Genomic DNA, 560,516 nt, shown 5'->3' with positions numbered 1-560,516 from the left:
ATGCTGACCAGCGAGGAAGAGTTTTAGTTTTGGGAAGAGATAGAAGTCAGAGGGAGCCAAATCTGGGGAATAGAGTGGATGTTCCAACAATTTATAGTGCAGATCCCTTAATTTTCCCATTGCCAAAACACCTTTGTGGGCAGGTGCATTGTCCTGATGAAATATGATTTTTTCTTCTGAAAACTGGGTCTTTTCTCACGAATTTTTTCGTCTAGTCTGGTTAAAAGATTGGAATAATATTCTCTGGTTATTGTTTTACCCTTTTCAAGATAATTAATAGACAAAATATCTTTAGCATCCCAAAACACTGATGCCATGACCTTTCCTACTGATGGAACCAACTTTGTCTTCTTTGGCACTGAACAACTGGCTTCTGTCCACTGTTTTGACTGCTGTTTGGATTCTGGTGTGTGTAATGGTGAATCTAAGTCTCATCCATAGTAATAAATCGACACACAAAATCAGTTTTATTCTTGTTAAAACACTCCAAGCACTGTTGAGATTTTCATGCGAGTGCGTTTTTGACTGTGTAAGCGTGTCACCCATTTTGCACAAAGCTCTTTCATTTGCAATTCTTCATGCAAAATATATCCTACACGTTCTTTTGAAATGCCTATAGTCTCAGCAATTTCACTCACTTTGACTCACCGGTCATCCAATACCATATCGTGCACTTGATCAACGATTTTTGGTTGTTGCAACTTTTTGAACGTCCTTCACGTGGATCATCTTCAAGGCTGGTATGGCCACGTTTAAACTCGGCAGTCCATTTCTTAGTTGTCGAAAATTAAGGAGAAGAGTGCCCATAAACTTTTATGAACTTCAATAAAACAAACTACTTGATAGAATGGCTTGCAATTTCATATGGATTCTTATTACATAAACTTTTATGAACTTTGAATGAATTTTTTTTGGCATTAAAACTTCTTTTACAAAGAATTTTATAACCGCACAATACTCAATTTTATCCATTTCAAGGGATACAGACAACACTTTTGCTTCAGACAGCTCTATAAAACAAACTACTTGATAGAATGACTTGCAATTTCACATGAATGCTTATGACAGACGTACCAACATAGAAAAAATAATTGTGCCGATAGTGTTGCCATCTATGGTTGAGGCCGAGAACTTTTCAAACCCCCCTCGTATGTAGTTCAGTGTGTCTGCAAGAGTATCTGAAACTGCCCATAGTTATGTAAAATACATTTAATAGAAGGAATAATACTCCCTGAAGAAGTGTTAGGGACAGAACAGAGTTAAGGGAGAGCAATGGCGATAATGAATTTATTTCTAAATGTTAGTAACAAATTTATGGGTAATGAGCTTAAATATTTGAACAGTTCTGTTTAAGATATATTGAGATATCAATTTGAAATAATAGACAAAGTTCTGTTACAGAGTGCCTTAGGTGTCGGCAGTTTTTCATAGGTGGTCGACATAATTGGGAAAAAGGAAAAGGGGTGAGAAATGTATACTAAGGGTGAGTATGAAGTGTACCAGAAGTCACTTATACACTAACTTCAAGGGTTGGTTAATTCATTTGAAAGTCAGACAATTGAGAGATCATTGTATAATGAGTATTTTATGGGGAGTTAAGGAGAGCTTTTGGATAGTTTCTTTTTCAAGTTCTAATGTAAATTTGAATGCAAGGTTTGTAAGAAAATGACAGGAGGTCATATTTTCAAATAATAAAAATATCATCAACATATCTCCACCAAACTGGTTTTAGGCTCATTTCCACTAGGAAAGTCTTCTCAAATTCCCCATAAAAAGGTCAGCTGAAGGGAGAGAGGTCCAAGTTAACATTTGTCATGCCATTTTCTGAGAAGTGCTGGAAATTATAACGGAGCATGCAGCATTTCAGTGGAATATTCAAGATGTTAGGCTAGGCAGGTTAATTATTTTTTAGAGTTTATGTAGCTTACAGTTATGTGATGCTAGTTGCTTTAATGTAGTATGTATGTAGCTGTATGTATGTAGATTTGTAGCTTTAAGATCATATTCCTGACTGAAGATGATCTTAAAGTGCCTCCGTAGTGCAATTGGAAGATCCATGGTATGTTGCATCTTTCGATTAGAAAAGGCCTAAGTTTGATTCTCGTCATGACGGGAGGAATCTTTATATGAACTTTTTCAATTGAAGGTGAGTTAGTTGATCTCATATGGAGGTAGCAGAGTTTTTTCTCCTGGAAACTCGGGTTTTTCATCCCGCATACAGACAAATTGGCCCTTCAGAACACATGCAATTTACAGACAGAAAATACCAGCTATGGTGGTTGATGGCGTATGTGGGCAGTAGATGGCATTGATGTAAGTGATTGGTAGTAGAGGTTCTGTGTAGTAGTGGAGACGGAGAGTTGTACAGTAGGTGTCCTCCCGCGATGATCTTCGGACTTCTTGGAGGTGTCACAAATAATAATAATAATAATAATAATAATATGAAGATTGAAATGCAATAAATCTTCTTCCTCTTGTGCCTTATCCCATCTATTTGAGATTGGCCTTTTTACATGATGCGACCTTACACGCATGATTCCAACTGTTGCGGAACCTGATGTTGGGTACATACTGGTGGTCATGTTTAAGTCAAAGAGTTTTTGTTTGTAGAAGTGTGTGCACTGGGGCCAGTTTGCCTGTTCTGAGGGATGAAAAACCCGAGTTTCCAGGAGGGAAAAACTCTCCACCTCTATATGAGACTGGCTAACTGACCTTTAGTCAAAAGAGACCAGATAAAGGTTCCTTATGTCATGGATGGGAATCAAACCCAGGTCTTTCCGACCAAAGGGCTTCATTTATACCAATTGAACTATGGAGGTTCTTTGGGTGACATAATAAATGTAGTATAATAATCAGTCCAAGAAGGGATCTCATTTTATCTAGTGATTTATTAGTAAACAGAACATGAGTTCATCCTTTTTTCTGAGAAAGGCAAACTGTGTTTTGTTAGCAATGAAGATTATCCTTGCTCCATTGTAGAATGGTATGGATACCAGTGGTCAAGACCTGGAAAGCCTTGGATATTTGCAGCATGGTTTGTTGAAAGAGTAGGAGGAATGGAACATACTATTATCAGTCAAGTCATAGATTAATATATTAATCTATGATTAGATATATTAATAGTCAAGTCAACTAGTCAGTGAGTGGTCATTTATGACCACTTTGTTCTAGCTGGCTACCCAGTTAGAGTGGAAGGTACAACTCAACCACTGTGCATACCTTGATACTAGACATGATCAAATGTTGAGAGCAACAACACGTTTCTCCAGACCTTTCCTTGGCATGTGTGATGTAGAGTAAGAGATCTGCTGTGGATATAGAAGGGAATCCATACTGGTGGTCATTGATTAATTAGTGGGCTTGTAGGTAGTGAAAAAGTTGACCTTCTGTATTATTTTAGCAAGGGCTGAAGTAGGGGCATTCAGTTGGTTGTTTGTCAGTAGACTTAGTTTCCTTTTGTTTAGAATAAGTTGGATATATGGTTGTTTTCGTGTATTGGATTAAGTGCCAACTGAGTATAAAAGTCTGTACAGATGATATGTAAGACAGGCATTAGCTCTAGAGTACAGGTTTTGAATACAACTGGGGCGATATCATCAGGACCATTACTTTTGTATCTAGATTATTTAAGACTCTTCTAATATCTTTTTCACTGAAAGACCACAGGAAGCATATAGTGTGGTGATTTTCATTAGTCATTTATGCAGAATTTGAACTGCTTTATCTTTGAGTGCTGTAACAAGGGTATCATATGGATAAGAGAGGAGGGAAGGACAGGTGAGCAGAAGTTGTATTTCATAGCTTTCACAGCGGTTCACAAGGGAAAGCAGAACTGTTATTTTGGACAGGATAGTTTTCTGATTTAGTTCATTCAAAGTCAGATTTAGTGGGATAATAGTTTTGATGTGTTTCAGCATAAGCTGTAATTGGAATGCTTGTTGCAAAACATCTCCAGTCAGCTTTTCTTTTTCCTCTTTAACTATATGGTAATCAAATTAAAGCATTCCTGTTTAAGACTTTATGGAGCATCACCCTGTGATCCAAATGCTGCAAAACTTTGCAGGAATACATTGTGCATCATGTGGAAGTGTTATCTGAGGAAACAAAAGTAGTCCACAAATCACCACCAGGGCACTGTACCATGTAGTAATTTTTAGTAGTAATTTTTCTGTATGTGTAATAAGGAGAAAAGTGACAAGCATAAATAACACAGTTTTATTCACTTCCATTGTGCATTCATGGACTGTACCGTTCAATGTGCTTCCCTTCCCAGTATGCCACAAACTGTATCCTTTGCACAGTGTGTTCAAGCTTGGAGTTATCTTCCAAGATGACCTTAATGTTCATGACTTCACTATTTAGACACTTGGATTATAGAAAGTCAAGCTTTAGGGATAAGCAGTTTGAAGAGGTCAAATTGGTTTTCAGAATTTGGAGAACAATAAATGTAATCTTGTTGAATGTCATCTTTATCCAGATTTGCTATTATGGATTTCTACCTAAGATCCATGTGTAGTGGAAAGATAAGATGATGAGGCTCTGATCTCTTCCATCTTGCAGTTAATATTATTCTATGTCAGTAGATATGCATTTGTGGAGCTAGTTTGCCTGTTTTGAGTGACTGAAAACCTGAGTTTCTAGGAGGGAAAATCCTCCACCTCTGTATGAGACTGGCTAATTTGTTACTCAAAAGTTAGCAGTCACGTATACCTTTTGACTGAAAAGTCTTGGTAGAGTTCATTATGTCATAGACAGGATTTGAACCACAAGTCTTTCCAGTCAAAGTAAATACAGTAGGTGAAATTTACTGTATGACACAAGGAAACCTTAAGTCAGAAGAAGAGGAAGTCTAAAGTAGAGGATACTAAATTTGAAACTGTGACCACTTTGAGGATAAGGTAGTTAGCCCTATGCCTCTTGTGTGTCCTATGTTTGTAGATGTGTGTGTTTACGGGGTTGGTTTGCCTGTTCTGGGGAAGGGGGGGAACAAAAAACCTGAGTTTCTGGCTTAAAAAACCCTTACCTCTGTATGAGATTGCTATTAATGTACTTTTAAATTTAGCATAATCTATCGCATCTCGCAAGATAGGTGAAGTGTTTAAGAATGTCTTAGCCATACCCACTAATTTATTTCTAAGAATTATCAGTAATTGAAAATCAGACCTATCTCTAAGTTTTTTTTTTTGCAAACTTAAAATAAGATTCTATATTTTTGCGATCTTCTCCTGAAAACGTTGGAATTACAAGATTAGGGTTTACAGTTTTAAAGCACTCCCTGTCTTCCATTATATTAGCATCTACCAAGGTATCACAATTGCCTTCTATATCCAATATCTTATTTCCCATGCTCTATAGTCTAACAAATTTATTTGTTTAACAACTGTGCCAGTTAGACTATATATTGTGTGAGATTGTAAGATCTTAAACCAAAGACAAAGCAGATATCATTTATATTCCCCACTTATACATATATATCCTTACTTTAAACTAGTCGTGGGATAACTATAAATCCCATAAACTCCTATCTTATGCAGGTTCGAAATTTTTAGGATAGTGCATTGACAGAATCAGTCCAATATGTTGTTCACAAACCATTTAATTAAGTCAAAGGGAGTTATAGAATGATTCACATATATACACAGTATCATTATAATACTCTAGCTAGTCTCAATTTCTTCTAATCTAACCTTAGTTCTAAGCTAATTCACAATCCAGCACAACATTAACTGAATATAAGGCATACCCTGTTTAAGCCTAATTTAACATTAATATATGAGAGACGTCCAGAAAGTAAGTTCCATTTTTAAATATTTTGACTGCAGCGCTGCAATCTCAATGGGGCACATGCGTGCTGAGTTTATTGACTCCTTAGCAAGGTGTTTGTGGCATTTTCAGACATTCTCGCAGTGCGTACGCTTCTTGTTGTGTGTTTATAATGTCTAAGAAAATCGACCGTGTGGAAAGGCTTATGTGTTTGAATACCATTAAAATCCAATCAACAACTAAGAAAATCGAATTGCCTGCTGCATGTGAAATTAGGTCAGTTATCCGTTTCTTGAATGCAAGGAATGTTAAAGCAACTGAAATCCATTGGCAAATTATTGAGGTTTATGGAGAATATGCAATAAGTGATTCAATGGTACAAAGATGGGTGAGACTTTTTAACAAAGGAAGGAGAGGTGTGCACAATAATGAACGGAGTGGGCAACCATCTTTAGTGACTGACGATTTGGTGCGTTCAGTTGTGAAGATTCTACAGAATAGGGGGATTCACTAAGACTTCACTCTCACTGCAATTTCCAGGAGTTACACATTCATGTCTTCATGAAATTGTGTCAGAGAAACTGAATTATCAGAAATTGTGTTCACACTGGGTGCAGAAGTTGCTTACAGAACAACACAAAGTGAATCGGCTAGGCAGTTCATTGGAATTCTTGACACGCTACCATGAGGATGGCGATGCTTTTCTGTGCAGACTTAATTTATCACTGGGGATGAGATTTGGGTGTTGCATGCAACCCCTGAATCCAAACAACAACAGTCCATGAAGTGGAGTCACACCTCATCACCAGTCGAGACAAAATCGAAGACAACGGTTTCCACTCGGAAAATCATGTGCACTGTGTTTTTTTGGGACAGACAAGAAATTTTAGGCTCCACAATCAATGCGAGTATGTACTGCCAAACCCTTAAGAAACTGTGTCATGCGATCCAGAGTAAACGACGTAACATGCTTACCAGGGGTGTTGTTTTGATTCATGATAATGTTTGCCTATACAGCCGGTGTAACACAACAACTTCTCGCCACCTTCGGCTGGGAACAATTCCATCATCCCCATATAGTCCTGACCTCACGCCAAGCGACTTTCACCTTTTCAAACATCTGAAATCTTTCCTTGGTGGCCGGTGGTTTCAAGATGACGACGAGGTCAAAGAAGCAGTCAATACTTGGTTTGCGTGACAGGCGGCAACACCTACGATGAAGGTATATAACTCTTGGTACCCCTTTATGATATGCCTGAACAATGGCAGAAATTATGTAGAAAAGTAGTGAAAGATGTCTACTTTAATTTCCAATAAAGTTTTTTTTTTGTAAGTATATTTTTGTTTCTCTGACTGCCCATCAGAAATTACTTTCTGGACCCTTGTACATTATCTCATAAACATAGACACTTGACATGCATAGTTCTTGTTCAGTATTATAATTACTTACAAATCTTGTTTAGCACAATGTCTTTCACATTAACCTTTTGTTCATACGCAGGTCTTCCTCTTGTCTTTCTTTTCGCTTGCTGACTCGTTCCTGTTTTCCCACTAAATTTCTTCCTTGTCAGAGTTGTTGACTGTGCCTTGCCCTATAGGACCGTTAATATGGCAGCAATGTACAGCTCCTTCCTTTTAAGATGATCAACATAATAATTCTCACATGGCAGTGAATCCAGGTAGAAGATTTCAGACCCTACGTCGCTTCTCTTTCAATTCCCAACAACAACCTAGCATGATGATGGACTCGGTTAAGAGAAGGCTTAGAAAATCCTAAGACAAAATTCCTTCCCATGAGTTGCCTTCTATAGGCCCAGACCTCTGATGTGCTCATGTGCGCGTCTCTCAAAAATGATAATATATTGACCTTCGGGCATGCTGACATCGTTCTTCGTGCATGGAATTCTCTATCCATGGCAATTATTATGTATTGACATAATATTGGACATAATATTTTTTATATGTATTGACATATTATTTGGACATAATATTGGCCTTTGAAAATTTCCATCTGTGATAATTCTCAGAATTCTTCACTAATCTTAGCATTAGACTTACTGATTTAACATTACTTAGTAGCCTTACATGATGACATCATGTGCTATATTATGTTAACAAAGGTTCAATACAGTATTATTACAGAAAGGATTATTTCAGTCAAAAAATTAACATTACTCTAAGTACATTCTCCTAAAGGGAGTATGTATTCACTGTACTTTCCTAAAGGGAGTATGTATAAATTTTCCAAACGAACATGATAAGTTACGAAGTTGCATATCATGAGAGATTTTACACATCTTTGAACCCTTTGAACAGATGTATATGATCACTCCCAAGATGGTGCAGCAGGTGAAATTCTTAGCGTTCTAGTGGTTTTGAACTGCCCAGAAGGTAGGGGCGAGTGTTGAGATAATAGCACTAGAAATCAATAGTGGCTGCGATTGGTTATTGTATAATCCAGTCCAATTGAACGTTGTCATTTGTAATGTGTTGCTGTTTTTGTTTTCTGAGTTTCATCTGTTTTGCGTGCATGGAGTGTGAACTGACGTGTGGTAAGCAAGTTTTTAATATATAATTTTCTATAAATTTATTAACATTTTTGGGAAACAGTGTTGACGATCTAATGAATGTCCTGCTTTCTGCCAGAACTTTTGCAAATCTATTTCACGATACAATACAGTAGAATGATTAACTGAATGTTGAAGTGCAGTCAACTTTTTTTTGTTGGCCTTGTTTATTGTTCTCTAGAGAGAAAGGCATTTGGAATGAGCATTTTGAATATTCTGCCCTTAATCATTTAACAAGTAGCAGTGCAGAAATGTGAGCACTCCCAATCACACGTTCAGTCATTTTTAAATCTTAAGATGTTTGGAAAACAAAAAATTGATACTCTCATTGACAAATGTAGAAAAATCGAAGTTATCATCATAAGGAACAGGTAAAGAAAAATAGACACATTTTAAAAAGATTAATTGATGCTGTATGCTATTTGGCTAAGCAAGAGGTTTGAGAGGTCACAATTGGGTCTGAAGATTCAGATACTTGAGGAAATTATATAGAATTTTTAAATGTGCTCTGTAAGTATGATCCTCTTTTTACGCAGTCATTTAAAGGATTCGACTATATTTTGGAACAATCAGTGTAATTAGAGAAAACTCGAACAATGCACTTATGGAAAAACACTGTTCCCACAGACTATGCTGCACGCATGCAAACAGAACAAATTTATTGTAAACATGCAGTTTTATTGTAAACAGTAAACATGCAGCTAACTAAACACATTTGTCCCAACATCAATTTCAAATTTTTAGTTCCAGAAAATATGTGTAACTGTTGTTTATACTAGTCATTAGATGCAGAAAGCACTCCTTTATGAAAAACAAAATGGATGTGTGTGTATGTATAAAACTTAAAATCAGTTTGCATTGCATTTCAGTTATTTGATATCATCCTGACACTTAACAAATGCTAATTTTAGAAATAAAGTTCTACCAAAAGAGGTGCAACTAACATGCCATTTAACATCTTTAACCACATCAGATATAGCACTAATGATATTTCGTACTGTGGAAGAAGTTTCTTGAAATACAGTCAAATCCTTTAAATGACTATCTAATAGATAGTCATTTATTTAGTGATCAACAAAGCTATTTGTTTTTCTTTAATGATATTTAGTGATTAACAAAGCTGCTTGCTTTTCTTGCTTGGCAGTATTTTTATTTTATTAATTTTTTAGCAGTGACACTGTCATTGTTTATACTTTTATGGTTTGTTTTTTGGAAATAGTTGAAAAAAGAGGTAGAAATATGCAATGAGAGTAGAAAGGCTCATTGACATATCACCCATATAGAGAATGAATTTTTAGAGAATGACCTTCTCCTCTCCCAGCATGATCTGTCAGAATGTGGTAGCTGATCAGGAAGCCAACTCACTTTGCTACCGTCAGGTTCGAGCCTGTGTTCATGGCTACAAAACTGTTTCCAAAATACTCACGAAAAGGAAGTTTTTGGATTTAATTATTTTTGGAGAGGTATTTCAGCTCCCTTCCCTTTTCCACATCCTGCATGGAAAAGGGGAAGGAAAGAGTGCTAAAATCCATGTTTGAGACTAAGCATTTCACAAGTCACTTCAAACCTATAATAAGCAGGGTGGTGTTTCATCAGACGATAGTCATCTACCATATATTATAATGGAACAAGTAAGCTTTAATGGGCATAGTCAAGTTGAGCCCCTCTCTTTTTGATTAGATAGCTGATTGCACCACCTCATTTCAAATCATGCAGAAAATATCATGAACATTCCTAGTCTGCAGTAGCCTCTCAGACTTAGATTGTGGATGAGATTAGTCCTCTTTTAATTTGCTGTGCCTCATGGTCATTAAAAATAGCATGCTTTTCAAGTCTCAAATTTTCATGTTGTAGGAATTTAATATAAGAAAAAAATGGAAGTTTGGCTTGCTGTTGTTTGCTATGTATGTTAATAAGTTGAGAGAGATATTCAGTTATTTGATGATGATACTGTTAAAGTGAGGAGAGTAGCAGTAAATAAAGACAATGTAGATCCTGCTGAATGATTTATATAAGCTGGTACTGTGGGCAAAGAATTACAGATGTGAAATCAGTGTTAAGGCTATGAGACCACTGCAAGGAAACTGATGAGGCTAGGAATTTGGGGATGATGGCAGACAAAGTTTGAAGTTCAGGGAATATATTGTGAAGGTGGAAAAACAACACAAAAAAACCATTTGTTGAACACTAACAAGTAGGAATAAGAAAGTTCTCTCTCTCTGTATTTATGTATAAAGTTTTGATATGATCATGTATGTAAATTAGTTGTAAATTTAATTTACAGATGTGTGAGTCTTATATAACTCCTGTTATATAAATATGACTACTGTGCTTGAAAAAAGATAAGATTATCTTTTGTACTTCCATATGTTAACTTGCTAAGGAGGAATAAGATAGATGCAGAAGAAATTTTTAGTACATGACAAGATGGGATAGAGAGTGGTGAATGAGTAGAATGGGTTGTCAGTCAGTTGTGAGCATTTTGAGTTCAAAGAGAGATGTGGTAGATATTGTGTGGATAGTTTGGATCCACCATAATGAATGTTTGGATTTCATGGATATGTTCATGCTATAATAATAGAACAACGGTGTGAGAATTAAATATTGGAGAGTAGTTAATGAGTGGAATTGGGATGCTTGAGGTGGTTATGAGTGCATTTTTGGTTTGAGAGGTATAATAAGCATTGCATGGATAATGGTTAATGTGACCCCATCACCTCCTGCATTGAGTTTTAGGACTCAGTGGAAATGCTTAGATAATATATTATTATCTAAGTTGTTCTACCAGTTTGTTCATAGCATAGCATGTTGAAACCAAATTTTACTCACCTGTTTGTATGTTGCTTTAGTGTTTTCTCCATTATGCAGCATACAGCACTAATGTATATTTAATTTTTGTATGCCCTTAGGATATTAACAAAGTTGATGCAATTAATTAGTTTAATAAATATTAACTTTTTACATATTCTTCAAGTATAATGTCTGATGCTCAAGATGCATGTCTAAACCAATAGATTAAATGAAATAAATTTCTTTCATGTTGTAAAAGTACATGACTTCCAGTATTTCATACACTACAAAATGTTTGTTGCTTTCCCCTTTCCTGCCCAGTAGGTTACACAGTACCTCACACAAAGATTAAATTACATGTTAACAAGTTATTTCTTCTGGCCTTTTAGTTCACCTCTAGTAAGTACTGGTAGCATCCCTATCACTGTGCTATGGTAGGCTATCCTATGTTTTATAACTAACTATAACATAGTAGGGAAAGGCATTAATGTTATTAATATAATTATGAGGGGTACCCAAAAATAATTGGAATTATTTAAAAAAAAATTCATTAACGTTTATAATACCATATTCTAGTCTCCTTTAAAGTATTCTCCACGTGAATCAATGCCCTTGTCCCAACATTTTTTCCGCTGCTGGAAACGGTTTTGGAACTGTTCAACTGGAATACTGTTTATGGCCTTCAGCGACTTTTCTTTCACTTCATCCACATCGACAAATTATTGTCCTTTCATGGTTTTTGTTATCCATGGGAATAAAATTTGTTCCTTCTGGACAAACAGTGAGCCAACATTTTTATCTCAATGTTTTGAGAAGACTGCATGATAGTGTGCAATGAAAATACCCAGAAACGTGGTTCAGCAACCAATCTCCATCTTCACATTTCTAGCTATTTTCATTGTACACTATCATGCAATCTTCTCAAAATGTTGAGTTAAAAATGTTGACTCACTGTCTGTTTAGGAGAAACAAATTCTTTGTGTACAATTCCATTCACATTAAAAAAATAAATAAACGTCTCGATGTGCCTTCTTGGGTCTCATTGAATTTGCATATTTCCATTGGCTTGATGCTTGTTTTGTTTCTGGATCATAACCATAGCAGCAAGACTCATCCCGTGGTCACAAATTTAGCAGACACACATTTCATTTGCAAATCTTCTGTTAAAATTCACTGGCATGAACTCCATGACAAATTCATCTCTTCAGGAACTTGCTCAATGGTCTTTCGATGATCTTCATTGATTGCCTGGCAACCTTTTCGATGTTTTCATAATTTCTGCTTGTTGAAGGTCGGCCAGACGGAGAGGTCTTCAACTGACATCTCCCCATTTTTGAAATGGGAAAACCACTCATAGACCTGTTTTACCTAAAGCATCATCTTTAAAGGCTTGCCAAAGCATAACAATAGTTTCAGCTGCAGTTTTACCAAAAAGAAAACAAAATTTCATGGACACTCTGTTCCTTGTGGTCAGCCATCACAAAATCACCACACTTGCTTGTAAGCAGTAACAAAAAAGTAAAAGAAAGCAGCCAAAACAATGAACCAGTTTACACAGAAAGATGCCACTTGCCAAACTGGTGTGGGAATTGCACACTCATTTTGCCTAGTGGCATCATCTGCTACTAGAAAATACACATGTGCCAAGTTCAGATTCTGGTTATTTTTGGATGCCTGCTTTTATACATGAGAGGTTGTAAAATGCCAATATTTTATCACCTCTCATGAGAGGTTTGGACAGAACTAACTCAAGAGCCATAAGTGGACTAAAGTCATCCCTGATGGCACTAAAGGTTAAGAAGAGTAAACTTTCACATGTTAAATTAAAACCCATCTGCAGTGCAAGAAAAATGCACCTTTCTGTGCAGAGACAAAAGATATGAAAGCATTTGTCATACCCCCCCCCTTGTGTAATGCTCACAAATCTATAAATTAAATGAACCACATTGAATTTTTTCTGCTCTCTTATGTATTCTCAAGATCTTACATGTGGTTCTTATTAGCAAAACTTTTCAGGATACTCTTCAAAAGCAATTTTAAATCAAGAAAAAGATAATTTAAAATATTGGTAAAGATCATCCCTTCTTGCCTTCCCTTTAACTCGTTGGTCTCTGCTATTAGCCAAATAACTGTCTTCGTATAAACCTAATTGTCATGATAGGATTTTTAATTCTATCTAGCACTCTGCCAAATATCTCAAATCATGTATTATCCAGGCTAGTTTGTTTGTTTTCAGGATGAAGAACTCTGCTACCTGAACTCTGACACTGGTTAATTCACCTTCAGTTATGAAGCTTTATAAAGTTCCTTACCTCCTAGATGAGATTTAAACCCTGGTCTTTCCTCAAAAGCATATCAATGCTGACTGAGCAGTGATTTAAATTATAAATTTAAATGTGCTTTTGCTAACTGCAGTTACTTTTTTTTAACATAAAATCTATCTAAAGGAGTGTGTTTTGTGATATTTTTCAGAAACGAAGTGTGGAGGTATACTTCAACTGGAACTAAATTTTCTCGTGCAAAGTTGTTTTATTTTCGAGGCTTCAAATATGGATTTGCTGCTTTTGTTGCAACAGTTCTTGGAGAAAATCTTTACACACGTTATTTTAAGAAGGAAAGTAATGAACATCATTGAAAAGCACCTTTAGATTACCAGAAAAGCATTTATAGAATATGAAAATGTATATTTTACCTCCAAGAAATATACTATAAAGCTGTAGTGTACGTAATGTGATGCTAGAGTGTAATAAATGTATAAATAAAGAATTTACTATCTTTGTCTTTTTTTCTTTTAAATATATTTTCCTCCACCTAAAGATGTATTAAAGAAGTAAAAGTTTAAAATATCAATCAGTCTGAAATCTGTAGATATATATTTGAAGTTTGATGCAAAAATAATCAATGACTTTTTAAAAAACTAGATTGCCTAGCTATAACATATGCATGACATGTACATATAGCTAGACAGGACTGCTAAATATCATCTTTCTATTGCTTGTGTAGACAAGCTCATATTGTTTTGTTTGAGAGTAAATAACATGTTTATTAATTTTTGAATAAAAGTCGATATAAGAACAACTGAAATGTACTGAAATGAGATGTGATAAGCTGTATAAGAGTTGAAGCAGCTCTGTCATCTTAAAAATGGACAAATATTTGCTGAAATTGATAATGCCTGTATCACAGTTATCAGCTGCTAGAATTAGGGTTCCATTAGGAACCCTAATTCTAGCTAATATAGCTGTACATTAGGGTTCCATAATGTGCATTTTGTTTTCTTTCACAACTAGTGTTAATAGAGCCTGTGTAGCTAGAGGTGGCGTTTGCATTGACCGCACGAAGAAAGACTTTGGTTTGAATTTAGTCGCTGGCTAAAGGAACTTCTAAGTTTTTTTTTTTTTGTTTCGACCAGTTCACGAGTTAGTCGATCTGGTACGGGCAAGCAGGTTTTTTTCGCTTCATAAACTCAAGAAAATTGGCTGATGAACCCACAATGCCATGAAATGGCGGCACTTGTTAACTGCCTTCTTCACTGCATGCTAATTAATTAGTGATAGCCTTGAGTCAGCAATCTCTGATTGGCTACCAGTGGAGATTGAACTGCCCACTCAGTTTCCAAAAGGGTAGCTAGGGCTAAAATGGCCTTCCTAAACGGGAACAAAAAGGTGTTAGCTGATTTTTTTTTTTTTTTTTTTTTTTTTTGCTAGTGTTAATGTTTTTAGGTTGTTTTTAGGCTAGCTATAACACTTGATTTCGTTTTCACAAGCTGAGAAAAGATATATGGAATTATGGAGATATATGGAGTTTTGCATTAGACAAACCCGTAAGCACAGTTCAAAGTTGTAAGGCAAATTCTGCTCTGCTGTCCTTAAAAGATTTCCCATGTTCAGCAATTACTTAATCTTCACCAGAGTGCACGAGAAACATTTGCCCTGCAGTGTCTTGCTTGGACTGAACCGGAAAACGATTGGCCATGGAACATTTTATGGACTGACGAAGCTCATTTCCATCTGAATAGTGCTGTAAATACACACATACAACTGCAGAATTTGGGTAACCTCAAACACACATGTCATGCGACAGATTTCACCTCATTCTCCGAAGGTCTCCGTTTGGTGTGGTTTTACAGCGAAATTCATTATCGGACCTTTCTTTTTCGAGAAGCTCGGACCTGCAGGTCTCGTTACCTTCAATGTTAATGGCTGGCAGTATGCATCTCTCTTAGCCAATCAGGTGATTCTAACATTTCAACATCTTCAGTGCCTGTATTCAACAGTTCTATGCAAGATAGTGCTTCTCCTCACATTGCCACTCCTGTCAAGCAGTTGCTTCAGACACATTTTACTAAACAAAATCATCATTCACCATTTTCCTAAAATGTGACCAGCAAACTTGTCGGACCTGAACCCCTGCGACTTTTGGCTGTGGGGACATCTCAGAGACGTTGTGAATCATGGACACATAGTCAGCTTAGTGGACCTCAAAACCAACATTACGTCCCAAATCTGCAACATTTCAAGTGCAACTCTACGTTCTGTGGTTGAGCATGCGATTTTGTGATTTCAGCTCATTGCTGACAACGGAGGGCAGCATATCAAACATGTTGTGTAACAACACAAGGCGCCGTGTGTGCTGTGGTAATGCAGTGCCATGAATGGCCCTAGTGGCAACCATTTGAGCAAAATAAAATTCCATTGCCGCATACATCACCATGTTAAATATAAAATCGTTCTGCTGAGAAGTTACCCAGTTCCAGTCTTTCGAAATGTGAACCTTTAATTAAAATCACCCTGGAAATAAAAGCTGATTAATAATTTTAAATATCTTAAAATATAGATTTTTAAAATAGCCTAAGAGGAGCTTTATATATTTTATATTTATATTATTTTTGTTCCATATTCAATTATATTCTTATCCGGTCTCATATTTTTAGTTCTTCACTATCTGTGTTGTATCTCATTTTTATTCTGATTTTTGCCTTAATTATGAATTCAGAATACCGAAATAATCCTTCTATTAAATTAAATTGGATAGTTCAGGTATGCCTCCACAGTGATATATTATTCAAAAATAAACTTTAAATTTCAGTAGATTTATCAGCCTTGAGGGTTGGTAATAGGGATAGTTTCATGTTCTATTAAGCATTACTAATTAAATTTAGTATTTTAAAAAAAGGAGCTAATTTATCAATAAAAATTGAAATAAAATAAGCGATAATGATTATAAATTATATGCGAGGGATCTATAAATTTTTGTGAGATTTATAGTATAGTCTTCTTCTTCTTCTTCTTCTTCCTATCATGGAATATAGGCCATGTGGCCTGTTCTGGTCTCATGCCATCTCTTTCTTGGTCTTCCGATTCTTCTTTTTCCACTTATTTTGTATCTGTATAATATTTTTGGTAGTCTGCTGTTGTCCATTCGATTTAAATGTTCTAGCCATTTTTGTTTATACTGTCTTATGTAGTAATTAATTGGTTTGATTTTTAGGGATTGTAAGATTTCTTCATTTGTTTTGTGGTCCCACTTGGTATATCCAGCTGTTTTTCTGAGGAACTTCATTTCTGCTGTTTGAATTCGTTTTTCATCTTTCCTTTTCATGGTCCATGTTTCGCTTCCGTATAGTAGAGTTGGTTTTGACAAGACATTACAGGGTGTTCGGGATAAATTTGACATATTTATAATTAATTATATTTTTCCGTAAGTTACATGTATTAACACACACTTCTCTTCATTTAAAAGTTTGGACCCTTCTTCATTCATATACAAGATGTCAGAAAGGATGGATAGCTGGAACCCACCTGAATCATGGAAGAGAATAACTTGTATCATGATGATTCGTGCCCGCCATCAAAATAAGGATATTACGACTGCTGCCCAATGCTCCCTGAATACAGTAAAAACAATCAGGCATGAACTAGAGACTTGCAATGGTGACTACGAGGATGTAGCAAGAAGAAAGATCCCTAGCAGACGATCTGATTGCGTTCGTACAGCAGAATTCCTCGCAAATCTGCAGGAACAGGTGTTGAAGAACCCTGGCATTGGAATTCGGGCTTTGTTCGTGGAGTTGCTAACTGTAGTCAAGCCCTGGATAACAAGGGTAGCCAATGGTAGGCCGTATGTATGGCAGCAGGATTCGGCCCCTTGCCACACCTCTGGGAAAAGTCAAAAATAGTTGTCTGAAAATTTCTACGACTTCACCAGTCCAAATGTTTGGCCTCCAAACTCCCCAGACCTTAACCCCATGGATTATTTTGTATGGGGCGCAGTTGAAAAAGACACCAATCGCACTTCCAGTAATACAAAAGCCCAGTTAATGGATAAAATTAAAACAGTTTTTGCGGCCCTTCCCAGGGAGACTGTAGCATCAGCTTGTTCGAGGTTCTGAAGCAGAATTGAAGCTGTGATCGATGCTAATGGTGGTTATGTTGAGTAAATCTTGTTGATAGTATTGTAATTAACTCTGCCTGTAATGTTTTTTTGTTAATTCATTAAATTTAATAGATACAAAGAAGATTTTCTTTTTCCTTACGAAACTGTCAAATTTATCCCGAACACCCTGTATATAGTCTGATTCTAGTGTGTTTTTGTACCAGGGATGGCTTAAATATACTATTTATTATGCCATTTACTTTGACAAAGTTTGATATTTTAGTGTCTATGTCTTTTTCTTCTTCGTATGATAGATCACATCCCAAGTATCTGAAAGTGTTTACTTGTTCTAGTATTGTATTATCTATCACTATTTTACTTCTTATTGGGTTTTCTCCTTTGAATGCCATTATTTTTGTTTTTTCTTTGGATATTGTCATATTATATTGCTTTGAGATATCATTTAATGATTTTAATGATCTTTGTAAGTCATCTTCTGATGTAGCTAATACTATTTGATCATCTGCAAATAGTAGTGTATCTATCTTCATTTGCGGGATCATTTGTATACCAAATGGGTTATGCTATTTCCAGATTGTTAATATTTCATTTATATGTATATTGAAAAGCAGAGGTGAGAGGGTACATCCTTGTCGTACTCCTCTTGATATATCTTTCCATTCTGAGGTGTGTTCTAATTTAAATGCTATTTTATTTCCTGTATATATTTCTTGAATAGATTGTAAAAGTTGGTTTGGTATGTTTAAATTGGTTAATATTTCAAACAATTTTTGTCGACTAATTTTGTCAAATGCTTTTTCATAATCAATAAACGCCACATGTGTTTCTTTTTGAAATTCTCTTCTCTTTTCTATTAATAATTTTAAAGTAAAAATTGGATCTATGCAGGATCAGCCTTTTCGGAAGCCATTTTGTTCTTCTAGTAATTTGTTTTCTACAATGCTGCTTAGTTTCTCTTTTAATATTCCTGCATATATTTTATATCCTGTATTCAGCAGGCTAATTCCCCTATAATTATTGCAATTGTCTTTATTTCCTTTTTTATAGATTGGGATGACCAGTGCTTTTTTCCAAGAGTTAGGGGTTTTTCCGGACATCCAAACCATATTAAAAAATTTCAAAAGTCTTTCATTAAATTTTTCACCTGCATTTTTGTATAGTTCTATATTTATATTGTCTTCTCCTGGCATTTTCCTATTTTTCATCTTCTTTATTATATTTTTCAGTTCTAACGTGATATTTTCTATTAGGTCATTCTTTGTCTTATAAAATTTTAATTCATTGTTCTCATCTGTCCAGAGATTTTGGAAATAGGTCACCCATTTTTCTAAACCTATTGTTTATATTTTTATCTTTTCTTTTATTTCTTTATTCATGTATTTTATTACTTTATAGGTTTTGGGTTGTGGCTTAAATAAATCCTTTTCTAGTTCTGTTACGAAATTGTTCCATCTTTCTCTATGTTTTTTCCTTACTTCTCGTTTTGCAATTGCACTATTTCTTTTATACTCTATTTCTGCTTCTATTGTTTTGGAAGTTAGCCATTTCTGGTAACTGTCCTTTTTGGTTTTTATTATATTTTCTATTTCTTTGTTCCAGTCTCGTAGTCCTCTTTTTCTAATCCATTTGTGCTTTATTCCTAAGGTTTCTGTTGCTGCTTTTGTGAGAATTTGTTTCAAATTTTCCCATTCATCTTCTGTGTCACTTGATTCATGTGTGGTTTCTGTTTTTAAGTTTGTGCATTTTTGATATTGTAGTCTAACTTGAGGATCCTGTAATGAAGAAATTTTGTAGCTCGGCTGGTAAGAATTTTCAATTCTATGTGTTTTTAGTCACTTTGGTTTAAAACGAATTTTTGCTGATACCATATAATGATCAGAGTTTAATTCAAAGCCTCGATATGCTCTTACGTCTAAAATTAACTCCACTAATTTAAAATTTGTGATAACGTAGTCAATTACTGATTTGTATCCTCTGGCTGACCAAGTATATTTATGTATTTCCTTGTGTTTAAACATTGAATTCATTATTCTCATATTATTATAAATGACAAAATCGCGCAATTTGCGACCATTTTGATCACATGTATCTTCGCCAAATTTACCTATGTTTGTTTTGTATTTTTTGTTTCCTATTCTGCCATTTAAATCTTCTGCTAGCAGTAAATAGTCAGTTTTGTTTGTTTTATCTATGGCATTCTGTAATTCTTTATAAAATATATTACTGTCTTCTTCTTTTCCCTCTTCTGGTGCATATGCACCAGTTATTGTTATGTGGCCTCTTAATGTCTTGAGTCTAATTTCTATTAGTCTTTCATTCAAATAGTTGTAATATACAATATTGTTCTTTAGGGATTTATGTACCATAATCATTATACCTGCTTTTGCTCCTTTTTTTACCCCACTGTAGATTTGTATATAGTTGTTTGTTTCTTTTGTACCTTTTTGTTTTTTCTTTGTTTCTGTTACTATACATATCTTTATGTTAGCTTGGTTTAGTTGTTTATCAAGTTCTTCTTCTTTGTGTGCAATGCTTCTCACATTCCATGTTGCAATCTTCGTTATGTGTTCCTTTTTCCAATTTCGTTTACCGTTTCCTGGGTTGTGGTCTTTTCCCTGACAGTCCGTCCGGCTTTTCTTTGCATGAAACTTGAAAGTATTTTGAATTTCCCCAGGGCAGGTTACTAACCTGTCGCTGGGTAAGTCCAGTGGTAGGGCTGCTACCTAACGCCTCTGGACAGGCAGATCTAACAGCATTTACTCTGTTAGGGTGTTAAGGTTATACCGCCCATACTCGGTCGCCAGTGCCTCATTTGTACTTTTAGAACAGGATGGACCACGGGAAGGTGAGATTGACATTTGAGTGGGAGAGGCTTATGTATTGCGCTTCACCACCCCTTTATAGTATTAGTAACAAGCAATATAAATTAAGAAATTATTTTAAGAAAATGAAACACAAGACCTATAATGAAAATTGTTATGATTATTATTATTAGTAGTAGTAGTAGTAGTATTTATTTACTTTTATTGATTTTTTTTTTTTATATTTTAATTTGCAAGACAAGTGCTATGTCATGCTGAACAGACACTCTCTAGCCAAATCTAATTTATAGTACAGTATTAAGAAAATATTGTTTCTTCCTTATATAAATGGTTTGATTTCCCCTTCCCCATTTGAGCTTATTATATTTGGAATTATGTGTGGTAAAATCTTAAAGGTTTAGAACTAATTCATTGACCTCGAGTCTTGAACTATCGAGGGATTTTCTTCAATAAAGAAAAGGAAAAAATACCTTTTTATGAATTGCTACTGTTTTTAAAAATTATTTTTATATTCTTTACTACCATTAAGCTTTTAAATTTTTTCCAAGTACTTAACATAAGCTAGTTACTTGGTTTCCATCAGGTGACTGAAGTTCATCTAGAGCAACATTTCTCAACTGTTGGGTCGCAGCCTGGTTCCGAGCCCTGGCATCAATTATACTGGGCCACCAGAAGTTCTGGAATTTGTCATTTTAATTTTCTAAGCATTTTTCATGAATAAATATTTTATAGTGGAAATATTCTGAGGAGAATAATATTCGTGAATGTTAAGTTAAAGGGGAGATGGTAAATCCTGTTTTATTTTATAGCCGGGTACAAAACTCAGATCGAAATCCATCGAATCCATAGAGTTTCATGCCGAAAAAACTATCGGCGAGCCCAAGTGTAAGTGATCACTTGGGTAGTACAACACCAGGGCGACTCCAAGCAAAGGTGGAGCAAGCTCCGTCACTAACCTTAATATTCTCTCATAATGTAAAACACGGTTCCTAAGAGATGTATATATACTGTTTTACATTATGAGAAGAGGTCACTACCCAGACTGGTTTCAACCTTTTTTGAGGTCTCATCAGTGAGTAGGTAGACCTGGAATATCGAGGTTTTAAGTGACCCGAACTTACCTATACCTCTACTATAGAATTGCTTAACTGGTGTACTCCTATATTATTAATATTACTATAATAAGCCAAACTTTTTGCTTATTATTTGTGAATATGTCGAAAAGCTCAGATCCAGAATGCCTAAATAACATTGTGTAGCAAATGTCACTGACCAAGCCACGTATTTTTAAACATGGAAGTATTCATGAATGAGTGGGAATTTTCAGACATCAAAATCTTTCAACATTCAGGAAATGGAATACTGCTGTTTATGACCGGTTATAAAAATTGCCTGCATGCTGATTACAACGATGGGCAGTGTATTCTCTGTTCTCAAAACTGAACGAAATAACCTCTGGGTTGCAAATGGCAATGACAATCAGCAAGGAAGTATAAAGAAAAATTTTCCACTGAAATGGAAGATCAAGGCAGTCTGTATCCGGTTTTCAAATCTAGTAATAATGCTGAATAATGTTTCTTCACAAGTTCACATTGCAGTGTGCAAGGCTTGTTTTGAAACCTGAGTACCACGATATTTTAAAAGTAACAGGTCTGCAGATTTAAATTTTAATATGAATAAGAAACAAGGGACTTTGTTTAATTTTGGTGTTAAGAAATCTTATTGATGGTGTTTGTGATGCAACAAATAGTGATTCATCCACCTCAAGCCTACGAAGCGATTTTCAGGATGTACGAAAGAGAGGAAAACTACCAGCACACAGAAGAAAAAGTCTGCATTCACTCGTAAGTACATGGACAGCTATTTAAAATTTGGTTTCATACATTACCCTCATAGTGACCAATTACTACAACCTCAATTTGTCATTTGCGCTATGGTTCTGGGAAATAACGCTATGAAGTATTGCGACTTACCCGACATCTCAACACAAAACATTCTGATCTAGTCAACAAACCCATTGAATTCTTTATATGTAAAAGAGATGCACTTAAAATAGAAAAGAAAATTATTTCCAAGCTTCAACCACTGACACTTCACTTCTGATGGCATCATATTTAATATCATTACAGATAGCTAAATGTAAAAAGCCATATTCCATTAGTGAATAACTCATTAAGCCTTCTTTGATTGCTGCTTGTAATGAAGTATTAGGCCAGTCTGTGGCAAGTAAAATGAAAGATATCCCATTGTCGAATGATACAGTTGAAAGGCGAATATCTGATATGGCAGAATATGCAGAAATGCAACTCATTGAAAAAATTGAAAAAAATTGAAATTGTTTGCATTACAATTGGATGAATCTACAGATATTCAGAATAACAGCATTTTATTTACGTATGTATGATATATTGACAATGATGAAAGCGACATGTAGGAAGACATCTTAAGTGTTTCTGAACTATGCACACTACCAGCATTGAAAATTTCAAAGTTTTAAATGGTTTCATTGAAGAGAGAGGTCTCAAATGGAAAAATTGCGTTGGAGTTTGTACTGACAGTGCTGCTTGTCTTACAGGTAGCAATTCAGGTTTACTCACTAAAATTAGGATATGGCAGGCAATAACTTATTGTCGACACATTGCTACATTCATAGGCAAAACCTGGCCTCTAAAAAATGGTACCTGAGCTTAATAACATCCTGTCTTAATCTGTTAAAATTATAAATTTTATAAAAAACAGTACTTTAAATACAAGACTGTAAAAGCATTGTGCAATGAAATGGGCTGTGATCATCAAAATCTTCTTTTCCATTTCTGTGTGGAAGTTCGTTGGCTGTCATGCAGTAAAGTTCTCAAGAGGTTGTATGAACTCCAAAAGGAAATTGAGCTGTTTCTAATTCATAAGAAAAGTGACCTTTCCCATTATTTCCAGGATAAGAAGTGGGTAGCCAGACTGGCATATCTCAGCGACATATTTTCTTACATAAACGAGTTGAATATAAAACTTCAAGATACAACATTTAATGCTTGGAACAAGATGGAATCATTCAAAAAGAAACTCAAACTCTGGCTTAATATGATTGCAGAAAGAAATAATGAAATATTTCAGTCGTACTCAGATTATATTATGAAAGCAGATGATTTCTGTTCATAGAATTCAGTTTCAAATATCATTGCAGTCCACTTGAAGATGTCATCGTCGTTTGAAAAATATCATCCCAAACTTGAGGATCCTCGGAGGCAAAACGTGGATCGTGAACCCTTTTGTTGAACACGAAGAGACAGCACTTCCCCATGCAGAAACCCTTCAATTTATTGAATTAACGGACAAGGAACTGGAAAATACTTTTAATTCTATGAGTAATTCGAAATTCTGTATAAGAACAAAAAATGAATATCCAAATTTACATGAAATAGCAATGAGATTTCTTCTTTGTTTTTCCACCACATATCTTTGTGAAACTATTTTCCGCCATGACTGCTTATAATGAAACAGAGAAACCGCCTGCAACTTTCTGACAGTCTCTGTTTGGCTATCACTTCAATTTATCCCAGGATTAATAAGTTAAGTGACAGAAAACAGCAACAGAAGTCTCACCAGCCCAACTAAAACCTTCAAAAACTCAGTTGTAATAAAAGAAACAGTTTAACTTTTTCGATAACTTATAATTGCTGTGTTAAAGGGCTGCGTTTTTAAATTCAAAATATTAATTGGTGTTGGAACTAGTGTTTAGAATTGAGAGATTCATACATTTTTATTTATTAAATTACATACTTTGCATATATAAATATTGGCATGTGTATGTGACGATAAGTGTTTTTCCGACAAGTCGACGCTGCTTCCTCTGCTCAGCTGACTTCTATGGTGAGTTACAATGCATAAATATTTTCCTCACTACTGTTTTTTTTTTTTTTTTTAAACCAACATCATTAAAATCAGTTTAATGATACAATAATCAATTAAAATTTAAATCTGTAAGTCTATTACTTTTAAAAAATCACTGCACTCCGGTTTCGAAGAAAGTATTCGGTATTACTAGATTTGAGAACTGGATACAGACTACCTTGATCTTCGATTTCAGTGGAAAAATTTTCTTTATACTTACTTGCTGATTGGTTACTGACATTTGTAACCCAGATGTTATTTCGTTCAGTTTTGAGAACAGAAGATACGCTGCCCATTGTTGTAATCGGCTTGCAGTCAATTTTTATGACCCGTCATAAACAGCGGTATTCCCTTTCCCGAATTACTTCCATGTTTAAAAATACATTGCTTGGTCACTAACATCACGGAACACTTATTCACTTTCTGCAGAACAGAATTTGGGAAATCCTGATCTACACCATCTGCCGCTCATCACCACACTGGTATTTTCACAGACAATCACAATTATCGAGGTGAAAAAGTAAAAGGGGTGTTCATCATTGGCCTAGAGTAGTATGTATAGGAATGCAATAGAGCCTGATAGTATTAGGAGAAAGAAAAGATAGACAGATAAAGAAAAAGGCCTCAGCTCTTTTATATCATCATATAGCCAAAGGCTACCAGTTTTCCTTTTACACCAGTCTCATGCAGATGAACAACCATAATTGAAACTAAAGCGCAATGAGTTTGCCTGGGATTGCTCTCCATTTATCATCCCTGCAATTTACCATAAGGCCACATTGAACTAAGAGGATGGAACCAGTTAAAAAACCTTGCATAGTAAAATTAGACAGAATTTGTTTGTCTCCCTCTAGTGAATATTGCATAATGTGGATGGTTTACACCACCTAGCCAAAAATTTGATATTTCCTAGAATGCCTTGTTCTAAATACAAAAATTGCCTGACTGAACAATAAAATTTCCACAATACAATATTATAAAGCATTTGTATGTCATATTGCTGGTTTTCAAATCCATGTTTCTTCCTATCCTTCCAGAAATGGTATTTTAATTCCGTAATTATAAAAATCAAAATTCTCTTCCCGTTGCTGACAGGTGGGTACTGCAAAAAATAAGCTGTTCTGTTGTAAGTAATGAAATGCCCAATACATTACATCTGTTCCAAATACAAAGGGCAAGAGGGCAGCTGTAGAATGCATGTTCTACTGTTTCCAATCGGTAACAGGTGTCACAGATTGGATTTCCAATGTTAAATCGCCTCCGTTTTGATGGTATTGATTGGAAGGTGACCATATGCAATTCTCCAAGCAAGATCCCTCCTGCTAGGGAATCCTTGGGACCTCAGTAAGTTATGAAACAAAATGTTGTTGTGAGTATCCAGCTATGGAAGGTCATGGCGAAAGAGGTTACAGATTTCTTTATACTGAATTTTACTTTTTTTAATGGAAAGAATGTCAGTGCCAGAATGTTGTCACAATCTTATCTGCAGAGTTGAAGGTACTAGAGAGGTTGATGAGAAGTAGGATAGAGAAATGGGTTGATAACAGCAGTATTTTCTGTAGTTATTAGCATGGGTTTGTTAAATGTTTGTTAAATCATGTTTTACTAACTTATGTGCTATCACAAGGTGACAAATACCTTGGACAGGAGAGAGATGCATATACAGTAGTGCACTTGGATTTTGCAAAAGCTTTTGATAGACTGCCACATAACAAGCTGTTAAATAAATTGAAACAGACTGGATTGGATAACAGACTTCTGAGTTAGATCAGTGACTGGCTGGCAGATAGGTATCAGAAAGCTGTATATGGGAGGTGAAGTATCCCAAAAGAGGAAGGTCCAGTTTTGGGAACATTGTTGTTCAATTTGTATATTAATGATATTGGGATGGGTTTAACTAATGATCTGCAGCTGTTTGCAGATGATGCAAAATTGGGGAGAGCAATTCAGATGTTATGGCCTTATAGGACTTGAATAGATTGTATAGGACAGGTAAGTGGAATTGTCAGTTCAATGTTGCAAAGTGTAAGGTTTGAGATTTGGTAATCAATGATGGGAAGCAAAGTATACGCTAGGCGGGAGAAACTTTAAAGGAAGTAGAGATGAGCGATCTGGGAGTGGTGGACAAGGACCTAAAATTCAAAGGCCACATTGCACAAGGTGTGAAAATGTTACATTGAATGATGCAAAGGACAGATGCAGAAATAGAGAGGTTATGTTGCCATTGTATAAGGTCTTGATGAGGCCTCATGTGGGTTATTGCACACATATTTGATTAATGGGTTTTCATGGTGATGAGGATATGTTGAAAAGGGTCCAGGGAAGATTCACAAAGGTGGTCAGTGGTTTTTGGAATGTGGGTATGAGGACAGATTGCAAGAATGTAAATTGCAAAGCCTCGTGAATAGGAGGAGGGGGGGGTATGGTTGAGACATAAGCTAGTTGGGGGTTGTTATCAGGTTGATGGAAGAGATTTTTCATAGAATGGTAGAGGGGATAGAACAAGAAGCCATCACTGGAAACTATAAGGAGGATGTGAGCAGAAGGTTCCTTGTATGGAGTGGTTGATGAGTGCAATGCATTACCAGAATGCATTGTGAATATTGACACATTGAATCAGTTTAAGGCACAGTTGGATGAGCATTGTGTGCAATAGTGTGTATCTCCCATGATGAGTCTGACTTCATGGAGATCAGATGTTAATAATAATCTTAGTGTCAAGCACAGAAGGTTGTGGTATTCAGGAACAATCTCAGCTTTTGGACTTTTAAAATCATTTAAAATCATTTTATTAGGCAGTACCAGAGAGGATCTGCACACTTTGAGGTGCTGTTTAAGTAAAGACCTCTCTAAAAATTAGGCGGTCCCCTAGACCACTCCCTACGAGTGACCGTCCAATTCAGTGACAGGCTCACCCTGTCACTGAATTGGAAGAAGAACTCACTGTTGGCTCTACCCAGTGGCAGGCTCATCCCACCACCACCAGACAGAGCCTCTCGTACCTCAAGGAAATTGACCACTTCTGCACAATGCATAAGTAAAGCGGTCTCTAAAAATTAGGTGATCTCCCAGATTGCTCCCTACAAGTGACTGAGAGATTGTCCAACTCAGCGTTGGCTTCACTCTGTGACAGGCTCACCCTACCACTGAGCAGAACCGCTCACATTTCAGGAAAAGCATCCACCAACAAGACACCTCATGGGCCACGCTGGAAAACACCTTTCCCAGATACTCAAAATGCTCTCTCTCTCTGGGCACCCCCCCCCCTCTCGAAATCTAAGCTCCCCTCACCAGGAACTGGATTCAGAAGAAACCTGAGAGAGCAAAGCTCATATCCCTCCCAGGGAAAGCAACCACTTCTGCTCAAAAGCATATCAATGGGAGACAGACCCAGAAGAGGTACAGAGATTGACAATTGACATTTATGTCTTTAGGGGGTGAAGCAAGATGCTTTTCGTATTCCCCGCTATCTGTTGTGGTTACAGTGAAGGTAAAATTTATGAGCAGATTGCTCGCCCTGAATGGGCATGGAGATTATGCATCACTAAAGGAGGCTAATATAGCTTTTGGTCTTCTATATTTGAATATGTCTGTTGGATCGTATGCTGCAGCTTGCTGAACCAAATCATTGGGATGTGTGGACGTCTTTAGGAGGTACAGAGATTTAAATAATGCAGAAGTAATATATTTGTCATATACAAGTATTCAAATGGTGTCCAAACTTATTACTAAAATACTCTGGAGTAGAACTGGTTGTTGAAAGTTTTTTCACATGGTTGTACTATAACTTAAAGATGCCAAGAAATTATATTCTTGGTTTCATCCTTTATCGAAGTGTAACAAGACAAAGTTTGCATGCTTAGTAATTTCTTGACTAGGCTACTTGTATATAGCGGCTAATGATTTCATGTGCAAACAAGATCACTCGGAGTTTCTGGAGAGGTATCCCTACACTTAAACATACCTCAATAAAGGTCAAAACTGGTCTGGGTTGTGGCCCTTCCCATAATGCATTAATACATGTCTGTAATGATATGTGCCTTGCATTATGGGATACTAAGGCAACTGGTGTGAAGTCATTAGCTTCTACATACAAGCCCAGTTGTGCAAACTTCGTTTGCTTACACTTGGATAAAGGATTTAATCAAGAATATCTTTAACTTATTATATATATAACCAAGTGAAAATTCTTTCAGTGATGTGTATCATTTCACAGTAATTTATGGAATGGATTTAAGTTAGTGGAAATTTGCATGGAAATTTGTTTGAATGTGTGATACATGAGTTTTTCAAGATATGTATGAATTGCAATTAAATTTTATTAAATAATACATTTACAATTGCATATCTTGGGAACAATTTATTTGTTTCTTTAAACTTTTTTAATAAGAAAATACTATATACGTTCCAAATGGAAAACAAAAATATACAAAGAAATGCATTTGAGGTTCAGCTGTTGCCTTGAATAAATACATAAAATCTAAATTTCATTTTGATTTTAAAAAACAAAGATTAATCTTTGTTGCCATGAATTAAAATACACATACTTATCAATAAAGCCAGATCACACTGTAGATCATAAAAGCCTTTTGGTTTAAGAATATATAATTAATTTTTATTCATAACATGTTACACAGAAGAAATAAAGTTTGTTCATTTTGTAGATTAAGTTAGTCTCATCCAGTATAGAAAAACTGTAAGAAGTCATCTTGAAAACCAGCTATCAAGTAATTGTGATGCATATCATAATGACTTTAGATTCTGCAGAATAAGCGAACTGAACAGCACCACCAAAATGCATAATAGGATAAATATATATATATATATATATATATATATATATATATATATATACACACACACACATACATATTTTAATATGTAAGCTTATTTGCCCATTTTCATATATTATCAAAATTATTGGGACAGCACATATCCAAGATCATCTGATATGAAATTATCTACAATTTCACATCAGAAGCAGCAAAAGTGCTGTGAATATTAAAAAAAAAAAAAAAAAAAAAACTCGCCAAAAACATAATTTCTGCACTTGAAAGAATTAAAAGTTGGCATGAAAGACAAGTTTTTTTCAAATCATCAGATTAAGCAATATGCCCTCCTCCTCCCTTCCAAAAAACTGGCACCTGAATACCAAATTTATAATGAAGGAAAATATCATAATGAAGTGCAGGAAACTACAAAGAAGAAATTGAATGTTAATTTATGGAAAATTTATATGCTCGTTGTTTGACTTAACATTGGCCACTGGAGAATGGTGTGTGTAGTGCTTGTAGAGAGAGCTCCTGAAAAGATAAGTATTATTTTAAGTAATAATTGGTAAATTTGCTTGAATCTTGCGTAGTATTGTTTGCTTTTCGTGTCTGTGTGATTTTTGTGTGTTTATTGAGTTATTTCAATTAGTAATTTGATAGATATGATTAATAGCATGCACATGGCACCAATAAGAAGGAATACAATGGCATCTAGATCGCCATTTTTGTTCAAAAATTTTAATATAAAGGAGTTTATTCGGTGTACCGTTTGTGAGATGTATGCTTTGAGGAGATTGGTTGGAGTCTGGTTAGACAATGATAGTGGAGTGAATGTGTGCAGAAAGTGTAAGGAATGTGAGGATTTAAAGTGTGTTTCAGGTCATGAGAGTGATATCGTTGAAAGTCAGAATGTAGAAAATAGTGATATGAGAGGTATGAATAGTGATATTTGCGAGGCAGTACCAGATAGCTGTGAGAGCGGTGTTGAAAGTGAGAATGAAGGAAAAAATACAGAACAAATGAATGGATTAACAGATACAAATGATGAGACAGATGCAATGAGTGAGATTGCATGGAGCGATACATAGGGCAAATCGACAGCTGGAGTGTACCAACTAATAAACGGCAAAAGTATGATAAGAAAAATAAGAGTATGATCGTGAGTGTAAACAAAATGAAAGAGCGAGTGTTGTACAGAGATTCTTTAGTAAGAGGTGTGATAGATGAGAGTTTGACAGAATCATACCAACCTGGTGCGAACATTAAGGATGTAAGCGAGTCTATTAGAGCGCAAACGCAGAGGGTGAAAGAATTGATAGTAGTAGCAGGAACGAATAATTTGAAAGGAGACAAAATTGCTATGAGAGAGGATTTGAAGCAATTACTTGAGGTAGCAAAAGAGAAGAGTGAGAGAGAGTTAGGATGGTGAGTTTGTTGCTGTGGTATGACAGTGAAGAGTATAGAAGGAGGACCAAAATTGCTAATGACTATGTACGGATTATGCAGGAGGAGTCTATGTAAAGACCTGCGGAATTTCTGGACGTGTGGAGCGAGTTTGATGGGCGAAAGGATTTATATAAAATGGATGGTTTGCATTTGAATGGATTTGTTGTATGGAGACTTGAAAAGGTGTTGTTGAATGAAGTGGAAGTGGATGTGCAGAATCAGAGAAACTAGAGTTATTAAGGGGGGGGGAAAGGAGATATGCAGACTTTAGGGAGACAGTTGAGTGTATGAATGTGTGTAATATGCCCGAGCGAGTACGAAGGACAACAAATCAGAATGGGATAGTTAGTATAAGGTATCAAAATAGGGATGGGTTAAATGGCTTCTGCAATTCATGTATACTAATGCCAGAAGTATTAGGAACAAGAAGGAAAAATTTTTGGCCTTGGTTGGCACTTCCAGGCCACAGGTTATTGGCATTAGTGAAACATGGCTGACAGAAGATGATATAGCTAGTGGGATTGAATGTGAGGGGTATAGTGTGTTCAGGAATGACAGGGAGAATAAAATGGGGGGAAGAGTGTTATTGATGATAGCTGATGAGCTGCAGCCAAAGAGAATAGAAGTTGAACTGCAGGATAGAGAAAAGAGCACATTTGAGGCTATTTGGTGTGAGATTGAGACTGGCAGAACAAAATATATAGTTGGGTGCTGCTATAGACCAGGTGATGGAATATATGATGGAGATAGTATGCATAAGCAAATAGAAGAAATGAGTAGAAGGAGGGTAATTATTATGGGAGATTTCAACTATGGTAACATTGATTGGAAGGAGGAGAGGAAGGAATTGGATTTTATGTGGTTATTAAGGGATAACTATCTGCAACAGCATGTAACAGAAAATACTAGGGGTCACAGAGTGCTTGACCTAGTAATTGCATCTGAGAATTTGGCTGTAACGAATATGAGGCTATTTGGTGCCACCAATTGGTGAGAGTGATCATAGGGTCTTGACTTGGGAGGTGGCTAAAGGTGTGGAATTTACAATTAAGACGGTACATGTGGAATTATCGGGATGGTAAGTATGACAAGCTTAAGAGTTTGATTGGTTCAGTGCCATGGCATGTAAAACTGCAAGGGTGGGATGTTGATAGTGCATGGGAAGCAGTTAAGAAGTGTTTGCAGGAGGCAATGGCTGACTGTATACCTAGAGTCCGAATAATAAATCAAGTATGGGTTAAATGGATGAATAACACCATTAAGCTTGAGCTGCAAAAAAGAAACAACTGTGGAGGGAATTTAAGGAGAAAGATGACCGGCAGGCACATGAACGGTATAAAGCGCAGGCCAGAAGGGTAACGAGTGGGGGTAAGAAAAGCAAAAGCAGATTATGAAAGAACACTGGCCATGCAGGCTAAAGAGAATCCCAAATAGTTTTTTCGATATGTTGCAAATAAAAGAAAAAATGTATACGGCAGAATGATTTTAAAGAATGCCAAAGGTAGGAAGGTAACCAAATCAGTTGATGTAGTGGAATTACTGAGCAAGCACTTTGCAAGAGTATATCATCCAGGTGGTGACATTGCAGGAACAAATGAACCAATAGCTTTTACGAGAATTGGTGAATGAAGTGGAGGTGAATAGTCTATTACAAAACCTTAATGTCTGTGGGATTGTATGGTATACCAGTTCGTGTCGTACGTGAAGCAGCTAAACAATTGTCAGTGCCCTTGACCATTTTGTTTAATTTGAGTCTCAGATCTGCGTTAGTCCTGAGGGGGTGGAAAGAGGGGAAAATAGTTCCACTGCATAAAGGAGGTTCCAAGCCTGCTGTTGTAAATTACCAACCGATCAGCATGTGAGGAATCGTTTTCAAGGTCTTGGAGAAAATAGTCAAGAGGAAAATACAGGATTCGATAGATGAAAATGGGATACTGTATGGGGGACAGCATGATTTTGTGAAGGGCAGATCATGCCTCAGTTACTTGCTCACATTTTATAACACAGTGACGGCTGAACTGGATAAGGGTAATGGGTTTATGTGATTCTACTTGACCTTGCTAAGACCTTTGACAGGATACCAGATGGAATTCTAATCAGTAAACTGCAGCATATGGGGATGGATATAGGGTGGTTGATGGAGAGTGGTTTATTCAGGAGTAGACTCCAAAAGATGGCCTGTGACTAGTGGTGTGCCGCAGGATTCTGTTCTTGGACCACTGTTATTTAATTTGTTCATTAACGATAGATAGGCAAGGATCTGACAGGAATTGTTCATTTGTTTGCTGATGATGCAAAGTTGGGTAGAGCAATAGTGAGTGCACAGGATGTCAAAATTTTGCAGGATGATTTGGATAGTTTGGAGGACTGGGCTAAGGAGAATGGATGTCAATTTAATGTGACAAAATGTGAGGTTATTCATTTTGGAGTGAAAAGATTAGCAGCAGTATATCACATTGGCGGAACTGTACTCGAGATTGACAAGGCCAGGGATTTGGGAGTGTTGGTGGATAGGGAGTTGAAGTTTAGGGGGCATATTGTAAAAGTGGCTAAATCAGCTCATCAAATCACTTGGTTGCTGAAAAATACTTTAACAAGCAGAGGCAATCAGGTTATTGTTCCTCTGTATCGAGCCTTGATAAGACCCCATCTAGACTACTGTGCGCAGATATGGGCGCCAGGGTTTCTTCTTGATGGGTAGGAGGTGGAGAGGATCCAGAGATGAGTGACCAAGATGATAGCAGGTCTATGGAATGAACCGTATGAGAACAGGTTGAAGATCTGTGTGTTGCAGAAATTGGTTGATAGGTGGTAAAGGGGTGATATGATTGAGACATTCAAATTACTGAAGGGTTTCTATAAGATTAATTCAGAAGATATTTCTGGTGGTGGGAGTACTAGGGTCCATACTTGGAAGCTGGGCAAGAGTGTTAGAGTTAGGTTTTTTACTTGGAGAGTGGTGAATGGGTGGAATAAGCTGCATGAGTCTGTTGTGGGTGCCATGACTGTAAATGACTTCAAGGCGAGGTATGATAGATACTGTGTGAATGTTGAATAGTTGTTCTTGACATGATGTTAGGGCCTCCCTCGATGAGCCTATGGACTCCTTGGAGTTGCCCGTAATGATGAAAATAACATTAAATATAAGTTTTACTTGGTACTTATACAGGGTGTCCCAAAATTCACGCAAGAATTAAATTTAGTGCCATTTGTGCGAGTGTTGCCAACGAGAAAAAAAGACAGCTGACAGTTCAAGGTTATTAAAAATGGAGTGCTACACGAAAGATCAACGCGTTTTCATTGTTGAGCAATATTTTAAAAATAATGAAGGTTTGGCAACTACAGTTCACAATTTTCATACAAAATATGGTCGGAATAGCGATTTAACTTCAACTGTGAAAAGACTAATTAAAAAATTCAAGGAAACTGGATCAATTAGTGATCTTATACACTCTGGCTGTCGTTCAACAGAAAACATCGAAGCAGTTCGTTAGGGTGTTGCTGAAAGTCCAGGAACATCAATTTGGCACCGTGGTCTTGAATTGGGCATTTCGAGAAGCTCTCTCTACAGCGTATTCTCACGAAAGATTTGCATCTTTATGCTTACAAAGTTCAATCGACTCAAGAATTGAAGCCTACTGACCACACACAGCGAAGAGAGTTCGTTGAATGGACTATGGAACAACAACAAGTGGATGCTTATTTTTTGAACAAAATCATCTTCAGCAATGAGGCTCATTTTCATCTTGATGGCTTCGTTAATCGACAAAATTGTCGCATTTGGGGTTCAGAAAATCCACGAGTGATTGTTGAGAAACAAATGCATCCACAACGTGTCACTGTTTGGTGCGGATTTTGGGCTGGAGGCATCATCGGTCCATTCTTCTTCGAAAATGCACTTGGTAAGGCAATAACAGTTGATGGTGCTCGGTATCGCGACATGATAATCCAGTTTTTTGTACCTAAATTGCAAGATATGGATGTGGACGACATGTGGTTTCAACAAGATGGTGCCACATGCCATACAGCCCGAGAAACAATTCAATTACTGCATGAGTCATTTCCTGGTCATGTAATTTCCTGTTTTGGTGATCAGAATTGGCCGCCCAGATCATGAGATTTAACGCCGTTGGACTTTTTTCTTTTGGGTTTTTTGAAGTCTAAGGTTTATGCCAACAAGCCCTTGACCACCTGTGCATTGAAGGAGGAAATTGAGTGCTGTATCAACGAAATTCAGCCACATGTGCATTGAAGGAGGAAATTGAGTGCTGTATCAACGAAATTCAGCCACATTTATGCAAAACGGTCATGGAAAATTTCGACAAAAGAGTGCATATGTGCCAGCAAAGCCGTGGAGGCCATTTACCCGATATGCTATTCCATGCATAATCCTATACTGTATACTTTATGAATCAATAAGAAATTACAATTTTTAATTGAAAACCTGTGTTTTCTATCAAAATTACTTCTTGCATGAATTTTGGGACACCCTGTATTTAGGGCTATATTGAGACTGAAAAATTATTCTGCAAAACATTTTGGCAGATGATATTATTACGGGAAACTCCAAGGAGTCCTTACACTCATCGATGTAAGCCCTAAACATCATGTCAAGAACTATTCCACTCATTCACCACTTTGCAAGTAAAAAACTTAGTTCTAACACCCTTGCTAACTACACTTTTGGATGGCCCCCTAGTTCCCCCACTACCAGACCTGTTCTGAAAAATTTCCTTTGAATTAATCTTGTAGAAACTCCTCAGTAATTTGAATGTCTCAATTATATCATCCCTTGATCACCTATCGACCAATTTCTTTAACTCACAAATCTTCAACATGTTCTCGTAAGGTTCATTCCATAGTCCAGCTACCATCTTGGCCAGTCGCCTGTGGATCCTCTCAACCTCCTCCATATCACCATGAAAGTTTGGCACCTAGATCTGCACACAGTAGTCAAGATGGGGGTTTTTTCAAGGCTGAATAAATGGGAACAATAACCTGCTTGTCAAAGTATTCTTTAGTAACCAAGTGAGCTGATTTAGTCACTTTTGCAATGTGCCCCTAAACTTCAACTCCCTATCCACCAACACTCCCAAGTCTCTGGCTTTGTCAATTTCCTGGAGTATGGTTCCACCAATGTAGTACACAGCTGCTAATCTCTTCATCCCACAATGCATAACCTTACACTTTGCTGCATTAAACTGACATCCATTCTCCCTAGCTCAGTCTGCCAATCTATTGAAATCATCCTGCAAAATTTTGACATCATCTGTATTAACTATTGCTCTACCCAACTTTGCATCATCAGCAAATAACTGTACAGTTCCTATCAGTTCCTATATCATTAATGAACAAATTAAACAGTAGTGGTCCAAGACTGCCACACATATTAGTTACTAAATTGGAACAGATGGGATTAGATACTAGATTATTGAGTTGGATAGGTGACTGCCTGTCAGACAGGTATCAGCAAGTTGTGTATGGGGACATGGTATCTCAAAAGAAAAAAAAAGTCACTAGTTGTGTGCCACAGAAGTCTCTTTTGGAGCCGTTGTTATTTAACTTGTATATTAATGACACTGGATGGGGTTTAACTAGAGATATGTAGCGTGTAGATAATGCAAAACTGGGGAGATCAACAAGGAGTTAAGCAGATCTGGCAGCCTTACAGAAGGATTTGAATAGATTCTGCAAGTGATTGGAATTATCTGTTTAACCATGCTACCAGCCAAGATGTATATATACGTCCACATTTCCATGGATGCGAAGTGCATTTTAAAATTGTAATACCATTGATATTACATTGAAATTTATGATGGATATGAAGCTTTTGAGGATGCGTGTTTGATCTTTAATGGCCGGTAAGGTGGTTAACACTGCAAAGTGCAATGAAGAATTAAAGTATAGGGATTGCATTGCACAAGTTGTGAAGTCATCACATTCAATTATGGCAATGATGAAAAGGATCTTGATGTGCAGAAATAGAGGTTATGATTCCACTGTATGAAGCCACAATCAGTCCTCATATGGACTGTGCAGATTTAGTCACCTGGTTTTCACAAGGATGAGGATATATATCAGAAAAGGTCCAGAGAAGATTGACTATAGCATGTAGACTAAGAGAATGCAATTTGTAGAGCCTTGTGAATATGAGGAGTGGAGATATAACTGAGACATCCAAGTTGGTAAGGGATTGTCACCAAGTTAATGTGGAAGAAAAATTTTCAGAGAATGGGAGGGGGCAACCCTTGAAACTAAAAGGAGAGTGTGAGCAAAGGTGTGAGGAGAAGGTTCTTTGCATGGAGAGTGGCTGGCAAGTGGAATGCATTGCCTAAGAGTGTGATAAATGCAGACATGTTGAATGAGTTTTAAAGCATGACTTGATTAACTTTGTATGTGACAGTGGATCCCCTCCATGATAAGTTTTTTGATTCCATGGAGGTCTGGTGTTAATAGTAAAATTTATTGGCTTCAGTCTCTCCATAGCGCAACTGGAAGAATGACAGAACGTTGCATCCTTTCTTTCATGCTTACACAGTGATCAGAATACATTACGAAAATTATGGGGATACAACTACTGTGTTAGAGTAAAACTTTAGTTTAATATAAACCAAAATATACACTCGACATTTAGACCTTCACATTAAGGTCATCTTCTGGAGTATATACATTTATATACAAAGAAACAAGCTGCACCACGATCTACATGGCATGCTAAAGTTACTGATCAACCATTCAAACTATTTGCCTGACCTCTGGTGCTAAAAAAAAAAACCTCACTACATCAAAGCTAGAGTCTTGTTATTATTATTATGGAACTGATAGTGCCTTTAACCTGGCTTTTCAATGAAAGTCTGGCTTTGGCAAAGGTACCCAGGGAATGGAAGGAAGGTAAGATTATGCCATTGCATAAGGGTGGTAACAGACTGGAAGTGTCTAATTATAGGCCAGTCTGTGTGTCATCAGTAGTTAAGATCTTGGAGAAAGTAGTGAGGGACCGTATACAGCATTGGGCAGATGAGGGTAATGTTATCTGTGAGAGTCAACATGGATTTGTGAAAGGGCGCTCTTGTTTTAGCAATATGCTAGCCTTTTATAATAAAGTTACAAGAACATTAGATGAGGGAAAGGCATATACTGCAATTTTCTTAGACTTAGCGAAGGCATTTGACAGGGTGCCACATGATAAGCTGATATTTAAGTTAAAGCACACGGGTCTGGATGTCAGATTGGTCAACTGGATTCAGGATTGGCTGTCTGATAGGTATCAGAGAGTTGTGTATGGTGGAGCAGTTTCAAGGAGGCAGAGGGTTACAAGTGGGGTCCCACAGGGCTCAGTACTAGGACCTGTATTGTTTAACCTTTATATCAATGACATTGCCAGTGGATTGCAAGGGGATATTCAGTTGTTTGCGGATGATGCGAAGCTGGGAAGGATTATTAGTAATAGTGCAGATGTGGTAGCCCTGCAAGAGGATTTAAATAAGCTAGATAGATGGGCAAACGAATGGGAGTATCAGTTTAATGCAGCAAAATGTAAGGTCTTGAGGTTTGGGAAACATCGATGGGATGCTGCATACTCTATGGGAGGAGTTATACTGGAGGAAGTAGGGGAGACAAGAGATCTGGGGTTGATGATTGATAGAAACCTGAAGTTTAGGGGACATATTGCAAAGGTGGTAAAGGTAACACAGAGGATTGCTGCACTTATGAGAAGGACACTGACCTGCAGAGATAAGAGGGTTATCATTCCGTTGTATAAGTCTGATCAGACCACACTTGGACTGATCAGACTTATACAATAGAATGATAATCCTCTTATCTCTGCAGGTCACACTTGGACCCCAGGATTTGAAGGGGATAAATTAACTGTGGAAAGGATACAAAGATGGATGACAAAGATGGTTTCAGGACTGTACAAGGATAATTATGAGGATCTGCTGAGGGAATGTGGACTGCAGAGTTTGGTGGATAGAAGAAGGAGAGGTGATATGATTGAGACTTTTAAACTGTTGAGAGGTGGTTACAGGGTTGACACTGGGAAGTTCTTTTGCTTGGTTGAACAGCGGGAAGGAGTGATGACATGAGGCCATCCCTGGAAGTTACAAAAGGAAACTATGAGCAAGAGGGTAAGGAGTAGTTTCTTTGCATGGTGGGTGGTTGACCCGTGGAATGCATTGCCTGATGGAGTGGTGGGAGCGAGAACGGTCAATGAGTTTAAAGAGTGGTATGATAGACTTTGTGTTTCTTAGGGGGGACCTCCCCTCGATGAGTCTTGACAGAGTTTATGTTCTTAGGAAGGACCTCCCACGATGAGTCTTTTGACTCCATGGAAGGCTGAATAATAATAATAATAATTATTATCTAACTTATATAAGTATACATATAAATTGCAACTGGTATGCATAATGGCCAATAAAAAATGAAAATTGCTTACAGTCCTAAAGTCAGGGTTTACTGGAAACTAAGTGGGCTGAATGTGTGCCATCCAAATGCTTGGGATTTTTAAGTCCCCATTATTATTAAGATTAGGGTGGTTAATCAAAATTTCACAGGCAGGCTTCTTTAAATTTCCGTTCATACGTTTAGTTATCTAATACAGAGGTAGCAGGCTTTTTTCTCCTGGAAAGTTGGGTTTTTCATCCCATGTACAGACAAATTGCCCCTGAGAACACATACAATTTACATGCAAAAAATACTGTTATTGGTGATGGGTGGTAGATGGCATTGATGGTAGTAATGTCCTTTTGTGTAGTTGGAGAATTAAGTAGTAGGAGAGATGGTGAGATGTAACAGAGTGCCCTCACACAATAAGTCCTTAGAGATGTCACGTAAAATAATAACACACACATATATATATAATAAAAAATTCTTCTTCAGCTTATCCCACTTAAGTAGGGTCGCTGTTTTTAATGAGTCTTCTCCACATCCTCCTGTCTTGGGCTAGTTTATTTTTTATTAAATATATAAACAAAAAATCAGCTAATGCCTTTTATTCCTGTACAGGGAGTAGATGAGGCCATTTTAGCTGTATCTGACTTTCTGGAGACTGAGTGAGCAGTTCAATCTCCACTGGTAGCCAATCAGAGATAGCTGGCCCAAGGCTATCACTAATTAAATGATAAGTGAAGAAACAGCTAACAAGTGCCACCATCTTGTGGTACCTAAACCTAACACAAGATTTTAATGTCTGAAAATAGTGTGTGTGTTCTATGGTCGATTTTCTTGAGTTTACAGGACAAAAAACCCAAGTTTCCAGGAGTAAAAACCCACTTGTCCATGCCAGAGATCAGCTAACTCTGGAACCGGTCGATAAGAAGGCTTAGAAAAAGTTCCTGCAGTCAGCACCTAGAATAGATGCCCTTTCTTCGGGCAGTTTGGCACCAAGGAATGTAAACACCACTTCCACTAAGCCACACAGAAAAAAATAAACTAGTTAATATAATTATCTTTTAATCCACCAATAATACAATCAGTTACCCATTATTGGCCCTCTCCTTTCAAGAAGAAGTGAATCATTTAGCTTTCTAAATAATTTGTGTAACTATCTGATAACAGGTAGCATGTACGTTTTTGGAAGCCAGCAATTGTAGTGTAATTAATGATTATTAGTTAATTTCACATTACCACTGAATGGCTAAGATTACTTACACATTCATTAAAGTGAGTGGCATCTGGATGGTATAAAAAGAATTCAGAGGTGGACCAAGATTTGGATGAACTGATATAAAAAAATTACGATGGATCATCATAAAATCCTTCGAGGCACATATCAGAAAATTATGTTGATGAAATATGTTAAAGAGTGCAAAAAATGTTTTCAGATGGGTACCATAATGTTTGTTTCCTAAGCATAGATAATATTTTGTGATAATAATATAATATATCAATCTTATTTATTAAAGATTCAAATCCCTATATATATGTAGAAAGTATTTTACCCTGGGTATAATAAATGTTAAAGATACCAAGCTATTTTAAACCTGGTTTTACTCCATTTCCGAAGTAAGCAAACAGACAAACAAGTCAAGTTTGCGCCTGCAAATGTTGCAAGTCTAGCTGACCCTGCACATAGTGCAAGACCATATATATATATATATATATATATATATACACATACACACACACACAGTGATACCTCGACCTATGAACTTAATTCGTTCCTGACCACAGTTCGTATCTCGAAACCCAATTTTCCATTATATCTTATGAGAAATCAATTAATCCGTTCCCAGATTCAAAAAATAAAAAAAACTATTCTCAATTAAATGAAGAAAATGCAAAGAAATGGAGGAGTGAGGAGGAGATTTTTACACTATAAATATGCATTTTGTATACCATTACATATTAATTTTTATTTATGAAATCTTTGGTTTTACATTAGTATGAAAATCATCTTCCATTAAGTAAAAAAAAATAATTTTTTTTTGTGGTTCAGGAGTTTTCGATTTGTTGTCATCAGGTGCTTCTTTTTCTCTTAGGTGAGGGAGGTTTAAAAAACCTATCCAGCGTTGATTGAATATGTCATTTCTTTAACACCCTTCTAAAGTCATTAATGACATTGTCATTGAAGATATTGGTGGCTCTAGAAACAACACCTTGATTTGGATGCCACTTGTTAACCAATTCTTGCAATTCGCCCCAGTGCTGGAAGATTTTTTTTTATGTCAATTGTTGGAATTGCTCCCTTTTTGTTGCTGTCTTCTTTATCCTCTGAAGACATTTGCTTTTCCTCCTCATCCCTTTCTTTTTCCTGCTCTTAACTCCTGTAGCTCTTCAGTGGTCAGCTCAACATTGTGCTCCTTTACGCCTGCTTCATCAACTTCCAAATGTCTTGCCCAGGGATCTACAATACAATACAGATTCCTGATCTTGCCCAGGGAACTATCTACAATGTCAATTTTGCTTTTGGGTCCTTCCAATGCAGTTCCTTGGACACAGTCAGGCCATAACTTTTCCAGGCTGATTATTATTATTATTTGACAACCCCAGGGAGTCCATAGACTCATCACGGGAGGGAGGGGCTCTACAACTCTGTCTCCACCAACTGACCGCAACTACACCAACACTATCTACTGCCGATCACCACCACTATATTTCCACAGACAATCACAAACATCTATGCCCACGAAGGAATTTGAACCCGCAGCCTTTTGGCAGGAGAGGGGATAACGTAATCACTCGGCCAGCCAGGCCGAGTGATTACGTTATCCCCCGTTACGTTATCCCCCAGTGGTTATCTCTTCCAGTAGTCTTCCAGTAGTAATCAGATTATAACCACTGGGGGATATCTTACGTTATCCCCCAGTGGTTATAGTGATTTTAGAGTTCTCACAGAAACATCTTCCCATGCCTGACTAATAAGACGCAAAAAATGAAGAATACTGAAGTGATTCTTCCAGAATTCCCTGAGGGTTAATTCTGTGTCGGTGATAACTTCAAAATGCCTTTGGAAAAGAGCTTTGATATAAAGTTTTTTGAAGTTGGAAATAGCATATTGATCCATTGGTTGTAGGAGTGGTGTGGTATTAGGAGGCAAGAACTTAATTTTGATGAAATTAAACTCTTCATTCAAATCTTCTTCCAACTGTGGTGGATGTGCTGAAGCATTGTCCATTATAAGAAGAACTTCCTCAGGCAGACCCTTTTCTTGTAGATACCGTTTCACTGTGTGAGCAAAGACCTCTGTCATCCACTCACAGAAGAATTGCCTGGTTACCCAGGCTCTGCTGGTACCTCTCCACATAATGCTGAGTTTGTGGAGAAAAGGACATGAAAAAAAAATTAAAGAGGAAAACATAACAAGCTGGGTTGAATTTACACATAAGTTGGAAGAAAGACATTAATGGTAACAAAAATGTTATATTGGCTAATAAGAATAGAAGAAGCATAAGATTTCTATCTCCTTTTATTTAAAAATCAGGGTTTTTAAATAAATGGGGATGGAAATCTGATGACTACTGGAAGAGAGATCAAGTTGATATGAGATCTCACTATTTTAGAGATCTGTTAAATAAAGATGAAAGTCATAATGAAATAAACTGGAGTGAATGATGAGAGATAATAAATAAATAAGTCTGGCAGAGAATGGGGAAGCATTGAGAAAGATTTCAAATATCTGGGAGATATACTTTCTGGTGAAGGTTGGAATAGGAGATAATGAGAAGGATTTCACTGGGCCAAACTTTTTTTTAAACAGTGTAAGTAGCCTACTTTGGGAGAGTGAGGTCCCACTGAAATGTAAGCTTTTTAATAGAGGTTACTTTTTTTTTTATCCATCTTGACTTTTGCAGCAGAGATTAACAAAAAGAGATTAGCAGAACACAATCAAGCGAAATGAATGTTTCAAGAACGATGTAGGCAAAAAAACAAGGAAAGATAATATAGAAAGTGTTGAAAAAATGAAATCTTGAGAATTCTTGCTTTAAGTGGTTTGGACATATAATAACGAATTTAGAAAGAATACATAAGGTGAGTGTGAAATGGATGAAGAGGTTACCTTCCAAGTGTGTGCAACTTGGAAGGTAACTTGGTAAGGATAGCAAAATTACAGTATGAGGAGAAATTAGCTGAGGCAAAAAAAAAAAAAATCGATATGTAGCCATAGAATGCTCATGGAAAAATGACGATGGACGAAAATGGTAGAATAACAACAACTCCACAAGGTTGTGGAAGATAGCTGATATATTAATTCATAAAAAGTATCTCATCCTCATAAGGGTGGCATTATGCAGAGCTTGATTGCAGTAGAAAGGAGGGATAGGAACTGATGGTGAGTGAGTACGAGATATATTGGCCGAGCGGTTAGCGTATCCATTCTTCAGCCAAAAGACTGTGGGTTCGAATCCTGCTGTGGGCATGGATGTTTGTGATTGTTTGTGGAAATACTAGTGGTGGTGGTGGAGACAGAGAGATGTAGAGTAGATGTTCTCCCTCTATGAGTCTTTGGGCTCCCTGGAGGTGTCACGTAATAATAATAATATTGGCAACTGAGCAAACTTGAAGTTAATGAAGTGATTGGACTTGATATATCACTGTGTATTTTAAGGGAACAGTGTAGCAAGATATGAACAGTCCCCATAGTGTTAGGTAGATTGAGGAAATGCAATCTGCAGTCTAATAGATAGGAGGGGGAGGGGAGATGATTGAGGCCTATAAGTTGGTAAGGAGTTTTTACTAGATCAATGTGGAAAAGGTTTTTCATAGAATTTTGAGATATGGGAAGGAAAAGAGGCCATCCTGAATACTGTATAAGGTGTGATTAGAAGAGGAATAGGTTTCTTTTGTGGAGTGATGCAAAACAATGATGAATGAATTCATTGTCTTAGAGTGGGTTAGTGCTAACATAATATGAATAAGTTTTAGGCATAGTTCGATGAGCATAGTGTGTGTGTATGACAGTTGGATCTCCTTGCAGCCCATCTTTTGACTCCATGGAGGTCTGACAGTAATGGAATGAACTCAACACCATCAGAGCAACCTAAGATTTATTAAGCTGCATATATTCTGTTGGATTTCAAACCAGCATCTTTGAAGCAGAAAAAAAAACTTGTCACAGTACATCACTCTGTCATTCAAGTGGCTTGGATGTTAGCTTTTGTCCATTAAAGTTCTGAAGTTTCTATAGTTAGTTAAATTGATTTATGTGAATTCTACACACCAAAGGTTATCAGCTTCTACACTGAGTTAACTTTGCATCAGGACTCCTCCCACCCCCCCTTTCCACGATTTAAATATTTGGCATGATAACGAAGTGCCACATATCAATGTATCAAGTATCAGCATCACATGCAATAAATTAAAGATACCAAGAAATTACACACTTGGTTTAATCCTTTATCCAAGTGTAAGCAAACAAAGTTTGCGCTTGAATTATTTTCAGGACTGGGGAAACTTGTGGTAAATGTGGTATAACTTCACATCACCTGCCTTAGTATTCCATAATGCAAAGCACATCTCCTTGCAGACATGTATAATGCTATGCATTATGGGAAGGGTCACTACCCAGACCAGTTTCAACCTTTATTTAGGTCTCATCAGTGGGAGCCAGACCCAGAGGTGATACCAAGGTTGAAGTAATGCAGAAGTCATATTGGTCTGGCTCCCACTGATGCAACCTCAATAAAGGTCAAAACTAGTCTGGGTAGTGACCCTTCCCATAATACATAGCATTATACATGTCTGCAAGGAGATGTGCTTTGCATTATGGGATACTAATGTAAGTGATGCGAAGTTATACCACCTTTACCACGAGTTGCCCCAGTCTGGAAAATACTTCAGGTGCAAACTCTGTTTGCTTACATTTGGATAAAGGATTAAACCAAGTATATAATTTCTTGGTATCTTTAATTTATAGTATAACCAAGTGGAAAAACTTTCAACAACTAACATCACATGTAACTTCTATAAATGGGCACATCTGTCCTCTGTACATAAATCAGTAATGGGGAAATATGGCACATATGCCAATTTGACTGTGGGCAGATAGTTGGGACCTGAAGGGCAGGTGCCAGTATTCTGGAAAACATCACACTTGTCAGTTGCTCCTATACTACTGTATTAAGGGTGTATCAGGACTGGATTAACCATGAGCAGACATCCAACAGAAGGGCTTACATTGGTTAGCCACATGTGATTGATCCTAGAGGTGAGCATCGGGTGTCATGACTGGTATCTCAGCAACAATGCATAACAGTCACACAGCTCACCCACCATTACAACAGTGAAGCAGTTTGACCCATTTCCACATGCACAATACCTTGCTTCACCTGGGGGTTCTACAGCCAAAGACCAAGAAGGGTACCTATGATGACAGCCAGGCATCGCAAACAATGCCTTGCATGGGCCAAGGAATGTTGGCAATGAAACCCTTGACAGATGGATGAAGGTTGTCTGGAGTGATGAGTCCCATTTCCTGCTGCACCATGCTAATAGCCAGGTTTGCATTTGACATAATCAGCATGAAGCCCTAGTCCTTGGTTGCACAGTTGAGGTTCAACAGGCCAGTGGAGGTGGTGTTATGATCTGAGGGAACTTTTTCCTGGCACATTCTAGATCTGTTGGTTATCATCCCACAAACACTGAATGGTAAATGCAGGATCTGTTAGCCGACCATCTCCATCCATATCTGCAGGATGTTATTGGGCTTGTACAACTACTGAGTGGTTGGAGGAACAGGACAATGAATTTGCCACATTGCTTTGGTCCACAAGCTCCCCTGACTGTAACCCAGTTGAACATGTGTGACTAGAACTGCTGATCCTCCTTTATGAACTGATGGAGTTGCTGCAACAAACATGAGTCAAGTTAAATATGGAAGATGTTTGTCACCTTATGGAATCTGTTCCTAGGCATATGCAACCTATGTTCGCACAGAGAGGTGGACCAACATGTTATTAGGTGGGTGTTCCTAATGCAAAGCTAATTCAGTGTAGTACATTATTATTAGTACCATGGATGAACTGAGGGTTAGATGATCCAAAAATCCTGCTCTAAAGACAAAACAAGAAACTTTATAAACCCACTTCAAGGGTCCCTGAAGTTTGATGTCTTGACTGCACACCCACTGGGTCTGAGACACCTGACAAGTGCAGAAGTAGGCATCTCCTAGTGAGGGACCTGGGTACCTTCAGGTGAGTACCTTGCCTACTACACTATTTTCTCCCTTCTGGAGACTAGCAGCCCTAGTAGGGTTTTTCCATTGCTATGAGTTTAACAAAACAGAATGAGAATCCTCTCTCGCTTAGGGAGGGACCATGAAACTCCACTCCTGTGATTGATCTGCTTGAATATGACTTTTTGCAACTATCAGCGCAGAGACAGTATATTTGTCCCACTTGCAATAAGGCCTTTCCCAAGCCTGCTGGAGTAGTAAAAGCCTTATTACGAGCAAAACCTTCCACCATACCTGTGAACACTTCTACAACTTTAAATCTTCCTATCACGTCCACCAATCAGAATATCTTGGTTCAACCAGGACCATCATCTCAGAAACACTTTGTCTGTTCAGATTGTCGGAGCCTTTACCACTGCTATAGGTCTTGGTGTTCACCACTATGCAGAACATCACCAATGCTGTTAATGCTGAAGTTTATACTGAGCAAGAAAAAAAAAAGCACAATGGACTACCAAAGAGGAACATTCTGTAACTTCCAGTATTCTTACAACATTATCTATTAAAATATTTTGGTCCAACCAGGAACATCATCTCAAAGACATTTTGTTTGCCCAGAATATCAGTGAGACTTTACCATCTCTATCGGTCTCGTTGTTCACCACCATGCAAAACATCCCAAAGAGAACTCTAGTGATGCGACTGCAGACATCTATGTTAGATCCCACAAGAGCAGGAAATACCCCCACATCTGCTGCTCCATTGCTATAATCACTGAGAAACTAGAAGTGAACTATATGACAGAAGTCTAAATTAACTATATTCTTATTTAATCCTTTATCCAAGTGTAATCAAAGTTTGTGCATGAAGTGTCTTCACTAATTATGGGTCAACTGAAGAGAGTATTGGTGATGACTAAGCTGAGGCTTCACTTCTATGGTATTCAATATTTTGAATGTGTTCATCATCTCAAGAGAGGAGTAGGACCAGTACAATTCCTTCTGTTTAAATATGACTTACAAAATTTTGGGATCAGCCTCCTCTCCCTCATTATAGTCACAAAGTTTTAAAGAATATTTTTAGACTGTCACTCACTAAAGTTGAATTATTATTCAGAGGCAGAATTTTCCAGGCAACATTCTCCTTCCCAGTTAGTTGAGAATCATCCTGCATTATCTGTTCAATCCAAGTGGAAAGAGAGAAAGCATCTTTATGCCCAAATGCAAGCATTACATAAGAAGAACAAAAGCATTTGTGCTAGAACAATACTGGATGGAGCACTGCCTCCATTCCCAAATGAGATGCACAAGGGGTTTGTCTGCTTCTGTCTTCTCCACTCTGCCACCATTCCTACCTGATTTAGGTCTTCGTTCTATTTCAAGGCTCATTCAAGAAGCAGAACTTTTCCATTCATCTTCCTCTGAGGCACTAAGGCAATAAGACCACGTGGCCTTATTGCTTTGAAGGGTTCCTCTGTTCACCATGTCCACCTAAGCAAATGTCTACCATCGTATCTTCACCAGTCAAGAACAGTATTCATTCCAAAAAAGGAGGATACAGCTATATCCTCTGACTATCATCCAATTACAGTTGTTCCTGTTCCCTTATGTCTCTTTCATAAACTGTTAGCTAAACATCTGCAGTCATGATTTTAGGCAGAGAGCCTTCATCCAGAAAATTCTCTGCACTGAGAATATCTTCATTCTTTTCTCTCTTCTGAATCCCAATGCCAACTTCAGCCTCTCTTTATATTGATGAGTTTCTGTGCTCCTTTTCAAGCCATATTGGCTTCTCTCTTCACATAACTACTGTTAATGCTATGACCTTTGCTGATAACCTTATACTCACAGTCTCTTCTAGAGAAGACTTGCAGGACCTCCTCAGTCAAGAAGTCGACTTCTTAAAAGTTTGTGGCTTAAATCAATGTGACAAAGTGGGTATGTGTTCTCTTGTCCCCTCAGGTAGAGACAAGAAAAGGTTGGGAACTTTGAGTTTTCCGTGTATGGCATGTCCTTGCATTCTATCTCTGTTCTGGAGGAGTGGAAATACCTTGGTGTTCCTTTTTCCTAGACTTTATCATAGGTTAGTCCTAAGTAAAATCTCTCTCTCAGTACTATCCAGGATAGTACTGAGAGAGTAGCAGTTCATTCAGCAGCTTGTTCATGGTTATGGCTTCCTCATGATGCACCATTAGCATTTTCCATGCCACTGTAAACCATGGAGGGCTTGATATTTCCTTGTAGGGATGGTCAGTGCCTAGATTACATTTGTACAGATTACAGAACTTTTCTATCTCCTCTTCAGAAGCATATCTTGCCTTGCTGCCTCTAGGACTTTATGTATTAAGGATGATTACAGATGTAGCTTTGGATGGATGGATGCTTGATGGAAGGACATCATTTATGACTGCCTTGGCTGAAGAAAGGCAATGGGCTTTAATGTTGCACCATTCAGAGATGCATTACAAGAATCTAAACATGTTCCCTCTCAGCATCAATGAATCAAGGATAGAACTCTCTTCCTGCTTAGCTTTGAATATATAATTAATTAGGATGAGAATCAACACACTGTTAACTTGGAGATGAAGTAATGCAAGAATTGCAGAGAGGGAAAACAGAGTGCAGAAACTTGTTCTCATGTTGCTGAATGTAATTATTGCACACATGGAGTGCAGGTCAGAAGGCAATATAGTAGCAAGGGTTATAGAGAATAGGGTGAAGAACAAATGTTGGATAATAGCAGCAGAACCCCCCACTATAGGACTAACATTGGATTGAGAAAGCCTGACCTTGTACAAGTTGTAGGTGACCACTACTACCCTCCATCATGAGAAAGCTGCCTACTATGCTGAAAAACTAAGACTGTACAGCTACTTCAGGAAGAACACCACATCATACCAAAATTTACCTTTGCAACTGTATCTTTTAAAGGTTTATGGTGTCAGTAGAGTTATATGAACTTACTAAGCTTTGGACTCTCTCTCAAGCTGACTTCAAGATACTCTCTTTGTGTGCCTTGCAGGGCATACTGGTGGCATGGCAGACTTACCAAATAATTACTTCTTGAATTCCCAGGTCTGGAGTTGGATAGCACAGGATACTGTTGGGGCCTAGGCCTCTTCTAGTCATACAGCATAGTATGCACATACTGGTAGCATGGAGGACTTACCAGAGAAGGATTTCTTGAATTCCCAGATCTGGATAGCCTTGGACTCTTCTGGTCCTAACTGTGGGGCCATAGTATGTAGCACTGTTTTAGTGCAAAGTTAGAAAATAAAATTTCCAATAAACAGTGTGGTAGTCTTGTACCAGGCAATGAAATTTGAGATCTGAACTGGGCTTAAAAAGTTCCTTGTTTGGTCTCAGGAGCAGGATTTTTGGATTATCTAGCCCTGCAACAGCAAGCTGTGGTTTTATATCCCAGCACAAGCATGAATATCTTTAAGGGGGTATATGAACCCACAGCTTGCTGTTGGAGAGCATATATATATATATATATATATATATATATCAACCTCAGCAAACCAGGGTTACTAGTGCCTTGTTTGCTGTGATAAATGCATTTTTGTTCTCCAAACAAAAAAACAGCGAAATATCAGCAGTTTAATAAATATGCTAATTTATTTTTTTCTTATGGGGTTGTTTTTGTTAATTAAGCTGAGTAATGAATATGGTGTATCATACAGTATTCACCTGCTCATTATTTGTCCATCCATTTTCATTAAAAACATAGAATGGTTTGTGAAGCAATTAACTGTTCAGCAGAACTAATCCACACCAAAAGCACATTAACTGATAAACTAGTCAGAATCCATAAAGAATGTGTTGTTTTTTATATTTTTTTCAGATAGAGCAAAGGATAGTGCATTCTTAAAATTTTTCTTTATATTTTTTATATATGCATACATTTATTATTATTATTACCCCAAGACCTCATGGAATCAAAGACTCATCTGGAAGGTCCTTTTATCACACACATCTCATCATACCATCTTAAACACACTCAAACTCCTTGCAGACACCACACTCTCAGGCAAAGCATTCCAATCATTCACAACTCTGCACGAAAAAAACCTGCCTCTCACTCCCCTACTCACACCCTCTTTATACAGTTTCAAGGGATGACTTCTGGTTCTCCCCTGATCTCCTACTATTCTCTGTAGAACTTCTCCACCATTGATCCTATAACAACCCCTTACCAACTTGTAGGTCTCTATCATATCTCCCCTCTTCCTCCTGTCCACCAGACTCTGCAAATTACATCTTCTCAATCTTTCCTCATACTCGACATTACAGAGGTCAGAAACTACCTTAGTCAGTCGCCTTTGGACCCTTTCGAACATCTCTTCATCCTTCTGAAAACCCAGTGACCAAATCTGGGCACAATAGTCCATGTGTGGCCTAATCAAGGTCTTATACAACGGAACAAGAATCTCCATACTTCTACATGTCGGTGTCCTCTGCATCATTCCCAGAAGCCTTTGTGTTGTCTTCACAATTTTGGCGATGTGTCCCCTAAATTTTAGATTTTTATTCACTATCACCCCCAGATCTCTTATTCCTCTACCTCCAACAATATATTCTCACCAAGCATAAATTCTGAATCCCATCTTTGTTTTCCAAATTTTAAAACCTTACATTTTGCAACATTGAACTCACATCCCCATTTCTGTGCCCAATCACTCAATTTATTCAAGTTTTCTTGTAAGGCCACAACATCTTCACTACTCTTTATGGTTCATCCCAACTTTGCATCATCTGCAAACAACTGAATATCTCCATCCAAATCTTTGCCAATATCATTAATATACAAGTTAAACAGTAATGGCGCTAAAACAGATTCCCGAGGCACTCCACTAGTGACTTTCCTTTTCCTGGATATTAGTGGAGTGCCTCGGGGATCTGTTTTAGCTCATCAGAGGATGTAATTATAAATGAGGTGTCAAATCATCCACTAATTGGTGAGAGTCTTAAAAAAATGTGTCAAGGCAGGGGTCAACTCCCTGGCACATTCCTTCAGAATACGCGGTGATATATTATCAATTCCCACAGCCTTATTTACATCTAGTTTACTCAACTCCCCAAACACCTCTTGCTCACTTACAGTCAGTCTCTCCTCCCCATCATCAACTGCTCTCAGTCTCTCCATGAAGTCACATTCACAAGATTGAAAGATCTTTATGAAATGCTCATTAGGTATCTCCACTACACATTCTGCAACAGCTGTCTTTATACCTTTTTCTCCAATCAGTGTCATCCTTCCATAATCATTCTTTCTTCTGCTGGCTACATATCGAAAGAACTCCCTAGTATTCATTTTGGCTTCATTAGCTGCTTTTCGTATCTCTCTTTCGCTACTCTCTCACCAACCAAGTCGCCCTCCTTGCCTGGTCTTTGTAGACCTCATGAAATTGGTTATTTCCACTTCTCTTATGCTGCCTCCACAATGTCCTTTTTCTCTATATCACATGCTTAATCTCTTTATTCATCCATCTCACACCTACCTTATTTAACCTTCTCACCGTTGGAATACATTTAGACATTGCATCTACTAGATAGTTTTTGAAAATCCCCCAAGCTGCATTCATCTCTTTTCCACTAACTCCTCATTTCACGCTACACCTGCAAGCTGTCTCCTGAGCTCTTCATAATCACTCCCCCCTTGTAGTTCCACATATACCCTTTTCTCACAGGGGTCCTCGCACTGCTGGCAACCACCCAGGTAATCACCTCATGGTCACTCTCACCAATTGGTGGATGATTTGACACCTCATTTATAATTACATCCTCTGATGAGATGACCAAATCCAAGACCCTTAATCCTCGTGTGCCCTCTGTTACATACTGTCTGAGACAGTTATCCCTCAAAAACTCATCATTCAGTCTATATTGCTATAATTAAAATCACCCATTATGACCACCCTTTTCTTATTTGCTTGGCTAATTTGACTATACATTTCACTATCACCACCATCCACATTACCTGGTCTATAACAACATCCAACCAAGTATTTGATTCCATTCACCTCTATCTCACACCATACTGCCTCAAAACCACTGGCACTATTTCTCTCTTGCATCTCTACTTTGTATGCACATAACTCTTTCTCTATCATCAATAGCACTCCCCCTCCCTTTTTTACCCCTTCTATCCTCATGAAACACATCATACCCTTCCATCTCTATTCCTGTCAGGATGTCATCCTCTTCCAACCATGTCTCACTTATTCTGACAATCTTTGGGTGAACAGATGCAATTAGTGCAACCATTTCATCTGTCTTGTTTCTTATACTTCTAGCATTTGTATACAAACACAACAACTCATTTCTGGATCTATAGCTAGTTCCACTGATATCACTCACTCGATGTGATCTCTCCATGCTCGACTGGGGGGCATTTCCCTTTCTGCTTCTTCATTTTAGAACCCTTTTCAATTCCAACTGTTTCCTCTTGATCCCTGGTCATCCCATTCCTTTCCTGCCTGCACATGCTCTCACCTCCTCTTGGAGCATCCACCTTTCTCACGCTGTGTACCCCTGTCCACCCTGAGCCTCCTGTTCCTCTTGCACACCCATCTCTCATTTTCTATACTCATACCACTCACTTCCCCATTCATATCCACCTCTTCAATCTCTCCTGCTCTTCCACATCACTCCCCTCTTGCTCTGATTCATTCTCTCTATTCACTTCTCTACTTTCCAGCAGCAGTCTCTCCAAGCGACCCACACCATAACCACTCAAATGCAATCTATCACTCCCATACAGCTCACTTCGACCCTCAAACCCATTCTACACATTAACAAACTGTACTCCCATCTCCTCACACATTTCAGCCAGCATATCATTCATAATCCTTGCTTTCTGCCTCATTTCACCACAGTCATACCTAGGCAACACACTGACTACTCTTCCTGTCACACTATTCTCTTATCCTTCCAAGCAGCCTCCTGATATCCATTCTGACATGCTCTTTGTCCTCTCTCAAATCATTTGTACCAATTAACACTATTAACTCTTTTGCTTGCTTGCTCCCGCCTCATATCCAATGCCTCAATCACTCTACTCATTTTACCACTTGGAAAACATACCTTGTGCATTCTATCCTCTAGCACACCTTTAATAATGGAGTCGCCATACAATGCCACTCGCTCATCTTTCGTTAACTCTTTCATGCCATCATGATTTATTTTAATAGTTTTGATCTGAATTCTCTTAATTCATTCTGCATCCATTTCATTTCTTGCCTCATCCAATCCAATTCAACTTCTGAATCTCACGACACGTTCTCTCTATCATTCAATCTTTCTAACTCTCAACCCCCCTTCTCACTTTCACTCTCATTCATCCTTCTTTGTTTTCGTACTTTCGGTCCAACATACATCCAACTTTCACTATCATTCTTCTCATTTTCACTCTCATTTATCTTTCTCTGTTTCCGTACTTTCGGTTTAACATGCGTCCAACTTTCGCTATCATTCTTCTCATTTTCACTCTCATTCATCTTTCTTTGTTTCTGTACTTTCAGTCCAACATGCGTCCAGCTTTCACCATCATTCATTCTTTTTTCGCTATCATTCATTCTTTCAATTTTTTTCACTTTAGATTTCTGCGTCACGCCATTTCTAGTTTCATTCGTTCTCTCAATTTCGTTTCCTTCCACCACTCTCACCTCCCTTTGACCCTTTTAACATCCATTATGGTTTTCAAATCGCTCTTTTTCACTGATTTTTTTCACATTTTTTTTGCCTCTCTTTTTCACCATCCTTTTTCAAACGTGCACTCATTTTCCCAACGACATTCTCGCTACTAACACTTTCTGTCATCAATATTTGCATCCTCGTTTCATATTTGCATCATCAGTTCCTTGTTCAGGTCACACTTCGCACACACCCTTTTTCCATCCGCTCTAAACATCCACAAATCATTTATGTAATCGAAAGAATACATATAACAGACCTCGCACTTAACGAAACGACTGAAATCTATGACAATGCTGCCGCCATTTTTTTTTTCTTCTCCTTAGTGTTCAGAGAGTAGAAAAAAATTCTTTAGCAAATTGTTCCATGGCCACTGCTATAATTCTCTCTCTTTACACACACACACACTAGCACATACTGCATGCCTGTTAGTTTTCTGAGATAGCAACTTCTTAACTAAGTTTCCAGAAGCTTCCATAATTATTTGATTAGTAGTGTGTCATGTACTGTGATTCTGATTTGAAATCCAGCAGATATCACCAGTAAGTAATCTTATTTATTTTATTCTTATGGTGTTCAGTTAATTTTTAAATATTAAAAATGAATGAATGCCAAGTCTTTCTATGTGTCTATTTCATTGCTGACTTGTTTATATTAGCACTTCCAGTATCTATATTGGAAGCACTTACATAAACTAATGATAAGCAAAACTACATAGTATACCACAACTATGTAAACTTAAGAAGAAAGAAGTAAACTGCTGTTCTGTAATTCATAGCAGGTATCATCACCATTGGCAGAGAGAAACAATGACCTATGCTAAAATTCCAACCAAATAATAATAATTATTATTATTGTTGTTGTTCCGGGAAACTCCAAGGAGTCGACAGACTCATCGAGGGAGCCCTAACATCATGTCAAGAACAACTATTCAACATTCACACAGTATCTATCATACCTTGCCTTGAACTCATTCACGGTTGTAGCACCCACAACAGACTCTGGAAGCTTATTCCACTCATTCACCACTCTCCAAGTAAAAAACCTAGCTCTAACACCCTTGTCAACCACGCTCTTGCCCAGCTTCCATGCATGGCCATCATTCATTATTTACAACTGCTATACACTATACTTTCAGATGCTAAAGATTTCACAGTTATTTTATGCTTTTCTCATTTCTGGCTGCAGCAATATGCAGGTCTATATAAGATATGACTCATCATAGGAGGCACTGTGATCTTTCACAGTAAAACCACCAGCAACAGAAAGAGTTCAATCTTTTATCCAAATTTTGATGTGCTTAGTGGTTCATATTTAGTGCTTTTTTTCCTGTGAACATAACACTGGAATTCAATGTTTATCAAACTTAAAAATTTTGTTGGTTGGCATTCCGCCAGAATGCCTCAATGTAGTGCGTAGTAATGACACTCTTTGGATGGAAAGACTGATGTCTGAATTCTGTGACAGGATATAAGGAATGTTTATCAATACTTTTTCCAATGTATGCAATTTTACCAGTATAGGTAGCTGTGCTTTTCCTTCTAATCAGGTTTCTCTCCATGCAAAATAAACAAACTGAAAACTCAGCTTGTCTATTTTGTTGCAGATAGCAGACTATGGAAAAAATTAGTGCCTTGGTATTATCAAAATTATTTTTCTAAACAATTACAAGAACTATATCAACTATATAAGATTTGGCTAACATCATATTTAAAACTAATTATTTCTTACATATGTTTTGTAATCTTTTATTGGTTGATAGCATCTTCAGGAAGACTTACGAAGTTCATACAAAATATCTAAAATGCTTCAAACAGCTGTTATTTTACAAACTGAAGGGTAATAAATAATCAGTATTATTAAGCACATCATGAGCAGTCTGTATACTGTTGTGCAAAACTTGCAGGTGAGTGTTGGCCTCATGACGATGAATTTTTGACTCTATGGAGGTCAGATGTTAATAATAACAGAGGTCTTGAATGTTATATGCATGAATTAAGGACTACCAGTCGTGAAGTATAATTCCTTGGTTTCTGTTTAATGTGACACATGAGCGAGTCCTTCAACATTCTATTTAAAACATTTTCCTTCAAGTAAGGTATAGAGGCAGATGGCCAATCTACAGTGTGATGATGTTCTGTGAGCATGTGTGCAACTGGACCACTCTTATTTTCCCTCTTGTTTTCAACATTGCTTACTTTTTTTTTTTTTAAAAGTATTTCAAACTTTCTCCCAATCTGATCTACATACACCTTTTTGCAGGAACATGGGATCTTGTATACACCAGATAGCTTAATTATTAAGATCTGTCAACATCAGAAGAGCCTTTGGGCCAATTAATACCTTGCAAAACCTTTCTACATTCTGCTAAAAGACAAGATCTCATTTTATAAACACTCTGGATATACTAGATCCCTTCTTCCTGTGGAAAGGATTATGTAGATTAGACTGAGAAAAGTGTTGAAATCTGTGGAAAAAGACCACATTAGGAATGTTGAAAACAAGAGGGAAGATAAGAGTGGTCAAGTTGCTCACATTCTTGCAGAACGAAGCACTGCAGACTGACCATTTGTTTCCACACCTTACTTAGAGAAAAATGCTTTCACCAGAACATTCAACGAGTCATCAATTTCCTGATAGGTAAGGGGGTGTTTAGACTACTAACGGTACTACATGATTAAATTTACATTATTATTAATCTCCTATCCACAATTTATTTCCAAATTAGTCCATTACTTGTTAGCACTCCAATATTGTCATATCTAACATTTCGTGTTTCTAACACTTCTGATTGAATCAATTCATCTAGACCTTGGTCTTCCTCTTGCCACCTTGGCATCAAACACCTGTTTTGTAACCTTTCCTCTCCCATTTTGTTTAAATGACTATATCACCTTAGATTAGCTCTGCTTACAAATTCTTAAATGCTAACAATGTCAAGTTCCTTTCTAATATCTTCATTTTTAATATGATTCTGCCATTGATCCTATCTGTTTAATTCCCTAATTTTTTCAGAATCCTCATATCTGTGATCTCTAGAATTTGATCAAGTGCTTTATTTCTAACCCAACTGTCAGATCCATAACTTAAAACTGGTTTGAACACTTCCTTGTATACTGCTAGTTTGGGAATTTGGCTAATTTCTCTCTTATTCCATATAAATTTATTCAGCTGACTATCCACCATACCAGCTTTGCTTATTCTGTTGTCTATTTCCAGATTTAACTCACCATCTTCAATAAAAACTATGCCTAAATAGCTGAAATGTTTTACTTACATACATGTTCTATAGGTTCCCCATTTAGAATGCAGATGATGTGTTCAATGTTTCTGCCTAATTTCACAAGTTTGGCTTTTTTTTATTGCTAAAAAGTTCTTTTTCTTAGGTAACATTCAAAGAGAGGTAATTCACTTGAACAGCACATTAAACAGAAACCAAGAAATTATACTTTATGACACTTGGAAGTCATTAATCTGTGTATGCGACATTCAAGACCTCTGTTATGCCAGCAATCACAAGTTTTAAACAATAATACACAAAATGCACATAATGTGCCTAATGATATGCATGACTGACTATTTACAATCTTTCAGTTAGTAAAATAATGGATGTTTGAAGTGTTTTTACATCTTTTTTGTATTGTTGTAAATCTTCCTGAAGATGCCTATAATTATAATTATTGTTATAATTATTTATATTTTGATCTCTCAATTATTTAATATTCAAGTGAACAAAACTTCAGTTAACTGATTCTTCAATGAGTTAGTGTATCAACTAACTTCTGGTACAACACCATGTAATTGCATCTTTAATAAATTATCCAATTATAATAATTTAATACAATTATCCAATCAGTAAATTGCTCTCCTGCTCTGGTTGGATAATTTGAGTGAATTTGGTATATAAAAGATGTAATACCATTCATGATTCATTTTTTTTTTCTTACAAAGAATTAGAAAACAAGGTAGAAAATTCAAATGAAGAAATATACATGTTCTGAGCAGAGGTCACATAATTAATCTAAGTGGTTAATCACTCACTGGCCATAATGATATGTGAATTTATGGCAAGTGAAGCATTAAATGGAAACACTGTTGAAATAATGGATATGAATCATAAAATAGTTGATATACTCCATAGCACAACTGGAAGAATGATGGTACATTGCACTCTTTTATTGGAAAAGGCCTAAGTTCAATTCTTGTCATGACAAGAGGATTCTTTATATGGTTTTTTTTTTTCGAAGGTGAGTTAGCCAATCTCATAGGGAGGTGGTATGTTTTTTCCCTCCCGGAAACTCAGGTTTTTCATCACACATACAGACAAATCGGCCATGTGGACAAACATAATTTACAGACAAAAAATACTAGTGGCGATGGTGGGAAGGAGATCGTGTTAATGATAGTAGTGTTATAATTGGAGAATTAAGTACTTAGTAGGAGACATGGTAAGATGTAGGTAACAGAGTACAGCAGAATGCCCTCCTGTAATGTCCTTGGAGGTGGCACATAATAATAATAATATTTTATTCACCATAGTCCATTGGTAACTTATTGTATCTGAATAAACATTTATCTAAATAGAAATAAATTACATTAATATAAGCAAACTGCTCTGCCCAATTAGTCTTAAAACAGTAGGAATTTGTAAAATTATAATAATTTCAATCAACCAATAACCCAAGAACATATTTATAATGTTAAAAGATATATATCACAGGAAAAATACAATTAAATACCCATTCTGGATTATAAAAAATACTTGCAAAAAAATTTGTAGAGTTTTTGTAATCAGAAAAATTGTTAAGAATGCATCTAGGAACTGAATGGAAAAGAAACCATTACACTTTAAGTTAACTTAGCTATCTCACAAACATCAGAATGTACCTGAGGAATGAAGTAGTATAACTACTTCCTTCTGCCATTATCAGCTGAACCATTCACCAGACACATAAACGTCTGGCAAATGGTTCAAAAGAAGTGCAAGAAAATAGAAATGGAGAAGACAGGATACTGCATGTAATTCTAATCAGTAAATTGCAGCACATTGTGATGGATATGCCAGCCTGGTTGGCCGAGTGGTTAGCGTAGCTGCTCTCCAGCCAAAAAGCTGCGGGTTCGAATCCTGCCGTGGGCATGGATGTTATGATTGTCTGTGAAAGTACTAGTGGTGGTAGTCAGCAGTAGATGGCATTGGTGTTAGATAATTGGCAGAGTAGTGAGACGAAAAGTTGTAGAATAGATGCCCTCCCTCGATGAGTCTTTGGACTCCCTGGAGGTGTGATGTAATAATAATAATAATATAAAGTTGAAGTGGATAAGATGGTGGTTGATGAAGAGATATCAGAGAGTAGTTTATCCAGGAAGGCCATGTCACTAGTGGTGTGCCACAGGGCTATGTTCTTGGGCCCCTACTATGTAATTTGTTCATTAATGATACAGGAAAGGATTTGAGAGGAACTATTCAGTTATTTGCTGATGGGAAGAGCAATAGTTAATAAAGATGATGTTAAAATTTTACAGGATGATTTGGATAGGTGGGCAGTCTGAGCAAAGGAGAATGGATGACAGTTTAATGTGGCAAAGTGTAGGGTTATGTATTCTGGGGTGAAAAGATTACCAGCTGTGTACTACATTGATGCAACTGTACTCCAGAAAATTGATGAAGCCTGGAATTTGGGGGTGTTAGTAGATAGGAGTTAAATTTAAGGGCATATTGCAAATGTGGCTAAAGCAGCTCACCAGATTACTTGGTTACTGAAGAATACCTTGATGACCAGAGAGAAGCAAGTACAGGGTGTTCGGGATAAATTTGACATATTTATAATTAATTATATTTTTCCGTAAGTTACATGTATTAACACACACTTCTCTTCATTTAAAAGTTTGGACCCTTCTTCATTCATATACAAGATGTCAGAAAGGATGGATAGCTGGAACCCACCTGAATCATGGAAGAGAATAACTTGTATCATGATGATTCGTGCCCGCCATCAAAATAAGGATATTACGACTGCTGCCCAATGCTCCCTGAATACAGTAAAAACAATCAGGTATGAACTAGAGACTTGCAATGGTGACTACGAGGATGTAGCAAGAAGAAGGATCCCTAGCAGACGATCTGATTGCGTTCGTACAGCAGAATTCCTCGCAAATCTGCAGGAACAGGTGTTGAAGAACCCTGGCATTGGAATTCGGGCTTTGTTCGTGGAGTTGCTAACTGTAGTCAAGCCCTGGATAACAAGGGTAGCCAATGGTAGGCCGTATGTATGGCAGCAGGATTCGGCCCCTTGCCACACCTCTGGGAAAAGTCAAAAATGGTTGTCTGAAAATTTCTACGACTTCACCAGTCCAAATGTTTGGCCTCCAAACTCCCCAGACCTTAACCCCATGGATTATTTTGTATGGGGCGCAGTTGAAAAAGACACCAATCGCACTTCCAGTAATACAAAAGCCCAGTTAATGGATAAAATTAAAACAGTTTTTGCGGCCCTTCCCAGGGAGACTGTAGCATCAGCTTGTTCGAGGTTCCGAAGCAGAATTGAAGCTGTGATCGATGCTAATGGTGGTTATTTTGAGTAAATCTTGTTGATAGTATTGTAATTAACTCTGCCTGTAATGTTTTTTTGTCAATTCATTAAATTTAATAGATACAAAGAAGATTTTCTTTTTCCTTACGAAACTGTCAAATTTATCCCGAACACCCTGTATATACCTATTTAGAGAATCTTGCCCCATCTTGACTACTGTGCAGACATCTGGTCACCTGGGTTTCTTGGGGATAAGGAGGTGGGGAGGATCCAAAGGCAAGTAACCAAGATGTTAGAAGGTCTATGAAATGAATCTTATGAGGACAAGTTGAAGATTTGTGGCTTACGGAAATTGGTTGGCAGATGGAAAAGAGGTGATATGATTGAGACATACAAACTACTGAAAGGTTTTTATAATAATTCAGAGGAAATTTTTCAGAACAGGTCTGGTGGTGGGAGAACTAGAGGCCATCCTTGGAAATTGAGCAAAAGTGTAGTAGCAGAGGTGTCAGGACTAGATTTTTTACTTGGAGTGGAATAGGTTGCCAGAGTCTGTTGTGGGTGCTATGACTGTGAATGAGGTCAAAGAAAAGTATGATAGATACTGCACAAATATTGGGTAGCACTTGGCACGAGTTTAGGGTTTCTCTTGATGAGTCTAAGGACTCCATGGAGTAGCCTATAATAATAAAATTCCATTGTATAAAGCCCTGATTAGACACATCTGGATTATTGTGTTCAAAATCTGTCACCTGGATTTGAAAGGGATGAAGTAACACCCTGGAAAGGATACAAGAGGTAGATAACACAAATTATATCAGGGCTGTACAATGTTGGTTATGAGGAGAGACAGATGAAAGCTGCAGAGTTTGGTGGATAGAAGATGAAGGGGTGACATGATTCAGATATTTAAACTGGTATTTACAGAGTTGATATTAATGAGATTTTTTCATCTAGTAGAACAAATTGAAGGAAATAGGACAAGGGGATCATCCCAGGAAGTTGCATCGAAAGTGGCTGGATCATGAAATTCATTGCCTGATAGGGTGGTGAATGTACAGACAGTGAAGAGGTTTTGAGTGGTATAATGGACTTGTGTTGTCTAAGATGGACCTCCTGCAATAAGTCTTGTGACTCCATGGAGGTCCTGAATAATGAGATATAAATACTCTCCTGCAAAGCAGAGAATTTTTCTAGCATGACTGTTGATAAAAGTAATAAACGTCATAATGCAAGTTGGGTGTGTGTGTGTGTGTGTGTGTGTGTGTGTGTGTGTGTGGGGGGGGGATTATCTGTAAACCAAGAATAAGCCACCCCAATAAACTAATAAGGTAAGCCATTCGCAATACTGTCTGGCAATATACATAAAAATATGTACAAAATGATGCCAATTTCATTTAAATATCAAATGCACATAAGGAGGAATGTTCATTGCTTGAAATGGTAATCTACGTTTTAAAATAAATTTTATATACAAAAATGCATAAAAAAAAGGTCAAACAATTCAATCTTTCAAACTTGACCTATTTAAAGTTTATTTTTCACTTGGTTAAACTATAATAAATTTAGTTTAATCCTTTATCTAAGTGTGAGCAAACAAAGTTTGCACCTGAAAATATCTTCAGGACTGAATATGGTGTTGTACTACCTTACTGGGGTAAGGTAGTGCAACTTGTAGCAAAGGTGGACCAAGCTAACAATACTCCTATCCCAGTATCTCCCATAATGCAAAACACATCTCCTAGCAGATATGTATAATGTTATGCATTAAGGGATTGGCCACTACCCAGACCAATTTTGACCTTTATTGAGGTCTCTTCAGTGGGAGCCAGGCCAGAGGTGGAGATACCAGGCAGAAGCAATAGCGAAGTCATCTTTACCTATGGGAGATACGAGTTGCCCGGTGTTGTACTACCTTACCCCAGTAAGGTAGTACAACACCATATTGTTGTACTACCCGGTGTTGTATTACCTTACTCCAGTAAGGTAGTACAACACCATATTCAGTCCTGAAGATATTTTCAGGAGCAAACTTTGTTTGCTCACACTTCTGGCTCTCACTGAAGAGACCTCAATAAAGGTCAAAACTAGTCTGGGTAGTGGCCAATCCCTTAATGCATAACATTACACATATCTGCTAGGAGATGTGTTTTGCATTATGGGAGATACTGGGATAGGAGCGTTTTTAGCTTGGTCCACCTTTGCTACGAGTTGCACTACCTTACCCCAGTAAGGTAGTACAACACCATATTCATTCCTGAAGATATTTTCAGGCACAAACTTTGTTTGCTCACACTTGGATAAAGGATTAAACTAAATTTATTATAGTCTAACCAAGTGAAAAATAAACTTTCAACATCTTTCTCTAAATCCAGAGTTAATTTAAAAAAAAAGGTGGCACACCTTTTGGCAACTCCTATAGGTAAATATGACTTTGCTATTGCTTCTGCCTGGTATCTCCACCTCTGGGCCTGGCTCCCACTTAAGAGACCTCAATAAAGGTCAAAACTAGTCTGGGTAGTGGCCAATCCCTTAATGCATAACATTATACATATCCGCTAGGAGATGTGTTTTGCATTATGGGAGATACGGGGATAGGAGTGTTGTTAGCTTGGTCCACCTATGCTACGAGTTGCCCATTGTTGTACTACCTTACCCTAGTAAGGTAGTACAATACCTACGTTACCCCAGTAAGGTAGTACAACACCATATCAGTCCAGAAGATATTTTCAGGCACAACCTTTGTTTGCTCATACTTGGATAAAGGATTAAACTAAATTTATTATTGACCTATTTAAATTTTTAAATTACAAACAAAGAACTAATTTTCATATCTGAGAACAATGAATATAGCTTTGAATAAGTATTAAATGTACAATGCTCACAGGTCATATACAACTACATGTTGGTTTGATGTACCTTACATTTATGGCATAGGGAATAAGCGATATAGCAATATTTGTATTTGTTTCTTAAAAAAATTTTTTTTTCTTAAATAAAGTTATCCTGTTATCAGCAACATTTCTGTCCCATTATTTGTCCCGTTGCAATAACTGATCAGTGTTCAGAAGATGAGAATAAAATAAATCATTAAAAAACAAATAAGCATTTTTAATAACTCAAATTCTCAAAACTAATGATTCTTTTTTATAATCACTTGAAACTGAAATATTGATTATTTCACTAATTAAATAAAATAACTTTGATCTGCAGATGTTCAAAACATGAGCAAATTGCTAACTTGTAATGTTCTGTGATGAAAATTTTGCGTGTCTGTACAAAAATGCATCACGTTCACACACAAAAAATATTTTACATGCATTTTACTCAATAAAACACAACATCTCAAAAAAGTTTGTGGTATTTAGAAACCTTTGTAAATGTGCTTATTATAATAATAAAAAAAAAAAAAACATGAGCAAAGATTTGGACAATAACAAAATTTTTACATACCAAAATGCAAACTGGAAAAGTAAAGTTATTTAATTTGTTTAAACTGTATATCAGTTAACAAGATGTCAGAGTCATATGCCTTCATCAAAATATCTAGGCAAAAATAGTGAAAATACCCAATGATCTCTGTAAAATTCAATTGTTATTTAACCATTTATATTATTGATCTATGAATAATTACCATAATATAAATAATGTTCATATATATACAAATTTCTAGCAGAAATCCAGTAAGAAAATGAACATAACTTGGAGCTGTAAATTTTTAGAACTATTTAATAATTCCAAAAATAAACTTTATATTGTTTCTGAACTTATTGTTCATGCTGCTCCTTTTGTAATCTTTGATATAAAAAGATAGGCAAAGCTTAGCACTATACAGGGTGATTCAAAAAGATGGACTCAATTTCGTACGGCTATATTTCCTGAACTATACATCGTATGTGCATGATCTACATAACATTTGAAAGAAGAGGTCCTAAAGTCTGAAATACTACTGCTAGGGTGCTTGCCTAGTGCACAGCTGTGCAGCAGTATCAGTTGTAAGCAAAATGGCTACTATGTAGCACAAAATTTTTTGCATTTGTGAGCTCATTAAAACCAAGTTGGTGACTGCAGTGCAGCATACGTTTTGTCATTGTTTCAACATTAAACCTCCAACAAGGAAGAGAATTTGTCGTTGGAATTATCAATTTGAGCAAACAGGTTATATGTGTAAGAGAAAAAGCTCAGGCAGACTGGATGTATCAGAGGAGGACATGAGATGAATTCAACAGACTTTTGGATGTAGTCCAAGCAAGTCAAACCTGTAGAGCAAGCAGAGAACTTGCAATACCGCAACCAACTGTCTGTTGTGTTGAAACACCATTTACTGTTCAAACCATACTGCCTACAGTTGGTTCATGCTCTTCATGCAAATGACAAGGTAAAGCATGTCGAATTTTGTGATCGTATGCTTCAAAACATGGAAGATGACACTTTTATGCAGCGTTTAATTTTCAGTGATGAGGCGACTTTCCACCTAAGCAGGAAAGTAAACAGACACAATGTTCACATATATGGGGACTACAAAATCCCCGTGAGACATTGCAACATGAGATGAACTTCCCGAAAGTTAATGTGTTTTGCACCTTATCGAGAAGAAAGGTTTATGGACCTTTCTTTTTTATTGAAGAGGCAGTTACTGGGGTAACGTATCTGGACATGCTTGAAAACTTGCTTCTTCCTCAAATGAATGAAGATTCAGAAGACTTCATTTTCCAACAGGCTGGAGCTCCATCCCATTGACACCAGGATGTTCGAGATTTCTCAATGAATCTCTACCTCAACGATGGATAGGTTGCATCGGAAATGAAGACCTGGCACTTCATTTCTGGCCCTACTTTTTTCTTATGGGGGAGTTCGTAAAAGAAGCAGTTTATGTACCTCTACCAACAACTTTGGTTGATCTAAAAAACTGTATCACAACTGCAGTGAACTCAGTGATGCAAGGCATCCTCCTTCGGGTATGGGATGAATTCAGCTATTGTCTCGATGTTATCATGCGGCCAGAGGGGAATCGCATTGAACAACTATAAACTTTATTGAGTATCATCAAATATACTTTACATCATATTTGTCACTAGTTCTATGTTTCTATATAGACTTACAAAATTGAGTCCATCTTTTTGAATCACCCTGTAGATCAGAATCTTTTGACTGCAACTCTATTTTTTAATTAAAAATTAAAATTTAATGAAGTGATCATACACACACACACACACACACACACACACACACACACACACACACACACACACACACACACACACACACATATATATATATATTGCCTACCTTTGTTGTACTTTTGGCAATAATGATCTTTGAAATTTGAAGTAGAGATTGTAGATGGTGATGAACAAGTATTATATTAGTAATAGGTAATAAGATGTCAGCTCCATTGGATTTTAAAAGCGTAAAAATACTAGGATAATATTAAAAGATGAGAATAAATCTAGTAGTGAATGATGTGATAGTATTAGTAAATACACTATAAAATTTGTAAAATTTAAAAATTAAAAATGAGAACCTGAAAACTGTAAAAGATAAGAAACCAATGTAAAGGCCTTGAAAGTAAAACTTAAAAATAAATGATGAAAGATGAAATCGATTTATTCATGATTAAAAAAAGAAATGATTTTTTTTCTTGATGACAGCTTTGTTTCATTCTGTAAATTTTAATTTTTCATTTTTAAATTTTGCAAGTTTTATAGTATATTCACTAATACTATCACATCATTTATTACCGAATTTATTCTCATCCTTTAATAGTATCCTAGTATTTTTATGCTTTTAACTCCTTTATTTATATCTGTTTTAAATTTTAAAATCCAATGGCGCTTTCATCCTATTATTTTACCTATCACTAATATCATACTCGTTCATCACCATCTGCAATCTCCACTTCAAATTTCAAAGACTGTTATTGCCAAAAGTACAACAAAGGTAGGCAATATATATGATCATTTGATTAAATTGTAATTTTCATTTTAATTAAAAAATAGACTTGCAGTCAAAAGACATTCTGACCTAGGGTGCTCCATAACATAAAGCTTTGCTGATCCCTTTATATCAAAATATAAATATATTTTGTTGATGGAATTGTTTCTATTATATAAGAAATTTTTATAATCAGATCTTTTAAATGCAAACACATTGGTTAATTTTTACCTTCTATATAACTGCACAATAATGAAAGGATAATACATGCATATATATATATATATATATATATATACATACATACACACACACACACACACACACAATAATCTACCGTTTATCCGATCCTTCAATTATCTGACGAACAAGTTTGGATAACTGAAAGGTATAATTAAATTACTATAACATGGTGCTCTACAGACAAGTTGGTTGACATGTAAGGGTTGGTTAATTGAAGGTCATTGTTTTGAGGGGTGGATAAATGGTAGATTACTGTGTGTGTGTGTGTATGGTATCAGTTCCATCTAAACTTAATTTGATAGTAAACATTGTGTTACATTAAAAAAAATCTAAGATTTAGCTAAACAGATGATCAGTATAACTTGTTTACGGATATATGTTGGCCTCTCTTTTTTCGATAAAAAGATTTGTTTACGAGATCTATTCATTTCAAGTTTTAACAGTTAATCAAATCAAGCAAGACATCTTTATACAATATATTCCATTTTAAGATAATAATGAATGCTTCTAAATCATGCTGAAATTTTATATACATCACTTGTCAAATACAACAGCTCTGCAATTTCATCCACTGAATTACACTTATTACACTCCACTGATCAGAGCACACTATGTATTTCACCTTCTACATGAGACAGGACACCAGCTTCAGGTTACAGTTCATAAACCAACATATAAATCACACCATTATTTCCTACATATACAAGCTTACATATTACAAAGAGGCATGACACCTCTGAGCAATAAACCATTTCTTTGTTAATATTGGTATTATTATTATCCACTCAAATCATGAACTTTAATTATACATTTCAAAAAAAAAAAAAGAAAAAAGAAGAAGAAAAAACCCAAAGTTTAATGACTTCCATGCTGTTCTACAAGTCAACTGTGACTAGAATTAACATAAGTTAACATCTCTCACACAATCAAGCCATAATTGTGGAAGATCCCACATTTGAGCATTTGCTGTGCTATAAATTACTACCATAATATTGTGGATTTCTAATTTCCACAAATGAAAAAATAAAAACTATTTTTTATAAATGATTACAGAATATGCATTTTTTTTTTTTTTTTTTTTTGCTAATGGAGTTTCACATAACCAAGTTTTAGAGCTTTGCCATTATTGAGCATATAGTAATTTGAGTTAAAAATCATTAACTTCTAAGCTATTTCAAAATGAAGTTAATAGCAGAGTGTTATAACATAATACTTTTCATGTATGGAAACAATCTTATAATTTCATTTTTAGAGGAGGACACTGTTTATCCACTACATTGCAAAGTTAAGTTATGGCTTTTGAATCAGGGAAATATGAGGAGTGGGGAGGAAACCAAGATAAGTATTGTTTTTATTAACAAGATTTATTAAAATACACTGACTTAATACAAAGAGTTAATCACAATTTAAACAGCTGGATACTAAGTGTTTTTTTTTATAATAGATACTTTTTAAAATTATTTATATATTTTTTTAAAATTGGCATGTAGGATGAATCATCAATTTAAAATCTCTTCCAAAAAATGTTTGTGTAAAAGGAATTCTCCAGTCCTTCCTTGTACAAGAAAAATCTTTTTTGTTTGCTTAATAAAGTCAAGATACTTCATAATGTTTGAATAACAATCATAATATTCATAATTCTCCTGAACCTTCTATTTGAAATGGCATGTTGTAACTACCTGAATTATTAACATTTCAAATAGTACAGAAAAATAACTATTATAATGTAGCAGTTTTACAGCATTCAGTGTTATCATTGAATTAGGTACTCAAAGAATAAAATTTTATTGTTTAGCTAATAACCGAATTGCTTTAAAAAAAGTACTATATACATATATACAAAACGTATTCTAAATTATTTAACAATTATACTTTTTAAACTGCATGAGAGGAATCCTAAAACCTTTTCTTCTCAGAAAACCAAAGATGAAATAAAATTTCAGATAGCCATTTTCTTGGAGAAATTTTGTCTAAGTATTCAGTTAGCTATTTTAACAGCTGTTAGTCTTAATTACCTTTCTTTGTTATATTACTTTGACAATTAAAAATTTCAGAAACAGTAATTTTGAGTACATTTCTAGATGTTTTCTAGAATTATCAATATATAAAATCCTTTCAGTTGATCATGTGACATTAATATTTGTCATATACATTAAAAATGCTTGTTCTAGATTAGGGATGGACAAGCCAAACTTGACAAAAAAACATATCCTAAAGCACCACATTCAAAAGTCACTAAACTGCAAACTACCCGGACTGTATGCATGTGCACAAACTTGATTAGTTACCAGTATTGCCACAGACACTTTTCATATTGCTAAGGACAGAAACTTGAATCTGATTTCCAGCAAACAGTCACCTGAACTTCAGTGTTTAACTGAATATCATTTACAAATTTTAAACATGCAAGTGCCTGAGATATTAAAAATAAATTTACATTATTGAAACTGCACCAAATTCAAAGCACCATATTACATTACATTAAAAAAAAAAGATTAAATGTCATAGGTTGCTTCTCGTAGACAGGCTTATACATTGGTTATGCATTTCTAAATCACTTAGGGAATTGAACAACGTAGATCCGAATATGAATTAAATTATACTTTGTTGCCTACCCTTATTCTAGACACTGAAATGTATGCATAAACTTACAAACTTGTGTGTCCACAGTTAAAAGGTATATAACATAACAGGATTTTACTTGGCTGTTATTTGTTATTCTTTTAAACATCTCAGATAATATCCTGAATGGCAATTCAAGCCATGTATTATCTATTTGTTTTAGAAGCACGAATGCCTGCCTAATACCAAGTTCCACAGCAACATTTTTTTTTTTTTTGCAGTAAAAAATCTTTAAAAACTAGTTTTCAAAAATGCAACAATTTGATATATTTTAACATCTGTGGAATCCCTTTTCTCATTTCTCTCGCACGTAAATAAAAATTTTGCATTTACAATTTCAGTATCATTAAGAAATATGCTATCTGCCAAGAAATTTTTATATGTAGTTGGCATTTATTAAAAAAAAATAACAAAAAATATTTCTGTTTCAATACTATGAGTTAATTTCTAAATCTTTATGAATTACACTGTTTTTTTAATTATCTAGCTGCAATGTTATTACCAACTTGTTGGTTGAGGACTTGGTTATTTGAGGGGACAGATAATTGATAGATCACCATATTATTTAATGTGATTATTAATATTCTGAAATCTTATATAACATAAGAGGTACTAAATAAACTGTAAAGAGAGGTACTAAATACTAAATAATGACGTAAGAGGTACTAAAAAAGTTTACTCCAAAATTGCTTGGATAACATAATGACTACTTTTTTTTTGTTTATGGCACTGTTTGACAGCTCTCATCGTAAAGATTACAGAATTAATTATTGTTACTTAATGCTAAAAGACAATGAGTTTCCAACTTTAATCAATTGCAGGCCAAGTTTCTTGTCTTGCAGATGTTTGCAAGTTACAAACCAGAATATTTCATGAAAAAGTTTTCACAAAATATATTGTTGATGCAAAATAATGGTATTTAATAAAGTGAAATGGATGGCAAGACACACAAAGTAATGCATGCAGTCTGTTATTAGTTTGAGACTCCCATTTAAGCTGTTAACTTGTTCGCAATATGCATAGAATTTTAAATATCCTGTGTAGATTCAATAACCATATCTACTGTTAACAGCATTTTTAATGCTGTTAACACAATTGTGTCAATTCTTGTTTTTAGAGACTTGTGCCATAGTTCTATACAATATATACATGAAAACACAAGATAAAAGTATTATTTATTAAATATACTGCCATATATTTCAGTCTGAAATTAACAGATCATTTTCAGTGGCTTAAAAAACAGTTGTTACAAGGTAGAATGCAAACAATTGATTTATTCGAAATAGAATGAGGCGCATGGTGTTAAATTGCCAATGCTTTACCTGAAGAAAGGGTTAATCATAACTATAAAATAAATTGCGCACACACACACATATACATATATATATATATACATACATATCTTATAACTTATATCATACTCAACAGATCATCAGATAGATGTAGTATCTAGTTGGTTTCTTAAGACCTTATGTATATTTTTCATGAAAAAAATCTGATAAATCATCTGAATTAGCTCAACACAGAATAGAGACAGACCACTCTGAAACACGTTTTCTATGTAGATGTACAAATTTGAATGCTTATTTATGGAGAGTGCTGAAGCCATGCTTCACTGCCCTAACTTGAATATTGGAATGACTGCCTAGCCTTATCAAAAACATGGGAAAGTTTTATTAGAATAACACATCATTAAAGTTTGTTTTTTCAATTACTATTGAACCGAAAATGCCATTTTATAAAGACAATGTCTTCAGAAACCAACTAGATACCACATCTATCTGATGATCTGTTGAGTATGATATAAGTTATAAGATATATATATATATGCAATTTATTTTACACTGTTATGATTAACCTTGTCTTCAGTTAAAAGAAACCAAGGAAACAATAAATAGTTCAATTTATTATAACTATTGGCGATTTAACATCGCACGGCTCATTCTATTTTGAATGAATAGTTTTGCATTCTACCTTGTAACAACTGTTTTTAAACCACTGACGATGGTCTGTTAATTTCAGACTGAAATATATGGCAGTATATTTAATAAATAATACTTTTATCTTGTGTTTTTTTGTATGTGTGTATATATATATATATATATATATATATATATAGTATAGAATTGTGCCAATTGAATGCCTAGAATTGCTTTTTATATCTCTTTGTGAGGATAATTTGAAATTTGAAAATAATATTTTCAAATTTATATTTACAGAAATAACATGGGCGTTAGCTGATTTTTTTTTTTTTTTAATTTTTATTTTATATTATTTTAAAATTTATTATAACAGTAGCAAAAATTTATTTCTAATTGCTTTTTGTACTTTGTGGCTCTTTGTACTTGGCTTGTATTCCAAGACTGTTGAGCAAAACTGCTCTACCATGTTTCAGTCTCTCTCTCTCTTTCTTTCTCCTAAAGATAAAGTTGACCTCTTTGCATCAGTCTTTTCCTTCACTATGAGCTGCTCACTACATGCCTCCTCTGATTGTTCACCAGAAAGACAAAGGAAAAATCCTCATTAACCCTGATATTAATAAGGTTCCTGTTTCTGATAGTATTCCCCAGTTGTGCACAAAACTCATACTTCAGAATTAACATCAGTCTTGTATTATAAACTGTCATACTCATCTGGCAATCCAATAGCATGGAAGCCTTTATCCAGCCTGTCCTTAAAAAAGGAGATAAAAGTAAATAAACTACAACTGATGAAGATATTACAAATGTCTTCATCTCAACAGTTTCAAAAATGAAGGTTGACACTTTATTCATGTTCTACAGCAGATCTCATTAATTTTATCCACCTCCGTACACAAACCATGGAAAAACTTATGTGGTTGCTCTTACTATTTCAAGCCATTTGATTGTGTTTGACATCAAGGTTTTCTTACCCAGCTATTGTCTTATGTCTCCTTCTTGTCCTGTGCAATTGGGCTACTAGCTTTCTCTTTAGTCATTTTATGTCTTAATTCTGAATGATCTTACAAAATTGTTCTTCCATTTGGAATAGTCCACCAAAGACCTTCCTAAGAGGTCTTGAATGTACATAGAACAGGCCAATTTGTCTAATAGATGAGTGTCCTCTCAGAAATTTTTCCAGTCACTTTTCACAGGTGCTGTTACTGCATTATGCATTTTTATAGGTACTTTATGGATGTTGCTGCACCAACCTGGCCATCATTACTTCTCTTTTTCTTTTAATCATGTAAGAATTGAAACATCCACTGGTCAACCTCCATAACAGTTCAACTATAAACTTATCAAACCAAATCCTGATCTTCTTCCTTCATTTTCCATCTACCTTTGTTCTTTGGAACAGTCTTTCCTATACTTTCCTATACTGTTTTTCCCAATGAATACACCTTTTCAAGAAACATACTTCGTTAACCAGTATGTACAATGTTGTGTTATGGATTTGGTGACCTCTCACGTGTGAGGTTAACACATATAAAAAAAGTTCAATCTCTACTATAATTTTTGCCTGTATTTATTTTACCAGTAAAATGGACCATTTCAGCAGTTAAACAGAGGTGGGTGGCTGGCTTAGATGTAAGAAATATACCCAGGCAAATAATTCCAAAAGCTGTCATTTATCAGACATTAATGATGCTATTAGTAAAACAATTTCTTTTCCTCCCTCCCATTTCATTTCAAAAGTTATTATTATTTATTTTATTTATTTATTTTTCTGCATCAATACTTGAAAGAATGCCCATGATAACAAATTTTTTCTTAATATGGCATTTCACATATTCATAATATACACAGCAAATAAACATATCAAAGCTGCATTATGAACAAATTGTTATACTTTTTATAATGTTTATATCTGCTTTATATTCTTAATTATCAAAGTGGATTAATTTACATGTGTACGGCATATGAACTCTCTTTAAAGCAAGGAAAAAAAAAACCATTTACAAAAGGCTGGCAATGAATAAAGTGAAACTATTTAATTTTTTTTTTTTCTGCACTCTTCTTGAAGTGATCATTTTCATCTCCATAGATATAAACTGTTTTCAGTTCAGATATACATTTTTCCCTCCATTTTTTTTTTTTTTTTACACTTTTTATATGATAGCTTAGTAATCAACTAAAGGTATATGACAATTTTTAGTTTCTAAACACACATGCACACACAGCAAATGCATAATCAGATCACCAGCCTGGTTGGCCAAATGGTTAGTGTACCTGCTCTCCAACCAACACATTATGGATTTGAATCCTGCTGTGGGGCATGAATGTTTGTGATTGTCTTTAGGTGGTAGATGAATTTCATTAGCAGCGTGAGACCACCATGCCATTTACTGGAGGCCTGAACTGGTTTGAAAAAGTTCCATAAATGGTCTATAGAGTACGATTTCTGGACTATGTAAAAATAAATAAATATAAAATTGATAAAAATAGCAAGAAAAAAAATCTTTAGTCTGCTCACAGTACATAATGTACTATAGGTTTATAATAACCTTTCATGGGTAGGAACCACACATACACACAGACATGTATATATATATAAAATATTGCAATAGATAAGCTATGTATGTCCTCAGTCTGCTGTTGCCAACTTTGTTAAATCCATTAATTCTAAGATAACATTAAATTTATGAAACAGCATTCAGAAAATTAAAGTTCTCAATAGCAGTTAAGAATATGATTTTTCATTTCTTCTATGCAAATTTTTTTTTCAGCCTCTAATTTACTGTGACCACATCCTTCATACTTCCTATATGGGTAAATGATCTGCTAGTTTCCTTTAGTAGTGTAAATATAGCAATCCATAAATGTAGAAAATATCCTGCTTTTCCAATATATATTTACATATCCACAATTAGCCTGAAATGTTTCAAAAACATTTGTCCCTTGTTATATCACTCTTCACTTCATGAACTGCATGGTATACAGCCAAGTACCTCATACCAAATGTTAAGTCATCTTAGCACATACTATAATAACAATGTTGGTACAATGTGGGAGAATAATATATAACAGAAAGGATTAATCTATTAAAGGCAAAAGCAGAATAATTTGAAAATGCTACTAAAAAATGACCGACTTTTTTTTTTTTTATGAAAAAAAAAAGATGGTAGCACTTATAGCAAATGAAAGCATATATTGGCAGGGATTAAGGAATCTTTTGATGTTTGAATATCTGAAGGTTATATTTGGGGACATACTTCATGAGGAAGGTTGTTCCAGAGAACAAGGATAGATGGAATGAATCAAGGAATAGGAGTAGCAGGTTCAGTTTGCAGATAAACTGTAAATGAATGCTGGAAAGCTGCTGCTCATGTTATTGAAGGTTTAGTAGAAATGGAGGAAATGATGGATGCTGGTTCTGCTGAACTCTGTAGAAAAGACACAGTGAAGAAACCAAACTATGAGACAATGGCTAGAGAGGAGAGAGAGAGAGAGAGAGAGAGAGAGAGAGAGATGCAGTCCTTTCCACTGAACTCAACTATTTTCACCATATTTTCTGGGCTACAGTTCCTACAAAATACTTCTCTCTCTTCCCTGATACATGCAAGAGCATAACACCACTGAAGTTTCATATGTACCCTGGATACATACCACATGTCAAATTAGCAACTTTGTTCTGCTTCCCTAAGGACAAACTCCATCCTTTAGCACATCCTGAAGTGCCCTGTGACTTGGCCTACTGTGGACAGATAGGAAGATAAGTTAGCATCTGCCTCTAAGAACATAAGAAATACACTGGCTACCATTATTATGGCAAATTGGGACTGACAGACCATGCTTTGTATACCCCTTTACACAGGATTAGATGGAGGAAAACCAATATGCTATACAGAAGTCATTATAGGTCAGAGAGACGATTTTTAGAGTCAGCAATGCTATGAAGCATTCTCCTGATTTTAATAAGTATGACTGCATTAATCTGCCAAAAAATTTGGGAGACAGTCATTATTATTATTATGATGATTCAGGCCTCTATGGAGCCAAAAGACTCATCATAAGAGGTCCATCCTAGAAAGCAGAGTCTATCATACCACTCCTTGAACTCACTGACCATTCATGCTCTCTATCAGGCAATGCATTGCATGGTTCAACACCCTCCATGCAAAGAAACCACTCCTCATCCTCTTGCTCACAACTTCCAGGGATGGCCTCTTGTCCTTGCTCCTTCCCTCTGTTCCACCAAGTGAAAGAACTCCCCAGTGTCAATCCTGTAACCACTTCTCAACAGTTTAAAGTCTCAATCATTCACCTCTCCTTCTATCTATTAAACTCTGCAGTCTATATTTCCTCAGCCTATCTTCATAACTAACAATGTACAGTGCTAATATCATCTTTGTTATCCACCTCTGCACTCTTTCCACAGTTAATTTATCCCCTTTAAATCCCAGGACATATTTCGGCATAGTAGTCCAAGTGTGGTCTAACAGCGCTTTATACAATGGACTGATAACTTTTTTTTTTTTTTTTAATTTCTGCAGGTTGGTATCCTTCTCAGTATTGCAGCAATACTCTGGGTTACCTTCATCTTTGCAATGTGTTCCTTGAATTTCAGGTTTATATCGATCATCATTTCCAGATCACTTGCCTTTCCCCACTTCCTCCAACAGAGTATGCAGCCTCCCATCAATTTTATCAGGTATTTCAAACTTCAAGACAACATTTTGCTGCATTAAACTGACACCCCATTTGTTTGCCAATCTGTCCAGTTTATTCAAATCCTCTTGTAGGGCTACCACATCTGCACTATTACTAATAACCCCTCTCAGCTCCACATCATCTGCAAACAATTGAATATCCAGCTGCAATCCACTGACAATGTCATTGATATAAAGCATATTTCCCAATGTTTTTTTGGATGATGCCCAACCTCAATGCCTCAAAGATTTTGATGTCCCCCCCCACCAACAATGGTGAGTGTTTTGAGTATATCAGTGATGAGGTGACGAATGCAACATCATTTTCTAATTGCCTCCCTGTGGGGAGTATGCCCCATATTGAGAAACACTGATATAAAGGTTAAACAATACAGGTCCCAGTACTGAGTCCTGTGGGACCCAACTTGTAACTTTCTGCCTCCTTGATACTGCTCCCCCATACATAACTCTCTGATACCTATCATAGTCAATCCCAAATCCAGTTCACTAACTTGACACTAAACCCACGTGATGAAACTCAAATGTTAGCTTATCATGTGGTACCCTGTCATATGCCTTTGTAAAATCTAAAATAATGGCAGAATATGCCTTTCCCTCATCAACTGCTCTTGTCACTTTATTATAAAAGGCAATCATATGCTGATGAATGCCAAGTCGGGAAAATTATAAGTAGCACTGCTGATGTTAATTCCCTTCAGGAAGATTTGAATAGACTTTTTACTTAAACAAAAGATGGGGTTGTAGTTTTAATATCAATAAGTACAAGGTGTTACATTTTGGAGTGTAGAAATATAAGTCTGTGTACTATATCAATGGTGCTGTACTGCAGGAAGTGGATGAGATTAGAGATTTGGGAGTGATGGTTACTAGTATACTGAAGTTCAGAGGGCATATTGCTAGTGTTTGCAAAGGCTTTTGTCATCGTAGTGCTGCTATGATAAGAAGTACTCTAACAAGTAGGGATAAGGAACTGGTTGTGCCACTGTATAAGGCACTGGTCAGGCCACACTTGGACTATTGTGCTCAGATCTGGTCGCCTAGTTTTCATTGTGATGTGGAGACATTGGAGAGGGTCCAGAGGCGAGTGACTTAAGACAACATCAGGACTTTGGAATGCTGGCTATCGAGACAGAGGTTGAAGAAATGTGAATTGCAGAGTTTGGTGGATAGGAGGAAGAGAGGTGATATGATAGAGACATTTAAGTTAGTGAGAGGATTTTATCAGATTAATTCAGAGGGGGATTATAAAAAGAATAGAAGGTGAGAGGGGAAGAACCAGAGGTCATTCCTGGAAGTTATGTAAAAGTGTGGTGAAGAGGGGTGTGAAGAGTAGAATTTTTACATAGAGAAATGTCAGTGAATGGAACACATTACCAGAATGTGTTGTTAATGTGCAAGGAGTGTTAAGGATTTTAAGATTCTATATGATAAATATGTTGTCAGTTGAATGAACCTTCCATGATGAGTCTGCCAACTCCATGAAAGGTGTAATAATATTAATAATTTATATTACTAAAGCAAGCGCGTCCCTTAACAAATCCATATTGACTTTCACAGATAACATTACCTTCATCTGCCCAAAGCTGTATATTGTCTTCCACTAATTTCTCCAAGATCTTATCTTAAAAACTTCTATACAACTATTAATAACTTATTTTATACAATGTTAGAGGGTGCCAAATTATGACTTTAGATTTTTAGTCTATTACAATTTGAATGTTTCACTTACTGTTGTGTGTAAATTGTAAAATGTTGTGCTCTGAGGATGCTGGTTTGAGATTAAGCAAACTATAAAGCCAGTTAATGAATAAATATCCTTTTATAATTTAGTATTTTGTTTTGATGTTGTAATGCTTTGAACTGAGCATTAAAAGTATGTAAGAAGAGACAAAATCCATGGTATTTTTTGAAAGAAAAATGACAAAATCGTGTTTGGAAGCAACGAAGATGATCCATACCCGCCAATTGGAGGGTATGGAGATTAGTATTTAGAGCAATTGTGGCAGATCTTGAAGCCTGGTATGCAAGGTCTGTTGTATGAGTTAGAGCAGCAGTATTCAAACTGTATTTTCCAGAATCCCAGGGTTCCGTGAGAATCATCCAGGGTTTTTTGTTGAATTACCTTGTCACAGACCTCTCTTTTAAACTAAACAAAGGAATTCTTCATTCATATTATTTATCAAATGGAATAAATTTTGTGATTGATGATAATTAAAAAATAATTAAAGACTTTTAATTAATAGATTTATCCTGGACAAAACTTAAACAGAAAGCTGAACAAACAGAGAAAAAAATGAACATATGCAACTGATTTGCAATCTACTTCCGGAACCTCAACATACCAAACAGCTATTTCAGAAATGCCTTAAAGGCCTATTAAAACACAGAAATTAGATCAAGGTGGATCTAAAAAAAAGGAAATATGATGAAAGCTACTTAAGTTTTGGATTTACTTGGGCTGGAGTGAAACAGAGTATAAGTTCAATGTGAAAAATTTGTAAGTAATAGTAGTCTAAATCCTGCAAAATTAAGAGGACATATGGAGAGTAACCACCCACCTTTGAAAGGCAAAAGCATTGATATAAATATTTTAAGCATAAATATGAAGAGTTCAAAAGCAAGAAAAAAATATTTTTCAAATTTATGTTAAACGCTAATAAAAAATCACTTGAGGCTTTCTACCTTATTAGTTATCGTATTGCTAAAGAAGGGGAGGCATATACAATTGGAGAAAAATGAATAAAACCTTTTGCTAAAGATCTAATTACCAGTAAGATTGGTGAGAAACATGCTAAAGAAATTGATAATGTACCTCACTTTGATACCAGTTGCTAGACACATTAGAGATGTGGCACTTTATTGTGCAGATGAAGTAATATCTCATTTAAAATCTTCTTCCCATGGTTTCACAATTCAATTAGATGAATCTTCGGATGTAGCTGCCGTGACTATTTTCTATTATTCTGGCATGTTATATTTTAAATTTAGCTGTCCAAGAGGATATTCTTATATGCAAACTTCTTAAAGAGAGAGCTACTACCAAAAATATTTTTGATGATATTCATATATTATTATTATTACGGGCAACTCCAAGGAGTCGATAGACTCATCGAGGGAGGCCCTAACATCATGTCAAGAACAACTATTCAACATTCACACAGTATCTGTCGTACCTCGCCTTGAACTCATTCACAGTCATGGCACCCACAACAGACTCTAGCAGCTTATTCCACTCATTCACCACTCTCCAAGTAAAAAACCTAGCTCTAACACCCTTGCTAACCACACTCTTGCCCAGCTTCCATGTATGGCCCCTAGTCCTCCCACCACCAGTCCTATTCTCAAAAATATCTTCTGAATTAATCTTACAGAAATCCTTCATTAATTTGAATGTCTCAATTATATCACCCCTTTTCCACCTATCAACCAATTTCTGCAACCCACAAATCTTCAACCTGTTCTCATAATGTTCATTCCATAGACCTGCTATCATCTTGGTCACTCGTCTCTGGATCCTCTCCACCTCCTCCCCATCAAGAAGAAACCCTGACTCCGATATCTGGGCACAGTAGTCTAGATGGGATCTTATCAAGGCTCGATACAGAGGAACAATAACCTGTTTGTCTCTGCTTGTTCAAGTATTTTTCAGCAACCAAGTGATTTGATGAGACGATTTAGCCACTTTTGCGATGTGCCCCCTAAACTTCAACTCCCTATCCACCAACACTCCCAAATCCCTGTCCTCATCAATCTCCTGAAGTACGGTTCTACCAATACGATATACTGCTGCTAATCTTTTCACTCCAAAATGCATAATCTTACACTTTGCCACAATAAATTGACATCCATTCTCCTTAGCCCAGTCTTCCAAACTATCCAAATCATCCTGCAAAATTTTGACGTTCTATCTGACATCCATATATATATATATATATGGAGAAACATGGCTTATCTTGGAAATTATGTTTTCACATTTGTTGTGATGAAGCCAAATCTTTATTGGGTGCAAAAATTTTAATCAAGGATAAAAACAGTAGCCTAAACAAACAAACAATAAAAACAACATATTTAACATTCTCATTGCTGTCTGCATTGTCATGCTGTCAAAGTGAAATGAATTCTAGAGAAAATGAAAGATATTTTATATGATGTTGTGAAAATCATGAAGTTTATCAAATCTAGGAAGTTAAACTCAAGCTTATTCTCAATACTTTGTGAGGAGCTTTCTGGTTCTCACAAAACATTGTTCCTACACACAGAGGTATGCTGGCTATCCAGAGGAAATATTTTGAATAAGTTTTATGAGCTGAAAGAAGAGATAATATTTTTTTTAAATTTAAACTCAAATGAAACATGATTATTGCTCAAAATTAGGTGAAAACCTATGAATTCAGGTTATGGCATACTTTGCAGATATATTTTAAATGTTAAATGAAGATATTTACTTCATTTAATATTTAATCCCTCCAAGGAACTAAAACTCATATATTTAAAGTAAATAATAAAATAAATGCACTGATTCTGAAATTCGATTTATGGATTTCATACACACAAAAAAATTACGTAACTATTTTTTGGAAAACTAAGTAACTTCTTGATACAAAATGATCTGAATCTTCATAAAATTGTTCATAGAGCATTTGTTGAATCTGTAAAAGACTATTAGATAATATTTTCCACTGCAAACAGAATCATACCACAGGATTAAAAATCCAATCATTAAAATCATTCATTTTAATCCAATCATTGTGAAAGTAAAAATTTATCACTGAAAGAGAGGGAACAATTGAATCTTAAAAGTTAAGTACCAAAAGGAAGAACTTCTTGATTTTTGGTTATAAATTTACAGTGATTTTCCTGAAGTGATCATGAAATAAAGAGAAAGTGGTGTTTACACTCCTCAGCACTAAACGGCGTGAAGAAAGAGCATCACAAGTTCGATTCTAGTCGCCAACTAGAGGAACTTTTTCTAAGCCTTTTTTCGACTGGTTCTTGAGTTAGTCGATCTCTGGCACAGGCAAGCAGGTTTTTTCTCCCAGAATCTCAGGTTTTCATCCCATAAACTCAAGAAAATCGACCGTAGAACATTATCTTCAGTCATTAAAAATACTGTTAGGGTTATGTACCATAAGATGGTACATAGGGTTATGTACCATAAGATGGTACATAACCCTAATCTTGTGGTTATGTACCACAAGATCACTAATTAAGCGGCACTGTGTGCAGCTTAATTAGTGATAGTCTTGGGCCAGCTATCTCTGATTAGTACCAGTGGAGATTGAACTGTCCACTCAGTCTCCAAAAGTTAGATAGGGCTAAAATGGCCTTGCCTACTCCCTATACGGGAATAAAAGGTGTTAGCTGATTTGATTTTGATTTGAAATGGATACAGAACCAAAAATGTGCAAGACTTTTGTGGCAAAAAACAAGACCATCTAAGTCATTACACTGAAATATAATTTTTCGTATAATTTGTTAATCATGTTATAATAAAATTTATTTATATGTACTGTATTCAGTAAATTTATTATTGTTTAGTTACTAAATAATAAATAGGTTCATTAATGCATTTATAAATAGTTTCTGTTTACATTGTATTAAATGTATTATTGCAACATTAATTGTAACATTTTGTTCAAATAAAATGTATTACATGAAACATATTTATTAATGGGTTCCGCACTGATTTTCACACTGAAAAAGAGTTCCTCGGATGTCTCAAGTTTGAAGACAGCTGAGTTAGAGGAATGGAAAGTACTATCATGCAACACTATGGGTATAATTTGAGGTCCACGAGAAGTCATTCATGTACATAATGAACCCTGAAGAATACCTGCATTGGTATAGAACAAAGTGAGAACACTATCTATCATTACTTCCAGCAAATGGCTGAGAGAAAAACTGGCTGTCCAATTACAAAGGGTTGAAGACAGACCACAAGATGACAATTTGTTGAGACGTCCTCTATGCTAGACTCTATAAAATGCGTTGGAAATGTCAAGTGCAACATCATTCTTTTTTTTTCTTTTTTGGTAATGAGCTAAATATGGGACTGTTTCACTGCTGTTGGGTAGATGCTCTCCTCTGATGAGTATAATAGGAGGTAGAGATGATAAAAGGACAGGCTAGTTTAGGAACACCTCTTAAATATAATTTGGGAGCCTGGGATTGTGAGACAGCATCAGGCTAAGAAGCCATTTTTTTGGGTATCTAAGTTGTTGAAGATTCCTCTAATGTCTTTCTGGCAGACATGTGGTGCACTGTTCCTGGTAATTGGAGGTGATTTGCCTTGGCCATCTATGCAGGAGTTGAAAGAATGATGCCAGGAGGTCAACTTTGTCATTAGGAGTAATTGCAGGAAAGACCTTTTGAAAGACCTACTGACAATTTGTTATGGGAAGGGATAAAATAAACTTTATATCACTGTGCAGGAGAACAGTAATTACAGCCTTGCCATAAATTATTATAATTTCCACACACACACATCCCCTGTGCTGTCCACAGAACTGTGCGAGCCCAATTTTGTTAGGGGCACCGTGAGTAGCCAATTCGCATTTGTTTATCAGTAGAAAGAGGGTTGTCTGGCACATAATGAGTTAATGTGTAGTGGGAGATTATGAGAACTGTATACCTGTAATAGCACTTCACAATGTTGGAAAGCAGCTGCTTGTTATTTTCAACATGCTAAAACACTTGGGATGTTAATTGTCCGATACACAAACATCAGTAGGATGTTTGTGTATCGGACAATTAACTGTTATAATGATACAGATGATATATCTGACTGCCAAAGAACAGGTCAACCATGCTGTGTTAGGAAGCACCTTGTAATGACTATGAAGACATGCTGTAATCCTGTGAGAATGCAGAAAGTGGTGTTGCGAGAGATGGACATTTCACAGAGAATGATGCCATGTGTACTAACTGTTGACCTGGGAGTGAGAACCTATTGTTGTTCTACAGCACTTCCTAACACCATAACTTATGCAGCAGAGGGTGATAAAATCAAAATCATTTCTCTGGTGGTACTTGAACAACAGACTCAGAGAATCCTCTTCATAGATGAGAAAATTTTCACCATTGAAGAGCTGTTTAACTGCCAAAATGATTGGGTATATGCCACAGATGGTGGCACAGCACATGCCATAGCACCCAAGATTCAGAGGTGATCACCTAGCATCAGTGATGATTTGGGTGTGTGTGTGTGGGGGGGGGGGTGACGTATCAGGGGACATCCAAGTTGCATTTCTGTGAGAAAGGGAGTCAAACCTTTGTCAAAGAAATGCAACTTGGATGTCCCCCTTGGTGTTATTCAGTTCCTGAATAATACCTTATTTCATGGTAGGCAGTGAACCCTCCAATGGGATTCAATCCCTGCACACAAGGCAAGGACCATACAACAGTGGTCAGAGGCAAATGTATTCAACTACATATCACCATCTCATTGGCTGTCTGGAAGTCTTAATCTGAATCTGCTGGACTCCAAATTGTGGTCAGAGCTTTAGAGAGAGAGAGAGAGAGAGAGAAAAAGAGAGAGAGAGTAACCTGCAAGAAATAACACCCCCAGCACTGCCAGCCTGAAGGTGGATTTGGAGTGAGGAGTGGCAGCGTTTCCATTGGATGTTGTGCATGCTGCCATTGATATGTAGCCTTGAAGACTTGGGCTGTGCATGAAGGCAAAAAAGGGGGATGTGCACATTACATATGTGGTTTGTATGTTCTGAAAGCTTTAAATGATTTACTGATAGATTAAAGGTTTATGCACTGTTCAAGTTGTAACAGTATTTATGGCTAAACTAAGTAGAGTCAAACTTTCACTACAGTGAATTGGGACCAAAGGAATAATTTGTAATAATGGCATATTTGCTATACTAAGAGTTAATTGTATATACTTTAAAGTTAAGCTGGAAATCTACATTTAAGAACAAGAATTCAAAAAAAGGTGTAAAATTTGGAAAGCATAACTATATATGCAATTCTGAATGAAATCTTCCTTCAGATAACTAGACATAAGCATTTACTAAATTGAATAAAGTAGCTAAACATTAAAGAAAAGTTTATTATTACTGATATACAGTATATAAACTACAAACATGCTGGAAAGAAAAAAAAAAGTGCAAACCAACACTTTTAAAATTTTACATTAGTTTGAGGTACTATAAACCAAATATATAAACAATTATAAAATCACTAAGAAGAATGGCACAAAGTATCTCTAGATCTGTAAAAGACTATCAATGAGAAATGAATGTGAAATTATAAACTAACAAAAGAGGCATAAAAAAGGGGAAAGATCACAATGCTTAAATTTATTTATGCATAAATAAATTTAAGCATTACAATATTTGTAATTTCATACAGTGATTATATTTAGAATCCCTGAATTTGATAACACACACCACCAATTTTCCATCACCTTTAGTTCCAGAGCCATGCCAGGTTAGCTGTTTTGCCAGACCAATGGAGGTCACGTAATAATAATTTATCAGTACAATTCTCACTCACTAATTATATCCATATCAAATCATGACTATAAAGCACCATGGATGACTAGAAACTTGATATTAAATGTAAATTAAGTGATTAAACGCATTGTATAAATGATACAGTGCAAGTGGATATGAACTAATGCTTGACATCATCACTATTGCGAATTGGCTCATGCTTAAAAACCCTAACTAGGATTAAATGTAAGCAAAATAAGCCAAGAATCACTCAAAATCAAGAGATCATCATCAAGAGTATATGTAAATAATATGAGCCTACACATGCAACACCATCTGTGGTGGCCCAGTTAACTAGCTGGGAGGTTATGGAAATTTCAGATGCTGTCTTGTAATTTTGTTTGGACTAAAGGAGGTACCAGACCATCCATTTTCTTCTGTATCTTTCATTTTCTGAATGACCATCCATTAAGAAGAATATATAAGTGTTTGGAAAAGCAAGAGAAAATCTTTATAATCTTCTTATATAAAATAAAAATAAATAAACTGCATTTACTTTTTTTGATTTACCCTCATAGTATCAATTGTAGTAAATTAGTAAGTCAAAGAAGTGTTTGCATCAGCTTCAAAGAAGCCTGATAACTGATGCAACACACCCTGGACTACAACAGGAATTGAACCTAGGTCTTTTTAACTAAAAGGATTATTATTGGTATTGAATAAACTGCAGAAGTGCTTCCATTTAAAGTACTGGTAGGAATTACAACCAGAGCAGTTAAAGCCATAAAGATAGTAAATTATGTCTGTTAACTGCCGGTGTTAATCTGGCTAGTTTGTTTTACAGGAGAGTTTTGTCAATAGCCTACAGTATACATTAGTACCATGGAGTATTAGAATTGAAGTATTTCTAATCTAAGAACACATGTTGTATCATCCTAATGTAACCAAACTGATGTGGTTGTCAAATCTCGAGCTTTTCTTTTGTGGAGATCAAGATAATTATAAAGATGAAAAATAATTATTTTTCATCTGATAATTATAAAGATTTCCTCATAATCAAATATGATTCCATCTTTAGACCAACAGAATTAATTACTGAAACATGCAAACTAAATGATGAAATCGAGAATCTGGGAAGAAACAAAATGATAAACAATTTTTTTTTTTTCCTTTTAAGGTTACACAGTGATCAGCATTCATATTTATGAATTTAGGGACACAAAACACATGTGTTGAAAAGATTATTTTACTGATTATTAATAAAATAATAACTTGGAGTTTCGAACCCTGTATTGAGGTCATCATCAGAAGGATACATGTGTATAGGAGCTGTTGCTCTATAAAGGTAAATTAAATCTATGTTGTTAACTAATCTTTTTCTTAGCCAGACCTCTAGTGATAAAAAAACTACACCGCACCAAAACCTGGTTCGAGCAGAAATTCAAAGAAGCATGTGAAATGCTCAAACATGATCTGAATCTGAATAAAAATAATGGTCTAACCATTCCAAGAATGTGGAGGACCCATCTGCAACCTTCATAGCAACCACAAAGAAAAATCTCAATACAAGAAGACTTGGTGAAGTTATTTCCCCCCCCCCCCCTGAACATTCAATAGCAACCTGTACTGTACAAATCCAGAAGGTAATTGTAATATAACAATATGAACTGTACAATTCCAGAAGAATCTTAGTATGTGAGCACTTTAGCAGAGTTTATTGTAGTTTTTATTTATAATTTTCTTTTTTTCTTTTATTTTTTATCACTAGAAGTTAGGCTAAAAAAAAGTTAGCCTAACTTAGTTAACAACATAGATTTAATTTACCTTTATAGAGTGCAACAGCATGTAGCTTGGTTCCTACACACATGTATCCTTCTGATGATGACCTCAATACAGAGGTCGAAACGTCAATTTATTATTTTATTAATAATCAGTAAAATAATCTTTTCAACAAGTGTGTTTTGTGTTCCTAAATTGATGAATATGGAAGTTTTTTTTTTTTTTTTTAGGTAAAAATAAATAAATAAATTTATTTATTTATTGTACAGATTTATTAAAGCCTTAAAACAAAAGTGAATTTGACCGATTTGAAAATGTTTCTTCTTCTTCCTGAAATTTCCATAAATATTAAAATGTGGTACTTGAGGTACTCATCTTTTTCCTTTCTAAAGGCATGAAACAATCAGAGAACACCAATTGGTTAGTAGGACAATCAAACATCCATGCCCTTGGTGGAGGCTGCAGGTTCAAATCCCACCAAGAGCATGGATGTTTGTGATTATTTTACAAACAAATTAACATATGTACTGCTGTGACCTGGAACAGTATGACCTTTGATGTCTTTGTGCCATAAAATCAAATGACCCACCTGATAATTGGCCAATGGAAGAAATTGTTGGAAGGTTCAAAATCTTTTGAATATTTTGAAAAACAATTCAAGAAAATATTTTCTTCAGTATATTATGTGCAGGATTGGAAAGGAAAGACACAGCCTCTTGTCTATAAAGCAAATGATTACATCTTCAAGAGCTCATTGGGAAAAGTCACCTACTGTACTCCACCATCCATCTTCACTATCCATCTATCAACCACTACATATTAGTTTCATCTGTGATTGGCTTATTTTGTGGGATGAAAATCCTGACACAAAACATTTTTTTTTATAATACTGTAACAATACTATTAATAACAATATTACCATTACTAAATGAGCAATTTCTATATGTAAAACTGTAATAAACAACATATTTCTTTAAACTTGGAAAATCCTACTGATCCCCTCCCCCAAATAAAATTCTCATATAGGTGTCCTTAATTTAACTAGTCTTTCAAAATGGATTTACTGATTTAATGTGTCTTGGGCGATTACAAGTTAAACTGCTACATTTATTAAGTAGTGCAGCAGACAAAATATAGCACTGTAGCATCACTCCAAATATAATTTAATCAGAATATAAAAATCAGTTTTCACATGAAACCAAAGAAACTGTGCATAGATAGCTGTGAGAACAAAATGAAAATGTTCATACAGCACTTTAGAATCTCTTCTCTTGAAATGTAGAATTCAGTCAGAACCTAATGCTATACTATTTTCTTTCTGGATACAAAAAGAAGTGCATCATCTTTTAATTTTCTTTAAACTATGCTCTCTCAAATTGGACTTGAGATAGTTATGAAAATATTTTTCTTACTTGGTTGAATAATAGAGTATATACTTAAGTAACCACATTCTCTTTTTACAATTAGATTCAAATGAAGGTTAAAACACCAACCATTTAGGTCTTACTTTTACTATATCTCAAAGGCATTAATATTTCTTTTCAAAGGTTTTTTTTTTTGGGGGGGGGGGATGATATGTATACTGTGCCAAAATAAGAAATACTGAGCTCATTTCTTCCTTTATGAAGATAATGCTTGTCTTTTAACTAAATCTGTTACACATCTTCAGAGCTCTTCAACTTATTGGGTGTTGAAAATTATCAATAAAACCGATATAAGGCCTATAAGCATGTTTTACTTCCACAAGGACAATTTTTTTGTGAAAATGGAAAAATTAAATATAAAAATATTTGAACAGAATAAGCATGTAGAAAGTTTTTCCATTTGGTTCAAAGTAAATTATAACAGATAAGAAATAATATTCTTGTTTTAATCCTTTACTCAAGTGTAATAAGCAAACAAAGTTTGTGCACAAAGTATCTTCACTGGATGCATGCACACACACATGTGAAGTATTATCTTCACTACTTGCATACAAAGGCTGATAATAGACTAAGCATGGCTAGTATGGTGAGATGCCAAATGAATAAATTTGAAATAAGAGAACCAAATTAGTATTCAAGACAATGTTCAAACCAATTTTAACTCGAAGTCCAGAGATCTGGGTTAAAACTAAAACAGTTTCTTAAACATCGAGGACCACATTAAAAATGATGTTAAAAAGGAAATTTATGTTATTGATATTCAAGACTGTAAGCACAGGCAATATGGTATGGTCACTTGAATGGAATGGGAGAAAGATTAGTAAAAACATGTTTGAAGCAAAAATGATAATGACTCCAAGAGAGAACAGGATATAGGTAAATTGATGCAAATGTCTTAGAAGACAAGACAAGAAAAGAAAAGCAAAAAATTAATCAAATTATGGATCTATCAAATAGCAGCCCAATCAGGAAGAAAACTGGTGGTGATATCCTAATAGAACTTTAATGATACTTTATATACAAACATCACAAATTGAGGATATTAACTGGTCTTCAAATCTTATTAACCAGTTCTCTGCTGGAATGCCCTATTTCATTTCTGAATTATTATATAATAAAGCTATGATACAGTATCCTATTATGATGATTTGTATCAACACAAATCCATCATTTATAAAAATGACTTTACAATATCTACATGGTAAAAACTATTTATGAAAAGCTTTTCTTGTGTAATCTGAAAAATAAAAACAACAATCTTATCAAGATCTATTTCAGATTTTCACTTGTTACTCTGCATTATTAATTTTCATATATTGTCCAATGAGAAATGTTTTTATTCTTTTTTTAATTGTTCAAGTTTAGAGGAAAAAAAATTAAAAATTAAATACTGATAAATAGCAGTAAAAGTGAAATAAAAAGCATAACCTAAAATAAAACCTTGAAAAAAATGCAAAAATTAAACAATTTAGCAGTATGAGAAATATTTTATGGGAAAAAAAAAAGTCTGGACTGTTTCATGTATTTAATGTCACATCAATGTCATGGAACTGTATGAAAGTAACAATTCTAATTTCACATAAATTCATATTCTAAAATTGCAACCTCTGTTTGGCAAAAAAATATCAATGTATCATAAATTAAAACTTTACTGAATCACATAATATTATTTCAGTATTCCATTTCAAATCACTTGGATTATAGAGAATAGCAATCACCATTTATACTTAGTAAATGTTAATGCTAAAGCAGGACTAGAAATATAATGACACTAGATGTTTAGCATTTATTTTTATCTCTCAGACTCCTGACTGAACTATGTAAAAAAATAAAATAAAAAAAATAAAATAAATTCTAGTTTACATACTAATTATGAAATGAAAATAGACTCTTTGGTAAAGAAGAAACAAATGTGGAAGATTTTAAAAAAATCACACACACACACACACACACACACACACACACACACACACACACACACACACACACACACACACACACACACACACACACACACACACACACACACACAAGAGCTTATCTAAATATGTAGACTATCTTAAAGTGATAGCATTATCAATTTTTAATGACTCAAAAAAGATTACTAATATTCATTTGTATTCAAACTGATGCTTTCATCAAGAGCTGATGCATTTTTAAACTTTTTGTATGCTAATAACATCTAGATATGAAAATAACAAAGCAAACAGCTGATTAAAGTAAACTTGCAACGTCTACATTAAAAATTGCTATAAAATTATAAAAACCTACAATCCTCATGTATATTACAATTTATTAAAAATATTCAGTCAATATGAAACTAAATTTTTTTGTTTGAAAGCAGCAATGACAGCAGTACCCCCAAAGAGATATCATAGAAACAAGTAACACTGTTCTCAAATAGAAAACTATTTACAGTTTTTATAATTAAAACACAGTACAGCTTTTCTACAAAACACCAGCCATCAAAAATCACAGAGCCACAGTTCAAACACTTCTTCCATCAAATTTCATGACTGCAAAATAACAAATATACACACTGCTCTAACAATTTTCTCTATGTTCCTTAATTTCACCTGGCTGGCCACTTTCAACTGGACCTTCGGAAACTTTGTTTCTTGGTATTTGGACATCTGTAAATAATTCTTTTTCAGTTTTATTGGAAATATCTGGTAGAGAATTCATATTCCTATAGTTGAGATCTTCATCACTGGAGTTCTTTAAAAAGAAGGCAATTGCAGCCCTAGCAGCAGGGCTGTTTTGAGCCAAACCATTCAAATGCTTACAAATTGGTCTTTTTAACTGTGTTTCATCCAGGATTTCACCACCACCTTCTGCAAGAACATTAAGAGTACTACTTGTGATTGTTTCACTTGTTCCAGGCTCTAATGTTAAAAGACTTGTTTCTACTATTGACTGCTGAAAAGCAAGCTCCAGTTCTGCATTTCCTGAAAAATAAATGCAATAAAAAGGTACTTAAAATAAAATATATAAAGACAAATATTATATTAGAGTAATCAATGATGACATCTGCCTCTGATAAATTCTCAAACAATTCATGTGGTTCTAATATTTTGAAAAAATATTCCTTTCATTAAATTAAAGATACCAAGAAATTATATTCTTGGTTTAATCCTTTATCCAAGTATAACCAAACAAGTTTGCACCTGAACTATTTTCAGGACTGGGGCAACTCGTATAAAGAAGCTAATGACTTCACATCATTTGCCTTAGTATCCCATAATGCAAAGCACATCTCCTGATTGAGATGTATAATTATTATTATTACCACCTCAAGACCTCATGGAATCAAAGACTCATTTGGGAGGTCCTTTTATCACACACACAGCATCATACTGTATTTTAAACACATTCAAACTCTTTGCAGACACCACATTCTCAGGCAAGGCATTCCAATCATTCACAACTCTGCACGAAAAAAACCTCCTCTCACTCCCCTACTCACACCCTCTTTATACAGTTAATGCTATAATGCTATAACCCTTCCCATAATGCTATGCATTATGGGAAGGGTCACTATCCAGACTGGTTTCAACCTTTATTGAGGTCTCATCAGTGGGGGCCAGACCCAGAGGTGAAACTAAGGTTGAAGTAATGCAGAAGTCATATTTTTGTATATGAGTTGTGCAAAGGTATCACACCTTATTATTAAAATACTCTGGATTAGAGATAGTTGTAAGTTTTTCCACTTGGTTATACTATAAATTAAAGATACCAAGAAATTATATTCTTGGTTTAATCCTTTATCCAAGCATAAGCAAACAGGTTTGCACCTGAACTATTTTCAGGACTGACGAAACTCGTATAAAGAAGCTAATGACTTCACATCACTTTCCTCAGTATCCCATCATGAAAAGCATATCTTATGGACATGTATAATGCTATGCATTATGGGAAGTGTCACTACCCAGACTGGTTTCGACCTTTATTGAGGTCTTGTCAGTGGGAGTGGTAAAATTTACAACTATCTCTAATCCAGAGTATTTTAATAATAAGGTGTGACACCTTTTGGCTACTGGTATATGAAAATATGACTTCTGCATTACTTCAACCTTACTTTCACCTCTGGGTCTGACTGCCACTGATGAGACCTCAATAAAGGTCGAAACCAGTCTGGATAGTGACTCTTCCCATAATGCATAGCATTATACATGTCTGTAAGGAGATGTGCTTTGCATTATGGGATACCAAGGTAAGTGATATGAAGTCATTAACTTCTTTATACAAGTTGCCCTAGTCCTGTAAATAGTTCAGGTGCAAACCTATTTGCTTATACTTGGATAAAGGATTCAATTTATAGTATAAATTTAATTTAATTTATAGTATAACCAAGTGGAAAAACTTACAATTTCTTTCATTGTTACACAGGTGATCAGTATTCATTATGTAGAAATTACAGACTTATGACAATTATATGAATTCAAAAACATATGATTTATAGAGACATATTTAAATTAAATATGTCTCTATAAATCAAACAGGGAGCTGAAGTTTAGGAACATATTACAAAAAGTGGACAAAATAGCACATAAAATCACTGGAATATAAGGGGAGATTAGTTGGTTGGTTTACAGTTTACTGGTACAAGAACAGCAAAGGTTACAGCAATACATAAATAAAAAGATAAATTAGTAAATAATATGTATGTACAAAAATTAAGTTAAGCAATGGAGTATCTGCATATAAATAAAATTACAGCAGTACATAAATAGTCAAAAACAAACTACTAAACAATGTGCATGTATAAAAACCAAATCAAGCAATGCAGTATCTATATATAAATAAAAATATAGCAGTACACAAGATCAACTAAAAGGGGAGACAGTAACTACTATGACTAATAGCCATTTTAATACCTTGAGACAATCATCTGTATTTAGTCAATCTTACTTTTTTAGAATACCAATGCATCTATTTTTTCAATATATGAGGATGGTCTGAAAAGTTCTCGGCCTAACAATGAAAAAATGAATTTATAATTTCAAAATTATTTTATTTTTCAACATAATCTCCCTTAAGACTAATACATTTATTCCAGTGATGCTCCAGCACCATTATCCCATCACTGTAGTAGTTCTCAGTAAGATCTGCAAAATACCCCTCAACAGCTGCAATCACTTCTTGATTCAAAGAAAAATGCTGACCAGCGAAGAAGAGTTTTAGTTTTTGGAAAGAGATAGAAGTCAGAGGGAGCCAAATCTGGGGAATAGGGTGGATGTTCCAACAATTCATAGTGCAGATCCCTTAATTTTCCCATTGTCAAATGCACCTGCTCACACCTCTGTGGGCAGGTGCATTGTCCTGATGAAAGATGATTTTTTTCTTCTTCAAACTGGGTCTTTTCTCACGAATTTTTTCGTGTAGTCTGATTAAAAGATCGGAATAATATTCCCCGGTTATTGTTTTATCCTTTTCAAGATAATTAATAACCAAAATGCTTTTAGCATCCCAAAACACCGTTGCCATGATCTTTTCTGCTGATGGAACCGACTTTGTCTTCTTTGGCACTGAACAACCGGCTTCTGTCTACAGTTTTGACTGCTGTTTGGATTCTCTGGTGTATAATGGTGAATCCAAGTCTCATCCATAGTAATAAATCGATGCACAAAATTAATTTTATTCTTGTTAAAATGCTCCAAGCACTGTTCAGAGATTTTCATGTGAGTACGTTTTTGATCTGTTGTGAGCAAGCATCTTGCACAAAGCTTTTTCATATGCAATTCTTCATGCAAAATATATCCTACACGTTCTTTTGAAATGTCTATAGTCTCAGCAATTTCATGCACTTTGACTCACCGGTCATCCAATAGCATATCGTGCACTCAATCAATGCTTTCTGGTGTTGTTATACTTTTTGGACATCCTTCACGTGGATCATCTTCAAGGCTGGTACGGCCACGTTTAAACTTAGCAGTCCATTTCTTAATTGTCAAAAACAAAGAAGAGTGCCCATAAACTTTTTTGAACTTCGAATGAATTTCTTTTAGTGTTAAAACTTCTTTTACAAAGAATTTTATAACCGCATGATACTCAATGTTATCCATTTCAAGAGATACAGACAACACTTTTGCTTCAGACAGCTGTATAAAACAAACTACTTGATAGAATGACTTGCAATTTTACATGGATGCTTATGACAGATGTACCAACTTAGGGGGAAAAAAAAATCTTGCTGATATTGTTGCTATCTATTGTTGAGGCCAAGAACTTTTCAGACCACCCTCATATGGCAGGAGAGGAGAGAACAAGGGATTGTTCTCTCCTCTCCTGATGAAAGATGAATGAACAGAATAGGTTGATGGAGGAGGAGGAGCAGGGAAGAGAGATTTCAGTCTACTGTCAGTAAATGGGTTTAAGAAAAGTATGAGAGATAAATGTGTAGGTGTAGTGAAGGTCTCCAACTATAATGCCTAACACTCTATAAAGATGCTGAAATAATAATAATAGCATCTGCTTGGCTGAAGTACTCATGGAAGTACCAAGAGAAAAAGCATAAGGCAAAATAGGAGTCAATGTGATAGTGATTAGAACGAGCAAGAAATGAGGGAGGGAAAGGAGGGCTATCAATTAGCTGAATTGTTCTGTTCTAGATGGTATGAAAAATTTTTGATGAGTTTCTTTGGTAAACAACTCAAAATGTGAGAACATTCATTAATTCTATGGATTTATGATTTTTACTAAATTAAAAGCTGAACTGAGAGGAAGTAACATCTAAAGCAAAACAAAATTTTCTGAAGGTCAATAAAGCCATAGATGCAATATATTATTTACATGCCATAAAATTTCATTTTGTCTAAAGATTGGTAATATCAACTATAAGGAAAAGTGAAATGAGGGTCTTCTTTTGCAAAAAAAGATGACTATTTTGACTGTACAAGACTGCTCATGCCACCGAAGAATGGCAGAGTGATTAATATTTCAGACACTGATTATAGGTGATCTTTATAGCTTCGAATATTTGAGTGCCTGAAAGGTTTGTTAAATGATAAGAAATTCAGCATGCTGGTATCAATAAACTATAAGTAGGGTCTAAGGTCAGCAGGAAGCTCTAGGGACCAAACATGGTTGGTCTATTTTCAAGCTTTGCTACTCCAATAAGCAGGATGATGGTCTCCACCAGACAATGAGCATTATCTATCACCTGAAGACATTTAGACATATCCATGCATAGCAGGAAATTAATCAGGAAATGAAACTTGCCCAACCAGGTTGGTGACAAGGTTGTTGATATAAGGAAGTTTGATGAAAAAAAAAAGATAACCACAATAACATGCAGTCAGCTAGAAAAAGAAACTAACCACCTAATTATAAAGGATGGACAAAAGATCATATCATGGTACCCTGCTCCAAAAGTCTATATGCCAGCTTTTGGAAATAGTGGAAAGTGCACTGTTTCAATGTCCCCTGATACTTTCTTGGGACACTGAAACAGTTAAATCAGCTATCTATGAATATGAAATACTTTCATATTCATAGATAGCTGATTTAAGCAAGCAGATCACCAGTGCAGTGAGAGCAATGGAATTCATACTGGCAGTCATTAACTGAATTAACTATTATTCTTCAGGAAGTTATAAAGTATAATGAATATTAATTATAATAGCTTTAATTAATACTTCCAATATTTCAACAATGCTACATTGGCATCAACAGGGATCACAGAACAGTGATATGTGCATGCAGGCACTAATACTGGGTAAATGAGGTTGAAGCAAGACAAACCAATCAGGCCTAGAGTCCTAAATGGCACCTCCTACTGGGATAAATTGGGTGGTCTGGGTAGTCCATATATCTGGGACACATTAAAAAATTAACCAAAATCCTAAAGAAATTACAAACCACATAAAAAATTAGCATCTGTTTTCTGCTCCACCAAAGACCAGCCACACTCCCCAGACCTACCAGGCATCTTTCAGGTCCCTTACAGTTGCAAACTGTCCTACAATGGTCAAACAGGCAGGACAGCCAATATCAGAATTTCTGAAGATATGGACTAACATCTGGTTTCATCATTACAGCAACTCTGGACTTGCTATGCTTTGGACACCCACCACAGGATATGCTGGAAGAAGGCAATTCTATTGCACTGCAGCAAATACAAATATGAGAGGCTATTACTGGAATTAAATTGGGTGCATGAAACTGCCCCAAATTTGGGAAGCACTCATCCTCAGATCTTCAGCCCAATGGCCAAGACCACCCAATTCAGCTCACCAGGAGCACCATTTAGGACTGATTAGGCCTGACTATGGCTGTCTTTCTTCAGCCTCATTTACCTAGTGTTAGTGTCTGTGTGCATATTGTTCTGTGATCCTAGATGATGGCGATGTAATGTTGCTGAAATATCAGAAGTATTAATTAAAGCTATTATAATTAATATTCAGTTTATGTTGTAATTTCCTGAAAAATAAAAGTTAATAGTAATTCTAATAGTAATAGAATGGTCATTAGTAGACCTTTTCTTTCTTTTTTAGGAATAAAGACAACTAGATATTTTCTTTCTTTCTTTCTTTTATGTGAATCCTACCTATGAAGGGTTGTCAACCCATTAAAGTGGGCTAAGGGAAAGAGTGACATAATTTTTCAAAACCATCTCCTGCTTATTATTATTATTGTAATAAGAGTCTAATACTGCTTAAATAAAGACTTTCAGAAACACCAATGCTGGGGTAATCATTCATGTTGTAACTTAATGAAAGAGTCAATTTTTTGTCCTTGGTTATGATGACGCATATACATACTGAAAGGAAAGCAAACAACAGATTAAGTATCCTATAGTCATATTGGCATCCATGTTAGAGGCTTAAGTGCTGTGAGGACATCATGTGGAGGCTTAATCGATTGTATACAGCACTCAGAAAGGATTAAAACAGAATTTAATATACTTCCTATATTTCATCTCAGTCACTGAGAAATCTTCAGGGATTACAAAAAAACTAATGTAACATATACACAAATACCACACAATACTAAGCCCAACCACGTGGGTGACTCTAAAGTCCTATCTAGGTGGAGCACCCTCTAAAGGCGGTTGTAGGTGGACTGGAATGTAAGGTGGGATCTCTGATGATAAGTGTTTCCCAAATCTTAGGAAGCTTAATGCAACCATATTTATTAAGATTTGATTGATTTCTGAGAGCTGCTGCTGCTGATTCTAAAAATAGCCTCTCTTTTTTGAATTTGCTGTGGTGGAGCATGGTGGTTTTTTTCCCCCCATGAGATTCTGTGGGTTGTATCCAAGACATGGTCAGCCAGGCCTGACTGACCATAGTCGTGGTTGTAGATGTATGACTTGTGTTCCTTCAGGTGGATGGTTGCTGATCTGTCTGTCTGTCCAAAGTATGCCAACTTGCAGGAACAGGGTACTTTATCAACTCCAGGCACTGAGAGAGGAGGGAGCTGATCTTTTGTAGAATGGATAAGGGTAGCAAGTTAAGTTTGCGGTGAGGTTTAAATGCTGTGTGTAGGTTGTACTTTTTTAAAATCTTGGCTATTTTTTCCGATGTGCCACGGATGTAGGGAATGGTGATGGCATTTCTAAACTTTTTCTGAAGAGAAAACCGGGGAATGGGGGGAGGGAGGGGAGGGGGAGGACTGATTTTTTTTTTATATACTGCGATCGCTGTAGCCATTGGAGAGGAAAGTGTTGTGTATGTGGTCAAGCTCAGTTGTAAGGGCAGTTCCACTGGAATAAAGATCGTGGGCTCTCTTGGTTAGAGTTTTAATAATGCCATATTGTTGAGCAGGGTGGTGGTGGGAGAGTTTGTGAATGTATCTGCCTATGTGCATGGGTTTTCTAGGAAGGGTAAACAATTGGCACTCTCTTGATCATTGTAAGATGAACTTGAAAATTTGGCTGACAATCTCATTCATAATAAGTTTCTTAGATTTTTGGTGGCTTGATTGGTTGGTTGGTTTGTCAGGGGGGAGGGGTGAATTAAGGGCAGAAAACTTGCCTGTTCTTCAAACTGCAGTCAAGCATTCTGATCCCTAATCAAGGCCAGTGAGCATAATTTCTACTCTTCGATAATTCTTTTACTTCTTTTACTACACCAAGAACAGCTCAATGCATTCCTTCAATGACTTTTGCCAAAAGATGACAGTGAACTGTCTAAGTCTTTTGACATTTATTCACTGTGACTAAAATACATCAGTGAAATGTCAAATACTCACTGTGTGCATCACTATCAGCAATTGTTAATGACAAACAACAAATTTCTGCTTTCAAACTCAATGTATAGTCAATCCACAGATCATGTGTACTACTGGTTTTTTACCTTTTGTGGTACTATTAAAAATAAAAAAAGTTGGCAATAAAAATGAAATGCAGCTCCTTTATTAAAATAATTCTTCAGCAACAGTGAAGGATTTATTCTTTTGAAGAAAAAGTTCAAATCTTCAACATTTATGGCCAAATTTAGTCTCACATAAACAACTAAATAATGTGCAGCATAATGCTACACAGTGAAACAAGATAGCAATAATCAATTAGATTACTTAAAATCATTCATAAATTAGAGATGACTATCTTGGAACGAACTATTACATATTACTGATTCAAATATTTCAGGCATGTCTATAAATTTTTCATGCATGAAATATTCATGAGATTATTTCTAAGCACAAAATGATATAACTAAGTTAACAAACAATTGAAAATAATAGGTATTATTTCTGGGAAAGGCATTACCTGACAAATTTTTAATTTCCTGTTTATCAGTAGCAAGAACAGCACTACTTGAGGAGCTGTCTTGATCATCACTTGGAGTGGATGCTCCTAGCAAACTTTCTTGTCTCTCGCTCATTCTAAAAATAAGAACAAAAATCTATACTCAGGGAAATTAACTAGTACTGCAATTATTAAATGTACATATATGGCACTATATATAACAAACTCATAAAAACTGGAAGAGAATACTACTGATGAGTTTTTTCAGAATTAGTATTTCTCTCTCTCTCTCTCTCTCTCTCTCACACACACACAAAATACAGAGAGATACAATCATTAGTATATTATAAATTAGTAGATCATTAGAATATAAAAAACACTATAAACCCAAAAATTAACTTAATTTTCTTGGAGCAAGTTTATGAAATATACAATGTTGACAGTAGGAGATTCAGCTTTTCATATCTCTAATTTACTGTTATTAGTAAATTACCCCCATTTCAAAAAAATTTGGTTAACAGACAACTCTAAAGAACATTTCAAGGAGAGAGTAAATTTCATTAGATTTTTAGTGAAACAAATGGATTATGAGGAGAGGCATAAATTAACATATTAGTGGAATACAAGGACACAAGAAAAGTAATAGAAAATAGTTATATTTCTGTTCTGTAATCTATCAAGTGCTAACTTAAATTCAATTTCCATTAAGCATTAAGAATTAAGTGTTTTTCTTTGTTTTTTTAACAACTGTAAGAACAGTAATGAGTCATAAGTTGGGCCGGTAACCCATCTAAGTGTTTGATAAATCATCGCTAAATGTAATAATTTTAATCTTAGTATGTAATGTAATAGATTTATGCATCTTTATCTTTTCACTGGAAGGAACAGAACCACTACTTTGAATTTTATTTGTCATTATTAACAACAATAAAATAAAATAAAATAAAATAAAATAAAATAATAGTTATAAACAGTTACAGCAAAGCACAAAACACAATGATGTTGTAAATAAACAGAGTTCATGAATACTGTGCACAAGTTGATTCATAGCAGCCTCATGTTGCTAAAACCATCATACGAGCAAATGTAGTGTCATATAAATGGGCAATGCTGATTATTAAAAAGTCACACGATCGGAAGCAGGGTATTACTGTACTCTTCTTTGTCATTTTAATTTCTGTTAGCTAGTTATTTCAGAGTTGTAGTTGAATTTGATTCCATTATACCTAATCTTTTATTATTGAATGTAAAACAGTTGCTTTTACATTCATTTAAATTACATTCTCTTTTTCATTTAAATGAAAGAGAGAACACTGCAAAAATAACAGCACTCAGTTTCTCATTTACTCTTTTAATTAAGAAATCAAATCATAAACCAACTAATATGTTTATGGTTTGATCATTACCTTCCTTATCTGGAACTGTCACTGTTCTTGACTAGAATCCTAATTAAATAAATTTCAATATCATTTACTAATAAATAATGGAAACAATTACTTAAATATAAAGAGCCAACAGGCTTCATTTTGGCGATATAAACATTAATTAAATTAAGGGGATATTAGATCCCACATTGTTTTAAAACCGAATAAGAAACTCAAAGATTGGAATCAGAGAGTTTCATGCCGAATATAGTATAAAAAACTATAAAAGTATCAGTGAATACTAGCGTGAGCTGAATGCAAGTAGCCCTAGGACATAGTACAAACAGGAAACTCGTTGCAAAGGTTGCCTGTGTTTGTACTACGTTCTAGGACTACTTGCATTCAGCTCATGCTAGTATTCGCCGATACTTTTATAGTTTTTTATACTATATTCGGCATGAAACTCTCTGATTCCAATCTTTGAGTTTCTTATTCGGTTTTAAAACAATGTGGGATCTAATATCCCCTTAATTTAATTAATGTTTATATCGCCGAAATGAAGCTTGTTGGCTCTTTATATTTAAGTAACTTAAATGGGTGCACCTTTTTGGACAACTCATACAGCAGAGTATATAAGTTTTTTTCGCTATACCCTTTGGTATTAATAATTTGGTCTAGCTACTCACTGATGAAGCCTCAATAAAGGCTGAAACCGGTCTGGGAAGTGACCTCCCTACCATAATGTAATTACAGCACACATTTCCTAGGAAATGTGTTTTTACATTATGGTAAATACCAAAGAATAGTGATCAGAACTTTCCCCACCTTTGCAACGAGTTGCCCATATTTGTACTACGTTCCAGGACTACTTGCATTCAGCTCACGCTAGTATTCGCCGATACTTTTACAGTTTTTTTATACTATATTTGGCATGAAACTCTCTGATTCCAATCTTTGAGTTTCTTATTCGGTTTTAAAACCATGTGGGATCTAATATCCCCTTAATTTAATTAATGGAAACAATGACTTGTACTTGATTCTCTACAAGCTCCAAATATTCAAATTTGTACAGTACAAAAAGAATATTATATACAAACTCTTTTTCACATGGTTATTCTCATTTAATTATATTTTTATTAAAATTTCTCAATCTTACCCTTGCTCAAATACAGTGTCTTGATTTTCTTGCCGTTTTTTGTCCTCTATCATTTGTAATCTAGACATTTCAAGAGCTATTAGAAGATCCATAGAGTAATCTACTTCGTACATCGGTGGTGAAGAATCTGTTGAATCATAAAAATTTAATTCTGAAACTCCACTAAAATAATAAATAAGTGAGGCAATCATTTATACAAATCACAAATACTAGTTATGCATGAAAGCATTTCACAACCAGTAGAGTTATATATATTTATATATTTTCTAACAAATTGAAGCATAATAAAAAAAAAGTCAATTATGTCCATGAAAGGTTGCAAAAACCCATAACACATTTAGAAATGTAGGTTGAACAAGGTTTTTTTTAGATTATCTGGTTAACCAATCCAGAAACCCTATTCTAGAGACCAAATATTACTTTTTTATGCCATTTCAGGTCTCCAATAAAAAGGGTAATTATCTAATACCGGGCAATGAAAATCATCTACCATGTGAATTCAAGCATAACCAGAACTAGTCTTTTTTATTATTATTATTATTATTAAATCTATTTATGTCTCATTTAATGATTATCTGATTATTATTGTTTTTCTTTTATCCTGTCATTAAAATCCATAAGCAACACATCTTTTTTTCAAAATGCACACTCAGTGACAGTCATATATTCAATTGTTATGATCATATCAAACTCTTTTGATAATTAATTCAAAAAGTATGACCTCCCTATCTCGGAATTCTCCAAAATTTCTATAATACAAAAGTTGTTAAAGCACATGGGCATATGGAAATGGATATGAAGTTGGTAGCATGGGTGGGGAGAATACTGAGACAGATAGCAGAGAGTAGTATATGGTGAAGTGATATCTAGAAGAATGAGGGTGACTAGTAGAGTGCCTCAATGCTCTGTACTGGGGACACTACTATTCAGTTTGTGTATTGATGATATAGGGAATGATTTAAAGGGAGGGGGTTATTCAGTTGCTTGTGATGCAAAACTGGAGAGGCTAATAGTTGGTAATGGCCAACTATTACCCTCTCAAATTTCTTGATGTCATTGGTAATGGCATCAAGCAGGATGATTTAATAAACTGGCAGTGTGGAATAATGGTTGCCAATTTAATGTTGCAAAATATAAGGTTATGCATTTTGGGATGAAAGAATTACATACAGTGGGTTACATTGATAATATTGGATTGCAGGAAATTGACAAGGGAGATCTTGGAGTGATGGTGGACAGAGAGTCAAGGCTCAGAGAGCATATTGCAAAAGAAGTTGGTAAAATAACTCAAAGGATTACTTGGATGTTGAAGAATACACTGACAAGTAGTGACAGGAAGGTATTATCCTCTTTATTTAAAAAACAAAAAAAAAACATAGGTTTTCTGGGGAGGGGATGAGGAAGTAGTGGAGAGAATCCAGTGGATCGACCAAGCTGGTGACAGGTCTGTGGAATGCTCCTTATAAGGATAGACTGAAGGTGTGAGATGCATAGTCTAAGTAACTAAAAGAGTTCTATAAGACTGACATAAAAGAAAATTTTAAATACATGACGAATAGAGAGAGAGAGAGAACTAGGGGTCACCCCTGGAAGCTATGTAAGAGTGGTAAGGGTATGTGAATTATATTTTTTGCTTCTGACTCAATGGAGATACCCGAATAATAATAATAGATATCTGTTGAAATGCGAGGAGGGTCTGAAGAGTTCTGATAAACACTTAGAACAAAAATGATATTAACCTCACTACTGGCTGAGGTGGATGAAATAGTAAGACCAAATTGCACTTCTTATCCACGTTATTCAATAGGTGTTACAGAATCATATCCAGATTTAGCTGGACATCTATAGACGTCATGGTCGGTTGGGGGATTAAAGCAACTGATATAATGACGAGAAAGAACACACTAGCAGCAGTGTCATAACTGACAGTAACTTATGTTCTTTCTTAGAGTTATATCAGTTGCTTTCATATCATTTTTGTTCTAGGTGTTTATCAGAACTTTCCAGACCTCCCTCGTATTTCATCTTTATTAGCTGGATGCTATATCTTATTTCAATTATAATTGCAAAGAACGATAATTTGAGCTACTAGTGTGAAGAGTACAAGAAATAAGGAGTTACTCCATCAGAAAATGAAAACCACAAATTTATGATTCAGATGACTATCATAAATGCACACATCATGCTCTGGTACTTTAAAAAAACAGTAAGAGAAAAAGTTTATAAACATGTTTATTCTTAGGTGCTGGTTTACATTCATAATTATATTTAATAGAATAAATATAGCACAGAGAATAATTAAACAGCAAGTTTAATCATTCAGATATTTCATATCTGTCACAGAGGCATCTTCAGGAATACAATATTAAAATTGTAATAACACATACAAAAAACACAAACAACCATAAGTGAAGAAATTAGACTATTTTAAGCCTAAGGTCCTATGAGGGGGTGTCCTCTATGGGTGTTGTTGGCCAGTCTTAGCTGTTAGGTGGAGAGCCTAAGAATTAAAGTTTCCAACTTTTTTTTCCAACTCTATGTAAATTCTTCATAGACAACAACATAATCATTACTAAAGCTGACAAGTGTAATGCTACTGTTGTCCTCAATACTAGTGATTACAATTGCAAAATGAATTTGCTGCTCAGAGATCGCCCTACTTATAAACCACTAGATTATGATCCCACCAATTCTCAGAAAAAAAATATTAAAAAAGCTTCTAAAAAAGCATCAAATCTTGGCCTCCTGAGGATATTAAACTCTAAACTTTTAGCCCCCCCCCCCCAACTCAATATACAGATTGCCTAAAATTCATAAATCTAATTATCCTCTCTGTCACCAAGTAGATACTACTCACTCCCTCTCTTTTAAATTAGCTAAACAGTTGGCTAAATCATTAATTCTATTTACTGGCTACACCACATTCTAATTCTACATTACTCATTTTAAATCTTTAGTCCTTTCAAATTTAGTTTTAAACAATAATGATATCATGGAAAGCTTCATATTACCTCATTATTTATAAATATCCTCCCTTTTTGACACTTTAAATTTACTGAAAAATGTCTCACCCTACATTGTTGATCTTTTTAATTTTGCTATCCATACTGGATACTTCTCTTGGAAGGACACCTTATATAAATAGACAGAAGAAGGAGGAAATTCTCAAACTTTCTATTTGGCCACATGGCTCGGACACATCAGACTCCTCATCCACCCCAACAGCCAGTAATCCAGAATCCAGTTCACTTTAGAAAAAGAAAATAGCAACAGCCAGTCTTTTCTAGATATTCTAATCACACACACATCTGTCTAATGGCACCCTTTCTTTCTTTCTCAGTTTACAGAAAGTCTGCCTAAAAAGGTAGATGCATACACAAACTTTCCCACTATCTCCCCCTCTCTCAACAATATGGTGTCATCAACTCTTTTTACCAGAGCTTAATATTTAGACTTACGTTACAGTTGAACTCTCTCTTTATTCACCAGACCTTCCTGTCCACTAGTTACAATGCGAAAGAGATCAACAAATTTGCTCATCTCCTCACATCCCTCTCAACATACAGACTACAGTGATGCTATTACTATTCTGTATATCTGGAGCACCTTAAAAGAATAGCCAGAGTATTCGAGAAACATAATCACCAAAGCTTCATTTGAAGTAGGCATTCCTTTTCTGCTGTCCTAAGGATTCACTTTTTCCCCCCTCTCTGTTCCAGGTGTTTAAAGGATTTCATTTTCTCACAACTTATAATATTATGCCACACTGGGATATCTGCCAACATCTGCCTTTGTGAACACAAGAAATGCATCTACTGCAACAACCATGTCAATCTGGTCTAGATGAGTATGCCTCAGATACCTTACACAAGATTAGATGGAAAAACAACTACTATTTTCATATTGTAATCCTGAAGATGTTTCTGTGACAAAGAAAGAATATCGGAATGATTAAACTTGCTGTTTAATTATTTCTCTGTGCTGTATTTATTCCATTCAATTTAATTGTTGATGTTTGGAGTGTGTTTGAAGGAAAAAGGCAGTTGTATGCTAGAGATGGACTGCATCTTAACATGGAAGGACATAAGAGATTGAAGAAGTTATTGTTTTCTGAACAGGTTGAAGTTATTGGGCAGGGAAACTAATATTGAAAAGGTTGAGTGTAAGAGAGAGAAACTTTAGCACTGATTGTGTATTTATTGATCCTTATAGGCAGAATAAATTCCAGAAGAGAGGGGAAAAAATCAGCATAGGACTACGGTAGTTAGTGACTTATATATCAGTTCTAAAGCCGGTACAAGATCTAGAGGGAATCTGCAATTTTTGTATACCAATGCTAGAAGCATTAGAAATAAGAGAGAAGAATTTTTGGCATTAGTCAATGAAATCTCACCAAAAGTTGTAGGCATTAGTGAAACTTGGCTGTCAGCAGAAGATGTGGTCACTGGAATTGAATGTGATGGGTACAGTATTTTCAGGGAGGATAGAGAAGATAGAACAGGAGGAGGAGGAGTACTGTTGATGATAGCTGATGTGTTGCAGCCAAAGAAAGTAGTATATCATGATGATAGACATGTGAATGAGAGTTCATTTGAGGCAGTCTGGTGCGAAATAGTGACCAACGCAACCAAATATACAGTTGGATGCTGCTATAGGCCAGGGAGTACAGGGGGAGATATTGAATTCATGCATCAGCAACTTAGTGCAATGAGTGAAGGCGTAGTGATTATTATGGGGGATTTTAATTATGGTGATATCAATTGGAAGGAGGAAATATCACGTAGCAAAAAGGAAATGGAGTTCATACATCTGCTACGAGATAATTACTTGAAACAGCACGTAACTGAAGGGACACGTGGTGTGAGAGTGTTGGACCTGGTTATTGGTTCAGAGGTTATATGCATAAGTAAGGTGACCTCGTTACCTCCAGTTGGTGAAAGCGATCATGTGGTATTGACTTGGGAGGTTGCAAAATCTGTGGATTTTTCTATTAAGAAGGGGTATGTACGAAACTACAGGTTAGGCAATTATAACAAGCTTCGGAGTGAGCTTGCAGCCATCCCATGGCAGAACATATTGCAAGGGAAAGATGTTAGCAGTGCTTGGGATAAAATCAGTGGGTATCTGAGGAAAGCAATATCAGATTGTGTCCCCATGGTCAGGAGGTCAAACAAGGCAGGCATTAGATGGATGAGCAGTAGTATCAAGCTTGAACTACAAAAAAAGAAAATGTTATGGAGAATTTACAAGGAGAAGGGCGATCAGGACACCCATGAGCAGTACAAGGCTCAAGCTAGGAAGGTTACCAGCATAGTAAGAAAAGCTAAATCAGATTATGAGAAGACCTTAGCCAAAGAGATCAAGGGTAATCCCAAAGAGTTCTTCCGCTATGTGGCAAGTAAGAGGAAGAATGACTTCGGAAGGATAACCTTAGTGGGTGCTGATGGTATTGAGGTGACAAAATCAGATGTAATAGTCAAGTTCCTGAGTGATCACTTCTCAAAAGTCTATCACCCAAGTGAGGATATCTCTATACCTATAGCAATACCTAATGTGAGAATTGAAGCTAAAGAATCAGAGGTATTAAATATATTGCGAAACTTAAATGCAAACACTGCGGTAGGCTTAGATGGAATATCAGCTCGGGTGTTGCGTGAATGTGCAAATGAATTGTCAACCCCTCTTACCTGGATATTTAATTTAAGTTTGAACTCTGGTATGGTCCCTAGGGAGTGGAAGTTAGGCAAAGTGGTTCCTTTGCATAAGGGTGGCTCTAAAACTGCAGTATTGAATTACAGACCAATCACCATCTCAGGAGTAGTGGTAAAAGTATTGGAAAAGTTGGTTAAAGACAAAATTCAAGAATGGGTGGATCAGGATATGATACTCTATAGAGGCCAACATGGTTTTGTTAAAGGTAGATCCTGCCTTAGCAATCTATTAACTATCCATAATAGAATAACATCAGAGTTGGACAAAGGAACTGGCTACAAAGTGGTACTTCTGGATTTTGCTAAGGCTTTTGACAGGATACCCCATAGAACACTGTTACGCAAATTGGAGCAGATGGGAATGGATATTAAATTGGTGATATGGATAGGAGAATGGCTCAGGGAGAGATACCATAAGGTGGTGTATGGAGGAGCCGAGTCCAGAATGAGGCAGGTGACCAGTGGTGTGCCTCAGGGCTCTGTGCTTGGGCCAATGTTGTTTAATTTGTATATAAATGATATAGGAAACGGCTTAAAGGGAGATATTCAGTTGTTTGCTGATGATGCAAAGTTGTGTAGTGCAATAAAAAATCAAGCTGATGTTGAAAGTTTGCAGGAGGATTTAAATAAGCTGGTAAAATGGGCAAAAGAAAATGGATGTCAGTTCAATGTGGAAAAGTGTAAAGTCTTGCATTTTGGGATTAAAAGATTACCAGCTGTGTACTACATAGATGGAAAGGTACTCCAAGAGATTGATGAGGCTAGGGACTTAGGGGTATTGGTAGATAAGGAGATGAAGTTCAGAGGACACATTGCTAAGGTGTCCAAGATTGCACATAGGATTACTTGGTTGTTGAGGAACACACTGACATCCAGAGATAAAGAGGTTATTATTCCCCTTTATAAAGCATTGATACTTCCACATTTGGATTACTGTGCTCAGGTCTGGTCACCTGGATTCCTTGGAGATGAGGAGGCTGTGGAGAGGGTTCAGAGAAGAGTGACCAAGTTGGTGAGTGATATAAAAAATGCTCCCTACATTGATAGATTGAGAGCTTGTGGATTGCAGAGATTGGCTGATAGGCGAAGAAGAGGGGATATGATAGAAACATTCAAATTACTAAAAGGTTTTTATAGGATTGATGCAGGGGAAATGTTTCAGCTGTGTGATAGTGATGGAAGAACAAGAGGTCATCTCTGGAAATTAAAGAAGAGTGTGGTTAATGAGTGGAATTCATTGCCTGACTTTGTTGTGAGCTCTTCATCTGTAAATGAATTCAAGAAGAGATATGACAGATATTGTTTTGCTAGTTTGGGTCTCCCGCGATGAGTCTACTGACTCCATGGAGATACCCGTAATAATAATAATAATAATTATGAAGAAAAAGTTGATGTATAAATATTATTATTAAAACATAAAATTCTTAATGCCATAATCCAGCTATTTTAATATTGTCATTATCAGACCTCCATGGAGTCAAGAGACTCTATGCAGGGGGGGGGGAGCATGCACGTGCACACAGTGACTTAAAAGAATTCACTGTCTCTGCATTCTACCACACTTTTGGGCAATGCCATGCAAAAATTCCTCCCCCTTGCTTACACACTTTTCTTATATAGCTTCCAGGGATGGCTTCCTGTTCTCCCCACTCTAGCCATTCTATGAAAAATCTCATCCACATTAATCTGGTAATTACTCCCTTACCAACTTACTAATCTATGTCTTGATTATGTCCTCTCCTCCTCCTCCTACCCACTATGTATGCAATTTGCATTCCCTCAATCTGTATTCATATTCAACTTCTAGAGGCCTGAAAGTACTAGTCAATTGTCTCTAAGCCCTCTACAACACCTCTTCATCCTTTTGAAAAGCAGGTGACCAAATCTGTGCACAGTAATCCATGTGGTCTGATCAAAGCCGTATACAATGGAATCATAACATCCTTATTCCTAAATGTCAGTGTTCACTGCATTGTTCACATAATGCGCAGTGCTGTCCTCACAATTTTAGCAAAATGTCACCAAAATTTCAGATTCCTATTCACCATCACCCCCAGATCTTTCATCTCTTCTACCTGCTCTAAGATATCCACACCAATCAAAGATTGATACAAGGGAAATGTTTCAGAACTTGGCTAAAGGATGCAGAACAAGAGGTCATCCCTGGAAGTTGATAAATGCATGGTTAGTAGAGGTGTGAGGACTGCATTTTTTGCTTGGAGAGTGGTTATAATGAATGGAATGGGTTGCCAGAGTCAGTATTGAGCACTTGTCTGTTAATGGGTTCAAGGAGAGGCATGATGGACTGTGTAGATAGTTTGGATCTCCTGCAACAATAATAATAATAAAACCCATGTTATCCTTGAAAGATAATTCTGCTGCTGTAAACTCAGTTCAAAATCCTGGTCCTCAGTAGCTCTCTAACACCTTGACCACAACTCAAGACAAGCAGACTGGTCTATAGTTTGAAGCCTCAGCCTTATTACTCTTTTTATAAAGCAGAACAATTTTGCCCTTTTTCACTCCACTGGAACTTGGACCAGTCTAAGACTCATGTTAAAGAGTTAGGTTAAAGCTGTTGTTAACTACAGCCTTATTGACATTAAGTTTACTCAATTGCTCATACTACCTGCTTACTCACCATCAGCAGCTCTCTACCCCCCCCCCTCCTCATCAGAGGATGTTATTCTAATAACATCCTCTGATGAGGAGGGGGGGGGGGGTAATCAAATCCAAGACCCTTGCTCCTCATGTATCCTTTGTTACATGCTGCCTAAGATCGTTGTCCCTCAAAAACTCGAGAAATCCATTCTCTTTGCCTCCAGATTCTGTCGCTTCATTCCAATCTATATTACCATAATTGAAATCACCCATAATGATCACCTTTTCTTATTGGCCAAACCAATTTACCAATACATTTCCTTTGCCATGCTGCTTTTTTTTTTTGCAACATATCAAAAGACATGTACCATTATCGCGTATAATGCAATCCACGTATAATGCGAACTAGAAATTTTGTTTGAAAACTAGCCCTAAAATGCCATGTCCACGTATAATGCAATCTGTTAATCTTGTTCCATGACATTATAAATAATACAATACAAATTAACGAAAGAAATATTTATTTTAAAACAAAATGTCAAAATCCTTTAAATTCTTCATCTTTTGAGTCGTCAAACATTTCATTTATAAATTCATCTGTAGGGATTGCGTCATCAGTGTAGCAGTTGTCGTCATCGTCTTCATGCTCTCCAATTTGTTGTGCGTCATCCTCGCTTTCGTATATGACGTGATCTTTTTTGATCCATCCATTGAATTACTTATTCCACATTTAAGAAATGAGCGTTGTACATGGGCATCTCATCCATATTGCCAATTTGGGAAAGTTCATATTCGTGACACTTCCGTAATTTTATGATAAATTTATGGAAGGACTGCACTTTTTCTTCAAGCTGCTGCTTTGGTAACTTCTGCGCAATTTTTGTTCGGTGTCATAATGTTAATGCTTTGCATTCCATAAATCTGTTGCACAACCCAGGCGAAGCAAGAAAAGATGAAATACCTGGTGTGTCCTTGAATTTACCATTCTTGAGTTGTAGAGCTCGAAAAAGAATTGCATTTCTTGTTACTATGATGCCATCTTGTCGTTGTGTCAAAATCCATTCATTTAGCTCTTCTTCGAGTTCTGGAAAGGATGCTACATCTCCACGATGGGCATGTTTCATTTTGGGGATTTTTTCAAGACTGTCTTTTTGCTTACACCAAAGTCTAATATTACTCTCTGCTACACCAAATTCTCTCATAGCAACACTGTTACTATGTTCTTCTGCAAATTGCACAACACGCAATTTAAATCCTGCTTCAAAAGATGAACGTTTACGTTTCTGTTGGCTAGGTTTGTTTAATGAATAATATTTAAAATGAACTGTGGTTAAACCGATATACCTAACTGTGCTCTATCTATCTCACTGTGCTCTACCATTCGGCGACGGAGAGTGCATGCGCAGATACGTTGTGCACTCGGTCGCTGAATGTGAGTGGGTCAAGTAGATTTGGTTGCATAGGCATGAGGTAGTATATATTGTGTGTGCAAGTCTAATAAGATGTTATATTTTTTTAGGATCCGCATATAATGCGAACCTCTAACTTTCAGTAGTAGTTTTTACCATAAATTTTTCGCATTATATGCGATAATATACGGTAATATAAGAGATAAGGGAACTGTATATGCAAATACAACAAACACATCGTCAAAACCAATCAAGAATATAACAAGCACTGCTACTGTTGTAGTTATTTATGATTACAGTCAAAGCAACTAAGACATGACTTTATTGTATATCATCGTAGTTTTATTGTGCATGTTCTCCTGGCCAATTTGCCTGTTTTGGAAGGTTAAAAAAAAAAAAACTTAGTTTCTGGGAGGAACAAGCACTGCAAATAGTTTGGGTAAGTAATGGCAAGAGTGATTGACTACTTCTATTACAATTATCATTCAAGACCAAAGTTTGACACCTACTGAACTCCAGTTTCTAAAATAATATTATTGATTTACCACTTTTATTTGACAGTGGTAATCACCAGGATCACCCTGTCAAATTTGAAGCATTAAATTAAATTAATAATAATAAAGCTTTGCAAATACTAAAAAGTTCCTTTAAAAGCATCCTCCCTTCTGCATCTTCTATAGGTTGTGTCATGCAATCAGTTTTGAGCATTCTGAAATACAATTGTCTCTGGAACTGCTGATAATTCCTGAGAAAGTTGTTCTAATTGGGATTGGGGAGGGAGAATCCTTGGCAGATACCTGCCTCTAAAGGTCATACTGTTTAACTGATCATATAACTGTTTCTTACTTTGCTAAAGGTCTTCTGAAAAATTCAGCCTAATCAGACTAAAATTATGGGAAGGATTGTGGGAAATACCTATTTCTAGGTTGAATTCCTTGGTTATTTTCAACAATTTGGAATATATTTGTTTCTAACATTGCTTATGATCACTTGAAAAATTCAACCCAATCACATTAAAATGAAGATAGTTGTGGAGGGAAGGGATATCTTACCTCTCAGACACATATTCAACCATGTGATAAAATTTAAAATACAATTATTTCTTATGCTGTTCAAGGAATCCTGACAATTTCTGTGGAAATGGATCAAAACTGACAGCAATTGTAAAGAAGGGATAAGGAAAAAAAACACTACACTTCACTATAAATTATATCATTCAATCTATTCTGATGAATTATTTCTTGATGGTTTTATCTACATCTAAAAAATATGCAACTTCTTGGCTGACAATGTTTTTCCCTTCAACTAGAAAACCTGAGTTCAATTCTCATATGATGAGAGGAAACTTTATATGGGCATTTTCAATTGAAGGTCAGTTAGTCAATCTCATACAGAGACAGCAAGTTTTTTTCTGAATGTGAGATGAAAAACCCAGAAACTTGGGTTTTTTATCCCATATACAGGCAAACTAACCAAGAGAATACATGCAATTTATTCTCTGGGAGGCATTAGATGAAGTGTCGTTGAGTGAAGTTAGTGGATTAAGAAGTGAAGACAGTGTGTGTTGTGGAATAGAGTGCCCTCCCGCAATAGTCCTCATACTCCTTGGAGGTATCACATAATAATAATTATTGAGAAAGTAAATGCTTACCATGAATCATCAGAAATAATGCTGGTAAGGTAGTCACTATTAAATTATAGCTAATCTCCTGTTTCCTTATTACTTAGCTCATTTTTTACAAGTGAGATTTTTTTTAATGATATATACAAAGGAAGATTATGAAAAGAGTGTAGTCCAAGATTCCAAGATGACAGAAAAATGAGTCATTACTGGAAACTGTCATGAACAGTGGAATGACTTGGTGGAGCATCAGATTTGATACAATAAATTGTTAGTGATGACATCCTCTGATGGGACTGTTGATCCCATGGATGTTTGTTACTAATAACAATAATTATACTACTACTACTTCTTTCAATGGCTCTACAGTTCATATCAAGTCTTGGCCTCCTGAATTTGTTACCTCCAACCCTGTCTGTCTAGAATCTTACTTCTCCAGTTGGACATTACAATATGATGTTGCTATCTTGACTAATGGTATCTATCTATCTTGTTCTTCATTTTCGTCTTTCCTCAAGAGACCACTATCATTCACTAGACCAAACATTTTTCTAAGGATTTTCCTTTCAAATGCTGAAATCAAATTCTCTACCCTTGCTGTAAATATCCATAAGTAACAAAAAATTATTGATTTATAATATTTATTTATATTTATACTTAGAGCCTGCGTAGTTAAGTGGAAGTGGTATTTTCATCAACATCGCTAAGTCACCCCAAAAAGATCTAAGTTCAACTCTAGTTGCCGACTACAGGAACTTTTCCTGAGCCTTTCTTCAACAAGTTCTCAAGTTAGTCACTCTCTCGCACAGGCAAGAAATTTTTTCCTCCTGGCAACTAGGATTTTTTGTCCCATAAACCCAACAAAATAGACTGCAGAACCCACATTATTTCAGACAATAACATATTTTCAGGGATCATGAGATGGCAGGACTTGTCTGCCATCTCTTCACTGTATACTACCTAAAATTAGTGACAGTCGTGAGCCAGCTATCTCTGATTGGCTACTGGTGGAGATTGAACTATCCACTCTATCTCCAAAAGTTACGTAGAGCTACGGCCTCGCCTACTCCCTATAAGAAAATAAAAGGCATTAGTGGATATTTGTGCTGTACTTCGACTGGTTATCTTTTGATCTGAATATTATTATTATTATTATTCAGGCCTTCAAGGAGTTAAAAGACTCATCGAGGGAGGTCCTTCCTAAGACATAAAGTCTGTCAAGACTCATCGAGGGGAGGTCCCCCCCCCTGAGAAACACAAAGTTTATCATACCACTCTTTAAACTCACTGACCGTTCTCGCTCCCACCACTCCATCAGGCAATGCATTCCACGGCTCAACCACCCTCCACACAAAGAAACCACTCCTTACCCTCTTGCTCACAGTTTCCTTTCGTAACTTCCAGGGATGGCCTCTTGTCATCACTCCTTCCCACTGATCAACCAAGCGAAAGAACTCCCCAGTGTCAACCCTGTAACCACCTCTCAACAGTTTAAAAGTCTCAATCATATCACCTCTCCTTCTTCTATCCACCAAACTCTGCAGTCCACATTCTCTCAGCCGATCCTCATAACTATCCTTGTACAGTCCTGAAACCATCTTTGTCATCCGTCTTTGTATCCTTTCCACAGTTAATTTATCCCCTTCAAATCCTGGGGACCAATTCTGAGAACAATAGTCCAAGTGTGGTCTGATCAGAGACTTATACAACGGAATGATAACCCTCTTATCTCTGCAGGTCAGTGTCCTTCTCATAAGTGCAGCAATCCTCTGTGTTACCTTTACCACCTTTGCAATATGTCCCCTAAACTTCAGGTTTCTATCAATCATCAACCCCAGATCTCTTGTCTCCCCTACTTCCTCCAGTATAACTCCTCCCATAGAGTATGCAGCATCCCATCGATGTTTCCCAAACCTCAAGACCTTACATTTTGCTGCATTAAACTGATACTCCCATTCGTTTGCCCATCTATCTAGCTTATTTAAATCCTCTTGCAGGGCTACCACATCTGCACTATTACTAATAATCCTTCCCAGCTTCGCATCATCCGCAAACAACTGAATATCCCCTTGCAATCCACTGGCAATGTCATTGATATAAAGGTTAAACAATACAGGTCCTAGTACTGAGCCCTGTGGGACCCCACTTGTAACCCTCTGCCTCCTTGAAACTGCTCCACCATACACAACTCTCTGATACCTATCAGACAGCCAATCCTGAATCCAGTTGACCAATCTGACATCCAGACCCGTGTGCTTTAACTTAAATATCAGCTTATCATGTGGCACCCTGTCAAATGCCTTCGCTAAGTCTAAGAAAATTGCAGTATATGCCTTTCCCTCATCTAATGTTCTTGTAACTTTATTATAAAAGGCTAGCATATTGCTAAAACAAGAGCGTCCTTTCACAAATCCATGTTGATTCTCACAGATAACATTACCCTCATCTGCCCAATGCTGTACACGGTCCCTCACTACTTTCTCCAAGATCTTAACAACTACTGATGACACACAGACTGGCCTATAATTAGACACTTCTAGTCTGTTACCACCCTTATGCAATGGCACTATCTTACCTTCCTTCCATTCCCTGGGCACCTTTGCCAAAGCCAGACTTTCATTGAAAAGCCACGTTAAAGGTACTGTCAATTCCCTAGCACATTCTCTCAAAACTCGTGGCGAAATACTATCCAGTCCCACAGCTTTACTGACATCTAGAGTACTCAGTATCTGAAACACACTCTCCTCCTGTACCTCCAGACCTCGTACCAGTCCTATCCCTCTAGCATTAAAACTGACTCCTCTAGGATGAAATACTCCAATAAAGTGTTCATTGAACAATTCCACTATGTCCTCTGCATCAGTCACTCTATTCCCATTTTTATCCCACAATATCATTCTTCCACAGTCATTTCTCCTCCTACTGGCCACATAGCTAAAAAATTCCCTAGGATTTTCTTTGGATCTTAGGGCCAATCTCCTCTCATATTCTAATTTCGCTTTCCTTACTACACTAGTCACTTTTCTGGCCTGTGTCTTATATTCCTCATGCATCTCTTCATCTGTCTCCTTATATCTCTTCCATAGCCTCTTTTTCGCATGCAATTCCTGTTTAATATTGTTTGTCATCCACTTCACTCCAAATTGCGTCCTCTTCTTCACTCGTGGTATACAACTTACCATTGCTGATAACAAATATTCTTTCACAATTTCCCACGCACTGATGATATCCCGGCCTTCCAATTCCTCCCTCCATGAAAGTTGACGTCTAAGACTATTATAATCACCTGCCTTATAATTCCACATAAGTTCCCGTCTCTTTGATACTCCTGCATGTCTATTCATTTTCCAAGTCAACACCATATGGTCACTCTCTCCAACTGGTGGGAGAGACGTCAACTCAGTTATTATCAGCTCTTCTGATGCTATAACCAAATCCAAAATTTTTGAACCTCTTGTTCCCTCTGTTACATGTTGCCTAAGACATTTGTCCCTCAAGAATTCTAGAAATTCCATTCCCCTATTGTTACATGCATCTTCCTCTCTCCAATTTATACTACTGAAGTTAAAATCTCCCATAACAATCATTCTTCTTGCACTTGCCAAACTTAGCTGTCTAAACATCTCCTGGTCCCCATCCTCTGTGTTCCTGGGTCTGTAGCAACACCCTACTAAATATCCTGTCTTGCCTACCTCTACCTCACACCATACGCTCTCAAAATCATTTGTCTCACTTCCTTCCAAATTCTCCACTCTTAGAGGACAGAGGTCATCACTTATCATAAGCAGCACCCCACCACCATGTTTTCCCCTCCTATCCTGACGAAAAATGCTATACCCAGCGACTTCTATTCCTGTTTTTATATCCCCTTCTGTCAACCACGTCTCAGTGATCGCAATAATTTTTGGCCAGGCTGATGCTATCTGCGCCACCAATTCCTCTCCCTTATTCCGGATACTCCTGGCATTAGTATACAGCATATAAATGCCATTGTTTCTATACCCAGCATTATCCCTTCTAGACTCCACTGGGCTCAGTGTTGCCTGACATTGTCTCCCTTCTCCCAAGTATCCATTCCCACAAGAGGCCACCCATGCTATCATCCTCCCTGGGACACACTGACTTGTTCAGAACAGCAATCTCTCCAGATGCCTACGTCCTTCCTCATTCAAATGTAAACGGTCTCTCACATACAACTCCTCTCTTTCCTCAAACGCACTCCAAGCATCCACATATACCAGTCCTCTCTTGTCACACATTCTCGCTATTATGCCATTCAACATCACCGCTCTTCTGCTCAGCTCATCATTATCATACCTAGGCAACACGCACACTATTTTTCCTCTCTCTGTCTTCTTCCGTACAGTCTCAAGCAAAAATCTCATATCTCTCGCTGCCCGACTTACATTACCACTCAAGTCATTCGTTCCTACCATCACAATCATCTCATCCACCCATTCACCTCTCTTAATTGCCATAGCCACCCTTTCTATTGTTCCTCCTGGCAAACACTCCTCACGCATCCTATCTTGAACACCACGGATCATTGAGTCGCCATACATTATACCTCTTACCATTCCCTCGCTCCTATTGTTTCCATTCTCTCCTCTTCTTTCATTCCCATACCTCTCTCTTCTTTCATTCCCATACCTCTCTCTTCTTTCATTCCCATACCTCTCTCTTCTACTGTTTCCATTCTCTCCTCTTCTGGCACTCCCATACATCTCTCTCATTCCCTCTCTCCTACTGTTTCCATTTTCTCCACTTCTAGCACTTCCATATCCCTCTCTCATTCTGTCTCTCCTACTACTGTTTCCATCCGCTCGTCTTCTAGCATTCCCATACCTCTCTCTCATTCCATCTCTCCTACCGTTTCCATTCTCTCCTCTTCTAGCACTTCCATATCTCTCTCTCATTCCGTCTCTCCTACTGTTTCCATCCTCTCGTCTGCTAGCATTCCCATACCTCTCTCTCATTCCCTCTCTTCTACTGTTTCCATTCTCTCCTCTTCTAGCACCCCCATACCTCTCACTCATACTCCCTAAATTCTCTCTCTCTCTCCTACTCTGATTCGCCTTGCATTTATCTCTTCCATTCTCCTAATCTTATCTTTCATACTTCTGCTCTCATTCACTAGACATTCCACCTCCTCTTTCAACTCATCTATCTCCCTCTGCAGGTCAGTCACTCTTAATCTAAATTCACTCTCCCAAACAAAACCATCTCCTAAACTTCTACAGTCACTCACACCTTCCACACTATCAACTATTATTTTCTCATTCTCTCCTATCATACTACTTGTCTTCCTACATTCATTCCCCGTTCCTGGAGCAACAAAGTCGGATATCAATATATCTAATGTACTTATTTCCTCCAACTGCCTGCATTTTGCGCACATACGCTCTCCACTCTCTTTAACAAGCCACATATGTAATTCCCGAGACGCATACATGCCGCAAGTACTGCATGCCACAAAGTCCCTTATGATATTGCTAATAATTGAGTTCTTAAATGGCGGAGGACTTGGTGTTACGCCACTTGCGACTGCTGCTGAATCCACCATCATTCCTTACTGCCGAGTAGCGTAATCTTTAATAATTATTCAATTAATAAATAAGAGGGAAAAAAAGTACAAACATCAGAACATTTAAGTACTAAATATAATTAAATAAAATGAAATATAACTAAATACAGTAACTTAGCTTCGTTTTGTCTTCCACCGTTACGCGTTCGATTCCGACGGTACCAAAAAAAGAGAATAAAAAGCCTGATTACCCCCTCTTTATTCAATTTTGCACTTATACCATCTCATTTGTTTGGTTTGTGATCATTACTCCTAAATATTTCAACTGCTCCACTTTTTCTATTCCTAGGTTAACAAATTTCACCCTTGTATCAGTTAACTTTATCCCTATCTCATACGCAAATTTTTCTAATTCCAAATACGGTTTTTCTGTTTTCTGTTAGGTTCTTGATGTGGCACTGTCACCTACATATGCCACGTATGCATTCATTTCTTTATTAGAGTGTGCCTTTAGTATATACTGGCAATGATTGGATAATGCATTCTAGACCTAATTTAAAAAGTATTCCAGTTATCTTGTTTTAATCCTAATGGTCATGAAAAGGGGCCTGTTAAGTCATCTAGTATTTTAACCCATGCTTCAGAGTTTTCCATTGTTAAGTCTTACTAGCTTATCTGGTATTCCAAAGTGTATCATAACCTCATACAATTTTTCTTTATTAATGCTGTCAATCAACAAAAATCTGATGAATATTTACAACAAATTCCCAAAATTTCTCTAATAATTTTTTTAACTATATGTATCTGATCAACTGTAAATTTGCCTTTCCTGAAACATGCTTGGTAGACACCAATTATCTTCATAAGTGGGTTTAATCTGTTCTTCAAAATAGAAGTAAATACTTTGTAAATTGTACATAACAGAGAAATACCTCTGCAATTTCCACAAACTGTTTTGTCATTCTTTTCATATATATTGGGCAGATCAGATTCTTTCTCCATTCTTTTCACATTTGCTCTTTGTTTCATGTGGTTAAAATAAATTATTATTATTATTACGGGTATCTCCATGGAGTCAGTAGACTCATCGCGGGAGACCCAAACTAGCAAAACAATATCTGTCATATCTCTTCTTGAATTCATTTACAGACGAAGAGCTCACAACTAAGTCAGGCAATGAATTCCACTCATTCACCACCCTCCAGGCAAAAAACCTTGTTCTGACACCTTTGTTAACCACACTCTTCTTTAATTTCCAGAGATGACCTCTTGTTCTTCCATCACTATCACACAGCTGAAACATTTCCCCTGCATCAATCCTATAAAAACCTTTTAGTAATTTGAATGTTTCTATCATATCCCCTCTTCTTCGCCTATCAGCCAATCTCTGCAATCCACAAGCTCTCAATCTATCAATGTAGGGAGTATTTTTTATATCACTCACCAACTTGGTCACTCTTCTCTGAACCCTCTCCACAGCCTCCTGATCTCCAAGGAATCCAGGTGACCAGACCTGAGCACAGTAATCCAAATGTGGAAGTATCAATGCTTTATAAAGGGGAATAATAACCTCTTTATCTCTAGATGTCAGTGTGTTCCTCAACAACCAAGTAATCCTATGTGCAATCTTGGACACCTTAGCAATGTGTCCTCTGAACTTCATCTCTCTATCTACCAATACCCCTAAGTCCCTAGCCTCATCAATCTCTTGGAGTACCTTTCCATCAATGTAGTACACAGCTGGTAATCTTTTAATCCCAAAATGCATGACTTTACACTTTTCCACATTGAACTGACATCCATTTTCTTTTGCCCATTTTACCAGCTTATTTAAATCCTCCTGCAAACTTTCAACATCAGCTTGATTTTTTATTGCACTACACAACTTTGCATCATCAGCAAACAACTGAATATCTCCCTTTAAGCCGTTTCCTATATCATTTATATACAAATTAAACAACATTGGCCCAAGCACAGAGCCCTGAGGTACACCACTGGTCACCTGCCTCATTCTGGACTTGGCTCCTCCATACACCACCTTATGGTATCTCTCCCTGAGCCATTCTCCTATCCATATCACCAATTTAATATCCATTCCCATCTGCTCCAATTTGCGTAACAGTGTTCTATGGGGTATCCTGTCAAAAGCCTTAGCAAAATCCAGAAGTACCACTGTGTAGCCAGTTCCTTTGTCCAACTCGGATGTTATTCTATTATCAATAGTTAATAGATTGCTAAGGCAGGATCTACCTTTAACAAAACCATGTTGGCCTCTATAGAGTATCATATCCTGATCCACCCATTCTTGAATTTTGTCTTTAACCAATTTTTCCAATACTTTTACCACTACTCCTGAGATGGTGATTGGTCTGTAATTCAATACCGCAGTTTTAGAGCCACCCTTATGCAAAGGAACCACTTTGCCTAACTTCCACTCCCTAGGGACCATACCAGAGTTCAAACTTAAATTAAATATTCAGGTAAGAGGGGTTGACAATTCATTTGCACATTCACGCAACACCCGAGCTGATATTCCATCTAAGCCTACCGCAGTGTTTGCATTTAAGTTTTGCAATATATTTAATACCTCTGATTCTTTAGCTTCAATTCTCACATTAGGTATTGCTATAGGTATAGAGATATCCTCACTTGGGTGATAGACTTTTGAGAAGTGATCACACAGTAACTCAACTATTACATCTGATTTTGTCACCTCAATACCATCAGCACCCACTAAGGTTATCCTTCCGAAGTCATTCTTCCTCTTACTTGCCACATAGCGGAAGAACTCTTTGGGATTACCCTTGATCTCTTTGGCTAAGGTCTTCTCATAATCTGATTTAGCTTTTCTTACTATGCTGGTAACCTTCCTAGCTTGAGCCTTGTACTGCTCATGGGTGTCCTGATCGCCCTTCTCCTTGTAAATTCTCCATAACATTTTCTTTTTTTGCAGTTCAAGCTTGATACTACTGCTCATCCATCTAATGCCTGCCTTGTTTGACCTCCTGACCATAGGGACACAATCTGATATTGCTTTCCTCAGATACCCGCTGATTTTATCCCAAGCACTGCTAACATCTTTCCCTTGCAATATGTTTTGCCATGGGATGGCTGCAAGCTCACTCCGAAGCTTGTTATAATTGCCTAACCTGTAGTTCCGTACATACCCCTTCTTAATAGAAAAATCCACAGATTTTGCAACCTCCCAAGTCAATACCACATGATTGCTTTCACCAACTGGAGGTAACGAGGACACCTTACTTATGCATATAACCTCTGAACCAATAACCAGGTCCAACACTCTCACACCACGTGTCCCTTCAGTTACGTGCTGTTTCAAGTAATTATCTCGTAGAAGATGTATGAACTCCATTTCCTTTTTGCTATGTGATATTTCCTCCTTCCAATTGATATCACCATAATTAAAATCCCCCATAATAATCACTAAGCCTTCACTCATTGCACTAAGTTGCTGATGCATGAATTCAATATCTTCCCCCGTACTCCCTGGCCTATAGCAGCATCCAACTGTATATTTGGTTGCGTTGGTCACTATTTCGCACCAGACTGCCTCAAATGAACTCTCATTCACATGTCTATCATCATGATATACTACTTTCTTTGGCTGCAACACATCAGCTATCATCAACAGTACTCCTCCTCCTGTTCTATCTTCTCTATCCTCCCTGAAAATACTGTACCCTTCACATTCAATTCCAGTGACATCTTCTGCTGACAGCCAAGTTTCACTAATGCCTACAACTTTTGGTGAGATTTCACTGACTAATGCCAAAAATTCTTCTCTCTTATTTCGAATGCTTCTAGCATTGGTATACAAAAATTGCAGATTCCCTCTAGATCTTGTACCGGCTTTAGAACTGATATATAAGTCACTAACTACCGTAGTCCTATGCCGATTTTTATCCCCTCTCTTCTGCAATTTATTCTGCCTATAAGGATCAATAAATACACAATCAGTGCTAAAGTTTCTCTCTCTTACACTCAACCTTTACAATATTAGTTTCCCTGCCCAATAACTTCAACCTGTTCAGAAAACAATAACTCCTTCAATCGCTTATGTCCTTCCATGTTAAATTAGTATATTTTGTCTTCTGGTTTCTTTCCTCTTGTGTTCAGCAACTCTGCAGAAATTGTTTATCTGTTCCTGGGAATCTAGTGTTCCTCAATGAATGTACTATATCACTAAGTTTTTGCACTGATGGTAGCTCTACAGATTCATCTTCAATTATATTAGCTGGCGTATAATTCTGAGTTTGCAGAAATAATGTTCCTATTCAGCAATTTGCAGAAGTATTTTCTCCATCTTGAAAAGAATTATAAAACTGGAAAAATTCATGTTAATAACTTTATTAGCATAAAATTTTCATTTAATTTTCAATGTATTAGATCATGATACTTGGTGAAAATTCTATGTAATAAAGTTATTTATATGAGTTTTATTCTGGTTTTATAATTCTTTTCAATATGCTAACTCATGGTATTCACTACTGAAACAAATATTCACTCCATCTGTTTTTTTATTTTATTAACATGTTTCCTTGTCCATTTCTGCATATATATCGGGCTTATATCCTCCTTTAATTTGCTTAATTATACAACACAGTGTGTGTGTGTGTGTGTGTGTGTGTGTGTGTGTGTGTGTGTGTGTGTGTGTGTGTGTGTGTGTGTGTGAAGTATTTTCTCCATCTTGAAAAGAATTATAAAACTGGAGGAAAATTCATGTTGATAACTTTATTAGCATATATATCAGGCTTATATCCTCCTTTAATTTGCTTAATTATATGCCTATCTAAGATCACTCTTATAATTATACTACTACCATTTATTAAGCTTTATTATACAACACAGCGTGTGTGTGTGTGTGTGTGTGTTATTACACACACACACTATGTTAACAAAAGTATTTGGACACCTTATGTGTCATGCAAATTGCAGATCTGCCACATGCAAATATTCAGGGAGTATCTGCATAAGTCAGATAATAAAAGGTGTGATGTGCTGCATGTTTTGCACTGCACTTGATATCAAAATGCCACATTCAACTGTACTGGCAGACTTCCAACATGGGATGGGATGGTAGTTAGGTGTCACATAAGTGGTCTTTCTGTCCGTGACATTGTTACCCGTTTCAGTATACCAAAATCCACCATTGCTTATGCCACCATAGATGGATAGCTGATGGTGCTACCAAAGTAGAAAAATAACCTGGGAGGCCACTGACACTCACTTACTGAAATTGATGAGCTCTGTCTTGGAATGTTTGAGCATCCTATATGTCATCAATGGTGGACCTCATAGTCAACCTGGAAAATGCTGCAGGGATATCTGTCAGCAATAGAACTGTCTGCAGAGAGTTCTAGTGCTGATAGAGTGTGCCTGAGGTTACCATGGCAGAGCTGTGGTGAACAAGCCACACCTCACTCCCTTGGATTCGTGTCATTCACACCATCTGACCCATAGATGATTGGAAAAGGGGTCTCTGGAGTGATGAAGCATGCTTCCAAATGTTTCACTCTGATGGCATTTTTTGGATATGGAGATTACCTGGGGAACAATTCTGGCAGGACTGCATCACAACTATCAAGTTTGCTGGAGGCTCAATAATGGTATGAGGTGTTTCAGTTGGAGGTGCCCAAAACCATGATACCTGATGGCTACCTGGACAACTTCAACTTCCAACTGTGGAAGTACTTTGGTAGTTACTCTTGCATATTTCAGCACGACAATGCTCTATGCCGTATTGCACTGCAATGTGGCTGACTGGTTTCCACAAAACAATGCTGAAATGTTGGACTGGCTGGCTCAGAGTCCAGACCTCAACCTTATCAAACATATTTGGGATGAATTAGAAAGGCTGAATTCACTCAATGCAGCCACTGTCAGCAATGTAGTGGCTTTGTGCAAGGAATCGAAGAATATTCCTGTTGCACTGTATCAGAAATTGGTCAAAAGCATGCCCCAAAGGGTAGTTGCTGTCATTCAGGCCAAAAGTGGTCCCACTCGGTAACAGAAATGTAATTAAAACACATTTTTTGACTATATGACTATAACTAGGTGTCCAAATGTTTTTGTCAACATAGTGTATACACACACACACACATATATGTATGTGTTGCATATGACAGTCCACAAAAGGCTGTAAATTTACAGTTAGTATTGTAACATCCATGATACTATGCAATATGAATACATAGATTGTTGGTTAGTGAATTAGTATACTATCCACCAAACTATATGTACACCACACACACACACAACTCTTAAGTCAAAAAATTTTATATTCAATAATCTATTCATTTTATATATAATGACACTATGCAAATTAACTATGGAGAGAGAGAGAGAGTGTTTAAGCCTTTAATTAATAGAGATAATTTCAAAATTTAAGAAAGCTATAATCAAGATAAAATTATCAAGGTAAATTAATTCCTAAATTAATAATTCAGGAATTAACTTAAAGAGAGTATCAATATATGCATTTGATCACTGCAGAGGTCCACCTTCATTGCAATAACTGGATAAGAAATTACTTCCTATAGTGCATGCATTACTATTTTAATTAGGCACACAGGAAAATTTGAAATATTAATACTGTAACAAACAAGAGGATAAAATATTTATGAAACAAAAGAAAAAGTCTGAAAATGAATTTAAAGTTAGTCAAAGTTCATTCGCTCACTATTAATTATCTTTTGTTGTCGAGTCCATACAGAATCATCATAACCAGTGTTAGTTAAATGCCTGATCTCTTTTGAATGGAAAATATTATAGATAATGGCTTTGTACATAAAATGCACATATTACCTTAAAATATATAAAATGGGCATTATTAAAGAAAGAACCATATGGCTTCATTTTGGTGATGTAAATTATATAGAAATAGGGGATATTAAAGATCTAACCTTATTTCAAAGCTAAATATATGTAGAAACTTTGAAAGTTTTGGTATTTTGACCAGAGCTTATGAGAATACAATCCTTGACATCAGAGTTACCTTAGCTTGCACTGCTTAAAAGATATGATCGCTGCTCAGGTATCCACATATTCACCTTTTAATTAGAACATCTGATAAATGTTTTACTGTCTTGACAGCTGTTTTGAACTGGTTAGTTCTCTTCAGAGACCACGCCTTCAATACCAAAGCAATCCTAGGTCAGAGAGTTGCATTTTTCATAAGTGAACTCTCAGTCAGTACATAATAGTAATTATCAAAGAAAGACTATGTGGTTCCTTTCGGTGACATACATTATATAGAAGTAAGGAATATTAAAGATGTAACCTCATTTCAAAGCTGAATATATGTAGAAACTTCAAAGTTTTAAAATTTTGACCAGAGAGCTAATGAGAATATGATCCTTGCATCGGAGTTGCCATAGCTTGTACTATTTAAAAGACATGAACACTGTTCAGGCATTTGTATATTCATCTTTTATTAGTGTATTTGAAAATAGTTTCACTGGCCTAACAGCTATTTTGAAATGGTTGGTTCTCTTTGAAATAAGATTAAATCTTTAATATCTCCTATTTCTATGTAATTTACATTACTGAAATAAAGCTGTATGACTCTTTCTTTGATAATTATCGTTATGCACTGATCAAGAATTCACTCATGAAAAATATAACTCTCTGACATAGGATTGCTTTGGTATTAAATTAGAGTTGTTGTTGCAAGTTTCTGCCTGGTCTCCAAAGAGAACTAACCATTCAAAACAGCTGTCAGGCCAGTGAAACAGTCATTAAATTAACTAATAAAAGGGCAAATATATGGAGGCCTCGGCAGCACTCATGTCTTTTAAGTAATGCAAGCTAAGGAAACGCCAATGCTGGAGATTGCTGAGAGGGCGCACGTGTGTAACAAGAGTTCCAGATTGAGATAAGTATTCTTGGAATAATTAAGTATATATGAGTGTTTGTTTGAGTAAGAGCTGCTGTAAAAGTTGTTAGCTACCATTATTATTAGTGTGGGGGATTTTGTTTTGCTTAAACTTAATTACGAATTCGTTGTTATTATTAGACTTTAGAGTGTTAACTGGCAGATTAAACATGGCAGTGACTTTATCATTCCATGACTTTAACTTAGATTTCAGTCGTTTTGTTAAGTGTGAGGTGTGTTATATGTATTCTTTCAATTACATATTACATAGATTTGGAAGTTAAATTGGATTGGATGAGGAAAGAGATGAAATGGATGCGGAATGAAATTAAGAAAATTCGGGTAAAAACTATTAAAACTAATCATGATGGCATGAAAGAGTTAACAAAAGATGAGCAAGTGACGTTATATAGCGTTATATGGCATTATTAAAGGTGTGCTGGATGATAGGATGCACAAGGTATGTTTTCTAGGTGGTAAAATGAGTAGAGTGATTGAGGCATTGGATATGAGGAGGGAGCGAGCAAAGGAGTTGATGGTTTTAATCGGCACGATTAAAACCATCAACTCCTTTGCTCGCTCCCTCCTTAATGTGTGGAATGAGTTTGAAGGAAGAAGTGAACTGTATGAGAGCGATGAAATGCATTTGAGTGGTTATGATGTAAGTCGCTTGGAGAGACTGCTGTTGGAAGGTAGAGAAGTGAGTAGAGTGAAAGAGAATGAATCAGATTAAGCAGGAAGTGATGTGGAAGAGGAGGAGAGTAAGACAGGAGAGATTGAAGAAGTGGTTATGAATGAGGAAGTGAGTATAGAAAAATGAGAGAATGGGTGTGCAAGAGCAGGGAAACGGGGAGGCTCAGGGTGGACAGGGGTACACAGCGTGAGAAAGGTGAATGCTCCGGGATCAAGAGGAAACAATTGGAATTGAAAAGGATTTTAAAATGAATAAGCAGAAAGGGAAATTACCCCAGTCGAACATGGAGAAATAACATCGAGTGAGCGGTATCAGTGGAACTAGCTGTAGATCCAGAAATGAGCTGTTGTGTTTGTATACAAATGCTAGAAGTATAAGAAACAAGGCAGATGAAATGGTTGCATTAATTGTGTCAGTTCACCCAAAGATTGTCAGAATAAGTGAGACATGGTTGGAAGAGGATGACATCCTGAGAGGAATAGAGATGGAAGGGTATGATGTGTTTCGTGAGGATATAAGGGATAAAAAGGGAGGGGGAGTGCTGTTGATGATAGAGAAAGAGCTATGTCCATACAAAGTAGAGATGCCAAGAGGGAAATAGTGCCAGTGGTTTTGAGGCAGTATGGTGTGAGATAGAGGTGAATGGAATCAAATACTTGGTTGGATGTTGTTATAGACCAGGTAATGTGGATGGTGGCGATAATGAACTGTATAATCAAATTAGTCAAGCAAATAAGAAAAGGGTGATCATAATGGGCGATTTTAATTATAGCAATATAGACTGAATGATGAGATAGCAACTGGAAGTAAAGAAAATGAGTTTTTGAGGGATAACTAACTCAGACAGTATGTAACACAGGGCATGCAAGGATTGAGGGTCTTGGATTTGGTCATCTCATCAGAGGATGTAATTATAAATGGTGTCAAATCATTCACCAATTGGTGAGAGTGACCATGAGATGATTACCTGGGTGATTGCCAGCAGTGTGAGGACCTCTGTGAGAAAAGGGTATATGTGGAACTACAAGGGGGGGGGGGTGATTATGAAGAGCTCAGGAGACAGCTTGTGGGTGTAGCATGGAATGAGGAGTTAGCTGGAAAAGAGATCAATGCATCTTGGGGGATTTTCAAAAACTACCTATAAATGCAATGTCTAAGTGTATTTCAAGGGTGATAAGGTTAAATAAGGTAGGTGTGAGATGGATGAATAAAGAGATTAAGCATGCGATACAGAGAAAAAGGGCATTGTGGAGGCAGCATAAGAGAAGTGGAAATATCCTATTCCATGAGGTCTATAAAGACCAGGCAAGGAGGGTGACTTGGTTGGTGAGGGTAGCTAAAGAGAGGTATGAACAGCAGTTAGCTAATGAAGCCAAAAATAATCCTAAGGAGTTCTTTCGATATGTAGCCAGCAAAAGAAAGAATGATTATGGAAGGATGACATTGATAGGAGAAAATGGTATAAAGACAGCTGTTGCAGAATGTGTGGTGGAGATACTTAATGAGCAATTCATAAAGGTGTTTCAATCTTGTGAATGTGAATTCATGGAGAGATTGAGAGTAGTAGATGATGGGGAGGAGAGACTGACTGTAAGTGAGCAAGAGGTATTTGGGGAGTTGAGTAAACTAGATGTTAATAAGGCTGTGGGACTTGATAATATATCACCACATATTCTGAAGGAATGTGTCAGGAAGTTGACACCTGTCTTGACATATTTTTTTAATATGAGTCTTGCACTCGGTCAAGTCCCTAATGTGTGGAAGGAGTGGAAGGAGGACAAGATTGTGCCACTTCATAAAGGAGGTGAGCGAACTCAAGCATCAAACTATAGGCCTATCTGTGTGTCAGGTGTTTTGGTTAAGTTGTTGGAGAAGTTTGTGAGAACTAGGATCCAGAGTTGGGTTGACAACAATGGTATTATCTTTGATGGCCAGCATGGCTTACTAAAACATGTTTTAGTAAGCAGTAGCTTACTAAAACATGTCCTCCCTTTAGGGAGGTCATGTTTTAGTAAGCTACTTACTTATTACAATAAAGTGACTGCTTCCTTGGATGGAGGAGAAGGATACACAGTAGTATACTTGGATTTTGCAAAGGCTGTTGATAGAGTACCTCATGATAAACTGATGATCAAACTAGAGCAGATGGGATTGGATATTAGATTAGTGCATTGAATTAGAGACTGGCTATCTGATAGGTATCAACAAGTTGTGTATGGGGGAGCGATATCCAGGAAAAGGAAAGTCACTAGTGGAGTGCCTCAAGGGTTTGTTTGGGGCCATTACTGTTTAACTTGTATATTAACGATATAGGTGAAGTTCTGGATGGAGATATTCAGTTGTTTTTCAGATGATGCAAAGTTGGGACAAACCATGACGAGTAGTGAAGATGTTGTGGCCTTACAAGAAGACTTGAATAAATTGAGTGATTGGGCATGGAAATGTGAGTTCAATGTTGCAAAATGTAAGGTTTTAAAATTTGGAAAACAAAGATGGGATGCAGAATTTATGCTTGGTGAGAATATATTGTTGGAGGTAGAGAAATAAGAGATCTGGGGGTGATAGTGAATAAAAATCTAAAATTTAGGAGACACATTGCCAAAATTGTGAAGACAACACAAAGGCTTCTGGGAATGATGCAGAGAACACTGATGTGTAGAAGTAAGGATATTCTTGTTCCGTTGCATAAGACTTTGATTAGGCCACACATGGACTATTGTGCCCAGATTTGGTCACCGGGTTTTCAAAAGGATGAAGAGATGTTGGAAAGGATCCAAAGGCGACTGACTAAGGTAGTTTCTGACCTCTGTAATGTCGAGTATAAGGAAAGATTGAGAAGATGCAACTTGCAGAGTCTGGTGGACAGGAGGAAGAGGGGGAGATATGATAGAGACCTACCAGTTATTAGGGGTTGTTATAGGATCAATGCTGAGAGGTTCTACAGAAAATAGTGGGAGATCGGGGGAGAACCAGAGGTCATCCCTGGAAACTGTATAAAGAGGATGTGAGTAGGGGAGTGAGAGGCAGGTTTTTTTCGTGCAGAGTTGTGAATGATTGGAATGCCTTGCCTGAGAGTGTGGTGTCTGCAAGAAGTTTGAATGTGTTCGAGGCATGGTATGATGAGCTGTGTGTGTGATAAAAGGATCTCCCAGATGAGTCTTTGACTCCATGAGTTCTTGGGGTAATAATAATAATAATAAATTGTATTTTCGTAAGCTCTTTAGTCAAAATTCTGAAACCATCAAAGTTCCTATGTATAATTGGTTTCAAAATAAGGTTAGATCTTTAATATCCCATATTTCTATAAAAAAAATGGTCATCAAGAAAGCATTATTTGAGACAAGGTTTTTTAAGTAATGGCAGAAATAATGTTAATGGTACAGATTAAATTAAATGTCTGACCTTTTTTTGAATGGAAAATATTTTAGATAGTGGTTTTGTACTACATAAAATGCATAAATTACACTCAAATATGTAAAATGGTCATTAAGAGAGCATTATTTATGACAAGGTTTTATAAATAATGGCAGAATGTGAAAATTTGCAAGTCTGATTTGCAAACGAAGAAAATATTATGCTCATTATGCTCATATTTAAAAATTTCACCGTTTTCTTAAACTTTTCACTTTCTTCGTTTCTTACTTAATAAAAAAGTGGTCAAAATATTAATTTTGATTTTAATTCAAATCTAGTTCATTTTTTGGTATTATTTTATCTGACTGTTTTTTTAATATGTAGAAATACATTCTGTTTCGTGATACAGCTTTTGCTTTCTTACACAATCCTTAAATGCCATAAAGAAAAATTTTAGACATATATTATATTCGAAGATTAAGTTACAAAATATAAAGGGATTAAAATGTAAATATGTGATATGTCCTATGTTATCAGAATAACAAGAACAAAGTAAGAAATACATTTCGCAAGAAATAAGCGGGTTGAATTTTATGAATATCTGTAGAAATATCATAGAAATATAAAGACAAGACATTGTGGTAAACTGTACTAGACTGTTGGTTCAAAATTATAGTTATAATCAATAACAATAACATAACAATTTAGTGCCAATATTTACCATGACTAACGAACCAGATATGCCTGACTTAGTTGTGGTTTAATTTATTCTTATATCCAATTCCTTTCTTTAATCACATCGAAATCAATATGGATGAAATATATCACTCTTCATGAGCTTTGTAACCCTGATATTTCAATGTAATATCAATGATATTATAATTTTCATATGTACATCGCATCCATGGCATGTGGATACATAAAGACTGACCAGGTGATTAATATATTTTGTCATTATTATTATCTATTTATGCAATTCACTTCTTCACAGAGCAGGGCCTAAACATTGTATGTAACTATATTTTTAAAATGGTTTGTGATAAAAGGAAACTGGATTTGTGGAAAGCATGGAAAACTGGAGTTCTAGTTAAAAATTCATATTTTCAGAAGAAGACCACCTAATTTGATAATAAATAACAAATGACAGACAAGACTAAAACAGATGTGGAATTCAAACATAATTGAAACATTTCAAAGATCATTTACTGCCTAAAGTTAAGATATACTGTACTTGATAATTGATCAACACCGCTTTAAATATTAACACAGAATAAAAATGGAGAGTAGATTTTTTTTTATCACGTGCTGTCTTAGTTTTTAATAGGTGTAGTATTTTATTAAATTGATTTCAAATAAAACAGCACTTGTTTCATATGTCACCATAATTTAAATGACCAACCTGTTAAAACTGTATACATTCATTATTATATATGCAACAAGCAAATGATTCACTCTTTCATTATGGATTTATTCTGCACTTTTTCAAATAAAGCAGAAAATCTCAACATTTTTTTCAACCAAAATGAATCCTTAGCCATCAACGAAACTTTTCCAACCATTCAAATGGCAGAAAAATTCAAAATTAATGCTGGAATGTGATCCCAAAGGGAAAAAAACATACCTGGCTCTCCTAGCCTGTCCACATGAAAACAGCGTAAAGAACAGTATTCATGAATGCTCCCTGTGCGAGGATTACAAGCCCGTGGTTTTGAGCAGCCATTTCTAGAGCACACACCTATAGAAGGCACATACTTTATGTGCACATATTTTTTGTCAGTAAATAAAAAATCAGTCATTATAATTTTATAACAATTTAATAGAAATTTTATAATTTTGATTATGTATAATGATAACAGTACGAAAATGCTATCCAAACAATCAGATAATTCTTTCTAGAAGTCTCTAAAAATGAATTTGTTCTAAATGAAATAATTTATTTATGCTTATTTCAAAACTCATATTTTGTCATTTGCTTTTCCATAAGAAATATTGTTTATATAATTTCAACAGATTTATCATATTTATGATATATAAGGAAATAAAATATGCTTAAAAAGTTTTAGTTTTATCTTTAATATATGATATCTCACAGTAATTTGCTATTATTTCACACACACACACACACACACACACACACACACACACACACACACACACACACACACACACACACACACACACACAGAGTTAACCATCTATGAATCAAATTTCTGAGGAAAAAAATGATCCAGATTCAAAATTAATGACTTTACAGTTTACACTCATTTAAATCTAATTTTAAAAAAAAAGAGAGAAAGAGAATGTAATAATTTCTATCCATTCTACTCACCGAATGGGTAGAAAAAATTAAATTAACAGAGAAAATATTGTTTCAGTAGTGGAAACAATTCTTTTACAATAATTTTTTACAATAGTACTATTAGGGAAGTACTAATTACCAATAGATGTGTTTGGATTTAGGGTACAGGTTCTATTGGGAAGAGAATGTACAGACTGTCACTGTAGATTTGATAATCAAGCAATATATACATGTGCAAACAGCTAAATCATATTTTTACAACTAAAATGATTATTATTTTTTTTTATGTGGCTCTCACCCACGAAAGGCTTTTGTAAACCTACAGTACATCCGTACCATGTGCTAATGATTTTTTCTTAAATATTAATTAATGTATTGCTGAGTACGTCAATTTTTTCGACCAAAAAGCTAATGTAATATAAAATAATAAACATTGGGTTTATAGGTCATAATAATCATTTAATCCTACTAGTTTCACCACTTAAGCTAATGGCTTTATCTGGGTTAGGATGAACACACAAATATACAACAAGCATTAAATATGAATCATTACATAACTAAAAACACAGAATATGTAGGAACCATTATGCAAAAATACAAGTAAAACAATTAATTATTTAATATTATTTAACACGTTCACTGCCAACTACAAGTTTATTCGTATTTGGTATATGAGCCGCACAAGCCAGCTACAAGTATATTTGTATGACGCTTATCACTGGCAACGAGATTACCCGTACTGACCTTGAAGAAGTGAAATTGCTTGGTGTACAGGAACAAACTATGATGAAGTAGCATGGCAGTGAACGTGTTAATTTAATATTAAAAAAAGGGCAATCTCTATTAAAAGAGATGAAGCAACACTAATAGAAGAATTACATTCTATTCGCCAACTATTGATCAGCAATAGATATTCTAAAAAATGGCAGTATTCTCTAATACCTCTCCACAACAGATCCATGACATTCATTACAGAGCCTTTATTTCTATCCCTTTTATTGGCAAACTTTTGATAAAAATCGCAAATATCCTGAAATCTCATGATATTAGAGTGGCCTACAAACCCGTTATGACGGGACAAAATCTGTCACACGTGCCCAAGAACCACAACCCTTTCAACAAACATCCTGGAGTTTACAATATTCCATGCTTTTGTGGCCTTAATTACATAGGGCAAACATTGAGAAGTTTAGAAATAAGACAAAAGGAGCATATTGGAGATGTCAATAACAACAGAGAAGACAGCTCAGGTCTGGCATTCTATTTCTCCCACACTCACCACAACATTGAATGAGACAAGAGCTCCATGCATACAAAGAAGACAACTTCAGCATCCACAACATCAAAGAGGCTATGGTGGTAATCCACTCACAAGGCACTCTCAACAGAAACTAAGGAATGATTTTGTGTGACATTTGGAAGTCACTTATCAGATCTTTAAATGCATCAGACTTTATAATTTTTCTGCAAATTATTGGGCATACTTGAGGAACAATGACTACCGATGTGCTAGTTGCCACTCTCCATATGTTTCTGTTTTACTTGTATTTTTGTGTAATGGTTCTTACACATTTGGTGTTTTTAGTTATGTAATGATTCATTTAAAGTTTGTTGTATATTTGTGTGTTCATCCTAACCCAGATGAAGCTACTAGCTTAAGTGGCAAAACTAGTAGGCTTTATTAAATAATTATGACTTATAAACTCAGTGTTAGTTATTTTTTATTTATTAATTTCTTTCTTTTTTTTTTTTTTTTTTTTGCATTTTTATTTATTTTCTGCACATTCCAGAAATTCTTCTCTAGAGACCAAATGGAATTTTTTCAAGCTACTTCAGGTCTCCAATAAGCAAGTTAGTGGTTTCACATGCTAGGCAATGATATTCATCTGCCACCTAAAATTTACCAGGATTAATTTTTGAACTTTGGTGAAACACTCATCTCCCCAAGCATGGTGTATGGTGTAATGAGGATTTTGGTAAAAACATGAACATCTGTATTAGTACACTGTTGCTTGCAAAACAAAATAACTTTTAGAACCAATTAATCCATTCACCAAACAGCCATTTATGTGCCAAAATTAAATTTTTTCCCCCAGTATATATATATATATATATATATATATAAACTGATAGAAAAGCTTAATTTAAATTAAGCTGTCAATTCCACTTGCCATATAACTTTGTAACAACTTTATAATTGCATGCAATTGTCCTGCTTGTTCAAACATAAAAAAATGTTTTGTTTTGTTAGGTGAACATATTATTTGACTATTAAACAAAAATTCAAACACAGAAAAAAAAATCAAATATATTGCCACATTGTAGTTGATATGGTATCAAAAACCTTTAATGAAGAGTGAAGTAAAATTTAGAATCTTAAATGAATTTTTTCAATTTTATCTATTTCATTTTTATTAAAATAATGTTAAAATTCAGATATCCAACATATATCAATAAATTTTAGAAGTAAATGTACATGAAAATAAAGTATCAAACTAGGATTAATTATTGTATCGCCGAACATTATTGTACTTCTCCATTTGTTTACTATAAGTTAGCTTTAAGGTATTTTTTTCTTATGATGCATCTTTTTCTTATAGTTAATTATACATTTTCTTACCTAGAAGGCTAGCAGTCAAGGCACTGTTAGTATTGGCTTCTTCATCACTATCATACTCTGGCCAATCATATATGGCAGTCAGATTAGTATGTCTGCCAGAAGCATCTTTAACCCAAGGATTGTTAGGATCAAGTTCCTGAAGAGAAGCTATAATTGCTTGGGTTAATTGTTCCTGCAGAAACCAAAGAAATTTTTAGTAAACACTTTCTCTTCGATACAGATATAAATAGTAGAAAGAAACAAAAATACACAGTCAACTCAGGGAGATTTCAGAGATTCCAGGGAGATCTGACAATGATAAAACAAACAAAATACAAAGAAATAAAAGCAGAACAAAAATCAACATCCATTATACATATACACCCTCTGTCCAAAAAGAAACCAAACTTTTCGAAAATAGAAGACACTAATGGCACCACCTGTTGTATCTTTTTTGTTGTTGAAAGCAGCAACCTTCATTAGTGTTGTGTCAACTGCTTATGACATTTGTTTCATTAGAAGCTGAGTTATAGTGCCAAGAGTAACAGCATGTTTTGACGAATGGTCGGAAAATGAGTTTCAAACAGAGAGATGAGATTGACTTTTTGTGTTAAACTTGGTAAAGGTTTTACCGAAATGCATCAAATGTTTTAAAAAGCATACGGTGATGAATGCTTATCCTGTACTCAGGTTTACGAGTGGTTTAAATGATTTTGAAGTGGTCGTGAGACGCTTGACAATGACGAAAAGCCAGGCCGTTCAAAAACTGGACTGAGTGAAGTTAACATCCAAAAAGTACATGATTTCAACAAAGAAAACCTGAAATCGTTCGTGAGATTGATTGAAGATAAATTGGGGATTCCAAAATCAACTGTGCACAACATTTTGACCGAGAGTTTGGGCCTTCATAAATTGAATTTGCGATTTGCTCCACACAAGTTGACCGACCACCAAAAAAGTATCAAATTGAATACTTCAAGGACCTCATTAAAACACCTCGTAAGGACTCAAACTTCCTTGAAACGATCATTACTGGTGACAAAACGTGGTGTTTTGAGTATGAGCCCAAAACACAGCACCAGAGTGCTGAGTGGAGACCACCAGAAGAGGGGCATTCAAAAGAAAGTTGCTTGGAGAAGTCAAAAGTCAAGACAATGCTGATTTGTTTCTACAATTCCAAGGGCATTATCCATAAAGAATTTTTTCCACCTGGCCAAACAGTCAATGGTGAGTTTTATCTCAAAGTTTCGAAGCAATTGATAGCGAGAATTCATCAAGTACGACATGAATATCGTGATGCAGGCAGTTGGTCACTTTTGCATGATAATGCACCATCTCATCGTTCGAACATTGTGAGACAGTTTTTGAGCAAAAACCAAGTTTGTGTGTTGGATCACTTGCTGTATTCACCTGGACTTCTTTCTCTTCCCCTGACTTCATTTGCCAATGAAAGGAAAGTGATACGACACCATTGAAAACGTTCAAGCGGCAGTAACCACGACCCTTAACAGTATCCCAAAAAATGATATAAAAAACTCATTTAACGAATTAATTGACTATGCCAAATGCTGTATCGAAGCTGAGGGAGAGTATACTGATTGAAATAAATGATTTGCATAATTATAATTGGCCTGTGTTTTATGTTCTATCAAAAGTTTGGTTTCTTTTTGGACAGAGGATGTATGTATTGGATGTATTTTGAGTGGGAATTATGCTTTTATGTAATTCATGCTAAAAATCAGATGCTGTTATTAACTTAAAAAAAGGAATAGTAAATAACTGTTTACCTAAAATCAGTATCACAAAATAATTCAATCACTTTTAGAAAATCATTAATGAGAAATGTATATAATAAGGAAGCAAGTGATTAGGCTCTTAATATTTCTCAATACAGTCAACTCTCACTATATAAATCTTCAAGGAACCCAAATCAGAATCTGCAATAGCAGGTAATAATACTTTGTTAATATTATTAGTACTGCTATCTTTAGAATATGTTATAGAACTAGGTGTCTCTGTGGTGTTCACAAAAGATGCTTGAAGTGTATACTATATTCCTGACTACAAGCATTCACTTGTGAACCACAGAAACAAGTAATTGACAGTTCTTTGATTTAGAAAACCTGCCTGTGACCAGGTTTATTAAGTGTCAGCTTTGGAAAGGGAGTGGAAAGAGAAAAGAATAGTTCCAATACAAAAATGAGGCTCTAACGACAGAGGCAGCAAATTATAGACTAATTAGTAGTTCAGGAGTGATGGTTAAGGCACTGGAGAAATTGTTCAAAGGTAGAATTTAAGAATGGCTAGATGGTGATATGATATTCTATGGAGAGGAGGAAACAATCTTATGAAGTCTTGCCTTAGTAATATAATCAAGTAATTTTTTTTTATAAGGAAAAAGGCAGCATGATAATACTGCTAGACTATGCAGAGGATATGACAAGATACTGCAAGAACTCCATGCGGTACACTGCAATTACTTATGTAATTGCAGTGTACCGCATGGAGTTCTTGCAGTATCTTGTCTCTTGTCAGTAAGGGTAAGGTGGTGCAACACCAGGGTGACTCCTTGCAAAGGTGGAGCAAGCTACCAACACTCCTATCTCAGTATCTCCCATAATGCAAAACACATCTCCTTGTGGATATGTCTAAAGTTATGCATTAAGGGAAGGGCCACTAACCTGACTAGTTTTGACTTTTATTGAGGTCTCTTCAGTGGGAGCCAGGCCCAAGTGGAGATACCAGCCAGAAGCATTAGCAAGGTCATCTCTAACTATAAGAGTTGCCAAATGGTGTGCCACCTTTTTAATAAATTACTCTGGATTTAGAGAAAGATGTTGAAAGTTTATTTTTCACTTGGTTAGAATATAATAAATTTAGTTTAATCCTTTATCCAAGTGTGAGCAAACAAAGTTTGCACCTGAAAGTATCTTCAGGACTGGGGTAAGGTGGTGCAACACCAGGGTGACTCCTTGCAAAGGTGGAGCAAGCTACCAACACTACTACCTCAGTATCTCCCATAATGCAAAACACATCTCCTTGTGGATATGTCTAATGTTATGCATTAAGGGAAGGGCCACTTGGATAAAGGATTAAACTAAATTTATTATATTCTAACCAAGTGAAAAATAAACTTTCAATAGTTCAGGGTAAATATCTGTACTCCAAATTATGCAAAACTAGGTAGAGCAATAGTTTAATAAAGGTGATGTTGAAATCCTGCAGGATAATTTAAGAGTCCTGTTATTATGTCTGTTAAATGCATGTATTCTACTGACCAGTTTGTTTTGTGAGAAAACAACACATTTCCAAGGGGAGAGAATACCTTACCACCTGTCTGTTAAATGCATGTATTCTACTGACCAGTTTGTTTTGTGAGAAAACAACACATTTCCATGGGGAGAGAATACCCTACCACCTCCATATGAGACTGGCTGACTCACCTTTGACTGAAAATATCTTATAAAGGTTCTTTGCAAAGTTCAGAGGAAATACTGCAAATATCACCTGATTACATAAGCAAACAGAGATAAAGAGGTTATTATCTCTCTTTTTATATAAGGCTTTGATATGTTGTCTAGACTACTGTGCATTACCAAGAGGATCCAGAAGTGAGGAACCAAGATGGTGACAGGTCTGTGTAAAGTTCCTTATGAGGATAAATTAAATGTTTCTGGGTTATAAAACTAGTTCTTCTTCCTCTTTATAGTGCTTTTATTCTGCTTGGTGCAGGGTCTGCTATGATTAGGCAACTGTGGGAAACCTCAACCAGCTTGTCACGGAGTCTGGCATTGGGGGTCAATTTTTATGACCGCTGGTTTTTGGGGTACAAAAAACCTGAGTTTCCAGGTGGGAAAAAACCCTACCTCTGTATGAGACTGGCTAACTCACCTTTAGTCAAAGAGACCAGATAAAGGTTCCTCGCATCTTGGAAGGGAATTGAAACCAGGTCTTTCCAACCAAAGGGCTTTATCTATATTGACTGAGCTATGGAAGCTCTGGTTACAAAAACTGGTTGACAGGCTGAAAACAAGGGATATGAGAGAGGCATATACTTTACAAGAGTTTTTATAGGACTGATGTAGAAGAAATATTTCAATACACAACAAGAAGGTGAAGAACAAGGGGGTCATATCTGAAAATTGTGTACGAGGGTGACTAGCAAGGGCATGAGAACAACTAGATTTTTGCTTTGAAAGTGGTGAATGAGCAAAATGTATTGCCAGAGTTGGTCATGAGTGCTTATCACTGAAGAAGTATGATGGGTATCATTTGAATAACAGTTAGTGTGAGGCTCCCACAATGAGTCTTGGAATTCATGGAGAAGGCACAGGTGATGCAGTTGGTGAGGTAAAAGAGACTAATGTGAGAATTGAGGTAGACAAACTGGAGTTGATCAGCATAATGAGAAATATCAATATCAGTACAGCTGGATAGCATGTAAACTGATGTGTTATGAGAATATGCAAGAGAGCAGTGCCTATGACCAAACTGTTTAAGTCTCAGCCTCTGGCAAGGTTCCAAAGGAATGAGAAAGGGGACAAGATAGTTCCATTCCTCTCAATGATGTCTAACAAAGTGAAATAAAACTGCATTTAAATGTCTCGATAATGTTCTGTTGTGCAAACGTGTACAACAACTGAGCATTATCGATTGCATTTTAAAATGAACTCTCTGTACAATATTTATGCCAACAATAGTTAACACTTGAAATGACTTTTCAATGTTTTTGAATATGCTGAAAACAGCTGACTTCACTAAATTGCCTAAAGCAGATACAATACTCTATTTATTCTACTTTTGAGGAAAAAAATAGGATTTTTTTGAGGAAAATAATAGGAAAAACAAGAAATCTAAATCTTTATTTTTAAAATTTTTGGTTTGTCATTACAACTGAAAATTTTTTTTCCCTGCATGAGGTATACCTTTAATATTTAATTTATTCTAGAAAACAAAGCAAAAAAAATTTCTATTATAACTGATATTTTTGAGCAATGTTTAAATTATAATACTTGGAATATAAATGTATAATGCTGAAGAAGAAACTTTCCCATTAAAAAAAAAAAAAATAGGGCTATCAAAATAGTAGGATGCTGTTCAAATTGCATAGTTTAATATTCACAGGTAATTTAATGGTGAAAATATTTATGCAAAAATTATGAGACTTATTTCATATCTATGTTGCATAGAAGAAGGTTCTACTAAGGAAGAAATGCAGAAATTTGTTTCAGTCAATATTAGAGAAGGCAGAAAAAAAAGAAAGGAAACAGATGGTCCTTGTGGGTGAACTAACAGCTGAGAAAGAAACAAATACCAGACATACAGAAATACTTTGGAAAAATTTTGAGAATATATTAAAGCTAATAATAATGGGAGAAGAGAGTGGCTGATGGACAGACATCAGAGGTATATGTTGGAGTAAAATCCAACAGAAGGCAAGTGACTAGCAGTGTGGCACAGGCATTTGTACTTGGGCACTTCTTAATCTAACAATAACACTAACGATATAGTTTAGAGTAAATATCCAGTTCTCCCCAAAATGGGTAGTGGGCTACTGTACACGTGTTGCTCAGATAAATCATTATTTTTTAGTAGATATTGGCAAGATTGGTTCAGAGTAATAATGTGGATGATGAAATTCCAGCAAGGAAAGAAACTGCATGCTTACACGAACTCCTTCACAGAACAAAATGTGAGCTCGAGCGACTGGAGAAATGATTGGCATGTGGTACAGAAGGAATGGAGAATGAAAGGGAAAAGCATAAAAGTGCAAGAAACTAAGGGGAAAAGAGATAGTATTATAGGGGATTTTGATGATAAGCGGTATACTTAATGAGAAAGTGAGGAAAACATGTTTTCCAGGTGAAAAGATAAATGATGTCAGTGAAGCTTTAAATCGGTAGAAGAAGCAAACGAGTTAATTGCTTTGACAAGCATAAATGATTTGAAAGGTGAGAAATATGTAATGGGAGATGATATGAAAGAATTGTTAGAAGAAGCAAAAATGAAGAGTAAAAAAGTAGTAAAGATTGTTAGTCTGCTGCCTTGGTATGATAGGACAGAATTGAGAAGGGCCATGATTGATAATGAAATTTTGTGTGTGTGTGGGGGGGGGGGGATGATGTGTAGTTTATAGATGTGTGGAGTGAATTTGATGGATGTAAGACCCTGTACATGCCTGATGGACTGCAATTAAATGGTTTTGGAGTTAGGTGGAGAAAATGTTGTTCCGTGAGAGTTTGGAAGTGCAAAACCAGGGAAACTAGAGATATTAGAAGGGGGGGGGGGAAGGAGGAAGCAATCAAGCATGCGACTTAAGACAAATGACTGAGAGTGCAGAAATGACTGCGTGGAATAGCCATCCCTGGGATAGATAAATATGAGTGCAGAATGATTCTGAAGAGCTGGGTGAAGTTTCCTAGGTTTTGAATCTGAATAGGCAGATAACAGCATTATGTAAGGATAACTGTGGGCTCAAGGGGATGTTGAAAATGTACATGAATGCCCAAAGTATCAGAAATAAAAGAAAAGAGTTTATGGCAATGGACAACTCAACTTAGCCAAAAATAACTGGCATCAGAAAGACCTAGTTGTAAGAGAATGATGTAGTTATAGGGATGGAATGCACTGGATACTGTATTTTTCGGAGGAGATAGAGGGAAAAGGGCAGAAGGAGAGTATTATTAATGATAGCTGAAGAACTTCAACCAACAAAAATAGAAGTTCAGGAAGATCGTAAATCTGATGGAAATAGTTCAAAGGAAGCAGTTGTGTGAGATAGAGGTCAAGAGGACAAAATATATTGTTGGTTGATGCTATAGATCTGAGAGTCCAGAAGAAGATATGAAAAACTTGCATCACCAAATTAGCACAATGACTGCAAGCCGAGTAATTCTCATGGGAGACTTCAACTATGGTGATATAGATTGAAAGGAAGAAAGAAGAAAAGGCAAAATGGAATGTAGCAAAGGTGGACCAAGCTAACATCACTCCTATGGTCCACCTTTGCTACGAGTTGTCCGGTGTTGTACTACCTTATCCCAGTCCTAAAGATATTTTCAGGCGCAAACTTTGTTTGCTCACACTTGGATAAAGGATTAAACTAAATTTATTATAGTCTAACCAAGTGAAAAATAAACTTTCAACGTCTTTCTCTAAATCCAGAGTAATTTAATAAAAAAGTGGCATACCTTTTGGCAACTCCTATAGGTAAAGATGACCTCACCATTGCTTCTGCCTGGTATCTCCACTTCTGGGCCTGGCTCCCACTGAAGAGACCTCAATAAAGGTCGAGACTAGTCTGGGTAGTAGACCTTCCCTTAATGCATAACATTATACATATCTGCAAGGAGATGTGTTTTGCATTATGGGAGATACTGAGATAGGAGTGATGTTAGCTTGGTCCACCTTTGCCACGAGTTTCCCGGTGTTGTACTACCTTACCCCAGTCCTGAAGATATTTTCAGGCGCAAACCTTGTTTGCTCACACTTAGATAAAGGATTAAACTAAATTTATTATAGTCTAACCAAGTGAAAAATAAACTTTCAATATGGTACGGAAGACTAATTCAGAATACAAGAGAAAATTAGCTAAGCAGGCCAAAGTAAATCCAAAACAGCTCTTTTTTTGCTATGCAGCAAGTAAGAGAAAGAATGATTATGGAAAGTAACTTTACCCAGTGCTGATGGCAGGAGAGAGACAGAAGCAGAAGAAATACTTCAGTTACTAAGTGATCACTTTGCAAGGGTATATCATCCTGGTGGTGACATTGCGGTTACTGCGGTGACAGAGAGTGGCGTGAGCATTGAGGTCGATGAACAGGAGGTACTCAGTATATTGAAAAATATCAATGTGAATACAGTAATAGGCATGGAAGGTATGTCAGCTGGCATGCTACGAGAATGTGCAGGTGAACTGGCAGTGACTCTGACGAAGTTGTTTATTCTAAGTCTCAGCTCTGGCAAGGGTCCAAAGGAATGAAAAGAGAGTAAGATAGTTGCATTACCCAAAAGTGGCTCTAAGACAGAAGTAACAAATTATATACCAATTAGTATCTCTATAGTAGTGGTTCAAGTATTGGAAAAGTTGGTTAAAAGTAAAATTCAGGAATGGGTAGATAGAAATATGATACTTTATAGGGGGCAGTAAAGCTTTGTAAAAGGTAGGTCCTACCAGATTAATTTATTCACATTTTATAATAAGGTTAGCCTAGTGGATTTGCGCTTCGCAACCATATGCCTGGAGAAGGAGTGTCCTAGGTTCGATTCCTGTCCACGACGTGAGGAGCTTAAGGATCTTCCTCAGCCACAGCCAAGTTAGCTGGTCTTGGGCGTGGGCAGCAGGGTTTTTTCCGCCAGTTTATCTGGGGTTTTTCATCCCGCAAGCAGGCAAACCGGCCCCGTGAACACACAAGTTACAGTCATAAATACTTACGGCAAGGAAGGCAATGGGAAACCACCTTGCTCATAATCATCTCTCCCTAGAATGGTAGCAGATAGCTACCCTCCCGCGGCCGTATGGCAGATGGGAACCAGAAGATAATAAGGTGTCAGCAGAATTAGATAAAGAAAACGGCTCCACCATGATACTGTTGGATACATATGATTACTTGCATTTGATAGAATACTATGGAAAACTATTACATAAGTTGGAGCAAATGGAAATGGGAAATGGCTGATGGCATGGATGGGGATGGCTGATAGACAGACATAAGTGAGTGGTGTATGGTGGAGAGAAGTCAAGGTGAATGAGGATGACTAGTGGAGTGCCTAAGGACCCTGTACCAGGACCACGACTCTTTAATTTGTACCTTAATGATATAGCAGAAGATTTGAAGTGGGGAGATATTCAGTTGTTTTCCAATCATGCAAAACTAGAAATGGCATTAGTTGATCAAGGTGTGTAGATATCTCACAGGATGGTTTAAATAAATTGGTGGTGTGGGCAAAGGACAATGTTTGTTAATTCAATGTTGTAAAATGTAAGGTAATAATGCACTTCAGCATTACCGAAGTTACTAGTACATTCAGTACTAGTTTACAGGAAACTGATGAGCCTAGAGAGATTTGAAATTCAGAGGACATTGCAAGAAGTTAGCCAAATAGTTCAGAGGATTACCTGGATACTGAAGAACATACTGACAAGTAAAGATAGAGAGGTTATTATCTGTCTTTATTAGGTTATCATTCAGCCACGTGGAATACTGTGCACAAATTTGGTCACCTGTGTTTCTTTATGATTGGGAAGTGGTGGAGAGGATTAAGAGATGAGTGACCAAGCTGGTGACAGGTCTGAGGAATGTTCCCTATACGGATAGACTGAAGATGTGTGGGTTGCAGAGTTTAGCTAACAGGTGGAGGAAAGGGGAAACTTATAAGTTCAACATCAACAACATCAATTTTCCTGATATGTATCCCCAAGGGGTGTTCAGGTTACTATGACAGCACTACATGATTAATTTTACATTATTATTAACCTCCTATCAACAATTTTCCTCCAAATCAATCATCACTTATGAGCACTCCAATATCTCATATCTAACATTTCATACTTCTAAGGCACTTCTGACCAAATCAATCCACCTAAACCTTGGTCTTCCTCTGAGTTTCTCTTCTGCCATCTTGGCACCTGTTCTGCTAACCTTTTCTCACCCATTCTATTTAAGTGGCCATATCGCCTTAGATTAGTTCTGCTGACACATTCTTGAATGCTAATAATGTCACGTTCCTTTCTAATATCTTCATTTTTATTATGATTCTACCATTAATGCTATCAGTTCAATCTCCTAATTCTTCTCAGAACCCTAATATCTGTGGTCTCTAGTCTTTGATCAAGTGATTTATTTCTAATCCAACTCTCAGACCATAACTTAAAACTAGTTTAAACACTGTTTTGTATACTGCTAGCATGGTGTTTTGACTAATTTCCCTCTAACACATATAAATTTATTCAGCTGGCTACTTACCATTTCCAGATTAAACCTGACATCTTCACTAAAAACTGTGCCTAAATAGCTGCAATATTTTACTTGTTCTATAGGATCTCCATTCAGAATGCAGCTGAAGTTTTCTATGCCACTATCTATTTTCATAGTTTTGGTCTTTTTATTGCTGATTTTTACACAAAATTTGTCACAGCTGTTATTCAATTTAGTGAATCCTGGAGACTTGCACTACATGTGTTTAGGAATACAACATCATCTGCATGAAGCAAAGAGCTAATCTTGACATCCACAATTCTAATATCAGGCTTGATGCCACACTCTTTCATAATGTGATCCATATAGATGATGAATAAGAGTGGAGATAATGTGCATCCTTGTCTTACCTCTGATTTTACATCAAGCCATCTTCTTTTATTTCCTTCAATTCTAATTATTGACTGACAACTTAAATAAATATAGACTATGTATTGCTCTGTATAATGTTCTATTCACCCTATATAACTGTATTGTTTTGAAAAGCTTTTCTCTGGGCACCTTGTCATAGGCCTTTTCTGGATCTACTAAACTTAAGTACAAATCAAATGAGAAAAGACCCAGTTTGAAGAAGAAAAAAAAACATCTTTCATCAGGACAATGCACCTGCCCACAAAGGTGTTTTGGCAATGGGAAAATTAAGGGATCTGCACTATGAATTGTTGGAACATCCATTCTATTCCCCAGATTTGGCTCCCTCTGACTTCTATCTCTTCCCAAAACTAAAAGTCTTCCTTGCTGGTCAGCGTTTTCGAATCAAGAGGTGATTGCAGCTGTATATATTAAGGATTAATGTGATGTAACTTTTCATGTGTGAGCGATACATTAAATAAATAAATAATTGCAGATCTTACAAAACCACTACAGGGACAGGATAATGGCACTGGAGCATTGCTGGAATAAATGTATTATTATGTTGAAAAATAAAAATAATTTTGAAATTATAAACTCTTTTTCATTGTTATGCCGAGAACTTTTCAGACCACCCTCTTATTTACTAGGAAATTTTGGTATGCTTTCTTCTTTTCCCTGGACTGCTTCTTTAACTTCTTGTGTCTACCATGGTGTTCTTATTTTTCTATCCTTGCAGACAACATCAACACATACCTTCCTAGCTGAATCAATCAATGTCTTCTTCAGAATTTGTCACTGAGACTCCAAGGTTTGGTTCTTGTTTTCAATTTGTTTCATTTTTTCTTCAATAATGTTTGTATAGTCAAGTCTACAATTTCCTTGTAAAAGTTGCTCAACTTTAATTCTTTTTAAAACTTTCTTACAAACTGTTCTTTTTAATGTTTTATCCATTTTTACTAAGTAATGGTCACTTCCAATTTCAAATCCTCTGTACACTCTTTATCCTGAACGAGCTTGAAAATATCACTATCGACAATGATGTAGTCAATAAGACTTTTCTTATTTCTTGTGTCTTCTCTCCATGCACATCTTCTCTCTTGAGCACATCTTTATGTTGAAACATGATGTTAGTAATGACTAGTCCTTGTCCTAAGCAGAAGTCCAGTAAATACTTATAAATACAATGAATACTCAACTTATAAGGTAATAAAGGGATTCCATAAGATTGATACAGAAGAAATTGTTTCAGTACATGGGGAGTCACACTTGGGTCAACAAAGATCACATTTGGGAGTTGTCTAAGGGTGTGTATACTAAGGGTATGCATACCAGGTTCTTTTTACTTGGAGAGTGTAAATAAGTGGAATGAATTGTCAGAGGCAGTTGTGAGCATCCCAGCAGTGAACAGGTTTAAGGAGATGTGACAGGTATTGTGTTACTGCAGTTTTTCCAAACCTGTGGTCTGTGACGATGGGACAGGTGGTTTTGCAGGCAGACTTAAATTAATTAAATAAATATATATATTTTAATTATCCAAACAAAAAAAAATTAAAATTGAATAAGTAAAAATTATTGAAATCAAATGGAGACTTAAAAAAAAAATAGTATCAGAATGTTCAAAGGCAGAAGCAATAAAACTATATTGTTGTTCACTTCATCTCTCTTTTATTATTCGTCATTCTGCCGCTACTCTGCTGCTACAAATTTAGCAGCAGAATGAAGAATAATAAAAGAGGGGTGAAGTGAACAACAACATAATTTTATGCTTCCGTCTCTCTTGCTGTTTTGTCAGATTTAAAGTGAACATGTGTTATCCACATTTCAATGAATTGCGTGTTGTTTATTGATTTTTATTATTGAAAGTTTCCCTCCTTCAACCAAGGCTCAGTATATCTTGAGAAGTGCTAAGTGATTCTTGGACAAAGTGTGTCCTGAGTTAACCTCAGTATTATATATTTATATATTTTTGGAAACGTTTTTTAATAATGGAAAAGTGGACTACAACTAGGACTGAAAAGAAGGGCAAATGAAACAGGTGATGCTAACCCTAACTGTAATACAAGTGTTGTTAACAGCGAGTAAATCTGGTACTATTAAAGAAGAAGAAACAAGCAGTTCAAAGAAAAAATACAGTAGGAAATATAACAGTTCATATTTGGAATTTGGGTTTACTTGGTATGGAGATGAAAGCGAACAGAAATCTCAATGTGTTTTGTGTTATGAAGTGTTGTCGAACGAGTGCATGAAATCTGCGAAACTCCAACGACATTTAGAAACTAAACATTGTGATGTGAAAATAAGCTAATTGAATTTTTTCAGCAACACTTAGTGACATTAAATCATGGGAAAGATATAGTTTCGCCCATGGGTTCCATTAATAGCAAGGCACTGGAAGCATCCTATCTCTTAAGTTGGCGCATAGCGAAAACAGGGAAACCTCATTCTATCGGGGAAAATTTGCTACTTTCAACTATAAAAGATGTGGTAAAAATGATGTTTGGCAACAAGTTACTAAAAGATGTTGATTTGATTCCTCTTTCAAATGACACTGTCGGTCACAGAATTAATGATATGGCAGATGACATAGAATCTCAGTTAATCAAAAGAGTTAAGAAGAGTCCTTATTATGCGTTACAAATAGACGAGACTACTGATGTCACAAGTGATGCACAGCTAATATGCTATGAAAGATATGTGGATGATAACAACATTCATGATGATATTCTGTTCTGTAGAACTTTGCCATCCCGAACAACTGGAGAAGAAATATTTCACACTCTCAATAATTACATAATACACAGAGGGATCCAGTGGGGAAAATATACTTTTGTTCGGATGGAACTCGCATCTTTACAGGCAGGCATAGTGGGATTGTTTCTATGGTCAAGGAAGCAGCTCCGGATATGAATTGGGTACATTTTAGAATGTTGGAATTAAAGTTTTACTTCAAAAATAAACATGTTTTTAATTTATTTCGCTATATGTCATTTTGACTTTTCGTAATTTTTTAAAAACTTAAGTGGGAATTACCAACATTTCGTAAAAATTAATAAGGGAAGCGTTAGCCTCCAAAGGAATGCCACCAGAATTTAAAACTGTGCTATATAATGCTGTAAAGCTAGTTAATTTTATTAAAGCTCGACCGTTAAATAACAGGTTATTTTCAGTACTCTGAGATGAAATGGGCAGTGAATATATATACAACTTTTGCTTCATTCTGAAATTCGCTGGCTTTCCAGGGACAAAATACTAACAAGGTTATTTCAATTAAGGCACGAAGTTTTATTATTTGTAAATGAATGTAATTCTGATTTTGCATCACTCCTTGTTGACGAGGCATGGTTATCAACACTATCCTATCTTTCAGACATTTTTTCGAAATTAAACGAACTAAATCTCTCCCTTCAGCGAAATTTTTTAACTGTTCTTGATGCCTAAGACAAAATAAAGGCATTTGAGAAAAAACTGATTTTATGGATTAATTATGTAAAAGACAAGACAATTTGCACCTTTTCCAACATTGGAATCCTTTTTAGTAGAAAATGATATTTTTGTTGATTCTGAGTTTCTGGAAAGGGTTTGTGACCACCTCAAAAATCTGAAATGGAATTTTGAAACATTTTCCGAATAGCTTTTATCAGAAATTTTGAGAACGACCTTTGGTTATCGAAAAAAGAACAGTTAATTGAGCTTTCAAGTGACAGTTGACTTAAAATGCAATTCCTTGATCTTGGTTTGGCTCGATTTTGGATCTTGCCTTCAGCGAGAAGTGAATTTCCTGAATTATCTGAAGAAGCATTGAAAATCGTCATGTAGTTCTCTACAACCTATCTTTGTGAGAAAGGATTTTCATCGCTCCTTCAAATAAAAACAAAATACAGAAACCGTCTTCGTGTGTGTGCTGATCTTCGACTGAATTTGACTAATATGGAGCCATATATCCAGCAACTCTGCAATGGCTGAGAAGCTCAACCATCTCATTAAAAGTAAGTAGTAACATAATTAGATCTGCCTCAAGGGCTCACTTTAGTGAGTACGGGCATGGCAAACCCGAGGTACCAGATGCTGGACCATGCCTTACTTCATTAATATACATCTGTTATAGTATTCTGTAGACTGGTCCCTCCCCTTCTCTCTTTGCTTCTTTCTCCTCTCCTTGCTCCTTCCCCCTGATGCTATTAGAGTATTCGAGGGCCAGGGGTGAAGCTTTCCTATCTTGCTAAGTCATTTCGTCTTATGCAGCCACCGAAGGAGGCAAGCTAGTCTCAATAGGTGCCAGTCCCAAGCACGAATAAATGGCGAGGGTTGATGTCAGGAAGGGCATCTGATCGTAAAACTTCACTGCCAGCTCTAGCTATGATATGAGCCAAAGAGAAAATGATATAAGGGCTAGGGCATACCCCTTAAGCGATGCACAGCCACATCGCCCTATAGCTGCGAGAAGTGGACGAGGGCTAGCGCATCAAGGGTGAGTTCGGTTAAAGAAGCGAGTCCAGCAGGTGGAGAGGATGTTGTGAGTGGGAACACTGAATATTGGAAGTATGACTGGAAGGGGAAGAGAGGTGGCAGACATGATGAGGAAGAGGAAGTTGGACATTTTATGTGTGCAGGAGAGAAGGTGGAAGGGGGGAAAGGCAAAGGAACTGGGAGATGGATATAAATTGTTCTACTCTGGAGCGAATAACGAGGGAAGAAATGGTGTAGAAATTGTGGTGTGTGGCAAATTAAGGGCGAAGTACTGAAAGTGGGTAGAAGGAACGACAGGATGATGCGCATGAAATTGGGTCTTGGAGAAGAGCGGGTGGTCATATTATGTGTATATGCCCTGCAAGTTGGCTGTACAGCAGAGGAGAAAGATAAGTTCTGGAACGTGTTAGATGAAGAAATGAGGGAACTGGAAGAAAACAAGATGGTGATTGTTGGAGGAGACTTGAACGGACACATAGGAAGACAGAATAGACTCTGTGAAAGGGTGCATGGTGGCCACGGAGTGGGAATGATGAACCAGGAAGGAGAGAGGGTTATGGACTTTGCAGTAGCGTTTGATCTGGCGAATTTTGTGAACTCGTTTTTCTACAAGAGGGAAGAACATTTGATAACATTTAGGAGTGGTAACAACAGTTCACAAATTGACTACATTTTGACCAGAAGAAAACATCTTAAGGTTGTGACAAATTGTAAAGTAATTCCAACAGATCAAGTGGCACAGCAACACTGACCTGACTGCTGTTGTGCAGACTTTAAAATAAGATCGAAGATAAGAACCTCTGGAAGCCATGGGATGAAAACAATTTAAGTGGTTTCGCTTAAAAGAAGAGAGTGTGGGTAATCGTTTTAGGGAGAGGATGTTAGAGAGGATTTCGGATGGACTGGAAAATGTACAAGATTGGTGGAAACATAATTCAAAAGTAATCCTGAGCTGTGCAATCAAGGTGCTTGGTGAAACATCTGGAAAGATTAGACAGCAGAAGGAGGATTGGTGGAAGAATAATAATGTACAAGTGACAGTGACAGCTAAGAGGAAGGAAAAGCAGAAGTGGGATGAGTCAAGAGTGGAAGAGGACAGAGAGGTGTGCAGAGAGAGAGAAAGCAAGAAGCCAAGAGAGTTGTGGCATAGGCGAGGCGAAGGCCATGGCATATCAAGATCTGTATGATCAATTAGAAACAAAGGAAGGACAGAGAAAAATTTACCAACTAGTGAAATGTAGAAATAAAGCAGCAAAGGACATCTTACATGTGAGGCAGATCAAAGATGCTGAAGGAAGAGTATTATGGAGGGATGTGGACATAAGAAACAGATGGAGAATATACTTTGAGGGACTTTTGAATGAGGAAAATGCAAGGACTCACAGAGAAGATGGGCAGCCTTCTGAGGAAGGCTGCCCATCTAGAGTGGAAGTGACGAAGGCCATGAAGAGGATGAGGAATGGAAAATCAGTGGGCCCTGACAGCGTTCCAGTGGAGGCATGGAAGGCACTGGGGGGGGGGGGGGAATTGACCTGCTGTGGGACCTGTTCATGAAAGTTTGCCAACAGGAAAATATACCCGAGGAATGGAGGGAGAGTACTCTTGTTCCTATCTGCAAGGGTAAAGGGGATGCACAAGACTGTAAAAATTACAGAGGAATAAAGTTTATGTCCCACACAATGAAAATCCTAGAAAGGGTTCTTGATGGAAGATTGAGGAAGGAGGTGGAGATTGCAAAGGAACAATTTGGCTTCATGCCTGGTAGATCAACAACAGATGCATCTTTGGGTTACGGCAGATGATGGAAAAGAGGAATAAAGTTGATATCCCACACAATGAAAATCCTAGAAAGGGTTCTTGATGGAAGATTGAGGAAGGAGGTGGAGATTGCAAAGGAACAATTTGGCTTCATGCCTGGTAGATCAACAACAGATGCTATCTTTGGGTTACGGCAGATGATGGAAAAGTTTCGAGAGAAACACTGGCAGCTACATCTGGCATTTATTGATCTGGAGAAAGCATACGATAGAGTGCCAAGGCAAGAAGTCTGGAGGTGTCTGAGGGAGAAGAAGAAGGTTCCAGAGAAATGTCAGGTTGGTGCAGATGTACAGAAATGTGAAGACAAGTGTTTGCACCTGTCTTCACACAACTGTTACTTGAAAACAGATTTCAAGTAACAGTTGGCTTGCATCAAGGGTCCATTTCTACTTAACATTGTGATGGAGGATGATGTTTAAGATTGTGGTGACGGAGGAGGTGAGAGAAGATGCACCTTGGACAATGTTGTATGCAGATGACATCTTGCTGTGTGCAGATTCAAGAGAAGAAGCGGGAACTAAACTGGAAAGATGGAGAAAAGTACTGGAAGAGAGAGGTATGAGACTGAGCAGAAGTAAGACAGAGTATATGTGTTGCACAGTGGGCGGCGGCTAGGAGACAGACCTGGAGCTGGAAGGAAATGTCATCAGGAAGGTGAGGGACTTTAGATACTTAGGTTCAACAGTGGAAGAAGATGGAGGAACTGAGAAGGAAGTGGGATGCAGGATACAAGCGGGTTGGAGGAACTGGAGGGAGATGGCTGGAGTGTTATGCAATAAGAGGGTGCCGATCAATCTGAAAAGCAAAATCTATAGGACAGTAGTGAGGCCAGCTATGACATATGTATAGAAACTGCGGCCCTGAGGAAAAATAACATCAGCAGGATGGAAGTAGCAGAGATGAGAATGCTTAGGTGGATGTGCGGTGTGACCAGAAAGGATTGTCTGAGAAATGACTATGTGAGGGGAACAGTGAAAGTTATGAACTTAGGAGCGAAGATACAGGAGGCAAGGTTGAGATGGTTTGGTCATGTGATGAGGAGGGAGAACGAATATGTGGGAAGAAGGGTCATGCAGATGGATGTGCAAGGAAGGAGGAAGTGTAGGCAGCCAAAGAAGAGATGGAGGGAACTGGTAAAAGAGGACTTGAGGATGAAGAACTTGGATGTGGTGACAGCCCAAGACAGGAGGATGTGGAGGAGACTCATCATCAACAGTGACCCAACTTAAGTGGGAGAAGCTGCAGAAGAAGAAGTAACATAATTAGATATTATTTATTTGTTTAATAAAAATTAAAACTTTATTCAATGATGATACACTTTTAATCGTTTACTTCCAATTTAATTATTATTTTTAGAGAGACCTGTGGCATAGTATAATTATTAAAAACAACACGTAAGTCCACAGTAATAACTTTAATTAATAAATAAGGTAGATATTTCGTACTAAAAATAACAGTACATCTTCAGTGTTACAAACAGATAGGAATAGAATACAAGTAACGAATATTTGGTGGATTACCTATTAAAATACAATGTTGTTGCAAGCTAGGAAATGAAAGAAATTAATAAATAATTAATATTTAAGATAATTAGTTTTTTTATGATTACATAAAATAAAAGTCTCCCAGATCTTCAAGAAAGAGAAGCAATAATTTCAATTTAAATTCAGTCGGTGTAAAAAAGCTTCACAACTTTCTTTAAAGAGGCGTTCATATTTGAACACACACTGGATATTATGGGTAGTGGTAATACCGTGTTGTGCTAGACCAGACTTCTGAGGTTTGTTGTAATCAATATAATATTGATGTTCTTCAATTCTTTTTTGCACAGAATGGCCAGTTTGTCCAAAATAAGAAACATCGCATTCACAAGGAATTTTGTAAACGCCAGCCAAAGACAGAGATGACAGTTTATCTTTTGTAGAAGGCAATAAGGAAGAAATTTTGTTGATAGGAATATAAGTGGGAATCAATTGGTACTTTTTTTTTTAACCATCATTTTGGTATCGTTATGTCGATGATGTTTTTGCCATTTGGTCACATACTGAAGATGAGCTTTCCACCTTTCTACAACAGATAAATAGCCTTCATCCTCGTATCCATCACCATTGATCGTATTCACCATGGTGATGGATACAAAATTCTGGTACTTTATCATTTTGGACATCCTGCTTACTCGAACTTCTTCTGGTACCTTATCTACAAGAGTCTTTTGAAAGCCCACATTTACTGGCAGATACATTCATAAAATGTCTGCTCACCATACATCTCAAAGATTTGGCATTCTTAAATCTCTAATTAATAGGGCACATAAAGTTTGCTCTTCTCCAGAAATCTTACAACAAGAACTTTCCATCATTAAAAAGTTAATGGTATCTAATAATTACCACCCTAATCAAATCCAACAGATATTGAATCCTGTGTTCCAATACCTAAGGTTTCTTCAACAGTTCGCAGAGTTCCAATCCTCTACATTCAGGAATCTCAGAACCTATAGGTAGAATTTTAAAAAAGTACCAATTGATTCCCACTTATATTCCTATCAACAAAATTTCTTCCTTATTGCCTTCTACAAAAGATAAACTGTCATCTCTGTCTTTGGCTGGCGTTTACAAAATTCCTTGTGAATGCGATGTTTCTTATTTTGGACAAACTGGCCATTCTGTGGAAAAAAGAATTAAAGAGCATCAATATTATATTGATTACAACAAACCTCAGAAGTCTGGTCTAGCACAACACAGTATTACCACTACGCATAATATCCAGTGGGATAAAGCTATTCTACTTCATAGATGCAGGTTCAAATATGAACGCCTCTTTAAAGAAAGTTGTGAAGCTTTTTTACACCGACCGAATTTAAATCGAAATGATTGCCTCTCTCTCTCTCTCGGAGACTTTTATTTTATGTAATCATTAAAAAACTAATTGTCTTAAATATTAATTATTTATTAATTTCTTTCATTTCCTAGCTCACGACAACATTGCATTTTAATAGGTGATCCACCGAATATTCGTTACTTGTATTCTATTCCTATCTGTTTGTAACACTGAAGATGTACCATTATTTTTAGTAAAAAATATCTATCTTATTTATTAATTAAAGTTATTACTGTGGACCTATGTGTTGTTTTTAATAATAATTCCAATTTAATTAATTATGTTTCCACATGTATTCAAAACATGCTTTTAGATTTATTATGTTATAAATGGCACAGTTTTTCCGAAATGTTGATAAATCCTACTTAAGTTTTTAAAAAAATTACGAAAAGTCAAAATGACATATAGGGAAGTAAATTAAAAATACTATGTTTATTTTTGAAGTAGAACTTTAATTCCAACATTCTAAAATGCTATTTTTCTTGCTTTTCTGTTCGCAAAATCATCAATGACATTCTTCTTCTGGTTCCCATCTGCCATACGGCTGGGGGAGGGTAGCTATATGCTACCATTCTAGGGAGAGATGATTATGAGCAAGGTGGTTTCCCGCTGCCTTCCTTGCCGTAAGTATTTATGACTGTAACCTGTGTGTTCACGGGGCCGGTTTGCCTGCTTGCAGGATGAAAAACCCCAGATAAACTGGCGGAAAAAACCCTGCTGCCCAAGACCGGCTAACTTGGCTATGGCTGAGGAAGATCCTTAAGCTCCTCACTTCGTGGACGGGAATCGAACCTAGGACACTCCTTCCCCAGGCATATGGTTGCGAAGCGCAAAGCCACTAGGCTAACTGCGCGGATGTCAATGACATTGTTGAAGTCTATTTCATCACTCAGTCGCTGTTTTATAGACAATAAGGCAAGATTTCTTAAACGTCAAAAAAGTGCTGCCCAGGGCAGATTCCCCCCCCCCCCCCCTCGTCCAACTATGCCTCTATAACTTAGTGGTCCATAGAATTGTTTTCAGCATTTTACTGGTCCTCGGCCTTAGAAAGGTTGAGAAACGCTGTGTTAATGGATAGAGTGGATCTCCTTTGATGAGTCTTTTTGACTCCATGGACTAACCATATAAATGACGATAATAATAATAATAATAATAAGAAGAAGAATGCCAAGTATTATTATCTGAGACTTCTAGGGAGTCGAGGACTCATTGATAGAGGCTATAAATCGCCAAATTCAGCTGTCATAGTTTCTCTTAAATTCACACTATATGCATTCACTATTCCTAAAAGCAAACTATTCCATTCACTCACTCACTTCTTTATGAGAGAAAAACCTAGCTGTTACCCCTTTCTTGACTGTGAACAAACTTAACATCCATGAATGTCCCCTGTTCTTTCCCCACCTTCTACATAACGAAAAATTTCAGACGATATCCTATAACACCCACTGAGAAGTTTATAGACCTCTATAATATTACCCCTCTATCTCCTGTTAACCAGAGTCTGTAATCCACATACTCACAATCTGTCTTCATAATCTAAATCACATAATCTGGATATAATCTTTATAACTCTTCTTTGCACCCTTTTCACAGCTTCTTTATCCTCTTGGAACCTGGGAGACCAAATTTGTGCACAATAATTCAGGTGTGGTCTTATCAAGGCCTTATAAAGAGGTAAAATGATTTCCTTATCCTTAAATGTCAAGGTATGCTTCAACATCACAATTATCCTCTGAGTTGTATTTGCAGTGTTTGCTATGTGACCTTTGAACTTCAAATTCCTATTCACCATTATGTCAAGATCTCTAGCCTTCACTAGCAGAAATATATACACACAAACATATACAGTATGCACACATGCATGTGTGTTTTACAAACGGAGCATTATTTTCTGAAAGTGAAATATTTAGCTCAGACCCAGAACAATTTCCTGGAGGAAAAAAAAAAAAAAAAAAAAAAAAAGAAAGAAAGAAATTTGCTCCTCCAGATTAAATACTCAAAGACAGATATCCTAGAACCTAAATATCAATTGTTTCAGTAGGACAGAAATATACTTACCAACAATATACTTGACCATTATTCTTGAGTAGAACAAAAATTTTGTTCTACTCAAGAATAATGGTCAAAAAGGATTCATTCTTCAGATATTTATTTCAACCATCAGAAGTGCATAGAAAAATTTTAATTTTAAATTTGGTGCTCTTACTCCCTAACCACCGTACCACACTTTTGTAAAATATTAATATCCCATCTACAGAGTCTGTAGTATTTAAGTAAGATGAAAAAAAGATTAACATTTTAAGAAATAAACAAAAATTAGGGAATTCACTGATCAGTAAAATACAAAATATTAATTTTGATTTATAACAGAATAAAAATATTATAAAAATGAAATATCTCTCAGGGGCTCACAACAGTGAGTATGGGCGTGGCAAACCCAAGAGATACCAGAGCTAGACTTGATCTCTTCCTACAATATAGACTTGATATATCATATCTGTAGACTGGCCTTCTACTCTTCTTTCCTCTATTCTATTACTCCCCCCCCCCCCCAGTGCTATTAGAGCAATTTGACGGTAAGGGGGTGAATCTTTCCTCTCAAACTGTAGTTTCCACTATCTACTAGAAAAAGGCCTAGTTGCCTTAAGGTGGCAGCCCTCCACTGCTAAGATACCTATCATCATGCTAATAACTTGACATAAGGAAACACATGTTCCTTTCAAGTCTCAATGAAATTCAAATATGAGAGAAAATATGGCAGGAAATATGGGAAAAGACCACAAACTGGAAATGTTGAGAAACTTTGAAAAAAGAAAAATGCTGTGAAACAAATACAGAAACAAAAAAGAAACTTAAAGGAACAAAAGAAACAACTAATTATCATATCATATATATAGTGGAGTGGACAAACAAATACATGCAAAAGCTAGTGTAATGATTTGGATCCATAAATCAATTAAAGCAAAAATAACTCATTATACATGCTGGAATGAAAGAATATTAGAAGTACGATTAAAATTAAATACAGAAAATTTAACAGTTGAGTGCATGCTCCCGAAAAAGGAAAAGAAGAAAATGATGACTTCTACAAAGTTACAAGGAATATACAAAAAATTAAATATAACAGATAATATAATTATAGTCGGAGATCTTAATGCAGAATGAAAAAAATTAATAATAATATAGAAAAATTTAGAGAACTAACAGTAAGCAAAAATGGAAAGTGACTCACTGATTGTATAACATATAATAATTTAAAAATATGAATACATTCAACAAACATAAAAATATAAATAAGTATACATGGTGTGCAAAAGGACAAAAATCAATAATATACTACTTTCTAGCAAATGAAAAAGCAGCAAACCTCTTCCTAGATGTTAAAGTCAGAAGAGGGCTAGAAATTGACATACATCACCATTTTGTGCAGGGAAAATTAAGGTTTCCACCAAATTGGTTACAAAAAATACAAAATATAAACAAATTAGAGAAACAAAATCTAATTACAAAGTAAGGCTACTAAATGATTCAAGTATAAGAAATTTATACCAACAGAGGATTAATAACTACTTGGAAAAATACAAGAAAATGAAGACATCGTGAAAGAATGGAATAATATACAGGAAATTATTACATTACAATGAAATAAAAACAATAATGGAAAATAAAAAAGCTGGTCATTAAAACATGACTAAGTAGCAAATAACAAGACGAAATTGAGTATAAAAAAAAAGATGAGCAATAGCCAAAAGAGAAACCAGAAGGAGACAGAGAATGCTGGGAAAAATTTGTATCATAACTAGAAAATGACATAAGATGCAATGCATATAAAATATTAAAACAGAAGAATCCAGATATAAAAGAAGCTGTGAACATAAATTGTGAAATAGATTTAAAAGAAAAGAATTCTCGGATTACTTTACAGATCTTTGGGCAGAAAATACTAACATAAAAAAAAAAATAACACCAAAAACTTACAAAATTATTTAAATGATATAATAACAATGAAAGAATTAAAGGACAACCTAAATAAAATAAAAAATGGTAAATCAGCAGAAGATGGGATAAACTCCAAATTGTATAAATTTGCTGGAAAAAAATTTCTTCAGAGATTATTAAAATTTTTAAATAATGGACAAATACCAACAGAATGGAATAGAAGTATAATAATACTTATAATTAAAAAGGGAATAAAACAAAACCTGCTAATTACAGAGGTATTATTTTACTGAATACAGGGTACAAAATCATCATCATCATCAAATTCCTGCCATGTACCCTCAAGGGGTGTACAGGATATGACAATACTACATGAAAAAATTACATCATAACTAACTTCCTATCTACAATTTTTCTCCAAATCAGTATGTTACTTGTCAAGACTCCAACATTATCAGATCTTATATTTCTATCATCTAAGGCACTATGTACTGTATCAATCCACCTATATCTTGGTCTTCCTCTGGGTCGTTTTCCTGCCAACCTGGCAGAGAACACTTGTTTTGCTAATCTTTCCTCTCCCATTCTATTTAAGTGACCATACCACCTTAGATTAGCTCTGATAATGCATTCCTGGATGCTGACAATGTCAAGCTCTTTCCTAATATCCTCATTTTTAATATGATATTGCCATTGATGCCATCTGTTCACGCCTATAATCTTTCTCAGGACTCTCATATCTGCGGTCTCTAGTCTTTGGTCAAGTGTTTTACTTCTGACCCAGCTCTCAGATCCATAAGTTAAAACTGGTTTGAACACTGTCTTGTATACTAATTTAGTGTTCTGACTAATTTCTCTCTTATTCCATATGAATTTATTCAATTGACTTCCCACCATACCAGCTTTGCTGATTCTGTTGTCTATTTCTATATTTAATTTACCATCTTCAGTAAAAATTGTGCCTAAGTAGCTGAAATGTTTTACTTGTTCCACAGGTTCTCCATTCACAACACAGTTGACATTTTCAATGATTCTGCTTATTTTCATTGTCTTTGTCTTTTTATTGCTGACCTTCATACCATATCTATTACAACAGCTATTCAATTTAGTCAGAGAATCTTGCAGACTTGTAGCGGATTTATTTAGAAGTATAACATCATCCGCATAAAGCAAAGAGCTGACATTAACATCCCAAATTTTGATATCAGGTTTAATACCACTTTCCTTCATAATGTGATCCATATAGATAATGAATAACAGAGGGGATAATGTACATCCTTGTCTCACACCAGATTTAACATTAAACCATCTTCCTGTACTTCCTTCAATTCTAACTGCTGACTTACAACTCAAATAAAGACTAAGTATTGCTTGATATAATGCCCCATTGACACCATATAACTGCAGCATATTGAATAGCTTCTCTCTTGGCACCTTGTCATATGCCTTTTCCAAATCGACAAAACTTAAATACAGATCTTTGTTATATTCCCATGCCTTCTCGACTATTTGTCGTAAAGTGAAGATCTCATCCTGACAGCCTCTAGTTGGCCTGAATCCAGCTTGTTCTTCACCAAGCTTTTCTTCCACAATTCTTCTCAACCGTTTCTCAAGTATACTTGCATAGATTTTGCCAGGAACACTCAGTAGGGAAATACCTCTGTAATTCTCGCATTCAGTTTTATTTCCCTTTTTATATATGGGTACTATTACAGCTCTACTCCAATCATTGGGAATTCGTCCCTCTGTCCAGGCTTTCTGAACTATGCAGTGCAGCCAATGTAAGACTTTTATACTGCCATACTTCAGCATTTCTGGTCGAATATCATCTACTCCTGCTGCCTTTCCACATTTCAAGCTTTTGATGGCCTTTTCTACTTCAAGTATGGATATGTATTCCTGACTGCATGCCTGATCAGTGTTTTTTACCACTGTGCTGTCATCACTGCTTGTTTCATTTAGCAGTTTTTCAAAGTAATTACTCCATACTTCAAGGATATCTTTTTCTCCTGTTTTCATGTCACCTTTATCATCTCTAACTCCTTTTACAGCACTCTTTCCTCCATTCCTAAGCTTCTTCAACAACCTCCAGAATATTTTGCCACCTTCTTGATATTTATTTTCTATATTCTTGCCAAAGTCCTCCCATGACTTTTGTTTAGCTAATTTTACACACTGTTTAGCTTTCTTACATTTGTCTCTGTATTCTGTAAGAGTAAAAGCTGACTTATTTGCCAGGAACTTTTGATATGCTTTCTTCTTTTCCTTCACTGCCTCTTTAACTTCCTGTGTCCACCAGGGAGTTCTGATTTTTTTATCCTTACAGACAACCTCACCACATGCCTCTCTGGCAGAATCAATCAATGTTTTCTTCAGCGCTTGCCACTGAATCTCCAAGGTTTGATTCCTGTTCTCAAACTCTTTCATTTTTCCTTCAATAATCTTTGTGTATTTTAGTCTACAGTTCACATCTGAGAGCTGCTCAACTTTTATTCACTTTAAAACTTTCTTACATATCATTCTTTTCAATATGAAATTCAATTTTATCCTGCTCAAGACTAAATAGTGATCACTTCCAATTTCAAATCCTCTGTACACTCTGGTGTCCTGCACCAGGGAGAAAACATCACTATCAACAATAACATAGTCAATGAGACTTTTCTTATTCCTAGCCTCTTCTCTCCATGTGAATTTGTGCACATTTTTATGTTGGAACATGGTGTTAGTAATAACCAGTCCATGTCCTGAGCAGAAATCCAACAGATATTTGCCATTATTATTAGCTTTGCTCTTTTCTCCAAATTTTCCCAAAATATTTTTGTATGTCTCACAATCATTTCCTACTCTGCTATTTAGATCCCCAACAAGGACCAACTTTTCCTTTTTCATTGTGTCAGTTGCTTTTTCTAGAACGTCAAAAAATTCCTCCACTTCTACCTTAGTAGAACCTTCTGTGGGACCATAGGCACAAATAAGTCTCATTGTCCAGTTCCCCATTCTCATATTTGCCCACATTACTCTACTTGAGACTGACTGCCATTCAAGAAGATTAGCCTCGTATTTTGTGTTGAATACTATGGCTACTCCTTCTTTTCCTTGATTGTCATTGCCTGAATATAACATTTTGTATTTATTGCTCAGAAAGATCTCACCAGTTTTGGTCTTTTTTGTTTCAGTCACCCCTATTATGTCGATCTGGTACTTATCTAATTCCTCAGCTAGCTCCATTTCTTTGCTATTCAGGCTTCTTACGTTGATAGTACCGATCTTTAACTCTGGTGATGTTGAGTTGGGGTTTGTACAAAGGGTACAAAAGATATAGTAAAAAATATTATTAGATGTCAAAATGGATTTAGAAAAGGATGCTCTGCAATAGATGCAGTATAGAAAAAATAAAATAATTTAATTTAGAAACTCAGTTTTTGTTTATAGATTATGAAAAAGCATTTGACAAAGTATAAAGATATATACTGATATATTATAAAGAATAAATATACCTAATATTTTACTACATGCAATATTGAATATGTACAAAGACAATGAAATAAAAATGAAAATAAATGAAAAAATGTCTGAAAAGCATCTATAAACCAAGGAGTAAGACAAGGAGTAATAAATATTGAAAAGTGTCTCCAACACTTTTCAATATTTATATTAATAAATTATTAATACAATGGGACAATTTAAATAATCGAGGTATAGAAATTTCCTGGAATAACAAAATAAATATGCTATTATTTGCAGATAATCAAGTAATAATATCAGATAAGGAAGACAATTTACAAAGAGCAATATATAATTTAAACATTATAGTAGAACAGTTTGGAATGAAAATATCCATAAATAAAACTAAAACAATGGCATTTTGTGGACAAATTCCAGTTAGAAGTAAAATAGTTATTAATAAAATAATAAAACAGATAGTTATTTTCAGTTATCTTGGATGTGAAATATAATATGAAGGAGAAAAAGACAAAGTTAAAAACTTTAAAATTTTTACAGATTATAAGCCTGATCAGTAATAACAGAGGACTTCAACTCAATCCTAGCAAGACAAAGATTATGGTTCTCAAAGGAAATACAAACAGAGAAGCTTTTGAGAAACAAGTGTACCTTAATGGAGAAAGAATTGAGGAAGTCAGCAAGTTTGAGTACCTGGGATCCATTATTAATGTGAAGAATTGCTGTTCAGAAGACATCAGAAAAAGGTTAGGAATAGCTAAAACAACAGTCAGAGACCTGTCTAAAATCTGGAAGGATGAATCTATCTCCATGGAAACAAAGTTGAGAATTTTGGATGCAGTTGTTTTTCCAACAGCAACTTATGGATGTGAGACTTGGAACCTAAAGAAGTCAGATAAGAAACAGATATCTGCTTTTTGAGATGTGGTGTTACAGAAGGCTGTTGAGGATATCATATACTGAAAGGCATACAAATGAATGGGTGTTAGAAAAGATCAGCAGAACTTTAAGTGTTCTTAAGGATATTGACAGAAGTAAAGTTAAAAAATTTTGGACACATAGAAAGGATGAAAGGGGACTTCTCAGAACAGTAATAGAAGGTAAAGTTCCTGGAAAAAGAGGTAGGGGTAGACTATCAATGAGATGGATGGATGGCATGTGTGTGTGGGGTGACTGATCTTCAGAGAGTTGAGGTCACCAGAAAAGCAAACAACAGGACTACATGACGAGGCCTGGTGTGGCACATCACCGAGCATCAGAGTGACCATATGGCACCTGTAGATGCCCAGCGAAGATAGTAGTAGTATAAGCCTGATAAATATTTATCAGGCTTATAGTAGTAGTATAAGCCTGATAAATATTTCACTGCCATATAATAATGTGGGCAGTGCCCACATTATTATATGGCAGTGAAATTTGGGCAATAAACAAACAAGATAAACAAAGAATAAAAACAAGTAAATGAGATTTAATGCAAAATATACATCATTAGACCAAAAAAGGAACAAAGATATTTTAAAAGAACTAAAAACAAAATCAATAGAAGAAAAACTAAACAATTATAAACAAAATTGGATAGAACATGTAAACCGAATGGCCAACACGTAATTAGCATTATAACCATGAAAATGAAATAAAATCTAATTAAATAAATAATACAGAAATACAGAAACTACATTTTCTAAAACACGATTAGTTTTGAATTAGTTTTTCATATATGTGTATCATTAGAATATTATTTCAATTTTCTTGCAATGAATTTTCCCTGAAAAGAATAATCTCTGCAATGAATTTTCCCATTGTGAATTTTCCTTGTGAATAATAATAATAATTATTATTATTATTAGAATACATCTTATCATAGCAGCACTACAATGTGCAACCTTTGCAACACTAGCAATATGCTCTCTAAACTTCAGTCTACTGCCAACCATCACTCCCAAATCTCTAGTTTCATCCACTTCCTGCAGTATGGCACATCCTTATATTTCTGCACTCCAAGTAAAAAGTCAATTCAAACCTTCCTGAAGAGATTCAGTATCAGCAGTGCCACTTGTAATTCTTGCCAACTTTGCATCATCAGCAAATAACTGAAAATCCCCAGTCAGTCAACATAATATATTGTTTACAAACAAGTTAAACAGCAGGGGCTCAAGAACAGAACCCTAGGGCACGCCACTGGTTACCCTTCTTTTTTGAGACTCCTACATACACAACCTGCTGGTATCATTCAGAAAGCCAATCACTGATCCATCTAACCAATATTATTATTATTACGTGACACCTCCAGGGAGTCCAAAGACTCGTCGAGGGAGGGCATCTACACTACAATTCTCTGTCTCTCCCGTTCACTTAATCCACAACTAACCCCAACTACACCAATGGCATCTACTGCCCACCACCACCATTTCCACAGACAATCACAAACATCCATGCGCACGGCAGGATTCTAACCCGTAGCCTTTTGGCTGGAGACTGCTCTACGCTAACCACTCAGCCAACCAGGAGGCACTTTCTATTCCCATCTATTCCATCATGTACAGATATGTTACAGAGTAGATACACTAACCACTCAGCCAACTAGGCTGGCACTTTCTATTCCCATCATCTGCAACTTGTACACCAACTTATCCTTATTATGTGATAATCTATCAAACGCTTTTGCAAAGTCTAAGAATATCACCGTATATGATTCTCCTCATCTAACATACTTATCACCTTATCATAAAATGCAAGTAAATTACTAAAACAGAACCTACCCTTTACAAATCCATGCTGGCCATCATAAAGAATGCTATGTCCATCAACCCTATTCTGTATTCTATTCTTTACCAATCTCTCCAACACTTTGACCACAACTGCAGTTATACAGACTGTGGTACAATTCGGCCTTCTTTCCACTCCTTAGGAACCCTACACACTTCAAGACTTTCATTAAATAACTAGGTCAAGGGCATAGTCAAGCGGTGCACATTCCTTAAGAATACATGGTGTTATGTCATCTCCATTCTGACAGCCTTATTCACATCTAACCCAACCAACATCTGATACAGCTGTTTCTTTCACTTCCAATTCTCCTAATACTCCCCTCTTCTATATATTGCACCACATTATTTACAACAGTATGATATACACTGATAAAGTGGTGCTCATTCAATAATTCCACTAAATCCTTTGCAACTGTTAGTCTGCTGCCATGACTATCCCTCAATGTTAATTTGCCATAATTATTCTTCCTCTTGCTTGCCATGTAGCACAAAAAAATTCCCTTGAGTTAACCTTGGCCTGACCAGCCAATCTCTTCTCATATTGCACCTTTTTCTTCCTTTACCATGCTTGTTCACCTTTCTAGCCTGCACTTTATGCTCTTCATGGATCTGATCAGCACCAACTATTTTATACCTGTTCTATAACATTTTCTTTTCCATCAAGCTTGTTTGATTTCACTGTTCATCCATTTCACTCTAACTCTATTTACTCACTTAACACTTGGTATGCAGTCATACATTGCTTGTGTCAGATACTGCCTTGTGAGTTTCCATGCATTGTCAACATCTTTCCTGCTCAGCTCATCTACCCAACGTACTGATGCTCACTGACTACAGAACTTCCTATAAACACCCACTTTATACTTCCAGATGTATCCATTTTTGGCAGTGACCTTTTGTTGTGTCATCACTTCCCAAACTAATACAACATGATCACTTTCACCAATCGGCAGCAGTGTCAACACTTCATTAACAACTACATCTTGTGAAGTTATCACCAAATCCAAAACATTAAAGCCTCTAGTTGCTTCAATCACATGTTGCTTAAGATACTTATCTCTCAGAAACTTAACAAACTCACCCTCCTTGTTCCCATACAGCATCTCCTCCTTCCATTCTATTTTCCTATAATTAAAGTCTCCCATCAGGATCACCTTCTTTTTATATGTCCAACCAATTTGCCTAAACATTTCAGAATCAGTATTCTCTGCATTCCCTGGCTTACATCTCCAATGAATAGTCAGTGATGAATTTTCCTTGAACCCTAATAATTAGTGAGACCTCATTTCATATCAGAATATATCTATGTCAAAGTCTAAAATATGCAAGAATGAAAAGGCAATGTTCTCTATATTGTAACAAATGCACCTACTGCTCTGCATATTTATAGCAAATTTCAATGAAGTCAGCTGCATACGACATACATAAACATGAACCACCTTACAAGTAATCTATTGTACACTTAATAATGCAAATAAAAACAAGAATATAATTTCTTGTTAAGTATCAATTATTGTAATACGCTCACTCCTTTTTCAAGTTATGTAAGGCAGTGACCTTTTGTTGTGTTAATACATTTTGAATTAGTATGACTGAGTAATATGTATCTAGTGTTTTCATATTTGCAGCAAGCTGCATATGACATACAGCACCTGGTATATGAACTTTTTAGAAACTTTTTAATTCTGACTGGTGAATAATTTTACAATTTTTTAATATTTGCATACTTATCATGATAATTTCCTATTAAAATTATTAGAAATCAAATAAAAAGTAAGTTTCATCAGTGATTTACAAATGATGAAAATGACATTTACAGTAAATGCCCATTATAACTAATATGAAAAAAAATAAAAAAATAAAAACAGTTAATCTGTTATTAGGCACAATGATGAAATAAATCATTGTATTTCACGATGCAATTGTAATTCCCTTACCATTTAAGATTTTAATAAGTAGTATGGGTAGTTTCATCTATTGCCAAGCGCAACATGTACATGACAGTACACTCTCTGTTGAGGGTAGTTCATTCTGTTCTCTGTATATTTTGAAGAGTATTCAGTAAACACCCAATTTAGGGCTATGGCTTTTGACATTACCTGCAAGTGTAGTTTTGCTGTAGTTTTTTTTTTTTTTTTTTTTTTTAACACTTTAGTCATTTGCAAGTGTAGCTCAGATGACATCTGGTTGGGAAGAACTTGGTTCAAATTCTATCCAGGATGCAACCCCCCCCCCCCAAAAAAAAAACTTTTCAGGAAGGAAAAAAGATTCTGGAAAGAAAACCCAGCTTTCTCACTATGAAGTCAGTTATCTCAACTCCATTTGAAAACATACAACTGGCTACAAAATACATACTGTTGACAGACACAGCATACTCTGTGGATAAGATGAACCATCCTATCATGGCATTAAGGTTTATATGATGATAACTGGTTGTACAAGTCATCAGGTCGAGCACATTCAGGGGAAAATGAGATGGAATTATAGTTCACAATTTTTATTAATAAATAAACAGAAAATATTACAAAGCATTCAACTAAAATAATGAAAACTAGTGATGATTAAGTGAATGCTTAGGGAAAAAAAAAGCCTACTTTAAATATGGGCTAATATTACTATTACTAATAGGAAACTAACATCTTCAACTGGATCAATACCCATCAAGCTCGGATAATAGCGACGTTTTGTGCGTCTCATACTGGGTGGAGTTTCTGGAGGAATAAGCCCCTTGGATACAGCTGCAATAAATTCTTGCCTTTTCCTCTTTACCTGAACAGTAGTTTGAATAATTTTGGCACGTGGTGTTCTAAGATAGTGGCGCGCGACCATTTCAGATAGCTTTTCTGTGACCTCTTCTAAATCATTCTATGAAATAAAATTCAAAAGAAAAAAAAATTAACTTATACTTACTACAAAAGTAATATATGAATCATCATCATCATCTTCAAAATCATAGAGATGAAACTAAAATTAAGAAAGAATGATAAAATTTGTGATTAAAATAACACATTTAAACAAATTTATGTAAGCGGTACAGGAACACTAACTGAATAACTTGAGAACAGCATCTTTAGATAGTGCTACTTTCATAATAGACATTTAGAATGATACTTTCTCATGATGCACAAGCATGTGCTAAAATGTATGGCACGTGTGCATGTGGTGTCATGCAAAGGAAACTGAAGTGCAAAAAAAATATTGTTTTCATCTTCTTGCATTTTGTGAAATAACAGCAATTCTGTTACCACAATGTCAGAGCATGATTTTAGAGGCATCAGGATGATACCAAAAGCTAAATCATACAAATTTTATAAAAAACTATTAATTTCTAATGAATACAGACAAATTAAATTATTGACAAAATAAAAAAAAGTGCCTGAATTGTGCTACTGTTTGGAATATTATTATTATTAACATCTGATCACCATAGAGTCAGACTAATCATGGGAGGTACACACTATTGCATACCATGCTCATTGAACCATGAGCTGATACAATGTGTCTACATTCACAATGTACCCAGACAATGCATTCCACTCACCAACCATGCAAAGAACCTGCTCCTTGCTTCTCTGCTCACACCCCCGTCATACAGTTTCCAGGGATGGCCTCTTGTTCTACTCCTCCCTCTCCCATTCTATGAAAAATCTCTTCCATCTCAACCTGATAACAATCCCTGACTAGCTTATATATCTCAATCATACCCCTCCTCTTATTCACAAGACTATGCGATTTACATTCTCTCAATCTATTCCTGTACTCCACATTCTAGAGACAATTGATCGCCTTTGTGAATCTTCTCTGGACCCTTTCTAACATATCTGTGACATTTCATAGTGACATAATGCCTATTCCTGTATTCCACATTCCAAAGACCACTGATTACCTTTGTGAATTTTCTCTGGACCCTTTCTAACATATCTGTGACATAACATGAAAACGAAGTGACCTGTGCCCAATAATCCATTTGAGATCTGATCAAGGATACAATGACATCATAACCTTTTTATTTCTGCATGTCAGGATCCTCTGCATCATTGTCATTACTCAATGTAACATCTTCATAACCACCACAACCAGTCTCTCATCTCCTCCACCTCTTTTAAAGTTTCCCCACCAAGTGTAAACTTTGCATCCCATCATTGCTTACCAAATTTCAAAATTCTTGCATTTTGCAACATCGAACTGACAGTTCCACTAAGCTGTCAGTTCGATGTTGCAAAATTCATACAATCTATTCAAGTCCTCTTGTAAGGCCATAATATCTGTTTGACTCTGCATTGATCTCCCCAATTTTGCATAATTTACAAACAGGTGTATATCACCAGTTAGACTCATCCCAATATCATTAATATACAATCTGAACAGCAATGGTCCCAAAACTGACCCCTGTGGCACACCACTAGTGACCTTCCTCTTTCAGGATACTACACCTCCTATATACAACCTTCTGGTATCTACCTGACAGCCAGTCATTGATCCAACTCAGAGGACTGTTATCCAATCCCATCCGTTTCAATTTATTTAACATCTTTGGCAGACTATCAAATGCTTTTGCAAAATCTAAGTATACCACTGTATATGCATCTCCCTTGTCCAAAACATTTGTCATGTTGTTATAGTACATAAGCAAGTTAGTAAAACATGACCTCCCTTTAACAAACCCATGCTGATAACCAGAGAATACTGCTGTTGTACCAACATACAAAATTTACAGCCATAACAGATCCAATAAAAAACCCTATTATAAGCAGTATAAGGTTTCTAAGAAGCTAAATTACTTGGCTGTGACAGACCAGTGAGCCTAATACAAAAGGGAAATGAAATGCATCTTCTCTTTCATGGTATTATATATATATAATTACTAAAGGAAGATTCATAAGACTTCATTTAGATGATGTAAAATTGCATAGGCAAAGTGGATACTAGATCCAACATTGTTTCAAAGCCAAATGTTTGTAGAAACTATGAAAGTTTTGTAAGTTATCTAAGCGCTTATGGGAATACAATCCTCAGCATCCTTGAGTTGCCTTCGCTTGCACTACTTAAAAGAATGATTGCTGCCCAAATGTCCATATATATTCATCTTTTATTAGTGAATTTCATAAAAGTTTCACTGGCCTGACAGCTGTTTCGAACTAGTTGGTTCTCTTCAGAGACCAGGCCTGTTTATGTACAGGAGTTTTCTTCAAAAACTAGTGCAATCCCTTAGATTGCTCAACAATGAGTGACCTGACGTATAATTTAACTCAGTGGTGGCTCTGCTCAGTGATAAGCTCAACTTACCACTGAGCAGAACCTCTCATATTCCAGGGAAAAGCATCAGCCGAGGCAGCCTTAATACAGGCCATCACAACAAACCCAAATCTCCAGATGCTCAACAGCTCCCTCAAGGCATAAACCTTAAGAGAGCAAAAACTCTCATTCACTAAGAAAATCGAAATGCGAGAGAAATGTATTTTTTGTAAGTGAACTCTCGGTCAGTGCATAAAAGTAATTACTAAAGTAATTAAAAAAGAGCCTTAAGGCTTCATTTCGGCAATGTAAAATTACGAAGGCAAAGTGGATACTAGATCCAACATTATTTGATTATTTCAAAGCCGAATGTTTCAGATTTGAAATAATGTCAACTTATGAGAATACAATCCTCAGTATCCCCGAGTTGCCTTAGCTTGCACTACTTAAAAGACCTGAATGCTGCCCAAGGTCCATATATTCGCCTTTTAATTAGTAGATTTGATAAAAGTTTCACTGGCTTGACAGCTGTTTCAAATTGGTTGGTTCTCTTCAGAGACCAGGCAGAAACCTTAAGAGAGAAAACACTCTCATTCAGTACTAAGGAAATCAAAATGTCAGAGAAATGCATTTTTTGTAAGCAGCTGTCAGACCAGTGAAACCTTTATTAAATGCACTCATAAAAGGTGAATATATGAACTCTTAGTCGGTGCTCATGTCCTTTAAGGACATGAGCACCGACTAAGTTAAGGTAACTTGGGGATGCTGAGGATTGTATTCTCATAAGCTCTCAGATCAACTTGCAAAACTTTCATAGTTTCTACAAACATTTGGCTTTGAAATAATGTTAGATCTAGTATCCACTTTGCCTGTGTAATATATATATATATATATATATATATATATATATATATATATATATTTTTTTTTTTTTTTTAAAAAAGCAGTTTTTGTTCGATGATGTTAATAATCTAGTCTCAGGTTGCTACTAGTTTCATAATTTTTTGAAGAGATACTTTGATTATAAGGCTGAGCAAAATCATGAAATCTTTTAATTCTCATTTCAAATACTGATATGTGAACAAGTAAATAAGCAAATTAACATTAGAAATATTCATTATAACATAAAACTAAATTATAACCTTCTATTCTTCAGAATAAGTCATAAAATAAATCTCTTCTTCTTCTTCTTTGGTGCATCAATCCGAAAATTGGTAAATATACCAGCACATCACAACATCCTGTCTTGTGACTTCCTTTTTATCTCTTCATAACTCTTAGTGCCAGTTAGCATCATTATGTTATTTCTATATGAAATTCTAGGTCTGCCTCGTGGCCTCTTTCCTTCTACAGTCCCCTCCATTATTTCTGTAATCAGTCCCCCATGCCTCAAATGGTGTCCAATTAGGCTTTTTCTTCTCTTATTGATGTGTTTCATTAATGACCGCTCTTCATGAACTATATTCAGAACTTCTTCATTACTTTTCTTTTCTGTCCAACTAATTTTCATCATCTTTCTCCAGCACCAAAGTTCATATGCCTCCAACTTTTTCATGTCTTGTTTTGTTAGAGTCCAGGCCTCACAACCATATAATGCAATGCTCCATATGTATGTTTTCACTAGCCTTTTTTTGAGTTGGATGCCAAGTCCTTCACTGGTAAAAAATGTTTCTTCTGTTATAGAATGCTTTTTTGGCTAGGATTATCCGTGCTTTAACATCTGATTGGTTTCTTCCATCTTCTATGATAAGACCTCTAAGATATTTAAAAGAGGATACCTGTTGTAGTAGGTTATTATTTATTCCTAGGTTTATTTTCATTGGATTTGCTTTACTTGTAATTAATAATTTTGTTTTCTTATAATTAATTTTTAGGCTGTACTGTGTGAAGATTTCTTCCATCTTTGTTAGGGTGGCTTTCAGTCTATTTTCATTATCAGCTAAAACTGCTATATCATCCGCAAACCGTAGCCAGTTAATATCAATTCCATTTATCTTAATTTCAGTTTCTATTAGTTCTTTCAGTTTCTGGGTGATCCATGGTTTTTTTATTTGCTTCTTGCTTAATCCTATGCAGCCATTGGTGGCCTTGATGATTGTATCCTTCAAATGAGTCAATTTTTCCTCTATGTTTTTCTTTTCCCTCTCTCCCGTTTTAATGCTTTCATCAGTTTGCTGTTTATAGTTTCTATGGTTTTCCTCTGTTTTCAGGTTACTTATGTTCCATTTGGGCCTTTTCCTTGGTTGTGACAACTTTTTAAATTTCAGATCACATTTTAATAAAAAACCAAATTGTGGTCACTATCAATATCAGCTCCCGGGTAACTTTTGCATGATTTTACTTGATTTTTAAATCTATTTCTTGTCATAATATAATCCATTTGGTACCTTCCTATATCCCCTGGCATTTTCCAAGTATACCTTCTTCTTTTTGGTACCTCATACCAGGTATTAGTAATGATCAGATTGAATTAGTGGCAGAACTCCAAAAGTCTATCTCCTTTTTCATTTCGGCATCCAAGTCCATACTTTCCCACCCCTCTACCATCTTTGCCTTCACCAATGACTGCATTCCAATCCCCCATCACAATAAGATTATCTTCTTTCTTGGTCAGTCTGATTAGATTCTCAATATCTACATATACTCTCTCAACTTCATCACCACTGTGGTCGCTAGTAGACATGTAAGCGTGTATTATTATAATATTTGTTGGTTTTGCTTCTAGTTTTACCATTATCAATCTGCTACTACATTTTACTGAGATGATTACTCTTCTTCCCCATTCCTTATTGAGAACCACCGCGACTCCATTTTTTGCTGTCTCATCACCTGAATAAATGATTTTGTAATCACCACTCCAAAAGTCTCCGGATCCAGTCCATCGCATTTCACTAATTCCCAATATGGCTATTTTTAATCTATCCATTTCTCTCTTCAAATTTTCCAATTTTCCAATTTGTAGGAGGATTCTCACATTCCACGTCCCAATGAATGTACAAGGATTTCGCTGGTTTATGACCTGGGAAGCCTTGCTTCTTCCCCTCCCGTGTACAAGTATTAAACCATTGTGCACTTCACTATCTTTTAGAATGTCCATCGATACTGCTATCTTACTAGGGAAAAATAGAACAAGGTGGTATCCCCTTGCCTTCCTTGTCCAGCAATAGCCTTCTAGAGAGGCTCAGTGTACTAGCCGTTTCTCATTCCTCACGATTATCCACCTACCACAGTATCCTTTACACTGTTGTCACTTATGGTGATCTTCCGCTGATCAGGAAGAAAGTTGTTGCTGCCCCAACTTCCAGTGGGCTGTAACTTATTTAATGGCGGTTACATCTCGCCATGTCGCATCCCCATCAGTGGAAATGTGTGGCTTTTTATAGAGATAACCATGCCACTGTCTATCTCACCACTTCCTGTTGGTAGATGCCGTCCCATTGTCCACGACTGCTTATTCACAGGTTTGCCTGTTTATTCGCAGCTAACCTCTGTATCCAGAGGCCATTCCCCTATCTGCAACCTGGGGATGTGCTTGGTAGCATGGGACCCATGCCCCCAAGCATAATATTTATTTATTAAATAAATATTAAATGTTTAATATTTATTTTATGCCCCAAGCATAAAATAAATATTAAACATTAAATATGGTGGCATTAGAATCACGAATGAATGCAGCAGTAGATTTGGGCTTTGCTAAAAAAAAAGAAAGAAAAAAAAAGTGTTTTCAATTAGTGTTTAGTATGGCTATCACAAATTGTGCTGCATTTTTTTTTCAGTTTGGATACAAATGTCCTTCAGTAGTGTTGTAGTTGGAATGGAACCAAAATTTTTTGTTGTTTATATCATGTTTTGCTACTTGTTTATTCTTACTGCTTCAGCTTCTGAAAATGGCATCCATAAAGAAATGCATGTCAGCAGCATGGAAAGCTTCAGTACAAAGATTGAGCTCTGCCTTGGATTTTCGCAGAGCATGCATTGCGAAAATTGCTATATGTATGCACCGTAAAATGTGAAAGATTTGTGGCTGTTTGGGTAAATGAAAAGGAAAGCATTAACATATGTGAAAAGTGTCTTGAGAGATTAGAAATGAGAGCAAGAGTCAGAAACATAGTAGAAGAGCATAGGCAAGAGTTGGTTAAAATGAAAAGTGAAATGAAACATCTGGAAGAGGATATTAAACATCTAAAGAAGCGACTGGCTGATGAGAACAAGAAGGAGGAAGGTAATATTACAAAGAAATCGTTAAAGGATAGTCGTATATCACTGTATGGGGGACACGATCATTAGAGGTGTGATGGCAAATAAAGTACACAAAACATACTTTCCTGATGGAGGAATGAAACAACTAAATGATGCATTGCCAAAAATTAAACACCAGACATCAAAATTAGTAGTAGTCATGGGCACAAATGACTTAATCGAGGAAAAAAAAAGTTAAATGTTGATAGGGACTTGAGGAAGTTGTTGTGGCAGGTAAAGAATAAGTGTTGCTGGAAAAGTCGTTAGTGTGTTGCCCAGATATGACAATAGTCAACTGAGAAGGAGATCAGAGATAATGAATAGTAAGATGGCAGAGTTGGGTAAGACAAAGGGGGCTAATTTATAAATCTATGGAATCAATTTCAAGGAAAGTTGAAATGGTTTAATGTTGATTTATAGCATTATTATTGGGTTTGGTGTTGGGCATTTAGAAAGGCTGTAGTGCTTAAAATGCTACCTCTATCCAGTTGATCTCTTACACAGATTCAACCGACCCCCCCCCCCAAGATCGGTTGATAATTTTCTGATAAGGCACAGAGTCCATAAGTTAATGTATTATCGGGGTCTACTTGTGAAGGAGGATAACACAACTGTTGTGTCGAGAAAATGTGATGAGTCATCCCCTTTTCCGACCCAACATAAGATTACCTCAGAAGGAGTGGATAAGGACATATGCCTCCAAACAGAAAATGTGCTCATTAATGACCCAAGAACATATATATATATATTCAGATTTGTAAATTCTAAGCAGTGTTAAAGTATCCCATAAACTAAATAGAGGAGGTTTGTTAAGTTAATTAACGTAGAAAGTCATGTATAAATTCTAAAAAGATGTGTACAAGCTAATAATAGTTTTAGGCCATGTCAAAGATAGTTCGTGGCCATGGTATCCAATCGGCAGCCACCATACGTATGATGGCACCACCGAGTGAGAGCGCTGTTTTATAGTATATAGGATTCGGCGGGGATTTGAATCGTCCTCTCTTTTCTTCTCGTTTCGTCGTTACCTGGTTTCCTGTGCGGAAGGCTGCATAGTTGTGAATAGCTTGCCGCGTTGCGTAGCGAGAGTCTTCCCTTGCTATGTGTGCCACGTGGATCAAAGCTTCAGCTATGATGCGTCCAGATTCCTAAGAAGAAAGGGCCACTGATGAGTTAACGTCAGTGTATAAATCAGTGTAAAAGTGTTTCATTTCGTGTGGAACAAAAGAATGGTGAAGCTGCCATTAAAGAAAGTACAGTAAGGAGATCCGAATATCCAGATAAAGCAAGAACGGTAAGCAGAAATCTTTTCATATTAATATCGGAGCAACCGTGCAGTTAGGAGAACTGATCTTTAAGGAACACTTCACAGCCCATTTCCGTGAAGTGTTACAAGAACTGTCTGCATTTTGGACATTCTGTCTATATCTAAGGAAAAAGCATCTTAGGCTTGAGCCGAGTAGGAGACCGAGGCTACAAACTGTTTGTGTCTAAAGGACATTAATGTTATACTGTTAAAACCTAATTAAATGCTAACCAAAATTTTGGGGGAGGATTAAGTCTAAAATAAAAGAAAGAGCATTGCCTCAAGAAGTCTATGTCAGAATTGACTTGTATATATATGTAATTAGCATGTGTGATAGTAAGTTGGTAATTTAGTATATGTTGTCAGAGTCAGAGGATAGTTATATATATAATAGTGAAGGATTTTGCGTCAGTATAAAGGATTATAGTGTAGAAATTTTGGATGTGTAAAATTTAGAAGAGGGAGGGAACCCAGATTCTATTTTAGTTAAAGGTTTAACTAACATGTATCTTTAGGTTTTGTGCTAAAATAAACGTATTTCTTTGTGAGTAATCAAATGAGTTTGTCATGCTTTCTGTGGATTGAATTACCGCTTGGAAAATTACGAGCCGTGCATAAAAGGGGAACCCACTAGTAACATAAGAAACGGGACCACGACTGCATACTTCATGATCCCTGTATTTTATTTCTATGTAATCTTAGGTAGTATATCAGAATTTAGTTGCCGGCTGGCGCAGTCATTAAATAATACAAATTTGTCGGCAAACGAATTAACTGATATTTAGTAAAACTAAATTAATAACAAAAGATAAAGTTTAAGATAAGGAATAAGAGATAAGACCTAAAACGCCAAAGATGAAGATATAACACAACAAAACGGATTGTACGACAGGAGGAAGATGGGATATAACTGAATTTGTTGCATCTCATGCTGGTGAAGATGTGATTGCAGCAGCAGCAGCACAATATGATGCTTTTATGCTTTCAAAGGTGATGGAAAGCATAAAGGTGGAGATAAGACAGGCAGGAATGGAAATCAGAGTCATGCTGAGGAAATTGGGAGATAAGATAGGCAGGAATAGAAATCAGAGTCATGCTGAGGAAATTGGGAATGCTCAGACCAAAGAGGGAAGTATGGTATAGCAGCTAGAACAGAGAATGTTGGTAGAGTGGCCTCAAAGACACAAGGATTGTTATGTTTGTACACAAATGTAAGGAATATTGGAAACAAGGGAGCTGAGTTTGTTCCATTTAGTGAGTCAGTATGTCTAAAGATAATTGGAATAAGTGAAACTTGGTTATCTGAGGAGAATGTGATATCAGGAATAAAAATGGAAGAATATATAATTTTCTGGAAGGATAGAAATGTGAAAAGAGGAGGGGGGGGGAGTGCTGTTAATGATTGCAGAGGGATTGTGCCCATAAAGTGTGGAAGTTGCTAGTGAATGCATAATTTTTGAATCAGTGTGGTGTGAAGATGAATCTAACAGGCTAATATATCTGTTAGGATGCTGTTATAGGCCAGGGAATGTAGAGAATACTGATTGTGGAATGTTTAGGCAAATTGGTTGGGCATATAAAAAGAAGGTGATCCAGATGGGAGACGTTAATTACAAGAAAATAGAATGGAAGGAGGAGATAGTGTGTGGGAACAAGGAGAGTGGGTTTGTTGAGTTTCAGAGAGATTAATATCTTAAACAGCATGTAATTGGTTTTCATTAACAACAAGATGTAGTTGTTAAGGAGGTGTTGACACTGCTGCCAGTTGATGAAAGTGATCATGAGGTACTTGTTTGGGAAGTGGTGAAACAAAAAAAAGTTACTGCCAAAAATGGATATCTGTGGAAGTATAAAACAGGTGACTATAGGAAGTTCTGTACTCAGCATCAGTACATTGGGTAGATCAGCTGAGCAGAAAAGATGCTGACAGTGCATGGAAATTTAAAAGGCAGTATCTGACACAAGCAATGTATAACTGCATACCAAGGGTTAAGCGAGTGTATAGAGTAGAAATGAAGTGGATGAATAGTGAAATCAAGAAATCTGTGTTGGAAAAGAAAATGCTATGGAGGAGGAGAAAATTTTTACACTATATGCAAGCAAGAGAAAGAATAATTATGGCAGGTTGACACTAGATGATAGTCATGCAGCAGAATAACAGTTGCAAAGGATATAGTGAAATTATTGAAAGAGCACTTTATTAGTGTATATCATACACTAATCTGGAAGTGAAAGAATCCAAGGTATACACCTTGGATTCTTTCACTCAGGTGTTGATTAGGTTAGATGTTAATAAGGCTGTGGGAACAGAACACTAACCCAGTGGCATTCCCTAGGGTTCTGTTCTGTTCTTGGGCATCTGCTGTTTAACTTTTTTGTAAATAATATATCATATAGACTGAGTGGGAATTTTAGTTGTTTGCTAATGATGCAAAGTTGGGGAGAATTACAAGTAGTACTGTTGATGTTAATTCCCTTCAGGAAGATTTGAATAGACTTTTAACTTAGACAAAGGAGTGGGGTTGTAGTTTTAATATTAATAAATGCAAGGTGTTGCATTTTAGAGTGCAGAAATATAAAGCTGTGTACCATATTGACGGTGCCATGCTGCGGGAAGTGGATGAAATTCGAGATTTGGGAGTAATGGTTGACAGTAAACTGAAGTTTAGAGGGCACGTTGCATCTGTTGCACATTGTAGTACTGCTATGATAAGAAGTATTCTAACATGTAGGGATAAGGAAGTGGTTGTGTGCCACTGTATGAAGCACCTGGTCAGACCACACTTAGACTATCGTGCTCAAATTTGGTCACCTGGTTTTCACTGGGCAGTGAAATGCTAGCTATGGAGAGAGGTTGAAGAAATGTGGACTGCAGAGTTTGGTGGATAGGAGGAAAAGAAGTGATTTAATAAGAGACATTTAAGTTAGTGAGAGGAAAAAGAGTAGAAGGCAAGAGGATAAAAACCAGAGGCCATCCCTGGAAGTTATGTAAGAATGTGGTGAAGAGGGGGTGTGAAGAGTAGATTTTTTACATGGAGAAATGTCAGTGAATGGAATGAATTAGAAGAATGTGTTGTTAATGCAAGGAATGTTAAAGATTTTAAATTCAGTATGATAAATAAGTTGTCGGGTTGAATGAACATCCCACAGTGAGTCTGCTGACTCCATTCAGAGTGCAATAATAATAATAAATAAAATAAAATTAAGAGGCAGCAAAATTCTACCTGGGAGCACACCACACGCTATCAAATCCCAGTCATATCTTATTTCTTAAAAGAAAGATGCCATTTCATTTTTCCTTAAACCTTTGATAATATACAGATTATCAAGCACACTGCTTCTCACCTGCGCAACTATACCCATCTCAAATGCATGAGGATGCATTTGAGATGGTGTACCAAAAACTTCCTTATAAATGTAAACTGCTATCCAGACTATCCAGGATCTCTCTCCCTCTCTCTCTCTCATTTAATCCAACTGTTCTCTCTCTCTCTCTCAGACATTCTGTGTCTGTCATATGACTCATGCATTAGTTATTTTCATGGGAAATGTTCTGCTGAACATTTCCCATGAAAAATTAAACTTATTACCATTGTTCTTTCACTTTCTTCTAAGATAGCAAGAACATAAGCCGCTATTGTTCACATCAATTTACTGCACAGCTTTAAGTACACTAAACTTTTCTTCCTCTTTTCATTATATTTTCTTCTCTTCTTTGTAATGCCCTCCCTCATACTGTTTTCTCCAACTATAACCTCAAGTTTTTAGTCAGCCTGGTTGGCTGAGTGATTAGCGTATCCGTTCTCCAGCCAAAGGCTGAGGGTTCAAATCCCACCATGGGCATGGATGTTTGTGATTGTCTGTGGAAAAACTAGTGGTGGTGGTAGATGGCAGTGGTGTAGTTGCGGTCAGTTGGTGGAGACAGAGCCGCAGAGCAGGTGCCCTCACTCGATGAGTCTTTGGACTCCCTGGAGGTGTCTACTACTACAACTACTTTTCAAGAAAATGTAATTCCTACTTGTTCACATGCAGCACTGATTTGTTAGAGATTTTGCACCTTTTGTTTATTGAACTGATACATTTAAATACATATATGAGGGTGGCCTGAAAAGTTCCCGGCCTCGACCATAGATGGCAAAACTATCGGCAAATTTTTTTTTTTCTAAGTTGGTACATTTGTCATAAGCATCCATGTGAAACTGCAAGTCATTCTATCAAGTAGTTTGTTTTATATAGTTGTCTGAAGCAAAAGTGTTGTCTGCATCCCTTGAAATGGATAAAATTGAGTATTGTGCGGTTATAAAATTCTTCGTAAAAAAAGGTTTAACGTGAAAAGAAATTCATTCGAAGTTCATAAAAGTTTATGGGCACTCTTCTCCTTCATTTTCGACAATTAAGAAATGGGCTGCCAAGTTTAAATGTGGCCGTACCAGCCTTTAAGATGATTCAAGTGAAGGACGTCCAAAAAGTGTAACAACACCAGAAATCATTGATCAAGTGCACGATATGGTATTGGATGCGTGTTGAACTATGGTATTGAAATTGTAAGTTCTGCATTACTTCAACCTTGGTATCACCACTTCAGGGTCTGGCTCACACTGACGAGATCTCAATAAAGGTCGAAACTGGTCTGGGTAGTGGCCCTTCCCTTAATGCATAGCATTATACATGTCTGCAAGGAAATGTGTTTTGCATTATTGGAGATACTAAGGCAAGTGATCAGAGCTTATGCCACCTTTACCAGGAGTTGCCTCAGACCTGAAAATACTTCAGGCACAAACTTGGCTTACTTGGGAAAAAAGGATTAAAACCAAGTTTATAAAATTTCTTGGTATCGTTAACATATAGTATACCCAAGGTAAAAAACTTTCTACATATATATATAACAATTTGTAGTATTAACTCGGAATTGGGATATATTCATATTTATATATACTGACTAGAACCGAGACTAGAATAACAATTAAATTTATTCAAAATGCAACATGTTTCATCGGACTGTCCGACTTATTCAGGCATGGGAAAATAGAAAGCAAATAAACACTATAAGAAACATTGTATCACTATAAAAACGACTATTATAAAATTCAGTTAGCTTTGAACTGTAGCTACAGTCCGTGTTGAAGTTCTATTGTTAGGCAGCTGCGTGCGTCTGATTTCACGACTGTGCCAATATCGGATAGAAGAGCTGAAAGAGTCCGGTAGATTATAACTAAGGTTATTATTTATGTGATGAGGATCCATAACAATTTCCTTAGACTTGACTATGCGGTGCTCCACCTTGTCACACATATATGAAGGTTTGAAGTTGTTGTCCAGTTTATCTCATGTTGACGGCCTTCTTCATTTGCGTTTACTGAAAACAGTACATGGCTTGACAGGGCATCTACAAATCTCAGCCATGTTTCTTATCTGTGAACATGGCACCAATAACCTTCAGTCCTTTTTAAATCATTTAAACAACTTCCACCAAGATATCAAATTAACAATGGAGGTTGAAGAAAATGGATCTCTTCCCTTCCTGGAGCTAAGACTTACTAAGACATCTGATTCTATTAAAATCTCAATCTTTAGAAAATCTACACACACAGATATATACCTGCATGTGTCCTCACATCACTATCCTGCACAGAAAGTGGGTATCATCTCAACTCTAGCACATCATGCCAGATCTATACTGTCAGATGATAAAGAGCTAAAAAATGAACTACAACATCTACAAAGAACCTTCACAAGTAATGGCCACTCGTCGAAAACTATTAATAAGCATCCATACCGCCGCCATCAAAACAACTTAGAAACACAAGATAACCCCCAAAGGTTATATCTCCTTACCATACATGATCTCGCTCTCCATGAAACTAAGAAGAATTTTACGAAAGTTCAACATAAAAACCTGTTTCGCTACTCTTCCTAAACTAAGATTGATTTTAAGCAAATACAAACAAGCTCACAACCATCTACAATTCCCAGGAGTGTACAAAATCACGTGTGACCGGGAAGCAAAATACTATGGCCAAACTGAAAAATCCATCCTCCTATGTCTAGAAGAACACCAGAGGGATATTGCCTACAAAAGAACTAGAGCAAGTGCCCTGTCAAGTCATGTACTGTTTTCAGTAAACCCAAATGATGAAGGCCGTAACATGAGATAAACTGGACAACAACTTCAAACCTTCATATATGCCGTGACAAGGTGAAGCACCGCATAGTCGAGTCTAAGGAAATTGTTATGGACCCTCATCACATAAATAATAACCTTAGTTATAATCTACCGGACTCTTTCAGCACTGCTATCCAATATTGGTACATTCGTGAAATCAGACACACGCAGCAGCCTAACAGTAGAACTTCAACATGGCTGTAGCTACAGTTCAAAGCTAACTGAATTTTATAATAGTCACTTTTATAGTGATACGATGTTTCTTATAGTGCTTATTTGCTTTCTATGTTCCCACACCTGAAGAAGTGGGACAATCCGATGAAACATGTTGCATTTTGAATAAATTTAATTGTTATTCTAGTCTCTGTTCTAGTCAGTGTATATAAATATGAATATATATATACATATTAGGATAACCAAGTAATTTTATAAACTTGGTTATTTTAACCAAGTTTATAAAATTACTTGGTTATCCTAATATGCAATATCCACAAGTTAAAAAAATTTATTACACGAATATATATATATATATATATATACATGGCATATGAGACACTGACATCACTTACATGTCAAAGTGACAAAAGAAAGAATAAACCATTGCATTAACACCATGCTACTCACTGGAACATATCATTTCTCAACAACACAGATCCTGCTGTTTTAAGGAAGAAATATTTTTGATGTTGGAATAAATGCCTTTGGCTGCAGAGCTAGAAGCTCCATAGATTTGTAATTGGGATTATCTGCAGCATAATTAGTATTTCAGCATGAAATGTCAGAATTCTTCTTCTTCACTCCCATTTTGCAAATTCACAGTGTTAATGACAATTAAAACCGACAGCACTACATGCTACCAAAACAAAGTTGCATCTTATTTTTTTACAAAAAAAAAAAAAAAAAAAAAAATCTTATTTCATTTCTCCAAAACCTTTGATGATACTCAGATCACCAGAAATACCTGTACAACTGTTAACAATATATAAATCCTAAATAAGTTTTATGCATTTCAGGTGATGTACCAAAAAAGTTCCCTAGAAATGCTTAAAATGCTATTCATTATAGAATTGATCTCTTACACAGATTCAATTGAAATGCTCCCCCACCCCATTCATTATCTGATAAGTAGCATAATTGCTAATCGACAGATCTATTGTTCGTTAGCTTTTTCTGCATCTAAATCATGATGCCCTTTTGCTTGGACTGCTAGTGAGCTGGACAGTCTGTGATAAATATGCATACTGATGTGACTTATGTCTCCTACATAAGTCCCGGTATGACTCATAAGACTATGACTTAATCCAGCCTGACTAATTTCTCTTATTTAAATCTGCCATTTTGCAGTTAACTGGTGTGTGTGTGTGAGAGAGAGCGTATCATTGCCAATGTCAGTACTGCATATCTCTGACATATGATTACTTTTTTTTTTCCATGCACTTAAGAACTGTACCAATTATATTAATCTGCTGGGTAAGAGAAAGAGAGACAGAGAGATAACCAGTTAAATTAGATTATAGATCCATAATTAACTGTACCACCTCAAAAATGGCTGAAAATTTATTGTATAATTAGTACTGTGAGAACATTAGAGATTAGATTAACTGGTAACCCTGCTCTAGATGATCTTTTTCATGATATTTCAAATTTCCAACAGACAAGGTGGTCGAATTACCGTGTTTTGCCGTGTATAAGATAAACCCTACTTTTTCGAACTCAAAATTATGAAATCGATATTTTAAACATCTCCACTGTCTAATCATACACTCAGTAGGAGGAGGTCCAAACTATTTCTCTCTGAAGCTTTATTTCCATGTTCTTTTGCATAATTGATGACTTTTAACTTGAATTTTGAAGAACATGACAATCGTTTTTTATTTTCAGACATTTTTATGGGCTAGTGCTCAAAATATTGTTAATGCATTAACTTACCCTGCCAACGAGTTGCAGATGTATGAATGCTTTCAGAGTTCTGATTGGTTTATTCAGAATCAGCCATTAATGACGTCAATCAACAGAGTTAACAAAGGCTAGTGATTGGTGGAAGCCTGTTCGCGGGGATAAGGTACTGGCAGCTTCACCACAGCAACCACGGGTCTCTCAACCAGTTATCCCCCCCACACACACACGTATAAGACAACCCCCGATTTTTGGTCTAAAAATTTAAAAAGGTATCTTCTTATACACGGAAAAATACAGTAATCTGTTTCTGCTACACCTGTGATTAAAATCATTTACCAGTTAAAAACTGAAAAATCATCATCATTATTATTATTATTATTATTATCATTATTATTATTATGTGACACCTCCAAGAAGTCCAAAGACTCATCAAGGGAGGTACCTACTCTACAACTATCTGTCTTCACTACTCAATCCACCAACTACAACAAACCGCAACTACACCAATGCTGTCACCAGCCACAACGACCACTAGTATTTTCAAATCTCTTTCACTCTCTTCATTATTATTATTTTTAATTATGCCATCATTAAGTGTAGGGTTTAAAGGATCGCATGTTATTTGTTCCACCCCATAACTTATAGGACACACCTACTGTATGTCATGAATCTGAATTATTAATAATTCGTTTCCAGTAATGAAAGTATTTTTATTCACACTTCTTTCTCTTCCTTATATTTTCCATTCTCCCATGGCTCATTAATGCTGGTTCACATATTTACACGTTGCAGTAAGTCAAATATACCAACCAAATGTAACATTCTCCTTAATTATTGTTTTTAATATATCTTAAAACAAACACATTAGTTTTCTCCCCCCCCCCCCCCCCCCCCAACACTCATATGCAGATTTGGTTACAATCGAAGAACTGTCACAATATGTGGTGTAGTAATTCAAATTCATTCATACATTCATTTATCAGTGACTCTAACAAGAACCTAAGAGCCCACAACTTTCCTAACCATAATACGAGGACACCCCCCCCCACTATGCCCATAAGTATTCTTGTCTGTAAATTGCATGTGTTCTATTGGCCGGCTTGCCTGTTCTGAGGGACGAAAAACCTGAGTTTCGGGGAGATAAAGAGTTTGAGAACAGCAACCAAACCTTGGAGATTCAGTGGCAAGCCCTGAAGAAAACACTGATTGATTCAGCCAGAGAGGCATGTGATGAGATTGTGTGCAAGGATAGAAAAATCAGAACTCCGTGGACACAGGAAGTTAAAGAGGCAGTGAAGGAAAAGAAGAAAACATATCAAAAGTACCTGGCAAATAAGACAGCTTGTGCTCTTAGAGAATACAGAGATAAATGTAAGAAAGCTAAACACTGTGTAAAACTGGCTAAACAAAAGTCATGGGAGGACTTTGGCAAGAACATAGAAAATAAATATCAAGAAGGTGGCAAGATATTCTGGAAGTTCTTGAAGAAGCTCAGAAAAGGAGGAAAAAGTGCTGTAAAAGGAATTAGAGATGACAAAGGTGACATGAAAACAGGAGAAAAAGATATCCTTGAAGTATGGAGTAATCACTTTGAAAAACTGCTAAATGAAACAAGCAGTGATGACAGCACAGTGGTAAAAAACACTAATCAGGCATGCAGTCAGGAATACATATCCATACTTGAAGTAGAAAAGGCCATCAAAAGCTTGAAATGTGGAAAGGCAGCAGGAGTAGATGATATTCGGCCAGAAATGCTTAAATATGGAGGTTTAAGTCATACAGTGGTTACATTGCATAGTTCAGAAGGCCGGGACAGAGGGACGAATTCCAGATGATTGGAGTAGAGCTCTCATAGTACCCATGTTGATAGTTTATTTTTCACTTGGTTAGACTATAATAAATTTAGTTTAATCCTTTATCCAAGTGTGAGCAAACAAAGTTTGTGCTTGAAAGTATCTTCAGGACTGGGGTAATGTATTACAACACCGGGCAACTCGTTGCAAAGGTGGTTATGGGTTGTTATCGTTGCATTATGGGAGATACTGAGATAGGAGTGATGTTATCTTGTTCCACCTTTGCAACGAGTTGCCTGGTGTTGTACTACCTTATCCCAGTCCTGAAGATACTTTCAGGTGCAAACTTTGTTTGCTCACACTTGGATAAAGGATTAAACTAAATTTATCATAGTACCCATATATAAAAAGGGAAATAAAACTGAATGTGAGAATTATAGAGGCATTGCATTACTGAGTGTTCCTGGTAAGATATATATGCAAGTATACTTGAAAAAGGTTGAGAAGGATTGTGGAAGAGAAGCTTGGTGAAGAACAAATTGGATTCAGGTAAAACAGAGGCTGTCAGAATCAGATTTTCACTTTACGACAAAGTTGAGAAATCATGAGAATATAACAAAGATCTGTATTTAAGTTTTGTAGATCTGGAAAAGGCGTATGACAAGGTGCCAAGAAAGAAGCTATTCAAAACGCTAGAGTTATATGGTCTCAATGGGGCATTATATCAAGCAGTACTTAGTCTTTATTTGAGTTGTAAGTCAGAAGTTAGAATTGAAGGAAGTACAGGAAGATGGTTTAATGTTGAATCTGGTGTCAGACAAGGATGTACATTATCCCCTCTCATTCATTATCTATATGAATCACATTATGAAGGAAAGTGGTATTAAACCTGATATCAAAATTTTAGGTGTTAATCGCAGCTATTTGCTTTATGCGGATGATGTTATACTTCTAAATAAATCCGCTACAAGTCTGCAAGATTCTCTGACTAAATTGAATAACTGTTGTAATAGATATGGTATGAAGGTCAGCATTAAAAAGACAAAGACAATGAAAATAGGCAGAAACATTGAAAATATCAACTGCATTGTGAATGGAGAACTTATAGAACAAGTAAAACATTTCAACTACTTAGGCACGATTTTTAGTGAAGATGGTAAGATAAATATGGAAATAGACAACATAATCAACAAAGCTGGTATGGTAAGAGGTCATATGAATAAATTTATATGGAATAAGAGAGAAATTAGTCAAAACATTAAATTAACTGTATACAAGACAGTGTTGAAACCAATTTTAACTTATGGATCTGAGAGCTAGGTTAGAAGTAAAACACTTGACCAATGACTAGAGACTGCAGATATGGGAGTCCTAAGAAAGAATAGGGTCATGAACAGATGGCATCAATGGCAATATCATATTAAAAACGAAGATATTAAGAAAGAGCTTGATATTGTCAGCATCCAGGAATGCATTAGCAGAGCTAATCTCAGGTGGTATGGTCACTTAACAGAATGGGAGAGCAAAACAAGTGTTCTCTGCCAGGTTGGCAGAAAAAAGATCCAGAGGAAGACCAAGATATAGGTGGATTGATACAGTAAAAAGTGCCTCAGAAATATAAGACCTGATAACATTGGAGTCTTGACAATTAACAGACTGATCTGGAGGAAAATTGTAGATAGGAAGTTAGTAAGATGTAAATTTTTCATGTAGTACTATCATATCCTGTACACCCCTTGGGGGTATATATATCAGGAATTTGATGATGATGATACGACGAAATAATATGATGCTAGAAGTTACGTCCATCAAACTTTGAAAATTCTGCAGTTCAAAACAACAACTGCACTGTAGTCATTAAAATTAACTTAAAGTTTTAAAATTTAGGCAGCATTTAGGTCATGCATCTCATAATAATACACAGGTATATTATTATGAGTATGTTTATATTATGAGTATGTTTATGAGTATATTATTAGCCTGTGTATTATTATGAGATGAGCAAGGGAATTGCTAGCTCCTCTGACCTGACTGTTTATTTTAAGCCTCAGTTCTGAGAAGGTGCCTAGGAGTGGAAAGAGGGCAAAATTCCACTGCATAAAGGAAGCTCCAAGACAGGTAGCAAATCAATGGCTAATCAATATCTCAGGAGTGACGGTTAACATATTGGACAAGTCGGTAAAATACAGAATTCAAATCTGGGTGGACTGGATCGTACTTTATAGGGGCCACATGGTTTTTTGTGAGATGGATAAAGAAAATAGTTACATTTCCTTTTATCATTAAATTGTAAAATGGTGATTGTTTATTGCAAAGTCCAGCAGTGATACTGCTGGACTTTGCAAAGGCATTTGACAGGATACCACATGAAACTCTGTTGCATAAAGTGAAGTGAATGGGTGATGGATATGAAGCTGGTGATTGGGTAAGAGGGTGGCTGTGGGTGATTAGTGGTGTATGCAGGGATCAGTATTTCATCTGCTGCTGATGATGAAATACTGATTTATTATTTAATAATGTCAGGAATGATTTAACGGAAATATTCAGTGTTTGCAGATGATGCAAGGCTAGTAAGAGCCATAGTCGATAAAGATTATGATATAGAGATCCAGCAGGATGACTTAAATAGACTGGTAGCACAGGCAAAGAAAGGATAATGGCTGCCAGTTGAATATGGCCAAGTGAAGGGTCATGCTTTTTAGGATGAAGAGATTACAAGCTGTGTACTACACTGATTGAACTGAAATACAGGAAATTGATGAGGCCAAGGTTTGGCCTGAAGGATGCGGGATAGGGAATTGAAGTTTACAGGGCATGCTGCAAAGGTGGCTAAAACAGCATATTATATTACATTATGTGGTTGTTGAAGAATACATAGACAAGAAGAGATAAGGAGGTTATTATTCTCATTTGAAGTAATGATTTAATAAATAATTCAAAGGTGGTGAATGAGTGGAATGAGTTGACTGAGGTGGCTGTCAGTTCTTCATTGGTGAATCAGTTCAAGGAGAGGTATGATAGGCACTATGTTAATAATGGTTAGTTTCTTACTCTGATGGTGTGTGGAGGTATGATAGGCATAATGTGAATGATGTTTCTGGGCATCCCGTAATCAGTCTTTGGACTCCATGGAGATACCCATTAAAAATATTAATGCCATCTGTAATGAGGTGAAAAAGAATGGACATTATAGAAATATTTAACTTATTAAAGGGATTGACATAGGATGTTACAAGATTGATAAATAAAACCTTTTCAATACATGGCAGGGAGGGAAAGAACAACAATAGTGAGTGATCACTTCATTTCTTTGTACACATTTCTATGAACAAGTCAAAAAGTCAGTGTAATTGTAGTCACACTAATGATGCGCTTATGTGATGAGCTCAAGTTGTCTATTCAATGTTAACTGCACAAACTGAAAATCAGATAATTAATCTTATCTCTTTGAAGATCAGAGACATGTGAGGAGATAATTCTAATATGGAAAGTAGCTAGACAAGCAGATAACTTTCTGTTTCCTTTCAAAAATTTTTAAATTTCTATCTAAAAATCATTAAAGATATATTTTTAATGTCTGAATTCATTATTTTGCAATAATTTTCATTTGTGTGCGTGTGTATGAGAGAGAAATGGGACTGAACAAACTCACCTGCATAAATTCAAATATAGTTTTGTTATAACCATTATCTTCTAAATAGTATCCATATACATAAGAACCACAAAGTACTCTTCGAGCTCGCAACAACTCTAATACTGCCTCTTCCAAGAAATGCATTTCTAGTTCTGCTGCAACTGGATCTTCAACAGTTGAAACCAATGTTTCCATTTTATCTTGGGCTGCTTTAAGTAGAGGTTCTTCAAACTAAAAGACAAGAACAAAATGATTGCTAGATAATAATGAAAGATGCCAATGATGATAGATTTTTAGAATAGGTGATTTCAATTTAACTTAAATTTCACCATCAGTATAAAAGAAAGCAATCAGTTTGATGAATAAAAACTGTTCTCCATAGAATTCAATAAAAAAAAAAATTAAAATCAAACAGTTGAAATCACAATTTATTAAAATGACGTCAACTAACATTTCATTTGCATCATTATTAATGAGAAACTGGTAAAAATATAAGCTAGAGTTATTTAGCAATGATTTCTACTAGTTATCACATTAAAATGTTTGAAGACTAACAATGCTTTAGAGAGTAAATATACGAGGGCTGTTCAATAAGTAATAAGACTAATTTTACTGTCGCGAAACCACTCATCACAATATTAATTTCTGTGGAATAAAGAAATGTTGCTGTCTGTATTAACAAAAGAGGTTGATAGATGGTGTACGTGGGCTGATGTGCCAGAGTGTCACGTGACTAAACGCAAGCTTGTTTCGTCCCGCCTACGATCCGCGACCAGTCGTCAAAATGGAAGCGTCCTTGGAACAGCGTCATGCAATTAAATTTTGTGTGCATTTTCAAAAATCGGTATCGGACACTTTTAACATGATACGTGAAGCTTTCCACGATGAAGCAATGTCGAGGGAAAGTGTTTTTCGCTGGCATAAAACTTTTAAGGAAGAAAGGCAAAATGTGGAAGATCTTGAACGTGAGAGAAGACCTTCAACTTCCATCACAGAGACAATGATCAACACAGCAGTGATTATCATCAAGGAGGATCGTAGAATTACAGTACGCCAGCTGCATGTTGTCCTGAATATTTCTGTGGGAAGTGTTCACTCAATCATGGCTGAACATTTGGGACTGAAACGTGTCTGCATCCGATGGATTACCAAACTCTTGACACCGGAGCAAATGCAGCATCGAGTGGATATGTGCACAAAATGGAAAGAAAGACTGGAACAAGAAGGCAACAACTTCTTAAAATGCATCATTACAGTAGATGAAGCTTGGTTGTATCACTATGACCCTACAATGAAACAACAAAGCAGTGAATGGAAGCATCAGTCTTCGCCTACCCCCAAGAAAGCAAAAACTGTAAAATCGGCTGGTAAAGTTATGACCATAATGTTTTTTTTGACTACAAAGGCATTGTTTACCAACATGCTATAGAACCCGGCAATACTGTAAACGGCTCATACTATGCGGATGTTTTACGGACAATGGTACAGCACGTCAAAAGGAAGCGTCCATTGCTGAAGAATGGCTTCTTATTTGCACCACGATAATGCAAGGCCACATATTGCTGGTTGTGTAGTGGACGTTTTGCAGAAGAACAACATAAATATCCTACCACACCCTCCATACAGTCCTGATCTCGCACCGTGCGATTTCTGACTGTTTCCTCAGCTCAAGAAACCACTAAGAGGTCGCCATTTCGAAAGCAACAAAGCATGCGTAAAAGCTGCGGAGGCAGTTTTGAAAGAACTCTCAAAAAAAGGACTTTCATATGTGTTTAAGAAGTGGACGCAACGTTGGGACAAATGCATCGTGTCTCATGGTAGTTACTTCGAAAAAGACCATGTAAATGATGACGATTAAAGGTAATCTGTTTTCTGTATAAATATAGTCTTAGAACTTATTGAACAGCCTACGTATATTAAATATATTTAACCCAATTCTCTGAATTGGTGACATCAATAGGATATAAACAAAAATACTTTAACTCATAACTAGTAAGTAAAAAAATAAAATGCAATAATAACTACTATCTTGAAGTATATTATATATCTTATATAATGGAAGTATCGCACTATAATGTAAGATACTTCCATTACAGCAAGGTCTGTTGGGCAAATAATAGTAACATATCAACATTATATTTTAATTTGATCAAAGTAGATTAAGCACTCATGGCATATTATATGTAGTTCCAAGTTATGCTGCCAATTGTTTGCATTTGACTAAGTTGTTTAAATCTCAGCACCAGCAGAGTTCAACGTGAATGGGAAAAGGGTAAGATACTTCCATTACATAAGATGATCCAAGACAGATAGAGAGAGTGAATTTATAGAAATCAGTATCTCTGGAAGGTCTAAGATCCAGATCTTGAAAAAGTTGGTAAGGATCTGGATTCAGGATTAAGTGACTAGGATTATTATTCTCTATTAATTTTAATTATTTAATGCATTGACTCACATCATTACAAACTAAATGTAACTTATTATGGATATTATTTCTGAGAAAACTCCCATGTTACTCCTCATAACAAACTATTATATTTACGGCTATTTTGCCTGCTTCTGTTTAGGAGCCCCTGTTTAAATGTCATTGGCTTTTTTACTCACGGATTCTTAGGGCACTGTAGATGTATAATTACCAATAAATATATGTAGCATAAAGGAAGAGAAATTTACACATACCTTTTTCTGGGTGTTGTGGCCTTTTCTTCTTTCTGCAATGTCCAAAATACTGTGTGTGTGTGGGGGGGGGGGTTAGGCAATGTGGGAGAATTAAATAGAAATGGAAAAAATCTGGGTTTTTTGAATAATATATATACAGGGTGTTCGGGATAAATTTGACATATTTATAATTAATTATATTTTTCCGTAAGTTACATGTATTAACACACACTTCTCTTCATTTAAAAGTTTGGACCCTTCTTCATTCATATACAAGATGTCAGAAAGGATGGATAGCTGGAACCCACCTGAATCATGGAAGAGAATAACTTGTATCATGATGATTCGTGCCCGCCATCAAAATAAGGATATTATGACTGCTGCCCAATGCTCCCTGAATACAGTAAAAACAATCAGGCATGAACTAGAGACTTGAAATGGTGACTACGAGGATGTAGCAAGAAGAAAGATCCCTAGCAGACGATCTGATTGCGTTCGTACAGCAGAATTCCTCGCAAATCTGCAGGAACAGGTGTTGAAGAACCCTGGCATTGGAATTCGGGCTTTGTTCGTGGAGTTGCTAACTGTAGTCAAGCCCTGGATAACAAGGGTAGCCAATGGTAGGCCGTATGTATGGCAGCAGGATTCGGCCCCTTGCCACACCTCTGGGAAAAGTCAAAAATGGTTGTCTGAAAATTTCTACGACTTCACCAGTCCAAATGTTTGGCCTCCAAACTCCCCAGACCTTAACCCCATGGATTATTTTGTATGGGGCGCAGTTGAAAAAGACACCAATCGCACTTCCAGTAATACAAAAGCCCAGTTAATGGATAAAATTAAAACAGTTTTTGCGGCCCTTCCCAGGGAGACTGTATCATCAGCTTGTTCGAGGTTCCGAAGCAGAATTGAAGCTGTGATCGATGCTAATGGTGGTTATTTTGAGTAAATCTTGTTGATAGTATTGTAATTAACTCTGCCTGTAATGTTTTTTTGTCAATTCATTAAATTTAATAGATACAAAGAAGATTTTCTTTTTCCTTACGAAACTGTCAAATTTATCCCGAACACCCTGTATATATATTATATTATATTATTAGGGATGGGTGGAGCATTTTTTTATATTTATATAGCGTGGGAAAGGGTGAAGGGGTTGAAAACAGCAACTGTTTTTAGAGGGGGGGGTTGATGGGGTGCGGTCCGTTTCGACTATGCTTGGTAGTCGTCTGAACACATGGAGGAAGTGGATGCTATGTCAGGTCGGGTAGGTGCTTCTGCTTTTGAAGTGTTTGTGTTACCGCCTATTGGTCGGGGTTGCGACCTCAATTTATGTTGTGAAGCTTCCAAACCTCGGAGATTATGTAGGGCCTGTGGATGTTCGACAAGGAGATCGACAAGGCCATCATAATAGACAGACAAGACAATGAAACAATGCTTAGAATATTGGAAACAATAGCCATAAAATGTGGCACGAACTCTATCAACATCCACAGGCCCAACATAATCTCCAGGAACATGCTAAAAGTGGCATGCAAGAAAAGAACATAAAGGCCGCATATAATTAGATTTTAAAAGAGAAAACTTTTTTTTTTTAACGGTAAGTCCTACACATAAGATGATGCTCATTCTATAGTACATGATGTGCTGATGATGGGCAGAAAGCAAAATGTTGAGTATAAAAATAGTCCGTTAACATTATATTTGAATAATTGTAGATTAGTAGACTATTCTTCTTAGTAGACGATGTCAGCTGCTGATCTCAGGGTCAGGATGTTGGGCTCTGGTCCTCATTTACACTCAATTCTCACTTATGGCTCCAAGAAGTTGGTAGTGCACACCAGCGGTCACACCCCAGTAAACTGCCTCGGCTGGTGGACTAAACTAAGTGAGGGTATCAGCAATATAGAATGTTGTAAATAGGGAATGTCAACCTTTATGCGCACGAAGTCTGGAATGGCCAAGATGGTAGAAGAATCAACACATATTTATCTATTGTCAACCATGAAACACACCATGTCACAATATGAAGTTAGAGATGTAGTTGAGACCCCTGCAGCCATCAGTTCTTATAGCTACAGGGAAGAAGAGCTTGAAACCAGGAAGTGTAAGACAAGAACTACTAAGGTAGTGTATGAAGATAATATCCCAAACCCTCCAGGAAACCAGGAGCAATCTCTTGAAAATAGTAACATGGAACGTCAGAACACTCTATGAGGCGGACAAATTAGGCAACTTACTCTAGGAATTAGAAGTGATGAAGGCTGGCTGATATTGCAGGTATAGGTGAAGTGAGGTGGACAGATACAGGCATAATAAGAAGAAAATATCACACTATAATCTACTCTGGCAGTGACTTACACCTTAATGGAGTAGCGCTTGTCCTAAGTAATAGAATTGCAAAATCTCTACATGGATATTGGCCCATAAATGACAGAATCATAACAGCCAAAATAACTGCACAACCATTCAACTGTATATTATCAGGCATATGTGCCAACCCAAGACCACCCAGATAGAGTTGGAACAATTTTATGAAGACATCCAAACTGCAATCTCTAGTGCTAAGTCAGATGACATTATTATAATGATGGACGACCTAAATGCAAAAGTGGAGAAATGGTGGAAGCCAGTTCAGCAGAAAAGTGTCCATGAAAATACATGTAAAAGAGGCATAAGGTAGAAATAAAACATCTGTGAGAGAACAATCCCCAATTAACTGAACAGCATCAAGCATTTTTATTATAATATGCAAGATGAAAGATTAGGAAGTGGTAGTGTTGCACAAACTTTAGAAGTCAGATTGTTAAAATTGTGAGACATCAAAACAGATTATGGCAATTGGAAGTTTGCTGGAAGTTTATTTTGCACTTGGTTAGACTATAATAAATTTATTTTAATCCTTTATCCAAAGTGTGAGCAAACAAAGTTTGCACCTGAAAATATCTTCAGGCTGAGGCAAGGTGGTGCCTCTGTTGGCAACTCGTAGCAAAGGTGGACCAAGCTCTCATCACTCCTTGTCTCATGTGCTTTGCATGATGGGAGATACTGAGACAAGGGGTGATGAGAGCTCGGTCCACCTTTGCTACGAGTTGCCAACAGAGGCACCACCTTGCCTCAGTCCTGAAGATATTTTCAGGCGCAAACTTTGTTTGCTCACACTTGGATAAAGGATTAAACTAAATTTATTATAGTCTAACCAAGTGCAAAATAAACTTCCAACATCTTACTCTAAATCCAGAGTAATTTAATAATAAGGTGGTAAACGTTGGCAACTCATATAGGTAAATATGACCTCTCCATTGCTTCTGTATTAGTGTCACCACTTCTGCTTCTGCCTCCCATTGACGAGACCTCAATAAAGGTCGAAACTGGTCTGGGTAGTGGCCCTTCCCTTAATGCACAGCATTATACATTTCTGCAAGGAGTGATGAAAGCTTGGTCCACCTTGCCTCAGTCCTGAAGATATTTTCAGATGCAAACTTTGTTTGCTCACACTTGGATAAAGGATTAAACTAAATTTATTATAGATTATGGCAATAATGAGGAGTACCTTGACATGCTGAAGAAAAGAGTTTATGTTTCCCTTTTATAAGGCCTTGTTCAAAATGCATGTGGTCAATTGGGCACAGATCTGGTTGTCTGGATTTCAAGAGAATGAATAATGTCTTGAGAAGATTCACTAAGTCAGTGTCTAGTCTCTGGATTGTGGAATATGGACAAATTGAGGAAATGCCAATTGCAGAACCATTTGAATAGATTTAAATAGAAGAAGCGAGGATATGACTGAAACTTAAATGGCATGTTAGCAAGGGAGTGAGGAACAAGTTCTTTGCATGGTCGGTAAGTGGAATATGTTGCTCAAGAGTGTCGTGAGTGCAAAAACTGAATGAGTTAAGACACGATTTGATGATCTTTTTTGCATGAAAGAGGAAAGTTACTACTGGTGTGCTCAGAGATCTGGTTTAGGGCCATTACTATTTATTCTGTATGTTAATAATATGGGGGAAGATTTGGATGGGAATATTCAGTTGTTTGCAGATAATGCAAAGTTGGGACGAATATGAGGGTAGAGCAGATGTTCTTCTTCTAAGATGGCCTTACAAGAAGACTTGAATAGATTGAGTGAATGGGCATGGAAGTGGGGATATCAGTTCAATGTTGCAAAATGTAAAGTTTTAAAATTTGAGAAACAAAAATGGGATGCAGAATTTACACTTGGTGGTAATATACTTTTGGAGGTGGGGGAAGAAAGAGATCTTGGGGTGATTGTGGAAAAGGATCTGAAATTTAGAGGACACATTGCCAAAATTGCAAGGACAACACACAACGAATTCTGGGAATGATATGTAAGATACTGACTTGTAAAAGTAAGGAGATTTTGATTCCATTGTATAAGGCCTTGATTAGGCCACAAATGGACTACTGTGCACAGATTTGGTGATGTAGTTTTTAAAAGGACAAAGAGATGTTGAAAAGGTTACAGAGGCAATTGACTCTGGAATGTTGATTATGAAGAAAGGTTAAGAAGATGCAATTTACAGAGTCTAGTGGATAGGAGGAAGAGGGGTGATATGCAAGTTGGTAAGGGTTGCTATAGGATTAATGTTGAAGAGGTTTTTCATAAAATACACAAGTAGTAGATCAATATTACTGGATAGGTTTAGTTACAGATATAAAGAGTGATGTCCAAACTTGTCATAGCTGTAAGATAAGAAATGTTTGTCCTTTCAGCATCTAGCTGCTGATGTTATAGGTCCTTTGCAAACTTTGGACAGAGGAAATAAATTCATTTTTGTAGTAGTGTTATGCTTACAAGATATCCTGAAGCTTTTCCAGTAAAAGATCAAAAGGCAGAGACCCTTGCTAGAGATCCTAGCAAGGGTCTCTGCCTTGTTTTACTTCAGATTTGTTATTACAAGTGTGTAAGCTGTTAAACTTAAAAGAAAATTTTCAAAATGGCCTATCGGCCTCAGTGCAATGGTCTTTGTGAAAGACTGAATAAATCTATAAAACAGATCTTCTCAAGCTTATTACATGAAAGAATAAAAGATTAGGATCTGTATCTTCCAGATTCAGTCTGGGGTCTTTCTCCCCAGAGGCAAAGCTACATGCCACCAGACAGGTCCCCAGGTTGCGAATCGGGGCCACCAGAGATGGTAGCTAACTGCGAATAGCCAATAAGCAGTCCCAGACAAGAAGCGGCAATACTAACAGGACGTGGTGAGTTAGTGAACAACTCCAGTAACTCTATAAAATGCCACGGAAGTCCAATGATGGTACTGCGTCAAGGCGAGCTTAGGCTGCCCTAAGCCTAAATCTATATGCTCCTTCCGATTCTCTCCCAAACTCTTCAAGGAAGACTAAGGGTTTGTCAGATAAGTGTCGATGTGCTGATAGTAAAAAGAAAACACGATTGAAATCTGATGCCAAAGTACAAGAAAAAAGACTCATGCTGGCTCGGATGTCGCCCAGTCAAACAAGGTCCACGTCCCCAATCGAGTAATCAGGGTTGGATCAAAAAATCAGTTACTGAAAACCAAGACAAAAAAATCAAACTCAGGCCTGTAAAGGATGGAATATCAATTGACACATGGAATGTCCGTACACTCTGGGCAACTGGAAAATTGCAGTTGCTTCAAGAAGAAATACAGATGTGATATATTGGGTATTTCAGAAATGAGATGGACATTGTCAGGAGAATCAAATGGTGGAAGAGTTCTCTGGTCAGGAAACGAAAGTAAGCATGAAGCAGGCATAGGTTTCCTGCTAAGTAACAAGGCCTGTCAGGCAATGATAGGATACAAACCAGTTAGTGAAAGAATAATGGTTGCAAGATTCAGTACCCAACCATTTAATAGCACAACCATTCAAATATATGCGACCACTGCAGAGAGTGCAGATGAAAACATTGAGAGATTTTACATTGATCTACAACTAGTAATTGATGAGGTGCCAAAGCAGGATATACTCATCATTGAAGGAGACTGGAATGCAAAGATTGGCAAAAATAACACATGGTGGGAAAAGGTTATGAAAAATTTGGATATGGAGAAAGAAATGAACGTGGAGAGATGTTTCTGGAATTTGCCACGGATGGAATTTGCAATACCAAATTCCAAAAAAAAAGATTGTCGCAAATGGACATGGCGCTCCTTCGATGGCAAACACAGGAATATGATTGACCTGATATTAATAGACCAGAAATGGAGAACCTCAGTTCAACAGTGCAGATCATTCCAAGGAGCTCATATTGATTCGGACCACAGCTTGGTGATTGCGAATATAAGACTAAAACTGAAACAGAAGTACAAAGGAAAGTTCCAGAAAGCTAGAGACATCTCAAACCTAAATGAAGACAGGCTGCATATCAGAACATATTGGAAACTAAGCTTAAGACCCCAAGTGAAAAACAAAATATAAATACAAGAGCAGAACGACTGACTACAGTGCTAAAAAAAGCAGTAGAGGAAGTAATTCCTGAAAGAGAAAAGATCAACAAGAAATGGATAACTCAGGAAACCCTAAAATTGGTACGAGAACTGAAACTTAAAAGAGATAATTCAGAGGCAGCAGATGAGATACCGTCAAAAATGCAATGAAGTATGGAAAGCAGCAAGATCTGATAAAGCCAAGTGGTTGGAGAACCAGTGCAAAGACACTGAACAGTACTAAATGAACAGTTTGTAGACCTCTCTGGTTTTGTGTTCTCACAAAACTAGAGAGGTCTACAGACTTATAGGAAATGTCAATAGGAAGTGGCAAACAAGGTCAGTAGCAATCAAAGATGAAAATGGTAAAGTATTGATGAACAAGACAGAAATCATACACAGATGGACAAGATATTGCAGCAAACTATATAAAAATTAACTAAATGATACTACAACAGAAGTAATCAAAGAACTAAAAGCAATCTCTCCACCAGTAGAGAGATCTTTTGAAAATGACATCTTGGAAGAGGAGGTGAATAAGGCTATAAGACATCTCAAGAATAACAACATAATAGGCGAGATGCTAAAATATGGGGTAGAATCGGTTGCAAAAGAAATACATAAGCTACGTAATGAAATATGGAGATCAGGGTATGCCCTTGAAGAGTGGAAAAAATTGGTCTTGGTTGTTCTTCATAAGAAAGGCAGTGCTTTAGAATGCACCAGTTACAGAACTATTGCATTAATGAGTCATCTTGGAAAACTGCTGATGCTAACAGAACGCCTGAAGGAGCATATGGGGGCACATCTTCCAGATGAGCAAGCCGGATTTCGACAAGATCGAAATACAGTGCAACAAATACTCGCACTAAGACAAATAGCAGAGAAAGCTCGAAGAAAGAACAAAAAGATATATTGCTGTTTCGTGGACTTCCAAAAAGCATTTGATAATATTGACCAAAATATAACATGGGCTGTCTTGGAATCCTATGGTGTGGACAACAATAAATTAATCTGCCTGCTGAAAGATATAAACAGCCAAGCACAAGCAAAAATCAGAATAGCAGGTGAGACTGGAGATTGGTTTGCTACTAGTCAAGGCACAAGACAAGGGGGACCCAATATCATCAATCATCTTCATCACACATCTGGGAAGAACACTAGATAAGATTAAAGAAGAAGGTGGAGGCATTTCAATAAATGGCATGAGAATAAACTAACTCTGTTTTGCAGATGACATCATCCTGATTGAAGAAGACGCAGCAAGGCTGGAACAGACATTGCAAACACTATACACAGAAGGAAAAAGATATGGACTAAATGTCAACTTTGAAAAAATTAAAACAATGATATTCGGACAACAGGAGTTACTGAACAGAGTTACAATAGACAGATTTCAACTGGAAAATGTGGAACACTTCACATATCTTGGATGCCACATGATGCATGACTTGAACCCTAAAAATGAGAGAAAAATGAGAATAGTCAGAGAACAACTATTTTAAAAGCCATGGACAAAATATGGAAGAGCCGAACTATAAAGATGCAAACTAAACTGTGATTGTAGAAACCTGTATCTTCAGCAGCATGCTCTATGGATGCAAGGCCTAGGTACTCCTGAGAGAATCTGAAAAGAGGATATTAGCTTTTAAGAGGAAGTGCTATAGAATGATCTTGAGAATAAGCTGGACCCAGAAAGTGAACAATGAGGAAATCTACAGACAAATACAACCAAAAGAAAACCTGATCCAGAAAATAATCAAAAAGAAACTATGTCTATTTGGCCATATGTGTAGAATGAGTGATGAGAGAAAATTAAAAATGTTGCTGTTTGGAATGATTGAAGGAAAGAAAAAAAGAAGAAGTCCAAACAGAGAATGGGGCGATGACATCATCAAATGGTGTGGAAACAAACTCTATACACAAATTGAGTCATCTTACACAAAACAGAATGCAATGGAAGAATCATATCAAGATGGCAGCAGACACCTTATGGGCATTGGACCCATGGTCCATTTGTTGAAGATGATGATGATCTTCTACAGACCTCATTTGTTTACCACACAGCTATTCATTCTAGTATCAAAGAAAAATCCTTCTTTGCACTTTTTTGGATTTGATTCTCTTTTTCCTACTGATTTTCATTATCAGTTGCCAGTTTGAGATTTGAGGATATAGATGCATATCTGACTGATACAGTGGAAAGGTTCACTATTTCATGGAAATTAGTGAATACAGTAGAGAGAGAGAGACCTCAGATAAAAGTAGATTGGCTATAAATAAAGCCAGAAAGGAAAGAAACTTAGAACCTGGTCAGCTTGTTGTATTACAAGATGACTGCTGTTAGAAAAAAAAAAAGGAAAGTTGGGAGTGATTGCAACAGGCCCATACAGAGTACTGAAGACACTCTTTCCAGTAGTTTATAAGACTATAGATATTAAGCACCTTGATAAGATTATAGTGGCTCATTTAGACAGACTGAAGAGATATTATCTTAGAAATGGGCTACAATTATTATTGGGAAAATTTAAAACAGTTGTTTATAGAGGAAGTCTTTTATCTAAATCTAGAAGATCCAAGTTTATTCCTGTTAAAAAAAAAACAAAAAGGGTAGTAACGTTAATTGGAGTCAAAAGCATAATAATGAGCATCATGATAAAAGAAATCATAGTTGTAATTTACAAAACTTTGAAGAGTGATTACAATAAAGATTATGATTTAGATACTTTTTATGAAAGGGTTCACAATACAACTGATGAATTGAGAAGCATTAGTAAGGAGCAGATGATTCAAATCCCTTCTACTGATGATGTTACCCAGGAAAGTTTTGAGGAGGGTATACAATTACACGGTAGCAGTCCTGATGGGAAGTAGATTGTAAATCAGGATTTAGAGGACAACATTTCCCTATCTAGTAGTATGCTATCATCAGACTCAGTTGAGTCTAATTGTTGTTATGAAACATTTGGAAAGAAATATTTTCTCAAGTCTAAAACAGATAAAAAAAAAAATTCTTGTAGGTTTTGTCCTCCATAATAGTTTTATTATTATTGTAGTCCTTGTCATTTTTCTAAGGATGGGTTTTTGAGGGATATCTGCTATTTAGCGATATCAGATTATCTTACATTATTTTTTAGTGGCGGTGGCCAATTTTGATTAAATACATAAATAAAAGGGAAAAACTTTTGTTTTATTATTTATCATGTAAGTAAACATTTCTTGAATATATAGCAAAAAAATGTATTATTTCTTTTAATTAGAAATGTTTATATTTATATAAGAAATCATTGTATACTTATGGCCTGATGGAAACTGTTTGATTGAGATATTTATTTATAAAATGGACTCATCTCTAATTTAGTTTTTTTATTTCTATAACATAACCTAGAGAGAAGAAAATATTGATTTTCTGATGATGTTACTGTGCTACCTCCGTATGAGATCAGCTAACTCACCTTCAATTGAAAAAGTCCATATATAAAGATTCCTTCCATCACGACGGGAATCTAACTCAGGCCTTTTCCAATCAAAGGGCACAACATACAGTCGTTCTTCCAATTGTGCTAATGGAAGCGTTTAATTGTGCAGAAGATGTGAGAGAAGAAATATGTTCTCTCTTAAGAAAAGTTATGCACAAATTTTCTTGTTTTAGAAGAAAGGTATGAGCTAAATAATTATGTTTTAATGGCCATCATTGAGAACATAAGAAACTTTACTTCAGAAGTTTGAAGTTAACTGTTTAAACATGTGCATTCTCATCAAATCTTGTTATCTTGAAGAGATGAGGAATTTTGCATGATGTTTATGTTCTTTAACTCTGCTGTTGAATTTGTGGGCCTTTATCTCTTTAGGAGATTAAGTTTATTTGTAATGCAAATGTGCATATAGTGCTTGTGAAAAAATTTTACACACACACTATAAGCTATATAACTGAGAGGAGACCTCCACATAGCCTTTAAAGGAATGCGGAGAACCGACCAGGGCTTCTGACCTAATGTCCAATCCTCACCTTCTCGTGGTGCACCGTGTTGGGTATCTACTTTGATACTGAACGAACGAGGATGGGCTGGCAATTTGGGATTTAGCCGACCAAATTGTATTCTTATTGGTTAAACCAAAATAAAAAATGATGGTACAACATGACAAAATTTCATGCCGGCTGGGGTGTCGCCCGGTTAAACAAGGCCCCCGTTGTTTTCGCCAGGGAACCAGGGTGAACAGCGAAAAGTCAGCTACTGGAACAAATCTGAAAACAAACCCCAACTCAACATCACCAGAGTTAAAGATCGGTACTATCAACATAAGAAGCCTGAATGGCAAAGAAATGGAGCTAGCTGAGGAATTAGATAAGTACCAGATCGACATAATAGGGGTGACTGAAACAAAAAAGACCAAAACTGGTAAGATCTTTCTGAGCAATAAATACAAAATGTTATATTCAGGCAATAACAATCAAGGAAAAGAAGGAGTAGCCATAGTATTCAACACAAAATACGAGGCTAATCTTCTTGAATGGCAGTCAGTCTCAAGTAGAGTAATGTGGGCAAATATGAGAATGGGGAACTGGACAATGAGACTTATTTGTGCCTATGGTCCCACAGAAGGTACTACTAAGATAGAATTGGAGGAATTTTTTGAGGCTTTAGAAAAAGCAACTGACACAATGAAAAAGGAAAAGTTGGTCCTTGTTGGGGATATGAATAGTAGAGTAGGAAATGATTGTGAGACATACAAAAATATTTTGGGAAAATTTGGAGAAAAGAGCAAAGCTAATAATAATGGCAAATATCTGTTGGATTTCTGCTCAGGACATGGACTGGTTATTACTAACACCATGTTCCAACATAAAAATGTGCACAAATTCACATGGAGAGAAGAGGCTAGGAATAAGAAAAGTCTCATTGACTATGTTATTGTTGATAGTGATGTTTTCTCCCTGGTGCAGGACACCAGAGTGTACAGAGGATTTGAAATTGGAAGTGATCACTATTTAGTCTTGAGCAAGATAAAATTGAATTTCATATTGAAAAGAATGATATGTAAGAAAGTTTTAAAGCGAATAAAAGTTGAGCAGCTCTCAGATGTGAACTGTAGACTAAAATACACAAAGATTATTGAAGGAAAAATGAAAGAGTTTGAGAACAGGAATCAAACCTTGGAGATTCAGTGGCAAGCGCTGAAGAAAACATTGATTGATTCTGCCAGAGAGGCATGTGGTGAGGTTGTCTGTAAGGATAAAAAAATCAGAACTCCCTGGTGGACACAGGAAGTTAAAGAGGCAGTGATGGAAAAGAAGAAAACATATCAAAAGTTCCTGGCATATAAGTCAGCTTTTACTCTTACAGAATACAGAGACAAATGTAAGAAAGCTAAACAGTGTGTAAAACTAGCTGAACAAAAGTCATGGGAGGACTTTGGCAAGAATATAGAAAATAAATATCAAGAAGGTGGCAAAATATTCTGGAGGTTGTTGAAGAAGCTTAGGAATGGAGGAAAGAGTGCTGTAAAAGGAATTAGAGATGATAAAGGTGAAATGAAAACAGGAGAAAAAGATATCCTTGAAGTATGGAGTAATTACTTTGAAAAACTGCTAAATGAAACAAGCAGTGATGACAGCACAGTGATAAAAAACACTGACCAGGCATGCAGTCAGGAATACATATCCATACTTGAAGTAGAAAAAGCCATCAAAGGCTTGAAATGTGGAAAGGCAGCAGGAGTAGATGATATTCAACAAGAAATGCTGAAGTATGGTGGTATAAGAGTCTTACAGTGGCTGCAATGCATAGTTCAGAAAGCTTGGACAGCGGGACGAATTCCGGATGATTGGAGTAGAGCTTCATAGTACCGATATATAAAAAGGGAAATAAAACTGAATGTGAGAATTACAGAGGTATTTCCCTACTGAGTGTTCCTGGCAAGATCTATGCAAGTATACTTGAGAAACGGTTGAGAAGAATTGTGGAAGAAAAGCTTGGTGAAGAACAAGCTGGATTCAGGCCAAATAGAGGCTGTCAGGATCAGATCTTCACTTTACGACAAATAGTCGAGAAAGCATGGGAATATAACAAAGATCTGTATTTAAGTTTTGTCGATTTGGAAAAGGCATATGACAAGGTGCCAAGAGAGAAGCTATTCAATACGCTGCAGTTATATGGTGTCAATGTGGCATTATATCAAGCAATACTTAGTCTTTATTTGAGTTGTGAGTCAGCAGTTAGAATTGAAGGAAGTACAGGAAGATGGTTTAATGTTAAATCTGGTGTGAGACAAGGATGTACATTATCCCCTCTGTTATTCATTATCTATATGGATCACATTATGAAGGAATGTGGTATTAAACCTGATATCAAAATTGGAGATGTTAATGTCAGCTCTTTGCTTTATGCGGATGATGTTATACTTCTAAATAAATCCGCTATAAGTCTGCAAGATTCTCTGACTAAATTGAATAGCTGTTGTAATAGATATGGTATGAAGGTCAGCAATAAAAAGACAAAGACAATGAAAATAGGCAGAATCATTGAAAATGTCAACTGTGTTGTGAATGGAGAACCTGTGGAACAAGTAAAACATTTCAGCTACTTAGGCACAATTTTTACTGAAGATGGTAAACTAAATATAGAAATAGACAACAGAATCAGCAAAGCTGGTATCGTGGGAAGTCAATTGAATAAATTCATATGGAATAAGAAAGAAATTAGTCGGAACACTAAATTAGCTGTATACAAGACTGTGTTCAAACCAATTTTAACTTATGGATCTGAGAGCTGGGTCAGAAGTAAAACACTTGACCAAAGACTAGAGACCGCAGATATGAGAGTCCTGAGAAAGATTAGAGGCGTGAACAGATGGCATCAATGGCAATATCATATTAAAAACGAGGATATTAGGAAAGAACTTGACATTGTCAGCATCCAGGAATGCGTTAGCAGAGCTAATCTCAGATGGTATGGTCACTTAAATAGAATGGGAGAGGAAAGATTAGCAAAACAAGTGTTCTCTGCCAGGTTGGCAGGAAAATGACCCAGAGGAAGACCAAGATATAGGTGGATTGATACGGTACAAAGTGCCTTAGACGATAGAAATATATGATCTGATAATGTTGGAGTCTTGACAAGTAACAGACTGATTTGGAGGAAAATTGTAGATAGGAAGTTAGTAATGATGTAATTTTTTCATGTAGTACTGTCATATCCTGTACACCCCTTGAGGGTACATGGCAGGAATTTGATGATGATGACTATTATCAATACCATAAATCTACACTAACATTAATTCTTTGTAAATAAAGACATTATTTTTGAATTTTCTTTGTCTCTCACTCAATCTCATAACTTATTATAACAATACTATTCCTGATCCAAATCTATGATATTAACCACTCAGACAGGTCAGTTCTGGCATATAATGATAACCAGGGAAAAGACAGACACTCAAAATCATCCAGGGTTAGATTATGGTGTTAGATGATATATCATTTTGTGTATTACAAGAATATGGTAGGGGAACTGGCAGTGCCTTATCCAGATTGTAGAATTTCAGTGCCAGCTCTAAGTGGATCCCAAGACAGTGGAAAGGGCAAAACCATTCAATCGTATAAAGGAGGCACCAAGACTGAGGTGTGGTCAAAGTATTAGAGTTTTTTTTTTTTTTGTGGCCCTCACTCATGAAAGGGTTTTTGTTGTAAACCTGTAGTACATTAGTACTGTGGGTAGGCTAAGTTTTTTTTTCTATTTTTCTTTATTTTTTTCCCTAATTGGGAAACACCGTTCTAAAGACTACACTTGGAACTTTTTTAAGCTGCTTCAGGCCTCCAATAAGTGGGGAAGCGGTCTCACATCAAGCAATGAAATTATCTCCCACCTAAAGATAATCACAAACATCCATGCTTGTGGTGGGATTCGAACTGGCAGTTGGCTGGATAGTGGATATACTAACCACTTTGCCAACCAAGCTAGTTAAGGGTAAAATCCAGGGATGGGTAGATAAGAATTGGATACTATATGGAGAGTAGCATGCTGTTGTAAAGGATAGATCATGTCTCAGTAACGTACTCACTTTTTTTTCAGAAAACGACAGCTGAGTTGGATAAAGGTAATGGCTACATGGCAATAACTGGTGGGCTTTGCAAAGGCTTTTGACAAGATACCACATGGGATTGTTACATAAATTGCAGCAAATGGGAATGAATATGAAGTTGGTGAAGTGGATAAGAAGGTGCTGATAGAGAAATATCAGATAAGAGTTTAATGAGGAGTCTCCAAATAATACAGCAGCATGCAGCAGAGCACTGTATTCAGGCCACTGCTATTTAATTTGTACACTAATGATACAGGAAATGACCATAGGGAAAATATTCAGTCGTTTGCTCATGATGCAAAACTGGTAGAGAAATAGTCAATAAAGACACTTATGAAAACTTGCAGGAAGATTTAAACAAACTGGCAGCAGATCATCAGTTTAATGTGGCAAAGTGTAAGGTTATGCATCTGGTGGTGAAATAATTACCAGTCACATACTATACTGATGGAACTGTACTCCAGCAAATCAACAAAGCCAGGAATTTGGAAGTGTTTGTGGATAGTGACTAAGTTCAGAAGGCATACTGCAAAAATGGCTAATATAATTCACAGAATTACCTGGTTATTGAAGAACAGCACAACAAGCAGGGATAAGGAGTTATATTTTATTATAAGGCCTTTATAAGACCCCCCCCCACACACACACCTAATCAGAACTACTTTGCACAGATATAGGCCTGGGTTTCTTTGGGATGAGGAAGAAGCCACTGACAACAATGGAGGAGTCTAAATGCTTCTTATGATGACAGGTTGAAGATTTGTGGGTTACAGAAATTGGACAAAATGAGAGAGATGTATAAGTTTAAGGTTTTTATAGGTTTAATACAGAGGAATTTTTTTAGTGGGACTGGTTGTTCGTGTGTGGAGAGAAACTGGGGAGGGGGGTATCCCTGGAAATTGAGCAACAGTGTGATTAGAAAGGATATGAGGACTAAATATTTTGCTTGGAGAGTGGTGAACAAGTAGAATTAGTTGCAACATTGGTGAATGCATTCAAAGCAAAGTATGACATATATTGAATAAATGTTGGTTAGTGTTTGGCATAGTTTATAGCCTTCTTTGATGAATCTACATTGAGTTGCCTAAGCAATAATAAGAATAAATACTTCCCTATATTCAATGATTTCTGATAAATTTTAGTAACAAAGTTTCGATGCATATAAGAACAAATTAAGGACTGAATAATCTGATTCAAATTATATATAATGCTATCAGATTAAAATCATCATTTTATTAAACTGAAATTCAAATTGTGATGAATTTTAACAGAATTGATCATAAACAGCCATGTCAGATCAGAGGCAGGATCTCCCTAGCATGACAGTGGCTTTACCCAACTGAACCCTTACAGTCAGTCCAAAAAACAGTATAGAAATTTTAAACATAAAACTTCATGTACTGCAGACAGCTTCTGGTATTAAGACCACATGTTGTTAGATATAATAACAAGTTTAAGAAAATAAACAAATATAACCCTAAAAGTTTCATAAGTCATCAGGCTTACTCGTACATCTTTAGGGGTGCAAGCCAAAGTTATACACAAAGAAAAAAGACTAGAAACAATTAATTAATTAATGTTATCAAAACTTGAATTAAAAATACATTAATTGCTGTATACGTGTTGGAACAATGCTAGTTGTTGCTGTTATTTTGTAGCATCTCATGTGTTCTGATTAGATTTTTTAATGAAAGCAGACTATCGTATTAAGCCTTGGTTTTTATTACATTGTGTGAGGACCCTTAGCATTTCAGAGGCTTCCTTGAGCTTTCTTGTAAAACAGTTATGATCAATATAAGGCATTTTTGTTTGTTGCAAAACCTGATTTATGCTATCTTCTTTGTTCGATGGTTAAAAAAAAAAGCTACTTGAATGTTGTACTCATGGAGCAACTTTGCCACTTTGTCCATAACATTCTTGATGTAGAATAGCATGATTGCATTCTTAAAATCTTGTTTAAGTAAAGGAGATGTATTAAGAATTTTATCGATCAAATTGGGTTCTTAACCATTGAGGATGAGGTTATGCTTCAGGTAGCACAGTTCTTCATTCCTGTTAAATGACATATTGTATGCTCTATCTCTTAAATGTTTTAATCATGCCAATCTATTATAACAGATGATGATGTGAAGTGGCATGTAAAAATATTCCAGTTGCAGTAGGTTTTCTGTACACTAAAAAGGTCAAAATCACTTTTCTTTTTCATTTATTTTGAAGAGGATATTGAGGAACAGTAATTTTTTGTGATCTTCCAGTTCAAGAGTAAATTTTGTTGGGATGTGAGCTGTTTAGATAATCTTTAAAATGAATTAAGTCACCCATTGTTCCTGATCAAACAAAGAAAATATCGTCAATGTAACGTAAACATGTTTTTGGTTTCTTGTGATAGTTTGATAATGTAAGTCTGATGACTTACAAAACTTGTAAGGTATGTTCATTTGTTTTATTAAACTTGTTATTTATCTAACAACAAGTGGCCTCAACACTGTCTAAAGAACTGCCAAACCACAGAAATTTTATATTCAAAACTTCGTGTATTTAACACAATATATATATTTTAAAATTGTGACACGTGTGGAGACAGGAATCAAGACATAAGTCTTGAATAAAATGCATTTTTATTCAAGGATGGTTCCTAATTTATTAATTACAAATCACTCTGAAAGAAAAAAAAAAGTACTACCTAAATATAGCATTTTGCACTCAACTGATGTTGCAGTATGGCACTGCTACAAAGTTACAGTACTTCTAATTTTTTAGGAAATGACAATGTAAACTATATTATTAATTATAAAAACTTTAATTAATAACGACTTATATTTTGGCAATGTTACAATGCCATCTTCAGGGATCACAAAACAATGATATGTGCATGCAGGCACTAACACTAAGCAAATTGCTACAACCACCCCAAAAAATATTAAAAACAGTTAACTACTCATGCAACCAATTTGGGTGCATGAGACTACCCCAAATTTGGGAAGCTTACATATTAAGATACAAATACCAAATAATATCCTAAAAGCTATCATAAGTATATATGAAAATAATCAAATACAAATAAGATTAAATCGTGAGCTATCATATAAGAGAGAGATAAACCAAGGGGTTCCGACAGGGATGCCCCTCTCAGCAACTCTCTTTAATATTTACCTAAATGAAATAACAATAAAATGGAATAAAAATTTCCATCAAGGCATTAAACTTTCTTCTACTGTGAACTTAAACACTCTCCTTTTTGCCGACGACCAAATAATAATTACAAATTCTGAAGATAATTTACAGAAAGCTATTTTAGATCTAAACGAGATTGCCAAAGATTATGGTATGATAATATCAACAGAAAAACCCAAAACTATGGCCTTTAAAGGACAAGATCCAAGAACAGGTAAATTCATTTAACTACCTAGAATGTATGATCACATATGAAAATGAAAAAAAATATAAACCTAAAAATTGCAAAGTATTTAAAAATAACAGGTGCCATTCTATATTTAAACCAAACCTAGTTCAAAAACAAACCAGACTAAAATTATACAATACATTAACCCTACCAGTCTTATTGTATGGAAGTGAAATCTGGACAATAAAACAAAAAGACAAATGAAGATTAATAACAGTAGAAATGAAGTTTATGAGAAAACTGCAAAGTCTCTATTTGATCACAAAAGAAACAAAGAAATTATGAAAAAATTAAACCAAGAATCAGTAATAGAAAAAAATTAAAAAATATAAACATAAATGGATGGAACACGTTCAAAGAATGAAAACAGAAAGATTACCAAAACAAGCCATTAGGAAAAAGAAAACCAGGACGTCCTCTTAAAAGATTCAATGATGACTTCTAAGGCCAAAATAGGCCACGTTAGGTCTAAATCCTTGATGATGACATTTTAAGATTATCAGCCCAAAGACAAAGACAACCCAAATTAGCCTGCTAAGGGGCACATTTAGGAATCTAGGACCAACTTCAGTCTTATTTATTTAGTGTTAGTGCCTAAGTACACATATCATTGTTTTGTGATCCCTGAAGATGGCAATGCAATATTGCCAAAATATAAGTTACTAATTAAACTTTTTGTAATTAATAATATAGTTAATGGTGTCATTTCCTTAAAAATCAGAAGCATGTCTAATCAATGTATAAGCCTATCTACAAAGTTGCAGTAATCTAATAGACAAGCTTAGGTGATGAACATTATTCATTACTTATGTTAATGATAATACAACACCAAACAAACTATAAAAAAATATGTTTTATTAACTGGATTATATTTCACTGGATTTCAAACAAGCATCTGAAGATGCTGTTTTGACAGACTGTAACAGACTGTAACATGTCACATGTTAACTGTAACTATATGTTACAGTTAACATGTGACAATGAGTAAGGAAAACATTTAAATTGAAATGGACAAAAGATCTCAAGTCCTAATTTGGCAGTCTCTAATGTTGTAAAAAATATTACAGCTATGTAGGAGTTGCTCTTCTAAAAAGTTATTTTTAGAGTAAGCCATGAATATGAAGCATTCCCCTAAACTGGAAATGAGTATGGATGGATTAATTTGCCAAAAATTTGTAGGAAGTCATCTTAAGATAACAGTCTTACAAATTTTTGGAAAATTAATCCGTCCACACTCATTTTCAGTTTAGGAGAATGCTTCATAGGTATGGATTACTTTAAAAATAATCTTTCTGATCTGTAACAACTTCCACATTGCACAATGGTTTTTTTCCATCTAATCCTGTGTAAAGGGATACCCAAAGCATGGTCTGCCAGTTCATGCTTTGGACACCACTCTATCCACAGTAGGCCAAGTCACAGTCACGTGGAACTTCATACACTCCAGGATGTGCTACGGGATAGAATTTATCACATGGTTTGAATGTGATGTGAAGGTTATATTTTATTAGTACTTTTTCATATGCACCTTAGACGTAAGATATGACATAAGATATAGGAATAAGGTACAACGTAAGGAATAGGAATAATAATAATTATTATTATTAACATTTGACCTTCATGGAGAGAGACATTGTGGGAGGTACACACAATGCTAATCCAACCATGCTTTAAACTGACTGAATGTGTCTACACCCACAACACACTCAGGCAATGCATTCCACTCATTAACCACTCTCCATGCAAAGAACCTACTCCTAACTCCTCTGCTCATGCCCTCTTTATACAGTTTCCAGTGATGGCCTCTAGTTCTACCCCTTCTCCCATTCTATGAAAAATCTCTTCCATGTCAACCTGATAACAACCCCTGACTAGCTTATATGTCTCAATTATCCCCCCCCCCCAATCTCCTCCTATTCACAAGACTCTAAAACTCATATTCTTTTCAATCTGTCCTTGTACAACATTCCAAGAAAACTGACCACCTTTGTGAATCTTCTCTGGACCCTTTCTAACATATCCTCATCACCATGAAAACCTGGCAACTAAATCTGTGCACAATCATTCATATGAGATCTGATCAAGACCTTATACAATGGCATCATAACCTTTCTATTTCTGCACGTCAGGGTACTCTGCATCATTGCCATTATCTGACGGCCACAACTTGTGCAATGTGGCCCACTAATTTCAGTTCGTTGTCCACCATCACTCCTAGATCGCTCATCTCCTCTACTGCCCTTAAAGATTCCCCACCAAGGGCATGCTTTGCACCCCATTATTGCTTACCAAATTTCAAAATTCTTACATTTTGCAACATTGAACTGACAGTTCCAATTACCTGCCCATTCATGCAATCTATTCAAGTCCTCTTGTAAGGCCATAACATTTGCTTGACTCTGCATTGCTCTTCCCCAGTTTTGCATCATCTGCAAACAACTGTATATCACTAGTTAAACCCATCCCAATATCATTAACATACAAATTGAACAAAATTGGCCCCAAAACTTACCCCTGCAGCCCACCACTAGTGAAGTTTCTCTTTCAAGATAGCAGCCCCATAAACAACTTTCTGATACCTATCTGACAGCCAGTCACTGATCCGACTCAGAAGTCTGTTATCCAATCCCATCTGTTTCAATTTATTTAAGACCTTGTCATGTGGTAGTCTATCACAAGTTTATCAAATCCAAGTACACCACTGCATATGCATCTTCCCTGTCCAAGATATTTGTCACTTTGTTATAGTACATAAGTAAGTTAGTGAAACACAATGTTCCCTTAACAAACTCATGCTAATAACCAAAGAGAATACTGCTGTTATCAACCCATTTCTGTATCCTGCTTCTCACCAATCTCTCTAGTACCTTCACCACAACTCCAGATATAAAGTGTGGGTGTTATGATCATCGAGTTTCCAACTCCTGGCGACTCCAAGAACATACACTCTCCATTCCGATCTGTCCCTGACCCTGTCTTTCAGAATCTCCAAGTGCACTCCAGTTGCTTCTTTAACTCCATTCACACATCTAATTCTTGGTCTTCCTCTTCTCCTGCTTTCATCAACTTTAGCAAGCATCATCATCTTCTCTAGACTGTCATTTGCTCACATAATATGTCCGAACAATTTTTGCTTGATGATCATAGCTTCAAGGGAGCAATCTGGCTTTATTCTGTCTATCACTGATTTATTGGTTTGCTTTGCAGTCCATGGTATTCTTAGTAAGCGTCTCCAAACCCATAATTCAAATGCATCTATCTTCTTTCTTTCACTCTTTCTCAGGGTCCAACTTTCACATCCATACAGCACCACAGGAAATACCATTGCTTTCACGATTCTGATTTTTGTTGTGAGGCTAATATCTTTATCTTTAAAGATCTTGGTTAAATTTGTCATTGATTTTTTTCTGAGTAATAATCTTCTTCTAACTTCTTCAGTACAATAACCATCTTTATCAATTCGGGATCCTAGGAACACAAAATTGTTAACTACTTACATTTTCTCCCCATCTACTTCAAAATCATTAAGTTCACATGTTGCCATAATTTTTGTCTTTTTGAGGTTAAGTTTAAGACCACATTTAGCACTTTCTTCTTTAACTTTCATAATAAGTTCCTTCAAATCTTCTTTGCATTCTGCTAGCAAGGTGGTATCATCTGCATACCTCAAATTATTAATATTTTTTTCCACCAATTTTAATTCCAACTGAAGATTCCTCCAGCCCTGCCATTCTTAAAATGTATTCGCTGTCCAAGTTAAACAGGTATGGAAATAAAATACATCCTTGTCACACCCCTTTACCTATTGTGAAATACTCAGTTTCTCCAAGATCTTTTCGGACAGTAGCTTCTTGTTCATAATAAAGATTCCTCAGAAGGATAATGAAATGCTCTGTGACTCCCACTGTTCTTTCCACAGTTTAACATGATCTACAGAGTCAAAAGCCTTGCTATAGTCAATGAAACAAGGTAGACATTCTTGTGCTCTTTCTATTATCCATCTCACATTGGCAATTTGATCTCTTGTTCCTCTGCATTTTCGAAATCCTGCCATGAGAAATCAATGCTATAGTTCTGTCATTTTTGCACTCTCTTGCATCGCCTTTCTTCAATAAAGGTATATAAACTGATTTTTTCCATTCCCCATTACAGTGTTATCACCAACCTTTATGCAGTGGAACAATTTTACCCTCCTTCCACTCCTTTGGAACCTGTGCTGATGTAAGACTTCAGCCAATTCCCAGGAACATTCCCTTAAGATATGTGGTGATATGTCATCAAATCCTATTGCCTTATTGACATCAAGGTTATTTATGAAATACCTCCTGCTCATTCACAATTAAGCCATCCCCTCCTATGTCCTCTACACTTAATTTCCTCATGATTCCACCCTGATCAGGATGAAACACCTTTACAAACTGATCACTGAATATCTCAACAATGTCTTGTGCAGCAGTTACCATTTTACTACATTCATCCATTAACTTCATCTTACCATGATCATTCTTCCTTCTACTTGCCACATACCTAAAAAACTCTCTAGGGTTTTTCTTTGCCTAATTTGTCAATTTCTGCTCATACTCTACTTTTGCTTTCCTTACTAACTGAGTCACTCTCCTGGCTTGTTCTTTCTACTCTTCATGTGATGATTATTATCATTATTCATCTTGTACTTTTTCCAAATTACAGGCAGCCCTTGGTTTACGACAGTTCAATTTATGCCGATTCACAATAACGCCTGCACGTGCTTTCTTATTGGTGTGGTCTGACTGAGAAACGACGCTAGCAGGGCAGGCACTCTAGTGTTTGAGTGTTTACCAAGCTACTACGACATATATGTATCAAACCTAATTTTACTGTTGAATCTATCTAATTGTTCTATTTAATTTTTTTTTTTTTTTACATACATACGTATTTATCTCAAGGGCTGCCTGTACTTTTTCCAAAGTACAGGCAGCCTTCGGTTTACGACAGTTCAATTTATGCGATTCACAATAACGCCTGCGCATGCTTTCTTACTGTAGTGTGGTCTGACTGAGAAATGATGCTAGCAGAGCAGGAACTCTAGTGTTTGAGTGTTTACCAAGCTACTACGATATATATGTATCAAACCTAGTTTTACTGTTGAATCTATCTAATTGTTCTATTTAATTTTTTTTTTTTTTTTTTACATACATATGTATTTAAATTGATAAAGTGATAAAGTACGTAATTACATACCATGTCCGATAAAAGAAGAAGTGCAGAAAAGTTAGCAGAACTTGGTGTTAAGAAGGCGTGGAATTCAATCACTCTTCTTTTCAAGTTTGAAAAGAAGAGTGATTGAATTTATACTCATTGAAGGCGATTTGAAGAATGGAAGATGGGCAGACACATGCTAATGTCTGTAGAAGTATGAACTTACCTCCATCAACTATTACAACAATTATGAAAAATCCAGATAGAATAAAATAGTCTGCGCAACAATCTATGGCAGTACTAAATGCAAAACATGTAAGTTATAGCAGGGATAAACTTCATGAAAAAATGGAAAAATTATTATCATTATGGGTGAATGACTTGAATCAGAAAAACATTCCTCTGATGCAGGTTGTAACTGAGAAAGCAAAAACAATTTTTGAGGATCTTAAAAAGACAGATGGAGGTGAAAAAACAGTTTTAGGAAGCAAAGGTTGGTTCATGAGATTTAAATCTCGAAGTAAGTGCCATAGTGTCAAATTATGTGGTGAGGCGGTAAGTGTAGATGTTGCTTTTCCTAAAGAATTTCAAAACTGTGTAGAACAAGGAAGTTATCCTCCTGATCTCATTGTTAATGTTGATGAGACTGGGCTCTACTGGAAAAAATTGCCATCACACACCTTCATTTTCTGTGAAGAACATTCTGCTCCAGGTTTTAAAGCTGCGAAAGATAGACTTACGCTTTTGTTGGGTGCAAATGTCTCTGGAACTTTGAAGCTTAAACCAATGTTGGTGTATCATTCACAGACACCATGCACCTTCAAGGGGTCTAAAAGCCATGTTGCCAGTCTATTGGAAACGGAACAAGAAAGCTTGCCTTACACAAGACGTTTTTATAGATTGGTACACAAATTATTTTTGTCCTACCGTGCTTCGCTTCTGTAAAGAAAATGATTTGCCAGCCAAGGCATTGCAACTCTTGGATAATGCCCCTGGACATCCTCAAAAACTTTGCTGAAGTAAGAACAACATTGGATGTCAAGGTTGTTTACATGTCCCCAAACACAACATCACTTTTGCAATCGATGGATCAGGGGATTATATCAATCTTCAAAGCCTATTACCTCCATATAACATTTATGGAAATGGTAAGAGTCTTGGACACCTCAAGAAAAACTATTACTACAATTATGGCGGTCATTCAATATTATACAATTATGGCGGTCATTCAATATTTTGAAGGGCATTAACACCATCAAGGCAGCTTGGAATGAAGTGTCAGCAAAGTGTTTAAAAGGAGCATGGCGAAAACTTCTTTCAGCATTTATGCATGACTTCGAGGAATTAGAGCAAGAGGAGAATGTTATTGAAGATGTTACCAAGCTTGTGCGAGAGGTTTGATTGGATGATATTACAGCTGAAGATGTGACAGAAGTCTTAGAGAGCCATGATAAACTGCTTTCCAATGAAGACTTGAAAGAATTAGCCAAACAATTAAGTCAACATCCAAAGGAGGAGGAGAAAGAAAATGAAGACGGTCCTCTGAGAGACATAAAAACAGCCGATTTACAGAGTATCCTTGCAAGCATAGAGACATTCACTGATGAACTCTGCAAAATGGACCACAATTGGGAACGGAGTACGAATGTAAAAAGGAGTGTGATCGCATCTATTCAACCTTACACTGAATTCCTTAAAGAGAGAAAAAGAAAATCTAGGCAATTAACACTGGATACTTTTTCAAAAAAAATGCAGGTGATCTGAAACCAGGAACTTCAACATAGAAATATGCAACATCTTTTCGAAGTTTCATATTTTTTGCAGCATTTATTTTCTTACTGCTCAACTCCTTGTTCCATGTTATAGCTCCAAGCTATCTCCTAAGCTTGTCATAATCACCAGCCTTATAATTCCACATATATCCTTTCTTCACAAATGTCTGCATATGACTAGCCACAATACAGGTGATTACTTCATGATCACTTTCACCAACTGGAGGAAAGTGTGAAACCCCTTTCACAATTATATCTGCTGATGAAATGATCAGATATAGAACTCTTGATCCTTGTATCCCTCCTTTACGTGCTGCATGAGATAGTTATTTCTCAAGAACTCAAGAAATTCATTTTCCTTATTCCCAAATGCTATCTCTCTCAATTCATTCCAGTCTACACCGCCATAATTAAAATCACCCATAATAACTACCCTTCCTTTATTCACTAATCACTAAATGTATAAGTTGTTTATACATTTCTTCATCACCACCCTCCACATTCCCAGGCCTATAACACGTTCAATTAAACACGTCTTTCTCTCAACCTGCATGTTACGCTGCCTCATAACCATTGCCACTCTTTCCCCCTTTCATGTCTACCTTATGTGGACTTAATTCCCCTGTTATCATCAGCAGCAGCACACTCTCCCTGCCTTCTTACCCTTTCTATCCTCGTGAAAAATACTGTATCCTTCCATTTCTATTCCTGTTAGAACATCATCTTCATTCAACCATGTTTCACTTATTCCAATGATTATGGGGATGAATAAACTCAATTACTGAAACCTTTTCATCCCCCTTATTTCTGATACTTCTGGCATTTGTAAACAAACACAGCAGTTCATTTTTAGGTCTATAGCCATTCCTATCTAAGTCATGTGTTGGTTGTGATTTCCCCACCACACCTGCCCAATCACCTTTATCACCATCACTTACCACATATATCTGCTCAGTTTCAACTTCCCCACCCACATCATAATATACTCCATCTTCATACACACATTCACTGTCACTTTCAACATCCACTCTCCCTATGCCATGGAACTCTCACTTGAGCTCCCCCCCCCATTTCCCTGTTCTTGCATTCCCATTCTCTTTTCATCTCTCAGACTACTACTACTACTGTTCCCACTGCTGAGCACGTCTGTCTCTTCAGTACCACTCTCATGATTTTTTGCTTCATCTCTTTCCTCTGATCTCTTGAATGCATCATACACATTGTATTTCCATCCAGCAACACTTTCTCCAGTACACTCACTTGAAAGCCATTTAAATGCAACTCATCATGCCTGTATAATTTATTCTTCTCTCAAACACATGCCATATATCCACAAACTTCACTCCCTTCTCCTCACACAGCTCTGCTAGTATACATTCATGATTTTGCCTCTCTGTCACAACTCATCATCGTCATACCTACACACTGACAACCTTTCCTACTACACTGTTATCTTTCACTCTTCTCAATAGTCTCCTGATATTCGTCCTCATATTGTTCTTATGTCTACTTAGATCATTTGTTCCTACAATCAAGACTAATTCTCTTGCTGGTTTCTTCCTCATGTCCAACATCTTAATTATCCTACTCATTCTCTCACCTGGATAATGATGTTTTGTTCTTGTGTGTTTGAGGAGGAGGGGGGGGGGAAATAGGAGACCATGTAGTATTTTATCTATTTTGTAAGAGCTGCAGTGATTGGTCAGGAAAGTATGTGAAGATAATTAAGTTTGGTGGAAAGAGCTGCATCAGTAGAACAAATAGCCCTAGCTCTGTGAGTAAGTGTTTTTAGAATATCATACTGTTGGGCTGGATGATGATGTAAGTGTTTATGTAGATATCTTTTTTGTGCATTGGCAAAAATAAACTTCCCTGTTATACCTAAACAAGTTCCATAACTAGAAATTATAATGAACACAAAATGGAGCATCTACAGTCTTCCACCTTGAATAGCCAATAATGTGCATATAGACACAGCTAGCATCCTAAAAACAAATCTAAACCATCTAAAATTAATATACCACAGAATGAATTGGCTGCCTTAAAAAAAGTTATATAAGAATAAAAATATAATGATTATTAAAGCTGATAAGGATAATTCCATAGTGTTTGTGAATCAAGAGGATACCAATAATAAAAAAAAAAAAAGCAGGATCTCCTAGCTAACAGTTTTACTTACAAAATTATTGATTGAGACCTCAGTATGTCTCAAAAGTCTCAGTATGTCTCAGCCCTCCCCCCCATATCATTACACTTTGTTGATGATATGTTTATCATTGGGCCCCATGAACAAGACACTTTGGATTCTTTTATTAATGACCTAAACAGCCAACACTCCAAAATCCACTTCACAGTAGAAAAAGAATCTAATAATTTGTTTTCCTTTTCTTGATAAATTAGTTGTTTGGCTTTCAGATGATTCACTATCCTTTACCATTTATAGAAAGCCAACACACCAACAACAAGATATCTACATAAACAATCATCCAGTGCAAACAGTATGGTATTCTAAAAACACACACAGAACTAGGGCTATTTGCTCAAATAATGTAGCTCTTTCCACTGAACTTAGATATCTTCGTCATACTTTCCTGGCCAATGACTACAGCTCCTACAAAACAGATAAAATATTACATGGCATACTACTACTACTTCCTCCTCAAACATACAAAAACTAAACACCATCATTCCTATACCCAATGTCTGAGGTACATCTGAAAAGATAGACAAAGTACTAATAAAATATAACCTTTATAGGCCACATTATGTTAGCAACTCTGATCTGCTCCCCTAAGGATAAATTCCATCCTGTAGCACATCCTGGAGTGTATAAAGTTACATGTGACTGTGACTTGGCCCACTAAGGACAGGAAGATCTGTTAACATCCACCTTGGAGAACATAAAAAATACATTTGCTATCGTGGTTTGGACCTTAACACATGATTTGATGGAAAAAACCCAATGTGCTATACAGAAGTTGCTAGAAGTCAAAAAGATTATTTTTAGAGTCAGAATGGCTATGAAGCATTCTCCTAAACTGAATAATGGTTGCATTAATATGCCAAAAATCTGGGCGACTTATCTTAACCCCCCGCAATGCTCCCCGGGGTGACACGTTACCCCAGGTGACTCCATTTTCTTCTACACATTAGTTGCGGATGTGCACAGCGCTTCCCCCACCCAGCTATACTCTAGCCAACGATCGTTCTCCACATCAGTCAATGAGTGAGTGTAATTAATGAAGTATATGTCATTCTGTAAGACTGTTGGGGTGATAGCATACCCTGGTGAGCATTAGTGTGTGTTAAATTTGTGTTAGGCACCACAGCTATTTCTATCAATGCACAGTGACAAAAAAGTTGATGAAATCTCTAAGCAACCAGAAGTTAAACTTTTTTATAACAACACAAAAGGTGGTGTTGACAGTTTCGACCAGATAGCTCACAACTACCTGGTCGAAACGAAATCCAAAGAGCCGCAAAACCAGAAGATGGCCTCTGCGCTATTTTTATGGCATGCTGGATCAAGCAGGAATCAATTCACAGATAATTCTTCCAGTCAGCAACTAAGAAGCAGATGATTAGGTGCCAACACTTGAAGAATTTGGGCTTGAATCTTGCGACACCACACATGAAAAGGAGAGTGGCTCAGCCACTGTCTAGAGAACTTATGAATATCATAAAGAAAGTTCTGAATAGCCAAAGCGATGAAGACACCGATGCTGGTCCTGCTGAGGCTGAGTGACCTCCAGAACCAAAAGTGAAGAAGCAAGCTAGATGTCAGATCTGTCCACGAGCCAAGGACCGGAAAACCAAAGTCCATTGTTCAGTATGTGACATTTTTGTGCATATGCAGATCACAGGAAAGACATTTGTGATGAATCTGCTAGAAAGAATTAACCTTCTACATGATTTATATACTGATTTTGATGCATTTTAAACTTTTATTAGATTTACTAACTACAAATCATTCACATGGTAGAAAAATGTTTTATTTTTGTGTAATATATTACTAAAGCAAACATCAATTTTTGATACTCATTGTTTGTTTTGTGTAAATAAGTTTGTCATTTGTATTGTAAGGTATTTTTTTCTTCATGTACATTTTAACTGAAACCAACAACACATTTGCACAAGAAAAATTAGGATATATTCTTTTTTTTTTTATGTTTTCGTTAGAAAGTATGACACTTGGTAAATATCAGTAAAAATTTAAAATTACATAATATTGTATTTTATTTTCCCTTCGTTTTTCTCTTTTCAAAATATCATAGTAGGTAAAATCTGTTAATAGCTTGGGCTATCTAAACACAATAACAATTTCAATTACCTATAGTGGAGGGGAGGGAGGGGGGAAAGAAATGTCGTGGGGTGACAGCATACCCCAGATGAGCAGCGATGATGTCTAAAAAAGGGTGAGCAGTCAAGGGTTAAGATCAACTCCTACATAACTGTAATACTTCTTTTTTTTTTACAACATCAGAGGGTGCCAAATTAGGACTTTAGATCTTTTGTCCATTACAACTTCAATGTTTCACTTACTCATTGTCACATTGTTAAATGTTACTTGTAGTGTGCTCTGAAGATGCTGATTTGAAATCTAGGGAAATATAAGTCAGTTAATAAAACATCTTTTTTATAATTTAGTTCATTTGGTGTTGTAATATCATTAAAATAGTTATGAAAAAGTTGTAGAATAAGCATCAGATTTCACAAGATCTCATATTTATGAGATCTTGTGAAATCTCATAAGGAAGATTTTAGATTCCAACAAACATTGCTTATTCTATAAAAGTATATTCAATGAAATATCTAATTATAAAAATATAAGACTGCATGATAGAGCTTACCTTGTGACTGTTTTCATGATTCTTAAAGCGGGTGTAATAATGTACAAATCGTTTTAATTCTTGCATCTGTCTATTTCTGGCTTCTGCCTACAAACATAAATATGTATAATCTTTTGAAATGGAAGAAATATCTCAGCATTATATATGAAATAAAATCTAATATTATATTCTGAATTCGTTATATTCAGAATAAAATGGTCCCATGAAAATTCAGTGAAATAGTTAACCAAAAGACAATTTGCAAAAAAAGCAATTTCTATATTAAAAAAAAAATTCCTTGGAAAATCTATTAATTCAAGAAAAAAAAAAAAAAAACTAATAATTATCTGTGAATTGCAGTTTGAGGTGGTAACTGCAATTCAATTGAAACTGTTACTACCAAAATGCATTCTAGTATTAAAAGTTATTTTCAACACACAAGATGTGCATTTCAGGAAGTAACTGAAATTTAACTGAAATTTTTACTACCAAAATATATTCTAGTATTAAAAGTCACTTTAAACACAACATAAGATATGCCACTCACAGTAGTAACCATAATGAAATAATAATAAAAAGGAATAAAAAATTTCAATCAAGGTATTAAAAACATTCCCCTACTGTAAATTTCAACACTATCCTTTTTGCTGATGACCAAATAATAATTCTGAAGATAACTTACAGAAAGATATTTTAAATTTAAATGAAATTGCCAAAGATTATGGAATAATAATGTCAACAGAAAAATAAAAAACGATGGCATTTAAAGAACAAGATCCAATAAGAACTAAAACAGTAATAGATAACAAGATTTTAGAACAGGTGAATTCGTTTAACTACCTAGGATGTATGAAGATATAAATCTAAAAATTGCAAAATATTTAAAAATAGCAGGTGTAATTAATTCTATATTTAAACCTAACCTAATTCAAAAACAAACCAGACTAAAAGTATACAATACATTAGCCCTACCAGCCCTATTGTATGGAAGTGAAATCGGGACAATAAAACAAAAAGACAAACAAAGATTAATAACAGCTGAAATGAAGTTTATGAGAAAAACTGCAAAATATACTCTATTTGATCACAAAAGAAATGAAGAAATTACGAAAGAAGTAAACCAGGAATCAGTAATAGAAAAAATTTAAAAATATAAACATAAATGGATGGAACATGTTAAAAGAATGAAAGCAAGTATATGTACGCTGATGACCTAGCAATCCTACATCAATCTACTTCCTTTGCCAACCTGGAATCAACCTTGAACATCCTGGAAGAGTACTTCAAGCAGTGGTACTTGAAGCCAAATCCAACAAAAACTGTGTCCACAGTATTTCACCTGAACAATGCAGCGGCAAACCGACACTTCAACCTTTCTTTCTGTGGAAAAATGGTAGAATTCAAGCCTCACCCGAAATACCTTGGATTGAGCCCGGACAGAAGCCTAACCTATAAAAGGCACATCACCAACCTGTCCAACAAAATTAAAATGAGAAACAATATCATTTCAAGGCTTGCTGGAACAACCCGGGGTTGTGGTGCAGAAGTCCTAAGATCATCTGCACTAGCCCTCGTATTCTCTGCAGCAGAATATTGTGCCCATGTCTGGGAAAGAAGTGCACACACACTAACATTATAGACACCAAACTAAACTCTACCATGTGCACAATTAGTAGGACAGTGAGAAGCACCTCTCTCTCCTGGCTGCCTGTCCTATCTAACATTGCTCCGCTAAACATACGGAGAAGACAAGCCTCGATTAAAGAATTTAATAAAGAATTCAACCTTTCTTTCTGTGGAAAAATGGTAGAATTCAAGCCTCACCCGAAATACCTTGGATTGAGCCCGGACAGAAGCCTAACCTATAAAAGGCACATCACCAACCTGTCCAACAAAATTAAAATGAGAAACAATATCATTTCAAGGCTTGCTGGAACAACCCGGGGTTGTGGTGCAGAAGTCCTAAGATCATCTGCACTAGCCCTCGTATTCTCTGCAGCAGAATATTGTGCCCATGTCTGGGAAAGAAGTGCACACACACTAACATTATAGACACCAAACTAAACTCTACCATGTGCACAATTAGTAGGACAGTGAGAAGCACCTCTCTCTCTCCTGGCTGCCTGTCCTATCTAACATTGCTCCGCTAAACATACGGAGAAGACAAGCCTCGATTAAAGAATTTAATAAAGCAATGAGCAACCCACTCCTGCCTCTGCACCAGACTCTCATAAATCTACCTAGTCTTCACCTAAAATCTAGAAGTCTTTCTGGTCCATGGACTAACTCTCTTCAGCTTCCTTGCCATCAACATCTGACATGTGGAGAAAATACTGGTCCAACAATCTTCCAACAAACAGCTTCCTGGTAGAAGATCCCTGTGCTCCGCAGCCTGGTTTTGCTCTTCTTAGGAAGATTTGGTCATCAATCAACAGGATCAGAACAAACCAGGGTGGCTACCTATTATATGAATGAAGACTGTTAGACCACCCTTATTGTGTTGTTCTCCTGCAGCTCAGATGATTACTCATATTGTAAATGACTGCCCAAGGTGCCAATTTCAAGGTGACAGATGAGGCTTGGATTGGCTTTCCAGACTGGACTTTGACCTGTAGCTGTTTTGTATTCCTTTTGTCATAAGAATAAATAAATAAATTTTGTGTTCCATTGTTAACATACTGAAGATGCCCTTGATACTTAGGACAAAATTTTTCATCATTCAAATTTACTTCCACGTAAGTTGTAGTTTGCATCTTTAATTTCTACAAACGTAACAGTTTACATACCTATTTTGAAGCAATTAACTTTTTTTTTTCTCCTTTGCTTCTTGTGCACATACATTGTACTGATGTGTGTGTGTGTGTGTGTGTGTGTGTGTGTATGTGTGTAAGAAGGCTTTTCAGAAGTTTCTATTATTAGAATTATTAATAATGTAACTGTTTGATTGGCATGGAGGACCATGTTCTCTAGGCATCTAGTTCTCTCAAATTAAAAGTCTATTGTGTCTGATTCATATGAAAGTATTAATGCAAGCCCACAAGGCTAATATTAGAGATGCAATGCATTTCCATAGAGATAAAAATGCAAGCATTATTATGATGCATAGCAATATAATAAATTAAAAATTTATTGAATAATGACACCTGTGGAGTATCCACAACTATAAAATAACACTTATACCACAGTAAAAATAAATGTAAATATTTTATCTATCATATTGTAAGACATCATCAGTATAAACAGCGAACAACAATAAGGAACTGAATAAATAAACAGTAAAGCACGTGTTAAATCAGAATCCCTCTACGTAAATAGTTACATGTTCATAGATTAAAACTACTGGGCTGAAAATAATTAAAGTTACTTAAAAATAAAATATACACTGAGTTAGCTTTGCATTAAGAACATCCCCAATTTACATATTTGGCACAATAATGAAGTACCAAGTGATATAATTGTCATGTGCAGCTACTATAAATGGGAACACTAAACCTTTGTACATAATTAGTAACTGTTTGCCAGTGATGGGAAAAAGTGGTAAAATTTGACCATAGGTAGATAGTTGGGACCTGGAGGGCAGGTGCCAGTATTTTGGAAACAGCCAAACTTGTTGGTTGCTCCTGAACCTGTATCAAGGGTGTACCAGGAGTGGATTAACAATGAACAGAAATCCAGCAGAAGGGCTCACATTGGTCAGCCAAGCATGGTTGATCCTATAGGTGAATGTTGGGCGTCACAACTGGTATCTCAGCAACAACCACAGTCACACAGCTCACCCACCAGTTCGAAGTTCAACACACTTCCACATGCACCATGCAGCATACCTTGCTTCTCCTGGGGTTCCAGTACCGAAGGCCAACTAGGTTATCCATGATAATGATGGACAGGCATCACAAACAATGCCTCGTGTGGGCCAAGGAATGTCAGCAATGGATCCTCAACAGATGGAAGTAGATCATCTGAAGTGATGAATCCCATTTCCTGCTGCACCATGCTGATGGCTGGGTTAGCATTTGGCATAAACAGCATGAAGCCCTATCCCCTGATTGACAGTTGGGGTTCAACAGGCCGATGAATGTGGTGCTACGGTCTGAGGAGCTTTTTCATGGCACACCCTAGGGCCATTGGTTATCATAACACAAATACTGAATGGTGAATGCTACAGGGACCTGTTAGCTGACTATCTCCATCCATATGCAAAACTGGGGAGAGCAATGCAGAGTCAAGAAGATGTTATGGCCTTACAAGAGGACTTGAATAGACTGCATGAATGAGCAGATAAGTCTAAGTATTAGTTCAATGTTGCAAAATGTAAGAATTTTGAAATTTGGTAAGCAACGATGGGGTCAAAGCATACATTTGGTGGGGAAACTTTAAAGGCAGTAGAGGAGATGAGAGATCTAGGAGTGATGGTGGACAACAACCTGAAATTCGGGGGCCACATTGCACAAGTTGTGAAGACGTCACATCAGATAATGGCAATGATGCAGAGGACCCTGACATGCAGAAATAGAAAGGTTATGATGCCATTGTATAAGGCCTTGATCAGATCTCATATGGATTATTGTGCACAGATTTAGTCACCAAGTTTTCATGGTGATGAGGATATGTTAGAAAGGATCCAGAGAAGATTCACAAAGGTGGTCAGTTTTCTGGGAATGTGGAGTACGAGGACAGATTGAAATAATGTAAGTTTCAGAGTCTTGTGAATAGGAGGAGGCGGAGGGGGGAGGGGGGAATGATTGAGACATATAAGCTAGTCAGGGGTTGTTATCAGGTTGACATGGAAGAGATTTTTCATAGAATGAGGGGGGGGGGGGTAGAGCAAGAGGCCATCACTGGAAACTGTATGAAGAGGGCATGAGCAGAGGAGTAGGTTCTTTGACAAGGTGCATGGAGAGTGGTTAATGAGTATAATGCAATGCCTGAATGTCTTGTGGGTGTAGACACACTGAATCAGTTTAAAGCATGGTTGGATGAGCATTGTGTGCAATAGTGTGTACCTCCCACAATGAGTCTCTGACTCCATGGAGCTCAGATAATAATAATAATAATATCTGCAAGAGGCCTACCCCGACCACAGTGCTATCTTTTAACAAAATAATGCACCTTGTCATTGGGCTCGTACAACTACTGAGTGGTTGGAGAAATATGACAATGAATTATTTGCCTTTGCTGCCAAACTCCCCTGACTGTAACCCAACTGAACATGTGTGGGATATGCTAGAATGGGACATGAGAACTGCTGATCCTCCTCCTCCGTGGAATGAGTGTGAAATGACAGAGTTGCTGCTGCAGTGGACATGGGTTGAGTTACACATTGAGGATGTTCAATACCTTGTGGAATCTGTTACTAGGCATCTGTGGGCCATGACTGCACAGAGAGGTGAGCCAATGCATTATTAGGTGGGTGTGCCTATACAAAGCTAACTCAGTGTATATAAGAGATTACAAATTTATTTAATACAATTGAGGATAACAATTTCCCACACATTTGAGGCAGTTATGATTGAGGTTAGGTTGGTGAAGTATGGCTTCAGCACTTTCTTTGTATAAACGTTCATGTTTATATATGGATCTATGCAGCAGCTTTGTGTTTTCCCATTTGATCTTTTGGTTAGTGTTTTCAATTTTATGTCAGGCCAGATTTTTGAGGTTTGATAAACCAGATGTGGGCTTGATGTTCAAAGACACATCTATTTACAGATCTTCTGTTTGCCAATAGTTAAATAAGTTGCATGAACATGTACTTGGCATATGCCAAGTAGCAGGTTATGAATTTGGTTGATGGGTTTACTGGTAGGGATGAGTTAATATATTTTTATAATTTTTCCTACACATTCAGAGCTGCCTTTAATACATGGTATAGAAATCTGGTGGCCTTCTTGTCTGGGTTGATGTACAAGAGAGTGGTTAATTATTTTTTGAGTTATTCTTGGATTGTATCAATTTAGTAAGTCTGTTTCTTTGAAAATTTCCAGTTCTTGTTTTAGAGATTCTTCAGAAGAACAAATCCTGTGTGCTCTTGATACCAAGGATTATATGATGCTTTATTTGTTAGATGGGATGATGTATTGTGGATATAACGAAAACCTGAAAAGTTGGTTTCGGTAAACAGAAATAAGATTTATGCAAGCACATTTGAAAAAAGGCTGAGAAAAATTGCAGAATAGAAACTTGAAGGTAAACAAGTCAGGTTCAGACCAAATAGAGGTAGTCAAGATTAGATCTTCACTTTAAGACAAATAGTTGAGAAATCTTGGGAACATACCAGGGATCTGTACTAAATTTTTGTGGATCTGGAAAAAGCATATGACAAGGTGCCCAGTAAAAAGCTTTTCAAAACACTACAATTATATGGAGTAATACACAGTCTATATTTAAGTTGTAAGTCAGCAACCCCTTAGTCCTGAAGATATTTTCAGGCATGAACTTTGTTTGCTCACACTTGGATAAAGGATTAAACTAAATTTATTATAGTCTAACCAAGTGAAAAATAAACTTTCAACTATATGATTCAGTTTACATTATTATTAATCTCCTATCCACAATGTTCCTCCAAGTTAGCTTGTTGCTTATGAGCACTCCAATATTATCATATCTAACATTTCATGCTTCTAAGGCACTTCTGATCAAATCAATCCACCTAGACCTTGGTTTCCCTCTGAGTCTCTTTTCTGGGATGGAAGTTCATCTTCCATTCTATTTAAGTGCTTACTTACACATTAGCTCTACTTACACATTCTTGAATGCTAACAATGTAAAGTTCCATTCTAATATCTTCATTTTACTATGACATTCTGCCATTGATGCCATCTGTTCAGTTCCCTAATTTTTCTCAGAACCCTCATATCTGTAGTCTCCAGTCTACATCAATTCTATTTGCTCGCTTGTTTCCCCACCCACCCCTCTTGTCCTTTTCTTCTTTGCAAATCACAATGTTTGGATTCCTAATCTTGCTTTATTCTAAAGATGGCAATTTAACAATATTATTAGTTTTCTTGTTAAACAGATGTTAGGAAACATGTCCCAGTTCTATACTTATTTTAACAATTATTTTACTTCATTTTTTTTTAATTCATTTATTTCATTTAGTCCTTTATTTCCAATAAAGGAAATCCTTTCTCACAATCTTGATAAGACCAGCCCCATTGTCAATCCTATTATACTATGTATTCCTATGCTCACATTTCCATGGGTTTTCCTCATTCTTTAATCAGGGTGGTCTGAAAAGTTCTCAGCCTCGACTATAGATATCAACATCATCGGCAAGATTTTTTTTTTTTTTACTAAGTTGATACATCTGACACAAGCATCCGTGTGAAATTGCAAGTCATTCTATCAAGTAGTTTATTTTATACAGCTGTCTGAAGCAAAAGTGTTGTCTCTATCCCTTGAAATGAATAAAATTGAGTATCGTGCAGTTATAAAATTCTTTGTAAAAGAAGATTTAATACCAAAAGAAATTCATTCAAAGTTCATAAAAGTTTATGGGCATTCTTCTTTGTTTTCGACAATTGAGAAATGGGCTGCTGAGTTTAAACGTGGCCGTACCAGCCTTGAAGATGATCCACATCTAAAAAGTGTAACAACACCAGAAATCATTGATTGGGTGCACGACATGGTATTGGATGACTGGCGAGTCAAAGCGCATGAAATTGCTGAGACTATAGGCATTTCAAAAGAAAGTGTAGGATATATTTTGCACGAAGAATTGCAAAAGAAAAAGCTTTCAGCAAGACACATGCTGCGCTTGCTCACAGCAGATCAAAAATGTACTCGCATGAAAATCTCTGAACAGTGCTTGGAGCATTTTAACAAGAATAAAACTGATTTTGTGTGTCGATTTATTACTATGGATGAGACTTGGATTCACCATTACATACCAGAGAATCCAAACAGAAGTCAAAACAGTGGATCGAAGCTAGTTGTTCAGTGGCAAAGAAGACAAAGTCGGTTCCATCATCAGGAAAGGTCATGGCATCGGTGTTTTTGGATGCTAAAGGCATTTTGGTTATTAATTAACTTGAAAAGGGTAAAACAATAACCGGGGAATATTATTTCGATCTTTTAACCAGACTAGACAAATAAATTTGTGAGAAAAGATCCAGTTTGCAGAAGAAAAAAATCATCTTGATCAGGGCAATGCACCTGTCCACAAAGGTGTTTTGCCAATGGGAAAATTAAGGGATCTGCAATATAAATTGTTGGAACATCCACCCTATTCCACAGATTTGGCTCCTTCTGACTTCTATCTCTTCCCCAAACTAAATCTTCCTTGCTGGTCAGTGTTTTTCTTTGAATCAAGAGGTGATTGCAGCTGTAGAGGGGTATTTTGCAGATCTTACTGAGAACCACTACAGGGACGGGATAATGGTGCTGAAGCATTGCTGAATAAATGTATTAGTCTTAAGGGAGATTATGCTGAAAAATAAAAACAATTTTGAAATTATAAACTTTTTTTTTATTGTTAGGCCGAGAACTTTTCAGACCACCCTCATATGTGGTAAGGTAATATAAACTTGTATGCGCGCGCGTGCACACACACACACACACACACACACACACACACACACACACACACACACACACACACACACACACACACACACACACACACACACACACAGGCCTTGGGTAGGGCTCGAATTAGTGAAATATAACCAGCCTTTTACTTAAGGTTGACGAATCAAATCAAGCTTGGATGAATATTATATATATATATGAATACTCCCGATTGCATTTTGCTGGAATGTTTTCTATCACTGCTTAAGTCACGGAATAATTTTTCAAAGTAATTGCTCAAGACATCAAGAATCTCCTATATCCTTATTTTCAATTTAAAAACTGAACACCTAATTCCACTTACAGCATTTACAGTACTCCTACATTTCTCTTTTGAAATAGTTTCCAGAATATTTTTCCATTTTTGTGATACTGATCTTCTATATTCCCTATTCTCCATAACTTTTGTCTAGCTACTTTTGAATAAATTAATTTTCTTACATTTTTATCTGGGTCACTTAAGGTTCAAAGCCAAATAACTGGGAAGAGATCTCCACATCGCTTTTCAGGAGTGCAGGGAGCCGACTGGGACTTCTAACCTAATGTCCAATCCTCACCTTCACGTGGTACACCCTGTTAGTAGGTATCCACTGAAAAAGAATGAACAAGGATGGGCTGGCAATTTGTACTCTTAGCTGACCAAATTGTATGCTCCACAAATGCATATGATGGTACAACATGATGAAATTTCATGCCAGGTGGGGTGCCACCCAGTTAAGGCTCTCCCCACTGTTTTCATCAGGGAACCGGGCAAACACTGAAAGTCATCGTTTGGAACAAGCTCCAACTCAACATCTAGAAGAAAAAGAAGAATAAATCCAGCATCAGAAGAAATGAAGATAGGAACCATCGATATAAGCAGTATTAACAGAAATGAAATCGAACTTGCAGAAGAATTGGAAAAATACCACATGGACATAACTGGCTTTACTGAGACAAAGAAGACAAAAACAGGTGAGATATTACTAAATAATAAGTACGAGATGTTATTTTCAGGCAATAATGATCAAGGAAAAAGTAGTGATACATTCAACACCAAACATGAAGATACATGATGATTGGAAGGCAATTTCAAGTAGAGTTATGTGAGCAAACTTCAAAATGGGCACATGGACAATGAAACTTATTTGTGCTATGGTCCCACAGAAGGGCCTGCCTTCAAAGAAAGAAGTAGAGGACTTTTTTTGAGTCATTAGAAAACAGGCAGCTGTTCTAATGACTAGTTGTTTTAATTAGAACATTTTGGGAAAATTTGGAGAATAGGACAAAGCTAATAATAATGATAAGTATTCACTTCTGCTCAGGACACAGAAGTCATTACTAACAACATGTTTCAACATAAAGATGTGCAAAAGTTCACATGGAGAGAAGACACGAGAAATAAGAAAAGTCTCACTGACCATGTCATCATTGATAATAATATCTTCATGCTTGTTCAGGATACAAGAGTGTACAGAGGACATGAAATTGGAAGTGACCATTACTTAGCACTAAGCAGGATAAAAATGGATATCACATTTAAAAGAAGAATGTGTAAGAAAATTTTAAAAATAATTAAAGTTGAGCAACTTTTGTAAGCAAATTGTAGATTAAACTATACAAACATTATTGAAGAAGAATGAAACAAATTGAAAACAAGAACCTAGCCTTGATGTCTCAGCGGCAAACTCTGAAGAAGACATTGACTGATTGATTCAGCTAGGGAGGTATGTGGTCAAGTTGTCAGCAAGGACAGGAAAAAATAAGGCCACCATGGACACAGGAAGTGAAGGAAGCAGTCCTCGAAAAGAAGAAAGCATAAAAAGAAAAAAGTTTCTAACAAATACGTTGGCGGATCCTAAAATAATACAGAGAAAAATGTAAGAGAGGCAAGCTGTGTGTAAAAGTAACTAAACAAAAGTCTTGGGAAAACTGGTAAGAATATAGAAAATAAATTTCAGGAAGTTGGCAAAATATTCTGGAGGCTATTGAAGAAGCTTAGAAATGGAGGAAAGAGTACTATAAAAGGAATCAAAGATGATAAAGGTGACATGGAAACTGCAGATAAGAATATCCTAAATGTCTGGAGTAATTACGTTGAAAGACTGTTAAATAAACCAAGCAGTGTCAGAAACATACTAAAAAATTTTCAAGAGGAATGCAAATAGGAGTACATATCAATACTTCACATAGAAAAAAAAAAGCATCAAAAACTTGAAATGTGGAAAGGCAGCCTGGAATAGATGATCTTTGACCAGAATTGCTTAAGTATGGAGGTATAAAAGTTTTGCAGTGGCTACAATATATATAATTCTGAGGGCCTGGTCAGAATGTCAAATTTCCAATGATTGGCGTAGAGTTCTCTTATGTACCTACCTATAAAAAAGGGAATAAAGCTGAATGAATGAAAGAAATTCCTCTATGAGAATTACAGAGGAATTTCTTACTAAGTGTTCCAGGTAAGATTTATGCAAGCATACTTGAAAAGAGGTTAAGAAAGATTGTGGAAAAGAAACACTGGAGAAGAACAAGCTGAGTTCAGGCCAAATAGAGGTTTTTCAGGATCAGATTTTTACTTTAAGACAAATAGTTGAGAAATGGCGAAGCATTTGTACTTAAGTTTAATAGATCTGGAAAAGGCCTACGACAGGGTGCCCAGTGAAAAGCTTTCCAAAACAATAATATGGGGTGAATGGAACATTATACAGAGCAATACATAGTCTACAGAGGCTGTTCAATAAGTTATGACTATATTTATACAGAAAACAGATTACCTTTAATCGTCATCATTTACATGGTCTTTTTCGAAGTAACTACCGTGAGACGTGATGCATTTGACCCAACGTGGCGTCCACTTCTTAAACACATGTGAAAGTCCTTTTTTTGAGAGTTCTTTCAAAACTGCCTCTGCAGCTTTTACATATGCTTTGTTGCTTTCAAAATGGCGGCCTCTTAGTGGTTTCTTGAGCTGAGGAAACAGCCAGAAATTGCACGGTGCGAGATCAGGACTGTATGGAGGGTGTGGTAGGATATTTATGTTGTTCTTCTGCAAAACGTCCACTACACCACCAGCAATATGTGGCCTTGCATTATCGTGGTGCAATAAGAAACCATTCTTCAGCAATGGACGTTTCCTTTTGACGAGCTGTACCATTGTCTGTAAAACATCCGCATAGTATGAGCCATTTACAGTATTCCCGGGTTCTACAGCGTTTTGGTAAATAATGCCTTTGTAGTCAAAAAACATTATGGTCATAACTTTGCCAGCCGATTTTGCAGTTTTTGCTTTCTTGGGGGTAGGTGAAGACGGATGCGTCCATTCACTGCTTTGTTGTTTCATTGTAGGGTTATAGTGATACAACCAAGCTTCATCTGCTGTAATGATGCATTTTAAGAAGTTGTCACCTTCTTGTTCCAGTCTTTCTTTCCATTCTATGCACACATCCACTCGATGCTGCATTTGCTCCGGTATCAAGAGTTTGGGAATCCATCGGGCGCAAACACGTTTCAGCTCCAAATGTTCAGCCATGATTGAGTGAACACTTCCCACAGAAATATTTAGGACAACATGCAGCTGGCATACTACTGTAATTCTGTGAATGATAATCGCTGCTGCGTTAATCATTGTCTCTGTGATTGACGTTGAAGGTCTTCCCTCATGTTCAAGATCTTCCACATTTTGCCTTCCTTCCTTAAAAGTCTTATGCCAGCGAAAAACACTTGCCATCGACACTGCTTCATCGTGGAAAGCTTCGCGTATCATGTTAAAAGTGTCCGATGCAGATTTTTGCAAATGCACACAAAATTTAATTGCATGACGCTGTTCCAAGGACGCTTCCATTTCGGCGACTGGTCGCAGCTCGTAGGCGCACTGAAACAAGCTTGCGTTTAGTCACATGACACTCTGGCACATCAGCCCGTATACGCCATCTATCAACCTCTTTTGTTAATACAGACAGCAACATTTCTTTATTCCACAGAAATTAATATTGTGATGAGTGGTTTCACGACAGAAAAAATTAGTCTTATTACTTATTGAACAGCCCTCATATATTTAAGTTGTCAGTCAGTAGTTAGAATTGAAGGAAATAAAGGAAGATGGTTTGATGTAAAATCAGGGGTAAGACAAGGATGCACATTATCTCCACTCTTACTCATCATCTATATGGATCACATTATGAAAGAAAGTGGCATCAAGCCTGATATTAGAATATTAGAGATGTCAAACTTAGCTCTTTGCTTTATGCAGATGATGTATTCCTAAACACATGTAGCACGAGTCTCCATGAGTCATTAAATTGAATAACAGATGTGACAAATTTTGCATAAAAATCAGCAATAAAAAGACCAAAATTATGAAAATGGGTAGTAGCATAGAAAACTTCAGCTGCATTCTGAATGGTGATCAACAAGTAAAATATTTCAGCTATTTAAGCACAGTTTTTAGTGGCAGGTTAATAGAGAAATTAGCCAAAACACCAAACTAGTAGTACACAAGACATTGTTTAAACCAGTTTTAAGTTATGGATCTGAGAGTTGGGTTAAAGAAATAAAACAATAGAAATCAAGCACTTGATGAAGGTGAGATTAAGGATTTTTTCAGAACCATCACATTTGTGACGGTTCTGATAAAAATTAGGAGAGTGAACTGATGGCATCAATAGCAGAATCATATTAAAAATGAAGATATTAAAAAGAAACTTGACATTATTAGCATTCAAGTATGTGTCAGCAGAGCCAATCAAAGGTGGTATAGCCACTTAAATAGAATGGGTAAAGAAAGGTTAGCAAAACAGGTGTTTGATGGAAACAGGCGTTAACAGGAAAGAGACCCAGCACAAGGTCTAGGTGGATCTAGGTCAAAATTGCCTTAGAAGCACGAAATGTTAGATATGACAATATTGAGTGCTCACAAGTAATAGATTGATTTGGAGGAAATTGTTGATAAGGGATTAATAATAATGTAAACTTAATCATGTAGTGCTATAACCTGAATACCTCTTCAAAGTACATATCAGGAAATTGATGATGATGCCAATTTTATCCATACGAACAAAGTGCATGTGCTGATTTAGTTGCTAGAACTTTTGTTATGATTTTGTCTTTTGTAGGACAGTCCCATTCTCTGAGTTTCCAATCCAGATAAATTTAGTGGATAATTCCTGACTGAATGAATGTTTCCCTTCAGATTTTGTCAGTGGGTTTCTAAGGTTTGAACAGTTCAGTTATTTTCAAACTGTTTCATTTTTTATCTAAGAATATTTGTACATTTGAGTCTACAGCTGACCTAAGCAGTGTGCTTGACTTTGATTACAGAAATATTTTTCTTTTCATGATCATCATCAACAACAACCATGGGTCCAGTGCCCATAGGTGTCCGATGAGTCCGTGCATAGAGCCTCCACACCATTTGACAATGTCATCGCCCCAGTCTCTGTTTGGTCTTCTTCTTTTTTGTTCTTTCCTTCAATTATCCCAAACAGCAGCATTTTTATTTTCTCTCATCATTCATTCTACATATATGGCCAACAGACGTAGTTTCCTTTTGATTATTTTCTGGATCAGGTTTTCTTTTGGTTGTATTCGTCTGTAGATTTCCTCATTGTTCATCTGGATCCAGCTTATTCTCAAGATCTTTCTATAGCACTTCCTCTCAAATGCTAATATCCTCCTTTCAGATTCTCTCAGGAGTACCCAGGACTCGCATCCATAGAGCATGCTGCTGAAGATACAGGTTTCTACAATGCACAGTTTAGTTTGCATCTTTATAGCTCGGCTCTTCCATATTTTGTCCATGGCTTTTAAAATAGCTGTTGCTCTGGCTATTCTAATTTTTATCTCCTTTTTGGGATCCAAGTCATGCGTCATGCGGCATCCAAGATATGTGAAGTGTTCCACATTTTCCAGTTGAAATCTGTCTATTGTAACTCTGTTCAGTAACTCCTGTTGTCCGAATATGATTGTTTTAATTTTTTCAAAGTTGACATTTAGCCCATATCTTTTTCCTTCTGTGTATAGTGTTTGCAATGTCTGTTCCAGCTTTGCTGCGTCTTCTTCAATCAGGATGATGTCATCTGCAAAGCAGAGGTAGTTTATTCTCATGCCCTTTTCATGATACTCATTTTTATTCTGCAAAAAACTAAATGATGATTGTTTCATATTTCAAGTTCCCTGTGTAATATAAGTTCACATGGTTAAAATACAAGAAATAAGTTGTATTGACTATTTTATTAAAAAGTCAACAGGACTTATTTCTTGTGTGTTCTCTCCATGTGAATTTATGCACAACTTTATGTTTGTAACATAGCATCAGTAATGATTTGACACTGTCTTATGACAGGATTCCAGCAAGCAAGTACTTACGGTTACCGGCAAATTCATCGAAAAACAGTTAATCGAAAGACAATTCATCGAACAGCAATTCATCAAAAAAGAAATTTGCCGAATAAACAATTTAACGAATGGCAATTCGTCGAAAAGGCAATTCATCGAATGACATTTCATCGAACGACAATTCGTCGAAAATGCAATTCATCGAAAAAACAATTCACCGAAAATTTTTCGATGAATTCTTTCATAATTCATCGAAAAGTCATTTTTCTTGCAAACTATTGTTTAGAAAATGTTCAGTAACAATGCGGAACGTTACTCATGATACAGACAACATATGGAAGCGGTAATTGAAACGTAATAGTTATTGTCTTGCATTTTAGAGCATTTAATGTAAGTGTACATTCTGCTTCATTGTACAGTTAGTGATTTATCTGTAGGGAAGACAGGAGTACCACATGCACTTATCTCCCGAATAACCTCGAAAACATGTAATTGCAGTTAATAAGGGGAGGAATAGGCTAAGAAATTCGTTCTACCAAATTTTGTCACAATAAGTCTAGTCGATTGAAATTAAAAATTTCATTAATTTCATCTAGCCAGAGCGAAATTGCTAATATCATTTAGGAACTTCTTTACGGAAATGTCATGATAAAAGTGATCCATTATGAACTAAAACTGAACCGTGCATTCAGCTTATTGTACTGAAAACTTCTGCTAAGTCAGCGAGATATTGTCATACATAATTTCGACACTATTCTTTGTAGCCCCGAATATAGCTGAACTGAAAACTGGAAGGGTCCGACATTTTTTTGTAAAAGTTTCAAATACGGAATCCAAATAAAATTTTTTCATTAATAAATGTAATAAATAAATAAATTTACTGAATGTAAGTTAGTAGGCCTAATACTGAGATGACTAGGCTTTTCCTTCTGGAAATAGGCAAATCGGACAAGAAAGACAATAAGAATCCATATTGTTCTGTAATTATTCCTTAGTAAAGCAGCATTGCTATACCAACAATCATTATATTGAGGAGGATGAGGGAAAATAGTATTAATCATTAATACTACTACTACTAATAATAATAAATTGATTCTTTGATGTAAATATTTTTCACAATATAATAATAAAATATACAGGAATTCAGAGTAAAAATATTGGAAAACTTGAAAAAATTCATTCCTGAAGATTTTTCAATCATGTTTCACTTATTTACTCCTGTTTCTGTTATTCCTCAACGACAGGAGTGCCACATGCACTTATCTCCCGAATAACCTCGAAAGCAAGTATAGTTCGCCCACCGATTTGAGGTCCCTCGACACTTCTGCGCATCTCAGAAAAAGAAGAATCCATTCCGATAATAGGGTAATCAGTCCGTATAGTGGGATGAGTTGTTTATTATTACCAGTCGGAAAATTAACTTCTCTTTTATGATTATTGTAGTTAACTATGTTGCTTGTATAACAGTTGGAAAATTTTGCCTATAAAGCACGTGATTTCGTGTGTTGGCGACCAATTCAGACGTCCTTCATTTTTTTCTCCCCTTCAGCATGAATCGACTATTCTTGGAAAGACGCGAAGCAGGGACCTGGAAACGGTGGGCGAACTATAATTGCAGTTAATAAGGGAAGGAATAGGCTAAGAATACTAATGAGTATATGTGTGGATATATTTCTGCGTTTTGAGGAGGTGATCAGTGCAGTTTGTTAAAAAAAATAAAATAAAAGGTTAAAATATTCTCTAGGAAAGGAAAATAATAAAATAAGGAATGATGAATAAAGAGTCTTAAAAAACAAACCTGTAAACCTTTTAGAAGCATACTCATCTGGTGTTATATTTAGATGAGCAGCGGTTGGAAGTCTTATTCGACTTTTGAAGAATGCCAGTGGTCGGCAGATCACAGTTAGAAAACAAAGTGCTAAAGGAAATTGGAATTGGGTTGAGCTGTTTTGAATTAAGGAAGAAGCAACTGGCCTTAAATCCCTGCGTGTTGTTCCAATTTGGTTCGCTTGTTTTTTGGCAAGAAAAAAAAGTCAAGTTTCAGAGAGGAAAAACCTTCCATCCTCGTATGAGACAGGCTAACTCACCTTCAGGTTAAACGCCCTGATAAAGGCTCTTGGCATTCTTGATAAGCGTAGGATGCTGAAGTCCTTTTCAGCAGTTTCATTAAATGAGCTGTAGAATTTTTCTCTTCTCGGTTTCTGCAGTTTTGTAGAAAATAAGTTTAGGATGGAGGACTTTTTTTTATACATTCACGTCAAGTTTTTTTGTAGTCTTCCATTTTCCAGAGATGAGATGTTTCTTAAAGTTGATTTTTCTGTTTTGGAATTTTCGAGATTGTTCGAAAATATGGCTCGACAATGCAATCATGCATGATCGCATTGTTGAGCCATTTTTTCCATGAGGAAACGATTACGAGAGTGGCATACCTAAATATGCTAGAGAAATTTGTGTTTCCCCAGATTGAGAATGTGTAGGGCCTCATTTTCCGACATGATGGAACAACTTCACATTATGGCGACTGCGCGTATTCCACTACTTGTGGCCACCACGCAGTCCCGATTTGATTTCTCTGGATTTCTTCTTTTGCGTATATTTATATTTGTGTATAAATAATTAAGTAAAAAGAGTTATTTTCCCAAATGATTACTTTTTCCAATTTTTACATATGGCTATGTTAGTGTCCGAACAATTCATCGCGAGGAAAAATCAGAAAAATTCATCTCGCGAACTATTGATTGCAGAAAAAATTTGCTGAAAATGTTATTCGCTAGAAAATCGAAATGATATTGCATTGATACCGATCTATGAAAAGTAAATGCAGTGCAAGATAAATTTCGTAAAGGCGTAAACTTTTACTAACGCATAAAGTGAACAAACTTATTTGCCATCGCAATACATAAATGTCTTTTTACTGTATTCAGTGTTAAACAAAGCCACCTGTTTTCTGGCGCTTGTGCATTATAGCATCTGTTGAAGTGAAAGTTTCTTTAATGGCACATGGACATTTTCATTGCAGTCTTCGGACAAAACCAGAAGCAGTTAAAAATGTATCAATTCCTGAGTAAAAATGAATACTTCTGTGTGTTATAAGAAGTTGATTTACAACAAAATATTAGCATTTTTGAGATATCTTCTATTATTGATAAGACATAAGAGCTGCTGACAGTAAAAAAAAAACCTAATGTATTGAGATTAACAAATTGTTCAATGCTAGCAATGTTGAGTTCTTTCCTCATATCATTGTTTTTAATATGATATTGCCATTGATGACCTCTATTCAAGCTTCTAATATTTCTCTCTAATATCTGCGGTCCCTAGACTTTGATAGTGTTTTTTTTTTTTTTTTTCTAAACCAGCTTTCAGATCCATAATTTTTTAAAACGGTTCGAACACTGTCTTGTATACAGCTAGTTTTAGTGTTTTGAACAATTTCTCTAATTCCATGAAACTGTTCTTTTTCCTTCCTACCATACCAGTTTTGCAAATTCTGTTGTCTATTTCCATGTTTAAAATTTTAAATTTGCCAACTTTACTAAAAATTGTGCCTAAATAGCTGAAATATTATGCTTCTTCTGTAAGTTCTCCATTCAGGATGCAGTTCACATTTCATCTTTTTATTGTTGATTTTCATACCAAATTTAATACAGCATTTATTCAGTTTATTTAGGGAAGCAGACTTATACTGGATTTATATGAGAGTATATATATATATATTTCTTGTAGGATGCACATTACGATAATATCCAGTGTGTAACCACCGTAGATATGTTGAAAATATAATATGGAGGATATTATATACAGAATGATTCAAAATGCATGCTTATTTTGAAGAATTTCTAATGCTTACGCCCTTCTCCCCTCCTTATTCTCTCCTGCAATTCAATTACATAACCACTCTAAATTTCTACAGGTTTGAAAAAGTTTCCAGATAGTATTCAAAATCTATTACTTCATTTTACCATTTTGACAAAAGGAATAAGAGAATAATATTGTTGTACCGTGAAGATTCTAATTCTGTAATCTTTCTTTGCCATCTAAAATCAGCTGTTCTACTGTCTGCTGAAATTATTTGAAATTTTAGAAACACTATGCTATATTTTCAATGTGTAAAACTGCTTATATGCATACCACACAAAAGAAAGTTCAGTAGAAAGTTCAGATTTTTGTTTCTTTTTCTTAAAATAATCTAAATATTTTTACTTCTACTTCTGATGCTGGTTGCTATTTCTGAAGTAATCTACATCTTAGAAATACTATGTCTTAGAAATATTTGATAGTAATCCTCTTAGCTGGAGGAAAAGGGTAAAGGCTTAGATTACTCTGGGTGCTATTGAGAAAGAAAAGAGAGGACACTTAGCCAGAAGGGACACTAAAGTGCCTCACGCTGTAGTGTGAATTAGATCAGGAATGTCGTGTTTTGTTTTCAATTGTTGATTAGTAGACATCCTAACATAGAAATAAATATAGACATTTCTTTCACAGGCTGATACAGTATTTATGCTAAAATAAGTTCTTAATTTATAATGATCAGTTTCATTTTTATTATTGAAAAATTATAAATTATTGCTTTCAATTATCTTGAAAAATAAGATTTGAATTGTTTTTGAAAGAAAAGGAACATATGCATAATCTTATTTTTTGGTGGGGCGGGGGGGTTATAGACTTATTCAATCTGCAGATATTTCAGAGAATTTATTTTATAAATCGTTCGCAAGACAACTATTACAAACGTAAATCACTTGGGGAAACATGTCTATTCATTTTAGAGTAAATAGTAGCAAATGTTTAGCTACTTCAACAATGCCATGTATCTAAACTGAAAGAAAAAAATATTTATACAAGAGTAATAACGTCTAATAAATCTGCTGATGCTAGAACTCTTACATAAATAATTTTTTCCTGACATATCTCTATTAGTTATAATGTAATCAATCTACAGATTTTTGCCCTCTTGTATTCTACCATCTTATGGGCAGCGATTTCTTCTTTGTACTACAAGAAAAAAAAATCAGATAACACAAGAAAAATATGTAATATTTTCTTTTTCATTGGGTGAATTTACAATGTCCTTTCTTTGTGTTTTGGAAGGAAAGTGTAAATGATTATTTTCTTACTATTTTTGCCATTATAACATCTGACACAATTAGTATATCTGAACTAGCAGAATATATATACATATCAATTTAAATCATAACCGTTAATTTCATTTTGTAATGACCAATTATACAGGGAAACCAAGATTACAATATAAAGAAAATAAAGAAAAAAAATTAGTGATATGATTAAAGAATTTCATTTTATTCTTAATAAAATGGAGTCGCTAAAGCAGGTCCTTCAGGAAATCTGTGAAGTATTCTTCGAAACATGATTTTGAACAAAAATATAACATAATCTTGAACCTCCGCAGTCTGTTTTTTTTCAAAAATAATTCAAATATTTCAAATAATTATCGTGAACTAATTTTTTTCGAGAACAAAGAAAATGTTTTGTGGAGTAAGCGATTAGAAAAAATTAGCAAAAAAATAAAAATAAATAAAAATTAAATTAGTGTTCCAAGGTAAGGCGATATTTAAATGAAGAAACTATGCAAGAACCTTTATTTTGTCCAAGCATTAAAATTGCTTTGTACAATAAAAAGAGAAAATAAAAATAATTTCTATATTTTTAGTTTATCCAATATAACTAGGATTCAGTTATTACCCAGCATAGAACGAGGAACTGCATTCCTTGTTATAGACAACTGAAATGCAGCTATGAGCATGAGATAATCCGATTAACTGTTCTCTTCAGCGGGAGGGTTTATCACACCTTCTAATGGACATGCTGGCTGAATTGCACTTCTTATAACTTCAACAGATAGCATTCATCGTATCCAGATTTATCTTGACGTCTATAGACATCCTGCCCGGTTGAGGGGGGGGGGTTAAACGAGGAGGAACTGGTACAATTAATAGATGACGTCGCACCAAATGGCGGCGGAAGTTCTGCCAAAGATTATGATTGTGATGAGTCCGTTAAAGAATTCAGTTTAAAGAAATTAGCAACAGGATTAGACTTTGCAAGAAAGTTATTTTATGGATAATGATCTCTCAATGGAGCTTTCCAGAAAATTTACGAGACAATTGGATATTTGTTTAGTTCCGTATTATGAACTTAATAAAAAATTGTAGCATAGTGGTAAGCAAGGTCTTATTACTGACTTCTTGAATTCATAACTAAACCAACCAAAGTATGCAATAAGAACTATTACATATATAAATAAAGAACATCAATGAAGTATACATACAATTTATAATTTTTATAATTTTTTACTATGTATTTGTTGCATAGTTTATGTTTTCTTAACTTACATGAATTACCTGAATATGTCATTGTTTATATAATCTTAAAAAAAAGAAAAAAACGATTTGGGAACCTAAACCTACTTTTTCTATGTGATTTGAGTCTCGCATAACGCGATTTATATAATGCGGTATTTTTGTGGAACCTAACATCCGCGTTATACGAGGGTTACCTGTACTTCAATTTGCATCTTACCTTCCAAGTCAGCAGACTTCATTCCTGCCCAATGTGGAAGTGTTTAAACTATTTTAGAATATGCAAAAAAAAAAATTGACCTCTACTGTAAGCCGAAATTGTTCTATTTTTTTTTTTTTTTCATTTTTATGCAATTTACATAACTGTTTACTATTAATTTACAAGTATACATACACATATCATTTGCAGAGAATTAGCCAAGAACTAAAATTAGACAAGATTTTTGCATGTGCATGTTAAATATTTTTTATGTTATTTAAATATTTTAGTTATCATCTTTATGCTAAGACCAATATTGTAGATAAAAATTCCTATTACCAACAAATTTATTTACCAAATATTGAAACTAATTGATTTTCAGTAATAATAATAATCGTATGATGATACACGGCCGTGAGCCCCCTTTATGGGGAGGTATGGTACCATCTCATTCCCCCTAAAATTTTTTCTGGGCTCCGGAACAGCTGACGAATCAGACCTATGGCTGGGTCAGTATTCCTGACTGTAATCCGTGTATGTTCACTGGACCGGTTTGCCTGCTTGTGGGATGAAAAACTCCAGATAAACTGGTGGAAAAACCCTGCTGTTCACGCCCAAGACCGGCTAACTTGGCTATGGCAGATCCTTAAGCTCCTCACGTCATTGATGGGAATTGAACCTAGGACACTCCTTCCCCAGGAGTACAGTTGCGAAGTGCATAGCCACTAGGATAACCGCGCGGACTGATTTTCAGTGATATGATATTACACTGTAAATGGATCATATAGTTTATATGTATGTTATCTGATTTTGCTGAACTTTTTTTTTCCAAATAACTTTTCCATTTTCATTCAGTTTACGTGACTTATTTACACTTAGGCTGGTAGTGATGCATTTTCTCTTGCTTTTATAATATGTATAATGTAATAAACTTGCCCTACTTTTATATTCCTGTTATTTTCCATATGTAATTGCAATTACCAGCAACTTTCGTATACTGATAATAAATTAATCATATGAGAATTAGTAAGGAAATACAATTATTCAGTGACATATATTATATATATTATTATATGTATTATATTATACATTATGTTACATTTCAATTTTTGCAATAATGTGCATTTATTTTAGAATACTATTCAAAACATAACACTGCAAGTTTCTTAAGCATTACTCTACATTGTAAACTGAAGACAGTCGTTTTTGTTGTTTTCTATACTTCTTTTTATTACCTATTTTTCTAAAATTTAGTCTTCTAGTTTCCGATTATCTTTGTTAGTGCATCCTTATTTATTTATTCATTTTAATTTACTCATTTTAAACACTGCATTTGTATACCAATTCTCTTTCCTGTTTTGGATTATTGCATGTGGTCATTAGAAGATTATTATCATTAGGGGAGATACTAAGGGAAAGTGATCAGAGCTTACTTCACCTTTACGACGAACTGCCTCATACCTGAAAATACCTCAGGCGCAAACTTCACTTATCTGTTTGTATGCTTACTTGCGAAAAAGGATTAAAACCCAGTTTAGAAAATTGCTTGGTATCTTTAACATAGTATATACCCAAGTTAAAAAACCTTTCATGTATATATTATTATATTATATTACATATAATTATACTATATTATATATATGATATTATAAGCTGTTGATTATCCGCCATGACAACTGGAAAGTGTAGTTCACAAGTTGAAAGTGTAGTTTTAATAATTTTACAAATTATTAAAAATCAAATCAAGCTATAAGATAGAAACGGGCGTGAAATCCGTCGCATTAAATTAAACATGCAAGATTTCTGTTTGTGTTAATTATTTTGAGTTTTTGTCTGCAGCTTCGTGATGTGACTTTTTTTGGTTTCTTGTTTTGTTTGTGGTTGATTGCTCTCAAACTGCTATCTTAGGGTATATTCCTAAACAACTAAATGTTTTCGAGGATGCCATATGTGTAGTTTCTTCATTTGAATTTTATGGGTTTCACACTAATGTGTTTCCATATGCAAACATCTGTGGCATAAATATGCTTCGGCCGAATGGACTAAGCCTTCGATGACTGTGTAATGTCTAAGTGAATATTAAATATGTTCTTCTGGCCTGCTTGCTTTTGATAGAATAAATAAATAAATATATGGGCCACACTATGGAATCTGTGATGCTTGTAGCTTTCTAGTGAAAGTTAAGTGTATCCTACAAAAATTCTGAATTCTGAAGGAACTTCGACAATGGAAATAACTTCAACCCTGATACCCCATTAGGAGATGGAAATGAAATTAAATGTTAAATATATTAAATATTAAATATCTTTGTGATAACTTCATCATTCTCCTTACGATTTCTTTTAACTGCAGAGAATAGGATATGTAGTTATATCTCATTAAAATCTCAATCTGGGCTAATTTCATAATTTTTGATTACATTTCTTTCTTAATTGTGGAAAGGCGGCATGCTCTAGGTTTCCCATTACTATTGACACTATGGAAAACTGTGATGCTTGTAGCTATCTAGTAAAAGTTCTAAGTGCGTTCTACAAAAATTCTTTAAATTCTTCGTTTATGATGCAACTTTATATTCAATGATGAAACTGTTGATTTCAGCCATTGATTTCAAAAATGTGATAATATAAGAACTTTTAAAAGATAAACCAGAAAGAAACACAAATAACAGTTTATGAATAATATATTATCTATTATCTACCTTTTCCACAACATGAATAATTATTCACTTTTAAGTGAATAATTATTCATATATAAACAATTATTCATAAATAAACAATTAAGCTGACCTTCAATTATAATTGACGGTCAGCTTAACAGCACAATGCAACTTATATCTGAGACTTCTCAACAAAACTAATGGCTCCGGGGGCCGTGCCCACAGTTTGGGAAGCGCTAGACTAAAATACTCCACATCTGTCTCAAATAATCAAAACAACCCATAACAGTCTTTCCAAAGGTCGAAGTTCTCGAGGTAGCCAGTCAGCTAAAATACCTAGGAGTAACAAAAGATGGAAAATTGAAATTGAGGGATTAGGCCGATGAGCCCTGAAAACAATATATACAGGAGCTATACTACCATTGATAATTGACGGTCAGCTTAACAGCACCATGCGACTTATATCTGGAACCGTTAAAACAACTCCTATTTATTGGCTTACAATGCTAAGCAACATAATACCACCAAATCTAAGAAGTGATGATCTGTCATGAGAATATGACAAGGTACTCAGAAATACTGTATTGCCTATACATAATGACATATCAGAACTATAGCTTAACAGATTGAAATCAAGAAAGCCCCCCCCCCCTCTTCGTGAAGATAAACATCTGAGAATGATTAATTAAAATACTAAAAATTAATGGAAATGAGTGTGGAGCATAAATACTAATGCCCAACTCAAAATTTAGTTTGATAGTTGCTGCCCCAACATCCCGGCAGGGGTGCGCCAGTAGTGTCTGGTGCCTGTGTGCAAAACTTTAGTTGGCGCCCCTATCCTCCCCTCCAATAAAAAAATCACTTTAAAAAAACGTTTTTTTTTTAAAGTATTTCCTCCTCTTTGGCGCCTTTACTATCCTGGCACCTGTGTGCGTCGCACACATTGCACATATGGCCAGCATGCCCCTGTATCCCGGGTGTGGAATTGGGAAGGATAATACTGAACACGATTCGTACGCAATAGAAGATGTGCAAGCTTTCTGTACAAGTAGAGGAAAATTCCCTCACCGGAGTGTGACTGTGGACACCCGAACCAATCAATCCATCATATTTGCATTGAGTGCAGTCTTCGTGCATATACGGATCAAAGGAGCGACTTCCTAGAGGCGACACAGCCTTCTATAGACTGGATCAGAGAATGATCTTAACTTATAAGTGCTTTGTCCGTCAAACGTGTAACTGCCTGTTTTACTGTAATTATTTATCATTTACACTTTTTTTTTATTTTACTTTTTACATATCTGTACCCATTTTTGTAAATGTACTTTTATAACTTTATGTAGATTGCCATACGATAAACAATAAATAACCTCCTGGTAGGGTTACTGTTGGGAAGAAAACAAAAACACCACACACACACACACTTAGTAATCTACAGTTTATTCGACATCTGAAACAACTATCGTTCAAAGATTTGAACGGTAGGTCAGATGTCCACAGAAACTGCACTTTCTCGCGATAGTTTAGGGCTCCTGTGCAGTCAGTCGAAATTATCAATTTATTGTTTTTTCCCTTAACGCTAGATATCACTCTTTCTAGACATGTAGAATGATGCTAAGCTGCAAACATAACTTTAACTAGGCAAAATAGCTGAAAATATCACAACATTTTCTGCAAAAATGGTATGGCGCCGTAAATGAATTCATTTTTTATATTTAGAAAGACATCCCAACTAATGTAATTCTGATTTATACATGTGATCTCTTTGAGTTTACTTAGGTAGGGCGATATCGATGTTTATTCTTCTTTCCGTCAATTTACTATTTCATAGCGAACACTCTCTCTCGTTTCGTTTTGGTTGCCTAAGAAATATCGATGTTTATTTTAATTTTTTAAATTTAGTAAAAAAAAAAAAAGAAAAGATTACAAGCATTTATACGTCCAGTCTATTTTTGACATCCGTGCATCATGGTACGTGAAGAAATTTCATAGTGAATGCTTTGCTTTCTCTATGGAAAAAAATGTGGCTAATATTCCTTTCATAATTAAGTTCATGTATTTCAGTAATGTAAACTTGCGTACTACAGAACTATATATATATATATATATATCGTTTTTTAACTTGGGTATATTATGTATTCAAGATACCAAATAATTTTATATAAACTTGGTTTTAATCCTATTTCCCAAGTAAGCAAACGGACAAGAAAGTCAAGTTTGCGCCTGCAAGTAGTGCAAGTCCAAGACAACTCTTGGTAAAGGTGGATAAAGTTCTGATCACTTTTCTTAGTGCGTATAATACTAGTATACTAATAACTAACTAACTAATATATAATATATATAATAATATATAACTCAATAATAACTAATAAAAAATAATATACTAATAAAGCATACTAAGAAAAGTGATCAGAGCTTTATCCACCTTTACCACGAGTCGCCTTGACTGACACTACCAAGAGTTGCCTTGGACTTGCACTACTTACAGGTGCAAACTTGACTTTCTTGTATGTTTGCTTACTTGAGAAATAGGATTAAAACCAAGTTAATATAAAATTACTTGGTATCTTGAATATATATATATATATATATATATATTATCTTCTTTCTTAGCATAAACTTTCATTTCCTGATAACATGATCAGGAAATGAAACTGTCTACCGGCAATTTATTCTTACAATTCATTTGTAAATATATAGGCTGTGTATTTTTTTAATGCCTGGAAAAGAAACTTTTTTTTTCCTGGAATCATTCATTCATTATTTGGTGCCACAAGTAAACATGTGGAGAGCAATTAACTTTTCTTAATAATTAACTAGAATCTACACAACTCTTAGTGACTGATCTTCAGGGCCGTTCCGTGGGTTTGCGCCGCCTGAGGGCAAAATTTTTGTGCTCCCCCTTTAAAAATTAAAAGATCCCGAAGTACAATAACACGTTTCGAATCATTTTATTATACTGCACATTAAGAGGAAATCTCTCTCTCTCTCTCTCTCTCTCTGTGTAAAAAATATAGTTTATGATCCTTTTTCATTAACATATGAATTTTTATTAGCTAATGCTGCTATTTAGAATTTATCTTAAATTAATATATTAAAAAATCGCTTTCCGAACGAAGTAGGATAAATAGTAGTTATAAATAGTAGGATAATAAAAAGATATATACCTCTCAAAATAATCCAAAACAAACAAAAAAAAAAAAAAAAAAAAAAAAAAAAAAAAAAAAAAAATGCGCACACATCTTCGCCCCCACACGCCTTATAATTCATTTTTCGGTGAACTGTATTTTCGATGAATTGTGATTTTTCGATGAACTGTATTTTCGATGAATTGTGATTTTTCGATGAATTGTCTTTTCGATTGACTGCTCATCGGTGAATTGCTTTTTCGGGGAATTGTCTTTCGATGAATTGCTTTTTCGATGAATCGTTGTTCGATGAATTGTCTTTCGGTAAACTGTTTTTCGATGAACTCTCCGGATACCAGTACTTACAATTATTATTTTTGTTCTCTTTTCGATATTTCCCAAAAAATACTTCTGTGTTTATTAAAATAAAGAGCCAAAAGGCTTCAATTTGGCGATACAAAAATTATAAAAATCAAGTGGATATTAGATCCAGAAAGCTGAATGTAGAAACTATGAAAGTTTCGTAAAATACGTTGACCAGAGAGCTTATTGGAATACGCCTGCCAGCATTTACGAGTCACCCTAGTGCAGACCACTTTAGAAAACATGTACACTGTTCAGGTGTCAATATATTCGCTTTCTAATTTGGTCCATGTTTTAAAGGTTTCACTGGCTTCTTCTGCTAGTTTCTGCAAATTTTTCACTGGTGCTTATTATATTGATTTATTATTATTATTATTTTTTTTTCTCATCATCATCAAATTCCTGACATGTACCCTCAAGGGGTGTACAGAATATTATGATAGTACTACCCGGAAAATTTACATAATTACTAACTTCTTATCAACAATTTTCCTTCAAATTAATCTGCGATCTGTCAAGAATAATATTATCAGTTCTTATATTTCTTGCTTCTAAGGCACTTTTTACTGTATCAGTCCACCTAGATCTTGGTCTTTCTCTGAGTCTTTACCTGCCATCCTGGCAAAGAACATTTGTTTTGCTAACCTTTCCTCTCCCATTCTGCTTAAGTGGCACATACTGCCACAGATTAGGTCTGCTGATACATTCTTGCATGTATCAGCAGACCTAATGATTTTAAGATTCTAATATTCTCACTTTTAATATATTTATTGCTAATGATGCCATACATGTATTCATTCCCATAATCTTTCTCAGAACTCTTATCTGTGGTCTACGGTCTTTGATCAAATGTTTAATTTCTAACCCAGCACTCCAAATTTTTGTTCATTTATGTATATTCTTCTTTTTCTTGCTTTAAGCTTCAGCTCGTTGCATCTTCAATATTTCAGCAGTCTGTTCATCACTTTTTCAGTCTACCAACTGGTCTTTTAGTATTTGGTTGTCAGTTCTCTGGCTAATTTACCTATTCTTTTTTGGGTCCATCCAATTAACATGTTGATTCCATTTCAATCTTCTCTTTTTTATCCATGTGTTTATGGATTGCTATTGACATTCTCCATAAATCTTTTCATTTTTTACTCTATCAAATTTTGTTTTGTTAACTATTTTTCTTAATATATTCATTTTGCATGTCGTATTTGTGTTGTATTTTTAATGTTTATATTCTTGTTTCACATGCATACGTCAATATTGGTCACACTACTGATTTATATGTTTTTTTTTTTTTTTTGTTAGTTCTTTATTTTTCCATATATTTGAATTTAAACATCCTAATATTTCATTCGCCTTCAAGGGTTGTTCTTTTACTTCATCCTGTGTTATTTTTTCACTGTTCACAGTTATTCCTAAGTATTTAAATTTCACTACTTGTTCCAGTATTTTTTCATTCAGTTCTAATTTATATCTCATTTTTTTTATAATTACCATTATGAATTATACACACGTTTACACAAGAATATTTTAATATTTGCCAAATATTTCAGTCTGAAAATAACAGACTACCTTCAGTGGCTACATAGGAACAGTTTTTAAGAAGGTGGAATACCAACAATTGATCATTCAAAAGTAGAACGAACTGCGTGATGTTACATTGCTAAGCATTAAAGAGAGGAAAAATTTCATCAGAGTGATGATTAAATTATAGGTATTAATTCACAATTTAATATAATAATCTTAATTAATAAATAACATTAGACTAATGTAGAAATTAAAAGTCTCAATTAAAAAAAATTATGTGTTATCCTGATTAAACTTTTCCATATTTTTGATAAGGATATATAGTCATTTCGATTAAAGTTATGGCGTTGAAGCAAGGCCTCAGCACTCTCTTTGAATAGGTGTTCAAATTTCTAGCGACATCTGTGTAGAAGGAGAGTCTTCAACCAGAGGATGTTGTGGCTTGTCTCTATTCCGTGCTGAGCCAATCCAGACTTACCTGATCATACATTCAGCGCAACTTGGATTTGTTGTGCTGAATGCATGATTGATGTTCTTGACTTTTTACTCTATCAAATTTTGTTTCGTTAACTATTTAACTAAAGTTAAATTTTCTATTCAAATTTTTATGCCATTTAATTTCCGTTTCATAAATTCTAATATTATTTTGTCTATAATTATATTAAACAAAGACTTAAAGAATCAGATATCTTATTATGTATTCATTTTTTGTGTATACATCTTCGATCGTTTTAATGAATTGTAGTGGTATTTTTCTTAATGTTAGTAATCAGATAATGTTGAAAGTTTTCTCTAAGTCAATGAAACAGATAAATATAGTTTGTTAAATTCTATTTGTTAAATTCTATTCTAATCTTTTTTGTTATTTGCTTCATAACAAATGTAGCATAAGTACATGATCTACCCTTACAGAATTCTAGTTGTTCATCATTATAATTTAGTCTTGATTCTAATTGTTGTTTCATAATTCTTGTACATATTTTTAGGGTGGTGCACAGTAAATTTATTCCTCAATAGTTCATGGATTCAGATTTTGTTCCATTTTTAAATATTGGAATTGTAATATTCATTCTCCATTCACTGGGAATGTCTTTTCTCAGAGATCTACAAGGTGTTTCAAAAGGGTGTATACAACTTTGCAGGAGAACACAGAATGACTCAGAAGACATATAAAAGCTGAGTGAGTGTCATAATGTAGTGAAACACATCAATTTTTGGTCACATAACTTTATTACCAAATGACAACACTAGATGGCAAGATACATCACACAATTTGAAAATGGTGACTTTCGATGGTGCAGAACGAGTGTCACATGTTTTGGTTTGAGAAAAAGAAGTCTGCATCACACGTTCAGAGGAATTTCTACACTCAATATGGCAAAGAACCTCCTAGTAGGCACACGATCTACAATTGATAAGATACACCAGGATTTCTGTACAGAAATGATCAGTTGGATAGAACAAAATGAGGACTCTTTGGACACGATCGATTTCAGTGACGAGTTTTCACATAGGTGGGCAAGTAAACACTCACAACTGCAGAATTTGGGGAAGCAAAAATCCACACGGCATCATAGAACACATTCACAGTACCCCAAAGGTTAATGTTTTTTGCACCATAAGCAAGAAAAAAGTGTAAGGACCATTCTTTTTATTGGAAACTAACATTACTGGTGATGTGTATCTGAATATGTTACAAGGGTACCTAATACCACAATTAGATGATGATGACCACTATGGATGCTTACATTTCCACAAGATGGAGCCCTTATTACCTGACATAAGTAGTACCTCAACACCCGTTTTCCAGGCAGATGAGTGGGTAAAGGAATTCCTGGGTCATAACCACCATGTTACCCCAACCTTACACTGTTAGATTTTTTTTCTTGTGGGACTTTGTGAAAGATCGAGTGTTTGTACTGACACTATCAGCAAATTTGGATGAGCTGCATTCCAGAATTATGCTACCATTGCTGAAGTTACAGCACTGTGTGTGTGGCAGGAAATTGATTAGAGAAGAGATGTCTACAGAATTACTGGAGGCAGTCATATTGAACATTAACTGTCTGTGTTGAAACTTCAAGTGTTACACTACATTTGCATGGTAATAAAAACTGTTCATCTATCACTATTTACCTTCTATTATCATTCAAAGTTGTATAACCCCGTTTGAAAGACACTGTATTTAATTAAATTTCATATGTTTCATTCATTTCTTTATCTCCATATTCTAGCATTTCATTATAACTTCCATTGGGGTGCTTAAGGGTCAAAGCTGTATAACTGATAGGAGACTTCCACATAGCCTTTAAAGGCATGTGGAGAACCAACCAGGGCTTCTGACCTAATGTCCAATCCTCACCTTCTCGTGGTGCACCCTGTTAGGTATCTACTTGGATACTGAACGAATGAGGCTGGGATTTAGCCGACCAAATTGTATTCTTATTGGTTAAACTAAAATAAAAAAATGATGGTACAACATGACAAAATTTCATGCCGGTTGGGGCATCGCCCGGTTAAACAAGGCCCCCGTTGTTTTCACCAGGGAACCAGGTCGAACAGCGAAAAGTCAGCTACTAGAACAAATCTGAAAACAAACCACAACTCAACATCACCAGAGTTAAAGATCGGTACTATCAACGTAAGAAGCCTGAATGGCAAAGAAATGGAGCTAGCTGAGGAATTAGATAAGTACCAGATCGACATAATAGGGGTGACTGAAACAAAAAAAGACAAAAACTGGTGAGATCTCTCTGAGCAATAAATACAAAATGTTATATTCAGGCAATGACAATCAAGGAAAAGAAGGAGTAGCCATAGTATTCAACACAAAATACGAGGCTAATCTTCTTGAATGGCAGTCAGTCTCAAGTAGAGTAATGTGGGAAATATGATAATGGAGTACTGGACAATGAGACTTATTTGTGCCTATGGTCCCACAGAAGGTTCTACTAAGGTAGAAGTGGAGGAATTTTTTGACACTTTAGAAAAAGCAACTGACACAATGAAAAAGGAAAAGTTGGTCCTTGTTGGGGATCTAAATAACAGAGTAGGAAATGATTGTGAGACATACAAAAATATTTTGGGAAAATTTGGAGAAAAGAGCAAAGCTAATAATAATGGCAAATATCTGTTGGATTTCTGCTCAGGACATGGACTGGTGATTACTAACACCATGTTCCAACATAAAAATGTGCACAAATTCACATGGAGAGAAGAGGCAAGGAATAAGAAAAGTCTCATTGACTATGTTATTGTTGATAGTGATGTTTTTCCCTGGTGCAGGACACCAGAGTGTACAGAGGATTTGAAATTGGAAGTGATCACTATTTAGTCTTGAGCAGGATAAAATTGAATTTCATATTGAAAAGAATGACATGTAAGAAAGTTTTAAAGCGAATAAAAGTTGAGCAGCTCTCAGATGTGAACTGTAGACTAAAACACACAAAGATTATTGAAGAAAAAATGAAAGAGTTTGAGAACAAGAATCAAACCTTGGAGAAACAGTGGCAAACTCTGAAGAAAACATTGATTGATTCTGCCAGAGAGGCATGTGGTGAGGTTGTGTGCAAGGATAAAAAATCAGAACTCCCAGGTGGACACAGGAAGTTAAAGAGGCAGTGAAGGAAAAGAAGAAAGCAAATCAAAAGTTTCTGTCAAATGAGTCAGCTTGTGCACTTAGAGAATACAGAGCCAAATGCAAGAATGCTAAATACTGTGTAAAACTAGCTAAATAAAAGTCATGGGTGGACTTTGGCAAGAATATAGAAAATAAACATCAAGAAGGTGGCAAAATATTCTGGAGGTTGTTGAAGAAGCTAAGTAATGGAGGAAAGAGTGATGTAAAAGGAGTTAGAGATGATAAAGATGACACGAAAACGGGAGAAAAAGATATCCTTGAAGTATGGAGTAATTACTTTGAAAAACTGCTAAATGAAACAAGCAGTGATGACAGCACAGTGGTAAAAAACACTGACCAGGCATGCAGTCAGGAATACATATCCATACTTGAAATAAAAAAAGCCATCAAAGGCTTGAAATTTGGAAAGGCAGCAGGAGTAGATGATATTCAACAAGAAATGCTGAAGTATGGTGGTATAAGAGTCTTACAGTGGCTGCAATGCATAGTTCAGAAAGCTTGGACAGCGGGACGAATTCCGGATGATTGGAGTAGAGCTTCATAGTACCGATATATAAAAAGGGAAATAAAACTGAATGTGAGAATTACAGAGGTATTTCCCTACTGAGTGTTCCTGGCAAGATCTATGCAAGTATACTTGAGAAACGGTTGAGAAGAATTGTGGAAGAAAAGCTTGGTGAAGAACAAGCTGGATTCAGGCCAAATAGAGGCTCTCAGGATCAGATCTTCACATTACGACAAATAGTCGAGAAAGCATGGGAATATAACAAAGATCTGTATTTAAGTTTTGTCGATTTGGAAAAGGCATATGACAAGGTGCCAAGAGAGAAGCTATTCAATACGCTGTAGTTATATGGTGTCAATGGGGCATTATATCAAGCAAAACTTAGTCTTTATTTGAGTTGTAAGTCAGCAGTTAGAATTGAAGGAAGTACAGGAAGATGGTTTAATGTTAAATCTGGTGTGAGACAAGGATGTACATTATCCCCTCTGTTATTCATTATCTATATGGATCATATTATGAAGAAAAGTGGTATTAAACATGATATGAAAATTGGAGATGTTAATGTCAGTTCTTTGCTTTATGCAGATGATGTTATACTTCTAAATAAATCCGCTACAAGTCTGCAAGATTCTCTGACTAAATTGAATAGCTGTTGTAATAGATATGGCATGAAGGTCAGCAATAAAAAGACAAAGACAATGAAAATAGGCAGAATCATTGAAAATGTCAACTGTGTTGTCAATGGAGAACCTGTGGAACAAGTAAAACATTTCAGCTACTTAGGCACAATTTTTAGTGAAGATGGTAAATTAAATATAGAAAGAGACAACAGAATCAGCAAAGTTGGTATGGTGGGCTGTCAATTGAATAAATTCATGGAATAAGAGAAAAATTAGTCGGAACACTAAATTAGCTGTATACAAGACAGTGTTCAAACCAGTTTTAACTTATGGATCTGAGAGCTGGGTTAGAAGTAAAACACTTGACCAAAGACTAGAGACCACAGATATGAGAGTCCTGAGAAAGATTATAGGCGTGAACAGATGGCATCAATAGCAATATCATATTAAAAACGAGTATATTAGGAAAGAACTTGACATTGTCAACATCCATGAATGCATTAGTAGAGCTAATCTCAAGTGGTATGGTCACTTAAACAGAATGGGCGAGGAAAGATTAGCTAAACAAGTGTTCTCTGCCAGGTTGGCAGGAAAACGACCCAGAGGAAGACCAAGATATAGGTGGATTGATACAGTGCAAAGTGCCTTAGACGATAGAAATGTATGCTCTGATAATGTTGGAGTCTTGACAAGTAACAGACTGATTTGGAGGAAAATTATAGATAGGAAGGTAGTAATGATGTAATTTTGTCATGTAGTACTATCATATCCTGTACACCCCTGGAGGGTACGTGACAGGAATTTGATGATGATGATGATATAACTTCCATCAGTAATTATTATTATTATCCCCAAGGAATCAGAGAATCATCTAGGAGGCACCTTTTGTCATACACACAGCTCATCACCTCACCTTAAATACATTCAAATTCTCTGCAAACACCACACTCTCAGGCAATGCATTCCAATCATTCACAACTCTCCATGCAAAAAACCTGCTTCTTACTCCCTCACTCACCTCTCTTTATACAGCTTTCAGGAATGACCTCTTGTTCTCCTGCAATCTCCCACCATTTTATGAAAAACCCCTTTAACATTAATCCTAGAACAACCCCTTACTAACTTGTATGTCTCTATCACATAATCCGTCTTCCTCCTATCCCCTACTCTGCAAAGTACATCATCTCAACCCGAGGCATATATTCTGGGTGTGTTAGGTGTGCGGTGCACACCCACATAACAGCAATATCAATGAAATTACATTTTTGCATTTATGCCTGTTAAAGACTCCCATATTTGTATCCAGGTTTCACGTGATTCCTAAAATTAAACACAATACAAGTATCCCTTGCTTAATGCAGGATTTGATTAACGCGTTGAAATTAATTGCGACAATCCCTTTATATACACGGCAAGAGTTTTAATTAACGCGCTGTAGCAATGATGCCACCAAATATGACATCATTGCTATGATCCATGGGTGTGATTGCAACTTTCAAAGCCTATTTTCTTAAAACGACATTTTCAAAGGCAGTAGAAACAACAACTGGAGAAAATGCGATTACACTCCAAGAATTTTAGAAAAATTTTAACATTAAACACTTAATTTTAAAACATTCATGACTCACGGGAGCAAACTGCATGAGAGCTGTTTGAAAAACCTTTTGCCAGAATGCTCCAATGACTTAGGTGGTTTTTAAAATCCAGTAAACAACGTGATTGAAGAAATCGTTGCAATTGGTGAACACCTTGGTTTTGATGGTGTTTATGCAGAAGATGTTAAAGAATTATTGGATTCAAATTCAAAAGATTTCAGTGACAAAGATTTTGAAATTGAACAACAACGCATATATGAAGACAACCAACAAAGGGAATGTGAAGATAAGGTTCCAAAAGAGATAACAATCAAAGAACTGCATGGAATATTTTGCAGTTTAAAATCACTTAAGCAGCAAGTAATGGATATGGGATAACAATCAAAGAACTGCATGGAATATTTTGCAGTTTAGAATCACTTAAGCAGCAAGTAATGGATATGGATCCAGATGTTAATCGAAGAATGCTTGTTTGCCGAGGTCCAAACAGTCAATTTGCTTGTTATCATAGAATTTATGCTGATAAGAAAAAACTAAAACTGTTCGAATGACTCTTGATAACTTCTTTTTGATAAAACAAAATTGCAGTAACTAATGTAAGTGCAAGCATTTATTAAACATTTACTTTGCATTCATTTTTTATTTTCCCTAAAAGAGTACCATATAAAACGAATTATTAATACAGTAATCGATAATGGACGAATTGCAATTTTTACCATTGATTATTATATTTGATTAACGTGATTTTGATATACGTGGTAACATTGAGGGATTAATTAATCACGTTAATCAAGGGATACCTGTATACTCATGACTGATGAAGAGAACACTTCTCAATGCCTATATATTGTATCACATTTGCATTAATAGCCAGGTGTGTGATCACAACTATGGACATCTATGAGCCCTTTGAACAGATGGGACAATGGGTCAAATTCTTAGCATTCCAGTGGGTTTAAACAACACAGAAGGCAAGGTAGAATGCATACAGAGACAATAGCACCCAGAAATCAGTGGATGTGACTGGTTATTGTGTCAACCAATCCAACTGAACATTGTCATGAGTTGCTTTCCCCCCCCCCCCCTCAGTTTCATCTGTTTTGCATAAGTGAAATGTGTAATGCCATGTTTAGGACACTGATATGGACAAGTAATTTTTTATAAATAATTTATAACTTTTTTTTTTGGCCATATTTACAATGGGAAACAGTTGACGATCTGCTGAATGTCCTGTTTTATGCCAAAGCTTTCATGGATTGTATGATTATAGTCGAAGGAGGTTGGAACTTGTATATAAATAAGTAATTAAAACTAGTTGTTTAAGCCTTTCTTTGGTTCAATCCAGAAAAATAATAATTTCCCAAGTGATTGCTTTCCCGATTTCTGTGTTATATGGCTGTATTTAAAAATCGTATCAAAATTCAAATTATTCATGTTTCACTCCAGTATTTGACAATAATAATCTACTCTCACCACGAAGCATAAATCCTTTGCTTCTTACATAAACAGTGCGTGTGAAGCATAGCCACTGTTCATGTGAACTTTATGCTTTCCATATGTAAACTTATATCAACTAATAACTTAAAGTATTCAAAGTTATCCTACAATTAATTGCAATGGACCAATTAACATGAGTGCTGATGCACTATTAAAACTTCATCATCATCAAATTCCTGCCATGTACCCTCAAGGGGGTGTACAGGATATAATAGTACCACATGAAAAATTTACATCATTACTAACTTCCTATCTACAATTTTCCTCCAAATCAGCCTATTACTTGTCAAAACTCCAACATTATCAGATCCTATATTTCTATCGTCTAAGGCACTTTGCACTGTATCAATCCACCTATATCTTGGTCTTCCTCTGGGTCGTTTTCCTGCCAACCTGGCAGAGAACACTTGTTTAGCTAATCTTTCCTCGCCCATTCTGTTTAAGTGACCATACCACCTGAGATTAGCTCTGCTAATGCATTCATGGATGTTGACAATGTCAAGTTCTTTCCTAATATACTCGTTTTTAATATGATATTGCTATTGATGTCATCTGTTCATGCATATAATCTTTCTCAGGACTCTCATATCTGTGGTCTCTAGTCTTTGGTCAAATGTTTTACTTCTGACCCAGCTCTCAGATCCATAAGTTAAAACTGGTTTGAACACTGTCGTGTATACAGCTAATTTAGTGTTCCGACTAATTTCTTTTATTCCATATGAATTTATTCAATTGACTTCCTACCATACCAGCTTTGTTGATTCTGTTGTCTATTTCCATATTTAATTTACCATCTTCACTGAAAATCATGCCTAAGTAGCTGAAATGTTTTATTTGTTCCACAGGTTCTCCATTGACAACACAGTTGACATTTTCAATGATTCCGCATATTTTCATTGTCTTTGTCTTTTTATTGATGAACTTCATACCATATCTATTACAACAGGTATTCAATTTAGTCAGGGAATCTTGCAGACTTGTAGCAGATTTATTTAGAAGTATAACATCATCCGCATAAAGCAAAGAGCAGACATTAACATCTCCAATTTTGATATCAGGTTTAATACCACTTTCCTTCATAATGTGATTCATATAGATTATAAATAACAGAGGGGATAATGTACATCCTTGTCTGATTTAACATTAAACCATCTTCCTGTACATCCTTCAATTCTAAGTGCTGACTTACAACTTTTATGAAGATCTGATCCTGACCCTCTATTTGGCCTGAATTCAGCTTGTTCTTCACCAAGCTTTTCTTCCACAATTCTCCTCAACCGTTTCTCAAGTATGCTTCCATAAATCTTACCAGACACACTCAGAAGGGAAATACCCCTGTAATTCTCACCTTCAGTTTTATTTCCCTTTTTATATATGGGTACTATGAGAGCTCTACTCCAATCATTGGGAATTCGTCCCTCTGTCCAGTACTTCTGAACTATGCAGGGCAGTCACTGTAAGACTTTTATACCACCATACTTTGGTATTTCTGGTCAAATATCATCTACTCCTGCTGCTTTTCCACATTTTAAGCCTTTGATAGCTTTTTCTACTTCAAGTATGAATATGTATTCCTGACTGTATGCCTGCTGAGTGTTTTTTTACCACTGTGCTATCGCTGCTTGTTTCATTTAGCAGTTTTTCGAAGTAATTACTCCATACTTCAAGGATATCTTTTTCTCCTGTTTTCATGTCACCTTTATCATCTCTAATTCCTTTTACAGCACTCTTTCCTCCATTTCTGAGCTTCTTCAACAACCTCCAGAATATTTTGCCACCTTCTTGATATTTATTTTCTATGTTCTTGCCAAAGTCTCCCATGACTTTTGTTTAGCCAGTTTTACACAGTGTTTAGCTTTCTTAAATTTGTCTCTGTATTCTCTAAGAGCACAAGCAGACTTATTTGCCAGGAACTTTTGATATGCTTTCTTCTTTTCCTTCACTACCTCTTTGACTTCCTGTGTCCACCATGAAGTTCTGATTTTTCTATCCTTGCAGACAACCTCACCACATGCCTCTCTAGCTGAATCAAACCTTGGAGATTCAGTGGCAAGTCTTCAAGACTTGCCACTGAATCTCCAAGGTTTGATTCCTGTTCTCAAACTCTTTCATTTTTTTTTCAATAATCTCTACAGTTCACATCTGAGAGCTGCTCAACTTTTATTTGCTTTAAAACTTTCTTACATGTTATTCTTTTCAATATGAAATTCAATTTTATCCTGCTCAAGACTAAATAGTGATCATTTCCAATCCTCTGTACACTCTGGTGTCCTGCACCAGGGAGAAAACATCACTATCAACAATAACATAGTTAATGAGACTTTTCTTATTCCTTGCCTCTTCTCTCCATGTGAATTTGTGCACATTTTTATGTTGGAACATGGTGTTAGTAATAACTTAGTAATAACTAGTCCATGTCCTGAACAGAAATCCAACAAGTATTTGCCATTATTATTAGCTTTTAAAACTTTCATTCATCAATAAAAACGCAGCAATCATACTGGCAAATTGCAGTGAATTTTGCAGTGGGTTCCATAAGCAACACAACCAACCAAAATGGGCATGCGATGCCACGTTCAACATTCCCAAGATCAGAAACTATTTTGGTCAATGAGTTCTGGACCCTCTCCAACATCTCCATTTGAAAACCAGGTGACCAAATCTGTGCACAGCAGTCCATATTTGTTCTGATCAGAACCTTATACAATGGAACCAGAATCCACTTTCTTCTACAAATCAGTGTCTTCTGCATCATTCTCAGAATTCGTTTCGTTTTTCTTGCAATTTTGGCAGTATATCCTCTAAATTTCAGGTCCTTATCCACCATCACTCCAAGATATCTTATTTCCTCCACCTCCAACAATATATCCCCATCAAGCGTAAATTCCACATTCAATTCTTTTTTTTTTAACAAATTTTAAACCCTTACATTTTGCAACACTGAACTGGCATCCCCACTTCCATGCTCATTCACTCAGTCTATTGAATTCTTTCTTGTAAGGACAAAACATCTGGTCTACTCTTCATAGTTTGTCATTACTTTGCTTCATCTGCAAACAACTGAATATCCCCATCCAAATCTTCCCTAATATCAATAACAAGCAGGTTAAACAGCAATGGCCCTAAAACATACCTCCTGAGGCAAACCACTAGTGACTTTCCTCTTCTGGGATATTGCTTTCCCATACACAACTTGTTGATACCTATCAGACATCCAATCTCCAATCCAATATACTAGGTCTAATATCTAACCCCATTCACTCTAGTTTGACTATCAAGTTGTCATATAGTAATCTATCAAAAGTCTTTACATAATCTAAGTATACTACTGTGTATCCATCTCCTGCATCGAATGCTACTGTCATCTTATTGTAATAAGTAAGTAGATTACTAAAACATGACCTCCCTTCAGCAAATCCAAGCTGTCCATCAAAGATAACACCACTATTGTCAACCCAATTCTGGATCCTGATTCTCAGTCTTTCCAACACTTTAACCACAATATCTGACACATAGATTGGTCTATAATTTGATACTTAGATTCTGTCATCTCCTTTATGAAGTGGTAAAATTTCACCTTCCTTCCACTCCTTTGGAACTTGATCTAATGTAAGCCTCACAATAAACAAATATGTGAACTCCCTGGCATATTCTTTCAAAACATGCAGTGATATATATATATATATATATATATATCATTAAGTCACACAGCCTTATTAATATGAAGTTTGTTTAATTCCTCATATACCTCTACCTCACTCACAGTCAGTCTCTCCTCTTCCTCATCCCACTACTCAACAGCAGCTGTCCTTAAACCATTTTCTCCAGTCAATGCCATCCAAACATAATCATTCTTATTTTTGTTGGATACATATCAAAAGAACTCCCTGGAATTTTTTTTTTTTTTTTTGCTTCATTAGCTAACTACTGCTCATACTGAACTTTTGCCTCCTTAACCATGCCAGTCACCCTCCTTGCCTGTTCTTTGTATTCCTCGTGGAATTGATTATTGCAACTCATCATGCTGCACCTCCATGATGCTTTTTTTTTTCTCAGTCTCATGCTTACTCTCTTCATCCATTTCCCACCTACCATATTTAATCTTCTGGCATTGGGAATACGTTTAAACTAGATAGTTCTTGAATATCACCAAAGCAGCATTGATCTCCTTTCCACCCATCTCTTCATTCTATGCTACAGCTGCAAGCTGTCTTCTCTTCACAGCCTTCTAGTTTCATATATACCCTTTCCTCATAGAAGTCCTCACATTTCTGGTAACTACCCAGGTAATCATTTCATGGTCACTTTCATTAAAAGGAGGAAGATTTGACACCTCAATTATAATAACATCCTCTGGTGAGATGATCAAATCCAATAACCACAATCCTCGTGCGACCTCTGTTACTCACTTGGGTAGTTGTGCCTCAAATACTCAAGTAACTCATTTTCTTTACTTCTAGCTGCTATCTCGTGATCCCAATCTATATTACCATATAATAAGATAGGTGTGAAAACTCACTCATAGATTAATTTCATATTTAACATGAACAGACTATAGTTTAATTAGTCCATGTTGTGTGTTTGAAATAGTTAAATTTTGAAGAAAAGCAATAAAATTAATTATTCCATTTACAAATTTCTATGTGGATGCCAATAAAGTTCATTTTATGTGATGAATTCATAAACATATAGTTTGCAGAGTGAACCAGAACAGTATCATTTTATAAAGAACTAGAACAAAGATGTATATAACAATCAGTAACACTATTCTAGTGCAGTGTGATTCATTTCAATCCCTGATAAAATTAAATTAGTAAATGCTGTATTAATAAAAAAAAATTGGTTTTTCACCCCTTGACTTTAAGAACTCCTATGAAATGCTTAGTGTCTCAAGCACCACAGTGTGAACTACTCATAGCATACTGATAATGCAGAGGTGTCTGATGTTATTCATCATGTAGAGAGAATTATGACTTGACAGGAAAATTTTATTATTATATATTTTAAGACTGATTGTCAATTCTTGAAATATCTTAAATTCTTACCTCACTAATCAGCATTCCAGTACGCACCTCAACTTTCTGAACTGCCTCATAACGATTACAGCGATAATATCCTCCAGTTGCAAAGCTATGTTTTTTCCATGCCTCCAAACAGACCCAACAGAAGTCATGCTTACACTGTTCAAGGCATTCAAAAGTATAATCAGATTAATGATTCCATAAAAACAAGTCAGAAATTAAAAAATCAGATGTTTTATATGATATCAAACAAACCAATGTTTTCTTGACCTTTTAAAGTGATGTGACCAGCCTGAACCACACTAAACTTATCAGAAACTCATTTAAACCAAAAGTAATTGGTTTAGACAATTTAGAAATTTTGTGACCTCTCATGGGATTAGTATAAAATAAATAAATGTCTTATGAAATTAGGTGGGATACAGTTATTATAACTACTTTCTGTAATATTTTTAATGTACTGTACTTTTAGAAGGAGAACGTTTGACCAGTGAAGTTTAATGACTGAAAAACTGTGTTTCATGTGGTCATACAGCTATTTGCTGATGATGAAAAGATAGGTAGGGTAATTAGGAATGCCACTGATATGCAGTACTTGCAGAATAATTTGAATAGGCTGGAATTGTGGGCATGGGAAAATGGATGTCAGTTCAATGTCAGTAAATGTAAAGTCATACACTTCGGTGTGGATATCCATATTATATTGGTGGGATTATGCTAGAAGAAACTGATGAGGCCAGGGATCTTGGAGTGTTAGTAGATAGGAAGTTGAAGTTCAGGAGGCCATGTAGCAAAGATAGCAAATACAACTTAAAAGTTAATTGCAATTCTGAAACAAACGTTATGTAAAGATAAGAATGTCATTTTTCCTCTTTACAAAGCCCTGATAAGACCTCACTTGGAATACTGTGCACAGGTCTGGTCTCCTGGTTTCCATTGTGATTCTGGTATATTGGAGGGAGTGCAAAGGAGAGTGTTAAAAATGATATTAGGATTGTGGAATACTGATTATGAAGACAGATTGAGTTGTAGACTGCAAACACTAGCAAACAGGAGAAAGAGGGGGTGATATGATTGAGACATATACAAACTTCTGAAAGAGGTCATACAGGATTTCAATTGATGGAATTTTTCAATTTATGGAGGGTGGAAAAAGGATAAGAGAGCATCTTTGGAAGCTGAGAATGAATGCTGCTAAGAAGGGGATGAGGGCTAGATTTCTCTCTCATATGGTGGTGCAAGTAGTGTGAATGAATTCATGAATAATTATGATAGCTGGTGCATGTAATATGTGGCCTTCCTCAATGAGTCCCTGACCCTGAAGGTTTCTCTTAATACTACTACTAATAATAACAATGTACAATGATATAAAATAAACAAATTAGTTTCATCACAGATACCCTGGCTTCTTCAGGGTAAAAACAAATATAAGGATAGCAAATGTAAACTACAAGATAAAAAGCAAAGCTTGCAGGAACCACTGTAGTATAAATAATAGAAACAAGTGGAGATGACAGAAGGTGGCAAGAGTAATCCACTTTCCACTCCATTAATTGAGTGGATTACTCATGCCACCTTCTCTGGTTGATTAATGCTTCCATGGCTATGACTCTAGAGTCCTATTTGTAAATTATAATCTCTGAGGATTAATGTTTTCCAAATTTTGGGAAGTTTTTTGCACTGTATTTGTTTAAATTTGATTGATTTCAGAGTACCACTGCAGATTCCAAAAACAATCTTTCTTTCTTAAATTTATTGTGATGTAACATGGTGGTTTTCTTCGAGGAGATTTGTGAGTAGTATCCAATACATGGTCCAGAAGACCAGATTCATCATAGTCGTGACTGCCGTTTTGTGTTCATCTAAATAGATGAAGGCTGATATACCTCTCTGTCCATAGTGTACCAACTTGCAGTAACAGGGTACTTTATATACTCTAGGCACTGAGAGAGAGAGAGGATGGAGCTAATCTTTGGTAGAATGGATAAGGTTAGAAAGTTTCTGGTTGTGCTTAAAAGTTGTGCAGAGGTTGTATTTTTTTAATGGCCTCACTATTTTTTCTGAAGTACCCTAGATGTAAGGGATAGTGATGGGATTTCTGAATCCTTCTGAAGGGTGGAGGGCTTCAGAAGGGGGTTGCCCCCCCCTTCATTCAGAGTTTCTGAATGGATCTGTCTGTGTGATTGGGTTTTCTGTATACAGTGAAGGAGAGGTTGACATTCAGAAGGTATGTGTCACTGAGGTGTCTAGGAAGGGCAAACTGTTATTTTCTTCTTTCATCATAAACTGGATTCTTGGATGTATACTATTGATGTGACAGAAGCAAGGACTCTAATGTGTCTGGGCCATGAGGCAAAACAGAGAACACATATCTTAACCAGATAGAAAGTTTGATGAAGAGGGAAAGAAGTCTATGGCTCATGTTTCAAAATTTTCCATGTAGAAATTGGCAAGTGGGGGATGAGAAGGGAAACCCATAGCAGTTCCCTCTGTTTATAAATTTTGTTCCTCCAAGAAAAATATCCGGAATTGATGGCAAAGAAAAAGAGATCTAAGATATCATTCAGGAGAATATTGGTAAACAGTTTGCTATCTTTCCTTTTCCCTGACATATCTATCTATCCCAATGGCTTTAACAGACCTTTAAGGCCCACAACCTTCCAAGCATGCTTGGATTTCGTAACCGAAATACGAGGATAGAATGGTCACTCCTATGCCTCAAGGTATTCTTGGCTGTATCGCTGTGTGTTCAAGGGTCCGGTTTGCCTGCTTGTGGGATGAAAAACACCAGATAAACTGGCGGAAAAAACCCTACTGAGCGCGCCCAAGACCGGCTAACTTGGCTATGGCTGAGGAAGATCCTTCAGCTCCTCACGTCTCCGACGGGAATCGAACCTAGGACACTCCTTCCCCAGGCATATGGTTGCGAAGCGCAGAGCCACTAGGCTAACCGCGCGGACTTTCCCTGACATAGGAAATAGTAATCATTTTGTTTTGTTCTTGCATGTTTGAGGAGGAGAAGTAGGAAGACCATGTAGTATTTTATCTGTGTTGCAGGCGTTATAGCCATTGGCTAAGGATATTTTAAGTCCTGTGGAAAGAGCTGCATTATTAGAACAAATAACCCTAGCTCTGTGTGTAAGTGTTTTTAGAATATCATACTGTTGGGCTGGATGATGATGTCATTGTTCATGTAGGTATCTTCCTGTGTGTGTGTGTGTGTGTGTGTGTGTGTGTGTGTGTGTGTGTGTGTGTGTGTGTGTGTGTGTGTTGACTTTCTATAAAAAAAAAAAAAAACAAGATAGTGAACCATCTGAAAGGTGGGTGACTAATGTGTCAACAAAAGTTGTGAAGTGAATTTTGGAATGTTGGTAGTTTAGATAAGTACCAAAAGAATTCGAAGTATGCAGGTTACTTTATCTGGCAAGGAAAAACTTCAAACAGATTGTGAGTTCCCTCCTCTTAACCACCACCCAGTTAAATTTCACATGGAACAACACTTCAAAAGCAAAATACTTACCACAGCTACATACAAGTCCTTAGTGTGGTTATGCTTTGTTGATGTGTTTGCCATTTGTTTGAGTCAAATTTGTTTCAGAAATGGGATGTTTAACAAGAGTTAGTGTCCTTTCCATACAATTTACTGTTATTGTTCACTTGACTAATCTCCTATCCATCTGATTAACCTATTATCCCTTTTCCTCAATTTCTCAACACTATTGTGCCTTCCTTTTGTTATTTAGGAATACTCCCTATTGGAAGATTTTCATTAGATGAGAGGCCCAGGTTTGCTTAGATATCCTGAAGTAAATTTGTCAGTCTTACATACAGATGACAGACTTTTTTTCCCTCTCCTGGATCTGATTTTTTTTTAATCCTGCTTTAAAATGCATCTCTTATAAATTAGTAACTGTTCTAAAATATATATAATGCTGATCATACAAATGGCCTCTTCCTTCTATAGATAAAATACATAATTTTACTTTTCCATTCATGTTTTTGTTTAAAGGAGGAAACATATCTTTAGGAATAATAATCATTTACATAGTCCCAATTTGTGCCCACTATAGGTGTGGTGAGATCTCGATCTCACCACACCCATAGAGGTGTGGTGAGATCGATCTCACCACTGGGACTGTGAAAATGCTTATTATCCATAAATGTCTGTTTCTTATCCATACCAGGTGAGTGACCAATTTATAATTTTCCCACTGTTAAAATAGAAATCTGTAGCAACCATCTCTCCTGAACATGCAGTTTTTGGCTTGTGAAATTTGTTAATCAAAGAATCAGTTAATTTCACCAAGATATAAAGCCCAAGGGCACTAGTCCCACTTCATGACAAGAACATATGTGCATGTGTGTGTTTGTTAAGAAGGTAGGACAAGTACCCTCGGGTACAGATATTTTCAAGACAAGTGCACAGTAACATTAGAATACTGTTCTCCCATTTGAAGTAGTATGCCATATACCTCCTTTAATTATTGGTGCTATCATTTAGATGGCACTCCAGTTAATTGATAACCTTCTCTCTCTCTCTTTCGGGTTTCATTTTCTCATAATGATTTTTTTCTGCATTATGCTGTTAAGATATATAAATATCTTAACATTATTTTGTTTATGAAAGATATTATTATTATTTTAGGTAATTGAAAATGAAATAAAAGATGTATAAAAATATCATTATTATCTTCAGGTAAAAAAAAAAGGTTATGGAAGAGATATAAAGAGAGGGGGTGGAAAGCAGATGCATTAGGAATATAAGACTCAGGTCAGGACAGTAACTAGTATGGTAAGTAAGGTAAAACTGGAATATGAGAAGAAATTGGCCCTGAGATCCAAAGAAAATCCTAAGGAATTTTTTTTGCTATGTGGCCAGTAGGAGGAGAAATGGTTGTAGAAGAATAACATTGTTGGATAAAAATGGGAATAGAATGATCGATGCAAAGGACATAGTGGAGTTGTTCAATGAACACCTTATTGTGGTATTTCATCCTGGAGAAGTAGGTTTTAATACTAGAAGGATAGGGTAGGTTTGAGGTTTAGAAGTGCAGGAAGAGAGTGTGTTTCAAATACTGAGTACTCTGGATGTTAATAAAGCAATGGGACTGGAGATGGGATTTCACCACGAGTTTTGAGAGAATGAGCTAAAGAACTGACAGCTCTGTTTTTCCCTGGTTTTTCAATGAAAGTCTGCCATGGGAAAGGTATTCAAGGAGGGTAAGATAGTGCCACTGCATAAGGATGGTAGCAGACTGGAAGTTTCAAAGTATAGACCAGTTTGTATTTCTTCAGTAGTTGTTAAGAACTGGGAGAAATTAGCGAGGGATCATTTACAGCATTAGGCTTAGGCAGATGAGGGTAATGTTATCTGTGAGAGTCAGCATGGATTTGTTAAGGAGTGCTCTTGTTTTAGTAATGTGATTTTTTTTTTATATTTTATAATAATTGGACAAGAGCATAAATACTGGAAGCATTAAAAATAGTTTTTAATCTTTCCTAGTGCTATCAATACTCCATTAAACCTTCAGCATGATGTCCTCCCAGCACTTAAGCCTTAACACATGAATATTTCCTATGTCAAAAGTGCATCTGTAAAGACAGCCAAAGTACTAATAAAATACATGACATGTTAAATTAGCAACTCCAATCCACTCTCCTTATGATAAACTCCATCCCCTAGCATATCCAGGAGTGTATGAAGTTCCCTGTGGCTTGGTTTACTATGGACAGATGGGAAGACTGCTTAATATCTGTGTTGGAGAACATAAGAAATACATTTGCTACCATTATAATGGAAAGTCTGGACAAATAGACCATGCTTTGCACCCTTTCACAGGATTAGATGGAAGAAAAGCAATGTGCTATGTAGAAGTCATCAAAGAAAGATTAGTTTTAGAGTCAGTAATGGCTATGAAGCATTCTCCTAACCTGAACAAGTATAGCTGCATTAATTTGACAAATATTTGGAAAACTTATATCAAGATCAACTCCTACATAATTGCAATTATTAATTCTTTTTTTTACATCATTAGAGGGTGCCAAATGAGGACTTTAGATTTTTTTGTCTGTTACAATTTGAATTGTTTTTTAATTACTCATTGTCACATGTAAATTGGAACATGAAGTTTTGTGCTCTGAAGATGCTAATTTGAAATCCAGATATAAGCCAGTTAAAGAGGCAGTGAAGGAAAAGAAGAAGGCATATCAAAAGTTCCTGGCAAATAAGTCAGCTTGTGTTCTTAGAGAATACAGAGACAAATGTAAGAAAGCTAAACACTATGTAAAACTAGCTAAATAAAAGTCATGGGAAGACTTTGGCAAGAATATAGAAAATAAATATCAAGAAGGTGGCAAAATATTCTGGAGGTTGTTGAAGAAGCTTAGGAATTGAGGAAAGAGTGCTGTAAAAGGAGTTAGAGATGATAAAGGTGACATGAAAACGGGAGAAAAAGATATCCTTGAAGTATGGAGTAATTACTTTGAAAAACTGCTAAATGAAACAAGCAGTGATGACAGCACAGTGGTAAAAAACACTGATCAGGCATGCAATCAGGAATACATATTACTTGGAGTAGAAAAAGCCATCAAAAGTCTGAAATGTGGAAAGGCAACAGGAATAGATGATATTCGACCAGAAATGCTCAAGTACGGAGGTATAAAAGTTTTACAGTGGCTGCACTGCATAGTTTCAGAAGGTCTGGACAGAGGGACAAATTCCAGATAATTGAAGTATAGCTCTCGTAGTACCCATATATAAAGAAAGTGAAATAAAACTAAATTTATACCTCTCAGAATTACAGAGGTATTTCCCTATTGAGTATTCCTGGTGAGATTTATACAAGTATACTTGAGAAACAGTTGAGAAGGACTGTGGCAGGGAAGCTTGGTGAAGAACAAACTGGATTCAGGCCAAATAGAGGCTGTCAGGATCAGATTTTCACTTTAAGACAAATAGTTGTGAAATCATGGGAATATAACAGAGATCTGTATTTTAAGTTTTGTAGATCTGGAAAAGGCATATGACAAGGTGCCAAGAGAAAAGCTATTCAAAACATTACAGTTGTATGGTGTCAATGGGGTATTATATCAAGCAACAAGTAATGTATTTGAATTGCAAGTCAGCAGTTAGAATTGAAGGAAGCATAGGAAGATAGTTTAATGTTAAATCTGGTGTGAGACAAGGATGTACAGTATCCCCTCTGTTATTCATTATCTATAAGGTTCATATTATGAAGGAAAGTGGTATTAAACCTGATATCAAAATTGGGGATGTTAATCTCAGCTCTTTGCTTTATGCAGATGATGTTATACTGCTAAATAAATTCCTCTACAAGTCTGCAAGATTCCCTGACTAAATTGAATAACTGTTGTAATAGACATGGTATGAAGGTCAGCAATAACAAGACAAAGATAATGAAAATACACAGAAGCAATGAAAATATTGTTTGCAGATGATGCAAAGTTGACGAACCATGAAGAGTAGAGAAGATGTTGTGGCCTTACAAGAAGACTTGAATAAATTGAGTGATTGGGCACAGAAATGGAGATGTGAGTTCAATGTTGCAAAATGTAAGGTTTTAAAATTTGGAAAACAAAGATGGGATGCAGAATTTATGCTTGGTGAGGATATATTGTTGAAGGTGGAAGAAATAGTGGATAAGGATCTGAAAAATTAAGGGACACATAGCCAAAATTGTGAAGACAACACAAAGGCTTCTGAGAATGATGCGAAGGACATTGACTGTAGAAGTAGGGAGATTCTTGTTCGTTGTATAAGGCTTTGATTAGGTCACACATGGACTATTGTGCTCAGATTTGGTCACCTGGTTTTCAGAAGGATAAAGAGATGTTGGAAAGGGTCCAAAGGCGATTGACTAAGGTAGTTTCTGACCTCAGGAATGTTGAGTATGAGGAAAGATTGAGAAGATGTAATTTGCAGAGTCTGGTGGACAGGAGGAAGAGGGAAGATATGATAGAGACCTACAAGTTATTAAAGGGTTGTTACAGGATCAATGCTGGAGAGGTTCTAGAGAAAATCGTGGGAGATCGGGGGAAAACGAGGTTATCCCTGGAAACTGCATAAAGAGGGTGTGAGTAGGGGAGACAGGTTTTTTTCATGGAGAGTTATGAATGATTGGAATGCCTTGTCTGAGAGTGTGGTGTCTGCAGAGAATTTGAGTGTGTTTATAAAGCAAGGTATGGCGAGCTGTGTGTATAATAAAATGAATTCCCATTTGAGTCTTTGACTCCATAATAATATCGACTGCACTGTGAATGGAGAACTATAGAACAAGTAAAACATTTCAGTTACTTGAGCATGATTTTTAGTGAAGATGGTAAATTAAATATGGAAATAGACAACAGAATCAACAAAGCTTATATGGTAGGAAGTCAACTAGTTTGGATAAATTTATATGGAATAAGAGAGAAATTATTCAAAACACTAAATTAGCTGTATATGGCCAAAGACTAGAGACCACAGATATGAGTCATGAGAAAGATTATGGGTGTGAACAGATGGCATCAATGACAATATCATATTAAAAATGAGGATATTAGGAAAGAACTTGACATTGCTAGCATCCAGGAATGTGTTAGCAGAGCTAATCTCAGGTGATATGGTCACTTAAACTGAATGGGAGAGGAAGATCAAGACATAGGTGGAATGATACAGTAAAAAGTGCCTTAGATGATAGAAATATAAGATATGATAATGTTGGAGTCTTGACAGGTAACAGATTGATTTAGAGGAAAATTGTAGATAGGAAGTTAGTAATGATGTAAATTTTTCATGTAGTACTATCATATCCTGTACACCCCTTGAGGGTACATGTCAGGAATTTGATGATGATGATAATAAAACGTCTTTCTATAATTCAGTTTGTTTGGTGTTGTAATACCATTAATGAAGATTCCTCCTTTCTTCTTATCTTCTTGCTACCCACCCCCCCTTCCACAGCACTGACATGTTATAGGTTTCACAACCTTTCATGTGGAGGTTCGATATTTATGCATATAAAATCATTTGGCTTCCCTTCTAGCTTTATCTGCGAAGTGCGAGGAGGGGAAACCAATTTGTGTTTTGAACATTAAAATCTCTAAGAAGGTAATCACACAGTTTAGGTTTTAGAGATAAGCAGTCAATGATGTTATCATGGGGGAATACCAAATGATTGTCTGAATTAGGAGAGTAGCAAAGGAAGCTATAAAGTGAGATAAGGAAATCTCGATCATAAAGCAGAGATTTCAAGTTTGTTAATCTGGCAAAAAATGTCGTATCTGACAAAAGTACATGTTCCTTCCTTTTTACAGAAGGCTTGGTTTGGATATGCTGAAGATAACGTCATCAGGGAAGATGTCAATTGGGGTACAGTTATGAATAGCAGATTAGATGCCCAGCATCTTGGTGAAATAAATGTAGAAGTGGTTTTTATTAATGGAAATTTTGAGTAATTACTAATGAAAGAGCCATAAAGCTTCATTTCAGCGATGAAAAATTACATAGGCAAAGTGGATACTAGATCCAACATTATTTCAAACCCGAATGTTTGTAGAAACTATGAAAGTTTCGTAAGCTGACCTAAGAGCTTATGAGAATACAATCCTCGGCAACCTCAAGTTGCCTTAGCTTGAATTACTTAAAAGACATGAGCACTGCCCAAGAGTTGGTAAGGGATTATTACTGGAATATGGAAAAAAAAAAAAAAATATATATATATATATATATATATATTGAAAGAAAGCCAAAATAACACTGAAATTTCATAGGCAAACTGGATACTAGATCCAACATTAACTCGGTCGTTAACAAAAGCATTGACAAATAAATTAACAACTCAAAGAAAAATGGAGAGGTTGATGCTAGGCATCACATTAAAAGATAAGAAGCAAAACACCTGTATAAGAAGCCAGACTCACATCACTGACATCATTCTTTACCATAAGTGACTAAAATGGAAATGGGCCAGACATCTATCCAGAAGAGAAGGTTAGCGATGGACCACCATACTAACGAACTGGATTCCAAAAGGAATCCAGTTCGTTAGGGAAACGAGGCCGAGGACATCCGAAAAGAAAGTGGAGTGACGAATTGTCAAATTTTGTTGGGAAAAATTGATCAACCATTGCCAAGAACAGAGAAAGGTGGAAAGAACTGGAGAAGGCCTTCGTCCAGCAGTGGACAGAAAATGGCTGAAAAGAAGAAGTATTAGTGCATTTGATAAAGGTTTTACTGACCTGACAGCTGTTTGGAACGGGTTGATTCTCTTCAGAGATCAGGCCTGTTTATGTGCAAGAGTCATTTATCCAAAAACTCATGCAGTCCCTCAGACTGCCCAACAATGAATGACCTGAAGGATCATTTAACTCAGTGGTGGCTCTGCTCAGTGACAGGCTCACCCTACCACTGAGCAGAATGGCTCATATTCCAGGGAAATGCATCCACTGAGACAGATGTATTTCCCTAGTTTCTCCCAAGGCAGAACAAAGAAGAGAGCAAAAACTCTGGTTCAGTACTAAGGAAATCAAAATGTCAGAAAAATGTATTTTTCGAATATATGAACGCTTGTGAAGAGCTCATGTCTTTTAAGCAGTGCAAGCTAAGGCAACTCGGGGATGTCTAGGATTGTATTCTCGTAAGCTCTCTGGTCAACTTATGAAACTTTCACAGTTTCTACAAACATTCAGCTTTGAAATAATGTTGGATCTAGTATCCACTTTACTTATGTAATTTTACATAGCTAAAATGAAGCCTTATGGCTCTTCCTTTAGTAATTACTTTTACACAATGACCAAGAGTTCACTCACAAAAAATTAATTTCTCTGAAATTTCGATTTCCTTAGTACTGAACATGAGTTTTTGCTCTCTTAAGGTTTCTGCCTTGATGGAGTTGTTGAATATCTGGGATTTAGGTCCATTATGGTGGCCTGTATCAGGGATGGCTCAGTTGATAATTTTCCCTGGAATATGAGCAGTTGTCAGTGGTAGGGATGAGTCTGTCACTGAGCAGAGCCACCGCCGAGTTAAATGATCCTTCAGGTCACTGTTGGGCGGTCTCAGGGACTGCATGAGTTTTGGGAGAAATGACTCTTGCACATAAACAGGCCTGATCTCTGAAGAGAATTAACCAATTCCAAACTGCTGTCAGACCAGTGAAACCTTTATCAAATGCACTAATAAAAGGCAAATATATGGACGGTTGGGCAGCGCTCACATCTTTTAAGTAATGCAAGTTAAGGAAACTCGGGGTTGCAGAGGATTGTATTCTTGTAAGCTCTCAGGTCAACTTAAGAAACTTTCATAGTTTCTACAAACATTCAGTTTTGAAATAATGTTTGATCTAGTATCTGCTTTGCCTATGAAATTTGAGTGTTATTGTAGCTTTTTTGGATATATTTTGTAAATTTTTTTGTTGTATTTTTCCATATTCCAGCAATAATCCTTTACCAACTTTTATGTCTTAATCATGTTTCTCACCCCCCCCTTCTATCCATGACTGCAAATTGCATTCACTCAATCAGCCTTCATACTCAACATTCCAGAGACCAGAAACCACCTTAGTCAATCATCTTCGAACCCTTTCCAACATCTCTTCAACCTTTTGAAAGTCAGGTGACCAAACATGTGCACAGTAAATCCATATGCAGTCTGATCAAAGCCACATACAATGGAATCATAGCATCCTTACTACTATCAGTGTTTTTTGCATCACTACAATGACATGTGCTGTACTCACAATTTTAGCAAAATATCCATGAAATTTCAGATCTTTATCCACCAACACTGCAAGATCCCTATCTCATCCACCTCCTCTAAAATATTCCTACCCATCTGCACTTCCCAAATTTTAAAACCTTACACTTTGCTACATTGAACTGATAGCCTACTCAGTTACCCATTCACTCAGTCTATTCAAGTCTTCTTGCAAAGCTAGAACATCATTCTACTCCTCATAGGTCTCCCCAACTTTGGACTATCTGCAAACAACTGCATATTGTTATTCAAGCCTTTCCCAATATTATTTACACATTGAGATTAAAAAGCTTAAAATTACTTAACATTAGGAAAATAACATTCGATGTTTCTATCTCTGTACTGAGGTCATCATCAGGAAAAATACATACGTATAAGATACATGACACTGCACTATACAAAATTAAAATGAATCTAAATGCTTGTTAATTAATCTCTTAACCTAGCCTGACCTCTTGTGGAAAAAAATAAATAAATAAAAAATAAAATGAAATAAAAATAAAAAAAGTTAAAAGATAAATAAATTAAAAACGGAAATACATTAAACATTTCTAAACTCCTCTTGTATTGATATTTTCTTGCGGGCTTGTTCTGGTTGCTATAACAGTTGCAGATGGGGCATCCACATTCTTGGAATGATTAATCTGTCATTTTTGTTCAGGTTTGGATAATGTTTTAGCATTTCACAAGCTTCTTTGAATTTTCTCTTGAACCAGGTTTTGGTGCAGTGTAGGGACTTGGTGCCTTTCCAATCAATTCTGTGGCATATTTGGAATGCATGGTCTGATAGGCCTGTTTTACCATAGTGGAGGTATTTAATGTGTCATTTGTGTTCGTCTTTTCTGATTGGGATAGCGCATCCTGCTTCCCCCTATGTAACAGAGATTTACAGGTACACTGGATTTTATGAACCCCTGGGTGGGCTAGGTATAAAAGAGGATCTTTGAAAGAGCTAAATAAATTTCTTAATTTTGTCAGGGGTTTGAAGGTAGTCTTAATGTTGTATTTAAGTAGTATTCTGGCAATGTTTTCTGAAATACCTCATATAAAATATGGCTATGGCATTCTTGTAATATTTTTTGTTTTTAGTGGCATTTTTATGGAGGATTTTGTGAACAATTTTTTTTTTTATTGTAGCCATTTTTTTTTACAAATGTTTGGTTAATGATTTCAAATTCTTGGTTCAGAGCTTGTTCATTACAGCAAATTGTTAGGGCTCTGTGTCTGAGGGTGCTTATAACTGCTCGCTTTTGTGTTGGATGGTGGTATGAATTTTTGTGTATGTATCAGCTCATATGTGTAGGTTTGCAGTAGACAGTGAAGTAGACAGCCTGAGGGAAGACGTGACGAGTGTGTCTAAAAAAAGGAAGAGAGGTGTTGTTTTCGATTTTGATGGTGAATTGGAAATGTTTGTGTTGTTGGTTCAGGTGGCTTAGAAATGTATTTAAAGTTTTGCAGCCATGAGGCCAAATGGCAAAAATATCATCAACATATCTGAGAGCCAAACTTTGGGCTTCAGGCTGGCTGAATCTAGAGCTTGTTGCTCAAAGTCTTCTAAGTGAAAGTTAGCTATTGGGGGGGGAGTGACAAGCCCACCCATGGCCATGCCTTATTTTTGTAGGTAAAAATTATTTTGCCATCTGGAGCAGAGTACGTGGGCAAAGAGAACTGTAATGTCGGGAGGAAATGTTCTGTAAGAGAATAATAGAATCATTGATCGGGACATTAGTGAAAAGAGCAGTTATGTCAAAGCTTGTCAAATGCTAAAACATTATCCAAACCTTAATAAATTTAGTTTTAATCCTTTATCCAAGTGTGTGCAAACAAAGTTTGCGCCTGAAAGTATCTTCAGGACTGGGGTAAAGTGGTACAACACCGGGCAACTCCTTGTAAAGGTGGAGCAAGCTACCAACACTCCTAACTCAGTATCTCCCATAATGCAAAACATATCTCCTTGCAGATATGTATAATGTTATGCATTAAGAGAAGGGCCACTACCCAGACTAGTTTCGACCTTTATTGAGGTCTCCTCAGTGTTGGTAGCTTGATCCACCTTTGCAAGGAGTTGCCTGGTGTTGTACCACTTTACCCCAGTCCTGAAGATACTTTCAGGCGCAAACTTTGTTTGCACACACTTGGATAAAGGATTAAACTAAATTTATTATAGTCTGACCAAGTGAAAAATAAACTTTCAACATCTTTCATTATCCAAACCTGAACAAAAATGACAAATTAATCATTCCAAGAATGTGGAGAACCCGTCTACAACCCTTATAGCAACCAGAACAAGCCCAGAAGAAAATATCAATACAAGAGGACTTTCGAAATGTTTAATGTAGTTACATTTTCAATTTATTTGTATTTTAATTTTTTTTAATTTAATTTCATTTATTTATCTTAATTTATTTTATTTTATATTTTATTTATTTATTTATTTTTCCCCACAAGAGGTCAGGCTAGGTTAAAAGATTAACAGGCATTTAGATTCATGTTACCTTTGTATAGTGCAGTGTCATGTAGCTTGTATCTTATACGTATGTACTTTTCCTGATGATGACCTTAATACAGAAGTAGAAACATCGAATGTTACTTTCCTAATGTTAAGTAAAGTAATTATTCTATTTATGGAGGTCTCCATAAATTCTTCACTATGAATGCTGACCACCATGTAATCTTAAAAGAAAGAAAAAAATTCTCCAATCCAATGCACTAATCTACTATCTAACTCCATCTGTCCCAATTTAATTAACCAGCTGTCATGTGGCAATCAATCAAAGGCTTTAGCAAAATCTAAATATACCACCGTTTATGCATTCCCCCTTGTCAACTGCATCTGTCACCTTGTTATAATAATTTATAATAATAATTACAATAATTTTTGTGGAAATTTTTTTTTACATCTGCAATGACACTAGCATGTTTGATTATCTTTCCTGGTAAGTTAATGCAGAAAACTTAGCAGTGGTGAAGGGCTGTGTACAATGCCCACACAAGGAGTGTTCAGACTCAAAGTGTTGTCTTAACAGTGCCTGCTACTATACTATACTATCTAAAATCCTCAAGGCATGATTCAGCAGAGTGAGCGGCAAAAGAATTATTCACCAGCTGATCAGGAAACCCTTAGAAGCAGGATGATATATGTTTATATATCATCCCGCTTGTCATTTTTTCCAAAAACAGAAAGATATGCTTATAAGGCAGCAATACTCACCTTGCTATAGCCCCATTTATGGAAAGAAGCCATACCATGGGAAGGCGGAACTGACAACTGAAATCACCACAGATATAAATGCACTGGATGACCTAATTTTACATGAATTGAGCACTAACATAATATTCGAATGAATTTAAAGTATGCTAAAAAAGAAGGATAAAAACATTGGTTTAATTATAAACAAAATAATAAAGACAGAATGCACAATTGTGCTTGTTGAACCGACTCCTTAGCAGATGATAGTGCAAAGAAGAAAAGAATAATGGAGGGGGGGGGCAGTCAGTATGCAGAAGAGCATGCAACATTACATTAAAAGAAATCACACAAAAAAAAAATCTACATTATATAAAATCTACATCAAAATAATAAGTTTTACCAAGTAACGTTAACATTTTTCCCTCAACCATACATCAATCCATTGTATTAGTACTAAACATTTTAGTGAGTGAATTTAATAGCATGTTTATTGTATACTTATTGTATTAAACTCACTAGTAATAGAATTAGAAAGAAATACATAAAAGTATAATTCCAGAATAATAATAATACATTTAAATGATTTTATTTTAAAACATTTCAACATTTTATTAAAATCCACAGAGCTACTAGCTGAATTCAAGAGGAAGAATGAAAGAAAATTTGTTACTTTGGATCAAGAATGAAAGGATGAGTAGTTAAGTGCAAATGTGTATGAAAGAATGAGAAGTGGAAAATATCGGGGGGGGGGGGGGAGTTACACACCTGCACCATAACTACTGGATTAAACTTGCAAAAGTGCACTTGGATTAAACTTCTACAGAATACAGTATAAATAATTGGATTAAACTTGTACTAAGAAAAAAAAACATTAATAAAAATAGACCAATATTTTAGTGAAAATACTAAGAAATAACAAAATAGTTTACATATAGCCTCATTTCTTCTTCCCCCTTACCTTGGAACATTTCATGTGATTGCATCCTTCATTTTTTTGAATTGGGGATTTACAGTTTGGACAGGGTTTGGAATTAGTAACGAGCCATAAACAATTAGCAGCATCTTCAGTTTTAGAGCATGTGTTTTTCACTATGCAAGAAAACAAAATTAATCAAACTAAAATGAATAAAAATCAAAATAGTTGTACCAAAATGATTTTTAGCATATTTTAAACAATTTCTATCTGGTGACACAGTTTGTACATTCCTTGTCCAAAAGATATCAATAAAAGCTAAATAAAAGATAAATTTACAGTATGATATAAAAAGACTGAACTTTCATTTTAAAATTTAAAAAAAAGTATGATGGCTCAAGGAAAGTAATAACTAGGCAGTATGTTAGTTATCAAAAGAGAATTCTTTGTTGCCTTAATTTTAGTCGACCACACAGAAAATAAACTAGTTCATTAAAAAAATCAGGGAGAACTGTAGAAGCCCTAAGTTTCTCGAATATATTTTGATGATGCTATGTGCTGAAACACATACCATTTTTAAATGCATTCCCAATGCCTTGATTTATGTAATCAGTTGATGCTGTGAAATACGTTATTTCACAACTGAAAATCTATAAATCAAATACTGCGTCCCCATTTATTTCTTATGCAATTGCGTTTAAATAGTGTCTAAATAAATGCTATTAAACTAATTTTCTCTAGCTTAAAAAAAAACATATTTAGTCATAACATATTTAAATTAACATATTTATACATAAAGATCAAAACCGATTTGGGTAGTGGCATCCTACAATGCATAGTGTTATACATGTCTGTAATGATGTGTGCATTGCATTATGGGATACTAAGGCAACTGAAGTCATTAGCCCCCTGTATACAAATAGCTCAGTTGTGTAGTTACTTCATGTGCAAACTTTGTTTGTTTACACTTGGATAAAGGATGAAACCAAGAATACATTTGTTGGCATCTTTAATTTATAGTATAACCAAGATATAGATGTTGAAAGAAAACAATCTTTCAACATCTATATCTGGCTGTAATTTTTTCATTTTCCTCTGAAAAACTGTTTGTTCACCTTTGAGTGGAATTTTAACCTTAAAATAATGGCAGTAAGAGGCATGGTTCATTTTCAAAAATTACATCATGAATAGGAAGCTGCTCCTACATCAATGAATGGGTGCATATTTAATTTTTAAGGTACATTATAATACACAATTCACTATGTATTAATAATAAAATAACAGAACAAATACTTTCAGTTATCTTGGATGTGAAATATCATATGAAGGAGAAAAAGACATAACATTAAAAACTTCAACATTTTTCAGATTATAGGCCTGATAAATAGAACACTCAATCCAAATACACTTGGTCGTAGACTTTCGACAGACTTCCGTTCTGGCTAACAGGTCGTAAGTCGATCTGGTCATATGTCGCCCATATATTTATTAACAGTATTCTTTAATCTTTCTATCATCTTTATAATTTATTTTTATAATCTTTTAAATTTATAATTATGTATATTGTACATAATGTGAAAAATAATACTGTACATACTGTACTGTAAACACAAAAAATACAATCTAAAATTAATGTAAAAATTAATTCAAATGAAATTTACAAAATCAATTTTTAATCTTTGCTTGTGCTGGGTTGTGGATCATCAGGGTAATGTTCTTGGGTTGAGGTAGGAGATGTTCTCTTGATGTGGAACATGCTGAGCTTCATTTGAACAGTTTGTTTCTTATATCTCATGATAACAACGCACAGCATCTTGAATGAAACGTTCAACCTTTGTGAATCGTTCGACATTAGGGTCCATTGCTTCGAAACTGGTGAGAGCTTTATTCAGGTGTGAAAAAGAATCTGATAAACTCTTTCCAGTGAATTTCTTTTCTGGCTCCTCTTCTTCTTTCTCTTCTTCCTCTCTCGCTTTTTCTTCTGACACTCTCTGTGCTTCCAATTCAATCAACTCTCCATCCGAAAGTTCTTTTATTTCACAATTTAGCAACTCCTCTACGTCTTCTATTTCACATTCTAATTTCAGATTTTTTGCAAGTTTAACTATTTTTTTCTGTAATCACTTCCAGTTCCTCTCCTTTTTCAAATCCTTCAAATGTATTCGCATAACATTTTAGACACTTTTTCCAAATTCCCGACATACAATTCTTTGTTACACATTCCCATGCGGGTGAAATATTCTTGATACACTGAAGAATGTTGTACTGCTTCCAAAAGGCTCGCAAAGATAAATTAGCATCAGAATCTATTGCTTCAATGGCTTGCGCAAATGTTGTTCTGAGGTAGTGAGCCTTGAATAATGAAATAGCACCCTGATCCATAGGTTGAATGAGAGCGGCTGTGTTAGGTGGCATAAAAACCAATCAAACATCATGTTGAAGGTCGTCCAGATGAGGAGGATGGCCAGGGGCATTGTCCATAATCAATAAAATCTTGAAAGGGATACCTCTCTCTGCACAATATTCACGAGCCTGGAGAATAAAGCAGTTCATGAACCAGTCTTCGAACAGTGCTTGAGTCATCCAAGCTTTAGGGTTTGAACGGTAGTAAACGGGCAGTGTGTGCTTGTTGATGTGCTTGAAAAAAGAATTAAGAAACATCAATATTATATTGAATACAACAAACCTCAAAGTCTGGTCTAGCACAACACAGTATTAACACTACTCATAATATCCAGTGAGATAAAGCTATTCCCCTCCATAGATGCAGGTTCAAATATGAATGCCTTTTTAAAGAAAGTTGTGAAGCTATTTTATACCGACCGAATTTAAATCGAAATGATTCTATCTCTCAAAGATCTGGGAGACTTATTTTATTTTATGTAATCAATAAAAACCAATTATCTTAAAGATTAATTATTATTTTCTATCATTTCCTAGTATGCGCAACAATTGTATTTTAATAGGTGATCCACCGAATGTATGTTACTTGTATTCCGTTCCTATAACTGTTTATGTGACACTGAAGATGTACTATTAGTTTTAGTATGAAATATCTGTACCTTTATTAATTAAAAGTTATTACTGTGGTCTTACGTGTTCTTTTGATAATTGTTTTATTGTTGTTCTCCATATTTTAATAATTTCCTCAATATTGAATAGAGTTGGAGATAAGCTACATCCCTGTCTAATGCCATGATTTATTTCAATCCCTTCTATTAATTTATTACCTAACTGTATTTTTGTATAAATGTTGTACCAAATGTAATGGATATTCTTGTTTCTTCCTTATATTCCATAGTTTTCTTTGTGTATTTTATCAAAAGCTTTCTCATAATCTATAAAGGTCATGTGAGTCTCTAAATTAAATTCTCATCTTTTTTCAATAATTTGTTTTAACATAAATATTGTCTATACATGATGTTCCATGTCTGAAACCATTTTGTTCTTCTGAGAGTAGATTGTTTGCAATATTTCTAAGTCGTTTATTCAGGATTTTACTGTAAATTTTGTAACCTGTGTTTAATAAACTTATTCCTCAGTAATTTCCACAATCATCTCTGTATCCTTTCTTAAATATAGATATAACCTTAGCTTTTAACCAATCTGATGGAACCTCACATTTCCTCCAACAGTTATTTATTAATTTTAAGAATCTGCGATGTAAATATTCTCCACCATATTTCCAAAACTCTGTATTTATATTTATGCCATCTAATTTGGTTGATTTTCTATTTTTTGATAACTTTATTGCTTCTTTTAGTTCTTCCAATTTTATCGATTCTATATCAGTCCTGATTTCTTCATTACTACTTTCTATGTTTAAATTTGGATCATATTATAAATTCTTATAATATTCTATCCATTGTTTCTCTTGTCTGTTTCTTTGTTGTTTAATTTCCTTAATTTTTTTTAGGCTATATCTTGCCATCCATGTATGCTTTCTTCTATTTTATTAATAAATCTGTCAAAAGCATCTTAGTGAGCTTTCTGTACTATGGTTTTTTAGCTATATTTCTTCTGTTTAGTTTGCACACTTTTTTTTTTTTTTGGAGTAATTTGTATGCCATTTATTTTTCTTTTATTATTACGATTATTATTAACACCTGATTTCTAGAGTCAGACTCTAGTTGTGGGAGGTACACACTATTGCACACAATGCACATCCAACTGTGGATGTGCATTGTGTGTACACTGGCTTAAAATGATTCAATGTCTACATTCACAACACATTCAGCTCGTGCATTCCACTCACCAAGCATTCTCCATGCAAAGAACCTTCTCCTCACTCCTCTGCTCAAACCCTCTTTATACTGGTAAAAGTGTTGCTGAATGATGTGAAAATGGATGTGCAGAACCAGGGAAACTAGAACTACCAAGGAGGTGGGTGGGAGTGGATATGCAGACATCAGTGAGATTGTTGAGTGTAAGAATGTATATAATGTACCTGAGCCAGTACTAAGGACAAGAAATCGAAATGAGATAGTTAGAATAACGAATCAAGATAGGGGTGGGACAAAGGGACCTCTGCATTTCATGTATACTAATGCCAGGAGTATTAGGAACAAGAAGGAAGAATTTTTGGCCTTGATTGGCTCTTCCTGGCCACAGGTTATTGGCATTATATACATTCTTACACTCAACATCATTTGTTGAGTGTAAGAAATCATGCCATGGCGCTGATTGGATCAGTGCCATGGCATGTAAAACTGCAAGGGCTGGATGTCGATAGAGCATGGGAAGTGGTCAAGGAGCATTTACAGGAAGTTATGGCTGATTGTATACCTAGAGTTCGAATAGTAAAACAAGTAGAGGTTAAATGGATGAATAACACCATTAAGCTTGAGCTGCAAAAAAAGAAACAACTGTGGAGGGAATTTAAATTGAAAGGTGACCTGCAGGCACACGAACGGTATAAAGCGCAAGCCAGAAGAGTAACGAGTGTGGTAAAAAAAGCAAAAGCGGATTATGAAAGGAAACTAGCTATGCAAGCTAAAGAGAATCCTAAACAGTTCTTTCAATAAGCTGCAAGCAAAAAAAAAAAACTGTACACGGCAGAATGATTTTAAGGATTGATGATGGTAAGGAGGTCACTAAATCAGTCGATATATAGTGGAATTACTGAGCGAGCACTTTGCAAGAGTATATCATCCAAGTGGTGACATTGAAAAAAATGAAGGAACCATTAGTTTATAGAGGAATTGTGATGAATGAAGTGGAGGTGAATAGTCTATTACAGAACCTTAATGTGAATACATCTGTGGGATTGGATGGTATACCGGCATGGGTCTTACGCGAAGTGGCTAAAGAATTATCAGTGCCCTTGACCATGTTGTTTAATCTGAGTCTCGGGTCTGGTTTAGTCCGGAAGGTGTGGAAAGAGGGGAAAATAGTTCCACTGCATAAAGGAGGATCCAAGACTACTGTTGCAAATTACTGACCGATCAGCATATCAGGAGTCGTTGTCAAGGTCTTGGAGAAAGTAGTCAAGGGAAAAATACAGGAATGGATTGATAAAAATGAGAAACTGTAAGGACAGCATGGCTTTGTGAAGGGTAGATCATGCCTCAGTAACTTGCTCAAGTTTTATAACACAGTGACGGCTGCACTGGATAAGGGTAACGGGTTTACAGTGATACTGCTGGACCTGGCTAAGGCATTTGACAGGATACCACATGGAATTCTAATCCGTAAACTATATGGGAATGGATATATGGTTGGTGAGATGGATAGTTGGGTGGTTGATGGAGAGATATCAGAGAGTAATTTATTCTGGAGTAGAGTCCAAAAGATGGCCTGTGACTAGTGGTGTGCCGCAGGCTTCTGTTCTTGGACCGCTGCTCTTTGATTTGTTCATTAACGATATAGGGAAGGATCTAAGAGGAACAGTTCATTTGTTCGCTGATGATGCAAAGTTAGGTTAGGGCAATAGTGAATGCAGAAGATGTCAAAATCTTGCAGGAAGACCTGGATAGACTGGAGTTCTGGGCTAAGGAGAATGGATGTCAATTTAATGTGACAAAATGTAAGGTTATGCATTTTGGGGTGAAAAGATTAGCAGCAGTATACCACATTGGTGGAACTGTACTCCAGGAGATTGATGAGGCCAGGGACTTGGGAGTGTTGGTGGATAGGGAGATGAAGTTTAGGGGGCACATTGCAAAAGTGGCTAAATCAGCTCATCAACTCACTTGATTGTTGAAAAATACTTTGATGAGCAGAGACAAGGCTCTGTACCGAGCCTTGATAAGACCTCATCTTGACTACTGTGCCCAGATTTGGTCCTAGGTTTCTTCTTGATGGGGAGGAGGTGGAGAGGATCCAGAGGTGAGTGGCCAAGATGATAGCAGGTCTAAGGAATGAACCTTATGAGAACAGGTTGAAGATTTGGGGTTGCAGAAATTAGTTGGTAGGCGGAAAAGGGGAGATATGATTGAGACATTTAAATTGCTAAAGGGTTTCTATAGGATTAATTTAGAGGATATTTTTGAGATCAGGACTGGTGGTGGGAGAACTATGGGACATCTATGGAAGCTGGGCAAGAGTGTGGTTAGCAAGGGTGTTAGAGCTGGGTTCTTTACTTTTAGAGTGGTAAATGAGTGGAATAAGCTGCCAGAGTCTGTTGTGGGTGCTATGAGAGTGAATGAGTTCAAGGCAAGGATACTGTGAGAATGTCAAATAGTTGTGTGGACATGATGTTTAGAGCCTCCTTCGATGAGTCTAAGGACTCCCTGGAGTCGCCCGTAATAATAATAATAATACAGTATCCAGCAATGGCCCCTTGTTCTACCCACCCCACTCCCATTTTATGAAATTCTCTTTCATGTCTACCTGATAACAACCCATCACTAGATTATATGTCTCAATCATATCCAACTCTTCCTCCTATTCACAAGGCTTTGCAACTTATATTCTCTTAATTTGTCCTCGTACTCCACATTCCAAAGACCATTAACCACCTTTGTGAATCTTCTCTGGAGCCTTTCCAACATATCCTCATTATCATGAAAATCCAGCAACCAAATCTGTGCACAATAATCCATATGAAGCCTGATCAAGGCCTTATACAATGGCATCATAACTTCCTTATTTCTGCATGTCAGGGTCCTCTGCATCATTGCCATTATCCAATGTGATGGCTTCACAAATTGTGCAATGTGGTCTCTGAAATGTAGGTCTTTGTATACTACCACTCCCAGATGATCTCTCATTTTAATTCATCTCCTCTACTTCTTCTAAGTTTCCTCACCAAGCGTATACTATGCATTCCATCATTGCTTATCAAATCTCAAAACCTTACACTTTGGAACATTCAACTGACAGTTCCACTTACTCACCCATTCATGCAACCTACTCAAGTCCTCCTGTGAGACCATAACATTTGCTTGACTCTGCATTGCTCTCCCCAGTTTTGCATAATCTGAAAACAGCTGCATATCGCTAGTTAAACCGACCCCAATATCATTAACATAAAAATTGAATAACAGTGATCTCAAAATTAACCAATGCAGTACACCACTAGTGACCTTCCTCTTTTGGGATACTGCTTCCCATTACACAACTTTCTGATACCTATCTGACAGCCATTCACTGATCCAACTCAGAAGTCTGTTATCCAATCCCATCTGTTTCGATTTATATAACAGCTTGTCGTGAGGCAGTATATCAAAAGCTTTTGTAAAATCCAAGTACACCACTGTATATGCATCTCCCCTGTCTAGGATATTTGTCACCTTGTTATAGTACATAAATAAGTTCGTAAAACATGATGTCTCTTTAACAAACCCATGGTGATAACCACATAGAATACTGCTGTTATCAATGCCTTTCTGTATTCAACTTCTAACCAATCTCTCCAGTGCCTTCACCACAACTCCAAATATACTGCCAATTCCCTGGAACATTCCCTTAAGACATGTGGTGATATTTCATCAAATCCTATTGCCTTATTGACATAAACTATTTATTTCCTCAAATACCTCCTGCTCACTCACAGTTAAGCCATCCTCTCCTATGTCCTCTAAAACATGAAGAGTTGGTAAAGAAGACAAAAGTGCAGTATTCTTTAACAACTCTTCATGTAACTGATTATTACCATTATTCATCCTACTGTCTCCAAAGTACCTTCTTATTCCAGATTCACTCTTAAGTCCTGCATTCATCCATTTTACATCTACCTTATTGAGCCTTTTGGCCTTTGGAATACATTCATACATTGATGCCGTTATGTATTTCTTTGTCAGTTCCCAAGCAGCATTTATTTCCTTACCACTCAACTCCTCATTCCATGCTATAGCTCCAAGCTGTCTCTTAAGCTTGTCAATCATCAGCTTATATTTCCATTGTGTTCTATTTAAAGAAGGCAATTTCAACTAATAAATTACACAGTAATCATGCACCCACTTCGATATCAAAAATAAATAGTACAACACTAAAATTCAGGAAGTATTGCCAATTATTACCCAAAATAGCATTTATCTTTTCTAGAGCATTTTTCCAATACTACACACCTTACGGCCCTCTAGTGGTCAATCTCATTTTCTGTGTCCAATGTGTGTGTGTTCCACTTTTTAACATTTTATTTTTCTTTCCAAAGACTTCAGAGGATGTTTTATGAATTATCTTTATTAAAGTTTTCCATTCTTCTTTATCTTCACTGATTTGGGCTTATTTTAGGAAATCTGTTAATTGTGATTGATACAGCATTCTAATGCTTTCTTCTTGTAATAGATATACTTTGCATACTTGTTCTATTTCTTGTTTTTTCTTATTTACTTCCTTTCTCCATTTTGCTAGTATTTCTATTTTAGAGACTACTAAATAATGATCTGAAAAATATTTCACTTCCTCTGTAAACATGGTCATCTCTCACATGTGGAGCTAGTTCTGATTAGTAATGATATAATCAATTATAGATCTTGTCCCAAGTATATTTATTTATATTCCTTTTTTTGGAAAAAAAAAACAGTATTGGTTAGTTTAAAATTACTGAAAGTACAGAAATCTAATAGTTCTTGACCATTGTTATTTATGCAAATTTTCCCATATTTTCCTAAGACATTTGGGATTGAATTATTTCCAACTCTGGCATTATGATCTCCTGCTATTAATATACATATAGTCATTTTTATTATATTTATTTAATTTTTTTTGTAGTTCCTCATAAAATTGTTCAGAATCCTTTTTCCAGCCTTCTTCAGGGGCATATACTCCTATGATATTTAAGTAGCCTCTATTTGTTTTTAATTTAACTGTTATAATTTGATCATTTACAAAATTGCACTTTCGTATTCTATTTTTCCATTTATTATCAATTAAAATTGCCACATCACCAGAAGGTCTGACATGCTGGTCCACTCCACTATACAGCATAGTAAAACTGTCTACATTTTTAGTTCTTGGCCTTCTTTCAAGTATATTTGTTGCTTTAAGTAGAAGAGTACAGAATTCCTCTGCAATTCCTACATTAATTTTATTTCTCTTCTCACAGATGGGAACTATAAAAGTTCTACTCCAATCATCTAGAATTTGACCTTATGATCATGTTTACTGAATTACACAGTACAGCAGTATAAAACTTTTATACCTCCATATTTCAGCATTAATGATCAAATGCTGGAAGTTATTTTGTGAGAAGTCAGTTTGTGATTTTTTATCTGTTTTCTTTCTTTATTTATTTTAGAAAAATTTGTGTTTTATAGTATGACTGTTGATTTTCATATTTTTATTGTATCTGGTTTGTTTAATGACATATTTTTGAGATACTGCAATATCATGGCACCAAAAATGCACAAGAACAGCTACAAAACAGAATGCTAAAGTAAATAGTGAATTTGAGAATAGACAGATTTGTTCCATTTAAAGAGATGGAGATTCAGTTATAAAACATACAATTGATGACTATGTTACTAATTCAAGTTTTCTAGTGCTAAAATCAAAAATTTAACAAATGTAACTGAAAAACAGAGAAGTGATGGTAGTCTAGTAAGAGTAAATGATTTGAATTGTGATAAAAACAGTATGAGAGAGAGGATAAGAAAGGAGACCTATGATAGCAAACAATTTGATCTATAAGCTGTGTCGAAAGAATGGTCACAAGCTTTAGGATGTGTGGACCCAATTCCAAGGAAGAATGGATTTACATAAGAGAGATGGCTTACATCTGATGCATTTGTATCAGAAGTCTGGAGACAATATTTATTGGCATGAGACCTATGATATACAGTTAGGGAGGAACTGGATTGCGATGGGAAGAATGGTGAGAATCTGTGCATAAGAGCAACCAAGTTATGAATTCCCTTAATGATACAGTGCATTATCTGTATCATATATCTGTATCTAGTTTGGACATATTAAGTATGTACAAGCTCTTTACTTTATGCAGATGATATCGTATTCCTAAATAAATCCAGTGCAAGTCTCCAGGATTCTTTAACTAAATTGAATAACAGCTGTAACAAATTTGGCATGAAACTAACAGTAAAATGATCAAATTATGAAAATAGGCAGGAACACAGAAAACTTTTCAACTGCACTCTTATCAAAGACTGAATATGAGAGTTTTGAGAAAAATTAGGGAAGTGAACAGATGATAACAATGGCAGAATCATATTAAAAAAATGTAGACATTAAGAAGGAATCAGACATAGTTAACATTCAAGAATGGATAAGCATGGCAGGTTAGCCAAACAGGTGTTTGATGCAAAAATAGCAGGAAAAAGACTCAGAAGGAGACAAAAATACAGATGAACTAATGTAGTCAGAAATGCCCTAGAACAGCGTTTCCCAAATGGTGGATCACGACCCGGCACCAGGTCACGAAAACTAAATGCCGGGTCACCTAAAAGAACTCTGGAAAACCTAGGTGTTTCTTAATGAATGTTTATTTTCTTGATCATCTAACTAAAGTAATTATTTGGACAATAGATCAAGTGTTAACTAATAAATATTTATTAAACCTACTAGTTTCATCAAACTTTAGCTGTTAGGTGAAACAGCTCAAGTTTGGTGAAAAGTAAAGTTACAGAAACAGCTAATTAAGATATCTAAGAACGGCTATCCTGGTTAACTTGAAAGGGACAAATAACTGCCGTTCTTAGATATCTTAATTAAGAAGCAAATTAATGACCATATAAACCTATCAGTTTACAGGAAACCTACGAATACAGGTCGCTATCTACATTTCAGCTCCTCTCACCATTTTTCTCACAAACTTAGTGTAGTACACATGTTAAAGAAAAGAGCTGTCTGCATCACAACAGATAACAAGGACCTTCAAGACGAGTTAACATTGATATCTAATAATCTGTACTTGAACGGCTACCCACGAAGACTCGTCAACAAAATCCTTTTCACTGAACCACCATAAAGAGAGCAAGAGGATACTCAATATATCAAAACTATTGCGATTTCGTATGTGAGTGGCATCTCCAACAAGCTCGCTAATCTCCTCAAACCACACAAAATAAGAGTGACATTCAAATCTATAGAAACAATTCAAACTACTAAGATCTCCAAAAGATAACCATCCTTTCTATAAATATGCTGGAGTTTAAAATATCCCATGCTCATGTGGTTCAAGTTACATCGGACAGACATCAAGAAGCCTCAAAATTAGAGAAGGAGCACACTGGTTACGTCAAAAACAACAGACAAGACATATCAGGCCTGTCATCTCATTTTTCTACAACTAACAATGTCATTCAGTGAGATAAAAGCTGTTCCCCTTACATAGAAGAATACTACCACTCCCGAATGTTTAAAGAAGCAGCTACAGTCGCTCGCTCTGTTGATAACCTTAACAGGAACCAAGGTTTAATGCTCCCAGAGATATGGAAAATCCCAATTAGATCTCTCAACACACAGGAAATGAACTTCAATGCAACCTACAGAATGTTCCTTAGCAACAACTAGTTAATCATGTACACGCAATACGTGTATCACTCGTGTTCAATGCTATTTCAGTTTGCAACTATAATTGTTAGAATTTTACAGTTATTCATATTTGTGTAATGTTTTTTAACCAGTGCTTGTACCCTGAAGATGCCAACAGCAAAAGTTTGGTGAAACTAATAAATATTTATTAGTTAACACTTGATCTATTGTCCAAATAATTACTCTACGTAGGTGTTTCGTTTTTGGGTTTTCTTTTTATCACGAAACTCTAAAATACAAGTAAATAGCATTTAATTGGGACTAATGAATAAATAATTTAATTGATAGAGACGAAAAACGTGCTCCGTACGAATCTGCGTTGCCATTTCACAGTCTCTTTGTTCGCGGTAAAATAGCTCAACTAATGGCGAGGCTGCGCGATGGCAACCGTGCCACCGGCTGAATCGTTTGGTGGTCTGGCGTTTGTTTTACTTGCCCGCCACATACTCACTCTGCTTGTTCAGTTTGAGTTAAGCATTGAGAGAGAGCATATTTTTTTATTTACTGATTATGTGTACCTTGCCTGGTGGGTTCGGTTGAACAACCGTAATTATTATAATTGTTTCTAAATAATTTATTTCATTCTTTCTTCATCTCGCTTACCATTATCTATTTAACAGATAAATGGGTAATAAAACAAGAAACAAACTGTGCTGGTTACAACTCTTCGATTAGCACCAATGAACAATTGAGTGATGTACAGCCAGGCACAAGTTCTGAGAACAGCATTAACAAATGGCCGCACAATGTGTTGTCTACTACTCTTACAAAAAAGAACAAGATGTACTAGACCCGACAGTATTCTGAGGATTACATACAATTCGGATTCATCAAGGGTGCTGATGACATTCTGTTGTTATCTGTTGTGCGGTACTTTCAAACGAGTCCATGACACCTTCAAAGTTGAAGCGACATTTGGAAATGAATCATTCAAACTACAGTAATAAGCCAATAGATTTCTTTATAAATAAAAAGAGAAAACTAATAGCTACCAAGATGACTATGTCTTCGAATTTTCCTCAGGGAGTTCATTCTGAGAACCTTGTAATGGCTTCTTATGAAATATCAAAATTAATTGCCGAAACTGGTTATCCTCACACAGTTGCCGAGAAATTAATAGTTCCAGCAATGAAAATGTTACGATCTCGAATATGTGATAAAAAACAGGAGAGCCAAGTAAACATGCTGACACTATCAAATAACACAGTAAAGCGTAGAATCATGGAGATGGCAGATAATATCGAAGAAACTGTCATAGATCACTTAAAAGTGTGCAATTTATTTTCCTTGCAAGTCGATGAAAGTACAGACATATTGGACAATGCCAATTTAATGTGTTTTGTGAGATACGATTGTGATAATACAACTCGCACAGAATTTCTTTTTTGTAAACCTCTGACAACAAGAACAACAGCTGAAGAAATTTTTAATTTGATTGCAAATTACATCAATGAAAAGGGCACTGAATGGAAAAAATGTGTGGGACTGAGTAGCGATAGAGCTCACGCAATGGCAGGCGCACATGCTGGACTTTTTCCAAAGATCAAAGTCATAGCACCAGACTGTGTATGGGTGCATTGTAGCATTCACAGAGAAGCATTGGCCATCAAAAGAATGCCATTGCTTTTAAATGCAACTATGCAAGAGTGTGTACAATTTATAAACTTTACAAAATGTCATCCATTGAATTCAAGAATATTCTCTGCATTGTGCAAAGAAATGGGGAGTGAACATGAACATCTTCTTTTTACACTGCGAGGTGCGATGGCTGTCAAGAGGGAATGTTTTAAGAAGACTTATTGAAATGAAGGATGAAGTTTTAATGTTCTTAGACCAACATCCCCCAATGGCTAGGGATGTAATATTTGAATTCAAAGACAATTTTCATGATGTCAATTGGTTAATCAAGGTTGCCTACCTTTGTGACATATTTGATTTTCTGAATAATTTACATCTGACATTACAAAGTAGTAACATATTTAACTGTATTTATGTGCAAGAATGTAACTGTATTTAAAGTGCAAGAGAAAGTGGCAGCTGCAACAAAAAAACTCAATTTGTGGGTCCCGTCATGTGGAAGCAGGGAATTATAAATCTTTTACAAAGCTAACAGAATTACAAAAAGAGTATAATACGGATGAGATTTCAGCTGTTATCAAAGACATCTTCAACACAATACCACTGATGGATTTTTGGCTGTCTTGTCATCAAGAGTACCCAGTTTTAGCAGAAAAAGTGATAAAATTTCTAATGCCTTTTGTCACAACCTATAAGTGTGAAACAGGCTTTTCAACACTGGTTTTTCTAAAAAATAAATATAGAAACCGATTAGAAGTCAAACTGGATTTAAGAATAAAGTTACCATCTTTTCCTCCAAATCTGAAGTTTCTAGTTAACAAACAACAGCATCATACTTCTCATTAATAAATTACTTGGCTTTTGTTTAATTTCTTTATATTTTTGTAAGAGTAAATGCTTCTTTATTATAATAAAATAAATGAAAACTCTATGAACATTCAAATCCATTTTATTTTACCTATTGGCCATAAAAAGTTTAGTGGGTCACAAAGATGAAGTATTAAAGTAACCGGGCCACGGAAAAAAAAGTTTGGGGACCCTTGCCCTAGAAGACAAATATAAAATCTGACAATATTGGAGTGCTAATAAGTAATACACTAATTTGGAAGAAAATTACTAATATGAGATTACTAGAAATGTAAGTATAATCGTCTAGCACTGTCAGAGAATCCTGTATATCAGGAAATTGATAATAACTAAAACCATTTGGTTCTTATACCTGTTAATTACATTTTTCCAACCAGTGTGTCTTTTGTCGTTGTAAAAAACAAGTTTTCAGGAGGTAAAGCCTGCTATTTCTATATAAGACTAACTAACTTACCTTGAGGGCAAGGGTCATCCTTTCCTGAAGGGATTCAAACCAATGGAAGGGAAGAGTCTGATAATAAGAGTGAAAGATGTGATATCAGGGGAGCTTACTACATTAACAGGGAAACATTTTTAAGAGGGAAGGAGACAAAGCAGTGGACATCATTAAAAGTTGTATAAAAGCATGACAAGCAAGGAATGAGTTTTGTGGTATCAATCATGGTAAGAATGAAATGTGTGTCCAAGAAAAGAGATGAGTGCATGGAGTGTGAATGAATTTAATGTGCAGTATGCTGGCATTGTGGCAAATTATAGTGGAACACTTGTGATGAGTCTTGCCTCCAGGAAGGAGGTGCAGATAATAACAACAATTACTATGTACTGATGTTCTCAAATCAATGAGATGACTAGGTCAATTTAATGAGATGACTAAGTCATCTCATTAAATGTACAGTTATATAACATCATTAGTCACCAACCTCCTAACTACAATTAATAAACTGATCTCCAAAGAAGCATCCTGCTTTGAAACAAGCCAGTCCTGCTTTTCCTACCTTTCTTCTTTTCTGTTAACCATTTTCTCAAGATAATAACTAAAACCATTTGGTCATTATGCCCGTTAATTACATTTTTCCAACTAGTTATTATTAATTAATTTTTTCCAACCAACTTGAAAAAAATACACCTCTCCGACGCTTCGAGTTCCTCAGTACTGAGAGTTTTTGCTTTCTTAGCTTTCTGCCTGATCTTTGACGAAAACCAATGAGTTTGAAACAGCTGTCAGACCAGTGAAACCTTATCAAAATGGACCAATGAGGCGAATATATGGGCACTTCAGTGTGCATGCTTCCCATTAGGTTCGGCTAGGACAATTTGTAGTATGGCGGCAAGTGTATTCCCGCAAGCTCTCTGGTCAATTTTCAATATGAAACTTTTATAGTTTCAATATGAAACTTTTACAGTTTCTGTATTCAGCTCTGAAATTATGTTGGATTTAATATCCATTTCATTTATATAATTTTCTCAAGATATTTCATACTCCATCTTCATTATTACTCTGCTAGAATGTCAATTCTGAAACAGTAAACGCTCAGGGACCAAAGGAAGTTTGTATATGAAAAAGTAAAGTGAATTTCTTTTAGACGAGCACTGATCTCCTTTTGGATAGAACTTTTCAGTAGTTGGTTGGAGCAAGTGAGTTCACCATGACGTTGTCTGCTATAGTGAATGATGAGTATACTAATGCCATAATTGTTAATGCGAAACTTGCTTATATTTCCAAGAGCACATATGGCTTATTATTATATGCACAACTCCATGGAGTCATTATGCTCATTGAAGGGAGGCGCTGACATTATGCCAAGCATTATCCAACATTTGTGCAGTATCTATCATACTTTGCCTTGAACTCATTCACAATCATGGCACCCACAACAAACTCAGACAACCTATTCCACTTATTCACCACTCTCCAAGCAAAAAATCCAGCTCCAACACTCCCATCCTCCTAAGAATAGCCTCTAGTTCTCCCATCACCAGACCTATTTGGAAAGATTTCCTCTGTATCAATCCTATAAAAACCCTTCATTATTTGAAGAGGATTTTACAGAGATAAGTCTGTGATATTCATATGCATGGAATACTTGTGATGAGTTACAAAACTGATTTTTGTTAAAAAATTCTCTGCACAAAAGAGTTTATTATAGAGATTTTTTCCTTCAGCATCTCAGCATATGCATACACATTTGCACACAAAGTATATATGAGACCCACTTAATTAAGGTCTCTCAACAAAATATGTTCAGGTGTCCAAAAAATGTTTGCTGTAGATGAAAGGAACCAAAGCCAGAGTTATGCTTAGAGAAGTATTTAATCATTTTAAGTTAATAAACTAAATTATACATATTTTTGGTCGTAAAATGTTAAAAAATATAAGACTTATTTTGCTGTTGCTAGAATAATCATGCTTTGGAATCTAATATCGTTGGCTACAGCTTGTGGTAGCGGGTAGAGACTTTTTTTCCTATTATCCTAGCAACAGCAAAACAACCAAAACTTAATACCACTCCATGTGATAGGAAAGCTATTCGGAACTTGAGGAAAAACAAAGAAATAATAATAACTAAAACGGACAAGGGGAATGCCACCGTCATCCTAAACTCAAAAGACTATTTCAAGAAAATAAACCACTTGCTATCAGACAGTTCCACGTACAAAATCCTCAACAAAGATCCTACCATGAAGAACCATAATGAGACAAACTTCCTGATCTGTAACATAAATACTTGGCCTGAAGAACTAAAAAGAAAGCTTAAATCCTCACATCCCATTACTCCTAGACTGCATGGAGCACCTAAAGTGCACAAGGAAGAAGTGCCACTTTGTCCGATTGTAGATGGCAGGTCCTCCCCACTTACCTATTGCTAAGCACCTGGCTAACTTATTTAAAGGAAAAATCAGAGTCCTACGTAAAAAAATGCTCAACAATCTGGTGACAAACTTAAAAACGTGAAGATAACAAAAACAGACATAATGGCCAGTCTAGACGCAGTATCATTATTCACGAATGTGCCAGTAGAAGAAGTCATGAACATTATCAAAGATCTCTTTCCTGCTTATATTACAAAGATGTTCAAGCACTGCCTACAATCAAATTTCTTCAAAGTTAACAAAAGGTACACAAAAAATGAAATCTTCACCAACATTACTCCTAAACCTTCAATATGGTGGAGATATGTGGATGATATCTTCATCATATGGCAGGACAACATGGAAAACCTACATATGTTTGTCAATAAAATCAACTCACTCCACAATAAAATCAAATTTACTCTAGAAGTAGAAAACAATGAACAACTACACTTCTTGGACATACTAGTTAAAAGACAAAGTAACAATTTCAAACTGTCCATTTACAAAAAACCTACGGACACTGGAAGATATCTACATTACTCTTCAAACCATCATAAGTCACATAAACAGAGCATCATCCACATGTTGAGAAATCGAGACAGAAACTTTATCTCCGATGATGAAGAAGTTCAGACAGAACTGTCCCAAATCGCTATAACTCTATCGCAAAATGGTTATCCTCGAAACATCATCAACAAATTTCTATACAAAGATAACCAACAAGAAAGAACAGTCTCCCAGCAAATTTCAACAGCAGTCATCCCCTTTATGGGTTCAATTTCCACCAAAATTGCGAGATTGTTAAAAGCCCATAATATCAAGGTTGTATTTAAACCAACTACTAGCATCAGACAGGTTCTAAGATCTCTTAAGGACAGTGTTCCATTTTATAAATATCTAGGTGTGTATAATATTCCATGCATGTGCGGTCTTTCCTACATTGGACAAACTTCGAGAAGCCTGGAAATAAGACAGAAAGAACATGGTGGCGATGTAAATCACTTCAGAACGATCACCTCCGGTTTAGCACATCACTTTTCAACTTCGAACCACAGTATAGACTGGGATAACAGCTCTATGCCCTATGTAGTTGATGATTACAGACATCAACCTAAACAGAAATCAAGGGGGCTATACTGAACAATACTTGGAAAAATCTAATTAATTCTCTCAGTTCAACAGAACTACAGTACACGAATAATCATATTACGCGTTTGCATGTAACGCGTGTTCATGATACTTACTAGAAAGTCACAATTCATACAGACATGTCACGGCAACGTATTACCTTAGTTACCTAACAGGTACTAACGTCTTTTGTATTCTTAAACATTTTTTTTGCATTTATCAATTTTTTGTACTGTGCAAGTCTTGAAAAAGCTAGTCGGTTACTAGCGAAACTGGTAGGCAATATTGTTCGAACATATGTACGAATTAAAAATCTATGGTTAGTTTATCAATAAGTCTTATATTTTTTAATAAACAACTAAGTAATAAAATTTCAGTTATTATGCAAAGGTAAGAAATAAGAAAACTTTACATACGTTCCTCTGGTTTAATCTCTGCAATCTGATCCTGCCATTCTTTCCACTTTACACAACCACATGGAGCATGTGCTTCACCCAAACATTCCCTGAAAAATCAAAATAATTCAAAATTTCATTCATTTCAACTCAGTTCACCTTAATAATAAAGAGCCAAAATGCCCAGATATTATAATTTAAGAGTTTTTAAAAATTTAAAACTTACAAATGGATACAAATTATGTTTATTTCAATATCAAAAACTATTTTAACAAATGAATAAAATTCTATACTTAATAAGTTATTCACAACCTGCTTGCCATGTATTTCACTTAAGAGTCTAAACAGTTTTCTTAGTGCTGCTTCAAATTGGATTTCCTGTTCAGACAAGGAAATAATTCACTGAAAGTCAAAGTGAACAAAAAGCCAAATTTGAACAGAAGTGAGGCCAACTAGTGAACAGAGAATGTGAAACTAATTTGAATTGACAACAATGGACTGCCTGTGGTGCATTACTTAATAATGTCTGTGACATTATCTTCATGAAAGAATGTGAAACAGCTAAACCATAGGTAGTTTAAAGATGAAAACAAAAAATATACATAAACAGGTTTTAAAATCAAACTTAAAAATTGGATTGACTCATATTTCACCTAGTGTCCACAAGCATTATTTGTATTTTCAAATATACTGGAAGGGGGGGGGAGGGGAATATTTTTTATAACCATGGTAGATACGTTTATGATTCAGTTTTCTTGCTTAACATAGATGGTGATAGTTCCCTGTGAGAAAAGAAATTTGTTTACTTTGCTAGAAACGAAAGTATCTTGGAGGATGCACGTGGTGTAAAAAATGGATTTGACATTGATTTTGCAGAAGTGCAAGATGTCTGCCAGAAGCGCAAGATATTTGCAAGAGATTCTCTTAGTGAATCAGATGAAGAATATGTTGATGTCTCATTGGACAGTTCTGATAAATAGTTATGGTTTGTCAAAAGCTAGGAGATGGTGCTGTATACTGGGTGGATTGGTATAATTTATGCTGTCCTCACTTTTCTTTTACGGACCCACCTGGTATCTCTCAAGATATCCTCATAAGTAATTGTTCATTGGAACTGTTTAAATTATATTTTGATGAAGATATAATGAACATTTTAGTTGAGGAAATGAACAAGAAAGCTATGCAGTTCATTGCTGCTACAACCCTCAAAAGTTTTTCTTGTTATTTTCATTGGAAAGACACAAACAGCAGTGAACTGAGGGTGTTTTTAGTGTTATTACTGCTTCAAGGCATAGTTCAGAAATCAGAAGTAAAATGGTATCAGTCTAAAAAAAGGATGATCAAGACACCATTTTTTTTCATAAGTGATGTCTGAATGTAGGTATTCCTTGATAATAAAATTTTTACACTTTGCTGACAAGGATTTTGATTATCCCAATCCAAAACTTAAAAAAATAGGCTTTTTTTTTTACTCTCTCAAAAAGAAGTTCCAGGAAGTTTATACACCAGAACAAGAGATATTTGTGTTGATGAAAGCCTTATTTTATACAAGGGCCAACTTGGTTAGAAACAGTGCATGCTGCTTATAATAAATTTAGTTTAATCCTTTATCCAAGTGTGAGCAAACAAAGTTTGACCTGAAAGTGTTCAGGACTGGGGTAAGGTGGTACAACACCAGGCCACTCCTTGCAAAGGTGGAGCAAGATACCAGCACTCCTAACTCAGTATCTCCCATAATGCAAAACACATCTCCTTGCAGATATGTCTAATATTATGTATTAAGGGAAGGGCCACACCCCAGACTAGTTTCGACCTTTATTGAGGTCTCTTCAGTGGGAACCAGGCCCAAGTGGAGATATCAGGCAGAAGCATCAGCAGGTCATCTCTACCTATAGGAGTTGCCAAATGGTGTGCCACCCTTTTTTAATAAATTACTCTGGATTTAGAGAAAGATGTTGAAAGTTTATTTTTCACTTGGTTAGAGTATAATAAATTTAGTTTAATCCTTTATCAAAGTGTGAGCAAAAAAAAAAAGTGCATGCTGCTGAAGCACTCGCATTTCGGATTGAAATTCTTAACTTTGTGAATCATCTAGTGACTACATATATGAAGTGATAATTTATAGGTAAAGGAACTCAGGTATGCAGTTTACTGCCTGATGCTGTTTTCAGTTCATGAACTGTCGTTACCTTAGCATCTTTGCTGCTGAATAAGGGGTACTGCATTACCTTAGATAATTATTTCAACAGTTAGTTTCAATTTATTTCCTGAGCTCACAGACTACTTAATTACCAAGAACACTGAAGAAAGGAGAAACTTGTGTCTTTCAGTGTGGGAAGATCATTGTTTAAATGGAAAGACAAGAAAGATGTCACTATGTTGAGCACCATCCATGGGAATGAAATGGAGGATGTAGAGGGAAAGGTACAGTGAAAAACCAGCTGTGGTATTAAGTACAACACCACCACTGGAGGTGTTGATCATTTAGACTAAATGCTTTCATATTATCCTGCTACCCAGAACAGCTATACTATGTAAAAATATTCATGCCTTTTACATATCTCTGTGTACAATGCTTTTGTACTACACACAAGATTAGGTGATAAGCTTGATTACATAGCTTTTAGGCTGGATTTCATAGATAAGATCATTGAAACCTGCTGCCGCACCCCAAGGGCCAACAAGGCCGGAAGACCAGCTAAACGAGGGAACCTAATCAGACTGACAGGAAGGCATTTTCCAGAATATATATCCCCTACTGCAAAGCAAGTGGAGCCAAGAGGAAAATGTGCAGTTTATTGCACAAAATCAGTTTTAGAAAAGAAGGTTCGCAAAGAAACGCATATGTAGTGTTCTGATTGCCAGTGCTTCACTATGGCTCAAAATCTACCATGCTATTCAAAACTTTCGAAGAAATGCCACTGTGTGTAAGTTACTGTTACATGTATAAAAATCATTTATTAGCTAAATATTATTTTTCAATAAATCATTAACAGTTTTTGTATAAAAATTTTAAATAAATACTTTTTTATACCTAGTTAATCACAGTCTTGAAATCAGAGAAGAAAAAAAAAAAAAAAACCTTGGATAAATTATCTGAAACTGGAACCAAACAATCAAAGGGTTAATTTGTATATCAATCATATAGGCGAGTATTTGACAGGAAATATTCAGTTGTTTGCTGATGATGCTAAACTGAGAAAAGCAATGGTTAATGAAAGGGTTCCATAAAAATTTATTGAAAACCATTCATCGAAAAAGCAATTTGTCAAATTAATCGAACAACAGTTTAATGAATGGCAGTTCATCAAAAAGCCAATGTTCAATGAACAATAATTCATCACAAATGCAACTGATTGAAAAAACAATTCACCGATAAATTTTCTGTGAATTCTTTCATAATTCATTGGAAGATTAATTTTCTTGAAAACTATTGTTTAAAAGTGTTCAGTAAAAATACTTAACATCATCCAAGATGTAGACAACTTATGTAAGCAGTCATAATATAATTTATAATTATATTATAAATTCTGTAAGCATACCTGCCACTTCATTGTGTAGATAGTGATTTATCTCTAGACAAAAAAGTTCTCTCTACCTAATTTTTTCACAACAATGATCAGATTGAAATCAAAACTGACAAATTTTAATATAGATCTTAACTATAAAATTTTCTTAAATTTCAACCAGCTAGAGCAGAGTGAAATTATTAATATCATTTTGAAACTTCTTTACCAAAATTTTCTAATAAAAATGATCCTGTTGGAACTAAAACTGACCCATACAGACTTGTGCATTTTACAGATTTTCCAACATTTGCATGCATTCCACTAAGTCAGAGAGTTATTGCAATATAAAATGTCAACATGTTGTCTCTATGTAGCTCTGAATATAGTTGAACTGAAAACTGCAAAGGTTTGACAAAGTTTTGTAAAAGGTTCAAATACAAGAGCCGAGATCAGACATCACCATACTAATACTAATAATGGAGCCTCTGTAGTTCAGTCGGTATAAATGAAGCTTCCCATAAGTTAGAAAGACCTAAGTTCAAATCCCGTGCATGATGCAAAGAATTGTTATCAGTCCTCTTCAACTGAAGGTGAGTTATCCAGTCTCATACAGAGATGGCAGGGTTTTACTCCCGGAAACTTGGGTGTTTCATCCCACAAATCAGTCCCTCATGAACACACATATCTACTGATATAAAACACTTACTTCATAAAAAAGACAATGGGAAACCATCTTGTTCTCTAATTATTACCTAGTAAAATAGCATTGCTACCCACCAACCATTTGGTTGAGGAGAGAGGAGGATAAGAAGGTTATAATAAAAATTAAGATTTTTTTTTAGATAATCTTTTCTAGATTGTGTAAAACATACATCAAATACATGAAATACATATACTGACTGAAAGGAATATCCCTAAAAAAAGAATATCATTCACATCTTATAATTCATTTTTTGATGGACTTCATTTGATGATTTGTAGTTTTGGTGAATTGTTGGTTTTTGACCAATTGCCTTTTGATAAATTGTGTCTTTGATTAATTACTGTTCGATGAATTGCAATCAGATTAACTGTTTTTCAATTGATGGTTTATATGATTAATTTTTTTTTTTCAATAAACTGCCTTTTCGTAAAATGTCATTCGATAAATTGACTGTTGGTAAATTTTCTAGATACCAAATGAAGGTGATGCAGAGATCCTGAAGGAAGACGTAAACACACTAGCAATATGGACAAAGGTAAATGTCTGCTGCTTTAATGTCACCAAGTGTAAGGTGATGCACTCTGGGAAGAGATCAGAAGCTGCGCACTACAATGATGGAACTGAACTGTAGGAAACTGATGAGGCCAGGGAATTGAAGTTTAGCAGGCATAACAGCACATCAGATTGTGTGGTTATCGAAGAACACACTAATAAGCAGGGGTAGAGGGATAACTGTTCCTCCATATAAGGCTTCAATAATGTCACATCTGGACTACTGCACACAGATCTTGACTCCCAGATTCTGTGGAGATGAAGAAGTTGTGGAGAGGATTCAGAGGAGAGTGACAAAAATTGTGGCAGGTCTACAGAATGCTTCCTATGAGAATAGAGTGATGATCTGTGGGCTTCAAAACTTAGCTGATAGACAAAAACGGGGAGACATGATAGAAGTATATAAGTTATTAAAGAGATTTTATAGAATTGACACCGAAGACATTTTTTTTTTTTTCAGTACATGACAAGAAGTGAGAGAACAAGGGATCACCAGTGGAAGTGGTGTAAGACTGTAGTTAGCAAGAATGTTAAGACTAGGTGGTTGTGGGTGCTTCATCAGTGAATGATTTTAAGGGGAGGTACTTTGTGAATGATGACTAGTGCATGAATAACAGATCATCCATGATGAGTCTTCTGACTCCATGGAGACACCTGTATAACAATAATGATATTTCAGAAAGAAACTAGTGCATCACCCACTACAGTATTAGTGAAACAGACAAATCGGCCCTTCAGAACACACGCAATTTACAGACAAAAAATACTAGTTGTGGTGGTGGTGGGCAGTAGATGGCACTGATGTTGTTGATTGGTGGTAGAGGTGCAGTGTAGTGGTGGAGACGGAGGGTCGTGCAATAGGTGTCCTCCCGTGATGAGTCTTCAGACTCCTTGGAGGTGTCGTGAATAATAATAATAATAATATAAAAACTCACTGACTATTTCCCTCTAATTGAAGGCTCTTATAGTGATTTTAAAGTGTGTGGAATTTTTATTATTATTATTTTTTTTTAATGTAAAATTATGTCTTGTAGATATTTTTGTTCAATTTGATGCCAAATGTTTAGTGAGTTTACTGGTCAGGCAATTTACAGTGTTAATGATGGGATGCAGCAGAACTCCAGTTTGTGGACCCCCCCCCCCGTCTTGGTGTGTGTGTGTGTGTGTCGGTAAAATACTTTTAATTTAGACAAAGTTTCCACTGGCCAGTTGTAATTAATAGATTTAAGATTTAACTTTTTATCAAGGTGTGCAGTCCTTCACTATTGGAATATATGTTGACATATGCCATAATTTTGTTATTGTGGTCATCTGTTAAGGATCACTGTGATATTTCTTTTGTCTGCTTTTACTATATGTTTCTATTCGGTTTTAGATTTCCCAAGGCTGCCTTTCCTCACATGAATATGTTGCTTTTTGGAAAGCAGGTATTTTTTTATCAAGGTTGAGGCTTGTTAAAAATGCCCACTAACATCAGCTTCATCTTATAGTAGTCTTTTGATGGTGAATCTGATGTTTGCCATGACTGGCTTCAGGACTTCCACTGCACCTGGAACAACAGCATCTACTTACACTTTTTGAACAAAGAACAGTTACAACAAAAAAAACCCTCCATAAACATCTTAAACCTCCTCCCCTTCCAACTAGACTATCTTGAATATACCCAAGTTAAAAAACTTTCTACATATATATATATATATATTTGAACTGTAACTGACAGTTACAGATTACTTCTGGGTAGAAGAAATATAAATGTATAATTGGCAGTACAAAATATAAATTAACAAGTGAAGCTGTCAGAAACCATTGTAGCATAAATGACACCATGTGGAGACAGTGAAGGGATCTGTGCATGGGAGAGATAGGAGACTCCCCATGACTAAGCCAAAAAGTTGCTTGTGGATATGATCATTCCATTTAAAGTAATTAGATTGAAGACAATCCCTAAAAAGTCTCATGATATCAGGAGAGAAGAGGCCTTCAATGATGTCTAGAACTTCACTGATCAGGATTCTTGATGAAAGAATCTGACATTTGGATTCATTCATCAAGCACTTCTCACATTTCATCCAAAAACTATCCAATATCTTAATCATACTATCAGACATCTCCTTGTAAGCCATCATCTCACTGTAAACAAATGATCAGGTTGATGATGTTAAAGACATCTCCTGATATCATAAGACTTCAGATATTGCTTTCAATCTAATTACTTTAAATGGATTGATCATACCAACCAACTTTTTGGCCTAGCCATAAGAAGTCTCTTATCTCTCTTCCTATGCACAGCTCTCTTCATGGAAAATTTCAAAAAGTTTCTGACACCGGACAATCCAAAACCCATTATTTGGTAGGTTGTTCCACCAAAAAATAAAATTCACTTCAGAGTCAAAAACAAAGGTAAATTACTCTTTCTGGACATCCTTATTTCAAAATCTTCTGAAGATGATGTAATATTAGACATCTACTGAAAGTCTACTCATACTGATATGTATAAAAAATTATTTTATTTTGTTAATTTATATTTTTGTATATATTTTATTTATTAATTTATTAAAAAAAACAAAAAAACTCAGCTAACGCCTTTTTATTCCCGTATACTCGGGGAGTAGGCGAGGCCATTTAGCCCTATCTAACTTTTGGAGCCTGAGTGGGCAGTTCAATCTCCACTGGTACCAATCAGAGATAGATGGCCCAAGGCTATCACTAATTAAGCGGTATACAGTGAAGAGAGACGGCTCAAATGTGCCGCCATCTCGTGGTCCCTAACCCTAACACAATATATTTAATGTCTGAAATAATGTGGGTTCTATGGTCGATTTTCTTGAGTTTACAGGACGAAAAACCCGCTTGCCCATGCCAGAAATCGACTAACTCGGGAACCGGTCGAAAAAAGGCTTAGAAAAATTTCCTCTAGTGGCCGACTAGACTCAAAACCAAGTCTTCCTTCGTGCGGCCAAGCACCCTGGTGTGCAAACGCCACATTCACTGAGCTACACAGGCTTTATTTATTTTTTTTTTCAATAGAGGTCAGGCTAGGATAAACAATTAACAAAGCTGTATAACTGAGAGGAGACCTCCACATAGCCTTTAAAGGAATGTGGAGAACCGACCAGGGCTTCTGACCTAATGTCCAATCCTCACCTTCTCGTGGTGCACCCTGTTGGGTATCTACTTGGATACTGAACGAATGAGGATGGGCTGGCAATTTGGGATTTAGCCAACCAAATTGTATTCTTATTGGTTAAACCAAAATAAAAAATGATGGTGCGACATGACAAAATTTCATGCCGGCTGGGGCATCACCCGGTTAAACAAGCCCCCCCCCCGTTGTTTTTGCCAGGGAACCAGGGCGAACAGCAAAAAGTCAGCTACTGGAACAAATCTGAAAACAAACCCCAACTCAACATCACCAGAGTTAAAGATCGGTACTATCAACGTAAGAAGCCTGAATGGCAAAGAAATGGAGCTAGCTGAGGAATTAGATAAGTACCAGATCGACATAATAGGGGTGACAAACAAAAAAGACCAAAACTGGTGAGATCTTTCTGAGCAATAAATACAAAATGTTATATTCAGGCAATGACAATCAAGGAAAAGAAGGAGTAGCCATAGTATTCAATAGAAAATACGAGGCTAATCTTCTTGAATGGCAGTCAGTCTCAAGTAGAATAATGTGGGCAAATATGAGAATGGTGTTACACCCTGATATCTTAAGAATGTAAAATTCTCAGTTATCATGGTGTAACATGAAGAGCAAATAAATTAAAAACCCTGCATGAAAGATAATAGATGAATTATTTAAAAGAAAAAGAAATATCCTTGCATCCAATAAAATATAAAGGTGTTTGGTTGAACTAACTAACAAAAAGAAAGAATATATTAATGTTGTAATATGATATAAAAGAGACAATTTAACTAAATAATACAGGAAAAGATTAGTCATAAGAGATAGTATGTGAGAGGCTAGAGATTAAAATATTAAGTGATTTCATAGAGAAATTTTGGAAAGGGGATTAAGTTAGAGGCTAGCGAAAGAAAAACAACAGACAATCGCTTAGGGTCAATTCCCGGATTGAGACATCGTTACAGGCCAGCCGATCAAATGACGTTTGGCAGAAAAACGCCACCCTAATTGGTCGGTCAAAAAGGGGGAAGGAGAAAAGAAGTTAGAGAAGGTACCGTCAGGAGAGAGGGTATAAAAGGGTTAGAACACCCCCACCCCCAAGGGACTCTTTTTGGCTTTTGGTTTTGGTTCTGTTCCATGATAGTTCTTCGCGAGCTCTTTCGTAGGGATTTCACGGTGTTTTCCTGAGTGGCGAGATAGGGGTTATATCTCTGTCATCACAACACGGAAACGAAAGGGAGCGGGATTTCGATTCCATACTTCCTATGTAAGAAGTGAGGAATGCCATATAGTCAATGAAAAGAAAGCATATTCTTTGTGTTTCAACTCCAGTGTCAACTACGAGAAAGGGAAAGAAGTAAAGAAATCGATGTCCACGTCGCGAGTTGTACAGCTGTTATATAGATGATTCAAAGTGTGTCCTAAGTTACAAGAGGTTAAGACCGTGTAAGCAAAGTTCAATTCCAAAAGGAACGTAGGAGAAACAGATTATCGGAGAGGTTATACCAAGATAGTTTGATCAGAAAAAGGTAGAGGTCCATATGGAAAAGTCAAGAAAGAAAGGTACTGTAAAATATATCTCGTGTTAACTAAGATTCGTCTGTATTAGTTATCATTATTCTAATACTGAACTGTTGAAGTGACCAAAAAAACAATAATAGGACTTTAGTATATGACAGAATATAATGAAAGTAAGCTTACTAATGTAAATATTATATGAGTAATTAAGTGTCCTGAGAATTTTGCATGTCTAATATATTGTATAAGAAAGTTTAAATGTCATAGTTATGTGTCAGTGCAGTAAATGATTTAGTTAATCTACTTAAGTTTGGATAGTTAAATAGTGTGAATTAATCTTATATGTCCATGTCAAATGAATTTATGTGTTGAATGTGTATGGCGGCATGATCGTATTACCCATTATAGGATCATAGCTTAATTATTTGTGATAGGCTAATATTAGTTTGTAAATATTTAGTATAGCATTGAATTGAGAAATAACTAATATTTGAATTGTACCATGTTAAGGAATTTAATAAACCTTTTGTCCAATGATAAAACAGTTGTCTGAAATTGCTGTCCAATGCACCACTTGAAAAATTACAAACCTAATCACATGGGAAATTAATGTGTTAAGAAACGAGATAAAGTGTCAGGACAGCAACATAGTTTCACTTTCAGACATATTTTAGTTCTTTCTCCTTGTTTTTGATTATAATATCTTAAACTAAATGTCCCAAAAGGTGCAGCATAATACAAATATTAGGGATACTAAGGGGAGAATTAACTTAAGTATTAGTAAAAATTTTGGTGATATCTCGTGTGTAGATAATAGTAGAACATAGATAAGATGAAATTACTAGACAGAATAAAAATCATAAAATGGGACACAACAATGGGGAACTGGGCAATGAGACTTATATGTGCCTGGTCCCACAGAAGGTTCTACTAAGGTAGAAGTGGAGGAATTTTTTGACACTTTAGAAAAAGCAACTGACACAATGAAAAAGGAAAAGTTGGTCCTTGTTGGGGATCTAAATAACAGAGTAGGAAATGATTGTGAGACATACAAAAATATTTTGGGAAAATTTGGAGAAAAGAGCAGAGCTAATAATAATGGCAAATACCTGTTGGATTTCTGCTCACGACATGGACTGGTTATTACTAACACCATGTTCCAACATAAAAATGTGCACAAATTCACATGGAGAGAAGAGGCAAGGAATAAGAAAAGTCTCATTGACTATGTTATTGTTGATAGTGATGTTTTCTCCCTGGTGCAGGACACCAGAGTGTACAGAGGATTTGAAATTGGAAGTGATCACTATTTAGTCTTGAGCAGGATAAAATTGAATTTCATATTGAAAAGAATGACATGTAAGAAAGTTTTAAAGCGAATAAAAGATGTGAACTGTAGACTAAAATACACAAAGATTACTGAAGAAAAAATGAAAGAGTTTGAGAACAAGAATCAAACCTTGGAGATTCAGTGGCAAACTTTGAAGAAAACATTGATTCTGCCAGAGAGGCATGTGGTGAGGATAAAAAAATCAGAACTCCCTAGTGGACACAGGAACTTAAAGAGGCAGTGAAGGAAAAGAAGAAAGCATATCAAAAGTTCCTGTCAAATAAGTCAGCTTGTGCACTTAGAGAATACAGAGCCAAATGCAAGAATGCTAAATACTGTGTAAAACTAGCTAAACAAAAGTCATGGGTGGACTTTGGCAAGAATATAGAAAATAAACATCAAGAAGGTGGCAAAATATTCTGGAGGTTGTTGAAGAAGCTTAGAATTGGAGGAAAGAGTGCTGTAAAAGGAGTTAGAGATGATAAAGGTGACATGATAAAGTTGAAAATGGAAGAAAAAGATATCCTTGAAGTATAGAGTAATTACTTTGAAAAACTGCTAAATGAAACAAGCAGCGACGACAGCACAGTGGTAAAAAACACTGACCAGGAGGCATGCAGGCAGGAATACATATCCATACTTGAAGTACAAAAAGCCATCAAAGGCTTCAAATCTGGAAAGGCAGCTGGAGTAGATGATATTCGACCAGAAATGTTGAAGTATGGTGGTATAAGAGTCTTACAGTGGCTGCACTGCATAGTTCAGAAAGCCTCGACAGAGGGACGAATTCCCGATGATTGGAGTAGAGCTCTCATAGTACCCATATATAAAAAGGGAAATAAAACTGAATGTGAGAATTACAGAGGTATTTCCCTACTGAGTGTTCCTGGCAAAATCATGCAATTATACTTGAGAAACGGATGAGAAGAATTGTGGAAGAAAGCTTGGTGAAGAACAAGCTGGATTCAGGCCAAACAGAGGCTGTCAGGATCAGATCTTTACTTTACGACAAATAGTCGAGAAAGCATGGGAATATAACAAAGATCTGTATTTAAGTTTTGTTGATTTGAAAAAGGCATATGATAAGGTGCCAAGAAAGAAGCCATTCAATACGCTGCAGTTATATGGTGCAATACTTAGTCTTTATTTGAGTTGTAAGTTAGCAGTTAGAATTGAAGGAAGTACAGGAAGATGGTTTAATGTTAAATCTGGTGTGAGACAAGGATGTACATTATCCCCTCTGTTATTCATTATCTATATGGATCACATTATGAAGGAAAGTGGTATTAAGCATGATATCAAAATTGGAGATGTTAATGTCAGCTCTTTGCTTTATGCGGATGATGTTATACTTCTAAATAAATCCGCTACAAGTCTGCAAGATTCTCTGACTAAATTGAATAGCTGTTGTAATAGATATGGTATGAAAGTCAGCAATAAAAAGACAAAGTCAATGAAAATAGGCAGAATTGTTGAAGATGTCAACTGTGTTGTGAATGGAGAACCTGTGGAACAAGTAAAACATTTCAGCTACTTAGGTACGATTTTTAGTGAAGATGGTAAATTAAATATAGAAATAGACAACAGAATCAGCAAAGCTCTTATGGTGGGAAGTCAATTGAATAAATTCAATTGACTATTGACAAATAATTGACAATTGACAAATAAGAGAGAAATTAGTCAGAACACTAAATTAGCTGTATACAAGACAGTGTTCAAACCTTATGGATCTGAGAGCTGGGTCAGAAGTAAAACACTTGACCAAAGACTAGAGACCACAGATATGAGAGTCCTGAGAAAGATTATAGGCATGAACAGATGGCATCAATGGCAATATCATATTAAAAACGAGGATATTAGGAAAGAACTTGACATTGTCAGCATCCAGGAATGCATTACAGAGCTAATCTCAGGTGGCATGGTCACTTAAACAGAATGGGCAAGGAAAGATTAGCAAAACAAGTTTTCTCTGCCAGGTTGGCAGCAAAACGACCCAGAGGAAGACTAAGATATAGGTGGATTGATACGGTACAAAGTGCCTTAGACGATAGAAATATAAGATCTGATAATGTTGGAGTCTTGACAAGTAACAGAGTGATTTGGAGGAAAATTGTAGATAGGCAGTTAGTAATGATGTAATTTTTTTCATGTAGTACTATCATATCCTGTACACCCCCTTGACGGTACATGGCAGGAATTTGATGATGATGATACTTTTCTGTAGTGTTATGTAGCTAGTGTTCTGTGCAAATGTATGTTTTCTTGATGATGACCTCGATATAGAGGTCAAAATGTTGAGTGCTATTTTCTTAATTATAAGTAAAGTAATTACTCCAACATGTGTGTTTTTTTTCTCCATAAATTCTTTACTATGAATACTGACCACCATGCAACCTTAAAAGAAAGTATTCTCACCATATGCAGCATCCTTCATTCTCCCAAAGACAATAATCCTTTCTACAAACATCCTGGAGTTGTTTACAGAATTACTTGTTTCTGTGGCCTTTCTTACATAGGTCAGACTTCTAGAAATTTAGAGATATGAAAAAAAGAAAATTTCAGCAACATTGGTTCACAAACAGAGAGTTTTAGTTTTTCACTACATCCATACACATCACATTGATTAGAATAAGGCCTCCATGCCTTACCTAGAAGAAAACTTCCTCTCTCTCACATCAGATGAAAGAATCCACCATAGTCATTTTTTCACATAACTTATTCAACAAGAATCAAGGGTATTCTAAGTGATATTTGGAAATCTTTCATTAGATCTCTTCATATACCAGATTTCAATGTTTCAGCTAATCATCTCCAAACAATGTAAGAAAACAGATAAAACATACCACCCTTTGTGTTTCTATTATTTATACTACAATGTTTCTTGATAGTTTTGCTCATTAATTAATATATTGTATTGTCATCCATGCAGCTATTCATCTATAGTTGTTTTATCCTGAAGAAGCCACAAGTAAACTATGATAAAATTGGTTGCTTACTTTTGACTTTTGTACATTTTTATTTTTCAATGACCAAGTGAAAACCCAGTATTTTCCTTGCAATTCTGTCTGTTTACTGTTGGCAATTACCTACCTACATACTTCAATCACTCAAAAGAGTACAGACTGATGATATTATACGAGAATGGCTTTGTTCCTTAATTTTTACTGAGGCAGTCTGTATGTTCTGTCTTATTCTACTAGTGTTTACCCTGTACTTTGGAAGTCCCTTTTTCAAGTATATAAAAAAAGGGAGAGTGATATACATCAGATTATCAATTCATTTCTCAAAACAATGGAACATCTATTAGCAGCAAATTCCACACACTACCTAGAGGACTCATTCAATAAGCAACTGCTAGTATGAATTCTATTACTGTGACTGCAAAGGAGATCGCCTTCATTATGTCACTTGCCATTGAACAACTATGGTAAGATTTGGAGAAACTTGGAGAAGAGCTTGTCAACATTTCCAAAGTGATGATCAAAATTTGTATATGGTCAGGCCTTTTGAACAAGGCCTGACCTACACATAATACCCTCTTCAATTTTTCTATAAAAATGTCAAGATTATCAAAGAATACATCTTTTCCCTTAAAATAATGAAACCCTACAAGCTGTTCTTGGCATAAACATAATTTGAATCTGTCTCAGCATTCAACTCTCCCCTCCCTTCTGCTTGAAACTATATCTCAACTGAGCAACATCATTTCCAAATCTCGGATCAGCTCAGTGTGAATCTGAGATTCACTGTTTACAGACACTTCCCCACAGATAATAATTAATAACCTTCTTATTCACTCACTCCACTTGCTATTAAACAGAAACTCAAGATTCTTCTCTGTGTCACTTTTATAGATGCTTAGTTATCATTTAGTGAAGTCACATCTGGAATATTGCAATCTTAAAGCCTATTAAAACAATAAGTAACCAGATGCCATAAATTCTGTGCACTTCAAATTCATTATACCACTACACCTCTTTCATTCATTCCTACTATCAACCTATGGAGAACAAGAATTCTCCAACAATGTTTCATAGAAACTTCAGTCAGTGATTTAAGGCAAACATCAACAAATTTTTCCTGCCTATTCAACAATTAACTCACCTGGATTTTAAATCTTTAGAAAATGCTAAAAAAAAAAGGAAAAAAAAACTTACAAAAGAAGTGGAAACATTTTTTCAGCAGATTAATAATAATTTATAGAAAATTCCATAAAAATAAAATGGTATATACAAGTATATTCGTTTCATTAATTCTTCTTCTTCAATCACTGTGAATATAGACCCCCCCCCCTTCCTCAACTTTCCAGTCCTTCCTGTCTTGAATTAATGTCCACCATATCATGTCAGCCCTTTCCAGATCATCTCTCCTTGTTCTTTGGAAACCTTTCCTTCTTTTGGTATCCACCCAGTGCATACTTTTGTGCATCTTTCATTAGTTAGTTAATGTAACCAGCAAAACATGTTACAGTTCACATATGATAATGAGTAAGTGCAGTTCAAATTGTAAATGACAAAAAATTTAAATTACTAATTTAAATTTTTTGTAATTTAATTCCTAATTTAAGTTATTTAAATTCCTTAATTAACTTAAATTCCTAATTTAAGTTAATGTCCACCATCTCATGTTTATCCTTTGTAGATCATCCCTTCTTGTTCTTTGGCAACCTTTCCTTCTTTTGGTATCCACTGAGTGTTTAGTTTTTATACATCTTTCATTAGTTAGTCTGCTAATATAGCCAGCAAAACATGTTACAGTTCACATATGATAATGAGTAAGTGCAGCATTCAAATTGTAAATGACAAAAAATTTAAATTCTTAATTTAGTGCCCTCTAATGTTGTATAAAAGTATTACAGTTGCATAGGAGTTTATCTTAAGATGACTGTCTCCCAAATTTTGGGCAGATTAATGCAGCCATACTTGTTAAGCTTAGGAGAATGCTTCACAGCCATTGCTGACTCAGTTAATAAGCATCCTTTTATACGAGATGTTACCCAAAAGTTTGAGGAATTTGAATAGTGCAAGCAAACCAGTTGTAGCATGGCCTTCCAACACTATAAGGGGTGAGCAGTATACCATTTGTGAATCAATATGCCAACAGCAAGCTGAGAGGCTGCATTCTTTGGTTATGTGCATTTTTTGTAACATTGTGTTTTAATGGTGTGGAGATTTTCTTCTCCAAATGAAATGGCAGAGTTTAAGAAACAAAGAATCTGCATCAAATTTTGCTTAAATTTTGACCAAAAAAAAAAAAAAAAACTGCTACAGAAACCCACTGGTTAAGGAAACATTTAGTAATAATACCATGAGTGGTACTGATGCTTCGAAGATAGATGGATGCCTGTAAACAATGAGCGTTCTGGACAACCATCGACAAACACAAGACTGGAAAACATTGCAAAAATACATCCTTGCAGATCATAGATGAACTATCGTGATATCTGTGAGTTTGTAGGACTGTCATCCAGAATCACTCAACGCATTTTGTTGGAAGTTTTGAATAATGTATTGCAAAATTTCCTAACTTCCAAAAACATGACACTCATTCCCCGTCTCCTACCCCTCCCCAATTCACATGACCTCGCCTTCTGGAATTTTTTTCTGTTACCTAGGAAGAAATTTTGGCTGAAAGGGCATTGTTTTGACACGATTGAGGAGAATCAGGCAGAATCACAGGAGGTGCTTGACACAGTAACACTTGAGGATCTTCCAGGAATGCATGGAATCATGGGAAGACTACTAGAATTGCATATATACATGCCCAAGGGGACCATTCGAAGGAGACATTGGAAACTAGGAGTAAGGGTAAGTAATTTTTTTTTATGGCGAAATTCCCTGAACTTTTGGGTAGTATCCTGTAATTTAGTTTTGCATAGTGTCATAATACTGTTAAAATAAGTTATGGATTCACAATAGCCTCTACTCCAGTCTCTCTCTCTAATTCTCTCTCTTTTTGTTAAGTGCATTCTTCTTTCACTCTCCAAGGCTCTTTGGGCCACACAATCTATTTTTCTGGTTTTTTAGTCACTGCTCATGTCTCACTTCTATATGTAAACTCTAAAATAAAGCACATATTATTATTATCTGAGACCTCCAGGGAATTAAAGACTCATCGAGGGAGGCTGCAAATTACCCAACCCAGCTATCGCACCTTTCCTTAAATTCATTTACACTAGATGCACTCACTACCCCTAAGGGCAAATTATTCCACTCACTCACTGCACTCCAGGAGAAAAACCTAGATCTTAACCCTTTCTTGACTGAGAACAACCTTAACTTCCATGGATGCCCCTGTGTTCTCTCCTCGCCTTCCATATAACGAAAAATTTCATCATTTGAAATGCTATAACACCCATTCAAAAGTTTATAGACCTCTATCATATCACTCCTCTTTCTCCAGTAATCCACCAGATTAACCAGAGTCTGTAATCCACATACTTGCAATCTGTCCTCATAATCTAAATCCCATAATCCAGATATAATCTTTGTAACTCTTCTTTGCACCCTTTCCACAGCTTCTTTATCCCCTTAGAACACGGGAGACCAAATCTGCGCACAGTAATCCAAGTGTGGTCTTATCAAAGCCTTATAAAGAGGCAAAACGACTTCCTTATCCTTACATGTCAAGGTTCACTTCAACATAGCAATTATCCTCTGAATTGTATTTGCAACTTTGGCTATGTGACCTTTGAACTTTAAATTCTTATCCACCAATACACCCAGATCACTTGCCTCTTCAGTTTCTTATAGCATAACTCTGCTAATATAATTTACTGCTGCAACTCTAATCATGCCAAAGCACATAACTTTACACTTACTAACATTAAACTGATAGCCATTTTCATTTTCCCAGATTTCCAGTCTATTCAAATCATTCTATAATGCTGAATATCAGTAGCATCCCTGATTGCCCTGCCTATCTTCGCATCATCAGCAAACAATTGCAAATTTGATGATAGATCCTGCTTGATGTCATTAATGTATGGAGATTGAACAATAATGGCCCAAGGACTGAACCCTGAGGTACACCACTGGTTACCTTAAATTTGGCAGATTCACACTCACTGTATACCACTTTTTGATATCTGTCTGTCAACAATCTCCTGATCCAAATCAATAGATTATATTCCATTCTCATATTTTCCAGTTTACGGAACAGCCTATCATGTGGTATCTTATCAAATGCCTTAGAAAAATCCAACATTATCATAGTGTATCCATTCCCTTTATCCAACTCGGCTGTAAAATTGTTATAAAATATGAACAAATTGCTAAAACATGACCTTCCTTTAGTAAACTCACGCTGTTCTCTGCAGAATATAGAATGCTTGTCTACCCATTTTAGTATCCGAGTTCTTACCAACTTCTCTAAAATCTTCACTACCACACCAGAGATATTAATAGGTCAGTAGTTAGACACGTCAGTTTTTGCACAACCACTGTGCAATGGAACTATCAGACACTCCTTCAATTACCGTGGTATCATTCCTGAGCTGAGACTCAAGTTATATAAATGTGTGAAAGGCCTAGCCAATTCAGCTGAACATTTCTTTATGTGTGTTTCTATTGACAACTTATCCAGGTTATGCAAGAGATCTTCAACCTCATTTTCATGAACCTCTAACTCTTCATCCAACGTAGCAGTAGCACTGTGCACATGCTACATATACCAGGTTGATATATCTTAGCAAAGTGAGCTCTCATTAACTGAACAATCTCCTTAGATTCCGACACTCATGTACCATCTGGATTCAATAAAGTTATTCTTCCACATTCATTCTTTCTTTTGCTTGCAGCATAATGATAAAATTCTTTTGGATTGCCTTTAGCTTGCATGGCCAATTTCTTTGCATACTCTGATTTAGCTTTTCTCACAATACTCGTTACTTTTCTGACCTTAGCTTTATATATTTCATAACTCTCTCACTCTTATTCTCACGATATTCTTTCCACATCATCTTCTTGTGGATCTCTTGCTTAATAAGGCTGCACATCCATTTCACTCCCAACCTATTTATTCTTAGAACACTAGGGATACATTGAGATACCGCCTCATTCAAGCACTTTTTCAAAGATTCCCATGTATTGCTGACATTTTTTCCATTCAGTTACTGATACCATGGGACCAAAGATAGCATTCGTCTAAGTTTATCACAATAATAATTTTATATTTAATAATTTATATTAAAAATTTTATTTTTAAAAATGAAAGTGAATCACCCTAACTGATAATATTTATACGTCCAAAATATTTTGCTTCCTTGTGTGATCCTTCTATTTATTTTTTTATCTTATTTTTACTTTAAAAATTAAATACAGAGGATTAAATATAGCAAACATTTAAAACAGCAATACCATAAAAAAAATTTCCCTTACCAACAAAAATAGTGACCATTACCACAATCAACTGCATGAGAAACAGGAGCAGGAGGAGCTGCACATAACACAATCATTTCAGAAGGAATTTCAGAATCTGGTAACTTAACTGCTCGTCCACATTCTGGATAAGGACACCACTTAATATTTGGATTACTTTCAACGAATGCCTTTAAAAAGTAAGTTAAAAATTTAGATATTTAAACCTGAATTCACAAGTGCATAAAAAATGACAAAATATAACAAAAAATCTACAAGAAGATTCTTAAATATTTGGAGTAGGAATATAATATTCAACATATAGCATGGTCTATTCTGATTTGATAAAAATATGCTCTGTAATTTATTCAATAACTAGAAAAATGTATTATTGCAAAGCAACTTAATTATGTATATAATCCCTAGATAATAGAATCTGTGAATCAATATGTTTGCTACAATGAAAGAAGTGGAATCATTCTATGCTACTCTTTGGCTTTATTGTGAAAAACTGTTTATTACATAGAATGTACTTTTACTGAAATTGGAAAATAGAGATAGTTACCTGATTTATTTCGAATTAGGTTTATTGCTTTTTTTGACTAATTTAAATTAAAATTCAATTTGAATTAATTTTTATTTCCCATTTTCTCTTGAGTGTAGTAATTAATTTTAACATATTAGGCTATTATAATTAAATTATCCATACTCAGAGTAATCTGAAGAGCCTAATGGACATGATAATGGAGAAAAACTTTATTGTAGTTCGCTTCATTATTAATAATATTATTTTATCTCCTCCTACAAATGGAGTTGTTATCAACCATCTCCATTTCTTTTTATTTCTTTTTATTTTTTTAAAGGAAGCAATGGAGATATTTATTAATGGACAAATACATCATTTGTGATCCTGTGTTTCTATATGCTATGTGAAAGACACAATAATATAATCAGAGATGGTAAGCATTACTCACCAGTTAAAAATAACAATGTGTAAAATAATATAAATTAGGAGTAGTTGGGTGTGAATATGAAGCAGGATTCCAAAGAAATAGATCAACAGTTGACTAGATTTTTTACACTCAGACAGATATAGAATAGGGGGGAAAAATGGAATATAATCTGCAGGTCCATATTTCATTTATAGATTTTAGAAAAGCATATGATAGCATTCATAGAGAAGGCCTTTAGGAAGTATTAGATGAACTAGGAATACCTCATAATATAATATGTTAATAAAAATTGCACTACTGACAGCATGGTATTAGCTAATGGAATTAAATCTGAACCTTTTGATAATAAAACAAAATTAAAGCAAGGGGATGCCTTTCACCAATTCCTTTTTAATTTAGCATTAGACAAATGTATTTGAAAAACTGTAAAAGATAACACAAACAAAACAGTAATATTAGGCTATGCAGATGATATATGCCTCACTGGAGAAAACGTCAAACAAATCAACCAAGAGAAATCTGAATATTTAAAAGTATGCAGGAATCATCAAGGGGAAAATGACCAGTTTACCACTGATAACCTGAAATTTAAAAGTGCCCCTTCCTTCAAATATCTTGGAACATTGACTAAGTGAGATAATAAATTTAATTCAGAATACACACCTCCAATGAATCTTTATGATGCACTACATCATTTATTATCTTTCTTATCCAAAATTCTATCAAGCAGAGTTAAAACAAATAATATACCAGACAATCATTACACCTATTGTTTTATATGGAGCAGAAACCTGGAGCATAACAGACCAAGATGCAAAATACTTGCATATCTTTGAAAATAAAGTCCACAGAAAAATCTATGGACCTGTAAGAGATAACACAACAAGTGAATGGAGAAGAACACATAATCAAGAGCTATATGAACTCTATAGATCCCACTTCTAGATGATGAAATCAGAGCTTGCAGACTGAGATGGTTTGGACATATGGAAAGAATGGATGAGGAGAGAATAGTTAAACAAGAATTAAGATGAAGCCTGATGATAAGGGACCCAGAGGTAGACTGTGGGTGCTGCAATGGGAGGATAATATCCAAAAAGACTTAGCTCAATACAGAAAGTAATGGAAGAAGATGGTACCTGCAGCAATGAACCTCAGAGGTTGGGCAAGCTAAGGAAGAAAGAGTTGAGTGCGAAAGATAGTGGTGCTATGCTATGCACTATTGCTGAGTGATCAGCACAGCTTAAGCCATCATGTGAGTTAGCATTATGGGCATTGCTACTTCTGAAATGCATGGTTTTGTGAGTACTGTTAGGTGCCTAGCAAGTAAAGTATTTAACTTCTAGGTTCTTACAATATGGGACATTGGCTCTTTTACTATAAGTGTACCTACTTAATTGTCTAGGTGGATAGTTTTTCCATATTCTGACCTGCAGATCATCGGTTCAAATCCCACTGTGACAGGGACAGTTATGAGTGTCGTATCTTGTGTGAAATCATCTCCCCACTTACTAGAGGCCTGAAGTAGCTTGAAAAACTTCCACATTTGGTGTCTGGATTTCAAGGCCAAGGTTCCCAAAATTATACAGCCCTTAGCCCACCCAAATTGCATACCATACTAATGATCAATAAGGTTTACAACCTTTCGTGAGTGAGAATTTCATAAAAAAAAAGTATTGAGGGTTGAAGAACCCCTCAATACTTTTGAGGGTATCCTTTCCAGTAGCATCGCATGCCCATTTAGGTTGGGTGTGCTGTCACGTCAATTTGACCATATGATTGCATTTTTATTGAATGAAAGTTTTAAGAGTGCATAGCGCATCAGAACTCATCATAATTGGCCCAATGCAATGCAATTAATTAATAAAGGATAACTTTGAATACTTTAATTTATAAATAAATATAATTTTAAATATGGAAAGAATAAAAGTCAAATGAACAAGAGCTATGCTTCATGCATGCCGTTCATGTGAGAAGCACAAAGGATTTACTCTTCATAGTGAGATTAGATTATCATTGGCAAATACTAGTGAGACATGAATAATTTGAATTTTGATATGATTTTTCAAATACAGCTATATAATATGCACAGAAATCAGAAAAAGTAATCACTTGGGAAATTATTATTTTTCTAGATTATTATTATTATTATTATTATTATTATTATTATTATATGGGTATCTCCATAGAGTCAGAAGACTCATTGCAGGAGACTCAAACTATCAAAACAATATCTATCATACCTCTTCTTGAACTCATTTACAGATAAAGCACTTACAACTGAGTCAAGCAATGCATTCCATTCATTCACCACTCTCTAAGCAAAAAATCTAGTTCTCACACTCTTGTTAACCACACTTTTCCTTAATTTCCAGGGATGACCTCTTGTTCTTCCATCACTATCACACAGCTGAAATATTCCCTTGTATCAATCTTATAAAAACCTTTAAGCAATTTAAATGTTTCATATCATATCTACTCTGCTTATCAACCAACTTCTGTAATCCACAAGCTCTCAATCTATCAATGTAGGGAGCATTTTTTACACCACTCACCAACTTAGTCACTCTCCTCTGAGCCCTCTCCACCAATTCCTCATCTCAAAGGAATCCAGGCAACCAGACTTGAGCACAGTAATCCAAATGTGGAAGTATCAATGCCTTATAAAGAGGAATAATAACCTCTTTATCTCTGGATGTTAGTGTGTTCTTCAATAACCAAGTAATCCTATGTGCTATCTTGGACACCTTAGCAATGTGTCCTCTGAACTTCAACTCCCTATCCACTAATACCTCCAAGTCCCTAGCCTCATCAATCTCTTGGAGTACCATTCCATCAATGTGGTACACAGCTGGTAATCTTTTAACCCCAAAATGCATAACTTTACACTTTTCCAGATTGAACTGAGATCCATTACCCTTTGCCCATTTTGCCAGGTTATTTAAATCATCCTGCAAACTCTCAACATCGGCATGATTTCCCAACTTTCCATCATCAGCAAACAACTGAACATCTCCCTTCAAGTTATTTCCTATATCATTTAGGTATAAATTAAACAATAACGGCCCAAGCACAGAGCCCCGAGGCACACCACTGGTCACCTGCTTCATCCTGGACTCTGCTCCTCCATACACTACTTTCTGGTATCTCTCCATAAGTCATTCTCTTATCCATAACACCAGTTTAGTATCTATCCCCCATTGGTTCTAATTTGCGCAACAGTATTAAACCAAAGACAGGTTGAAATAACTTGTTTTACTTATTTATACACCAATTCCAATCTCTTTTGACTATGATCATATAATACAATAATTAAATTGTTGAATTAGTTAGTACATCTACATGTGCTAAATTATTTGCTGTAACAGTCTTCCAAACATAATGGACACAGACCTTTATTTTTGACATGAGTAATTTCATGCGATGTGATATGCAAGTTGTACTTTTTGCGAAATTTGATTAGTTCATGTGATAATGGAGATGGTGGTATGATTATCAAAAACATGATGATTAGATAAAAGAATATGAGGTGATGAATGTGAGCAAGATTTTTAATGAAGTATCAATGCATAAAGATAGGTTAAGGTGTTGGTTGTTATTCATAACAGTGCTCATGGCATAAACAAAACCAGAGGGAAATAATTGATTAATTTATCGAACTTGCTAATATTTCACTGTATTTCCAGTTAAATGTGGTAGACACATAGCACTTAAGTGGATAGGTATAGAAACAATTCAAATTGTAACTGAAAAAGAACTAATCTCCTAACAAGGTGCTGGCTGAGGTCTGGATAAAAATGAAATTAAATCAGACAAATCCAGGGTAAATATGGTCTTAGAATGATGGCCTCCCAGATCTTTGGCAAATTAATGTGGCCATATTTGTTGAAGTTAGGGGAGTGCTTCACTGCTGATGCCGATTCCAAAAATAGTCTCTCAGACCTATAGCGACTTCTATGTAGCAAAGTTTTCTTCCATTTAATCATGTGTGAAAGAATATCTAGAGCATAGTCTACCAGTACTGACTTGCCATACAGATGATTATCGACATAGCTTTTGTTCTTCATGGAGGATGTCAACAGAGCTATCAGTCTGTTCAAAGTAGGCTAAGTTGCAGGTGCATGGAACTTCATATACTCCAGGATGTGCAAGAGGATAAAGCTGATCCTCAGAAGAAAGGATGGAGGCTGCTAGTTACTAGTTACATGCATAAATGTATGGATATTATATTTGCATAAAGCTTTAGCTATTTTTTCTGATGTACCATAAATATAATAGATGGGAATAGTTTTGTGTTGTGGTCTTGTGTATATTAATTGCAAAAGGGCATGAAATATTTCATCTATCTCATAGGGGTTTTAGCCAATGGCTATAACTCCTATAAAATATAGCATCCTCAAAACACTTGCATAGAACAAGGGTTATTTATTCAGATGAGACATGAGACAAAAATGAAAATCCTCCATGTTATCTGAATAAACAGTCCTTGCTATGTGTAAGAGTTTTGAGGATGCCACAATGCAGAATGGGTGATGTGATTGCATGTATAAGTACTTTCCAGTCTATGTGGATAAACAGAAAAAGAAAATGAACCATTTGACATTCACACTAGAATAACTAGTGTAACTAGGAAGGGAAGACAGTCTGTTTCTTTTTCTATAGTGAAGAGTATTTTAAGATGTTGGTTGTTTAAGTATATTAAAATGTATCTAATATGTCTTAACCATGAGGACAGCAAACACATCATCTACATAGCATAAAGAAGCTGTTAGTTTATGTACAGCTGTATATCCATTCCTTCATGATTACACAGTGATCAGCATTCATTATAACATTATGGAAACAACTACCAAGTTCAAGTACAACTTCAGTTTACTATAAACCAAAATAATTTGAAGAGGTGTACAGACAGCAATCTTATTCGTAACTGCATCAAACTGAAAAAGAAATTTATTTCTGCAAAAGCACTTTGAATCTGTGCACGTACAGAGAAAGCAATACTTAGGGAACAAATTCAAATAGCCCACAAAAACCTAACAATGACCCAAAATCAAGTTTTAAATTTACAATCTGAACTCTCTAGTTATATGAATCCAGATATTTTGAATGTGCTTGAAAGAATCACTGATAATTCAGCTAAATACATTTTGGAAAGTAATAAAGAAAAACTTAAGGATAAATTTCATATAATTGTACAAATCTAACCAATCAGGATATCTCTTCCCCTTCATGTTACTCCAGCAGTGAACAACGAATAAGTGAGACAAGGAGCGACCAACCACGTGCAAGCAATGACCATGTGATCAACCTATCAAGCCGCACCTTAAACAACAGTGAGCATTCACTAATTAATGAAGGTTTAATCTTCACGATAACACCTAGAACTATTAATAAATATTGGTTCGCGGATACATTGTGGTTGGTCAGTGAATTTAGTGCTGCTGTAAAATTGATGTTTATCTGTTTTATTGTATTTTTGCTTAGAAAATTAGTGTTTTAGAGTATATTAGTGTAGATTTTAGTGTTTTTAATGTATTTAGTATTTTATAACATACTTACTTTTATTAAGATATTTCAACAATAAGTATAAGTTTAAAATGGTGCCAAAAATGCACAAGAAAAGTAATGCAAAAAAGAGTGCTACAGGTGAGAACAAGGCTAGCCCTGTTAATGAGGTTACTGGAGTTGGGGAGGAGGTTAATAAAAATGAATTAACCTCCAAAATAGCAAAATTGAAGCAGCTCATCAGAGAAACAACGAGGGAATTACAAAAAGTCGAGAGGTGTTTAAACAAGCATACAGAGAAAATGAAAATTAAGCAGCAAAATAAGAAACAACAAAGCACAGAAACAGGTAAGTCTGGAAGTAACAGAAATCATGTAAGTGACATTGTTAGTAAAAAGAAAGACGTTATTTAGTATGGTGAGTCTACAATAAAACATGCTATTGATGAGCAAGTTATAACTTTGAGTCTTCCTGGAGCAAAAATTAAGAATATAAAGGAAGCAATTCAAAAACAGAAAAGAAAAGGTAATGAAATCGTAATTGTAGTAGGTACTAACAACTTAACTAGGGATAAGTTTATGAGAGAAGACATGAAAGGGTTGTTGGAAGAGGTGAGAGTGAAAAGTGAGAAAGTGAAAACGTCAGTATTTTACCTCAATATGATAAAAATGAATTAAAAAGAAGGGCTATGATGGAATGGATGCGAGTTTTTGGATGTGTGGAGTGAGTTTGAGAGAAGATTGCATTTGTATAAGAGGAACAGCCTACACCTGAATGCGTTTGGTAACAGGAGTCTAGAAAAACTAATAACTGTCATGAGACCTAACACAGAGTCAGGCAAACTAAATTATAAAGGGAGGAATGGTGAGAATGTGAGTATAAGAGCAACAATGTTATATAACTGTGTTAATGACAGGAATGGGCTTTGTCATAGAAATATTGATGAGGAGAGAATGATTTCGACTTTGTGTTCATCCTGTTCAGACCCATCAAATGTGTGCAAAGATACTCACATGTATAAGGCACTAGAGAAGAACAGAGATCTACAAGTTGTCCAACTGTGTCATGCAGAACATGCAAGTAGATTATTATGCCTGTACACAAATGCTAGAGTCTCAAAAACAAAGGGTTTCTGAGACTGAGTTTGTTGCCTTAGTCAATATGTTGGGAACTCAGATTATAGGTATTAGTGAGACCTGGCTATCAGAATCAGACATACTAACTCGTATTGAGTGTAAAGGGCACACTATTTTTAGAAAGGATAGAGAGGATAGGAGAGCAGGAGGCATGCTGCTAATCATATTGGATGACTTGAATCCAGTTAGAATTGATATTTCATGTGGCAGTGAGTTTTAAAGCCATCTGGTGTGAGTTAGAATCTAACAAGATCAATTACATAGTGGAATGTTGTTACCTGGTGGATCGGTTGATAGTGATGAAGAAATGCATCACCAAATAGAAAAGATGAGAGTGAAAAAAGTAATCATAATGGGAGACTTTAATTATCCAAATATTGATTGGGTAGTAGTAGAATCTCATGAGAATAATAAAAATGCATTTATTGAGCTGTTGCGGAATAACTTCCTCAAGCAGCATGTGACAGAAGGAACTCGAGGTCAAAGAGTGATAGATTTTATTGTAGTGTCAGAGGGCATTTCAGTTAAAGATGTAACTATTCAACCTCCAGTTGGTGACAGTGATCATGCAGTACTCACTTAGGAAGTGACTAAGTGACATGCACCATTCAGAAAATGTTACATACTGAACTGCAAAGCAGGAAATTATAACCAACTGAGGAGTATGCTAAGTTCAGAGGAATGGGATCGGTTGATGGATGGGAAGAATATCGGCAGTGCATGGGAAGCATTCAAACAATACTTAAATGATGAGATATCAGAGTGTGTCCTGAGAGTTTCACGAATAAATAGGATAGGAGTCAAATGGATATGTAATCTTATTAAGCAAGAGATTCATAAGAAAAGGATGATGTGAAAGAATACCATGTGCATAAGGATGATGTGCATTATGAAAATTATAAGCAGCAGGCTAGAACAGTCACAACTGTTGTAATGAGAGCAAAGTCTGACTATAAAAAGAAACTGGCTCTGCGTGCTAAAGACAACCAAAAGAATTCTGTCGATATGCTGCAAGTAAAAGAAAGAATGAATATGAAAGAATAACTCCTATAAATGCAGATGGAATGAGGGTTACAGATGCAGAAGAGGTTATTCAGTTAATGAGTGCCCATTTTGTTAAAAGCTATCAACCTGGTGTATGTGACATGGACCTCACTGCTACCTCTTCACTGGATGAAGAAACTCAGGTGTATGAGGATGAGGTATTAGAGCTGTTGCACAAATTGAATAAGAATTCAGCAATAGGAACTGATGAAATATCAGCACGTGTGCTAAAAGCGTGTTCAGTTGAACTGGCTACTCCATTGATCAGGCTGTTTAATACGAGTCTCAGAACAAGGAAGTTTCCACAGGAATGGAGGAATGTATGGTAATTCCATTGCACATGGGTGGTGCAAAGACTGATGTATCCAGCTATCGACCAATCAGTATCTCAGGAGTGGTGGTGAAGATTATAGAAAAATTGGTTAGGGCTCGCATTCAGAAATAGACAGTGAATCTCTACTTTGCAATGAAAAACATGGGTTTACTAAGGGAATGTCATGTTTCAGCAACTTGCTCACATTCTCAGCTATCATGGTGTAACATGAAGAATAAATATCATAAATTAAAACCCCTGCATAAAAAAATGAATTATTTAATGGAAAATTTCTTGCATCCAGTAATATGTATAAAACATAAGGGTTGTTGTTAAAGTAGCTGATAAAGGAAGGAATGTATTAATATTGTAATATGACTTAAAATAAGGAATTCTAACTAAATAAGTAGCTGACAAAGGAAAGTATAGATTAATATTGTAATACGATTAAAAATGAGAGAGTTAAGTAAATAAGTAGAAATGGGTGAGTCATAAAATACGTTATGTGAGAGATTAAGTTATTAAGTAGAATTCATAGAAAAGGTTTGAAATGGGATTAAATCAAGCTAGCACAAGAAAAGCAAAGCGATCGCTTAGGGCCGATCCCCGGATTGAAACATTGAGAACCGGCTTGCCGATCAAATGACGTTTGGCGAGAAAACGCCACCATAATTGGTCGATGATTAAAAAACAAGTAGAAGGAGGAGAAAGGAAGTAAGAAAAGGTGCCGTTAGGGGAGCAGCTATAAAAGGGTTGGTAACCCCCCAGAGGTGACTCTTTTTGGATAGTCGCTTTTGGCCTTGGAGTTTGGTTTTGGTTCCGGTGGAGTTCACGGGGTTTTCCTGAGTGGCGACAGGGGTGATATCTCCTCGTCACAACACGGAAACGAAAGTGAGCGGGATTTCGATTCCCATTTTCCCGAGTAGGAAGCAAAGGAAAAATTGCCATAGAGTCCTAGAAAAGGAGGGATCTTCTTCGTTTCGACGCTAGTGATAACTACGCAAAGCAGAAAGCTGTAAAGAGATCGATGTCCTCGTTGCTGATAGTAGAGCAAATATATGTGTGTTAAAGTATTCCAGAGTTACGAGAAGTTATACCAGAGGTTCGTTTGGAAAAGAATAAAGGCCCATACGAAGAGCTCAAGAAAGGTACTGTAAATCATAACCTATGTTAGCTAGAAATTTGTCTGTGAAAAGTATCGTGATTCCAATACAGAACTGTTGAAGTTATACTAGGACTTTAGTATATGATAGAATGTGTTATGTGTAGATTGACTAGTGTTAAAGATTTGTGAATGATTAAGAGTCCTAAGGTATTTTTGCATGTCTATTATATTGCACAAGATATTTAAATGACATAATTGTGTGTTAGTGCAAATAACAGTATCACGGAACAGTGTGAATTAAGTAATTACGTATCCTAAGAATTGAATGCCTAATGTAATGTATAAAATAATTGAAATGTCACAAGTATGTGTTAGCAGTGAATAATTTGTTAATCTACTTCAGTATGAATAATCAGATAGTGTGAATTGATCTAATTTGTTCACATCAGGTGAATTTATGAATTAATGTGTATGGCGGCATAATCACAATTAGCCATATTGCTTGTAATGATTTAATGTTAGTCTATAAGTATTTTAGTTTAGTATTTGAATTGTACCATGTTTAGAAACTTAATAAACCTTTTGTTCAACGATAAAAGAGTTGTCTGATGTTGCTAATCCAGTGCACCGCTTAAAATCATCGTACCTAATCACGCGGGAAATTTAATGTTGAGGAAAGAGATTAAGAGTCACGACTGCAATAATATTTAAATACTAAGAGATATATTCGAGATTGACTTTCTCCCTATTCATGACAACATAAATGGTGCAGTTGATAACCACTTGAAAATGTTGTACTTAGTCACGCGGAAAATTTAAGTTGAGAATCGAGTTAAGTGTCACGACTGCAATAGTTACACTTTCAGATATATTTGAGTTCTTTCTCCTTGTTTATGTATGTAATATCCTAAACTAAATATCCCAAAAGGCGCAGTATAAATACAAATATTAGGGGTACTACGGGGAGCAATAACTTAGATATCGGTATAAGTTTTGGTAAAATCTTGGGCATAGAAGTTAGAAGAATATAGATAAAAGGAATTTGTAAGATTAGAGTAGAAATTGTAAATTGGGACACAACAATAAGAATTCAGCAATAGGAACTGATGAAATATCAGCACGTGTGCTAAAAGAGTGTTCAGTTGAACTGGCTATTCCATTGACCAGGCTGTTTAATACGAGTCTCAGAACAAGGAAGTTTCCACAGGAATGGAGGAATGTATGGTAATTCCATTGCACATGGGTGGTGCAAAGACTGATGTATCCAGCTATCGACCAATTAGTATCTCAGGAGTGGTGGTGAAGATTATAGAAAAATTGGTTAGGGCTCGCATTCAGAAATAGACAGTGAATCTCTACTTTGCAATGAAAAACATGGGTTTACTAAGGGAATGTCATGTTTCAGCAACTTGCTCACATTGTATAATAATGTTACCATTGAACTAGACAAGAGGAATGGATACACCCATGATAATTTTGGATTTTGCTAAGGCTTTTGACAGAATACAGCATGATAGACTGTTGCATAAATTGGAGAAGATGGGTTTGGGTTATACAATATTAGGATGGATAAGAGAATGGAAAACTGACAGATATCAAAAAGTAGTATACAGGGAATCTGAGTCTGCAAGGTTTAAGGTAACAAGTGGTGTTCACAAGGATCAGTGCTTGGTCCACTGTTATTCAATGTATACAATAATCATACCAATTATATATTTAGTTTAATCCTTTATCCAAGTGTAAGCAAACAAAGTTTGCGACTGAAGTATTTTCAGGACTGGGGTAACTCATAGCAAAGGTGGTATAGCTTCTCATCACTTGCCTTAGTATCCCATAATGCAAAGCACATCTCCTTGCGGACATGTATAATGCTATTTGATGTTTTAAGGATACTTGTGACATAAAGACTAAATAATATATGCACGTAAACACAAGGAAGATATTTAATTAACCAAATATTTCTGGAAATATTTGGTTAATTAAATATCAGCCTGGAAATAGCAGACCATCTTCAGTGGCACTACAAGAACAGTTAAAAAAAAAAAAATACAAGTTGGAATACTAACAATAGATCATTTAAAAATAGAACAAGGCGCTTGTTCTATTTTTGGATGTTTGGTTAATTAAATATCTTTCTTGTGTTTATGTGCATATATTATTCATGTATAATGCTATGTTAAGGGAAGGGGTCACTACCCAGACCAGTTTCAACCTTTTTTGAGATCTCATCAGTGGGAGCCAGACCCAAAGGTGGAAGTAATGGAGAAGTGATCTTTCCATATATGAGTTGCCAAAAGGACACCTTATTACTAAAATTCTCTGGATTAGAGATAATTGATGGATTTTTTTTCACTTGGCTATGCTACCAATTATATATTTGGTTTAATCCTTTATCTAAGTGTCAGGTGTGACACCTTTTGGCAACTCGTATATGGAAATATGACTTCTCCATTACTTCCACCTTAGTATCACCACCTCTGGGTCTGGCTCCGACTGATGAGACCTCAATAAAGGTCAAAACCAGTCTTGATAGTGACCCTTCCCTTAATGCATAACATTATACGCATCCATAAGGAGATATGCTTTGCATTATGGAATACTAAGGCAAGTGATGCAAAGTTATACCACCTTTGACATCAGTTGCCCCAGTCCTGAAAATACTTCAGGATCAAACTTTGTTTGCTTACACTTGGATAAAGGATTAAACCAAATATATAATTGGTAGCATAGCCAAGTGAAAAAACCTCCATCAATTATACAATAACGATATTGGGAAGGATTTGACAAGCGACATAAGGCTATTTGCTGATGATGCAAAGATTGGCAGGGTAATCAGGAATGCCACTGATATGCAGTACTTGTAGAATCATTTGAATAGGCTAGAATTGTGAGAATAGGAAAATGGATGTCAGTAAATATCAAGTCATTTACTTCAGCATGATTAGATATCTAATGTCGTATTATATTGGTGGGATTATGCTTGAAGAAACTGATGAGGCTAGGGATCTTGGGGTGTTAGTAGATAAAAAGTTGAACTTCAGGGGCCATGTAGCAAAGATTGCAAATACAACTCAAAAGATAATTGCAATGCTGAAACGAATGTTCACAAGTAAAGATAAGGATGTCATTTTGCTTCTTTACAAAACTTTGATAGGACCTCACTTGGACTATTGTGTGCTGGTCTGGTCTCCTCGTTTTTGTTGTAATTCTGATATATTGGAGAAAAGAGTGCAAAGGAGAGTGTTAAAAATGATATCAGGATTATGGAATATTGCTATGAAGACAGATTGAGAATTTGTAGACTGCAGACACTAGCAAAAAAAAGGAGAAAGAGGGATGATATGACTGAGACTTACAAACTTCTGAAAGGGGCATATAGGATGCCAATTGATGGAATTTTTCAATTTATAGAGGGTGGGGAAAGGACAAGAGGGCATCCTTGGAAGCTGAGAATCAATACTGCTAAGAAGGGAGTGAGGGCTAGATTTTTCTCTCATAGGGAGATGCATGATTGGAATTGATTGCCATTGGATGTTGTGCGTGCAAGCAGTGTGAATGAATTAAAGCATAAGTATGATAACTGGCCTATCTTACTTATGCTTGATGAGTCTCTGACTTCCTGGAGGTCTCTCTTAATAATAATAATAATAAATAAACTGGATGTTATATACCACATAGAAAGAGACATTAAGCTTCTTCCAAATAATATAGCTGATAAAATTCATTTAGAAACCAGCAATGTTTTGAAGAAAAAGAAAGCTGTATGTAGCAATCTTACCAAAACAGATCTAGCAACAGTGAAGTCTTTAAAAGCTAATGAGGATATAATTGTAACAAACTTGAACAAAGTTTATTATTATTATCTCAAGGCCCATGGAGTCAAAGACCCATCTAGGAGGTCATTTTTCACATACCTCATCATATTGCGCCTTAAACACACTCAAATTCTCTGCAGACACCACACTCTCAGGCAAGGCATTCCAATCATTCACAACTCTGCATGCAAAATACCTACTTCTCACTCCCCTACTCACACCCTTCTTATACAGCTTCCAGGGATGACCTCTGGTTCTCTCCTGATTTCCCACCGTTTTTTGTAAAACCTCTCCAACACTGATTCTACAACAACCCCTTACTAACTTGTAGGGATGAACCTTTTTCACATAACACTACCTCAGACCGTCACAACTGCTAACTCTATATAAAGCCAAAATCCGCTCAGCCACAGAATATTGCTCCCATATTTGGGATGGTGCACCAAAATCCTCTCTAAGATTGGTTGATTCTATACACAAGAGGGCAATCCTGATAATTAATGATCCCTCTTTCTCTCACATACCCACTTCAATCCCTTTCTCTCTCTCTCTCACAGATGTTCAGTTTCTGCCTTGTGTCTCTTCTACAAATACTGTCATGGATAGTACTCTACTGAATTAGTCACTATTATTCCTCCACTCTCCTCCAAAATCATTAAAACAAGAACCACTACTAACCAACATCCCTTTACAGCCCATCCTGAAACTCACCAAACCAACACTGCCTCCTCCTTCATCCATTCTACTTCTGTCCTTTGGAACAGTCCCCCCCCCCACTCTGCCTTCCAAAAAGATTATAACCCTCAGCTGTTCAAGCAAAATGTGAACAGATTCTTCCTTTCTTTTATTCCTCTTGCCCACACAGGGCAATAATGTGCTATAGGTCTTGTAGTCCTTTGTGTGTGTTGATCAGATAAAAAGCCAATATAGGAGATAGAGAGATTATAGACACCATGCTCAATGCTAGTAATGATTTCTAGAACAGGTACTTGTCTAGGGAAGATGGCAAAATTATGATCTTCATCTGGGTGTACTGAGAGCATCTTCTGTCAAGTAATGTAAAGTTTCAAATTTTTCCAAGTGATGGTTTTTGACTTTCAAATTCTTTAGTTCCTGCAGTTTTGGAGATGGTGTAGAGAATCAACCATAGTTCTGGATTTGGTATTTCTAATATTCTTTTCATAACAAAGTAATAGCAGCACTGATTTTTGTGAGTTTTACATGTCACTGCTAATCTGTTCATGTATTAATGCTAAATTCACTTGCATGTAGATATGTGTGGCTTTAGTGGAATGAAATATATGTTTGAATTTTAAACAGGAATGGTACTACTGTCCTAACAACTTTAAAGGAAAGCAAGCCTGTTAAGTTGTAGTGCCAATTTAATTTCTACTTACCTAACTGGTGTGCTTTACATGTAATAGTTTGTCCCTATAGAACTTGAACATGTAAAGACTGGCTTAGTGTTAGTTGTTATTCATAACAATGCTTCAAGGTATAAACACCACCACAAAAAATAACCAACTGAATTATTTAACTTACTAATATTTCACTGGATTTCCAACTCCCACATCCTCAGAGCACAAAAATTGTAACTAAAACCGAACTAATGTCCTTACAAGTTAAAAAACAAAGTTAAATCAGAAAAGTCAAGGTAAATGTGGTTTAGAATGATTGTCTCCCAGATCTTTGGAAAACTGAAACAGTTTTCCAAAGATCTGGGATATATATGGTTCATGTTGAGGTTGAAGAAGTGTTTAAGGATAATGCTGATTTTAAAAATTTGGACATAATGGTCAGTTTTGATATTACTGCTTTATTTACCAATGTGCCATTAAGAAAGACCGTTGACCTTATTAAGCTGCATTACCCTGCTGACATATTTCAACTATTCAAATTCACCATTTATTCACATTAGTTTTCATACAAGTTTCTCATACAAGGTGTGACAAATTCCTAGAATGACCTCATAATATTGCATATACGGTAAGTCATGCAGAACCATGTGACTGTGCATAATTGGACAGGTCTGTGCCTACTGCTTGAATCATATCAAAACCATCAAGCCATTAGCTGATAAGCTATGGTTTGTCAGCTAACGGCTTGATTTTCATGTTGTTGCTTTTGGCAGAAAAACGAGTGAAAGGAATTTAGTACAGTTCATTTAACATCAAGTTTCATGCAAAGTTAGGCAAAATTACAAGTGAAACTCTAGACATATTAAGAGTGGTTTATGGTGATAACGGTGCCATGAAAAAAGTCTGTTGTATTTAAATAGCATAAAAGGCACTCTTAATGATCATCTATACTAATCGATTTATATGTGAAAGTGGCATTAAAGCTGACATTATTATTATTAACAAGAGGAATGCGAAGCTGTGAAAGATTATGAAAGAATTGGACAACCACAAACCCATTAAACACATGAAAAATGTGGAAAGAGTGAACAATTAGTTCGGTCTGACAGATCATTAAGTATATGGTTAATGTTGGGAATTAAATTTAAACAGAGAAACACTGAGGAAGATTTTCATGAACCATTTAGAAATGAGAGAAATCTCTAAAGAGATGGTTCTGCAAATTTTAAGGAAAGATCAAAATCAGAGGTTTCTTGATATTTGTTCTGATCTTTCTTCAGAATTGGCTGTTTTTCATAGTTACTACTGGCAACGAAACTTGGTATTTTCAATACAACCCTGAAGCAAAATGCCAAGCATGCAATGGAAAACACCATCTTCATGAAGATTTAAAAAAGGAGCTAATGTCACTATTGCAGATCAAGAAATTGAACTTTGGCTGAACAACTGGATCAGCCATCATGGCAATGTCCCTGCATATGACAATAGCTGTCCAAGAATTTCTGAATTGTTGGTAGAGATGGAAAGCTGTAGAGTAGGTGCCCTACCTCAATGAGTCTTTGAACTCCTTGAAGGTGTCACATAATAAAATCAATCACAAAACTGGACCATCCTCTGTATTCACCAAACTTAGCCCTTTGACTTTTGGTTATTCCCAAAACTGAAGAATGCTTTCAAAACACAGATGTTTTGACATCATGTGGCGACAATAATAAGAAGCATTCCAGTAATGTTTTGAACAATGGTAGCATTGTCTAAGTGCATTACTGTATAAGGGGGATTACTTCAAAGGCCAGAAAAGCCACTAGTCACTATTGCAGATCAAGAAAATGCTTATTTGTTTTTTTCAATTGTAAGGGAAGAATTTACTTCACATTCTTAAACAAGGGCAAACAGTATATCATCATTGTTATTTAGATATGCTGGCAAGGTTATGTGGAACTGTTCATAAGAGACTTGAACTTTGGCTGAACAACTGGATCAGCCATTATGGCAATGTCCCTGCATATGACAATAGCTGTCCAAGAATTTCTGAATTGTTGGTAGAGATGGAAAGCTGTAGAGTAGGTGCCCTACCTCAATGAGTCTTTGAACTCCTTGAAGGTGTCACATAATAATAAAATCAATCACAAAACTGGACCATCCTCTGTATTCATCAAACTTAGCCCTTTGACTTTTGGTTATTCCCAAAACTGAAGAATGCTTTCAAAACACAGATGTTTTGACATCATGTGGCGACAGTAATAAGAAGCATTCCAGTTTTGAACAATGGTAGCATTGTCTAAGTGCATTACTGTATAAGGGGATTATTTCAAAGGCCAGAAAAGCCACTAGTCTACAGGAAAGCAAACAGAGTTTTTACGTGTGCATTCCAGGAATTTAATTGTCACACCTTGTACATATACCAACTACTAGATGAGAGCCGCTGCACACAGTTATAATCAGTTACTTTTGAATATTTACTTGTTCCTTTACAGTGGTACTATACAAAATATAGTGAAATTCTTGTATACTGACAAAACTTGGATATTAAACTAATTTCCATTCTATGGGTAATGGCATTTATTTCAGTATAGACTATCCACAAGTACCATTACTTCTCTGTAATATATTTATATTCTAAGTGAAAGTAATCACTCACCTCAATATCAAACTGCAAGTATCTTCTAACCATATCAGGAGAAACTAAATTTTCTATGATATCAATAGGCACCAGGTGAGGGCACTCAAAAGCTGGACACATAATATTTCTAGCTTCACCATCCTGAATCTTCACATTTAAGTAACTGAAAAAAACGTTTCTTCTAGTAATTGTCAGAATAGTTATTTAAACTTTAAATAATTCTTGTAGCAAGGCTTATACATTGGTCATATATAACTGGTAATTAACTTAAGGAATTTACAACACATAAAACGGATATTAATTAAAGGAAACTTTAATTTATCTGCTCAGATGATGATGCCCTAACCACTGAACTAAACCACATCCGCACCACTTTCTTAGCTAATGGCTACAACCCCCAAAAAATACTAAACCCAGTAAACCACAACCCCCACCCCCTTCACAATAAAGATTACACTAAATCTATCACCATCCCCTACATCCGGGGCATCTCTGAGAAAATAACCAATATCCTCAAAAAAATATGACCTAACTTCTTGTTATAGACCATATAAAAAGTTGGCATCCCTTAACCACTCTATTAAAGACCAACCACTTTCCCTAGACCTACCTGGTGTATACCAGGTCCCTTGCAGCTGTAAATTGTCCTACTTTGGCCAAACAGGCAGGACAGCGATCAGGATTTCAGAACACAAAGACTACATCCAGTTTCACCAGTACAGCCACTCTGGGCTTGCAGACCATGCCACAGAATTCGTTGGAAGAAAACTAAAATAATACATAGCACCAAATTCAAGTACCAAAGATTATTCATGGAATCATCAGCTCTAAAAAACATTCCAAACCTACAAATTTGGGTGCAAATTTGTTGAGGTTTGGAACCCAATGGCCAAGACAACCCAATTAGTCCACTAGGTGGCACCATTAGGACTTTAGGAACAATATTAGTTTCTTGCCTTCTTCCTCTTTTTGCTTTTGTTAGTGCCTGCATGCACATACCATATTTGTATGTTACTGAAGATGGCAACGTGACATTGCCGAAATATTGAAGGTATTCATTCAAGTTTCCTTTAATTAATATCTGTTTTATGCATCATAAATTCCTTAAGTTAATCACCAGTTAAACTTTAAATAATGCTTAAAAAACAGTCAGTCTTAAAATAAAAAAAAGCATCTGTATTTCACAATCATGCGAAAGTTGTTAATTTTATTATAGTACCTAGACATTTTGCTACTCTATATATGATACCTAACCACCTACAATATTTCAAGAGACTATTTTTGAATGTTGGCTGGTGCTTAAGCTTACATGAAATGAAACCAATAAGTTCTAGTTAGCAAACAACTATTTAACAATGACCATCTACTTAATCTTTATAATAAGGAAGATTCTATTCTTAGCAGAACACTTAACCAAGTTGTGCAAAATAACCAAAGAAATTTTCCTATAGATTAAATTTAAGCATCCACATGGTTTTACAAGCTGCTTGTTCATCTTAGCATACAAGAGCAATGTGGTAGAGCTAAGAAAATAACTTGGCTAGTCATGTCTGAGTAACGAACATTTGCAGTAATCAGCAAAATAGCACAAGGATGAGAACTTTCTTAAGCAATTGCTTCCTGTTTTGGAAAGAATGCAGGTTGGATTTTATCATCATCATGCGTATCAAGGATTTTAGGCCTAGCATGGCCTATTCCGGCCTTAGAAGACATCGTTGAATCGTTTAAGAGGACGTCCTGGTTTTCTTTTTCCTAATGGCTTGTTTTGGTAATCTTTCTGTTTTCATTCTTTGAATGTGTTCCATCCATTTATGTTTATATTTTTTAATTTTTTCTATTACTGGTTCTTGGTTTAATTCTTTCATGATTTCTTCATTTCTTTTGTGATCAGGGTATACTTTGCAGTTTTTCTCATAAAGTTCATTTCTGCTGTTATTAATCTTTGTCTTTTTGTTTTATTGTCCAGATTTCACTTCCATACATTAAGACAGGTAGGGCTAATGTATTGTATACTTTTAGTCTGCTTTGCTTTTGAACTAGGTTTGGTTTAAATATAGAGTTAATTACACCTGTTATTTTTAAATATTTTGTAATTTTTACGTTTATATCTTTTTCATATGTGATCGTACATCCCAGGTAGTTAAATGAATTCACCTGTTCTAAGATCTTGTTATCTATTACTATTTTAGTTCTTGGTGGATCTTGTCCTTTAAAGGCCATAGTTTTTGATTTTTCTGTTGATATTATCATATCATAATCTTTGGCTATCTCATTTAGATCTAAAATAGCTTTCTGTAAGTTATCTTCAGAATTTGTCATTATTATTTGGTCGTCGGCAAAGAGGAGCGTGTTTAAGTTTTACTGTAGGAGAAAGTTTAATTCCTTGATGTAAATTTTTATTCCATTTTATTATTATTTCATTTAAGTAGATATTAAAAAGAGTTGCTGAGAGGGGCATCCCTGTCGGACCCCCTTGGTTTATCTCTCTCTTATATGATAGCTCACGATTTAATCTTATTTGTATTTGATTATTTTCATATATACTTGTGATAGCTTTTAGGATATTATTTGGTATTTGTCTTTCTTTTAATATGTTAAATAATATGTTTCTTTTAACTTGGTCAAATGCTTTTTGTCAATAAATGCGATATGTGTTTCTAAAACTATTATTAATTTTAGGCAAAAGGCCAGGTCTATGCATGATCATCTTTTCTAAATCCATTCTGTACTTCTAAAATAAAGTTTTCGGAATATTTCATTAGTTTGCTACTTAATATTCTGCTATATATTTTGTAACAGGAATTTAGTATACTGATACCTCTATAGTTTTTAGGGTCATCTCTATTACCTTTTCTAAAGAAAGGAATCACAATTGCTTTTTTCCATTCTATTGGGGGGGGGGGGATACCAGTTGAATAAATTTTATTTAAAAATAATAAGAGTCTTTCTTTGAATCTTGTTCCTGCGTATTTATATAGTTCTGAACCTAGCTTATCTTCTCCAGGTGATTTTCCGTTTCTTGTTTCTTTCAGGCTGATTTCTAATTCTTTTTTAGTTATTTCCTTTTCATTTTTGTTGTCTGCCAGTTGTCTTTTTCAAAATATTTGTCTGTCCACAATTCTATGTAGTAATTTAGAAATTCTTCTAATTTCAATTCGATGTTTAATTTTATGTTTTCTTTGGTATCTGCATTTAAGTGTTTCAAAATCTTATATACATTGGGTCTTATTTTATATAAATCATGTTCTAAATTAGAAACAAATTTGTTCCATGATTCTCTATGTCTTTTTTTGACTTCTCTTTTAGCTATGGCTCTTATTCTTTTATATTCTATTTCATCTTCTAATCTTTTACTGCTTAACCATTTGTGATAGGCTTCTTTTTTCTTTTTGATTATTTCTTTGATTGCATCATCCCAGATCTTAACAATGACCATCTACTTAATCTTCATAATAAGGAAGATTCTATTCTTAGCAGATTTTATCATTCTATCATTCATACAAATTTTATCATATGGATTTTATCATTCATACAAAAAATAAAATATTTAACAAAAAGTGAATAAAACTTATTTAGCTAGCCAAATGACATCATGAGTGTGTTATTTTTATTATTAAAATCACAGAATCCATTAATGCACTTTATTTGACAAAGGGAGAAGTAATAAATGAGGCCATTCAGCCCTGTTTTCATTATTATTATTATTCAGGCCTCCATGGACTCATCGTGGGAGGTCCTTCCTAGAAAACACAAAGGCTTTCAAGACACATTGCAGAAGGTCCCTCCTAGAAAACACAAAGTCTATCATACCACTCCTTAAACTCATTGACCGGTCTCGCTCTCACCACACTATCAGGCAATGCATTCCACGGTTCAACCACCCTCCATGCAAAGAAACCACTCAGCGCCCTCTTGCTCACAGCTTCCTTTCGTCACTTCCAGGGATGGTCCCTTGTCATCACTCCTTCCAGCTGTTCAACCAAGTGAAAGGACTCCCCAGTGGCCCATCTGTCTAGCTTATTCAAATCCTCTTGCAGGGCTACCACATCTGCATTATTACTAATAACCCTTCCCAGCATCACATCATCTGCAAACAACTAAATATCCCCCTGAAATCCGCTGGCAATGTCATTCATATAAAGGTTAACAATATAGGTTCCAGTACTGAGCCCTGTGGGACCTGACCTGTAACCTTCTGCCTCCTTGAAACTGACACACCATACACAACTCTCTGATATCTATCAGACAGCCAATCCTGAATCCAGTTGACCAACCTGACATCCAAACCCATGTGCTGCAACTTAAATATCCTTATCATATGGCACCCTGTCAAATACCTTTGCTAAATCCAAGAAAATGACAGTATATGTCTTTCTCTCATCTACTGCTCTTATAGCTTTATTATAAAAGGTTAGCACATTACCAAAACAAGAGCACTCCTTAATAAATCCATGTCGACTCTCACAGATAACATTACCCTCATCTGCCCAATGCTGTATACGGTCTATCACTAATTTCTCCAAGATCTTAACAACTACTGATGACACACAAACTGGCCTATAATTAGACACTTCCAGTCTGCTACTGCCCTTATGCAATGGCACTATCTTACCTTCCTTCCATTCCCTGGGCACCTTTCCCATAGCCAGACTTTCATTGAAAAGCCAGGTCAAAGGAGCTGTCAGTTCTTTAGCACATTCTCTAAAAACTCGTGGTGAAATACCATCCAGTCCCATAGCTTTACCGCCATCCAGAGTACTCGGTATTTGGAACACACTCTCCTCCTGCACCTCTAAACCTCGAACCTGCCCTATCCCTCTAGTATTAAAATTTACTCCTCCAGGATGAAATACTCCAATAAAGTGTTCATTGAACAATTCCACTATGTCTTCTGCATCAGTCACTCTATTCCCATTTTTATCCTACAATGTCATTCTTCCACGATCATTTCTCCTCCTACTGGCCACATAGCTAAAAAATTCCCTAGGATTTTCTTTGGATCTTAGGGCCAATCTCTTCTCGCATTCCAGTTTTGCCTTTCTTACCATACTAGTCACTCTCCTGGCCTGTGTGTTATATTCTTCATGCATCTGTTCTTCACCTGTCTCCTTATATCTCTTCCATAGCCTCTTTTTCACACACAGTTCCTGTTTAATACTGTTTGTCATCCCCTTTACACCAAACTGTGTCTGCTTCTTCACTTATGGAATACAGCTTACTATTGCTGCTAACAAATATTCCTTCACAATTTTCCAAACACTAATGATATCCCGGCCTTCCAATTCCTCCCTCCATGAAACTTCCCCAAGTTGACTCTAAGACTAATGTAATCACCTGCCTTATAATTCCACATACATTCTCATCACTTTGATACTCGTGCATGTCTATTCATCTTCCAAGTCAAAACCACATAGTCACTCTCTCCAACTGGTGGGAGAGATGTCATCTCAGTTATTATCAACTCTTCTGATGCTATGACCAAATCCAAAACTCTTGAACCTCTTGTTCCCTCTATTACATGTTGCCTAAGACATTTGTCTCTCAAGAATTCTAGAAATTCCACTCTTATTGCTACATGCATTTTCCTCTCCCCAATTTATACTGCTGTAGTTAAAATCTCCCATAATAATCATTCTTCTTGCACTTGCTAAGCTCAACTGTCTAAACATCTCCTGGTCCCCATCCTGTTTGCTCCTTGATTTGTAGCAACACCCCACTAAATATCCTGTCTTGCCCACCTCTACCTCACACCATATGCTTTTATTTATTGTAATTTTTTTCAAGACTGGTAAGCAGTCATTCTTTACCCTTAGCATTGCTCAAGTCTATCAACTAGGAGAGCACAGCAAATGTTGCCATCTCATGGTCCCTAACATGACTGACAAACACACACATATAGATAGATACTGTGTATTAGAAAATGTATTCACAATAATGATAATAATAATTTTGTTATTGTAAATATTTTGGCCTGAAAATAACAGGCCATCATCAGTGCACAAGCACATTCATAAGGTAAAGCACAAACAATGGAATGTTATTCTTTTTTACAGATCTGAGCCAGATGATGTAATACCACATGAGAGAAATTGAATGGAATGAAACAGAATTAGGAAATAATTTTCATCTCAGTTACAGAGACATTGTCAGGCAGTACAAAATGAAACTTCTAAAACATACACACACAAAGGCAGCATAAAACTTACTGAAACCCATAGATGAAAGCTATTTTACATGCAAGTGTTCGTTTGTGGATACTTGGGTAAAACGATGAAAACAAGATGCTACTGTCAAGTATAATAGAGAAACCTCTCATGTGTAGGACTGATATAAAAGCATTCTTATTTTCTTGCTTTCCCAATCATCTTTCTCTTGCGTTTGCTCTTACGCATGGAAAGGCTTTTTGTGTTAGCAGTACATGTTATTTATTTTCAACAGTATTGATGACAAAACAGAATGATGAGAAAATAATATTTATTAACTTATTTGCTGATATTTTGCTGGTATCGTATCTAGCATCTTCAGAGCACAAAAACAGTTTGTCACAGAACATGAAACAACAACAATTTGGTATAACACTGGGACTAGTTTAAAAAATTGTAATGGACAACACATGGAACTAAAGTCCTAATTAGGTGCCATCTATGTTGGAAAAAGAGATAAAACTAATATTAATTAGATCTTAAAATGACTATCTCCCAGATTTTTGGTAAATTTATACAGCCATACTTGTTGAGGTGTGGAGTATATTTTAAAGCTTCTGTTGATTCCAAAAACAATCTCTCTGACTTATAATGACTTTTGTGTAGCATTTGTGTTTTCTTCCAATCGATACCACTTCACACAGGATCAACTGGAAGAAAACAAAAGAAAAGAAAGAAGAAGAAAACAAAAATGAGAGAAAAATTATATTTATTATCATTAACATATACTACATTGCCAAAACATATCGTGAACTTACCCTTGCCAACAGGCTCTACAAAATTTATGTTGACAAGGTACAGCTACAGGATCTTCCTGTACTGGAATATAGTGGGCACAAATTTCACACTGTAAAATAAAAATTTTATTATTTCGATATAGATATTTTTTCTACTTTCCAAATATATTTAGAAATATGAGATCATTGATTGTATAAATATTTTTATGAAATTAAAAGATACAAAAAAAAAAAAAAAAAATATATATATATATATATATAAATATATATACACAATTATCCCTTGACTTACATCTGTTCGAAGATACTTCTGTGATCCATCATGGAATAAATAACATTTTCAACTATACTTTCAAACAAGACACAAGCGACTGTAAAGTAAAAAGGTTTTGATTTAGCAACAATACAGTGGCAACAGCAAATTCAGCAGCAATCTCCCTCAGTAGTGGGCTTCAACAGTTTCTCTGTTGATTTTGTGTTTGAAAAATAGGTTATTTGTGTATTTATCGTTAAATATTTCGCGATATTTTGTGCAGCATGGCCCCTACATGTCCAATTAAAAAAACCTAGTGAAGAATCAAAGAAAAAGAGGCGAGCAATTAATCCTGAAACGAAGTCACAAGTTCAACAATAGTGACGAAGCAATGACAAGATCCATCTGTGATTGGAAAAGCTATTTCCATCATGCATAGAGGACCTGAACCAAAAGCCCATACCTCTTATCACTATGACCATAACTGCTAAGGCACTGTCTCTTCAACATGTTGAAGGAGAAAGCAGAACCTGATTACGAGTACAAATTCAATTCTTCTGGTTGGTTCATGAGATTCAAGCAGAGTTTTGTATTGCATAATGTGAAAATGTATGGTAAATCTGCAAGTTCCAATGAGAAGGCTGCGAAGGAGTTTGTGGAGAAATTGGATAAATTTTATTACGGAGGAAAATTATTTGCCAGAGTAAATATTTAATATGGATGAGATCTCCTTGTTTCGGAAAAAAAATGCTTGAGCGGACAATTCATCCACAAAAAGCTAAAATCTATGCCTAGTTTCAAAGCTCTTAAAGACCATGTTATGATTCTGTTAGGGGGTAATGTGGCTCGATATAAACTGAAACCATTTGTTATATGGCACAGTGAGAATCCACAAACCTTCAAAAACATTAGGAAGCATACTCTTCTAGTTCATTAGCAGAAATATAAGAAGTCGTGGATGACTCAATAATTATTTGTGGATGTCTTAATCAGCTGTTATGCGAGTGAAATGGAAAGCTACTGTGTGAAAGAAAATATAGAATTTAAAATTTTATTAATTCTAGATAATGTTCCAGGTCATCCGACTTATATCGGTGATCTTCACCTAGTTGAAGGTCATGTTTCTCCCTCCAAACACTGATGGATCCTGATGGATCAGGGAGTTCTTGTAGTGTTTAAGGCTTATTATCTATGGAGAACTTTTTCACAAGCCATCTCTGCTACTGAAGGAAACAACCAGACTCTCATGCAATTCTGGAAAACATTCAATATTTATCATGCTAGTAAAAATACTGCTGTGGCTTGGGATGAAGTGACCTCTCAATGTATGAGTAGCATATGGAAAAAGGCATTAAAAAGGTTTATGCACGATTTTGGAAGTTTTGAAAAAAATGAAGACCCTTGTAAATTGAGTGAAGAAATAGTGGGCCTAGCAAAAAATCTGAATCTCAAAGCAAATGATGACGACATAGTTCAACTCATAGAAAGTTCCCCTGAAAAGTTGACCAAAGAAGAACTGGTCACATTGGAGGAACATGTTGCAGAAGAGGAAGAACGAGAAAAGGAAGAGGAAAAAGAGAAACAAGGAGAGGTATTTAAACAATTCACAGTGAAGGGTCTTGCAAAAATATTCTCTGCAGTTAGCAATGTTCTCAAAATGGCTGAAGACATGGACTCCAATGTTTAACCCTACTTATTAGTGGTAAGGAAAGTACGTGATGTGTTTGCTTGCTATAAACAAATTTATGATGAAAAGAAGAAGAATAAGCAAAACACATTGGACATTTTCATCAAAAAAAAACAAAAGTTACACTAGAAGAGCTGCAGCCTGGTCACATAGGGAAGGTAATGAAGATGTGATTGTGGAGGAAGATTTGGGCAATTATTCTCCTGTTTTATAGTGGTAGTAATGCACAGTACAGTTTTATGAGGTTTAAAAATTAAAATAATGGTATACTTATTACTGTTAAGTCCCTAATCCCTATAACTCTGTTGATATAATGTATCGACTTACGTCCTGCCGGATGGAATGGAACCCTGACGTAAGTCGAGGGATGACAGTATATATATATATATTTATTTAAAAAAAAAATCAACAGCCTATTTTTCTGCCCATTGCAGGAGGTTTTGGATCTACTACTCCCATGGCGACCCAGTCCATATTGGGAGAGGACAATCACAAACATCCATGCCTAAGCGGGATTCAAACCGAACCTGCAGTCTCTTAGTTGGAGAGCAGATATGCTAACCACTCGGCCAATATATATATATATATATATATATATATATATATTAATTACACTGTAAGACAGTTGAACATACAGTGGTTATTTATGCATGTGTATCACAGTAAATAAAAGATTAATTAAAATATTAAAATATATTTTATGTCTCATAAAATCTCTTTAGTGCGGGCTGAAAAACAACAATTGAAATACAATCAAGTGATCAATGAAATGTCTGTGTTGCAATGAAATTTTTTTTGGCATACACAATCATGAAATGCTAGGATAAAAATTGATATCCTAGTGAATATATATATATAGTGAATAAATAAAAAAGCAATAAAAAAATTGTTTCATACAGTTAGGATAACAATTTTCCAAACTTGGAACAGAGAGGCAGCCATTGTGATTTAGGTTGGGCCAATGAAGTAGGATTTAGAACTTTCTTTGAATAAATGTTCATGTTAATAAATACTATCACATAATAGCTATGTATTATCCCAAAAGATATGTGACTAATGTTGCTAATTCCATTTTGAGTCAATCCCAATTAATGAGGTTTAATAAGCTGAATATGTCTGATGTTCTGAAATAATTGATCTTCCTGTTTGACCATAACTGCATTCATAATTTTCCCTCTAAAGAATTTCTTATACAAGAAATAGAAACTTTCAGGCAAAATGCTCTTTTAAAAATTATTATAACCCAAAACATTCATTTCTAGAATTCATATCTTCCAAGCAAAAAAACTATGTTCCAATTTTGTGGCTATCTTCTTTTATAATTAGCCTTGCTAATTTGCTAACTAAAGAAGAAAAGAAGTTAATTAACCAAATCTGTCATCTGCTGTTCTCCCAATCCCAAGAACGTCTTGGATGATGATGCAAAGAAATGGATGGGTAACTCCAATATGTTTTATCCAACATAACAACATTCCTATAAATATGTCTAATACATGTTCTATTAAAGTATTTAAGAACTGAATGAATAGGAGCTTTTCCATAAAACTCAACATCTATTGTATTAATCTCCTGCCACACCCTAAAAGTTCTACTTGAACTTTCAAAAGAATTTGTGTAGAAAGGCTTATGTGTTTTATTGTACATGTTGACTAATTTTGACAGTAACATATCAGAACACAGAAAGATAAGTAAATAATTATTTATTGAGTTATTGCTGATATTTCGCTGGTGTTAAAACCAACGTCTTCAGATCACAAAACACAGTTTGTCACAGTATACGAGACTACAACAACAACGCGGTGATTTGCGAACTAAAGAAGAAAAGAAGTTAATTAACCAAATCTGTCATCTGCTGATCTCCCAATCTGACCATAATAAGATGCTATAGGAACACAGATCTTAGTAAACACCATGTAGCAGTAAGGGAGAGAAATTAATATACTTTAATTTTTTCCTGGAAATACTGGAGGGAAAATTAGAGGGAAGAAGATCTCCTGGTAGACAAGAACTTTGAAAAATTGTAGCAACAACACAAAGACTAACATCCTAATTAGACACCCTCTATATTATTAAAAAAAAAACAGAGAGAGAAAAAGCAGGTACTACTTATGTCTTAAGATGACTGTGTCCCAAATCTTAGGCAAATTTATACAGCCATATTTGTTAAGATTTGGAGTATGTTTCAAATATTCTGTTGCTTCCAAGAACAGTCTCTTTGACTTGTAAAAGCTTCTGCGTTTTCTTCTTTCGTACTTTTGTTTTCTTCCAGTTGATCATGTGTGCAGAGGTATCCAAAGCATGGTCTGCTAGGCCTGACTTGCCATAGCGATAGTGCCAGATGTATCTTTTATGTTCACTGATGCAGATGTCCACAGTTCTTCCTGTTTGACTGTAGTAAGCTTGATCACACGAGCAGGGTACTTTGTAGACTGCTGGAGTGTGTTTTTAATGTATGGGATGGTGACTGTTTTGTTGTCGTTCTCTGTGGTGGATAGTGGGAGGGGTTTCTTGGGAGCATTTAGTATTTGGTCTATCTTATGGGGATTATAGCCATTGGCTAAGAAGGTGTGCCGTAAGTGAGCCAGTTCAGCAGCAAGAGCATTGTCATTGGAACAGATTGCTCTCGCTGTGTGGGTTAGTGTTTTTAAGATACTACACTGTTAAGAAGGGTGATGCCACCATTGTTTGTGTAAATATCTCCCTGTAGGTGTGGGTTTTCTAAAAACTGAGAATGTAAGGAACGTGCAATTAGTGTATCCAGGAAGAGCAGACAGTTATTAGCTTTCAGTTCCATTGTTAAGTGGATTTTTGGGTGTTTGGCTATTCAAATGTGCTAAGAATGTATCCAATGTGCTTGGGCCATGTGGCCAAATAGCAAGCACATCGTCAACATAGCATAGCTAAAGCATTGGTTTGAGAGTGGCTGTATTGATAGCTAGTTTTTCCAGGAGTTCTATGTAGAAGTTGGCTAAGGGTGGAGAAAGGGGGAGAGCACACAGCTGTCCCATCTAATTGTTTGTATATTTTCCCTTTCCATGTGAAATGCATGTACTGTGAATTTAAATAGTTCAAATATACCAGGGGAAAGTGTGACTTCAGTATTTGTACATTTGTGAATAGTAAGGTGATATCAAAACTCACCATTATGTCTGAACTTTTTAAGGCATGGTGTGTTCTAAAATACTTTTTAGGTGGGCAGAATTTTTGACAAAGGAGGGAGAATTGTTTGTGAGAGTGGCTAATAGCCTAGCTAAATGTTTAGCCAGTTTGTATGTGGGACTGTTTATACTATCCACAATAGGGCATAAGGGTGTACCTTGTTTGTGAATTTTTGGTGCTCCATATATCCTTGGTGTTTTAACGTGGAAGGGCTTGAGTTTGTTTACTGTTTCTTTAGGCCAGGAAGTGACTTCTTTCAGTAATTTATGCACCTTATTCTTTTGTATGGTGGTGGTGGGATTGCGATCTATAATTTTGTATGTTGACTGGTCTTGTAGAAGTGTGTGCATTTTGTTTTCATATTCTGTTGCATCCAACACCACGATTGCATTCCCTTTGTCTGCTTTTGTTATGATAATCTGGTTATTATTATGTAGCTCACAACGAAAACAAAATGATCAATTCACAACGAAAGCTCGTTGTGAATTTATCGGTGTTGGCATGGGTAATTAGATGAACAGCTGTGTAAAAGCATTGTTAAGAGTAAATACTTCATTTCGTCTAGCTTGACTGGTGGCATTAGAAAAAGAGAAGCCAGGCAAGCATGTCACACAGAGCACATTCAGTTTCTAGCCCACTCCATGACTCTGACAATATCATCTGCATACCACTGTAAGAGACTTTCTCCAGGTGTATGATTGAACTCTGTGCACTATGTAGCAGCTGGCTTGCAAAACCATTTACTTATGGCTTCAAATGGGGAAGTTTAAAGTCCCCAGTGAAGTTTTGCAAGATATTGTAGGTTTACCTGCAAAGCATAAAAGAAAAAGGCTATATTTGAATATATTTATCATTATTATTATTACGTAATACCTCCAGAGAGTCCAAAGACTCATCAAGGAAGAGCACCTACTCTAAACTCTCCGTCTCCACCAATCCACCAACCGCAACTACCTTCATCATTTACACCAACGCCATCTACTGCCGACCACTAGTATTTTCACAGACAATCACAAACATCCATGCCCACAGTGGGATTCAAACCCAAAGCTTTTTGGCTGGAGAGTGGATATGCTAACCACTCCACAAACCAGGCCTACTAATTTGTGCAAAGCAGACTTTTACAGACATCTATGCCTCGTGTGTAATTCAAACCTACAACCATTTCAATAGACAAGAAGGGACTCTTTACCTTAGGGAAAAAAGTGTAATCATATTAAGTATCTAAAAATACATTACACAATTAGAGAAATATAAATTTCAATAAACTTACCAAAGTTTCAATTTCTAGAGTTAAAGTTTTAGCTGGACTGTTCAATGTCTCATTCTGATATTCTTCTTGAACTTGCTCACATGTTACTTTTAATCCAATACCATTTTTAGGAGTACAATACTGAAGAGCACTTGTGGGAGGTTGTACACCAGCTCTTTGACAACACATTATTGGATCCTTCACCCATGCTTCTAGTAAGCTTTCTCGTGACCACTCTTAATAAAAATTAAAATTAAAATTAAAAACTGCATGGTGCAACAATTAAAAATTAATAAGAAGTTAAAGTAACATAAATAGCTTGCAAGATAATTTAAACAGGATAACAGTATAGACAAAAGATACTAGTTTAATTTTAAAAAGTTATGCATTTTGAGATGAAAAGATTATAAGCTATGTCCTATATTAGTGGAACTGTACTCCATAAAACTGAAGAAGCTAGGGATTAATTTTGGGGTTGTTAATGGATAGTAAATTGAAGTTCAGAGTGTTCAGCTTATTTACTAACCAGCAGAGATAAGGAACTTATCTCTCCATTTTATAAGATTTTTGGCCACATCTGAATAAGCAGGTTTGGTCACTTGGGTTTCTTGGGGATGAGAAGTAGTAGAGAAGATCCTGAGGGGAATGGTCACGAAGGAGAGTTTGTTGTGGAAAAACAGGTTCATGGGTTACTAAAGTTAGTTATAGGCAAAAAAAACAGTGGATATGATAAAAAAACATTTAAGTTGTTAAAAAATTTTTATAGGACTGATACAGGGGAAGTTTTTCAGTGCTTGGCTATAGGGAGTAGAACAAGGAACATCCTTGGAAATTGAGTAAAAATATGGTTAGAAAGGTGTGAGGAAGAGATTTTTTTTTTTTTTTTTTTTTTTTGCCTGGAGAGTGGTGAATGAGCAGACCGGAGTCTGCTGTGAGTGCTTTGTCAGTGAACGTGCTCAAGGAAAGGTACAACAGATAGTGCGAATCGCCTGCAATTTGGACTCCGTGAATATTCCTGTGCAATGATATCACTTTTTCCTCAAGTTTTCTTATGTAAAATTTAGTGAATATCAATATGTATGATACAGCTCCATTAGTTTTGAGGTATAATTTACAAAATTACACACATACCATACATCAGCATTTCCCAATTTTTTCCCATGACAGAACACTTCACAAATCCTGAAATTTTAATGGAACACCTTGGTTAGGGTCGAGTATCATCGGTCTCGTATTCAATGTAAAGCTAAGCACACAAAGCAGGCTGTATCATTGTGAACATGTGACAGCGCACACTACAGGCGGCAGCGTATTGCATTGACCTTGCTTGTGACCGCATGTTTCCTAGAATAGTTACCTCTGTACCTCACTCGCGCTCGGAGGTGTCGACAACCACAGCGGCTGTCAGCCAGCAGCTTAGTCAAGGCCAGCGAGCACAGCCATTAATAACACAATCCACACACAAAATGAGGAGCACCTGATTTTCAAACATATGAACTTGTCACAGAATTTAAAACCATTCCACGCTCATATTAATTTTGATAATTTTTCACAGAACACTTATCCACTTTCTGTGGAACACAGTTTGGGAAACCCTGCCGTACATAAACCAAAAATGGATTGATATTTTGTAAACTGTATTCTAAATTTTAATGCATTTTTTGGATTTCTGCAAACGCTAATATTTAGTAATGATCTTTGAATGCCATAAATTTTTCACAGACATGACAATTCACATGATAATGACAAACATCAAACAACACAGTATGTAAACAAATTTCTAATGCATTAACAACATATTCTAGTAACGTATTCCATTCACCCACAATTCTGTATGTAAAAAATCTACTCCTCACAACTTTCTTCACCACACTCTTACACAACTTCCAGGAATGGCCTTTGGTTCTTCCCCTCTTACCTTCTACTCTTTTTATAATCCCCTCTGTATCAGTCTGATAAAATTCCCTCACTAACTTAAATGTTTCTATCATATCACCTCTTTTCCTCCTATCTACCATCCATCCATTTAACCCTCAGGCAGTTTATTCTAATATTGGAATGCAAATAAACATAACTTCCTTCAAGCACCCCATTGTCTATTTCCATGCACTGCTTACTCCTCTACCGTGTCATGTCAAGGCAATGTTTCAAACTGTCTTCCCAGTTTATTATAAATCACCTGTATTAGAGTGTCACATATGTCTAATTACATGCATTGTCATCTTCAAAGTAAAAACTACAATCTCTTTCACTAACTGGAAGCATAACAGCTACTTCATTTATAAATGGATTCTCAGATGCTACTACTAAATCCAGCATTCCTGTACCACTCTAATATGATGGATTAAAGAATTTATGATCCAGATGATCCAGACAAAAGACTACGAAACTACTGAAATTAAACTTGGTTCATATTAGAATATTACTCGATTTTTTTTTTCTAAATTTAAGAGGATGCAGGTTTTGAATACAGTACAGTAAATGTCTTGTCCTAGTGCAATGTGCTGAGTAATAATAAATTTCTTAGTGCATTTAACTTTTTTTTACCTGATGTCATATACAATAATATTTTTATTTTTGAAATAAAAATATTTTACTATACTACAACGATCTCAAATGAACACACACCATGATTTCTGAGCATAGCTTCTGCAGTGAACAAAGGTATGTGTAGCATATCTGATGTCTCAACTAGCAGCTGATCTTTGGCCTCTTGTAGGTCTTGGGGCCTTAGGCCACTATAATCCTGAAAGAAATTATCATATTTTCTTAATGAAATCATTGCCTTATCTTATAAAATCTTAAAAGATTGAAATGTTATTTTGAATATTAAGTAAAACTTTTAAATAGTACTAAATAAAATGTTACATATATAACTCACAAATATTAACTGTGGATGTTTAAGACATCATACACAAGTATATTTAAAAATTAATAACTATAAAATGAATGTTATGCAAATAAAAATGCATAACATTTGCTAAAGTTTGTGTGTGAAGAATCTTCACGAAAGACTACTTGTACACAGAGGCTGATGACTTCATATCATTTGCCATAGCAAATGATGTGAAGTCATTTAAGACATCATACACAAGTATATTTAAAAATTAAAAACAATAAAATGAATGTTATGCAAATAAAAATGCATAACATTTGCTAAAGTTTGTGTGTGAAGTATCTTCATGACTAGACTACTTGTACATAGAGGCTGATGACTTCACATCACTTGGCATAGCAAATGATATGAAGTCATCATCCTCTATAAGTTTTAAAAGAGGTATACCGTGAGTAGACATATTGATACAAAATTAATAATGGAAAAAAAAAAACTTACATACAAACATTATTTAATAGTATAATTTTCGCCTGTGTGTCACAGGCACCTTCAGTACATTAAGCTCAAATTAAACAATAACTGACAATTCTAAAAAGCGCCACCTAAGTAGCTGCTGTAAGATAACTAAAAAAGGTCAACAAATTTCCTAAAAAAAAAAAAAAAAAAAAATCAATACAATAAAAAGTTAGGAAAGATTAGCTGATTTGTAAAGTACTATCTCCCATAAAGGGGATAGACGTAAACCGTTGAATCTGTTTAAGTTAGGAGAATGAAGTAGAGGTTCACATGTTTCTTTATAAAGGCGTTCCACGAGAAACTGACTTTTGAGAAGAACTCTTTCTCCAATTTCTTGTCTTTCTCCAATGAACTCTGTGTCTAGTGAAGATGGCATGTTCAGAAAGTCCAGACTTTTCAGGTTTAAAGTATTCAATATAAGATTGGTGTTCTTCTAGCCGAATAGAGGCAGATCTTCCCGTTTGTCCGAAATAAGATAATCCACAAGAGCACGGAATCTGGTAGACACCTGGATGATTAAGATGTGGAAGCTTGTCCTTAGGAGAAGTGAGAAAGGTGGAGATTTTTCTAAACGGTCGAAAGGCAACAAAAATATTCAGTGGTTTTAAAACTTTTGCTATACGTTCACTGATGCCTTGTACATAAGTGATAGTAATGCGCGTTATTTCCTCTGTGTTTGAAGAGGAAGACATATTAAAACTACTCAAAGTTCTTTTAATGAAGCAATTCTTATAACCATTAGATAGAAAGGAAGAAGTTATGTATTGTAGTTCTTTCTGTAAAAGATCGTCTGTAGAACAAAAGGAGTGGGCCCAATGAACCAGTGTTTAAATAGTTCCTGCCTTTTGACTGGGATGGTGATGAGATTCCGCATGGATATAATGGCCTGTATGAGTCTTCTTTCTATAAACTGAGAAATGTAGGTTACCATCTGGTTGGCGAAGAATTAGAAGATCTAAAAAGGCTAACTGCTTATTTGATTCTACTTCTAGGGTAAACTTGATCCTAGGATGAAATGCGTTTAACTTAGTGAGAAATTGTTGAAGTTCATCAGAAGAGCCATTCCATACAGCAAAAATGTCATCGACATATCTGAACCAATGTGTAGGTCTGGGAGAAATATTGTCAAAGATACGTTGTTCAAAATGTTCCATAAAGAAATTGGAGATAGCAGGAGAAAGAGGATTACCCATTGCTGTTCCTTCAATTTGTTGATACAACTTATTTTTAAAGGAAAAATAACCAGAATTTATTACAAAATCAAATACATTTACAATGTCCGAAGGAAATTCCTGTTGTAGTAATTCAATACTTTCCAAAAGAGGCACATTTGTAAATAAAGAAACAACATCTAAACTGATCATGATATCAGAAACATCCAAATGAAGATCTGAAATTTTATTTTTGAAATCCAAAGTATTTTTTATATAAGTATCAGTTCTTCTAGTTGAAGAGGAGAGTAAATTTGATAAAAATTTTGAGATTTTGTAAGTGGGGCAACCTATACAATCTACAACTGGTCTTAACAGAATGCTTGGTTTATGAACTTTTGGAAGATCATACAATCTAGGTGGACGACCGAAGAAGGTTTTAAGTTTTTTCTTTTGATCTTCATTCCATGTAGATACATTATCTATAAGAGAATTAAGTCTCTTCAATTGACTCCGGGTAGGATCCGATGTAAGAGGCCTATAAGTTGAACAGTTGTAAAGTAAAAGAGACATTTTTTTCTCATATTCCTTCCTATCTTGAATCACTACAGCCTTCCCCTTATCAGCTTTCATAATAATTAAATTATTGTTATTCTTCAGTGATTTCAATGCTTTAAACTCAGAGTAAGAAAGATTGGACGAGGAGGCTTGCCATGAAAAAGAATTTGTGCACATTCAAAACGTAATCTGTTGGCTGTTTTTTGGGATAAGGATCAAATACTCCTGTCTATGTTATGAAAAAATCCATAAGTGGCACCTTATTCGGTGTAACGGCGAAATCATGTCCTTTTGATAAAACAAAACGTTCACAGTCTGTTAGTGGACGTCCGGAAACATTTAACTACTTTATCTATATCAATAGTATTATTACTGGATCTGCTGACCAGTGATTCAAATTTGCATTTTAGCTTGTCACAAGAATCATTAAAGACCTTTAGGTAAGAACTCTAAGATATGCACATTACAGTATTAAAAGTTTCAACCATTAAAACAGATTCCAGAGCATTTTATATGTCCATAATTTCTTTATTTAAGACGGCAAGAGATTTTTTTAGCTTCGTGTAGCTGATTATTTAAAAGAGACTTACTAGCTTTCAAGTAGATCCGATGAGCTTTTGGGATACTAAAAACTTCTTTTATTTTACAACAGGTTGGAATAACCTGGGCCATCTTACATCATTTAAGGAATATTAATCTGTTAATGCATTTGGCCTTCTTTACCAATACTTTACCGTATCTAGCAGATTGTTTGGAAATAGCTCTCTGTGAAGTCTAGCAATAAGTTTTAAAAGAGATATACTGTGAGTAGACATATCGATACAAAATTAATAACGGAAAAAACTCACGTAAAAAGATTATTTAATAGTATAATTTTTGCCTGTGTGTCACAGGCATCTCCAGTACATTAAGCTCAAATTAAACAATAACTGACAATTCCAAAAAGCACCACCTAAGTAGCTGGTGTAAGATAACTAAAAAGGTCAATAAATTTCCTAAAAAAAATAAACAAATACGTCTATCCCCTTTATGGGAGATAGTACTTTACAAATCAGCTAATCTTTCCTAACTTTTTATTGTATTGATTTTTTTTTTTTTTTAAAGGAAATTTATTGACCTTTTTAGTTATCTTACACCAGCTACTTAGGTGGCACTTTTTGGAATTGTCAGTTATTGTTTAATTTGAGCTTAATGTACTGAAGATGCCTGTGACACACAGGCAAAAATTATACTATTAAATAATCTTTGTACATGAGTTTTTTCCATTATTAATTTTGTATCCATCATCCTCTATGTACACATAGTCTAGTCGTGAAGATACTTCATGCATAAACTTTGTTTGCTTAAATTTGGATAATGGATTAAACACAGCTAAAGGATCTTAAAATGTAACAGAAAACAAATATTTCGGTGTGAAAATACATACATTTAATACTATACACGCACAATAAGAAAGCATGAGAAATCAAGATTCAATTGGGGGAAGGAAATAAATTCAGATAGTACAATCAATCTTATAAAAATATGACATGTTAATAATAGCTGTGATAGACAATAAATTTCTTTCTAGGGCCAATTAATATATTTTTTGATGCTGAATTTATAAACTGACTTCTTATCCCTTTAATTACAAAGTGTAATATTTATTCTTTTCTCTACTAACGTCGTGATTTATGATCTTAATCCTGACTTATTCCCTCATATAATTTCCTTAACCTAATTTCAATAAAAGTTCTTTGCTTGATGCATCAAGTTAATATACTATAATTCCTATGCAGTCTCAATATTTAATCTGGGACGTTCAACTTTCTTAAGAGTAGCAAGCGTGGACTGAGGACAAAGGGATTGCCGTTGGATAGCGCCAATTCCTTTGTTTCAGAGTTGGTGCCAGTTCCTATTTAGATTCAGAGAAAACTTCTATTATACTGCACCACCCTAAATCCTAGACTATTGAACAATGCAAAATCAAGGAACTAGAACTCAATTTAGTACACTGTCTAATATCTCTTAAGCACCTTCATTAAATTTTAAATTCATCAAATAACTAAAATTCATTTCACAGTCGTAGCCTCCCTTGTATTTTACCTCCCGCCTTGGTTCTAACTTAATGAGCAGTGCAATAGAAAGGAAATCAGGCAAGTCATCAATTAATACTAAAGAAAAACATTTAATTACAAAATCACACAATTTACACTTTATGAACAAATTCTGACATAGAATTGCACTAACTTTAGGGAATGAGTATACTCAACTAAAATTTCTAATTCTCCCGTAATAAATTAAAACATTATTTCAAGTAGGAAATTCTATCAAAGGTCAATTATCCATTTTACACATAACAATGCTAAAGGTTATTCATTTATCAATAACAAAATTGTCTCAATGAGCTTCCACACAATTCCTCCATCCAAAACTTAAAGTTCCACTACTTCCTTTAGCATAATCTCTAAAGTCCTTTCGTTAATTGAAACATTATAAACCTAAAGTCCTTTTTACAATTACAGGTTGTTCCCCTCAACACAATTATATAACAGATCAAAATTTTACATTACCAAAGGCTGGGGAATTTTTCGACCTTCACATACATCTTGACAGAACTTTGTTTCCTTGATTCCTTCTCTCAATTATTTCATCTGCACTATTCGACTGATGGACTCTAACTAGACACATCTCTGCCAAAAGGTGAGTCTGGCTCGCCGCTCTCAGGTAGACTAGCTCGGCATGGCTTATTGATCTCAGTGGTGATCGGAAACTCTGTTCCGCTGGGCTACTTGTTGACTGGCGAACTTGCCATAGACACTTCAGCGTGCTCCAACGGCCTCTATCTCGATGACCACTCCAATTCAAAGGGAAGAGAAAAAAAGCCATGAACTAGCACTGCTACGCTTTTTAAATCATGTGCCCGATGTTTCCTAGTCTACGTCATCCTGCTCTCTCCCTTTTCCCATGACACCTTACTTTTCTCCAGTGCCTAGCGCCACACTCTCCCATAGAGTGCTTTATGGAGGGAACCCGCATGCGCGTCCTACTTGGTGCACGTGTTTAGTTTCAGGCCATCACTATCTAATCCGATTATCTTTCTCCCGGCAGTACACAAGTATTTGCACAAAATCCACATAGCTTAAACATTAGAAAATTTACAATAATTATTTACAACATGATGCATGGACAAGTTTTACTCAAATTACTAATGTTGCTTATAAATTACAATTAGCTTTATTTCTTCTGATATACCAATATTAGCCCCGGGAATGTTATTGCATGTTAAATCTGAATGAAACAAAAATGGATTTAATTTCAGTTTCATTCAGATTTTAACAAAAGTAAGTTAATGCACAGTATCTTGTGGGCAATGTATGACAATTCTTATTACTTTAAAGTTTAAAGCAAATAAAAATTAACTGGAATTTACATCTCTACTTTATTGTTGAAATGGAGTATATAAGTTAAACATAATTAAATCCTATAAATCCAAAAAGCTTATGTAGATTTTTGTTCAATATCTCTAATGTGATTTGCAGTGATTTTAGGTTCAAATTGCAATAACAGTAATATAGCATTAATACAGTAAAAAGAGTAACTAAGTGCTCTTTAAAAAATATGCCACTATTAGATTCAGAAAGAGAGCCCGCATGATAAATTTGATAACTGAAAATAAAAAGTCATCTTGATGTTTGAAAATCCATAGGCCTACAGATCTGTGTCTATATAGATTTTACTACAAGAAAGATCACATAAACACAGATCTGTAGGCTTATGGATTTTCAAACATCAAGATGACTTTTTATTTTCTACAGCCAGCCTTTTTCAGAATGGTTATCAGAGAAGGGGCTGTAAAGCCTTAATCCACAAACCAACTGTGATAAGAATGATGGACTTAAATTTTCAAAGTTTTGGAAAGTCATCATTCTGAACTCAAAAAAAAAAACTGCTGTTATTGATTTTATCAGTGTTACAAGTACAGTCAACTAATTAGCGATAACGTTTAGGTCCTTCAGGTAATTATGGATTGCTAGTTACAGTAAATTTCTTTTAGAATAGCATTATGCCAGGGGCATTTTCATTAGGACTTTGCAACAGTTTATTATAGTGAGAGTCAACTGTATTGAGTCTTACTCTAACTCAGGGGTCGCCAAACTTCTTTGACCATCGATCCCTTCAAGAGTTTCTTGACTTTTTATCAACCCCCTCTATTTTACTATTACGTAATTATAATAGGACAAGCAAAAAGACGCTTATGTGAGCTTTTAGATTGTTTATTTTATAGTTACAGTGTTTATTGTATGTATAATAAGTATATATTATTATATTGGCTTAACATCAAAGGGATATGTTTTTGACGTCCTTCTTAACATTACGTATTTGATAGGAGGGATAAATAATATATAAAATATAAGATTTAATTTAGATAACAAAATAACAACAATACAATCTTCCTTATATATATGAAAATAAGACTTTTATTAACTTAGTATACAATTTACTAACATTGTCAATGTGAAGGGTGTGTTTTGTGACTCTTGACAAGATTAGCAATGTTGGGTTCAAAATTAGTAAGTTTCAGCCTTAAATCGCCACGGAATTCTATATCTAGCTTATTTGTTTGTTTTGTTAAAATGGAATTAACATGGCTGAAACCAGCTTGGAAATGCAAGCAAAACGGAGAGTACCACTTCAGAAAGTTTTGGATATTTTTCTACAACATTTATATTCTTCCAAAAGTAACTTAAAGTCATATTTTTAAAAAAGTGTCTTAGCTTCAAGATCAACTGACAATTCAATAAGTTCATCTTGTAAGTTACATTAGATATTTTCAATATCTGCAGAAAATGGCATGATAACCCAATCTGGAAAGTGCATGTTTTCAAAATCTGCAAAGCGCAATTTAAAATCATCGCTCAAATTTTGAAGATGTTTTGTGCATATTTCTAAGTCTTCATCTTTTACTTCCAATTGCTGTAGATTCGAAAAGTAACAATGTTTTCGTAACAATGATGATTTAAATAAGGTTAATTTAGCTTGGAAGCCTAAAAGAATCGTCTGAGCTTGTATAATCGTGACATTTTTACCTTGTAGACAGGTCTGTACGTCATTAAATTTTGAAAATAAGTCCGCCAAGTAGAAAATATGATTCTTATTTCTCTTCAGTTCATCACTCAAAAACAAATTAACATCTTTAAGAAACTCTAGATTTTGTCTCGAACAACTCAACAAATCTTTGTAGACTTGCACCTATAAACAACCATCTTACTTCAGTATGCAAGAGTAATTGGTTTGATACCTCATCATTTTTTCCACAAAGTTTTTGCAAATAATGGCGATTTAAGAGGATGAGCTCTAATTTGATGAACAGATTTAATACACACTCTTAGAGTATCATGCAGTTCGTCACTGCGAGTTTTTGCCACCAAATGGTTTCGGTGCAACATAATGATATCTTATATTTTTCTATCGATCCCTGAGCCGGAATCGACCCCCTAACAATGTTATATCGACCCCTGGGAGACAATATCGACCACTTGCAACCACTGCTCTAACTGTAGTTCACATAATCTGCCAAGAAAATTCATGCTTGATTTATTCAGAGCCAGACCAAGATAATTTTGTGCCCCAGGCAGACGCCATGTGTGAGGCTCCTAAGTATTGTTTTGTTTTTTATACTTAAGCACTTTCTAATTGTAAGTACAAGTGTTTTTTTAAATTATTAGTAATTTCATAACGTCATTATTTCTACTTATCATTTTTATTCACTCAGATATGCTACATAAAAAAGGAACAAATAAAAATTATTACAAACAAAAACTGATTTTACACTGTAATTTTAATTTAATCAATTATAATTTAGATTTTTTTTTTCTCAAATAAAAATCTGCAAAAGTTTTTATTCTTTCGCTAATGTCTATTTTCTGAGCAACAGCATTTTCAATACATCTCTCACTCCCCATTGTCGATCACAGATATGTTTTGATAAGTTTTAATTTGCTAAAACTTCTTTCAGCTGTTGGTACCGTTATAGGAATTGTCAGCAAAATTCTCAATGTGACCCATGTATTTGGAAATATATTCTACAGATTGCTTTGCTTTTAAAAATTGTAAAGTTTCTAATGGTGAATTGATGTTTTCTGGAAGTAAACTGTTTAGAGATTTAATTTCTTCAAAGAGTTTCTTCCCATCAATGTCACAACTATTTCATCATTAACGATTGAATGCAATTCCATATAATGTTTTCTTAATTCACTTTGCCTATTTTAGTTAAATTAAAAGAATACCCCACTTTTGTTCATAAGTTTTTATTTGCTCAAATCTTTCTTTGAGAGATGTTGATATTGTGTCTAAAATGATATTGAATATCATTGTTCTAAACTTTGTTTTCTCATCAACAGCAATAATGGTGTCTTCGGTTTCATAATTAAATAATTTCTTTTTACGAACTATTCTTTTTTCTGCAAATATTGGCCCTGTTTCTAAAAGTTTTCCTAATTCTTCAACTTGAGTCAAAGCATTTTCAAATCCTTGTGTATGGTATTGACTAATGTATTCTGTATGATTTTAATAAATTTATAACAGTTTTTAAATCCATATTTTTTGCTTCCACAGATTTGCTTACTATGGAAGAAGTATGTCATACCACCTCAGTAACATAACTAAAAAGGAACAGTCAAAGTTTTTCTGCTAGTGTTAAGGATTCAGATTTGGTGGCTGCATTGGTTGAATTTTCACTAAGTATTATCAGTGCATCATTATTATTACTATTATTATTATTACATGACACCTCCAAGGAGTCCAAGGACTCATCAAGGGAGGGCTCCTACTCTACAGCTCTCCATCTCCACCAACTACACCAATGACATCTACCACCACTAGCATTTTCACAGACAATCACAAACATTGAGGCCCATGGTGGGATTCGAACCCGCAGCCTTTTGGCTAGAGAGCCGATATGCTAACCACTCAGCCAACCAGGCCAGCAAATTTAATGAATTTCAACAGTCTGGTATCTAACTGACTTTATGAATTCAATGCGACTCTCCCAACAAATTTCACATACTGCTTTAATAGTCAGAAAAAATTTTCCATCTAGCTACAGATGCCAAAAATAATGTATAAAGGCACTGAATAGCACCAAAAAATGAAATAGATTGTGGGCAAGACATTGATGCATCTTCTATAATGAAATTTAAAGAATGGCAACCACAATTGCTTCAACCTTGGTATCACCTCTGGATCTGGCTCCCACTGAAGAGACCTCAATGAAGATTGAAAAAGGTCTGGGTAGTGACTCTTCCCATAATGCACAGCATTATACATGTCAGCAAGGAGATGTGCTTTGCATTATGGGATACTAAGGCAAAAGTGATGTGAAGTCAGTCCATCTTTGCCACGAGTTGCCCCAGTCCTGAAGATACTTCAGGCGCAAACTTTGTTTGCTTATACTTGGATAAAGGATTTAACTAAATATATAATTTATAGTCTAACCAAGTGAAAAAAACTTCCAACACCCTTAGAATCAGTTGGTCATTCTAAGTGGAAATATATAAATGATTATTTAAAGACTCACGAAAATTCATCTGAACACGTAAAAAATTATTTCAAGTGAGTTGAAACAAGTGTGAGATTTCAAAAATTTAAAGCAAATGATGAAGAAATGCAATCAGTCATTGCTAAAGAACAAAAATGTATTGAATAGACTGTGTGATATTATATTATATTATATTTATCAACCCATAACTTGGCATGCCACAGTTCAGCTGTATACTCCAAATAATGGAAATTTTTTTTGGTTTAATAGAATTATTAAGTAAATATGATGTCGTCATGCACGAACATGTATGTCACATTCTATCTAAGAAAATGCATGTAACATATTATTATTATTACCACCCCAAGACCTCATGGAGTCAAAGACTCATCTGGGAGGTCCTTTTATCACACACACACATACACACAGCTCATCATACCGTGTTTTAAACACATTCAAACTCTTTGCAGACACAACATTCTCAGGTAAGGCATTCCAATCATTCACAACTCTGCATGAAAAAAACCTGCCTCTCACTCTCCTACTCACACCCTCTTTATACAGTTTCTAGGGATGACCTCTGGTTCTCCCACTACTCTCTGTAAAACTTCTCCAGCATTGATCCTATAACAACCCCTTACCAATTATATAAAGAACTTGTATGTCTCTATCATATCTCCCCCTCTTCCTCCTGTCCACCAGACTCTGCAAATTACATCTTCTCAATCTTTCCTCATACTCGACATTCCAGAGGTCAGAAACTACCTTAGTCAGTCTTCCTTTGCACCCTTTCCAACATCTCTTCATCCTTCTGAAAACCCGGTGACCAAATCTGGGCACAATAGTCCATGTGTGGCCTAATCAAAGCCTTATACAACGGAACAAGAATCTCCCTACTTCTACACGTCAGTGTCCTCCGCATCATTCCCAGAAGCCTTTGTGTTGTCTTCACAATTTTGGCTATGTGTCCCCTAAATTTTAGATCCTTATCCACTATCACCCCCAGATCTTTTATTTCCTCTACCTCCAACAATATATTCTCACCAAGCATAAATTCTGCATCCCATCTTTGTTTTCCAAATTTTAAAACCTTACATTTTGCAACATTGAACTCACATCCCCATTTCCGTGCCTAATCACTCAATCTATTCAAGTCTTCCTGTAAGGTCACAACATCTTCACTAGACTTCATGGTTCGTCCCAACTTTGCATCATCTGAACAACTTAATATCTCCATCCAAATCTTCACCTACATCATTAGTATACAAGTTAAACAGCAATGGACCTAAACAGACCCCCAGAAGTACTCCACTAGTGACTTTCCTTTTCCTGGATATCGCTCCCCCATACACAAGTTGTTGATACCTAACAGATAGCCAGTCTCGAATCCAATGCACTAATCTAATATCCAACCCCATCTGCTCTAGTTTGACTGTCAACCTATCATGAGGTACTCTATCAAAAGCCTTTGCAAAATCCAAGTATATTACTGTGTATCCTTTTCCTCTGTCAAAGGAAGCAGTCACTTTATTGTAATAAGTAAGTAGATTACTAAAACATGACCTCCCTTTAGCAAATCCATGCTGTCCATCAAAGGTAATACTATTGTTATCAACCCAACTCTGGATCCTAGTTCTCACAAACTTCTCCAACAACTTAACCACATATTGTAAAATACAAACTTATTTAATAATGACCATTTACAAACAAATTTACATTATAGCCTACCAGTTTTGCCAGCAAACTGTCTGGCTTTTTCAAGGCATAAATGGAAAGACATAAAAACTAGTAAATGCAAATTGAAAGGAACATAAAAAACGTTGTAAACCAATTAGTAGCTAAGGTTACTCATTTGCATGACAGAGATGACTTATTGTTCTTATTCATTATCACACATGGGTGTTTGTTGTAAATGTGTAATGTGATTACTGGCTAGCTGTATTTCAGATTGATTTAGAGAGAGGATCAGGTTTTTCCACGAGCTGTTAAGGATTACACCCTGATTTCTGTTGAGGTTTCTGCCGGTTGTTAACACTATTCTAGCTTCCTTGAATAAACGATGTCTATAGTCGTCATCCAGATATGGCATGGAGCTGTTTTGCCACTCTATTGTGTGGTTAGACGTACAGAAATGATGTGCTAAGCCGGAAGAGATACTTCTGTTGTGGTTTACGTCACCAACATGTTCTTTTTGTCTGATTTCTAAACTCTGTGAAGTTTGTCCGATGTAGGCAGGAGCAAGGAATGTAATATACTCTTGGATATTTGTAGAATGGCACCTTACCTTTTGGGAATCCTAAAACTTGTCTGATGCTGGTGGTTGGTTTGAAGACCACTCTGATAGGCTCTTAGCATTCTGGCTATTTGATAAGAAATTGACTTGATGAAAGGGATCACTACAGTAGAAATGTGCTGGGAGCATGATTTTTCTTGTCTGGGGTTGTCTCCGTATAGATATATGTTTTGATGATGTTTGGAGGATATCCATTTTGTGATAATGTGTTGGCTATTAGTGAGAGTTCAGTCTGTGTATCCTCCTCTTCTGATATAAACTTTCTGGCCCTATATTTCAACATGTGGATAATGCTCAGTTTGTGTGTCGTGATGGTTTGAAGTATAATGAAGATATCTTTCAGTATCTGTGGGCTTTCTGTAAATAGATAATTTGACACTATTTGATTGTTTCTTTATCAAGATGTCTAAAAAATGCAGTGGGCTGTTGTTTTCCACTTCCGGAGTGAATTTTATCTTGTTACATATTGAGTTGATTTTATCCACAAACGATTTTAGGTTTTCTAAGCTGTCTTGCCATATAATGAAGATCTCGTCAACATATCTCCACCATATAGATGGTCTAGGGAAGATTGTGGAGAGAATTTCTTTTTCAAGTTTTTCCATGAAAAGGTCTGCACAAGATGGTGATAGCAGCTTCCCATTGCTAGGCCTTCTAATTTTTCGTATATGGTGTTGTTAACCTTGAAGAAATTAGATTGAAGGCAGTGTCTAAACATCTGTGTGATGTCTAGAGAAAATAGATCTTGGATGATGTTTATTACCTCGTCTACTCGTACACTGGTGAAAAGGGATAAAACATCTAGACTGGCTAGCATGTCTGTTGGTGCAATCTTAATGGCTTGAAGTTTATTTACAAAATGTTGACTATTCTTGATATAGGATTCTGTTGATCTTATTTTATTATTTAATAAGTTTGCAGGATGCTTTGCCAAAAGGTAGGTTGGTGATGATCTTCCATCAACGACTGGACGGAGAGGTATATCCTCTTTGTGTATTTTAGGTGTCCCATATAGTCTTGGAGTGATAGGATGTGAGGATTTTAGTGTTCTCTTCACTTCTTCTGGCCAAATGTTACAATTTCTGATTATGTTACATTCATTTTTTTAGATAGAATGTGATGTACACGTTCGTGCATGACGACATCATATTTACTTAATAATTCTATTAAACCAAAAAAATTTCCATTATTTGGAGTATGCAGCTGAACTGTGGAATGCCAAGTTATGGGTTGATAAATATAATATAATATAATATCACACAGTCTATTCAATACATTTTTCCAATGCTCTTGTTTTTTTAACAATGACTAATTGTATTTCTTCATCATTTGCTTTAAATTTTTGAAATCTCACACTTGTTTCAACCCACTTGAAATAATTTTTTACATGTTCAGATGAATTTTCGTGAGTCTTTAAATAATCATTTATATGTTTCCGCTTAGAATGACCAACTGATCCTAAGGCTGTTGGAAGTTTTTTCCACTTGGTTAGACTATAAATTATATATTTAGTTAAATCCTTTATCCAAGTGTAAGCAAACAAAGTTTGCGCCTGAAGTATCTTCAGGACTGGGGCAGCTCGTGGCAAAGGTGGACTGACTTCACATCACTTGCCTTAGTATCCCATAATGCAAAGCACATCTCCTTGCAGACATGTATAATGCTATGCATTATGGGAAGGGTCACTACCCAGACCGGTTTCGACCTTTGTTGAGGTCTCTTCAGTGGGAGCCAGACCTAGAGGTAATATCAAGGTTTAAAGCAATGCAGAAGTCATATTTCCATATACGAGTTGCTAAAAGGTGTCACACCTTATTATTAAATTACTCTGGATTAGAGAAAGATGTTGGAAGTTGTTTTTCACTTGATTAGACTATAAATTATATATTTAGTTTAATCTTTTATCCAAGACTGCATTGCTTCAACCTTGGTATCACCTCTGGATCTGGCTCCCACTGAAGAGACCGTAATAAAGGTCAAAACCAGTCTGGGTAGTGACCCTTCCCATAATGCAGAGCATTATACATGTCTGCAAGGAGATGTGCTTTGCATTATGGGATACTAAGGCAAGTGATGTGAAGTCAGTCCACCTTTGCCATGTGTTGCCCCAGTCCTGAAGATACTTCAGGTGCAAACCTTGTTTGCTTACACTTGGATAAAGGATTAAAGTAAATGTATAATTTATGATCCTAAGGATGAAGTCACTTAATGGGAATAAAATAATTTGCAGCAAATACGAAATATTTTACTGGTATTCATTGAATAAATAAGCCACTTTTGTAAATATTTTTCACCATTTGCAGATATTATATAATACATTGGTGTTGAAAAACATCAATGTATTATAGAATATCTATAAATCAGCAATTTTCTGGATCTCTAGGATAAATAAAATAAATGTTGTCACCTCTGGTACATTCTAATAAATTTGACAATAAAATATGATTATGAAATGCAGAATGTAACATGAAAGGCCATGAAGCAGGATCATTATACTGAAAAGTACTTCCAGAACAAGAATAATATTCTATGGGTTTCCTTCAACATTTGCTATTTTTGAATTTGAAATTTGCGAATCATTATTTTCATTTGTGTGATCTTTTTCATTTAGATTTATATCATCAGTTTAATTCTCTAGAATTTTCATTGTTTAGTGTTTAGAATTGTTTAGAATCATTTTCATTCTTCTATTGAAATATTAATTGAAGTAGAACTAGATGAATTTGTTAATTTTAGAAAGTTAGATAAACATTTTGCACTTTTAGAAATATATTTTTCTCTTTCTAATTTCCTTTGACGGTTTTCTGCTCCAGATAATTTTTTAGAAGAAATTTTGAAGGGTCAAAAATTCCAAATTTCTACACAATAAAAAATTGAATTAATAATAACACAGTAAAAAGGATTAAATAATAAAAGGTAAAACTTACCACCAATATTAATATAAATTTCAGGAACAAATAGAAAGCAAATATGTAAAGATTTCACAATACATTATGCATCCAAACAGAAAGAAATAAATTTAGTTTAATCCTTTATCCAAGTGTGTGCAAACAAAGTTTGCGCCTGAAAGTATCTTCAGGACTGGGGTAAAGTGGTACAACACCGGGCGACTCCTTGCAAAGGTGGAGCAAGCTACCAACACTCCCATCTCAGCATCTCCCATAATGCAAAACACATCTCCTTGTGGATATGTATAATGTTATGCATTAAGGGAAGGGCCACTACTCAGACTAGTTTCGACCTTTATTGAGGTCTCTTCAGTGGGAGCCAGGCCCAAGTGGAGATACCAAGGCAGAAGCATTAGCAAGCTCTTCTCCTCCTATAGGGGCTGCCAGATGGTGTGCCATCTTTTTATTAAATTACTCTGGATTTAGAGAAAGATGCTGAAAGTTTATTTTCCACATGGTCAGACTATAATAAATTTAGTTTAATCCTTTATCCAAGTGTGTGCAAACAGAGTTTGCACCTGAAAGTATCTTCAGGACTGGGGTAAAGTGGTACAACACCGGGCGACTTGTTGCAAAGGTGGAGCAAGCTGCCAACACTCCCATCTCAGCTTGCGAATATGTATAATGTTATGCATTAAGGGAAGGGCCACTACCCAGACTAGTTTCGACCTTTATTGAGGTCTCTTCAGTGGGAGCCAGGCCCAAGTGGAGATACCAAGGCAGAAGCATTAGCAAAGTTGTTGGTAGCTTGCTCCACCTTTGCAAGGAGTCGCCCGGTGTTGTACCACTTTACTCCAGTCCTGAAGATACTTTCAGGCGCAAACTTTGTTTGCACACACTTGGATAAAGGATTAAACTAAATTTATTATAGTCTGACCATTATTGTCATGTAAATTTCCAAATATTCCAAATATTTTAGTACTAGACTATGGTAAACATCCAGGTGTGCAAAATGAAACGAGAGAGAGAGAGAGAGAGAGAGAAAAGCTTTATTTATTTCATTATTTTTGTTTGCTGATGATGCAAAGATAAGCAATGTAATCTGAGTTTCTATTTATATAGCATTTACAGATTGATTTGACTATGGAAATATGTACAAATGATAATAGCTATCAATTCAATGTTGTTAATAAGTATAAAATTATGCATTTTGGTGTGATGTGATATTCAACAGTATTTATGCTTGTAACTCAACTTGAACTACTGTGTGCAGATATGGTCTCTGAGTTCCAAAGGGATAAAGAAACTCTGGAAAAGCTACAAAGATGATATTGGGATTATAGAATGTAGACAGAAGAAAGAGGTGTGATATGATAGAGGTCTATAAATGTTTTAGAAGGCATTACATTATATTGGTTGATAAAATTTTCACTATATGGAAGGCAGGGAGAGGACAAAGGGTCATCCTTGGAAGTTAAGTTTGTATACGGTTAAGAAAGGGATAAAAGCTAGATTTTTCTCTCACAGAACCGTGGGTGAGTGGAACAGTTTGCCTGTTGAAGTAGTGAGTGCATCTGGTGGGAATGAGTTTAAGGCATGATGGTGGTGTGGCCTCCCTTGAAGAGTCCTTGACTCTCAAGGTATAATAATAAATAATAATAACAATAATATTATTATTATTTGCTTGTCACTCATATAAATGTCACAATATTCCAAAACTTCATTGTAGTTGTGGTAAAAATGTCCTATTTTGCAAAAATATATCTACAACTGATAACATCAAACAAATATATAAACCTACAAAATTTTGATGATGTAAAAATGTGGAGACCAAAGAGACTGGGAAAAAAGTTGAGCTTTTCAAATATGCTGTGCTTCTTGTGCCTTCAAATCTTAGAGATTGAAATGGACAATAAACAAATAAAGAATAAATTTGTGTCATTCTCAATCTAATCACTGCTTTATTCATGAACTCTAGACTCAACTACACAAATAATAAATAAAATATGAAAGTTGAGTCTACAGTTCATGAGTAAAAGCTGCTTGACTTTAAAGAAGCTTTTCGAGATGAACTTTTAGAGGGAAAAAAATAAAAAATAAACACACACACACACACACACACACACACACACACACACACACACACACACACACACACACACACACACGAGGGTGGCCTGAAACGTTCCTGGCCTAACAATGAAAAAAGAATTTATAATTTCAAAATTATTTTAATTTTTCAACATAATCTCCCTTAAGATTAATAAATTTATTCCAGCAATGCTCCATCGCCATTATCTCATCCTGTAGTGGTTCTCAGTAAGATCTGCAAAATAACCCCTCTACAGCTGCAATCACCTGTTGATTCGATGAAAAACGCTGACCAGTGAGGAAAAGGTTCAGTTTTGGGAAGAGATAGAAGTCAGAGGGAGTTCTCACAATTCACAGTGCAGATCCCTTAATTTTCCTATTGCCAAAATATCTTTGTAGGCATCAGGTGCATTGTCCTGATGAAAAATGATTTTTTTCCTTCTGCAAACCAGATCTTTTCTCATAATTTTTTTCTTCTAGTCTGGTTAAAAGATCGGAATAATATTCCTCGGTTATTGTTTTATCCTTTTCAAGATAATTAATAAACTAAATGCTTTTAGATTTCCAAAACACCGATGCCATGACCTTTCCTGCTGATGAAACCGACTTTGTCTTCTTTGGGGCTGAACAACCAGCTTCTGTCCACTGTTTCGACTGCTGTTTGGATTCTCTGATGTGTAATAGTAAATCCAAGTCTCATCCACAGTAATAAATTGATGCACAAAATCAGTTTTATTCTTGTTAAAACACTCCAAGCACTGTTCAGAGATTTTCATGTGAGTGCATTTTTGATCTGCTGTGAGCAAGCGCATCACCCATCTTGTGCAAAGCTTTTTCATATGCAATTCTTCATGCAAAATATATCCTACACATTCTTTTGAAATGCCTAGTCTCAGCAATTTCACGCACTTTGACTTGCCAGTCATCCAATACCATATCGTGCACTTGATCAATGATTTCTGGTGTTGTTACACTTTTTGGACATCCTTCACGTGGATCATCTTCAAGGGTGGTACAGCCATGTTTAAACTCGGTAGCCCTTTTCTTAATCGTTGAAAAAGAAGAAGTGTGCCCATAAACTTTTATGAACTTTGAATGAATTTCTTTTGCCATTAAGCCTTCTTTTACAAAGAATTTTATAACTGTATGATACAAATTTTATCCATTTCAAGGGATACATACAACACTTTTGCTTCAGACAGCTGTATAAAACAAACTACTTGATAGAATGACTTGCAATTTCACATGGATGCTTATGACAGCTGTACCAACTTAAAAAAAAAAAAAAAATCTTGTCGATAGTGTTGCCATCTATGGTCGAGGCCGAGAACTTTTCAGACCACTCTCATATATATCTATTCTATGTACATAAAAAGATAAGCCGAAATTTGAAACATTTTTATGTCACATTTTTTGTCTTAGCAGCTTACCAGCCCGGAACTCAAGGGGTTGGGTGCCGTAGGCATCAAGGGGGGGGGGGAGAGAGAGCCTCCCTAGTATATATATATATATATATTTATTTATTATTTTATTTTTTTTTTAAATGTTTATTTTTATGCTGCCAAGATAAAAGAAATGAGACTTTTCTTATTTCTTGTACTTCTCTACTTGAGAATTTGTGCACATCTTTATGCTGGAACATTAGTAATTATTAGAATATTAATAATGATTAAGAGCCCATGTCCTGAATAGAAAACCACTAACCATTATTATTAGGTTGCCATATTTTTGCAAATTTTCCCAAAACATTTCTTTAATGTTGGGATTTATTTCTAAACCTGACATTTATATATTTTCATAGCTGAAATCATCTATAATGACAGACCTCCTTGTATCATTATGATGACATGTTCCCTACTCGTATTTAAACTATTTAAATTCATATTTAAGCATAGCTCATGGTTCATCAGAATATCGCATTTCCTACACAACTACACTCATTCTTTTCTCTTATTCAGCCTCTCTCTATATAAATATCCATGATTCCCATATATACACATTACATTCACAGCACCATACCATTTTGAGAAATTTACAGAGTCTACTTTATTTGTCTTTCGTGCAGACCTATGATTTGCCTTTCACCACCATATTGTATCAGTGTGCTAAGTTTAACAAGATATTTAATGAGCAGTTCATAAAGGTCTTTCATCCTTGTGAATGTGACATCACGGAGAGTTTTGAGAGCAGTGGATGATGAGGAGGAGTGACTGTGAGTGAGGAAGCAGTATATGGGGAATTAAGCAAACTTGATATTAATAAGGCTGTGGGACTTGATGATATATCAACTCATATTTTGAACGAAAATGTCAGGGAGTTGACATTTGCCTTAGCATATGAGGGTGGTTCCACAAGTTTCTGTGCCTGACTAACTTTTAGAGGTGATTGAAAGAAAACAACTATGTCACTTTTCAACATAATCTCCCTTTACTTCAACACACTTTTCATATCTTTGAATTAACATTCCTATGCCCTTGAAAAATAGTCTGTATTTTTGTTGGCAAAATAGCCTAAAACTGCATCTTTCAACTCATTGTTATTTGTAAATTTTCTTCCTCAAAGGTCTGTCTTCAGTTTTGAGAAGAGGTAGTAGTCACTGATTGCTAGATCTGAGCTGTAGGGTGGGTTTCAATTTCCTGGAAGCCACAGCCCTTCACTGCAGCCTTCACAACAATAGCTGTATGGACTGGAGCATTGTTGGGAAACAGGTGAACACCATGACTCAGCATTCCTCGTCTCCTCTCCTTTATGGTGTCATGCAATTTGTGCAGGAGTGAAGCATAATATTCTGCATTCACAGTGGCATTCCTTTCCTTGAAGTCAAGCAAGAGAATTCCCTGGCAATCCCAAAAGATTGTTGTCATGATCTTCTTGGTGGAAGGAGTGAGCTCGGCTTTTCTCGTCAGTGCTTCAACTGGTTTGCACCACTCCATGGATTCCCTTTTGGAAAAAGGACTATGGTTTCATTCCCAGCAGCAATGGATTCCAACATTTCTCTGTGATTCCCTTGGCAAAGCTCTAAAAACTTGCAGGAACAGGTCACATGATGCTCCTTCTGAAATGAAGAGAAAAGGTGGGGCATCCACCTTTCACTGACTTTTGTCATGTGAAATTTCTCATGAATGATGCAAAAGATGGATGTTATAGAAAGTCCCAACTTTGCTGAGATTTCTTTGAGGTTTCATCTGTCATTGAGCAGTTCATCCTCAACAAGAGAGACATTTTCCTTATTCATCACTTCCACAGGCCAACCATCACGAGAATAATCTTCAATCCTCTCTCTTCTTAGGCAAAACTGTATCCTTCACAGTGTAATATGAAGGAGAAGCTTCCCTATAAACACCATTCAATCACTGTTTGATAGCACTTGGAGAAAGACCTTCCGTGGTGAAAAAGTTTATCACAGTGTGGTACTCAATTTTTTTTTAAAATTACAGCCACTTAGCATGCCATGTGTTAGTCAACCGAGCACCTCCAACTGAATGATGCAGGTAGAGTTGAAACTGGTACACTAACCTCCCGATAGATGGTACTATCTGTCATGTATGGCATTTTAAAATTGGCACAAATTTTGTATGTTAGGCCAGAAACTTTTGGAACCTACCTCGTATTTGTTTAACATGAGTCTTACATCAGGTCAAGTTTTAAAGGAGTGGAAAGAAGGCAAAACTGTATCGCTACATTAAGGAGGTAACAGAAGTCAAGCATCAAATTATAGGCCAATTGTATGTCAGATGTTGTGGTTAAAGTGTTGGAAAGACTGATGAGAATCAGGATCCAGAATTGGCTTGACAACAATGGTATTATCTTTGATGGACACCATGGATTTGCTAACGGGAGATCATATTTTAGTAATCTACTTACTTATTACATTAAGGTGACAGCAGTGTTGCATGTGGGAGATGGATACACAGTAGCATACTTAGACTTTGCAAAAGCTTTTGATAGATTACAGCATGATAATTTGATAGTCAACCTAGAGCAATATCATTGGATATTAGGCTAGTGCACTGAATCGAAGACTGGCTGTCTGATAGGTATCAACAAGTTGGGTATAGGGAATCAATATCTCAGAAGAGGAAAGTCACTAGTGGTGTGCTTCAGGGATCTGTTTTAGGACACTACTGTTTAACCTGTATGTTAATGATATTGAGGAATATTTGAATGGAAATATACAGCTGTCTGCAGAAGATTCAAAGTTAGGACAAACTATGAGGAGTAGAGCAGATGTCGTGGACTTACAAGACTTGAATAGACTAAACGAATGGGCACAGGAGAAGGAATACCAGTTCAATGATGTGAAATGTAAGGTTTTAAAACAAAGATGGGATGTAGAATTTACTCTTGGTGGGGTTATATTGTTGGAGATGGGGGAAATAAGATATCTAGAGGTGATGGTGGATAAGGATCTGAAATTTAGAGAACACACTGCCAAAATTGTGAGGACAACACAACGAATCTTGGGAATGATGTAGAGGACACTGACTTGTAGAAGTAAGGAGATTCTGTTTCCAACGTATGAGGCTCTGATTAGGCCACATATGGACTATTGAACACAGGTTTGGTCACCTGGTTTTCAAAAGGATGAAGAGATATTGAAGACAATCCAAAGGCAATTGACCTAAATAGTTTCTGTTCTCTGGAATGTTGAATATGACGAAAGGTTGAGACGATGCAATTTAGAGTCTAGTGGATAGGAGGGTGATATGATACAGACTTATAAGTTAGTATGGAGTTCTTACAGGATTAACGTTGAAGAGGTTTTTCATAACTAAGGGAGAGAACAAGAGATCTTTTCTGGAAATTATATAAGGAGGGTGTAAGCAAGGGAGTGAGAAGCAGTTGTTTTGGATGGAGAGTTGTGAATGATTGGAATGCATTGCCCGAAAGTGTGGTGTCTACAGAGAATTTGAATGTCTTTAAGGTGCGAAACGATGAGCTGTGCATATGACAAAAGAGGCCTCCTAGATGAGTGTGACTCCACAGGGTCTTGTGATAATAATAATAAGAAGAAATTCATCGCTCTATGAAGCTGAAAATCCTTCTCAGATGATTCTGTTCCATAGTATCAATGAGCTGTATATTCTATCTTGTTAATCTCTACCTTCTACCAAACAGCTTCAATCCATTGCCTGTATAAGTGAGTTCGATGGGCGAAAGGATTTACATAAGATGGATGGTTTACATTTGAATGGATGTGGTGTACGGAGACTTGAAAAGGTGTTGTTGAGTGTAGCGGAAGAGTATGTGCAGAATCAGGGAAACTAGAGTTATTAAGGGGGGGGGGAAGTAGATATGCAGACTTTAGGGAGAGAGTTGAGTGTATGAATGTGTGTAATATGCCCGAGCGAGTATGAAAGACAACAAATCAGAACGGGATAGTTAGTATAAGGCATCCAAATAGGGATGGGACAAATGGGCTTCTGCAATTCATGTATACTAATGCCAGAAGTATTACGAACAACAAGGAAGAATTTTTGGCCTGGGTTGGCACTTCCAGGCCACAGGTTATTGGCATTAGTGAAACATGGCTGACAGAAGATGACATAGCTAGTGGGATTGAATGTGAGGGGTATGGTGTGTTCAGGAGTGACAGGGAGAATAAAAAGGGGGGAGGAGGTTATTGATGATAGCTGATGAGCTACAGCCAAGGAGAATAGAAGTGTAACTGCAGGATAGAGAAAAGAGCACATTTGAGGCTATTTGGTGTGAGATTGAAACTAGCAGAACAAAATATACATTTGGGTGCTGCTATAGACCAGGTGATGGAATAGATGGTGGAGATAGTATGCATAAGCAAATAGAAGAAATGAGTGGAAGGAGGGTAATTATTATGGGACATTTCAACTATGGTCGCATTGATTGGAAGGTGGAGAGGACACATGGGAGGAAGGAATTGGATTTTATGCGGTTATTAAGGGATAACTATCTGCGACAGCATGTAATGGAAAATACTAGGGGTCAGAGAGTGCTTGACCTAATAATTACATCTGAGAATTTAGCTGTAATGAATATGACCACGTTGCCACCAATTGGTGAGAGTGATCATAGGGTCTTGACTAGGGAGGTGGCTAAAAGTGGAATTTACAATTAAGACAGGGTACATGTGGAATTATCGGGGTGATAAGTATGACAAGCTTAAGAGTTTAATTGGTTCAGTGCTATGGCATGTAAAACTGCAAGAGCTAGATGCTGATAGTGCATGGGAGGTGGTTAAGAAGTCTTTGCATGAGACAATGGCTGATTGCATACCTAGAGTCCAAATAATAAATCAAATAGGGATTGAATGGATGAATAACACCATTAAGCTTGAGTTGCAAAAAAAAGAAACAACTATGGAGGGAATTTAAGGAGAAAGGTGACCGGCAGGCACATGAATGGTGTAAAGCGCAAGCCAGAAGGGTAAGGAGTGTGGTAAGAAAAGCAAAAACGGATTATGAAAGAACATTAGCCATGCAGGGCTAAAGAGAATCCCAAACAGTTTTTTCGATATGTTGCAAGTAAAAGAAAAAATGTATATGGCAGAGTGATTTTAAAGAATGCAGATGGTAGGGAGGTAACTGAATCAGTTGATATAGTTGAATGACTGAGCGAGCACTTTGCAAGAGTATATCATCCAGGTGGTGACATTGCAAGAATGAATGAACCAATAAATTACACGTGAATTGTGGTGAATGAAGTGGAGGTGAATAGTCTCTTACAAAACCTCAATGCCAATACATCTGTGGGATTCGATGTTATACCAGCTCGTGTCGTACGTGACAACATGAGAATTGTCAGTGCCCTTGACCATTTTGTTTAATTTGAGTCTCGGGTCTGGGTTAGTCCCAAGGGGGTGGAAAGAGGGAAAAATAGTTCCACTGCATAAAGGAGGTTCCAAGACTGCTGTTGTAAATTACCGACCGATTAGCACATCAGGAATCATTGTCAAAGTCTTGGAGAAATTAGTCAAGAGAAAAATACAGGATTGGATAGATGAAAATGGGATACTGTATGGGGGACAACATGATTTTGTGAAGGTCAGATCATGCTTCAGTAACTTGCTCAAGTTTTATAACACAGTGACAGCTAAACTGGATAAGGGTAATGGGTTTACAGTGATTCTACTGGACCTTGCTAAGGCCTTTGACAGGATACCACATGGAATTCTAATCAGTAAACTGCAGCATATGGGGATGGATATAGGGTTGGTGAGATGGATAGGAGGGTGGTTGATGGAGAGATATCAGAGATTGGTTAATTCAGGAGTAGAGTCCAAAAGATGGCCTGTGATTAGTGGTGTGCCGCAGGGTTCTGTTCTTGGACCACTACTTTTCAATTTGTTCATTAACGATATAGGAAAGGATCTGAGAAGAAGTGGTCACTTGTTTGCTGATGATGCAAAGTTGGGTAGAACAATAGCGAGTGCACAGGATGTCAAAATTTTGCAAGATGATTTGGATAGTTTGGAGGACTGGGTTAAGGAAAATGGATGTCAATTTAATATGGCAAAGTGTAAGGTTATGCATTTTGGGGTGAAAAGATTAACAGCAGTATATCACATTGGTGGACCCGTACTCCAGGAGATTGACGAGGCCAGAGATTTGGGAGTGGATATGGAGTTGAAGTTTAGGGGGCACATCGCAAAAGTGGCTAAATCAGCTCATCAAATCACTTGGTTGCTGAAAAATACTTCAACAAGCAGAGACAAACAAGTTACTGTTCCTCTGTATCGAGCCTTGATAAGACCCCATCTAGACTACTGTGCTCAGATATGGGCGCAAGGGTTTCTTCTTGATGGGGAGGAGGTGGAGAGGATCCAGAGAACCAAGATGATAGCAGGTCTATGGAATGAACCTTATGAGAACAGGTTGAAGATTTGTGGGTTGCAGAAATTGGTTGATAGGCAGAAAAGTGGTGATATGATTGAGACATTCAAATTACTGAAGGGCTTCTGTAAGATTAATTCAGAAGATATTTTTGAGAATAGGACTGGTGGTGGCAGAACTAGGGGCCATACATGGAAGCTGGGCATGAATGTGGTTAGCAAGGGTGTTAGAGCTAGGTTTTTTACTTGAAGAGTAGTGAATGAGTGGAATAAGTTTCCAGAGTCTGTTGTGGGTGAAATGATTGTGAATGATTCAAGGCGAGGTATGATAGATACTGTGTTAATGTCGAATAGTTGTGCTTGACATGTTAGGGCCTCCCTCGATAAGTCTGACGACTCCTTGGAGTTGCCCGGAATAATAATAATAAGTCATTCTGCAATCATGATTGGAGATTTCTGCTCTGGATTTAATTCCTCTGCAATTATTGCCAATAATCCCATGTGCTCTTTTTCTTGTCTATCCTCCCTCAATGACAGTGAACCATCATATTCTATTCTGGTAAGGTTATCACTCTTCCGTTAGGTCTTACTAATGACTATAACTGTTTGGTCTCACTATATCTACCAATGCTAAGAATGTCTTAATTCCTAATTATTAATTCTTCTGCCATTATATCTAACTACTAGTCTGATGCTGTTAACACCAAAAGCCTGATCAATTTAAAAAGAAAGCTGAGAGTGATTCCTACAAAATCCCTTTCTCTGCTTTCATTTTTCTTTCCTGACAAAATTAGCACTACTACTCTTGGGATCACACCTAACATATTCTCTCTCTCTCTCTCTCTCCTTCTTCTGTTAATACAAGAGTGGTTTGAAATGTTTCTCGGCCTCGATCATAGATGGCAACACTATTGGCAAGATTTTTTTTTCTAAGTTGGTAAATCTGTCATAGGCATCCATGTGAAATTGCAAGAATGAACTTGATAGAATGCATGTGAAATTGCATTCTATCATCTTTCATCATTGTCCTGATGAAAGATGATTTTTTCTTATACAAACCGGATTTTTTCTCATGAATTCTTTCTTCTAGTCTAGTTAAAAGATTGGAATAATATTCCCCAGTTATTGTTTTATCCTTTTCAAGATAATTAATAAACAAAATGCCTTTAGCATCCCAAAAACAACGATGCTTTTGGGATGCTAGTTTGTTTTATACAGCTGTCTGAAGCAAAAGTTTTGTCTGTAACCCTTGAAATGGAGAAAATTGAGTATCGTGCAGTTATATAATTCTTTGTAAAAGAAGGTTTAATGCCAAAAGAAATTCATTTGAAGTTCATAAAAGTTTATGAGCATTCTTCTCCTTTGTTTTCAACAATTAAGAAATGGGCTGCTGAGTTTAAATGTGGCTGTACCAGCCTTGAAGATGATACACGTGAAGGATGTCCAAAGAGTGTAACAACACCAGAAAGAATTGATCAAGTGAACGATATGGTATTGCATGACTGGTGAGTCAAAGTACGTGAAATTGCTGGGACTATAGGCATTTCAAAAGAACATGTAGGATATATTTTGCATAAAGAATTGCAAATGAAAAAGCTTTGCACAAGATGGGTGCCGTACTTGCTCATAGCAGATCAAAAACACACTCGCATGAAAATCTCTGAACAGTTCTTGGAGCATTTTAAGAAGAATAAAACTGATTTTGTGCATTGATTTATTATTATGGATGAGACTTGGATTCACCATTATACACCAGAATCCAAGCAGCAGTCAAAACAGTTGACAGAAGTTGGTTGTTCAGTGCCAAAGAAGACAAAGTCAGTTCCATCAGTAGGAAAGGTCATGGCATCGGTGTTTTTGGGATGCTAAAGGCATTTTGTTTATTAATTATCTTGAAAAGGATAAAACAATAACTGGGGAATATTATTCCAATCTTTTAACTAGACTAGAAGAAAGAATTCATGAGAAAAAATCCGGTTTGTATAAGAAAAAATCATCTTTCATCAGGACAATGCACCCGCCCACAAAGGTGTTTTGGCAATGGGAAAATTAAGGGATCTGCACTTTGAATTTTGGAACATCCACCCTATTCCCGAGATTTGGCTCGCTCTAACTTGCATCTCTTCCCAAAACTAAAACTCTTCCTCGCTGGTCAGTGTTTTTCTTCGAATCAAGAGGTGACTGCAGCTGTAGAGGGGGTATTTTGCAGATCTTAATGAGAACTACTACAGGGATGGGATAATGGCACTAGAGCATCACTGGAGATTATGTTGAAAAATAAAAATAATTTTGAAATTATAAATTCGTTTTTTCATTGTTAGGCGGAGAACTTTTCAGACCACCTTCGTATATTCACAATCTTAATTTAATGTCAGCATCCATGCTTTCAATGTGACTACACAGACATCTAATTTTACATGAATATTCATATTTATTCTTCCACCAAACATTCCCAGCACTTAACATCATTCCATCTAGTGCAATTTCCAAGCACAAAGCTTTCACTCCTATGTTTTTCCTTTCACTGATTAAAAAATCACCACAGCATATATCAACACACACACACACACACACACACACACACACACACACACACACACACACACACACACACACACACACACACAATTTCTCCTACACAGTCTACACATTAAAGTATCTCAATCAGCTCCATCTCAGCTCACTCGTATACTGTGGCAATGGACATGGTCTTGATTCTCTTGCTCTTTTTTTTCCACCTCACTCAACTCTTTTATATCTTTTCTCATACACAAAACAATTATACTGTCCACTGTTTGTTTACATCTGGCCTTAGTTGCATCATGCATTCATCACATCCCAAAAAAACTTTCATTGCTTGTTAATCAAGCATACTCCTAATCATGGATTCATTGTATATCTCTATATTCTTTTCATTTTGACATGTATAATTTCCTATGTTACCTTCCCTGCCATTTCATAAGCACTTTTCGAGTCTAACTCCAATGTGGTGTTCTGAAGCACTAACTGCTTCAAAATTTCCAACATATCATGTCAAAATTTTCTTTTTTATTACTTCCATATTGCCTATCTGATGCTATCGCACAACATTATCACTACTGTGCACTCACACATTCACATTCAGTTCAACACCTCATGTTCAATCTGTCTAATCAGCACATGTTTCTGACATATTAGAACACAATCATCTCCTTTTCCCAAAAACTACTTACATTCGCCAACAAATACATTTGCAAATACAAATGCCACCAATACGAAAAATGGTGTTGAATTCAATGGAATAATGACTATAAAATACCTATAGAAAAGGCCTAATGCAGAAACCGTGACCATGTAAAAAGTGATCGGGGTCAGGCATTAAGAGAAGGGTCATCTATTAAGTAGGCTGCCCTGTTCTTGGTAACCTTAAGCATTTTTTGAAAGGTTTTAGGTACACTACCCTAAATGTGAGAAACTTTTAATTGGATCATTTGCAGATTTATTTAGTGTCTTGAGCAGTAAAGAAGAATGAGGAAAGTGGCAAGAATGAGGCTGTGAGAGAAGGTCATTTATTAACAAACTGTCCTTTTCTGGATATTATTATTATTAGAGCCTCCAAAGCTCAGTCAGTATAGATGAAGCCCTTTGGTTGGAAAGGCTTGGGTTTGATTTCCATCATTAACACGAGAAACTTTTATCTAGTCTCTTTCGATGAAAGGTGAGTTAGCTGGTCTCATACGGAGGTGGAGAGTTTTGCTCCTGGAAACTCAGGCTTTTTTTTTGACCCTCAGAACAGGCAAACCGGCCACATTAACACACTTCTACAGACAAAACTACCTCTTCCCCCCCCCCCAACATCAGGGGGAGGAGGAAGAGGTATTTGCGATCCCATCTGTGACAAGTCAGTTGGGATCACATGCATAAGTTCAACATAAGTGCATAAGTTATAAAAAGGCCAACCCCAAATAGATGGGATAAGGTACAAGAGGAAGAAGAAGATTATTATCATTACAGGTGGCTCCAAGGAGTCCTCAGACTCATCGAGGGAGGCCCTAAACATCATGTAAAGAACTATCCAACATTTGCACAGTATCTATCATACTTTGCTCTGAACTCATTCACAATCATGGCACCCACAATCTGGCAACCTATTCCACTTATTTACTACTCTTCAAGTAAAAACCTAGTTCTAACACCCTTGCTAACTACAATCTTACTCAGTTTCCATGGATCGCCCCTAGTTCTCCCGCCAACACACCTGTTCCAAAAAATTTCCTTTGAATTAATCTTGTAAAAATTTCTTAGTAATTTGTATGTCTCAATCATATCACCCCTTTTCTGCATCAACCAGTTTCTGTAACCCACAAATCTTCAACCTGTTCTTGTAAGGTACATTCCATAGACCTGTTACAATTTTGGTCACTCACCTCTGGATAATCTCCACCTCCTCCTCCTCATCACCAAGAAACTCTGGCACCCAGATCTCTGCGCAGCAGTCATGATGGGTCTTAACAAGGCTCAATAAAAAGGAACAATAACCTGCTTGTCTCTGCTCGTCAAAGTATTCTTCAGCAACCAAGTGAACTGATGAGCTGCTTTATCCACTTTTACTATGTTGCCCCTAAACGTTAACTCCATATCCACTAACACTTCCAAGTCTCTGGCTTCATCAATTTCCTGGAGTATAGTTCCACCAACGTAGTATAGAGTTGCTAATCTTTTCACCCCGAAATGCATAACCTTACACTTTGCCACATCTTAAACTGACATCCATTCTCCTTTGCCCAGTCTGCCAATCTATCCAAATCATCCTGCAAAATTTTGACATTTGTATTAACCATTGCTGTACCCAACTTTCATCATCAGCAAATAACTGAACAGTTCCTCTCAGATTCTTTCCCATATTGCTAATGAACAAATTAAACAGTAGCAGTCCAAGAACAGAACCTTGAGGCACACAACTAGTCACAGGCCTCCTTTTGGACTCTACTCCTGAATAAACTAATCAGGAGTAGAGTGGGGGTGCTTAGGAGTCAAAGCTGTATAACTGAGAGGAGACCTCCACATAGCCATTAAAGGAATGCGGAGAACCGACCACGGCTTCTGACCTAATGTCCAATCCTCACCTTCTAGTGGTGCACCCTGTTGGGTATCTACTTGGATACTGAACGAACAAGGATGGGCTGGCAATTTGGGATTTAGCCGACCAAATTGTATTCTTATTGGTTAAACCAAAATAAAAAAATGATGGTACAACATGACAAAATTTCATGCCGGCTGGGGCATCGCCCGGTTAAACAAGGCCCCCGTTGTTTTCACCAGGGAACCAGGGCGAACAGCGAAAAGTCAGCTACTGGAACAAATCTGAAAACAAACCACAACTCAACATCACCAGAGTTAAAGATAGGTACTATCAACATAAGAAGCCTGAATGGCAAACAAATGGAGCTAGCTGAGGAATTAGATAAGTACCAGATCGACTTAATAGGGGTGGCTGAAACAAAAAAGACAAAAACTGGTGAGATCTTTCTGAGCAATAAATACAAAATGTTATATTCAGGCAATGACAATCAAGGAAAAGAAGGAGTAGCCATAGTATTCAACAGAAAATACGACGCTAATCTTCTTGAATGGCAGTCAGTCTCAAGTAGAGTAATGTGGGCAAATATGAGAATGGGGAACTGGACAATGAGACTTATTTGTGCCTATGGTCCCACAGAAGGTTCTACTAAGGTAGAAGTGGAGGAATTTTTTGACGCTTAAGAAAAAGCAACTGACACAATGAAAAAGGAAAAGTTGGTCCTTGTTGGGGATCTAAATAGCACAGTAGGAAATGATTGTGAGACATACAAAAATATTTGGGGAAAATTTGGAGAAAAGAGCAAAGCTAATAATAATGGCAAATATCTGTTGGATTTCTGCTCAGGACATGGACTGGTTATTACTAACACCATGTTCCAACATAAAAATGTGCACAAATTCACATGGAGAGAATAGTCAAGGAATAAGAAAAGTCTCATTGACTATGTTATTGTTATAGTGATGATTTCTCCCTGGTGAAAGACACCAGAGTGTACAGAGGATTTGAAATTGGAAGTGATCACTATTTAGTCTTGAGCAGGATAAAACTGAATTTCATATTGAAAAGAATAACATGTAAGAATGTTTTAAAGTGAATAAAAGTTGAGCAGCTCTCAGATGTGAACTGTAGACTAAAATACACAAAGATTATTGAAGAAAAAATGAAAGAGTTTGAGAACAAGAATCAAACCTTGGAGAAACAGTGGCAAACTCTGAAGAAAACACTGATTGATTCTGCCAGAGAGGCATGTGGTGAGGTTGTGTGCAAGGATAAAAAATCAGAACTCCCAGGTGGACACAGGAAGTTAAAGAGGCAGTGAAGGGAAAGAAGAAAGCATATCAAAAGTTCCTTTCAAATAAGTCAGCTTGTGCTCTTAGAGAATATAGAGAGAAATGCAAGAATGCTAAACACTGTGTAAAACTAGCTAAACAAAAGTCATGGGAAGACTTTGGCAAGAATATAGAAAATAAATATCAAAAAGGTGGCAAAATATTCTGGAGGTTGTTGAAGAAGCTTAGGAATGGAGAAAAGAGTCTGTAAAAGGAATTAGAGATGATAAAGGTGACATGAAAAGTGGAGAAAAAGATATCCTTGAAGTATGGAGTAATTACTTTGAAAAACTGCTAAATGAAACAAGCAGTGATGACAGCACAGTGGTAAAAAACACTGACCAGGCATACAGGCAGAAATACATATCCATACTTGAAGTAGAAAAAGCCATCAAAGGCTTGAAATATGGAAAGGCAGCAGGAGTAGATGATATTCGACCAGAAATGCTGAAGTATGGTGGTATAAGAGTCTTACAGTGGCTGCACTGCATAGTTCAGAAAGCCTGGACAGAGGGACGAATTCCCGATGATTGGAGTAGAGTTCTCATAGTACCCATATATAAAAAGGGAAATAAAACTGAATGTGAGAATTACAGAAGTATTTCCCTACTGAGTGTTCCTGGCAAAATCTATGCAAGTATACTTGAGAAATGGATGAGAATTGTGGAAGAAAAGCTTGGTGAAGAACAAGCTGGATTCAGGCTAAACAGAGGCTGTCAGGATCAGATCTTCACTTTACGACAAATAGTCGAGAAAGCATGGGAATATAACAAAGATCTGTATTTAAGTTTTGTCGATTTGGAAAAGGCATATGATAATTTGCCAAGTGAGAAGCTATTCAATAGCTGCAGTTATATGGTGTCAATGGGGCATTATATCAAGCAATACTTAGTCTTTATTTGAGTTGTAAGGCAGCAGTTAGAATTGAAGGAAGTACAGGAAGATGGTTTAATGTTAAATCTAGTGTGAGACAAGGATGTACATTATCCCCTCTGTTATTCATTATCTATATGGATCACATTATGAAGGAAATTGATATTAAACAAGATATCAAAATTGGAGATGTTAATGTCAGCTCTTTGCTTTATGCGGATGAAGTTATACTTCTAAATAAATCCGCAACAAGTCTGCAAGATTCTCTGACTAAATTGAATAGCTGTTGTAATAGATATGGTATGAAGGTCAGCAATAAAAAGACAAAGACAATGAAAATAGGCAGAATCATTGAAAATGTCAACTGTGTTGTGAATGGAGAACCTGTAGAACAAGTAAAACATTTCAGCTACTTAGGCACGATTTTTACTGAAGATGATAAATTAAATATAGAAATAGACAACAGAATCAGCAAGGCTGGTATGGTGGGAAGTCAATTGAATAAATTCATGTGGAATAAGAGAGAAATTAGTCGGAACACTAAATTAGCTGTATACAAGACAGTGTTCAAACCAGTTTTAACTTATGGATCTGAGAGCTTGTTCAGAAGTAAAACACTTGACCAAAGACTAGAGACTGCAGATATGAGAGTCCTGAGAAAGATTATAGGCGTGAACAGATGGCATCAATGCAATATCATATTAAAAACGAGGATATTAGGAAAGAACTTGACATTGTCAGCATCCAGAAATGCGTTAGCAGAGCTAATCTCAGGTCGTATGGTCACCTAAACAGAATGGGCGAGGAAAGATTAGCAAAACAAGTGTTCTCTGCCAGGTTGGCAGTAAAACGACCCAGAGGAAGACCAAGATATAGGTGGATTGATACGGTACAAAGTGCCTTAGACGATAGAAATATAAGATCTGATAATGTTAGAGTCTTGAAAAGTAACAGACTGATTTGGAGGAAAATTGTAGATAGGAAGTTAGTAATGATATAATTTTTTTCATGTAGTACTATCATATCCTGAACACCCCATGTGGGTACATGGCAGGAATTTGATGATGATGATATCTCTCCATCAATTTACCTTGCAGTTTACTGATTAGAATTCCATGTGGTATCCTGTCAAAGGCTTTTGCAAAGTCCAGAAGTATAACTGTCGACCCGTTACCTTTATCCAACTCAACTGTCACTATATTATAAAACGTGAACAAGTTACTGAGGCATTACCTACCCTTTGTAAAACCATGCTGCCCCTATACAGTATCCCATTTCCATCCATCCATTCCTGTATTTTGCTATTGACCTATTTCTCCAATACTCGGGCAACAACTCCTGATATGATGATTGGTCAGTAATTTGCTACATCAGTCTTGGAGCCTCCTTTATACAATGGAACTATTTTCCCCTCTTTCCAACCCCTCGGGACTAACCCAGAGCTGATACTTAGACTAAAAGATATGGTCAAAGGCACTGACCATTCCCTCGCGCTTCATGTAATACTCGAGCTGGTATACTATGCAATCCCACAGCTGTATTTACATTAAGGCTCTGTAATATGCGATTTCATTTACCTCAGTTTCCATATAAGCCTTTGTTTGACACTCTCATTCCTGTAATATCACCACTCAGATGATATAATCTTGCAAAATGTTCACCTGGTAATTTTACTATTTTGACTGATTAAAATACCTCTCTATTATTGGCATTCCTTAAAATCATTCTGCCATATGCATTCTTTCGTTTACTTGCAGCATATCGAAAGAATTGGGATTCTCTTTAGCCTGCATTACTAACTTCCCTTCATAATCTGCTTTTACCTTTCTTACCAACTAGTTACCCTTCTGTTCTTTGCCTTGTACTATTCATGTGCCTGCAGGTCACCTTTCTACTTAAATTCCCTCCACAATTGCTTCTTTTTTTTGCAGCTCTTGCTTGATGATGATATTCATCCATTCAACTCCCACTTGATTTTCTCTCCTGACTCTAGGTATGCAGTCTGCCATTATCCCCCTCAAACAATTCTTTACCACTTCCCATGTACTATCAACATCCAGCCCTTGCAGTTTTACATGCCATGGCACTGATCCAAGCAATCTCCTAAACTTGTCATACTTACCAGCCCTGTAATTCCACATATACCATTTTCAGTCTTAACTGAAAATTCCACACATCTGGCCACCTCCCAGATCAAGAAATTTAAACTGAAACAGCTTTACAGGTGAAATGTCAGACAACCTTATGGACTAAATTATAGCATAAAAATTCATGTACTGTCAGACATATCAATTACACATCATTGTGCAAAACAATAAAAAAAACATGAATACTTCAAAACCATATTCATTAAACAAATTAATATGGTTGATTCTCAATATAGTGAATCCATATAGACTATAGGAATAGTTTATAGTGGATGGTTTGCAGTTTCTTTTAGTTGGTTTATTATTAAAGTAAGACAGTTTTTTATAATGGTGCTGCTATAATGTGAGACAATCTTACTACAAAAGATGTCATCAAAACTGATATTTCTTCTAAAAATATTGTGAACAATAACTTTTGAATAGATATGTATATTTTATACTCACCTCTTTGTTTTCAAATATGATGTCTATCTGATCCTCCAATACTTCAGTCTACATATAGAAAATATATGCATGAATTAATGTTAACTTCAAGATTCAATGCATAATTCCAATCAAAAATAAATAAAAATAATGAAATTTATTTATGTTATATAATGTAAATATCCCAATCCATAAAAGATATTAGGAATAAATTCGAAAAAAAAAATCATAAAGTTAAAAAATCACAAAATGTAGGAGAAGGAATGCTATCTCCAAAAATCAAATGCAACTGTCAAACCAATAATTAGTAGATACAGATTTCTGTAAGAAAAGAATAACTTTTTACTGTAAGTGAGGGGAGGACATTTTGACATCAACCGTAGTCAAAATATTTTGATGCACGAAGTGTTAGAAAGCAAAGCAACAACAGCATTATAATATTCAGTGTTTTCTTATCAGCCACTGTATATATTAGTACCATCATTTTTAACTTGTAATTCAATATTTTTTGTATGTGTAGTATCCAAGTTCCACATTTTTGGATATTAAAACAAAATTTGCCAAGATTTTCTTGGAAATACCAAGATTTTCTTGGAAATACCAAGATTTTCTTTTATATCAACAATTACATACCATCCCTCCCCGTGAACATATTCAAATTTTGTGCTTAGAACATTCATTTTGGCAATGCATTCTGCTCATTCCCCACTCTACATGCTAAATATATTTTCTTTATATCTCCTCTCACCAACTTACATCTCAATCATATCGCATATGTTTGATCCATGTCTCAATCATGTCACTCATTCTCCTGCTACCTGCCAAGCAATGTAGAGCATATTTATTTGATCTGTCTTAATACTCAACATGTCACAGTTTCCTAAGACAGTCAAGTTACTTGCATCTGGACTCTCTGATGTTTCTCTATTACCACAACCAAGTGATCAGATATGTGCACAGAAATCCACATGTAGCCTGATCAGTGTCTTATACTGTGGCACTATCATTTCCTGCTGATGTCAATTCACAATAAACCACACCACTATTCATATCCAAGTATTTCCAAATAAAGGGCACTATTACTACTGAATGCAGTATGAAGATACTCAAAAATTCAATATATATAAATACAACTTTGTGAAGAAAAGGATACAAAAATTAAGTTCATTCAAAGACTAGAGAACACAGATATGAGAATTCTGAGAAAATTAGGGGAGTGGACTGGTAATTTGTAACTTAGGTGACCAAATTGTATTCTGTATTAGCTTAAACCAAAAACAAAATGGTGCAATATAAGTCATGTCATATCAGATGTTGCCCAGTTAAACAAGGCCAGCACTGTTTTCATCAGGGAATAAGGACAAACAGAACAGTGGATGACTTTCAGTAACTAAAATGTCAACTACTGGCCACCTCCCAGGTCAAGAAATCCAATAATTTAAACTGAAACAACTTTATAGCTGAAATGTCAGACAACCTTATGGACTAAATTATAGCATAAAAATTCATGCTATAATAATATAAAAATTCATGCTAACCCTCCACATCAACAAACTGAGGATAGTTATCATGAATGTAAAAACCTTATCAACAGAAAGAGATAAAATTGACAGAAGATGAAGGAGAAGTACCACGTCAACCCTCCCCCCCCCAAAAGGTAGATTCTGTTAAATAATAACTAACATTATATTTGTGCAACAGTGATCAGAGAAAGAAAGGAGTAGCCATGGTATCAACTCATCAACTATGCCTATGTTGTTCCCGTATAGGGAGTAGGCGGGGCCGTTTACCCTATCTAACTTTTGGAGACTGAGTGGGCAGTTCAATCTCCACTGGTAGCCAATCAGAGAAATAGCTGGTCCAAGGCTATCACTGATTCATTGGTATGCAGTGAAGAAGGCGGCAAGCTAGTGCCGCCATCTCATGGTCTCTAACCCTAACACAATATTTTTAATGTCTGAAAATAGTGTGGGTTCTACAGTCGATTTTCTTGAGTTTACGGGATGAAAAACCTGAGTTTCCGGGAGAAAAAACCCGCTAGCCCATGCCAGAGATCGACTAACTTGGGAACCGGCTGAAGAAAGGCTTAGAAAAATTTCCTCTAGTCGGCGACCAGATTTGAACCACCAAATCCTTTCTTCGTGTGGTCAAGTGCTGTAGAGTGCAAATGCCACTTCTACTGAGCTACACAGGCTCTTCGTAGCCATGGTATTCAACATTAAATATAAAGGAATACTTCTTGAATGGTAAGAAATTTCAAGCAGAGTGATGTGGACAAATTTCAAAATAGATGATGAAACTTATTTGTGGCTCTGGTAGTCAGGTTCTTCTCAAGTTCTACTAGTGAAGAAATAGAGGAATTTTTTAAATTATATGAAGGCTGCTGATAGAGAAAAAGGAAAAGCTAGTTATTGTTGGAGATCTAAACAGCAGAGTAAGAAATGAATACCAGGCATAGAAATATTTGGAAAAATTTTGGAAAAAACAGCAAAACTAATAATAATTGTTAAGTATCTGCTAGATTTCTATTCAGAACATGGCTTAGTCATTACTAACACCATGCACCATGTTCCAATATAAAAGTGTGCACAAATTCACATGGAGGAAATACAAAATAAGAAAAGTCTTACTGATTATGTAATGATAGCAACATCGTTCTGATTCAGAAAACAAAAATTTGAAATAAGAAGCATCACCATTTAATTTAGTGCAGGAGAAGAATAAATGTTATATCAAAAAAGATAAGTATGTGAGAAAGTTCTAAAAAAAAAGTAAAGCATCTTTTGAAGGTAACCTACACTCAGATATAAGAAAATTATTGAGAAAACATGAAAGAATTTAAAAATAAGAGGCAACTTTGGAAACTCAGTAGTAAACAGAAGAAAACATTAAATAATTCAGGCAATTTGGCACGTGGTGAAATCATCTGCAAGGATAGATAAATCCAAACTTCATTGTTGAATCAAAGTTAAACGGGCAATCCCCCAAAAATAAGAAATCATACTAAAGTTCAATTCCTGGCAAGTTAGTCAGAATGTGCCTTCAAATATATAAATAAATATATAAGGAAGCTTTGAGCAATTAAACAGAAGCCATGGAAAAGCTGATAAGAATATAGAAGATAAATATCAGGAAGGTGGCAAAATATTCTAAGGCCTACTGAAAATCTTTTAAATGAAGGATAGAGCATTGTACAAAAAATCAGAGAAGATAAAGATGATGAAAGCTGAAAATAAAGATATTCTGGATGTCTGGAATAATTACTTTGAAAGACTTAAATGTGTGACAGAAGCGATGATGGAATGGTGGTAGAAAATGTTGAAGAGGTATGAAATCAGGTGTAGCTACAGTATTGCACAAAAGCTGTAAATCTAGAATTGAAAGAGGGACAGAAAGATGGTTTGATGTAAAATCAAATGTAAGGCAAGGGTGCAAATTTATCTATCCTATTTATTCTAGCCATCTATTCTATTATTTATATAGTCTTTTATATGGATAACATTATCAAAGAAAGCAGAAGATTAAATCTGATATCAGAATTAGAATTATTCAATTTGTTTCTCTCTATGCAAATGATGCTATATCCCTACATAAATCTAGTAGAAATCTTTGGAAATGGATCTTTAACTGAACTGCTGTAATAATTTAGCATGAAAATCAGAAGTAAAAAGACAACAGGTATGAAAATTACATTGGAGAAAAAGTGCTGATATAGTAACAATGTAAACTTAATCACATAGTACTGTCAAAACTGAGGCAGAAAGAACAATAAAAATGTTCTTTTATGAACATTTTTAAGTTATATGTTACATATGGGATTGATTGTAAAGTCTGACATATTGTCTCTGTGAGCATTTCTCAAGTCATTAAGGAACTTGAACTCAAGATCATGAAGAAACTGTTCACAGAAACAGCAAAACTGTTGATCGATATCTTTGAGAAATCTCCAGAGCCAGAAGTCACAGGGGGGTCAGGTAAAATCAGGTGAACAAGGCAGCTATGCAGTGGAAAACGCATAGCTGATTACTCTGGCTAATGTGAAATATTCTCAAAGAACCTCCTGTACAGATCAACTGATGTGCAGAGGGACTTCATCCTGCATGAAAATTACTGAATCCGTGCAGAGGCACTGTTGTAGCTGTGACACAACAAAATTGTTCATCATATTACAATACCTCTTGGCAGTAACTGAGCAGATCACAGGAGCTCACTGACGAATGTCCTTAAATTAATGGTCCAATGATAAACGAAGTTGAAAACCCACACCAGATAGTAACTTTGGGTGAATATAAAGGAATTTGTTGGATTGGATGTGGATTTTGTGTAGCCCATACCCAGCAATTGTCGGTATTCACAGCTCAGTTCAGGTGAAAGTGAGCATTATATCCCCACAAAATCATCCATGGACACACAGCATCCAGCTTGAGCAACTCAGAGTTATCTTGAATGGGTACCAATGCAGAATCTTCAATAGAATTTCCTAGACAGCTCTGTAATGCACATCGATGTGTCTTGATACAGCACGTGCAGTGCAGGAGCCAATGCTGTTTTCCATGGTCTGCTCTACAACGGCAGTAGCAACTTCATTCACTTGTTGTAATCTGAATGGTTGGTGACCTCTGTCAGGTCTAACTCCTGCCGATCCTGTTTCTTCAAAAATGGAAAATCATTTGTTGCAGAGCATACAGAGATAGTGAACCTAATCGACATTTGTTCAGATGACAAAATTTGCAGAGTGCTGCAACAGCAATGAAATTGTTTGGGTAGCCCCAACATGCTTTGCTTCACGAGCAAAGCATGTTGGGGCAAAGTTAGTGTCATCTGTGTACAGTATTAATAACTAGAATGAAGAGAAAACTCCCGTGTCCATCTTTTTAAACCCTCTTGACACCTGCCAAGTTGTGTGATATGCAAATTCCATGCATGTGGTATTTACAATGCCCCTGGAATTGCTTTTTTTTTTCTCTCTCAGATATCGGCTTTTGCATGAGGCACAATGTATTCCTGCAAAGTTTCACAGCCTTTGGATCACTGAGTGATGTAAATTTGTAAATCTAGAATTGAAAGAGGGACAGAAAGATGGTTTGATGAAAAATCAAATGTATGGCAAGGGTGTAAGATGGAGATATTTTATTTTTGATCACCTTGTGGTTACTTTTCCAGGAAAATTGATTATGAGTCTTTCCATGCAAAATAATTAAAACATTGTGTTTGTAATTAGAGAATGTGATGAATATTCAGTAATGCTTTGGTATTTGGCCAATTCAGTGTGCTTTTCAAATATTTGGCTTTGGCCAAATAAGTAGAAAGATTTAACATTGAGCAACAAAAGTAGAATAATTTCTGTAAATTGAGCCATAACAAATGCAACCAACTGGAAAAAGCCTTCCCTTATTTTGTGTGACTGCATGCAAAGACTTTGGTGTTTTTATTATTATTATTATCTGAGACCTCCAAGGAGTTAAGGACTCATCGAGGGAGGCTGTAAATTACCCAACCCAGCTATCAAACCTTCCCTTAAATTCATTTACACTAGTTGCACTCACTACCCCTAAGGGCAAATTATTCCACTCACTCACTGCTCTCTAGGAGAAAAACCTAGCTCTTATCTGCAAAAAAATTTTAAACTTTTAAAGTCTTAAAAGTTGTTTATATTATCTTCTTTAAGTGCTATTTTCTAATGGAGTTCAGCAGCCACTTTGCAAATTTACTTCTGTCTTTCATTTCAGACACATGCAGTGCAGAGACTACATGGAGACTACAACCATGCTAGAAATAATTACTTTAATTTCCTGATGTTTTGACCTTCATATTAAGGACATCATCTGGAGTATATACACACATATATATACACACAGAGACAAGCTAAAAAAAAACTACATCAAAGCTATATACTATTTGTAACATTATCAGAGAACAAATTCATATAGATAATTTTATTACAGTAACAGTGGTGACCTAATTTAACATGAGAATTGTTATATTAGAGTTAAGATCCTGGATTACTTAGTCATATTTATAATTAACTCTTGGACAAAAAGGTTATTATTATTATTATTAGCTTATGTGGATAGAATATGTGGTGGCTTCAATATTCTTGGGATTTTTAGATCATCATTATTGTTAAGATTAAGGTGGTTGATAAGAATTTCATAGGCCTCCTTAAATTTATGTTCATACCATGTTTTGGTGTGTTGTTTAAAAGAAAAATTGTGTCACTGATTGGGACATTTGGGAAAAGGGCCGAGACATCGAAACTGACTAATAAATCACTTTTTTCCAGTGTGATGTCTTTAATTTTGTTTACAAAATGTTGTGTGTTTTTAATATAGGAGGAGGAATGACCTACCAACTCCTCGAGTTGGTAGTAAATTCTTGGAGAATGAGCATAGTATGGAAGTAGTTTTTAAACTGTATCCTTGGGCCAAGAAGTGACTGATTTAAGTAATTTTTCAATTTTCTTTTTTATCCAATTAGTTGGGTTATAGTTAACAAATTGATAAGTACTGTTGTCTGAGACTAATTGATTCATTTTTACCAAGTATTTTTTCCGGTGCCACTGTTATTTTAAACCGAACAACATACTTAGAAAAAAATGGACCAGTCAGTCAGTTTTGATGTCTCTGCCCTTTTCACAAATGTCCAAATCAATGATACAATTCTTCATTTACAGGATAAATTCCCTCCGATATCACAGGGCTCTTTGCACATGTATTACGTTCTGTCTATTTTGTGTGGTGGTAAAACACTTTCTACCTACAAAAAGAAGGCACAGCCACAGGCTCACAGTTATCCCCCCCCCCCAAATTGGTAACTTTTATATGGAAGCTTTTGAGCAACATGCTCTAGATTCCTTTACTTTAAAACCAAAGGTCTGGCTTAGATGTTGACGATGTTTTCGCTATCTGGTCCCATGACTGCCAGACATTAGATACTTCCCTTAGCCACCTAAACAAACAAACAACACAAACACATATAATTCGCAATTGAGATTGAAAGTCAGAACACACTTCCTTTTCAAAGATACACTTGCCACATGTCTTCATTCTGGCAGTCTTTCCTTCACTGTTTACTGGAAGCCTACACATACTAGCTAATATATACATATAAACTCCTACCACCACCCAACACAAAAACTAGGTGCAATTATGTTGAAAGTTTATTTTTCACTTGGTTAGAGTATAATAAAATTAGTTTAATCCTTTATCCAAGTGTGAGCAAACACAGTTTGCGCCTGAAAGTATCTTCAGGACTGGGATAAGGTGGTACAACACCAGGGCAACTCATTGCAAAGGTGGAGGAAGCTACCAACACTCCTATCTCAGTATCTCCTATAATGCAAAACACATCTCCTTGAGGATATGTCTAATGTTATGCATTAAGGGAAGGGCCACTACCCAGACTAGTTTCGACCTTTATTGAGGTAGAATGGGAGTTCATATCTCTTCATCATTGGCCTCTTTAGAGTAAAAAAAGTTGTGCTGAGATTCAGCTTGATAGTGAGAGACTCTTCAGTGGGAGCGAGGCCCAAGTGGAGATATCAGGCAGAAGCATTAGCAGGTCATCTCTACCTATAGGAGTTGCCAAATGGTGTGCCACCCTTTTTTAATAAATTCCTCAGGATTTAGAGAAAGATGTTGAAAGGTTATTTTTCACTTGGTTAGAGTATAATAAAATTAGTTTAATCCTTTATCCAAGTGTGAGCAAACACAGTTTGCGCCTGAAAGTATCTTCAGGACCGGGGTAAGATGGTACAACATAGGCAACTCGTTGCAAAGGTGGAGGAAACTACCAAGTGTAAAATAACCTTCAACATCTTTCTCTAAATCCAGAGGAATTTATTAAAAAAGGGTGGCACACCATTTGGCAACTCCTATAGGTAGAGATGACCTGCTAATGCTTCTGCCTGATATCTCCACTTGGGCCTGGCTGCCACTGAAGAGACCTCAATAAAGGTCGAAACTAGTCTGGGTAGTGGCCCTTCCCTTAATGCATAACATTAGACATATCCGCAAGGAGATGTGTTTTGCATTATAGGAGATACTGAGATAGGAGTGTTGGTAGCTTCCTCCACCTTTGCAACGAGTTGCCTGGTGTTGTACCACCTTACCCCAGTCCTGAAGATACTTTCAGGCGCAAACTGTGTTTGCTCACACTTGGATAAAGGATTAAACTAATTTTATTGTAGGTGCAATTAACATACTAAAAACAGGGCTTTGAAGATCTGCTCCAGTGAACAAGCACTTAAAGATGAATTAAAAGTTATCAGCAATACCTTCCTGAAAAATGACTATAGCCAAAACACTATCAACAAAATTCTTCACAAGACCTCACTTAAAAACAAAAATAAACTAGATTACAATAAAACTGTAACCATTCCATACATTAAATGAATATCAGATAAAGTAACATAATACTATAGAAATACAACTTTAATGTCACCTTTAAACCTCCTGCAAAATTAAAGAACTTATTCAACTCATCCAAGGATCTACTTCCTTCACTGGCCCACCCTGGAGTATACTGTATTCAATGAACCTGTAATTTGTCCTATATAGGCAAAACAGGGAGCACAATTCCTATCTGAAAAAAGGAACATAAATGGCACATTAAATTTAATAACTATGATAAATATGGCCATTCTGAGCATATCCTGAATACCCTACATAGAATTGACTGGAAAGGTGCTTGCTGTTTACAACACACCAAAACATGGTATGAAGTAAATTTAAGAAAGCCTGTTAAATTCTTATCAACCACCCTAATCTTGACAATAATGATGGTCTAAAAATCCCAAGAATATGGAAGGCACATATTCTACCCACATAAGTTAATAATAATAATAATAACCTTTTCGTCCAAGAGTTAATTATAAATGAGAATGTAAGTAATCCAGAATCTTAACTCTAATATAACAACTCTCATGTTAAATTAGGACACAACTGTTGCTGTTATAAAACCATCTATATGAATTTGCTTTCTGATAATGTTATAAATAGTATATAGCTTTGATGTAGTTTTTTTTTTTCACTAGAGGTCAGGCTAGTAGAACAACTGTAAATGAAATCATTGTCTCTCTGGCATACTGTTTGAAATGTAATATAGCTTGTATCTGTGTGTGTGTGTGTGTGTGTGTGTGTGTGTACATACTCAAGATGACCTTAATATGAAGGTCAAAATGTTGGGAAATTAAAGTAATTATTTCAAACATGGTTGTAGTCTCCATAATTTGTCTGAAATGAATACTGATCACTGTGTAACACTAAAGGAAAGGATACTTCTATCTTTAGTGGCTCTGATTAAGAGCTGTGTGTTCAGTTTAGTCCAGTTTTTTGGTTTATATTGTCTAGTCATGATATTTTTCTTCTTCCATGTTTTCTCTTTCCAATGATTTTACCTTCTAGTATTGCAATTGTCTTGTTGAGATTTCCATATGTAGAGTGTTCTGTTTGGAAGCTCAAACCACATATTTGTAATTGTCTTGTTCTTGACAAAATTGTATTAAACAATCTTCTCTGTCACTTCTTATCCGTCCAAACTGTCCTACTGTGATTCCAGATGCTTCTTTCCCTACTTTTGCATTATAGTCTCCCATGACAATGTTGATGTCATGTTTCTTTGTCATTTTGAGAAGTTCTTTCAGTTGAGAATAGAAAAGGTCAATTTCTGCATCGTCCTTGTCTGAAGCTGGTGCATATACTTGTATAACATTTATGTTGATTGCTTGGCACCTGAGTTGTAGGAGCATTAATCTATCAGAGAATGAAATATTATTACTGCTTCTAGAGTAATATAGGGTCATATCGTGGGAACAGCATTTTCTTGAGCCTGGCCATCTTATTTCACTCAGGCCTAAGATTTGTATTTTTAGTCTTCTCATTTCATCAATAACATTTCTCAGCTTTCCAGCTTCAAACATAGTTCTAACAGTTCATGTTCCTATTTTGATTGGTTTGCTGGAGATTCTTAGCACCCTGTCCATTTAAGAGATGCCAGGAACTCAGGAACATTGGTTTGTTGTGTTTGCCATGGTGGTTGGTATGGAGATGTTGAATGCAGTAGTTTCCCTCATGTTTCCCACAATACTGTGGCCATTAAGGCAAGTTCTATCCATGCCCCTAACATACAGTCTTGAACCTTGCCGACGTCATTCATCTTCAGCCTCAAGATCAGTAATGGTGTACACTGCTGCCTGCAAATCATGGAAGATGAGTCACCATATCTGGCTACTCTCAATTAGTTTTGCCTGTGGATCAACACAGTTCACCAAGATGTAGCCACTACCTTGTTGGTAGCTTCAAGCAGTCATAAGTGAGAGCTGGGTGCTCGGTGGGAACCAATCCTCCTGGACCATCCTAAGATGCGACCATCCAAGATAGAGAGGTTCTATTCCTCCCCAACACCCGATACACCCCTGTTTATATTATAAAGTATTAAATTTCTTAAAGTACTGAAAAAAGTACAGTTTTGGCCATGAATCCTCCAAGAGTGTACAAGATAGAGTAAAAAAAATGTAAACTTTGTGCACTGACTTCCTTTGAATGATTTTCCTCCAAATTAGTTTGTCAGGACACCAAAACTGTCAGATATTACTAAAGCACTTCTAACTGCATCAACAAACCTAGATGTTGGTCTACCTCTGGATCTTTTTCCTGTCATCAAACATCTGCTTTGCTAACCTTTCCTCTCCCATTCTGTTTCAATCTCTTATTCCATATAAATTTATTCAAATTTATATGGAATAAGAGATTGAAATATTCAAACCATACCAGATTGGCTAATTCTACTGTCCATACCCATATTTAATTTCCATCTTCAATAAACATTGTACCTAAATAGCTGATATATTTTCCCTTGTCCAATGATATGATATAATTATAGATTTCATGTCATTTTCGTTTTTATTACTAATTTTCATGCAGATGTTATTAAGTTGAGTTAAAGAAGCCTGGAGACTTGCACTGGATTTGTTTAGTATACAAATCTGCATAAAACAAAGTTTGTTTTATGTAGATTTGTTCTTCCATAATGGGATTCATTCTTCCATAATGAAATTCATAAATAGATAATGAAGAGCAAAGATAAAAAACACTTTATTTTACATCAAACCACATTCAGATATTTCCTTCAATTCTAGCTGCTGACTTAAAAAAACATAAATATAGACTATATACTGCTTTGTACATTTACCCCATGTATTGTTATTACTGCATCCTCCATGGAGTCGGCAGACTCACTGTCGGAGGTTCATTCAACTGACAACATAGTTATCATACTGAATCTTAAAATCCTTAACACTCCTTGCATTAAAAACACCTTCTGGAAATGCGTTTCATTCACTAACAATTCCCCATGTAAAAAATCTACTCCTCACACCCCTCTTCACCACATTCTAACAGAACTTCCAGCTATGTCCTTTGGTTTTTACCCTCTCACCTTCTATTCATTTTATAATCCTGTCTGAATTAATTTCATAATATCCTCTCACTAACTTATATGTCTCTATCATATCACCTCTTTTCCTCCTAACCAAACCAAACTCTGCAAATCTACATTTCTCCAACCCCTCTCTCTCTCTCTCCAAGCCAGCATTCCAAAGTCCTGATATTGTCTTAGTCACCTCATCTCTGGATCCTCACCAGTGTTTCCATATCACACTGTAAACCAGGTGACCAAATTTGAGCACAATAGTCCAAGTGTGGTATGACCACCGCATTATACAGTGGTACAACCACTTCGTTATTCCTATATGTTAGAATACTTCTTATCATAGTAGCACTACGATGTGCAGTCTTTGCAACACTTGCAATATTCTTCTTATTATTATTTTTTATCTAAGACCTCCAGGGAGTCAAGGACTCATCGAGGGAGGCTATAAATCTTCCAAACCAGCTATCATACTTTCTCTTAAATTCATTCACACTAGATGCACTCATTACCCATAAAGACAAACAATTCCACTCACTTACTTACTTCTCTGGGAGAGGAAAAACCTAAATCTTACCCCTTTCTTGACTGTGAACAAACTTAACTTCCATGAATGCTCCCATGTTCTCTCCCCACCTTCCATATAACGAAAAATTTCATCAGATGCTATCCTATAATACCCACTCAAAAGTTTATAGACCTCTATCATATCACCCCTCTTTCTCCTGTTAACCAGAGTCTGTAATTCACATACTCACAATTTGTCTAAATTGTGAGTACAAAATGAATAGTATGATGCCTGAGCTCTGTGAGGCAAAGGGAGTTCAGTTTGTAAACTACGGAGTAAATTTGAAGGAAAGCTGGAATGGTTTAAAGGATTGCATTTGAATGGATTTGATGTTGGGCATTTAGAAAGGCTATTGTTTTCTGAGAAGACACAGATTCAAGAAGTTAATGTAGTGAATGATCAGTCTACTTGTGAAGCAGGATAGCACAGCTAAATGGATTGTACAACAGGAGGAAGATGGATATGATGTTGAAGATGTGGCTGAAGCAGCACAAGGTAATGGAATGTATAATGATGATGATGAGACAGGCATGAATGGAAATTAGAGTCAGTGGTCAAACTGAAGAGAGGTGTGGTATAGCAGCTAGAATAGAGAATGTTGGCATTGGTAGAATGGCCTCAAAGACACAGAGATTGCTATGTTTGTACAAAAATGTAAGGAGTTTTCGAAACAAGAGAACTGAGTTTGTTGCATTGATTGAGCCAGCATGCCCAAAAATAATTGGAATAAGTAAAACTTGGTTGTCTGAGGAGGATGTGATGTCAGGAATAGAAAGATAGAAATGTAAAAAGAGGGAGGGAGTGCCATTAATGATTGCAGAGGAATTGTGTCCACAAAGTAAAGAAGTTTATAATGCACGCACAGATTTTGAATCTGTGTGGCGTGAAGTTGAAATTAACATCCTGTACATCTGACAGGATGCTGTTATAGGCCAGGGAATGTAGAGAATACTGACTGTGGAATGTTTAGGCAAACTAGTTGGGCATGTAAAAAGAAAGTGATCCTGATGGGAGACTTTAATTACAGGAATACAGAATTGAAGGAAGATATAGTGCATGGGAACAAGGAGAGAGTGAGTTTTTTGAATTTCCAAGAGGTAAATATTTTAAGCAACATGACTGCAGCAATTAGAGGCTTTAATGTTTTGGATTTGGTGAAGTTGAATATGTAGTTGTAGTTAAAGTTGAAAGATGTAGTCATGAATGAGATATTAACACTGCTGCTGCTGGTTGATGAGAGTGATCATGAGGTACTTGTTTGGAAGTGGTGAAACAAGAAAAGGCTACTACCAAAAATGGATATATGTGGAAGTATAAAGCAGGTGATTATAGGAAGCTCTCTGTAGTGAGTTAGCATCAGTAAGTTGGGTAGATAAGCTGAGCAGACAAGATGTTGATAGTGTGTAGATATTCACCAGGCAATATCTAACACAAGTAATGTATAACTGCGTACCAATGGTTAAACAAGTAAACAGAGTAAGAGTGAAACGGATGAACAATGAAATCAAGCAAGCTGTGCTGGAAAAGAAAATGCTATGGAGCAGGTACAAGACAGTAGGTGGTGATCAGATCCATGAAGAGTATAAAGTGCAGGCTATGACAATGATGAGCGTGACAAAGAAAGAAAAGGTGCATTATGAGAGGAGACATGCGTAAGGTTAACTTGAGAGAATTTTTCTGCTATATGACAAGCAAGAGAAAAATTATGGCAACTTGACACTAGTGGATAGTCATGGCAACAGAATAACAGTTGCAAAGGACTAGTGGAATTACTGAATGAGCCCTTTATCAGTGCAATCATACTGGTGTAAATAATGTGGTGCAATAGACAGAAGGATGGTAAGTATTAGGAGAATTGGAAGCGAAAGAATCAGATGTTAATAAAGCTGTGGGAATGGATGGCATATCACCCCGTATTCTTAAGGAATGTGCGCAACAGTTAGCTATGCCCTTGACCTAGTTATTTAATGAAGGTCTTTCAGCGGGTATGGTTCTTAAGAAGTGGAGAGAAGGCAAAATAGTACCACTCCACAAGAATGGTTATAGGACAGAAGTTTCCAATTATAGACCAGTCTGTATAACTGCAGTTGTGGTGAAGGTATTGCAGAGATTGGTTAGGAATAGAATATAGGATTCGGTTGATGGACATAGCATTCTTTATGATGGTCAGCATGGATCTGTAAAAGTTTGATCTTGTTTTAGCAATTACTTGAATTTTATGATAAGGTAACGAGTGTGTTAGATACGGGAAAATCATATACAGTCATATTATTATTAAGAGAGACCTCTGGGAACCAAGACTAATTGAAGAAGGTCACATATTAAATGCACCAGCTATCATACTTATTCTTGAATTCATTCATACAGCTTGAATTCACCACATCCAATGGCAATCCATTCCAACCATTTCTAATGAGAGAAAAATCTAGCCCTCACCAGTTCTTAACAGCATTCATTCTCAATGAAGGGTGGGGAAAGGACAATAAGGCATCCTTCCAAGGATGCCTTATTGTCCTTTCCCCACCCTTCATAAAATGAAAAATTCCATGAATTGAAATCCTGAATGGCCCTTTCAGAAGTTTGTGCATCTCAATCATATCACCCCCTCTTCTTCTTGTTTGCTAGTGTCTGCAGTCTACAAATTCTCAATCTGTCTTCATAATCAGTATTCCTCAATCCTGATATCAGTTTTAATACTCTTCTTTGCACAATCTCTCTCTCTCCACTGTATCAAAATCACAATGGAAACCAGGAGACCAGACCTGTGCACAATAGTTCAAGTGAGGTCTTATCAAGGCCTTGTAATGAGGAAGAATGACATCCTTATCTTTAGATGTTAAAGTTCATTTCAGCATTGCAATTATCTTTTGATTGTATTTGCAACCTTTACTACATGGGCCCCGAACTTCAACTTGCTATCTACTAACACTCCAAGATCTCTAGCCTGATCAGTTTCTTCTAGTATAATACAACCAATATAATATGACATTGGATACCTAATCATGCCAAAGTGCATAACTTTATATTTACTGACATTGACCAGACATTCATTTTCCCATGCCCACAATTCTAGCCTATTCAAATCATTCTGCAAGTACTGCATATCAACAGCATTCCTGATTACCTTACCTATCTCTGCATCATCATCATCATCAGTAAATAGCTGTATCATCTGTCAAATCCTTCCCAATATCATTATGTATAGATTGAATAACAGTAGACCAAGGACTGATCCTTGTGATATACCAGCTAGAATAGAAAATGTTAGATTCCACCAATCTTGCAAACTCACATCCCCTGTAGACCACTTTTTGATATCTGTCAGTCAGCCATCCTCCTAATCATGCTAATATTTTATAACCCAAGCTCATATTCTCCAATTTATGCAACAGTCTTCTATGCTATATTCTGTCAAATGCCTTAGCAAAAATCAAAAGTATCATGGTGTATCCATTCTCCTTGTCTAGACTAATGGTAACATTATTATAGAATGTGAGCAAGTTACTAAAGTATGACCTTCCCTTAGTAAACCCATGCTGTTCATTGCAAAGTAAAGAGAGATTCACTGTTACACCATTTCTGAATGCAAGGTCTAACCAATTTTTTCAAGATTTTCATCACCAATCCTAAGATGCTGATTGGTCGATAGTTGGATACATCGATCTTCGCACCACCCATCTGCAATGGGATTACCATACATTCTTTCTATTCCTATAGAATCTTCCCTGTTCTGAGACTTAAATTATATAGCCTGGTCAAATGAATAGCCAGTAAAGCTGAACACTCTTTTAGCACCTGTGCTGATATCCCATTAGTTCCTGATCGATGAATTTGTGCAATAGCTCTAATACCTCCTCTTCATACACCTTTGTTTCTTCAAAAGAGGTAGCAGTGAACTCGATGTTGCATACACTAGGTTGATAGCTTTTAGAAAAATATGCTTGGATTTGCAAAAGCATTTGATAGATTACCACACAATAAGTTAGTGTACAAGCTGCACACATTGGGATTACATAATATATATTGATTAGATGGATCAGAGATTGGCTCTCTGACTAATACCAACAAGTTGTGTATGTATGATGGAGCAGTGTCTCAAAAAAGGAAGGTAACCAGTGGCATGCCCCAGGATTCTGTTTAATTTGTTATAAATGATTATGTGGATTGACTGGGGATCTTCAGTTGTTTGCTGATGATGCAAAGTTGAGGAAAATTATAAGTAGCACTGTTGATGTTAATTTCCTTCAGGATAATTTGAATAGACTTTTGACTTGGACAAATGAGTGGGGGTTGTAGTTCTAATATTAATAAATGCAAGGTGTTGAATTTTGAAATGCAGAAATATAAGGCTGTGTACTATATTGACCATGCCATACTGCAGGAAGTGGATGAAATTCGATATCTGGAAGTGATGGTTGACACTAAAATGAAGTTTAGAGGGCATGTTGCAAAGGTTGCACATCGTAGTACTGCTATGATATGAAGTGCAAAAAAGTAGGGATAAAGAAGTGGTTGTGTGCCACTGTATAAAGCAATGCTCAGACCACACTTAGGCTAGTGTGCTCAAATTTGATTAACTGGTTTTCAGTGTGGTGTAGAAACATTCGAGAGGGTCTAGAGATGAGCGATAAGAAATATCAGGACTTTGGAATGCTAGCTATTGAGGGAGGTTGAAGAAATGTAGATTGCATAGTATGGCATATAGGAGGGAAAAAGGTGTATGAGACTTAATTTCCCTGATTCTCTGTGCTGAGAATCAGGGAAACTAAATTATAAAGGTAGGAATGATGAGAATGTGATTATAAGAGCGAAAATATTATATAACTGGGTTAATGATGAGAATAGGCTTTAGTTAAGATAAAAAGTCAAATGGCTAGTTTTCTGGCACCTCATCATCAACAAATTCCTGCCATGTACCCTCAATGAATTCCTCAAGGGGTGTACAGGATATGACAGTACTACATGAAAAAAATTACATCATTATTAATTTCCTATCTACAATTTTCCTCCAAATCAGTCTGTTACTTGTCAAGACTCCAACCCTATCAGATCTTATATTTCTATCGTCTAAGGCACTTTGTACCGTATCAATCCACCTATATCTTGGTCTTCCTCTGGGTTGTTTTGCTGCCAACCTGGCAGAGAACACTTGTTTTGCTAATCTTTCCTCGCCAATTCTATTTAAGTGACCATACCACCTGAGATTAGCTCTGCTAATGCATTCCTGGATGATGACAATGTCAAGTTCTTTCTTAATATCCTCGTTTTTAATATGATATTGCCATTGATGCCATCTTTTCATGCCTATAATCTTTCTCAGGACTCTCATATCTGTGGTCTCTAGTATTTGGTCAAGTGTTTTACTTCTGACCCAACTCTCAGATCCATAAGTTAAAACTAGTTTGAACACTGTCTTGTATACAGCTAATTTAGTGTTCTGACTAATTTCTCTCTTATTCCATATGAATTTATTCAATTGACTTCCCACCATACCAGCTTTGCTGATTTTGTTGTCTATTTCTATATTTAATTTACAGTCTTCAGTAAAAATTGTGCCTAAATAAATGAAACGTTTTACTTGTTCCACAGGTTCTCCATTCAAAACACAGTTGACATTTTCAATGATTCTGCCTATTTTCATTGTCTTTGTCTTTTTATTGCTGACCTTCATACCATATCATTTAAAACAGTTATTCTATTTAGTCAGAGAATCTTGCACACTTGTAGCAGATTTATTTAGAAGTATAACATCTGCATAAAGCAAAGAGCCGACATTAACATCTCCAATTTTGATATCATGTTTAATACCACTTTCCTTCATAATGTGATCCATATAGATAATGAATAACAGAGGGGATAATGTACATCCTTGTCTCACACCAGATTTAACATTAAACCATCTTCCTGTACTTCCTTCAATTCTAACTGCTGACTTGCAACTCAAATAAAGACTAAGTATTGCATGATATAATGCCCCATTGACACCATATAACTGTAGCGTATTGAATAGCTTCTCTCTTGGCACCTTGTCATATGCCTTTTCCAAATTGACAAAACTTAAACACAGATCTTTGTTATATTCCCATGCTTTCTCGACTATTTGTCGTAAAGTGAAGATCTGATCCTGACAGCCTCTATTTGGCCTGAATCCAGCTTGTTCTTCACCAAGCTTTTCTTCCACAATTCTTCTCAACAGTTTCTCAAGTATACTTGCATAGATCTTGCCAGGAACACCCAGTAGGGAAATACCTCTGTAATTCTCACATGCAGTTTTATTTCCCTTTTTATATATGGGTACTATGAGAGCTCTACTCCAATCATTGGGAATTCGTCCCTCTGTCCAGGCTTTCTGAACTATGCAGTGAGCCACTGTAAGACTCTTATACCACCATACTTCAGCATTTCTGGTCGAATATCATCTTCTCCTGCTGCCTTTCCACATTTCAAGCCTTTGATGGCTTTTTCTACTTCAAGTATGGATATGTATTCCTGACTGCATGCCTTGTCAGTGTTTTTTACCACTGTGCTGTCATCACTGCTTGTTTCATTTAGCAGTTTTTCAAAGTAATTACTCCATACTTCAAGGATATCTTTTTCTCCAGTTTTCATGTCACCTTTATCATCTCTAATTCCTTTTACAGCACTCTTTCCTCCATTCTTAAGCTTCTTCAACAACCTCCAGAATATTTTGCCACCTTCTTGATATTTATTTTCTATATTCTTGCCAAAGTCCTCCCATGACTTTTGTTTAGCTAGTTTTACATAGTGTTTAGCATTCTTGCATTTGTCTCTATATTCTCTAAGAGCACAAGCTGACTTATTTGACAGGAACTTTTGGTATGCTTTCTTCTTTTCCTTCACTGCCTCTTTAACTTCCTGTGTCCACCTGGGAGTTCTGATTTTTTATCCTTGCACACAACCTCACCACATGCCTCTCTGGCAGAATCAATCAATGTTTTCTTCAGAGTTTGCCACTGAATCTCCAAGGCTTGATTCCTGTTCTCAAACTCTTTCATTTTCTTTTCAATAATCTTTGTGAATTTTAGTCTACAGTTCACATCTGAGAGCTGCTCAACTTTTATTCGCTTTAAAACTTTCTTACATGTTATTCTTTTCAATGTGAAATTCAATTTTATCCTGCTCAAGACTAAATAGTGATCACTTCCAATTTGAAATCCTCTGTACACTCTGGTGTCCTGCACCAGGGAGAAAACATCACTATCAACAATAACATAGTCAATGAGACTTTTCTTATTTCTAGCCTCTTCTCTCGATGTGAATTTGTGCACATTTTTATGTTGGAACATGGTGTTAGTAATAACCAGTCCATGTCCTGAGCAGAAATCCAACAGATATTTGCCATGATTATTAGCTTTGCTCTTTTCTCCAAATTTTCCCAAAATATTTTTGTATGTCTCACAATCATTTCCTACTCTGCTATTTAGATTCCTAACAAGGACAAACTTTTCATTTTTTTTTGTGTCAGTTGCTTTTTCTAAAGCCTCGAAAAATTCTTCCACTTCTACCTTAGTAGAACCTTCTGTGGGACCATAGGCACAAATAAGTCTCATTGTCCAGTACCCCATTATTATATTTCTCACATTACTCTACTTGAGACTGACTGCCATTCAAGAAGATTAGCCTCGTATTTTCTGTTGAATACTATGGCTACTCCTTCTTTTCCTTGAATGTCACTGCCTGAATATAACATTTTGTATTTATTGCTCAGAATAATCTCACCAGTTTTGGTCTTTTTTGTTTCAGTCACCCCTATTATGTCGATCTGGTACTTATCTAATTCCTCAGCTAGCTCCATTTCTTTGCCATTCAGGCTTCTTATGTTGATAGTACCGATCTTTAACTCTGGTGATGTTGAGTTGGGGTTTGTTTTCAGATTTGTTCCAGTAGCTGACTTTTCGCTGTTCGCCCTGGTTCTCTGGCGAAAACAACGGGGGCGTTGTTTAACTGGGCGACGCCCCAGCCGGCATGAAATTTTGTCATGTTGTACCATCATTCTATATTTTGGTTTAACCAATAAGAATATAATTTGGTCGGCTAAATCCCAAATTGCCAGCCAATCCTCGTCCGTTCAGTATCCAAGTAGATACCTAACAGGGTGCACCACGAGAAGGTGAGGATTGGACATTAGGTCAGAAGCCCTGGTCGGTTCTCCGCATTCCTTTAAAGGCCATGTGGAGGTCTCCTCTCAATTATACAGCTTTGACCCTTAAGCATCCCTTTCTGGCACCTTAATATAGAAAATAAGGGGATAAACATCCTTTTATTGTTTTATAGCCAGTAAGCGAAACTAAAGATTGATAACTACGATCTATAAGTTTCATGCCGAAAAACTATCGACGAAGGCAATTCGAAGTAAAGGTGGAGCAAGCTCCCTCACTATTCTTGATATTTTCTCACAATGTAAAACACAGCTCCTAGGAGATGTAATACTGTCATTACATTATGAGGAGAGGTCACTACCCAGACCAGTTTCAACCTTTTTTGAGGTCTCATCACATAATTATAATTACACCTTTATGGCATTCGTATAATGAAGGTATGTAAGTTCTTTTCACTAAGCTTTGATATCTTCCAGGTCTACCTACTCACTGATGAGACCTCAAAAAAGGTTGTAACCGGTCTGGGTAGTGACCTCTCCTCATAATGTAATGACAGTATTACATCTCCTAGGAGCTGTGTTTTACATTATGAGAAAATATCAAGAATAGTGAGGGAGCTTGCTCCACCTTTACTTCGAATTGCCTTTGCCGATAGTTTTTCGGCATGAAACTTATAGATCGTAGTTATCGATCTTTAGTTTCGCTTACTGGCTATAAAACAACGAAGGATGTTGATCCCCTTATTTTCGAGAATAGGCTTTGTCATGGAAATGTTGATGAGGAGAGAATAATTTTGACTTTGTGTTCATCTGGTTCAGACCCATCAAACGTGTGCAAATAGGTCTACATGTATAACACACTAGAGAAGAATACAGATCTGCAAGTCGTCCAACTGTGTCATGCAGAGTCCAGACAAGAGTATACAAAAGAACATCCAGGTAGATTATTATGTCTGTACACGAATACTAGGAGTATCAGAAAAAAAGGGGTAGAGTTTGTTGCCTAAGTCAATATGTTGGGATCTAAGGTTGCAGGCATTGGTGAGAATTGGCTATTAGAATCAGACATACTAACTGACATTGAGTGTAAAGGGTACACTATTTTTAGAAATGATAGAGAGGATAGGAGAGGAGGGGGGGGGGGATGTGGTGCTAATGATATCGGATGACTTGAATCCAGTTAGAGTTGAGAACTATGATTGTAGTACTACTACTAACAATATTTCATTTGGCACTGAGTCCAAAGCCATCTGGTGTGATTTGGAATCTAACAAGATCAATTACACAGTGGGGTGTTGTTTCAGACCTGATGGATGGGTGCTAGTGATGAAGAAATGCATGGCTAAATAGAAAGGATGAGTGCAAAAAGAGTAATGTAATCATAACGGGAGACTTTAATTATCAAAATATTGATTGGATAGCAGTAGAATCTCATGAGAAGAATGAAAATGCATTTATTGAGCTGCTGCGAGACAACTTCCTCAAGCAGCATGTGACAGAAGGAACTCAAGGTTAAAGAGTGCTAGATTTGATAATAGTGCCAGGAGGTGTTTCAGTTCAAGATGTAACTATTCTACTCTACCTCCAGTTGGTAACAGTGATCATGTGGTACTCACTTGGGAAGTGACTAAGTTTATGAATGATCCATTCAGAAAAGGTTAAAAAGCAGGAAATTATGACCAACTGAGGAGTATACTAAGTTCAGGAGAATAGGCTGGACTAATGGATGGGAAGAATATCGACAGTGTGGGAAGCATTCAAACGATATTTAAATGATGTGATATCAGCGCGTGTCCCGAGAGTTCAAAGAATAAAGAGATTCCTAAGAAAAGGATGATGTGGAAAGAATACTGTGTGCATAAGGATGATGTGCATTATGAAAATTATAAGCAGCGGACTAGAATAGTCACAAGTGTTGTACAGAAAGCAAAGTCTGAGTATGAAAAGAAATGCTGCAAGTAAAAGAAAGAATGAATATGAAAAAATAACTCTTCTAAATGCAGATGGCATGAGGATTACAGATGCAGAAGTGGTTGTTTAACTAATGAGTGCCCATTTTGTTAAAAGCTATCAACCTGGTGTACATGACATTGACCTCACTGCTACCTCTTCACTGGATGAAGAAACTCAGGTGTATGAGGACGAGGTATTAGAGATGTTGCACAAACTGAATAAGAATTCAGCAACAAGGTCTGATGGGATATCAGCCCAAGTGCTAAAAGAGTGTTCATCTGAACTGGCTATTCCTTTAACCAGGCTGTTTAATATGAGTCTCAGAACAGGGAAGATTCCACAGGAATGGAAAGAAAGTATGGTAATTGAATTGCACAAGGGTGGTGCAAAGATGGATGTATCCAATTATCAACCAATTAGTATCTCAGGAATGGTGGTGAAGATTTTGGAAAAATTGGTTACAGCTCGCATTCAGAAATGGGTTGACAATGAATGCAATGAGCAACATGGGTTTACTAATGGAAGGTCATGTTTTAGCAACTTGCTCACATTCTATAACAATGTTACCATTGAACTAGACAAGGGGAATGGATACACCTTGATACTTTTGGATTTTGCTAATGTTTTTGACATAATACAGCAAAGTAGACTGTTGCATATATTGGTAAATATGGGTTTGGATTACAGAATATTAGTGTGGACAAGTGGATGGCTGACTGACAGATATCAATAAGAGGTATATGGGGAATGCAAGTCTGCAAGATTTAAGGAAACCAGTGGTGTTCCACAAGGATCAATGCTTGGTTCACTGTTATTCAATCTATACAGTAATGATATTGGGAAGGATTTGACAAATGACATAAGCTATTTGCTGATGATGATGATGATGATGCAAAGATTGGTAGGGTAATCAGGAATGCTGCTGGTATGCAGTACTTGCAGAATGATTTCAATAAGCTGGAATTCTGGGCATGGGAAAATGGATGTCAGTTCAATGTCAGTAAATGTAAAATCATTTACTCCAGCGTGATTAGCTATCCAATGTCGTATAACATTGGTGGTATTATGCTTGAAGAAACTGATGAGGCTTGGGATCTTGGGTGTTAGTAGATAAGAAGTTGAAGGTTCAGGGGCCATGTAGCAAAGACTGCAAATACAAATCAAAAGATAATAGCAATGCTGAAATGAATGTTCACATGTAAAGATAAGAAAGTCATTTTGCCTCTTTACAAGGCCTTGATAAGACCTCACTTTGGCTATTCTGTACGAGTAATATTGAGGACTATTGTGCCATTATTTGCAAAAATTTATGTCTAATTCGTTATTGTAAACTCTATATTTATTTTATTTACTATTATTGCTTTATCTCTTTCTTCCTTATATTTAATTACCTATTACCTTTTTTTTTTTTTTTTCAGGGTGCTTAAGGATCAAAGCTGTATAACTGAGAGGAGACCTCCACATAGCCTTTAAAGGAATGCAGAGAACCGACCAGGGCTTCTGACCTAATGTCCAATTCTCACCTTCTCGTGGTGCACCCTGTTGGGTATCTACTTTGATACTGAACGAACGAGGATGGGCTGGCAATTTGGGATTTAGCCGACCAAATTGTATTCTTATTGGTTAAACCAAAATAAAAAAAATGATGGAACAACGTGACAAAATTTCATGCCGGCTGGGGCGTCGCCCGGTTAAACAAGGCCCTAGTTGTTTTCACTGTTCGCCCAGGGAACCAGGGCGAACAGCGAAAAGTCAGCTACTGAAACAAATCTGAAAACAAACCCCAACTCAACATCACCAGAGTTAAAGATCGGTACTATCAACGTAAGAGGCCTGAATGACGAAGAAATGGAGCTAGCTGAGGAATTAGATAAGTACCAGATCGACATAATAGGGGTGACCGAAACAAAAAAGACCAAAACTAGTGAGATCTTGCTGAGCAATAAATACAAAATGTTATATTCAGGCAATGACAATCAAGGAAAAGAAGGAGTAGCCATAATTCAACACAAAATATGAGGCTAATCTTCTTGAATGGCAGTCAGTCTCAAGTAGAGTAATGTGGGCAAATATGAGAATGGGGAACTGGACAATGAGACTTATTTGTGCCTATGGTCCCACAGAAGGTTCTACTAAGGTAGAAGTGGAGGAATTTTTTGACGCTTTAGAAAAAGCAACTGACACAATGAAAAAGGAAAAGTTGGTCCTTGTTGGGAATCTAAATAGCAGAGTAGGAAATGATTGTGAGACATACGAAAATATTTTGGGAAAATTTGGAGAAAAGAGCAAAGCTAATAATAATGGCAATATCTGTTGAATTTCTGCTCAGGACATGGACAGGTTATTACTAACACCATGTTCCAACATAAAAATATGCACAAATTCACATGGAGAGAATAGTCAAGGAATAAGAAAAGTCTCATTGACTATGTTATTGTTGATAGTGATGATTTCTCCCTGGTGAAAGACACCAGAGCGTACAGAGGATTTGAAATTGGAAGTGATCACTATTTAGTCTTGAGCAGGATAAAATTGAATTTCATATTGAAAAGAATAACATGTAAGAAAGTTTTAAAGCGAATAAAAGTTGAGCAGCTCTCAGATGTGAACTGTAGACTAAAATACAGAAATATTATTGAAAAGAAAATGAAAGAGTTTGAGAACAGGAATCAAACCTTGGAGATTCAGTGGCAAACTCTGAAGGAAACATTGATTGATTCTGCCAGAGAGGCATGTGGTGAGGTTGTGTGCAAGGATAAAAAAATCAGAACTCCCTGGTGGACACAGGAAGTTAAAGAGGCAGTGAAGGAAAAGAAGAAAGCATATCAAAAGTTCCTGGCAAATAAGTCAGCTTTTACTCTTACAGAATACAGAGACAAATGTAAGAAAGCTAAACAGTGTGTAAAACTAGCTAAACAAAAGTCATGGGAGGACTTCGGCAAGAATATAGAAAATAAATATCAAGAAGGTGGCAAAATATTCTGGAGGTTGTTGAAGAAGCTTAGGAATGGAGGAAAGAGTGCTGTAAAAGGAATTAGAGATGACAAAGGTGAAATGAAAACAGGAGAAAAAAAAGATATCCTTGAAGTATGGAGTAATTACTTTGAAAAACTGCTAAATGAAACAAGCAGTGATGACAGCACAATGATAAAAAACACTGATCAGGCATGCAGTCAGGAATACATATCCATACTTGAAGTAGAAAAAGCCATCAAAGGCTTGAAATGTGGAAAGGCAGCAGGAGTAGATGATATTCAACCAGAAATGCTGAAGTATGGTGGTATAAAAGTCTTACAGTGGCTGCACTGCATAGTTCAGAAAGCCTGGAAAGAGGGACGAATTCCCAATGATTGGAGTAGAGCTCTCATAGTACCCATATATAAAAAGGGAAATAAAACTGCATGTGAGAATTACAGAGTTTCCCTACTCAGTGTTCCAGGCAAGATCTATGCAAGTATACTTGAGAAACGGTTGAGAAGAATTGTGGAAGAAAAGCTGGATTCAGGCCAAATAGAAGCTGTCAGGATCAGAACTTCACTTCACGACAAATAGTCGAGAAAGCATGGGAATATAACAAAGATCTGTATTTAAGTTTTGTCGATATCTGGAAAAGGCATATGACAAGGTACCAAGAGAGAAGCTATTCAATACGCTGCAGTTATATGGTGCCAATGGGGCATTATATTAAGCAATACTTAGAGTCTTTATTTGAGTTGTAAGTCAGCAGTCAGAATTGAAGGAAGTACAGGAAGATGGTTTAATGTTAAATCTGGTATGAAACAAGGATGTACATTATCCCCTCTGTTATTCATTATCTATATGGATCACATTATGAAGGAAAGTGGTATTAAACATGATATCAAAATTGGAGATGTTAATGTCAGCTCTTTGCTTCATGTGGATGATGTAATACTTCTAAATAAATCCGCTACAAGTCTGCAAGATTCTCTGACTAAATTGAATAGCTGTTGTAATAGATATGGTATGAAGGTCAGCAATAAAAAGACAAAGACAATGAAAATAGGCAGAATCATTGAAAATGTCAACTGTGTTGTGAATGGAGAACCTGTGGAACAAGTAAAACATTTCAGCTACTTAGGTGCGATTTTTACTGAAGATGGTAAATTAAATATAGAAATAGACAACAGAATCAGCAAAGCTGGTATGGTGGGAAGTCGATTGAATAAATTCATATGGAATAAGAGAGAAATTAGTTGGAACACTAAATTAGCTGTATACAAGACAGTGTTCAAACCAGTTTTAACTTATGGATCTGAGAGCTGGGTCAGAAGCAAAACACTTGACCAAAGACTAGAGACCCCAGATATGAGAGTCTTGAGAAAGATTAGAGGTGTGAACAGATGGCATCAATGGCAATATCATATTTAAAATGAGGATATTAGGAAAGAACTTGACATTATAAGCATCCAGGAATGCATTAGCAGAGCTAATCTCAGGTGGTATGGTCATTTAAATAGAATGGGCAAGGAAAGATTAGCAAAACAAGTGTTCTCTGCGAGGTTGGCAGGAAAACGACCCAGAGGAAGACCAAGATATAGGTGGATTGATACGGTACTAAGTGCCTTAGACGATAGAAATATAAGATCTGATAATGTTGGAGTCTTGACAAGTAACAGACTGATTTGGAGGAAAATTGTAGATAGGAAGTTAGTAATGATGTAATTTTTTCATGTAGTACTGTCATATCCTGTACACCCCTTGAGGGTACATGGCAGGAATTTGATGATGATGATACCTTTTTTCTATACCTCGATTTTCTTTTCTTCTATATCTCTTTTCTTCATTATCCTTATTCTATCCTCACTTTATCTTTATCTAATCCTTTCATGTACTCTATTAACTTTATTCTCTTTGCTCTACCTTCAGTATTCTTTACTTATACCGGAGATCTCTAGAAATTTATATTTTATTAATGACTGCACCACTAGAGGTCTCCCTATGGTATAAGAAATATCAATACTTCCAGTAAAGCTCGCTTTCTGTACTAAGGCCCTTCTCAATAACATTTCACAGTCACTGCTAACACTTAACTTCAAGTCGTAGCTATTATTGAACTCCCCGCTCACAGGATTGTGTTTATTTTAAAACATTGCATTGTGTAAAAGATCAGGCGGCACTCTTTGTAAATAAAACAAAGATGTTTATTTATACTGAAATAATTATACAATTTACACACTAATGAATTCTTACTTCTTACTCCACTCTAAGTTTAACACTTTAGAGGAAAAACTTCCTTTTGAACAATTACGTAAGCATGCAATATAATGCAAATCATTAAGCAATTTAAGAAAAAACATAATACAAATCATTAAGCAATTTAAAGAAAACTATCAGCCCATTTACAATATAGGAATTATCATGACTTGTTAACTATACTATAGATTCCAGCCTTCACTTTATATAAACTTCTCTTTATGCAAACTATTCTCATTATACTATATATGGTAACTCTATAATTTTATCAGTCCCTCTAAAATAGTCTTTCATGACTTAGACAAAATTGCATAAAAAAATAAACTCACATGACTTCTTTATCAGTATAGTGCACTTGATCACATTTCCTTTACAGATTCCCTGGCTTCCTTTTCGTATCAAGTCTTGGGCTATCACTTAAGAGGTTTCATGGACACTGTTGTCTCCTGAAATGGCTTGCAGGGCCTGGAGTGCGATTTTCCAGCATTATAGATACTTGGGCGAAGGGTCAGACAATCGAAGCCTTATGTATTCTGGTCCATTGCTGCTAATTCCCTCTGTAAGTTTTTGCCTCCGGTAGATTCCCTCCATGACATCATCCGGATTCAACGAAATCAATGGATGAACGCCTCTTCTCTTTTTCTCCTGGCGTCAATTCTCCTGGTGTCGATAACGATCCTTTTTCTATGATCCTTATATTTGGTTTTTCGCGGGACCCTGGACGAAAGTTTGAGGCCCCTGAACATTCCTGTGCAATCTGTCTTGGCCTTTGTTTAACGTGGACATCTAGTTCTCCTAAATGCACACTTAATCCTTTTTACAGAATAGTGGAACCGCATCTGATGTATACCGCCCTCTTTTATCATTGACCTTGAAGGCAGTATCGGACTGGCTTAGGATACAATAGGTTTCCTTTTCACTTTATACTAAATACTAACATCAAATATATTTCTGATTTCAAAGGCATTGCCCTTGAACTTAACATTTTAAGATATCTTCTGTTTACACAATTTAGTATGTTAATTCCTCTGGGTTTTAATACATGGGCTTTTGGTATTACTTACATAGACAATTACAATATATTTCCAATTTCTACAGCACTGCCCTTGAACTTAACACATTCATATATCTTCTATTTACACAATTTATCATGCTAATTTCTCTAGGTTTTAATACATGGGCTTTTAGTGTTATTTACATATAAAATTACATGTCTACTTTTGTGAATTTTGGATGCGACCCCTGTAAAAGTCGATGCAAATAAAAAATGGAAAAATCATGCTTGTTCAAATTTTACATGCAGATCTGGTCTCCTGGTTTCCGTTGTGATTCATATATTGAAGAAAGAGTACAAAGGAGAGTGTTAAAAATGATATCAGGATTATGGAATACTGATATGAAGACAGAATGAGAATTTGTAGGCTGCAGACACTAGCAAACAGGAGAGAAAGAGAGGTGATATGATTGAGACTTACAAACTTCTGAAAGGGGCATACAGGATGTCAATTGATGGAGGGAGGGGAATGGACAAGAGTGCATCCTTGGAGGCTGAGAATGAATGCCGCTAAGAAGGGGGATGAGAGCTAGATTTTTCTCTCATAGGGTGGTGTGTGATTGGAATTAATTGCCATTGGATGTTGTGAGTGAAAGCAGTGTGAATGAATTCAAGACTAATTATGATAGCTGGTGCATGTTGTATGTGGCCTCCCTCGATGAGTCCTTTCACTCCCTGCAGGTCTCTCTTAATAATAATGATAATAATAATAAATTAAACATAAGTGATTCTGGTAATAATATTTTAAGGATATTGCAATGATAACTGCTTCCAAAAAATAAATTAATTAAATAATATGAAATTCCATAATATGAAAAAGTATTGAAAACTTTTTCACATATTGTATAAGTAATTATTCATCTTGCTTTATACTGTTTGCTGAACATGGCTGAATAATTTGCGAAATGGCTTGTTGATACATCACTACTACTATTAATCACTGAAGAAACACAGTAAATATTGCTTAATGTTTAAAAGAATTTGTTAAGAATAAATTAACTTTATAATCTGTTTTCAATTCACCCTTAGAGATTTTAGCAGAGGAAAGGGTAAAATTTTTAATTTGAAAATCCTGTATCTATTATTATTAATCAACATGTATCTACATCAAGAATCTACTGTCTATCAATTAGTGGTCTCTCATATAAACCATCTCAAAAACTTCTGGAAATGCCAACTTTACAAAATATTAGTAATTTACTCAAAGAGAGCATCAACAAAAAAAAAAAAAAAAAAAAGAAGCATGCCACAATTTTTTTTTTCTGCATTAAATAATTTAACTCACAGAAAAGACCATTTTTGATTCCAAAAACTGAGCAATATCTTCATGACCATTCTTTTCAGCTAAATCACAAGCAGTATCTTTGTCTCTATTTTCTGTAAATAGTGGAGAACCTTGGATAACTAAAAGCTAAAAGGGAAAAAGTAAAATGCATATAGTAAAACCGCAATTATTATAAATCAGTCTGTAATAAACAACTCCTACTGATGAAAACCTTAGAACAATAAGGTGCAAAATAAGTTTTTATTAGCCTAATGGAGAAGTGTTAGTTATTGCCGTTTTAACAGAACTTTTACTGAAATATTTTCTGTGATTTCAGTTATCTAAAGTCATGAGGTTGTCTTCTGAGATTACTCTGTTTTTATCTAATAAACTAATAGTGTATAAAGCATTTTTGCAAAATGCATTGAAAATAAGAAATAAATTTGCTTCCACCCCATCCTTCATTCATGTACAGCCATGCCTCACATAATACGAGTTTGATTAACCACCTTACCAGCCATTATGGATCAAATACGCATCCTCAAAAGCTTCATATCCATCATATATTTCAATGTGATATCAATGGTATTACAATTTTAATATGCACTTTGCATTAATGGCAACTTGGATATATATATATATATATATATATATATATATATACGTCCTGGCCGGTAGCATGGTTAATGTGTTTTTCAGTTATCATGATTTGAAAAAATTATACTACTTTTTATTTTATGTAATGCAAATTTCCAGTTAATATGATCGTTAATGTGATAGTTGAAAAAGATTTGAATTGCACACTAAGACCCCACATTGGGCAGGCAATAAACAAGTGTTTGCTGTCAACCATCAGAAGCAGATATGTTACTTCTTTGTCTCCTGCTAATAAAGCCTCATGAATCATCTGCTAAGCTTACGACGTGTCAGGTGAGCAATAAACAATCATTTGCCCACCTCAGTGTGTTCCATCAACTATCGAAAGCAGACATGTTTTGCCAGGGCATAGAGAAATTTGTCCTTTGCTTATCAGAAACTGTATAATGAAAAAAAGCACACCAATACTATTCATGGGAATTCTATTCTATGGGAATATTTGAACAACTGCGTTCAAATATTTCCATAGCAAACCGTTTTTTAATGGTGCATTTTATGCAATGAGCATTTAATTCTATAATTACAATGTATTTTAATTATTATTCACATAGTATACAGTTAAAAGGTTATTTAAAAGGTATTTTTTTAAAAAAAATTCTTATGGACATGACATTCCTGAAGTTCACAGACCAATCATAACTTTTTCCTATTGATTATTATATTCAATTAATGTGTTTCTGTTTTGCATGATGCATTCACAGGACAAAATGATTGTGATGAGTTCAAATTTATACTTAATTGCTTTAACCCTATGTACTCATATACATGAGAATATGTATAGGGATATGTATGTATATACTGGGTTTCCAGATCTCTTATTTCCTCCACCTCCAACAATATATCCCCACCAAGCATAAATTCTACAATGGCATGCCCCAGGGTTCTGTTTAACTTGTTTGTAAATGATATATCACTTGGACTGACTGGGGATCTTCAGTTGTTTGCTGATGATGCAAAGTTGAAAAAAAATTATAAATGATTTATATGGAAACCCAATTATTATGTGTATACTTATAACAGTAAACAAGACTTTTTCCATAGCAATGAATATACAAGAGAGACTTGAGCAATGAGGCTCAAAGTCTCTCCTGTAGTTGCATTGTCCTAATTTTAATGATATTACTAGTGAATGGTAAAATGATGTTTTCCCAATATGGGAACCACACAATACCACATCACATGCTATTTCACTGAGGTGAAATTTTATGCATGAACTATACATACTGAAACAGTATGTAAAAGATATGATAAAACAATATCTTTATGATAAAATACTATTATTACCATAACCCCATGGAGTCAAATACTCATCTAGGAGGTCCCTTTGTCATACATACAGCTCAAATGCATTCAAGTTATCTGCAAACACGATAGTCAGTTAAGGTTACAATCATTCACAACTCTGCATGCAAAAAACTTACTTCCCACTCCCCTACTCACCCTCCCAATACAGCCCCCAGGGATGACCTCCCATCCTCCCCCCTGATCTCTGACCATTTTATAAAAAACCTCTTCAACATTGATCCTATAACAACTGCCTTACCATCCCTCCTCCCCCATCTACATGACTGCAAATTACATCTTCTCGACTTTTCCTCATATTCAACATTCCAGAGATCAGAAACTACCTTAGTCAATTGCCTCTGGACTTTCTCCAAGATCTCTTCATTCCCTGGAAAACCAGGTGACCAAATCCGTGCACAGTAGTCCATATGTGGCCTAATCAAAGTTCCATAGAATGGAAGAAGAATATCCCTACTTCTACTAGTTAGTGTCCTCCACATCATTCCCAGAAACTCACCATGTTGTCCTCACAATTTTGGCAATGTCCTCTAAATTTTTCATCCTTATCCACCATTATCCCAAGATCTCTTATTTCCTCTACCTCCAATAATATATCCCTCACCAAGCATAAATTCTACAATGGCATGCACCAGGGTTCTGTTTAACTTGTTTGTAAATGATATATCATGTGGACTGACTGGGGATCTTCAGTTGTTTGCTGATGATGCAAAGTTGAGGAAAATTATAAGTAGCACTGCTGATGTTAAATGCATCCCATCTTTGTCTCACATATTTTAAAACCTTACATTCTGCAACATTGTATTGGCATCCTCACTCCAGTGCTCATTCACTCAATCCATTCACGTCTGCTTGTAAGGCCACAATATTTGCTTTACTTCTCATAGTTCATCCCAGCTTTGCATTATCTGTAAACAACTGAATATCCCCATCCAGACTTCCCCAATAACAGCAATGGTCACCGTTTAGACATACCACTAGTGACTTTCCTCTTCCAGGATACCCCCCCCCCATACACAAGTTGCTGATATCTATCAGATAGCCAAATGCCAATCCAATGCATTAGTCTAATATCCAACCCCACAGCTCTAGTTTGACTATCAACTTATCATGCAGTAATGTATCAAAAACTTTTGCAAAATCTATGTATACTATTATGTATCCATCTCTGTTGTAGAATGAGGCCATCACCTTATTGTAATAAGTAAGTAAAATAATATCTCTAATATAAAATAATATCCAGAAAATCTGTAATATTCATAATTTTTTGCATAATTATAGAAATGAATCCAAAAGTGTAGAAGTATATCAGAACAGAGATGCTGAGGGTAGTTCATTTGAGGCCATCTTGCATGAGATAGAGGCTAGGATGAAACATAGACAGCTGCTGCTATAGGTCAGGGGATATAAATGAAAATGTAAATGATATGCAATGGCAATTAGCATGATGAATGTATCAAGTAATTATTATGGGGATTTTGACTATGACAACACAGATCAGAAGGAGGAATAGTCATAGGGAGGAAAGTAAATGGAATTTATACACCTGCTAAGAGATAATTATCTGAGACAGCATGTAATGGAGGGGATGTGAGGTTCAAGAGTGTTGGATTTGGTCACAGCATCAGAGAACTTAGCAATATCAAATCTAGCAAACACTGCCTCTGCTTGGGAATAGCAACTGTGTGGTCTTGACCTGAGAGATTGCCAAATATGCAGAATTTTCTGTTAGGAAGGAGTCATACATGGAATTACAAAAGCAGATAATTATCACTAAAGAATCAGTTTGCAATACCATGGTATAAGAATTTGGAGGGGAAAGATGTTGGCAGTGCATGGGAGATGGTCAAGGGGGTTTAAAGAAAGCAGTATCAGGCTGTATACCCAAAATCATGAGGATAAATCAGGTAAGAGTTAGATGGATAAAAAGCAACATTAAGTGGAATTACAGAAAAAGTTGTGGAAGGAATATAAAGAAAAGGGTGATCAGCGATGACCAGTACAAGCTAAGGGCAAGAAAGGTGACCAGTATGGTAAGGGAGGCCAAAGCTAATTAATGAGAGGAAGTTATTTGATCAGACCAAAAGAAATTCTAGAGTTCTTTTGCTATGTGGCTAGTAAAAGGAGGAATGTCTATGGAAGGATGACTTTAATAAGTGCTGATGACAGAGAGGCAAGAGAAGAAAATCAAATTGTTTAGAGACAGTGACCATTTTGCAAGTGTACCATCCGGGTTGCAATGTCAGATGTGATATTGACTGATGAGAGAATATAGGTTGAATGAAGAGGTGCTTAGGATACTGCAGAGCCTTAACACAAACACAGCCATGGGATCAGATGGCATATAGACTGTGTATTACAATGATGTGCAAGAAAATTAGCACCTCCACTGACAAAGCTGTTTAATTTCAGCCCCAGTTCTGGGAAGGTGCCAGTAGAGTGGAAAGGAGACAAAACAGTTCCACTGCATAAAGGAGGCTACAAAATAGAAGTAGAATATTATATTATTATTATGATTCAGGCCTCCATGGAGTCAAAAGACTCATCGTGAGAGGCCATCTTAGAAAACACAGTCTAAAATACCACTCCTTGAACTCACTGACCATTTCATGCTCTCATCACTCTATCACACAATGCATTCCACAGTTCAACTACCCTCCATGCAAAGAAACCACTCCCTTGTCCTCACTCCTTCCCTCTGTTCATCCAAGCAAAAGAACTCCCAGTGTCAACCCTGTAACCACCTCTCAACAGTTTAAAATTCTCAATCATATCACCTCTCTTTCTATATACCAAGCTCTGCAGTCCCCATTCCCTCAGCCTGTCATCATAACTAACATTGTACAGTCCTGATACTATCTTTGTTATCTGCCTCTGCATCCTTTCCACCTTAATTTATCCCCTTCAAATCCTGGGAACCAAATTTGAGAACAATAGTCCAAGTGTGGTTTGACAGGGCTTTATACAATGGAATGACAACTCTCATCTCTGCAGGTCAGCATCCTTCTCAGTATTGAAGCAATCCTCTGGGTTACCTTCACCACCTCTGTAATATGTTCCCTGAATTTCAGGTTTCTATCAATCATCACCCCCCCCCAAAATCCCTTGCCTCCAGTACCGTTCCTCCAACAGAGTACGCATCTTCCCATCAATATATCCCAAACTTCAAGACAACATTTTGATGCATTAAACTGATACCCTTCATTCATTTGCCCATCTATCCAGTTTATTCAAATCCTCTTATAGGGCTACCACATCCTATTACTAGTAACATTTACCAGCTTCACATTATCTGCAAACAACTGAATATCCCCCTGCAATCCACTGACAATATCATTGATATAAAGGTTATATCAATGCAATACAGCTCCCAGTACTGAGTTCTGTGGGACTGCACTAACCTTCTGTCTCCTTGATACTGTTGCTCCATACACAGTATGGAGCAACAGTATCAAGCTTATCAGCTGATCTAGTGGTACCTTAACAACTAGATGACCTTAACATATTTTTCTATTCTCTTTCTTCTATTTTTTTCTATTCTCTCCTCTTCTAGCATTCCCATACCTCTCTCATTCCCTCTCTCCTACTGCTTCTATACTCTCCTCTTCTATCATTCCCAAACCTCTTTCTCATTCCTTCTCTTCTACTGCTTCTATTCTCCTCTTCTATCATTCCCAAAACTTTCTCTCACTCCTACTCTGATTTGCCTTGCATTCCATTCTCCTAATCTCATCTCGTTCACAAGACATTCCACCTCCTCTTTCAGCTCATCTATTCCTCGCTGCAAGTTAGTCACTCTTACTCGCCATTCATTTACCCAATCAAAACCATCTCCGAAAGCTTCACAGTCATTCAAGCCTTCCACACTCCCAATTCTTATCTTCTCATTCATATTTCGCTCATCATTCTCTCCTATCACACTACTCATCTCCCGACATAGTTGGTGGATTAAGTGGTAGAGAGACGGAGAGTTTTAGAGTAGGTGCCCTCCTTCAACGAGTCTTTAGACTCCTTGGAGGTGTCACATAATAATGATAATAATAAAAGAACAAGATATGTTTAGGCCAAATGGTTGTCAGGATCAGAATTTTACTTTATAACAAATAGTTGAAAAATCATGGGATTATGACAAAGATCTTAATTTAGCTACGTAGATCTGTATACATATAGAAAGGCTTAAGTGCTGTTGATTATTCATAATAGTGCTTCACGGTATAAACAACACCAAGAAAAGAAAAAATATAATCAATATAATCTGATTATACTGATTATATTACTTCAAATATAATCTCCAGTACCATATTAATATTTTGTTGGTTTTCTACCCAGTATCTTCAGAGCACTAATTACAACTGTGACAAGCACACAGTACTCATATCTCCTTCAATTATCTTCTTCTTCAATTTAATCATATGTGAAGGAGTATCCAGAGCATGTTCTGACAGTCCAGACTTGCTATACAGTTGAATGTTAACTGATCAACCAGTCTGTCCAAAGTTCCTTCTTTCTTGGAGCAGGAACTTTATGCACTCCAAGATGTCAAGATGTGCAAAAGGGTGAAGCTAATTGAATGGTTTGAAAGTAGCAAAAGTAGCATGGAGATGATTTTGCAGAAAGCTTTAGCTATCTTTTCTGACATATCCTGAATATAAGGGATGGGAATGGTTTTGCTATGGTCATGTGTGTTGGTTGTAGAAGGATGTGGGTGCATGTAGTACTGTGTTTTATCTATTTTATAGGGATTGTAGCCATTGGCTAAACAGTATTCATGTGTCAGTGTCTGTGAGAGAGTGGCTAAACAGTGTTGTGAAGGTGCCTGAACTCAGTTTCAAGGGCTATGTCATTTGAGCAAGTAGCCCTCGCTCTATGTGTGTTTGAAGGATGTCATACTGTTAGGATTGGTGGTAGCTGTTTGTGATTGTTTATATAAATACCATCCCACATCTGTGGATTTTCTATTGGAAAAGGATGAAGAGCATTAGGTAGTCATGTGATTAGTGTGTTTAGAAAGGGGAGATAACTGTTACTTTGTAGCCATTGGCTACAAAGTAACAATTATCATGTCAAGTTTATTTTAGGATGTTGGCTGTTAAGATGTGCTAAAAATGTATCTAGGTAATGGGGTTATTTGTTTGCTATTTGGTCCTCTAAGGCCCTGTCCACAATAAGTTCCTTGCAGTTCAGTTTCATCAATACAGTACACAGCTTGTAATTTCTTCTTTACAAAGTGCATACATAACCTTACACTTAGTCATGTTAAATTGGCAGACATTTGCTCATACTGCCAGTCTATTTAAGTCATCCTGCAGAATCTCTACATCACTACATTGACTGTTGCTCTTCCTAACTTCACATCATCATCATCAGTAGATAATTGAATATTTTTCATCAAATCATTTCCTATATCATTGTGCAAATTAAACAGCAGAGGATCAAGTATGGAGCCCAGCTGTATACCACTAGTCACCTGCCCTCTTCTGTACTAAGCTTCTCTAGAAACCACTCTATATGTGCATCAGCCACTCTTTACTTGGCTCCTTTCAATGTTTCAGTAGAGTCACTGAGTAGTGATTTCCTTCATCCAACTCACTTGTCACTGTATTATAAAAAGTAAGCAAATTACTAAAGCAAGACCTTCCCAAAATCATGTTGTCCCTTATAAAGTATCACACAACTGTTCACCTGGTCCTGAATTTTACCAACTTCTACAATACTTTAACCACCACTCATGAGATACTGAATACATACTTGGCACTGGGTCTCCATTAATCAGCAAGGATGGTATCCTAGGGAGAGGCTACTGAACGAGAGTTTTTGCTCTTTTAAGGTTTCTGCCTTAGAACTCTTGAGCTTCTGGGGATTGGTGTTTTCCAGGGTGGCCTCTATCAGGGCTGTGTCAGTGAATGGTTTTCCCTGGAATATGAGTGGTTTGGCTCAACTAAGTAGACCCAATGGCAAGTTAAATGATCCTTCAGATCACTCGATGAGTTTAGTGTGATCTGGGGGATCGCCTTAAAAAAAAGAGTGGTAAGAGGTGTGAAGTATGGAGACTTGATGATCCATGGTGTGCAAGACAAAATGCCCGAGAAGCGTTTGCCTGGAGGAATGACAGAAAATGCGGCTTAAGCAGGGTGAAAGGGTGGATGAGATGATTGTGATGACTTGAGAGGAAGTGTAAACTGGGTGGCAATAGATATGAGCTTCATGTGTGGTTGTACGGAAGATGACTCAGAGAGGGAAGATAGTATGTGTGTTGCCCAGGTATGATAATAAAGAGATGAGGAAAAGAGCATTAATAATGAATGTTATATGATAGCCCAAATGTGTCAAAACAAGGGCTTGGAGTATGTGGATGCTTAGAGGGCATTTGAGGATAGAAAGCAACTGTATGCAAGAGACTGCTTGCATTTGAATGTAGAAGGGGCATCGGTCCTGCAGATGCTGTTCTCTGAATGAGTAGTGTCAATACAGCGAACCTAGAATTATCAGGGTGAATAGTAGCAGGGGGGTGGTCTCTTATGGGAATAGCTGCATGGGAGAAGGGGAAATACATTGGGTAATGCTGAATCCAATGGTGTGTCTGGAAGGGATAATGATAGGAATAGAAATAGCAACATTTTTATTCTTTATACTAATGTACTGTATATATAATACAGTACGAAGAAGACTGAGGGAATGTGGACTGCAAAGTTTGGTGGATAGAAGGAGAGGTGATATGATCGAGACTTTTAAACTGTTGAGAGGTTACAGCATAGACATTGGGGAGTTCTTTAGTCGAACAGTGGGAAGGAGTGATGACAAGGACCATCCCTGGAAATTACGAAAGTAGGCTGTGAGCAAGAGGATGAGGAGTGGTTTCTTTGCATGGAGGGTGGTTGAACCGTGGAATGCATTGCCTGAGAGTGGTTAGAGAAGAAACGGTCAGTGGGTTCAAGGAATGGTATGATAGTGTTTCCTAAAAATGATCTCCCACGATGAGTCTTTTCACTCCATGGAGGCCTGGATAATAATAACTACAGCAAACCACCACTACTATCATCAATGCCACCTACTGCCCACCACCTCCACTAGTATTTTTGTCTGTAATTTGTATGTGCTCTCAAGGCTGATTTGTCTGTATGCAGGATGAAAAACCGGAGTTTGCAGGAGAAAAAACCCTGATACCTTCTTCTCTAAGTTTCTCTTCCATAATTATTCTTCTTCTTTCTTCTTAAGCACACTTGCACAAATCTTAGCTAGAACACTTAGTAGTAAAAATTCCTCTAATTATCACATCATTTTATTCCCTTTTTTTAAAGATGCAATCTATGAATGCTCTACTCCAACCATCCAACATTTGATTTTTAATACCTGCATATTTGAAGATTTCTTTTTGAATATCATCTATCCCAACTGCTTTTACACACTTGAAGCCTTTTCTACTTCAAGTATCGATATGTAATCCTAACTGCATTCCAAAATGTTTTCTACCATTGTATTGTCACTTTGCTTTGAAAGATTGCTAAATGAAACAATCACTCTAGATACTCAGAATATCTTCAGTTTTTTTATATCTCATCTCCTTGATATTATCTGATTCCTTTTACAATACTCTTTCCTCATTCTAAAGCTTCTTCGATATAATGTCTTCCTTATTCTTACCTAAGTCTTCTCCTGACTACTGTTTAGCTATTTTTACACACAGCTTAGTTCTTTTACATGTTATTTATTTTCACAGCATTCATGACAACACAGAATGATGAGAAAATATTTATTCACTTATTTGTTGGTATTTCGTTGGTATATCCAGCATCATCAGAGCACAAAAACAGTTTGTCACAATGTACAAAACAATAACAATTTGGTATAACACTGGGACTAATTTAAAAAAATTGTAATGGACACACAAGGAACTAAAATCCTAATTAGGCACCATCTATGTTGGAAAAAGAAAGAAAACAAATATTAATTAGATCTTAAAATGACTGTCTCCCAGATTTTTGGTAAATTTATACAGCCATACTTGTTGAGGTGTGGAGTATGTTTTAAAGCTTCTGTTGATTCTAAAAACTATCTCTCACTTATAATGACTTCTTTCTTCATTCATTTGTATGAGGAAAGAAGTCATTTAATATATGAGGAAACTCATATATTAAAATTACATACATCACAGTTTATTATATTATTATTAAAGGAATAAAGCAAATAAAATAAATGACACTTTAATACAGAGCCTTTTCATGTCTATGATATACCCTAAAATACATCAATAAAATTAACTAACAAAACTCAAAAGGTGTGGACAGACTTATGTGTTCGTCATACATGTTGTTTATTTTTAATGGTATATATTAGAACACAGAAAAATGAGTAAATAATTAATTTATTAACTTATTGCTGATATTTCACTGGTGTTATAACCAGCATCTTCACAGCACAAAAACACAGTTTGTCACAATATGTGAGACTATAACAACATGGTGTAATCAACAGGCTAGTTAAACAAAATTGTAGCAGCAACACAAAGACTAGAGTCCTGATTTTGGCGCCCTCTGTCTGAAAAAAAAAAAAATTGCAGCTATCACATAAGACTAGAGTCCTAAACAGAAAAAAAAACTGGTACTAGTTTTTTCTTAAGATGACTGTCTCCCAGATTTTAGGCAAATTTATATAGCCATATTTGTTGAGATTTGGAGAGTGTTTCAGGGCTTCTGTTGCCTCTAAGAACAATCTGTCCGACTTGTATGAGCTTCTGTGCAGTACTTTTGTGTTCTTCCAGTTGATCATGTGTGCAGGGGTATCCAGAACATGGTCTGCTAGGTCCGGCGTGCCATAGTGATAATGCTGGATGTATCTTTTGTGTTTGCTGATGCAGATGTTCACAGTTCTTCCTGTTTGACCATAGTAGGCTTGATTACATGAGCAGGGTACTTCATAGACTCCTGGATGTGATAAAGGGGGAATGCTGTTCTTGGGTGAGCAGATAAAGGTTTCTAATTTGCCACACTGTCTGAATGTGGTGCGTAGTTCATGTTTATTGAGAATTCTTGAAATCTTTTCGGATGTGCCTTTAATGTATGGGATGGTGACTGTTTTGTTGTAGTTCTCTGTGGTGGATAGTGGGAATTGTTTCTTAGGAAAGTATTTTGTTTATCTTATGGGGATTATAGCCATTGGCCAAGAAGGTGTGGCGTAAGTGAGCCAGTTCAGCAACAAGAGGATTGTCATTGGAACAGATTGCTCTCACTCTGTGGGTTAGCGTTTTTAAAATGCCATATTGTTGAGAAGGGTGATGGTGTGATTGTTTGTGTAAATATCTCCCTGTATCTGTGGGTTTTCTAAAAACTGAAAATGATAAGGAACCATCTGGAAGATGTGTGATAAGCGTATCCAGGAAGAACAGACAGTTATTAGCTTCCAGTTCCATTGTAAAGTGGATTTTTGGATGTCAGCTATTTAAATGCGCAAAGAATATTTCCAATGTCTCTGGGCCATGTGGCCAAATAGCAAGCACATCGTCAACATAGCGTAGCCCAAGGTGTTGGTTTGAGAGTGGCTGTATTGATTGTTAGTTTTTCTAGGTGTTCTATGTAAAAGTTGGCTGGGGGGAAAGTGGGGACAGGGTGATGTCCCCACTTTCCCACAGAGTGAGAGCAATCTGTTCCAATGACAATCCTCTTGTTGCTGAACTGGCTCACTTACGCCACACCTTCTTGGCCAATGGCTATAATCCCCATAAAATAAACAAAATACTAGACGTTCCCAAGAAACAATTCCCACTATCCACCACAGAGAACTACAACAAAACAGTCACCATCCCATACATTAAAGGCACATCTGACAAGATTTCAAGAATTCTCAATAAACATGAACTATGCACCACATTCAGACCGTGTGGCAAATTAGCAACCCTTATCTGCTCACCCAAGAACAGCATTCCCCCTTTATCACATCCAGGAGTCTATGAAGTACCCTGCTCATGTAATCAAGCCTACTATGGTCAAACAGGAAGAACTGTGAACATCTGCATCAGCAAACACAAAAGATACATCCGGCATTATCACTATGGCAAGTCGGGCCTAGCAGACCATGCTCTGGATACCCCTGCACACAGGATCAACTGGAAGAACACAAAAGTACTGCACAGAAGCTCTTACAACCCAGAGAGATTGTTCTTAGAGGCAACAGAAGCCCTGAAACACTCCAAAGCTCAACAAATATGGCTATATAAATTTGCCTAAAATCTGGGAGACAGTAATCTTAACAAAAAAACTAGTACCGGTTTTTTCTCTGTTTAGGACTCTAGTCTTATGTGATAGCTGCAATTTTTTTTATTTATTTTTCCAGACAGAGGGCACCAAAATCAGGACTCTAGTCTTTGTGTTGCTGCTACAATTTTGTTTAACTAGTCCGTTGATTACATCATGTTGTTATAGTCTCGCATATTGTGAAAACTGTGTTTTTGTGCTGTGAAGATGCTGGTTATAACACCAGCGAAATATCAGCAATAAGTTAATAAATTAATTATTTACTCATTTTTCTGTGTTCTAATATATACCGTTAAGAAATAAACAACAAAACTCAAAAGGAATTACATGAATAACATTTTAGAAGCAAGAGACTAACAAAAGAAATTTAAAAAAGTCCTGCTTATGATATGGTAGATCATGTTAATTATGAATGACTTATTATTAATTATAAATATCTTCAATCATAATTTAACAGTAGTACTACAATCATAGGTCTCAACTCTAACTGGATTCAAGTCATCCAATATCATTAGCAGCATACCCACCTCTTCTCCTATCCTATCCTCTCTATCCTTCCTAAAAATAATGTATCCTTGACATTTGATACCAGTTAGTAGGTCTGATTTGGATAGCCAGGTCTCACTAATGCCTACAATCTGAAGTTGCAACATATTGACTAATATGGTATGAAGATTCAATTATAAACCATGTGACTGATAACAGTGTCACTGCTTTAAGTTTTCCAGTTGTTAAAATTAAAAACTTAATGAATGTAAATGAAAAACAGAAAAGAAAAATTAAAAAAGATGGTAGTCCTCTGATAGGAACATATGATCTAACAGGCAATACGTACAGTATGAGGGAGAACATGAAAATGGATTGCTGGAATAACAAAGAGTGAAGAGCAAGAAAAGTGAAAATCACTAGCATATTACCTAGATATAATTGTATTGAATTAAGAAGAAGGAGAGAAGAAGTAGCAAACGATTCAGTGCATATGCTGTGTAGAAAGAATGGTTGCAAGTTTTTGGATGTGTTGAGAGAGTTAAAAAAAGAAGGGATTGATTATAAGAGGGATAGTCTGCACTTGAATGTGTTTTTGATATCAGGAGTCTGGATATATTTAATGGTATGACCTAATATGGAGAATCAGGGAAACTAGATCATAATGGTAGGAAGGAGAGAGAATATGTGAATAAGAATGAGAAAGTTATACAACCCAAAATAACACAAATGTGCATTATCACGGAGGGTGAGAAAAGGATGACTGTGTGCTCATCTGATTCGGACTTATTAAACTATGAAGCATTAGATATGAAAACAGGAATCTGAAAGTTGTATTACAAGATTACAGAAGAGTATATAAGGAAAGACTGGAGATAACTTTCTGTCTTTACGCAAATGCCAGGAATATCAAAACAAAGGGAAAGATTTTGTTGCCTTGGTGAATGCACTGGGGCTCCAGATTGTAGGCATTAGTGAGACCTGGTTCACCGGAAAATACACAAACCTATATCAAGTGTAAAAGGTAGAGTATTTTTGGAATAGACAAGATAGGAGACGAAGGGATATATATGCTACTAATGATACTGGATGATCAAAGAAAGCTATGATTGTACAGTACACATTTTCCATGTTGCAGTAAAGCAACAGTTTAAAGCTATCTGGTGTGAAGGAGATTCTAACAAGATAATATATGGTTGAGTGTTGTTACAGACTTAGCGGTCTGATTCCTGATGACAACAAAATGCCAAAATCCCAAGTTTTCCAGGACACTTGTGATATCTAATACATTGTCTTTACATCAGTAACTGTCCTGTAAAACATTCTAGATTTTGAAAATAGTCATGATCCTAGTTACATTTTTTCTCATGCAAAAGCAACATGATTCATATGCTTGTCAGTTCACCAGCATGCACTGAAAGCAGTGTTTATGATACAGTATTTTTCATACAAATACAATCCACTTGTGAATTAAGATCATCATCACCTATTGGCAGCAATATTTTTTCAGAAGGTGAACAAGTATTACCGATAGCATTATTTAAAGTGTTTCTTATATTCCTGTTGTTAATAGAACAGTTAATCAACTAAACAATTTGATCTTTTTAACCCTGTGGAGGTCGCAGCTGCTCTGACAGATTGCAAACAAATTGTTTAATATAAATATTCTTACACATATCCAGTGTATAGCTTGGAGGTCATGACTAGCTGCGCATGCATATATTATAAGTGATATTCCACACTGTTTATGCGGTCAGTTTTGGTTTAACACAACACATGTTAAACCAAATGTAAAGGTTTGTGATATTTGATAGTAAATTGTATCTGAGAGATACCGCGAACTCCGATGTCAGTATAGTATTGGTTTAGTTTGGTTTTTTATTATTATTTACTGTTGAAAATAGCTGGAAAAATATATCGATTGGATAATCCATCAGATATTGAAAAGATTCAGCGAATGTTACTCGAGTCTGATGATGAGAATGATAAAGTCGAATGTGAAAGCGATATTTGATGGTAAATTGTATCTGAGGGATACCGCGAACTCCGATGTCAGTATAGTATTGGTTTAGTTGGGTTTTTTTCTTTGTTTCTTTGTTCAATAATTTCTAGATTGTAACTGAAAATAAATAAACCATCATGTATTATATTTGCAGTGTTTTTTTTTTTTTTTTAAGTTTTATGACATTTTAGCACATACTAGTAATGAATGTATCTCTCAGATACATGCGACCTACGCTGCAATTTTTTCGACCGCGACCTCCGCAGGGTTAACATAAAAAAAGAATTTCTAGCAAATTTGTTCCACCAGCCTTAAATTTTTTGCTTAATATAATTGTAAACAACAACAGTATACAAAAGTAATTTTACCAATTCATAATACTACGTGTATATCATATTTGAACTAAGGAGAAAGCACTTAAATGAGCTGAAGCACTCTTCAAATAGGTTGCACTGAAAATGCAGTTAACTGGAAAGATGTAGTGTAGATGTCAATTTTTGTAAGAAAATATTTTAACAAAGAGAGTTGTCAGACTACAGGTTATTCAATCAAATTTCATATTAAATATATATATATAAAAGGAAATTAAATGACTCTATACCGATTTTTAAATGGCTCGATGTGCCAGGGTTGAAATGATACCAAACTTTTGTGGAGGGTAGTGATGGGAAGAAGCATGAAGGTATCTGTCTGTGTGAGTGGGTTTCCTAAAAATGGAGATTTTGATATTTTCAGTGCATCTCGTAAGTTTTAAGTCCAGAAAGGGGAGACAGTCATTCGATTCAAGTTCACGGGTGAAATTGATTTTCTGATGAAATTTGTTGAGGTGGTCTAGAAAAAGGTTGAGGTTGTCGACGCCATGTTCCCAGATGAGGAAAACATCGTTAATGTAACAATACCATATTTTAGGTTTAAGACTCGAGGAATTAATAGCTTTTTCTTCAAACTTCTGAAGAAATATATCAGCAAGAATCGGAGAGAGCAGACTGCCCATAGATAAACCTGAGTTTTGTTTATAAATTTTGCTATCATATATGAAGTATCCTGCGTTCACACAGTGAGAGAGTAAGGAGAAAAATTTTTTGGATAGTTTCATCTGGAGAAGGTTAAGAACCTCTTGAATAGGTACATTCGTAAAGAGGAAAAAAATATCGAAACTTGCCATTAAATCTGATGTGTAGAGTTTGATGTCTTTTATTTTGGAGACAAAATCAGCTGAGTTTTTTATATGAGAAAAGGAAGTACCACAAAGATTTTTTAAAAAGGAAGCGAGGAATTTTGAAAGGTTATAAGTAGGGGAGTTTATGCCTTCAACGATTGGTCGTAGTGGAGAGTTTAATTTATGGATCTTAGGGAGTCCATATAACCTAGGGATTAGAGGATGAATCGACCTAAGGGAAAGACGGATGTTTCTTGGTAACTCTGAGGTGGTTTTCAGTAAATTGTTGGTTCTATTATGTAGTTCTTTTGTAGGATCACTATTTAGTTCAGAGTAAGTGTCAGTGTTAAGTAGTTCCAAAATTTTGTTATGGTAATCCGATCTATTTAAGATGACAGTAGCATTCCCTTTGTCTGCAGGGAGAACAATGATGTCATTATTGTATCTCAAATTTTTGATAGCTGATCTCTCAGAATGAGAAATGTTGCGGTCTTGCATGATTTATGGCGAAAATAGCTTCCATACGAAGAAGGTTTGCCTCGTGGATAGGTAATGAGGATGCTGCGTTTTCTATCTTAGTTAAGAATAGTTCTTTAGGTATTGAAGTAGGAGCGATAACAAAATTGAGACCTTTAGCAAGTACACTTTCAGCATAGAGTCATTTAATTTCCTTTTTTATATACAGTTCTACTGAGTAAATAATGAACATTAATATATATATATATGTGTGTGTGTGTGTGTGTGTGTGTCAGCTAAAAAATGTAGGAACTGAACAAGAACATAATGGAATTGACATGAATGAGTTGAGTTTATTTTTTTATTTAGTTTTTTCATTCAGAATATTTTAATGTCCCAGATTGGCACAAGTAAAAGGTCACCCTACTCATAGGTGACTTTAATTATCCAAAAAACATCGACCAGATAATGGCCAAATCTCATGAGAAGAATGAAATTCAATGAAAATTTATTGAGCTGTTGAGAGACTACTTCCTTAAGCCAGCATGTGACAGAAGAAACTCTATATCAAAGAGTATTAGACCCGATTATGGTGTGAGAAGGATTTTTAGTTAAAGATGTGATTGATCTGCTTGGCACGTGCAACACTGAACTCAATGTTACCTCTTCAATGGATGAAGAAATTCAGCTGTACGAAGAAGAGATGCTAGATCTCTTCCATAAAATGAAGTCAGCAATAGTGAAGATTTCAGGAGTGAAAAGAATGTATGATAATTCCATTGCACAAGAGTGGTGCAAAGACTAATATTGAGTTATCAACCTATCAGTATCTAGAGTGGTGATGAAGATTTTGGAAAAGTTGGTAAGAGCTCATATACAGAAGTGGATTGACAGTGAATCTATATAAGCTCACTTTTATTTATTTATTTGTATGGAGTTTCCTCCTTTTAACTCCCCCATCCCTATTGGGGCAAGTTGAGCCCCCTCATGGGGGGGTTAAGTATTTATGGCTGTAGATCTGTGTGTGTTCAAGGGGCCGGTTTGCCTGCTTGCGGGATGAAAAACCCCAGATAAACTGGGTGGAAAAACCCTGCTGTCCACACCCAAGACCGGCTAACTTGGCTATGGCTGGGGAAGATCCTTAAGTTCTTCACGTCAGCGACGGGAATTGAATCTAGGACACTCCTTTCCCAGGTATATGGTTGCGAAGCGCAAAGCCACTAGGCTAACCGTGCAGACATATAAGCTCACTAAGGATTTACTAAGAAAAGTTCATATCTGAGCAGCTTGCTCATATTTTATAATGTTATGGTTGAAATAGATAATGGGAATGGATAAACTCCATAAATACTTTTGGACTTTACTAAGCATTTTGATAGGATACAGCATGGAACCAAGATATCAGGAAGTGGTGTATGGGTAGGGTGACCAAACATCTCAGTTTGGACAGCTCTGTCCTGGTTTACACCTGTTGTCCCGGTGTCCCATCAGGTTCAGCATCTGGCCCAGATTTTTATTTTATAATGCTAAATTTTTTTTCCTGACCTTTTCCGGTGCAATGTAACTAATACTTTTTTTTAAAGACAGCATGCAGAGTGCTCGCTGATAAAACAAAGCACACTTGGACACAAGTGGCTAGGAACAGCTAAATCCATTAGGTGAGGGAGGTGAGAGAATTATTTAACAATTTATAAAAAAAATTAAAAATCATTAATACCATACTTAAAAAAAATATACAGGGTGTTCGGGATAAATTTGACATATTTATAATTAATTATATTTTTCCGTAAGTTACATGTATTAACACACACTTCTCTTCATTTAAAAGTTTGGACCCTTCTTCATTCATATACAAGATGTCAGAAAGGATGGATAGCTGGAACCCACCTGAATCATGGAATAGAATAACTTGTATCATGATGATTCGTGCCCGCCATCAAAATAAGGATATTACGACTGCTGCCCAATGCTCCCTGAATACAGTAAAAACAATCAGGCATGAACTAGAGACTTGCAATGGTGACTACGAGGATGTAGCAAGAAGAAAGATCCCTAGCAGACGATCTGATTGCGTTCGTACAGCAGAATTCCTCGCAAATCTGCAGGAACAGGTGTTGAAGAACCCTGGCATTGGAATTCGGGCTTTGTTCGTGGAGTTGCTAACTGTAGTCAAGCCCTGGATAACAAGGGTAGCCAATGGTAGGCCGTATGTATGGCAGCAGGATTCGGCCCCTTGCCACACCTCTGGGAAAAGTCAAAAATGGTTGTCTGAAAATTTCTACGACTTCACCAGTCCAAATGTTTGGCCTCCAAACTCCCCAGACCTTAACCCCATGGATTATTTTGTATGGGGCGGAGTTGAAAAAGACACCAATCGCACTTCCAGTAATACAAAAGCCCAGTTAATGGATAAAATTAAAACAGTTTTTGCGGCCCTTCCCAGGGAGACTGTAGCATCAGCTTGTTCGAGGTTCCGAAGCAGAATTGAAGCTGTGATCGATGCTAATGGTGGTTATTTTGAGTAAATCTTGTTGATAGTATTGTAATTAACTCTGCCTGTAATGTTTTTTTGTCAATTCATTAAATTTAATAGATACAAAGAAGATTTTCTTTTTCCTTACGAAACTGTCAAATTTATCCCGAACACCCTGTATATATATTCTTCAGAAAAATACTGGTAATACAATTTTAAAGATAGATGCACCCAATAAACTGATTAGAGCATGTGAATATTTATCAAGAACACTTATGTTATTTTTTAATGTTTAAATCAGGGCTGTCCAAAGCACTGCTTGCAGGTTTGATGCGGTCCACGGTGTGATTTTGTGTGGCATGCCTGTTGGTTTTGATTTTCACGAGTGAAAAAATAAAACAGCAATTTGAATCGAATGCATATTAGATATTTTAATTATATCACTAATTGATAATCTCGATGTTGGTAATTTTATTTGGCGTTTTTACATCACTATATGTCCACAAGGTTAGCCGAGTGGCTATGTGCTTCGCAACCATATGCCTGGGAAAGGAGTGTCCTAGGTTCGATTCCCATCATCAACATGAGGAGCTTAAGGATCTTTCTCAGCCATAGCCAAGGTTAGCCAGTCTTGGGCGTGGACAGCAGGGTTTTTCTCCCCAGTTTATCTGGGGTTTTTCATCCCACAAGCAGGCAAACCGGTCCCCTGAACACACAGGCTACAGTCATAGGACACACCAGGAGGCATTGGGCTAGCCACCTTATCCTCGGGATGGGTACAGTTTAAAAGAGCTAAGGATAGCTCCATAACAGGCCACTATGCCTAGTACATGAAGGGAAGAAGAAGAAGAGCGACATCACTATACACACACGCATTTTTCAAATATTAAATGTGTGAAAGTGTTCTTATACCGTTTTGTTCCAATGCGCATGCTCCGGGCGCTCATGGGGAACGCGAGTGCGCGATTAATGTTGTTCATTTGTTCAGCTGTTGAGGTTGTGTCGCTGCTGCTCACCAAAATACTAAATACACATCGTGATGCAGCCCTTGGATAAATATTTTTCTTTAATGTGGCCCTTGGATTACCTAAGGTTGGACAGTCCTAGTTTAAATAATCAATATAATGAAGTTTTTTTTATTTTGCTTCAATGTGCATAGACATATGCTGTTTTTATTTTCTTTAGAAAATAATTTTATTTTTGAAAATAGGTTTTAATAGAACTATTTTATAGGTCCACAATACAATAAAATCGATGTGTAGGTCAATAAATTAACATTTCAAAATTGTCATTGTCATTTTTACAACAGCGAGAGAGAAAGAATCTGTCTGTCTCACTCTCTATCTCAGTTCATATTTACAAGTTAGGCTCCATGGCCTACCAGAGCAGTAAAGTGCCTTCATATATAACCTAATTTCTGTTATAATAGGATAGTGAATCTTATCTGCATTGCAATGCATGTGTAAGTATGTATTTTCTGGCTAGTTTCTTTGTTTTGCAGGTTGAAAAAAAAATCAGTGCAAGTAAAATCTCTGTAATCTCCACAACAGACAGAGTAATTCATCTAAAACTGGAAAGTCTTTTCATAAAAATGATATATTTTCCATATACAACTTAAGACTGAAATTCTAAGCAGTTTGATAGAGCAAACTTGGTTGATCTAACTGGTCTAGACAATAACAGATATGTTATTCATTTTGTTGAAGCTTTTGTATGGTACTTTATTTAATTTTTATTTTTATTTTTTTTCTTGTATCGATAATATGGTTATATCAATGTGATTGTGTCACTCCAGTATAGTTTAATTAAACAACGTGATATTACAAACCAGAAAATGAAGTGCACTTCATAGAAATATGAAATAATATTAGTAGTTTTGAATTTGATGCACTCACCTCCACACATTTTCTTAGACCTGTAGCTGATGCATAATGTAAAGCTGTATTTCCTTCCTATCAAAATGAATTTCAAAATTAGTATAAAATTTTATGCATGAACCAAGATTATATGTGAAATGATTTATAAAAGTAATATCTAAATATATTAAAACTACTATTTGAATTTTCATTTAATTAACTGTAGTCTAGATTTAAGTTCAATTTTTATCACTAAAAATGAACAGACATAAGAAACATTTAAAAAAAGATTTTAACTTGGGTTTGTTTAACTAGAACCTGTTTAGATGCTGGCATTTCTGCATAAGAGATGTAAAATCAATGACACTTCTTTTTCACCCACAGTCTATGTAGGTGAAAAAGAAGAATTGTTGGGTGGAGACTGTCACTATAAAGGTGACAGTTCTGACATAGTCTCTCCAGAAGTTTCTGTCTAGGGATCTATTTAACAAGGTGGAAAATGAAAAATTAGTCAAATTTTCTAATATTATATATGTAGGTGATTCTAGGTTGCCCCAGTGTTTTTATACCAGAAGTCAAGCCCTTTAATGCTTTTTTAAGTAAACTATCAGATCTAGCTATGTGACCTAGCTACCACAGCTGTTTGATGTATTCTACTGATGATATTTTCTTGTGGTCTGGCAATGGAGCAGATTTTCCTTTTAATATTCCCTCATTGCTAGCCACCTGGGATGGCTAGCAACATGAGGACTTCTGGAGGAAAGGATATATGTGGAATCACAAGGATGGTGATTATGAAAAGTACTGAACCTTGAAGGCCAACAGCTTTTTCTCATCCTCTTTTGCCAAAGTCCAGCTCACACATCTGTATAGTAAGACACCATTAACAAGGGTGTTGATGAAGTAGAGACGTGTAGTTGGTTACAGCCACTTTGGAAGGACAAAGTGGCTGTAATAAAACCTCTGAAGGGCAACACTTGTTTAGCAATGAGTGCTTTAACCACCCAACTGGCCATGATGTGTATATACGTCCAGGTTACTATGGATGCAAAGTGCATATTAAAATTGTAATACCATTGATATTACGTTGAAATATATGATGAATACCTTCTGTAGAGGACTGATGTATTTTATCCATATTGATGGTGACGTGGTTAATATCATGTTTAGATCTTACTTGGGAAGTGTATATATCTATTGCACACAAATTACTATAGATTTATGTTGAAATGTGTGTTGCTATACTCTGCAGTGAAAAGAGATGAAAAATGTATTAATATGAATGGACGATACTTTCAACAATTTTTCTAACTAGCCTCTATTTTGCTGTATGTCTAAATATTATGTTCTGCACATACAATACATTGCATATCCATTTCATTCTACTAATATTTTTTCCTCCTGCTTAAATATCGATTCTCTGATTGTTCTGTTACTTTTGGGGCCATTCCATACAACTTAAACCAGCCTACATCTTAGAGTTCTATACATCTGATGCTCCAGACAACGGAAGGTGGATCCAGTGGTGGCTTCTGGCATTTGTAGCAAAGAAGACTATAGTTATGATCACTATATAGAAATATAAAATTGCATTGCAATATAAAACAGGAAATTATTATATCAAAAAGACAACTTGGCATCTTAATAATAAGATCATCATTATCAATCTTCCACTAGGAAACTTAAGTGATATGAGAGCAGGAATCATGAATAGTATGTTGGCAGAACTGTGTAAGGAGAAGGAAGTAGAGATTGTAAATGTGTGAAATGCATTTGAGGGAAAGATTGTACAAAAGTGATGGGTTGCACATTTAAATGGATTTGGTGTGAGTCAGCTGGAGAGGCAATTGCAAGAAGGAAGTGCAATAAGTGATGTAAGCAAGAGATCAGAGCCAGTAAGAGGTGAATGAAAGATCAGGAGAGAGAGGAACTGGTAAGACTGAAGCTGAAGTGGTTGTAAATGAGAATAGTAGTGAGAGATAATGATGAGAGAACAAGAATGCAAGATGGACAGTAAGACAATGTATAAGGAGAGTGGATGCCAGAAGTGGTAATAAATGTGTATGAGGATGGTAGACATAGGAATGGGATGGTAGACATAGGAATGGGATGGTACAGTATGTAAGGGGGGGGTAGTTGAGCCTGAGGAGATATATAGGGTTAAGTGATGATAAAAGTGACTGGGCATAAAAAGGTGTGGGGAAATCACAACCAACAAGTGGAATAGGTACTCGTAAGACTGGCTATACACCTAAACATTAATTGTCGTGTTTATTTACAAATGGCAGGAGCATCAGAAATAAGGGAGATGAAATAGTTTTACTGATTGAGTTTATTCATCAAAATTAATTGAAATAAGTAAAACATGATTGGATAAGGATGTTTTCCTGGAGGGAACAGTAATGGAGGGGTACAATGATTTTTGTAAGGACAAAAAGGACAAGAAGGGAGGCAGAGTGCTGCTGATGATAGCATTCGAATTATGTTTGCACAAAGTGGAGATGCAAGAGGGAAACAGTGGCAATGGTTTTGAGTCTGTATGGTGTGAGTTGGAGACTGACAGGAAGATACATTTAGTCATATGTTACTATAAGGCCAGGGAATGTGAAAGATGGTGATGAAGAAATGTATAAGTAACTCAAGTTAGTGAACAAGGGAAAGGAAATCGTTATATCTGATTTTAATTATGGTAAATACAGATTGCAATGAAGGGATAGCATTTGAAAATAAGGAAAATGAAATTCTTAAGTTCTTGAGAAACAACTATCGTAAGCAGTATCTAAAGGAGGGAATGCGAGGATCAAGAGTATTAGATCTGATCATTTCATCAGAGGATGTCATTTTGAGTGAGGGTGTCACACTTCCCTCCAGCTAGTGAAAGTGATTATGAAGCGATCACTTAGGATGTGGCTAGCGATATGAAGACTTCTGGAGGAAAGGATATATGTGGAATTACAAGGATGGTAATTATGAAAAGCTCAGCATGGAATGAGGAGTTAAGTGAGAAGGAAATACTGTATATGACGCTTGGAGATTGACAAAAGAGATGCTTAACAGCATCAATGTGTAAATGTATTCCAAAAAGATCAAAAGACTGAATAAGGTTGTGTGAAATGGATGAAAGAAGGGATTAAGCATATAATAAATACAGAAGAAGGCACTGTGGAGGCAGCACAAGAATAATGATAATAATCAGTTTCAAAAAGAACAGTTACGAAGGTAACTCAATTCGTAAGGTAAGCAAAAGTGTAACATGTGTAGAAATTAGCATATCGGGCCAAGACAAATCCTAGAGAATTTTTCTGATATGTGGAAAATAGAAAGAAAAACAATTATAGTAAGATGATGTTAATGGATGAAGATAATATATTGGTAACTGCTACAGAGGTCTTCTGAATTCAGAATGGTGTTTCATCCTAATCAGTGTGAAATCATGAGAAGCTTAAGTGTAGAAAAAATGGGAGAGAATGGCTTAATTGTGAGTGAGCAAGAGATATAGAAGGAATTAAATAAGCTTGATGTCAATAAGGTAATAGGAATTAATGACATATCACAGTGTTTTAAGGGAATGTTTCAGGGTCTTGGAGGTAGCCTTGACATATCTGTTTAATAAAAGTCTTCCAACAGCATAGGTGCCAAGGGAGTGTAACTTTTTTCATGTTGTACCATCATAATATCTTGTCTACCCTCCCCCCAAGGGGTATATATATCAGGAATTTGATGATGATCATGGGATAGTATAATAGACTAGTGAGTTGGATATATGACACTGTCAGATAGGTGTCAGCAAGATGAACATGGAGATGCAGTATTGTGAAAGAGGAAAGTCAGAAGTTGAATAATAATGGCTCCAAAAAACAGCCCCCTATGCAGCAAAGGTCTTTTTTTGAAGTCTGTTTTGATGATATTGTTTAACTGGATATGGGTTTAACTGGAGATATGCAACTGTTCGTAAATGATGCAAAACTGAAAAGAACAAGGAGGAGTCATTGTTATGACTCCTACTGAAATTTGGTAAGCAATGATGGAATGCAAAGTATTATGCTTGATTGGATACTTTAACACTCTGAGTCCTATCGAGGTAAATATACATACATCGATCGCACATGAACCAAGAATCCCATCGATGTATATTTATATCGCTAAATTAAAAATACTGAAAATAATAATATACGCTTGAAATTCATTATCAGACTGTACTGTAGTTAAATTTGAACCTTCAGCTTCATTATCCATGAGGATGGTTGACTTTTATCAATAAAAAAGGAATTTATATTAGTATATCATAACGCCTGCCCATCGGCTGTGTCGTAAACGTGAACACGTACGATCGTATGTGTTCATGTTTATATTATATCACACTGTCATAACTCTGGCTGCTCCAATCTAAACAATATAAGGGATTCACGACTCTCTTCTTGTGACTTGAGAGATCAGTTTGAATTCTCTGTCACCGTGAACAGACCAGAACCTAGTGGTGCCCAATGCAGGGGTGTGAAACAGTTCTTGAGTGAAAATGAATTAGAACAAATATTGAGGAAATACTCGATAAAGAAGGATCTAAATTAGATGATTGGGCAGACAGTGATCCAGAACAAGAGGAAGCAGATCTCCCCACAAATGTGAGCCCTGAGTCAAGTGACAGTGACGCAGAACTTCAAACAAGGGGTGACCAAATTCGAGGCCATCCAGCGAGTCGTGTTTGCGATCGCACGCGAGGTCATGGCATTTCAAAAACCGAATGGCCTAATTCAATAATTTACCACTCGACTTTTGTGGCCAATAGTGGATAATTATGGTGATGTATACCCTATGTAAAATGATATTTTGATCATAATAATAACACACATAAATTTTATTTATAATTTATATTTACACTTAAGAAGTATATATAAGTAGAAACTAATAAAAAATTAACTTTTTTTTTTTTTCAAAAACCTTGATTTCTTGCAACCTATTTCTGGAGCCCATACCACATGTATAGCTAAAATTTTTGTTCCAATTAATTGACAAAGATGCTAACTAAAAGACAAAAAACTAATTATTTGATATTCCATAGAAATACTGCACAACAATTTTTTAAATAGAAGTAAAAAGGGTCAGGCCACAGGGTTTTCTAAGTCCCAGCAGGTCTAAGACTCAAAGTGTTAAAGAAGGTAGCGGAGATGCCAAATCTGTGAGTGGTGGCGGAGGACAAGAACGTGAAGTCAAGGGGTAACTCTGAGAAAGTTGTGAAGTCATCTCATCAGATTATGGCAATCATGTGGAGGACCTTGACATGAAGAGGTTATGATTCCATTGTATAATGGCCTCATATGGATTATTGTGCACAGGTTTGGTCAGTGTTCCTGGTAATGATGTTATGTTAGAAAGGATCCAGAGAAGATTCATGATGGTGGTAACTGGTCTTTGAAATATGGGGTATGTAAACAAACTGAGGAAATGCAATTTGCAAAGCCTCATGAACAGGAGGAGTGAAGGGATGTGAGTGAGACATAAGTTGGTCAACAGTTGTTACCAAGTTAATGTGGAAAAAATTTTTCATAGAATGGGAGAGGCAGATAGAAGAAGAGGCCATCCCTGAAAACTGTATAAAAAGGTGTGAGCAAAGAAGTGAGAAGGTTCTTTGCATGGAGAGTGGGTGATGAATGGGATGCAATTTCTGAATGTGTGTGAATGCAGATACACTGTATAACTTCGAGGCACAGTTTGAGAGTTTTGTGTATGATAGCATGTACTTTCCACAATGAATCTGGCTCCACGGGGGATATGGTGTTAATAATAATAATCTATGATAGCAACAGTATAAGCTGCATGAATTACCCAAATGTTATTCAAATACTTTGGGAATTTTGGTAGTTGTTCAAAATCAGCTTTATGTTTGTGAAGGACAACTGGAACTCCAGTTTGGGATATGGGATGGTTTCCAATCCCACAACTGACACTAAGTCAGTGAAAAAAAAAAAAAAAAAGACATTGGCTTTTACGCATGGGGTAGGTTTCCTACCCCCATGCGTAAAAGCCAATGTCTGTGCACATTCACACACAATTCGACTTCTCTCTCTCTCCTTCATTCTGATATCTTTATATTTAAAATATATCTGAATTATACATAATAATTTGGCAGACTGCTTAAATAAGTGAATAATTCCTTTGCTCTATATCAGAACAAACTGTAAATTCAAATCCCATGGCAAGAATATCTGTAGAAGTCTTTAGCAGGCAAATGACTTGTCATCTACTGTGAAATTACTACCTGGCTTACAGGGATATGAAGTGGCTTGAAAAAGCACCATGTTTGGTCTCTAGTGAATGGTTCCTGGATTTAAATACTCAGCCTGTCCACAGTACTAAACAACTATAGGTTGCCAACCTTTTGTTGTTGGAATTACATAAAAAGAGTCATCTCATATTCGAGTATCATTTATTATTATTATAAATTTTAATAGCATATATTAATGTCATCTTTCCCTTAATGAGTTACAGAATGGCCTGTCACACAAAGTAACCTGGCTTTGTATAATCTAATAGGATAATTAACCCTGACAGCTCTTCATATGCTAATTGGGATTCAAACTCAGGATCTTTCCAACCAAAGTGGAAATGTTGCTATCGACTGAGTTATGACTCTCTATACTAATATATTAGCAATGTATAAGAATTATTTGTGTGTTTTTAGAGACCAATCTGATTCCCCCCCCCCTCTCTCTCTCTCTCTCTCTCTCTACAGAATATGAATAGCTCTTCAATGAATGCAATATACTGGAAGGATAGCATCGTGGTTAGTGTATGCACTCTCCAGCCAAAAGGCTGTGGATTCGAATCCCGTCATTGGCATGGATGCTTGTGATTGTCTGTGAAAATACTAGTGGTGGTGGGTGGTAGATAGCGTTGGTGTAGATGGCATCCAGTGGCATCGCGTGCCCATTTCAGCGGTTGGGTATGCTGTCATGTGGGTTATACAACACGAGCTACAAATTTCACGTCAATTTGACTATATGCATGGGCGTGCATCCGCAGAAAATTTTCCGGGGGTGGGGGGAGCTTGGAGACAAATAATTACATCAATAAACATCTTTTATCGATGTAAACTATAAACAGTACATTATTTTTAATGATCTTTAATTCTTGGGGAAAAAAAAATATTCAGAATTAATACAGTTTTAGCACAATTTCATATATAAAAAAATTGACTGGCATATTTTATTAAAAATCAACTAATTAATTAATCCCAAAATCCAAAATTAAATTATTTCACTATATACTTAGCTTTTAATTTGTATTTTTCTGTTTAAATTTGTTTCATTATAAATTTACACTTCACTCAGTGACTCACTAGACACAAAGGGCAAACGAACTTGTCTCGCTGTTCACAAATCAGAAAAACATGAACCAAAACAGGAACACGTGTTTTATTGCTGCAATAAAACACGTATTCTATTTGCTACAAAGCCATGAGCTGAAACAGGCCAACTCATAATAAAATTTTAAGACAGACAAAGCTTACATATAAAGTTATAAGACACAAGGTTACATATCTCGATCACTTTTACGATTATAATTTGTAGAATTTTTTTCGAGCCCAGGGAGGGGGTCCCCGTTTGCCCACCTCCTTCTGTAGACGCCCATGACCATATGATTGCATTTTTATCGATGCATGAAAGTTTTGAGCTCATCAGTGCTCATCTTAATTGGTCCAATGCAATTAATTGCAGGATAACTTTGAATACTTCTGCGTAGAGTGTGGGAACAATCTGTTGGTTTTAAGATTTATTAGAATACAACAATGAAGGAGAATGCTATAGTTGTGGGTATTTTTTAAATACTCAAAGTTGAAAATATGTGAACCATCATTTATAAGACATGTTAGAATAGGAAATGAAAAGAAAGAATAAGTGTGAGTAGAAATACTTTCATTAATGGTAAACGAATTATTAATAATTAACATTTGTGATATGTGTCCTATAAGTTGCTGGGTAGAGCAAATAGCACAATCCTCCTATAAAGTCTAGACATGAATAAGTGAATTTATGATGGCATAATTAATAAAAAAAACTTACGAGGAGACAGAGAAGGGAAGGAATAAATATCGTTTGATGGAGCAGCAAATCATCTCGTAAAATTTGTTGCCCATGTTATGAGTATCTCACTCGTTTGTGTATATTTCGCTCCATTTTTCCAGAAATTTCTTTTGTTTACTGACTCATTATACATAACATCCGATCATTATTGGAATTATCCACACTTTCGAGAATCCTACATTCATCGTTTTTTTTTTTTTTTTAGTATCAGCGGTTCTTGTCTTATCAATCTCACATATGCTGGTATTTTGTTGTAGATCAATGTCATATAATACACAGAATATTCATTTTTATTCAGGAATAGATTTTTTTTTTACTGTCTGTTGTTTCCGAAGACTAGAATAAAAATGTCTCTATACTGTTAAAAAAACTTTGCAACCTCAACAGATGCTACACTGCATAGCAAGAGAAACATTTATTTTTTTTCTCCTAACATCCACTTTCAAATTTTCAGTTCCAGAAAACATGTGTAACAGCTGTTTGTAATAAAGCCATCGGATATAATAATCGCTCAACTCATGACAAGTGACAACATTCAATTGGATTGGTTGACACAATAACCAATCACGGCCGTTAGGCTAGGTGCTGGGTGAGCTCAAAATTTTAGCTCACCCAGCCCCACCTTCTCAACAATTTAAAAATATTAGAAAGCTAAGAATTTGACCAGCTGCACCCTCTTTAAATCTTTTCAAATGGCGCAAAGGTGTATGCATTTTTTTGAAAACAAACCTGGGCTATTAACGTGAATGCGACGCAATGTTTACTTGGCGAAAAGTGCCTTCTTCATGAAGCCCTAATGCTTTATTAGTGCTTCATTGTCCTCATGAAGAGGACAATGAAGCATTAGTACAGTATATTGTGTTCAATGTTAGGAATCACGCAAAGTCTGCAAACAATTGGGGAGTCTTTAATGGGAATAAATGCAAAATATAATGTGTGATACTGATATTTCGTGGACAAGCACCACATACACTGAGACCCATACAGGCAGCTGCATTTCGATGTAGTTGGTGGATTGACTGGTGGAGACAGGGAGTTGTAGAATAGGTGCCCTCCCTTGATAAGTCTTTGGCCTCCCTGGAGGTGTCACGTAATGATAATAATAATAATATAGTTCAGAGTTAATATTGTTTTCTCTCAAACAATAATTACTATTCTGAACCTTTCATAGCTCAGTCAGTCATGCTTATCAAGACCTGGGTGAGAATCTTATCTAGGTTGAAAAGAGTTCAGTTACCCAGTCTTGTATGGTGTAGCAGCAGGGCTGCATTTACCATTAGGCACATGAGGCCAAGTTGGGAGCCTCACTCTCTATGGGGGCCACATTTTAAAACCTTACTCCTCACAAAGAACAACAATAAAAAAAGCATAGTTATAGTTGCAAAATAAAATACTTATTTTTAAATATTAAATTCATAATATAAAAACTAGAGGCCACTGAAAAATTTGTGAGGCCTCCTGCTTCCATTTGAAATACACTGTTCTTTCTTTAGAATATAAAACTAACAGGAACTCCTGTATTCCATAAAATTCATGTATGTAAGCATACCATTTCTTTGCTGGACATATATACATGTCCAGCAAACCTGGATAATATTCTGTCCACCCGTTGAAAGAACATGGATAACAAGTGCAGTTTGTCCGTCACGTCCATTAGAAGGGGCAATAATCCTTCACGTTGAAAAGCACCCTTACCTGGCATACGTAGCAGCTACATTCAGTTGCCTACAGCAAGAAACGCAGTTGCTTGCCATTTGTTTGGTAACCAAATTAAAAAACAAAAGCAATATGAGAATAAAATGTTTTGACCATCTGTAGAAAAGGCAAAAAATATAATAAAATAAATTTCTGTGTGTATTCAGCTATTGTTAGGGACTTTTTAGTGCATCTACTGAAAGTGTGTTCATTTTTCACTTTCTCAATAATTTTCGTTAGCTTACGGACTGTTACTCGAGCAGAAAGGAATAAGTCTATAACCCTCCCCCCCCCAAAAAAAACAAATGATTATGTAATACATATGGGCCTTTTCTTTTAAATAATTCAATTTTTTTTCTCAATATAATTGTATCAAATTATTTATAATTTTTCGATAATAAAAATGAAACTGATCACTATAAATTAAGAAATCATTTTGGTATAACTGTTGTATCAGCCTGTAAAAGATACAGGGTGTTCGGGATAAATTTGACATATTTATAATTAATTATATTTTTCCGTAAGTTACATGTATTAACACACACTTCTCTTCATTTAAAAGTTTGGACCCTTCTTCATTCATATACAAGATGTCAGAAAGGATGGATAGCTGGAACCCACCTGAATCATGGAAGAGAATAACTTGTATCATGATGATTCGTGCCCGCCATCAAAATAAGGATATTACGACTGCTGCCCAATGCTCCCTGAATACAGTAAAAACAATCAGGCATGAACTAGAGACTTGCAATGGTGACTACGAGGATGTAGCAAGAAGAAAGATCCCTAGCAGACGATCTGATTGCGTTCGTACAGCAGAATTCCTCGCAAATCTGCAGGAACAGGTGTTGAAGAACCCTGGCATTGGAATTCGGGCTTTGTTCGTGGAGTTGCTAACTGTAGTCAAGCCCTGGATAACAAGGGTAGCCAATGGTAGGCCGTATGTATGGCAGCAGGATTCGGTCCCTTGCCACACCTCTGGGAAAAGTCAAAAATGGTTGTCTGAAAATTTCTACGACTTCACCAGTCCAAATGTTTGGCCTCCAAACTCCCCAGACCTTAACCCCATGGATTATTTTGTATGGGGCGGAGTTGAAAAAGACACCAATCGCACTTCCAGTAATACAAAAGCCCAGTTAATGGATAAAATTAAAACAGTTTTTGCGGCCCTTCCCAGGGAGACTGTAGCATCAGCTTGTTCGAGGTTCCGAAGCAGAATTGAAGCTGTGATCGATGCTAATGGTGGTTATTTTGAGTAAATCTTGTTGATAGTATTGTAATTAACTCTGCCTGTAATGTTTTTTTGTCAATTCATTAAATTTAATAGATACAAAGAAGATTTTCTTTTTCCTTACGAAACTGTCAAATTTATCCCGAACACCCTGTATGTCAGTATTTCTGTGTTAGGATGTCTGTAATCAACAATGGAATACGAAACATTCTTGATGTATTCTGCACTACAGTGAGGCAATTTAGTGTGATTTCTGGGGAAACTTTCTCTCGTCTTTCTCGATAGCAGTGAGAGTAATGTAAGTTTAGCTTTTCCACCAGCTAAGAGGATTATTATGGAGTATTTCAAAGATGTAGTAATATTTAGAATTAAAAAAAAAAATAAATAAATAAATAACAAAAATAACACTACTGAAATTTCAGCAGACCGCTGAACAACTGATTTCAGGTTGCAAAGAAATAGTACAGAATTAATAGCTTCGACGGCACAACAATATTAATGCTTTATTTTATTTATTTTATTTTTTTGTCAAAACAGTAAACCGAAGTATCAGATTTTGAATACTCTCTGAAAACTTTCAAACCAGTAGAAATTTAAAGTAGCTATGTAACTGAGTTCCAGGAGAGGAGAAGGGAGGTAGATGCAGTAGAAAATCTTCAAAATGACATAAATTTTGAATTATTTCATATAGGATGTCCTTCATGTTATATTTTCAGCATATCTACAGTGGTTACACTGGATATTATAGTAATGCAGATCCTAAAAAAAAATAAAAAATAAAAAATATAAAAAAAATAAAAAAAAAATCTGTTGCAGTTTTAAGCAAAAGACAAAGGCGAAGAGTCTCTGATAAAATACCATTGGATATAAATTTTTGATATTAAAAAGACTCACAATCGGAAACCACAAGTAATGCAGTTTAACATAATTTGTAGTTCACAAAAAAACAAAACAAAAAATCGTTCCTAAATTAAGATGTTATGATCCATATAACAGTATTTTGCAAGGAAAGAAAGCAAAATGTCATATTTATTTCAATACATGTTATTTAAAAAATATAAATATTTGACATAATATTTTAAATGAAATAAACATTTGAAAATTCTCGAAAAAAAATTCTTCTGTATTGTATTGTCAGTAAAGTGAAAGAACATAAAGTTGTCTTGTTCCGTGACACTGATTTGAAGAATAAAAGGCAGCAAATTTACTATTACTAAATAGATTTATTGCAAAGGCTGATCTCTGGGTCATTTCAGGATTGATTATTTTCGCACATGTGAAATTCGTTTTTATTTTTGGGTAAAGACACAATAACTGTGCAGGAAAACAAAACAAAAAAAAATTAAATATCATAGGGCAGTAAAGGAAATTCCAAGTAATACAGTATATGTAAAGTCAAAAGTTGTTCCACCACAGTTAATTAACAGCTCTAAAATCGCCGTTCAGGGATTAACGGCGAAGGGGGTAATTGCATGATAAAAAGTAGAATGCAGATGAAGTTTTGATCCATTAAAATTGAATTGGCAACTATGCCATGGAATCTTGTCTGGAAGCAGTGCAGTATTTTTGTTTTATTCAAAATGTATATAATTACTTTTCATCTTCAACAAGGAGATGGAGTATACTCCTTAAACGTTTAGTGAAAAAAAAAAATTCTTTAACACTTAAAAGATTAAGTGAAACAAGGTGGTCCACAAGAGCTGACGTTGTATTGCTTTGAAACCGTGGATATAAACAAATTAAAGAGGCATTACTTGAAGAAGTATCCATTTCTCCTCATGAAAAACCTATTTCTAAATTAGAGCTCATCACTGGCTGATCATTTTGACAATTCAGAAACAGCAATTTTAACAGTTGTGTGGGACAAAATTTCAACAAATAAATGCTACTAGTAAATTTCTACAAGATCCCGATATGGATTTGTTTTTAGCTAATACTTTGTTAGTCTTTAGTTGATTTTATTTTAGATATAGGAAATAGTTTTTGCTGCTTTAAATGAAGAAGCGAATTTATTAACAGATGAGACAAAATTTAAAGATGAGAAGGAAAGAATGAAAAAACAAAAAAAAAAATGTCTCACGAAATTTCACTATCTAACGATGAGATTACTCATATATTACATGGCAAAGAAAATTTTTGTTAATACTTTTAATGTCTTTGCGATAACCTAATTTTGGAAATTAATGAAAGAGTAAAAAGCTATTTAGACAGATATGTTTGTCATTTTTTTTGAAGGAAGATATAGCTCAAGACAAGTACAAGACTAGTATTAACAAAATTTTATATCTTATGGGGCTGATATTAATTCAGAAAAATTTATTGGTGAAGTTAAGCAATTTTTAATAAAGTTAAAGGAAGAAAATTTTTCAATTAAAATATGTACAAATTTATAAACAATGCGTTAAGGCAGTGTTTCTCAATGTTTTCTGGATCATGCCCCACCTCAACGTCTCAAAGAGTTTTATGCCACCCCCCAGCAAAATAGTCAGCTAAGTTCTGAAAAAGTATAATATAAATATGTACATGTACATTTTCAAATTGCCCATGTTGAGAAACACTGGATTAAGGTCTACTTTTCTGAATGTAGAAACAATTCTGAAAATATTTTTGAGGATGCCTATTTCAAATGCAAGTGCTGAATGCTCATTTTCAGTGTTGAAAACGAATAAAAAATTTAAGCAGCTTGTATCAAAGCAAAACAAGTGACCAGTCGTTATTATGCATTGAATCAGATGTAACAGACTCGATTAATTATGATATCATTTTAGATATATTTGTTGAAACCGAAGCCGGAAAAAAAAAAAAAACTTTTAGCTATTATTTTTTTCTTTTTTAATTTAAATTTCAACTGATTTATATATATATATATATATATATATATATATATATATATATATATTTTTTTTTTTTTTTTTTTAATGTATACCAATGTTGTGTTATTTTTAGTTTTTTAAAATGAGTTATTATGGAAATGTTGACTTTTATTTTCAATAAACTAAAAAAAAAAAAAAAAGCGTATGAATTTGATTAACTGAAATAGGCTTGTTATTTTGGGGCCTCATTATGATGTTGTGCCTAGGGCCTCAAAAAGTATAAATGTGGCCCTGTGTAGCAGGGCTTTTCCTATGATAAACCTAGAGTTTTCATCCTGCTAGATGGACAAACCAGCCAAAGAATAAATACAATTTACAGACAAAATCCTTTTCAACTGACAGAAATTATACTGGTTTAATAAGATGCTACACCTGTCTCTATAGGTCTCAGTAATATCATCATGTAATGCTGATATGATGCCATTATAAAAAGAAAGATATAATGTTTAAAGAAAAGAACAGCAGTTTATCAGCTTGGTTGGCTGTGTGATTAATATACTCACTCTCCAGTCCAACAGGTTGCATGTTCAAATCCTGCCACAGATATGGATGTTTGCAACTGTCTTTACATGGAAGATGTATTTCATAACCCAATATGAAATGACTAAACTAGTTTCTTGAAAAACTTATATGTTTTATCTCCAGAGCAGTGTTTCTGGCTCACCCTTAGTGAGGTCTAAAACATTATTGTTCCATTCATGTACTGCAATAAAACTACAAGCATCTCCCTCTTCCTCTAGGACAGTGGTTCCAAACCTCTTTCCACTTGCGTACCCCCTTTTAAACCCATTTCTATAAATTGTACCCCTTGTTTTCAATATAGCGGTGATTCAAACTTAACATTTATTGTTCCATAACTAATGTTTTGCATTTTGTTTACTTTACATGTTTTTCGTGTACCCCTGAATGGCCCAGCACATACCCTAGGGGTATACGTGTGCCACCTATTTGGAACCGATGCTCTAGGAGCATATAAATGTAATTTATGGATATACCCTTTTTTTTAACAAATAATCTATCATGTACTAAGCAGAATATAATGTCGAAAAAAGAGAAGTATAATTACAAAAAAATAAAAGAAAGCACATTTATTCATATTTTAAAACTGATTTACAGAGGGCAAGAGATATGCAAAATTATAAAGGCTGAAATGCATCATTTTATAACTGGCTAATATCACCTAAATTCAGAGGACCACTGTCTTTCCATCTTGTGATGATATTAATATTTCATGTAAATTAAAATACTGATAGCTTGACCAATTTTGGTATTTTTACCATACTCAAATTTAAATACAGATGCTTGGAAGCTAAGGCCATATAGCCTACAAGTAACCCGTATCGTATTCTATAATTATTCTGAAAGTTGAAAACTTTCAGAATAGCCAAATATGCATATCAGTCATTCATGAAATGGTATGGGCATAAACGAGGGGGGAAAAAAATTTAATTTTCTGTTGTTTTTTAGATATCAGCTGTTTTTTTATGTTGTATTAATATTAATTAACATGAATATTAATTCAAAGTTTATTTTTCACTTGGTTAGACTATAATAAATTTAGTTTAATCCTTTATCCAAGTGCGAGCAAACAAAGTTTGTGCCTGAAAATATCTTCGGGACTGGGGTAAGGTAGTACGACACCGGGCAACTGTACCAAAGGGGGGGGGGGGGGGGGGAGATCAAGCTAAGTGTGAGCAAACTTCATTTGCTCACACTTGGATAAAGGATTAAACTAAATTTATTATAATGAATATTAATTGTTAATAACTTCATATTAATAACGTTATTAATATTAATTAATATTAATAAATTAATTAATATGAATTCATAATAAATTAATATTAATTATATTAATATAATATATTAATGGCCTGGTTGGTAGAATGGTTAGCATATCCACTCTCCAGCCAAAAGGCTGTGGGTTCGAATCCTGCCGTGGGCATGGATGTTTATGATTGTCTGTGAAAATACTAGTGGTGGTGGTGGTTGGCAGTAGATGGCATTGGTGTACTTGTAGTTTGTGAATCGAGTGGTGGAGACAGAGTTGTAGAGCAGGTGCCTTCCCTCGATAAGTCTTTGGACTCCATGGAGGGGTCATGTAATAATAATATGTTTTAATGAAATTTACAGTCAACTCTCACTATAAAATGCCTAGGGACTACAGGAATGGATTATTATAGTGGATAGTTTGCTATAATGAATTCCATTTAGCATAGTATTTGCCTATGGGACATTGGTCAGGACTTATCAGTAGTTTGCTGCAGTGAGCAGGTTTGTTATGATGGTGTTTATTATAATGAAAGTTAATATACTAACATTACTATAATAAGACAAAATATATAACAGAAAAATAGACTAAGTATTTAATGGAAAAATTCAAATTGCAACAGAATAAAAGACAAATCTGAAAACAAACCCCAAGTCAACATCACCAGAGTTAAAGATCGGTACTATCAACGTAAGAAGCCTGAATGGCAAAGAAATGGAGCTAGCTGAGGAACTAGATAAGTACCAGATCGACATAATCGGGGTGACTGTAACAAAAAAGACCAAAACTGGCGAGATCTTTCTGAGCAATAAATACAAAATATTATATTCAGGCAATGACAATCAAGGAAAAGAAGGAGTAGCCATAGTATTCAACAGAAAATACGAGGCTAATCTTCTTGAATGGCAGTCAGTCTCAAGTAGAGTAATGTGGGCAAATATGATAATGGGGAAATGGACAATGAGACTTATTTGTGCCTATGGTCCCACAGAAGGTTCTACTAAGGTAGAAGTGGAGGAATTTTTTGAGGCTTTAGAAAAAACCACTTACACAATGAAAAATGAAAAGCTGGTGCTTGTTGGGGATCTAAATAATTGAGTAGGAAATGATTGTGAGACATACAAAAATATTTTGGAAAAATTTGGAGAAAAGAGCAAAGCTAATAATCATGGCAAATATCTGTTGGATTTCTGCTCAGGACATGGGCTGGTTATTACTAACACCATGTTCCAACATAAAAATGTGCACAAATTCACATGGAGAGAAGAGGCTAGGAATAAGAAAAGTCTCATTGACTATGTTATTGTTGATAGTGATGTTTTCTCCCTGGTGCAGGACACCAGAGTGCACAGAGGATTTGAAATTGGAAGTGATCACTATCTAGTTTTGAGCAAGATAAAATTGAATTTCATATTAAAAAGAATAACATGTAAGAAAGTTTTAAAGCGAATAAAAGTTGAGCAGCTCTCAGATGTGAACTGTAGACTAAAATACACAAAGATTATTGATGAAAAAATGAAAACCTTGGAGATTCAGTGGCAAACTGAAGAAAACATTGATTGATTCTGCCAGAGAGGCATGTGGTGAGGTTGTCTGTAAGGATAAAAAAATTAGAACTCCCTGGTGGACACAGGAAGTTAAAGAGGCAGTGAAGGAAAAGATGAAAGCATATCAAAAGTTCCTGTCAAATAAGTCAGCTTGTGCTCTTAGAGAATATAGAGACAAATGCAAGAATGCTAAACACTGTGTAAAACTAGCTAAACAAAAGTCATGGGAGGACTTTGGCAAGAATATAGAAAATAAATATCAAGAAGGTGGCAAAATATTCTGGAGGTTGTTGAAGAAGCTTAGGAATGGAGGAAAGTGTGCTGTAAAAGGAGTTAGAGATGATAAAGGTGACATGAAAATAGGAGAAAAAGATATCCTTGAAGTATGGAGTAATTACTTTGAGAAACTGCTAAATGAAACAAGCAGTGATGACAGCACAGTGGTAAAAAACACTGACCAGGCATGCAGTCAGGAATACATATCCATACTTGAAGTAGAAAAAGCCATCAAAGGCTTGAAATGTGGAAAGGCAGCAGGAGTAGATGATATTTGACCAGAAATGCTGAAGTATGGTGGTGTGAGAGTCTTACAGTGGCTGCACTGCATAGTTCAGAAAGCCTCGACAGAGGGACGAATTCCGGTTAAGATAGGAGTAGAGCTCTCATAGTACCCATATATAAAAAGGGAAATAAAACTGAATGTGAGAATTACAGAGGTATTTCCCTACTGAGTGTTCCTGGCAAAATCTATGCAAGTATACTTGAGAAACGGATGAGAAGAATTGTGGAAGAAAAGCTTGGTGAAGAACAAGCTGGATTCAGGCCAAATAGAGGCTGTCAGGATCAGATCTTCACTTTACGACAAATAGTCGAGAAAGCATGGGAATATAACAAAGATCTGTATTTAGGTTTCGTCGATCTGGAAAAGGCATATGACAAGGTGCCAAGAGAGAAGCTATTCAATACGCTGCAGTTATATGGTGTCGATGGGGCATTATATCAAGCAATACTTAGTCTTTATTTGAGTTGTAAGTCAGCAGTTAGAACTGAAGGAAGTTCAGGAAGATGGTTTAATGTTAAATCTGGTGTGAGACAAGGATGTACATTATCCCCTCTGTTATTCATTATCTATATGGATCACATTATGAAGGAAAGTGGTATTAAACATGATATCAAAATTGGAGATGCTGAAAGTTTATTTTTCATTGGTTAGAGTATAATAAAATTAGTTTAATCCTTTATCCAAGTGTGAGCAAACAAAGTTTGTGCCTGAAAGTATCTTCAGGACTGGGGTAAGGTGGTACAACACCAGGGAAACTCGTTGCAAATGTGGAGCAAGCTACCAACACTCCTATCTCAGTATCTCCTATAATGCAAAACACATCTCCTTGCTGTTATGTCTGATGTTATGCATTAAGGGAAGGGCCACTACCCAGACTAGTTTCGACCTTTATTATACTGTAACCAAGTGAAAAATAAACTTTCAACATCTTTCTCTAAATCCAGAGTAATTTATTAAAAAGGGTGGCACACCGTTTGCAACTCCTATAGGTAGAGATGACCGCCTAATGCTTCTGCCTGGTATCTCCACTTGGGCCTGGCTACCACTGAAGAGACCTCAATAAAGGTCGAAACTAGTCTGGGTGTTGTACCACCTTGCCCCAGTCCTGAAGATACTTTCAGGCGCAAACTTTGTTTGCTCACACTTGGATAAAGGATTAAACTAATTTTATTATACAAAATTGGAGATGCTAATGTCAGCTCTTTGCTTTATGCAGATGATGTTATACTTCTAAATAAATCTGCTACAAGTCTGCAAGATTCTCTGACTAAATTGAATAGCTGTTGTAATAAATATGGTATGAAGGTCAGCAATAAAAAGACAAAGACAATGAAAATAGGCAGAATCATTGAAAATGTCAACACAGTTGACATTTTCAATGATTGTGAATGGAGAACGTGAATGGAGAACCTGTGGAACAAGTAAAACATTTCAGCTATTTAGGCACGATTTTTACTGAAGATGGTAAATTAAATATAGAAATAGACAACAAAATCAGCAAATCTGGTATGGTGGGAAGTCAATTGAATAAATTCATATGGAATAAGAGAGAAATTAGTCGGAACACTAAATTAGCTATATACAAGACAGTGTTCAAACTAGTTTTAACTTATGGATCTGAGAGCTGGGTCAGAAGTAAAACACTTGATCAAAGACTAGAGACCACAGATATGAGAGTCCTGAGAAAGATTATAGGCATAAACAGGTGGCATCAATGGCAATATCATATTAAAAACGAGGATATTAGGAAAGAACTTGACATTGTCAGCATCCAGGAATGCGTTAGCAGAGCTAATCCCAGGTGGTATGGTCACTTAAACAGAATGGGCCAGGAAAGATTAGCAAAACGAGTGCTCTCTGCCGTGTTGGCAGGAAAACGACCCAGAGGAAGACCAAGATGTCGGTGGATTGATACGGTCCAAAGTGCCTTAGATGATAGAAATATAAGATCTGATAATGTTGGAGTCTTGACAAGTAACAGACTGATTTGGAGGAAAATTGTAGATAGGAAATTAATAATGATGTAAATTTTTCATGGGGTACATAGCAGGAATTTGATGATGATGATAAAAGACAACTCAAGTTCATTTGATTTGAAGATATACTTCACCTTTTGGCATAACCTGGATTTCACAAAGTGCCATGTGCATAAATGAGCCCACTTTTGATAACTGGGAGAAATGTTATCATGATTTGAAGAACATAAATATACAGTAATCTACTGTTTATTTGACCTTCAAAAGAACGACCCTTCAATTAACCAACCACCACAAGTCAACTGACTTCTTGAAGAGCACCATGTCATTTTACCTCAATGATCCAACCTTTCAATTATCAGAACTCGCTGTTCTGCTAATCAATGGGTTGGATAAACAGTAATTACTGTATATGCTACAATCATTATGAACATATCAGGAGCAGCAGACCATACTTAGGACACTCCTTCACATAAGATTGGATGGTAGAAAACACCAACCCTAAACTTAAGTCATTATTATTACAAATCTGAAAAGGAAATTGTTGGAATTAAGAGAGTGCCTCTTTGCCAAAACTTCAGAAATCTGAATTTTCTGGCAAAGAAGAACTCCTTAATTTCAAAAAGCCTAACTTCATTATTAGACTTTTATTTTAAACACATCAAAAACTTTGGGAGATTGTAATTTTAAATTGTTTAACCCAACAGCCTAGTTTCCTCTATTCCTCAAAGGATGCCTGAAACCTTAAGTTGTTTATTCTATTACTATTCGGCTTATTTGCACTATAACTTGGCCTATTGTAATTTTAAACCTAGCTTCCTCACAGGTTGCTTACTGAAACTTAATCCTTGTTTATTCCATTACAATCTGGCTTTTTTTCCCCCACTATATACTTAGTTGTAATGCCTACATATTTCAGACAAGGGTTTTATATAGAATCATGAAATGGTTAGCTTAAATCCAATGAAATATCATTTGAGCTGATATTTAGTTTATTTTGTCCTATAGCAATGTTAGTAAATACAGTAGGCCCATCTAACTAATTGGGGGAAGGGGAGTCTGCTACTGCTGAAAGTCAATTAAATCAAATATATTTTAAAAATATATATTAATAATGCTTACAATGTACAGGATGTATTAAAATGTTATTATAATGTACAAGTATGAATAAAATGTTATTATAATGTACAAGTATGAATAAAATGTTATTATAATGTATACTGAGTAATTTAAACACACCACTAAAGCATCTGTTAAATGAATTACTGATAGCTTTTAACCTGTCGTAAAAATAAATTTACGACAGGAACCAAACTTTATTTTAATTAAACACGTCAAAAGCCATACAATGTAACTTATAGAATGTTTCCAGACTTTTATTGATTTATTTTTTTCCTTGAAGCTCACATAAAGTTGTTTTCAATGTGAATATTAGTTGTTTTTTATTCAAATCCATTTTAGAGGGAGAAAATACTTTAAAATTCTTAAACTGCACTGAATAAAAAACATACAAAAAATGTTAAAAAAAATAAAAAAAGATACACATTATTCAATATTAATATTAGCTTAACTGAAAGAATCACAGCAGAATCAGAAATACAACTGTCCTATGGAGGGAGAGGTGTTAATTCTTTGCTGGTAGAGGGTTCTGGTGAAACAGGTCCGATTGATAAAGTAGTCTTGATGAAATCATCAATCTTCAGTTGCCTTACACCTCAGTACTGCTTCCCTATTACTGCAGATTGAAATTCTCTAAAAATGTTCATAATAAGGAAGAACAACAGGGTCTGATGATGATGATTCAATATAATGTATAATGTCATCCATATGTTGTCTTATAACAGACAATTTAGAATGAAGTGCAACCGATTTTTCATCTTTGTCATCATTCTCTTGTTCTCCATGAAGATTTTCTGTAATCTCTACTTCAAAAAAAATTTGACAGCTCAGATCACCATTTTGTGTGATGAAGAAAATGCCACAGCCATCCATCACTCCTCTGAAAATTTGGGCCCATATGCTTAACAAGCCTTTCAGCAGCCCAACACCACTTGAGTGCTGCTGAACAAACCACTTGTACACTGCTTCCGCTAGGTTTTTATCTTCAACCACTTTCATGTTTTCTACTACCAACTGTAGAGGTAGTCTTGGAACAACCATCTACATTGTATTTTAATGCAAACTTCTTAAGGTTTTTTTTTTTTTTTTTAATGTATGAAACTGTTTGTTTTTTTACTCTAAATCTTGCACACATGTGCAAGAGTTTCTCAATCAGTTCTAATTTTTGCAACAATAAAGTTTAGAGCAGAAATTTTTTTGTCTGTTAAATGAAGGGCCTACAGTATTGTCAAAAAAATAACATGCCACAGGAAGACATGGGAAGGGGGGGGGTCAAGCATGGACATATACTAGTATATTTTCACTATTAATTCACATCTCTGTTGTTTACTGTAGTATTTACTGTACTATTTATGTGCTAAAAATTATTTCTGCTTTCAGGACAATGCTTCATTAATACAAATCCAAACCAATAAAGAAGGTGAAGATTTTGTGTGTGAATTTTTTTTTTGTGACTCCCACTCACAAAACCTACAGTATATTAACACCATGGTTGGCTCAAGATTTTTTATATTTTCGTTAATTTTATACAATATTTTGTATTTATTTATTTAATTTTTTACATAATCTGGAAACCCTACTTTAAGGACCAAACACAGAACTGTTTTGAGCCACTTCAAGCCTTCAATAAATGCTACTTGGTCAACCAGGAATTACCATGTTTATGGTAATTCCACCTATAAAAGGTGACCTATGACATACTAATGTCATGGCTGGGCTAAGGGTTAGACTAACAGGAATCCTATTGTACAGATCGAACATTATTTTTATTTTTTGGCTACCTCAGGACTCGAACAGTTGCAGCGTTGTAAAGAGAAAATATTTTCTTCACTTGTTTTTACTCTCTTAAATATGAAAATTTATTTTTAGAAGTAAACTTTTTTGAAGCATGCAAACAAAAGCACCATCACTTCCAACAAACATAATTTTTGTTAAGCTTCTCTCCATCCACTACTGGATACAGCCTATCTCTCAGAAATTTCCAGTTGTCTCTGCCCTTATTTACTGTCTACCATCTTGTGCCAAATCATTATAGATCATCCCTCCATCTTGTTCTCTGGAATCTAAGTTATTGCCATTTAGATCTGAGCAGGATAAAACTGAATATCACTATGAAAAAGAAAATGTGTAAGATAGTTTTAAAAGATACAAAGATGAGTAGTTTCCAGGGGTGAACTGCAGACTCAAATATACAAATATTATTAAAGAAAAAAACAAGTTTCAGAACAAGAACCACACCTTGGAGACTCAGTTGCATACACTGTAAAAACATTGAACTGAATCAGCCAGAGAGGCATGTAAATCATCTCTACATGCCTCTTAAACAAAAATGAGAACTCCATGGTAGACAACTCTGGCAATCAAGAAAAACAATAAAATATATCAAACGTTCCTAGCAAGTAGGTCAGCAGATGCTCCGAGAAAATACAGAGAAAAATGCCAGAAAGCAAAGCAATTATGTAAAACCAGCTAAACAAAAGTCATAGGAAGACTATGGTAAAAACATCGAAAATAAATATCAGGAAGGTAGCAAAATATTATGGAGGTTTTGGAAAATGCTTAGAAACAGAGAATAAAGTACAGGCATCCCTTGCTTAACGCGGGATTTGATTAACGTGCCGAAATTAATTGCGGCAATCCCTTGATAAAAGTTTTGATTAACACGCCTTTAACCCTGCGGAGCTCGCAGCTGATCTGACAGATACATGCAAAATTTAATATAAATATTCTTACACAATTCAGTGTATAGCTTGGAAGTCATGTGCATTCATATGTTACGAGTGATATTCCGCACTGTTTTTTGCTGTCAGTTTGGTTTAACACGTTATGTAAAGGTTTATGATGTTTGACAGTAAATTTTATCTGAGAGATAATGCGACCTCTGATGTCAGTATAGTATGGTTTAGTTGTTTTTTGTTTTTTTTATTCTTTGTTCAATAATTTCTAGATTGTAACTGAAAATAAATAAACCATCATGTATTACTGAACTAGAGAGCCAAAGGTTTATTTATCATACATGTCCTCCAAGAAATATGCTTTACATTAAGGAAAATACTAAAAGAAAAATGATCTGGAGCTTACTCCACCTTTACAACGAGTTGCCCATAAGGTTGCTTATGTTTGCGTCCACCGAAACTTTAGTTTCTTATATTAGGCATGAAACTCTTGTAGTTTATATTTGGCTATGAAATAATGTTGGATTCAATACCCACTTAATTTGTACCATCATGTATTATATTTGCAGTGTTTTTCTTTATGTTTTATTGCTTGTTTGCCGAAGTCTGAAGAGTCATTTTGCTTGTTATCGTAGAATTTATGCCGATAAGAAAAAAAACTAAAACTGTTCAAATGATTCTTGATAACTTCTTTTGATAAAAAAATTGCAGTAAATAATGTAGGTACAAGTATTATACATTTACTTTGCATTCATTTTTTATCTTTCCTAAAAGAGGACCATATAAAACGAATTATTAATACAGTAATCGATCATGGACGAATTATAATTTTTACCATTGATTATTAGATTTGATTAATCCAATTTTGATATACGTGGTAACATCGAGGAATTAATTAACCGCGTTAATCAAGGGATACCTGTACTGTAAAAGAAATCAGAGATCATTAAGGTGATATGAAAACTGAAGATTAAGATATTCCAGGTGTCTAGACTAATTGCTTTAAAAGATTACGAAACGAAACTAGCAGTGACAGTACAGAAAAATTCTCTAGGAATGCAGTCAGGAGCACGTATCAATACCTAAGCCATTAAAAACTTGGAATATGGAAAAGCAGCTAGAGTAGATGATATTCAACTAGAAACTCAAATCTAAAGGTATAAAAGTTTTACAGTGTCTACAATGCATAATTCAAAATGCCTGGTCAAACGGTCGAATTCCATATGATCGGAGTTCTCATAGTACCTTAAGAGCTTTTCCTTTCCTATAAAAAGAAAAATAAAACTGAACGTGAAAATTACAGAGGGACTTTCTCTACTGAGTGCTCTGTTAAGATTTATGCAAGCATTCTAGAGAAAAGGCTAAGAAAAACTGAAGAGAAGAAGCTTGGAGAAGAACAAACTGGGTTCAAGAGAAATCGAGGTTGTCAAAATCAAATTTTCACTTTAAGACAAATAGCTGAGAAATCATGGGAATATACAAGAATCTGTATTTAAGTTTTGAAGATCTGGAAAAGCTGTTTGAAATGCTACAATCATATGATATAAAAGGTACGGCATTATATCAAACAATACACAGTCTATATTTGTGTTGTAAGTCCAGCGAAAGAAGGTCCAGGAAAATGGTTTGATGCTAAATAAGATGTGTGAGAAAAAGGCACACATTACCTCCACTGTTATTCATCATCTATATAAATCATCTTATGAAGGGAATGTCATTAAACCTGATGTCAAAATTAAACAGCCTGAGATTACCATCTTCACTTTATGCAAATGATGTTATACTTCTACATAAATCTAGTACAATTTTGAAAGATTCCCCAACTAAATTGAATAACTGCATTTCAATACTTGAAGTAGATAAAGCCATCAAAAACATGAAATTGGGAAAGGCAGCTAGAGTCGATTAGAAATGCTCAAATATGAATGCATAAAAGTTTTACAATGGCTATACTGCATAATTCAGAAGATCTCTATAGCAATTCAAGATGATTGGTGTAGAGTTCTCATAATGCATAAAGTTCTTATAGTACCCATCTAAAAAAGGAAAATAAAACAGAATCAGAATTACAGAGAAATTTCTCTATTAAGCGTTCCTGGTAAGATTTATGCAAGTATACTTAAGAACAGAAAAGATTGTGGAAAGAAAACTTTGAGATGAACAACCCGAGTTCAGGCAAATAAAAGTTGTGAGGATCAAATTTTCATTTTATGACAAATACTTGAGAAATCATGGGACGATAACAATGATCTATATCTAACTTTTGCAGATCTGGAAAAGGCATATGAGAAGATGCCAAGAGAAATGCTGTTCAAAACACTGCAATTATATAGTGTAAAATGGAACATTATATCAAGCAATACAGAGTCTATATTTGATTGTCTGCAAGTCAGCAGTTAGAAGAATGAAGGGGGGGGGGGGTTACAGAAAGGCAGTTTGATATTAAATCAGATGTAAAGTGCTTCTCAAGTGGGCCACAAAAATTTTCAACTAAAAAAAAGCTGCACTAATTAGAATCGATTAATAAAAATTAATAATGAAATTTTATTTATTCCAAGTCATTACAAGACATGTAAAATAATAGTACAATGATTATAACTTAAAAAAATAAAGAATATTTTTATTATATTAATATTTACAATATATAGAATTTAAACCAAAGTAAATCGAAATTAAATTTTATTTGAACAAATAAAATATTTATACAGTCTAAAAATGTATGAAGTCTCATTAATAACCATCACAAAAATTTACAGAGCTTCCTGTTGGTTTGAATTTTTTGTGTTTGTGTTGAAATAAAATACTTCTATTTGGGAGGGAGGGGGGTGATATTTTGAGGAATTTTTTTAAATGTTAATGATAACATTTTGGGGATAGATGATAATATTTTGGGGTAAAAAAATATATATATACTTGCATATTATAATTATAGTAATTTTTAAGTAATTTAATTGTAGTATTTTATTTTTTTTCCTGACACTTGACAACGTTTATTGTTAAAGAGCTTTCCAAAATTTGGATTCAAAGATTGAGAGCATACGACTCTCATTGTGGCAGAAAGATTGACGTCAGTTAGTCTTGATCTGTGGGCTGTTCTGTTATCTTTCATACATGAGAATAATTGTTTGCATAAATAGGTGCTTCCAAAATAACAGAATATTTGCTTCAAACTTTTTTATGTCCGAATATTTTTGGAACACTGACTTCTGGTATTTCTCTTTTAGAATGGAATCAATCTGCAAATCAGTAAGTTCCATTTAAATACAAATAGGAGTTTTTCGAAATTAAAGAAAAAAGAACCTGTAAAAACGAAAAAACTTCTTTTGCTCCTTAAAATCTATAAATCACCTATCAAATTCTTCTTTAATCTTTTCTAGTTTGGGACAATATTGAGAAAAGGTAAAACTTTGATTCTTATTGTTCAAGAGAATATCAGCGTTCTTAGTTGATATTCTCTTTTATATGATTTTGAAACAAAACCAATTTATATCTAAAGTGCATCCTGAAGTTTGACATTTAAATCATTCAAATGTTCTGTAATATCAACTAAGAATGCTAGAACTCATGTCTGATCATTAAGAAATGCAACATCATGATTTTTCATTTCTAGGAACAATTTCATCTCATCTAAAAGTATAAAAAAGCTTTTTAGAACCCTATAACATGATAACCAATGAATCTCTGTGTAATAAGGTAGCCTTTCAAATTCACTCTCCAAGTCTTTAAGAAATTGTGCAAACTGGTGGTGATTGAGGCCTCTGGATCGAATGAAGTTCACAGTATTTGTCACAGGCTTGAGTACGCTGTTCATTTCCAATACTTTGGAGCACAGGACCTGCTGATGAATAATGCAGTGGAAAGATTGCAGTTTTGGAATGTCTGGATACATTTCCTTTAACTTTGCTACAAGTCTTGATACAAAACCTTTATTTTTGCCTGTCATTGCTGGAGCACCATCGGTTGGCACAACTACAAGCCTGTTCAGAAGAAGTTGGTATTTTTCCAAAATGCTCCACGCGCAGTCATAATGTCTTCCCCTGTAGTGGTTCCATGGATGGGAATCATTTCCAAGACCTCTTCAGTAATAATCATATTGTCGTCACAAGCCTGAAGAAACAGAGCAATTTGAGCCACATCGTGAATATCAAAGCTTTTGTCAAGTGCAATTGAAAAGCACTGTACGTTTGCAGATATTTCTTGTAACTGGTCACACAGATTATCTGTCATTTCGGTTATTCCTTCAATCACAGTATTTCTGGACAAAGAACTATCATGAAATACTTGCACATTTTTGGGACATACGTTTTCGGTTGCTTTTATCATATGCTACTTAACCAAGGAACCATCACTAAAAGGTTTGCTATGTTTCGCCAATAAATAGATGATTTCATAACTTGCTCTCACTGCTGATTCATTGTCTTTCATAATTTTTGAAAATACTTGTTATTGACTTTGAAATGAATTCTTGATACTCTTTAATATTTCTTCTATCAGTTTACCCTCAAAGCGTGAATACTGTTCTTTGTGAATTTTATCTTTTTATATTATATTCTTTGGCGACACTAATTGTTTCATTACAAATAATGCACACATTTTTGTGCTTTGTTTCAGTGCAGAAGTAATTCAATTATTCCCATTTTTCTTGAAATTTTCTCTCCTTATCAGCAATTTTTCTTTTTCTTGTCTTAGAAAGCGACAGTGTATGGGTGAATAAACATATTATTAATAACAATTTTTATAAAAATGTATTTATATAATTACTTACATTATTAAAACTAAATGTATTGAATAAAAACACACAAAACTGTAAACCAGTGCATGATACTATTGCAAATAAAAAATAATAAAAAAGGGATTCTCTCATAGCTAGATTACACTGATCATGTCATTGGATCATATTGGCACACTGACATGTGCTTCAGAGATCGCTGATTGACAATAGCAGGCAATTATAAATTCGCGTAGGCTAGATTCACATGGGAGCATATGCTGCGTGTCACATGAACAGCTGCTAGCCAATAGAATTCAATTTTTTCAACGAGCTAACCACAGCATGCTATAAATTAACACGTTTTTAATTTATGAAAGCAAAAATATAGTTTACGATTGATCAGGATCGGATCTAACATTGAAATTGCAATATAAATTTTTATCATTGCAGTTATATTATAGCAGGTTGTTGCATCCATATTGTTTGTACTATAAATGTTGTACGAAAATGAATAAATTGAATGTTTAAATCGATATTTCTGTTTTATTATAAAAAGCAACTATCTTTTTTTTTTGTATTTTTTCTTGAGGCATCACGGGCCACATGCAGCCCGCAGACCACCTGACACCCCTGATCTATATGGATCACTTTATGGAGGAAAGTATCATTAAACTTGATATCAAAATTAGATGTTTATTTCATTCTTTACTTTATGCAGATGATATTATACTCCTAAATAAATCCAGTACAAGTCAGCAGGATTCCCTAACTAAAGTGAATAACTGCTATAATAAATTTGGCATGAAACTCAGAAATAAAAAAGACAAAGACTATGAAAACAGGCCGACAGAACTTTGGCACTTTGAAACCTTTGGCTGCATTCTGAATAGGAAACCTACAGAATAAGCAAAATATTTCAGCTATTGAGCACATGTTTTTCTAGCAAAATAGCAAATTAAATATGGAAATAGATACAATAAGCAAAGCTGATATGACTGGAAGTCTATGGAATAAGAGAGAAATTAGTCAAAAAAACCAAATAAGCTGTATATAACCATAAGATAAATAAATTCAATACAATTCTAACTTGTCATTCTCAGAATTGGGTTACAAATGACTGATCAATGAGTAGAGAGTACAGATATGAGGATTCTGAGAACATGTAGGAAGTTAACAGATAGCATTAATGGCAAAATCATTAAAAATGAAGATGTTATTAATGAACTTGACACTGTGGTATTTGGGATGCAATTAGGGCAGGAAAAGAACTTGAGGAAGACTGAGATGAAGGTGGAAGTTAGAAACTTCTAACTCCAAATTAGAAGTCACTTGGAGGACTGAAATATAAGATCTAACAGTACTGTAATCCTGGCAGACAGCATATCAATTTGGAGAAAAATTGTCAATAGGAAGTTAATATATTGTGAACTTTTCACATTAGTACCATAATAACCTGCACAACCCTTGAAGATATATATCAAGAATATGAATGATAATGAAGTAACATTATGCATTTTGGCAAGATTTATATTCTTCTATGACATTTTCAGTATTTTATTTGATGGTATTTACAGTACCATCAAATAAAATGTGAATCAGCAGTGACAACAATTTAAAGACAACTTCATATGAAAACCTGTTTTTTTAGATATAAAATATGAACATATAATTGCTGAAAAAGAGAAGCCTAAAAGGCTTCATTTTGGCAAAGTAAATTAAAAATAGCAGTTATCATAAATCTATCCTTAATTCACAGCTGAATGCACAGAAACTTAGTTTCAAAAATTAGAACCAGAGAGTTTACCAAGAATGCACCCTTCAGCATCGGAGTTGCCTTGGACTTCAAAACTTTCGAAGTCCAAGGCAACTTAGACAACTTTTAACATAAGATATGGTATTAAACAAAGGATTTTTACCTTAAGATTTCTGTCTGGTCTCTGATGAGAACCAAATTCTAAACAGCTGTCAGGCCAAAAAGCACTAATTAAAGGCAAATATATGGTCTCTTGGGATTAATGCAAGTCCGAGGTAATTCCAATGCAGAAAGTGATATTCTAATAAGCTCTCCAATCTATTCATTTTAAAAATTTATGGAATTTACAACCTTGTTAAAAAAACTTTTTTATTATCTCGACGTTTTGATCATCATCTGGAGCATACATCAATATATAAGACAAGCTGAGTTACATTATTAATTGTAAGCTAAAGAAACAATGATTTGATTACATGTTATTCTACTGGCATGACCTCTAGTGGGGAAAAAAAAATACATCAAGCTAAATTCTATTTATGATGACAGGAATAAACATTCTTTCAGAAACAATGATATCCTATTTTTAGTATTACAATTCTTATTTTTGCTTTTAAGATACTGGATTTTCTACAGTCCTGTTTATAGTTGTTCTTAGTTAGGAATGTTGGGTGGGTCGAATATATACCTTCCATATGTTTGGGATTTTTAGACCATCATTATTGTTCAGATTGGGGTGGTTGATAATAATCTCACATGCTTCCTTAAATTTCCGTTCATACCATGTTTTAGTGCGATGTAGACAGCTAGCGCTTTTCAATCTATTTTTCAGAATTTTCCAAGTTTCTATACATTCAGCTATGAAATAAGGATGGATTTATAATATCCCTCATTTCTATTAATGGATATATAAAGTTTTGATGTCTGCATTGCATAATTCAAAAGGCCTGGTGAGAAGGTCAAATTCCATATGACTGGAATAGAGCTCTTACAGTACCATTTGTAAAAATGGAAATAAAACTGAACATGAGAATTACAGAGGAATTTCCCTATTGAATCTTCAAGGTAATATTTATGCAAGTATACATGAAACAAGGTTAAGAAAAATTGCAGAAGGAAAACTTGGAAAACAAGCAGTATCAAAGATAATTCTCAAGAAATGCCATATGAGAAATGTGACAGACACACTACCAACAAATGATTTATTTATCAATTAAATAATTCATTGCAAGGTTATGCACTTTGGGATGAAGAGATAATAAGCTGTGTACTACATTGATGAAAGTGGGCTACAGAAAATTGATGAACCAGGGATTTTGGGGGAGGGGGGCAAAGAGTCTTGAAATTAGACTATTGCAATGGTGGCTAATCAGATTATCTGGATTACATTGACAGAATACATTGACAGGCAGGAATAGGTAGATTATTATTTATAAAGTTTAATAAGCCAACCTCTGGACTATTGCACCAGATCTAGTTACCTAACTGGAATCCTTGGGGATGAGGGGGGGGTCCAGAGATGAGAGGCCAAGATTGTGAAAAGTCTATGGGTTACAAGGGCTACTGATAACAAAAAAAAAAAGAGAGGATATGATAGAAACATAAGTTATTAAAGGGATTTTATAGAATTGACAAAGAAGACACTTTCCAGTACAGGGCAAGAAGGGAAAGAACAAGGGTCACCCTGGAAATTGTATAAGAGTGTTGGTTAGCAAGGACATGAGGATCAGATTTATTGCTTGGAGAGTTGGTATATGGGTGGAAATGCACAACCAGAGATAGTTGTGAGTTGCTTTGTTGGTGAATGAGTTGTAGGAGAAGTATGATAGGCTACTGTGTGAATAATGGTTAATGAGGGATCCCCTCCCCCACAATGAACCATTGACTACATGAAGATGGAGAAGAAAATAATTATTTTTTAAAGTAGACCCAACTACTGAGGATCCATATCACACTGGTATTATGGATGTGCAAAGGGTTAGTTACAGGAGAAAATTACTGGTGTTATTAACAGCCCGACCCTGTCTGGTTTTTTGTTGGTCATCCAATCACAGAGGGCCTGTGGTCTGGGATGATGATCCATGAAGGACTCTTCCAGGCATCGGCCCCTTCCCAGCAGAGAAATGACTTCTGTGTTACCTTTCATTATTATTTTTTTCTTTTTTCTTTTTTAGGGGAGACAAGAGATCTGGGGGTGATGATTGATAGAAAACTGAAATTCAGGGAGCATATTGCAAAGGTGATGAAGGTAACCCAGAGGATTGCTGCAATACTGAGAAGGGCGCTGACCTGCAGAGATAAAAGAGTTATCATTTCATTGTATAAGACCCTGATCAGACCACACTTAGACTACTGTTCTCAAATTTGGTCTGCAGGATTAGAAGGGGATAAATTAATGGAAAGGTTACAGAGGCAGATAACAAAGATAGTTTCAGAACTATACAATATTAGTTATGAGGATCGGCTGAGGGAATGTGAACTGCAGAGTTTGGTGGATAGAAGGAGAGGTGATATGATCGAGACTTTTAAACTGTTGAGAGGAAGTCACAGGGTGGATATTCGGGAGGTCTTTTGCTTGGTGGAACAGCGGGAAGGAGTGACGACAAAGGGCCATCCCTGGAAGTTATGAAAGGAAGATGTGTGCAAGAGGATGAGGAGTGGTTTGTTTGTGTGGAGGGTAGTTAAACCTTGGAATGCATTGCCTGAGAGAGTAGTGAGAGCAAGAACGGTCAATGAGTTCAAGGAATGGTATGATAGACTTTGTGTTTCCTAAGAAGGACCCCCCCCCCCACAATGAGTCTCTTGACTCCATGGAGGCTTGAATAATAATAATATTAAACGACACATGGAAATTATATGTTTTAATAAGAGGCATCTCTGAAGAGATCACTATGAATGATGGCCCTCTCAAATTCACTTTTTTAGGTTCCTTGTAAAAAACATACTTACCAACCATATGCTTACAAACATACCTGCATATCATGAACCACATATGTAATAGATACTTTTAATCACAACTGAATGTGTGCTTATTATGTTCAAATACCTGCTATAAGGACCTTCACTTCACTCAGTACTTTAATCTCGTTATGAAATGTGCACTTGCATTGCATACAATTATGTAAATTATATCGATTTAACTAGAGGCAGTTCTTTCATAAGTTCTTTCCTTAAGAGTTTGAATGAAATTTGAGAAAAATGTAAACAGTGTAATGCAGTGCAATATTCCTTGCACTTTAATATTAGGGCAGTTTATTCAACTATTCTTCGTTATTGATTTTGCACATATAATTTAATGTGTGCCATATTAAACAAATAAACTATGCTGTTATTTCAAACTTCTGGGTTTTGTAATCATGGTTCCTATAATTCCTCTCCCCTTCATCCATACTCAATATATTTTTTTTACCATGGCACATGTTCCCAATGTGTGCCATTATCTAATGCTTCTGACTTTTATAGTTATTTTATTAATTGTGATTCCTCTAATTCCTCTCCTCTCTCTCTCTCTCTGCATGACTACAGATCACATTTCATAAGCCTGGCTTAATAAGGTTTGTCTATTACATCTAAATTACTCTAGTAAAAGAAACTAAAGCTTTTGGAATGAAATTAAAATCAATATAAAATCTCTTAAACTTTTAAACCTCATCAAATGCTCCCAAATCAATTCTTTCATCTGTTCCTTCTGAAGGAATATAAGGTCCTCTCCACTGTAGAATTAGGAGAACACAAGCAGCTCTTCTCTCCTGAGTTGATGGACTCCTCATTAAATTACCCTGACATGCTAAATGAAGGGCTGTCTCATTACTGGCATTTCTTTTATTTGGATTTCCTCCTAACTCATTCAAGAATATTCTGTAAGGAAGAAAGAATACAGAATAGCGATTTGTTAATAATGAACATGTTTGAAAAAATTAAAATAATAATAATATTAATAGGTTCAGAATTGACATATCTAAAAAACAGAATGGAATCTTTCAAAAACAATTACAAAACAATTCACTGAGGATTGTGGCATTTCCACCTGCCACTGCTGAAAATTTGTTGCATTTATCTCTTGTTGTAAATTAGCTGAGAGCTCAAACCATTACTGAAGCAGATGATTCTCTTTAAGTAGCAAAACCTGCCCAGCTTGCTGGAGACTAAGCGGTTTGAGGGAAAAATAAATAATAAATAATAATAATAATAGTACAAGTTCATCTCTAGAACAGGGTTTCTGAATTATCTACCTCAAAGTTAATTAAATATCTTTCTTGTGTTTACGTGCACATATCATTCAGTCCTATGTCACAAATATCCTTAAAACAGCAAATACTTATCTACCTCAAGCCTCCCCAAACAGATTTGTGACCTTTTGCAGAGGAGATTAACATTAATTGCTGTTGTACATTATTACCATGGGCAAATTTAGGCCTATATTATTGTTTCCTGGGAATAATTTTATTAACAGTTATGGCAAAATCAACAATAGCAAAAAATAACAACTGAAAAACAACTACTGATAGGCTATGTTATCATGTTACATGAAGCTCTCATGTTACCACTCCATTTGAATTCAACTGACTAAAAACTATATTCCAGTCAATGTAATCTGACATGCTGAGAATGATAATATGCTTATGAGTTTGCAAGTTCTGTGGTTGAAATTTGAAGGGGGGGGGGGGGCTACAAGATTACAACAATATGTTACACTTAACAAAGAAATTATATTCCTGTTTTAATCCTTTACCCAAGCATAAGAAAATGAAGTTTACACATGAAGTATCTTCATGACCAGTCTACTTGCACACAGAGGCTGCTGACATCACATCAAATGCCTCAGTATCCCATAATGCAAAAACATTATTGGAAAGGTCACTACCTAGACAAGTTTCAGTTTTTGTTGAGGTTTCATTAGTGGGAAATCATGCAAAATCATATTTTTCACATATAAGTAATAAATTATAGTCTAACCAAGTGAAAAATAAACTTTCAACATCTTTCTCTAAATCCAGAGTAATTTAACAAAAGGGTGGCACACCGTTTGGCAACTCCTATAGGTAGAGATGACCTTGCTAATGCTTCTGCCTGGTATCTCCACGTGGGCCTGGCTCCCATTGAAGAGACCTCGATAAAGGTCGAAACTAGTCTGGGTAGTGGCCCTTCCCTTAATGCATAATATTAGACATATCCACAAGGAGATGTGTTTTGCATTATGGGAGATACTGAGATAGGATTGATGTTAGCTTGCTCCACCTTTGCAATGAGTTGCCCAGTGTTGTACCACCTTACCCCAGTCCTGAAGATACTCTTAGGCGCAAACTTTGTTTGTTCACACTTGGATAAAGGATTAAACTAAATTTATAATTTCATCATCAATAATAAAATGATGTATCACCAAATTATAAAATACTCTGGATCAAAGAAAGCTGTAGGAAGATTTTTAGCTTAAGTACAAAGTATATCATTTTTGACAAGAAAATATATATTTATTTTAATCCTTCATCTAAGTGTAAGCAAACAAAGTTTGCACATCGAGTATCTTCATGACTAGTGAAAACATCACTTTTAGAGGTGTGTATGTAGGTGGATATGCATTGTGCAACTATAAAATTTGTAATAATTAAATATTTAAGAATTTCTGATCAATTATCTATTCCAGCTTCCTTTCCACATTTCAGCTTTGTAATGGCTTTTCTACCTGCAGTATTGATCTATATCAATACTGCAGGTGGGGAACTCTTGGCATGTATGTCAAACATGGCACACCAATGACTTTTTTTTTTCCTGGCATGCAACCCAGGTCTCACCTTAAAAATAATTAAATAAATAAATGCGCATCCAACATCTTGGCTGAGTTGTATATTTTAACTTAAGAGAATACAATTTTATTAAGTAGAGCGATACCAAATAAAAATGCAATAAAGAAACTGATACTATCAACTATTTTAGTAATAATAAGTATAAGAAAAGGAAACAAACATCCTATTTCCAAGGCATCAATCTCCACGACATACTGACATACAAGTTTTGTCCTGTTTAGTAGTTGCATCATTTGCCAGGCAGTCAGACATGCCATGACTATTTTACCATCATTTTATATATTTTTTCGTGTTTCATAAAGAATTTATTGATTTTCTTAAGTGTGCATATATGTGGGTTTAGATTTCATTAAATTGTAGGTCATTAAAATATGGATTGGAAGTATTTATTGTTAATTAATATGTTTAATTTATTAGATATAAATGCAAATTTTCTTTACATTGCCATATCATCATAATCCATCATTAGTGATCCTAACAGGCACTTAAGCACCCATGACCTTCCAACTAAATTACATTGCCATAAGTTATTGTTAAAGCTATGTGAAATGTATTATCAATATTCAGGATTATGAAGTGTTATCTGCATGTGTTTAGATGGCATGCATACTCTTCTCTTTTATTGGCATATGTATAGGTAGGCTTATAATTGTACTCATTTTTAATGTTTGCTTAAACTTGGTAGGTGTATACAAAGAGTGATTATGATGAGATTTTCTGAGTTCAAATTATAATTTTTGTCAGTGTCCATATGTCTCTGTCCACATTTTTACACCCCATAATGAGATTTTCATTAAAGTTGGAAGCTATATGAAGAAAGCAATTATTTTTTTGTATGTACCTTGTGGTTGTGCAACATTGGTCATTCAGTCGTAATTTACTTTTTTCCTTTTGACTTTCACTTTATTCCCTTCTTGTCTTCCTTTCTTTTTATTTATATTTATGCTATATATATATATAAATATACCATTATCAGATATTTTTATTTGCTTCCTGCCCTTCACAGATTGTACAGAATGTCACAGCCACCAGCAAAGAAACAAAGATATTCAAATAAAGAGGATATTAGAGAATTAGAATTTAAAAAATACTGGACTAAAAAAATTGGTATGATGAAGAAAGATAATAAAGCATTATGCATTTTATGTTCTGAATCAGTTGAAACTGTTCATAAGAACTTAAGTAATAAAAGTGAGCAAGAACAAAGAGAATTAATTTCTCATGAACTCAGCAAGATAAAAAAAAAAAAAAAAAAATCTGGTACTTTGAAATTTATTTCAGGAGAGGCCTAGTTCCAACTTGGTTGCCCAGCATGGAAAATCACTCAGTGATGGGGAGTATATTAAAGAAGCATGGTTAGAATGTACTCCTTTAACTTTTTGACAATCTTTCAGAAAAGGTAAAAATTATTCAGCGCATTAAAGATTTGTCTGTGAGTAGAAAAACAGTTAAGGATAGGATACTTAAGTTGGAAAGGAATACAGCAGGACAATTAACAAAAGATTTGGCTTGGTATAAGTCCTTTTCTATTTGTGTTGATGAGAGCACAAACATTACATTATCAACTAGGCTAGATCTTTGCTTGATTTTGTAGGGTTGATGAAGTATGCGAAGAGATGATTAACCTTGTAACACTACCTGTGCAATACCACTGGGGTTGAAATATGTAAAGCAGTTATGAACAAATTATCTATTCAACAAATTGATATTTCAAAAGTGGTATCCATCACAGCAGATGGTGCACCCAGCATGATTGGCAAGGAAGCAGAATTTGTAAATCTGTTTGCAAAGCATGTTGGTCATTCACTGATAGGTTTTCATTGCATCATACATGAGGAGACTTTATGTGAAAAAAGCTGGCCTAAAGGAACTTCAAGAAGTGATGCAAACAGTAACCAAGGTTGTTAATTACATTTCTGCACATGCTTTGAATAAAAAACAATTTCAGAAACTATTGAATGAGATGGATTGGTGTACAAAGGACTAATAATGTACAATAATGTCTGTTGGATGAGATAAATCCCTTTTTGACTAATCCACAAATGTCTTATAAAGAAATGTATGACACCGTGTGGGTTTGTAAACTGATGTTTTTGCAGATTTTTGCAAGCATTTAAATGACTGGAACCTTAAACTACACGCTCTAGCAAGACTTTGGATGTTATGTTTGATGATATAAAGGCATTTGAAATGAAACTACGAGTTTTTAAGAGGGATGTAAACAATGAGAGATTTAAATATTTTCCAAACCTAAGAAATACATCAATGATCTCCAAAAGGATGACAAAACAGAGAGCCAATGTCTTTGAAAGCTATTTTTAAACATCATCGTGTCAACTGTTGAGCAATTCTCTCTCTAAGATTTGTTAAGTTCAGAGAATTGGAAGAGACAGCAAAATTCATCAAGTTTCCAGACACTATAAAATTGGATGAATTAAACTTACAGATGTTTTCATGGATAAATATGGATGATTTTGAATGCAGTTGATTGATTTTCAAAGTAGCTCAATTTGGAGGCAGAAATTTGTTGAACTCAGAGTTGACTTGGAAAACATTGAAAAGGAGTGATTAGAGATGTGAGTAACAGAGAGAAGTGCGGAAAACGAGGTACTAAGGACTTGGAATACTATACCAGAAACTTTTGTATATTTAAAAACTCTTGCAACAGTATTACTATCCATTTTTGCATCTACATATTCTTGTGAATCATTGTTCTCAGTGATGAACTTTGTTAAGTCCCATAATAGGAGTAGCCTTACAGATGAAACTAATAGTGCATGCATATCTTTAAAGGTTACAAAATATACACCTGATATAAATGTATGTCATCAGTGATGCAGCAGCAGACATCTCATTAATGCTAAATAAATAAAACATCCACTATTTTTCTTTCTCTAGTTTGGATTTGATGTTTTCTGCTAAAAAATGATAAAGATTAACTTCTGTTTAATGCATTATGTAGGTAAAATAACATTTTATTTATCTATAATTTTCATGTATTACTTGTAAGGGATTAAGAATTAATAAAAGAATATCTTTAATTTTATTTATTTTATTGTGCTTTAGTCAAGAAAAACGATGAGATTATGCACTATAATATACTGGAGAAACTTGAAAAACTTATGTCTGATTGATCTTTATAAAAAAAAAATAATAATAAATAAATAAATAAATAAATAAATAAATCAGAAATAAATCAGAATTTAAAAAAATTAATAATAGAGAAAAGAAGAGAATATAATTTAGAAACACATATTGCATTTATTGACTTTGAAAAAGCATTTGACAAAGTTAAAAGAAACATATTATTTAACATATTAAAAGAAAGACAAATACCAAATAATATCCTAAAAGCTGTCACAAGTATATATGAAAATAATCAAATACAAGAGAGATAAACCAAGGGGTCCGACAGGGATGTCCCCTCTCAGTAACTCTTTTTAATATCTACTTAAATGAAATAATAATAAAATGGAGTAAAAATTCACATCAAGGAATTAAACTTTCACCTACAGTTAACTTAAACACTCTTCTCTTTGCAGATGACCAAATAATAATTAGAAATTCTGAAGATAACTTACAGAAAGCTATTTTAAATCTAAATGAGATATCCAAAGATTATGGTATGATAATATCAACGTAAAAATCAAAAACTATGGCCTTTAAAGGACAAGATCCAGCAAGAACTAAAATAGTATTAGATAACAAGATCTTAGAACAGGTGAATTCATTTAACTACCTAGGATGTATGATCACTTATGAAAATGAAAAAGATATAAACATAAAAATTGCAAAATATTAAAAAATAACAGGAGTAAATAACTCTATATTTAAACCAAACCTAGTTCAAAAACAAACCAGACTAAAAGTATACAATACATTAGCCCTACCTGTCTTAATGTATGGAAGCGAAATCTGGACAATAAAACAAAAAGACAAACAAAGATTAACAACAGCAGAAATGAAGTTTATGAGAAAAACTGCAAAGTATACCCTATTTGATCACAAAAGAAACGAAGATATTATGAAAGAATTAAACCAAGAACCAGTAATTGAAAAAATTAAAAAATATAAACATAGATGGATGGAACACGTTCAAAGAATGAAAACAGAAAGATTACCAAAACAAGCCTTAAAGTACAAGCCATTAGGAAAAAGAAAACCAGGACGTCCTCTTAAACGATTCAACGATGACTTCTAAGGCCGGAACAGGCCATACTAGGCCTAAATCCTTGATACGTATGATGATGATGATGATGATAAATCAGAATTATTGTTTACTCTTTTGCTGATGATAAAACTTGTGTCTTTAAATTGTGTGACTGTATATGGCAGCTAGAATTACGCTTAAAGGCAAATAATAAATATCCATGCTATCAACAGGGTAAAAGGAATTTTAAGTAAAACTTCCATCACTAATTTTTACATTCATTCAATCTTACATGACTTACAATAATCACTTTTACTGTATTCTTTGATTTTATTGCTCTAGTGTGATTTCTGATTATTTTGGAAAAGTGCTCTCAATACTTAAAAGACACCAAATAATATGTTCCCCAAAATTTTGGCTGGCACATGAGAAAATTTTGCATGAAAGATTTGATGATTTTGGCACACACTTATAAAGGTTGCCCAGCCCTGATCTATATTCTTATCAAAGTTTTCCCATAATTTTTCTTGAGCTACTTTTACACATTCCTTCACTTTCTTACATTCTTCTCTGTTCCCTCATAGCACATGCTGACTTATCTGCTAGACATTTTCAGCATGCTTTCTTCTTCCCTTGACTGCTTCTTTAACTTCCTGAGTCCACTATGGAGTGATTTTTCTATCCTTTCAGACAACCTCACCACTTACCTCGCAGACTGAATCAGTTCAATCCTGTTTCTTCAGGATTTGCCACTGAATCTCCAAGGTTTGGTTCTTGTTTTTGAACTCTTTCATTTTCTTGTAAATAATATTTGTATATTTGAGTCTAAAGTTCACCACTGAAAGCTGTTTCATTTTGATTCTTTTTAAAACTTTTTTTTTTTACACGCTTTTCCTTTCAATATGATATTCAATTGTTATCTGCTTAAAACTTAATGGATCACTTTCTATTTATCTCCTGTATTCTCTTGTGTCCTGAACTAGCATGAAGTTATCATTATAAACAATGAGACAATTTTACTGTCTTGTCCCCATTTGAAGTAGTAGACTTCTTCATGTTTAAACATGATGTTATTTGTGCACAACTTTATGTTTGAGCATGGTGTTACTAATAATTAGTGCATGTCCTGAAACAAATCAGCAGATACTTATTATTATTAGCTCTGCTCTTTTCTCCAAATTTTTGCAAAACATTTCTATATGTCTGATATTTATTTCCTAATCTGTTGTTCAGATTACCAACAAAGACAATCTTTTCCTTTTCATTTATTTATTTTATTTTTTACTTCATCTAGTCCTCCCTAATGACTAAAACAATTCCTCTACATCTTCCATAGAACCTTATCAGAACATAAATAAGTCTCATTGGCTATCATGCTGGTTCAGGAAACAAGTATACAGGGGATTTGAAATAGGAAGTGATCACTATATAGTTTTGAGCAGGATCAAATTGAATATCATATTAAAAAGTGTTTTAAGACAGTTTTTATAAAAAAATCAAATTTGAGCAGCTTTCAGAGGTGAACTGTAGACAAACAAATATTACTCAAAATAAATAAATAGTTTGAAAGCAAAAAACAAATCTTTGAAATTTAGTGACAGAGAATAAGTCTCACTGTCCCACACCACTCTACTTGATGTTTTATACTATTCAAGATTATCTTCATGTTTAGTGTTGAATACTATAGCTACTATTTGATTATTTTTGCCAAATAAAACATCTTGTAGTTGTCATTTAGAGGAACCTCACGTTTTTGTCTTTTTTTGTTTCTGTAATAGTAGGTATGCCCATGTTATATTCTAATTCTTTTGCAAGTTCCGCTTCCTTTCCATTGATACCACTTTTGTTGATGTGCCTATCTTGAGTTTTGCTGATGTGAAGCTGGAGTTATTCCAGTAGATTACTTTTCACTGTTTGCCAGATTTCCTAATGAAAGTAGTAGAGCCCTTGTTTTACCAGCCTAATTGGCTGAGTGATTAGCATAAAAAAATATATATGTATATACCTAGTCTAGCCATAAATACTGTTATAACTTGAAGAGCAGATAAACCTTAAATCTATCAGTAAATGATTTACAGCTTCCAACACATACAAACCACATGTATAATATGCATATAGCAGTACTCTATGTTTAAATTGTCTCGCTTTTGCCTTCACGCACACCTAAAGACTGTGAAGCCAAATATCAATGGCAGCATTCACAACATCCAATGGAAATGCTTCCACTGTTTGCTCCAAATACATCTTCAGGATGGGGTGTCATTTCTTGCTGGCTACTCTCTCAAGCTCTGACCACAATTGACATCCAACAGATGCAGAATGGGACAACCAATCAGGTGGAGATATGTAGTCGGACACATTCACCTCCAACCACTATGGTGTGGTCCTTGCTTTGTGTGCAGGGGCTGAGTCCCATTGGAGGTTCACGGACAATTCATCAGTGGAAAATTCATCATGTGGGCAATTCATCGAGAGGAAAATTCATCGCAGAGAAAATTCATCACAAGGAAAATTCATCGCGCAAACTACTGATCATGGAAAAAATTCGCTAGAAAATTGAAATGATATTGCATTGATACTGATATATGAAAAATAAATGCAGTGCAAGATAAATTTTACAAAATATAATTTTATTATGTATCTATGTATTAGTCTGCATGCTTAGCCAAGTGGCTGGTTGCTTCGCAACCATATGCCTGGAAAAGGAGAGTCCTGGGTTTGATTCCCGTCGCTGATGTGAGGAGCTTAGGATCTTTCTCAGACATAGCCAAGTTAGCCGGTCTTGGATGAAGACTGCAGGGTTTTTTCCTCCCCAGTTTATCTGGGTTTTTTTTTCCCACAAGCAGGCAAACCAGCCTTCAGAACATAACGCTTCTACAGACATAGGATACACTGGGAGGCATAGGTCCAACCACTTTTTCCTAGTATAACGGTTGCAGTTATAAGGAACAGAAACCCTCAACAACGTAAAAGTAAAAGAGGGAAAGATCTATGTATTATTTATTTAGATTTTAAGTAGATTTTCATAATATTTTTATTTTTATACAGTGAAAAGTAATATTTTATTGATCAGTGAGTTTCCTAATTTCTGTTTCATCTTAAAAAGGTATAAATATATACTCTTTCTTGCTTTGATACTACAGGTTCTGTTGATGGAATATTAATATTTAATAAACTGGAATAGGGTGGTTTAGGGAGGAAGGGCACCATATTTAAGAATACTTATTATGCGAACCATTCACTGTTTTTCTGCGCACTTAGAAACCCATATATATACATACAGGTTGTTTCAAAAAGAATGATCAGATTTCAAATAATTATATTTAATAATGAAAATGTGGTACAGTTACAAAATAAATTACCAAGTATGAAGTAAGGCCTAAAATTTCACTCACCACTATTACAAATGCTCAATGCCCTCCACCCGCTGCATGGACAACATCAAGCCGATAGCTGAATTCATCCCAAATGCGTCTGAGAGTGTCTTGTCACAGAATTTACTGCAGCCGTGATTCTGGTTCTAAGCTCATCCAAGTCAGCAGGTAATGGAGGAACATAAACACAGTCTTTTACGTATCCCCATAAAAAGAAGTCACAAGGTGTGATGTCTGCAGATCTTGGAGGCCAAGAGCGTAGTGCCTATCGTGATTGTTCATCAAGATAGGAGTTTCCCGTAACAGTGTTTTCCTCAAAAAAGAAAGGGCCATAAAGCTTTCTAACAGAAACCGTGCAAAAAAACATTAAGTTTTGGTGAATCATGTTCATGTTGTACAATTGCATGTGGATTCTCAAGTCCCCATATGCAAACATTGTGGGGCGAAACTTTACCGCTTAGACGAAAGGTTGCTTCATCACTAAAAATCAACCTTTGTAGGAAGGTGTCATCCTCCATGTCCTCTAACAGATTAGCACAAAAATCTGTTCATTTTTTTTGTCACCTACACGAAGAGCTTGCACCAGTTGCAATCTGTATGGCTTCATAAGCAAGCGTCATCGTAAAACACGCCAAACAGTCACAAGAGGGGTAAGTTCTCAGCCAGCACGACGAGTGGACTTGCGTGGCTTCGCTGAAAAGCCTCTTGAATTCGTTGCATATTCCTCTCTGAGGCGTGTCGATACCAACAATGAATGTTTTTGTCCAGTGGTGGATCAATTCTGTAACGTCATCTAAACACACAGATTCAGTCTTGCTAAATTCGAGAACACAAAACGCCTTCTGTCGACTAGATGCCATCTTCTCATTAACTAAACTTAGCGGCTATTTGGGAGCTAGTGGTGGCATCTAGCGGTCGTCATATCAAACTCTGGGCCAAGGCCATTCACATGGTACAAGTCGCATTCATTTGTGGTTCGTGGTTGCAGAGATATACAATTTTTAAATCGGGACATTCTTTTTGAAACACCCTGTGTAGTATATGCACATTTTATCTGAACTAATTCAGAAGATGAGATGTTTCAGTTACTGAATACAAGTGTATTTTGAAAATAACTCCACTTTTCCTACATAGGAAAGATATGTTGTTTGCTGTTATCGTTAACAGAGCTAGTTTAAGATCATAGGTGCACTTTGAAGTAATTATATTAAAGAAAATGATAATAAAATTATGTAAATGCTATTATAATGATGTAAATCATTATAATATACCATCTTCGGCTGCAATACTAGTCTTTACCTTTTCCTCCAATGTATTTTAAGATGAAGAAATTCATCTCTCACGTGATAACAATTACAAACATCCATGCCTATTGTGAGTTTCGAATCCACAGCTAATGGTGGGAGTGGGTACGCTATCTAGTCGGTTGTTCATCATCATGGTTTATTTACAACTTACAATTTGTAAATAAGAAACTAACTAAATAAATAGGAATAAGAAAAAGTTAATTATTATACGTAGTTTTCCGGGCATCTCTATTTCGAGCCAGTTGAGTTATTTCTCGTGAAGGGAAAGAGAGTATCTGTGCTAATAAGTTGGTTAATATATTGCCAGAACTAAACAATTCTGGAAGTATATTAACCACAGTATATTGACTAAACAGTTGGTCTCCCTCTTCATCTTAGTCCATTTGAGGGGGTACATAAAAATAAGATTTCAAATTATGGAGAAGGAGGATGTCTCAGATGTCCAAGCCAATCAAGTTGACATCAGCGTTGGGTTTCAATCAAGGGTTTTTGGTTTGCCTCTTCTAAAATACTTGAATTACGAATATGATCCTTCCAAGAGTTGCTTTTTGAATGGAACTGTCCCATGTTTTGCCACGATACCAGAAGATAGTCTGAGAAGTTGTTTTGTAAAGCCTAATTTTTGTTTCCAAGGTAATGAGGGGCGATTTCGATATATTTCTTAGATTCCTGTGTTGATTCAGAGTTTATATTTTCTAATAATATGTCATTTACACTATTGTTTATATTTGAGCCTAAGTATTGGAAGTCTTCTACTTTTTTCTAAAGGTTGGTTGTGTTCTGTAACGATGGAACCTTGTACTGTATTTGTGAGTATTTTAGTTTTATTTCATTTAACTATCAATCCAAATATTTCTGCAGCTTGGCATGGTTTTTCAAGGTGTTGTTGCACCTTGGCTAAAGATGAATCTATTACTATATCATCTGCATAGCTGAGGTTGTTAGCCGGTTGAGTCAGTTGTTAATGACATGGTATTTCTGATTACAGTTTACTTTTGAACGGTACACAAGAGAAGGGTTTTTGGTTTGCCTCTTCTAAAATACTGGAATTACGAATATGATCGCTCCAAGAGTAACTAAGTAACACTCTTAAGCAGGTTGTATTAAAGCTATTCATGGTTTTTATTGAATGGAACCATCCCATGTTTTACCACGATACCAGGAGATAGCCTGAGAGGTTGCTTTGTAAATCCTAATTTTTGTTTCCAAAGTAATGAGGGGCGATTTCAATATATTTCTTAGATTCCTGTGTTGACTGAGAGTTTATATTTTCTTAATAATATGTCACTTACACTATTATTTATATTTGAGCCTAAGTATTGGAAGTCTACTTTTTTCTAAAGGTTGGTTGTGTTCTGTAATGATGGAACCTTGTACTGTATTTGTGAGTAGTTTAGTTTTATTTCATTTAACTGTCAATCCAAAAATTTCTGCAGCTTGGCATAGTTTGTCAAGGTGTTGTTGCGCCTTGGCTAAAGATGAGTCTATTACTATATCGTTCTGCATATCTGAGGTTGTTAGCCAGTTGAGTCGGTTGTTAATGACATGGTATTTCTGATTACAGTTTACTTTTGAACGGTACACAAGAGAAGTAATTAATTACTTCTCTTGTGTACCGTTCAAAACGTATTTCAATTACATATTTCAATTTCACTTTGGAGCATCCATCTATATTTTTTTTTTCCAACAAAAAAGACTAAATATAAAATTTCTTAGTGTCATAAAATACTAGTTTTGGAGGAAAAGGTAAAGACTAGTATTGAAGCAGCAAATTTACTTATGTTGAATTATATCATTATGATATCATTTACATAATTTTATTATCATTTTCTTTAACATCATTACTCAAAATTGCACCTATGATCTTAAACTAGCTCTGCAAATGATAGCAGTGCGCAGGAAGTCTTTACTATGCAGGAAAAGTGCAGTGATTTTCAAAATGCACGTATATTCAATAACTGAAACACGTCATCTTCTGAATTAGTTCATATAAAAAATATATCACACCTGGATAGATGTCTAAATGTGTGCAGAACAGAAAAATAGTGGACAGTTAGAAGAATCAATATTCTTAAATATGTTGCCCTTTCTCCCTAACTATTCTTAAATATTTTGTTCTCTCTAATAACTATTCTAACTATTAATAGAATAGTTAATAGGATTAGTTGGATATGACTATTATCCCTAAATATTCTTAAATATAGTGCACTTTCTCCCTAACCATCCCATCCCAGTTTTGTAACAATTAATATTCCATCTACACGGCCTGTAGTAAGAAATAATATTGATAACTTTATACAGAATAAAAAATTTCACAATGCTAAGTGTAACAGAAATAATAAATCACACATAAAATAGTTCTTTTTTTTTTTTTTTTTTTCACATATGGGAATGACATTAAACATGATTTCAAATTTTCTTGCAATTAATTTTCCATGTGATGAATTGTCTGGATATGCCCATTGGAAGTTCCACTGCCTACTGTGAAACAAGGTGCTGTTCAGGACCATACCATAGGTTCCAGCATAGAGCCTTGATACACTTTGGCAGAAGTTTTCACCCCTTTCCCATAGAAATGCAACTTGGATTTCTCCTGATATGTCGACCCCCCACCACCACCAAACCATCACTGATGCAGGGTGATGACCTCTCTGAATATTAGGTGCTATGGCACATGTTGTGTGGTGACCATCTCGGGCATATACTCGATCATTTTGGCAATTAAATGATGACTCTTCAATGGTGAAAATCTTCTCATCTGTGAAGAAGATATCGCTGTGTTTGTTGTTTGCATACCCATGGAGAAGTGCCATTGATTTTATCACAATCTGCTGTATAAGTTGTAGTGTTAGTAAGTGTCCAGCAGAAGGTGTTCTGTGAAGTGTTCATCTTTCTCATTACATCACTTTCTGTGTTCTCATAGAATTACAGCAGAGACATGCCTTCACAACACTCACAATCTATTGCATCCTAACGCAGTGTGGTCGACCTGTTCTTTGGCAGTCAGATACATCTTCTATATCGCATTAATGGTTATCAGACTAGTACACAAACATCCTACTGATCCTGAGTGTTTTTAGAATGCTAAAAATAACTGGTGGCTGTATTAAAACCTTGTGAAGTACTATTATAGCTATATGATTCTCATAATCTCTCCACTGCATGTTAACCTGTACAACTCTCTCTCTCTCTCTACTGATAAACATGTGAATGTTGGATGTGCACAGCATCACTAATGAAACTGGGCTTGCACAATTCTGTGGGCATCATGGGGGTGTGTGTGGAAAGTATTTATGGCAAGACTGTATATATAAAATAATTTTAAAAAAATCCTTAGCCCACCCATGTTACTAAGGCACTAAAAGTCTTTCATGGGTGGAAGTCACATAAAAAATGGAGAATGCCCCAGCTGGCGTGAACTTTCATCATGTCAAGCATTTCCACAGCGCAACTGGAAGTGACAGTATGTTGTACCCTTCAATTAGAAAAGGCCTAAGTTCCATTCTCATTGTGACAAGAGGAATCTTTATATGGGCTTTTTCAAATGAAGGTGAATAAGCTAACCTCATACAGAGGTAGCAGAATTTTTCTCCTGGAAACTTGGATTTTTCATCCCACAAAAAGACAAATTGGCCTTGAGAACACATGCAATTTACAGACAAAAAATACTAATGATGGTGGTGGACAGTAGATTGCATTGGTGTTAGCAATTCACTGTAGTTGATGGATGGAGTGGTGGTGGAGATGGAGAGTTGTAGAGTAGGTGCCCTCCCTCAATGAGTCTTTGGACTTCTTGGAAGTATCGTGTAATAATAATAATACCATTTATTTTGGTTTAAACTAATGTAGAATGCAGTTTGCACATTTAAATCCCAAATTGTCAGTCCATCCTCATTTGTTCAATATCTAAATCTAAACTTCAATATCTAGATATTGAATGAACCTCTAATGAAATGCACCACGAGAAGGTAAGGATTGGACATTAGGTCAGAAGCCCCAGTCAATTCTTTCTGCATTCCTTAAAAGGCTACATGGAGGCCTCCAAGTTCTCTAGTTTTGCCCTTAAGCAAACTCCAAATTACATTATCAAAAATTATGGAGACAACTACCATGTTAGAGCAAAACTTTAATTTAATATAAACCAAAATAAACACTCGATGTTTCAAGCTTCATATCAAGGTCATCAATCTGGAACATACACATATATACAAAGAAACAAGCTGCACTACAATCTACATGGTTTGCTAAAGTTACTGACCAACCGTTGCAACAATTATTAGCCTGACCTCTGGTGAGGAAAAAAATATAATATAAGAGCAGGTACTTTTGAAAAAGTACCTGCTCTTATATTATATATATCTTATATATAAACTAAAGTTTTGCTCTAACATGGTAGTTGTCTCCACAATTTTTGATAATGTATTCTGATCACTGTGTAAGCATGAAAGAAAGCAAACTCCAAATTCTCATCCTTTATTTAAGCTTTGGTTCTTCAAGAAATATGACACACAATGCTACATTAATCCTGGTGCAGTAGCCCAGGTCTGCAATTTCCTCTTGAGAAAGGGGCCAAAATTAGAAAATTAAACTAAATTAAATAGAGGGCCTCCTTGAGAACCTATTTGTGTCCAGGTAAAAAGGCTGTACAAGAGTTTCAAGGCTTACTGCTGGGAGAAACTCATGTTAAAAGTTTAATGGAGTGAAACAGCACTAAAAAGGATTAAAATAGTACTTAATTCTTCCAGTATTTCATCTCAGTTACAGAGACATTGTCCAGCAGTAAAAAGTGAGACGTCTAAAACACATATGCGCACAAAGGCAGCAAAAAACTAACTGAAGCACTTGGACGAAAGACTAGAGCCCTAACTAGGTGGTGCATCCTCTATGGACACCAGTTGGTGGCTTAGAATGTAAACTGGGATCTCGAAGTATTAGTGTTTCCCATATTCTGGGAAGTTTTAGGAACCATATTTATTCAAATTAGGCTGATTTTTAAGAGCAGCAATAGATCTTTTTCTTCTAAATTTACTATGATGGAGCATGGGGTTTTCGAACTGATCCTGCAAGCTGTATCCAAAGCATTGTCTGCAAGTCCAGATTGACCAAAGTCATTAACTGCAGATGCATTTTTGTTCTTCCATGCAGATGATAGCTGATCTTCCTGTCTGTCTATCCACAGTAGGCCAACTTGCAGAAATAAGGAACTCTGTATACACCTGGAACTGAGAGGTGAGGAAGTCTGTCTTTAGGGGAGCAGATAAGGGTAGCTAGTTTAAGTGAGCATGAAAGTGGTGCAGAGATTTTATTTCTATAAGATTCTGGATATTTTTTTCTGATGTGCCTCAGACATATAGGATAGTAATAGCATTACTAAAATCTTTTTAAGAGAAGGTTGTGGAATGGGGAAAGGATTAATTCTTTTATTAAATACTGTGAGAACTGTAGCCATCAGATAAAAAAAACGTGGCGCCTATGATTGAGTTCTGCTGCAAGAGAGGTTTCATTGAAACAAAAGTTATAGGCTCCATTGGTTAGTGTTTTTATGATACCATAAAATATTATAGTATAAAATACCATATCGTTGGGAGGATGGGAAAGTTTGTTAATATATCTGCCTGTGTGAAGTGGGTTTCCTATATACTGAAAAGAATATATCTACATCTAATCATCTACATATCTTATCTTGATAGAAGGTTTGAGAGGCAGCTGAGTCAGGAACTTGTTTTCAAAATCTTCCATAAAAAAAAAAAAATAATAATAAAAAAATCAGCAAAGGGGATAGGGGTGAAAGGGGAGACTCCATAGAGGTACCCTCTATCTGTTTATAAATTCCGTTCTTCCAACAGAAATAACCAGAATGGATAGCAAAGGAAAAGAGGGCAATAATATCAAGGGAAAAGCTTTTTTTAAAAAGGCAATAAGGTGTCATTTAAGAGAATTTTAGTGAAGAATGAGGTGATATCAAAGCTGCTCACTAGGATATAAGTATCATTAACAATTATATTTTCAATGGGAAGAGTTTATATTTTTATGTATTTCATAGTATGACCAGTGGGGAAGGTGAGGGAGAGATTTCACTAACTAGATTTCATGTCCTAAGTCTCACCCACAATTTTGTGAATGGATTTAAGGCACAGTACAATGATCTTTATGTTTGAGCATGTGGACCTTTCACTCAAAAGTTTGTTACATAAGACATTAGATTCCATGGAGATCTGATGTTAATAATAATAATATTTTACTCTGTGGCTTTCTACTCAACAGATGAATCTGATTTGATAGCCAAATTTATATTTAGTGAGAGCAAACAACTGAACAAAGACCAGCCATAAAGTTCATCTTACAATGTGATGTAATCATCATTCTTTTACATATTGCTATTTCTGGTTTTCTTTACATTATAATTTTGATTTTTGTTTTGTTTTTGTCATTCCATTATGTTGCCACCAAGAGCAAGTTCCCAGTTTGTCCACTACCATCTTTCACCATAGTCTCACATTGGATGATGACATCATCTATTCCCTAAAGCATTTACACACATCCATGTCACAATGGGAGTGAACCTATAGTCTGTGGACTATCTGCAGTGTCATATGTTAGCCATCACTGTCCTATCCTATAAAGTGTGCATTATATTATAGAAATGCTCAGATAAATTTGTAGTGAGGTATCAGCTGCTCTCAGTGTGCAAAAAAAAAGAGTTGGTTGTAAAGATACTTCACATGCAAACTAGTTTGCTTATGCTACTGTAGATTAATATAGATAAAACCATTAAAGCAATTATAAATTCTTTCAAAGGAATGAAATAAAAAGGACATTCTGATAATTGGATAAGAATGGCCTTATGTTTCAATGTAATGTTTTAGTTCTAAATACACCAATACTGTAACCTACTGTTTATCTGATCACATGAGGAAGACAATTTGCCATTTTTATAATTGAAGGGTCAGAAAACTGTACAAAAGCATGGTTCTGTACTAGAAGTCAGCTGACATGCAAGGGTCATTCTTTTGAAGGTCAGATGAATGGTAGATTACAGTTATTAATAAACACTGATGAAACACATCTATAATTTTATTCTTGAAAAAAATACATCTGAGTGTAAACCTAAATGGTTAATTATATCACTTCCATTTGTAACCATTTGTTTAAAAATTACAAGTAATAATGTCTTTGAAATATGTTAGAACATAATTGCTATATTTTATCTAATTTCTAAAATGAAATCAAAATTTCATAATTACCTGAGCAATGGCTTCATAGCATGTTTTGCTGCTAAATGGAGCGGACTACTATGCTGTAAAGAATCACCATAAGAGCAGTTGGGATCCAGTGTACGTCGTAGCTCTGGACTATTCTGAAACACTTGAAGGGCAGCATACTCATCACCATTTTGAAGATGCTTACGAAATTTGCTAGAAGCATTGCCCATCTTTCCTCATATGCCAATGCAAGATAGCATAAACACAACATCTGGCACTGATATCGTCAAAGTATTAAGCACCTTTTAAGTATTCTGAAGTACCAGGATTTGAAATTATTATAAAAACAGTTAGAAATATGACTCATCTTTTTTTTTTTCAACTATGAATAACTTATTGCTCCCTTTATCCTTTTTTTTGGCATTTTAAGAAAATGCAAAGATGCATCTGCTGAATTAGTTCAAAAGTCATACTAAAGTTGAAAAATGCTTCTGCAACATTCATAGGAATAACAAATACCATTGTCATATATTGCTGATGGAACAAAAGCACCGGTCTTATTCATATTCCTTGACATCTGAAAGAGGGAGAGGAAAAAAAAAGTATTAAAGGAAATCGAGATATTCCAAAAATCAAATCACTGTAACTATGCAGCATTCATTATATAAACAAACATTATAGTTCCAGATAGATTTATTCTTCTTTAGATTTCCAAATTTTGTCAAGTAGTATCCCTCCCACTCTTATACAGAAATTAGCTTAACTTTGTATTAATTATAAACATTATGAGGTCAGCAGGAGAAGAAATAATTCTGGATGAATGATCCTGTAAATGGAAATTGAAGTGGAGTGATAAATGCAGAGGATGTAGTGGAGATGTTTAACAATCATTTTATAGGAGCATTTCATCCCAGAAAAAGCTCTTCGCTCTGCACCCTAGAATTCAATTTATGATGGAAAAGGAAACTAATAATAGAACGATTTTGTAAATAATTTACTTAATATGTAAACAGTATGTATAAAGAGTGATTGCTCTTTTAACATTTTATTTTTAGATGAAATTTAATTACTGATTTTGGATTTCTGGAAATAATTTCCAAGTAGATCCAAGGATTAACAGTAACAGCAGAAAAGGCCTAAACATTATGAATAAAGGAGATAATTCCTTTTAAACCTACCCTAAAATATCTTCATAAACAACACAAAAAGTGCATCAATCATCTTTCTACTAAAGAATTTCAGGTTAATGTTTTTTCAGTCAATATTCTATTTAATAACAAACTTTGATTAGCAAATGTAAACAATTAATATAAAATCTTGAGGTAGGTTTGAAAGTGGTCAGCTCCTTATGTGGCATTATAACATGCAATTATAATATTAGAAATCATCTAGGGCAGGGGTTCTCAACCTTTTCCAGTGGCATACCACTATATTTAATTCAAGATATTAGATGTACCAGTAAGGCAGTGGCTCATGTACCACCAGTGGTACGCGTACCATAGGCTGAGAATCCCTGATCTAGGGGAAGCTATATGGATGAAAGAAAATGATATCAGCGGTGAGCTTCCATAGCTCAGTTGGTATAGACGAAGTCCTTTGGTCAGAAAGACATAGGTTCGATTCCCGTCAGTGATATGAGGAACCTTTATCTGTCTCTTTTGACGAAAGGTGAGTTAGTCGGTCTCATATGGAGTTAGGGGGTTTTTTCACCCGGAAACTTGGGTTTTTGTGTCCTCCACAACAGGTAAACTGGACCTGTAAACACACGCACATGGATTACAGTAATGAATTTTTTTATACAATGAAACCTGTGGTGAATTCATCACTAAAAAAAACACGTACTAACCACAGTGATAAATTTTAATACATAATATTTCATCCCAAGTATCTTGGGACATCCTCGGTACAGTAATTCAAACAATACTGTACTGAGGATGTACCAAGATACTTGGGATGAAATATTTACATATTAAAGCTTATCACTGTGGTTAATATGTGTGTTTTTTAGTGATACAATAATGAATATTGCCCTTACGGGATTCAGCAGAGGAGTGATGAACAGGCTGCATTAATTCATCGTAAGCCCCTCATTAGGAGTGGGGGGCTCAACCCTCCCAAAGTATGGATGGGAAGGATAGTATAAGGATAGGATAAGATATCAGCAATGCATAGGAGTGATTTATGAACAAGTTAAGAAATACTTCTTAGCAGGCAATGGCAACTTGCATTCAAGTGAAAAAATAACATGATTTGGTGTAAAGAGAATAACTACTGAAATCAAACAGGAATTGCAGATTTAAAAGAAATTAAGTATACAGAGAGGGGCATGAAAAATATAAGGCTCAAGCAAAAAATGAACTAGTGTAATAAGATAAAAATGGAATATGAGAAGAAAGGAACACTGCAATCCAAGGAATATCCCTAAGGAATTATTTCATTATGAGGCCAGCAGGAGGAGAAATAATTGTGGATGAATGATCCTGTAAATGGATATTCAAGTGGAGTGACAAATGCAGAGGATGTAGTGGAGCTGTTTAAAAATCACTTTATGGGAGCATTTCATCCCAGAAAAAAAGCTCTTTGCTCTATTCACCTCAAATCTACATCCTAGAATCCATTTATGATGGGAAAGGAAACCAATAGTAGTTTAGTCTTCCTAGCCACCTTGGTAACTTACCTTCCTAATGGTAACATCTCCTTCTCAGTATATCAGTATATAGGAAATTCACTCACAAAGGCAAATACATTCACAAACTTTCCCATCATCACCACCTCTCCACAATATGGTATCATAAAAACACTAACCAACAGAACCTATAGCCTTTCTTCCAAAGAGGCCTCTCTTGCAGCAGAACTCAATCATATAAACCATACCTTCTTATCTAATGGCTACAGTTCCCATATAAAAAAAAAAAAAATCAAGTCAAATAATAATAATAAATCCTTCCTCCAATCCATGACCTTCTCTTCAGAAGGATTTTAGTAATTCTATTACCATCCCTTATGTCTCAAGCACATCAGAAAAAGTAGCCGGAATTTTAAAGAAATACAACCTTTGGACCACTTTAGCCCCACTTAAACTAGCTACCCTTATCTGCTCCACTAAAGACAGACTCCCACCCATCTCAGTTCCAGGTGTATATAGAAAGTTCCTTATTCCTGCAAGTTGGCCCTACTATGGACAGAGAGGAAGATCAGATACCATATGAATGGAAGAACATAAAAAATATACCTGCAGTCATGACTATGGTCAATCGGGTCTTGCAGACCAAGCTTTATATACAACTCGTAAAGTCAATTGCAAGAAAACTATCATACTCCATCATAGCAAATTTAGAAGAGAAAGACTGTTTTTAGAATCTGCAGCAGCCCACAGAAATCAGCCTAAGCTGAATAAATATGGCTGCATAAAACTTCCCAAAATATGGGAAATACTAATACTCTGAAATCACAGTTTACATGTGAGATTGCCGACAAGTGCCCAGAGAGGGCACCCCCACCTAGTCAGAACTGTAGTCATTTGTCCATATTTCATTTCTTTGTTTGCTGTGTGTGTGTGTGTGTGTGTGTGTGTGTGTGTGTGTGTGTGTGTGTGTGTGTGTGTGTGTGTGTGTGTGTGTGTTTATTGTACTTCTTTAAGATGTCTCTATGACAGATGAAATACTGGAAGAATTAATGATTGTGTAGTTGGATGATTAAGTAGGGGAGAGAAGTTGCATATAGTGGAGGTAGTGTGCCCTCCCATAATGAGTCATTGGAGGTGTTATATAATAATAGTAAATAGTATTTTTAATTCTTTCCCGGTGCTGTTTCACTCCATTAAGCCTCCTTAAGCATTAACACTTGGATAAAGGGGCATCCATGGAAGTTAAGTTGGTGGTCAGTTAAGAAAGGGACAAAAGCTAAACTTTTCTCTCACAGAGCAGTGAGTGAAAGAGTTTCTGTTGAAGTGGTGAGTGCATCTAGTGTGAGTAGGTTTAAGAGAAGACATGACATCTGGTGTGGGTGATGTATGGCCTCCCTCAAGAAGTCCTCAACTCCCTGGAAGTCTGTGATAATAATAAATACAAGGATGAATGTTATCTCTGGTATTCTAATATATATATAAATAAATTCTTAGGTGAAGGACATTCCCTTACGTAAGGTCTAAATTTTAAGGTCAGAGATACTGAATATCCATATCTTTTTGGAATAGGCCTAAGTTTGATTCTTGTCGCGACGGGAGGAATCTTTATGTGGACTTTTTTAATCAAAGGTGAGTTAGACAATCTCATACGGAGGTAGCAGGGTTTTTCTCCTGGAAACTCAGGTTTTTCATCCCGCATACAGACAAATCCGCCGTTCAGAACACACGCAATTTACAGACAAAAAATACTGGTTGTGGTGGTGAGCGGTAGATGGCATTGTTGGAGATGATTGGTAGAGGTTCGGTGTAGTGGCGGAGACAGTTGTATAGTAGGTGTCCTCCCACGATGAGTCTTTGGACTCCTTGGAGGTGTCACGAATAATAATAACAATATATCTATATCTTCAGAAATTTAAAGTCTCAGTGAGCGATGCCCATTAGCCTCCATACCTTGCTTATCATTCTTTTCCTTATACTTGTTATGGATAAGAGAAAGAAACTGTACTGAAGAGAAGGGAATATATTGAATATTGGCATATACTGGCAAACACTTGCTTTCAAGTTCTACTTTATAAACAATATTCCATTTGTCTGCAATTATGGTTTACCAATAATATTCCAGACAAAAAAGAAAGAATTTGAATAGGCTGACTGAATTCTATATAACAGCAAGAAAGATTTAAATGTTTGAATGACAACATATTTTATATAAGAATGAGGCTTTTGAAACATATTTCAAACATATTTCAACCCCCACCCCTTGAAGTGCAAAGTGAATGACTATTTCAAAAAAAAAGAAAGGAGAAACAGAAAGAGCATGAAAATAAAATAGAGTTGATGAATGTATATAAGTCAAACAGAGATTATTAAAAATGCATCAGCAATTCCATATAAAAAAGGTATATCAGAAAAAAAAAAAAATCAAGGGAGGGGAGTTCTTCTCTGAGAATCCTATCTCATAAAAATCATCTCATTTGTAAGCATGTAAGGAAATGATTCCATAAAATCATAATGATGAATTATCTACACTCCATATATCAACCTAAAGTTAGCATACATTAAGTAGACAATTCTAATGTACCTAATTTTTCCATTAAAATAGTTTGTTTATAATAAAAAACAAATTTTAAAAAAATTAATAACATTATCACTTTAAGCAGTTCTGCAAAAATATTTTTTTTTTAAAAAAATAGAATTATAATGCAGAGGGAGAGGAATGGGGGGGAAAAGTCCAAGTAATTTTGGACCAAAGGGTAGTTTAACAATGAAACTACTAACCAGCAGCAGATTGACATCTACTAGACTAATGATGGTTAATGTCATAATTATTCACATAATATTCTGATCAATTTAAAACTGATCAGCATTGATTTTTCAATGGTCAATATTTTAAGCATATTTACAAGAACTATTGTGAAATCTGAGACAAAGTTAAATTAAATCAAAGAACTATCAGAGTACCTTTGCACAAATTTGATGAGTGTCAAAAGTTATAATGCAATTTATTAAACACCAACTGCTTTTGGCTTGTTTATTTTTATATATATATATATTTTTTTTTAAATATTGATCCCATACATGAGAGGTCAAGAGACCTATAAGTACATCTGTGCCTTGTGTGAGGTGCAGATGAGGACTGAGATAGAAGTTTATAAATGTTTTTTTTGAAGAGCTATAAGTCGTAATTGTTTAGGTGGTAGGGAGACCAAAGAGAGAAAAGGAAAGATACTTCTGTTCCAGAAGAAAGAGATGGATGGAATAAAAGAGGAAGAGGAGAAGCAGGTTCAGTGTGTTTGCAGTTGCACAGTAAAGGGATGCTGGACAGCTGGCGGTGGTGGTGCAACTGAAAGTGCAGGAATGATAGTTGCCAGTTCACTGGAGCAGTGACCATGGAAATACATATAAAATAGACACAGTGCTGAAACACTGCATCTGTGAAATAGAGGTTGAAATGAATCTGTAAGAGAGGTATCATTAATAAGCCTAATTGCTTGCCTCTAGGCAGCATAAAGGATTTTAGGGGAAGTTTTAGGTGCACCACCCTAAACATGTGATCAATATTCTAAGCATGGGAGGATTTGGGATTTAATACAGTTAGGAACTGGTTGGGTGTAAAATTGCCTTTTGAATGAAAGAGAATGCCATGTTTCTTGGATGCTGAGGAGGCTATTGATGTGATGTGTTTATGCCAGGAGAGACTGGAGGTAAACGCTAGTCCAGGCAAAGAGATCCAATCTTATCTGGTGATTTGTGTGTTACTGAGGGTAAGGGTAGGTAAGCTAAGATCTCTTTTGTGAGAGAAAAGGAGAGATTGTGATTTGGTGGTATTGAACATGACATGGTTGTCCTCGCTCCATTGAAGGATAGTATGAAGATCAATGTTTAAGGCACTGGTTATAGATAATCTTGTAGCCTGGGATGTCAGAGTGACACATGGTTTGCCAAATGAGTAGGATGAGTGGAGAGTACTATCTTCAGCAAAGCTGCAGATAGGATTAGTGGTGATTGCGAGTAGGTCATTTATGAACAAGAGAAAGAAAGTAATTGAAAGGACAGAGCCTTGAGATACTCTAGCACTGATGGTGAAGCTCAAAGAGAGGGAGTCATCTATCATGACTTACAGAGAACAACCTAAGAGAAAGATGGCTACCAAATTACAGAGGATGGCAGGGAGACCAAAGGATGGCAATTTGTTAAGCAGGCCATGATGCCATACATGGTTGAAGGTTTTGGAAATGTCAAGGGCAACAAGTTTCTCTGAACCTTTCCATGGCATGAGTCCAGTGGCGGGTGATATAAGCTACGAGTTAGTTGTGGATCTTTAATGGCGGAATCCGTACTGGTGATCGCTGATTAACTGGTAGGCTTCTAGGTAGCAAAGGAGTTTGCTATTGATGACTTTCTTCATTATTTTGGAGAGGACTAAAGTGATGGTCATTGATCGGTAGTTTGATGGTTGACTTCTATCACCCTTTTTAGGAAGAGGATGGATATGAGATGCTTTCATGCATTGGGATAAGTACCAGATATGTATAGCAGATTATAGAGACGATGCAGGATGGATGTTAATTCTAGAGCACAATGTTTGAAATCAACTGGAGAGATGCCATCAGGAGTTTTTGGTCCTGATGGGATTTATTTGATCCTTATGAAAAAGACTTCTGCTTCTAGTCCAGCTTGGTCAGTGTGTTGGAATAGGTGAGCCTGTTGGAAATGTGGACACTGAGGTCACCCAGAAAGATGACCTCACTATTTGGATAGCTGGATTGTAGATAGCTGAGTTTCATGGAAAGGAATGTGAAGAGGTCAGAACAGTTAGTGTTTGGAGACCAGTAAATACAACAAAGGAGTGAGTGTTATTAAATGGGGCAAGGAAACTTTGAGCCAGATAATGTCAAAGCAGGGGATTCTAAATTAGCCATTCTCTGGTAGGCTGTGTTGGATTTCACAAAGGCAGAGATATCATGCTACCCTTGTAGCAAAAAGAATTGTGAAGTATGTAGTTTGGGCACCAGATGTGGACAGTAGGAGATGTAGTTGCAATCTGGGTTTCCGTCAAGAATAGGATGTCTGGTCAGGAAGACAGCAAGTGATGAACATCATTTATGTTTGCATTAATGCCACAGATGTGAAAGTGAGTTTTTTTGTGATGAGATTCTAGCTTTGTTTGTGTATTGTGTCTGTTTGTGATATGATTACTGTTATTATTTGTAGGAGCCTTCATAAGTTTGATCATGATTAGCTGGAAAAATATAGTGGGGATGATGTGCAATGAGAGAGAGAGAGAGAGAGAGATTCTCGAAAATAACTTCCATACAAAGAGAAACCAGTCTCCATACCATGACATGGCCTCGACAGTGCCTCCCCCCCCACATAACAGAGTATGTTGCAGAAAGATTATGCTCCAGTTGACCATGTAGTCTTCTGACTTGTTACTGACAGGTTCGGGCAAGTGAGCTAACTGGCGACCAGCCTGCAGCACCACTGTTTTAACTGATGTACCCTCAAAATGGAGGAGGTTATGGGTCTCAACACATATGGCTTATGGTCTCAACTCAATTTTGTTTTTACTAAATCAGCCATAACAACAGTCTATCTACCAAGACTCTTTGTGCCCTGCAGTACATAAGGCTGAGATACATCTTCTCCAGTTATTCCTGTCTTCTGATACTAATTCTGCTTCTCTCCAGCTCTTCCAACTAGCTGTCATTTTTTTGCTACCATTCTTTGCCAAGTTATTTCGGGTCTTCCCCTTCATGTTTCTCCTTCATGGACCCATGTCAAAGCTACAAATGGAATTTCTCCTCTGTCTATTCTCAGTACATGGCCAATCAATTTCCATCTGCATCTTTTTTATTTCACTGGCAATACATTATTGATTTGTCTGTTTATACAAATCATATGTAACTTAATTGTATATAGAACTCAACAAATGGTCTCACCAAAACTGAAAGGATTCAACAAATTTTAACAGAGATCTTAAATACCATATTTCACCATATTAATAATTCCATTTAGGCTGAATGAAATATCAGTCTGAATCATTTCACAAATAAAAATGTGTTGCTTGAAACTAAAACTGAATTGCATGAATATCTTGATTGCATCCTAAATCCCATCAAACAAGATCAGAATTACTGTAATGTATAATTTCAAGATGTTCAGTCCCTTCGTGTCCACATCAACAAACCACCACTCCAATGCATCCCTTCCTGTAAGAATGGATTCAGGTGCCATTAAATTAATTTGTCATTCTTGGACCTCTTTTTATATCCTCCTATTGCCAATGTGCATTTCAAGCCAAGATTAGGACCCATTATTATCGTTATTTCTAAGACCATCTCATTCCTCCATACACATTTTTAACATGTCAAGCTAGTTTAGTCAGATTTCTACCAACTAGCACTCTAAACAGATTTTTCACTTAAAAATGTGGTATTATATATCCAGTGCTTATAGAATGATTTGAATTGGCTGGAAATGTGGATAAATGATAATGGTTATCAAGTTATGCACTTTAGCATGATCAAATTTCCAATGGCATATTCACTGAGGCTAGGGATCTTGGAGTTTTAATGGATAGGAATTTGAAGTTTATAACGTTCAAACAGACACTGACATATCCTCGCATGACTTATGCTTGAATAAAAAAGTCATTTTGCCTCTTTACAAGGCCTTGATATGACAGTACATGGACTACAATATGCAGATTTGGTCTCTTGAGTTCAGAGGGGATAAAGAAGCTGCAGAAAGGGTGCAAAGATTATATCAGGCTCATAGAATGTAGATTATGAGGAGATTGCAAGTAAGTGGACTGCAGCCCTGGTAAATAGAGAAAGAGGAATGATACAACAGAGGTCTATTATTTCTGAATAGGTATATAGGACGTAGATAAATTTTTTCATAATATCAAAGATGCAAGAGAACACAGAGGCATCCATGGAAGTTAAGTTTGTGTGCAGTTAAGAAAGAAATAAAAGCTAGATTTCTCTCTCAGAGCAATAGGTGAATAGATATTTACCTGTTGAAGTGATGAGTGCACCTAGCATGAATGAGTTTAAGAGAGGGTATCGCATCTGGTGTGGATGATGTATGGCCTCTCTCAATGAGTCCTTTACTAACTGGATGTCTCAGATGATAATAATAATAGCCATACTATTGTCTCACCCATAATGACTAACCTTTGTGAAGTAAATAGTATACAATTTATTATCTTCAGACCTTCATGGAGTCAAAGACTCATCAGGGGAGGTCTCTCTATCATACACACAGCTAGTCATACATGCCTTTCATATTCACATTCTCTACAGACCATCATGCTCTCAAGCAATGATTTCCAATCGTTCACCACTCCATATAAAAAACCTGCTTCTCATTCCTTTGCTCACATCCTCCTTAAACAGCTTCTAGGGATGACCTTGTTCCCCCCCCTCCCAAACTTCTACTATTCTGTGAAAAACCACTTTAGTATTACTCTGATAAGAACCCCTTACCAACTTATAAGTCTCTATCATGTCAGCCCTCCTCCTATCCATTAGACTCTGTAAATTGCATCTTTTAAACTTTTTTTTTAAAACTCTGCCACTGCTGGTCCCAAGCCTGGGTGAGAAAGGAGGAGGATTGTACTTGTGGCTAGCAACCACAATACATCAAAAATCTCCCACTATAGAAACCTCAAATATTGAAAGAAATCAGACTAGTTCTGTTGAAAAATCACCAAAGGAAATGATGCAGGTTGATGAAAGCACTCTTAGAGAAGCTAACAGGCGGAAGGCACTTGGAAAAGATATCCTCGCACCCAAATCTACAGCCAAAATTGGATGTTGGAACATCAGGACAATGTACAAATCTGGGAAAGCACATCAAATAGCAAAGGAAATGGATAGATACAAAATACACATAGTAGGACTAATTGAAACCAGATGGAATGGGACCAGTGAGATCAGACTAACATGAAATAAATATATCATACATTCTGGAAACCACAAAGATGAAGAACATAGCAGGGTTGTCACTCTGATGATGACAGTGGAGGCAAGAAAGGTACTGTTGGAATGGAACCCAGTATCAGAAAGAATAATAAAAGCTAGGTTTAAAACCAGATACAAAAATATTACTGTAATAAACATCTATGCTCCTACAAACAGTGCTGAGTGAGAAGAAAAAGAAGCTTTTTGACACTTTCTACAGAGAGAGAGAGAGAGAGGGAGAGGGGGGGGGAACAGAGTAAGATAAGAGTAGCAAAAGAGATGTGATCTTACTTCTGGGAGACATAAATGCAATGGTAGAAATGAAACAGCTGGGAAAATCCTGGAATGAGATCAAGAAGGAAGCAATGAACAAAGTCCAATGAAGAACAATAATTGATGCCCTATGCTCCACAGGGAGTGAAGAGAATAAGTAAGTAAAACAACTTTTTTTATATTCACCATTCCAGAGACAAGACACCATTTTAGATCACCATTAGATCCTCACTATCGCTTCATCCTTTCGAAAACTAGATGACCAAATAATCTGTCTGCAGTAGTTCATTTTTGGCCAAAACAATAATGGAACCATACCGTAATTTCCTTACTTCTACAAGTAAGTGTCTTCTGGATCATTTCCAGAATTCAATGTGCTGTCTTCATAATTTTAGCATTGCATCCTCTAAATTTTAGATCCTTATCCACCATCATCTTATTTCCTTCACCTCCTCCAATATATCCCCACCAAGTGTAAACGTTACATCCCATCTCTGATTTCTGAATTTTAAAACCTTACATTTTGTCACACTGAACTGATAATCCCACTTCCATATGCCCATTCACTTAGTCTATTCAAGTCTTCTTGTAAAGCCACAATATCTGCTATACTCTTCATAGTTCTTCTCAACTTTTCATCATCATCATCTGCAAACAACTGAAAATTCCCCATCTAAACCTTCTCTGATATCATTAACATACAGTTTAAACAGTAATGGCCCTCAAACAGATCCTTGAGGCACACCACTAATGACTCTCCTCTTTTGGGATACAGCTCCCCACCAAACACAACTTGCTGATACCCATCACATAGCAATCTCCAATGCAATAATCTAATATCCAGCCCCATTCATTTTAGTTTTACTATCAATTTATCAAAAGCCTTTGCAAAAATCTAAGTAAACCACTGTGTATCCCTCTCCCTTGTTCGCACCTGTCACCTTATTGTAATAAGTAATAATCCTCACTGCACTTTTGCGACTCCTTACCAATTGAGTCACCCTCCATGCCTGTTCTTTGTGCTCCTCATGGAACTTATTATTACCACTCATTTAACGTTGCATCTATAATGCCTTTTCCCTCTATACTGCATGCTTATCTCTTCATTCATTCATTTCTCATCGACTTATTTAATCTTCTTCCCACTGGAATACATTTAGATATTGCTTCTGCTAAACAGTTCTTAAATAGCATCAAAACAGCATTGATCTCCTTTCAAAAAAAAAAAAAATTCCTCATTGCATGCTACAGCTGAATTCATTGTGTCCTAAGCAATACCGTTCCTGTCTTGTCTACTCATCGAGAAAGGATATTCAATTTTTTTTTAATTCCACACATTTTCTTGAAAAAAATCAAGGATATTTAAATACAGGAGTCACATATGTTAGTAAGTTTTAACATTGTTTCTCTATTTACCAACATTCCATTATTAGTTTACTATATGATGATTTCATTCCTGATGTGAAATTTTCTGAATTTGTTATACAATCAGGATATTTCAGCTAAAAAAAAAAAATAAATAAATAAGATCCATAAACAGATCAAAGTCAGGGGTAGTCCTCTGTCTTTGGCAAACTATTTTTTGAACCATCTGGAAGATACCTTGTTCTCATCCATTCATCCTCAACAGTCCCTATGGTTTTGTTACATCGATGACATTTTTGATGTTTGGCTTCATTCTGAAAATGAACTTACCACTTTCCTACATTGAATCAATAAACTTCACCCATGTATTCAATTCACCATGGAAAAGAAATGCTGGTAATGCATATAATTTATAGAAAATGCTGGTAGTTTATCATTCTTGGATATATTTCTTACTTGCACAAAATAAGAAATATAAGTCTGATAATATTGGAGTCTTGACACGAAACAGATTGATTTGGAGGAAAATTATAGATAAGAAGTTAGCAATTACGTAAATTTTTCATGTAGTACTATCATATTCTGTACACCCCCTGGAGGGTACATGGCAAGAATTGGATGATGATGATGATATCCTTTCATTCAACAGCTTTAACTGCTAAGATGAAGCCTTGAATGTTAATGGTTTCTTCTGTTACTTTATTACTTTAGTAAGAATTGAAGTGAACAAAGTTGGATAATAATTTGATCATAAAAACTTGCTACCCTTTTTAGGAATGGGTTGAATATATGCAAATTTTCAACTTGCAGGCAGATAGCCATGGAATAGGGGTAAGAAGGAAGGAGATAGAACAGGAATCAAGAACAAACCCTCTATACTATTGAAGAAACACCATTAGGACCAGGAATGAAATAGAAACATCCAGTATAAAGAGGTGGAAGCAGAGATGGACAAAAGCTATGGATGATATAGCTTTGACAAAAGAAGAAAAAGCATAACTGTATGCCACTTGGCCATGATGTAAGTCTCCTGCTTTAGCTTATTAAAAATCAGTTTTGGATGTCTTCACAATTTGCTTGCAACATTTTGAGCTTTTCAATTAACAGTAAAGGAAGATGGAGAATTTGATGAAAATCAATTGTGATGTGCCCAATTCTTGAACAACCTTGGTATACTTCTTGGAGAACTACAGCTCAGATAAGGGAAAAGAGAACAAAATGACTGCAAGTAACTGAAAAAAATGGATAAAAGCACTGTTAATAAGAGTAATGAATAATGAAGTAGAAGAATTCAGACAAGTGTCGATGAAAGAGTGAAATGAAGTCTGTCTGCATGTGGAGGATGACAATGAATATCTGAAGAAGTGATTGTGATGCAGATGTTCAGAAAGTTTGGTAGATGAAGAAAGCATCACAGGATGATGGTTGTGTGGTATGGTATTATTAGATGGGAGGTATGATAAATAACAGGGTGCATAAAGTATATTCTCCAGGTGACAGTGAGACAGATGACTGATGCTTGATTAGAAGGAAATTAGTGAGAGTTGTGGGCATGAATAATTAGAAGGCAAAAAAAAAAAAAATGTGGAAAGTGATGTAAAGAAGTTGTGGTTGTAAGGAAGTGTGTGTGTGTGTGTGTGCAGATATCCTTGAAGCAAATCACTGGGAGAATGATCAAATGATATTAAATAAAGATCCATGTTCTGAAACACAGAGTGTGAGGGATGTCAAGCTGAACTTACCTCTTATTCCAGATGGATTGATTGTTGGAAGGTGAGAGTCACAGGGACAGAATTCAATAAGTACAATATTTTCAGAGAGAACAGATGGAAATGGGGGGGAAAGGTTTGCTAATAATAGAACAAGAACTGAAAGCCAAAAAGAGCAGAAGTCCAGCAGGAAGACAGAGGTGCAGAAGGGAGAGCATTTGAGGCTAGCTACCTGGAGTGAGACAGATACCAACAAGGTGAAATATTTACTCAATTGCCACAGCATCCTTAAACGAGGAATGGTCACAGAGAGGAAAGGAACTGAAATTTAAACTACTGCTAAGAGAAGTACTTAAGACAGCATGTAACAGAAGAGAGACTGGGTTTGAAAGTGATGGATCTGTTGATAGTGTCAAAGAACTTGGTAGTAAAGGTAGCCACACTACCTTCAACTGGGTGAGAGTGATAATGCAATCTTGGCCAGGGAATTGCCAAACGCAGAATTTTCAGTTAAGAAGGGATACATATGTGGAATTACAAAGTAGGTAAGACAGCTAAGGAACAGTGGCATGGCATATGAATCTGGAGAGGAAAAATGTTAGGAGTGCATTATTATTATTATATGGGCAACTCCATAAAGTCCTCAGACTCATTGAGAGAGACCCCTAAACATCATACCAAGCACTATCCAACATTGTAATGTAATGTAATATCTGTCATACTTTGCTTTGAACTCATTCACAGTCATGGCACCCACAACAGACTAACAACCTATTCCACTCATTCACCACTCACCAAGCAACACCCTTGCTAACTACACTCTTGCTCGGTTTCAAAGGATGGCCCCTAGTTCTCCCACTACCAAAGTTGTTCTGAAAAATTGCCTATGTATTAATCTTGTAAAGACCCTTCAGTAATTTGTATGTCTCAATCATATCACCCCTTTTCCATCTGTCAACCAATTTTTGTAATTCACAAATCTTCAACCTGTCCTCATAAGGTTCATTCTATAGACCTGCTACCATCTTGGTCAACTGCCTCTGGATCCTCCCCACCTCCTCCCCAAGAAATCCAGGTGACCAGATCTGCACACAGTAGTCAAGATGGAGGTCTCACCAAGGGCTCTATAAAGAGGTATTAATAACCTGCTTTTCTCTGCACATCAGGGTGTTATTCAGTAACCAAGTAATCCGAGATGTATTAGACACTTTTGCATGTTTTACCCATCAGAAAATCATGTGGCTCCCCCATATAGTATTCCATTTCTTCTACATATTCCTGTATTTTTCTGTTAATCAACTTCTCCAATAGCTTGACTATAACTCCTGATATGCTGATCAGTCAGTAATTTGATAACTCAGTCTTGCAAACATCCTGTATACAATGGAACCATTTCCCTCTCCCTCTTTCCACTCCCTTAAGGTTTATCCAGAGACTTAAATTAAACATGGTCAAAGGCACAGCTAATTCCCTAGCACTTCTTGTAAAACTCCAGATGGTATACTATCTTATCCCACAGCTATATTCACATCAAGGTTCTATAACATCCTATGCATCTCCAGTTCATTTACCTCTATTTCCATAAAGTCCTTACTTCTCTTGCTACTGCACTATATGCAAAATGATATACTCTTGCAAAGTACTCACTTAGTAATTCTACTATTTCATCTGATTCAGTTAATTGCAACCACTGGCATTCATTAAAATTATTCCTCCATAATCATTCTTCCTTTTACTTTTTTTTTTATATCTGATCCACACACGAAAGGCCACATGACCTATAGACATTAGTGCTGTGTATGAGCAAGAAGAAGAAGAAAGGAGATTCTGTTCACATTTTGCTTGAACAGCAGAAGGTTGTAATCTTTGGGGAAGGCAGAGTGGGAGAGACTGTTCCAAAAGACAGAAGTAGATGGAATGAAAAAGGAGGCAGTGAAGTTGGTACAGTGAGTTTCAAGATGGGACTGTAAAAGGGCGTTGGTTAGAAATAGTTCTTTGTTTTAATGATTTTGGAGGAGAGTGGAGGTATAATAGTGGCCAATTCAGCAGAGAGCTGTCCAAGAAAGTATTATCTGTAGAAGAGGCACAAGGCAGAAACTGAACGTCTGTGAGAGAGGGATTGAAGTTTGCATACGAGAGAAGTCATTAATTAGCCAGATTATCCTCTTCTGGATAGAATCGAGCAATCTTAGAGAGGATTTTGGTGCACCACCCAAAATATGGGAGCAATATTCTATGGCTGGACAGATTTGGGCTTTGTATAGAGTTAGCAGCTGTGAAAGTGTGAAGCAGTGTCTTGTGCAAAAAAGTACACCAAGTTTTTTGGTGGCTGCAGAAGCTATAGTTGAAATGTGGTTGTGCCAGGAAAGATCTGAGGTGCAGGTCAGTCCAAGAAGAGAAATCTGATTATGCTTGGGTATCTCAGCATTACTGAATAAGGGATTAGTGGTAAACATGCTTTCTCCAATGCATATTTTAGTTAAGAGGGGGTATATGTGGAATTACAATTACTTAGAAGATTGCTTGGAGCATTCCCATGGCATGTGAAACTGCAAAGGGCTGAATATTCATATTGCATAGAACCAGGAAAATAAATCAAATGGGAGTTAAATGGATGAATACCATCACTGCCATGGCATGCGAAACTGTGAAGGACTGAATATCAGTATTGGATAAGAAGTGGTAAGGGAGTGTTTGTGGGAAGTAATAGCAAACTGCATACCTAGAATCAGGAGAATAAATCAAGTGGAAGTTAAATGGATGAATATCATCATTAAGCAGGAGCTACAAAAAGAAAAAAAAAGTGGATGGAATTCAATGAGAAAGGTGACCAGCCGACAAACACAGACAAAGCACAGGCCAGAAGGGTAACCAGTGTAGTAAGAAAGGCAAAATCACAGTATGAAAGGAAATTGGCAGTATAGGCAAAAAAATTATACTCAAAGAACTCTTTGGGATTATTTTTTGCCTATACTGCCAATTTCCTTTCGTACTGTGATTTTGCCTTTCTTACTACACTGGTTACCCTTCTGGTCTGTGCTTTGTCTGTGTTTGTCTGCTGGTCACTTTTCTCATTGAATTCCATTCACTTTTTTTTTTTTTTTTTTTTTTTTTTGTAGTTCCTGCTCAATGATGGTATTCATCCATTTAACTTCCACTTGATTTATTCTCCTGATTCTAAGTACCACATCCTATCCAATATATTGATATTCAGCCCTTCACAGTTTCACATGCCATAGCAATGATGGTATTCATTCATTTAACTCCCACTTGATTTATTCTCTTGATTCTAGATATGCAATATCAATATTCAACCCTTTGCAGTTTCACATGCCATCGCAATGCTCCAAGCAATCTCCTAAGTTTGTGATACTTACCAGCATTGTAATTCCACATATACCACATCTTAACTAAAATGTGCATCGGAGAAAGAATGCTTGAAGAATGAAGTATCAGACAATATATCCAGAGTCAGGCAGAAGTTAGATGAGCATTAACAATAAAATTAAATATGAACTGAAGAAAAAGTTGTGGAGGATATATAAAGCAAAAATGATCAGCAAATTCATGAGAGCAAGACAAGTGATTAGTATGATAAGGAAGACAAAAGCATATTATTTGAAGATGCAAACTGAACAGGGAAAATTCCCAAGAGTTGTAAAAGGATGACTACAGAAGGATGACTTTAATGAATGGTACGATGTAACAGAAGCAGACAAAATACTGAACTTACTGAGTGATCATTTTGCAAGGACTTACAATACAGGTGGTGATACTGTGAATGAGTTCAAGGAGAAGCATGATAAGTATTGTTGAATATCAATTAGTATAGATCTTCCATGCGGAGTCTTTGACTACATGGAGATGCCCAAGAAAATAATATAATTACTATGAAAAGGCAACACATATGGAATAATAATCTACTTCTTATTATAATTTTCTGCTTAAATAGTAATCTTCCTATATAATAAAGCATCATAACAGCAAGCAAAGCAAGTCAAGAATACAGCAAACAGTTAAATTTAAACAGTTATATTTTTTTAAAAAAAAAGCATGCACATCCAAATCACTGTAGCTTCAGTTTGAGTGTTTTAATATTATTATTATTATGACACCTCCAGGGAGTCCAAAGACTCATTGAAAAGGGCACCTACTCTACAGCTCATTCAATGTGGAAATGCTAGTGGTGGACGGTAGATGGTGTTGGTGTAGTTATGGTTAGAATTCAGCCAAAAGGCTGCAGGTTCGAATCCACAGCCTTTTGGCTGGAGAATAGATATGCTAACTACTCGGCCAACCAGGCCAGCATGGCACTAGCATGTTCAAGAAAAGCAAATAATGAAGGAATGGGACAGTAATTGATTAGAAGCAGAATTTAGTTATCAAGACATTATTATTCAAAACCTCCATGGAGTCATAAGACTCATTGTGAGAAGCCCATCGTAAACAATACCAAGTCTATCATACCATTCCTTAAACTCATTCACTGTTAGTGCTCTCACTACCCTATCAGGAAATGCATTCCACTGTCCAACTACCCTCTACGAAAAAAAAAACAACTCTCCACTTTTATTTATTATTAATTTTTACTTATTTTAATTTTAATTATTAATTATTTTTTATTTAATTATTAATTTATAATAGGTTATTAGTAATAACCATTAAGCAGGCTTAATATACAGCTTCCTTGTACACAACTCTTATACCTATCAGACAACCAATTCCCAATCCAATTCAATAAACCTGATATCTAAACCCATATGCTGCAACATAAATATCAGCTTATGCTGTATCCTGACAAATTCAAATGCCTTTATCAAAACAGTAGTATATATCTTTCCCTCATCAATCACATGCCTCATAACAAATCCATGGTGACCCTCACATATAATGTTGGAGGTTTAATGGATTTTTTACAACACTCAAAAAGGATTAAAAAGAAGTTTCTGGGAAATTCCCATGCTACTCCTCTTAAACACTATTAATATAATTAACGGCTATTTTAGCCTGTTTTTGTTTAGGAGTGTCCCTTATATTTAATACATTGGCTAACATAACTCAAAAGGGGTATATATATATATATATATATATATATATATATATATATATATATATATATTTTTTTTTTTTTTTTAGGGCATTATGGGCAAGTATAGAAGACAATTATGGCAGAAAAAAAATGTGGAAAAATTATGTACATACCTTGTTTTTGGTTTAAAGATGCCCTCTAAATCCAAGCTCTTGATGAAAGGTTGTATGTAAATGGGGGGGGGGGAGAACATGGGGATGTGCTTGAGACACGGGAAATAAGTTTGGGAACCCGGGTTACTATTAATAATATATATATTTATATATATATTATTTATATTATAAATGTTCTTTCTCCCCCCCCCTCCATTTACATACAACCTTACATCAAGAGCTTGGATTTAGAAGGCATCTTTAAACCAAAAACAAGGTATGTACATAATTTTTCCACATTTTTTATTCTGCCATAATTGCCTTCTATACTCGCCCATAATGCCCTAAAATATATATATACCCCTTTTGAGTTATGTTAGCCAATGTATTAAATATAAGGGACACTCCTAAACAAAACCGGCTAAAATAGCCATTAATTAGATTAAAAAGAATTTAATACTTCCTATATTTCGTCCTAGTCACTAGGACATCTACGGGGATTACAAAAATAACTAATGTAACATAACACAAATATCATACAATACTAAGCCCAACCACATGGGTGACACTAAAGTCCTATGTAGGTGGATCGGCCTCTAAGGGCGGTTGTAGGTGGCCCGCAATATAAAGTAGGATCTTTGGTGATGAGTGTTTCCCAAATTTTCGGAAGCTTGATGCAACCGTATTTATTAAGATTTGGTTGATTTCTAAGAGCTGCTGCTGCTTCTAAGAATAGTCTCTCTTTCTTGAATTTGTTGTGATGGAGCATGGTGGTTTTCTTCCATGATACTCTGTGAGTGGTGTCCAAGACATGGTTAGCCAAGCCTGAATGACCATAGTTGTGTTTACAGATGTAAGACTTGTGTTCCTCTAGGCGGATGGATGCTGATCTGCCTGTCTGTCCAAAGTACGCCAGCTTACAGGAACAGGGTACTTTGTAAACTCCAGGCAGAGAGAGAGGAGGGAGCTGATCTTTTGTAGAACGGATAAGGGTAGCAAGTTTGCAGTGGGGTTTATATGCTGTGTGTAGGTTGTACTTTTTTAGAATCTTGGCTATTTTTTCAGATGTGCCACGGATGTAGGGTATGGTGATGGCATTTTTAAATTCTTGTTGATGAGAAGGACCGGGAATGGGAGAGAAACTAATTATTTTTTTGATACTGTGATCGCTGTAGCCATTGGAGAGGAAAGTGTTGTGTATGTAGTTAAGCTTAGTAGTGAGGGCAGTTCCACTGGAACAAAGATTGTGGGCTCTCTTGGTAAGAGTTTTAATAATGCCATATTGTTGAGAGGGGTGGTGGTGTGAGAGTTTGTGAATGTATCTGCATGTATGTGTGGTAATGATACACTTGCCTTCTGTATACAGTGAAGGCAAGTGTATCATTAGGCAGGCGTGTGACTAAGGTGTCTAGGAAGGGTAAACAATTGTTCTTTTCCTTTTCCATTGTAAACTGGATTCTTGGATGTAGGCTATTGAGATGACTGAGGAAGGAGTCTAATGTGTCTGGGCCATGAGGCCAAATAGAGAACACATCATCTACATATCTTAGCCAGATAGAAGGTTTGAGTGGGGCTGAGTCTATGGCTCGTTTTTCAAAATCTTCCATATAGAAATTAGCAAGGGGGGGAGAGGGAGAACCCATGGCAGTTCCCTCTATCTGCTTGTAGATTTTGTTCTTCCAAGAAAAATACCCAGAGTTAATGGCAAAGGAAAAGAGATCTAAGATGTCAGAAGGGAAAACTTTGTAAGAGAGATAAGGTGTCAGTTAAGGGAATATTAGTAAACAAAGAGGCGATATCAAAGCTTACCAATATGTCTGCTTTATTCAAGGTTAAATTTTCTATGAGGGCTTTAAAGTGGGTCGAGTTTTTTACATAGGAAGTGGACCTTCCAGTAAGGGGGGGGGGGGGTCAGAGAGTTGGCCAGCTGTTTAAATAGTCTGTAGCAAGGTGCATTGGTGGCATCTACTATAGGTCTGAGTGGGGAATTGGGTTTGTGGATTTAGTTATCAAGACATTATTATTCAAAACCTCCATGGAGTCATGGAGGTTTGTAAAAAATCCATTAAACCTCTAACATTATGTCTTCACATAATGGTGAAGGTTTATACACGAATTCCTCACATATATTAACCTCATCTGCCCAATGCTGTATACAATCTCTCAATAATTTCTCCAACTGTTACCAACTATGGATGATTAATAGTCTATAGTTTGATATTCCATTCTACAATGACCCTATCTTACCCTCCTTCCAACTCCTGGACACCTCTCCCATAGCCAGACTCCCACTAAAAAGCCAAATCAAGGGAGCTGTAAGCATGTACTCCTTAGTACATTCTCTTAAAGCATGTAGTGAAATCCCATCCAGTCCCATTGCCTTATTGACATCCAGAGTATTTAATATTTGTAACACACTCTCCTCTTGTCACTTCTAAACTTTGAACCCTCCCCATCTCTTTAGTAATAAAATCTTTTCTAGGATGAAATATGCCAATAAAGTGATCATTAACCAACTCCACCATGTCTTCTGCGTCAGAACGAAAAAATTTCATCAGATTTTCCATGGATTTTAGAACTAATCTCTTCCCATATTAAAGTTTTGAATTCCTTACCATGCTAGTCACTTTCTTGCCTGAGTCATATTCCTCATGCAACTGCTCCCCAACCCTCTCCTTATACTTTTTCCCATAACCTCTTTTAAATCTCCAGTTCCCATTTGATATTGTTAGTCATCCACTTTACACCAAATCATGTTTTCTTTTTCATTCAAGATGTACAACTTGCTACTGCTGCTAAGAAACAGTTCTCTGCTAGTTGCCATGCAGAAACGAGTGAATCTGATGATATTTTGTCCTTCCAATTCTTCCACCCATGGAACTGACCCCAAGCTGATCTCTAAGATGATTATAATCACCTGCCTTATAATTCCACATAAATTCTTTTATTCTTAATACTTCTGCATGTCTATTCATTCCCCAGGTCAAGACCACATGGTCACTCACTCCAAATGAGGACAGGGCTAACAATTCAGTTAAAATCTAGTCCTCTGATGCTAGGATCAAATCCCAAACTATTGCGCCTCATGTTCCTTCTTCTATACATTGCCTCAAGCATTTGTACAAGAATTCCAGAGATGCTGTTTCCTTACTACTAGATGCTGTTTCCTCTTCCCAATTTAGACTGCTGTAGTTAAAATCTCCCACAACGATCCCTCGTTTTTGCACTTGTCAAACTTAACTGCCTAAACATTTCTGACTCTTCAAACTCTGTATTCTCTGGTCTATAGCAACATGGCCTGTCCTGTCCACCCCCATCATATACTCCCAAAACCATTAGTGCCATTTCTCTCCAAATCCTCTGTGCTCTGAAAGGACATCACTTATAATAAGCAACATTCTACCACCACCATGGTTGTCATTCTATCCTTGAAATGCACTATATTCTTACATTTCTATTCCTGTCAGCAGTGTGATAATGAGGGCGTGGAGAAAGAGGCACCTGCCATGGGTGCAAAAAACATATAACATTTTTGTCATTTTTGGGTTGGGGGGGGGCACATTAGACACTTTCCATTGGCGCTTCATACCCTCATTATGTCACTGCCTGTCAGTATATCATCTGTCAAACAGGTTTCACTGATCCCAATAATTTTTGGACTGGCTGAAGCTATCAATGCCCTTAATTCATCTCCTTTATTCCTGATACTCCTTGCATTCGTATATCCTTCTGCAATGCAATATTAATGCATTGTCTATACCTATTATTATTCATTCCCCCAGACTATATTTGACTCAACACCATATATTCCTCCATCTCCCCAGCATCTATTCCCATAAGAAGCCACCCCCATCCACCCTGATAACTCTTGTTTCCCTGCATTAATGCTCTCTCACCTGCCCAGAGAACAACATTCTCTCCAGATGACTATGTCCTTCCTCATTCAAATACAGTCAGTCTCTTGCATACAGCTCTCTTCTATCTTCAAATGCAGTCCAACCATCCACACAATCCAAGCCATACTTTCAGCATTCTCGCTATAATGCTTCCCCTCCCCTTTTTTTAACTTGCACCATATGTGCATTTGGCTTCATAATGAAAATAAACAATTATTTATTAGTTTTTTTTAGGAGTTTAAAAAAAAAAAGACAAAGAACAGACGTTTATAAGTAAAAATTTTATTATTATTATTATTATTACAAGCAACCTCCAGAGAGTCAAGGACTCATCAAGAGAAGTCACACATCACTCACACCATGTCATACCTTCTCTTGAATTCAATCACACTGTCTGCACTCACAACCCCCAAAGGCAAGCCATTCCAGTCATGCACTGCTCTATTAGAGAAAAATCTAGCACTCATCCCTTACTTGACTACATTCACTCACATATTGATGGCTCCTCTCATCTTGTCTGACCCTCTCAGAAGTTTATGTCTCTATCATATCACTCCCTCTTTCTCCTGTTTGCTAGCATCTGCAGTCCACAAATTCTCAATCTCTCCTCATAATCTACATTCCACAGTACCCATATCATCTTTAGCACTCTTCTTTGCATCCTCTCCACAGGATCTGTATCACCTCAGAAACCAGATCTGCACACAATACCCCAGATGAAGTCATATCAAATTCTAGCTTATTTATATCATTCTGTAAATGCAGTGTATATATATTATTTAAGTTTCTTAAATCCTAAAATGGAAAATACTGTTTTACAGCTTTATTTTGTAATCAGAATAACAGCTATTGCATTTTCATTACAAATACAGAAAACAACGTGTATCAGTTGCAGATAAGAAGTCTAAGTAATTTGTAAGTGTATTTCACTATAATGGCTGAATTATATCAATTTTGGAAATAATTATATAAATCTATAATTACAGTACATCAGATCTTGCTGCTGGGGGGAATTATCCATGTAAAAGTCTTTAAACACACCAATAGGGACATACCATCATTTTTGTTTTGTAGCCAGATTTCTTTTTATGCTCTTCCATCCAGGTATCGTAGGTCTATCAGCATGTTAAAGTTAGTGCACTGAATTTTCAGACAGTATCAAAGAATATAATTCAAAATGAAATATCATTTTGCCAATGATAAGTTGAAGCAGTTGCACAATAATGTCGATGAATTATGTTTGTTATCATTATTACAAGAGATGACCTCCAGGGAGTAGGACATCCATGGAGGTCTGATGATGCCAAAAGTTAATAGGCATATAAATAAGATAGGAGTGAAATGCATATAAAAACAGTGAAATTAATATATGTATATTATATTTATTTTTTTTTTAAACAACACCTTGGATATTGAAAGGTGAAAATGAAAAATAAATTTGGTATATGTAACATGGTAAGTGAGGGGGGGGAGGAGTAGTAGGCCCTTTTCCATGTTTTCTAAAACAAATAATCTCAATTAATATCCAACAAGAAAATCAAGCTTATAATTGTAAATTATAATTATAAATGCAATTAGAATTGCATTGAGTGAGTACTTGACTGTTATTTATCAGTCAAACACAGGAACATAAAGCCTTATTGTTAATATATTGAGAATCTCAATTGGAGATTCTAAATTCTCTGAAAGTCTCTTCCTTGAATTTTTTAACTAGATGACATCTTACTTAAAAAGAACACAATATTCATCCTTCCCCTTTAATCTGACCAATTAAATTAAACAGAGCCTCCATAGCTCAGTCAGTATAGACGAAGCCCTTTAGCCAGAGACACCTGGGTTCGATTCCCATCAGTGACATGAGGAACCTTTATCTGGTCTCTTTTGACTAAAGGTGAGTAAGTCTCATACTGAGGGAGAGGGTTTTTTCCTCCGGGAAACTTGGGTTTTTCGTCCCTCAAAACAGACAAACCGGCCAGTAGAACACACATCATTTATAGACAAGAATACAAAGAGGTATAGAGGTAACTGCCTTATCCTTGTATTATGGTTGGGAAGTACAAGGATACTTAGAAGGCTACGGGTGCTTAAGTGCCTGTTAAAGCCACTGATGGATGGATGGATGGAATTAAATTAAATTAAATTTACCAATAGACCAATGCATACTGTACTCTAAGATAATTCAAACTAGTATCAACGCTTACTAAAAGTAGTTTTTCTCCACTGTAGAATCTAAGTTCAATGCAAAAAATAACACTAATATAAAGTTTTTCCATGAATACATAAGTTATGATTAAAAACTACTGAGACCAGAAACTGAGTTATTATAATAAAATAATGAATTCATTTTTAATATTTTGCCTTTTGACAAAGGGAGAAATGCTCTGCATCAAAATTTGCATTATCAATTTTATGAATTATGCAATTATCAGTCATTAAAATCAAATAAAAATCCATGAATCTTCCGAGAATCGACTAAATTTCAGATCACTGAAGAAAACCAAATTTCAAAACATAAAACGAAATATAAAACAAAATATATCTAAAAATAAAATACTGACTACCATTATATGCAACTTTTGAATTTCGGTTATGCAATCCACGTGCATAATTAAAGCTCTTGGAGTTGAAATATTTATCCACATTTGATGTGATCATAAGTTATTAATATAACATCAAATGGACAAAGTTAAATTTTTCATGTGTGGAAGGGGAAAAAAATAAAATTGAAAATATAGTTTTCGTGCAACTTCTCTGGAGAGCATTAAATTAGTTTAGGTGTTAAATGCATCTGTTAACATTTAGATTCAGTCCTTTTCAAAATATCTAGTTATTTTCAAATTAAAACGAATAATTCCGTTTATGAAGTATAACGTTACACCTATTCTAATTTAAAACAACATTCACGATAGTGAAAAAAATCATTGAAGCATTTTTGTTGGAACCAAATGTTTCTATGAATACTAATGAAATATTTTACACCAATTTGACTATTTGCCTTCCTTAGTGATTGTGATGAATATTTAAAAATATGTGATTTCACTCATTCATTGTATAAACACAATGTGCTGGTTAAACAAATTTAGTATCAGTAATCCTAAAATAGTTACCATAAAGTGTGAGGTTTCCAGCCTCCAGATACGCTTCTCATTCGCTTTTATCAATGATGCCCAGAGTTTACCATTCAACGATATAACAGCTGAATTGTTTCTTCCCAGTACTGACATGCATGGCTGCTCTGTCAAAAATTGACTTGTCACCAGAATGAAAATAGTCACTTAACATTTTGAAAGGGAGGAAAGAATGTATGCTTTATCATCATATCAGCAATTATATATCTTCACGACAGATAATTTCATATATTATTACTTCTACATCCGTTGTGTAGTATGTATATCAGAATGTTGAAATAAACGCTGTCTACAAACATGTATGAGTAGATGGTGTAAGTGACCTGGCAGAAGTAAACATCTTTTTAAAAAAAAATATATAAAAAAAAAAAAAAAAACGACAAGACATGAAAAATGTCTTGTACTACTCTACTAAGCACACATTAGGAAAGGAAAAACAAATATTTTAAATCCACAAATACACTTTCGTTCTATTCTGCGCAACTTCGCAAAATGCAACATATACAACTTGCATTTATACATATGATATGAGTAAGGTTTCCGAATAATAAATAACACACACTAGACCATTCCAATATGACTTGCATGTCTCCCAAGACACAGGTCAAGTGACAGTAGCGAAATTGTTGTTGCAGTTGGATTTTGTCTTATTTTTAAATAAAACCATATAGTATTAAACTGAAATAAACTTAATTTATTTAATGATCCTTATAGACTGGCAAATATTAATTGTCTCATGATTTGTATTTGATATGTAAATAAACAACATGTTGCCTTCAATGCATGAAATCAGTTCTTATATCGAATTCATTTTAGATTTTTTCAATCTTTCCCGAGCACACATTTTATATTAAATTAACAGCAGCACCTTCATCCGTCCGACTGTTCTGTCTGCCTTTCTTCAATATGTACGAACTTAACAGCACTCTCTGACTGGGAAGATTTTGATGAAATTTAGATTTTGGTATCTTCGTTGAAATATGCCGAGCCATTATTTGTTGACATTTGATGACCTTATCAGTTTAATCATGGATGGAGGTGAGGAGAATTGTATCAAACCTGCACAAGAGAGGTTTCAAAACATACACCACAGCAGTACCAGTATGATGATAAGTGGTCAAAGAGAAAGAAGGAACCTTTTCTGTATCTTGAAGAACTGACGGTCTTAGTCTTCAGTGCAAAACATTGTAACGAAAACTGTGTTTAAAAAAAAACGTATAATATATATAATAATAATAATAATATATATATAAGTTTTTTTTAACTTGGGTAATGTATATTAGGGTTACCAAGTAATTTTATAAACTTGGTTATTTTACTCCTAATCCCAAGTAAGCAAACAGTTAAGTTTGCGCCTGAACGTAGTTCAAGTCTAAAGATGGGGAAACACCACGGCAACTCATTGTAAAGGTGGGTAAAGTTCTGATCACTATTCTTAGTATTTTCCATAATGTAAAGCACATCTCACTAAGAGATGTATACTGCAATACATTATGGGTGGGGTCACTACCCAGACCGGTTTCAACCTTTTTTAAGGTCTCCTCGGTGAGTAGCTAGACCCTAAATACCAAGGTTTAACCATTTTAACCATTAACATTACTGACAGGATATGTGAAGCACTAGTGCTTTTCATATTCCCCTTTATCTGTAATGAGAGTTGTTTGGGAATGGGAGGTTTGTGAGCAGTTAAGCTCGTCCTCTGAGGGCAGTTGTGTTAGCTATGATCAGTTGAGAGAAGAATAGCCTTTGGTCTTTTGTGTTTGTAGTAATCAGTCTCATTATAATTGATAGCTTGTACGATTAGTGGGTTTGAATCTGAACTTGACTTCAAGAAGAATTTTTCTGCAAGATTACAAAGAAAGGAGGAAATGTATGGAATGCCGGTTTCTCGGTGAATCTGTGAATTTCTGATGAACCACGGTGCATCCAGGATCATCCTAAGGCATTTGTTTTGGATTCTCGATAATTTCGAAATGTTTGATCTTGAAGTGTGACTCCATGCTGGTGAGGCGTAGGTAATGACTGGACGTATTACCATCCGGTAAAGAAGCAATTTATTATGTAGGTTCAGTTTGCTCTTGCGGTTGATCAATGGGTAGAGCTGTGCTATTACTTTGGAAGATTTGGAGCCGATGAGATTGATGTGCTTGTTAAAAAGGAGTTTCTAATCCATTAATACCCCAAGATATTTGGTCTCTGATTGCCATGGGATCTTATGACCAGAGAGCAAGATGTCTTCTTTATTGCAGACTTTTCTTCTTGAAAACAGCATGGCTGAGCTTTTGAGGGGGTTCACTTGAATCCTCCAGTTGGTGAACCAGTTTGCTAGCTCATTAATACTTCCTTGGAGTCTAGTGATTGCTAGGCGAGGGCTGAGCAATCTAGCTAGAATAACGGTGTTGTCGGCATAAAGAGCCGTAGTAGTTTTTGGGTTGAGAGGAACATCTGCCATGTAAGTTGTGAAAAGTATTGGGGCTAGAAGAGAACCCTGAGGTACTCCCGCCAGAATTTTGCGCCTTGATGACACAATTCCGTTAAGTTTTATTTGAATGTATCTTTCGTTAATATATGAATATATGAGTTTCATTAGTTTAATTGGGATATTGTTTTCAATTAGTTTGAAGATAAGGCCTTGATGCCAGACCTTATCAAAAGCCTTGGCAACATCCAAAAATACAGCAGCAGTGTGAAGGTGCCAGTTAAAACCATGAGTGATATGTTCTGTTAGTCGGTGAATTTGATGTACTGTGTTGTGAGCTTTGCGAAACCCAAATTGCTCATTTGGGATTATTTTCTGTTTGTCCACTGCTGATTGTAGTCTTGATAGGATGACCTTTTCTATTACTCTGCCAAGACAGGAAAGAAGACTGATGGGCCTGTAGCTTTGGGGAAGTTGTGGGTTATTACCAGGCTTTTTCAGAGGTATAATGTCCGCGATTTTCCAATCTGTGGGAAAGTACTGGAATCATAAAATGGAATTGGTAATATTAACTAGATGAATTATGGCTTTCCATGGGAGTAGCTTTATTATTCTATTGGTAATGCCGTCAGAGCCGGGAGCCTTTTTATTCTTCAGATAGAAAATAATATTTATTATTTCTGTTGGAGATGTGGGGGCGATGGTTTCTGAATCATCCTTATGCTGTCTTAGTGCATTTCTAACTTTACAATGAACTTTGTAAATAAAATTGATATTTAAGTTTATGTAAGATGGGCTGAATTGATTTCTTCATCTGAGTGTGCAATTCCAAGATTGGTCTTCAAAGGGGGAAGTGGCTGTCTTTTGGTACGAAGAGATTTTACAAACTTCCACATGGAGTTATCTTCTGGGTTGATTTCCCTGAGTTTGGATTCCCATTTGGAATTCCTGTGCATCTGGAGGGCTTTTCGAACCTGTCTGTTCAGGTTGTTTAAGGTTGTTTTGTCCTGCCAGGCTCTGGTGTTGTAATATCGCTTTCTGGCTTTATTTTTGGCCCTAATCAGGTCCATTATCTCTTCTGAGATACAGTTGGGAGCATGGAAGACAGTTTTGAGTGACTAATGCTATTGCCGTGTTGATTTGCCTAGTTAAATTGCTTACAGCTTGGTCTATTTCTTCTTTTTTACGAATGACAGGGGGGTGGACCGATGTGGACTGGGAGAACCTTAGAGAACTTCTCCCATGGTAAGAAAGAATGATGGGGAGAGAGTTGACCTTGAAGTCCTAACCTGAGCAGGATGGGATTATGATCTGAGTTAAGCTCTTCTAAAGTCTCCAGCTGGTATTGATATTTGATGTTTCTGAGGATAACTATGTCTAATACATCAGAACTTCCTGATGGGCTGTAGTGGGTGGGCTCAGTGGGTCCAGTTACCATTGATGAGTTGAGTAACGTGTAGTTGAATAAGGTACGGCCTATTGGAGTTGATTAACGAACTAAACCTGGCCGTATGTTTGGAGTTTAGGTCTCCTGCTATAATTATGGAATCCATGGAGCCGAGGATGGAGTCTAAGTTTGCTGTCAATAGTGGAATGCTGGGAGGATTGTACGCTGCGTAGATTTTGAGTTTGCCTGCGTTATTAGTGTGCACCTCCACACCTGTCACCTCCAGGTTTAGAGTTTGTGGGTTGGTCAGCGAGTTGTGGCTCAAATAATTTTTAATAAAAATAGCTGTGCCGCCTCCACTAGAGTTAAGTCTGTCTATCCTATATAAAATATAACCTCTTAGTTTTGGGTTGTTTGATGGTCTGAGATGGGAATCATTGATCAAGATTATGTCTGGAATGTATCTCTTTGCGAATTCTTGCAGCTCTAAAATTTTATTTGTTAAGCCATTGGCATTCCATGCTGTTATCATGAGAGAATTTGGTTTAAATTTTTTAAACATTATAGAGAGCTGTTAATATGAATTGGGTTTCTAGATAGAATCTCTTTCTGGAAGATGGTAAGGTGCTTGCTTTGCTGAATTCATGCAGCATCGTTGCAAGTAACGAGGTTAAAGCTGATGTGAGATTAGAGCTTGTTCGTTCTTGCGATGAAGGAGTCTGGGTTCTTACCGCTTCCGTATATGATTTGGACATGGATGAAGGTCGAGTGCCTTTGCTGTGTTTCCGAATGTGAGGTATTATGATCTGGAGGGCGTTCTGTTTCGTTGTTTGTGTCATTGCTTGGAGGAGCGTGGTTCGTTCTTGTTGATCCACAGTTTTTTGGATGGAAAAGGCATCGCTTGTAATTAGAGGGATGTGGTCCTCTACAATTGGCACAGCAGGTAGGTGTGGATCAGAGCTTGGTGCAGGAGTTAGTTTGGTGACCCTCACCGCATTTTAGGCATCTGTAGTCAGCTCTGCACAGTTTTTGGGCATGCCCGAACCTCTGCCATCTGTGGCACTGCCTTGCCGAAACCTTCTTCCTTAGAGGTTCGGTTGTAATTTTAAGCTTACAAATGTCGGTAACGTCATAGACTCTATTATTAATTATATGAAGAGCCAAAGGCTTCAAATCGGCGACCTAAACTTATTTCCCTTATCCCTTAACTTAAATTCATAGATTCTTTTTTGTGTTGTGGAGATTTCGACCAACAACAGTGGCATTGGTGTTTTATCTGACCTGCACATTCTACTGACTTTGATTGGGGTCAATCCATGATTGATGAGGTCAGCTGTGATCTCATCAATTGTGATGCCCTCAGCCACTCCTCTTAGAAAGTTCTTCTCGCTTGCTAGCGCAAGTTGTGGAAGGGCAATTTAGAGTTGTCCAGCATTTTCGTCATCATGCGATAATATGTGACAGTGGTAGGGTGAATCTTTACATCCTGGTCAGTATTTCTTGCCCAGGAGAAATTGATATTTTGTTCTCCTAGGGATCTTGAGACTGAGGTCCAGTTATCTTTATCTTGAAGGATAACTGGAGGGACCTTTTCTTTTCTATCTTGGGTGACCTGATTTTAGTGAAGTGTTACATCATCTTTCATTCCACCTTCCGATGTACTGGGTCTTTTATTAGATTGTTCCTCCTGGGAGCAATCGAACTGTCGGGGAGTCTTTGTAGGTGGAAGAGGTGTAATGTCCTCTTCGATGTTCAAATCATCATCTTCAGTGTCATTTACTTGAGTGAAGAGATTCAAGCAACCAGGATAATCCGTTTCAAATTTCTTTAGGATGAATATGAGAATGTCAAATGACATATCTAAGTTTAGATGTTGAATGGCGTCCTTGATATCTTTTACATTCTCCATCCTTGTGTACAATGAGGGAAGATGACGATGTCTTATTCCTGATGATCTCGGAGGGTGGTCTATTGACAAATCCCTCAGACTCAAAAGCTTACCTCTAAATATATCATTTGGAAGTCCCAACAATTATATACAGCATAGAATGCTTACCTCTATATATCATTTCATCTTAACCATTAACTACTCTATAGCAACAAGTATTAGTAGCGAATCACTCAATCACTGTCAATTCTCGACTTCGAACTCAATACCAAGGTTTTTGTAATACAGAGCCTTATCAACTTTACCTATACAAGTTGCTACAAGGTGTTTTATTTTGAATAAGATTTTCTGGAGGAGATATAGATGTAAATCAGTTTTTTTTAACTTGGGTATATTAGGGTTACCAAGTAATTTTATACACTTAGGTATATTAGGGTTACCAAGTCATTTTATAAACTTGGTTATTTTACTCCTAATCCCAAGTAAGCAAACAGTTAAGTTTGTGCCTGAACCAAGTTCAAGTGTAAAGATGGTGCAACACCTGGGCAACTCATTGTAAAGGTGGGTAAAGATCTGATCACTATTCTTAGTATTTTCCATAATGTAAAGCACATTTCACTAAGAGATGCATACTGCAATACATTATGGGTGGGGTCACTACCAGACCGGTTTCAACCTTTTTTGAGGTCTCCTCAGTGAGTAGCCAGACCCTAAATACCAAGGTTTTAGTAATACAGAGCCTTATCAACTTATTGTATTTTATTTATTCAAAATAAAAACATTTTGTAGCAACTTGTATAGGTAAAGTTGATAAGGCTCTATATTACTAAAACCTTGGTATTTAGGGTCTAGCTAATCACTGAGGAGACATCAAAAAAGGTTGAAACCAGTCTGGGTAGTGACCTCACCAATATATAGTATAAGGCCTGTGTAGCTCAGTGGAAGTGGCGCTTGCATCCTCTGCGCTTGGCTGCTTGAAGTTAGACCTAGTTCTAGTCTAGTCGCTGACTGGAGGAACTTTTTCTAAGCCTATCTTCGACCGGTTCCCGAGTTGGTCGATCTCTGGCACAGGCAAGCGGGTTTTTCGTCCCGTAAACTCAAGAAAATCGGCCGTAGTACCCACATTATTTCAGACAGTGACATGTCTTGTTAGGGTTAGCTACCAAGAGATGGCAGCACTTGTTTGCCAGCCTCTTCATCGGCGGCTGCTATAATTAATGAAAGACATGGGCCAGCTATCTCTGATTGGCTACCGGTGGAGATTGAACTGCCCACTCAGTCTCCAAAAGCTACATAGGGGTATAAAGGCCTCGCCTACTCCCTATTAGGGAATAAAAGGCATTAGTTGATTTTTGATTTGATTTTTTGATGAATTTACTACTCCGAGATCGAAATGCATATGCCAAACTTGATTATGATCCTCCAAAAAGACAGCTCAAGAAAATCAACAAGTTACTTGATGAAACCACCTCCTTAGAGGAAGAAGCAATAAAAAAACTCAGGACATACCATGCTAGGCCTCTTAGAATACACGGATCACCTAAACTTCACAAGAATAACTTTCCACTCAGACCCATAGGATTCCAGTAGCAGTCCGACTTAAAAATTATCAAGATTTTATCTAACCTTCTTCGTCCTCACATAGGCCACTCAGCTTCATCAATAAAAATTCAACAGCATTCACACAAAAATAAAAGATATTCAACTGTTGGAAACTGACATGCTAATTAACTTCGACATTGTCTCCCTCTTCACTAATATTCCCCATAAGGAAACGGTAGACTTGTTAACTCAAAAATTTCCATCTGATATTGTTGAATTATTCAAATTCGTTATTACGTCCAGTTACTTCACTTGGAAAGAAAAAATTACAAGCAAGAGGAAGGAACAGCAATGGGGGGGTCTCCCTTATCACCAAACTTAGCCAACCTGTTTCTTGAATACCTTGAAGAAAAATTTTCACGTTTAAACCCAAACCAAGAATGACCCAGACAGGGGTAATTCTTGTTCGGAATGGACTCTGTCTGGGGTCATTCCGAACAAGAACTACACCTGTTTCTAGATAAAATAAACCTTCTTCATCCTCGCATCAAATTAAAGATAGAAAAAGAATCTCAACAGGATATCTCCTTTCTGGATTTACACATCCAAAGAAAAGAAGATGGTTCCATCTCCACTTCTGGCTATCATAAGTCGAAATTTCAGGTCACTACATTCACTATTCTTATCATCCATCACTATGCTTATCATCCATCTCAAAAATTTGGCATCATTAAATCATTAGTAACCAGAGCACACAGTTTCTTCTCCTCTGAAGAATTTCTAAACTAAGAATTGGAAATAATCAAAAAATACAGCCATACTAAATGGATACAATCTTAAAACAACTCAAAAAATCATCAGTCACTTTCCCACACATCAACCTAGAAAAGAACAAGCCCATACCTTATGTCAAAAGGCATCTCCAAACGTCACAAATTATGAACAAAATACAAACTTGCTACTACTACTACTACTACTACTACTACAACTACTACTACTACTACTACTACTACTACTACTACTACTACTACTTATTATTATTATTATTATTATTATTATTATTATTATTATTATTATTATTATTATTATTACGGGCAACTCCAAGGAGTCGATAGACTCATGGAGGGAGGTCCTAACATTATGTCAAGAACCACTATTCGACATTTACACAGTATCTATCATACCTTGCCTTGAACTCATTCGCAGTCATGGCACCCACAATAGACTCTGGCAGCTTATTCCACTCATTCACCACTCTCCAAGTAAAAATCCTAGCTCTAACCACACTCTTGCCCTGCTTCCAGGTATGGCCGCTTGTTACCTTCTCCTAAAGACAAACTCCCACCTCTGATGTTACCTGGCGTGTACGAGGTTCCGTGCTCCTGTAAATTGTCTTACTATGGACAGACAGGTAGATTTGTTCATAAACGCATTTCGGAACGTCAAGACCATATCCGTCTTATCAAACTGCAGAAATCTGGCCTCTCACAACACGGAGTTTAAAACCCAAACCATAGGATCCATTGGAAAAAGAGCAAACTTCTACATAGATCTTTATATAAACATGAACGCTTATATAACGAAAGCGCTGAAGCCCTACTTCACAGACCAAATCTAAACCGTAATGACGTTCTTGCTGTTCCTCATGTATGGAAAATTGTCACACAAAATTGTGTAAAATATTTTTTTATGTATGTTATCTTATTTTTAATGTAATCTATTTTCCTCCCTCCAGATATATTTTAATTTAATTCTATAACAGGCTCCTGCACGCATATTGGGATTCCATTGTAATCATGCACCCCTAACTGTATGTTATTCCTAGTATTGTTTGAATTAACTGTACTGACAATGCCCTAAGATACTTAGGATGAAATATTTACTTATTAAAACTTATTACTGTGGTTATTACGTGTGTTTGTTTAGTCATGAATTCTCCACAGGTTTCATTGCACAATATTATCTGTTATGAAGATAATTCATATCGCCATAACAGTTAATAAAAGCCTGTTCACCCATTGTCGGACAGAGTAATCCATGCTGAGTTATCCATTTAAATCTGGGTTGAAGAGATTCAAAACCATATATTTCCAAATAAGAGATACGCGATGTTCTTCTGGTTCAACTAGCAGAATTTTTTTTTTTTTTAATGTTAAGCCGATAAACGAGAGCTTGGTTGATCAACCTATAGTACATTAGTTCTGTGAATAGATAAACAGAAACGTACTGGTTAGATATTGAGGTACTTGTATAGAGATACCAGAATCATTATTTAAATTAGCCAATAAAGCTCATATTTTTTGTGAGTTTTTCATTTGTGATTCAGTCATTTTTTTTTTATTTTTCTTTCAGTTTATTGCATATTTGGAATTTCAGCTGTTGCTTGTTTAGGGTTTTACTGAGGCAACCAACACTGTATCAGAAACATACCATACTTGCTAACTGATGTATCATTGTATCTGTTTTGCAACTGGGGGGGGGAGGTGAACATACTGCCCAAACTATATTGGATCGACCACTTTCAACGACTTTATAACTGCTATTGACAACCTAAACGAAACGTGAAATTCATCTCCAAGCATTTCCAACTAACCATACACATAATCTTTCTCCAAAATGAGTAGAAAATCTGAGAATAATTCGTTCCCAAATTACTATTATTATTATTACTATTATTACGGGCAACTCCAGGGAGTCATTAGACTCATCGAGGGAGGCCCCAAATCATATTCATCACAACTATCTGACATTCATACAGTATCTATCATACCTCGCCTTAAACTCATTCACTGTCACAGCATCCACTACAGACTCAGGGAGCGCATTCCACTCATTCACTACTCTAAAAGTAAAGAACCCAGCTCTAACACCTTTACTAACCACACTTTTGCCCAGTTTCCATGGATGTCCCCTAGTCCTCCCACAACCAGCCCTGTTCTCAAAAATATCTTCTGAATTAATTTTATAGAAACCCTTCAGTAATTTGAATGTCTCAATCATATCTCCCCTCCTCCGCCTATCAACCAATTTTTGCAACCCACAAATCCTCAACCTGTTCTCATACGGTTCATTCCACAGACCTGCTATCATCTTGGTCACTCGCCTCTGGATCCTCTCCACATCCTCCCCATCAAGAAGAAACCTAGGTGACCAAATCTGAGCACAGTAGTCTAGATGGGGTCTTATCAAGGCTCGATACAGAGAAACAATAACCTGCTTGTCTCTGCTTATCAACGTATTCTTCAGCAACCAAGTGATTTGATGAGCTGATTTGGCCACTTTTGCAATGTGTCCCCTAAATTTCAATTCCCTATCCACCAACACTCCTAAATCTCGTGCCTCATCAATTTCCTGGAGCTGGGTTCCACCAATGCAGTAAACTGCCGCCAATCTTTTCACCCCAAAATGCATAACCTTACATTTTGCCACATTAAACTGACATCCATTCTCCTTAGCCCAGACCTCCAATCTATCCAAATCATCCTGCAAAATTTTGACGTCATCTGCATTCACTATTGCCCTACCCAACTTCGCATCATCCGCAAACAAATGAACTGTTCCTCTCAGATCATTTCCTATATCATTTATGAACAAATTAAACAGCATTGGTCCAAGAACAGATCCTTGTGGCACACCACTAGTCACAGGCCGTCTTGTGGACTCTACTCCCGAGTAAACCACTCTCTGATATCTCTCCGTCAACCACTCTCTGATATCTCTCCGTCAACCACCCTCCTATCCATCTCACCAACCCTATGTCCATTCCCATTTGCTGCAATTTACTGATTAGAATTCCATGTGGAATCCTGTCAAAGGCCTTGGCAAGGTCCAGTAGAATCACCGTAAACCCATTACCCTTATCCAGTTCAGCCGTCACTGTGTTATAATACGTGAGCAAGTTATGCTATGTATTTATTCCAATTCTGTCAGAATATTTCTTAAACAGAGTTTCAGCATTTTCAAAGCACTTAAAAATATTTTAAATTCATGTAACGCTATAAAATTAAGGAGAGAATAACATTTGATTTGCGCTATTAAAAGAATCTCCTCTGTTCTTCGAACTGGTTTCTCCGATGTAATTTAGTTGAGGGTATTTATACTTGGATGACAACTGATACTCAATATTACAAATTAAAGATGCAAAGAATTTATATTCTTGCTTTAATCCTTTATTTATGCCATCTTGAATTTATAGTATAATGCTTAGTACCTTCCTGGTTGGCAGAGTAGTTAGCGTATCCGCTCTCCAGCCAAAGGGCTGCGGGTTCGAATCTTGCCGTAGGCATGGATATTTGTGATTGTCTGTCGAAATAGTAGTGGTGGTGGTAGTCGGCATTAGATGGTGTAGTTGCAGTCAGATGGTGATTGAATGGTGGAGACCGAGTTGTAGAGCAGGCGCCCTTCCTCGATGAGTCTTTGAACTGCCTGGAGGTGTCAAATAATAATAATAATAATAATCCCTCCACAACCAGGGATCATTGTGATCTAACACATAAGAAATGAAAATCAGAATTATACATATTAGCTATAGTATTAACTACATCCATGGCTTTTAAGCATACCAAGAGCTGGTAGTCACAAATGGTTCATCAGGAATATCACCACCAGCTAGACGACAATTATGACTACCTTTTTTTTTTTTTTTTTAGTAGCAAGTAATTGCGTCGCAGTAATATAGTTTCGTGCCAGTTATTTCACAAAAAATAATAATAATAAAATAAATAAAATAAAAGACAAGAAAAGTGAATGTGGCTCTCACCCACGAAAATCTTCTTTTATATATAAACCTGCAGTATATTCGAACCGTGGATGATCTAAGGTTTTTTTCTTTCATTTTAAATATATATATATATATATACAGGGTGTTCGGGATAAATTTGACATATTTATAATTAATTATATTTTTCCGTAAGTTACATGTATTAACACACACTTCTCTTCATTTAAAAGTTTGGACCCTTCTTCATTCATATACAAGATGTCAGAAAGGATGGATAGCTGGAACCCACCTGAATCATGGAATAGAATAACTTGTATCATGATGATTCGTGCCCGCCATCAAAATAAGGATATTATGACTGCTGCCCAATGCTCCCTGAATACAGTAAAAACAATCAGGCATGAACTAGAGACTTGCAATGGTGACTACGAGGATGTAGCAAGAAGAAAGATCCCTAGCAGACGATCTGATTGCGTTCGTACAGCAGAATTCCTCGCAAATCTGCAGGAACAGGTGTTGAAGAACCCTGGCATTGGAATTCGGGCTTTGTTCGTGGAGTTGCTAACTGTAGTCAAGCCCTGGATAACAAGGGTAGCCAATGGTAGGCCGTATGTATGGCAGCAGGATTCGGCCCCTTGCCACACCTCTGGGAAAAGTCAAAAATGGTTGTCTGAAAATTTCTACGACTTCACCAGTCCAAATGTTTGGCCTCCAAACTCCCCAGACCTTAACCCCATGGATTATATTGTATGGAGCGCAGTTGAAAAAGACACCAATCGCACTTCCAGTAATACAAAAGCCCAGTTAATGGATAAAATTAAAACAGTTTTTGCGGCCCTTCCCAGGGAGACTGTAGCATCAGCTTGTTCGAGGTTCCGAAGCAGAATTGAAGCTGTGATCGATGCTAATGGTGGTTATTTTGAGTAAATCTTGTTGATAGTATTGTAATTAACTCTGCCTGTAATGTTTTTTTGTCAATTCATTAAATTTAATAGATACAAAGAAGATTTTCTTTTTCCTTACGAAACTGTCAAATTTATCCCGAACACCCTGTATATATATATTGTATTTTTGCATTTATTTTTTACATAGTCTAGAAACGTTCTCTACTTCAGGCATTCAATACAAACAGGAAGTGAAATTCATCGTCTACCTAAAAACAATGACAAACATCTATACCTACAGAGGGATTCAGACCCGCAGCCTCGTGGTTGGAGTGTAGATATGCTAGCTACTTGGCTAACCAGTTTATATATAAAAAAAGATTTTCGTGGATGATCAGTTACCATGAAATGATGTACGAGTAGTTCGATCAATTTCATGTCCTCCGTTTATTTTCCTTTTACATTTTATTATTATTTTTTCAATATAATAACGAAAAAATTCGAGCACATCTTTTTCTGCCCCTTATTATCATGTTCCCTAATCAGGGAATTAAACCCGTCTTGGACGGACGAAAATTGGATCGATGATCTTATCATGTAAGCCAGAGGATAGGGCCTCACTCGGCTTGCCTTTTTACGGCCTTGGCAAACTATATTGCTTATACCTATACTGTGCGACCACAGATGCGAAACTACTCGATACTTCTGCCCATGGCAGAAGAAGGCGAATTGATTCTGATATTAGGTAATTAATGCGTTTCGTCCGATAAGTGTTTATTATTATATGTCGGAAAATTACCTTTTTTGTTTATGAAAATTTTGGTTTTTAAAGTGGTAACTATTTTGCTTGCACAACAGTTGGGAAATTTTACATATAAAGCACGTGATTTCGTGTGTTGCTCACAAATTCGTAAATCGCCTTATTCCTTTCTCCCCTTCAGTATGAATTGACTCTTCTTGGCAATCTGCCAGCGACCTCTGTGGTCGGATAGTAAAACGGATCATCACATTATTTATTCATTTAGCGTATGGGGGGTAATAGGTAAAAGAAATTATTGAGCAAAACTATATATAGACTGACAGTTCAGCTACATCAATTACATTAGGTCATAATCCATTATAGTTCATGTTTTTCCCACCTTTTATTCAGAATCTTAATAGAGTATGTGAGTGATTTTACACGTATACAGTCTAATAACATTAAGGACAAAGATGGAAACATATTCTTTGATAAGGAAAAGATAAATGGAAGATGGGTGGATATACTTATCAGATCTCTATGATCAGAACCGGCACTAGGGTCTTTGGCGCCCGCATGCAATTTCTATCTAAGCGCCCCTGTAAAGATCCGGGCGTGTGTGGTTCTTTCACGATATAAAAATTTTAATTATTTGAAATTTCTTAAATAAATTTTGACAGAACAGCCACACGTTGGTTCGCTAAATGTAACGAACTGGGATGTTGACTAGGCAGGATAATCGTTAAAAACCCGAATATTCAAAAAATTCTTAAAAGTTAATACAAATTTTGACAAAGCCAATTCACTTTAATCGTTGAATATAATAATACAGGGATTATATTCGGGCCTTCTCACCGATCCAAATCGTTAACAAAATTAAAATGAATTTTAATTAAAGTTACAATTTATTTGAACTAAAGTTTAAAAAATTCTTTCATTTTACAAGTTAGTAAATTCTTAGTAACTTGTAAAAAATTTTTAATAATTTTTATAAGTGAAACTATAGGAAAATAAAAGAAACTCTAGATAGATGGGAAAATAAGAAAAGAATTCAGAAATAATTAGAACATTTACTATCAACTCAGCTCAGCTAACGCCTTTTTATTCCCGTATATACGGGAGTAGGCGAGGCCATTTAGCCCTATCTAACTTTTGGAGACTGAGTGGGCATTTCAATCTCCACTGGTACCCAATCAGAGACAGATGGCCCAAGGCTATCACTAATTAAGCGGTACGCAGTGAAGAGAGACGGCTCAAATGTGCCGCCATCTCGTGGTCTCTAACCCTAACACAATATATTTAATGTCTGAAATAATGTGGGTTCTACGGTCGATTTTCTTGAGTTTACAGGACGAAAAACCCGAGTTTCCGGGAGGAAAAACCTGCTTGCCCGTGCCAGAGATCGACTAACTCGGGAACCGGTCGAAAAAAGGCTTAGAAAAATTTCCTCTAGTCGCCGACTAGACTCGAAACCAAGACTTCCTTCGTGCGGCCTAGCGCGATGGTGTGCAAACGCCACATCCACTGAGCTACACAGGCTAGATCAAACATTTACTATAAGTATTCAAAAAATAATATCTTTACAGAATGACATAAATAATTAAATTGCATAAATATACTTGAAATTTTTTAAATTAAAATTTCAGGGTTTTTGATTTCATATTCACAAAATTAGAAATAATGGTCTTAATGTCTAATTCCACATATATCATTTTCAATAGCTCTTAACTCCAAACTAACAAGCCTTTTATGTGACATACTTGCTCATAAGTAGGTTTTAATCAATTTCAACATGGTAAAGGAACGTTCACCGCTCGCTGATGCTCGTAGTCAAATTGTCGTGTCTTCTTTCGTCGTCGAACTTCCGTATCCGTTTTAAATTCTTGTTCTCCATCCACCTCTTCACTCCATTCACCTCTTTTAGAACTTCTTTAAAATTTCTATCTGATCGATACTCTTGTAAAAATATTTTTAAGTTTTCGACAGATTGTAAAGCAAGTGTAATGTTCATATTTTTGTCTTGAAGCATATTACTCACAGGTTTATTCTGTTAAGTAAATCATGCCAAGTTATACGAGAGCAAATAAATTTGTAATCCTTTATTTTAGCACATAATGTTTGTGCTTTATACTGAGTTTCTTTATTAAAATTTTCATTATTTAAAATTTCAAAACGTGCATCGTAAATTTCTCCTAACTGACAGGACGGATTGCATTAATTTTACTTTCCCATCGCGTTTTTGATGGCTGTTTCAATGTTAAATTTTTTACAAACTTTAAAAGGATTGCCCAATGTTTGTAAGAGAATGAAAAGAAATTGTATATTTCTTGAATAATTGCAAAGAAACTAATTGTGTCTGCATTCACTTTGGCTGCATCGTTAATGATTACATTTAGAGTATGAGCAACAAATGGCACGTAATAAACTCGAGGATTTTTGTTCAACAGCAAATTTTGGAGCCCACATTTTTTTCCCGTTTATATTTGCCACATTGTCATACCCTTGACCTCGCATGTCTTCAATGGGAATGTCCCATTTTTCCAGTTGTTCCATTATTGTTGCACATAAACCACGTCCTGTGGAATCTGATATATCTACAAAACCTAAAAAGTTTTCCCTGATCTTGACAATTCCATTGTCACAGGAAACAAAGCGAATAATAATGGTCATTTGTTCTATTTTACTTGCATCACGTGTGCAGTCTAAAATTATGGAAATATATATAAAATATTATATATAAAATATATAATATTTTATTGATAATAAAATTGTATCCCTGATTGCGTTACTTAAACTTTCCAATATTTCCTTTTGTCTGTCTTTACTCAAAGAGTGTTCTCTATTGTTTCGATGTAGGGCATTTTCCACATGATTTTTCCATAACGGAATCAAACTTCGCAAATAGTTCTACTAATTTTAAAAAATTGCCGTTATTCCTTTCATATAATTTATCAGATTATCCGCGAAAAGCTAAAGTTTGGCTACCAAGGAATTTTATAATTTCAATCAAGCGTTCTAAAACTCGTCCAATGTTTCTTTTCCATTTCATACATGCTTTGAGTCTGGCAATCAATAGTAGTTTTGATTATTAAATTTTTATCAAGTTCCTTCCATTTTAAGAAATTTTTCATGCGATTTAAACTAGTCTCATGTCTATGCAAAGTTTTACTTAAATTTCTGCAATCGTTATAACCTTGTACAAGACTACTTGATTCAGTAGGTGCAAAACGTTTGCAACAAAAGCAAAAAATAGAATTTAAAGTTTCGGAATAAATGAGCCATGTTCTTGGCACGAGCTCCCCGTTTTCCATTTTTCTATTATAATACGTGTCGCCAAATTTACGACCTATGTATCTCTGGGATATATTATATTCTTCTTTTGAACAGGCCCCATTTCAATTAAAACAAATCGTAATTTTTCATCAATATTTCCCCATTCACCTGGATCTTCTAAATTTACAGAGACTAACAATGTGTTAATTTCGTGGTCAACTACAACTAAATTTCTCCTAACTGTTTTTTACTTAAATCATGCGTCTTCTTATCTTGTTCAGTTGCAATACTACCTTCATGAAACTGGATGATATGCATGGTTCTTCAACTCTGATTTCTGATGTATCGATTTGGTTACAATCTGCATCAGAATATTTTAATATTTTAACAACTTTATTAAGAGCCCCAGTTTGTTTCTTAAGAACTGCTTCTATCGCAGTATGACGCTTACAATTTTGTGCGCCTGATAACTTTTTTTTTTAATTTTTGATTCCATTTCTATTTTATAACCACAAGAAATTATTACTGAAATATATGAGCCTGTGTAGCTCAGTGGGTGTCGCGTTTGCATACCACGACGCTTGGCCACACGAAGGAAGACTTGGTTTCGAGTCTAGTCGGCGACTAGAGGAAATTTTTCTAAGGCTTTTTTCGACCGGTTCCCGAGTTAGTCGATCTCTGGCACGGGCAAGCGGGTTTTTCCTCCCGAAAACTCGGGTTTTTCGTCCCGTAAACTCAAGAAAATCGACCGTAGAACCCACATTAGTTCAGACATTAAATATATTGTATTAGGGTAAGAGACCAGGAGATGGCGGGACATTTGAGCCGTCTCTCTTCACTGCGTACCGCTTAATTAGTGATAGCCTTGGCTCATCTATCTCTGATTGGTACCAGTGGAGACTGAACTGCCCACCCAGTCTCCAAAAGTTAGGTAGGGCTAAATGATCTCGCCTACTCCCCGTATACGGAAATAAAAATGCGTTAGCTGGTTTTTTTTTTAAATTATTACACAACACGACACAGAGACGAAATAATAGTCCACACTGCGCTGCTGTCAGTAGCTTACTGAGATGCGTACCATATGACTGGCTAACTAGCAACAAATGTTTTGTATGAAAATTCGTTTCTGCACATAAAAACCGTTCACCGTTTCACTTTAGATAGACTGCAGTAGACACAACATTCTGCAGGCAAGTTTAACCTGCTCTCGCTGCAAAATTGTAAACAGCTGGCTGATCAAAGAGGCGGTAATACACAATTTTTTAAAATTTTTATTCGGTGTATCCGGCCTTATTTATTTTTATATTGATCATTCTAAGAATTTTTTGTTTTTATGATAAAAGTTTTGTTTCCTAAAAATGAACTTATTAACCATGCCCCGGCAACGGCACCCCCCCCTTCGTGGCTGCGCCCGCATGCATCACATGCCCGCTTCTGCCGGCCTGTCTATAATGATGATAATGGTAGCAGGTTAGATGATTCACGACACCTTAAGCTAAACGTAACAACAGATAGCACTCTATCCACAAAAAAGGAGGTTGAACACGTGATTAAGTATCTTTCTAATAATAAATCTCCTGGGTGTGATAATAACCCAGCTGAGCTGCTGAAAGCTTTGACTGGCAATAATAACAACTATTTAGTGAAATCTATTCAGGATATCTATAAAACAATACAATTACCTGAAGTTTTTACGTCTATCTGCATACCCTATCCAAAGAAAAAGAATGCAGAAAATCGAGGATTACAGAACTGTGAGCCTAATGTCCTGCATCTAAAATTATTTTAACCATTGTTATCAAACAAATTGAAAGAGCCTTAAGCGGCGAATTGAGTGAACAACAGAAAGGCTTCAGAAGAAGAATGGGAACCATTAATGCTATCCTGGAACTAAAAATACTAATAGAAAACCTTGAAAGAAATAGGAACATTTACATATGTTTCATAGACTTTCAGAAGGCTTTTGACCTGGTAAACATAATAAAATGTTCAATATATTAGATAAATTATACATAAAAGATCATGTACTTAAGGTTATAAAAATTATTTACACCAAACAGAAAATGCAGCTGTTTAACTCTGAAACTTCTGTAGTGTAGTGAAAATAAAAAGAGGAGTTAGACAAGGTTGTATACTTTCACCAAATCTATTTAATATCTATAGTGAGACAGTGATGAAAAATAATGAAAAACAAAAAATAGGAATTAGTGTCAGTGGTATAAAATACAACAATCTTAGATATGCTGATGATACCATTCTAATAGCAGAAAACAGAAACAAATTAATCAAATTACTACAACTACTAATTGAAGAAGGTAAAGAATTGGAGCCTGTGTAGCTCAGCGGATGGGGCGTTTGCACACCGCCGCGCTTGGCCGCACGAAGGAAGACTTGGTTTCGAGTCTAGTCGGCGACTAGAGGAAATTATTCTAAGCCTTTTTTCGACCGGTTCCCGAGTTAGTTGATCTCTGACACGGGCAAGCAGGTTTTTCCTCCTGGAAACTCGGGTTTTTCATCCTGTAAACTCAAGAAAATCGACCGTAGAACCCACATTATTTCAGACATTAAAAATATTGTGTTAGGGTTAGGGAGCACGAGATGGCGGCACATTTGAGCCGTCTCTCTTCACTGCGTACTGCTTAATTTGTGATAGCCTTGGGCCATCTGTCTCTGATTGGGTACCAGTGGAGATTGAACTGCCCACTCAGTCTCCAAAAGTTAGATAGGGCTAAATGGCCTCGCCTACTCCCGTATAAGGGAATAAAATGGCGTTAGCTGATTTTTTTTTTTGAGAAGAATTTGGATTAGATATAAATGCAAAAAAGACCAAATTTATGAAAATCTCGAAAGAAATCAGATCCGAGCTAGAAATATTCACAAACAATATGAAAATTGAACATACAGTTGAATACAAATATTTAGGCACCTACTTTACTGCAGATGGAAAGCGAAATAAAGCAATAAAAATAAGAACAGCCATAGCTAAAGATGCATTCTGGAAAAATAAAGATCTGCTCAGAAGTTCTGTGAGCATCGAAACAAAGAAAAGAATGATAAGAACAGTAGTGTGGCCAATATTCACATATGGAAGTGAAACCTGGATATTCAAGAAAAGAGCAAGGCAACAGATAATGGCCTTTGAAATGTGGTGCTATAGGAGAGCTCTGAATATCTCATGGACAGAACATGTGACAAATAACGATGTCCTACAGAGAATGAGACCACAGATATTTTTATTACAGGAAATGATCCAGAGAAAGATGAGTTTGGCAGGACATGTACTGAGAGGTTCAGCAGGACAGAGGATACTAACAGTTTTAGAAGGAAAATTATGGGAAAAAGGATCAAGAGGCAAAAAACGAAGGACATGGTTTGAAGATATAAGATCATCCACAGGATGGCTATGCAGAAACAAAAAGGAAAGCCACCAACAGAGGGAACTGGAAGGACATGGTGCTGCACTCTCTCACTGAGGAAGCTATATGAAGAAGAAGAAGAGTGATTTTGAACATACAAAACATCCAACATATGTATAACATTGATCTCCTAGTCAGGAGATTGTCTAAAAAATAACAGGACAAAAGATTATGTAATCTTATTTTGTAAACCCAAGTTTAGTTGAGCAGTAGATTCTTTTTATTATATGAATGGCAGATGCAAAAGCAATATGTCCTTTTTTTTCTTCAAAAATATAATTTATTTAATAATGGCTTTTCATGTATAGACTCCATCATTCTCTATACGCTTTTGTCATCCTACTACAAACCTTTTCGAAGAGCTTTTCAACTCCTCATCGTTTGCGGTCCATCATTTGGTAATGCAGGTGGTAGTCACATGATGCCAGATTTGGGCTATGGTTAGGATGGGTAAGATTAATTCAACTAAATAGTTAATTACATCACTTGTGTACCAAGTGTGAGCGCAGTTTGCAACTATTGAAGTGGCTGATCCAGATTCAAACTATGCTGATGTCAACACTATCGCATTCACAGCAAGAAATTCGATCACTACTCTCTGCTAGTTAAAGGCATCTATCCAGGGCCGGTTTTATCATTAGGTGAATATGGGTAATCGCCTAGGGATTAGGGCTAAATTTCCTCCTCTATTCCCGTTTGGGAATAAAAGGCATCAGCAGAATTTTAATATCAGTAAAAAGGAAGAAGCGTAACTCAAATCTGAGTGTACGCTCATTGACTAATTGTAATGTGAAGCTAGGAGACTCAGAAAGGGTACTGGTTAATAGTGGGATATTACATTAAGGGGATAATAAATCCCTCATTATTTTAAAGTGGGATACAAAACTCGGTGATTGAAATCTAAGAGTTTCATGCCGAAGAACTATCGGCTAGTCCAAGCGTAAGTCAACACCTGGGCAGTACAACACTAGGGAAACTCGGAGCAAAGGTGGAACAAGCTCCATCACTATCCTTAATATTTTCTCATAATGTAAAACGCAGCTCCTAGGAGATGTATTACTGTTTAACATTATGAAGAGAAGTCACTACCCAGAGCGGTTTCGACCTTTATTGAGGTCTCATGAATCAGTGAGTAGGTAGACCTGGATAATACCAAGGTATAAGTGAAACAAACTTACATCTTAATCAATAAAGGTCGAAACCTGTCTGGGTACTGACCTCTCCTCATTATATATAACAAATCATATCATTATTCGATTTTAAAAATATTGTTTTCTTTCAGAAAAGTTTTTCCGATTATGCACGCAACAGCATTATCTGAGTTGAAACTGAACTTGATGATGCGGAAACTAGTGATTCAGTGAATGAATCATGTAACTACTTTCCACTTCCTTTAGGTGAGAAATCCACTTAGTTGAATCACTAGTAAGTTACTTATTTCTATATTAATGAGATATGACGTAGCCACGAGGCGTTTTGTTACTACCCGCTTTCTATTTAAGGACGCCTATCCGATATGAGTGACAATGAGTGACAACATGAGTTTGTTTTCCTTTTACAATGGCCAAAAGGAGAAAAATTACTTCGGGAGAGAGGGGGGGGGGGAGTAAAACTTTCTGCACTTTCAAATAACAGATGTTGATATTGAATTCCTTCTTTTTCCTACATACAGAAAGACAAAGCAATTCAGCCTTGTGGCCTGTCGTACTTGGCTAACTGCAGTAACACAAGGTTTGCTCTGTGATAACTATCATTCTACTAGCAAGGTTGCCGTAACCCACTAAGCAATTTAAGCAATGTATTATGACCTGAAAGTTTGGAAATCGGCAAAATTGTATCTCAACCATAATCTCCCCCCATCCTTATTTTATTTATTTTTTTTTAAATTTTACATATCTTTCCTGAATTTAGAAACGCGTGTACAGGAACAGTAATGTGTACAGGTATCTAGATATTACGCATGTGTTTCAAGAAAGAGATAAAATGATTCGTAGAGTTTATTGCATTGTCACAGTACTCAAGGTTTTTTTGTCAACAAATATGAAACGATTATAAACAGAGATAAACTTTCAGTTTCGGCGCATTGCTAAACTGAAAATGTTGTGAACTGAAGTGTGAACTTCATATCCGAAAATTGTTAGTATGTTATTATTATTATTATTATTATTATTATTATTATTATTATTATTATTATTATTATTATTATTATTATTATTATTATTATTATTGTCGTATTCGCATAATTGATACACATCAAAAGAAGATATCATTCAAACAGCAATTACTGATAATACAGGCAATTCAGATTCTACCCAAGAATCTAAGAATACTCTGTCGGGTAGCGTCGTAAAATATGGACTGTTCCGAGTAATGCCGTATTTTGTAGATCACATGTGTTCACTTTGTCGATGTTTAATTGTAAATTTCGCTTCGTTGATGTTTAATTCTTGTAAATCTTTAAATTCTTGTAAATTATTATTATTATTATTATTTATAATTATGAAAGAATTAAACCAGGAATCAGTAATAGAAAAAATGATTTAACGATAACTTTTAAGGCCGGAACAGGCCATTGTCCTAAATCCTTGAAAAGCATGATTATTTATTTATTTATTTACAATATAAACTAGTCATCATTAGAGGAAGCGGTTACATTTTCAATATTTCGGTTACCACACTTGAATTGTATTTTTATTATTTTTTTTCTGATGTAGGTTGAAATATAGCCAAGTAGATCATACTACTCCATTTGGCTGAGTGAATAATATCGCTTACTCTCTCCGAGTATAATGGGTCCTTAGTTTTAATCTCACTGTGGCACAAATATTTGTAAACATCTTTAGTAGGTGGCAGATGTTTTTTTTTTTTTTTTTTTTTTTTTTTTTTTTTTTTTTTTTTTTCGGTTGGTACGAGCCTGCATGTAATTTAAAAAGGATTCCATTTGTGGTATTTGAAATAGGATTTTCGTATTGGCGATCCTTTTCATAATCCAAAGGACGCTAGATATTACACGTGTAAGATAAGCTTTCAAACTTTTTGTAAATGAAATTAACACACACACATGCGAGAGAGAGAGAGAGAGAGAACTATTCTGGCAGTTTTTTTTTTTTTTTTTTTGGAATGGTTCTGACTCCACTTTACCTTTCACATTCAAATCGTTCACATTAAGATAAGAGATTTCAATTTTTAATAGAAAGCGAAGCTGCAGAGGATTGATGTCTGGTGAAAGTATAGAAAACAGTACTGCAAACAGATTTAAAGTAAAATTTCATGCAACCTTTTTTACGTTTGGTGATTGGTTTGTAGAAAAATAGACAATAAATGTTCGTAGATAATAATAATAATAATAATAATAATAATAATAATAATAATTTTAAATTTATTTATTTTTTTTTTATTGCTAAAATATTTATACATACAATAAACATCTTATGTAACATTGCACCTTATAATTTTACAGAGTTCAGCGCTAAGTGCTGCAATTCCTACATTGGATTTCAATTAAAAATTTTAATAATACTTTTTTGCCTTTATATTATGTATTTACAACACATGTTCTTCTAATATTAACAATGAAGATTATACAGAATTTTTTGAATAATTTTTTTATTTTTTATTTTTTATTTTTTATTTTTTTAAAGTTTGAGAAAGAGTGATTATACATACACATTTCTACATTTGCTTATAAGGATTACTTGTAGATGTATAATAATAATAATTTATTGATTTGCTAAAATATTTACACGTACAATAATAAACATCTTGAGTGACATTGCAACTTATTATTTTACAGAATTCTACCTGCTTTGTACACTTAGTAATAATGAAATACATGAGTAGTTTTTAATAATAATAATAATAATAATAATAATAATAATAATAATAATAATAATAATAATAATAATAATAATAATAATAATAATGAACTAACGTCTTTTATTCCCTTATAGAGAGTAGGCAAGACCATGTAGCTGTATTTAACTTTTGGAGATGGAGTAAGCAGTTCAATCTCTACCTGTAACCAATCAGATATAGCTGACCCAAGACTATCACCAAATATAAGCGGCATCCGATGAAGAGACTACAGGCTAATATTTTATTATTAAATATAATAATATAATATTAAATACTGAAAATAATTAAATAAATCCTTAAATATATAATGGTACATCATTCGTTATAAAATCTAGAGCGAGTTTTGACACACATGTAGGTAGCAAGGTATTTTCCCCCTAACTTTAAACGATCCATTGATTTTAAGAGTGATAATAAACTCCAAATTCCACTGAACTTCGAAGAGCCAGTGAGGAATTATTATTAGCAGTTCAAACTGTTTTATCATTAAGCATGAAACTCTAATGAAAACCAAATTTTCAAAGTCTTTAACCTAGTATTATTTAAATGAATTAAATAATAAAACAAATCCTCTAATGCCTTTCTCTTCCCGAGGAGATATGCGTTTTTTTTTTCAGTCCCTAATTTTTGGAAATCGTTAGATACCTGCTTTGTACACTTAGTAATCATGAAATACATGAGTAGTTTTTAATGATTTTGATGCAAAACAGCTGGATACTTTCAACTCAGCCAAATGGAATGAAAGTTACACTCCTGATTTGTGCTTTGTAACAAAGGATAGTCAGGATTTTCCCATTCCTGTCATTATAACAGTGGAAGCACTTTCCAAAAAACTGCATTTTCGCCATTATACTTGATATAATGGCGAAAATAGTATACCTATACATTATATAGGTACACTACTTTCTACTTTCTAAAGTAGAGAGTTTATCTACTTGCTACCTAGATGGAATCTGAACAAGGCATATCGAGGAAAAATAGAAATATAGAGGAAGAAATTGTTAATATATATCCCATACCTGAAATCCGCAGGACTTTCACCAAACTACTAATTTCAAATGCTAACAAGGGTATCCCTTGCAGGTACAGTAAAGAATACATCCCATGCTGGAATAAGGAATATAGTGACCTCCTTAAACAATACGAAGAAAGTTTAGACTCTCAAACAGTACAACAGTTGTTAGGAACACTTGATGCAAGAAGAAATAGAAGATACAATAAAACTATGGAGAATTTGCTTTTCACAAAATCCAGTAGGAAAAGCTGGAACCTTCTTAGAAAAGTGGGGGTTGACACTATGACAACACTTCAAATATCCAGAGTCAGTAAATAGTACAGCTTCATGCTTACTGAAAAACCTCAAAAATCAAGCCTAGCAAAATCCAAAAGAAAAATAAATGTCTCTGAAGAGTATATTAGCTTCAAGTCAAGAATCGTCTCACCTAGCTAATCAGACTACAACAGAAATAAAAGAAGCATTAAAATTAATTAAAAATAGCTGTGCCCCTAGTGTTGATGGTATCCTTCCAGAGTTCCTAAAACACCTGGCAGAACGTGCAGGGAAGGCTTGCAGCACTTTACTCCACAATAATCCAATCTGGTAAACTTCCCAGTGGAAAGAATCACAAGTACTGGCCATTTTAAAACCTGGAACAGCCTGATGATCAAATGAATCTCCGATCGATTTCTCGTCTTTGAACTTCTTACAAAGTTTTTGAAAGAGTAATCCTCAGAAGAATTACCCCATCTTGGAAAGTATTTTACCCATGAAGAGGCGGGTTTCACACCTGAAAGAGATTGTCGTGACTAGGACCTTTCAATTACATCACATATTGAAAATGTATTCCAGGAGAATCAGTAAACAGGAGCTGTCTTTATAGATCTTACATCTACCAATGATACGTATGGAAACCCCAGTGCATAAAATAGTTAATCTTCTAAACTCAATGCTTTCAAATCGTAAATTCCATGTGCAGTTTGGTGCAAGCAAAAGCAGGACAAGATTCCTCCAAAATGGCCTCCCCAGGGATCGGTCTTGTCTCCAACTCTTTTCAAAGTTTATATATCAGACTTACCTTCCATAGACTGCCACAAGTTCGTGTATTCATCATTAGTCATAATCCTATTTTTGGCGAAGTGGAGAAATCCCTTGACAAAGACCTAATACAACTGGAAAAGTATTTCAACTACTGGTATCTAAGACCTAATCCAGCAAAAACTGTCTCATCTACATTCTACTTCCTCAATTTTTAAGTCAATCGCATCCTAAATCTTAATTTCTGTAATAAAGTTAAAACCACAAAGATTATCCTAAACATCTAGGATTCGCCACAAATAGAACTCTCACCTACAAAAAGCATATACAACAACTGGAAAATAAGATTGAAGCTAGAAACAATACTATCTCTAATCTGACTGGAACTGGCTGGGGATGCAGAGCCTCCACACTTAGGGTGTCTGGCTCTGGTCTTCTCAACAGTAGCTGTGTTCAAAAAGAGTACTGTGTTCCAGAGTTGTCCTCACGTCTTGTTAATAGATATAAAACTAAACCAAACCCTGCATATCATTTCAGATACTCTGAAATTAACTCCTCTGTCATGACTTCCTGTCCTACAAAATGTCATCCCACCAGATCTTAGAAGACAGATTGCAACTTTGAAACAATGTAAAAAAACTCAAATCTGATCCTTTACAACCGATCTCAAGTATACTAAACAATCCACTATGAATCCGCCTCAGATCACGTACTTTTGGACTTTGGGACAGTTATTGGAAATCCACAACTTTACTCCTGGGGATGAATGGACAAATCGTTCGAACTATTCTAACATTTCCAATCGATCACTTATTGTGAGATCCCTGTTTTGAGCCTCCTGGATTTCATATACCACGCAAACAATTGCCTACCCTAAACAGGATTTGGACATGTCATGGGAGATGTAAATATCTACTTTATAAACAGAAAAGTGCTAATTAGCCAAATTATGAATGTTCTGCTATGCAAATCATGCCTCACATATAGGAGTCCTGTCGAATTTCTCATTTAACGTGGGGAATAGTGGAACTACTACTCAGACTACAGAGGGAGCACAGTAGAATGTTGTCCAATTTAAAATTAAACTTGTAATAGATGTAAATAGCCCTATTATGCTGTATTTGACCATACGAATAAATAAATAAATAAGTTGTTTTTGAGAAGGTAAGAAAAACGCATACTACCATCTCATGATCATAAATAACATTGATTTCTGAAATAAATGAGATCTATCTTGTCATATTTAACATTTTGTTCTTCTAAGGCACTTTGAATCAATCCACTTAGGCCTTAGTCTTCCTCTGGGTCTATTTCCTGCCATCCTGGCATCACCCATCCTATTTAAGTAGACATATCACAGTAGATTAGCTCTTCTTATACATTCTTTAATGCTAATAATGCAAGTCCCTTTCTAATATCTTCATTTTTGATATGATTCTCTCATTGATGACATCAGTTCCCTCCCTATTTTTCACAGAGCCCTCATATCTGGGGTCTGTAGTCTTTGATCAAGTGTTTTATTTCCAACCTAGCTCTCAGATCCATAACTTAATCCTGGTGTGAACACTGTCTTATATACTGCTAGTTTAGTGTTTTTGCTAATTTTTCTCTTATTCCATATAAATTTATCCTGCTAGCTACCCACCATACCAACTTGTTCTATAGGATCTCCGTTCAGAATGCAGCTGACGTCCCTGCCTATTTTCATAGTTTTGGTAGTTTGATTGCTGATTTTCATGCCAAATTTGTTACAGCTGTTATTCAGTTTAGATAGAGACTCCTGAGACTTGCACTAGGTGTGTTTAGGAATATAACATCATCTGCAGAAAGCAAAGGGCTGTTACCTCTGGTATTAGCATGTCCAGAGCTAATACCAAACCTAATGCCACTTTCTTTCAAAATCTGATCTATATAGATAATGAATAAGGGTGGAGATAACATGCATCCTTGTCTTAACTCTGATTATATATCAAGCCTATTTTCGACCAATTTCCGAGTTAGTGCATCTCTTGCGCTAGAACACGAGAGTTTTTTTTTTCCTCCGGAAACTCGGGTTTTCGTCCCGTAAACTCAAGAAAATCGACCATACAACCACATTATTTTCAGACAGTAAAAACATAATGTTAGGATGAGGGACCACGAGATGGCAGCACTTTCAGCCATCTCTTCATCAGAGGCCATGTATAAATACTACTGGAATAGTCTTCGGCCAGCTATCTCTGATTGGCTACCAGTGGAGAATAAACTTCCCCCTCATTCTGTCTTCAAAAGTTAGGATTAAAACAGCCTCGCCTACTGCATATACAGGAATAAAAAGCGTTAGTTGATTTTTGATTTTTATATATATTTCCCTCATTCTAAGTACTCTTACCGGCCCCTGAATTAAAATTTTTTATTTAATACTGTTGGACCTCCTTAGGAGACTTGAAATACTGGTCCCTGTCAACTCACTGTGGATAGTTCATTGAGATATTGGTCTTGAACGGCCTTCATTACATGCTTCAGTCAAATGTTGCACATGGGAAGTTCTGTTTCTCTGTGCAAGCCTTCTCGGATAACGGCGATCTAATACCTGACAGACTGTTTTAGGCCACAGTTACACCTTTAGGCAAGCAATTTTGGTTTTTTCAAATGATTAAAAACCTGGAATATATCTCCTTTATAGAAACCAGTCACTTCTGCTGTTTTCGAAATTGTGACGTCAGCCAAACGGCCACTCTCAATAAGCCCTTTATCAATCTCCGAAATATCATTTGTTGTTTTCCCATTGTGATCAACACTACTGACGATTACTATCCACCAGCATTCTTAAAGAGTTGGTCAGAACACGTGGCAATGCTCTTGGCCAAGTATTCTGCATACACGCTGCATAAGTGACATTTATGCACATCTGCATAAAGGATTGTAATTCAGTGGCCAGTATGTTTAATTTTTGACCTACATCATCACATTAATGATGCACTTTCCAGGGATGGCCAACCTAGCGCATTGAACCCAAATGATATTAATAAAAAAAGTAAGCCTATATATGCAAAACGTGTTAACCAAAAACTGAGATGTAAAAAAAACATTAAAACTTACTAGTTATTTTCGGCGATTTTATTGTTTTGTGCACATCTTTTGCACATCCCCTTGTTTGATCATGAGGCGACAAGCATTAGCAATAACGGTGAGTCGCAGGTTTTTGTCAGTTAGTTTACAATTGATACTCGTACGCTACAGAGTTTTTGCTTTGTTCGTCCTTTGGGAACATTTACAGTTTTGTACTTTTTCGAAAATTAAGCCTTGTTTTTACATTCAGTTACCCACCACAGTACAAAATAAAATGAGGAAAAGAAAAACAGAAGCTGATGGTAAGCGTGAATTCAATGAATATTATGTTAATCGATGAAATCAGTCAGGAAACCTGTTTTACATTGTTTGTGGAAAGATTTTCTCAGATATTAAAAGACATTATCTTAATAGTCACTATAAATCACATAGTCACTATAAAATACATAGCAGTTTTCATTCACAGACAGTAGAATGAAAACTGAAGCTAGGGCTTAGGTCTGAGTTATGGAGAAAGAATCTTGTTTGATTTTATATTAAATCAGTATATGATGTCTGTATTAAATAAGTCTGTATTAACATATTTTGACAGAGAGTTCTTTAGGGCACAAGAATTGTATGGCGCATCTGAACATGTACGGGAAAACGGGGCATGTAACGTAAAAAGATGGCCACACCTGCACTAAACTGTAGGTCTGGAAACCTATATCACATCATCAACGTAAGTTGACTAGGTGCAAGATAATCCGGGAAAATCGTGTTTAGTCGGGATAGTAAAAATGGTTCTATTTATGTTACTTAAAGCCTCCAATAAGAACGGTTGTGTTCGTAAGAACTAAAAACCAACAATCACCTAAGGACACTAAACTTAGTTAGAATTGAAAAGACAGCCATTGATATCAAAACGCTATTCAGCATGGCCCATGAGAGCGGGATGCAGTTGTATCAGGGGATACATCTTACCTAGTCCCGGGGTTAAAAAAGGGGGACAGGGAGCCAAAGGAGGGAAGCCGGACATTCCCTGGTATCTCTGCATATCTTATGTGAAGACTAGCATTCACATGTTGTGTGAGCCTAGACAGGTTTAAAAATAGTAATTCGTAGAAATTATTATTCATAATATTATGCAGTATTGGGAAATGTAAAGGCATAAGAGATAATATTAATTACTTTCATCATAGCATCACTGTGATTTAATCCATAATGGATAACTGGGGTCATATTTACCGCACCAGTTTATGCCAGTCGCTTCAGTACTATTTTATGACAGTCTAACATAACGTTGCCACATTTGGTATTAATGTACTAGATCTGGTACAATTTGACCATTTTTACTACTAAAGTCGGAAATAGCCAAAATACATGGTAATAGTTCAGATCTGGGGCTCAATTTGTACTTAAAAATATAATTCTAATCTATTTGTTCAAAGTTACATTGTCTAATTCGATACATATTTGTTCGATTCTCGTCGCGACGGGAGGAATCTTTATCTGGTCGATTTCAATCGAAGGTGAGTTAGCCGATCTCATACGGAGGTAGCAGGGTTTTTTCTCCCGGAAACTCGGGTTTTTCATCCCGCATACATACAAATCGGCCCTTCAGAACACACGCAATTTACAGACAAAAATTACTAGTTGTGGTGGTGTTGGAGGTGGGCGGCAGATGGCGTTGATAGAGATGATGATTCGTAGTAGAGGTTAGGTGCAGAGACAGTTGTAGATGTCCTCCCACGATGAGTCTTCGGACTCCTTGGAGGTATCAGGAATAATAATAATAATAATAATAATACATAGCATTTACAGTGCTACCAGCTTACCTGGAATGGCCTTTATTGTATTTTGTACTTTTTTGGCACTTTTTAGCTATTAAGTCTGATATACCAGCCTGCCTGGCCGAGTGGATAACTTATCCGCTCTGCAGCCAAAAGGCTGCCGGTTCCAATCCCGCCGTGGACATGTATGTTTGTGATTGTCTGTGGAAATACCAGTGGTGGTTGGCGGTAGATGGCGTTGGTGTAGTTGCGGTCTGTTGGTGATTGAATGGTGGAGACGGAGTTGTAGAGCAGATGCCCTCCCTCGATGAATCCTTGGAGTCCCTGGAGGTGTCATATAATAATAATAATAACAAAATATTTGTGGCAACGCTGGTTTAACAGTTTATTCCTCAATGTTCATCGCGCACTTATCATATATAGGTGGGTTTTACATGTTTTTCGTTTTTTAAATATAGGCCTAATAGGGTGAAATATTACCCGGTATACCATTACCAAAATAGCTTTGGTTATTACATTTTGGTTATTACCAAAATGGTAATAACCAAAATAGCTTAGGTTTCGAGGTTCTAATTTTATCTATCCATCTATCTACCTCCTAACCCAGACCCTAAAGTGGAAAGCATTCACAAGCCTACCAATGAAGAACCCAAAAACTGAAAAACAACATCAGCAGCTCAAAGCCTCCATTATAAAAGCCTATCCAGATATCGCTACACCTCAGGAAATCCGTATTCCTTCTAGAAACTGCTCGGGGCCGATATTTCATCTTGTACAATCCGAAGCCTCACTTCCAACTCTTCCCTCCAACTACAAGAAAATATACCACTTCCTCATGTCAGGGTCTCCATCCTCGCCCTTCTTATATTCATCCTTAACCCTCTCATCTACAAGGCTGCATATGCCATTCAGTTTTCAGTGGGATCTGCCATATAAATCGAGGTGTGCCAAACCAGATTCCGACATACAGTGGAGACTCTGGCATAACATCTTGCCAACTCCTTCTAAGCTCTACAAATTTCAGATAAGAGAAACGGATCTGTGTCTATTCTGTGACGTTTCAGGTACCTTGGAACACACACATATCTGACCTGTCCCGCAAACAAAGCGATGATCACCTATGTCCTGAATACTGCCTCCAACACCTGTAACTACGCACACAGCCAAGAAGACTACTGGAATTTACTCCACACAGAAGAAAACAGACACCGAATATGCAATTTCCTCTTCATCTGCGCTAAGGCCGTCATCTACAGCTTCTACCTAAAACAGACAAGAAATAACCAGCACCCATCCATTACTGAAACTGCACAAACCCTCATGTATATCCTCCGCCGGAAACTAAAAAGCAGGCTTTTATTGGAACTTGAATACTTCAAAGAAACAAGAACTGTCGCGAAATTCACAGAGGAGTGGAATTCAACTGGTACCCTCTTCTGGATTGACGACGACAATGCGCTTCATCTGAAAGATAACTCAGACTGAAACTGAACTGTAAACTTTGATTTCATTTATTGCATTCTCCATTGTATACCCGAAAGGAAAATGTTTTATTTCTCTGTAATATATATACTTATAATATGTAAATAGTTGTTGTTACCTATCGTCTAAAATGTATATATTTTAAACAAGTTGAATAAAAAAAAATCTATCTATCTATCTATATACAATGAATAGTTATTTTGCCTTGACCACAATTTACTGACCCTTTTTATTGGATAACCGATAACCAATATGTTAGCTGTGCAAAGATTATCTTAATAACATTATTTATGCTCCTCTTCCTCCTCCTCCTCCTACTATTACTACAAGTCTACTACCGCTGCTACCACTTCTTCTACTACTATTACTAAATTATTAGTATATAATATTTTTGTCTTGTTATCTTTATTTTCCTTTTTTTTTAAAGACATAAAAGTATAAATTTTAAATCATCTCTCCAAAATGTATTCTCTCAAATCAGGAGCCCAGAGAATAAAATTTAAGAAAGAACGAGAGGAAAAGGATAAAAGAGTCAACAAACGCTCTTTCTATTTGGATAAAGTGAGGCTTGAAAACGTTTTTCATTAAACTCACCTATATTCAAGAAGAAAAACTGTTGGAAACTTAATTCCCAGACAAGTTGCAGTTGATTTGTGTAATCATGCACAGTATATTGATGAAGGGAAAGATAAAAAATTTTAAAAAGGAAAACAGAAAGAAACAGACATTCAGACGCACGTCGAAGTTAATTTGGAAGGTGAGAGGAGTAACCATAATGTAAGCCTCGAAATTGGATTTATCAGAACTGAGTTCCATCTCAAAAGGAAATAAAACTGTATGTTAAGAAAGTCACATCCTTCTGCCTAAAACATTCCCAATGGATACTTGAAATAAAGTTTTCCCAGAAAGCATACTGAAATTTCAAGCACTAATGGAGTACTACATGTAAGAGCAGTGCCGCCCCCATGTGTAAGAGGGGGCCTTGTTCAAAGTTATATTTCAGCACCCTGAAAATAGAATTTGCAAATTAAAACGAAATTAATTTCAAGAAATAGTTATTTATTTAGTATATAAATACAAAATATACGTTTGTGCACATAAAAATAGAGCATCTTAAAAGAAATGTTTTTTTCAATTATCACAACACAATTCAAACCTGCTTTGACGCACCACTAAAGCGGTATCAACGTAAAGCGGCTAATCGGTTGTTGAGTTTGCTGTTCATTTTTTATCGCCTTACTGTTTATTTTAAGTCGTTCAATCTATGTAGTAAAATTTTACTTCATGAATAAGAGCATTGCATAATAAATTACTATTAGTTATCATTTTGAAATAGCGCCCCTCCTGATCAGACTCCTTTGTACATGGCAGAACCTGTACGAGGCGGCCCTGTGTAAAAGACTGGCTTGTCTGGAGTCAACAGAAACAAGCTTCATATTTCTTTTCATGTCGATTATTTTCGCACAAGACAGTCAAGACTAGCATTTCTGCGACTAAGTCTGCACTGCTATCTGCTGAAGAATGGGATTCTAATGTGAAGTAGCGAAAACTTTCCTACAGGATCCCAAAACATGAAAAAGACAATAGTCACAGAGAATGTTACCTAACTTGGCGAGAACTAGAAACGCGCCTGCTCTCTGGGACAGGAGTTGACATCATCTTAAAAGCGTCAATGAAGACTAAAGCTGTGAAATGGTACGGCCTTTTAAAGCGCATCATTGATGTTGTACTCTTCTTGGGAGAACATGGATTTGCACTGGTTCATTCCATCAAACAACGGAATTTTTTTAGGACTCATTGAACTGCTCTACAGGTGGGATTCCATCCTTCAGGAACATGTGTTAAGTGTAGAAGAGTCACAGAAAAGGAATGAATGGCTTCAAGTTCATTATCTATCCCCGGACTCATAAAATGCATTTATTGCAGAATACTCGAATCTTGTGAAACAGCACACTTTGCTTGAGAGGCGACTGCAAAATACTTTGCAATAATAATAGATTCCATAATAGATTCCTCCCATATTGAACAAACGACATTTCTTTTAAGATGCGTACCTTTAAAAGAAACGCAGTATGAGATTCAAGAACGATTCTGAAGTTTGCTGATTGTAGCAACAAAAGAGGGGAAGAAATTGCTCAGTTGATAACTGATATACTGAAAGAACATGGTATTCCTCCCAGTGACTATAGAGCCAAGCCGACGATAATGGGACAAATATGGCAGGAAAATACAACGGCACACATGCAAAAATAAAATAACAATGCTCAACAGCATTTCTTTTACCTTGGGTTGTATGTGAAAATGATGCTGTTGATTGCATAGTTGAAGCAGTAACCTTTTTCGGAATCATTCAAACCGTGTGCCACCTGTTCAGTTCCAGTCCTAAGCGATGGGAACTACTGCAAACCGTATTGATCGTTCTCTTCATGGTATGTCTGAAACAAGATGCTTAGAGAGTGTTGAATGTGAAAAGCCTTTTGCAGTAAAATTTTTGTAAAATGTTAGCTGGCATAGAATATTTGCAACAATTTCATCCAAGCTAGGGATTCTTCTTACAGAGCTGACAAGACTTTGAAGACAAGACTTCTTGGGTTGTGTTTTGGTGCCGTTGATTAGAATTGCGTTTTGGTGGAAGTATGTCGTGATTTCATTTAGGTCTTGTTGTGCTTTGCAGAGAGCTGTGTTAATGTTTGTGTGGATTGCTAGTAGTGCAGTGTCATCTGTGTATTGAAATATTTGACTTCTTATGGATATGTTATGAACATCGTTAATGTATATGTTGAATAGAGTGGGTGATAATATGGCACCTTGAAGTACACCGTGTTTTACTTGTATACTCCGACTGTGACATGTACCTATTTTTGTTACTTGTGTTCTGTTTGAGAGGTAGTTCTTGAACAATGTATGCAGTATTCTAACTATTGAGTATAGTTTGGTGAGTAGTATATCATGTCCAAGTATGTCAAATGCTTTGGTTAGGTCCAGTAGTATAAGGGCGGCGTACTTGTTTTTGTCGAGAGCTTTGTTTATTGTGTCGGCGATGTCTTCTAATAAAGTAATGGTGCTTTTTGTTTTCTGAAAGCCGTATTAGTTTTGTGAGATGATGCTGTACTTCTGTAAATAGTTCTATAGTCTGGTGTGTGTTATTTTTTCTAGAATTTTTGAGATAACTGGTAGTAGCTATTGGTCTGTAGTTCTGAGTATCGTTTCTTTTGCCGTGTTTGTATATTGGCGTAATTACTGCAGTTTTTAGTTGTTGTGGAATAATGCCTGTGTCGAATATTATGTTCACGAGTTTTAAAAGTATTGGATTTATTTGTTCAAAGTGTGTTATAAGGTCTGTGAGTCTTATTTTGTCTATTCCTGGAGTGGTCTTTGGTTTTAGTTGTAGGATTGCTTCTTTCAGTTCCTGTTTTGGTATAAATTAATAATAATAATAATAATAATAATAATAATAATAATAATAATAATAATAATAATAATAATAATAATAATAATGGTATTTTCGGTGAGTGTTTCTTGTTCCTAGTATGTCCTTAGAGCTCTTTTCAGGCTATTGTAGTTTGTAAGGTTTCTGTATTCAAATGGTAATTTGTTTATTATGTCTGGGATGTAAAAGTTTCATGTGGCCTTTCTGTAGTGATTATTGTATTTATATGTGATATAATTAGTTGTCTGAGGTCTTGGTATACGGTATGTATTTCTGACTGTCCTGTAGTTGGCATCGAAATAATGTTTTAGCAACGCTGCATAGTGACATAAATGTTTTGCTGTCTATATTTTGTGTTCTGACATTGCAATGTATATAAGGTCCTTATTTTCTCTTTCTTCCCAATAGATCAGTTTTATCATTTTGTACTGTAGCGACATTAATCTATTTATCTGTAGAGTTTGCCACTTATTGTTCGGAGTTTGTTGTGTAGATGTTTTATATGGCTATTCCAGTTCATATCTGCATCGAGGTAAATTCCAAGGTATCGTATTGTTTCAACCTGAGTGATTGTGGTGGTTTTGCTGTTCTGTGTGTTTTTTGTGTTGGAAAGTGGATGTTGGATAGTTATATATTTGTTATCAACTGGTCGAGTCAGTGGATTTCTGAATATCATTAATTTTGTCTTTTCTGAGTTTAGGTGTATGGAGTTTTTCGTGAGCCAGTCTATGATCAGATTTATGTCATGTTGCATATTTGTTTAGGCTATGCTTGCATTATTATGGATGGATATTATTGCTGTATCGTCTGCGTATTTGGATAACTTACCTTTGAGTGGTAGCTGATTAATATCATGCATGTAAATGTTGAATAGAGTTAGGGAGAGTACAGCCCCCTGTGGCACTCTACAGGTTACTGGTAGCTCTCTGCTTCGGTTTGACCCGATACGTGTGATATGCTTTCTATTTTGAAGGTAGTTTGAAAACCACCTGTGAAGTGGCCCGTCTATTCCAACATGTCTCAGCTTTTCTAAAAAGGTTTGATGTGTAAGTGTATCGAATGCTTTAGATAGATCAATAAAGACTACCATGGCAATTTTGTTTTTGTCCAAGGTGGTATTAATTACGTCTGTAATGACTTCCAAGAGAATGTTGTTCCCTTATTTTTCTGAAAAGCATATTGTGTTTTGGGGATAATATTAAAGATCTCAGTGTATGGTGTGAGTTTCTTCAGTATGATCCGCTCCATAATTTGATTGATAATTGGTAATGTGGCTATGGGTCTGTAATTGCTGATTAAATTTCTTTTTCCTTGTTTGTATATGGGTGTAATTATGGCGGTCTTTAGCACACTTGGTATCTGTCCTGTTTTAAATATTTTATTTATTAGTTTTAGTAGGATGGAGTTAAACTAGTTGCATGTTGCTTTATATCTTTGGGTCTGATACCATCTATTCCTGGGCCTTTGTTTGGTTTGATTTGATGTATTGCTGAGAGAAGTTCTGCTTCTTTTATGGTTGGGAACCATAATGTCTGTTTTGATCGCGGTCCAAGTGGAGGGTCTCGTTTTGTGATTGGGGGAATATTTCTGTGAAGTTTTTGATTGGAGTCTGCAAAGTATTGGTTAAAGTCATTTGCTAGTTGTTGGATAGGTTTTGCGTCTTTCATGAAGCTGTGTTTTATGGTTTCGGAGGCAGTGGTGTTGGAAACAGAATCTAGCATCTCATTAATCAGATGCCAGGTTTGTTTCATGTTGTTTTGTGCGGAGGTTAGTTTGTCTCTGTAGTAGCTTCTTTTTGCATTTCTGATTTGTGTTGTAAGGCGATTCCTTGTTATCTTATATTCAGTTTTTAAGCTTGTGTTATTTGGATATCGCTTTAATTCTTTCCATAAAGCGTCCTTTCTGTGTATTTCTAGGATTAAGTTTTGTGTTATCCAAGGATTTTGTGTTGTTTTTGATCGAATTCGGACTTTCTTTGTAGCTTTCTTATATATTTCCTCCAGTGCGAGTTTAATGTTGTTGTATAAGATATCTGCTGAATCTGATGCCAGGTGTTCCCAGTCTGTTTTTCTTATTTCGTGGTTGACTATTTCTTCGTCTATTATTGTTTTCTCTCGTTTTCTTCTGTGGGACATTGCATGGGTATTGTCTTGGTGTGCAGGTTTAGAGCAGTGAAGTAATGGTCTGCTACTTTGCACTTTATGACTGATGCAGTGTAACTGTTTGGTGGTGCTCGGACGTTTATATGATCTAGACAGGAGGCAATGATAGTATTTCCGAATATTTATTCTCTAGTACATGATGTTATTGTTGGTATTAGATTGTACATGGATAGTGTGTCTAGGTATTGTACAGTGTTGTTCTGGTTTTCATTTGCAATATTTATATTTATGTCGCCAATTATCATTAGGCGTTCGGTTGAGCATATTTCTTAGCTTGAAAGCCAGCAATTGAATTCGTGTAAGAATTTTACCAAGTTTAGGTTTGGTGGCCTGTAAATAGCATTTAGTATTATGGGATGCTATGTATTCGTGGTATTAATGATTTCGAGGCAGAGGGTTTCAGCATGCTCAAACTGAGAGGCCATTTCTTTTGCTATTAATTTTTGTTTCATAAATATTGGCATTCTACCCCCTCTTCTTGTTTGGCGGCATGATCTATGTTGTTGGAAGCCTGGAATTTGGAAAGCAGTCGCTTCGTCATTAGTTATCGATACTTCTGTAAGAATGAATATATCAATAATATCAGTGTAATTCCTCAGATAAACCTGTAATAATAACCAATGTTTTCGGATGCTTCTGATGTTAATATGCAAGATTGAGAGACCTCTCGCTTGTACTGTGTGTTGTTTCCATGCATCAAGAGATTCGAAAGTATAATTACTGATGTATTCTGGTGTAATTACATCTATCTGATGGTTCACATTCATTTTTGTTGTGTTGAGATCTTCTTATTGAACTAAGTTAGAGTCTTTTGTTTCACTCTGGCAACCTGTCTATATCTTCCGAGCGTTTTATTTGTATAGACATTGAAGTCTGTGACTTTCTCAAGAATATTTTGCCGTCTTTGATCCATAAAAATTGATACTTTTTTTCTGTTTTTTCCTTTCTTGCTTGGTGCAAAAGATTCTGATTGAAAGGTGTTAAATATTCAGATAGAAAGATTGGCGTATTGTCTTGCGATGCATTTAAATACTTGACTACTGGTTTTTTCAGTCTGCTGGCTTTTATGAGATTGTCTTTTGTAGCCTTGCTTGTCAGACGAACTATGACTGGTGCCGGTCGTGGCGAACCTTGTTTTCTGTTCTTCTTGGGAAACCGATTTATGGTCTGAATATCATTATGCTGTAAGGGGATGTCAATTGCATGACCTAACTTTAGAACTACATCTCTGAGATTTTCTGTGGATTCGATTTCTGGAAGACCGTTTATGACAATGTCTTCTTTATGTTGTTGTTGGTTTAAAACTTCGTATTGTTGTTTCAGGGAATTAAATTCTTGACGGAGTTCCGATGTGTCTTTTATCAATTTGTGCTGCCTCTCAGTTAATGCATTAATGCTGGTTTTAATGTCGTTTACCGTTTGTAAGACTTCTTCGACTTTTGAATTATTAAATTTAACAAACTCTTCGTATTTGCTAATTTTTTTTGTTATTTCTTTATTCTGTTTATCAAATAGTACTTGGACAAGATCTACCAAGCTGGCTTTTATATTTTTCTAAACCTTTTTCTAGTAATAAATGGAACTCAAATTATAAGACTCGCCGGTGTTTTGTTGTCTGTTCAGTTCATCGTCCGATTCTGTCTCCGGCGTAATCAGTTGAGTCGTGGGTGGTGGCGTTTCTTTGTTCTCTCTACAGTTTAGGCACTTCCATTCTTCTCGTTTGGCATTGGATTTGCGTTGCCAGGTTGTTTCAGAAAGTCCGAAACATGTAAAGTGAAGATTTCTATGGCATTTCCTGCAGGTTATGTAACATCCGTCGGACGGCAATTCCTTCTGACACTTGTTGCACTTCATGACTCTTCTTTCTTCCTCTGGACAGCTGCAAAGATGGCGACGTCCTTTGTTCTGTACTCATTAGCAACCGCGGTGTACGCTTCAATTTTTTTAGCACACTCAGATTTTGGATTCCACTTGGCCGATTTCGATGAATTATATGTCACTGTCTTCAGCCTGACAAGTAGAGTTTCTTTATGGCACTTTTAAATTAAAAACAGGAGTTAGAACCACATTAAAACTATAAAAACGGGACGAGCGATACGACCATGCAACCATTCGTATGCCTACACAGCGCCCTCTCTCATTCGAAATAATAATAATAATAATAATAATAATAATAATAATAATAATAATAATAATAATAATAATAAATAATAATAATAATAATAATAATACTAATAATAATAATAAACATTCAGAGACTCTCATTCACACCATAGTGGAATTTAATAGGTTGAAGAGAGGGATTATCTAGTTTGCAGATTATAACTGATAATACAATAATAACCAGTTTGAACTTAGTTCCTAATAATATGACTTTAGTCATGATGAATTTTAGAACTTTGATATGCAGAATGGATAATATCCCTTTCGTTATAATATTAATAATTCATTTATTAAAGACCTCGCCTATTCCTTTATAAGTAAATAAAAGGTATTAGTTGATAATATATTATTATTATTTTGTATTTTTACAACAGAAAGTTTTAAAGTTGGATTACATTACTACGATAGGTAGGATGAGTATTGTTTGTCTAAGCATTTCTTCGACTTGTTCTCGAGTCAGTCGATCTCTAGCAAAGGCAATCGCCTATTTTCTCCTGGAAACTCGGAGTTTTCGTTACGGCAGTGTCGAACTCAAGAAAATCGACTGTAGAACCCACATTATTTCAGAATAAGAGAGCTTAGCTGATTAGCCTAGGAGTTTTTCGCTCATTTCAGAAAAAATCTGTACACATCAATGACATACAGAAATGTTTTCTTTGTTCCATGTATCCAACTACCTCACAGTTAGAAATTTTATGAGGGTCTAGTGATCCACAAACGATTATAGGTTATGAATAATTGACCAATATTAAAGTATATTTAAGTTTTTATTGAAAACGGAACAAAATTGACATTTTTATTAAAACGACGGGACGGCATGGGAAATATGAAATAAACGGTACTGTCCTGTTCAAAATGGTAAGTATGGCCAGCCTCAGTGGCGCACCCAGAGGGGGGGGAAGGGGCCCGAGCACCCCCCAAAGAAAAGGAAAAAACACTAGAAAATTTTCCAAAAATCTTTTCCTAATTTAAATTCATTTTTTTTTATTTATATTGTGTCGTGTCTTCTATTTCTATACTACTTATGAATTAGCGATCACTGCATCACTGCAGATGCTCAGTCATAGGTCGTATGCGATGCGTAGTGTTTATTCGCAAATCGTCTACTCAACTCGGCCTTCCCCCCCCCCCACCCCAAAGGTTAAATCCTGAGCGCTCTGCCCCTCCAAGATTAAATCCTGAGTGCGCCACTGGTCAGCCTAATACTGACTGAGCTACGGAGGCTACTGGTAATGTGGCAAGATGCATAATCCTGCTGGAACATCCTGCTGGAACACAAAAGGTAGGAGGCGCAGTGGTGTAGGCTCGTTTCTAGTTTGGACATCTTTAAATTTCAAAAATTATATTTTATGGCTTGTTTTTTCTCAGTTAAGTGCTTCTTTGAAGTCAAGCGTGTTTATTTTGTGTCGAGTATTTTTGCATTTGACATAATTGGTTTGTATTTGGTATCAGATTGTATGATTATGCATCGTTGTAGTTAAGCCTAATCTCGCTATTATGACTGTAGCTGCTAAATCTTCTTTGAAGCTACGTATGTAAATCTTTGTGTTAGATATTTTTGGGTTATTCATGTAATGATGTGTTTGATGAAACATTTTGAGAATAATATGCTATAGTGATCGCGTTCTTGTTGTTAAGCCTAATACTGCCATTCTCTGAGCTTATATACTGGATGTTAAATGAAAACTATTGATTATAAATGTATAATATTGAGAAAATTATTTCAAGCAGTATATGTAAATTTTTTTAGTCATTTTTACTGTTTAATGTTGTCTGTGTAATGATTAGTTTGATGAAGTATTTTCTCAAATCCTGCAGTTTTTTTTAAGTAGTTAGAGACATGGTACTTTAAAGAATCCTAATATGAGTATTTCATTTTAATCCTATTTCAGAACTCAATATGATAAAAAGATCACAGGCAATTTGTTTGAAAGGGCACAATCACACACCTAATATATTATCTGCTTTTAATAAATTGCTTGCTAGTGAAAGTTTGGTTGATGTAACATTATCGTGTGAAGGAATGACCCTTAAGATTCACAAAATAGTACTATCTGTAAGCGGCACTCTTCTATACAGCTTATTTTTAGAGAACCCAAGCAGTCATCCTGTTGTGACATTAAATGATATGAATTTCAACACTTAAGGTTGATGAAACAATATATGTACCATGGTGAAATTAATATTTCATGGGATATGCTTCCATCATTGTTAAAATCTGCGGAGTTCCTAAAAATGAAAGATTTTTTGGAAGTTGCTAATAAGAACTATGATTCTGTGGAAAGCATACAGCAGGGAGCTTAAGGTTATGATCGTCACGAAGCAGGGAAACCGATCGTTGTTCACCTGGTTGCTGAAGGCCAACTGCCCGGTGAATGTGTACATACAAGTGTATTGTCTCATTCAGTATCTGGTGCTACAGTTAATTCTCACCTGCCAGTCAATCTTGGTTAGTGATGACATCAATCCTTTATTTTCTAGTTTTGTTATGTCATCTGAGTCAACCATTTCTTCTGTAGTTGGTAGGGATGTCAATCCAGATTATTTAACATCTTTATCATCTTGTGTTTCTATGGTATCACCTCTTGAATCTGATGTCAAGGTAGAAACGAAAGATTTTGCAGCCCATTTCGCATCTTCTAATATATCAAATGTTTTGCCTGTATTAATTGACTCGTATAATCAGAGAAGTTTTAATGTAATATATGATGATACATATGGTTTGTCTCATATCCCATGTTTAAATGAGCATCAAGACTTCGCAGTTAGGTGCCATCAGTCTCATAGGGAACATAAATGTTTTATGCAGCCATATCCCAATGTATCTGATAGAAGCATGTGGAGTAGACTGCATTGTGCAAGTTCTCCTGAAACAAAGGAACGGACATTTTTAAATGACTGTAATATATTTTATAATTTTGATTGGACCAAATTGTATGGTCTATCTTTCAGAATTCCAAATGTTCTAATGTTTTTTATGGAATAGAAAGTATTGAAGGATTAAGAATGACAAGGTATGAGAATGACAAAGGTGAATATGTGCATGGAATAAATAGTGCAGAAATAGATACACAGAGATTGCTGACTGATACACCAAAGAATGTGAGTGAAGATCAGGGACGAAAAGCATCAGTGGGAGTAAACGATGTCAAGTTAAGAAGAAGCAAAAATGATGTTGTGCTGTATGATAATCCTATAATTAAGGGTGTGAAGGATGGAAGAGTAATTAAAGTATGTTATCTTGGTTCAAAGATTAAACATATAACTGAGGCTCTGAAATTGCAGAAAGATAGAGCGAGTGACATTATTGCAGTTATAGTGACGAATGATCTAGGTAGCGAAAGATTTTCTGTGAGACAGGATTTGAAGGTTTTAATGATAGCAATGAATGCAAAGAGCGAGAGTGGAAAGATCATTAGTGTGCTACCAAGATTTGATAGTGATGAATTAAACAGAAGAGCAATTATATTAAATGGAATGATCTCAAGATTCTCAAGATTGTGTAAAAGCTTCGGCAATGAAATGAAACTGAATATTCATTTTATGAATGTCTGGGATGAGATTGATAAAAGGAAAGTATTTTAAGAGAGATGGTTTGCACTTAAATGGATTGGGCACTTGGCATTTAGAACATTTATTGATAAAGGATAGAGTAAATGGTCAAAAAACAGGGAAATGGGATTTGCTAGGGAGGCAGGTGATAGAGACAGCTGTAAATAGTACTAAGGTCATTTATCTCAGTGAATTTGGGAATAATTGTTCGCCGAATATTAACAGTATACGAGTGCCTAATTCGCACACAGGGAGATTATGAGAGGAATGGAGTATTGCAGTTTATGTGTACTAATGCTCGAAGTATTAGGAATAAGTGTGAAGAATTTTTGTCATTACTTAGTACAATATGGCCAATAATTATAGGAATTAGCGAAACATGGTCAACTAAGAATGATATAAAGAAAGAACTTTTATTGTTAAAAGACCAGAAGATAAATGATAAAATGTACCAAAAAGCCAACAAGTTTCACTAGCCACTGTCTAGCATTTTCAAGGCTGAACTGGTGTGAAAACAAATGCATTAAGTTACATGTAAAACACACACTTTAATAACTGTTAGGCCGTTACATTTGATCACTCGTGTTTGATGGCGTGCATGTGTTCGAATGCTTCACTCAGAATCCGGTACACTACCACGTGTTGTGTAGTTTTTTGCATATTGTAGTTCTGTTGAACTGATAGATGATGGGATTTTTCCATATGTCTTTAAGAATAATACCTTGATGGAATTTCATATACTCCAGGACATTTGAAGGAAGGTACCTCATCTTTGGGTGATCTTAAAATTTGTCAGATCATGGTAGTTGGTTTAAAAACAACTCTGATGTTATGAGCTTTTAACATTCTCGCCAATTTTGTGCAAACTGAATTAATATATGGAATGACAGCTGTGGACACATATTGGGGCAACGTAACACGTTGTTGGTGGTTGTCTTTAAATAGCCATTTGTTTTAAATGTTAGAAGGGTATCCATTCAGAGATAGAGTGTTAGCTATTAGTGACAGTTCTCTCTGTACAACGGCTTCTTTTGAAATAGGCCTTAAAGTTCTATTACGGAGCATGTGAATGATGCTGTGTTTTTGTGATCTATGATGGTTGGACGAATAATGTAGATATCTACCTGTATCTGTGGGTTTCTTGTAAATGGAGAATTAGAAATTGTTATCGTCTTTCTTCACGAGGATGTCAAGAAAAGGAAGTTCTTTGTTCTTCTCTAGTGAATTCTATAATGAATTTGATCTTATTGTGTAGTGAGTTGATTTTGTTCAGAAACACGAGAAGGTTTTCCATGGTATCCTTCCAGATTATGAACACGTTATCGGCATATCTCCCAAATTGACGGTTTTGGTAAAATGGTGGAAAAAATATCCTTTTCAAGTTTTTCCATAAAAAGGTCTGCACATGACAGGGTGACAGGGGGCTACCCACGGCTAGACCTTCCGGTTGTTTGTATGCAGTGTTGTTAAATTTGAAGAAATTTGATTTCAGGCAATGATGAAACAACTGTGTGATGTCTTGAGGAAAAAGATCTTTCAGAATATTGACTACCTGTACGATCGGTACATTAGTGAATAAGGACACCACATCAAGACTAGCCATAATGTCCGTTTCTGATATTTTAATACTCTTGATTTTTTCTACAAAATGTTGAGAGTTGTTAATGTAGGACTTTGTGTTTCTAATTGTTCCTTTCATTAATTTTGCCAGATGCTTTGCTAGTAAGTACGTAGGTGAGGATCTTCTCAACTATTGGACGAAGACGTACGTTTTCTTTGTGAATCTTGGGAGACCCATAAAGGAGTGGAGTAATAGGATGTAAGGATTTAAGTTGCTTTTTAAGTTCATCCGACCAACCGGTCATATTGCGGATAAGAGCGTTAGTCTCCAGATGATTACTCATGATGGGATTTTTATCTAAGACTTGGTAAGTGGAACTGTCTGCAAGTAACAAGTTAATCTTATCAAAGTAATCTTTCGAGTTGAGAATGACCGTTGAATTTCCTTTACGGCTTTTGTTATTATAATGTCTTTGTTGTTACGTAAATTGCAGATAGCTTTCTTATCATAAGGAGTAATATTAGGTATTGGTGGTCTAACTCAAGCAAGAATAATCGCCTGATAGCATTTTCTGTAGCCTCTGGAAGAGGATAATGACTTTTTTCTATCCCACATATGAAATGCATTTTAGGAATAAAATTAGGGAAGATGGCAAAATTGAAACCCTTTTTCAGGATTTAAGGATACCATGGAAAACCTCATGTTTCTGAACAAAATCAACTCACTACACAATAAGATCAAATTCATTATAGAACTAGAGAAGAACAAAGAACTTCCTTTTCTTGACATCCTCGTGAAGAAAGAAGATAATTTCTAACTCTCCATTTACAAGAAACCCACAGATACAGGTAGATATCTACATTATTCGTCCAACCATCATAGATCACAAAAACACAGCATCGTTCACATGCTCAGTAATAGAACCTTAAGGCCTATTTCAAAAGAAGCAGTTGTACAGAGAGAACTGTCACTAATAGCTAACACTCTATCTCTGAATGGATTCCCTTCTAATATTTTAAACAAATGGCTATTTAAAGACAACCACCAACAACGTGTTACGTTGCCCCAATATGTGTCCACAGCTGTCATTCCATATATTAATTCAGTTTCCACAAAATTGGCGAGAATGTTAAAAGCTCATAACATCAGAGTGGTTTTTTAAACCAACTACTATGATCAGACAAATCTTAAGATCACCCAAAGATGAGGTACCTGCCTTCAAATGTCCTGGAGTATATGAAATTCCATGTACGTGTGGCGTTTCTTACATTGGTCAGACTTCTAGAAGTTTTGAAAAAAAAGACAGAAGGAACATGTGGGGGATGTCAATCATAATAGAATCGTCAAATCTGATTTAGCTCATCATTTCACAACATCAAATCACGTTATAGATTGGAAAAAACAGTTCTATGCCTTACATAGAGAATGACTACAGACACAGAACTTTAAAAGAAGCAGCTGTGGTACTACGCACAGGCAATAATTTAAATATCAATCAAGGTATTATTCTTAAAGACATATGGAAAAATCCCATCATCTATCAGTTCAACAGAACTACAATATGCAAAAAACTACACAACACGTGGTCATGTACCGGATTCTGAGTAAAGCATTCGAACACATGCACACCATCAAACACGAATGATCAAATGTAACGGCCTAACAATTATTAAAGTGTGTGTTTTACATGTAACTTAATGCATTTGTTTTCTCACCAGTTCAGCCTTGAAAATGCTAGACAGTGGCTAGTGAAACTTGTTGGCTTTTTGTATATTGTATCATTTATCTTCTGGTCTTTTAACAATAAAAGTTCTGTATTTTAATAAATGAGACCAAATATGTTCAATTTAAGAATGACATAGTTATTGGGATTGAATGTAAGGGGTGCACTAATTTCAGGCAGGACAGAGATGACAGAAGGGGAGGGGTTTATTAATGATAGACGCATTAAAGCCAAAAAAAAAGATATAAGTACCTCTCTGTGACAGGTATGTAGAGGTATGTATGTACAGGTAAGTTCATTCGAGGCTGTTTGGTGTGAGATTGAGATTAACAAGGTGAAATATGGAATTGGTTGTTGCTATAATCCAAGGAGAATAAGGGAGAATGTAGATGGCATGTATTGGCAAATTAG

The 560,516-nt window shown here is 35.8% G+C and overlaps 2 protein-coding genes across 3 annotated transcripts in view; one reads left to right on the top strand and one right to left on the bottom strand.

Moving 5' to 3' along the window:
* ND-B12 (NADH dehydrogenase [ubiquinone] 1 beta subcomplex subunit 3) overlaps positions 1-13,897 on the top strand; it is an 18,019-nt gene extending 4,122 nt beyond the window's left edge. Inside the window, exon 2 of the mRNA XM_090413910.1 lies at positions 13,593-13,897. Within this exon, the coding sequence (XP_090270036.1) occupies positions 13,593-13,755 (163 nt within the window). The 3' untranslated portion in view covers positions 13,756-13,897. The remainder of the gene's footprint in view (positions 1-13,592) is intronic.
* A 74,974-nt stretch (positions 13,898-88,871) lies between these two features.
* LOC150093130 (ankyrin repeat and IBR domain-containing protein 1-like) lies at positions 88,872-513,329 on the bottom strand. 2 transcript variants are annotated; one of them, XM_090413306.1, is made up of 22 exons: positions 513,031-513,329; positions 486,946-487,480; positions 468,714-468,924; positions 435,118-435,174; positions 414,462-414,587; positions 384,863-384,910; positions 349,978-350,095; positions 347,371-347,585; positions 341,020-341,108; positions 334,077-334,221; positions 316,228-316,397; positions 297,132-297,220; positions 278,401-278,531; positions 262,522-262,656; positions 220,580-220,666; positions 188,230-188,442; positions 166,580-166,807; positions 134,299-134,470; positions 131,001-131,114; positions 100,572-100,698; positions 98,073-98,188; positions 88,872-90,309 (listed from the first exon to the last, which is right to left on the bottom strand). In XM_090413306.1, the coding sequence occupies exons 2-22, from the start codon at positions 487,131-487,133 to the stop codon at positions 89,906-89,908; spliced, it is 3,183 nt and encodes a 1,060-aa protein (XP_090269432.1). In that variant the 5' UTR covers positions 487,134-487,480; positions 513,031-513,329; the 3' UTR covers positions 88,872-89,905. The 2 variants fall into 2 exon arrangements, with proteins under 2 accessions (XP_090269432.1, XP_090269433.1); XM_090413307.1 differs by lacking the exon at positions 131,001-131,114.
* Between the last annotated feature and the right edge of the window lie 47,187 nt (positions 513,330-560,516).

This window comes from Typopeltis vanoorti, chromosome 24 (genome assembly GCF_054136105.1).
Source record: "Typopeltis vanoorti isolate ZY-2024b chromosome 24, IOZ_Tvanoo_1.0, whole genome shotgun sequence".
Taxonomy (NCBI): domain Eukaryota; kingdom Metazoa; phylum Arthropoda; class Arachnida; order Uropygi; family Thelyphonidae; genus Typopeltis; species Typopeltis vanoorti.
Note: the sequence above shows the minus strand (reverse complement) of the source record. Positions and strands in the feature narration are given on the sequence as shown.

What these genes read in the sequence shown, in the direction of transcription:
- LOC150093130 (XM_090413306.1), bottom strand. Translation starts at nt 487,133, where the DNA reads ATGGGCAATGCTTCTAGCAAATTTCGTAAGCATCTTCAAAATGGTGAT. An exon ending in TGTAGAGCCTGTTGGCAAGG is followed by an intron (nt 334,222 to 341,019) that starts GTAAGTTCACGA and finishes CGTTTTTTTCAG; the next exon opens with TTACTTAAATGTGAAGATTC. An exon ending in AATGGTCACTATTTTTGTTG is followed by an intron (nt 297,221 to 316,227) that starts GTAAGGGAAATT and finishes TTGATTTTTCAG; the next exon opens with GGAATGTTTGGGTGAAGCAC.